Source organism: Phymastichus coffea, unplaced genomic scaffold, assembly GCF_024137745.1.
Source record: "Phymastichus coffea isolate CEN01 unplaced genomic scaffold, Cenicafe_Pcof_1.1 PCOF00014, whole genome shotgun sequence".
Classification (NCBI taxonomy): Eukaryota; Metazoa; Arthropoda; class Insecta; order Hymenoptera; family Eulophidae; genus Phymastichus; species Phymastichus coffea.
The window spans coordinates 37051-613766 of NW_026706825.1; the positions used below are offsets into that span (position 1 = coordinate 37051).

At 37.8% G+C, this 576716-nt stretch overlaps 4 protein-coding genes and 1 pseudogene across 12 annotated transcripts; 3 read left to right on the forward strand and 2 right to left on the reverse strand.

Moving 5' to 3' along the window:
• Positions 1 to 21839: 21839 nt before the first annotated feature.
• On the forward strand, positions 21840 to 22332 carry LOC131673831 (uncharacterized). Its single transcript, XM_058952168.1, has 2 exons — positions 21840 to 22144; positions 22221 to 22332. The coding sequence occupies exons 1-2, from the start codon at positions 21840 to 21842 to the stop codon at positions 22282 to 22284; spliced, it is 369 nt and encodes a 122-aa protein (XP_058808151.1). The 3' UTR covers positions 22285 to 22332.
• Positions 22333 to 102631: 80299 nt separating this feature from the next.
• LOC131674194 (neogenin-like) lies at positions 102632 to 401341 on the reverse strand. 9 transcript variants are annotated; one of them, XR_009302798.1, is made up of 22 exons: positions 401018 to 401341; positions 296621 to 296801; positions 210855 to 210985; positions 210613 to 210780; positions 210244 to 210529; positions 210057 to 210184; positions 209819 to 209978; positions 201478 to 201593; positions 200793 to 201210; positions 200548 to 200698; positions 199852 to 200476; positions 199379 to 199746; positions 199159 to 199314; positions 198732 to 199089; positions 198493 to 198631; positions 198188 to 198420; positions 197824 to 197928; positions 194339 to 194550; positions 194040 to 194259; positions 193821 to 193957; positions 178797 to 178871; positions 175778 to 175861 (listed from the first exon to the last, which is right to left on the reverse strand). XR_009302798.1 is itself a non-coding variant. In XM_058952751.1 (21 exons), exons 1-21 carry the CDS (start codon positions 401061 to 401063, stop codon positions 102759 to 102761), a joined length of 4347 nt encoding a protein of 1448 aa, XP_058808734.1. In that variant the 5' UTR covers positions 401064 to 401341; the 3' UTR covers positions 102632 to 102758. The 9 variants fall into 9 exon arrangements, 7 of the variants coding, with proteins under 7 accessions (XP_058808734.1, XP_058808702.1, XP_058808741.1 ...); XR_009302799.1 differs by lacking the exon at positions 175778 to 175861 and adding an exon at positions 178334 to 178696; XM_058952751.1 differs by lacking the exons at positions 175778 to 175861; positions 178797 to 178871 and adding an exon at positions 102632 to 102767.
• A 7786-nt stretch (positions 401342 to 409127) lies between these two features.
• Positions 409128 to 409718, forward strand: LOC131673856 (uncharacterized). The gene has a single exon (XM_058952198.1). It carries the CDS (start codon positions 409128 to 409130, stop codon positions 409716 to 409718), a length of 591 nt encoding a protein of 196 aa, XP_058808181.1.
• A 32398-nt stretch (positions 409719 to 442116) lies between these two features.
• LOC131675028 (5S ribosomal RNA) lies at positions 442117 to 442235 on the forward strand (annotated as a pseudogene).
• Positions 442236 to 531882: 89647 nt separating this feature from the next.
• LOC131673876 (uncharacterized) lies at positions 531883 to 532375 on the reverse strand. Its single transcript, XM_058952234.1, has 2 exons — positions 532071 to 532375; positions 531883 to 531994 (listed from the first exon to the last, which is right to left on the reverse strand). Exons 1-2 carry the CDS (start codon positions 532373 to 532375, stop codon positions 531931 to 531933), a joined length of 369 nt encoding a protein of 122 aa, XP_058808217.1. The 3' UTR covers positions 531883 to 531930.
• Between the last annotated feature and the right edge of the window lie 44341 nt (positions 532376 to 576716).

Below are 576716 nucleotides of genomic sequence, written 5' to 3' on the forward strand. Positions count from 1 at the left end.
CAAAATATGTTTGATAAGTTGGTTGAATTGGATAATCTGTCATTTCAATATACCTTTTTATTTTCATTTTTAAAACTTCACACATTTCGCTGTCGATTGCACTATGGTTTACGTTGTAGTTTTTACTATATGTTTCATTGTGGAAAATGCAGTTTGGACATTGGAGTATGCTGCTACTACACATTTTTGCTTGGTGCTTGCCAGCACATTTATAACACGTTGGCTCTTTTTTTGCTTTTTCACACTTTCCGCCGCCGTGGCCAAAACCTGAGCAGTTGTAACACGGATATGTGTTGATGACGTCAGAGACTCTGCAGTTTTGACATCCAATAAATAATTTGTTACTATTGTTTTTTATATGTTTATATAGAATAGATGGAACTTATATTATTGCAGTTACTGTTTTATTTTTTTCATTTGTAAATACATGATTTACTTTGCATTTTTCTTCGTATTGACTAAAATTTCTTGCATTAATATCAGTTTCTATATCTTTTAAATTTGTTGTGAAAGCTTTAGAAATTCCTACTACTTTAACTATCGGTTTACGTATTTCTTTTTTTAGAACAGTAAGTGCCGGTAGTTTTTTTTGTAAAGTTTTTTCTAACACTGTGACATTTTCTTCGGTCATGCAGTTGATAATTATTGTGTCAGTATTTTTAACTTGTACACTTTTTGTTTGTATGTTTTTGTCTTTAATTAAGTAATGTGCTACTTGATTTTCTAAGTTTATGTTATCATTACTCTTTTTCTTTATTATTAATCTTGGTATTCTTTTGGGTTTAGGTTTTGGTAGTGCAATTGTTTCAGCATATGTTTTTCTCATAATGTTAGTATTTGCATTTTTATTTTGTTTTTCTTTAATTAGTTCATTGAGCAATTCATTTTTTTCTTTTGTTTCTTTGTACAGTTCTTTCAATAGGTTATTTTTGGCTTTTAATTGTTGTAATTCATCCAAATCATTGATCTGTGTTACATCCATATGATCATCTTTTTCATTTAAAATTTGCTTTTCATGCACAAGCTCATTTAATATTTCCTGTTTTATTTGTTCTCTACTTACAAGTTTGAATTGTGTTATGAAAGCACTAGCTTGTTCACTTAAGTCCCCATATGGCAAGTTTGATGTTAGTGCAAAATTTGGATGCTCCTGGCATATTATGAATGAGCTGTTTATTAGTTTGATTGCATTTCCTGCATTGATTTTTGCTACTATTTCACTCGTATGATAGAAATTTCCACATACTAAACACAACTGCTCCTACTTTTGTATTTGGATGACACTTGAAATGCTTATGTAGCGATGATGCGTCAGGCGGTTGCACTTCCGCACCGCTTGACGGCGACATCGCGACCAAAATGTACACAAAAGAATCAAAACAAAGTCGCCGGTAGCCAACCAAGCATTTTCAAGCATGATCATATTATAAGCTCTATTGCTACAGCGTATATCATTAAATGTAAAAATATTATCACTATCCAAGATCCCACATATATATGTGTGTGTATGCGTGTATATGTGCGTGTCTGTGTGTGTACGATGTACATATCTATATGAATATGCGCCTACATTTGTGATTGTAAGCATGTTTTTTTTAATTAATTTGAATCCGTAAAATGATACTTTACATTTTTTTTGATAAAAAATGCTTTTATTTGTTTTTCTCAAAAAGTGTATCATTTGCGATTTTGAATCAACTTAATTCTCATTGTATATGATATAAGAAACATAATCGCAAGAATCGGCGGGGTGAGAGACCGATTCGTTTAAATTGTCTACAGAACACCGTGATGTATTTCTTGCAGCTTGAAGGTAAGTGCGAGAGAGAGACAGAGCTAGGGCTCTGCGAGTCTGAGAGAGAGTCGCAGTTCATATACACACTTCGGTTTTCTTCGCGACACTTCGATATACGAGGTGTGTTCAAAAAGTAAGGTGACTTTTCAAATTTCACGGGCAACGTACTTTCGATTATCGATTTTTTGTTTTGTTATGTTGGTACATTCTTCCCGAACATCTGTACCAAGTTTCAAGTGTATAGCATTTTTTGTTTGGTTGTGAGAGGCGTAAAGGTTATAAGTGTTTTGCGTGCTCGGCGATTTTTTGCTATCGAAAAATATGGATCAAAGAATTTGCATCAAATTTTGTGTAAAAAATAAAATAAAGTGCTCCGAAATACTTGAAATGTTGACGGTGGCGTACGATGAAACTGTTCTGAGTAAAACAAATGTTTACAAGTGGTAGAAACTCTTCCAAGATGGCCGGGAAGATGCCAATAACAAGGCTCGCTCTGGACGCCCAAGCACGTCAACAACTGATAAAAACGTTCAAGCAGTGAAGAAAATTGTTCTGGAAAATCGTCGAATCACTATCAGAGAAGTTGCTGAGGATGTTGGTATATCGCTTGGCTCATGCCATGAAATTTTTTCTAACGTTTCGGGCATGAGACGTGTGTCAGCGAAGTTTTTTCCAAAATTGCTAAATTTTAACCAAAAGAACCGTCGCATGAGCATCACTCAAGAACTGTTAAATGACGTCAACGACGACCCAGATTTACTCAAAAGAGTCATAACTGGTGACGAATCATGGGTATATGGTTATGATATCGAAACCAAAGTCCAATCGTCCCAATGGAAGAGCCCAGATGAGCCAAGACCAAAAAAAGCACGCCAAGTTAGATCAAATGTCAAAGTTTTGCTCACTGTTTTCTTCGATTACCATGGCGTGGTGCATCAGGAGTTCTTACCATATGGACGTACGGTCAATAAACAGTATTATCTTGAAGTTATGCGCCGTTTGCGAGAAGCAATACGAAGAAAACGCCCAGAATTGTGGAAAAACAATTCATGGCTTTTGCATCACGATAATGCCCCTGCTCACTCATCTTTGCTTGTGAGAGATTTTTTGGCCAAAAACAACACCACAATCATGCCTCAGCTACCATATTCACCGGATTTGGTCCCATGTGACTTTTTCTTGTTATCAAAACTAAAAAAGGACCTATTAAAGGACGGAGATTTGCAACGATTGAAGAGATAAAGACTGCATCGCTGGAAGAGCTCAAGGCTATACTGAAAAGTGCTTATGAGAAGTGCTTTGAGGATTGGAAAAACCGTTGGCATAAGTGTATTGTATCTGAGGGGGATTACTTTGAAGGGGACAACATAAATATTGATAAATAAATAAATATATTTTTTCTTAAAAATACAAAGTCACCTTACTTTTTGAACACACCTCGTATAGATGAAGAGTCGCGAGAGAGGAGAGAGAGGAGAGACGCTTCTGCGCATGAGGCGTCAATTGGAGCAACGCGCGCGAGCGGAGCAGACGTACTCACGTTAGCTTTCTCCGGCGATTTTAACTTCTTCCGATTTCCTTTGTACAGAGCGTTTTCGTATAGATTGTTCGGCGTGCGATTCTTGGTGCAGCGTGGTGACTCTAGATCTTGTGACTTGGTGACTGAGTAACAGAGCAATAGTGAGTGTATGTGTGTGTGCCTTGCGACCACCCACCGACGTCCTAACTGCACCTACGAATCCGCGACTAGTATAACGGCGACGAGCGCTGACCTTGAACCACCAGCGATAACGTACACGATGTTCAACCACTTTGTAAGTACTCGTTCGTCCACCACTTTCTCTCTTTCATCTTCCGCTAGAGCTCTCCCTCTCATGCTTACGCTGCGATCTGTATGCTTTTTATTTGCTGCTTTTATATTGCATTAAATATTATTTTATTACAATACAATTTTCTTATTTATCGCGCCTGACTCTCCGCTCTTCCTAGCGTTTCCTCGGCGCGGATGCCTACATATTTTCGCGATTCCAGCGATCGGCATTGAACTGCACGCCGCCTCCGTGGACCCAGTGGCAAAGGTAAGCCATCGTCAGCGGCATACTGGGTACCGGGCCAGGTTTCGCACAACCCACGACGAGACCCGCAATGAGCTGCTAATTTTCCGCATTGTCTCTCCATTATATAACGGCGACATTCGTATGTTACGTCAAAATCCCCGTTATAAATATAATAATAAAATAAATAAATATGTATAGACTTAAAAACTTTATCCATGATATTAAGACAACAATTTGGATTCACAAAATATCCATGTTTTTTTGTGTATGTTCGATAGTAGAGACAGAAAAAATCACTACAAAAACAGAATTGGCCACCAAGAGAGTCATTTGAACCTGGGAAACAGAATATTCTTAAATAACCTCTCGTGGATCTGTCTAAAATTTTAATACCTCCTCTGCATATAAAGCTTGGGTTAATGAAATAATTAGTTAAGGCATTGGACAGAAATAGCCAATGTTTTAAATACTTAGAAAAAGTGTTCCATAAGAAATCAAATGCTAAATAAAAAAAAAGCATCTTTGACACAACTACGAATGAATCCGAGAAAGAACCATGGTTAAGCTGTGAAAAGGTGTCAACAAAATTTTTGGGTAATGCAATAGACGTAAATTACATAAATATTGTCAAAGGAATGGTACGTAATTACCAGAAATTAGTCTGGCTAATGAACTTAAATCTTCATTTTCTTGATTCTCATATTGATCAATTTCCTGAAAATAACGGTAACTTTAGTGAAAAGAAAGGTGAAAGGTTTCGTCAAAACTTAAAAGAATTTGAACATAGATTTTAAGGAAGGTGGGGTATAAATATGTCAACAGATTATTGCTGGATGATAAAAAAAGACAGCTTCGATGAAGGGACAAAAACGTGCCAGAAACCATTTATACTTATCATTCGATAAAAAACGTGTGCGTAAGCGAAAATCAATTTAATATTACAATATCTTGAAAATAATTAAAATTACTGCACCCGGTCTCACTAGCGTGACTAATAATCAATTTCAAGCCTAATTTACACCTAACATTCCAAGTTAATCTTGTTTTCATATATTACATCATGAAAACCCATTAAAATGGATTTAAAACAAAAACTTTCAACAAATTATTAAATTTATCCCATATGTTATTAGTTAACGTCTCCTTGGAGTGGTCTTTTAAAAAATCTGACGTCAAATTTATGATCAGCAACCTCAGAAACCCCTAATATACCATTTATAATGCTTACTAATTGTTTTGAAGTAATAAAATCATATTTCAATCCATTTTAATTCAAATTTAGCAGGAAGTTCGGCTTTTTCCGCTTTTTAGTAGTTTTATCTCAATATGAAGGGTCGAAAAATAGTTAAAAATATTTTCAAGACATAGTTTTTGAGGTATTTTTTTCCGTAGAATTCAATTCTGTAGTCAAAATATGTCTATTTTTACTCTTTTTAATTTTTAACCACAAAAAACCCTCAAAAAACCTCAAAAAAGACGTTTTTCTTCATAAACCTCAAAATATGCAGGGAAAGACTATTTTTTTTATTGCAGATTCGGATTTAGCGTCGAAAAATACATAAAAAAAAGTATGTCTGGTCAAAAATACAGATATCTCTTTTTTGTTATGAGCCCATGTTATTAGAAATAACGATAGACTTATTATTGATTGGTTTGATAAAGAAACATTACTAAGTAAAATACCTAATTTTAATTCAAGCTATACAATACAAGAAAAACGAAATATTGTAACTAATTTATAGAATCGAGCTGTTTTATTCTCACGTAGAGTTTCACACAAAAAATTTTGATAAAATCATTGATATTCTAAAGCAGAATGATTCTCCGCCAAGATCTATAGAAAACTAGATTGCAAAAACAGAAAGATTTCACAAACTTAAAAATCAAAGCAAAGAAAAATTACATAGTTTTAAGTTCAATAATTTAATTGCAACTATTATTTTCCCGTTTTTGAAGAATTTTATTATAATTGTAATGAGTGTTAAGTAAATATAATATTTTTTGTGTTCCGTTAATAAATCACAAACTGGATTATGTGGTTAAATTGAATAAAGATCAAAATTATGTATAGCAGAAGATTGCAGTAGTATACAAATTTAAATGTAACTACTGCAATTTTGGTTACATTGGAGAAAGTAAACGATCGTTGTAACGGGGTGGATTAACTTGTTACGTCTCAAGACGCATCTTTACTCATTCACATTCTTTAAAAAGTGCAATCCCGAATTTCGTAAAATCAAAACTATGTACACATCCACCAGAAAACCACACGGCAGCAAAATACAAAGACCATACTCAGCATTTCACAACACACATTGAACTCAAAAGGAAAAATTACCCAACTACACAGAAACATCAGCGATTAATTGAGCACAAATCTATGTACATAAGACGAACCACCTGTAAAGAGTCAGTCATCTTTTATTGTTACTCCGTACACGTCAGTTCGACAATTGACGAATAAACTCTACGTATCGACGCTACAGTCGCGTGCAAGCCTGTTCGACAATTTGGCTAACTATTCAATTATTACCTGTCAAACTATATTATTTGATCTCAATAAATACGTGATCCATTAAAAGTGAGAACGTGCAACTTCATTATTGAACCTATCCAAATACCGAGATCTACGATACTGAAAGTACTCTAGAAACTGTAAGTACAAGAAAATAATAAAACACATTCATTCTTATTCATATATCGTATATTCCTCATTACTCGTGAGCCTCAATCAGCCACTAGTACTATATTGGTACGTTTCGCACATTCGCTATTCGTAGTTTATGCACGAGACGTAACAATTGGTTCCGGTACCGGGAATCGAACCCGAGCCTCCTGGGTGAAAGCCAGGTATCCTTCCAGGTATCCAGGTAACAATTGGTTCCGGTACAAAATTAGAAAAATCATTCTATTCTATCAATTGTGACGGTAAACGTCAAATTAGCGCTGATTATTTAACTTAATTGCTGTCTGTGAGGGCAGCACCTCCCGGGGGGATGAAATAGGTAACGAAGGAATTCGGCACGCGAGCAGACGGAACGCGCGCGATAGAATTCGAACTAGTGAAGCTTAGACCATCATAGTGTCCGCCCGCTTTCGCCATTGTTATCGCCGATTCACGTGCCCTTGATGACTACACGCCAGATCAGTAATATTCAGCTTGTGTCAGATAGCCGTGACAGCTACCCCGAGGTGTCAGACATCCACTGGCTTGATTGCAGAGGAAGGAGAGCACGAGCTGTCGGAAGTGTGTGTGAGGTTTCGCCATCGAGGGCGAAACCGCAACGTGCGCGAACTCGCGACCCGCGAAAGAAACAATAAAAACAGTTCCGCTCTGTGCGAGGTATTTGTGACTTCTCCGATCGCCTGCAAATATAAGGTAAGCTGGCCAGCTTAATCTCGCGATCGCGGTTATCTAATTGACGAATAAATATCATTCTCAAAGCGTGCATGTAATAGCGTCTCTATTAACGAAGAACAGCGAGCGTACCGGCAAAGCGTGTTGCCGATGAGCGAGCGTGAACGTAAACAAACGCGCGGGCCGACCTTCTGTAGAGTATGAGGGATAATAAAAGATCCAATTTATATTACTAACAAGTGTTTTCTTTGATTCTCTCATATCTTATAGCTTCCACTCACTCCCGATTGATTATAGGTTATTTACACCTTCCTCGATAAGACGAATTACTGGTTGACTGGCGACTATCTTTACATGCTCTCCGTTTCGTATACTGAGCATAATTAATTACGCGTGTCCCTTTAATGTGATTGCGCGATTTAATTAATTAAACGGTCTTACCCCGTTACACAATTCAAAGTGCAAAATCGGAATAAATTACTTTATCTTACCAATTCAAACTGTTCAATATAATCTTCAAGGCATTAATTAACAACAAATTAATAATTTCTAATTTTGAAAGAATTTTTCTTACAAACAAATTACATTTCAATCGTCTTCTCTTGAACTGAAAACACATAATATCAAATTCGTAAATTGTGTCATTTCATAAGCGAAAACAGTGTAGTAACTTGATCATCGCGAATAAATGACCTGGTAGAATCTACAACAATTTTTTTTTTTGGAACTCGAATTGAAATAAGGAAAGAGTAGAGAAAAAGTAGGTTAAGACAACAATTCCTTACTACTAAAAATTGAAAAAAATGGTCTTTTTCTTATTATAATTAAAAAAACTAAAAGGAAATTCTGACATAGGTTTCGATACTTTACGTATTTTTACAATTTTTTTTATTCATACTATAACTCGTTAAGTTAAAATTGAAAAACATCAAAGAACAAGAAAAAAAGACCGAAATATAAGACGTAAATATATTTATATATTGTAACGGGGGGATAAACCTGCAAAAATGGGAAATTTATATAAGAGCAAACTCCCACGATGCAGAGCAAACCGCCGCTCCGTTAACACGTATGTTAATACGTGTATTCGCCTTAACGTCAGCTGACTTAACTTGGTTGTCTTCGATCAAGCAGAGTTGAACTCACCTTAAGTCACGTGCCTTGTGACACACGATGAGTTTGAAGTGTGAGCGACTTTACTCCTTCTCCGTTTAATCCCCTAGACGTAATAGGATTAACACCTAAGCCTATTTCAATTTCTTAAACTATTAGGAAAATCGTATGACGAAATCGGCGAATAAGTTTAACAAAGTTTATTCATAAAAAATCTATACAGTCTTTGTCGGGCCGAAAGACTGACGCACGCGAATAGGATTTACAATTAAATAATTTTCCGTGGGAAAGAGAGAGAGAGAGAGAGAAGATACGAAATTTGGCGCGATCTAACGCTCGGCGCGAATACAAAATTATTAACGCTAACGCGGCTAAACAAAATAATAAATATATTTTGACACGCGATAATAAAGGGAGGTGCACCTACCCTGCGGTGCAATTACGGTGATCAGCCGTAATTGTTGATGCCAATAAAATGTATCAACTGCCTCCGGAACTGTTATATCAGCTGCGCTGTCTCGTGCCGCCTATCAGCTGCAAATATGCTGCTCCCGTGATGCTGTAATCTGCCGATCACGTTGTTGCACTCGCGCGTGTAATTACTCCTGGTAAAACTATCACTCGGCGAGAAAACAGTGCAAACAAAATTCGGCGATATCCACACGTATCAACAGCTGAGACGTAACTGCTAATTTGAAAGATCGCGCGCCCCCTCTCTCTCTCAAAACTTAGAACTAACGCGCGAAATTCAGAATCGCGAACGGTTCGATTAATTGAATCGACTACCGTTGCAATATATGCATGCTTATATAATTATATGAATGCCATAATATTATAAATCAAACCATATACGAATCATTTTTCGTGACTCCCTCCTAATAACAGAACTAATTTTAACTATCGATTTGTGGTTTTTTTTTTTTTTTTTAAGTCCACATTATTTTCTTTCGAACTTTCTTATAATGTTCAATACAATCTAAATTCAATACATTTACTTTTCCTTTTCTTTTCTCGAATAAAATGCCCAAATGAGTAAAAAAATTATCCCAACTAGCAGAATAACTTCAAACGACTCGAAGCTTACGCGATCCCAAACGCGCAGCAATCCCCAACTGAAAAGCCTCCTACATAAAGAGTTAGAAAAAAACGCATTCAGAAGAAGCAGCAAGATACAATACTCACCTACAAAGAAAACTAAGGAAACACAAGCAGAAATTTCAAGAACCGAAGATTCATCAGCAACTCAAACAGAAGATCAAGATTCAGTTTTACAAGAAAACAACTTTTCAACAATAAATACCACAATAGACCTTGATAGAAATCAACGATACTCAGACTTTGGAGGAATTTACAACGAACAAAGCCTGATCTTAGGAACTTCAAAAGATATATTTTTAAATCTTGAACTACAAAGTCAAGAGGAAGGAAAAACATTTCCCGAAAAAGATAAACAAGAAATCATAATTCAAAAAAATTTTGAAAATAATCTGCAGAAGGAAAACCCACGGAAAAGCGATTTTCTAGCATTAGTAAACATCGACACACTCATCGAAGACCCGTCTACCACAAAGCAAAAAACAAAAATCATTAAAGAAAATTCTACGCCATCAATTAATAAAATACCTACAAATATGGATAACCAAGAAAAACCAATGAAATTACAATTGAAAGACGTAGCAGCCTTCGTCGCAGAGTTCGATGGCAAAAACATATCATCTATGGAATACATCTCCATGTTAAAAGAAGTAAAGGATATTATAGACGACATCGATGAGAGAAATCTTACAAAACTATTAAAAATAAAAATTAAAGGTAAAGTAAAAGAAGCCATAAGAGGAAGCAAAGTGGAAAATATAACAGACCTAATCAATGCAATCAGAACTCTATACCCCATCAAAGAAGACATACACGCATTATATGCAAAAGTTCGTCAGATATCACAAGAAGAAGATGAATCAGTTGTACACTATACTAACAGAATACGACAATTAGTATTGAGAATAAAAGAACTAAATAAATGGGAAGACACTACAGCAATAGAACGAACACAATTTGAAGCTACACTAGACAAAGAAGCAGCTAAAAGCTATAGAAAAGGATTAAAAGCAGAAATTAGATATGAAATAGGCCCAGGAACCACAGTACAAGAAATGTCGACAAGGGCAATAGACATCGAAAGCGACATAGAAAAAAGGAAATACACAACAAAACCAAATAGAAACTATACATATTCGAACAATAAAGAAGAATTTCAGGAAACAAAAATTCTCACATGTCAAATATGCAGAGAATTTTCATATGAAGCTCTATTTTGTCGCACGGCAGCCTGCGTGTATTGTAAAGGAACAGATCATTTCTCGAATAGTTGCAAGAGAGTGCCAAAGAAAATTAATCTAATATGCAAATTCTGTAGCCAACCAAGCCATTCAATAAGTGCCTGTCGTTTAAACAAAAGACAAAATATACACTGCCAATATTGTCAAGAAATGGGACATGAAGTAGATCAATGCCCACTCATCAGTAACTACGAAGCATGCTGGAAATGCAACGAAACAGGACACAACCCAATAAATTGTAAGAATGACCAAACTTCAAAACAAAACAAATGTGAAAATTGTGAGAAGATTGGACATACAATGCAACAATGCCCGGAAGTAATATGCAGAAAGTGCAATAATATGGGCCACCTCGTAAAAGATTGTAAAGCAGGAGAAATAAAAAAGTCCCTATACAAAATATGTGCTATCTGTGAAGAAGTAGGCCACGAACAAGACACCTGTGACCAAGTAAAAATCATGTTCACAGAATTCAAAGCTAAACAGAAATTTAAGTGCCAGTATTGCGAAGAGACAGGCCACACAGCTAAGTATTGCCCACTCCTAAAAACGCAATCGCAGCAAGTTCAACAAGAGCGGGAAACTTCGAGGCCCTTTCTGGAGGGAACGCCTAGAAAGGGAATACAACGAAAAAGCGCTCCCACAACAAAAAAATACAAAAACACAACAAATCAAAAACACAGTCAACATAGAAGCAAAAACATACGTATTGAAAATGGAAAATTTACTGCAATATATTGAAGTCGATGATCCATATTCATACAAGAAACTCAAATTGTTGATCGATAGCGGAGCTCAACTAAACATCATACAAAATAACAGTATTTCAAAACGAGACATAAATAGCAATGAACAGATATTGATCTCCGGAATAACCGACAAGTCTATCAAAATCCTAGGATTTACGAAGATACCAATACAAAACACATACTTTGATTTCCATGTAGCCCCGGACACTTTCTCTATTCCATACGATGGAATTCTAGGAATAAACATTTTCTTAGACTACAAGGTGAGACTAGATGAAGGATACCTAGAAATCAATGGAGAAAAAATACTCGTAAAATCTACAAAAGATAAACACACAACTCCCACAATTACTACACTACAAGAAAAATCGATTGTTACTTCAAACCAAGAAGCCAACAATACAGAAGAAATTACAGGAAAATATGACACTACATCAAAAGATGAAGACATATCATTATATCAAGATCTAGAAAAAATATTAACGACAGTAAACGAAATAAACACGCAAGAAAAAGAAAAAACAGAGCAAGCACAAGAGGAAGGCGACGAACAAACATATCAAGAAAATTTAGCAAAATTCATGGAAAATATAAACGAAGCTCTCAAAAATAAAAAAGAGCGAACAGAAGAAGAATACATCATGGACAACTATTATACCTTTTGTTCGATATTAGAACAAAAAATAAAAATAGAGGACAATACAAAACAAAATATACACATACAAGAAGCAGAATTATCAGATAATGAAACTATAGATACACAAAAAGAAATACAAAGGGAAATCACACAGGAAAAAGCCCCAGAAACTCAAGACATGAAAGAAAGACGAAACCGACTGATTGAGACAGTAAAGCTAGATCACTTAACCCACAATAAAAAACGAGCAATAGAGAACTTGATCATATCATTCGAAGACATATGCTGGCTAGAAGGAGATAAACTCGGCATGTGCAATATCGAAGAACACGAGATCAACTTAACAGACGAAAAGCCAGTATATATCAAACAATTTCCTTTGCCCTACACACTGAAACAAGTGGCATTAGACGAAACAAAAAAACTAATCGCAAACAAATTAGTTAGACCTTCAACAAGCGCCTTTAATGCACCATTATGGGTCGTTCCAAAAAAAGGACTCACCAAAGAGGGAAAAAAAATGGAGTTTAGTCATAGATTACAGAAAATTGAACGCTAAAACAATACCAGACCCTTACCTGATACCTAACATATTGGAAATTTTTGATTGAATAGGAAAAAACAAATTTTTTACAACTATTGACATGGCTTCTGGATTCCATCAAATAAAAATGAAAGAATCAGACATTCACAAAACCGCCTTCAGCATACTTAGCTTAGGACGCTTCGAATTTAAAGTGCTACCTTTTGGACTAATCAATTCGCCAAGAATTTTTCAAAGAGCACTAACAACAGTACTCGGAGATTTAAGAGAAAAAGGCTTCTGCTATGTATACATTGACGACGTAATCATTGTGGCAAATACAGTAGAAGAACACAACGCAAGATTCAAGCTCATAGCACAAAAGCTAAGGGAAGCAGGACTCAAATTAGAAACCAGCAAATGCAAATTCTTTCAAAAAGAAGTAGAATTTCTAGGACATATCATAAATGAAGAAGGCGTAAAAACTGACCCAAAGAAAATCGAAGCAATACAGAAATTTCCTATCCCTAAAACAGTTAAAAATATTAGAGAATTCTTGGGACTTACTAGCTATTACAGACGCTTTATAGACAGATTTCAGATATAGCCAAACCATTAATACAGCTATTACAAAAAGACATAGAATTTGTCTGGAATACAGAGAGACAAAAATCATTCGAAAACTTAAAGAAAGCTCTATGCTCTGCACCCATACTGCAATATCCAGACATGACAAAACCCTTCATAATAACAACAGACGCATCAAATTTCGCATTAGGGTGTGTACTCTCACAAGGCAAAATAGGCGAGGACAAACCAATTGCATTTGCATCACGAGTGCTAAAACCAGCAGAAAAGAAGTACCACACATATGAACGCGAAGCATTAGGAATTGTATTCGCCTTGAAAACATTCAGAAATTACATATATGGAAATAAATTCACAATAGTAAGTGACCACAAACCACTGCTATCTTTCAAATCTGCCGATAATAACTCCAGAGTACAAAAATGGAGACTCAACTTACTGGATTACGATTATGATATCATCTACAAACCTGGGAAGATAAACACAAACGCAGACGCACTATCAAGAAATCCAGTAGAAAATACCATGGTAACAGTCGTAACCAGAGCACAAAAAGCTAAAGAAACAGGAAAAACACAAACAACAGACATACAAAATAAAAATACAGCAATAAAAAGAAAAATTAAGAAACAAAGAAAACAAAAAACAAGCCCAAAGGAAAAAACAATAGTAAACATTCAAGATTACCCACCAGAAATCATGACAAGCAAAGCAGATCTAGAAAAACAGAAACATGTAGTCTTCACAAAAAAATCCATAGAATCACGGAACGACAACATTGCAATATTTGTAAACCAATCACGACAAATATTAGACAAAAAAATGGAACAATTTATAAAGTCAAAGAAAATCAATATCAATAAGGACCTTCGCACAAATGAAATCGAAATTATAAAAATAAATTCAAACAAATTATTCATTCTATGCATAGACTCAGGCCAATCAGCAATAACAATAAAACAAAATATCACCCACATCCTAGGAACCCTGAAAGAATTTATGACACAACAAAAAGAAAATAGATTCAGCATTTCAAAAGACCTACAGATAAACAATATCCATTGGCAAGAAATAGAAGAAATAATCACAAAAACCTTTCAGAACTCAGGAATTAACATAGTTATTTGCTTAAACTATATAGAATATATCGAAATCGAAGACGGAGATAGAATATTCAATCTGAACCACTCATCCGCCTTAGGAGGACACTCAGGAGTAAATAGAACATTAAATCGCATCAAACTCAAGTATTATTGGGAAAATTTAAAAACAGACATAGAACAAAGAATAAAAAATTGCGAAGACTGCCAGAGAAATAAATTAAAAAGAATAAAGACAAGACAACCAATGGTTATAACGGAAACACCGTTTAAAACTTTCGACAAAATTGCTATGGATATAGTAGGTCCACTAAATATTACCAAAAATCAAAATAAATACATCCTCTCCATTCAAGATTTATTATCAAAATTTCTAATAGTGACACCTCTACCCGATCAAACTGCCGAATCAATCGCAGACGCGTTCATAAAAAAATTTATATGTGTTTTCAGTTCACTAAAAATCGTGCTCACAGACAGAGGAGCAAACTTTACAAGCAAACTCTTGAAATGCATAGCGCGCAGATTTAAATTCACGAAAATAGAAACAACAGCCTTTTCGCCACAATCAAACGGTTCATTAGAAAGAGCCCATCACCCATTGTGCGAATACTTAAAAAATTTTTCAACCAAAAAAATTGAATGGGACGAATTACTAGAACTAGCACAATTCCATTATAACACAAGCGTACACAGCGCCTACAGATTCACACCACATGAACTAGTTTTTGCTTATCCACCACGATTACCTTCAAGTGAAACTTTAAAAGCTTCAGAACAATTACCCACTTTCAATAATTACCTGTCACATTTAATCACAAATATGAAAGATATTGCAAATTTTGCAAGAGAAAACCTAATAACTACTAAGGAAAAATCAAAAAAGTATTATGATCGCTTCATAAACCCAACAGATTTCAAAATTGGAGACCAGGTCTGGCTCATAAAAGAACCTAAACCAGGCAAACTCGAAAAGAACCAAAACCTGGGACCATTTGAAATCTTAAAGGTTACAGACAAAAATAATGTCATCATAAATAAAGGTGGAAAAGCAAATACAGTCCATGCAAATAAATTAATTATGCATAAGAAAAAAATCTAACAATAATTTATGTTCTAGGACCATTTCAATATGTATCAACAATTCTTAATAATAATTACAATTATCAAAACAACATCAGCCATCATTGGATACGACTGCGGGACAACAACGCCAAACATCACGACGTACTCCTTAGTAGACACGGGAGAATGCGACTTTCACAACACTCCCGTAAATAAATCAAATGTATATATAGAATTAATACAAACCGCGGAATTCCGCGAAATTTCCGTACTACAATGTAAAATAAAAATACATAGAACTGTCTCCACATGTGGAATATTCGGGCACTTAATACCCACACCAACTGGAGAACAGGAATACATTTACGAAATAAGTCATGAACAATGTAAATTTATCCATGAAACGGGAACTTTCGTATATGACAATATTCATAAAATCGTTAATCTAAAAATAAACGCAACTAATTCAAAAAGTATCGATTTCGCGGGTAGCGCAGAAGGAAACTCCTGCTATGGAGCAGCCTACGCTGATAGCTTTGAATCATGGAATAAGGTATTTGTTCATGGCTTTATCAAAATAACACTAATACAAAGTAGAGCTAAAGTAAACTTAGATAACGATAAATTAAGACTAAACACAGGGACCGTATGCAAGTTCTCTGACAAAACATGTATAGACATGGAAGCAGGCTATACCTTCTGGGATATTTTACCAAGAGAAGAATGCTTCAAAAATGAATTCGATGTACTATTTAAAGGCATAGCAACGAAATATTCTAGCGACTACGATCACGAAATAATTTACGCATTAAATTCTAGTGAAATAACATTTGCTCTAAGCGCCAGAAACAAAATACAACGCTGCAACAGAAAACTTGTAAGAACGGAACACCCGAAACTATTTATCATAGAAAAAGACAATTACATAAACGCATACCAACTAGAAAATGACTTAGTAAGCACAAGAAGCAACGTAAACCTAGACCTATTTACATATGTCAATTCAAAATTCGTATACGTAGAAAAACATTTAATGAGTCAATTGAACAAACTATACTTGAATTTAATAACAGAAAGATGTGAAGTTGAAAGAAAGGTAATACAAAATGCCCTATCCATTGCCACCCTCTCCCCTGACGAATTTGCATACGACATCATGAAAAAACCGGGATACATCGCAAGAGTTGCAGGGGAAGCCGTAAATAAAATGTGTACCAAAAACAGTAAAAATAATTAAATTAGAAGAATGTTACAACGAACTCCCAGTAACCTCTGGAAATGAAACATGGTTCCTAACACCAAAAACACACATCCTCAAAAAGAAAGGGGAACAAATAAACTGTAACGCACTCGTCCCAACGTACTACAAACTCGAAGAAGAATGGGTAAGACTCACACCCAAACCTCAACCATGCGCAGCACCAAACACACTTAAACCTAACACAAAAATAGGATGAAACTTCAAATCAATAAATTCATTAGCAACAAGTGGAGTATACTCTCAAGACGAACTAGACGAACTACAACAACAAATAATGTTCCCTATGGAGAGAACATCAATACTCAATGACATAGCAAGAGAAATAACGGGAGACGTGACAACGAGTAGAAGCATCTTCTCAGAAAATACCATAAAAAACATTGCAGTCAGCACCTGGAATATGATCATAAACAAAATGATCACTTGCGGATCAATCTCTTCAGTTATAATTATGACATTGATCTTAATAAACAGAATAAAATTAATAATAGATACAATAATTAGAGGATATGCACTACACGCAATCTACGGCTGGTCGCTCCACCTACTCGGAGCCATCTTCAGCTCTATTACACACCTTCTCATCAAACTCGAGAAACCAAGCAAAAACAGAAGAGACAACGACAAAGAAAAACACATAGAACTGCAAGAAATCAAGATTATCCCCACAATACCTATCTCAACACCTAGATGCATAACGCCACCTCCTCTACCAAACAGACCACCTTTTACCTTCAACAATCAAACCACTCTTTCAACTACAAACAAACATTTGTTTTCACTAGAATTAAACTAATACAAACATGACACTCCTCAAATGTAGCCTAATTTTAAGCGGGTAGGGAAGCGAAATATTCGCTATAGGTCTACGACAATGAAAAAAAAAATTTCTTCAAATTCAATTTCTGTATTTATAAAACACAAACAATCCTTTTTATACAAATCGTAAAAAGCCAGGAAAATGGGAATAATGATTTGCCATACATACTAGATACAGTTACAATCATACCGATGCGATATACTTGGCCCGATAAAAACCTTATAATCATCGACAAACACTTCCATATAAACTCTACGAAATCCGTTACAATATACACGCAATTCATAAAAAAACATATCACGAAGACCCCAAGTGTCCTCGTCCGGTCCATACTCCCCAAGGTAGTATGAAGTACGTGTCAGCCGGTCACATTGCCTTAGGGCCCGGATAACAGTCCAATCCTGAAACTCTATCCTACGATAGTTCCTCGTTCCAGGCTTCGGCGCAACGGGCATGGGCAAACCCTCCCTCCTGGCACGCCTGACAGCACGAGTATACTTCCAATCTTCAAACTAAAGGAAAGAAAAACCAAAATTATATATACACTATAGACACCTACATACAGCACTTACATATACACATACATACTATAAATAAGCAAAATACTTACGCAAACTATCGAACGACGTTTTCTCGAGAAACCATACATGTTAAATTCTATATTCTCGTCACAAGCGCAGAGAACACTTTGTAAACTATTGAAGCGACGCAGCCTTTATATACCAAATAATTTGTACACCTTGCAGAAAAATGATCCCACCGACGCAATCAAATTCCAACACTTCCGAAACTCGGAAATGCACATAATGAAATAATCTTTTCCACCGAAAACCAACCATTGCAATCAATACATATTAATTGCAATATATTATGCCCCGAGGTGTTACGTCTCAAGACGCATCTTTACTCATTCACATTCTTTCAAAAGTGCAATCCCGAATTTCGTAAAATCAAAACTATGTACACATCCACCAGAAAACCACACGGCAGCAAAATACAAAGACCATACTCAGCATTTCACAACACACATTGAACTCAAAAGGAAAAATTACCCAACTACACAGAAACATCAGCGATTAATTGAGCACAAATCTATGTATATAAGACGAACCACCTGTAAAGAGTCAGTCATCTTTTATTGTTACTCCGTACACGTCAGTTCGACAATTGGCGAATAAACTCTACGTATCGACGCTACAGTCGCGTGCAAGCCTGTTCGACAATTTGGCTAACTATTCAATTATTACCTGTCAAACTATATTATTTGATCTCAATAAATACGCGATCCATTAAAAGTGAGAACGTGCAACTTCATTATTGAACCTATCCGAATACCGAGATCTACGATACTGAAAGTACTCTAGAAACTGTAAGTACAACAAAATAATAAAACACATTCATTCTTATTCATATATCGTATATTCCTCATTACTCGTGAGCCTCAATCAGCCACTAGTACTATATTGGTACGTTTCGCACATTCGCTATTCGTAGTTTATGCACGAGACGTAACAAACTGTTGCAATGAGGGTTCGCCTAAGAACAATCTCCCATGATGCAGAGTTAACCGCCGCACTATAGGAATTTTCGCCCAACTTTGAACGAAATCAAATAACTCAAGATCTAAAAGGGTTAGAGAAAATCGGGGAACGGCATTTTGAAGCTTTTGTTAAGTAGATTAAGGGAAAAATAGTCCAATTCGAGAAAAAAAAAATTTTGAGCTCCAAATCGAAGGTCAAAACACGAGTTTTTAGGAAAATAAAGCTTTTTTATTTTTTCTAACATACTTACACCATGAAATTTGAAAAAGCAATGCAACAGAAGTGTAGCTCTTGAAAAAACAAGGCAGATAGCATTTTTTGTTTTTTTTTTTTACTTCAAGGTCAACGAAGTAATATTCGTCAAATCATCCACTTACCTATCGTGAGTGATTTAATTGACTTAACACAGTTTTTAGTTCTAGTACGGGTTACGAAGCTCTTGATGTGTGGCAAAAGTTCAAGAAACCATTAATAATAATTTGAAAGTCATTAATACGTTGAAGTACACACACAATTTGAGATAGCTACATTTTTTTACATGAAATAATTTGTTACAAATTCTCGAAATTCGAACCTTTATTGAACCACTTTTAATTTTTTTTTAATTTGATCAAAAAAATATCTCAAACTCACAAACTCCTATCATTTTCAAATCTTGCATAAACTATAATTTTAGATTTACAAAATACACAAAATTATATGATGCTATCGAAATGAGTATTGAAATAATAGTTGAAAACCTGATTCATAAAATATAGACTGATATTTATAATTGAAAGATTTATAATAGAAAAATAAATTACTGAAAAAATGTATATCTATATAGTTTCTCTTAGAAACTCTTTCACTGTACAACAGTAGGTCAGTAGAATGAAATCGTAATGTATACAATGTTTACATGCTTGACTTTATCATTCACCTCTGTCCTGATGAAACTGATGTAAGACATTTTACATTCATTCAAGTGAGTAACTTGTACGAGAATAGTTTTACAGCACGTATATTCATTACGATTGAACTGCGATTATCAATAATTTCCAGTGTTCAATAGAGTGTAATAATTCCGTAAAATTGTATGGTCTAATTTGACGTTTCATAAACTGATGGTAAGTTTAAATTAGCGTTTCTATGATTTTTATTCGCCAATCTCGTGTAAGAAATCTGCTCGTAATACGGTAAACGAATGGAAAATTCGTGATGAGTATTCTGAATATTGTACGATACGAAACTTACATCACCAGGTATTTCAAGACACGACTTTTTTCAAATAAGTAGTAACTCACCATGGGCCGAAAGAATAAAAATAAACAACCGAAAGGAAGAGGCAGACCAAAAAAAGTCCGACGAGATGTCATTAACAGTGGTCGGAAAAAAATCAATGTGCGTGAGATGCGTGTTTCAAGAACTACTTTAAGAAATCGAGCTAAAGATTTGTTGAATGATCCCAAGTACAATGATGAAGTGATATCGATGGCAGAAAAGATGAATGCAAAAAAGATCATAGAAGATCAGACAGAAGAAGAAGGAGAAAAAGAAGTACTGGCAAGAAAACATACACTTAGTTCGGCTTTGGGTTTTTTTTTAGAAAATGACTACAGTAAAAATCAATACGAAGCATTAATATCTGATACAAAAAGCTTAGGATACGATATTTATCCCAGCTATCAAGCACTACTGCAAGAGAAAAAAAAGTGTCATCCGCGAGCTTATCAAGTTGAGAGTGACATTGAGGTTTGTGTACGTTTGCAAGAGCTACTCAATATAACTGCTGAGCGATTATGTGAAGCTGTAGCGCTCGGATGGCCTAATAATACATATCGCAACTTACACATGCGTGTATCGATAGGCTTTGACAGCTCTTCGGGTCATAAAAATCCTCAACAAAAATTTGAAAATGGAGAATTAGAAAACAAAAATGCTCAACTGTCACTATTCGTAACGTGCATCGGAGTAATTCAGCTTTTTGACTCGAAAAATGGCGAGCACAGTTGGATAAATCCAACTCCCATGAGTGTGAGATTTTTTAGACCAGTGAGAATTTGTTATCAACAAGAAACTACTGATAGCGTGAAAGTCGAGTATGATCGGTTGATCAAAGAGATACAATTTCTCACTGCTCATAAATTCATTTTATCAAATGAAAAACAAGTTCGTGTCAAGTTTGAAGTGTACCCTACTTTGTTCGATGGAAAGTGTTTGAATATTATTACTAACAATCCATCTGCGTCAAGATGCCCTTGCTGTCAGCTCACAACATCTACATTTAGTAATTTGAAGAATAAATTTACATCAAAAGGAGATACACTAAATTTCGGATTAGGTATTTTACACTGTCAAATAAAAGCATGTGAGCATTTGATGAATCTGAGTTACCGCAAGCCTTTTCAACAGTGGGAAAGAATCGACAAAGACAAAGGTACGTGTATTTTTTATCATAAATAAGTTTTCAATATTTTGGGGCAGCGTTTCAACTGTTTAACATGACTTAAACTTTATAATTGATGGAAAAAGTCACGAGTCATTTAGCACTCTCCAGATTACATACAGATTAATAGTTTTGTAAAGCAGATTGCTAGCAATGAAATACTATTATTTTACAGATAAATACAAGGACAGAGAAAATGTTGTCAAAGAAAACTTGTACAAAAAGTTAACGATTCGAGCGGATCAATTGCTCCAAGGTACTGGAACGACAAATACTGGAAGTTTAGCTAGGATATGCTTTGGAAATCCAGCAGCGTTCGCAGAAGCCTTAGAACTCGACGAAAAATTAGTCGAAAATATAGCAACTGTTCTTGCCGCATTCAAAAGTAAAAAAGTACTCGATTTAGATAAAATGAAAAATTTTACTTTCGATACTTACAAATTATACTATTCGCTGTACCCCTGGGCAAAAATGAATCCAACTACGCACAAGTTATTGATTCATGGATGTCAAATAGCAGAAAATTTTCCTCTTCCAATCGCATATTTTGCTGAAGATGGTTTGGAATCATGGCATAAATACTTCAGATCAAACACAACTCATCATTGTCGTCAAAGTTCTCGTGAAAATCGTACCCAAGATTTATACAATAGAGCAATTGAAATGAGTGATCCTGCAATATCTCTGATGGGCATAAAGAAGAGAATAATCAGAAGAAAGGCCATTCTCAGAAAACATGGAATCCCAGCAAATATTCGAAAGTATATTCAAGAGAAGTGAGTATCAAACATTGAATCAGAGATACAATACTTTTATGGAAACAATAAATGAATGAATAAATATGATTTCCAGTCTTCTCAAGTCATCAATTGAAATTGTAGATTCCGACGAATACTCTGACACTGAAGATGAATAGGGTTATAAGTTCATTACAGGCGCGCAGTCTTATGAGCAACGAGTTTCGAGAATTTGTAACAAATTATTTCATGTAAAAAAATGTAGCTATCTCAAATTGTGTGTGTACTTCAACGTATTAATGACTTTCAAATTATTATTAATGGTTTCTTGAACTTTTGCCACACATCAAGAGCTTCGTAACCCGTACTAGAACTAAAAACTGTGTTAAGTCAATTAAATCACTCACGATAGGTAAGTGGATGATTTGACGAATATTACTTCGTTGACCTTGAAGTAAAAAAAAAAAACAAAAAATGCTATCTGCCTTGTTTTTTCAAGAGCTACACTTCTGTTGCATTGCTTTTTCAAATTTCATGGTGTAAGTATGTTAGAAAAAATAAAAAAGCTTTATTTTCCTAAAAACTCGTGTTTTGACCTTCGATTTGGAGCTCAAAATTTTTTTTTTCTCGAATTGGACTATTTTTCCCTTAATCTACTTAACAAAAGCTTCAAAATGCCGTTCCCCGATTTTCTCTAACCCTTTTAGATCTTGAGTTATTTGATTTCGTTCAAAGTTGGGCGAAAATTCCTATAGTGCGCCGGTCCGTTAATCACGTATGAGCATATGTGTATTCATTTTTACGATTGATGCTTTCGCTCCAATGTCTCCTTTCCAATAGAATTGAACTCACCTTTAGTCATCTGACTTGTGACACTTATTTTATCTTAGGTTTACGTAGACTAATGTTTATTTCCACTATTCCTTAGATAAAATGAGTTTAAAAGATTTCAGGAAACGGATCCGTTAAATTAAAGGGAAATGGAAGAACGTAATGCTACGAATAAACTCAAACCTTTTATAGGATTAAAAGTTACAGTCTTTCGTGGGCCGAAAGACTTGCGGACGCGTATAAGATTAACATTTATCCTAGGAGGGAGAGAGAGAATATGAAATTCTATCACGAACTACAACGCTCGGTGCGAATACGAAAGGGCAACGGTCACGTATAAAAATACTTTCAGAAATATTTCGTCGCGTGGAAAAAGGGCGGTGCATCTACCTTGCGGTGCAATTACGGTGATCAGCCGTAATTAATGTGGGCAAACAACTTTTGCTCCCGGGTGATACTGTAACGATGCTGCCTTAGCTACTGGATCGGTTGCTGCTCGTCCAACTCCTCGCTATAACTTAAACTCGCGCGCGCCCCCTTTCTCTCCTAATCGTTCGCTCTAGCATTTCGAGTATGTCGAATCGCGGTATCGATTGTTCGAATCGACTACCGTTGCATCGTTAAAAATAAAATTTAACAAACTTTTGAGTACACAATATAATCGTAATTTGCTGTTTATAAGATCACCTCAGTAGTGATAGGATTCCAATTCCTACTTTTATCCTTATTTTTTATCCTTACTTTTATTTATTTAGTGTTGTTGTTTTATGAACTGATAGTTTTCTTTCTGCTATAATTGCGTCTCATTCATTAGTGTATTACGATTGAGCACACTCCCGAACTATACTCATTGTGATCATTAATTATACAATACAATGTTCTATACACTTACATAATAAATTATTATATTGTTAAACAATTCGATTTGTATTTGTGTTGTGCGAGATCTACTCGTAATACTTGCTCACGTAAATTTCGCTATTTGTAATTTGTGTAACCTTGGCTTGAGTAAAATTGTAGTTTCGAACATCATAGTGACAGTACCTTGTTAGTACTGATTGTGAGTTTATTGAGCCAAATTTAAATACTTAAAGTAATTTACGTAACTGAAGAAAGATTATTGTTATCAAAATTATCAATAAAGATATTTGTTCTATTACATTTCCTAATTATAATACATCCTATAATCTTTATTTTTGATTATAATTTGAGAAGTTCCTTTATCAGAGATTTTATTTCGAAAATCTATTTCTCGTTTATGTATACTTTTTACTATAATGTTCTTTAAAATATTTGAAATGGAATACTTTTTTATAGAAGAATTTGTTTTGGATTCTCGAAAGATTTTTTCTTTTTTTTAAGCAAATTTAGGATTTTACTAAAAGAGAAATGATTTGAATATGTATTGTACGTCGATTTTATTATATATTTTCTTTATAATTCCTTTGTAAAATATATGTTGTAACGGGCTATGATTTACATGTATTAGTACCTTTGTCTCACCTAGTGCGCAGTCATGCTGAAATGCGCTCGATGAGAACGAAATAAGCAATTTTTAACTAATCGAGGAGTGGGAAAAGACGGGTAACAGTCAACCAACTAACTAATAAAAGAGTCAAAAGTAGATTTTCGTTTAGGTAACACAGAATCGTTTATTTGAACTATTCTTACAATAAATTTGGCCTGCGCAAGAACATTTATTCTAAATGTACGATAGCGTCGAGTGCCGCCATTTATTCGACACCGTCCATTCAATTCGCTCGCATGCTCGCTCGCTACCGGTTTCTTAATATTCGCAGACGTGAGGGGAGGGTTAAGATATTACGCGCGATTGTTTGATAAAATCATGACGCGAAGCTGACAAGTTTACCTTGAATGCTTAGTCGCGTCATCAGGGATCGGGTTGGGCAGCAATTCGTCGTCGTCTTTCAACGTGCGGCTCAGGTTGCCGTTTTTCCACAAAAAATGAGGCCTCCTCAATCGCCCTGCTTCCACCGGGTTGATTCGGCAAATTCGTGACCGGCCTACGATGGCGTATTAGCTGTGCTAATGCCACCAAGTATTCGCGCCAAGCATTCGCGCGCTGTGGCAGAGTAGTTCTGCTCCGCCGGGTTACGGATTCTGCTAACGTACTCGATGATTCGGTCTTCGTCCCGTACCCTCTGAATCAAGATGGCGCCGATTCCCATAACGCTAGCGTCTGTCTCCAACACATACAGTCCATCGGGTACTGGCAATCCGAGGCACGGTGCTGATATCATGAGGGCCTTAAGTTTGGCGAAGGTTTGTTCTTGGTCTGGCACTCACACATATTCGCACTTTTTCCCCGTTAATTTAGTCAACGGTTGAGCATGTATAGCGAAATCACTCAAGAAACGGCGGTACCAAGAGGCAACCCCTAGGAAAGTACGCGACTGTCGTACGTTTCCTGGTCGGGGTTACTCTACGATAGAGCGCACAGTTTCTGGGTCGGGTCTGATTCACTCTCGGTCGATCAGTAGTCCCAAGTACTTCGCCTTCGGCTTACAGAAAACACTATTCTCTCGATTAATTGAGAGTTCGGCTTAGCGTAACCTATCCAATACGATTCTTAGTTGTTGTAGGTGGTCTTCAAACCTGTATGACACTACGATGATATCGTCCAAATAGGCGAAGGCAAAATCGCCAAGCTCTGGGCCGATTACGCTGTCTATTAACCTTAGAAGGTGGCATCGGCTGTGAGAGCCGAACGGCATTCATACGAACTGGAAGTGCCCCAGTCCAGGCACAGTAAAGGCAGTGATGGATCGAGATTCGGGTTTGAGTAGTATTTAGTAATACGCGCTACTAAGATCGAGCGTGGAGATGTAGCGCACGTTTCGCAAGCGTCTCAATCTGTCCTGCATGAATAGTAGGGGTACGCGTTTGGCTCGGTGACCTTGTTGACCTTTCGAAAGTCTATACAAAATCGGTACGAGCCATCCTTCTTGCTTATCATAACCACCGGGCTCGACCAGCCACTATTTGCCGGCTCAATCACCCCTTGGGCCAACATTTCCTTTACTAATTTATGCATTTCTTGCTCGACCTTATGTGATACTGGGTAGTAGCGTTGTTTGATCGGTTTCGTATCACCGACTCGAATCTCGTGTTCAATTTCTGCCGCACATCCCAGTCCCAGGGGGGCCTGCAATAAGGTCTCGTTGATGGTCTTCTGCAATACTGCCTGTTGTGAGGCTCTCAACCAGTCCTATAGTAGCTAATCTCGGACCAGCCTCTAAACTTACTTCTAGTTTCATCTTGGTCTGCGATTTCTTGAGCAACAACGTATCATCGTCAGGATCAAGAACCGCCCTAAATAATCTGATAAAATTTACTCCTAGGATACATTCATCGACGAGGGTTGGGAATATGGCTACCCTCGTTGACATCGTCATATCACCCACGGTGAACGGTAACATCGCATGACCGACGATTGTTAACTTTCGTTCATCTGGTAATCCTACCGTACCCGCGTGGGTGGTATCCAACCTGATGCCCAGCGCCGACGCTATATGAAGAGCATTGTCTTCCATTGCCGTGGTGGCAGCTCCCGGACCATAGAGAGCCCTTATTTGGAAGTCTCCTATTCTCACCGGTAGCCACCAACGCGTTTCTTGTTCCGGGGAATATACCGAAACCGATTCAGCGGCTCCACAGGCTCGCTCTTGGCATACTGTAGCGCTGGCTATTGTGCTCTCGTGCAGTAAAGTGACGACAATATTCGTTCGAACCACCTCGGTTCGGACTATCGGAGGTCCTTCGGGAGTATAACTTGACGGTTTATCTGCTGTTACCAACGGGAGCGATTTCCTCTCTACCACCTCGGCCGGTCTATGGTCCTGGTCTTTACTATCGTCAACATTCCCCTTCTCTGCGATCATTTTACCGACGTTCTCTTCGTTAGCATAATCAGGGCAATCCTCGCTCTCATCGCTCAACGCACTCGTTACTAGCAATACCGATTGTGCTGGCGAGGGTAATGAGGTTTCATTTACGGAGTTTGTTTTAGGGGACGAAGGAGTAGGGTCAACTCCTCCTAACCACTTCTTTCCTCGTTTCTCTTATTACATTGGGGATAGTACCTTTTACGGTACTCCAGCAATCCACATTCGATACATTTGAGTGGTTTGGAGAAATCTCTTTTCCGTTTTCGAGGAACTTCTTGTCTCTTAGCGTGGTCCTCCGGGGTTGAGTTTTGCCTAGCAAAGTTATGTTTCGTCCCTTCGGATATTTCTTTGAGGGATAACAGTACTTGGTCTATTAAATCGACTTGCAGAGCTTTCTTATCGCTAACAAGCGCTTCTATACTCGGACCAGGTGTTGCCCCCGATGGCGTTGGTGTATAGATGACCTAGTGTGTTACCTTTTCGAGCACCTTCTCCATACGATCTAATCGATCACTAATCTTTGGTTTATCGTTGGATATCGTTGCTACCTTACTCTTGCGGTTCTTGCTTCCATCGGCGTGAGGGTGGTATGCTAACTCCGGGTACAGGGTCGATTGGGGGTCAAGTACCACGCGTTCCACCTTTTTTTGGTTCAAGGTATTCTGCGCCGCCGTAGCTAATGTATTCATAACGCGTATGGAATTTATTTCGGCCCTACACACCTGGCTCTGAATATAGATGAGGAAATTTGCATGTAGTAGATCCAATTGACGTTCATATGCCATCGGTGGATTCAGTTATCTCACATTAGGCCCATCATGTTGGTGATGTATACATTAACCGGCTCCTCTGGGCCTTGATATCGGCTTTGTACCTCCCTCATCAATCACTGTTGCTGTTGCGCGCTAGTTCCGAAACATTCCTGTGCGTCTGCTTCGAACTCGGCGTAGGTGAGCCATTCTCCCTTCATTACCTCGTACCAGGTGAGGGCGGGACCGATTAGCAGCTCCGATACTGATAACAGCATTTTTTCCTTCGTGAGGTCGGCACCGTTGCTTAAATTGTCGAGCCTGGACAGGAAGGTGTCCACACTCGCGTTACCCTCGCCGGAAAACTTGAGTTTCCATCCTCGGACAATACAACCTACATCCCTTGTAGTCGACCAAGGGTTCGTTGTGTGTTATGGTGACCACGTGCTCGGCGTGTGGTTATCCATTTAAGCATTAATCTCATTGGGTTGATGCAGTCCACCCTCTCTGAAAGGGAGCGTCCGGCGGGAGGTTCTGCCGGTGGCTCCCGTGGGCTTCTGTCCGGGTACAGCTGGAGTACTTTGAGACAATCACGTGTTGTAATGTTGTCATGGTAGGTAAAGGTGTCTTGAAACGCAACGCTCCTGCGCGTGTTTTTTTGTTGCCTCAATTCGCTTGAATGGCTCGCATCGTCTTGCTGTGTGTTCCTATTTTTGGCATTTTCTAATATGCTTATTCTGACAGATACGTCTTCTAGCGGGCTCTTAACGTTATTACTATGTAATAATTAACTTATAAGAAATGAAAAGGTATAGGTTAAAGGAAATTCAAGGAGAGAGAAGAATAAAAGGCCTGAAAATAAGGGAAAGGTTTAGGTTAGGTAATGAAACGAGAGGAAGCAGGTATTGGGAAAAAGAAGAAAATAAGAGATGCAGAATGTGTATGAAAGAGGAAGAAAATTGGAAGCACATAGTAGAAAAATGTGAAAAAAGCAGAAAGGAAGGGGAAGAATGGGAAAAAATAATAATAGAAAGCAAAGAAAAGATAGCGTGGATGATGGAGATAAAATAGAAAAGAAGAAGAAACGAAGAGAAGAAAGAAAAAGAAAAGCAAGAAGACGAAGCTGCAAGACCCTAAGGAGAGACGGAAACAGAAGACAGAGAAGCAAGACTTGCAGACACATCTACACACACATACATACACACACACACATACACACAAAACACGAACACACGCGCAAACATAAAGATACACATGCACACACACACACAAGACACAAGTAATAGCAACTACACAAGCGAGAGGAAGCAGGTATTGGAGGATGGAGCAAAATGGAAAAGAAGAAGAATCGAAGAAGAGAATGAAAAAGGTAATCTAGAAGACAAATCATAAGATACCAAGGAAAAATAAGTAAGGTTGAGGAAAGGAAAGGCAGAGGGAGCAATAGGAAATAAGAAAAAGGTGTCAAAGCCCTAATAAGGAGAAAGATAGATGAAATAATTAGCAAGAAGGAGAACAAAAGCAAAGGAAAGGCAAAGGTGAAAAGGCAAAAGAAAGTAATAAAGGAAAAGCTGAAAAGAAAATATGCAAGAAAGAGAAAAAAACAGAAGAGCGGAAAAAGCAGATCTTGGAGAGAGAGAGAGACAGAGAGGAAGAGAAGATGTATCAGAAGAAAAATGAGAAGAAAAGAGGAACAGACAGGCGCAGAAGATAGGGACACAAGAGTTGCAGACACACCTACAAATGCATATATTTACACAACACACACACACGCGCGCGCGCGCACTCACACACACAAGACACATACATCAACTACACAAACTGGATACGAGACACAAATAGTAATATAAGAAATGAAAACCAAATGTAACATATAAGTTGTAAATAAATAAACTAATTAACTTATAATAATTATATTATAATATTATAATATATTATAATATATTTAATATTATAATCTTAACTGCTATTATCGTTTCTGCCATTGTCTAATACATCTGAAACTTTTATCGCTGTCTCTTGTACCCTCAATATAACTTCTGCGTTTTTCATCAATTGAGTTAACGGGTGTTCTTCTCCTTCTTCAGATACTGTGTGCTCAGCGCAGATGAACGATATTAGTTCTGAGCGTAAGGCTGCCCGTCTTGCCGGGTTATTATTTTGCTTGCTATCTTCGACAAAATCTGCCGCTAAATAGTCGCCTAGCAACCAATTTTGTAATCGTTTGGCTCGCAAGAGCTTACTCCCGTTTTTTTTTTAGCTCCAGTTGTTTGAGATACTTGTTGATTTCTTCCTCTTGGAGCGACAGTACCCAGTTTTCTATTTCCTTCTGAGTGTTGTACATTCTTAATTATTTACAATATCGCTAGTTATATTTTTTTCTTCTTAGCAGATATTCTATACGCACTTTGTTTTATTATCACCAATTATCGTCGCGATTAATTTTATTTATAAACTACAAGATTCTTTTTGGGACAATGCAATTGTTAGCGCGTCTGTGTTGGTTAGTTTTAAAATTAATTATAGCGAGCTTATCTACGCGCAAGCATCAATAATTGTAGCTATGAATAATTGAATGACATTACTATACTGGGATTGAAACGAAGAAAAACATTTGTGTTGTGTTTATTTTGCTTTGAATGTTGTACGTGTTATTCTTTTCCCCGGGCCAATGAGTACAATGTTGTTATTCTCCGACAATCTTCAAAATCTATTGGTGATTGCGTGGTAGTTTGAGAAGAGTCATTCGGTCGCACTCGCACACACTTACATTGACCGTTTACATATTATCGCCGCGGCGGGCCTTCGCGAGTGAATTGACGGCTTATTTTATTTCCTATGTGGCACACGTTTAAAGTGTGCACAAACAACACTTTAATTGCTACCTGCGTCGTTGGTTGATTGAGCGCAAGGTCAGTGTATAATGGAACCGGCGTTTTAAACAATCATAAACACCATGAGTTCTTTTACGTTGGGCGCCATGTAACGAGGTGTGATTTCCGTGTATTAATACCTATGTGTCACCTAGTGCGCAGTCGTGCTGGAATGCGCGCGATGAGAATGAAATAAGCGATTTTTAACTAATCGAGGAGCAGGGAAGAACGGGTAACAGTCAACCAACTGACTAATAAAAGGGACGAAAGTGAGATATTGTTTCGATCACACAAATTAGTTTATTTCCGATATTTTTACAACGCATTTGGCCCTCGCATAAACGTTTATTCAATATACGAGGTGTGATCAAAATGTAAGGTGAATTTTTATTTTTCTCAAAAAATATTTATTTATTCATCAATTTTTATTTTATCTCCTTCAAAGTAATCCCCCTCGGATATAATGCACTTGTGCCAACGCTTTTTCCAATCCTCAAAGCATTTCAAAAAATCATTTTTTGTGATCTTGTTTAGTTCATCCTTCGATGCCGTCTTTATCTCCTCAATCGTGGCAAAACGCCGCCCTTTCATGGGCCTCTTCAGTTTTGGGAACAAGAAGAAGTCACAGGGGGCCAGATCTGGGGAATACGGTGCCTGTGGCATCGTTACTGTGTTGGTTTTAGCCAAAAATTCGCGCACAAGCAACGATGTGAGCAGGGGCGTTATCATGGTGCAAAAGCCAATTTTTATTTTTCCACAAATTCGGATGTTTCTGGCGGATTGCTTCGCGCAAATTGCGCATAACTTGCAGGTAATATTCCTTATTTACTGTTTTACCCTGTGGCAAGAACTCATGATGCACCACGCCCCTGCAGTCAAAGAAAACTGTAAGCAAAACCTTTACATTTGATCGATGTAACGGTCCTATCTATGAGCTGTTTATTAAATGACTGCAACTAGTCTAACGTATTTATCTGTTAGTCAAAACAATACATTAAGCGGCGCTACCTCACTGTTTACGCGACTGTATACAAATAAAAGTCGAGTCAAAACAAATAGCGTGACGTCACAAATAATAGACATAGATATAATGAACCATAATATTGAGAAAAATATGTTAATTATAGATAATTTGAATATAACAAAGTATCAATTATATAGATTTTAACATACAGATTCACAATATCTCATTCAATTATAAATTTATAATGAATATCGATATGTAAAGTTAATTTATTTATTAACATATGAAATATTAGAAAAATATAAATAATTTATATGTAAAATGAATAAGCATAGAACATGAGTAAGAATTGGTTTCATTAATAACAGCTAAATAACAACTGTTATTAATAAATAAACAATTAATAATTTATTTAAACAATAAGCTATATATAGAACGAAAATATTAAGTTAATACTTGATAATGACAATGTTAGGATTTAGAAATCTTAGATAATTAATCAAATAATCGCATGTTAAGATTAGAAGAAAACCGTTACAAATATGAAAAATTAGTCATAATTCAAATGTTATTAATTAATTTAAATAATTAATTTTGGAAAATACTTCCAAAATTAATCAACTTTAAGGTTATATGAAATTTTAACAATTTTCTATTGTAAATAATGTAATATCACGTTAACTAACTTTATTAGTTAATAACTTTTGACGACATTATTGGCGATAATTGTATATTGTATAAAATCAACAAATAACTAATTCTGTAAAATTTACATGTGTCAAAAACTTAATATTAATGGCTATTTACTTGTAAATTAAGAAAAATCATTTCTCAAAATTCGCGAATGTCTCTCGAATTTTCGATGAAATCTCTCCTGCAATAATAAGCGGGAAAATCTGTGTATAAATAGGCCCACCTTTGCACAGGCTAGATTCATTCACTTATAGCCTTGCAAAGTGAGCGCATGAGTCTGAATAAACTTGGATTAACACCTAAGTTCTTTCTCTCATTGTGATTTACTAAGCAAGACTAACCTTTCCTTATAATTTGAGCTCGACTTATAGAACATCTCGAGCTATAAGAAACTTGGGCCGAATTATATCCTATCAAAGAAAGACTTTAGCTCTGCTTATGGGACAATTCGCACCATAAGAAACTAGGGCATTGTCTGACTTTCCTCGATATTTTGCAATTACTTATGTATATTTGATTTACTTATTTATTATATTTATTTCATTTATCTATTTTCTTGACAATTATAGTAAAATTATCGGAAACAAATTCTTACTCATTAGCTAGATTACGAGAGTTCGAATTATTTTTATTTATAAGTGATACAAACATCACATCGAACTTGGCGTGCTTTTTTTGGTCTTGGTGATCCAGAATGCCTCCACTGGGACGATTGAGTCTTAGTCTCGACGTCATAACCGTATACCCATGTTTCGTCACCTGTTATAACCCTGATGAGTAAATCTGGATCATCGTTGACGTCATTCAGTAGCTCTTGGGCGATGCTCATGCGACGTTTCTTTTGGTCGAAATTGAGCAATTTCGGAACAAACTTCGCTGACACAGGTCTCATGTCTAAAACACTCGTCAAAATTGATTGGCACGAACCAAATGAGATGCCAATATCATCAGCAATTTCTCTAATGGTAATTCGACGATTTCCCAACACTATTTTCTTCACTTCTTCAACATTCTCATCAGTTGTTGATGTGCTGGGGCGTCCAGAACGAGGTTCGTCGTCGGTGTCTTCTCGGCCTTCTTGGAAGAGTTTATACCACTTGTAAATATTTTTTTGGCTTAAAGTAGACTCACCGTATGCCACTTTCAGCATTTCAAGTGTTTTGGAACATTTGATTCCATTTTTCACACAAAATTTAATGCAAACTCTTTGATCCATGTTTTTAGACAGCAGCAAATCGTGGAGCACGCAAAACACTTCTAACCTTGATGCCTCTCACAAACAAACCAAACATACTACAAAGCTGAAATTTGGAACGTATGTTCTAGACGAGTGTACCGACATAACCAAATAAAAAAGTTGAAGATCGAACTGAAGTAGCCCGCTAAATTTCAAAATTCACCTTACTTTTTGATCACACCTCGTATGCGACAACTTTGCACACCGCCATTTTATTCGCAGTCGCTCGTTCGAAATACTCGCTCGCTCGCTCTCTACCGGTTTAGTAACGCTCGCGCACGGCTTTGCGAGGGAAAATTTATAATACTACGCGCGGCTATTTGACGTAATTATGACACGAAACTGGTCAGCTTACCTTGAGCAATTCGCCGCTTTATCAGGAGGAATAATTCGTCGTAGCCGTTCGACGTACGGCTCAGGTTGCCGTATCTCAACACAAAATGAGGCCTCCTCAATCGCCCTACTGCTTCTGTCGAATCAATTCGCCGGATTTTGTAGTCGGCGTACGATGGCGTTTCGTTTAATCTCACGAGACAGCAGCAACAACAAGTTATTGGCAAATCACTCGCTTCTATCACTTTGCCAACGTTCTGTGCTTCCGTCCTTCCCTCTCCGCGGTCTGGTTTACGCGAGACGGTAGCGCAAACCAAACGTTTACCGTCACAATGTATGTGCTTTTAATTCATTCTATTTGTGTTATTATTGTTTATTTATGCGAGGTGTCCCTGTTTGTTTTGATGGAATGCTATTGTGATACTAAAATTTTAATTATAATTTTGATTTTTATGTTTTCACTATCATGCTATTTTTTAAAACTTTTTTCTTAATTTTTTCAAAAGTTTCATATTTTATGATTCAAGTATGTTGTCTTTAAAATTTGTTAAAATACTCTCTGATTTTATTTGATTTTTGTATAAAATATCTATAGACTGTATGAATAATGTTTTGCTTTTGCCGACTTTAGAATTTTTATTTTTAATTAACCCATTTCGGCCGAGAACGCCACTCACGATACTGTGGTCTGTGAGATTGTGTAATTAACGTTTAAAACGTATTTTAAAAGTTTCCTATTTCAAGAGGTTCTCTTTTGGATGATGACCATGAAAATTTTTCAAAAAAATTTTATATTACTGTAAAATTATGGTTAAAAAAATATAATTTTTTCAACTATTTTTTTTAAATCGAGTTTTTAAAAGGTTTCCCATATGTAATGAACTTGGAACCTCATTAACCAGTTGAATAAATGTCTTGATATCAAGAATCCATGTTTCGCGGATCGATTTTTCACTTGAGGGTATTCAAAATAGCACCTTGATTGCAAAATTTATGTTAATATGCTTATGAATTTTTTACTTAATAACTATGAAGTTATAGAAAAAATGTTAAGAGAGAAAAAACTCTTAGAATCACACCATGAAAGTATTTAAAAGGACCCAACCGGGTAGGCATGTTGAAAATGCTCTAAACGGAATCATAATCTGACTAGATAGGGCCTTTTGTTAAGCCTAATCGAAAATGGGTCAAGATGGGACGCCATTTTGTCCAAAACGGTTTTTCATTAATATCTCGATCAATATTTCAATCTCGAAGATTTTTTCTGATTTTGTAGAATATTTTAATCACTACAAAACTGTCTGATCAAAAAAATGTTGGGCGCGAAATTCGAATTTTAGTGACCATTTTAAAATTTGAAATTGGCATTATTTTTTTGTTTATATTTGCAACTCTGAAAAAATTATTTTCATGTTTTTCGTATCTAAAGAAACGTGCGTGATTTTTTCTCAGGTTTTTTCAACTGGTAGAACAAAGTATAAAAAATTAAAAACGATTTTTCGATTAATTTGACATTCTGCGAGGTCACGAAAATGCTAAAAATATTTTCAAGGGCATATTTAAATAAATGTAACGTCGGTTGACGAAACAATTCTCAGGCGTACTTTTTGGTCTATCCTTTCGGACGATAACCGGGACGTGCGTTGCCACTATGGCAGAAAATTCTCTTTTCGGCGATGGAGGATTGAAGCCTTACCATACCACAAGCTTGGCAATATAGTAATGCTTCGCATTATTTTACTATACTCTTGGCAATAAAATAACGTAAAGGGAGCCTATCTAATATGCACCCGACCACACGCTTGGCAATCGAGTGTAACTATCTAAAAAAAGAAAAACCGTATGCGAATCTAGGAAAGAAAAGAATAAGGAAAGAAATGAACTAAAAATTAGAGAAAAATTAACCGAAAGAAATTAGAGTTTAAGTTATTTATTTAAATTTTTTTACTTACTTTTCGTATATATTTTCCCACACACACGGAGGTCCTTTTAATAAAATATTGAGCTAAACAGGCTGAATAGACTGAACGAACTGGAAGAACTTGAACGAACTAAAAAAAACTAAAAAACTGAACGAATTGAACTAACTGGAAGAACTTGAACGTACTAAAAAACTTAACGAACTTAACGAACTGAGCGAATTGGAAAAAAACATTGAACGAACTGGAAAAAACTGCCTAATTTTCTTCAAGAGCTTCTTTTTATGCTTTTCGCAATAGACTCCCACTCTAAATTCCTTGTCATTTTTGGGCAGGAAGAACTCAAATTTTCCTGATTTAATTGGTTGGAAAATTTGGGGCGTGTCTCAAGCGTAAGCGAAATTCGAATCCTAATTGGCCGGGGGCAGAATGTGCGGGAGTGGCCTCATTCAAATGTTTTGGGCCCTCTTCACACAGATGGCCCTCTATGTACTATTTTCATCGTTAATTATTTAAATTAATTTTATCTAAATACAATTGTGTGTGTGGCACTCTAATTTTACAAAAATATTATTTAATCTATAATAAAACTAAAGTACAGAACAAAAATTAAAGATTATATTTATCTGAAAACAAACAAGATTTTAATAGTTTTAACTATTAATTAATTATCAAAAACCCATAAGAAATACTAAAAAATCAGAGTTAATTATAATGAATATAATTATTAACTTTCGTTCAAGCCATTCTTAAATTTTCTAACGCAAAGTTGAATGTATTCATCGATTAAACGTACAAAATTCGCAGTAAAAATCTTAATTAATACGGAAATATATAACGAATTATTAATATATTTTGTAACGGGGTATAAATCCGTTTTATTTCTTTGTTCCGCCCGATGCGCAGTCGTACCGGAGTGCGCACGGCGAAATCGAAATATTCACGTTTTGCTAATCGGAGAACAGGAGGGGACGAGAATTAGTCAACCAACTTACTACTAATGATAACAGTAAATTTTCAGTTCAATTAAACATGGGCCTTATTTTCAATAAACTCTACAGTACGCTTGGCCCGCGAGTTTATGTTCATACTATACGCGCGTCAATATCATGCATCGCTAGTTCGTTTACATTCCTTTGTTCGTGACGTTCATTTGCACGTACGCTACCGATTTCCTTATAATCGCCGGTACGAGGGGAGAGCAATCAAGCGCGGTCATTTATCAAAAATCGCGACGTAAAGCTGGCCAGCTTACCTTGAATATACGGTCGCTCTATCAGGGGGGAAACGAATCAGTATCGTCTCTGGTATCTCAAGTTGCCGTTTTTCTATCTCGAGCAAGTGTTCGTTTTGGTGGGTGGCGGAGTTCCACGACCTCATGGTTGGCCCACGATGGCACAGTCACTTCCCACTTCAAACTACAATAACAACGGCAATTAACTGTCTATTCCCTTCCGCACTCTTTCGATATCTATGTATTACTCTGACTCTTCTCTGCTTCCTGATGCTTGGATGGTTAATCCTCGACTGGTTCTTTCACTTTCACGCGCGTTCCGTCCCGTATCGTACCGAGTTCCCATTTTCCGTTTTCCCCAGCCGGTAGGTGCTGCCCTCGTAGGCGGCCGCGTGATCGAGACGACACCGCAAACCAAACGTTTACCGTTACAATTTCTATATTTATATTTATATATAAAATTAAAGCTATTCGAGTAATAAACAAAAACTATGAATCAAAATAGTCATTATTAATTACTTGAATACTACTTATAATAGATAAGTCTCGCATATTTTTAAGACATCTGCAGGCAAATGTGCTTCCCTTAATTTAAAAGAAATTAATAAAATTGAGAATAAATTAATTAAAATAAAATAATGGTATTATGGATAGATTGCACATGTGCGCTGCAGATTTCGATTTTCCAAAGATGTTCGTAATCTGGCTACTCCGGATAGCGCGGTTGTAAACTCGCTCTGGTTATTATGATGCATTACCAGAAAATTACCAGATGCTCGAGACGAAAACTGTCATTCACGGAAAAAATTTTCTTTTCTCAGCTATACGTAATTTATCATCCTAATTTACGAGTTAAGTGTGTGGCCTGTTTTTTCCTGGTCTCTTTTTATGTCGAGCTGCCGTTACACAAATATCAGTTTTTTCAAGCCATTTTTTATTTATTTAACCGTAAACTCTGATCAACTTCTTTTAGATTTTTAAGATCCTTTCAATATATTTTCTTTGAGTATACAGGGTGATTTAAAAACATATGTAAGTATGGATACCCTTGGATTCGTCTTGAAAAGTTATTCAAGACGCCATTATTAGTTTTTTTTCCGATAATTAGGTAATTAAATAATTAACTTGAAAGATCGACCAATCAGCGCGCGGCTTCAAAAGCCAGGGCGAGCGTGGAGCGGTTAGGGGGGCTAGCCAGCGCGCGCCGCGGCTATATGGAAGCGGTGCTCAACCTTGATGCGCGACATGAGCTCTCCAAGCCGACAGACTCATATTCATTTTATAGATCGAGTCCTATCGATTGATCGACAATAATATAAAATTATGAGGACGCACGATTAATTGACAAAATCAATAATCCAATTATAATTATTTCATAGACCATGTAAATAATATAGCATTACATACGCTTTAATCCATGCGAAAAGCAGCGCCCAAAAGCCAGATTGTTAAATGATAAATTCGTCAACATGATTATTCGTACCAAGATTATGGTAATTACGAAACTGCAATCATGTAATTACGTCACTTGTAGAGTGATGTTTTTGGGGTTGGGTCTGAGTGTCAGGTTCATTTTTATCATCTAGTCGCTCCGCGCTCGCCCTGGCTTTTAAAGCCGCGCGCTGATTGGTCGATCTTCCAAGTTAATTATCTAATTACCTAATTCTTGAAAAAAAAACTAATAATGGCGTCTTGAATAACTTTTCAAGATGAATCCAACGGTATCCATACTTAGATATGTTTTTGAATCATCCTGTATATTGTGACGGAGAATCTCAGCTAGGCCAATCTCGTCCGTTTGGCTCTCGCAAATGTCCGTGCGCCGCGCCAGGCTGAGAGTGTGTACGTTTGGCACACACACTCATGCTTGGACCTTTTGTTTGCGAGGTGCTGAACACGGGCTGAGCTGACTGCTGGAGCGACGCAGATGGCGCAGAAGAAGAGAGAAAGAGAGAGAGAGAGAGCGCTCGAATTGCGGATCGCCGCGGAAAATTCGAGAGTCTCTGCTAGGCAATGGGCAGAGAAAGTCGCGCGCGCCGATAAATCGGAAGGTCACGGTTTTTTCCGAGTTGGCCTCGCGACCTCGCCGACATTTTGTTCATTCCGGAGACACGCCCGGTGCGCGGACGAGTGATAGAGCGTGAGGCTGGGTCGCGCTCAGCCGTGTCCCACAAGATACCCGGCACCGGTGCGTGCGGGTAACCGGCGAGGTGCGCGGGCGAGCGCGCGAGGAACTTGACGTGCTGCAGCGCCGAGCAACGAGGAGGCGGCAGAAACAACGATCAACGAGCGAGTTGAGATCGAGGCAGCAATATTACGGAGCGAGCCAGAGGACGAGCCAGAGGACAGATAGCGGCGACAACAAATATACCAGCGATCCGGTCGGGAGCACACCAGTGACGTCACGGTGCAGAGCGCTCCAGCCGTCGGAGAGGCTGAAGGTCGAGGTCGGTGCCGTATTTTTCTCTTGTCTCTCTCTCTTGCATGTTTGGGCGTCAGTCTATGGTTGGTAGCACAGCAGACCTGCTGGCTACCCGTTAATCGCCTATCAGCGAAAAGTGTTTATCTAGTATAATATCTAGTTTTATAAGGGAATCGGCAGGCTGACCAGCCACCGATTCACCGTCGCGTTCGCGTTTGTTATTGTACCGCTCGTAGTGTGTAAGTCCGAGGTTGCCGTATTGTAATCGTTTGTTGACAATTAAAGACTAGCGTATTAATCGACTGTTGTGTTTATTCGCCGCTGTATCACTCCTCATCCCGACTTCGAATCTGTGCGTTTAACGTGTTTATGCTCGACGCGTTATTCAGTCGTGGGAACGTCTTTTGCTTCCCGAATCCCCGAATAAATAATTTGTGCGGACGGTCGCGAGCAACCCAGACGGGTACGGCCGGAATTCTCCGTTACATGGCATCCCTTGTGGGGAATTTAACGACGCGCATAAGATTTTGCGGATGAGGTTCGATTGAGGAGTGACAGTTAGGGTAGGTGACCGAAGGGTATCGTGGTTGCCTGAGTGCAGGGGCACTTTGAGCTCGCATAATTGTGTGGTGCAGCCGTTGCGGCGTGCAGTATCTCAGTCGACGGCGGTTGGACGGGCGCGTACGTGGTGAGTGCGCAGGGGGCTGAGTAGGTAACAGCCTGCGCTAGGGTGTGCGCAAGCGGCTCAAGCGCGTGCGCAGTAGAGTCTGAGCCTGGTTGTCGACTGAGACGTGTCATTGCAGTGCATGGTGACTGGGCATTACTGTACAGGGCCGAGCGGATACTACTGGAGTCAGAGGAAGGCCTATCCTGCGGGGTAACAGTTTTTAGGAGTTTTAGGTTGTCTTTCGAGGTTTGTGGGTTGTTTGACGCGTTGAGCCCCCCAGAAGACAAATCAAGATGCCGAAAAATCCAAGGAAGCCGGAGCTCTTTATACGGCACCTGTCGAGGCAGCCGGAGCTTCAGCATTTGCGGGCACGGATCTTGAGGATGTCGCCACAACAGTTGACCGAGGTGATGCTCCAGGAGGGCTTGAGTACGGAAGGGAAGCTAGTCGTTCTACAGGATCGCTTTTTCCGCACGTTCGTGATGAAGTCGCGGCCTGAGACCAGCGCTCCTCGGTACCCCGAGGACTTCTTGTCTGGTCGGTTGCCGGAGCCCATCCACGTTGACGATGAGGATATGGGAACGGATCTCAGTTTGCCCAACGTACTAGAGCAGGCGTTGACGCGTGAGACTCACTCGAATCTCTTGGAAGGTGACGAACTCTCCTTGTTCCGTCCTTCCGGGTGTAAGGGGCTGGAGCACTCGATTCCGATTTCAGGGTCGGTCGACCCATCCGACATCGCACAGCGGACCTTCGTCGAAAAGGGTGTTGAACGCGAGTCGAACGCATCGGAGGTCGAGAGGAGAAACGAGACGTCCGTGTTTGCCTCGGTCGTGCCGCGGGGCAGTGTGGCGGATCCCGGTGTTGGGTCTGGAGGCGCGAGACTGCCGAGCCATATTTTGCCGCCGGCCATCGCACAGCTGGACCCAGCAATGCTTGATCATCTAGTGCTGGTCTTGCAGGCGTTCGGGTTCGGTGCAGGTGGTCGAGCTGTGGCAGGGAATATGGCCCCGGCGGTGCAAGTTCCCACGGTCCCAGGCGTCTCTCGAGTGTCGTCGGCGCGTACGGGAATCGTATCACAGCAGGAAATGAGTCGGCCCAGGCTACCCCAGCTCTCAGGTCCTGACAGACCTTTGCAGAAGCTGGGACGGGGGTCAATGGCTTCAGCGACGAGTGATAGGGAGCGCCGCGCGAGACCAGACAAAAATTTGGGTCCGCCGACGTCTTCGCTGAATTCGTCTAGTGAGACGAGTTGGAGGCGACCACGTCGCAGACGGAGACCAGGCAGGAGGCAACGAAATAGGTGCGTGAGATCTGCAGAGCCGAGCGAGGCGAGTGACGTCAGTCCCTCCAGCGAAGACGAGAGAACATGTGCTCGTTGCCAACGTCGGTCACACCGTGACAATCGAGCGAGATTGAGCTCCAGTGGGTGGCCCCCTCAAGGTGAGAGAAGGCGCTTGAATGGGAGACGGGCTGATGCGGTGACTGTGTTCCGCACATGGAATCTGAGATTCACCGGAGCCCCAGGATCGTCAGCTGAACGTTTCTTGGAGAGGTTGGAGCGCTGTATACAAATGTACAGGCTCCGGGATCGCGAAGTGCTCCCAGCTCTGTATGCCATCTTTTCCGATCGCGCAGAGGTGTGGCTGTCCAACAAATTTGGAACGTGGCGCACGTTCCGAGAGTTCGCTTCCAATTTCCGTCATCATTATTACCGAATACTGTCTAGGGAGGAATATTACGACGTGCTAGCTCGTCGAACGCAGGGTGAGGATGAATCGATAGGGGATTACCTGACTGTGTTCGAGAGCGTCGTAAGGCGAATGAGGCCCCCTCCGTCAGAGAGAAAACTGGTTCGTTTGGCAAAGGCAGGATTGAACCCGGAGTACGGGAGGTACATCCGGGAGAAGACGGTATGCACTCTGCGTGATATAGAATATTACGGAGAAAAGCTGGAGAAGCATCGTGAGTGTGAGAGGAGATGGCATCCGCCTTCTGCTAAGGACAACTTGCCGGTTGAGGATGCTGCTTATCGAGGAAAGGGCAAGAAGAGCCACGTGGCAGTCAGTACCGTGGTTTCCCAAGGAGAGGTGTCTCCAGTGGAGAAACCGAAGGCTAAGAAGAAGAAGTAAGAGAAGAGGAATGCTTCTGGCACTGCCACATCCGAACGTTCGTCGGGTAGCGACTCGGGAGTGTATCAGTGCGCGGCGAGCAGTTTTATGCAGCCCGTACCAGTACAATTACCGGGTCCCAGCACCGACAGAGACCAGGGAAGATCTGGCAGACATATGCGGGTCACTCAACGTCAGAATAGCCCAAGGAATGGACGAGATAGAGCTATTCTTCAGGGTCGATGCTATGGCTGCAATGGAGAGGGCCACAGGATCTCGGAATGCTCTGGTTCTGATCGAGAACAAACTGGCCGGGCACAGAGGAACTCAATTTGTTTCCGGTGTCGTCAACCGGGACATTATGCTTCGAGATGTTCTCTGCGTCAATCGAAAGAGTCATGCCAGAACTGCCAGGCGCCGAACTGTACATTCCGCACCTGTGCGAACTACGAGCCAATTCGCAGGTTGGCTGGAAACCGGTCCACTGGGAGTGGAAATCCAACGCCCTCAACGATAGTTTACAGTGGGCTGCAGGGTTCGGGCACGACGAACTTGACCTAAGGGCGTGAGACTAGGAAACGCGCGAGATTGTTCGGAGTGCCATAGGCGCCACTCGTGTGAGGAAGTGCCCGCGAGCGGTTTCTCGCAGTGGGTTGCCCATCGAGGAAGGTGTCGGGCCAGTTCGAAGAAGCGATGTTTCTCACTTGGGGTCGTTGTTTTCGTGTTGTAAGGTCGTCTGGTTTTGGTTTTAGTTTTAGTTCTGGGTTTTGCTTTTGGTTGTGGGTTTTAATTATTTTATTTTACCGCTACCAGACAGTTCACTCGTGGCCAACAGAAAAGGCCCAGCCATGGCGAGGCGCCCGGACGGCGAGAGCGGGAGACAGCCCCCGACCCTATGGAAAGGATCGGTTGCTTCGGGGGGGCTGTGACGGAGAATCTCGGCTAGGCCGATCTCGTCCGTTTGGCTCTCGCAAATGTCCGTGCGCCGCGCCAGGCTGAGAGTGTGTACGTTTGGCACACACACTCATGCTTGGACCTTTTGTTTGCGAGGTGCTGAACACGGGCTGAGCAGACTGCTGGAGCGACGCAGATGGCGCAGAAGAAGAGAGAAAGAGAGAGAGAGAGAGCGCGCTCGAATTGCGGATCGCCGCGGAAAATTCGAGAGTCTCTGCTAGGCAATGGGCAGAGAAAGTCGCGCGCGCGGATAAACCGGAAGGTCACGGTTTTTTCCGAGTTGGCCTCGCGACCTCGCCGATGTTTTGTTCATTCCGGAGACACGCCCGGTGCGCGGACGAGTGATAGAGCGTGAGGCTGGGTCGCGCCCAGCCGTGTCCCACAAGATACCCGGCACCGGTGCGTGCGGGTAACCGGCGAGGTGCGCGGGCGAGCGCGCGAGGAACTTGACGTGCTGCAGCGCCGAGCAACGAGGAGGCGGCAGAAACAACGATCAACGAGCGAGTTGAGATCGAGGCAGCAATATTACGGAGCGAGCCAGAGGACGAGCCAGAGGACAGATAGCGGCGACAACAAATATACCAGCGATACGGTCGGGAGCACACCAGTGACGTCACGGTGCAGAGCGCTCCAGCCGTCGGAGAGGCTGAAGGTCGAGGTCGGTGCCGTATTTTTCTCTTGTCTCTCTCTCTTGTTTGGGCATCAGTCTATGGTTGGTAGCACAGCAGATCTGCTGGCTACCCGTTAATCGCCTATCAGCGAAAAGTGTTTATCTAGTATAATATCTAGTTTTATAAGGGAATCGGCAGGCTGACCAGCCACCGATTCACCGTCGCGTTCGCGTTTGTTATTGTACCGCTCGTAGTGTGTAAGTCCGAGGTTGCCGTATTGTAATCGTTTGTTGATAATTAAAGACTAGCGTATTAATCCGCTGTTGTGTTTATTCGCCGCTGTATCACTCCTCATCCCGACTTCGAATCTTTGCATTTAACGTGTTTATGCTCGACGCGTTATTCAGTCGTGGGAACGTCTTTTGCTTCCCGAATCCCCGAATAAATAATTTGTGCGGATGGTCGCGAGCAATCCAGACGGGTACGGCCGGAATTCTCCGTTACAATATAAAAAATACTTTTACATATATAAAAGAATAGATATCCAATAAATTTGGTACATTGATGAAGGAGATGAAGCACATTCATTCAAGAAAAATTATTGCTTCGACTGAAATATTATATTTTAGTTTAAATACTATACACAAATATACGTACGTTATATAAATAATAAACGAAATATACAAAAATCAAATACGAACATTTATCGTAGATTATTAATCTTCATTGCTATCATTATTATTGACTGATGTAGTCTTTTCAATTGCAAAAATTGAACTTAAAATTTTTGAAAACCTATCTATTAGTGCAATATATCTTTCGCGTAATAAATAATATATACCGACAGCAACGTGAGCGCAACAACCAATTGTGCGATTGCCATTAGCGCATTGACAGTAACGTCTCAAGATACCTTCACAACCATCTGTATTTGGACGGTAATGCACAAAATTGTATGTATTTTTATTGACATGTATTTTATTTTAAATTTTAAAATATCTTTTGTTGCTTTCAAATAATAAACTTGGAGTCCGTCTTCGTCATTTATCATTTCTGCTAAATAAGATAAAGCTTGTTGCAATTGATAGGTGCCAGGAAAGAATATCTTCAAATCTTCTTCTAATTTTGAAAAATCTGTTATATTAGTTGATGTTAATTGCTGAAAAAGTACTTTTCTCCTAACCCAATTTTCAGCTTCTGAAGATAAAGTATATTCTATATTCCGTTGATGAAGCATTCGCAAAATTATGGCACCCGTTATTTCTACAAAGGATCCACTACAAAACGCTTCCCGAACTTGTTTTGTAAGAAACAAGCTACGTTGCAATACAAACCAGCTTTCGGCTACATTATATTATGAAACTTATGGCAAAGTAAGTTATATTTACTATCAACAACTTATGCACCGCCTCCACTGGCCAACGCACTGCCGTAACAAAATAACTTTAATTAAATTCCTTTCTTGTTAATTGTGTTGCTGAACCTTTGAGAACTGGCATCAAGACTTTGTATCCTATATTTTCGAGGACCTTCTTTATAGCACGGAAGCCTCTATCTATAACCCAAATATCTCCTCTTACCATCAATTTTCTAAGTCCATCATTATCTTTTATCAGATGCTTCATAATATCAGCATCATGAAAATTTGCGAAGAAGGAACTTGTTACCTCTACCACGTATATATTTTATGTAATTGAGTTAATATTAAGCAACAAATCGTGAATTATTTGCATAAAGGCACTTTATTCTGACCTGATTTTGTCTGGTATTTATTATTAGAGCTTTTCTCGTATCAGAGATAGGTTCCATCTACAATCAAAGCTAAGTAATTATCTCTTATATTATATAGAGCTTCAGCAACAAGAGTATTATGGCTTATTAACTCTTCTCTAGCTACTGCATTTATTCTAAAATGTGTAGGAAGGACATCTGTTTCAAAAGATGTTAAAATTGAGTTACAGAAATCGGAAATAATCGATATACGATAATAATCGGAATACAAGCGAGGCCTAGGACAGCACAAATGATTTTGTTTGAATTCCTACTGACTAGTTTATATAAGAATACTACTAATGTTTGTATGACATTTCGCGATTCGGAATTTTGTAACGATGTCATCATATCGCGAGAGTCAATCACATTTTCCCAAGTTAATCCAGCAGTAAGTACTTTCAAACGCTTTTAAGATATGGAAAAATCTCTTATTTGGTTTCAGGATATACTCGAGCAGACCATTGTTGAAAAAAATTGGTCGGTTCTGAAACTGGTATAATGCTTATACAATAAACATCAACATTTTTCAATTCTTCTTCATAAAATCTATTTTTGATAAGATATTTTGAGTAACACTTATTACCAGAAGGAATATATATGTTTCTACTAGAAAAGACTTGCATTCAAGCATTATTTGGAATTACAGTCAATTTTTCGACGTCTCTGCTCAAACAGCAATAAGTATGACTGCATATTGTTCTATTAATTTCTATTTCCATTAATTCTACTTCTTCCTTTGGTTTTGGTTCTGTATAAATGAATCCCGGACTTGCATCACTCGTTAGAAGTGATTCTGAAGATGTAAGATCGAAAGATGGCGTATCAGAAAATATTTGTGTTAAATTAAAAGTTATAACGGGGTTTTAGCTCGAGCTCTTTTCGGGCTAAATCAGCTATATAATAAATAATTCTCGCGGATTAATATTTTAATAAAGCGAAGTGCGCTATCCAAGGTGACCCTGTGCGCCAGCGCGAACAGTGCCTGGGTCCAGCTGCATCAGCTTGCCTCCTTCCTTACGTAGAAATTCGGCCCGCGGAGAGTGTCGTGAGTTACAGGTTACTTGGCGAGAGACAACCTAGAGTTTCGCTGCGAAGTGGTTATGCAATAAGGCAGGTGTATCGGAATAAGACACTGCGGATTTTAGTAAAAATGAATCGTGTATTTAGGCACTCGCGAATACATGCAAGCGCGCGTGTTGACGAAATGTGAGCGGCAGCGAACGAGGCGACAACAAAACGCAACGCACCGATCTTGTCAGCGACCGAGCAAGATTGGACGACGAATTCGCTTAAAGCGGCTCGAGGCAAGACGCAATGCCAAGCAAAATGACAGAGTGCGTAGGTTGGGCGAAAAGCTAAAGCAACAAATGCAGTTCACAAGCAATAGGAGAGAGAGCTAAGGGAGAGAGAAAAGAATCGAGTAGGTACTTACAATTGTTGTTGTCGGTTGTTAGAACGACAGAAACGCGCGTGCGATAAATCGCGACCACGCTTACTCCTAGCCTACGCTCGCGCGGGCGTTCTCGCTTCTAAGCTTTATAGCTGACGGAATCCCTGTCAACATTTACTGTGTGTCTTCGCTTATCACTGGCGATCTTCGGGCTTGTATAATCGCCACTGCGTACTCGCTTACTCCTCCGTAATCTCTCGTAACGCAAAAAAAGATGTTGCTGTCAGACTAAGCTAGCGTCCGTACTGGTCTCTGCTCACATGCCAACTGCCCAGTGCGCGCTCTCTTTCTCTCTCCCCTTCGCGATCGCGGTCTCTCCGCAACATTCGCGCTAAGGACTATCGATAGTATAGATCGTAGGGCTCGACTCTTACCTTATTCGCTGACATTTCAACTGCGCTACAAATTACAAATTATTATGATGCATGGTAAGGTATAAATATGATTAATAAATAGACTGGCTGCAGGGAGAGAGAGACATAACGAGAATGCGACTCGCTATAAAGTCTCTAGAGTTTTTAATGTAGATTCATCTGATTTACTTTTATGCAAGGTTAGTCTCAATTTTGAAATACATTTTGAACAAACTAAATCATTCAAATCAACTGTTTCTTAATCTTGCTAAAAAAATTCTATTAAAAACCATAAAAATAAATTTAATGATTTTTAATCCTCGATCTTAATTATAGATGTGACCATTGAAGCCCATTAAAAATCTATCCTAGACATGGTTATTTAAATTTATTGAAATCTATTAATTATTAACCAATAGCCAAAACCAATTATGATTAGTTTTTATTAAAGTCCAACCATTTCTAATGATATTTATTTCTAATGATGACTATTCAATGAATAATCGTTAATTGAATTTAATAATTTTTTTGAAACATACGATTCAGTCATCATTCATTGTAAGTTTTAGTATTAAGATCGAGAATTAAAATTCATTCGAATGAAAAAATTGATTTTGAATAATATTTTATGGTAAGAAATTCATTTCAATGAATACATTTTAATGAATTGTTACAATAACATAATTACAGAATTATTGAATGATTTTTAATGAATATCAAAAAACCAAATAGAACAATTTTGAATAGCATTTAATTGTTATTTATGAATTTGAATAATTCTTAATATTGCAACGGTAATCGATTATCCATATTGAAACGTTCGCGATTCAGCGGCACTTAAGTTGCGAGAGCAAACGATTAAGAGAGAGACTAGGCGTGCGCGAGAGAATTGAGTTAGAAACGTCATAGCTGGCAACCGATACAGGAGTGCTGTCCTTTTTTCGTACGCAAGTTTTGCTCGGTGGTACAGAGTATGAGTGAGCTGCGTAGGAGGAACTTAGCCAAGACATTTAGGCATCGGAGCTTGACCTTTTCACCCCAAAGTACATCAACTACGGTGGGCTGATCGACGGCAGAGGCGGCTGTAACGTAGGCACCGAGACGGACTAGGAGTGTTTTGCAGATTATATCGGAACGTTCGGTTACAGTTGATCACTGCAATACAGAGTAAATTCACCTATCATTAACCGCGTTATACCGAAAAAAGTACCACGCGAAAATACTATTGTATGCATCCGATAGCCCTTATTGTAATCACGCCGAGCGTTTGGTCCAAGTAGTAGACTTACTTACTCTATGTCTATCTCTCTGTCTCTCTCTCTCTCCTCGGATAATATTATAATCTTATACGCGAGCGTAAGTCTTGCGGGCGGTCAAGACTGTATCTCCAAAGCCAATTACAAGGATTTAATTTTAATTCGCCGCTTTACATTTTTTCGTTTCCTTTTTTGCCATAAACTCGTTTCCTACGAATATTTAAACTGATTTAGTCTAGGGAACAGTAGGAGGTAAACAACAGTCTTTTCACACAATACTAAGGACAAGTATAATTAGTCAGGTTACTTAAAGTGAGTTCATCCTAGGGAGCTACTTGAAGTTAAAACGAAGTATCGTAAAGACGAATACACGTATACATGTACGTGCTTAACAGGATGACGGTTAACTCTACGTCAAGAGATTCTGCACTCTGATTTTTCCTGTTTGTAGGACATATCCCCCCCCCCCCCCCCGGTTACTACACACACACACACACACACACACGGTGATTCTGAAACATAGGATGAAACTTATATCACTAGATTCGTCTTGAAAAATTATTTAAGATGAAATTATTTAAAAAATTTTTTTGTGATAAGGTAATGGGACAATCAATTTTAAAGAACAGCCAATCAGTGGGCTACTTTAGACAGTAGAATGCGGCTTGACGAGCGCGGAGCGGCGAGAGAGTTGATATGCGCGCGCCACAATTGACTGAAAATGGTACTCAACTACATTTATGCGCGTTATGAATTTCGCTTGCTAAGTGCAATTTTCAGCAATTCAACAATTACTTGAATTTACATGAATTATTTTATTCGACATCAATTGACGAATTATGACAATGAATTATCTATATTACTAAGTAACTCAAAAATACAAGAGTTTTTAAATAATTCTGCTACGTAGCGTAAAACAAACTATGCTATTCGTAGACACTTTGGAAAAATACGTTTTTTCTTTTGTTTTTTTCTAATGATTATAAAAATACTTTAAAACAATTTTTCATTCCTAAAAATAATTGTTGTGTTTTCTTATCATGATATTTTAATAATAAAATAATTTGAAGAACAATAAACTAACAAAAGACACAAGCTAATGTATACAATTAAATTAAATGCGTGCATTTCAATTATAAAGTTTAATAAAAATAATAATTTTCCCTTCTCTTGATGATCTTCGTAACTCTCTTTCTCTATCTCTATCTCTATCCCTTGCGAGTAAACGTGTGTACGTGCATTTTTGCACGGCGTATTCTATTGCAGATGGTAAAAGTCCATAACATAATACAAAAGTATTAAAGAATTTATTTCAAAAAAATCTTGTAATACGATATAGTGTATTTCCGTATTAGTGCGAGAAAGTGATTTGAGCACGAAAGTGAAATCATTTTTTCTACTCTATGAGACGAGATTTGATGCGCGTTTGCTTTTTCGAACGTGCTTAAATCAAGTTCTCGCGCACGGAGTATCGAAAAAATACAAGAGCAGTACTGCTAACGAATATCATATTTAGTTTGTCGGAGTGGAACCCGGAAACGACAAGGTACTATGGCGTAAGCCCATACATGTGTTCATACATAAAAAACACTCGTACATGCACAGCTCTGACAGATGCACAGACTCGCTTGCTTACAAGCTCCTATACACCCTCGCACGCTTGCAGGTGTATACAAATATACACACGCACACACGCTCATACACACCCACGCACTTATGGAAGCTCGTACATAGCCACGCACTGACACACGCACTAATGCACACACATTCTCCCGCACACTTGCAAGCTCGCACACCTACGCACACTTGCAAGCACATACACATCTACGCACGTTTGCATGTGCACACGCAGTCACGTACGTTTGAAAGCTCGTACACACGCGCACACATCGCCACGGATATTCGCACATACACTTAGGTAAACATACATTCATACACATATGCTTACACATTCAACTGACAATAATAAATAATATTTGCTATTTGACGAAATATATTATTGTTATAGGTACGACTTTGTGATGGCTCCGTGGTTTATGTTGTCTAAATTGAGTTGGACAACATAACCGCAAATTATCAAAACAACAGTCAAAAATTGGTCATCTAATTGATACACGCAACTCTTGATAAAAAAGGAAGAGCTACGTTGGATGATACCAACCGGAAAAGCCGGTATGGTGGCCATTCCTAAAGAGATTTACGACGGTGTTCTGGATAAAAATTGATAACTTATAAAATAATATAAAATCATCATTATTCCTTTTCTTATGTTCCAGAGTTGGTCAAGGAAAAGGTGAACGACGCGGAAAAGATGTTGGTAGTAAGGTTATAGGCTTGTGTTAACCCGATTACGCGATAATTTACGTTGTAGTAAAAAATAGCAAACAACAGTTCGTTTCATAAAGATTTTCTATTTTATCAACAATAAACATAAACATTAAATTTTCAACAAAACGACAAAAAACAATATCTTCGCATATATTGCAGCTCCTAACATGGAACACAGTTCTTCGACGTATAATCACTATAAATAAGAAAAGCTTTATTTATATAAAAATAAATTTCTATAAATTTTCTACAATTCTGTGAGTTTTCCATGACTTTTCTACGATTTTCTGCCACTTTCTTAAGATTTATTTACGACTTATTTACTACTTTTTTACGACTTTTTGACAATTTTTACACGACTTTTTTATGACTTGTAACGGTTGTTCATTTCTTCGGGAGTAAATCGCCGTCCGTTAACAAAATATCTATATCATTGCCGATTTCCTCTTTTAACCAGCTCTGTGCTGGACGCGCAGCCTAAAAATGAGCGCAAAAACACGGAACAACAAGAAAGAGCGGTGGTTGTAGGTTCTTAGAAAACGCTGCGCAGGAGAAGGGAACGTAGAGAAAATTCGGTGCTATTGAATGAATCTGCCGATTTACTCAGTATATTCACAGCGGATTTTATTCATTACTTGTTTACACGTCAACGCGCATTCCATATTGGCCGAGAGATTTGCAGCACACATCCTAATCATACGTACGCGTGAGAGAGAGAGACAGACAATACAATTTCAAATGGCACATAGCCGACGCAGTTCGCATACGCTCGCTTCCCGCAGCTCTCGCACGCAGTATTGTTATAACGGAAGAGACTTACACGGGCGAATGCTGCTGCAGACAGCTACGCCTCGGATTCCGACCTAATTATTTGATCGACGTCGCCCAAAGTCGTTGAGGGTGGGTATCCAGTCGGCCGATCCCTGTCGATGGTGGGCGACGTGCTTGATCCCTCGGGTCGCACGGTAACCTCAAATGGACTTCCGCCGGTCTTCGATCGTAGTCGGTCTTCCCGTATACTCGCGGTAGTCACTCAACACCGTACTCGTTGGTCAACACACAGAACCGCTCCTCTATTCAGTTTTTCTTTTTCCACCGATCAAACAATAGGACTTCGAACGTGCCTTCCCTTCTTGCCGGTCTCACGTGTACTACTCAGCCCGCGTGTCGTAGCTATATCTATCTCTCTCTCGCTGCGCGGGTCTTTTGCGCATGGCGCGCACTTTCGAGGATCACTCATTCACGCCTTCACGAGCCCGCTCGTTACAGCCTCCCCCTTAGTCCAAACTTACCGGGAGTTTGGGCGAACCATATCGATGACGTGACGATGAGCGGTGGATGGCCAGGGGTGATCATGAGGTGGAATAAAGGTACGACTTTTCGTGATAAAATGAAATCTCTTTATTTAGGAAGAGAGGCTAAAGGGGTCGACTCGGTTTCCCCATTGGCGGGTGGTTCAGGATTCGGTTCAGGTGGTTCGGACATCTACTGGACCGGGTCACACCCGGGTGTCCGCACCGAGCACATCCCTGCGCCTGCGAGAAAGAGAGCCCCTCTCTCCTGTGGTTGGGGTCGCATTGGTTCGGATTTGGCTTGCGTTCCGGATCACGGTTGCGTCGACTCCGCTTCCTATGGAAGTCGTCGGGCAACGCTTGTCCGCGCTGCCCACTCTGGCTCCTTTCCCTGCTCGGGGCGATGGTGATATTCACCGTCCCTCCTCTGGACGAGGATGCCTCCACACTGATGTTGGCGCTGGAGGTTGCCTCGGGACGGTGATTGTGTGTCTCGTCCGGGGCCCCTCTATGGCCTCCGCGAGCTCGATCCTCGTGTTCCTGTGCTCGGTCGGCTCGGACTTTCCTAATGGCCGTGGTGTAGGATTGCCAGGTGGCGACCTTCTCCACCCATCCTCCGGCCATCTAGGCAGCGCCGGCATAATCTTGGAACTCGGCGAATCTTACGGTGGTGTTGTAGGTGAGGAGTCGCATGAAGTTCCAAGCGCTGGCTACCTCTTGGAGGGCGTTGTGGAGGATTCCCCACTTTTCCTCCAGAGAGGATTCCATTGGCCAGGCCAAGGGGGAGGTAGGCCAGTCGTCCCGGTTGTATGGGCGGCCTCGCCTGGGATACTCCCGTTGATGCCACGGCCTCTCCGATTGCGGGACAGTAGCGTTCTCTGACTCCGTGTCCGTTGGTCGCCGGCTCGGTGTTGTGGCCGCGGCGCTAGGACCGGTGGTGGGCTCCCGGTTGACCGAGGAGCCCATGGAGGGGGAAGGAGCCTCTGCGTAACCAGGTGCATTGGTGGAGGGGGCAGCCTCGGTGCTGGTCGCTGCCTCTGCCGTCTCCACTCGTCTCGCCCCCACTGGTGGATTTGGGCGTCCCGGGGCTGGTCGTCCCTTACTGGTAGACATCGGCAGGAACTTCTCCCATAGTCCCTTTAAGCTGTCTGATGGAGATGGCGGGGCTAATCCCGGTCTGTGGGTGACCACTGGGATTCCCGGGGTGGGTTCCCTCACCTCGATGATTCGAATCGGGCGATCGTTCGGTCGACCTCCTGGAGCAAGCATCGACTCCCCTTGGCTGTGGGCGCGTCCGAGTTGGGCGAGGAATCGTACTTGTGTATGTACGACTAGTTCCCTCGCGACGCGCCCCATGTTGACCTCGCCCAGTTCGTTGAGGGCATGATGATGAATGATATTCAACATGAGTATGATATATGATATGATATGTTCGAAAATGGTAAATGGTTACATAACACGGATTGCTCGTACCCCGGGGTGGTTATCACAATTAACGAGTTCATGCTACGATTTCCGAGGTCGTCCGCGTCTCCGTACGGGAGGCTCGTCTCCCCGCTTTTCGCTCGAAGCCGCGCGCTCGACTACCTGACGCATCACCGGTACGGCTTTCCTTAGGCGACCCCTGTTTCTCTTCTCGGAGATCGGAACACCCTGACTCTGCGGTCCTCTAGGAGGCCGCCCACGTCGTCGCCGTCTGGGTGCGCTCCCCACCTCGGAATCCTCGGTTTCCGATTGTGGGGGTGCGTCGACTGGGTCCGGGGTGTGTTCGGGGCTATTCCCTTCGCGATCTCCGTCGTTCGATTCGCCGCATGTCGCCGGCGGGTCGCACTTCGCCTCGAGGTTCCACGGTGGCCGAATGTTTTCGCTTTCTTCTTCCTTGGTTGCTTCGTAGAATGGTTTAAGATCTTCGGCTTGTACCGTGCCTTCGATAGTCTCCTGGTGGCTGGCGATTCGGAAGGTATTCACCCCTAGTTTTTCGGTGATGATGTACGGGCCTTTATAAAACGGCGCTAGGCTAGCCGAGATTCCCTTTGCCGCGGACGGAAGGACGCGGTTACGGTACCATACCCAGTCGCCAACCTTAAATGGGACTCGACGTCGCTTCTGATCGAACATTTTCGCTTGACGTTCCTGTTCATGTCGCCCCCTTTCCGTGGCTGTTTCAAATAGCTCGGGTAGATGACTCATGTGATCCGCCCAATCTTCCCGCGACTGGTTTTCTTCGTTCTCCGCCCTTATTGCTTCCCGTTCGCGCCGGATCGTTGCAGACGGCACTGGTTGTCTTTCATAATTCAGCATGGCGGGACTAACCTTGGTGGAGCTATGGACGGCGGTGTTAAGAGCGAAACAGAGATCACGAAGTTTCTCGTCCCAATTCTTGTGCTGCTCCTCGAGGTATGATCTGATCATGGTCTTCAAGGTACGGTTCTATCTCTCCGTCGGGTTCGCCCGTGGACAATAAATTGGCGTCAGGCCCCGCGAGATACCGTTTCTATTGAGGTATTCTTCCATCAATTTATTTTTAAACTCGGTGCCATTGTCCGATAGGAAGATCTATGGCGTACCGTACCGTGTGACTATCTGATCGTGGAATTCTCGTATGATATTCTTAGCTGTGGCCTTTCGGAGGGGGATACATTCTACCCATCGGGTGAATAGGTCCACGAACACCAAGATATATTCGTGCCCTCTCGGGCTTCGAGGAAGGGGTCCAGCTATATCCACGGCTACGACCCGCCATGGTTTTTCCATTTGGCGGCGCCCCATCGTGCCATAGGGTGGGCGCTGCTCCACCTTACATTGTTGGCATATCGCACAGCTCTTCACGTATTGGGCAGCGTCGTCTACGAGAGTTGGCCAGAAGTAGAAGCGGCGTATTCGGGCGAGAGTCTTTTCCTGCCCAAGGTGACGGCCGTCGGGGCGTCGTGGCATTCGGCCAAAATTGTCTTCCTCTGTTCTTTGGGTACTGCTAATTTCCACGCTTCTTCCTCATCGCCTAATTTACCGAATCGCGTGTTTGGGCGGTATGTATATAAATTTCCTCCCGTGATTTTCCATGTCGGGTTCTTCTCCGGTTCATCTGCCGCTGCCTGTAAGGTTTCCAAAAACCATTTATCCTGAGTGCACTCACTCCAGGTCATGGTGCATAGGGTCGAGTCTTCCTCGCCATCTTCTTCATAAGCTCACGAGAGGCAGTCGGTGTAGGGCACGTGATGTAGGGCACCTTTACGATGTTCTACCTCAAAGGTGTACCCCTGTAGCTTAAGTGCCCATCGAGCTAAGCGGCTTGTCGGATTCTTCATGTTTCTCAGCCACTTAAGGCAACTATGCTCGGTTATCACTTTGAAGTGATAACCTTCTATGTATGGCCGAAACTTCTCGATGGCCCATACGACCCCGAGGCACTCGCGTTCGGAAACCGAGAAATTCCTCTCTGGTTGGCTCAACGTACGGCTGGCGAATTCGATGACTCTCTCACTTCCTTCCACTATCTACGTCAGCACCGCTCCCAACCTGTATCGCTCGCGTCGGTATGCAGTACGAAATCTCCCTTTGGGTCGGGCGGTTGGAGGATTGGTGTCGTCGTCATCAATCTTTTTATCAAATCGAACGACGCCTGTTGTTCGGGTCCCCATACGGATGGAAACTTCTTCCTCAAGAGCCTGTTGAGGGGTTCTGCGACTGTGGCGAAGTCATCTACGAATTTCCTGTACAATGAAGCCATACCCATGAAGCTACGGAGTTTTCTCACGTTCCTGGAGACAGGGAACTCTAGGATTAGGCGTACCTTCTCGGGATCGGGGCGTATCCCGTCTCGATTTACTAGCACGCCCAAATATCGCACCTCCGATTTGCAGAAGGCACTTTTCTCCAAGCTTACGGACATGCCGGCTTCCTTGAGCGCCTCTAATACCTTTCGCAGGTGCTCCTTATGTTCTTCGAATGTCGATGAGACAATTATTATGTCATCGAGATACGCGAAGGCGAAAGGGTGCATGTTAGGGCCGATTACTGAGTCTATGGCCCGCTGAAAGGTCGCACCGGCGTATGAGAGCCCGAAGGGCATTCTCACAAACTGGAAGTGACCCATGCCTGGCACTGTGAACGCCGTCACTGGGCGGGATTCCTTTTTCAGGTTAATTTGATGGTAGGCCGAATTGAGGTCGAGGGTCGATATGAACTTGGCATCCCTTAGTCTGCGTAAAATATATTGCATGAAGGGAATGGGGTACGCGTCTGGTTCCGTGACCGCGTTCACCTCCCTTAAATCAACGCAAAACCTCCAGGTTCCGTTCCCCTTCTTGACCATCATTACGGGGCTTGACCATCCACTCTTGGATGGCTCGATGACCCCCGCCTTCAGCATCTCGTTAACCAGCCGATGCATTTCCTGTTCGACCTTTGGCGAAACCGGATAGTACCTTTGCTTAATCGGCCGAGCGCTTCCGACGTTGATTTCGTGCTCTACCCCGACAACACAACCTAGGAATTTCCCTGGTTTTGGCAAGATCTTGGAGACCATCTGGCTAATCTCTTCTCGCTGGGCATCCGTTGCTTCCGCGATGCCCACCGATGCTAGTTGAGCCAGTCCTTCGATGCTCGCCATCTCCATGCGTATCGTGACCTTTTCGTCTTTGAGGAAAAATTCATTATCTTCCGAGTCTATCACGACTTTGAACGCTTTGATGAAGTTGACTCCAGTGTAACACTCGTCCGCTAATCTTGGGACGATTGCCACACGGATTACCTTTGTCACTCCACCTACCGTCATGGGCATGAGAACGTGACCTGTTACGGATACCTTTGTGCCATCCGGCAAACGACAGGAACCCGCATCTTTCACCTCTAGTCTCAAGCCCAAGTGCGAAGCGATTTCCAATCCTAAATTACCCATCGCAGTGCAAGATGCTCCCGAATCGAATAATGCTCTGATCCGGAATCCCCTTATTTTGATAGGCAAATACCATCTCGTCTCATCTTCGGGTTCGTATTCTTTGTTCCTAGTTCGACCTCGACTGTCGCCTTTGGCCGATCCGATAGCCGGTGGGGGCGGTCCTTTCTCCCTGGGCGCGCACTGGTTGGCTTGCTCCTTGCAAGTTCCTTCCTCCATGGCGCCCAAGGACACTTGGCCATCCTTCCCCTCCTCCGGGTTCTCCTTTAGACCTGAGCTCGCGATGTCGAAGTCCCTGTCCGTGGAACTCGATATCTCCATACCCTTAGATGGTCGATTTATCACCTTGGATTCGCTATTCTCGCTCGTTTCTTGCGTGCTGATCTTGGTCGAATATTTATCTCTAACTCCTGATACTTTCACCAGCGCCTCAGCAGGGGTAACCACCTGGTTCGTCTGCGGGATATCCTCGTCCCACTGACTATCGGAGTAAGGGATCCTCTCTGTTTTTGGAACGGTAGGGACCCCGTCTAACCGTCCCGTGTCTCGTTTCCCGACTTTGGGCTCTCCTTACAGTCGGGGCAGTGCTTGATGCTGAAGCCCAACCTGCCACACCGTATACATGTGAGTGGCTTAGAGAAATCGATTTCTCGTCAGGATCCCTTCGGTTTCATCTTTGAGCCTTCACTTTTCTCGGGAGTTTTCGGTTTCTCCGCTGGCAGAGCCCCGCGTAGACCTCTCCGATCTATCACCTTCGAGATTAGGCTCTCCAGCCCCGGTATCATCGCGGATGGGAGGGAGTGCTCCATCAGGCCCGCTATTTCCGGTACCGTTGGTTCTTTCTTTCCCTCCTCATTCTCTTTCTCGCTCGACATGCCCGCTACCTTCGGCCGACGGTTGCTTGTCGTTGCTTCTCCGCCCATGGGTTGATATGCCCACTCTGGGAAGAAAGAAGCCTTAGATTCCAACAGCGTCCATTTTTGTCGGGCGAAGATAATGTCGTTCTGCGCTTCCGATGCTAACCGGCAGAGCTCCCTAATGGATACTGCGTCTCTTCTCTTCACGTGAGTCTTTATCTCGGGAAGTAGGTTGGAGTACATCAGCTCGAGTATTTCCGCCGGTGGCATCGGTGGATGTAGCTTACTCACCATTGCTGGCTCATTATCCCTCTGGTATCTCGATTGAGCCTCTCTTTTGAGCCTCTGCTGCTGTTGGATGCTAGTGCCGAACCATTCTCTCGCATCCGAAACAAAGTCCTGGTAGTCTATCCAATCTTTGTTGTTATTTAGATACCAGGTGTGGGCTACCCCGGTAAGTACATCGGGTAGCCCGAGGAGCATTTCTTCTTCTGTGAGACCAGCTGCCAATCTTTGGGCTCCCAGCTTTTCCAGGAAGACATCTATACTATGGTCGTCTCCTCCCGAGAATTTAACTCGCCAGCCTCTCACGATCCTCCCCACGTCTCGTGTGGTTGACAGGCCCATCGTCGTGTTCTGCGCGTAGCTGCCCGTGTGCCTCGTGAAACCGCCTTCAGCAGAGTTATTTGTTTTATTCTGCTGTCCACTCCCATCCGAGGGTCGTACTAGGGGGTCTTCCGGTATTCTGGGGTTCCATCGTGGTTGTTCCGTTGGTGGTGGTCTTTGCGGAATGCTTCCTGGTATCATGGTGTCATAGTGTAGTGTCACCGTGTCCTGGAAGTTCACTGTTTTGCTGGGCAGCTGTTCTGTTTCTTTGCTTGGTGACGATGGTTGGTTTTCCTGGAGCAAGTATATCTCGTTTTCGATGTTGCCTATCCTTTGTAGACCCCTAGTCATCCTGGATGTTTCCGTGGCTTGGGTGGCGCATATAGTTTGTGCCATTTGTGCTATCGATAACACGTACTGGCGCTCTCTTTCCATAGCCTTTTCGACTTTTTTAAGTCGATTTATCCACTCGATCATTACTTCCTTGATCTCTGCAGGGATTGTAACGGGGTTGCCCTTTTCATTATATAGCGTGGGCATCTCCGTATCTGACGCTATCGAAGCTTGGTCTTCTTCGTGCTCGTCGCTTTTTGAGATCCTTTCCGCTCCTTTTGATAGGGATTGGCTCACTGATAGGTTGAGCTTGATTGCGATCTCATCATCGGTGAGTAGCCTATATAAGGGGTGGTTCTCGCGATCGGTTGTTCCTGTATCTTCCAGTGTTTTGCATTCTTTGGAGATGTAGGCGTATCTCAATTCGTTTCTTCGAATAGGGTCTTGGGCGATTACTTGGGCTGTCGTTTCATCGAAATCAGCCGATATATAATCGCCCATCAACCAACGCTGGACTCTCTTTGCCCTGGTTGTTTTTTCACCGTCGCTTCGTAATTCCAAAGTTGCCAGAGTCTGATGTAGTCGATCGTAATCTAGATTACTTATCCACTCCTCTATTTCTGTTTCTGTGTCATCCATGTCTTTCATGTTTGACATTTTTCTATCTATTATTATCGGTGGATGTGCGCTGAGTTATCTTCAGTGATGTTTGTTGTGTGTGTGTGTACTGTTACCTTTCTAATTTTTGATACTATTTACAGAAATATCAAAAAAAAATTTTCCGAAATCAAAAGAAAACTTTTAACTTGTTATGGTAATTAAATTTTAATTTTTGGTGGCATTTACCGTAAGGTTTCTTAGTTTGCCTTTTCTACGCTGATTTTACAATTATCCTACCTATTAATTTTCACTTACTGTTTGTAGGTGAAAATTTGTTAGTTTTTATCGGCGTGATTATTTGTGTAAATTTGTCGTCGTACAGTGAGCAGTTTTCTATTTTTAGGTTTTCTATCAACAATTTTTAACGAAAATTTGAATATTTTGAAAAGAAAATTTTATTGAATCGAACAATTTTCTCGCGCCGTGATGTTTTTGCCGAGAGAACGTGCTCAATTTGATCTGGTTTATCTTTCAAAGAGGAGGAATTAGATATTAAATAATTAATTTTAATATTATTAGATGTTATTAATTCAATAATAAATAATAATCGATATTTATTACTGAATACGAATGTATTTGCGTCGGTATTATTCGCTGCTCTATGTTATGCGGCTAGCCTGTTGCCGCTGTGTTTTGCCCGCTCTCTCTCTTCGCGGCTTATGACGTCACGGTGTCGGAGTTTCTTGAGCGCGTTGTCGCGGTACAAGTTTGCGCGCTCACTATTCGTGCTCACTGTATACTTTTCTGGCCTCGAAATTTTGTTTGGGTTAGTAAACACTCTCGGCCTTACAATGGTCTGTTTATACAATGTGTTTATTTCGTGGCCAGAGTACGCTTGACAAATTTTATCGCTTTGGAACCTCGTGGTGTTTCCTTTTACACACACACACACACTTTCTTTCTAAATTAGCGCGAGTCTCTCTCTCTTTTGGAATGTTCGTCGTGCGCGCCCTATCAATTTTCTTGTCGGGGTTCGTCCTTTTCTTTATGCTTTGTTTTCGTTGGGTTGGGCGCCACTGTAACGGTTGGTGATTTCTTCGGGAGTAAATCGCCGTCCGTTAACAAAATATCTATATCACTGCCGATTTCCTCTTTTAACCAGCTCTATGCTTGACGCGCAGCCTAAAAATGAGCGCGAAAACACGGAACAACAAGAAAGAGCGGTGGTTGTAGGTTCTTAGAAAACGCTGCGCAGGAGAAGGGAACGTAGAGAATTCGGTGCTATTGAATGAATCTGCCGATTTACTCAGTATATTCACAGCGGATTTTATTCATTACTTGCTTACACGTCAACGCGCATTCCATATTGGCCGAGAGATTTGCAGCACACATCCTAATCATACGTACGCGTGAGAGAGAGAGACAGACAATACAATTTCGAATGGCACATAGCCGACGCAGTTCGCATACGCTCGCTTCCGGGAGCTCTCGCACGTAGTATTGTTATAACGGAAGAGACTTACACGGGCGAATGCTGCTGCAGACAGCTACGCCTCGGATTCCGACCTAATTATTTGATCGACGTCGCCGGGGAAAGTCGTTGAGGGTGGGTATCCTGTCGGCCGATCCCTGTCGATGGTGGACGACGTGCCTGATCCCTCGGGTCGCAAGGTAACCTCGAATCGACTTCCGCCGGTCTTCGATCGTAGTCGGTCTTCCCGTATACTCGCGGTAGTCACTCAACACCGTACTCGTTGGTCACCACACAGAACCGCTCCTCTATTCAGTTTTTCTTTTTCCACCGATCAAACAATAGGACTTCGAACGTGCCTTCCCTTCTTGCCGGTCTCACGTGTACTACTCAGCCCGCGTGTCGTAGCTATATCTATCTCTCTCTCGCTACGCGGGTCTTTTGCGCATGGCGCGCACTTTCGAGGATCGCTCATTCACGCCTTCACGAGCCCACTCGTTACAGACTTTTTTACGATTTTTTACGACGTACGTAGGTCTTCAACATCTTTTTGGGAAGGAAATAAAACCTATTTTTTTTCTATTTTAACAAATTTTTTATTACCAGAACAAAAAATGTACAGAAAGTTTGAATAGAACACAGAACAATTATTTATCTCAACAAACACAGAAGAACTATTACTTATAACAATGAACACAACAATTATTTATAAAAACAAACACAGAACAATTACTTATAACAATGAATATAATTATTTAAATACACATACACATATCGACACGCGCACACACTGTGTGTTCTACAGTTCTACTATTCATACTCACTATAACTGTGAGTTCTAGCAGGATTATTCAATTGTTTTTTTAAGTAACAAAGATTTTTCGAATTTTAATGCATTATCGTAGTACTGATACTATGTTAGATAACAATTAAAAATGTTAAGATGAATAACAGAGTCTATGTAAAAACTAGCTAAGCTATTTTTTTCTGAGTAATCTTTACTTAAAAAATATTTTACTTTCCTTCGGTACTATAATTGCGCTTATTAACACACCCGTATCAAGAATAAAGAGAGTTATAATTTTAGTTAGTCGTTCACACTTCACATCATAAAATTGATAAATTGTACACATTTTTAAAACGCGATGGACTCTGTTCTAGTAAAATTTTTCGCACATCAAGACATTGTACGTGTGAGTAAAGTATGATATACTTGTACTATTTTCATGTTTCTAGTTAAATGTGATATTCGTTGTACGGCTCTTATATTTTTTTGATACTCCCTGCGCGAGGACTCGATTTACGCACGCTTAGAAAAGCAAACGTACATCAAATCTCGTCTCGTACAGTAGACTTGAAAAATAAAGTTATAAACATGTATGAAAAACAATTTCACCCTCGTGCTCAAATCACATTCTCGCACTAATACGGAAATATACTATATCGTATTACAAGATTATTCTAAAATAAATTCTTTAATACACTTGTATTATTTTAAGGACTATTTGACAATCTGCAAAATAATATGCAGTGTAAAAATGCATGCACACACGTTTATTTGCAAGAGAAATTGCGATAGAGGGAGAGAGAGTTACTTTTATACATTGGCTTGTGCCTTTAAAAAAAATTTTTTTTTTTTAATTATTTTATTATTAAAACATCATGATAAGAAAACAACAATTATTTTTAGGAATAAAAAATTGTTTCTAAGTACTTTTATAATCATTAGAACATAACAAAAGAAAAAAATATCGTATTTTTCTAAAGTGTCTATGAATAGCATAGTTTGTTTTACGCTACGTAGCATAATTATTTTAAACCGCTTGTATTTTCGAATTACTTAGCAATATAGATAATTCATTGTCATAATACGTCAACTGATGTCGAATAAAATAATTCATGTAAATTCAAGTAATTATTGAATTGCTGAAAATTGCAGTTAGCAAGTGGAATTCATAACGCGCATAAATGTAGTTGAGCACAATTTTCAGTCAAGTGCGGTGCTACTAAGCTGATGCCCGTGCGTTAAATGTTCCACACTATCGGTTCTATTGCTTTTATTAACACACTATTGCCCCCCCCCTATCCCTATTGAGCTGATGTGCTTTCTGAGCCGATGTCCGTGCGTTCACATGCTTTCCGTTCATCGTGTGTGTGTGTGTGTGTGTGTGTGTGTGTGTATGTATGTGTGTTAAATTTTTTAGACGTAATAAAGTAAATTTTTGTGGCCTTCAATGGTACGGTCGGTAGGGCGACGGACTCGCACCCGGTAGGCCCGGGTTCGATTTCCAGTTCCTGCTGATTGATACAAGCACCACTGAAAAAGGTTTCATGTGCTTTATTCTCAAACATATTGCAAGCCTCTGTCGCTGATTAACACTGATGGAGCATAAATAGAGCGACGTTAAAAAAAAAAAGTAAATTTTATCGAAAAAAAAGATCGGAAAGATCCCGCGTCCTCTGAATCCGTAGGCCGATGCTTTACATTTGTAGAGCCACTGCCCCTAGCACTCCAGACAGTTCTTATTGTGTATATTAGCTACACGATTGGTATAAAGCCCAAAAGCGCTAATATATATAACTAATAATGCTATTATATATATTTATTATAATTAATATAAAATGAATTTTTTGCAGTTCAACGTGCGTGCGTGCGTGCGTGCGTGTTTGTGTATGTGCGTATGCCTCACCTACCGAAGACGGTTTAATACAAAAAATGCAAATATCTGTGAAAACCAATATGAAAAAACAAATGCAACACAAAATCCTGTTTACTTTCTTTTATTTGTAGCCTTCGTGGTTATAAGCTACTATAAGTAGCACAGCGTATGAATTATTGAATCATTCATCAACCAGTATTCCAATAAAATGGATCGCTACCCTAAAGTAAAGTACTCTCGTCTTACACAAGAAGACCTGGATAAAAAGAAAAACAAACAATTATCGTCATGGAAACAAATTATTTCCCAATTTTCGAGCAATACTCACAATGCCCGTGCATTTCACTGTCGACTCGCACCCCCTCCCCTCACTAAGCTGATATCCATGCGTTCTATGTACTCCCCGTTCCTCCCTCCCCTACTGAGCTGATGTGCTCTGGTGCCCGTGCGTTTTGTGTTACACGCTTTGATTTTATTGTATGTATGTGTGTGTGCGAGTGTGTGTGTTAAATTTTTAGACGTAAAACAAGGTAAATGTTATCGGAAAAAAACGGACGGACAGGTTGGGGGATCGAACGCGCGTCCTTGGATCCGCATGCCGATTCTCTACCGCTAGAGCCACTGCCACTGGTACCCCGGGCAGTTCTTATCATGTATATATTATTGATTTATTTTGGTGATGCTAATATCCCTCCCCTAAATAATTTTATTATAATTTGTGCGTGCGCACGCCCGTATGTGTATATGTGTGTGTGAGTGTGAGCGCGTGTGTGTATGTGCGTGTGTGTGTGTGTCATCTACCGAAAATGGTTTAATAGAAAAAAGTACAAGTACCTGTGAAGACAAAGATGAAAAAAATGTAACACAAAATCCTGCATACTTTCTTTTATTTGTAGCCTTCGTGGTTGTAAGCTACTATAAATAGCACGGTGTAAGAATTATCGAATCATTCATCAATCCGTATTTCAATAAAATGGATCGCTACTCTAAAGTAAAGTACTCTCGTCTTTCACAGGAAGACCTGGACGAAAAGAAGAACAACAAATTATCGAAATGGAAACAAAGTATTTCCAAATTTTCCAGCAATACTAATAATTTTCCTGGACAAAAAGGCTATCAGTAGTTCAATAACGAAAAGAAGGACTAATAATCATGTACCGATGTCATCATTGCACACCACCTCAACTACAATAAATAAACATTTTTTTTCTTCTAAATTCTATGTTGCACAAATTTTTGTTATTGATAAAAATAGAAAATTTATTAAAAAAATGAACCGCTGCTGCTGACGTCGTCAAAGTCAGCGAAAAATTTCGTTTTTTTTTGAATGGTTTAATAAAAATAAAAAAATATTTTTTTGTATCAATCAGAATAATTTTTTATTGATGAAAATATATCTTATTCTACATGTTCTTAAAAATACACGTTATTCTACAAATTATCTAATTAAAAAAACAAAATCACTATAGAAATCCTTCAACGACTTCATCACTCACTTTCCAATTCATGCAATAACCATCGATGTAAAACTTTTTCATTAATTTAACGTTTTGATGTGCACATGTCATTACGTATTTGCTGTTATGACTAGGGCACACGGTAATTGCTTTTAATTTATCGAAAATCATTCAAATCGAAAACTTTGAGGCCATATCGTTCTAACCATTCTTTTTTTAGATCTCCGGGAACGAAAATTTTTATGGCATCTTTGAATGTATCTGTAATGATGAATTTATGCTCTTCGTATTTAAAATCGCCAGAGTTCTATGTTAATCCATGATAGTAGAGTTCTAATCAGAGATTTTGTCGTTTATATTTCTTCGTTAGTCTTCGCCATGGAAAGGGACGTTTGAACAAGCGTACGAGTAGTTCTTCGTTGTAGTCAAGTGGAAGTATTGCTAACTCTTTTACAGCATAAGTTTTACCAGGTATCATGAAGCCTTGCATATCCACTACGTACTCCATTGTGACAGAAAGCTACTACTGAGCTGCTTAAGGAAAGTGTCAATTGCTTAATACCCCTCTCCTCTCCTAAATAAGTTTCTTCGCATCTCCATTTATCGGATTATACTGAACGATGCGATCGTGTAAAATAAGACAATACGCTGTACTTCCTTCAAGAATATTTTCTCTGGTTTCGAACTTTAAGCGCACATCTACTGGAGCAGTCTTTAATGATTCGTTTTGTTACCAACAGTCAATCACTAAGAATGGCATGTAATTTTTATATTCGAGTTTTTTGAGCATCGGTTCGGCATCCTCACCGTAGTATTCGTTTTGAAAATTGGCATACATATCGTACACTATTGCATACTAGCTTTATTGAAATCAATGTTGAGATTTCCATATGGATAGCACTGAGATTGAGGTACAGTTTTACATTTCTGATTTTACAATGATCAAATATACTAGCGTTAGAGTTTGGTTCATTTTTTCGATTGGTTTGGAAAGCTAAGATGACGTAGTGTAGTATCTCCAACTGACTTGTCTTTTTAACTGTCCAGACGTGATTTGTGTTTGCAGGCAGCGCTGGATATTCGTACAGTTCCCAAGTACGAAATTGAAATACTTCGTTCGCTTTTTAGAAAGTCGAGTAGACGTATTTTTTTTGCATTCGATGCAGTCACATAGAGCATAAAGCCATTCGAGACGTATTACGTCAAACTTGAAATCTTCGTAAGCTTCAACGTCGTTGTCGATTTTCTTCGTTTAATAAACTGTATTTAAATCGGTACTCGATCTTATTAGAATTAATTCATGTTTCATATTCACTAGCACTTTATGATAGTCCGTAGCGAATCCAAGTATAAAGCTCAGAGGAATCAAAATATCAAAGTCGCCATTCGCATTAGTTATTTTGCGGTCTTGATGACTGGAGTTCGCCGTATTGACGTTTTCAATTTCAGTCGACGACTGATGGTGGGTTTGCATTTTTCAATGCTTATATAGCCCCTACCACTTTTTGAATCGTAAATAATTCTTATAATACACTTTTGAGGTGTAATCTAATGGTTATGACTTCACTACAAAAATTAATTAAATTTCCGTCTTTATCAACGATGCGTAATTGTAAATAATCTACAGACTCTTTCGTAACTGGAAGATAAATCACATAAGAGGGAATTTTAATAATTTTATATCCAGGTGGACCTACTGGAAAAAATTCGTGAATATCGCGAATACAGTGTTTCTGTTGAAGTAAGCGCCAGCGGTTATGTTACACTGGACTCTCACAGCGTTCACCTTGAGATTACTGACAGAAAGATCAGAGTTATGAAAAACTCTAATATACGTTGTGAAAAACCCAACAATCGTCCAATAGAATTCTGCGGACGAAAATCGACAGGTTCAGAACACTTGATTGTATAATTCAAGGTGTTCTTGCTTGGTTTCAAACTTAATATATATTATTATTATCAGTGCCGAGACGCTGCACAGTTATACAAAGAAATTTATCGATGTCTTCGATCTCGTAGGTCTCGACTGGTATGTTGATAACTTGATTTGCGACGTAAAATTTATTATTACCTATTTACGTTAATATTAGGTATCGAGTTGAACATTAGGAACTCGGCTAAGCCCAACTTACAATGTTTATGTTGTGATAGTTCAATTGGTGGAAAATAGTGCGCTTCCAACAGTGAAGAATTACCTGAGAGAGTCTAGTTAACGAATCCTCCACGACTTTCCGAACATGACCACCAATATTTTCACGTTGCCTTTACTTTTATACCCTCGCATAAAAACTGTAAACAAAGATGACCGCATACGTGAGAATTGAAATCTTGATATCTTTTCGTATTATATTTGATCTCAATATCACCAAGATACATCATTAGATCAATAGGTGGCCTAAGATCTCCAAAGCTATCAAAATATGTGACGTTTTTTCGTGATAATATGGTCCAGTACTCGGTAAGTCATTTGTCATGAAGTCTCCGCGAAAATTAGATATATTCGAAATTTGTGCAATATTCATCAAGTCAGTGTTTATTAGGGCGCTAACCAGTAGATTTATTTCGAACTTTTTTTTTCAAACCTGATCCCAGATAAGATTTGAGATAAATTCCTAAGCCTTTTTTATAAGGTTTGAGATACAAGCCTTTTCCCAGAGTAATGGCTTCCATTGTTTTATTATGTCTCTTGGTCTCTTCCAAATGTTGTTTTGCAGACTTTGCATCGTTTACAGCTTTTGCGATTCCCACGGTGTCGCCACCTAGAGCACAAGTTGCACTCAAGCCTGCAAAAAGTGGTATAGGGAAGGGCAAAGCTCCACCCATTTCACAATTAGTAGATATTGGCAGAATTCGTGGAACGTTGATGTTTGCTTTTCCACCACCTTTTTTAACTATTATACGAGCTTTTTTCAAAGCAGAACCGATGACTTAGCGAGCACATTTACCCTTGGATTATTTGAATGTGGCCGCTTTGATCATGCTTTGCAAATTTTTAGTTTACTTGCGTCCTTTCGGCTTGGCCTTTTTTCTCTTCTTGAGGTCTATACCAAACTTTGATTTTTGCTTCATGGCGTTAGATACAGCGTAAGCAGCTTCTTTCTCTATTGAACACTTTTTCAGCTAAAATTTTATCTGCGATATATCTAGCCTGTATATTTTCTCGATTTTACGAGTACGCTATATCGTGTTGCTTGCAAGCTGCGTCGAGAGGATTGATTCCGTGAGCTAAACGTACCTGTAACTTAGTTCCTGGTCCGCAATATTGATAGCCTGGAATATGGAACTCAAATGGAAGTTTATTGATAATATCATTGACCAATTCTCGTCCCTTTTTTGCTCTTTGACATTTGCATATGATCATCACTTGATAAAGTCCAACACACGACTAACGTTTGAAACTACAAAAGCAGGTATACGTATGCATAGCTATGTGACCAGTTATCGTTCGAACTTTGTCTCGTGAGTATGAATTTCAAAGAACAAACTGTGAAACTTCCCGTAGAAAATTTTGACGTCATCGTGCGGGAAAATAAGCATCCAAAGCGATTTGGAAATATACTGCCAAATAGCATCAGAATTATTTTTTGTGGTCCGTCCAACTGTGGTAAACCCAACAGTCTTTTAACGTTTATTGCTCATCCCAATGGTGTTAGATTCAAAAATGTTTACTTGTACTCGAAATCTCTCAATCAGCCAAAGTATAAATTATTGGAAGAGATGTTAAAGCCGATAGATGTAAAATATTTTCTGTTCAAGAAGCACGAATACGTGATCGATCCCGAGCATGCAGTATCTAATTCGATTAAGATATTCAACGACATCACCTGTGAGAAATAGGACAACATGCGTGCTTTCTTTTGTATGGACAGACATAGAAGCGACGAGTGTTTCTACGAAGGGGGGGGGGGGTCAATAAGTCTTTACAAAAAGAAGGAAAAAAAAGGTTTTGCGTATGTAATTTTTTTTATTTTTCAACATAATCTCCTTGAAGGTCGATACATTTTATTAAACGGCCTTCCAGTTTTTTTAAGCCATCAGAAAAATATTATTTCTGAAAACCCTTATAATAGGGATTTGTTTCGGTGATGACTTCTTCATTCGACGTGAATCGTTGTTCGGCAAGCCATTTTTTGAGGTTAGGAAATAGGAAGTCACTGGGAGCCAAATCAGGCGAATATGGTGGATGGTCAATTAATTTGAACTTAAAATCGTTAATTTTTGCCATCGAAACTCCACACGTGTGAGCATTTTTTTTTTTTTTTTTTTTTATTATTATGTAGCGGGAACAAAGCCCTTAAACTGAACACATTAAACTAAATACATTAAATTATATGAGGATATTAACATTATCACGTGTCTTCTTTCTTCAATTAGTTCTTGGCAAATGGTACAGTATCATACGGGTGTAAATTAGACGCTTACATCGCATTTCTCAAGGTATTTTAGCATGATTTCGCACGCAGAAATGTCTGGCTTAGCTAAAAACTCTGATGGAGGAGAAGAGGGGTTGATAGCCCAAGGTGTGCAATCCTTTAATCAAAAATGGTCTATAATTAGCATATTTAGGGCAGGTCAGCAGTACATGATCAAGGTCCTCGCTGATATGCCCACAGGGGCAGGAGGCGTCGCTTATGAAATTTTTTCGCGCAAGAGAAGCCGCAAGGGCATAGTGATTGGCACGGCATCTGTTGACCGTTACAATTAGGTCACGCTTGAGGCCCTTTCCAGTATACCAGGCAAGTTTGTCGCTGTTACAGAATTCATCAAAATATAATGTGCCTTTAATTGGACTTTCAACTGTTATCTTAGCGTTAGAGTTGCTCAGCGAGAGCGCTCAAAATTCTTCGTATAAATCGGTGTATGGAACCTTTTTAATGCTAGCAACCTGCAGTTTAGTCGCTTCCTTTGCCAGAGCATCGGCATCCACGTTTCCCTGTATTCCAATATGCGCTGGTATCCAGAAAAATTCAATTGAATTAATACTTGGATTACGGTTATTGTATTTATGGTATTTGCGTTTGACATCAAGAATGTGCCGGTTGATTTTGACATTAATTGCTCCATATTGGAGGCTTTGAAGGGCGCTGTGTGAGTCAGAGAAAACGAGAAAGCTTCGTTCGTCAAAGTTTAGTATGACATCCAAGGCTTTGCTAAGAGCTAAGCATTCTGCGGTAAATACTAAAGCAGCAGAGTTGAGACTAAAGGCAATATTCACATCTAAATCGTGAGATACAACTGCTGCACCAACAACCTCAGAGCCAAGTTGTTTGCTACCGTCAGTAAAAATAGAACAAGCGTCTTTCTCTGCCATAAAATTGTTGAATTCGTTGTTTGGATTAGTTGAGCTGGCAATTTTCTGGCCCAAATCAAGGTTGACAGGGACAGAACAGATCGAAACGTCAAAATCATTATTAAAGACTTCAAAACCGTTGGTGACGTCAATTAGATCAGTTGTTATTTCCATGTCGACTAGACATTGGCCCAGCATCCCAAGGGTGCAGGGTCTGCTACTAGACAATGCAGCTAAATACTTATTGGCAGTTGATATCAAAGGATGGCCAGCACAGGCGTATACCTTGGCGAGGTAACAGTTGCATAGATAGCGAGAACGCTCACTCATCAGCATAACCTTGGACTCAGCGATTAAAACATTAGTGGGGGTACTTATACGGTAACCAAGGGCAGCGCGTATTGCCGCAAACTAAATCCTCTCAATCTTAATCATAGTTGTTTCTGATCTGGGAAAATATATAAAGCTGCCATATTGATCTCTCGCCCACCAAGACAGTTTTTGTCCATTTCAATAAACATAGTCTGGTCCCGGGTTCATTGGATCTGAGTATCTGTGGCCACTCCATTGCCTCAAGTGAATTTGCCAAGTTCCTTGGCATAGTCTTTGACTACAGATTAAATTTTCAAGCACAGATTAATAATGTCAGCAAGAGATGTTTCAAAGCCATCAACCTTATTAAATTTCTTTCTGGTACTTGGTGGGGAGCAGATCCCGAGACTCTCATGATTCTCTATAAAAGTTATATTAGATCCATCATTGAATATGGCAGCTTTATATATTTTCCCAACTCGAGCATTGTCTTGAAGAAAGAGGCATTTTTCTTTGTTCAAGTGAGGACGTTTTTCTCTGATTTTTTCTTTCAGATAACCTAATAATGACGTATAATATTGTCCAGTGGTCCTCTGGCCCTTTTCCAAGTAGCCAATGTAGATGATTCCATACGCATCCCAGAAAACCGTGGCCATCATCTTGCCAGCTGACTTTACTCTCTTTGCTTTCTTTGGGTCTGGTTCTCCTGCGGTAATCCATTGTTTGAACTGTTCTTTGGTTTCAGGAGTGTAGTTGTGTACCCATGATTCGTCTACAGTTACGAGTCGACGTCAGAAGTCTTCCGGATTACGACGTATGCGTGCCAAATGAGCCTCAAAGGTGACCGCGCGGGTTCGTTTGTTTTCAACAGTGAGCAAACGCGGCACCTATCTTGCTGATATTTTTTTCATCCCAGATTTTTCATGCAAAATTGAAATGATTGTACCCTTTGATACCCCTGTGTCCTCAACTAATTCTTGCAATTTCAATCTTCTATCACTCAACACCATATCGTGGATTTCGTTGACCATTTCGGGCGTACTCACTTTTATGGGGCGTCCTGAACGAGGTTCATCTTTTGTTGTTGTACGGACGCATTTACATTCATTTACCCAGTTATAAACAGTCTTAAACACAGGGGCAGACTTGCCATGAACGGCGTTCAACTCAACTGTGATTTCTTTTGGTGTAAGGCCTTTTAAATGGTAATGTTTTATCACCGCTCGAAACTCTGTTTTTTCCATTTTTCAAATAAACCAATAACTTTTTGTTCAACTAACGCTCACAAAAAAACGACTTAATAAATCGAGCTGAAACTTTGTACGATATCTAGTTAGTAGTACTTCTTGCTGAAAACATCATAATTTAAGTGTGACGAGCGCCATCTCTTGGATTTTGTAAAGACTTATTGACCCCCGCCCCCGCCCCCCGCTCATAACTCTCGCAAACGTACGTACGTATTCCTAAACATCTTGTGAGAGATAATGTCAAATTATTGGCAATTTTTCGACAAGACGAAGCAAATATGAAATATATGTAATGATTATGTGAATTCTGATTTGACTTACAAGTAATTTAAAGAACATTGTGCAAAATGCTGAATGGATGATAAATATGGGTTTTTCGTGATCGACAAAGATAAAGGTATAAACTGTTGAAGATATCGAAAGGGTTTTGATTGTTTTGTTATAATTATATCATGATAGTAATGCAGTATATAGTCTCTCGACAATCGTTGAAGCGTAAACATAGCTGATTATCAACGGGATAACATGTGCTTTCTCAACTCGTAAAAGCGCAAAATGCAGTAAGACAAAAGTATAGTTTACTGAAGCATAGCCTAGATTATATCGACGAAGTCTTGAATAAGACATTCATGCCAATAGTTGATCTTTTTAAAGCGAAGTGGATTCAATTAAAAATTTTATAAGTGAGAAGGAAAATCTTCCCGGAGCTTTTATTACAATTAAATAGCCGGAATTTCTAAACAAAAAAAATCAAAATACGAAATCAATTATTCTGCTGATAACGTCGATAACTATCACACTGCTCAGTCTAGTGGCGAAGATAGCGATGCTACTGTCACGCACAATACTACACAGATTTATATCAGTTTATCTGAGCCAAGCGAGGATGAGTGTTAAGCTAGATAAAAGTGATTCGAATTGTGTGGACTTGACTTATGGAATACGTAAAGAAGGAAATGAATTATACATGCTTGGTAAATCTACGGTGATTTTTGACAAAAATAACGTAGACGTCAATGGTTTCAAGTATTCAAAAACACAGGGTTGGGTTTTATGGAGTTACTGGTAGCAAGCCAACCTATTCAAAGTTTAATCAGTTCTAATGATCTCAAGAGCTACAAAGAAATCGTGGAGATATCTAGTATTTATAGGAAAAAAAATCCAAACGAGGCTATATCCGTTGTTTAGTTTGACTAAAAAGACAAAAGGAGGCGAGGAGCTACATACTAGTACATCTTTACCTATTTACAAGGTTGCACGAAATAATACTTATATAGATTACATATACTGGGATGATCCGAATGAGCTCATTGATCGTTTTCGATTGTTAGTTGCTGAACAATCAGCTGGTAACAATAATCATATCAACGAAATTCTTTCAATAATCGAAGAATTACGCGACGGTGGATATATATATACTGAGAGCACACCTATCGTTTGAGTATTATTAAAATGAACATCGACATATTCGGATGTAAATTTAAAGAGCAAGGAGTCAATGGTCTACACGGTCTGCCCGGTATTGAGTTCAAATTCACGAGTGATTACCATTACGACCTAGAGAATAAAAGATTGGAAAATCTTGCTTCACTCTGACAGGATAAAGACATTATAAATTAGAAAACTATGGAAAAGATCGTTCAGATGGAAATCAAATCTGCGAGTGACATGATCGTACGATTGAGAAGTGATCTTGAGGATTTGGATGTAATTATCAAAGTGGAATTACCACGAATAAAGTCAAGTGTTCAAAATTTCGAAAACAGTCGATTAGATGGAAACGGTAGTGGAGGAATTGTACAAACCAACGAGACGTATTTATCCAAGACGAAAATATAACGTTCGAGGTATAGATGAGACGTGGCAAGCCGATGTCATTGGTTTCTCACGATAACTGATAATTTTTCCAAGCACGCATAGACTGTGTCAGTGAGAAAGAAAACCGGTAGCGATGTGACAGCGGCCATGAAATCTATTTCAGCGAAAGGTAGACTGCCAAAGAATTTTCAAACGGATAGAGGCAAGGAATTCTACAATGCAGATTTTCAAGCACTCGAGAAAAAATATAATACCAATCTATACTCTACCTATAGTTCACTCAAAGCTTCAATATGCGAACGATTTAATCTCACGTTGAAGAATGCTATGTGGAAAAAGTTTAGTCTCCATGGGAGCTACGAGGAAGGGTCAATAAGTCTTTACAAAATCCAAGAGATGGCGCTCGTCACACCTAAATTATGATGTTTTCAGCAAGAAGTACTACTAAATAGATATCATACAAAGTTTCAGCTCGATTCATTAAGTCGTTTTTTTGTGAGCGTTGGTTGAACAAAAAGTTATCGGTTTATTTGAAAAATGGAGACAACAGAGTTTCGAGCGGTGATAAAATATTTTCATTTGAAAGGCCTTACACTAAAAGAAATCACAGTGGAGTTGAACGCCGTTCATGGCAAGTCTGCCCCTGTGTTTGAGACTGTTTATAACTGGGTAAATGAATTTCAACGCGGCCGTACAACAACAAAAGATGAACCTCGTTCAGGACGCTCCGTAAAAGTGAGTACGGTTGAAATGGTCAACAAAATCCACGATATGTTATTGAGTGATAGAAGATTAAAATTGCAAGAATTAGTTGGGGTCACAGGGGTATCAAAGAGTACAATCATTTCAATTTTGCATGAAAAATTGGGAATGAAAAAAATATTACTAAGATGGGTGCCGCGTTTGCTCACTATTGAAAACAAACGAACCCGCGCGGTCACCTTTGAGGCTCTTTTGGCACGCATACGTCGTAATCCGGAAGACTTTTGGCGTCGACTCGTAACTGTAGACGAATCATGGGTACACAACTACACTCCTGAAATCAAAGAACAGTCCAAACAATGGATTACCGCAGGAGAACCAGACCCAAAGAAAGCAAAGACAGTAAAGTCAGCTGGCAAGATTATGGCCACGGTTTTCTGGGATGCGTATGGAATCATCTACATCGACTACTTGGAAAAGGGCCAGATGATCACTGGACAATATTATGCGTCATTATTAGGTTAGCTGAAAGAAAAAATCAGAGAAAAACGTCCTCACTTGAACAAAGAAAAATGCCTCTTTCTTCAAGACAATGCTCGAGTTGGGAAAATATATAAAGCTGCCATATTCAATGATGAATCTAATATAACTTTTATAGAGAATCATGAGAGTCTCGGGATCTGCTCCCCATCAGTACCAGAAAGAAATTTAATAAGATTGATGGCTTTGAAACATCTCTTGCTGACATTATTAATCTGTGCTTGAAAATTTAATCTGTAGTCAAAGACTATGCCAAGGAATTTGGCAAATTCACTTGAGGCAATGGAGTGGCCACAGATACTCAGATCCAATGAACCCGGGACCAGACTATGTTTATTGAAATGGACAAAAACTATCTTGGTGGGCGAGAGCTTCAAGACAACGCTCGAGTTCACACATGTGCAGTTTTGATGGCAAAAATTAACGATTTTAAGTTCGAATTAATTGACCATCCAGCATATTCGCCTGATTTGGCTTTCAGTGACTTTTTCTTATTTCCTAACCTCAAAAAATGGGTTGCCGAACAACGATTCACATTGAATGAAGAAGTCATCGCCGAAACAAATGCCTATTTTGAGGAATTTCAGAAATGAATTTCTGATGGCTTAAAAAACTGGAAGGCCGTTTAATAAAATGTATCGACCTTCAAGAAGACTATGTTAAAAAATAAAACAATTACATACTCAAAACGTTTTTTTCCTTCTTTTTGTAATGACTTATTGTCCGCCCGTCGTACAATGGTGCGATATAATACCAGAGCTCGCAGCTGCTTACAATAATCGCAAACATATTACTATTAATATGAAACCTATCCAAGTTACAGCGGAGAATCAAGCTCAAGAATTAAAAAGTTGTTTACAAAAGATTGGAAGAAGAAGAATGTCAAAGTTCAAAGTTGGTGACAAGGTCAGAGTGAGCAAAGTGAAGCAAATATTTGTAAAAGGACCCCAAATTGTTAAACGAAAATATTTACAATTTTGCGCGTGGCACCAAATCCAACTACTTATCATTTAAAAGATTATCAAAATTCACTGATTCTAGATAGCTTCTACGAACAGGATCTTTAGAAAACTAAGTGTCCCGATATCTGTCAAATAGAAAAAAGTTATTAAAAGGCGTAGTTATCAAGTTTTGGTAAAGGGGTTAGGATTTGATGATTCGCATAATAGTTGGATAAATAGAAATAAATTGTGAAAAGGAAATCTATGTTGATTGAACATCTAATAAATAAATACACACACATACACACACACATTTGATTTGAGAAATATAAAATAAGTGTATTTTGTTTTTTTCTTAAACGCACATTAATACATATTTATGCAGTTGTAAATTCTATACAGCTATTACCTTTATAATTGAGAAATAATTTAAGTTTATTAGCGTAATCTGCCATATCGGTCACCAGCTTTTCATTTACGATTAATGCAGTTGATACCTTGTTTGGTAGAAACAGCTGGGACTCATTGTTCACTTCAACTACGACTTTTGCACCGAATCGTGTTTTAACTTGTTTTAGTCTGGTGACCATATACTTGGATTCTGTCTCAAATTCACCAATCTTTTTAGTGGGTTTGAATTGATGACAAGCTATATTATTCAGCTACGCAAGATCCACCTGTAGAAAAAATAATATTCAAACTCAGTTGACTTGAAACAAAAAATAAAATCCACCAAAATCATAATTACCTCGAGAAATTTCAATCACGGAACTTTTTTCTTAATTTTATTGATAAAACGAGCTTCCAGTAACTTTCTTTCCCTTGGAGCAAGTTGACTAAAAATGAAATTAGAAGATTGCTGCTGCTGCTGCTGCTCACTACTTGTAAATTGCAGGTAACTTTTTCTTGATGAAAATAAGCTCTGCAGCCTTGGGTGCTGATTGATATAACCCGTTTCCCACTCCAGTCTTTTTCGGTGGCTTGCCGGTAGTGGTAGCGGTTGACGGCTTGACTGTGATTATTCCCAATGCTTCTATCCCCTCCCTTTTAGCCAATGAAATGCCGTAATGACCCTGAGAAAGTGTATGGATGGCTCCAGGTACCAAGAAGCGTTTATCATCGTGCGCTCTGAATGCGATCTTTATTTGTCTCTCGCTGTACAACTGATGATGACGTGATCTAATAAACTTTTGCTGTCAGCTTAGAATCACATTTTCTGGATATATTTGACGTAGTCTTCAAATATAATCGTAGCATTCAACACAGAATGCTTTATCTCGGTTACCTTCTTTATTGAACTTTTATTTTGAACTCTCACGCTGTACATTTTACTTCTGAGTCCGACAAACTCGAACATGAGCATTCCGACGTTTTCTCCTTTCATCTTACCAACCACTTTCTTATTGGCTCTTGGAATACTGAACTGATTTCGTTCTGGAAAATCCGATGTATCGAATTCGTGAATCTCTCGATCCATAACGTCGTACATGTCTACATTGGTGATCTCATACACTAGATTATCCGTGTCGGTGTACAGAAGCTTGCAGCGTTCAACAACAGCATTGGTCATGCAGTCGTAATGGAATCGATACACGAGAGTCTTGGACAAGTCGAGAATAGCAAGGTATATGTAAATGGGTTTTCTTACTGTGATTTCCATCCGCAATTTGAATCGCCACCAGTTCGTCGTCGAAAATGTCACTACTGTAGAAATTTGGTCGAGCTATCAGGGCTTTGGCACTGTATCGCCCCTCCCATTTATACATCAACTTAACATCGATGCGTTTTTTTTCGTTTTCCATAGTCTTGCCGTACACTGCATTGTTAAACAGTTTGCATAGCATTTTTTCAAATTCGTTTTTCGCTTGTTTACGCATCTCACTATTCAAATCAATATGTATCTTCGCGAGGTGCAAGCCATGCTTTATTGCTTGTTTCTGTTGATCATATTCATTCCCCACGTATGGATTGTTCGCGGCAACGTACCTGTTGCAATTTTGGCTGATTCCACTGCGAATGCCGATATCGACATGCTCAATAAACATGAGCATGTCGATATTCGTCCAAAGCTCCAACCTTACACCCGTATATTTTAGCATGGTATCCCAACTTAATCTGGGCGTTGTATAGTAGTGGGCCGGATCAAAACAATACGCCATTCGACATTTGGCCCTAAAGTTTCTAAAAACTTCAGCCAACAAGATAACGTCCGTCCTGAGATACAAATCCGAATAGTTGCCCAGATAGATGATATTGAATGTTTTCTAAACATTTTCCGCGTCACTGCACTCGTCATCATTGATATCTGAATCGTACAGACTGCTGTAAAAATCTTGCTTTCGTGGAAGAGTTGTCTCCTCGGGTTTTGTAAACGACGATAAATAGTCATAAGAAAATAAATCTTTTCTTTTCAGAAAGGCGATCTGCGGCAGCGTGTATCCATCAACTTGCTGAAAATTTTGCTCTGGAATATCGTGTTTTTCCAAGTACGACAATAGACAAAGAAAACGCCATAAATCGAAACGAATCGATAAACGTAGATTTACGAGGGTGGTCCGATAAGTACTTAGCCTCACCGCCCAATGGCGCCACTCTCGCAAAAGAAATATTCTATCGCGTAGTACAACCTTCTCGATGGTTACTGTCAAGATTTCAGCCGGATCGGAGTTGTAGTTTATTTTTGAGAGCGTGTGAAAGCAAGTGTGTCCGTTGATTTTTGAAAAATGGAAAAAGAGCATTATCGATCGGTGATTCGATTCTTGTTTTTGAAAGGGAAATCGCGCAGCGAAATCAAAAAGCGCTTGGTTGCTGTGTATGGTGACTCTTCTCCTTCGATGGCGACCGTCAAAAATTGGTTTAACGAGTTTCAACGTGGTCGCATGTCGATTTTTGAAGAGCCACGTCCGGGTGCTCCGAAAACGGCTACTACGGAGGATAACGTGACAAAAATTCACGATCTCGTATTGGCAGATCGACGAGTGAAGGTGCGCGAGATAGCTAAGATCGTAGGTATCTCAAAAGACCGCGTGGGTCATGTCCTGCATGAAATTTTGGGCATGGCGCGATGGGTGTCGCGTTTGCTCACTCCAAATAACAAGCGCAACCGTGAGACAACTTCAGAGCAATGTCTGACGCTGTTTAAGCGCAATCCGAAGGAGTTTCTGCGTCGTTTCGTAATAGTCGACGAAACATGGATCCACTGGTATACACCAGAGACCAAGGAACAGTCGAAACAGTGGACTTCACCCGGCGAAAGTGCTCCGAAGAAGGCGAAGACTGCCCCAATCCATCGGCCGAAAAGGTGATGGTCACCGTTTTCTGGGATTCACAAGGTGTGTTCTACATCGACTACCTTCTAAATTTGTATATGTCGAAAAGCATTTGGGCAGACAACTGAACGATCTTTACAGAAAAATCATTACAGATAGGTGTGAAGTAGAGAGGAAAACATTACAAAACTCCCTATCCCTTGCAACCCTCTCCCCTGACGAATTCGCATACAATATCATGAAAAGACCTGGATACATTGCCAGGATCGCAGGAGAAGCAGTTCATATCATAAAATGCATCCCTACTGTAGTGAAGGCACAGCACCTTAGCGAATGCTACAGCGAATTACCAGTAATTTCAGGCAATGAAACCTGGTTTCTTACTCCAAAAACGCATATCCTCAAAAGAAGAGGTACTCCAATGAACTGCAACTCCATCATACCTACATACTACAAAGTAAATAACAAATGGATAAAACTAACACCGAAACCAACGGAAACAATATCACCACAAACACTCAAACCAAACACAAACATAAATTGGAAATTTGAATCCATAGAGTCATTAGCAACTAGCGGCATATACTCACAACAAGAATTAGATCAACTACAACAACAAATAATGTTCCCCATGGAAAAAGCATCTCTGCTAAATATTATAGCTAAAGAGATATCAGGAGAAGGAACAACAGGGAATATTTTTACAGAAAATACACTTGCAAAATTGGCAGAAAGCACATGGAATCACATGTTCAACAAGCTAGTCATGTGCGGATCAATCTCATCAGTAATCATCATGATATTAATAATACTGCAAATAACAAAATTGACAATTGACACCATCATCAGAGGATATACGCTGCACATGGTTTATGGCTGGTCTATGAACCTACTATGGGCCTTCTTCAGCTCAATAACCCACCTGCTAATGATACTAGGACGACAAAACCACAACAGTATGACAAAAATTAATAAACAAAATGCAGAAATTGAACTAGACACAATACACACAAACCTGAACGACACAGACGTCAAGATACAAATCTACCCTGATACCCACTGTCCTATTCCTCAACAAAACTTACCTCTTGAAACAACAATAATCAAATACAAACATGACCTATTTTCAACAAAAATCTAATTGTCATGTCGTTCAGTACCCCAAATGCTTTACGTCATGGCCACGTTTTAAGCGGGGAGGGAAGCGAGATATTCGCTTTAGGATATTAGGCTGAGATGACAAAGATTTGTTCTTTTTATCTAAAAACAAGAAAAAAATATATATTTATTTTTACAAAATTACAAGCATAATCACACTCAGATACAATTGCAATTATACCGGTGGTCCACACTTGGACCTACAATCACATTATAAAAATCACTAAACACTTCTACGCATACCCTACGGAAACCATTACAATAAACTAACAAACCATAAAAAAATAAGTCACGAAGACCCCAAGTATCTTCGTCTGGCCCATACTCCCCCAGGAAGAAGGCCATGCGCGTCACTCGGTCGCAATGCCGTAGAGTCCGCACCAATTGCCATCTCTGAAACTAACAAAGCAAACAGGAAATAAATTAATCCATATATATAAAAATACCAATATACATTGCAAAATACTTACATCTATCCTCACATACTTCCGGGTTCCGGGTTTCGGCCCGGCAGGAAGGGGCAAGCCCTCTCGTCTGGCTTTCTTCACAGCACGCGAATGCTGCCAATCCGCAAACTAAAAAAGAAAAAAAAATATATATATAATAAAAATAACAACAAAAAAAAAAAAAAAAAATAATGGCAACAAGAATTACAATCAATCTTTAATACTTACACAGACCATGAAATAACGTTTCCTTGGGAACCCGAACATCGTAAACTGAAAAACTTGAACTGTACAAAGTCGAGCAACTGCACTCCTTATATACTAAATAAAATGTACATACCACAAAATCTCTGTATAAACCGCAAACTAGTAGCTTTGAATTTCAGAAGTATTTTTATGCAAAACATTGCAATCATATTGCAATGTCTTAGGCCCTGGGGTGTTACGTCTTACGACGCATCCTTTTTGTAACAACTGCACACTCGTGAAATTCAAAGCTTCTAAAACTATTCGCACGTCAGCAGAAAGCTGACGAAACGCGAGGTAAATGACACTCCGAAATAAAGTTGTTACACCTTACGACACATCCTCTTTTGTAACAAATGCATATTCAGGAAATTCAAAACTGATAAAATATTCACACGTCAGCAGAAAGCTGACAAAACGCAAAACAAATAGCACTTCGAAATAAAGCCATCGAGCACAAGAATGTATATTCAGCAAAATGTCACAATTCGATACTGACCTGAAAATTAACATATAAAAAGCAATGAACATCATTACGAGTCAGTTGATCAGTAGTCAGTCAGTCAATAAATACCTGTAAGACTCAACTCCGTACACACTGGTCCGACAATTGGTGATCATTTTACTTAATAAACTCACGACTGTTACAAAGTAATATCGTGCAAGTATTATTCAACAACCTATCCTATTCAATTCAACAAGCAGTTAGAGCCTGCTACACTCATACAATCCAACAAGCAGTTAGAGCCTGCTACATTTTATCAACAATTAAAAGCTACGATTATCAAGGTAGTACACTTATCAAACATACATTTCCACATATATTTATTATAAGTGAGACATATCCGACCACTAGTCAACATATTGGAACGTCTCATTCATTAGCTATTCGTAGTTGATGCACGAGACGTAACATCTGATAATACCTGTTTTTAACCTATTTCTGAGTTTCGGAAAAAAAACTCGCTATTATTCTTTCATAATAAAATTGTTATTATCTTTTGTGAGTATGTGAGTTTAACATTTTGGGGTCTCGTCCGAAGATTTTCTTGAAGACTACTATGTCCGGAAAAACGCCACGAACACCGCTTCGAGTACCATTTCAAATAAAAACGAGATCGCGAACTGCTGCTGACGTTACTCCTGCTATTGTCGAGGGAGCTGCTGCTGTTACTGCTACCAATGCCACGGACACCGATTTTGCCGCTGCTAATAACCAACAACATCAAGCAGGTACTCTTGACCGTGCACATGCTCATCCAGTGCTCATCGATTTAAACAGTCCACTTGACGAGCTGCACTCGGCGGGTGATGACTCGTACTCCGATGATTTGCGCGATGGTGCGCGCTCGACGGGTGGCGCAGCGCCGCCGGCAGTTGGTGCCTCGCTGGCAGCCGCTGACGGCGCGTCGATGGTGCCCAACATCTTATCGACGGCGGCCGATGCCTCTCCGCTCGTACGTGACATCCCACCGCTGCTGCCTATACCCCAACCACCTCTCCGTCGCGAGGCGCTCTTAAAACTCAATGAAGCTAGGACGCAATTGGATACATACCGACGACGGCTTGAAACGTTGGAGTCTATTCGGGAGACCGAACGTCAACATCGTCAGCAACTGGAGGCGACGTTACAACAACGCATTGAGAAAGAGCAGAGTCTTGCGGCAGAGCTATGCGTGCGTGACGATGAGGTCATCGAGGGTCGACGAGTCATCGAAGGACTGCAGTCGGAACAACTATCCTTCAAACAACAGTTTATCCAGCTTCAACAACGATTGAACCAGATGAGTCGAAACATGATTTCTCTGTCACACACAGAACCAAATACTACAATGACACCAAAAAATACCAACAACACTACGTTACAAGTGAACGATACAAGAGATGGTTATGACCCGATTACGACTGTCGATTTAGGGTTAGGTTAGTCTGAAGCCCGACACTTATGATGGCTCATCCCCTTTGTCTGAATATCTCAATCAATTCAACTTGGTTGCTAGAGCTAATAATTGGACTGATGAAAAACAGGTAGTCGCTGTAGTCGCTTCTCTGCGAAAACCGGCAACGAGCGTGCTGAATAACTTTAAGAATACAGAGACTTTAAATTTAAAATTACTTCTTGAAAAATTAGAGGCACGTTTTGGTGAAAATTTGGGAGCGAATCGCTATTCATTATTTCAAAATAGACGTCAAAAACCCGGTGAAGATCTACCTACTTTGGCATCCGATATAGAAAAATTAGCTGCATTAGCTTACCCAGAATGTTCGATAGAAGTTCAGGATAAAATTGCTTGTTTTCAATTCATCAATGGAATTTATCACACGGGGGCTAGAGAAACTCTACAATTAGAACGTATTACTTCTCTCAAAGTAGCTCTTGCACGAACCTTGGAAGTGAAAGTTATTAAAGAACAAAATAAGAATTTGGCTTCTCAACGTTTGAAAGATTCTTCAAATAATAACCAAAATTCTTCACAAAAGAGGTTTGACGATGACGCAAAAAGTTCTGACAAACAGGCCCAATCTTTCGATCATCAAGAATGGTTGAAAAATCTTGAATGTTGGGGTTGTCATAAAAAAGGACACACGCGTTCTCGTTGTCCTGAACAGGGAAACTAGCTCGTGTCAAATTTTAAGGGGCAAGTTTGATACCCGATAAAGAGGCTCCTACTGATTTTACTGGTGAATCGGATTATAAGAGTTTGCATGTTTGTAGGGTTCTTCAGAATTTAAAAACTTTTGAATTTGAAGGTAGCATAAAAAATCATGTATTTTGAAAATTGATTCAGGTTCAGACGTTACTATTCTGAATTCTAAATTTATTACTCCGAATTGCCATCAAATCTCTCAATAAAAAAAATTTGAAGTATCCCACTGGTGAAAATGTTCCTCTTAAGCTTAAAACACTTGCTAGAATTGATTTAGGTCAGTATTCAGTTTAGATGATTGTTTTTGTTACAGATATTACTGACGATTGCATATTTGGGTGTGATTTTTTGAATAAGACTGGAAGTACAGAGTCGATGTATAAAATTTTTAAAGGTATCCCAAGTAGAATCAATAGTGATACGGATGGGCAAAAATGTTGCAGAATTATGGAGTGGGCTGGGGAATTACCAGATCTTTTGAAAGATGTTTTTGAAGATAATTCCCGAAATTTGGATTCTTCACAGCAAGAAAAATTCTCTCAGCTTTTAATAGATTTTCAAGATATTTTTCAAGATGATGATGTTGCCGAAAAATGTAATTTGGTTGAGCATAAAATAGAATTAAATGATTCCAATCCTGTGAAACAGCCGGTTCGTCCTCTTCCTTTTCATGTACGAGTAGAAATTGATAAAATGATTAATGATATGTATAAACAAGGGGTTATCGAGGAATCATCAAGTTGTTAGTGTTCTCCAGTAGTATTAAAACGAAAGAAAGATGACACTTGGAGATTTTGTGTTGATTTCAGAAAGTTGAACGATAAGACAATCAAAGATTCATATCCTTTACCTAGAATCGATCAAACTTTAGATAAATTAGCTGGTAATTCTTGGTTTACGACTTTGGATTTTAAGAGCGGATATTGGCAGGTTATGATCCGTCCAGAGGACAGAGATAAGACAGCTTTTTCAATAGATAATGGTTTATGGCAGTTTATCGTTATGGTTTTTGGACTATGCAATGCTCCAGCTACATTCGAACGTTTAATGGAAAAATTACTCCGTGATCTTTAAAATGAAATTTGCTTGATCTACTTAGATGATGTCATGGTAATGGCAAAATCGTTTGATGATATGTCTGTTAACTTACGTACAATCTTTACAAGGATTCGAGATGCTAATTTGAAGCTGAATAGAAAAAAATGTGTTTTCTTTCAGCCTGAAATCGAGTATTTGTTTCAGATCGGCCATATTGTTTCAGAAAAAGGAAAGAGGACCGATCCTAAAAAGATAGAGGCTATGGTTTCTTGGCCAGAACCCGTCTGTAAAAAACAGGTAAAAGCTTTTACAGGTTTATGTTCTTATTATAGACGTTTCATTAAGGGATTTTCGTCAATTGCGAAACCCCTTTATCGGTTAACCGAAAAAAAGACAAAATTTGAATGGACAGATGATTGTAAGAAATCATTCTCAAATTTAAAGAAAGTTTTATCAACTACACCCATTCTAGCATTTCCTTGTATCGATTTACCTTTCATTTTGGATATAGATGCTTCTGATCATGGTATAGGCGCGGTTTTATCACAAATTCAGGATGGGGTAGAAAGGGTGATCGGTTTTTACAGTCGTGTTTTGTCTAAAGCTGAAAGAAATTATTGTGTTACTCGTCGTGAACTACTAGCAGTAGTAGACTCAGTTCACTTTTGCTATTATTTATGTGGTAGACCTCTTTTTAACAGAACAGATCACTCTGCATTGACATGGCTTTTGTCTTTCGAAAATTTAGATGGCCAATTAGCACGCTGGATAGGAAGATTAGACCAGTATGATTTCAAAATTATACATCGCAAAGGCGTTTCTCATGGCAATACAGATGGACTCTCTAAACGACCTTGTCCTAATACATCTTGCAAATATTGCTTCAATGTAGAGTCAAAATATGAGAAAGATAATTCTGAAAGACGTATTATTTTTGAGGAAATACCTCAAACTATTTGGAGAGATCGTCAATATCAGGGCGATGTTATTCGGGCTATTTTAGAAAGTAAAATGGGGTAAAATTATCATGGCAAGATGTTTCTTCTAAAGATGAATATATAAAAATTTATATATCTCAATGGGATTCTCTAGTAATTAAAGATGATGTTTTATATAGAGAATGGATTTCTTCTGATTTAAAAACCAAAATTCTTCAATTAATTTTACCCAGAAACTACATCGACGTGATTTTGGAAGAAGTTCACGATTCTCCCTCTGGTGGTCATTTTGGAGTTAATAAAACACTAGAAAAAATTCGTAAAAGATTCTATTGGGCTTCTTATAAAAATGATGTTGAAAAGTGGTGTAGATCTTGTTCCATCTGTATCGCAAAAAAAGGTCCTTCTAACAAAGGCCACAGTCAAATGAAAATTTACGATGTAGGTTTACCTTTTGAAAGAATTCAAATGGATATTTTAGGACGTTTCCAAATTTCTTCTTCAGGAAATAAATATCTTTTAGTTTTGATAGATTGTTTTACTAAATGGGTAGAAGTTTTCCCTCTTTCCAATACGAGAACGAAAACTATTGCGGATGTATTTGTTCAAGAATTCGTAAGTAGATATGGAGTTCCTCTTGAAATTCATACAGATCAAGGTCATAATTTCGACTCTAAATTTATCAAAGAATGATCTCACTTACTTGGTATCCGAAAAACAAGAAGAATATCGTTACATCCACAATCGAATGGTCAAGTTAAAAAACAAAACAAAACAATACTTGAATACTTGTCTAAATACATCACAAATAATCAGAAAGATTGGGATCGTTGGGTTTCATTATACCTTTAAGCTTACAGATCTTCGATACATGCAACAACAGGAGTTACTCCAGCCGAGATGGTTACTGGATTTGACTTACGACTTCCATTGGACCTGATGCGTGGATCTCCACTCACTGATGATCTATTCACCCCCGGAACCTACATACACAAACTCAAGACCACACTCAACAAAATCCACCATTTTGCAAGACTCAACATTCGAATTTCTTCTCAAAAAACAAAGAAAACCTACGACAGAACAGCTCGAAAAGTTGATTTCAAGATGGTCAAAAAGTTTGGTTTTACAATCCTCGTCGCATCAAGGGTAAAACACCAAAACTCCAAAGTTACTGGGAGGGACCATTCAAGATCATAAAGAAAATCAACGACGTGGTGTTTTACATCCAAAAGACTCCAAAACACAAGACAAAGATAGTCCACATTGACCGACTGGCAATTTATCACGATAGGTAACTCATCAGCTCTGCTTATGGTTATTTTGAGCTGTGTTTTTTTCCGTGAGCCACAGGGCAAATGCCAGAGCAGGAACAGAGTTGTGGTACCACAGCACATCAACATTCCCACTCTCGTTCATAACTTATCAAGTAATACATCTGCTTATAATCATAAGATCCCGACGATAACGATACAATTCTGCTGTCAAGAGACGGGTCCTTTGACCGGATGAGTTAAGGATCAACCCGCTTGACAAGTGGATGATTCCTGATGATTCTATCGAAATTTCAAGATGGATCAATTCAAGAGACGGACCCTTTGGCCATGAGCGAAGGAACAGCCCGTTTGAAGAGGATGCCATTTTCGAGAAGTAGAAGATTTTGAGAAGACTGTGCTAATTTTTAAGAGACGGGCCTTTGGTTGAGAAAACTAAGACTTAACCCGCTTGATGTCATCGGTCTTTTCTTCCCTTTATTTTTAAGATTGTCGGGACGATAATCTGAAAGACGGAGGGGATATTGTTATGTGTGGCTCATCTGAAGAGCAAAAGAACGTTTACGTTGCTAAGCAACCTCTCTCTCGTCGGTGTTATAATTTTTTTTAGTTAGTTGTATCAATAGCTCGATTCTGATAATACCTGTTATTAACCTATTTCTGAGTTTCAAAAATAAAACTCGCTATCATTCTTTCATAATAAAGTTGTTATTATCTTTTGTGAGTGTATGAGTTTAACAATAGGTTCGGCAATCGATTATGTGGCAATGGAGGGCTGTAACAATAGCCTATTTTTGTATTCGTTTATCAGATGTAAAACGTTTCTAATCATGTACATAGCTACCTGCAGCCAGCCACGATCAAGTTAGGCGAACGAGAAAGCTCATCCGCTTTGCGCAAAGCCAATGAGCCCAGTGTCACTTTTGATGTCTTCGACACTAGCATGACCAGCCTTCGCTAGACGATGTGCACGCAAAAGCAGCAATGCTGTGTTCTTGAAATATTGAGCCATAATGCTAATTACTTAACTGAGTAGATTTGACAAATCCATCACGTTATATTCACTACTCGTCAATGCTAATTGATTGGCAAATGTATGGAGGGAGTGAAAGATTGTGATTGATCCAAAAATTATTGTGGTGGTAAAAAAAATTTTATTTCAAGCAGAAGAGAATCTAATTCATTAGAAAAATAAATTGGTGGGAAATCAACAAGTGCAAGCCCAACATAAAAAGGATCTCGAGTGTATTAATGCAGTCGTCGATTTTTCAGATATTACGATGGATTTTGTTGTAGACGTACAGGGCTTCAAAACTTCCTTGAATGAATTCCTATTTAAGAAGATTGCTGTTTGTCCTCTGGAAGAAGATCCAACTCTATCAGTGCTTCTTTTTAAGCCACCTTATCCATGGGAATGGTTATTAAAGAAAAATTAGTGTAGAAACCGATGCTTAGCAAGAAATTTTCATGGTATTCCGTGGGAATCTGGTGATTTACCATACGATGACCTTGGAAAAATAATGAAAAAAACACTTTCCAGAGTAACCATTTTTGTTAAAGGTCTTGAAAAAACAAAATGGCCGTGAAAAATGTTGACCAATGCACAGTAAGTTTCTTTTTGTCGCGTATCATCGTTAAAAAATAGGCATCTAATGATTATTTTTGCTTCTTTTTTTACAGAACGGCTGTGGTTAATGTTGAAGACTTGGTTTGTCCATCACTCAAGATTCTTTCAAACGATAGCATTTACATATGCAGTAACCACAACGCATATCTATTAAATCCATCATGTGCCTTTAAAAACGCGCTAGCTATCACAAATGGAAGCTCGCTCGCAAAAGTCGTGATGATATGTAATTTGCTTTCTATATCAGAGTTTGAAATAAATAAAAAACAATATTAATGTATGGATCAGTCTTTGTTATTTTACTCACTTATTATATATACATAAATTTTAGAAATGTGTATTATTGATTTTTGTGTTTCTTATATGTATATAAGAAACATAAAAAAATCATATTTCTAAAATTTTCAATTAACTTGAACAGATTTTTTATCAAAATAAAATTTAATATTAAAATATAAAATAGTAAATTAAAAGAGAAAAAAGTACACAAACATTTTTTTTAAATAATAGACACTTTATTAAAAAAAAAGAACAAATTTACGTGTGATAAAGACGTACTGGTATGGGGCTCGATCCGATCGGCACATTGCCACAACTTCTATTGCGAATGAAAAGGCAGCAGCTCGCCCAGCGCTGATATTTCATCACAGGGTCGTCATCTTCTTCCCAACGACAGGCTTCCAGATCATATTCAAAACAGCGCACTCGATCAATCTATTCCGTATAGTAAAAGCCGGATACAGCAAGATCTGCTGGTTGTACGTGCACGCATATCCATTGAGATGTGAAGAAGCTATTCAGCCTCACTTGCTCAAATCTGCACAAATGAAAAATTACACAAATATATTGAAAAAATATGTATAAATTATAAAATGTTCTCTATAAACAATAAAAAAATAATTACTTATAGTCAATTTTGTCGGCGCTCATTGTAGAATTCTTGTATCACATTTGTCTTTCTTTCACATTTTACACGTTACGTAGTACACGCTCGATGCAAATGCGACTACTAATAAGATGCAGATTATTTTTATAGTGGATAGCTGAGATTTTCCCCTCCATTAAAAAAATATTACGAAGAATCGAACCTGCGCTCCGAGCATCCGCACGTCAACGCTCTACCGCTTCACCTATGACAACTCTTATAGGTATGTTAGAGTACGTGCTGACTATATTACTTTTTGATTTAGCAAATAAGAAAAAAACTATTATTAATTGTCTTTAATACAATGAATATAACTTAAAAGATACCTACCTTATACTTACCTCCTGCTTCAGCTAAAAAGAAATATAATATGGATAAATAAAAAAAACGCTAGGTTACAGTTTATCAATAATTATCTTTATTTGTTTGTTTATACGTTTGGGACTGAAAAGTGCTGTTTTTTCATTATAAATTTATTATAAAATTTATTATAAATTAATTGTTTTATTATAAATTTATAAATAATAACATAGTCCTACAAAAATACCTTAATTTTTTGCACAAGCAAACCGCACTTGGATTCCCGAAGAAGTTTTGGCGCTAAAACCAAATCCTCGCTCGTTTTTCCTCGCGATCTACAGCTTCTTCCGTCGTTCTTTTCTCTCCCCACTTGACCTACTTATTTGGCGGCGCGCGACCAATCCGCTAATTGTTTCTAAACGCGCGCCTGCCTAATATTGCGTAGAGCACGCACGTCCCCGACTATTTCTCTCTCTCTCTCTCTCTCTCTCTAACATCTCTATACTCTCTCTGTCACCAGCGTAGCCGCTTCGGGCCTGCTCGGCCCCGCTCGGCAATCTCCGTCAGCTGAAACAGAGACCATGCATTAGACGCATTCTTAAATGCGCTTAACGCTGGTCACCGTGCCTTGCCGAGAGAGAGGGGAACTTGGGAAAATTCCGATGAGAACAATACATTTAAAATTTAAATACATTTTTTGAAAAACGTATTTTGTGTTGTTATTAGAAGATAATTGTCGTATATAAATTTAAACTGGTGATTTCATTTTTATTATTACTATAAAGGTAAGTCTAATAAATATATATATGAATTTAATAATTTAATTACAAATTTTTTTAGATGTACTTCTTATTTGATTATATATATTATATTTGAATACTTATATCGTAGTTACCTATTTAAACATAGACTTTAATTTTAATTTTATTAGAAGTACTTAATTAATTTTATAGGATTCAATATGAAAATAAGTCCAATAAACTTGATCAATGTTGTTCTTACAGCTTTTCAATCTTTAAATATTCCCGAAAGTCAAGTTAACTTTGAAGAAATTGAGGTCGCAAATAAAATTAAAACGAGTTTATTAGATGCAATGAATGATTTTAATGAAGTGGAAATAATAACAGATGAAACGTTAGATTTCCAAGAATCATTTAAAGATATGGAAGATGAAGTTGTTGAAGAAGAAATCTTGCAACACTTTCCAAATCGTCTTTTTTCACCAACAAATGAATGTACTAAAGATGAAGAAGGTACATCATATGATTATAAATTAAAAGCAGTGGAATACTGAAGAAGAAGTAAACAAAAAAAAATTTGAGTCCTAAATCAGTAAAACAAAAGATTAAGAAAGTAAGTTCTGTAAGGCAGTTGCGACGTTGGGCTCATGCTTTTAATAAAGGAGGGAAATATAGAGAGAAAATTTCTAGAATATGTCAATTTACATTGGAAAATTTTAAAGCTGCAATTGAAGCGGGATTGGTCGTTCGTGATTCAGACTTACGTAAATGGGCATTACAAGCTCAAAAGAAGATAAGCTATGAAGATATTAGATTTAAAGCTTCGAATCACTGGCTCAATCGTTTAAAGAAAATACACAGAATAGTATCAAGAAAAATTAATAAATTTGTAACCAGAAAAACTTTAGAAAGTGCCGCAGAGTTAGAAAAACATGCAAATGAATTTGTAACTGATGTTGAATAATGTGCAGAAGAGGTAGGAATGGAAAATGTATTCAACTCTGATCAAAGTGGATTCCAGTTAGAGATACATTCTGGTAGAACATTAGCTGTTGAAGGAGAAAAACAGGTGCAGTGTGTTGTACAATCAGTTTCGTCTACAACACATAGTTATTCAATACAGCCTAATATCAGGTGATGGAGAATTACTTTCACCACATTTCCCAGTTTTAAAAGAACAAAGTGGCCAGTTTGGAGGTTGTTGAATCTAATTTATTTCGACCTAAAAATGTACATGTTGAAGCAACAAAATCTGGAAAACTGACTTCAGGTATTTATCAATACGAGGGTCGTTTGAAAAGTCCGTGCAAAAATAAAAACTGCTTGATTTTTTTTTAATAAATCTTTTTTATTTTTCAACATAGTCTCCTTTTAGGCTTATACACTTCATCCAACGCTGCTCTAGTTTGTTAATCCCTTCCAAATAATAGGATTTGTCCAAGTCTGTAAAATAGGCATTTGTTTCTGCAATCACCTCCTCGTTTGAATAAAATCTTTTCCCCGTCAGCCATTTTTTCATATTAGGGAACAAATAGTAGTCCGACGGAGCCAAGTCTGGAGAATAGGGTGGATGGAAAACGAGTTGGAACCCTATCTCCATCAGTTTTGCGGCCACAACTGCTGAGGTGTGAGCTGGCGCATTGTCGTGGTGGAAGAGGACTTTTTTGTGGGCCAATCGTGGACGTTTCTCTAGCAACTCGATTTTCAAACGATCCAATAACGATGAATAATATTCGCTTGTAATGGTTTTACCCTTTTCCAGATAGTCGATGAAGATTATTCCTTGCGAATCCCAAAAGACAGTCGCCATAACCTTCCCGGCCGAAGGAATTGTCTTCGCCTTTTTCGGATCAGATTCCCCCTTGGTAATCCATTGTTTAGACTGTTCTTTGGTCTCGGGAGTGTAGTGATGTATCCATGTTTCATCTACAGTGATGAAATGACGCTTAAAGTCTTGCGGATTTTGCTGGAACAGCTGCAAACCATTCTTGCAACACTTCACATGATCTCGTTTTTGGTCAATCGTGAGCAATCGCGCATCCATCTAGCGGATAGCTTTTTCATGTCCAAATGTTGGTGCAAAATATTATGTACCCATTCACTTGAGATGCCTACAGTACTAGCAATCTCACGCACCTTCACTCTTCGGTCAGACATCACCATATCATGGATTTTATCAATTATTTCTGAAGTGGTAACCTCAACAGTGGTCAAGCCCAATCGTGATGGTGCGCAAGGCTGACGGATCGTACCGTTTTTGCATAGATTTCCGGGAAGTGAACAGAGTAACCGAACCTGACGCTTATCCGATCCCGTACATGCAGGATATTTTGCGGCGTCTGAGAAATGCAAAATATATATCGACGCTCGATATCAGCTCGGCTTACCATCAGATCAGCCTGAAGAAAGAGTCTCGCCCGATCACCGCATTTACGGTACCGGGCATGGGTCACTTTCAATTCCGGCGCATGCCCTTCGGGCTGTCATACGCGGTGGCGACCTTTCAGAGGGCAATCGACTTAGTGATCGGACCCGAGATAGATCCGTTTGCTTTCGCTTACCTGGACGACATAATAATAGTATCGGCTACGTTCGAAGATCATAAAGAACATTTGAGGCGAGTACTGCTGAAGTTGAGAGGCGCCGGTCTCACGGTAAACCAGGACAAGAGCGTTTTCTGCAAGTCAGAAGTCAGGTATTTGGGAGTGTTGGTCAACCGAGAAGGAATCAGGCCGGACCCCGAAAAAGTCAAACCCATCGTCGAATATCCGATACCCCGATCAATCCGTAAATTGCGCAGTTTTATGGGAATGGCATCCTGGTACAGGAGGTTTATCGATAACTTCGCAACTATCGTCGAGCCCTTGATAAAGCTCACGAGGAAAAAGGAACCTTACGTATGGGGCGACGAACAACAGACAGCTTTTATGAAAATTAAAAGCTGCATGATTTCGGCCCCTATTCTCCAGCCTCCCGATCCTGATGCCGACTTTGTCCTGCAAACCGATGCGAGCGACTCCGGACTGGGAGCGGTCTTGACGCTGACCGTGGAAGGGGAGGAGAGAGTGATTGAATTCGCCAACCGGGCACTCTCCAAAGCGGAAAGGAATTTTTCAGTGTCGGAGCGGGAGTGTCTTGCGGTAGTTTGGGCCACCGAAAAATTCAGAGCATACTTGGAAGGTTACCATTTCAAGGTGATCACCGATCATAGTTGCTTGCGGTGGCTACAAAGCATGAAAAACCCGACGAGTCGGTTAGCTAGATGGGCGTTAAAGCTGCAGGGGTATTCCTTCGGAGTGGAACATCGTAAGGGGGCACTCCATGCGGTGCCCGACGCCTTATCTAGGATGTTTGAAGAAGAAGAACCCGGGGCGGCAGTAAGCGCCCTCACTTGGGCAAATCAAACCACGGATAAATGGTTTATGGATCGCAAGAAGCAAATCATCGAGAGTCCGGAGTCGTGGCCTACATGGAAGATCGCCGGGGAGAACTTGTACTTTTATTCCCCCGATCGGGACTCGTCCGACAACATGAACGAGGACGAAAATTGGAAGCTGGTCGTGCCCAGCGAGTACCGGAAAAAGGTGTTGGAGGAGTGCCACGACGCCCCCGAGGCCGGCCACTTAGGGCGAGAGAAAACACTCGCCCGCGTTGGGCGTTTCTACTTTTGGCCCTCATTACTCAAAGACGTTCAAAATTACGTACGAGTCTGTCAGATTTGCCAGCAATGCAAGGTGGAACAGCGTCCCCCTTACGGGTATATGGGGCGTCGCTCGATAAGCCGCCCGTGACAAGTCGTGGCGGGCGATATATCCGGACCGCTGCCCAGAACGGCGCGTGGATATTCGTATATACTTGTCTTTGTGGATCTCTTTACGCGCTGGATAGAGTGTGTGCCGATCCGGAAAGCCAACGCTAAGACGATAGCGAAGGAATTCCACGAGAAAATATTGACGCGTTTCGGCACGCCGAAGACGTTTCTGTCGGACAATGGAACGGAATTCAAAAATCGGCACTTCGACGAATATCTGTCGGGGCAAGGTATCCTCCATGAGTTGATGCCCGTTTACTGTCCAAGGGCGAACCCCACAGAGCGGTATAATCGCACTCTCAAGACAATGATTAAGTCGTATCTCGAAGGGCGACACAACGAGTGGGACATGAAACTCAATGACTTGGCATTCGCATTAAATATAGCGAAACATAGCACGAAGAAAATGAGTCCGGCGATGTTGAATTACGGGCGGCAACCGATCCCACCCCGTACGTTGCGCCGTACTCAAGACGCTCTCGTGAGCGGAAAGGAAGACGAGAGAGAGCGGCAGAACTGGGCAAACCACATGGGAGGTCTACCCACACTATATCAGGAAGCGGTAAACAGATCAGAAATAGAGCAAGGACGGCAGGCGAGCTTTTTCGATCGGAAGCGCCGCCCCACTCCCTTCAAAGTTGGAGATTGGGTTTGGCGAGTGAACCGCGTCCTATCTTCAACGGGTAGCGGAATCACGGCAAAATTGGCACCGACGTTCGCGGGGCCTTATACGGTGAAAGAAAAGCTCGGCCCCAATACATATCACCTGGCGAATCATCTGGAGGACCTCGACGGAGTAGTCTATGCTGAAGACTTGAAGCCCTTCTACCAGGAGGGGGATGACGAAGAGGACGAACATGCCCAATCACCGGAGGGAAGCGAGGCGAAGCGCGACCCGCCCCAGGAAAGTAATCGGCCACCGCAAGGCGTAATCGCAAGTCCGGATAAAGGACCACCGCCTGAAAACAAGGACAGCGACGCAATAGGCGGAGACCCGGGAGGTCAAAACCCCGTCAGACTGGTTAAGAGGGGGCGAGGCCGTCCGCGGAAAATCCCCACCCCAGCTCTCGTGTTACCATCGGTAAGACGTCCCCGAGGCCGACCACGGAAAAGCGTAAAAGTGGTCCGCCGGACGAGCGTGCGAATTAGAGCAAAGCGAGTAGGCGAATCGACTCATTAAATCATCTAAATTTCATCTTTTTCCTTCAGCCTGATGGGCTCCCTATCCTACCTCTTCATCAAAACCTCATAACTCCTTTACAGGATGGAAAGTGCCCTTCACGAGGCCGTGGAATGGCTCGTCGAGAACGTGGAGCGCCTACAGCTCGAGCCCGAGAAGAGGGCCGTTTTCATCGCGGCTCGTAGGCGATTCCGCGATGCCCTGCGGCGCGCCTCGTCCATCGAAGACGATAAGAAACGAGCTTCGGAGCTACTGGAAGCCGCGAACTTGCTGGCCGACGCCCTGTGGGCATCCCAACTAGGACGAGCGCTCCAACATTTGTTGGACGGGGCGAAGGCCCGCTTCGCCCTTGGGTTGCAGCGCGCGCGGAAGGAATCGGATCTTCCGGCGTACCTGCGGAAAACAGGCCCAGAGGCAACCATCCACGAGGCCCGTGGGGCCACGGAGGGGTTACCCATAAATACCGCGGGGCGGCCCGGGCTTTGCCCACCGCCCAAGAACGATCTCCGCAAGGAATTGTTCTCGCGGTACATACCAATGGGGACCTCTAAACCAAGGCCCAAGCCCCACGTCGTGGAGCTGATAGACCTCGTGGATGACGAGGAAGAAGAAATCTCCTCCCCTCCCAGGCCACTCGGGAAGAAAGAGACACCGCCGGAGCCCACCTCTTCCGAGGGAGATCGATCCGTCCCTGGCAGGGAAACCTCGCGGTCGGAAGCACCGCGACTCACCGAGCCGTCCATGGAGAAAGGAAGGAGCAAGCACATGGCACCAGAAGGCCCGGACCGCGCACCCACTAACACCCAGAGGGAGGGCAAAACCCCCAGCGTCGTCGGGAATACAGGACCATCATCCGAGGTTGGGGAACCCGCCCACGCGACCCGGCGGGGCCACGGAACACCGATGCCCGACCGCCCCTTCGATGAAGAGGATTGGCCCACCTCGTCTCTATCGTGGAGCGAGGTGACGTCGCCGGAGGAACGGTGGCAGGTGATGGAGAGGGGCCTCCGGGAGCTGGAGAACGTCTGGAAGTTCATTAGCCGCTTACACTCGCGGGTAATGGCGAAACTCCAGGCGTACAATGACCTACCGGGGACCCACCCCTCCGTCGAGATCTGGATGGACCGGGTGTTGAGATGGCAGGCGTATCGCGACGCTATCGTAAGCATCCGGCGAACCCAGAAATTCACAGGGCAGACACCTGGGAGGATGCCCGAACATCCGGCCTCAGGCACTAGGGCGGCAGGGCGAAGTCGAAACCCTTCGCCCTACAGAATAAGCGTTGATGCGTCCCCGTCAGGCCTTGGTTTCGTCAACATCACCATCAATCTGGATGGCGGACGATCTGGGGAGCGGGCGAGGAAAAAATCGCGCCCTCGCCCTAATTAAACTCTCCAGACACAAGGTCGGGCGCATCTGAGGCAGCCCAACCCCAACATCGTCGACCCCTCGGGGGTGCGCGACGGGAAGTCGCGGAAGGACGACCAGGGCTGCTACGTCTGCGGGCATCCTGGAGTAGCCAAGTCCAGCCGATGTCCACGAATAGAAGAACACGGGGCTGCCCGACGAGACAGAAGAAAAAGAAGAAGAACCGGACCCGAAGAACAAGAAAATAGATTATACGACGGCGGATAAAAAGCAATAAATAAGATGAAACGAGAAAGAGATAAGTTCCAAGTCTATTTCCCCCTGGTCATTTCAATCCCGCCAAAAATCCCTATCCGTCCACCTCTCACTCATCATATCACCAAGGCGCTTGAACACAGATCGTCGCCGATGTCGACCCCGCATCGGACGACTAGGGGGAGGCTGTAACGAGTGACACTCGTTAAAGGTGTAACCTAAGCGCCCCTATCGCGTGGAGTTGCGTAAAAGCCGGTCCGCAGAAACAAACCCGAGGAGAAGAAGCGCCCGCGAGACGAACGAGCGAAGAAGCGAGAGAGAGAAGAGGGATTAGGGCACCGACCAGCGCGAGTCAGGCGTGCGTACCGCGGGACATTAGGAATGATGGGAAGGGGGAAGAGAGCGATCAGGCCGCCGGTCGGCGCGCGCGCGTTGGCGGAAGGAGGAATGGGGACAGTCAGTCAAGTCCGGACCTGCGAATAAGAAGAACGTAAGTGACAAGGGATAGAGTCAGAGAAATTCGAGGGGCAACCAGGCCGGTAGCACACGAAGACCCAGTAGCCCAGAAGTCGCTAGGAAGTCGCCACTCGGAGAAAGGTCGTTCGCTGCCTATTATTATCAGTTGCCCAGAGCGATCTGAGGCAACAGTCAAGGATCGCGGGCAACTGCAGACTCGGGCAGCGAAAACCCCGACCGAGAGGTTTGTCGCCAAGAAGGGTCAGAGACCAACGCGATCTGTGCACGACATCGGAGCTGCTTGATCAACAGTGACTCGTCCCCGTAGCGTAAGTCCCTGACTTTGAATGTAATTGCGTGCGACCGCAAAGTGTAGTTAGATAGTGCGTTTTCTTTCTCTCTCTCATCGCGAGCGCGAGACACTCGACAAAGTCTCTCGGCCACAACATTACTGTTGTATGATTGAAGCGATAGACGTGAATAAAGATATCAATTCTCTCGACAACCGGCTGAGAGTTCTTCTTCCGAATCCCCTCTGGTTTTCCTCTCCTGACGCCAACGACAGAACCTGCCCGACCTTGAGTCACTGGGCACCCCGGATCACCGCACGTGTTCTCCACGTGCGAGTTTTCACGGGTTCTAGGGCGGAAGGTCTGAAGATCAACGCTGTTCGAACGAGCTGATCGAGGCGGCGGTTAGCCTCCCGACGCTGGGAACATCCTTATTTAACGGGTAAGATTCCCATTCACGCCCCGAATGGTATATCCCGTTACAAACAACATTAAAAAACATAATTTTTTCAGATCATTTTAAAATTTGGTTACAAAAAATATCTTTTCCGAAAGTTGATCCTAAAAGTATATTATTATTAGAATCTTGGAGTGGGCATTGTTCTAAAATAATAGAAGAAGTTACACCTGTTAATAACGAAGTAAATATAAAAAAAATACCTACAGAAACTACAGGAAAAATTCAACTTTTAGACATATTTGGCTTTCGTATTTGAAAAAATTATGTTAGACATTTTTCAGACAAAGTAATTTTAATGGATTATGATATGCAATTGTATAAATGTAATAATATTATTAAACTGCAATCTCTAGTCCACAACCAATTTTCATCCCCAAGATATAAAAATCTTATTAAATATTCTTGGTACAAAAATCGTTATCTTGATGTAAACCCTGGAAAATTTGAGAACCCTGTCGACTCCAGCTTTGATTCTTGCAAAACGCAATGCGAGATTGAAGGCTGCAATAATATTGCAATAGTTCGCTGTGCATGGTATAAAAAATCTTTATGCTTCAAACACTTTTTTGAAGACTATCATTATTGTTCATCATTTAAAGAATGAATAAAACTAATTGTGAAAGTTCATAAAAGTTATTGAAAATTAATTGAATATTAGCTGATTAAAGATACGTATCACCTATTTTTCAATGCACCATATCATACCACAATTTTATAAAAACCGAGGATTCATTTATTGTGTTATTTATCTATATTGCTTTATAATAGGGTTTAGGAGTAGTTTACCCCCGTAACAAAAGATTATGCGGAAACACCGAAACAGGTCACCTTTTTGTGTCATTTTGTATTTGAAAAACATTTTTTTATATTTTTGTAACAGTTCTGTAAAATTTTACACGAAAAAAATACTAGGAAAATACAGTTTTACCCCTATTAAATCTAAGGGTTGAAATCCTTATTATCGAAACCTATATGCTGTTGTTGCGTTTTCCATGGCAATTCTTTTCCATTTTGTTTTATTGATAAATGTTGAATAGAACCGAAGATATTGATGGAAACGTGATTTTAGGGGTAACTTTCGGGGGTGGTTTTTACCCCCTTAAAGTGCATATCCGCCGATAAAAAAAATACGTGTCTTTTATTTTTTGATGCACTATACCATATCTCAGTATTATTGAAATCAGAGAGGGACACTTGGTTGTTCCGATAATTTGATCCAAAGTATTATTTGATTGGTTTTGTAAGTATAGTCTTTTTTCGAATCTGATCAAATTTACTGGTCCAATATATATATTTTTTATTTAGTTATATAGCAGCAGACTTTTATACAAGACTCGTTTATATAAAAAAAATAAATTATCGAAACGATGATACTCGACACTTTTAATATTCTATTAAAAACTCAAACTCTGATAAACTCAAACTCTAATAAACTCAAACTCAATCCTAACACGCTGAGTGCAGCATGCTCCAGCAATATGCTCGGCTTCTCCCACTTATTTCCGCCGTAGCGCGTACACGGATACTGCTGACCATAGTGTCTTATCGCTATGTTCTTGGCCTTGGCGTGATACGAATGGGACTCTCGCAAGCGAAGTCTTAATTAGATATATTATAACAAAAAAAATAAAATGGTCCGTCACGTAACACTAGATACGAGTGAAATGAAAAAGAATAAAAATATTCTCTCTAAATGGATAGATGCATTATTAACACAAACGCATAAACATTTTAAAGAATTAAAATTCTTGCATTTAGAAACGTGTAATAGAATTATTCAAACCAAAAAAAAAAGAATTATTAAGAATTAGGCGATAAAAGACTTAATAATATACCAAAAAATAGTCATTTAAGTAAAAATCTAAAAACCCTAAGGAGAATCGTTAAAAAAAACGGAAGAACCAAAAATATAACCACAAAATAATTAAATCTCTGAATGAACGAAGTATAGAATTAAAAAAGAAGGTTCTATGATTCTTCATGAATAACAGTCACAATAAAAACAAACCATTATCATGAAGTTAAGCAGCGAGAAGAGCACAAGCTTGGACGGTAAGTGGTAGTGCTGGAGGATTAAGGCATTCGGGTGAATTTCCAGGATTAAATGAATTGAGAGAATCTCAAGGCTACCGACAGATATTGCGAGAAATAAAAACCTCTATCTAGATTTAGAAAATTTAGAGCTAGGAAAGACAAACTCCTCTGATTCTAAAAATTCGGATTAGGAAGATAACTGGAATAGCTAACATTCTGACGATTCGCTAGAGAATAATAAAATTAAAAAGTAATTTAAAGAATTTGAAAAATTTATGCTAAATAAACCTTTAATGACAGCACACTATGGTAGATTACCTTCAAACGCGAAACCGCATTCTATCGAACCTACTGAAGTGTCATGTCGTAGCGTACCGTTGTCCCAAGATTGGCTGAGACAACTTTAGACACAACGTTGACAGTCTTCAGGACGATTGGCTAGGTCGTGATCTCAGGGTTCTTTCGGGAGTTGCAGCGGGTTAAAACTGCCCAAAAACTCACCGGGATACTTTTATCTAAAAATCTTTACGGTAAACGATTTTCCCTTGTTTGACTTCGTCCCAGACCTGTGGCTTAGACGCAGTCAAACAGTAACACCAATCAAAACCTTATGTCGAGAGGGCGTTATTTCTAAGTATTCTAGCGTCGCGGAAATTTCTAAATTTAAGAAGGAGTGACAGAAAAGAGTGAGATTCTTTCTAAGTTCTTACTTGTTTCTTTATTTTTTTTTCCTCTGTGACGAAGTCCCTTCCAGTTACAACTGCACCACACACGTATTAAGCCTTGCACACTTATTTTCTAAGTTGTCTTCTGGCTGATGAATCGGCTTCCTGTCTTCCTTCTTGACATGATGCTGGGGAGCGAACGTGCTTGCAAGTAGCGAGCAGGCCCTTTTATTACTTTCATACGGCCACAGGGAATCACCCTTCCTAAGTCTCCCGTGGGTGAAAACTCTAATTCGGCCTTTCTTTCGACATTGGTCCTTTCTGATTTTTTTTAGGGCCTAATTGGTCGGAGGGCGTGAATGTTCCGGGGACGCTAGAGGCGTGGACCTCTCTACTTGTGTCTTCCCCTCCAGAGATGGCTCCTCAAGTATGATTTTTTTCTTTCAAGTCGTATACGCGTAATTATTTATAATAAACGTGTAAGGCGTTTCTTTTATGTGGTTGCTTATATATATGTCTTACATTACTCAGTGAATTTACATATATTTAATTTCATTAACTTTATTTAACTAATTAATTAGAATAACTATGCGCTTCTTCTGTTTATTTATTTTTTTTGTAATTTAAAATTAATTTCCAACAAAAATCTATTTTTTTTATTTTATTTTGTTTCGGGTTATTTTAAAGGTATGTTTTGTCGATTTACAACTGCAATCTGCATGGGAGCGAATATTTTTATGTTCTTTTTATCTTTTATAATTTGATCTTATTTAAATGGTACAAATGTAAAATTATTGTTGAAGCATTTTTTTCATAAGAAAAGTGAACGTTGGAAATAATATTTAAAACAGGATGCAGATTGTGTTTTACAACTTTTCCAAGATGCGCGGTCTGTGAGGGCGTAAGACAGGAATAGCGTATTCTGGCACGGTTCTATGATTCCCTTATGGAAGAGTTCGTAAATATTTCCTACCAGAGTTTTTTTAAATGAAAACTCTCCTAAACAGAATCGAAACAGAAGACGCTCAACCTTGCCTTTTTTCACTGAAGGCAAAGGTTTTTATTTTATTTTAGTAAGATTAGATTAAAATTAAAATTAAAAAAAAAAAAAAACGACCCGCCGTTACACCTCCACACTAAAACGGTTGCTCAAAGAAGTGTAACGAGGAAGAGTAACTGTAATTTGGTCATGCATTTGAATATAGCCATTAAATTTTGTTCATTAGATAGTATTTAATTTATAAAATATCCATTTGTCACAGACTGTGCCGAGGTCGGTGCTTTAGGTGTTACATTTATATTCTTTTTTATTTCGTTTTCATGGGTAGATGCTGGATGGTATCCGGGTTTCTACGACCGGGGGGGGGGGTCAATAAGTCTTTAGAAAAAGAAGGAAAAAAAGTTTTGCGTATGTAATTTTTTTTATTTTTCAACATAATCTCCTTGAAGGTCGATACATTTTATTAAACGGCCTTCCAGTTTTTTTAAGCCTTCAGAAAAATATGATTTCTGAAAACCCTCAAAATAGGCATTTGTTTCGGCGATGACTTTTTCATCCGACGTAAATCGTTGTCCGGCAAGTTCCGCAGTTACAAATCGTTCTTTGTATTTGAATTTTACATTGATTGACTATAGTATCTTGGAAATTGTTCATTTGAAGCAAGTTTACATAGATTTTTGTAGAATTTAATGTTATTTTCGGAACTTTGCATGATTCCACGTCTAACAAAAAAACGGTTGTTATATTCAAAGATTTAGCCTCGCAATCGTATCCAATCACAGCCGCTGTAGGGCTGACCATTATTGAAGCAATTAACAGAATTAGACAAAATATTTTCCTTAAATTTTCTGAAATAAAAAATAATATATATTATTACATGTTCAATTATGATTTTTATCGATTTTTTTTTCTTTTTATGAGTCTGTTGATTAATGTGTGAAATTCTCAAGCGATTTGCATGTACTATTTTGGCTTTATTGTTTACTTCTATTTTTATATTGTGTTTTGGAAGGATTCTTACAATTTTGTAGGGACCAGAGTAGTGATCTCCAAATTTTTCAGGCTTTGGTCCTGATTTTAAAAATACAAAATCACCTATTTTAAAGTTCTTTGGGTTTATATTCTTATTATAGTATATTTTTGATTTTTCTTTTCAACTAATTAAATTGTCATAAGCTAGTTTTTGTATCCCTGTTAATCAAGTAACCAAGTCAGTTATATAGCCTTTGTAACTAGGCAATATGTCTCCTTCATGCAAAGGATTGGTAGGAGGCAGGCATGCTAGACGACCAAATACTACTTTATACGGCGTATGTTTGGTACTTTCTTGCACACATGTATTATAATTGAGTATAGTTAGATCTAACCATTCATTCCAATTATTATCCACCTCTGTATATTGTTTTAAAAATTCCGCAAGCACATGATGCGAGCGTTCTATAGATCCATTTGACTGTGGCCTAAAGGCCGTAGTCTGTAGTATTTTTAATTTTAAATCTTTTTGCGATGCGTGACATTAATTGACTCAGGAAATTCTTTCCTTGATCAGTTAAAACAGAGTTTGGATACCCAAAAACACAGATAAACTTTTTAATAAAAGCATCTGATATAGAAGCAGAAGTTGTGTTGTATAAAGGTACAGCTAGACAAAATTTACTTAGGTGATCCTGTAGAGTCAAAATGTACTCGTAGCCCTTTGGAGTTTTCTTTAGTGGATCCACTATATCCATAGCTACTTTATCGAAAACGGAAGTACATGTTTCTGTAATAATTATATGTTGCTTAGTTTTTAAACGAGTTAATTTCTTTAATTGACATTCTAGACATTGTTGAATAGGTCTTTGAATATCATCCTTTAAGTTTTCCCAATAACATTGTTGTCTAATTCTATAAAAGGTTTAGGAAACGCCACGATGGCCTTCTACAGGGGATTTGCGTAATTTATAGAAGATTTCATCTCGGTTTTCTTTAAGGACATATTCAACAGTTCCTAAGAAAATAATTATTTTTATATTCGTTCCATGAATGATTTCATCTAATAAGTTTATACATTCTAACCATTGTAAATTTTCTATTGACTTGGTTTTCGCGATACATCCTTCCTTTTTATCTAAATTTATTAATAATCGTTGTGAGATATTTAGCGTATGTAACATGTTTTCCCTTATCTGGGTTAATGACTCTGGGTTCTCACCTCGTATACATAATCCGAATTGATAATATTTCTTATTCTTTTTTGTTTTAGTTACTTCGCATATTTCTAATGTTTGGTTGGGGTCTATCTTATTGTATTCTAATAATTTGCGGGAACCTTCGTCACAAGGTTGCCCATTACTATTTATGAAATAAAGAACATTATTGTTGCAGTTATGGAGAGGGTCTCGGATTTTCACAAAATTCTTGTTCATATTGAAAAATATGTCATCAGAACTACATGATTCATCTGAATTATTTTCTTCATCATTTTCTATGTTCAAACTGTCGTTGTTTAAAACAGATCCCAAATCATCTGGGATTGAATCTTGAGTTCTCGCCGGATATTGATTTTCTCTGCTGTCGTCTAAAGTAGGTTCATCGTCTGTTATTAATGGGGATGTATTCAGATTCTGCGTAATTAATTTCCTTGGTCTACCTTTAAGTTTTCTAGGTTTTAGCGTAGGTGCCAGGTTTGGTTCTTCAATATCACGAGAAGTCTCAACTATTTCATTTGTAAATTTTCTTGGTCGACCTCTAGGTTTTCTCGGTTTTTCTGGTATTTCCAATTTAGATGGGGCATTAGGGATAGGTTCAGGTACTCTAATACCTCTAAAGGATTAGGGACAGGTTCTCTAATATTTATTTTTGCCGCCGAGTAAGAATGTTAATGTCAATAGTTTTTACCTCGAAAAGTTTACTTTTTACAACTGTGTCAATTAATTTTTCACGTTTATAAAGTGGAACTGTTATATCTTTTACATGTATTGTTCTGGTTCCAAAATTTAATATAGCTTTACTTTTATAGAGAAAATCATTTCCGATTAATCCTTTGATGTCATGGGAAAACTATTAGAGACGACCTCAAATTGAACAAGAATGGATAATATTTCGATTATCGTATATCTTAATGTTTTGCAAGTTTTACCACTAATGTCATTAATAACTATTTTGTCTGTGTTTTTAACAAGTTCTTCATCTGCTACAAATCTTCTTTTAATTATGCTTATTTCAGACATAACATTAATTATAAATTGTATGATACAATCCAATTCCTTGTTAAAAATATTTATGTATGGTAATTCATTGTTTATCATATGTAAATCTATGCTTCTGATCTTTCTAACCTGCCTGTCATTTTCATACTATAGGAATCTTAGAGGTCTAGTAGTTTTCAATAAAATTAAATGTAGTTTTTCAAAGTCGATTTTTGAATTAGTTTCATGTAAAAATTTTGAACTTATAATTCCACGACAAGGTAAATCATATTTACTATTAATAATATAGAATTCCGTTTTGTTACCTAATAGAGGTATTTCTATGCTATACTTTACTTCTATATCTTCAGTAAATAGTCCGGAAAATTTTATGCTTTTGTTGAGATGTTGTAGTAATCCTTGCGGTACAGCACTTTGCTTCTTAATATTTACTGAAGTAGTTGTATCAATCAAATATTCTAACTCGTTTCCAGTGTAACGGAGAATAACGGCTCGCTCGTTGCTCTCCGTCGAGCTCTCACCAATGCCCGTGCGCCTTGCCAAGCTGAGAGTGTGCGCTGGTTGAGCACACTCTCATCAGCTATCTCTTTTGCTCCCATTCTTGAGGTGCGACGGCGGCGACGGCGATTGGAGGGAGCTGACGAGTAGATGGCAGTGAGAGAGAGAATCGGCAGTAGCAGCTGGACAGCGTAGTAGACCGCCGCGCGCACAAGTTTTTTTTCTTTTGGATTTCGCCCGTGTCTTTTTTGTTGGTTAAGTTTCCGCGCCCTCGCCGTAATTTAACAAGAATACGTGCTCGGTGCGCGGAACAGTGACGATTATTGTGTGTGAGAAAGTGATACCGAGTGAAGCGAGGCCAATGCACGTGGGCCACCGGCGAGGTGACGCGGGTTTGTGCGCGCGTGTGGCCATCTTATCTTGGCAGTGAGCGGCAATTTTCTGTTGGTTTTGGACGGAGCACGACACAGCCAGAACACACATCATCAGTCAGAGTTAACACACACACATACTCTCCAGGACAACAACAACAACACTAACAGTAATAATAACAGCGATAACAGCAACAATATTAACAATGACAGTAACGTTAACAGAAACAACAGCAATAATATTAACAACAATAATAACAGCATTAATATTAACAACATCAATAACGACAACAATACCACCAAAACTTAACTAACAAGAATTTGGAAACTTGAGGGATACATTTAACAGAGGAATTTTTATATCGCCGCAGAATTTGTACGGGCAGTCGCGAGCCACCTTGAGAGGGACGACTGGATTTCACCGTTACACGAGTTAAAGGGTCGTTTATACTGAGTACTAAATTTTTAGGTTCTAAGTCGTCGTAACAGTTTCTAATTGTATTAATCTCCACAGGGTTTCGCGATAAGGCATCAGCAGCTGAATTTGATGTTCCAGGCTTATATGTTATCTTGTAATCATATTGCGATATCCAGAATCGCCATTCATGAACCTTTGTGTTTAAATCGGCTGTTTTGAATCATATCAGAGGTTGATGATCAGTTATTATGGTTATTGGTCTATCATATACATAATTTTTGAAAGCTTTTATACTTTATTCAATGGTTAGAGCCTCCTTTTCATAAACTTCGTAGTTTAGTTCAGAACCTCGTAAAACTCGCAAGAAATAAGCATCGGTTCTAATGTTATATTCTTTTGTGAGGTCCGGAAATTGTAATAACGGTGCATTACACAATTTTTCCTTTAATTTACAGAAGGCTTCTCCGGCTTTTTCATTTCATTCAAATTTCATATCTTTCTGCAGTAACTTAGTTAGAGGTTTTGCTGTTTTTGCAAAGTCCTTTATGAATCGTCGATAATATTCTGAAAGTCCGAGGAATGAACGCACTCCTTTTATGTTCTTTGGTCTAGGAAATTCTTTCACTGCTTCAACTTTTTTTGGATCGACTTCCAATCCATCTTTACTAATTACATGACCAAGATATGCTACCTTACGTTTCAGAAATTTGCATTTATTTATTTGTAATTTTAAACCAGATTATTTCAAGCGTTTGGCTAATAATTTGAATTTTCTGTCATGTTCCTCAAGACTATTCGCATAAATTACTATATCGTCTATATAAACAAACAATTCTAGTCCTTGCAATCCTCGAAGAAGTGTGGCCATTAATCGTTGAAAGGTAGCTGATGCATTCTTCAATCCGAAAGATGTACTAAATAAGGCAGGAAGAGCGTACTCTGGCACGGTTCTATGCTTCCCTTATGGGAGAGTTCGTAAGTTTTTCTATTTTCGGCTCTGGCCAGAGTTTTTTGAAATGAATATTAATAACTTGTATAAATTTGAAATCATGCTGGACACCGGTTCAGAAATAAATATAATGAAAACTAACCTAATAAAAGATTATTTGCATTATCTTGATGATAAAAAACGTCGCTGGTTGAAGGGAGTACGCTGAAATGCTTTTCCTACTTTAGGAGTAGCTTATTTTTCTGTGTTTGGACATAAGACTGAATTTCACTTAGTATCTGATGATCTACCTATACCGGGAGACGCTATAATTGGTGCAAGTAATTTCTCAAATAATCAAGCCATCCTATCAGAATCATAAACTTATAGTTGGACATCAAATTAGTTTTGAAACAGATGAAAATTATGCAAGCACTAAGCTTTGCTCTATATATAATGCAACTAAAAAATCAGGTTTAAAAGTTAATCTAAAAATTAAAATAATAAATCCACCAACTAGATCTGAAGAATACTTTTTATTAGATACTGAATCTGAAGTGAATTTAATAAAAGAAGATTGATACCAAGTGGTAATATAATTAATTATTTAAAGTTTATAAACATAAAAGGAATTAGAAGCGACTCAAGGAAAACTCTGGGAATAATAGAAATAAAACCCTTTAATACAAGCACGATATTTCATATAGTAGATGATAACTTTGAAATGTCTTAATGAAGGCATCCCAGGATCACTATTCTTTGAGGACATCAAAGCTACTATAGATTTTGAATACTATACACTAAAAGTTCATTATCATTTTATTCCAATGATTTTAAAAATTGATCCTAAAATGAAATCCAGTATTAATAAAAGAGAAATTGACCAATATAATGATAATATTTTACGAGAATTCATACCATTTGACAAGAACGCTCCTATACCAACTACTTATGAATCAGAAGAAGAATTACAAGTTTCTTCTGTTGAACAAAATAAAAAACAAGAACAAAGGATTCAATCGTCTAACTCCTCGATAAAAAGAGTATTTGCAAAAGTACCTTTAATTTCTGTCAAACACGAAAATGGAAAAATGATTAAAATCATATCAGATACTGAATCTGAGACTAACCTACTTAAAATTTGATTATCCTAAGAACATTTAAATCTAATCGATCATTCAAAATGACGTTTATTAAAGGGTGTTGGCTTAAGCCCTATTCCTATTTTAGCAATAATCCAACTAACTATATTAGAAATACCTACGAACTTTCACTTGGTACCAGAAGATTTTCCTATTCCAAGTGATGGTTTATTTGTTACAAACTATATTCTTATAATCAAGCGATGATAGAATATTACAGGAGAAAATTTATACTACTAGATTATGTACTAGATCTACAGATGATTGATGATATATTACCTCCTTCCCACTTCACAATATTTAACTCTACACCAAATTCACCTAAGAGATGTTGTCGAAAAATTAGAATTCTAAATTCACTGGACAGTAAAGAATTTTTATTGCTAGATACAGGGTCAGAAATTAATATAATAAAGAAATATTTAGTTCCACGAGATAATGAAATAGATCAAACAAAAATAACTCACGTAAACTTAACGGGATACATACAATTTTAGGAAGTACTGAAATCCATTTATGCGGATTGTATACCATCTTTTACGTTGCGGAAGACGACTTCGACATAAGAAATGGAGGAATATTAGGATCCTTGTTTTTTGAAGACCCGAAAGCAATACTCAACTTTTAAAATGATACAATTACTGCAAACTGTCATCGTTTGCCCGTGATACTAGAGAATGAGATATTACTTCTGGAATAATATGATTGGATTTAACCGAAAGGGTCTAGCAGGATAAGATAGTCAAAACTGCCCCGAAGTGATTCAGGAAACTAACTATACTCCCATGTTCAGCATGGAAAAAGACTACGATTTCCAGATTTTCAGACCCCTAAACCCATACGGGGCCCTATAAGGCCCAGTTTTGTCATTTTTGGTTTTTCGACGATATCTCAATCAGTTTTTGAGCTAGAAAAAACTTTTTTTTTTCAAATTGTAGGGTATTTTAAGCCCGATCAAATGGTGCTAGTTTGAAAAAATTTTGGCGCGAAATTCAAATATTTAGAGACGTTCGAAAATTTTGAAATTCGATATTTCCGGAATGGGGACCGACTCAACGCCAAAAAAAAAATATGTTGTTTCTAAACATCTCAAAAATATGTGTGATTTTTCTTAGATTTTTGAAAGTGGTGGAACGACCCCAAAAAAAATAAAAACCAACAAAAAATTTAGTTTTTTGATCCTACAGCCTTGTAGATTAGATCTACGTTAAAACAAATAGCACCATTGCATTCTACGTAAAAAAATACATCGAAAATATGTATCATATGTTTAGAAAAAATTCAAGTCATCATGCAAATCCGTACATGATAAAATCGGCCCTGCCGATCGGCTCCACTTACACTGTAAATATTTATTATTTGTCGATTTAACGTCCTCAAGAGATTGTTTTCAAACATGTTATACATATTTTCAATGTATTTTTTTCCGTAGAATATTATGGTGCTATTGTTTTTATCATAAAATTTACCTCATGAGCGCTCGAGGCCAAAAATTGAAAAAAAAATTAAGTTTTTCGCATTTTGCGTATTTTATGAATGTTGTGTTTTATGAAAAAAATCAGGAACGATATCGTATTTTCCATAAAGAAATACATCGAAAACGTGCATTGAAAATGCGTAAAGGTTTTCTACTCAAGATTTATTTATAGTTGCAAATCATGATATTTGTCTACATTTAATAATATTATTACTTTTTGAATTTTTACAATCTGAGCCGACCTTATAGTATTCAAATTCTGCTAAAACATTTTTAAATTGAGTTTACTATCACTTTAATTTATACTTTTGACGACTTGATTTTGATTTGTAATATTTATGAATTTCATGTTATGACATCAAATCATACCGCACTATTCACCACCAATCTTCTACTTTGAAATTTTTCTGGAATAAATAAATAAAATGGTACAACTTTTTAAAGTTTAAGGCACTGATATTTATTACAAGCTTAAACACATAGGCTAATATATAATGTGATTGAGCTTTACGTATTGGCTTTTCAGTTTATTTATACATCTTATTTAACAATTTACATAAAATAATACCATGACTTTAGTGCAATTTGATTCGGCAGATTTTGACCTTAATAGCTCTATGAATCTTCGTCGCTGTCTTCTTCTATAACGGGAACGACTTCGTTTCGTTCAAAAATCTTGGTGAGATGCTCTGCAGGTCGAAGAATGCGAGACAAATATCTAGCATGAGACAAATAGTAAACAACTGCAGCAACATGAGAGCAACAACCGATCGTTCGCATCCCATTAGCACATTCGCAATAATATCGCTGAATTCCACCACATCCAATTGAATTGGGTTTGTAATCGATGTAACAGTTGTAAGTCTTTTTTTCAATATGCCTCGATCTCACACGCAATTTGAGAATGTTCTCTACATCTTTATGAAACTGCACAGTCATCTCATTATTGTCATCTATCATTTCTGCCAAATAAGAAATCGATTGCTGCAGTTGATAAGTTCCAGTAAATAGCGTAATTAGATCATTTTCTGTCATTTCTGGAAAATCATCCACATCAGAGGAACTCAATTTTGTAAATTCACTCGTTCGGCGACTCCATCTTCCTGTCGCTACATCTTCAGCTAAAGTATTTTCCGTACCGTGTTTTGAAATTACTTGATTGAGAATATCTTCATTTGTAGAAGCTCTAGACACCAGCCGTTTCCCGAATTCATTAATTAAAAAACAAACGACTTTACAATAAAGACTGGCTTCGACTAGAAAGCGATTATCTAGTTGCTGGTGGAAAATTTTATATTTTTGAGCCACGGCACCATGAACAGCTTCTACAACCCACCGAATCATTGTAACACGGCGAGAATTATTCGCTGCTTCTGCTGTTAATTGCTTTTCTCCTTGTTTTTTTAAGGATGGCATGAGAACTCGGTATTTCATATTTTCTAATAGTTGCAGTACGTCACGGAATCCACGGTCGAGTACGAAAACGTCACCTGCTTTACACATAAGATTTTTCAAATCATCATTTTCAGTTAGCAGTTGTTCCAAAATCTTGGCATCATTGTCTTTGGCGGAGAAAGGCCCAAGCACATCAACAATATATCCATCAGTAGTACAAATAGTGAAGGGCTTACATAAAGGAAGCTTCTTGTGTCCCGAGTAGGACCTCCTTTGGTATTCGTTATTGGCGCTCTTCTGATGTTTCAAGTAGGTTCCATCACCAACCAATGTGAGATTACTGTCTTTTATATTGTGAAGTTTCTGGAGGAGAATTGTTGAGTGGTTTCAATCAAGTCATTTCTATTTACAGCTTTCAACCCGAAGCGCGAAGGTAATACATCTTTTTCAAATGATTTTAAAATTGATTTTGAAAATTCAGATACTTGCTGAGGTCGGTCTAGACCGAAGACAGAGCTAATCATTTCGTTTGAATTTCCAGTTCGCAATCTGAATAGAAAAATCACTAGAGCTTGGTTTACGGTGCGATTATCCGTATTCCTTAAAGAAGTCATCATTTCTCGCAATCGAATTAACTGTTCCCAGTTAAGTCCAGTAAAAGTTTGAATTCTTTTTTCAGATATAGCAAAGTCGCCGACTCTGTGATGTAGTTCTCTATCTGAAGTTACAGTGAAAGCTTGGAATAATTTAGTTATGTCATCGACTGTAACCAAAGATGAATGAGAAACGACTGTCAAATTATTTATTTCATCTGCATAGAATTTTTTGTTTATCAGATGAATTGTGCAACATCTATTCCCTTTTGGAATGAAGATTTGTTTTTCAACAAAAACTTGGTGACGCGCTTCGAAAGGTACAGAAATGAACCCAGATTTTTTTCCACACAAACAACAAGAATTATGCGTAGAAGTGATTCTTCTATATGGCAACTCAATGGTCTCTTCTTCTTTTTTATTATCAACTAATAACTTTTTCGATAGTTGGAATGGCGGATCACTATGAGAAGGTTGAGAAGCGACTTCTGAAGATGAACTGGATTCTTGACTTTCAGTTTGAGGAACATGTTCAAGTTTTCTTTGTTTTGACCTTGCGAAACGAGCAGCCCCAGCACATTTTATGCATAGAATATCATTAACCACCACCGTTCTTGCAAAAACATCTGAAAGGGTTGTCGCTTCTTCTTCATTGCTCACAGTCTGTTTGTAGCCAGACATTTTCTTCTTTGCCAGACCACATCCTGCGCAACTATCTCCGACTGTCGTATCAGCCATTGTGAATGGAATCTGAAATGAAAAAAATGCGACCCTCTAGTAATTGTATTTGTAAAGAAGTGATTGCCGTCAGGTGGTAGACAGACAAACGTTTTTTTACGGAATTTAATCTACACGCACATTCATTCTTTTATTTATTTATTTGATAGAACATGTTTAGTAATTGCTTTAATACACCAATATACACAAACATTGGATTTTATTTACATTATTTAAAGAAAATCATATAACCGTGTTGGTCAATAATGACCTTATTTAACATAGTTACCAAATAAATCGTTACAATTTTTTCGCAAATAACATCGCTTATAAAGTGTTTCCTTGGAAAGTAACAATGTTAAAGTAACGGCGTATTTTTTTTAATTTAACGGTTGTAGTTCAACTTTGTTACTTTCGAAAAAAAATGTCAACGACGTTATTTGGTAACGACGTTGAATAACGGCGATAAATAACGCCATTATTTCCTAAAAATGTTATAATTTTTTTTTAATCAGGGCAGCATTAGCACTAATGAGCAACTTTGAAATTATTTCTATATAGTATGTTAATGTCTTATAGGAAACAAAATTTTTTTTTAAATAACGCATATTAACAAATAACGAGGTTACTTTAACGGCATTATTTTCGAAAAAAAATTAATGACGTTACTTTCGGAAAAAAATTATAACGTCGTTATTAACGTTAACGGTAACTTAAACGGTAACTTAACGGTTAAATAAAAATAGTTGAAATTATTTGAGTATAAAACTCAATAGCAAATAAATTGATATAGCCAGAAAGCAGACTTCTGTCGGCTTTGCTCGTCTTTTAGATTAGAACATTATTCATCATTTTTAAGGATTTTTCCATTATTTTTGGTAGACACTGTTTGTTACAACTAATTTATTTATTAAGTCCTACGCACCGTTTTGCGGCCTAATTTTTTTACCTCATTGTTTATTTCGATTCTACCAATTATTAAATTATTTATTGAATTCGATCAGTGCGAAAAGACCGTTTTTAAATAAATAAATACAACTTTTTCTTTTTGTGATTTTTATTCTCGTCCGGACTCTATTAATTAACAAATTCCACACTCTGTTCGCTACACGACATTTATTATTTGTTTTATTAGTTGACTTATTGTTTATTTAATCTATTTATTTTCGTTAATACATTCCAGTTTTTTCCGTCATTTAATTTCTCGCGCGCTTTTATATTTAAATAATTAAAAGTACTGAAAATGGCACACTACATTTTTATTTGTTTAGGATTTTTCATTTATTTATTTATTTATTTAATCATTACCTGCGATAGGAACACCGAGGCGATCGTAACTCTATCTGTTTCTTACGTGACTGTCTTTGGGAGCTGTCGGCTTTGCTCGTCTTTTAGATTAGAACATTTTTTCGTCATTTTTAAGGATTTTTCCATTATTTTCGGTATGTACTCAATATTAAAATTAATTTATTTATTAAGTCTTACCTCCGTCCCGCCGCTTAATCTACTTGTCTCATTGTTTATTTCATTTTTACCGTTTATTAAATTATTTATTAAGTTGTTTAAGCGCGAAAAGCCCGTTAATTGATAGGATTGTTTGTGCTCTATTAACTTGAGTAAGTATATGTAATAGTCAAATAAATACCTACCCTGCCTGCCGGGTAGGCCAGCGTGTGAATAAATACAAAAACACTGAGAAACGCAGTATTTTTGCTTTCGGAGCCTTCTATATGTATTCTAGGCTAAAACCAATAGCACTTTTGTATTCTATGTGAAAAAATGCATCGAAAACATGTATAATACGCAAAAATGCACAATTTCGTCGCTTATACACGGGCTCTTATGGAGAGCATCATAAACAAAACGGTATTATAGAGTGCAAAACTAGTTAAGAGAACTTTTCAAAAAACTATACTAAGGAAGGATAAATATTAAAGAAAGCTGTATGCGAAGTCAGAGTTGCGGTCACCATTGGAAATAATAATTATCGAATTAAAATGCGAACGAAAACTCGAGTTTGTAGGTTATGCGGGGAAGTGCGGGGGGACCCCCCGGCCCTGACTCTCCATGAGGACAGCATAGCATTAACTACCTTAAACTCCCGACCTTCCACATCATCATTAGCTCATACTGGTACGCGGAGGTATGTTATGTTGAACTATGAATTCTCAGTGTATAATGGCACTGATAATATATGTATGATATCTGTTTTCGATGTATTTTTTTACGTAGAATTCAATGGTGCTATTTGTTTTAACATAGATCTAATCTACAAGGCTGTAGGATCAAAAAACTAAATTTTTTGTTGGTTTTTATTTTTTTTGGGGTCGTTCCACCACTTTCAAAAATCTAAGAAAAATCACACATATTTTTGAGATGTTTAGAAACAACATATTGTTTTTTTGGCGTTGAGTCGGTCCCCATTCCGGAAATATCGAATTTCAAAATTTTCGAACGTCTCTAAATATTTGAATTTCGCGCCAAAATTTTTTCAATCTAGCACCATTTGATCGGGCTTAAAATACCCTACAATTTGAAAAAAAAAAGTTTTTTCTAGCTCAAAAACTGATTGAGATATCGTCGAAAAACCAAAAATGACAAAACTGGGCCTTATAGGGCCCCGTATGGGTTTAGGGGTCTGAAAATCTGGAAATCGTAGTCTTTTTCCATGCTGAACATGGGAGTATAGTTAGTTTCCTGAATCACTTCGGGGCAGTTTTGACTATCTTATCCTGCTAGACCCTTTGAACACATTTATAAATTTGGAATCTCAGAAAGATACTAGTTGAGCTATGCTACATACGTTGTCTATAGAGGAATACGGAGTGTTTCAAGAATTCGATATCAATAAATTTGAAAATCTCGACTTTATCATTCCACACACACAGAACAGAAAAAATGTAGCTGACCTAGTAGTAATGGAAAATGACAATAAGAATCGAAATATAAAGGTGGAGGATTACTTAGACCTTAGTCATTTAGATGGAAAAGAGAAAAATTATGTAACAAATTAGAATAATGTAACTTAAAATGTTTTTTATCTGCCTGGTGACGAATTACCAGGTAACGATTTAGTTACTCATGTGATCATACCCACAGACAATGAAACGATCAATTGAAAGCAATATCAGTTTCCACATGCAATGAAGGACAATTTAAAATATCACATAGACAAACTTTTAAAAGCTGAAATCATTAGAGAATCAAAATTTGAATATAATTCACCTATTTGGATAGTTCGTAATGCCAATGATGAAAACGACAGGTTAGGTTCTTGAACTGAGAGAATTAAATGAGAAAACTATAGCAGATTCTCATCCTATTTCAAATATAAATAATATTTTCGATCAAATAGAAGGGGCTAAATTCTATACCGTTTTAGATATAGCCATGGGATTTGTTCAAATTAAAATGCATCCCGATTGTGCTCATAAAACTGCCTTCAGTACGCCGTTCAGTTATTATGAATTCGTTAGAATGCCTTTTGGATTGAAAAATGCTTCAGCTACCTTTCATGGATACACTTCTACGAGGATTTCAAGGAGTAAAATTATTTGTGTATCTAGATAATACACTAATTTACGCAGACACTATTGAAGGACATGATAAAAAGTTCAACTTACTTGTAGAACAGCTAAAGAAAGCTAGTTTAAAATTATAAATAACCAAATGCAAATTTTTAAAGCGTAAAGTTACATATCTTGGTCATGTAATTGCAAGGATGGGTTAGAAGTTGATCCAAAGAAGGTTGAAGCAGTAAGAGATTTTCCGAAACCTAAAAATGTGAAAGGCGTTCGTGGATTCCTTGGCCTTGCAGGTTACTATTGAAGATTTATAAAAGATTTTGCAAAAATAACGAAATCCCTCACTAAATTTCTACAAAAGAACGTAAAATTCGGTGGAATGACAGAGCCGAAGAAAGTTTTCGCAGATTAAAAGGTATGCTATGTAATGCTTCTTTCTTACAATTTCCTGATTTGTCAAAAGGATACAATATTAGAACTGACGCCTCATGTACAGCAATAACTGGAATTCTATCACAAGGACCTATCGGTTCTGATCGTTCCATCGGTTATATTTCTCGAGTTTTATGACGTCCTGAGCTTAACTACGAGGTATACCAAAAGAAAGCTTTGACCATTATGCAAATCATAAAAGCCTTTAAGTCCTATGTTTATGATAGGCCAAATACTATAATAACCAATCATCAACCTCTGGTTTGGTTCAAAACAGTTGACCTATATACAAGAGTACACAAATGGTAATTTTGGATATCACAATATGACTATAAAATATTTTTTAAGCCTGGTTCTTCTAATTCAGCTGTTATTACATAATCCCGTCAATATATTAAAAATAAATGCAGTAAGAAATTATTGTGAAGAATTAGAATCAAAAAGTCTGATACTTGCCATAAATAACTATTTAACGAAAAACAAACTATAATTTTTAATTGACAAAACTATCTGTATCGGTCCTATCTGTGAGCTCCTAGACTATTTTCTTATTTTCACTGTATTACTGCAACCCGCTAAACTCGCGAATCTACATTCATCAATTAGTATATTAAATGGCACTATCTCACGTATTATAGGATCGTACTAGAGCAAGAGTCAAATTTCATGACCATATAAGGAGCGTGACGTCACTCTACTTATAGATATAGATAAGATAATTTTTATTGTTCAATGAAAATACGTTATTAAAAGTAATTTCAATGAAATAAAGTATTTTTTATATAGATTTAGGACATAGATTAAGATTATCACATTTCCAAGTACTTTTAATTATTGAATAGTATTGAATTTTAATGTGCAAACTTAATTCATTTATAACTTTGTAAATATTAATTATTGTAAATATTAAAGCGGATACTCTGAGCTCAAGATGACTATCTTAGAAACATGAATAAGAATTCGTTTCATTGATAACAACTTAATTATTATTGTTATCAATAAATTGCAACGGTAGTCGATTTGATCAATCGATACGTTAGCGATTCGGTAGCACTCGCGATGCTAGAGTGAACGTCTAACAGAGAGAGGGGGCACGCGAGAGTTTAGTTTTTCAGTTAAGCCTCAGCTGTTGTTCGTAAGAGTACCACCGAATAATTTTCTACTGTTTTGTTGCCGTTTTACCGAACAAAAGTTATTTTTCTGGTTTTGTGATACGTGCACGAATGATCGCAACAAGGACAGCAGTAATTACAACAGCAGCAAGCGAGCAGCAGCATAAAGCGCAGCAACAGCCAATTTTAGCGAGGAGAACCAGCGCAGCCTTTCCTGGGAAAGAATTGGTTTTTCTTCAACAATTACGGCTGATCACCGTAATTGCGCCGCAGGGTAGGTGCACCTCCATTTCTCAGCGCGACAAAATACTTGCGATAGTATTTTGTCAATCGCGGCCGGTTGTGTGTTCGCGCCGAACATTAGTTTTCGCGGTAGAATTTTGAATTCTCTTTCTCTCTCATCCCCCATATTATTAAAAATTTATAAATCCTATTCTCGTGCGCAAGTCTTTTGGCTCTACGAAGGCTGTAGTTTTTTTAGTCATAAACGATCTTAATTTTATTCGCTGCATTACGTTATTTCGTTCTTTTTTAGTTTAACGGGTCCGTCACCGGTTAATTTTTAAACCGATTTCATCTAGGAGATAGTTGGAGTAAACATTAGATCACTCACACCTAATATAGATCGAGTGTCACAAGTCAGGTGACTCAAGGTGAGTTCAACTCTGTTGGAAAAGGAGACATCGGAACGAAAGTATCAAACGAAAGGCGAATACACGTATACTCTTACGTGTTTAATGGAGCGGCGGTTAGCTCTGCATCGTGGGAGTTTGTTCTTTAATAAACCCATTTTGTACCGGCTAATGCACCCCGTTACAAAATAAAAATTAATGCTTTATTTAAACAAATAAAAGTATACGAATTGAAAGCGTTGATTCTGTACGTAATGACCAAATTGTCAGAATTTATTAATTCTAATTAGCCGATTTTATATTTACATTATAAGATTTTGCAAAAAACGAAAATTAAATATTACTCACAAGGAAACCCCCCCAACCCGACCTCACCGATTTCAATAATCTTTTGATATGTTATAGTTCATCAAAAAATAAGACATACGTATTTTTTTTTATCGGCGGAAAAACACTTTGAGGGGGTGAAAACAACCCTCAAAGTTCACCCCCAAAAATAGATTTTCCAATGTATCTCAGCATCTAATTGATATTTTACGACCAAACAAATTTCATATCACTTCTCATGTGAAAAGCAAACTAGCACATGCAATTCCGACCACAAGGGATGCAACCCTTATTTTTTTTATTTAAAATACTATCTATTTCATGGCTATTTTTATGAAAAAAATTAAAATAACCCGAAAAAAATTGGAAAAAATATGACCCTACATAAAATACAAAAATAAAGTTAATCTAGTCAAGCTTTTTTTCAAACTACCCCCTTAAAGTTGAAAAACCACCCCTAAAAAATTGTTTTCAATACATTACAGGTGGTGTTGATAATTTAGTGTAAAATACGTTAAGCATCATTTATACTGTACAAACACAACTATCTCGTGCAGTTTCGACCACAAGGGTTGCAACCCCTAATTTCTGTCATCGAAATTTTTACCTTCTTTGTACCTATTTTTTAAGAAAAGTTCATAATGAGCTTAAAAAAATTAGAAAAAATATTACCATGGATAGAATAAGAAAAAAAAATTTACTTCTCATTTTTAAAACCACCCCTAATGTTGAAAAACCACCCCCAAAAAATTGTTTCCAATACATTACAGGTCCTGTTGATAATTTACTGTAAAATATGTTGCTCATCACTTATAATGTACAAACACATTTATCTCGTGCAGTTTCGACCACGAGGGTTGCAACCCCTAATTTATGTCATCGAAATTTTTACCTTCTCCATTCCTATTTTTAAAAAAAAGTTCATAATGAGCTTAAAAAAATTGGAAAAAATATTACCGTGGATAGAATAAGTATAAAAAATTTACCTGTTCAAACTTATTTTCAAAACCACCCTCAATGTTGAAAAACCATCCTAAAAAAAGTTTCTGACATATCGTTGCAATCTCTTCTAAATCAAATAAGCTATGATTCCATAGCTATTTTGTTGCTCTCTTTTAAATTTTTTACGTTCTATCGTTTATTAATTCTATCAAAAAATAAATAACTTTTATTATATAAAAAAACAAGTCAAGAATAATATAATATTATAAGTATACCTAGAAGATAAGTATAGTTTCTCGGATGCGCAAAAATTTTGGTATATGAATGATAGTATTATCAGAATTTTATTTACGTCCTACTATCAGCGTCTCTGACGATTGTCTGTTATTTTCATGATTGATAAATATGAGTAAGTAATTCTTCATCAGTAGCCAACACAACTTTCTTGTTGTTGGACGTATTGTATCGACTATTGAACTAACAGCATAATAAATAGTAATAAGAATATAAGATTATAAGTACAAATAATAATAAGATACTATTTCGTTAATTCGTATTTCGTAGTACCTGCTACGTAAGTATAACTATAAAATTACACAGGCCGACAAAAAATTTTACCAAGAACCCGAGTATAGTTTTCCGAAGGTTTTTTGCGCGCTGAATCCGAATCCGAGGTCAGAATTATTCTGGTGGCTCCGGTTTTCAAGATATCCTAACCTTAAAGTGCAAAAAACGCGATTTTTGCCTATATTTGAGGTTATGTAGCAAAGAAAAGAAATTTTTTTTCAAAAAACTGTATACATCAAATTAAAGTATGAGTTTTCTTCTTTCAAATGCCGTTGAGTATGCTCGGATATCTTTTTTTTTCACAAAGTTACACAAATTTGAAATAAAAAGCACTTGGCTAACTTGCTCTACCCAGCGTCATGTGGGTGTGCCTGCTTAGGGGTTGGGAGGGCTGGTTTTAAAGGGTTGAGGAGGTATTTGGGGATGAGGCCTATCTAGATCATATTAGTACGCATACCTGTGATTAGAAAATGAGTTTTTTTATCAAAAAGCAGTTAATTAAACTTGCTCTACCCAGGGTTATGTGGGTGAGCCTGTTTAGGGGTTGGCAGGGGTGGTTTCTACCCGTAAGAGAGCATTTTGTAAATAGAAGCACGATGCTCACAATATTTTTTAGTGTTTTGTCATATTTCCAAGTTTGGTTTAAATTGGTGAGTGGCTCTTTAATATGGTTAGTTGTTAGATAGCTTGGGCTGAATGATGTGGTGCTTTTTAAATTCATAAAATTTGAAATTTTCAAATTTGTGTAACTTCGTGAAAAAAAAAGATATCCGAGCATACTCAACGGCATTTGAAAGAAGAAAACTCATACTTTAATTTGATGTATACAGTTTTTTGAAAAAAAATTTCTTTTCTTTGCTACATAACCTCAAATATAGGCAAAAATCGCGTTTTTTGCACTTTAAGGTTAGGATATCTCGAAAACCGGAGCCACCAGAGTAATTCTGAGCTCGGATTCGGATTCAGCGCGCAAAAAACCTTCGGAAAACTATACTCGGGTTCTTGGTAAAATATTTTTGTCAAATTCTGTCGGCCTGTGTTATTTTTTATATGCAAATAATTTTACGGCTTTTTAATATTTGTTATTAAAAAAATTGAAATTACACTGATTATGAGGATTTATTAATTAATGATGTTTATAATTATTGTTTACTTATTGATTTGTTTATTATTATTGTTTATTAATTAATATGTTTACTTTTTAATTTATTAATTAATTTTTTTCATGAATGTTTTCTATAAGTTTGTTTATCATTATTGTTTACTTATCAATTTGTTTATTTATTTGTTTTTATCCTAATTTGTTTATTTGTTATTCAGTTTATTTCTTATTCCCCAGCGATATCAGAAGAGACCTATACAGAGGAAAAATAAGGAAAAAAAGGGGACGCATGGATGGACGGACGCACGGAGAATTTCGCGTCTTCTGTTTAATATAATAGAAGATATATAAGATATATATATATATATTTTTTTTTTATTTCAGATTAAAAAATGAAAATTAACGCTCTGAACGTTTTAAATTTATTATTAGCTTACTTTCAAACTCTACAAATACCTGAAAGTGAGACAAATTTTAAAGAGATTCAATTGTCGGAAAGAATTAAAAGCATTTTAATAGATTCCGTGAATGATTTCAATGAAGTAGATATGATCGTTGAAGATACATTTGATTTTCAAGAAGATTACAAAGATCATGCTGCAAAAATAGTAGAAGATGAAGTTCAACACCATTTTCCTGACGATTTCGAAGCACCCACCGACCATTGTACCAAAGACAATGAAGATGTCAGTTTTGAATATAAGCAAAGAGCCGTAGAATACTGGAGAAGTGGCAAAAAAAAATTTAAGTGTTGAAAGTGTACGTCAAAAATTTAAGTGTTGAAAGTGTACGTTAAAAATTTAAGAAAGTTTCATCTGTGAGTCAGTTGAAACGTTAGGCTCATACAGTCAACAAAGGTGGTACTTATAGAGAAAAAATTGCAAGAATTTGTCAGTACACTTTTGATAATTTTAAAGCAGCAGTAGACGCTGGTTACATCATTCATGATTGTGACATACGTCGATGGGCATTGCAAGCTCAAAAGATTATAGGATCAGAAGATGTAAGATACAAAGCTTCGGATAACTGGCTTTGTAAATTCAAGAAAGCTCATAGAATAGTATCCCGGAAAATAAATAAGTTTATAACCAAGAAAACACTAGAAAGTAATTCAGAACTAACGATTAAAGCAAATACTTTTATTGCTGATGTTAAAGCAGGCATAAGAATAATTGGAATTCATAATGTGTTTAATTCTGATCAGAGCGGATTCCAACTGGAAATGTACTCCGGAAGAACGCTAGCGGTTGAAGGAGAAAAGCAGATACAGTGTTTAGTACAGTCAGTTTCTTCAACAACCCACAGTTATACTATACAGCCACTCATATCAGCCGCAGGAGAATTACTGTCACCACTCTTTTTAGTTTTAAAGGAATCTAGCGGTGAGTTTGGACCCATTGTTGAAACCACTTTATTTAGACCCGAAAATGTTTACGTAGAAGCATCTAAATCTGGAAAGTTGACTACAGGTATACATAATCCCATCTAGTTACAATTAATATCATTATAAATGATTTTACAAATAAGATTTTTAATTTTAGATCTCTTTAAAATATGGCTGCAAAAAGTATATTTCCCTAATGTAGGTTCCAATACGATGCTGTTGCTTGACTCCTGGAGTGGTCATTGTGACAGTGCCATAGAAACTGTAACTCCACGTGATAAAATTATAAATTTTAAAAAAATACCGACTGGCACAACGGGAAAAATTCAGCCACTTGATGTTTTTAGATTTCGCATATGGAAGAACTTTGTCCGCCAATTTTCAGATACCATAATTTTGATGAATTATGATTTGGATTTACATAAAAGAAACAACATCATTAAACTTCAGTCGTTAGTCCACAATCAATTATCTTCACCAAGATATACTAATTTTTTTAAATATTCCTAGTTCAAGAGTGGTTACCTCACTAAAAAACCAGAAAATTTTGACAATCCTGTTGCTTACAGTTTTGGAGATTCCTGCAATACACATTGTAACATAGAAGGATGCAAAAATGTGGCTATTATACGTTGCGGTTGGTGCAAAAAATCATTATGTTTCGAGCACTTCTATGAAGAATATCATTATTGTAAGAAGTATGAACAATAAATCCGTCCTAATTTTTTTGATTGTTTTTAATTGGTAACTGAATGAATTATAGTAACGCATATAAAAATCAATTAAATATATATTACTTGGCAGTTTACAATTTTAGTCACAAGAAAGGAGAAAAACTCAACCAACAAAAACAATGGCAATGCTATCAACCCTCCTAATCACCGAATGGCGATGGTAATAAACCTCCCCCTAATAACCCTCCTAATATCCCCCAATGGCATTGCTTACAACCCCCCATTAACCTCCTAATAACTCCCCCCCCAATAACACCCTCCCCCTAATAACCCCTAATAACCCCAGTAGTTAGCAGGGTTGATAACGTTGCCATTATGTTATTCGGTGGGTTGCAAGCATTGCCATAAGGTTGCAAGGGGGCTCAGCTATGTCTTCGGGCTATTAGTGGGGGGTTAACGGCATTTTCATTGGAGGTTTTTAGGGGGTTATTAGGGGGGGTTGTAAGCATTCTGATAGTGCGGGTTAGTGCGGGAAATTGCCATTGGGATATAAGGGGAGTTTTAGAAATTGCTACTGGGTGATGGATCATTTATCCGGACAGATTCGGAATCGGCGCAACAAAATACTTTGGAAAAACGTTGTCCCAGTTCTGGGTCTTGTTGGGTGATATAATCTTGAATTGGTACATATTTTTCGTATTCTATCCACGATAATAATTTTTCCAATTTTTTAAGCTAATTATGAACTTTTTTTCAAAAATAGGAATGGAGAAGGTAAAAATTTCGATGACATAAATTAGGGGTTGCAACCCTCGTGGTCGAAACTGCACGAGATAAATGTGTTTGTGCATTATAAGTGATGAGCAACGTATTTTACAGTAAATTATCAACAGGACCTGTAATGTATTGGAAACAATTTTTTTGGGGTGGTTTTTCAAAATTAGGGGTGGTTTTAAAAATGAGAAGTAAATTTTTTTTTCTTATTCTATCCATGGTAATATTTTTTCTAATTTTTTTAAGCTCATTATGAACTTTTCTTCAAAAATAGGTACAAAGAAGGTAAAAATTTCGATGACAGAAATTAGGGGTTGCAACCCTTGTGGTCGAAACTGCACGAGATAGTTGTGTTTGTACAGTATAAATGATGCTTAACGTATTTTACACTAAATTATCAACACCACCTGTAATGTATTGAAAACAATTTTTTAGGGGTGGTTTTTCAACTTTAAGGGAGTAGTTTGAAAAAAAGCTTGAATAGATTAACTTTATTTTTGTATTTTATGTAGGGTAATATTTTTTCCAATTTTTTTCGGGTTATTTTAATTTTTTTCATAAAAATAGCCATGAAATAGATAGTATTTTAAATAAAAAAAATAAGGGTTGCATCCCTTGTGGTCGGAATTGTATGTGCTAGTTTGGTTTTCACATGAGAAGTGATATGAAATTTGTTTGGTCGTAAAATATCAATTAGATGCTGAGATACATTAGAAAATCTATTTTTGGGGGTGAACTTTGAGGGTTGTTTTCACCCCCTCAAAGTGTTTTTCCGCCGATAAAAAAAAATACGTATGTCTTATTTTTTGATGAACTATAACATATCAAAAGATTATTGAAATCGGTGAGGTCGGGTTGGGGGGGTTTCCTTGTCAGATATTATTAACCAATTTAAGTAGTTCTAATTTGTAATTATATCTGCAAGCGATAAATTATTTTTATATGTAAAAAAATTCTTATTATTTTCTTATAAATTTTGCGCTATTGTATTAACTAACTTCATTAGTCAATAATTTCTAACTACGATTTTTGCGGTGAATGCAAATTATATTTAAATTACCTATATTACCTTCTGTATTTTTTACACTATTTAAATTTTCTTTAGCGCTGTCTATCTTATTGTAAATAAGAGAAAATGATTTTGCACATTTGCACAAACAGCGTGGAAAGGACTATCGTGCGTAAATCGGGCTATAATTTTGTGTATTAATAGGCTCATTTTGCACAGGTGAGAATATTCTCTCCTAGCCTTGCGAAGTGATCGCTCAAGATTGAATAAACTTAGCTTATACCTAAGTTGTTTCTCTCTAGTGATTAGCTAAGTAAGCCTTCCATCTTTTCTTGTGATTTACGGTCGATTCATAGAATATTTAGCGCTATGAGAAACTTGGGCTGAATCAGATCCTCTCAAAGAGAGACTTAGTTTCTGCTTATGGAACTTTTCGTGCCATAAAAAACTAGAGTAAATTATATCCTTAATTACATTTCAAATAATCATATATATATATATATTGTGACGGTAAACATCTTGTTTGCGCTACCGTCTCGATCATACGGCTGCCTACGGGGGCAGCACCTACCGGCCCGGGAACGTGGAAAACGGGAACTCAGTCCGATATGGGATGGAACGCGCATGAAGGCAGAAGAACCAGTCGAGGAATAGCCATCCTAGGATCTAGGAGTACCAAGAGTTGGATCAACAACGTGCGCGAATACAAACATTAAAAGAGTGCGGAAGCTAGGCTGTTGATAATTTCCATTATTGTTGCTGTCTCGAGTGATCTGTGATAACGCCATCGTAGGCCAACCACGAGGTCGCGGAATCTACTAGATAGGATCAGCAGGACGACGGAGAAAATCTCTTTTCCAATTAGGAAAAGCGGCATCCTGAGCTGCATATTCAGAGGCGATACTAATCTGCTCCCCCTGATAGCGCGAATATTTACATAAGGTAAGCTGGACAGCTTCGCGTCGCGATTTTTGTTAAACAACAGCGCTTAATTATTCTCCCCTCACACCGGTGATTATGAGAAAATCGGTAACGAGCATGCAAACGAATATCGCGAACGAGAGATTATAAACGAGAGATTATAAACAAAACGCCGATGCGTAAGATTGTCGCGCGTTAAATGCGCCGGCCAAACGTATCGTAGATTACATAGAAAATAAATTAGTACATGTATGATTGAAACGTTAATTTGTTGTTGTCTTTGCTAGTAATTAGTTGATTGACTGACACTCGTCCTCTCCTGATCTTCGGTTAGTGAGCAAAACTTGATTATGTCGATCTCACCGCGCGCATTCTGGTACGACTGCGCATCGGGCGAGACAAAGAAATGAAACGGAATTCACACCCCGTTACAATACACACACACACACACACACACACACACACACACACACACACACACACACACACACACACACACACACACACACACACACACACACACACACACACACACACACACACACACACACACACACACACACACACACACACACACACACACACACATATATATATTGTAACGGGGTAATTCCGTTTAATTATATTTTTATTCGCGCGACTTTGTTGAAAGGGCGAACGTAATAATCTATGCTCAAAATGCAGTCCGGAGAACATGCGGAGACAGGCGTCAGTCAACCAGTAATTCTAATTAACCTATAATAAAGTGAGTGGAAGCTATAAGAAGTAAGCGAGTCAAAAAACACTTGTTAGCAACACGAACAGAACCTTTTATTATTACTCAAATACTACATAAGGTCGGCCCGCGCGTTTGTTTACATCGACGCTCGCTCATCGACAACACGTATTGTCGGGACTACGCTCGCTGCTCTTTATTATTAGAGCCATTACATGCACGCTTCGAATGTCGGAAATTAATCGTTAATCATGCAATCGCGGTCGCGAGATTAAGCTGGCCAGCTTACCTTATTATTGCAGGCGCACGGAGCGGACGAAAAGTAGTCGCACTGCGCGGAACTGTTTTGTTTATTTTCGCCGGTCGCGAATTCGCGCGCACACGGTTTCGCCCTCGATGGGGAAACCTCACACACTCTCCTTCGTCGGCTCGGGTCCCTCCCTTCTGCAGACGTGTGGCGCCTTGGCAACAGCGGTCACAGCTAGCTGGCACTGATCTGTATGTTCTCTTATCGTGATGGCGTGACGGCACGAAGATCGGCGATAGCGGAAAGAAAAGCGGGCGAACACAATGATGGTCAAAGCTTCACTCGTTCGGTTACAATCGCGCGCGTTCCGTCTGCTTGCGCGCCGAATTCCTTCGTTACGTATTTCGCCCCCCCGGTAGGTGCTGCCCCCCCAGGCAGCAATCAAGTTAGGTTATCAGCGCTAATTTGACGTTTACCGTCACAATATATATATATATAATTGTATAATTTTCTAATTCAATATATCAATTACTTCAAATTCAAACAAATCTTACTTATTAAGACAACAAGCCACGAGAGTACGAACTAAATAAAAATAATAAGTAATAAGTAACATCACATGATTACTGAATCATTTGAACAAAAGCATTATGTTGTCTGGAATACTTACGGAAGATGTAGAAGTAAAATATAATGCAGAAATGCTTATATTAGGACATGTATTACGTAGAATTTTATGTTATTAAAGATAAATACGATTCATCTTGTAGCGATGTCATAAGTTATAAATTCTTGAACAAAATCAGAGCAAAAATTGATTTGATAAATTACATTTGGTTTCATCAAGAACTGTTAGTCATTCGAGATTTTTAATAAATGAACATTTCTAAGAGAATAGAAAGATTAAAAATATAGATCTACATCTAATTAATGATGATTAGATGTAGATCTATATTAGACCTAGGGGCAGATCTAAAAGATTATGTGTTCCAACCTCTAATTTCGCACTTTCTCCTGAAAATAACGAATCCTCGTTGGACGTCGAAAAAGAAAGACGTTATCCTACCAGAATTCATAAATCAAACCAAAATTTTAAAGATAAAAACTTAAATCAAGAAAACTCAAATACAATAAATGATAAAGAAATGGTCAATGAAGAAGATAGTAGTTCCGATGAATCCTGCAACTCAGATAAAATATTTTATATGAATAGAAATATCATAAAAATCTGCGATCATTTACGTAATTGTAACAATAACGTTCTTTATTCTATAAGCTTAAATGAGCAATTCTGTGATGAAGGAGCGCGTGAATTGATTAAATATAAGAAATTAACTTAAAATGAAAATAGGTGAAGTTCTGAAAAATAAAAAGAATAAAAAATATTACGAGGAGGTGCTGGAGAGCATCGGTACTACGATCGCGGGTAAGGCTTCGTTGTGGTCGGAAAATAACGAGGAGTCGTGGGAGTCTCTGGACGAATTTATAGCGGACTTTAAGATTGAGTTCTGTAGGCGGTTGAATCGGATGGATTTGTATCACGAGCTTTCCGCGCGAACGCAGGGTCAGGGCGAGCCGTTGAATGAGTACGTGGCTGCGTTCCAGTGCATCATTTGTCATTTTAACCCGCGCCCTTCGATAAAGAAACAGCTCGCTTTGCTGATAGAGGGACTGTATCCAAAGTACAAGCAGATTCTGGGTAGCAAGACTTTTAAAGATATTCGTGAATTTTAGAAGATAGGCGTGGAGTTTGAGATTAAGAATGAGCGATTGTAGCGTTGGAAGCCACCGCTTGGAGCGGAAAAGATGATGATTTCAGCGGCTGCGTATTCGGGATCGCCGAAAAATTTGAGAGGGGCATCGGTAGCTGTGATAGAGCAGAATAAAGGAAATAATAGTGAAAGAGAAGAGCCGAAAAAGAAAAGTTCACGAAAGAACCGCAGTGCCGTCGTGAAAAGGAGTAAAAAAGAGAGCGAGGAGGTTGCAGCTGCGACGGCTGATCAGCCAAACCCGCAGCAACCGAGACCCTCTGGAGCTTGTGGAGACGGTCAGAGCGCGAATGCGCTGGCTGTGGGGAGCTTGCGACCACTTCCCCAGATGGTTTCAATGGTGGCCCCGATTGACGGTTTGCCGCCGAGTTTGGTACCGCAGCAGATTAATGCGCAGAATGACGCTTATAGGCCCGCGCCGGATTCGGGTCGCCATTTTTCAGGAGTTTGCTTCGGATGCGGTGCGCAGGGTCACCGCCGATCGAGGTGCCCGAACAATCAGAATAGACCGGCGGACGCGTATTATCGGTGCAAACGGGCAGGGCATTATGCAAATAATTGTCCCCTTAACCAGGCACTGCAGACACCGGTTTGCCAGGTGTGCGGCAGGGTTGGATTCGTTTTTCAAACTTGTCCAACTTGCGGCAAGGATGTGCAGGAAAACTCGCAGGCAGGGGCCGTCGATCGCACGACGACACCTGCTTAACTATCCTTCAGCGGGCGTGGCGTGTTCAGGAAGTCCTTCGGAGAACGAGGGCGGGTAGAGCGGGTGCAGTAAAGAAAGTGGGAGAAAAAGGAGAATCATCTGCCGGGTTAAACGGATGCTTAGCGACAGCCGCTAGCGATTCGCGACCGGGCGCGATTAAAGGAGTCGAACGGATAGTGGACACGCGCATGGTAGAGGACGTGCGCAGATCCGAGAATGAGTATTGGAGGAAAGTTATTGAGCAATGCGCATAGGTGAGAGTGGTGAATGACGTGGCGCAGGGGAGCGCGCGCTCAGAGGTGGTCAGAGACACACGATTGTCCATTTCCGCGCCTATTGGCCTTGCGTCGCAGATAAGGGAGACGTGCGGGGATGTTGCGTCGAGGGCGAGCGTGCCAGCCAACAAGCAGGATGGCTCGACATCCGATGTGAATATGTGCCGAGATTAAGTGACGGTCGCGGGTGAGAGGTTGAGCGGATTTGTAAGATTCGCGCATAAGGGCAGCGTTACGATTGCTGTGATCGCCGAGCCTGCGGCGCGATGCGACGAACCAGCGGTGGATGCGAGCGGGGCACGAGGTGAAAGCGCGGAGGGTGTACCGTCGCGCGGGATCGTGGTGCGTGTTGTAGAAAGTGAGGCGAGCTCGTGCGTTCCGCCCTCGGTTAAGCAGGCTTCGACGGTGGCTGTTGCCTCCAGGACGGAAGGGGGGCTTACAATGGTGCCGACATTTTGTTGGAGGCGACGAACGTAGTCGGGGATGCGCCGTTTGTTTCGGGGAAGGGAGAGGCCGAGCCGAGCTCGGCAGAGTTGCCATATAAACGGCCAAGTGACACAGACGTGGCGCATGTAGCGATGGTGGAAAATAGATTTATCATCAACGTTAACATTACAGGTGTCACGTACAAGGCGTTGCTTGAGCGCTCTGAAGCGCAGGTCTCAGTAGTAGGCCCAGCGATAGGAGATTTAAATCACGATTGTGACCGTCGCGGATTTCCGTGAAGGGAATCTGGGGAGAGAAACCTAGCATGTGTGGCGATCTGAAATTGGTCTTTGATGTGGGCGGTAGATGTGAGGAATTAATAGTAAGCGTAGTGTCATGGCTGGATCACGATATCATTCTCAGAGTAGATTTTTGGAAGAAGTGGCATATTAATATCGATTATGAGAACCGTCAGTGGCGGGCGGGTGATCGTGGTGAATGGGTTCCTCTCGCGGGTACCGATGAGTGCGTGGTCGACATGTTCGCGGAATGCGCTGGTTTAACGACCTATGAGCAGTCTCAGCGAGAGTGAATCCTAGCGTTGGTCCGTCGGCTCGTCCTTGAGCAAGGAGAATCTCCAGCTGTAATAGGCGTAATCGAGCATACGATCGATATAGGAGGCGCGCTGCCGATAAAAACGAGATAAAGACGAATATCTCACTCGATTTTGAGGTCCGCGCAAGAAGAGACGATGCGAATGTGGAGAGCCGGGATCATTAGACTGTCGGATAGTCAATGGTGCAGCGCGCCAGTCGTCGTTAGGAAATCGGACGGTAGTTATAGCTTTTGTTTAGATTTCAGTCCCGTGAACAAGGTAACCAAGGTAGAGGCATATCCGATGCCAAGCTTTGATTCGATCTTGGATAAATGACGCAACGCGGTTTATTTGTCGAAAATCGATCTGCAGATGGCATTTTGGCAGATACTATTTTCGGAAGAGAGTAAGCAGTATACTGCTTTTACAGTGCCGGGTCTCGGGTTATGGGAATTTGAAAGAATGGCGTTCGGGCTGGTCAACGCACCTGCGACGTTTATGAGGCTGATGGACGCGTTGTTCGGTCTAGAATATGAGCCTAATATATTTTGATATCTCGATAATTTATTGGTCGTGAGCGCGGACTTCGAAAGCTACATGATATGGTTGGAATGCGTGCTGAGGCGTTTAGCCAGGGTAGGTTTAGAAGTTAATCTAGAAAAATCGGATTTCTTCTGCACCGAGGTTACGTATCTGGGCTATCGCTTGGATTGTGAGGACCTTCGCCCCGATCCCGACCGAATACTCCCGATAGTCAATTATCCGGTACCGACAAACCTGGAACAGCTGCGTAGATTTTTGGGCATGGTGGTATGCACGATTTATAGAGCACGAAAGCGAAATTAAGGTTTCGCTCACGAGGCTTTTTTGTAAAGACCAATCGTGGAGCTGGGGCCTGCAGCAACAGGAGGCTTTCGAGCGACTAAAGAAGGCGCTAACGGAGGCACTGGTGCTTGCGCGGCCAGATTTCGAGCACGCTTTCTACTTACATTGTGATGGTTCGTCCTTCGCTGTAGGAGCTTGCCTCGTGCAGAATTTTGACGATGGCGAGCATCCGATTTTCAACGCAAGTCGTATGCTAAACCCACACGAGTGTAACTATACGGTGAGCGAGATTGAATTTTTGAATTTGAATTGGTTTTTGTCGTGGCCTTTGTGAAAGCGTGAGCGAGATTTGGTTTTGCGACGCGTGTGCAGTGGAGTGTAGGTGTTTGCCGTGAGACCTGTAGTTTTCAAGAGAAAGGCTGGGGAGATCCTTCAACGAGCCGTTAGTATCTGTACAACCCAGGGATATCGAGCAGTTTTCCTCCAGGTTAATTAAATTTCTCTCTCTCTCTCTCTCTCTCTCTCTCTCTCTCGTAAGATCGCGTCGCCGGCAACCCGCGGAGGATAGGGAGGCTCAGCGGTTATTTCGCTCGAGGGCCTATGGAGAAACATAGAAAACCGTAACTGTCGCGCCAGCCGGGTTCCATGCGATTTTCCGCAGGAACTTGCGGCTGCGGTGGTGCGAGAGCGCGATTGTTATCACGTTGAATCATCGATCAGAATTGTTAGACTGTATAGACAAATATATGTATTAAACGAATTTGTGAGTGATAATTGTGTTGACCATTCCTTCCTGTTCCTTCCTGCACGCGTGGAAATGTTGCCTTTCGCGTCCCCCGCGAAGCAGCTTGGCCTTCCGGGCCCTGATTTCTAAAGAATTCGTCATGTTTCCCGGCAACGGGAGAAAAACCATGACAAATCTAACAGACATACAGCACGCGTCGCCCGGCAGATGACCACCATGACGACTAACCGACTTAGCCTACTTAAATTAAAAGAAAAAGCCGTCCGGCGAGGGATCGCCTTGACGGTACTCTACCTGAACAATTTATGACGCCGACTGTAATTAGGGCAGGTAGCCGGGGCGTGCGCGCCTTGCTACCTATCTGACTCTTACGATTACACGCTGTGCCATACCGCTGAAGAGAGAGAGAGAGAGAGAGAGAGAGAAATTAGATTATGAGCCTTGACCTTCAGTGCAGGAACGGGAGGCCTGGCTGCGCCTCGCGGAGGATGTTGCTGGCCGTCGCTGAGCAACTCCTGCCGGTTCCTCCGCGTAACGTCCCGAGCAGATGCTGGAATAAGGCACTCGTCCTCTTTTCCTCACGGTTCTTCTCGGCTCCTTGGCGGCGTGTGCGTTCGGCTGACCTTTTGTTCTCAACTGCTCTCTGCACTTCTGACCGCCTAAACTGTCTTAACTGCTAATAAACTAGTTACTGTCAGTACTCCCGATCGACTGGAAACCTTCTTGACTGCTGATCGACTAACTACCGTCTGTCTTCCGATCGACTGCTTCTTCCTCGTTCTTTCTCTCCCCACTTAATCTACTTATTAGGAGGTGCGCGACCAATGCGCTAATTGGTTCGCGACGCGCGTCTGCCTAATCCTGCGTGGGGCACGTATGTCCCTAACTCTTTCTCTTTCTCTCTCTCTCTCTCTCTCTCTCTCTCTCTCTCTCTCTCTATCTAACACCTCTATACTTTGTCGTCCACTTGACGACTTCGAGCCGGCTCGGCCTCGCTCGGCAATCTCTGTAGGCTGAAACAAAGACCATGCATTAGGTGCATTCTTAAATGCTCCTAACGCTGGTCACTGTGCCTTGCCGAAAGAGGGGTAATTAGGGAAAATATCGACGAGAACAAGCGCAACACTTGCTCTCGTCACAACCTAATTGATGAAATATTCCATCGGACCGATATTAAAATTAATTAATCAGTTTAGGTACTGTGAAGTACTTGCCCAAAGAAAACCGGGATGAAATCTTTTATGAATGCGAATTGCATAAATCTCCTGTAGGTGGTCACGTCTCAAAAGCCTTTTATCGTATACATAACAATATTATTAGGAGAACTTAAAAGATGATATCCAACGACGAATCCAACAATGTCTTAAGTGTCAACTTAAAAAGATCATCCGTTTGCAAACGAAACAACACATGATAATAACAGACACGTGTGCTTCAGTTTTTGATAAAATCGCGATAGACATAGTAGGTTCACTTAAAATAACTCCTAAAGGCTATGAGTATATTTTACACTACAGCATCACCTAAGTAAATTCAGTCTAGCTATACCTTTATATGATACAACTGTCAGTTCCCCTCGAATATCTCCTTTGGAATTTCAGGTGTTTTTCCCTTGTAGCGGTCATGGCTATGAGTTCCTCTTTTTTAATCAAGGAATTCATCAATTCTGTAACCATTCTGGTACTGTTGTGAGCGTACGTTTTTATGATGCTGTCAAGCTCAACTTTTGAAACGTATACATCAACATCATCCACTAAACGTACCTGAAAATATTTTTAAGATTAAGTATGTATGATTTCTAAATGAAACCGATTTATATTTGCTTGCGTTATAGTTTTGGCGAGCTTACGTATGCGTGTGTATAATTTATATACAAACGTTCCGACGTTACGCGGACACTCCCAAGCTCATATTTAATATTTTATAAATGAAAAGATATAATTATACATACGCTTCTGTCATTTAGCACACAACTTGTAAAATCTGTCCTTAAAATTCGGACGAGTTTTGCCATCTGAGCTTCAGCATCTTTACCATCTTCATTCCTTTCATTTTCTCGCTCTTCCCCTGTTACCGTTTCTTCAACCTCTCTCACTCGTCCATCTAAAAATATAAAATTCATTTATTTTATTTTATTTTATAATCTGAGAAATTAAAAATGAAATATAATACTATACCTTCTTCCTGATATTGTTCTTCTTCTCTTTCACCTTCTTCTCTTCTTCCTTCATCTATCTCTCCTTCGGTTGGTCCTCTTTCTTCTTCCAATCCTTTTCCATTTTATCCTCCTTGATCTTCGTTCATCCCTTGCTCCTCTAGTCTTCCTTCTTCCATTTCTTTTTCTTCCATTTTTTTCTCCCTCGTCTTCTTCTACTTCTTCCATACCATCACTCTTCTTTTCTCCTTCTCCTGCTCCTCCTCATAAAAATAAAAGAATAATCAATTAATATTATTAAATTTTATAATGCTAGAAATTAGAAGTTCAATATAAAAAATGGGAGTATAATCCGTAAAAACATCAAAACTCAATAGATATTCTTCATCATCTATAAAATAATTAATAAAGTGAGTATCTGCATGTGTATGTACGAGGTGTGTTCAAAAAGTAACGAGAATTTTTAAATTTCGCGGGTTTGGAGAGTCCGCTTGTATAAAATTTTTTTTTATTATGTTGGTACACATGCCCCTGAAGTACGATAAAATTTTCAGCAATATTCATTGCTTACTTTTTAAGTGGCAGCCGCTAACGTTAGACGTGTTTTTCGAGCTCGGCGATTTTCGTTTGTGAAAAAAAATGGATCAAAGAATTTGTATTAAATTTTGCGTAAAAAATGAAATAAAGTGTAGTACAGTTTGTCAAATGTTAACAAAGGCATATAGTGAGTCTGCTATGAGTAAAGCAAGGATTTATGAGTGGTATAAGCGTTTCCAAGATGGCCACGAAAACGTTGAAGATGACGAACGACCCGGACGCCCAAGCACATCAACAACCGATGAAAACGTGAAAAAAGTGAAAGAAATTGTTATGAACGATCGCCGAATCACAATCACACAAGTCGCTGATAATGTTGGCATATCAGTTGGCTCATGCCATCAAATTTTTTCGAATGTTTTGGGTATGAAACGTGTGGCAGCAAAATTCGTTCCAAAATTGTTGAATTTCGAACAAAAACAGCGGCGAATGGAAGTTGCTCAGGAGTCGCTAAATAAAGTCAATAACGATGCAGAACTACTAAAACGTGTTATAACAGGTGACGAAACATGGGTTTACGGATATGATGTCGAAACTAAGGCTCAATCGTCCCAGTGGAGGCATTCTGGATCGCCGACACCGAAAAAGGCTCGACAAGTGCGGTCGAATGTGAAGGTTATGCTCACTGTGTTCTTCGATTTTAATGGCATAGTGCATTATGAATTCTTGCCACAAGGTCAAACAATCAATAAGCAGTACTACCTACAAGTTCAACGTCGTTTGCGTGAAGCAATCCGAAAAAAACGCCCGGATTTGTGGCAAAACAATTCATGGCTTTTGCACCACGATAATGCGCCTGCTCACACTTCATAGCTTGTTCGTGAATTTTTGGCCAAAAACGAAACTGTAACGATGCCTCAGCCTCCATATTCGCCAGATATGGCTCCATGTGACTTTTTTCTATTTCCAAAAATAAAGAGAACATTAAAAGGCCGTCGTTTTACAAGCATAGATGACATTAAAAGCGAATCGCTGAAAGAGCTAAAAGCTATTACAAAGATCGAGTTTCAAAAGTGTTTCGAGGATTGGAAAAAGCGTTGGCATAAATGTATTGTATCCGAAGGGGACTACTTTGAAGGCGACAACATTAATGTAGATGAATAAATAAATATTTTTTTCATAAAACGAAAATTCTCGTTATTTTTTGAACACACCTCGTATGTGGAGTATATGTGTATTATTGGGAAGCAGAATCCCTCGATCGCCGAGAATTGTGTGTTCCAATGGGCTGGTGTAGACTGTCCGCACTCTTATACGGGACGTTGCGAATGCATAAATAAAATTCTATGCTGACAATTCTATTGCGGAAATTAAATGGTGAAATACAAGAAAAAAATGCATTATTTTTTGCATTATTGAAAGAATTCCTCGAAACATACAAACTTGTACTAAATAAACTTAATCTAGAACATAATAGCGATAATATAATAAGTCTGATCCCTTAAAAACTAACTTTCCATCCTTTGCAGAAATTACGAAGTCTAAAACATTGAAAATAAATCATAAGCCTGCACTAATAATAATCAAGCAAAAAAATGTATAGCATAAGGATCAAATACTAAAAACGGTAGCGGACAAACTTATAAATAATATCATAGTACCGACAGATAAATTAGTTGAAACTAAAAACGATAGTCGTTAACTGTACAAACAAAGAGGATATTAATATTGTTGAACATTATTTGAATGTTGAATTTTGTAAGGATTATAATATACTACAGGATAAATTAACGGAACCAAGACTGAAAATTTTAAATGTCAGTAACCCAATAACTAGTGTACTTCTGTAAGATGTATATAATTACTTTAATCTAATGTATTTCTAATGGCAAAATAAATACAAAGATTTTTTTTAATTGTGTGGTTCGAGTTTATAAAGTGTTTATTGTTAAATATAATATTCAAAGAGTTTATAATTAATATTAAAAATACTCACCGCTATTTTTTATAACGTCCGCCGCAAATCAACTTTTTCCCAAATTTAACTTTAGATCCCTCTTTCATACGCTTCACATTCGTCGAACGTACCACACTAAACTCCCTCATAACACCTTTCCACAAAACCAAACAGTACTTCTTCATCTTACAGTTGCTCACTACTGTAACAGCAATTAACGACTTTTGCAACTTGGTTATAATATGAGAAAAGAAATAGTAGCTGACAGATTTATTTGTTTTATATTTTCGTTCTGAATTCGATAAATGATCAAAATCGAACGATTTTTTTAACCTTTTAAGGACGGGGATTTTTACGTTAAAATTTGACTTTTTTTTGCACAATATTTGTGCATAAAATGAAAGAATATGTCACGTGGAGTGCCTGACAAAATTGGTGGTCGATATATCGACCAGTCCCGTCCTTAAAAGGTTAATGCGCGTCACTATCAAACGTCAACTTAATTGTTAATAACTTTTGATATAATTAATGTATCGACATCAAAATTTGGGAAAAATCTCACTTTCATGTGTATAACAATTGTGTTAAATTAAAAAGAAATCCGTAACCTAAGGGTTATACGAGGGTGGTCCGATAAGTACTTAGCCTCACCACCCGATGGCGCCACTCTCGCAAAAGAAATATTCTACACGTAGTACAACCTTCTCGATGGTTACTGTCAAGATTTCAGCCGGATAGGAGTTGTAATTTATTTTTGAGAGCGTGTGAAAGCAAGTGTGTCCGTTGATTTTTCAAAAATGGAAAAAGAGCAGTATCGGTCAGTGATTCGATTCTTGTTTTTGGAATGGAAATCGCGCAGCGAAATCAAAAAGCGCTTGGATGCTGTGTACGGTGACTCTTCTCCTTCAATGGCGACCGTCAAAAATTGGTTTAACGAGTTTCAACGTGATCGCACGTCGATTTTTGAAGAGCCACGTCCAGATGCTCCGAAAACGGCTACCACGGAGGATAATGTGACAAAAATTCATGATCTCGTATTGGCAGATCGACGATTGAAGGTGCGCGAGATAGCTAAGATCGTAGGCATCTCAAAAGACAGCGTGGGTCATGTTCTGCAAGAAATTTTAGGCATGAGAAAGCTGTCGGCGTGATGGGTGCCGCGTTTGCTCACTCCGGACAACAAGTGCAACCGTGAGACAACTTCAGAGCAATGCCTGACGCTGTTTAAGCGCAATCCAAAGGAGTTTCTGCGTCGTTTCGTGACAGTCGACGAAACATGGATCCACTGGTATACACTAGACCAAGGAACAGTCGAAACAGTGGATTTTACCCGGCGAAAGTGCTCCGAAGAAGGCGAAGACTGCCCCAATCCATCGGCCGAAAAGGTGATGGTCACCGTTTTCTGGGATTCACAAGGTGTGTTCTACATCGACTACCTGGAGAGGGGCAAAACGGTCACAGGACGTACTATGCCGAATTATTGAGCCGATTAGACGTTGAATTGCAGAAAAAACAGCTCCATTTGGCGAAGAAAAAAGTGCTCTTCCACCATGACAACGCACCGGTTCACACCTCCGCCGTCGCCATGGCCAAATTGGTCGAATTAGGCTACGAACTGCTGCCCTATCCACCGGATTCTCCAGATTCAACCCCGTGCGACTTCTTTTTGTTTCCAAACTTGAAAAAGTCACTCGCCGGGCAGAAATTTGAGTCGAATGAGGAGGTAATCGCTGCCACGGAAGCCTACTTTTCAGACCTCGAGGAAACGTATTTTTCAGACGGGTTAAAGAAGTTGGAGCATCGCTGGGCCAAGTATATCGAACTAAAAGGAGACTATGTTGCAAAATAAAACGCCACTTTTCCAAAATTTTCGTTTTTCTTTTATAGGTTAAGTACTTATCGGACCACCCTCGTAAGTCAATCGAAATAGCCAAGAATAACCCAACCCATATATATGTTTATATATATATATATATATAGATACTGTAACGGGGTGGTTATCCTACAAAAATGAGAAATTTCTTAACGAACAAACGACCACGATGCAGAGCCTACCGCCGCTCCGTTAAACACATATAGTTATACGTGTATTCGCCTTTACGTTTGATGATTTCGTTTCAGTGTCTTCTTTCCAACCGAGTTGAACTCACCTTAAGTTACTTGACTTGTGACACTCGATATATCTTCAGTATGAATCACTTTCAGTATGAGGCCTAATCCGCCTAATCCCCTAGACGAAATCGGATTAAGACTAAAGCCTTTATAAATGTATTAAGCTAATAGGAAACGAAATGACGTAAACGGCGAATAAAATTAACAAAGTTTTATTAATAAAAACTACAGTCTTTTATGGGCTGAAAGACTTACTCACGCGATATAGGATTTACAATTATTACTAAAAATTGGGTGAGATAGAGATTAGATTAGATTAGATTAGATTAGTTCGTTTATTGCGCCTATGAGGTGGAACCCCGTCTGGCAGTTTGGAAAATGTACAAATCAAAATAATAACAAAATTTAAACATGACAAAAGAAGAGATGCAAGGATAAATAGTAACGCATTTAACTATTTGAAGAAGATGAATTACGTGAAAATGTGTGAGTAGTATGTACGGTGAGCAGCGAATTTCCAATGGCATTAACAGTAAAACACTAAGAGTATATATGTAAAAATAAAAATAGAATAAAATATGTAAAATATAGTAAAATAAAATATATAAAGAACAATATAAATGAGTTAACAGATAAAACAACAAAATTAACAATAATAAAAGACAATAAAAGTAATAAAGAATAATAAAAATAATAAGAACAACAAAAATACTAAAAGTAGTAAGAAATAATAAAAGTAGTAAGAGTAGTAAAGACGCGAATGGCACCTGTTTTACAGAAGGACGGTCTGAAAAGAGGAAAGGTATAAAGGTGGATCGACGTGTATTTGGCTAGAAAACAATCATTCATGAACCATAGGTCGATAGAGGGGTAAGTGTGGGACGATGGATAATTTTGGTAGAACGCGACTGGATTGACCCTGTTTGGTATGCGAGTGTAATTGGACAGTGCCGGCACTGGCATTAATTTTTCGCGAGTCGCCCTCTCAATCCATGCTCTAGCTTCATAATTTAAAAATAGATCACGAGTCCAATCCTTGAAGTCAGGGATCCGATCAATGGAGAACAGGGTCACGCTCAGTGAGTTGAGTATTCTCTGAGCAAGGATAGCAAAGGAATGGTTACAGGCCTCAGTTCGAGGGGCCTTGTATCCAAACGCCGACGGCGGGTGGCGACCCGAGCATGACACCATCGAGCAGGACGGACAGGTTTTTAGCCGGGTAGTGCGGCGATTTTCTGGACACAACAGAGTAGGCCAGAACGGCAAGGGCTCTATACCTATTTGGGGTAAGGGATAACCAGTCCAGGGCTAATCTATGGTGCGTGATGTGGCTGTTTAAGGATAGAGTAGGTATATAAGGGATCCATTCTATTATGAAGCGTACGCAGGCGTTTTGTACAACTTGAAGCTTAGACGAGCGCTCTCCATCAAGCTGAATACAAACTACTGAGATGTAATCGAAATGTGGGAAAACGAGTTGCTCGACAAGAACTTTTCTGAGGGTAGTCGAGAGAGATTTCCTATGGAAACGAAGTGAAGCCAGGCAGCTCTATGCCCTCCTCGTCACGCTTCTCACATGTTCGGACCAATTTAACGTGGGAGTAAGTGTCACACCCAGGTTATGAGCACTGGTAACATAGTCGAGTGGAACCTCGTTGATGGTGATCTTCGCGATGTCATTCAAGTTGATAGCCCTAACGTACTATTCGCTGCCCAGTATCATGACCTTGGTCTTGGTGAGGTTAAGGTAGATACCGTTTTCTAGTGCCCAATCCGCTATAGCCTGCACATCAAACTGCACCCTCCCCAAAGCCTCCGCAAGGCTGCCGGGATGACAGTGAAGATAGACCTGCGTGTCGTCGGCATAAAGCATGTAGTTCATGAAGGTGAGAACAGAGGGCAGGTCCGAGATAACGATTGCAAATAGCAATGGTCCTAGAATATTACCCTGCGGGACTCCAGTAGCAACCCTGAGTCAATCCGACACCCTGCCATCCTCCCCCATAACAGCCTGAAACCTGTTAGTTAGATAGCTGAAGAACCATCCCAAGACAGTGTCAGACAGACATAGGTCCCTGAGCTTCACCATCAGACGACCATGGGGGATAACGTCAAAAGTCCTGGAGAAATCCTGCAGGACGAGGATTGTAATTTTACGCTCCTCAATAGCCCTGCGGACGTCATCCAGGACACCCAGGAGAGCGGTCTGGGTGCTGTGAAACCGCACGAACCTCGCCTCCCGTGGATCACGCAGCTTCCGGCGGTCCAAATAAGACGAGAGCTGTAAATGAACGAGCCTCTCAAGCATCTTCGATACCTCAGATAACCTTGCTATCGGTCTGAAGTCTAATAAAAGAGCGGGTGAAGGTACTTTGGCAAGAGGGGTGATGAGAGACCGTTTCCAGGAGGTCGGAAAGACGCCGCACAGTAATGATTTGTTGACAAGATGCGTGAGAGACGAGAGACAAGTAGAGGAGACGAGTTTAAGCATCTTGACAGACAAACCATCAGGACCGAATGTTCTGGATGAGGACGAGTTTAGTGCATCCATAACCTCCTGGCAAGTGACCTCACGAAATTTGAATGGGGAGTGGACGTGAGGAACGTTTGGGGGACTCGCTAAAAGGGCGTCCAAAAAGTCACGTGCCAATGGAGGGGACGAGTGGACTATGTTGGCAAAGTGGGTGTTTAGTACGGCTGGGGAAAAAAATTAAAACGGGGATGGAAGAGTGCGCCTTGTGACTCCCAAGTTTCGTAACTCTCTCCATCTGGCCTTGCTGGTGCCTGCGGAAGACAGTCTGCTTGAAATGCAAGAATTTTTTGCAGAGTCGAGGGCATTTGAGACATCATTGCGTAGTCTTCGATACCCAGCGACATCACTGCCCGAGCGGGAGGAGGATACCAGTTTATAGGCAGCGTCACGCTTTTTCATAAGAGCGAGAATGCTCGGAGTCACCCAAGGTTTACGCCTAGAAGACAACTTGGTGCACCTGAGAGGGGCTACCTCGTTAAAGAATTTTATGAGGACTTCAGTGAGAGAGTGCACCAAGTTGTCAAGGGAATGCACGTCGGCATCGATCGACGGGTCGAAAGAGTGCTGCAGTCGTGCTGAAGATTTGTCGACCAGACATGAGAGAAGGCTGCTGAGGGTCCCATTTAAGGCCGCTTCGTCCACTCGATTCAAACCGCGGGACCTAATGACTGGTGATATGCTTGTTAGTAGAGAAACGATAGGTGAGCGAGATGAAATCATGGACAGCAATAAAAGGAGTATCAGACTTTCCAAATGTCTGGATAGCATTTGGGTCTTTCACTATGAAGAGGTCAAGAGTAGTCTGGGAAGGGGGATTGTATCAAGACAGTGATGTGTGGGAGCAGTGGATACGAAGTGAAGGTTGTGTAGGTCAAGGAGAGATCTCAAAGCTCGGGCATCCGCCAGAGAGCTGGAACTTAGGTCTGCGTTAAAATCACCGGTAATGATGACATTTCCGTACAGAGGGAGGTAAGTGGCCAAGCAATTGAAAAAGTGTGTGGGAGAGCAAGCAGAGGGACGTCTGTATACCACCGTCATCAAAAACTTGGTATTGTCGGACTTTATTTCACCTAGGATGAATTCAGGCATGTTATCGAAAACTGGATCTGAAGTAGCTAGGAAACTGAATTTAAGGTAAGATCTGACGTACAGACCAACCCCGCCACCCTGCTTTCCAATTCGGTCAAGCCTGAAAAAATTGAAATCGGGGAGAGAGAGGTGTGAGTCAGAGATATCAGGTGAGAGGAAAGTTTCAGTAATGGCTATGACATCAAAATGTGTAGAAAGGGCTTGTGCTTCGAGAAGAGCAAAGTGACAGGGGAATTTAGTCTGTTTATATTGATGTGGCCGACAACGAAGGAAGCAGAGGGCGGGGTATGGTCCCGGATTAGTTGGCATCATGGACCAGAAACTTGAGGAGATAAAATTGGGATGGCTTGAGATAGCTGGGCCGGAAAGACAGACACTGTCGAGCTAAAACAACCGTCTGTTGTGCTAAGTTGCGGAGCCGGGTTTTTTGGGATGGAGGCAGTAGATCACGATTTGACAACCTGGGGCGCGAAGTTGAGGTTGAGTGGAGCGTGTCTACGAGTGCCGATCGGAGTGGCAGCCACTGACATGGCACCAGAGCGCGGAGTGGCCGGGGCAGGAGGCTGACCGGGAGGTAAAGGCGTGCAGGTGTCAAGGTCACTCTCCAACGTAATTGGGATCGGGGTGGAACGTGTATTCTCCCGCATATGGACGACCATACCCGAGAAGAAAGGGCGTGCGAAACCCAGCTCACGACTGCGCGCAAGCGTCTTTACAAAGAGATTATGGATCGGCTGCAGTAACAGCTGGCGGATGAAGACGGGATTTCCGTGACCGCACTTAAAAATGTCCCTCACCGTCTTCCCAGCGAGCTTGCCCGAGCGCTCCAATATGACATCACGCACCACCGTTGAGTCGATACGCACGACGAAAGTGGACGTAGTATCGGTCGGATTTGGACGAGAACGAGTGGCAGTCCATCTTCTGGTGGCCACTATGCGACCACCAGCGTTTGGGCAGCCAATCGCCTCAAAAAGCATCCCGGCAGCATCCTCCAGCGAACCCTGGAACCCCTGCGATAGACCCAGAATAAGGAGCTCGGAACGATCCTTGAGACCCACTACGGACTTGAGGCTCTTCACCTCGTCGGCAACACGATTGACTTTGGTTAGAATGGAAGTCTGGGTGGCTCTGATCTCATTTCGAAATTCAGTGAATTTATTATTCACGAAGCCAGAAAACCATGCTGGTGGTTTGTCGCCCGTGGTAGATGCCATGCTATCTAGCATGTAGATTTGGTCCGTACTGGAGGAAGAAATAGTGGGAAGGGTAACCGATCGGTCAGCACTACAGAAGTCACTCCGGGATTCTACTCTCGACGTCTTCGATGGGAAAAGCTCGTAAGGTGATGCCTGTCTCTTACGGCCTGAGGTTTCGATGAAAGGCAAGGTGCCAGCTGAAGCAGAGTCGATTTGAGTGGAAATAGGGGATTTCAAAAACACGCCACCGGACTAACGAGAGTTGGCCAAAACCGCAGACTGAATAAAGCAGGCACGATAAATAAAGGTCGCAAGGTCAGGGTTTGAGGTTATATGGAAACAATGCTGATGGAAAGATCTATCACAGGACTCGCACCGCAAGATATTAGCACCCAGATAACTCAGCGCTTCACCACACTCGGCGCATGAAGACAAGACCATTTGATAAAAGTGAAAGATTTGAAAATTTAAAAACTAGTTAAGACAAAAAATAAAAATTCATAGATTGTGTCAAAAAGTTTCCCATATCTCCTCTCAGGATCTCAAAACTTCACAAGAAACTGTAACAAATGAGATAATTTAAAGGACCGATTGCCACGACAAATTGAACAGTTTGAATTTCGCGCGCAAATCTGAGTCACTGACCAGTCATAAATGGTAGTTGTGAAAAGTCTAGATTTAAAAGATTTGAAAATTGGCCCCTCAGTGGCACCAACTCAGTTAGTTAAGGATCAAAAATTGGCAGGAGATACGGGAGTAAAATGATGCCATTTACAAGAGACGGTAAGGGAATTCGCAAATTAACCTAGAGATGATTGAAACGCAAAAATAAATAAGTAACTTATACGCAAATATGAAATGAGAAAAAGTGATTGATGAAGCGAACGCAGAAAAATTACATTGCAAATTTCGTGAAAAAGTAGGAGAGTAAACGCAATTTGACACAGTCGATAGAATAAAATTAAAATTAAGATTAAAATTAAAATTGTCTAGCGTGTAGATAGCGGTAGATGAAAATACAACAGTATTAAATTAAATAAAACAAAACAAGATGAAGTAAAATAAATATAAATTAAAATAAAATTAAAATTAAAATAGCCATCGTGATGAATAAGCGCAAGAACAAATTAGGTTAAGAGTAGTGATGCGGCGAAGAAATAAAACCGGCTATGAGGAGTCTCTCCGAGAAGATTTAAATATGTGGATTAACGGTAATAATTGTTGACACAGGTACTTAGCAGCAAAAATGTTGGAAGTGTTGCATTCGGTGAAATGTGTAGTGTGTAGTGTGTAGAGTGTAGCGGTCCTGGTGTGGAGGCTGTGTTGTTGTTTGCGTTATTTGCCGAAATGTATAGATCAAAACTCGTTAAAATTGGAGATTTGATGAAGGTTATGTTATAACCAGGCAGGCGGTTTATTCATCCACTGGCCAAAAAATTGACTAAAAGCCAAGAATTTTTAGCAGGAAGCGCAGTGGCCAGCTGGACGAACTCGCCTGCAAAAATATGCCGCTCGAGGAAGTGGCAAAATTGAGAAAATGTTTATTATGGAAGAGAGCCTCAAAGACCAGTGTATCGTTACTCACCGAGAGAGAGCGAGAGAGAAAATTCGAAAATTGCCGCGAAATCTAACGCTCGGCGCGAATACAAAAATTTATGCTCGCGGTTGACAGAATACTTTCGAAAGTATTTTGTCGCGCAATAATAAAGGGAGGTGTACCTACCCTGTGGTGCAATTACGGTGATTGTTGAAGAAATTCAACAGACGATGGTCCTCAAATATCAGCTGCGCTACCTCTCTCAAAAATCTGATGCTACTTGCTGCTGCTGTAATGCTGCTGCTGCTTCGAATGCTGCTGTTGAGATGTTTCCTCGCTACACTCACGCACGTATTAAAATCCCAGAAACTTTATAATTAATAACGACGAAACACAGTGCAAATAAAATCCGGCGGTACTTTCTCGGCGTAACAAAAGTACCGAAACGGTCCTGTATTTTTTCAGGTAAGGTATTTTTGAATAAGGTTACGGTCAGGTCTTTCGTAACTTTATGCAAGGAATTCAATGATGACCTTGGATTTGACCTTGAACCGCACCTTCAAAGTTATTTCAAGGACAAATTTTGTTTTTCAAATGGAAACCCCTCTTTTTCATAGCGCCAATTGAAAAAGCGGAAAATTTTATGTTCAAATATGTATAGAGGTCCAAGGTCAAGGACAACCTTAGAGGTCAAATAAAAGTCAAACATGTGTTGTTAGGGAATCATCTGGAAATATCGCAAGATTAGTAAAGGACATAAATGACAATTTTTTTTCAAACGAAAACATCTATTTTTGATATCGGCAATGAAAAATTTTACGCTGTGGTAATTTGTAGATTATAAAGGTCACATCCCCATGGTATTAGTATCGTTAGCAATACAGCTTGTATAGTGATTTTTGGGATCACTAATCACGAACATAATTTTCTGATGTTACAAGCTGTATTTTCTAACGATACTGATACCATGGAAATGTGACCTCTATAACCTACAAATTACCACAGCGTAAAATTTTTCATTGCCGATATAAAAAGTAAATGTTTTCGTTTGAAAAAAATTTATCATTTATGTCCTTTACTAATCTTGCGATATTTCCAGATGTTTCCTTAACAACACGTGTTTGACTTTTATTTGACCACTAAGGTTGTCCTTGACCTTGGACCTCTATACATATTTGAACATAAAATTTTCCGCTTTTTCAATTGGCGCTATGAAAAAGAGGGGTTTCCATTTGAAAAACAAAATTTGTCCTTAAAATAACTTTGAAGGTGAGGTTCAAGGTCAAATCCAAGGTCACCATTGAATTCCTTGCATAAAGTTACGAAAGACCTGACCGTAACCTTTTTCAAAAATACCTTACCTGAAAAAATACAGGACCGTTTAGGTAATTTTGTTACGCCCTGTATATATATCTGTACATCTATATATCGAGGTTCTAAGTATAAAAAGGTCTTAATAATAATTAAATACGTTTAGCGTAAACAGAGAAAATACAGGGCAGAGTCTAAAGTGATATACGAGGTCTGTCCGGAAAGTATCGGGCCTACGTTTATATCTTCGCGCCATAGTATTCGAGCGACCTCTATCGGACAGAAACGTCAACAGTAAAGCCTCACGAATCTATTGGTTACTTACTGACACCTGCCGGACGTATAGTTCATGCGCAGCGTGTCTCTTTTAACAGTGCCTTTTTCGCATTCGTCGGATTTTGATGTTGTCAAAAATGACTGAAAAACAAGATCAACGAATTTGCATCAAATTTTGCTTTCAACTCGGAAAAACGAGTTCGGAAACTATTGAAATGATGTGAAAGGCCTTCGGAACCGAGTGTATGAGCAAAACACGAATAAAAGAGTGGTATAAACGGTTCAAGGATGGTCGCACTTCTGTCGATAGTTATTCTCGTTCCGGCCGACATTCGACGACAAAAACCGCAGATAATATTAAGCGGGTGCGACTTGCAATCGAACAAGATCGTCGTATGACTGTGCGAGAACTAGAAGAAGACCTTGGGATACCAAAAACTATCATTTCAGAAATTTTAACCGAAAATTTAGGAATAAAACGCGTGTGTGCGAAATTCATCCAATGGTATAGACAATGGTATAGATAATGGTATAGATACTCATTTATAAATTATATCAAACATTCAAACATATAGTAAATGGCACTCGTTACACACGCACGTTGCGCGTTGATAAACTAGATAGTGTTGTGACGGGCGAGTCGACCGTTGAGTTCGCTCGCCCTGTTCGCCTCTCTCTCTCTTCCGCGTGCCTTCCCTTGAGCCGCTGCCATATTGGTCTCGGTTGATTAAAACCGAGTATCGACGTACGATATGGGTTTGTTGCAGGTTTGATTCCTGATCGGCGGAGATGCCTGGCGTTGGAGGGATGGAGCGAGAACGGGGAGCAGAGGAGGAGAGAGAGAAATAGTGTCGCCGGCATGAGTCGCACATGTGTACGTAGCCGGCGGCGCTCGGCCGATTAGGTACCTATAGGGAGGGGCGCGTAAGACGTCACGAAAAGCGCGAGATCGCGGCGTTAGTATGGCTTTGACCAGCACCTAATTTCGAGCTAGTTAAGCCTCGCGACTAAGAAGTGCGCGAATAGTTAATTGCCACTGACTGAACGGAATCGAAGAGGAGGACCATCTGCATCCACATAGAGTTCCACCTTTTGAGGACGACGTAGTTGGCCCAGCGGACGTGGACTTCCACAGCAGTGCTCCCTCCTACGGTCAGGTACCCTTTTTCGTTTCCCGGTGCACACCTCGATTTCTCTCTCTCTCTAAGCATCATATTGGCCGGACGCGGACGAGTGGCTGCGTGCGTGAATTCGCACCGCACTCGCGGGGATTCGCGGGACAGTTGTAAGGCGATGTTCTGTCTCTTGTGCGTTAATTCGCACGGAACGGACTAGCCCAGACTTGGCCAACGCTCACGTCAAACGCCGCATGTAAATTGCTGTTTCGATAAAGTGTAAATAAATATCCGAAATGATGAGTTTCTTTGTACAACCTGTCTCTCTCGTAACTAGATAAATCGCGATTGTCGACACTACCGGACGACATAAGCCATCGCTGAATTCGAATCTGGCCTCAAAATTGATCCATTACCCCTAGTTTTTGAGATATCCTAATCTAAAAGTGCAAAAAAGACTGTTTTCCGCTGTTTTTGAACTCTTCTCCCATCGCTAATTTCCATTTTAGTCAAAAACTAGAAAAAGCATTCGAAAGGGCAAGTTGTCTACTTTAAAAAGCACTACCTAATTTTTTCAATTAAAATTTTTAAAGCGAAGATATCGTTCTGTGGCGTCCCGCATAAGGTCGGTGCTAACACCATTTGGGCGACAACGACGGCAAGAGAGCCAACTTTCCGCTTGAGCGCTGATGCTCATCAGCACGACCTTTGACGTTACTTTTTGCAACAAGAGGGTGTAGCTCAGAAGTTTTCTCCGAAAAGCGGAATCGACTCTCTCGCTCTCTCGCCTACTGAGCGCCACCGGCTTCGGACCGTTTTCTTGACTATCGTGCCCGTAACGTTTGCCATGTAGAATTATATTGTACACGCGCCCGTCTTTTTACCATCAAGTTTTCTTATTGTTTTTTGGAAAAATAAAATCGGTAAAAGTTTAATCCAGCATTGTCCTCTGATTATTTTCCGTTTCTCCGCACTGGAACGTTTGACCGTCCCGCGTAACGGGCCACCTCGGTCTTGAACGTGTTCCAAAGTTCGTTGAAGTAGAAAAAAAAGTGTAGGAGTCTTGGAGTTTGACTTCGGAGTTAGCCTGTTATGGGTGTAAGGAATTTGAGTTCATATTACTTGTGACTTTGCATGTTCGCTATTCTTGTTTCATGCATGTTTTACGTTATTGGAAAACTCAGTAATTGGGCTTCGTGATTTGACGCCAAAGACATTTTGAATTTATTAATTGTTTAAAATTGTAAGTGCTGTCTGAGTATATTGCATTATTAACTGGAATTTGCAGATTATATATGAATTATTAATCTATTTTTACACACCGTAGATTATTTTTCATATAGTTTATAGTATTATTGAAAATTCAAATTTTCTCTATTTCAAAGAACGATATATCCGTTTAAACATTTCAAAAATTAGGTAATTTTTTTTAATGTAGACAACTTGCCCTTTTGAATGCTCAAAACCAGTGTTCAAAAACAGCGAAAAACAGTCTCTTTTGTACTTTTAGGTTAGGATATCTCAGAAACTGAAGGTGGTGGATCAATTCTGAGGCCAGATTCGGATTCAGCACATTAAATTCCTTTGGGTACACTATATCTGGTCTCTAGATCTAAAAATTGTCGGCTTGTGTTATTATTATTAATCAAAGTCAACTAAAAATTAACAAAACATTAATTTTAATTGTAAAAATCAAAAGTTGTTTTTCGCTCCCAAGTGATACAATTAAAAATGATTAATTATTTTATTATCATTATTTCGTGCTATCGGAACGTCTTATTTTTATTGAAATTCTATTTTATATTTCATTTTTGAGCGAGTTTCAGTAACTTTTCATGATCCCAGATATGAATATTACAAAATATCGATCCTACTTACCTGGTTTGCTGCTATTATAAATAGTTTTTGAGAATGAATGCAAAACTGGTTGAAATCTTGATCTAGTTTATTTCATATACAACAATGATGTTTATTTTATAATAACAATCTTCATATAAGAAAAGTCATATTGAGCTGTAATTTTATGGATGAACTAAGCAAAGTTATTATTAGTAAAGTAAAACAACAAAAGTATATATGTATAGAATGAAAATTTATTCGGTAATTATTAAATTTCGTAAATACTATCACACAATTTTTTATAATGACATTACACTAAACTCGGTACTACAATGTATAACAAAAATATAATATTAAAGGCGATACACACACACACACACACACACACACACACACACACACACACACACACACACACACACACACACACACACACACACACACACACACACACACACACACACACACACACACACACACACACACACACACACACACACACACACACACACACACACACACACACACAATCACATAGATATTCTTAAATACTCATATAAAGATATTTTGATTTATTTTTTATATTTACATTCGATTTAATAATGACAGTATTTATTATATAGATCATTTAAGAAAAGGTAGAAATCGACATACATTGTACATTGATATTTCTTTTTTCATAATAATACTTATTAACCATTTTACTCATATAATCATGTAAACAGAAATGTTTGTCCACAAATTCAATAGTCTCGCACAACTATAATCCGCAATTTTTAATTTATTTATAAATAAATATAGAATTAATTTAAAAATTTTCATATGAATAAAATTAGCTGACTAAATAGTATCTAATTCAAGACAATCTTGTTTGTTACATTTTTTCGCTAACTTTTTTATACAATTAATGTTTTGAATTAAAAAAATCTTTAATCATTTCCATAGTTTGTAGAATTTTCTTTTAGTCAATCTCTCAATTAATAAAATTCGATACAGCGTATACGTATATGAAACTATACTATGGCGAGTGGTAATTTAAAAAGATTAGTTACTAAAAATTTGTGGTGTGATCGTTAAATAAATAACATAGTTAACTTATTAGCGTTAATTTGTCTTGACTGAGCATTTTTTTAGTAATTAAAGATATTTACAAATCAATATTAACAACCATCGAATCCTATTATACTACGTTAATGAGAATAGTATAGTACTTAAAAAAAAGTGTCTCATAAATTCATGTTTCAAAATAATGTTTCTAACAGGAAAACAAACATATACTTAAAATTTAGTTATTTCTTATATTTATTGATCTTAACCTGTTAACCGAGCGGGACGTATAAATATGTCAAAAGTAAACAATATCGGGTACGGGCAGGACATGAATACGTCCTCGATATTTATATTGCGCCCTGGAACGGGCGGGACGTATATTTTACTACTACTATGGTAATACGTCATTCATACACGTCTTAGTGGAAAAGGACGCGCCCGTTATATGTTGCGTAATTAGAAAGGGATTTCCCCGGTTAACAGGTTAATGGTGACCTGGTAAAAAAATAGATTCGATCATTTTAACTATTAATTAATTAAAAACAAGCATAATACATAGTCGATTTTTTAGGGTTATTGAAATAATAAAATTACAAACAATTATTTATAGCTATTTATAGCTAATTCAAGAAATACGTGTACACCTCTTCGGAGCTGACCATTTTATCTTCTATGGTTAATAGGCGATTTCTGAAAAAGAATAGTTAAGACACACGCGCACGCGTGTGCGATTGATTAAAATATTGGTTTATTATCGTTATATACAAAAATTATACCTTAAAATTATGTTCAACAAAAATAGGCATTTTCAATAAATTTCGTGACAATTTGTCAATGGGTTCTGAATAGTAACTTATGTTCGGAAATCCAATGGTTACAAATTTGTATTACATGAAGCTTTTAATTACATAAATTCTGCAATTTATGAAAATAAAAAAATCATGTGACAACTTCTGTATCTTTTTCTTTTTTCGTTTAATTATTGCCAACCATTACTTTATTAATGATGATATATTTTGCTTTATTGAAAAAAGTATTAAGAATTAAATATTTTTAAATAATTCATTAAATTCTGCATTCAAACTGTCATTACGTTTTTAGAATTTATTTAGAACCATTCATTACAAACCCCTTAAAAGATTTTTGTTTTATTCTGATCCTATTCATATCTATTCTCTGCATATCAAAGATTTTTTCCCTAGTGCTGCTATTGTGCTTGTTTTTAATTAATTAATGGAATGAAAATGAGTGTACTTTTCTTGTTCATGAACTATAATGTATATATATTGTAGTATTCTATAGTAGTCCATGAAGAATCTTAAGCAAACGATCGTCGTTTTGTAAAACAATGATAAATTTTAACGACTATTTCTATTCGGATTAATCCAGGCGATCACAATCAATTTTCGAATTAATCTTCGACCTCTTTACAGTGAAAATGTATTCTAGGGTACATTTGAAAAGATACACGACTCATGATTTTGTCTAATAATTTTTTGTTTCTATTTTGAAAGTTATTACATATAAGCTCTATTCGTAATGTTTTAAAATTAAAAAATGGATCCTAAATTGCATAATATTGTGACTTTATGAATTCTTAAACTTATGATTCAATTTTTTCCATAATAATAAGAATTTAATGTACTATTATACTGCGTTATTAGTAGTCCAGGAAAAATAGGATTTGAGGCGGTTTTTCATTTCGGCAAGACGATTATTTTTTGACAGGTAGTGTGAACGGCGTACATTAAGAAAACAACTATCCATAGTCTGAGAAAGTTGCGGCACATTGTTAAAATGTCTATAAACTAATAAATTTAGTGACTTTTTTCGTTCTTTTCTTTATAACTTTGTTCCGTTAATATTTACAACAAAATAGTTGAATACTTTTTTGTTCGTGAATAAATTACCTACCAAACCATAGGTTGCACGTCAACAAATATCCATCAGGTAAAAAGTTATTAACTATTAACTTTTGTATTTTGAAAATATTATAAACAATTTTTTTTAGCGTTGTTATAAACATTGTGCCACCGCTTCTCGTTGAATGGTGTCTTTTTGTTACGAGATGATGTGTACGGAATCGCTAATCTGTAAGTTTAATAGTTTACGAGTTATCGTCTTATAAACAAATTACATACAAAATTGCGACCGTGGGAGCAAAAAAACAAAAGCGACCTTAATTGCAAAATAGATTAATAACATTTTCAGTAACTTTTTTGTAATAATTATTTCGGGTTTGGATAGCAATTCAAATAAACTTCAATTTAAAACAACGATGGCACAGATCCGTTGATAAACAAAAAAGTTCCAGGCCGGCAAAGTTTTTGGCTTATTGTTCAACAATTTATGCCACTAGTGGAAAAAAAAAATATCGTCATTGGCGGAATACCTCTAGTTTTTAGGGATGAAAATTTCAAGTCTATGGGAAAAAGGTAAACGGCTTAAAAAAATTTGGGAAAATCAGCCCTCGGCAATAATTTTCACGATCTATCGCGCGGCGGCGGAATGGGGGAAGCCGACGAATACTCGACAGAAAAATTGAGTCTAACCCTCAAAATCAGCAGCGCAATTAAAATCGCTATTTTCTCGTTAACTATTCAACATCTTTTCACCATTTTTTTTAATTTGATACCCCGTGACGAGAGAAATCTATTCCCGCTATATAAAATAAGCAAAAGTTATAAACAATGGCATAAAATTTATTTATAAAAAAATGTCATTTTTTTTTCTTCATTATTATTAACAGGAATGAATTATTATTATATAGGTAAGTAGAATCAAGTAGTTTAACATGTTAACTTACATATAAATAAATAATTAAGCTTACTTTTGTACTTGAAAAAAAATATATGATTCATTATAATTTTTTTGTCTAATGTTAAATGTGTATTGTCTAAATAATTAACTACATCGCGTTTATGATGAATTTAATCTTCTTAACTTTGCAAAATTTATAAATTTATAATAAGCGAGCGTATACTACACCGAAAAAAATTATATTGATTATTTGTAAATTATATTGATTATTTGTTTTTTCAATAAAATGTTGAAAATAAAATGTTACAATGCCTGATTTTACTTACCTATATAATAATAATTCATTCCTGTTAATAATAATAAAGAAAAAAAAATGACATTTTTTTATAAATAAATTTTATGCCATTGTTTATAACTTTTGCTTATTTTATATAGCGGGAATAGATTTCTCTCGTCACGGGGTATCAAATTAAAAAAAAATGGTGAAAAGATGTTGAATAGTTAACGAGAAAATAGCGATTTTAATTGCGCTGCTGATTTTGAGGGTTAGACTCAATTTTTCTGTCGAGTATTCGTCGGCTTCCCCCATTCCGCCGCCGCGCGATAGATCGTGAAAATTATTGCCGAGGGCTGATTTTCCCAAATTTTTTTAAGCCGTTTACCTTTTTCCCATAGACTTGAAATTTTCATCCCTAAAAACTAGAGGTATTCCGCCAATGCCGATATTTTTTTTTTCCACTAGTGGCATAAATTGTTGAACAATAAGCCAAAAACTTTGCCGGCCTGGAACTTTTTTGTTTATCAACGGATCTGTGCCATCGTTATTTTAAATTGAAGTTTATATGAATTGCTATCCAAACCCGAAATAATTATTACAAAAAAGTTACTGAAAATGTTATTAATCTATTTTGCAATTAAGGTCGCTTTTGTTTTTTTGCTCCCACGGTCGCAATTTTGATTTTTTTTTGATAAATCATTTTGGAAATCGATAGAGGGCATTGAAAGACATAACGTAAATTTTTTTTTCATTAGTGTGTTACGTCTTACGACGCATCCTTTTTGTAACAACTGCACACTCGTGAAATTCAAAGCTTCTAAAACTATTCGCACGTCAGCAGAAAGCTGACGAAACGCGAGGTAAATGACACTCCGAAATAAAGTTGTTACAGTATGTTAGATTGATCCGCACATGTTCAACAAGCTAGTCATGTGCGGATCAATCTCATCAGTAATCATCATGATATTAATAATACTGCAAATAACAAAATTGACAATTGACACCATCATCAGAGGATATACGCTGCACATGGTTTATGGCTGGTCTATGAACCTACTATGGGCCTTCTTTAGCTCAATAACCCACCTGTTAGTGACACTAGGACGACAAAACCACAACAGTATGACAAAAATTAATAAACAAAATGCAGAAATTGAACTAGACACAATACACACAAACCTGAACGACACAGACGTCAAGATACAAATCTACCCTGATACCCACTGTCCTATTCCTCAACAAAACTTACCTCTCGAAACAACAATAATCAAATACAAACATGACCTATTTTCAACAAAAATCTAATTGTCATGTCGTTCAGTACCCCAAATGCTTTACGTCATGGCCACATTTTAAGCGGGGAGGGAAGCGAGATATTCGCTCTAGGATATTAGGCTGAGATGACAAAGGAATTGAAATAAAAAAAAACAAAGATTTGTTCTTTTTATCTAAAAACAGAAAAAAAATATATATTTATTTTTACAAAATTACAAGCATATTCGCAAATATAATCACACTCAGATACAATTGCAATCATACCGGAGGTCCACACTTGGACCTACAATCACATTATAAAAATCACTAAACACTTCTACGCATACCCTACGGAAACCATTGCAATAAACTAACAAATCATAAAAAAATAAGTCACGAAGACCCCAAGTATCTTCGTCTGGCCCATACTCCCCCAGGAAGAAGGCCGTGCGCGTCACTCGGTCGCAATGCCGTAGAGTCCGCACCAATTGCCATCTCTGAAACTAACAAAGCAAACAGGAAACAAATTAATCCATATATATAAAAATATCAATATACATTGCAAAATACTTACATCTATCCTCACATACTTCCGGGTTCCGGGTTTCGGCCCGGCAGGAAGGGGCAAACCCTCTCGTCTGGCTTTCTTCACAGCACGTGAATGCTGCCAATCCGCAAACTAAAAAAAGAAAAAAAAATATATATATAATAAAAATAACAACAAAAAAAAAAAAAAAAAAAAAAAAGCATGGCAATAAGAAGTACAATCAATCTTTAATACTTACACAGACCATGAAATAACGTTTCCTTGGGAACCCGAACATCGTAAACTGAAAAACTTGAACTGTACAAAGTCGAGCAACTGCACTCCTTATATACTAAATAAAATGTACATACCACAAAATCTCTGTATAAACCGCAAACTAGTAGCTTTGAATTTCAGGAGTATTTTTATGCAAAACATTGCAATCATATTGCAATGTCTTAGGCCCTGGGGTGTTACGTCTTACGACGCATCCTTTTTGTAACAACTGCACACTCGTGAAATTCAAAGCTTCTAAAACTATTCGCACGTCAGCAGAAAGCTGACGAAACGCGAGGTAAATGACACTCCGAAATAAAGTTGTTACACCTTGCGACACATCCTCTTTTGTAACAAATGCATATTCAGGAAATTCAAAACTGCTAAAATATTCACACGTCAGCAGAAAGCTGACAAAACGCAAAACAAATAGCACTTCGAAATAAAGCCACCGAGCACAAGAATGTATATTCAGCAAAAAACAAAATGTCACAATTCAATACTGACCTGAAAATTAACATATAAAAAGCAATGAACATCATTACGAGTCAGTTGATCAGTAGTCAGTCAGTCAATAAGTACCTGTAAGACTCAACTCCGTACACACTGGTCCGACAATTGGTGATCATTTTACTTAATAAACTCACGACTGTTACAAAGTAATATCGTGCAAGTATTATTCAACAACCTATCCTATTCAATTCAACAAGCAGTTAGAGCCTGCTACACTCATACAATCCAACAAGCAGTTAGAGCCTGCTACATTTTATCCACAATTAAAAGCTACAATTATCAAGGTAGTACAATCATTAGACATACATTTCTACATATATTTATTATAAGTGAGACATATCCGACCACTAGTCAACATATTGGAACGTCTCATTCATTAGCTATCCTTAGTTGATGCACGAGACGTAACAAGTGGATAACAATTGGGCTTCGAAAAATAAACGAGTATGTAATTTGTTTATAAGACGATAACTCGTAAACTATTAAACTTACAGATTAGCGATTCCGTACACATCATCTCGTAACAAAAAGACACCATTCAACGAGAAGCGGTGGCACAATGTTTATAACAACGCTAAAAAAAATTGTTTATAATATTTTCAAAATACAAAAGTTAATAGTTAATAACTTTTTACCTGATGGATATTTGTTGACGTGCAACCTATGGTTTGGTAGGTAATTTATTCACGAACAAAAAAGTATTCAACTATTTTGTTGTAAATATTAACGGAACAAAGTTATAAAGAAAAGAACGAAAAAAGTCACTAAATTTATTAGTTTATAGACATTTTAACAATGTGCCGCAACTTTCTCAGACTATGGATAGTTGTTTTCTTAATGTACGCCGTTCACACTACCTGTCAAAAAATAATCGTCTTGCCGAAATGAAAAACCGCCTCAAATCCTATTTTTCCTGGACTATAGACTGAAGATTCGGAATTAGATTTAAGAAAATATCTAGAAAAACCTAGAAAAATGATTTAATTTGTCTTTTCATTTAAAATGAATGTTCAAAGTTCATTTTACTATTTTGATTAAGCATAGTCTTTCATCGAAAATAAGTGCTCTGCCATTCGACTGTTCGTATTTGATTTATGATTATTATGAACGAAAATTTACAAAATGACACCTTTCAAAACGATATTTTTAAATAATTATAATAAAATCATAGCGAACAATAGGTTAAACAAGTAATTTTTAATAATTTGGAGATCTAAAAATTTGATATAATTTTACATAAAAATTGAAGAATAACATATTAAATAAAAAAAATTATTTAAGACACATTTTCTACGAAAATCCTAAAAACTTGTGATCTTTCTTATATGATCTTTTGTAACGAACGCACTCATTAACCATTAACGCTCATAGGATGGTTTTTCAAGAGATGAGTTCGAATTGTTACCACGTAATGAATATGAACAGAAAAAATCCAGAAACCACTGTTCTCTATTTTTTTAGGTGCTCTTTCCAATGGTGTTGGTTAAAAATCTCGGTAAGAAAGTTTTGCTATCGAAAAATCAAAAATAAATAAAAAAAGCTTAATTTTTCGATTAAATTTTTTTTTCAAATAGACTTTTCGACTCCTTAACATTTTTTATATGCCTAAAATTTGTTTACATGAGGGCTTCAATATCTAACATGAATATTAGTAAGTTAGCCCGAACATGAACATATATTGCTTACATCAATTGGCGGCCGATATAAACATTATCTTTTGGAAATTTTACAAATTGTTTTCTCGAAAATATATAGATTTTTGTAGAAATTTCCTAGGAACAATATTATTAAAAAATTGATTAAAGAATTTTCTCAATTTTTTTGAATGGTCCAAGAAAATGTTTGAATTTTCGAAATCACAGATTCGAAAATTTCAAAATTGTATCATGAAATTTTGAAATAATTCTAAGATATTTTGACTAATTCTAACATATTTTTGTTTTTAGAAAATTCTTTGTAAAATATAGTTTTCGTGCAAAAAATTGTTAAGGTTTACTCAGGGCGATTTCACGCTCATTTTTCAGAAAACTGTGTGAGTGCAGCGATAAATGTCTACCTGCTAAGTTTGCTTTTGCATTGTTAATCGAGGCCGCGATGAATCACGCATGGTGGGATGAACGGCTTGTAGCATCAAAACTTGACCGGGGCACTGAACATACTCGTAACATAATCTGTCCCAATACAAATGATTAAACTTATGTTACATCCGGCAGAAACCAATGGTCAATTGTGCCAGAAATTTTTTTATTTGTTTAAACAAAATCATCTAAAGCTACGATGCTAACTAAAAAGCCAATAAGTAGTGATTGATAAAAGGAAAAAAAATAAATCCAATGATGCCGCTTATAATTTTTTAAGTAATTTTTAGATTTTATATAAAGATTCCACTGCATATAAGTCGAACTCAAAAATGTATGTATTATGGTGAATCTTATAATTGAATAAAGAAATTCACTTGGAAATTTGGAAATAAATAGGTTTATAAAATTAATAATTCACAAAGTTGCAGTAGTTTGGAAGTTAGAACTCGTTTTAGATTACTGAAACAATAGTAAACTATTCATTCTTACTTAAGTATACGTATTATTAATTAAAATTAGTTGAATGAATTTTTACGTTATGTCACTGACCATAATAGTTTATATGTATAATACAACCATGCAAAATTGTCAGCCCGCCCGAAAATTAATGAGTGTCAATTTTCCTTTAACTCACAGACTTTTGTAATATTATACAATCTAAATTTGATGATAAATTTCTGTACGTGGTTTGTTAGTTTTGGTTTATGTAATTAAATTTTTATAAATAGATTAATAATAATAATAAATTAATAAGTACTACATTACATTAAAAAATTATATTGCATTAAACATATCAAGTCCCTTATAGATTAATTAATTTTAAATTCTCATGCTTTTCTGACAATGATTATTATTGTAATAAGTTTTGTATGAACATAAATTAACATTTTTCTTATTGTAACAAAGTTTTTCATCGCAAACTAGAAAATATTGATTAGAAGTCCAGATATGACAGTTTAATTAACAAAGCCCCGTGATGACGAACTATTTAATTGTTCAAACCACCATAGCTTTTTATTCTTTTTCAAAGTTACAGAAACCTTTAATAAATAAATTGATTTATTATTTAACAAGAAATCTAACGGTTTTTCTAAACTTAAAAATATTGATTCGAGCCATATATTATTTCTTATAGTAATTGTAACATACAAATAGTATCGTATTTTTCGCAAAAATAAATTGACAGATTGGTTGATATTTCTTTAACTTATATGAAAGAAACGTTATAGCGGTTTAAACAATTTAGTAATCTCACTTACCTGGGTCTTGTTAATTGAAATATTATGTCTGGGCTTTTTATTAACATCAATTTTCAAAATGCTACCTATTCTTTATGAAATAGGTTATAACTTTTTATATTTAGCCAACGTGTATCTTCATTAAAAGATATGTTGTAACGTGTAAATCGTTAACAAACAAATAAAAGTTGCTTAGTTGATCTAAACGTTATCCTAGTTTGGATTCAGAATATTACATATGTTTGCGAAACTAATATTTCAGGAGTACCTAAAAAATATTACACACTATAAAAAGAATAGAAGTAAATTATATGTATGTAGAGAGGCAGAAACAAAAAAAAAACAGAATCAAGTGAATAAATTGTAGAGCCAATGTTTCACGTTAAAAAACAGAAAATTTTCTTCCATAACTTAATCTAACAAACTTATGATTAGTTAAATGAGCGAAAAGAAGTTGATTACTACCACGTATCCAGCAATATATGTACTTTACTTTTTTCGTCTACAGTATTTAGTCAAAAACGCTTTGTTTCGATAGTGCGATAAAAACAACCGAACAAAAACTGTAAATAGTAATTAATAGATTCATGTCAAATTATGAAATTAATAACTTTATTGAATGTTTGATAAACTCATAATTTACAAATCTTTATGAAGCTAGACAGATTTTAATCAAATATAATATGTATTTACAAATTGTACATACAACTAAATGTTTATATGTGTATATATAGATATATAAACGTATATATATAAGTAGATATATATGAAATATATCTACTGCTACGTATTTATTGATGCAAAGCTCGAATTTGAAGAAAAGAGAAAAACCGTAATTTAATTGTTTTTTAATGATTTATTTAGAAAACGATATCTTATTTTATATTTGTTGAAAATTTGAACTTTGGCAGAGCTTTGAAAATTAAAGAAATGCAATCAAGAACAAATAAATTAGTAAGTTTTATTCAAGTTGAAAAAATCACTAAAGAAATGGAAAACTTGAGATATTAATAACATTAGTTTTATGTCAATAAAAATGAACTTTGAAGATATTACAAAACTTTTAAAAATGTAACAATTGACTTAATCAAGGAATACAGTGAGATACTTCTAAAAGGCTTAAATAATAGCATTTTATAAAGTTAAAGAAAAATCAAAGGTTGAAAATTTATACCCGTTTCGTTGACTATTGCAAAAATGAAAAAAATATTTATAATAGATTATAGATGTTTATAAAAGAAATAATATCATTTCAAAGAGACAATATGGGCTCAAGAAAAATCTCAGGTCTGTAGGTGTATTGTAAAGACTGAGAATAGTTTAAATGAAAATATAAATAAAAATGTACCTACAATTGTAACTTTTTAGATTGAAGGAAAGATTTTCATACAATAGATCACAACATATTATAAAGATTTTGTAGATATAGTATTAGAGGCATTGTATATTCTCTACTAGAAATTTCCTTTCGAGTAGACAACAAATAGTGAGAGCTGGTGAAGTTTGTTGTAATTATAGAGATATGAAAAGTGTTCCACAAGGTGTAATTCTAGGTTCGCTTCTATCTGTTTTATATGTGAATGATCTTTGTGAAATGCTTATTAATTCTGTGACATCGTGTATGGATATTACAGCTACAATATCTAGAGATAAAAAATGGGAAAATGTAATAAAAGTGATAAACGTATGTTTGGAATGAATTGCTAATTTACTAAATTTAAATAAATTAACAGTGTATATTGATAAAACTGTGTTTACGACATTTGGTAGCTATAAATGTTTCAATACAGGTTAAAATTAAAATTAATAATAGATTGTTACGGAGGTCAGAAACAAGTATATATAATTACGTATAATTATTGATATCATATTAAAATGACATTTTCATGTGAATAACAATGAAAATTGAATTAAATATTTGATATTCATTTTTCATAAACTAGCAAAAAATATTCGTATAAAAATTATTCTGTCTGTATACTATGAATACTTTCATGATATTCTGAATTATAGAATCTTAACAAAGGGTGGTGTCAGTATGACTACACTTTATCTTTTACAGTATATGAAACATGAATTATTAAAAATAATAAGAAAGAAAAAAAAGAAAGATAATTTATTCATTAAGTCTTGATCAAACATTTACTCTAGAATAGCTATTCGATCACTACGATATATTAAAAAATTAATTAATTAATTCTAATAATAGAATAAGAATATAAAGTATTTAATTATAAAAGTTTGAAAAGACATTATTTTAAAATAGAGGATATATAGTATCAATAAAAAGTGTCAACGTGTTACCGTAAGAACAAAAATGTTAGAAAATAGGTAGAAACTATTATAAAAATCTAAAGAAATGGGTAGCTAATAATATATATGTATACGATATATGTGTAATATTATGTATATGATATATAAATAGTACATTTGTAATATTATATAAGAAATTTAGTTTTTTTAATTTTTCCATATATCTTGAAAACAAGTGTATTTTTACAGTTCTGCAGATGCAATGAATCCATGTATTTTGAGTTTTCAAAGTAAGTTTCGCAAAACTCTGCAAAATCTAAGTTTCACACAAAAAATTAATCGAATATGTTTCAATATATTTTGATCCATTGAATGCAAATATGAAGTTAGGTTGAACATCCAAAATAAAGTAAAATGAATCTTATGAAAAGTATAGAGTACTCTTTCGTTTCGGATCTGTGTACTTCTATCCTTCATTTTATTTTTCATTACAATAATATTTTAATAATATTATCACTGAATGTCTTAAGATATCTTTTCAAAGTTCCTGAGTTGAACTGAAAAGTACTGAAAGTTACGTATCTATATGTAAAACTGAATTAACATAAAAAGTATTGTTAGAGGACCGTATTGAAGAATCACTTCCTCGCTACAGCCAAGAGGGTTAGCCCGTTAACGTATGTCATTGTTGCTGAGTGCGGAGCCAACTTTTCGGATTAAAAAAATCATTAACAAATCTTGAACTTGTGAAAAACTGTTAATGAGGAAATTGTTCATAACTTTCTGGAGTATGTGTCTAGAAATTCTAAAAACTCTACATGGGCAGATTGAAAGAAGGAACTCATTAAAACATCTTATATATGTATTTTTATGTATTTTGATTTACTAAACAGGAATTCGACGTTAAAATTTCTCTATCGATCTTGAGTTATTTTCTGAAATTGCAATACAAAATAACCTATCTTTTGTTATGGTAAATTTTTACAATTTTAAGAGCCGAAAACTCATGGGGTAATTGTGATATTTGATTCATATTTAGTTATAAAAAAAAACATATATTTCAACTTTTCTTTATGCATATTCTACACAGAAAAAATGTCAGCACGACGTCTAGCCAGTTTAACATTTCATATAGTGTCGAGTAGTTTAACCTTTTATATCTTCGAAAATATTATATACATATGTAGATTTCCCAGAATTATTAGATTCATAATTCGTATTATGAACAAGTTCCTCACTCACAGTTTTCCACAAATACAAAATTTGTTAATGTCTTTTTAATCTGAAAAACTGTTTTCACGCGCAGGGACAATTACATCCTTTAAAGGGCTAAAACCCTCTTGGCTCGGGAGCAGAAATAGTTGTTCGATGCATTCCTTCAATTACAGAGATCTTTAGACTTCATCAACAAATTAAATCCTAGATATGCTTATGCATATTCGAATATCGATATATCGTTATAAATTTCAAGTTATATATTTTAAAATAAAATTGATAAAAAATGTATTGAAATATTTCGAATCTGGCAATTATATTACTAATTCAATATTATCTCTCACAAAGTATACATTTCCATAAACAATTATGATTATCAATAATTTATCTAACCTTATTGAGTTTTCAGTACCTTTGTAATTATTAATATCAAAACTAATAAATCAAAGTCATAGAATGATTAAATAAATACACTTACAAAATTAATAAAAGCTCAGTGATCCTTTAAGAATATGAAATTTCGAACATCAAATTTTTGCTAGTTTAATATGTATACATATATATTTTAAAATTGTTATTGTAGCTTTAAAAACTACGTTCACGTATTATTATTATTAATTAAAAACACCTTTTTACATTTTGCATAATTTATAAAATTTAAAGAATTTTTTTCTACATATTTTTGCTCAGAAACAAAATAATAATATAATTTTTCTATAATAATAGATTTCGAATTTAATATGACTATTACGTAAAATCATACAACTTAAAAAATATTACGTTACATGTTTAATGAAAGTTTTAGATTAATGGAGCGAAGACAAAATTGGCAAACATCAACTATTTGATAATTTCCTTCGCGAGATAATTATAAATTTTTATAAGTATACAAAAACTATATTGAATAATAAATGGTGAATTCGATTATATTTTAATATTTTTCAATATTTTTTTTTGTCAAAATAACCTCTTATCCAACGTTTACTATATCAACATATTTTTATAATTTTGTCTTCGATTGGTGAATATTTTACTAAAAGTATTGACAGCTTTTATCGTGCATTTCTTCACATTAACTTAGTCTATCGTACATTATGTTATTATACAAGATTATTTAATTTACGAATAATAATTACAAATAAAATAATGAGCCATTATTTGAAATAATATCTCTAGACTTTTCAAGTTATTAAAGTCATATAATACACAAATTAATTTTTTTACAAAATGTAATTATTATGTAATATTCGAATAAACCAGATCTTTTATTCTTTCCTAAAAGTATTAGAGATAATCTTAAACGTATATTTATGAAATTGTTTAACATACATTAACCTTAATACTATGAGTAAAAAATCTACTTCACACAAATTTATCTTATATTTAGTCGATACAATTTTTAGATGTTTATATAGAAATAAAACAGAAATGTTAAAAAAACAATTATAAATTAACTATTGAGAACGTTTAGGTCCTATTCTCAGTCTATTCATTGTTTGATTTGGTATAAAATCTGATATTAGCTTATCATATATTGAGTTACATTCGCGTAAAATATTTCGTGCCCGTCATACATAAAAATATAAATGTATGTCAGGTAGACAGCGATTCTCTGCATTTCTAATATTTTTAACGTTAGATTATTTTAATTTTCCAGATGTAAATGTTCTATTAATTTTGAACGACTGAAACATGCTTTTAGATATTAAGTCTTAACATTCAAACTCTGAGGCTGTTATTGCATTCAAATCTTTCATGAGTCCTTCAAGATTGGCCATCTCTTGATTCAATTCTTCAGTACTGTAGGATGGCTGTGAAAAAAATTTAAATATGTAATCACTGAAAAATATACAAAACACACCATGTTAAATTTACTTATAAATTAAAATATTAAGAAAACTCACAGTGGGGTAATTTTTAAATATTTAAATTATCCCATAACATCAAAATTACCGAGATTTTCTTCAATCAAAATAGGAAAAAAGTACGTTCGACAAACAAGGTATCTTCGGGATTTTTATTTGGAATATTCGGTGATTGTCATTCCTAGGTGACAGAAGATATTTTTATGAAATAGTTTGTGAACGCCATAGAATTTATTAACCTTACTAAGGATAAGCCTGTATTGTTATAATTTTACAAGCAACTATCTTAGGTTAGAAATTTAAAAGTAATTAATGAACTGGTTAGAACAATATAAACTTTTTTAGTTTTCCACCACACTACACTCATGGATTCTATCCATTATATGTTAGTTTTATGAAGTCATTGAATATTAGTTTTTTGAAGTTATCTAGGTTTATGAACTCTAACGTAAAGGAAAAATAACTATGAAACTTATGTTTTGTGTAATTGATTTATTTCCATTACCCTGCACATGCTTTTGATCACCTAAATTAAATATTAGGAGATGTTCAAAGTTTTCTCTTTCGACGAAAAATGGTTGTAGCTTAAAGAACTCATTGGGGTAAAAAGCTATCAAATAAGCTGAGTCTAATGAAAAAGAAATTGAAAAATGAAATTTCCAGTTATAAAAAACGAAAGACAAAATATTCATTTTTCTTTGATCGCATATAATCGGTTCCAATTTTAGTTCCGAATATCGGATCTTAAAAAACCTTACCGGAATTGAATGTTGAATACATCCTCTTGAAAACGGTACGTCGAGACTTTTCATACTATTTTTTTACTATGGCTATGAGTGTTTTTATGAAAAGATTGCATTTTTTTCAGTAGCCAAAATTTTGAAAATTACGCATCTTGTAAAAGCAATTCTTAAAAAAAAATGTTTAATTCTACATAAAATATATAATGTAACTGGCTGCCGCTTAACCTCTAATCCCTAGTGAATGTAATTATTCGTATGGTCAAACGACGCCTTGTTATCTATGTGCTGTAAGCATACTAACTCACCTTGTCCCGGTGTGCGCCTGCGCCGAGGTCTCTGACCGATCTAAGTTGGGTTCTCGATCTCTCCGCTAGGGGCGCTGGCGCGCTTGCTTGGCAGCGCTCCATCGGCCACTGCTGACAACTCAGTTGGTGAGCAGCTTCGTATGTTGCTTACGTGATTCGTGCTGAATTACCGGCGCGTTAGAATGGAACGTAAACAATAACACCGCTTTCGGACAAAGGAAAGACAAAACAATGAGATCGTTGCGTGTTAATCTCTGATCACTTTATTTACTTAAAACTTGTATAAGAGAGGGATTTGCCGAGAGACTTTCGCACGCAATTTCGAATGACGATACAAACGGGGAGAGAGAGAGTGAATCTCGCGATCGCCGCGGACTATTCGCTCGCACGCTTTTAATAATATCACCGCACACGCAGCACGGGATCGCACGCTAATTGCAATAAATAGGGCTGGGCACCTACCGCGGAATTGATGGGGATACGGTGGCCAACCGTACCCGTCTAAACTTGTTGTCGATGAGCTGCCTCTGCGTTTGTGGCTCCGCTGTTGCTGTTGCGTGGCTGCAGGAGTTGCAGAGGTTGAGTACGCTGGGGCCGAGGTCGCACACGTTCAACAATGCGCGCACTCGGCACTCCGCTCGCAGTTATAGTTATCGGCGACGGTGTCACACACGTTGTACAGTGTGTACACCCGTCCCACCGCACTGATTGTTGTCGTCAGTTGTTTATGCACACGACGTGTGATGTGCACCTCCACCTCAACACTCTCGAACAAAGTACCCAAACTCCCTGGATCTCACTCGAAACTATCAAGCACGTTGGTAGCTCAAACTCAATAGCTATGATGTAGCCGGACTGAAGGTCACAGTCATACTGGCTAGCTAACTCTCCCCTCCCGGTCATTTCCCCCAACGCGCCCTCTCTCTCTCTCTCAAACCGATCGCGGCTGTTACGCTCGGCCGCTGAGTAACCCACGCGAGTCTAAACGATTTTCGGCAATCGTTGCAATAAAAATAACATAAAAATGAGTTTTTGAGAAAAAAAAGTTTTTTTCAATTCAAATGTAGCATTTATATACTTTTACTTTTTAATTTTAATGTATTTAAAAAAGTATATTTTTAAAACAAAAGTTCCTTGAAAATTTGTATTCTTTTAATTTTGTAGATCAGGTCGTATTTGTAAACATTCTATAATAAAATTTAATAGCTTTAAATTCTTCTTTTCAGTCAGTAGTTAGTTCATCGTCTTTGTAAGTAAATACACGTAAATTGTAATTAAAAAGATGGCTAAGTAGGAAGATTTATCGTTAGTATCGCAATCACATTGTTGCTAAGCATAAAATAAAATTGCTCAATAGGACAGTAGAAAAAAAATTAAATATTAGTAAGTAAACTATTGCTTATAACGTAAAAAAATGTATGGAAACTAACAGTGTAGAAAACAATTGTAGCAGAAAGTATGAAAGAAAAACAAGGCCTCAAGAAGATAAGTTCATTGTAAGGACAATTTTGCGAAATAGAAAAATGACGGTGCCTGAAATAACATTTGCTGTGAATAAATGTTTAAACAATTCAGTAAGTGTAACTTCAATTTACAGAAAACTCAAAGAAAACAGATTTCACGGAGAAATCTTTTTTACTCTAGGACTTAAGTTGGAGATCTTGTGAGAATTGGAGGTATGATAAAAAAAGAAGGCTATAATAAGATTTTATAAAAACTCTATGCCCTCGAGGAAACGTTTGATTGGAATTCTATTCATTTTTTAACAGGATAATAATTCTAAGCACTCCTCCAACCTGTGTACAGATAATTTCACGGCCCTTGAAAAGCAAAAGAAACTCAGTGTAATGAAGTGGCTACCTCAAAGTCTTGATTTGAACTCAATAGAATTACTTTAGGAATAACTTGATCGGTCAGTTAGAAAATATCACCCTACTTCTACTTCGCACTTATGGAACATTTTACAAGAAGATTGGAGAAAAATTTAACCTAAAACTCTAGAAAAATTAATTATTAGGATACTAAAACTTTGCAAAGCTGTTATAATATTTGAAGAACATTATTTCGACGAAAAAAATATTTAAAACTGAAACTTGTTTTTGAGATTCCTAGTTTTCTAAATTAAAATTTACTTATTAATATATTGTTTACATTTAAAAGAAAAATTATGTACACGTGTTAAATATGTATGTGTATGATTAATTTTTATTATTTGTTGTTACAGATTTGTTTTCTTTTGTTGTTGTTACTGATAAAATGTTTATAACTGCGATAGAGATAAGAAAATATTTCGAAATTTCATTAACGAAAATGTCAAATAAACCTCTTGTGGAGGCCTGCAATGGCTCGGTCAGTAGGGCGTCGGACTCGCACTCGGTAGGCCCGGGTTCGATTCCCAGTCCCTGTTATTGATACAAGCACCACTGAAAAAAGTTGCATGTACTTCGTTCTAAAACACATTGCAAGCCTCCGTCGCTAATCAGCATTGATGGAGCATAAATAGAGCGACGTTAAACAAAAAAAAAAGCTATTGTGATTATATCGTATGTTCGGAATCATGGAATATTGAAGCACTAAGATACTACAATCTAGATTTGTAAAAGCTTCTCACTCCAAATCTAAATCTACAATAGCAAATGACAAAATAAAATACATACCAATTGAAACTGTCTTTGATGTAATAGACAAAGTAACTAAAGATAATAGTAATAAAATAATTTCAAATAAACCAGTATCAACCCTTAGTAATCCAATTCAACAACCAAATTACTATAGGATGACTTACGGAGACATCAACTACATAGGAAATGACAAAGTCCTACTCTATTTTGATAAAGGTTTACAAGGTAAACAAACGTCTGTAAATTCTGTTTACTCACTTGAAATTCAACCTAAATACAAAGATAATAATAATATAATACAACCTAATTACAACCTGTCAATGTTCCTCTATAAAGCAACATCAGAGCATTTTCCCCCACTACAGAACAACATGTGCAGTTGGACTTACTTGCCCACCAAGATTCAACCACAGCGAAAGAATAAAACACATTATGGACCACAATGCCATAATAGGAAATTATACCACAGCAAGATCAAGACTTATTAGATTCTAGTGAAAAAGAATACTGAAAAAGTGAAATTATTTAATAAAAAATGTATCTAAACTACCATATTAGTTTTAAGTTTGTAACGGAGAATCTCGGTTAGGCCGATTTTGTCCGTTTGGCTCTCGCAAATGTCCGTGCGCCGCACCAAGCTGAGAGTGTGTATGTGTGGTACATACGAGGTGTGTTCAAAAAATAACGAGAATTTTCGTTTTATGAAAAAAATATTTATTTATTCATCTACATTAATGTTGTCGCCTTCAAAGTAGTCCCCTTCGGATACAATACACTTATGCCAACGCTTTTTCCAATCCTCGAAACACTTTTGAAACTCGATCTTTTTAATAGCTTTTAGCTCTTTCAGCGATTCGCTTTTAATGTCATCTATGCTTGTAAAACGACGGCCTTTTAATGTTCTCTTTATTTTTGGAAATAGAAAAAAGTCACATGGAGCCATATCTGGCGAATATGGAGGCTGAGGCATCGTTACAGTTTCGTTTTTGGCCAAAAATTCACGAACAAGCAATGAAGTGTGAGCAGGCGCATTATCGTGGTGCAAAAGCCATGAATTATTTTGCCACAAATCCGGGCGTTTTTTTCGGATTGCTTCACGCAAACGACGTTGAACTTGTAGGTAGTACTGCTTATTGATTGTTTGACCTTGTGGCAAGAATTCATAATGCACTATGCCATTAAAATCGAAGAACACAGTGAGCATAACCTTCACATTCGACCGCACTTGTCGAGCCTTTTTCGGTGTCGGCGATCCAGAATGCCTCCACTGGGACGATTGAGCCTTAGTTTCGACATCATATCCGTAAACCCATGTTTCGTCACCTGTTATAACACGTTTTAGTAGTTCTGCATCGTTATTGACTTTATTTAGCGACTCCTGAGCAACTTCCATTCGCCGCTGTTTTTGTTCGAAATTCAACAATTTTGGAACGAATTTTGCTGCCACACGTTTCATACCCAAAACATTCGAAAAAATTTGATGGCATGAGCCAACTGATATGCCAACATCATCAGCGACTTCTCTGATTGTGATTCGGCGATCGTTCATAACAATTTCTTTCACTTTTTTCACGTTTTCATCGGTTGTTGATGTGCTTGGGCGTCCGGGTCGTTCGTCATCTTCAACGTTTTCGTGGCCATCTTGGAAACGCTTATACCACTCATAAATCCTTGCTTTACTCATAGCAGACTCACTATATGCCTTTGTTAACATTTGACAAACTTTACTACACTTTATTTCATTTTTTACGCAAAATTTAATACAAATTCTTTGATCCATTTTTTTTCACAAACGAAAATCGCCGAGCTCGAAAAACACGTCTAACGTTAGCGGCTGCCACTTAAAAAGTAAGCAATGAATATTGCTGAAAATTTTATCGTACTTCAGGGGCATGTGTACCAACATAATAAAAAAAAATTTTATACAAGCGGACTCTCCAAACCCGCGAAATTTAAAAATTCTCGTTACTTTTTGAACACACCTCGTACATTCATGCTTGGTTTTTGTTTACGAGGTCCTGAACACGGGCTGAGCTGACAACTGGAGCGATGGAGATGACGCAGAAGAAAGAGAGAGAGAGAGAGAGAGAGAGAGAGAGAGAGAGAGAGAGAGAGAGAGAGAGAGAGAGAGAGAGAGAGAGAGAGAGAGAGAGAGAGAGAGAGTGAGCGCTCGAATCGCAGATCGCCACGGAAAATTCGGGAGAGTCTCTGCTACGCTGTGAGCAGAGGAAGTTGCGCGCGCGGATCAAATGGAAAGAACACGGTTTTCCAAAGTTGGGTCGCGCCCAGCCGTGTCCCGAAGGATACCTGCCACCGGTGCTGTGGGTAACCGGCGAGATGCGCGGGTGCGCGCGCGTGCAGTATTGGACGTGCTGTAGTACCGAGCAACAGAGAGGTGGCGGAGACAACGGCAGCAACAATCAACGAGCGAGCTACGGATTGAGGCAGTAGCATTATACAGTGAACGAGAGGACGAAAGAGAGGAAAACAGCGACGACAACAAACATCAGCGAGACGGTCAGCGAGGAGCACACCAGTGATGTCACACGGCGGAGTGCTTTAGCCGTCGGAGAGGCTGAAGGTCGAGGCCGGTGCCGTATTTTTCTCTTGATTCTCTCTCTCTTGCATATTTGGACGCCAGCTTATGGCCGCGTTTTAAAGCGAGATCTCTTTGAACGGCAGATCTCACAAGTGCCAACTGCTCCGCCTCAACGGGGTGACGCGGTGAACACCCAGAAGGGTGGCCAAAAGGCGGCTCTGGCTAAGCTTGCCAAGCAATAAAGGCCGTGGATAGCGACCACGATAAAAAATGTCGAACTTGAACGCGATGAACCCCGTTTTTGACCCAACGACAGAGTTTTGAAAGATCTGACTTTGGGACGGAACGGGATAAAAACAACCTTTCGAATGACGGATACCCACCAGCGTGAGCGGGTTCGACCGAAACGCAATGGGGAGACATGCTCCGGCACGTCGAAGCGATGGACCTGTGAGTCGTGGGAGAAATCCCTTAATACAGGAACGCAGGGTGGGATGTATTTTGAACGCGAGCCCAGGAGGGAAGGCTTAGTTGGTTGATCGTCTCAGGAATCTTCCTCTGGCTGTCCTGGCTGAGTCTCTCCTCTGACATCCCAATTTAGGGTTGGCCTCTGCGGGGTAGTGGTACCAGGTCAAGCAAATCTCGTAAGATTTGTATGCTGCGTGCTTCCGACGCAGTAGACGTTGGGGCAACTAGAGTCCCGTCGCGCCCAAACCGAGGGTCAAACCTTTAGTTCCGCTCTCCTTGAGCATCGAACCGTGAAAAGATCGGTACTCCTTCCGAGGAGGTCGCCGCCTTAGATTAAAAAGGTTCCGACTCGCTGAGCCGCGCCAGGGATGTCGTAGCAAACTTGACTTCCGGATCCCCAATATATTTGAATGCGAAGGGGTGAAAGACAGTGGGCTATGCCAACTTATTGGCGCCCAGAGAGAGGGGTGGTCATGTCTTGAAGACGCCATACCACCCTCAAATCGGAAAAGTATGAAACAACGCATACACTAGCCAGCTTATGGGTGGTAGCACAGCAGACCTGCTGGCTACCCCGTTGATAGTTTAATGGCGAAAAGTATTTTGGTTGTTGGCATTGATTGTAATATTTTGTTTTAGCAAGGGAATCGGCAGGCTGACCAGCTACCGATTCACCTTCGCGTTCGCGTTTGTTGTTGTGCCGCTCGTAGTAAATAAGCGCAAGATCACCTTCTTGTAACATATTGTTGACGATTAAAGAATTAGTGTGTTAATCCGCTGTTGTGTTTATTCGCCGCTGTATCACTCCTCATCCCGACTTCGAATCTGTGCGTTTAACGTGTTTATGCTCGACGCGTTATTCAGTCGTAGGAACGTCTTTTGCTTCCCGAATCCCCAAATAAATAATTTGTGTGGACGGCCGCGAGTAACCCAGACGGGAACGGTCGCTAATTCTCCGTTACAAGTTAATAATAAGTGTAAAGACGTGTGGAAAGTGCGATTTTCAACACACGTTTTCTGCCGAGCGTGCGGGAAAGACGCACTTTGCACACGGAGTATTGATGATTATATAATATTATATTATATCTAAGGAACATAATTTGGATTAAACAAATTTTAAAAATGTCTACAATTCAGATCAGTTTTCTTAAATTTCAAGCTTTTCCGAAATAAAAAATTTATTTATTTAAAAAGTTACTTAATTATTTTTTTGTAAAATAATGATATTAAATAGTCAAATAAAAATTTATTTTTTTCCATAAACTCATTTTAACATTATTATATATTTTATCTAAAAACAAACATTTGTCTTTTAAATATTTTTGTAGGCTGCATAGTTTTTAACCTTTAGACTGCAGGGAATTTCAGTACAAATTGACCTCGTAGAATATGTAAAATATATACATAATATCACTGGATATCTCAGATAGAGTCGCTGACCTGACTGCTGGTCTATATATCGACCAGCCTCGCAGGCAACATAAAGTACAATATAAAAAAATTTGTTTCTTTTGTTATGAAGATTTGAAAGGATATTTGTATGTAATTTCAGGCGTTGAATATGAAAAAATAGTAACGAAATTCTCACAGGTGCCCTTGGTCTTGATAATCACCATTTGAATGTCAAATTTTATTCCTACTATACATCAAGTATTTAGACGGTTTTCATATTTAGTTTGTGATGTTAATATCACTTTATATTTATAATCTTGTTCGTACTCTCGCGGTCTGTCGCGTTAATGAGTAAAAATTTGTTTCAATTTAAAAAAATGCTTATAAATATTAACTATGATATAAAATTATAAATGAATATCTATGATTATATAAATTGGATTTTAAGGAAAGATAGACTTTACTCTAGTTTCTTATGGTGCGAAGTGTCCCATAAGCAGAGTTTAAGTCTTTCTTATAAAAGGATGCAATTCAGCCCAAGTTTCTCATAGGGCGAAGTGTTCTACAAGTCGAGCGTAAATTACAATAGGAAAGAAAGGATTTGCTCAATTAATCACTTGAGAAAAAGTACATAGGTGTAAGCCAAGTTTATTAAATCTCGAGCGCTTACTTTGTAAGGCTAGGAGAGAATGCTAGCCTGTGCAAAATTCAGCGTATTTTCGTAGGGCAGCCTTCTTCGAGCTGTTTACGTAATTGTGCGAAATCATTTTTGAACAATTACTTTAGTAGAAATTCCAAGTTAAATACAATCAGCACAAAAATTCAAATTACCTACAAGAAAGAATTTATAAGTTTCATGTATATCAAGTTCTTTGAAATTTAATATAACAGATATGGTGCGTGAATATTGAATAAATAAAGGACATGGATTTATTTTTATAAGATTTTTATCAAGTATAATTAGGCTCGTATTTATCCGGCATAAAAACCACAGTCATAAGTCGGGAAAAGCCACCTAAATATGAGCAAACACTATCGATAAATGTACAGAGTTACGCTACTTATTTACAATTAATAAATTTCGGCAGGCTCGCTTTGCCTGTGAATGGCCATTCAAATTAAAACTACTCGCTTACAACACGACACTAATTGCACCTTGTGCGAGAAGAAAGGTTGTCTCCTAGAGCAGCACAGTGCCAACGTCTTGGTCACGGGCACGGCCAGCACTATGTTGCCCCGAAGAGTAGAGCCGAGTTGCTGCTGTTTGAACTGTCCAGGGTCGGAGACGCCTCAGAGGATACCACACATATCTTCAGATAGGCCGACGGGTGCCAGTAGCCCTTGTTGCGATCGCGGATTCACCAAGTCACTTAACAGAATAAAAAGCACGACACTGTGTTCACAAGCAACTGTTGTCTACGAGGGTCGTTTGAAAAGTCCGTGCAAAGTCAGAGAGATGGCGCTACTAGTGCGTATCAAGGTTATTTTCAGTTAGTGACATATCTTGGAAGAGCACACACCAAGTTTCAGCCAGATCGGCCAATTACTTTGCGTTTTACATTCGTTTCAATCAAAGAAATCGAGTGGTTGTAAAAAAATGGACGAAAAAGAATTTCGTGTATTGATTAAACATTACTTTTTCAAAGGCAAAACGCTTCAGGAGATTAAACAGAAGCTTGATAGACATTATGGCGATTGTGCACCTTTAATTAGAATGGTTTATAAGTGGTTTCAAATTTTTCGGAGTGGCCATATGAGCACAAAAAACGCTGAACGTTCTGGACGCCCTGTGTTGAGGTTACCACTTCAGAAATCATTGATAAAATCCATGATATGGTGACGGCTGACAGAAGAGTAAAGGTGTGTGACATTGCTAGTACTGTAGGCATCACGAGCGAACGGGTAGATAATATTTTGCACCAACATTTGGACATGAAAAAGCTATCCGCTAGATAGGTGACGCGATTGCTCACGATTGACCAAAAACGAGATCGTGTGAAGTGTTGCAAGAATGGTTTGTAGCTGTTCCAGCAAAATCCGCAAGACCTTAAGCGTCGTTTCATCACTGTAGATGAAACATGGATACATCACTACACTCCTGAGACCAAAGTATAGTCTAAACAATGGGTTACCAAGGGGGAATCTGATCCGAAAAAGGCGAAGACAATTCCTTCGGCCGGAAAGGTTATGGCGACTGTCTTTTGGGATTCGCAAGGAATAATCTTCATCGACTATCTGGAAAAGGGTAAAATCATTACAGGCGAATATTATTCATCGTTATTGGATCGTTTGAAAACCGAGTTGCTAGAAAAACGTCCACGATTGGCCCACAAAAAAGTCCTCTTCCACTACGACAATGCGCCAGCTCACGCCTTAGCAGTTGTGGCCGCAAAACTGATGGAGATAGGGTTCCAACTCGTTTCACATCCCCCGTATTCTCCAGACGTGGCTCCGTCGGACTACTATTTGTTCCCTAATATGAAAAAATGGCTGACGGGGAAAAGATTTTATTCAAACGAGGAGGTGATTGCAGAAACGAATGCTTATTTTATAGACTTGGACAAATCCTATTATTTGAAAGGGATGAAGTGTACGAGGTGTGTTCAAAAAGTAAGGTGACTTTTCAAATTTCACGGGCAACGTACTTTCGATTATCGATTTTTTTATTCTGTTATGTTGGTACACTCTTCCCGAACATCTGTACCAAATTTCAAGTGTATAGCATTTTTTGTTTGGTTGTGAGAGGCGTAAAGGTTATAAGTGTTTTGCGTGCTCGGCGATTTCTTGCTATCGAAAAATATGGATCAAAGGATTTGCATCAAATTTTGTGTAAAAAATAAAATAAAGTGCTCCGAAACACTTGAAATGTTGACGGTGGCATACGGTGAAACTGTTCTGAGTAAAAAAAATGTTTACAAGTGGTAGAAACTCTTCCAAGATGGCCGGGAAGATGCCAATGACGAGCCTCGCTCTGGACGCCCAAGCACGTCAACAACTGATGAAAACGTTCAAGCAGTGAAGAAAATTGTTCTGGAAAATCGTCGAATCACTATCAGAGAAGTTGCTGAGGATGTTGGTATATCGCTTGACTCGTGCCATGAAATTTTTTTTAACGTTTTGGGCATGAGACGTGTGTCAACGAAGTTTGTTCCTAAATTGCTAAATTTTGACCAAAGGAACCGTCGCATGAGCATCGCTCAAAAACTGTTGAATGACGTCAACGACGACCCAGATTTACTCAAAAGGGTCATAACTGGTGACGAATCATGGGTATATGGTTATGATATCGAAACCAAAGTCCAATCGTCCCAATGGAAGAGCCCAGATGAGCCAAGACCGAAAAAAGCACGCCAAGTTCGATCAAATGTCAAAGTTTTGCTCACTGTTTTCTTCGATTACCATGGCGTGGTGCATCAGGAGTTCTTACCATATGGACGTACGGTCAATAAACAGTATTATCTTGAAGTTATGCGACTTTTGCGAGAAGCAATACGAAGAAAACGCCCAGAATTGTGGAAAAACAATTCATGGCTTTTGCATGACGATAATGCCCCTGCTCACTCACCTTTGCTTGTGAGAGATTTTTTGGCCAAAAACAACACCACAATCATGCCTCAGCCACCATATTCACCGGATTTGGCCCCATGTGACTTTTTCTTGTTCCCAAAACTAAAGAGACATATGAAAGGACGGAGATTTGCAACGATTGAAGAGATAAAGACTGCATCGCAGGAAAAGCTCAAGGCTATACCGAAAAGTGCTTATGAGAAGTGCTTTGAGGATTGGAAAAACCGTTGGCATAAGTGTATTGTATCTGAGGGGGATTACTTTGAAGGGGACAACATAAATATTGATAAATAAATAAATATTTTTTCTTAAAAATACAAAGTCACCTTACTTTTTGAACACACCTCGTAAAAAAAGATTTATTAAAAAAAATCAAGCAGTTTTTATTTTTCAAACGATCTTCATACAGAACGTGATGTAAAGCCAGGTACTCACACTCACATTCAGCACAAGCGTTACCAGTGAAAGCTATTACTATTAGATATCACAACGAGGTAAAGAACTGAAGGGCAGAAAGTTAACAGAGAGAGCAACTAGGTAGCTGAGGGAGCAATGAGGTGCTGAGAGAGCAACGAGGTGCAGGGATCGAGTTCTCGAGAACAACTGACTACTTCCTCCTTCCTAAAGAAGGATCAGAGAGTTTTCTCCAGCATTGGGTCTGTTCGTGGGGCCATTTAGAGCTCTAAGGGTTATAGTGCCGAATTTCCCACCAAACGTTTACCTGCGCGACAATTGCCGGATAACCATACTCTTTTTTTTTATTATATCGCGCACGCACCGCTGGAACTGCCGCACGTATTTATATTCTGGGTTTTCCCATCCGCAAAAAAAACCAATTAAGCGACAAAGGACAGCATCTCCGAATGGACTTTCACTTTTACAGCAACCAAAAAAAAATGTTATAAATTATTGCTCTCTACTCAAGTGCTACGCACATGGAGCGCAGATGCCGCGAACGATTTTCTTTTGTTTACAAGAGAATAAACAGCGATAACGAAATTCTAAAACATGTAAAATTTACAGAAGTAGATATGGATTATTTAAGTATAATTTACAATTATCGCAAAGTACAGTCAAAAGATATTAACTAATAAAGTTAGCTAATGTGATAGATTAGCTAGTGCAATATTTACAATAAAATAATGATAAAATTTTATATATATCAATAGTTTATCACTAGTAGAAGTTATTCCTAAAACGAATTACTTAAATTAGTTAATAACATTTGAATTGTGATCAATTTTTGTATTTGCAGTAATCCAGTGAAAATAAGAGAATAGCTTATAGATAGGACCGTTACAAGTTTGACGTGCTGAATACGTAAAAAATAATAAAAAAATATCTGTTGATAATCCTGACCTTGAAAATTTCTATTTCAAGGGCAAATAGTATTTCTCGTATAAGTCAAGTTTTAAAAAGGCTGTCGTACGGATTTTGATGCACTGCAATCGTCGATTTAGAGGTCAAATTTCATTTTCACTACAAATCAAATTGCATAGGATAACATTTTAAAATCTTCGATTCTACTAAAAATGAAATTTGATCTTGAGAGTTTTTCAAGGTCAAGAATGTTTTGAGAAATTTAAAAACTACTTATTATGTATTCAGAACATCACATTTGATCTAAGGGGCATGCAATGGCTCGGTCGGTAGGGCGACGGACTCGCACTCGGTAGGCCCAGGTTCAATTCCCAGTCCCTGCTGATTGATACAAGCATCATTGACAAATGTTTCACGTGCTCTGTTCTCAAACACATTGCAAGCATCGCTGGTTAGCACTGATGGAGCATGAATAGAGCGACGTTAAACAAAACAAAACAAAATTTTATCTAAGAACTTACAACGAAATATTCTATGTCTCTAGAGTGGTCCATATAGCAACCATCCACGGAGCTAAAAGGTTAATGTTTTAGCCACTGAAAAAAAAATTATTTTTTTATAGAAACACTCATAGCCATGGTGGACAATATCGGGGTACCGTTTTTAAGAGAATGTATTCAGCTTTCAATTCCGATAAGATTTTAAGAAATTCGATATTTGGAACTAAATTCAAAACTCATTGTATACAACAAATGAAAAATGAATATTTTTTTTATATCTGGAAATTCTATTTTTTAATTTTTTTTATCAGATTCAACTTAATTAAAGCTTTTTTAATGATCTTCCAAATCCCGTTCAGTTCTTTAAGCTGCAACCATTTTTCACCGAGAAACAAATCTTTGAACATCTTCTAATATTCAGTTTAGTAGGGCAAAAGCATGTACGGGGAAGTGTATATTTTTCACTTTAAGATATATCATGATAAAAATATTCATTATCTTTTGTAAGATCACCGAACTGGAATTAATAAGTCCTCGACAAAATTATTTTTGTCAAATTAATAGGCGCACAACACTTTACAAATTTAAATTTGTAAAATGACTTAATATGCTTATAAATAAGCTTAAAAATTCCAAAAATATTTTAAATATTTGTATAAAAAAAGCATTGGTGCTACATTCATTAAACTCTTATTTCATTGTATCTACCAGTATCTTTAGGAAGGAAAGACAAAGTTTAATGTTCCGCTCGAGTATATACAGGGTATCCCATTTTAAACAAAGGACCTGAATATCTCGAAAAGTTGATGTACAAAAAAATTATTCAGACGAAAGTTGTTTTGGACAGTGGGAGTCATCTACATATCATGTTAATGTTTATGTTGAACTTCAATTTCAAGGTCATTTGAAGTCAATGTAATTTTTTTCAATAGGAAGACTTACATTCAAAACTGGATTCGAACTGAGCGAAAAATTTTACGATTGAAATGATATTAAATAAGTCCGATTCCAGGGTCTAATTAAGATTGAAATCCGAAAAAAAAACATTTAAAAATTGTTTTTCATATTTTAGTACGAAAAATGTTCGAAAAGATTTGGGACTAACGACCTTAGATTAAAAGGCTTAAATAATGAACAATATCGATGGTACTCGCAAAAATGCTTTGTATTGTTTGAATGTTTAACAATTTGTAATAATATAGAAAGTACGAGTGTACAACTTAATGCATGAATTCGTTAATTAATAGAAACGAAACTGACTGAAAATTAATAAATTAAATAGATAAAAAAATATCGCAATATATTGTTACGTTTTCATATAGTCAATAAAAATACACAAATAACACAAACTAAAACTTTATTGAAACACAAACGTGATGCTTTCAATTTGACGCTCAGGCGTCAACTAACTAAACAATAAAAATATTTATTCTGACGTTGCCGTGGATACAAACGTACGAATTCGATATTATAAATCGCATTCGTAACACTACCCCCTCCTTTGAAAAATAATTGTCGTCCTCGATAATAAGAAAATCTTGAACTAAGCGGGTTAATCCGTCTTCAACCAATGAAGGCTCCAAGGTTGCCCAAGATACCAAATCTTTGAGCACAAGCTAACGAACATTCCAGAAGAAAACTGGGATCCGTCTCTTGATTCTTGAATCTTCTCTCTTGACTCCAAGCAGGTTGATCTTCAGCCTTCCAATGACGACTCTAGGCCCCAAGCCAATCATCATTCCAGAAAACAAAGGACCCGTTTCTTAAACGTCAGGAAATTTCGAAAGGAGTATTGTAGAGGATATATAGGAGATTGAACTTGGTTGGGAGTTGACGCTCTGTGGTCCAACCCAAGTTCCTGTTCGGGCATTTGCCCACAGCTTAAGAAAAACCACAGCACCAAAAACTCAAGCAGAACAGTTCTCTAATTAACGACGGTCAACGTATTTCGCAAGTCTATCACTATGTACAATTTGATTCTTATGTCTAGGGGATTGTCTTATACAATAAACAACGTCGTTAATTTTTCGAAGAACTTCATATGGACCTTCCCAATCGGATTGCAACTTCGGGGTTTTTCCAATTTTTCTTTTCGGATTGAAGAACCAAACTTTTTCTTTGACTTCAAATGACTTGAAAACAGAAGATTTATCATAGGTCATCTTGATACGGTTGGATTGTAAATTCATCTGTTTTTGAGCAACATCATGAATTTGGTGTAATTGATGACGAATTCTTGTGACATAATTGGAGGGAGTTTCGGGAACAACGTTGAGTGAACATCCTTGGAGTAAGTCAATGGGCAATCAAAGATCTTGTCCAAGGTACATCTCCGTAGGAGTCATCCCTGTTGTCTCATTTCGTGAAAAACGAAATGCCAGAAGAAACAATACGTCTATCAGGGCGTTTATCCTCCTTTTTAAATTTAAGTAAGATACTAATGTCCTCATCTTTTCCTTGTTCTATTTTCCAATCAATAAGATTATTTTTAAGAAGGCAGATTCGACTGACTACCTTTTCAACAGCATAGTTGTTTTCAATTTTTGAACAATATCTACAAAAAGATTCATCGCAGGGACGACGTGAAAGTCCATCTGCATTACTATGGGAAGATCCTTTCCTATGAATAACCTCAAAATTAAATTTACTTAATTTTTCTAACCACCTAGCTAACTAACCATCTAAGTTCTGAAAAGAGATTAGCCATGTAAGAGCTAAATGATCTGTACGAATTAAAAACTTCTTACCAATGAGATAATGGGAGAAATATTCAGAAGAATCTATAATCGCTAAAACTTCTCTTCTAGTGACGCTGTAATTGCTCTCAGCTTTGGATAGAACCCTACTATAATACGCAATTGTTCGTTCTACACCATTCTGAATTTGTAAAAGAACAGCACCAATCCCATGTCCTGATGCATCAGTATTTAAGATAAATTCGCCATCTTTATCTGGATATGCTAAAATAGGAGGGGATGTCAAGGCCTGCTTTAACTTATCAAAAACTTTCTGACATTCAGAAGTCCAAACAAATGGAATGTTTTTCTCAGTTTAACTTATAAAGAGGTTTGACTAAGTCAAAAAACTTTGGGACGAATCTTCTTGAATATGAAGCGAACCCAATAAAACCCCTAATCTGTTTCTTTGTCTTAGGAATTGGTCATTCCAAGACAGCAGAAACTTTCTTAGGGTCCATATTTATACCCTCTTGAGATATAATATGACCTAGATATTCTGTCTGCCTCTTAAAAAGTTCGCACTTTTTCGGGTTAAGTTTCATATTCGCCTCATCTAAACGAGAAAACCTTACCCAAATTATCTAATATTTCTTCGAAGTTCTTAGCCTTAACCATAATATCGTCTAGGTAAACTAGATAAATTTTGTGGATCAAATCTTGAAAAATATCCTCCATTAACCTTTCAATGGTAGCTGGAGCATTGCACAAACCGAAAGCCATAACCTCAAATTCTCAAAGACCATTACCTACAGAAAATGCTGTTTTTTCTTTATCCTGAGATCTAAGTTTAATTTGCCAATATCCTAACTATAAATCTAATGTTGAAAACCAAGAATACCCTATTAGATCATCGAGAATATCTGAAATATTTGGCAAAGGAAAAGAATCTTTAATTATAACAGCATTTAACTTTCTGAAGTCTCCACAAAACCGTAATGTACCATCCTTTTTTTTTAACTACAGAGGAATACCAAGAACTTTCAGATTTTCTAATAGCTCCATGTTTCTGCATTTCCAAAATTATTTTTTGGATTTCTGCATTGTAGTGAAAAGGTGGTCTGCGAAGAGGTTGTTTAATGGGACAGGGGTCAGAAAGCTCTATCTTATATTCGATCTTATTACATGCATCAATATTTACTGATCCATCCGTAAAAGACGACTTATGTTGAATAAGGAATTTTTTGAATTTCTCTTTCTGAGAAATGTTCAATTCAATGCAACTTTTCTCGTACAAGTCTTGTAAATATTCAGGAATTTCAGAGGAAGAAGAAGAGCAAGAAATACAACCACAAGTTTGTTGATCGGAAACTGGGAAATTACCAAAGAGGCCTGTTTCTATATAGGAAGCAATGCCAGCAGCATCAAGAAAATCTAACCCTAAGATGTAATCATCTCCTATGCCAGCGACATAGATAATTAAATCCAAACGGTGTTTTCCTAATTCTATATTAACAGGTGTCTTAAAATATACAGGAACATTTTCGCCTGTAGGGTATTTAAGGTTAGAAGAATCACAAGGAATTCTTTCTTTACTGGGATCAAACAATTTATAATTTAAAATTGAAATATCAGAGCCGGAATCGATTCTAAATGTACATGAAGCTCCATTAGCTTTACTAGAAAAATGAAAAATTTTGGATTCCTTGAAATTCTTCCGAAATAAAGAGAATTAGGATCACATGGTTGCAATGGAGCTTTATTGCGATTTGTCAAACTCGCCCCAGAAAGTTTGACACATTCTAATTTCCTTTCTTATTAAACTTAAAGCAATTAACGCGGATATGATTAGTGGAACCACACTCCCAACAACACTCGGGGTCAGTGAACTTCTTAGTGGGGGCATGTTGGTTACTGGAAAGAGATTTTTGTGGTTAATAAAAATTTTGGACAGTCGCAGTCGGGATAGCAGGAGCAAAACCAAGTAATGGTGGTGGAACCTGTGGGATCAATCTACGATTTTGTTCTCTAATAGCTTTAATCTCAAAAGCACGAGCGACAGCATTTTTTAAAGAAACTATATGTTCTAATTGTAACTGTTCGCGAATAGAATTATCAAGCAGAGCAAGGATAAATTGTGAACAAGCAATTTTATCTTGTTCTTCCGGTGGAGAACGAGCAAATACTGATCTGGCTAATCTTTCCAAATCCATAGCCAGTACAACGAAATCCTCATTCGTTTGCTGACGTCTATTTGAAATAACGAAAAACTATTTAATGCCTGAAAACTATTGTCAAAACGAAGGTCTAATTTTGAACGTAAATCTGCAAAATTTACACAGCCATGTTCGAAACTATCTAATACGGTTCGAGCTTGTCCACGTAAACAAGAAACTAATGCAATACAACTTTTGTTGTCATCCCATCAATTAAATTAAGGAATAATGTCGAACTGATGAATGAAATCGTGGAAGGATTAAATACCATCAAAAGTGTCGGGTTGTAGGTTATATCCTAAATTGATATGGGTATTCGCAATTGGAAGTGGTTGAGTGTTAGAAAGGGTGGATGTGTTTGCATTTATAGGTGATATAGGGGTATATAGCGAATGTTGAGGGATTGAAACAGATGTATGTGTAATAGTAGGGTTATGTGTTTGTGGGGAGGGTTGGGTTGAAAAATAGAGGTAGATGGAATCGGTACAACATTACAAGAAACCGATGGTGAAACGACAGATGTACTGCAGTTGCTTAGCTGTGTTAACCCTTTAACGCCTGAATTGCAGTTCTTCAGTAGTCCATGTTTGAGGTAGTGCCAATCAACGTAAAAATGATAAAAATGTCTGAAAATTCATACTCGACTATTTTCGGGTATGCTCTTTCGATTGGCGTGGTTAAAAATTTAAAAAAATTTAAAAAAACCATTAAATTTTGCAATTTAAATAAAAAAAGCACGATTTTTACAATACATTTTTTTTCAAACTCGATTTTCACCTGGAACCACCTGTTCATTTCACGCAGAACCTTTCAAAATCGTGCAATAATACCTCGAACTTAAAAGTTATGGACTTATGATAATAAATTTTGGCATAAAAAATTCAAAATGGCGCCCAAAATGGGTCAATGTCAGGGTACATTTTCATTATTTTTTTTTTCACGAACGGTCAATTTTAGAAAAAAATTGTATAGAATAAAAAGTGTTTAGAATCACTCAAAAAATACGCCTGAATTTTTTCAAAATAGTTTAAAGACTTTTTAATTTTTTTTAAAAATTGTTAAATTCAAAAATCCAAAAACTTCTCAAAAAATTCTGAAAAAATTCACACTTACTCTTTGAACGATTTTAAGCAACTTTTCTTCTATAAAATTTTTTCCTAAAACTGATCATTGTTGACTAAAATGGGTTAAATAGAAAAAATTATTTACTTGTTGAACGAAATTACATTTCTGTCCACAAAGCAAATTTTTTTAACATTCTTTATTTAGTTTACTTTCCTTACTTTTTCTTTTCTTTTTATTTTAAATCTGTTTTATATATTTTTTATAAAATGTAGCAAGTATATCAAAGTTAGTTATTTTTATTCGATTACTTATCATAATAATCAGTATAATTATGTGTGATTAACATACTCTTGATTCTCACATATTATAGGGATTAATTTTACTTTATTTATTTTGAAGATTTAAAATATTGCTAATGATTTTTTTCTGAACCGAAAATGTCGCAATTATTTCAAAGATAGTTTCTTTTATTATTTTTCATGTGCTCTATAATTATACGTGATAATTCTAACATATCATAGTAATTATTTTTACTTTATTTGTTTTCAATATTTTAAATATTTCTACTGCTTTGTTTCTGAAACATATTGTAAAAATGCCAAAGAGAAAAAATGAAACATCGGCTTCTGCTACTGTTTCAAAAAATCGTCATAAAAAGAAATACAAGGTATCGTCTAGTTCGATAGAATTTGATGAAGAAGAAAATTATGATGAAGCTGTTTTTATTCCAAATCCAGATAGTTCTGGCGAATCTGATGGTGATGATTCACGTTACGAAAATGAAGATTTTGATGATTCTGAAAATGAAGTCGAAGAGTTTTTTCCAAGTTCATCTTATAGAAAAGTTCTCCAAGGATATGAACCTTCCCAGAAAAAACTTGAAGATGACCATCAATTTGTTTGGGTTGACGGAGAAAAGAAATATCATTCTAATCTGAAAAATGAAATATTACTGTCAGAAAAAGATAAAAACTTCATTTCCCAATGCTCTGACTCCAAACTATTCGAATTGTTCTTTTCTACAGATATCAAACAATATATAATCGAAGCTACTAAAATAAATGGATATGATCTGACTCCGGAAAAATTGAATGCATTTTTAGGTATAATAATATTTACCATGTTCAACAAACGTTTATCCCAAAGAGATTATTGGTCAAAAGATCCTTTTCTTGGATGTGCTTTAGTACCTAATGTTATGAGTCGCGATGAATTTGAGGAGATAAAGTCAAAGCTCAAGTTGTCCAAACCAGAAGACGAAGATTCTAACGATAGAGTCTGGCGTGTTCGATCTGTTTTCAACATTTTTAGAAAAAATCTTCTTATTTTTGGAGTTTTTGCAACGGCTCTTTCGATCGACGAAATGATGCTAAAATTTTTTGGAAAAACTGTGTTGAAGCAATTCATCAAATCAAAGCCCATTAGATTTGGTATCAAACTATGGGCTTTATGTAGTGCAAACGGGTATGTGTTTGACTGTGACATATACTGCGGAAAAAACTCTGAAAATAATGATTTTTTACCAAAATGTGCATTAGGCAGCCGTGTTGTCATGCAAATGTTGCAAAATGTTTTGGAAAATATATCAATTAAAAAGCTGAGTAAGTACCACGTTTATTTCGATAATTTATTTTGCTGCCCTGATTTATTAGTACATCTACACAAAATTGGAATACAAGCAACAGGCACGGTTCGAGAAAATCGTATCAATGTAAAAAACAACGTTGACAAAAAAGATAATAGAGGTACATATGCAGTCAAACATGATACAGAAAGTGGTATCAACTTTATAACTGTTGTAGATTCTAAGCCAGTTTCTATTTTGTCAACTGCCGCAGGTGTTACTCCTCTTTCTATAGTAAAACGTTTTGACAAGGAACAAAAGCAGAAATCTGACATATCATTCCCCCATGCATTTTCGGTGTATAACAAATTTATGGGCGGAGTTGATATTCATGACCAGCGATGTAATAAGGTTGTGCCTATTGTGCGTTCGAAAAAATGGACTTGGATTATACTCATGAGAATGATTCAATCAAGCATCACCAATTCTGTAGTTTTGAGAGACTTGACCGATTCAGAAGATAAAAAACACTCTACAAAAAGCTTTGCACTTTCATTAGCTAAACATTACATGGCGAAGAAGGATTTCAAAGGACATAAGTCAGAGATTGTACAAAAGTTTAGATATTGTTCGGGAGAAAAATGTGAAAAGCGAACTAACAGGATTTGTGAAAATTGTGAATTGTATTTTTGCAAAATATGTTTTGATACAATCCACTGATAGTCATTTAAAATAACTTTTTAAAGTTTAAAAAACGTAAACCTTTTAAAAAAATTATAAAAAAACGTAAAAAAAATTAAAAAAAAATAAATAAAAAAAAAAAAAAGAAGAAGAAGATTCTCGGAAATCGTCCACCTCCAAGTGGTGAGAATCGGGCAACATTGTTGATAAAGACAATGGCAAAGGGCGATCTTGATCTCTGGATTATATACTTACAAATATTACACCCAGACTTGTATATATATGCCTGTGTGTATATGCAGATTTTCGGCCATGTAGTGCACGAATAATTTTTTCTATTTAACCCATTTTAGTCAACAATGATCAGTTTTAGGAAAAAATTTTATAGAAAAAAAGTTGTTTAAAATCATTCAAAGAGTAAGTGTGAATTTTTTCAGAATTTTTTGAGAAGTTTTTGCATTTTTGAATTTAACAACTTTTTAAAAAAATTAAAAAAGTCTTTAAACTATTTTGAAAAAATTCAGGCGTATTTTTTGAGTGATTCTAAACACTTTTTATTCCATACAATTTTTTTCTAAAATTGACCGTTCGTGAAAAAAAAAATAATGAAAATGTACCCTGACATTGACCCATTTTGGGCGCCATTTTGAATTTTTTATGCCAAAATTTATTATCATATATAATCTAACTTTTAAGTTCGAGGTATTATTGCACGATTTTGAAAGGTTCTGCGTGAAATGAACAGGTGGTTCCAGGTGAAAATCGAGTTTGAAAAAAAAATGTATTGTAAAAATCGTGCTTTTTTTTATTTAAATTGCAAAATTTAATGGTTTTTTAAATTTTTTTAAATTTTTAACCACGCCAATCGAAAGAGCATACCCGAAAATAGTCGAGTATGAATTTTCAGACAATTTTATCATTTTTACGTTGATTGGCACTACCTCAAACATGGACTACTGAAGAACTGCAATTCAGGCGTTAATGGGTTAATCGTAATTGTGTCTCTGCTAGTTCTCTGCGAAACTGTGATTCAATGTCGTTTCGTAAGCCATGTTCGTCTTGGTTAGCTTTCTCTAATGTAGCTTGTCGTTGAGATAATCGTTCTTCTCGGTTAGCTTGTGCATCTTTTTCTCGAAGACGACGTAAAGCTGCAACTTCTAGACGTAGTTTTTCTGATTCTGCCTTTGCTGCATTAAGTTGGCGAAGAAAAGACTGTGATTCATCAACCGACAGCACACCACATTGTACTGGTTTCGTGACGTATAAGTTGTATCTCATTCACCGGCAGAGAAGTTAACGAGCGTGGACCTTGATTCAGCGACAGCGGGCCGTTCGGCAAGCTCGAAGGCAAAATTGTTTGTTGAGCAGATGTAGAATTAGAAATATTAACGGATGATCTATTTACATTTTCGACGGTAGCTTCCATTTCGAAAATATCCGATGTAGCAGTGTCGTTTGAAGCAGCAGTAGTGGTCGCAGCTTCACTTGCAGACTGTGCCCTCGTCTTTGTCTGCAGCGGCACGCGTGATGGTGTACGTGTTGTTTTTTCAGATTTTAGAAAACTCATGTTGTACAAACAGTTCACTGTCACAAATGCAAAAAAAGTCCGGACAAATTACAAAATAAACACCTGAGCGCCCAAAATATTACGTTTTCGTATAGTCAATAAAAATACGCAAATAACACAAACTAAAACTTTATTGAAACACAAACGTGATGCTTTCAATTTGACGCTCAGGCGTCAACTAACTAAACAATAACAAAAATATTTATTCTCACGTTGCCGTGGATACAAACGTATGAATTCGATATTATAAATAGCATTCGTAACAATATGTTCGAAGTGTTGCCCATATTTTTGACGCATAAGTTGATTCTACATTGGAAAGTTCTTACAGTTGACAACAAAACCTCTCTCAAAATATTTTAACAAGCCAATCGAATGCGCTCTTTCATATTTTTTCTCTTTGTTGGAGAGTTGGAGGTTGAGAGTTAACATTTTTTAAGTATCCCCACAGGAAAAAATCTAGAGTTGTTAAATCTGGAGATCGCAAGCACCATTCAACAGAATCACTTCGTCATATCCATCTATTTGGAAATATTAGGTCCAAATATTCCTGTACTCGTTTACTCCAGTGTGCTTGTGCTTGTCCTGCTGGAACCATATACGTGCTCTAGTTTACAATGCAATGTTTTCAAGCAGTTCAGATCATTTTGTAAGAACTATAAGTAGTCTGTACCATGATCATCAAAAAAGTATGGTCCGATTAAGATACCATCAACAATGCGACACCACACATTCAAGTTCCAACGATCTTGGCGATCAATTTGTTGAAACCAATGCGGATTTTCAAGGGTTCAGAACTGACAATTATGTCGATATAGTTAGCGGTTACTATGAAATGTTGCTTCGTTACTAAATAAAACATGGTGGAAGAAATCCAGCTGTATAATCTTTCATGCCCATCTAAAAAATGTTATTTTCCATTGGAAATCACCCATCGTTAATTGTTGCGTTAACGTGTTATGATACGGATGAGTTATAAAAAGACAATGTTTTTTGAGCAGTATATTTAGAGATATCTAATTCTCTCACAATTTATTGTAAACTAGCATGCGTATTCATATTTAGGTAACCCAATACTGCTAATACTTGCGCATCATCTCTTTCAAACATATTCACTTTATACTGTCTTCTATTTGAAGGTATATATCGTTGACGAACTAAAATTTTTGCAATCTGACGATTACTTGGATATCTGCTGTGTGGAAAACGTTAACGATATAAATTTGCTACTCGACAGTAGTTGCCTTAATAATCGCCAAGTATAAGAACGATGCCAACGTATTCCGTTTAATTATAGTCTAGCTAATTAAAATGATTGTTCTAGATTGTCCTGATAATCACGAAAAAAGAGAAAAAAGTATAGAAATCATTTTGATTTTCAAGAAAGCATAAAAAATCATTTAGACAGAAATTATTCATTTTTCAGAGAAAAATCACATACAGTCTCTTTATTATTCAGCGAAAAATCACACACAGCAATAAAAAAAACACATTCCATTTATAGAAACCGATTTACCTTGATATTTTGTACTTTATTTTATTCGAAGGTACTATCGAAAGTAATTTACATGCTGCAACGGTAGTCGATTTAATTAATCGAACCGTTCGCGATTCTGCTTCTCGCGTGTTAGTTCGAACTATTGAGAGAGAGACGGGGCGCGCGATCATTGAATAAGCAGTTACGCCTCAGCTGTTTACGCGAGTTTACCGCCGATTTGTGTTTTGCACTTTGATTCGCAAAAATAATAAGTTTTCTCTGGGACAAATACGTGGGGGTGTGCAACGACGATATGGCAGCAGCAAGCAGCGGTATAGAAGCAGCAGGTAACAGCTGATAGAGGAAATATAAGGCGGAGCAGCTGATAATTGAGGAGCAGCGGCAGTTGAAATTTTACAACAACAATTACGGCTGATCACCGTAATTGCACCGCATGGTAGGTGCACCTCCCGTCATATTAAGCGATACAAAATACTTTCGGTATTTTGTATATTCGAGATAGCGATATTTTTTATATTCGCGCCGAGCATTAGTTCGCGGTAATATTCGAATCTTCTCTCTCTCTCTTTTTCACCGAACATAATTAAATTGTAAAATCCTATTTTCGTGCGTCAGTCTTTCGGCCCAACAAAGACTGTAGTGATTTTTTATTAATTAAAGTCTGTTAAATTTATTCGCCGTTTTCGTCATTTGATTTTCCTGGTAGCTTAAGTATTTGAAACAGGCTTAGGTTTTAATCCAATTACATCTAGGGGATTAAGAAGATTAGGAGTAAAGTCGCTCACACTTAAAACTCATCAAGTGTAACAAGACACGTGACTTAAGGTGAGTTCAACTCTGATCGATTGAAGACAACTAGGATAAATCATCTGACGTTAAGGCGAATACACGTATTATCATACGTGTTTAACGGAGCGGCGGTTTGCTCTGCATCGTGGGAGTTTCTTCTTAAATAAATTTCCCATTTTCAGATTTATCTCCCCCGTTACAATGCGTACTTTAAAACGGAAAAAATAAATAATAGTTTTAGTAGCGATGAAATCCACAGTTATCATCCGACTTCTTCCCTAATATCTCGAACTTAGGTAATTTTTTATGTCGGCCTTTCAAGAGCAGTTACTCTAAATTGAATGTTGAACCTAAGTGAATCACTCTAAATTGGATGTTAGACCTTAAAATGATTAAATTTCGTAATGAATCATACTGTATTAAAATTACTAAATTTGAAATGCGAAAATTTAGTTAGTAACATGAATTTTGATGAAAATGGAAAAAATCAATGCATATCGAATAAAACAGAAAAAAATAACTTTAAATGCAAAATTAAATCAACTGAACGTAAAGCAAGTGCAGAACTCGAAATTAAATAACTACAAATCACTAAAGTTTATTAAAAAATGTTTTTCGGATTTTAACTTTAATTTAACCTTGGTATCTGACCTTCTTAATATTGTTTCGATCGTAAAGTTTCGCACTCTTTTCGAATGCGGTATTAAATATTATAGGGATTACCATTAAAAAAAATTACTTTGACTTTCATATGATCTTGAAATTGAAATTGAAAATCAATACTGACATGACATGTAGATGACCCCCGCTGTTCTGCTTTAAATGAAACATTTATTATGCTTTAAATGAAACATTTATGCAACTTTTTTGCACGGTATTTAATCAAAAGGAAATAGTTATATAACAATAAAAAATAGCGTTTATCGAGGATATCAATGGATGCTTTTAATAGTATAACGGATAGGTAAGCCGCCATTTTGATCATATCAAAAGACCATTTGTTGAGAAAAAATTGGAAATGATATATCAACAATTCTACTAAATAAAATACTAAAATTCAACACTAAGTCTTTATTAAAAGTTAAAATATCTTTCTCATCAAATTTTGAAAGTAAATACTCTTAATATTTTAACTTTATTATTCTGTGAGATGTAGCCTATTACAAAATTTTTATCTACAGAGTACTAACATCAAGAAAAATAAAAATGTCATTTTTATGTGATTCTTATATGTTTCGGAATTAATAAAAATAGTGTCATTTTGATTTCAAAAAATTATAATTCTACTGGTTACCATACTTTGAAAGCCACATTTTGGTTTATTTATTCTTACATTTGCAGAATTTTGAAAACGGAAATTGGGCCTGTTCGCATACATTAAAATTTTTATAGTATTTAATTGTATGATGATGCTTCATTAATTTTTAAACCTTTAAATCAATTTCTTAGCAGAAGTAAAATCGAAGTAAATTATCTGACATATATCACCCGTAAAATTTGAATTTAAAATTATTGTCATTTTATAAATTTTTATTCTAAATTATGATAAATAATCATGTATTGTTATGTTATAATAGATTTAGATCTTTTATAAACAGAAAAGAATATTACGGGAAATCCTATTTATGGGCCTAATTTGTTAGTTTCAAATATCCTGTAAAAAGAAAGAATTAGAAGTGTGTAACTTACTTGAAATTTTTAAAAACTCATGCTGAATTAAAGAATTTTTCTCCATGAAGATACTCATATATTTCAGAACAAGTTTTCTATGATTTCTTAGACTGAAAGCTTTAATAGTTAGCAAGATATCGCATTTAAACAATCTATGATTTTTTTCAACTGTTGATCATATATAGTAATTAAAATTTTGATCTAAATCTGAATTAAAAGATATATTGATTTCTGTATAGAAAACAAGTATACTATATTTGAGAACTAATCGGTAGTTTGATATTATGGGGTGATTGAACTAACGAACGAAAGTTTTAATATAGATATGACGATGTCGTCATTGAAGAATTTCATCACAAATATTTGTATAAATAGTTTTTAATAAAAATTGAATGATAAATGGCCGAAAATAATTTATTTCAATATTATTATATGTCAAACCTAATTTAAAATTTTAGTTTGTAAAACAACTTTAGAAACGACTACTCTATACGAGTATATTGGCCATCAATCGGCTAAGGAATGTATTGCGCTTAAACTAATTTAAATATGAATTTGTCGAAAATAGTGATTCTAGTGAACTTTCATACTTCAGGTAATAATTAATTATCAGCTAACAAAATGAGGTTAGAAGAATAAGGTAATGAGATTCAGTAAGAAAATGAGGTTCAATCGACTAATTAAATAAATCGAATAAGATTAATAATTAATTATATTCACGAAAAATGAAGTCAGGTAAAGTTACTATGGAAATAAACACACGAAATAAGCACATTAGTGCTGAACATGAAAATTACCTCATTAGCCGATGTCCACTCATACAAAATGAATCGACTATGCGACCTTGATTTTCAACTATGGCCATATCGCTTAGTAATTGAAAAATTATAGTAATCATTATACGTAACAGAGTTTTCATTGCTATTATATAAAACAGGTTAGTATTGAATTTATCATTAAAAAACTTTTTTGTTGAATTTTTCACAATGATCGATGTGTTGTATATTCATTTTGAATTATTTTTAATTTCCCATTTGATGCTTTAAGTTATAATTAGAAAATGGTACGTAAAATCTATCAAATCTTATTTAATTATATTTCTTAACTCTTATTCAGGTAAAAATAATCGAATTGTGCAAAAGAAAATACTATTATGCGCACTTGTCTAATATCATATAATAATTATGCATCATTATTTTTATTGATTGTTGTCTATTCGATGTGGACAACAAGCATCTCGTTTCAGCAATTATCATCCATTTTTTATTAAATACTTTTCAGAAGGAAATGCCCGTAAAATGTCAAACAATTACGCTTACCTTTAAACGTTCAAGTTCTTCAGGAGTGTGATTAGTATTTGTAACAGAAGTGAGTCTATTTTTCACAAGTTGGTTAGAACTGACGTTTTTTTTATAGGGACTTGCAGATAAGCTCGGTCTGATAGTCATTTGTGATACTGTAGAAAAAGCGATTGAAATTATGCGTTACTTTTACATTCAAAAATCTAAATATACAATAAATTTATAGGAATAATCAACCTCCATGTTTCTGCTGTGCTGGCGTTGATGGCGCTGATTGGGGCGGTGGCGCAGGAACGCTAAAACTTTTGAGTGGGTGGCCTTGGAGTCGTTTATTTGTTCCACATGTGGTTTCCGAAATCGCTGTAGAAGTATTAACCATTTGAGAATTTTCTTCATATGAGTTCGGTGGATACTGCGTCGTTGCATTATAAGACTGTATTCCTCCCGAACTGTACAACTATACATTTATTCAAAATATATTTAGATATTATTTTTATTAGATGTTTGATAACACTACCGATTATTACATTACTAACTTGAGTCTGAAGAGGTTCGTATGTACTTATTAAGTTACATGAATCAGGACTGGATTCTGGAGTCGGTTCCAGCGTTATATGTGCTCGACTCAAACTATACTGTGCCACTGTTCGGGGATAGTTTGCCCTTATTGAAGGTACATCCGAGCATGAACTATGAATTGTTTGTTGTGAAAGGCTACTGTTTACTATCGGTGTTGCCGTTGCTATTGCTGTAACAAATAGTCTGCTTAGCATAATTAAACGTAAATTATGTTAGACCACAATAATTAAAAATTTGACAAATACATGCGTACAAAGGGAAATACATAAAACTAATATGGGTTTTATGTAAAATAATCCTAAAGTAATTGACTTTTTAATAATATGCTGAATGTGAATCAAGTGTCAAAAGTGTCCATCCCTCTTCTTATTCTTTATTATTCTTAAATTACTCATAATGATAAACTATTCAAGTTTTTTCTTTTTCGCGTCTTTTTTTCTTATTTATTTTAATGCATGAATAGATCGAAACTTTTATTAGCGAAATGGAAAATTTGAAAATTCAATATGCATTAAATATTGCTATAATTTGAAATGAGTTATAACCGATATATTATTTGTTAGTAAATAAATATGCAATTATGTTAACAGTTGATACTTATGATTTTCAAAGGCTATGAATCAAGTCTCAAGTTTTTGTCATTCAAGTTCTGTTTTGGAAAATAATCAAAAAGTTTTAAAAACACAATAAACAATATAATACAAGTACTAAAAAAGTTATAGTTTTATTTAATCATATAAGGTATCCTTGATGATGTTGATAAGAGACTGGTACACATTCAACTTTGTATTACAACGCATTTTCAAACAATTATTCTAATATTTACGCGACTAAATAAGTCGAAGTAACTGTACAATATTTTATCGAGATAATCTATCAAATTATATTTTTTCGTTGCCTATTTCATTTATTCAAAGCTAAACTGTCACACAGAGCAAAGTTGAATTAATAGGTCTATGTAGGTATCAATTGGCTTTCATTTCGAGGTTAGGTAATCAAATGCATGTTTCTTTTTTTTCTCCGTAATAATACATAAAAATAACTTGAAGACATACGAGGTGTGATCAAAAAGTAAGGTGAATTTTGAAATTTAGCGGGCTACGTCCGTTCGATCTTCGACTTTTTTATTTGGTTATGTCGGTACACTCGTCTAGAACATACGTTCCAAATTTCAGCTTTGTAGTATGTTTGGTTTGTTTGTGAGAGGCATCAAGGTTAGAAGTGTTTTGCGTGCTCCACGATTTGCTGCTGTCTAAAAACATGGATCAAAGAGTTTGCATTAAATTTTGTGTGAAAAATGGAATCAAATGTTCCAAAACACTTGAAATGCTGAAAGTGGCATACGGTGAGTCTACTTTAAGCCAAAAAATTGTTTACAAGTGGTATAAACTCTTCCAAGAAGGCCGAGAAGACACCGACGACGAACCTCGTTCTGGACGCCCCAGCACATCAACAACTGATGAGAATGTTGAAGAAGTGAAGAAAATAGTGTTGGGAAATTGTCGAATTACCATTAGAGAAATTGCTGATGATATTGGCATCTTATTTGGTTCGTGCCAATCTATTTTGACGAGTGTTTTAGACATGAGACGTGTGTCAACGAAGTTTGTTCCGAAATTGCTCAATTTCGACCAAAAGAAACGTCGCATGAGCATCGCCCAAGAGCTACTGAATGACGTCAACGATGATCCAGATTTACTCAACAGGGTTATAACAGGTAACGAAACATGGGTATACGGTTATGACGTCGAGACTAAGACTCAATCGTCCCAGTGGAGGCATTCTGGATCACCAAGACCAAAAAAAGCACGCCAAGTTCGATCAAATGTAAAGGTTTTGCTTACAGTTTTCTTTGACTGCAGGGGCGTGGTGCATCATGAGTTCTTGCCACACGGTAGAACAGTAAATAAGGAATATTACCTGCAAGTTATGCGCAATTTGCGCGAAGCAATCCGCCAGAAACGTCCGAATTTGTGGAAAAATAAAAATTGGCTTTTGCACCATGATAACGCCCCTGCTCACACATCGTTGCTTGTGCGCGAATTTTTGGCTAAAACCAACACAGTAACGATGCCACAGGCACCGTATTCCCCAGATCTGGCACCCTGTGACTTCTTCTTGTTCCCAAAACTGAAGAGGCCCATGAAAGGACGGCGTTTTGCCACGATTGAGGAGATAAAGACGGCATCGAAGGATGAACTAAACAAGATCACAAAAAATGATTTTTTGAAATGCTTTGAGGATTGGAAAAAGCGTTGGCATAAGTGCATTATATCCGAGGGGGATTACTTTGAAGGAGATAAAATAAAAATTGATGAATAAATAAATATTTTTTGAGAAAAATAAAAATTCACCTTACTTTTTGATCGCGCCTCGTATGTTTAATTGTTAATGATTACATCATTCATATTAAATTCATATCAACTATACTGATACACTTTACGAACTTTTAATTGTCTACATGGATATGCAGTAATTTTTTATAACTGTATATACAATATATACATCCCAAAATAGTTGATCACGTGACTGTCTTTCGGCTAATCATAACTCGAATAAAAACGCTTTACTTTTACCCGGTTTTCTTTTTTAGAAGGAGATTCATTTACTGTGTAAAATAATTTTTGTGAAAAACATCTTTCAGAAAAACTTTAATAAAATATAGACATTAAAAATGTATAAATGCCCATAGAGTTAGAAAAAATATTTTTTTGCAATATGATTTGGAAGGATATTCTACGAATATTTCAGAGAGATTGATATACTTTAAGTATTTTTTTCACTGAAATATATGCACGTAATAGATAGAATTTTGGTGTTTTCTTTCTGTGTAATCATGTATGAACGGTTATGGATTCTTCCGAAAATTACTTTTTCCCAATTTTTCTGAAAAGGATCTCCCACGCTAATTGTTGAATAACGTGAATACATTGATGTATAAATCAGCAACTTTTTAAATCAAAATATGGGACGCCATATGCAGATATTTTTCATATTTTTTTAGAATATGAGATGGCTACCGACGCAACTATTTGAAGAGGCAGTTAAGAACTTGTCATTAGTATAAAAAATAAGGTTTCGAGATGTAGAACTTAATTTTGAAAATTTCGAAGAAGTCATTTTTTTTTTATTAAATTTAGAGATCTCTTCTCAAAATTTGGGTTACACATTACTTTTTATAAAAATGTGTGAGCAATGAAATGAGGATCGAAAATCAGTAAATTATTCTAAAATAATATGATTTAGAATTTGTTGCAGTAAACATAACTTAGTATGCGTTTCCCTTTATAATCACGAATTTGTTCAATATTAAGTAATTCTAGCTTAATGTTTAACGCTCTTCTATCTTTGATAGGCAGTTAGTTTAGAGCTTACGCGTGTGACTTTGCAAAGTTATTTGATTTTTTATTTATTTTAATTCAAGCGATAACTGATTACTTACGTTGGTGTAGAGGCGCGTTATCGACAGGAAGTGTAATGAGTTTAGATTTATGACTTCCTCTACAGTATTGTCTACTCAATACAGAGCATTTCTCGTCAGCATTACCTAACCATAGGTAAATAAACAAAACCAAAGTTTTAAATAAAATAATTCCTATAAAAACTAACGAACTGTTACGATAATAGAATTAAATTAATTTAATTCTTAAAAAGGATAAAAACAACGTTATAATGCTTGTTTTTATGTTATGACAATAACATAGATTGATGTGTTTTAATAATAATAATATATGCGATACATTGGAATATAGTAAACACTATATTCCTATTTACTCAAATCAATTTGTAACTATGTCGTCACTCACCCATATAACTTGGTATATAAGTACGTTTGTCGAGTGAACTGGAATTTACATGAACGTTATCCTGATTATATTCGGAGTTGCCAGACCTCGGTAAAGTGTTGCTAGTAATTGCATTTAAGGACGTTTCTCCATTGGCTATGTTTTTCTCTAAAGCCTTCAATTCCATTTGGTCATGATGAATCCACAGATCTGGTGGTTTTATATTAGTCTTTATATTAGAATCTTTAAGATATCTGAAACAAATGAATTCAACAAAGTGGGATAAAAGTAAATTTACCAATTAATTAAAATGTAGCACGTCTTACCCCTTTTTTGTATCTTCCGGATTTGGATTCCGTCGGCAACAGATAAATAGAAAAATAACGGATACGGCAGTCAATACTAATATGAAGCAACCAATAATAATATAAATTAGCATACTTGACCAGCCTTGGCCACTTAAAGCTGAAATATAAAATTTAGTTTAATTCTATGAGCAATTAAATTTTAGAGAGTTTTAAGTTCTTTTAACTAATATTTGTAGCTATTTTTCTTAATTGCATACTTGTAGGAGTCTTATAAGCTATTGTTGTGGAAAAGGGCCCATATCGATCTTTCGTATGCCGGGCTTGAATCCTGAAGTAGTAAGTAGTGTGCGGCTGCAAATCTGCCGTCAGTACATATTCTGTTTTGTCGCCTACTACAGCCGTGGCTTTCCATTCTCTATCAATTTTAGTATTGTCGGTTGTATACGATATAACATATCCATTTATTTCGCCATTTGCTTGTTTTGGCGGTGTCCATCTTAGCAAAACTGATTTTGGATGATTATCAATCCCTTCTACCTTTAAATCTTGAGGAGTTGAAATTAACTCCATAGTTTTATTCATAACAACCATGCTCCACGGTGATTCTCGGCGACCCTGAGGATATAGGAATTAAAATATGTTAAGTAGATCGCAAAATACAGTGACTTATCTACTTATATTTACTTTAACGGCTTTAACAGTGAATTCATGTTCTGTATTTGGTTTCAAATCTTGAATTGTACAATGTAAATCAGTTGCATTGAAATATTTATAACGTTGAATGCTGCTTCGATGATATGATGTATAGCGTACTACGTAATAGCGATTATCCGTAATGAACTATAGAAAAAATTTCGTTAGTAATCGAATTTTACAAAAAAAGCAAAGAGGAATGGACATTTACTTGATTTTTAGGGAGCGTCATATCTGTCCAATGAAGTACCACTGTAGTAGGTGACATGACGATAGCTTTCAAACCAACTGGAGGTGTTAATGGTGCAGGGCTCTCAGTCATTGGCATTTTCTCTATCGTTCTCACATTTTCATACACTTGTATACCCTCGCCAGCTTCATTTTTTGCTCGAAGTGTTATTACATATTCTGAATTAGACTCTAAGTTTTCAATTGTGTAATAGCGCTGCTTATCATCCAAGACCTTGTTGTACTCATCAGGAATCCCTTTACCCCATGTAAGAACATATCCCCGCACTTTGATACTCTGATCTTTGGGTGGACCCCACCAAACTAGTATTGAATCAGACATTGCTTTGACTAGAAAAAAAAACCAAATGTTTGATTTATAAATAGAATAGTATATGAATAAAATAGAACTTCGAAAGATAAAAATTACAAAATATTAGAGGAAAAGTTTCTTACTTCTCAAGTTTGTAGGTGAGTTTGGTACAACACTTTCGGACAAATCACTTTCATGGGTTTCGATTTCCGACCAATCAGACCAAGGTCCAGTCCCGTTGACATTGAAAACACACACTCTTACTTGGTATCCCACGTTTTTCTCCAGCCTATTAATTACATACATATGTTGGTTGCCTTCAGTCGTCACTACTATAGGATGACTGCGACGATTAGTCGGACGATAACGGATTTTGTAACCGATTATTATACCATTCAGGCCATCTATTGGGGGCTCCCATCTCACGATGATGCTCGTAGCACTGACTGCTTCTAAAGTAACATTAGGAGAATTACTAGGAGCAGCGCTAAATGTTCGGACTTTGAGCTCGCCAGTTGAAGCACCAGGTCCATTTTCATTTACACCCTGTACCCACACACTATACTCTCGGTAGGGTTTTAAATTAAACAATTCATGAGTGGTGCTATTGGTACCAACTGTACTCTCTTCACTATCTCCGTGCGCATAGGTGACAATGTAGCTGAGAATTTGGCCATTAATTGAGATTGGTTCGTTCCAGCTAAGCGCTATACTTTCGTGACTAGTAGGCCAACCTTTAAGTTTAAGTGGATGACTCGGCACGTTGGGCTGCAAATTTTACAGAAAAGCTATTACTCAAAGCGTACAATAAAATTGATATTGAATGCAAGCATCTATACCTCAGATTCAGTAGTAAGCCGAATAACATTACTAGAAGCGCTTAAAACGTTAGAAACGTTAGCGACTGTACGGAATATATAGTTTGTTCCAGGCTGCAAAGAGTTAATAGTGACGGTGGTTTCTTTCATAGTCGTCCTCTCGATCCTTTCCCTAGAGGAAGATCAGAAAAGGAAGTCGGTTATTACCAATGAAAAGATAAATTGAAAGAGAATGATAGAAATATTTGAAAGAGAGTGATACAAACCTCTCAAATCCATCTTGTCGGTAGTAGACTAAATAGTTGGAGACGTCAACTTCATGTGGCTCTTTCCACATTAACGTTACGGAACGAGTGCTAACAAAGGCTGCGCTAAGATTTCGAGGAGCCATGGGAACGCTCAAGCTTTCACCCACGTTTAAACCATCTTGAGAGTCTGCAACAACCGGTTCGTAGGAAAATGGACGGACAGCGAAGGGTTCAATGAGTAGGTCAACAGAGTCATCGGAGGTGGGGATTGACAGTGGCGGTTTGAATGTGTATGCAGATGAAGTGTGCCCAAGTAAAGTGCTTGGATGCTGCCATGTACTATTGGATAATAGTTGCTGCACCCCCAGCCGCCGCCTCGTCGAAGACCCACTTCCTTTGCGCCCATAAAATTCATCACCTCCTTTCCGTTCTTTCTCTTTTTTAACATGCAGCAAAGTAAAGAACACAATCGCGGGACAACATCAAAGCAAGTCAACGATCAGCATCGAGAAAGAAAAAAAATAAAACAACAAACTGAAAATTTATTTTATATAAACCAAAGTTAATCAATGTAAAGTGCACAAAATTTTACAAATATAAAATAAATACGAATTTCTACTGTAATTGATTACTATAATAGCCATAATGAGATATGTAATATTGGACGAATGACAATACGAATTTCTATAATTGAAATACTTACTGAGTTGGTTGATAATGAGGCGAGCAGAAGCCTGTACACTGCCTGCCGAATTTTTAGCCATACATTGAAAGATGCCTGCGTCAATACTGAGTAAACCGTTTATTCGTAAGTTGTACCTAAAAAATATTTTAAATGAAGAGAACTCTTGTAACACTATATTTTTTATATGCTAATTTGGGCGAAAGATACTATAAGGAATTTGATATGGAAACACATGGGATTTCAATGTATTTTCTACAGAATCTATGTGGACAAAAAATGAATTAGACAAAAATCCCGTATTAGATCTCTATGAAATTTTCGATTTCCGTAACAGATCATATATATTTATATAATTATCTGCATTATACACGAATCTTGTTTCAACTAACGAGGTTTGTCTAAAAAATATCGACCCTACTTTCATATTTCTGCATTAAAACTTTAGAGCAACTTCTGTGGAGCATGGGTGTCACTATTAAGTCTTCACGAACTCATTGGTGTACGTAGTTCGCGACTGAACGTATTAGTTTGTGAACGGCGTGCGTTTGTTTATAGTGTTTTTTGCCTTTGTTGCAGTTCGTCATTCGAAAAAATGAAGGAAAAATTAGATCAACGAATTTGCATAAAATTTTATTTTAATCTTGGAAAAACTAGTTCAGAAATAATTAATATGATATATGAGGTATTTGGTCAGGAGTGCATGAGCAAAACAATAACAAAAGAGTGGTAAAAGCGATTTAAAAATGGCCGTACGGCAGTTGACAGTGATTCTCGTTCTGGTCGATCATCGAGCGCAATAACACCAAAAATATCGAGCGTGTGCGACTTGCAATTGAAGAAGATCGTCGATTGACTGTACGCCAACTAGAAAGTGATCTTGGAATATTAAAAACTATTGTTTCGAAAATTTTAACCGAGGATTTGGTAATGGGTCGCGTGTGTGCGAAATTCATGTCAAAATTGCTAACGGCAGATTAAAATAATCTTAGCGTTAAAATCGCTCAGAACAACAGGAAATAGTTTCTCATAATGAAAATGTACTTAAGAAGATTCATACTGGTGATAAGTCATGGATTTACAGCTACGATCCAAAAATAAAGTAACAGTCTTTACAGTGGAAGCATTCTAAATCGCCAAGACTGAAAAAGCACGTCAAAGTTGGAGCAAGGTGAAGACAATTTTGACTATTTCCTTTGATTATGAAGGTTTTGTACACCACAAATATGCTCCGAAAAGTCGTACGATTACTAAAGAATACTACGTTGAAGTATTAAAAAGATTATGTGACGCAGTCAGAAGAAAATGGGCACAGCTTTGGTCAAGCAGTGATTGGCTGCTTCACCATGACAATGCACTGGCCCATTCATCGCACTTTGTGCAATAATATTTGACAAAGTATTAAGTCGTATAGCTTGGCCAGCCTCGACGTAGCTCCCTGCGATTTTTGGCTCTTTCCCAGATTAAAAATGCCGCTTTAACGACACCGGTTTCATGACAAAGAGACGGTTGAAACAAATGCGACGAATACCTTAACCCATTAAGGACGGGACGGACACTTTTTCGTGTCCAACTTCAAGCTACCACCAAGCCAATAATTTAATTGCAAAAAAATTCGCGAACCACCGTTTCCTATGTTTTGGAGTATGTTCTTTCCGATTATGACACTTAATTTTTTCTAAAATGAGTTTTTTCATGTAAAATTTGAAAATTAAAAAAAAAAAGCACTGATTTTTTGGAAAAAAAAAATTTTGTGATCGAAATTTGTTTGCCTTTCGATTTTTTTATGGGCTTAAAATTCATAAAAAAGGTGTCCATGATACCTTAACTAAAAAATATCGGCCCTACGAAAACCCAAATATATATATTTTTTAATAAATTTGCGTAAATAAACAAAAATTTCATTCACTAACTTCACCGATTTTTATCTCGAAAACTATCGACTTTCATGAAAAATTTATAAGAACAAAAAATGCTTAGAATCAGTCAAGGAACACGTCTGAATTTTTTCAGATTTTTGGGCACCATTTTTGGTTTTTTTCGAAAAAAAAAAAACTCGCCAGCGAGTGCGCGCTGTGACCGAGAAAAAGAGAGAGGAGAGCTCGCCGCACCACAGCGAGTCTTCGGGGACAGATCGTCCAGCGCCACCCGGACACCGTGGAAAGGCGAACGGGGCGATCGGTCAACGAGAGCGCCCAGGAGCCCGAAAAACCACCAGCTGCAGCGTCATCCCCGAGGTCGACCTTCAAGCGAGCGAAGTAAGCCACCCCATTGTATGCGAGCGTGCGAGTTTAGAAACGCGGACTCGTCGTTGATCTCTCTCTCTCTCGCGGCGATTCGAGCGTCAATGAGAAGCGTAAAATCTCTCGGCTATCTACTTTCGGCAATCATGTCAGCTTCCCGTAAATAAACGACCGATTTGTGATATTCAAGATTAGCGCACGCTGTCATTATTTATTCCCGTTAGCGGCTCTTTCCCCTCCTTCGCCCGTGAAAGAAATCCACGGCTCTGCCTTTGTTTCCCGCAAATTCGCGCCCGTTTGCAGGCAGCGCGTCCGAAGTCGCAATAGCAGCCGACAAGAAGCAGCAGCAGCCAACAGGCCGCAGATCCGGGCAGCGGTGAACCCAGTACCGGCGGATAATACGGCGCTGTGCCGAGGACGTACGGCTGCCCAATAAATCCGATAAATTTCTTCAACGGCCTTTCATTTAAACAATAAACATATACCGTTACAAAAGGTAGGCTCGATACTTTTGGGACAAACCTTGTATATAAATGAAAAACATTGCCCTGAGATCATATTAATTATTTTTCGTTTGTTTTATTTTAAGCTTTCCAATTATATAAGGATTTATTCGTGTAATAGTGAATGTAATAGATATAAAACTTATTTATTTGAGGTCGAAATTTTAATATATTTTCATATCACAGTAGTAAATTTTAATCTATGGTGGTCAGAGAATTTCCTCTGAATTATAGATATAAAAATCACCATTATTTTAAAAACTTAATTAGTACAAGAAGATAATCAATATCAGCAAGTTTATTGAGTAGAATTTGATTGCGTTCATTAGAAAATTCTCCTTTGATATCAAAAAATTTCGTGAAGATTTTTACATGAAGTACTTTGTATAGAAATTGTCAAATTTACTATTTAGTATCATTATACCCCAGACATCATAGTGAAACAGAATTTCACTACTTTCGTGTAAGAGACTAACAGAAATAAAGTAGGAAGAATCAATAATAATAATAAACAACTTCAACACTAAAGTAAGGGCATAAACAGAAGGCCCTCATGATCACAGAAACAACCTGTTAGAAGAAATGTTGACAACATTAAACTTAGTAATGGTGTGCACAATACGATTACACAGTTTTGAAAATAATTACATCGTGGAAAATTCTGCAAGAGCGGTAAACGACATAGTCAATAACTATAGCAAGAAAATAATAAACAGTACAAAATAAAATAAAGTTAGTGCTTATCATAAATGAATTACGTAGTATTCCTAAGATTCATTAGCAATAAAGTAAATCTGGAGATACAAACAGCGAAATAAGTAACAGAAATCATCTTGTGTTTTATTCCATCATTCAATGGAGGCTTGCAATGAGTTAATGCTACTTATGCTAACAAAGTACGACTGAAAATCAACTTCTTGGTGGAACGAAGAACTAAATGAACTAAGAAGGAGGTATAATACACATTGTCGGATACACCACCGATTATGAAGGTCCAACTGATCGAATGCGGCAGAGGCGTACGATACCCGTAAACAGGCCAAAAATATTCTGAAAATTCCGTGTAAACAGTAATTTAAATTAATGAATGGGAGTTGTAAGACATCACCAAATTGATCAAACGAGATACTTGGGGCTTGGCTGACAAAATAGTGATGTTCCGAATGACAATGGGACCCTACGGAGGCTTGAGAAACTAATGTTCCCAAAAGATGAACAACGGATTAGTTTTCTGAATGGAACAAATAGCAGAGCAAAAAAATCATTCATTTTGCATAAAATTAAGACTGCAGTGAGCATATTAAGAACTCGGAAAAACACATAGAAAGACTCCCCAGATGCTATGAATGGTTATGCAAATGGTTATAACTGAGAAAACTCTTTTTCGACTAGATGGAATAAACATAAACTAGTTCTTATATTGAAAGATATATCAGGCACGGAGGTTAATCCATTATCATGACGACTGAGGATGAAAGACTTGATGGGTAACTTTGAAAGAATAATACCATATCTTCTAATAAATGCAGAAAAAAGTCTAGGAGGTGTTCTATGAACTATCAAACTGTGGAGGGTATTCTACTATCAAAGCATTGGATGTCGAAATTAGCTGTTAGCTGGGAGCACATCTACAAATCTCTTGAAGAATAAAAGAAGATGCCATGCTATTTATTGAAAATATTAGACAAATATTTGATAGACGGAAAACTTGTGTTAGTAACCAAGAGCAGTAAAATAATTATCAACTTATCGGTGGAAGTGCTATAGAGATCGTTAAAGGTCTCGTTATTTTGAATTTGCGTGTATGATGAACTACTGAGATGTTGCTTATATGAAGAACAGACTGATATGCTAAGACAACAACAATTCTAAATTACTAATCTCCAAAAGAAAGAGTGTGGAGTGACGGGTATAAAGCAATCAAGGAGGGATTAAATAATGATCAGAATAGATCCTACGAAGTAATACTGAAAAGGAATTTCAGTCGGTGCTTGTTGTCATTCGGACCTATCAGTCATCTCAAGGTAGCTGACGTCCGATGGAAAAAATAGATATATAAACACACATGAGCACACACACACACACACACACACACACACACACACACACACACACACACACACACACACACACACACACACACACACACACACACACACACACACACACACACACACACACACACACACACACACACACACACACACACACACACACACACACACACATTCATAGTCGCGATAATATTATTTTGTTGTCTACGTATTAATGACATCAGAAAATATATTTAATAAATTTTTATTAATGTGTGTAGAAGATTAAGATTTAATAAAAAATCAAATTTAAAAATCAAAACAAAAATAAAAAATTCTGAATAAAAGCGAAAAGGAAGCTTTTAAGGAAGCAAAATTCAACTTTATTACCTTTCCTGAAAAAGTGAACAAAACGTTAAGTTTTCACGTCTCACGATGTATTTTTGCATATTTCCAACTTCTAACATTGCACATAAAAAATGTAGTATACTTTCGCAAGAAATCATTAAACTTTCATGAACTCTCGCTATAAGCGAATGCACTACGAAATGAAACGTCGTACTCAGCGAAGTACGATGTAGCAAGCGAGTACTACCTAAATTGTAAATATCGAAAATGATTGATAAAATACAAAAGCTATAAAAGCCTTTGCAGCTCAATTCGTAAGAATTCAAGTCTAATACTGTACCTTAGATCTACGAGGTGTGTTCAAAAAGTAAGGTGACTTTTCAAATTTCACGGGCAACGTACTTTCGATTATCGATTTGTTTGTTTTGTTATGCTGGTACACTCTTCCCGAACATCTGTACCAAGTTTCAAGTGTATAGCATTTTTTGTTTGGTTGTGAGAGGCGTAAAGGTTATAAGTGTTTTGCGTGCTCGGCGATTTCTTGCTATCGAAAAATATGGATCAAAGGATTTGCATCAAATTTTGTGTAAAACATAAAATAAAGTGCTCCGAAACACTTGAAATGTTGACGGTGGCATACGGTGAAACTGTTCTGAGTAAAAAAAATGTTTACAAGTTGTATAAACTCTTCCAAGATGGCCGGGAAGATGCTAATGACGAGCCTCGCTCTGGACGCCCAAGCACGTCAAGCAGTGAAGAAAATTGTTCTGGAAAATCGTCGAATCACTATCAGAGAAGTTGCTGAGGATGTTTGTATATCGCTTGGCTCGTGCCATGAAATTTTTTCTAACGTTTTGGGCATGAGACGTGTGTCAGCGAAGTTTGTTCCTAAATTGCTAAATTTTGACCAAAGGAACCGTCGCATGAGCATCGCTCAAAAACTGTTGAATGACGTCAACGACGACCCAGATTTATTCAAAAGGGTCATAACTGGTGACGAATCATGGGTATATGGTTACGATATCGAAACCAAAGTCCAATCATCCCAATGGAAGAGCCCAAATAAGCCAAGACCGAAAAAAGCACGCCAAGTTCGATCAAACGTCAAAGTTTTGCTCACTGTTTTCTTCGATTACCATGGCGTGGTGCATCAGGAGTTCTTACCATATGGACGTACGGTCAATAAACAGTATTATCTTGAATTTATGCGACTTTTGCGAGAAGCAATACGAAGAAAACGCTTAGAATTGTGGAAAAACAATTCATGGCTTTTGCATCACGATAATGCCCCTTCTCACTCATCTTTGCTTGTGAAAGATTTTTTGGCCAAAAACAACATCACAATCATGCCTCAGCCACCATATTCACCGGATTTGGCGCCATGTGACTTTTTCTTATTCCCAAAACTAAAGAGACCTATGAAAGGACGGAGATTTGCAACGATTGAAGAGATAAAGACTGCATCGCTGGAAGAGCTCAAGGCTATACCGAAAAGTGCTTATGAGAAGTGCTTTGAGGATTGGAAAAACCGTTGTCATAAGTGTATTGTATTTGAGGGGGATTACTTTGAAGGGGACAACATAAATATTGATAAATAAATAAATATTTTTTCTTAAAAATACAAAGTCATCTTACTTTTTGAACACACCTCGTATGTACCACGCCAGTCCGATATTCGGTGCATTATTATTATTATCATTACAACAATTTTGCGCAAAGGAAAATACATATATTTCGTGATATTTTTGTAAATCAAAGTTATCTGTAATCAATATTTAAAAGTGAGAAGTAAAAATCCAAGTAAGAAGTAAAACCTAAACTACTAGACTCTTGTTAGAACGTCTTGAATGTAAATGTAATGAAAAAAATTGTATTAAAATTATTAATATTTTTGTTTCATAATATGTTTATTTATATTTATCATGATATTTAATGTTAAAAAAAATAAACCATGCCTTATATGCAAAATTTGTACCTAATTTATTCTATTATATTGGAATCTATTTTGTTATGAAAAAAAATTTCAATTACATATCATTATTCAGCAATATCTTGAAAAAAGATCAGATCTGATTTTGGGAGGATTATTTTCTAGTTTCCAGAGTTATTACGAAGAGATCTCCGTGGGTATTTTTTAGCTACATGTCAGGCAAACTTTTTTCCGAATACAGACATCATGCTTTGAACTAACTGAAGCAGCTTTTAAAAAAAATTATTCTTGTATGTTTTTAGATTAGTTTTAAACATATTTTAACTTTTTTGTGAGAAAATTAAAAAACTTTTTTTCAAATATAAAAATATCTTTATCAAAAAATGGCTTTACTCAATCCAGAGTACAGATCTTACTAACAAAAAGTATCTGTCCCTAATTAATTTCACAGGCCTGCAAGGTTTTGTTCTTTTGCAACTGAGGGTCATTTCCAAAGTAATTTTTGGCGTAGAATTCGAATCCGTCATCAGAATTTCTCCATCACGTCAGGTTTTTGAGTAATCGTCCCCTAAAGGTTGAAAAAACACGTTTTTTGGCCATATTCAAGGCTTGATTACATCGTGAGTTTATATTCTTTTCAAAAACGGTTGACGGCATCTTAAAGAAGCACTCTTACCCTTCAAAACCCATTTTTCAAATTTAAGATATCATTTTTTTTCATCAAGATAATGATTCTAGAATCATTATCCAAAAAATACTAAGAAATATATCGTATTCTTCCAGGACAATTGGCCGAACTTTTAAGCTCATGGTGAAACCTCAAAAATGGCAAATTTCCATTGATGATATCTTGATGAAAAAAAATGATATCTTAAATTTGAAAAATGGGTTTTGATGGGTAAGAGTGCTTCTTTAAGATGCCCTTAACCGTTTTTGAAAAGAATATAAACTCACGATGTAATCAAGCCTTGAATATGGCCAAAAAACGTGTTTTTTCGACCTTTAGGGGACGATTACTCAAAAACCTGACGTGATGAAGCAATTCTGACGACGGATTCTAATTTTACGCCAAAAATTACTTCGGAAATGACCGTAAGTTGTAAAATAACAGTGACGACTCTCTATTTTGCAGGCCTGTGTTTTTATTAGCTTTAATGTTCAGAAAAACATAGTAAAATATGATTGAGTTATTGATAGCAATGGAAAATAAAAATCTCAATTAGGGTTTCATCTAAAAACATTTGAATCCCAGGCGGAATTCCATATGCAATTCTACGTGGAGTTTTCCAGTCAGTGATTTCATACCCATTTGTTAACTGCCAATAATTACTAAGCTGAATTCGCTCGCCATTCTTTAGCCATGTGACAACAGGTGTGGGCTGACCATAGACCTCACATTCAAATTCAAGATCTTGATTTTCGATGGCCTCTTTATCTTGAGGACGTTTTATAAATCTAGGTGGTACTGTAAACAAAATGAAAATCGAAAAATAAAATTCCTTACATCCATATAGATTGTTAAAAAAAATACAGTTTTATTTACCTTCGACCGTGAGTTCGGCTATTGCGTCAAGACTGTCAATATCGTTCTTAGCTCGACATTGGTACAAACCTTTATCCTCTTCCGTCACATCTTTGATCATCAAACTTGAAGCTCCCACAGTTTCGTATCTATGAAAAAGTGAGTAAGTAAACATAGGACTATATTTTTTTCTTAAACATTAAATTACCTGGAATCGAGAGAAGCGAGATCAATAGAGACACCATCTTTAAGCCAAAAAACCTGTGGTTTAGGTTTGCCATTAGCCGCACATTCGAGTGTTGCACTGGACTTTTCTAAAACGCGTTGATTAGATGGTCTAGCAATGAATATAGGAGCACTTTCCATTTCTCCAGCTTCACTACTTTGAAGCGTTAATTGAGCTTTATTACTAAGCTGTGAGTGGCTAAATCTGCTAGCGTTGCACATGTATGAGCCAACATCGTGTGGCAAAGCTTCGAAAATCTCTAGAGCTCCTACGGTTCGGTGGCACGTATAGGTTTATGGTGAAGATAACCAGTTAATCAGCGATAAAGAAAAAATGCAAATATATACTTACCTGACGGCAGCACACTCATTCTACTCTCATCCAGCATAAGAGGCTGATCATCCTTTAGCCAGCTAATTTTCACATGTTTATTGCTGCCCGCAATTCTACAACTTAAATAAGCTATCTGCCCTGGGTAGACCATTATATCTTGTGGCTCACGGTCAAAGCTTTCTAAACCTGCAAGTAAACCCACACATATTAATTCCAAGCATATTCGAAATAATTTCTGCGAATAAGTAAGTGCTACCTACTACCGAGTTTAATTGTAGCAATCCTTGATGCAATGGCTCCAACATTCTCTATTGAAGCCAAACACTGATATTTTCCATTCGTCTCCGAATCAATTGACCTAATGAGTAACGACCCATTAGCTAGCTGAGTTCTGTAAATAATATGAATTTATCATTAATTTTATCAAGCGCATGCTTTAAAATACATGCACACACACACACGCGCGCGCACACACACACACACGCATACACACACACACAATGCACATAAATTTGCATTGTTAGATAATATTTTGAAAAAATTATGTTATTGACATAATGGTTTACGTTTGGTGATGGGAACGTTCATGAAGTCTACTACAATTTTTTCCTACTATTCTAATTTTTAGTCGTACGGTTTTCTAGGAATAGAAAATTCAGTGTTTCATTTTAATTTTCGTAACCCAATTTCTAGGAAAAAGTAGTACCAGTAAAATATATTTCAAATATAAGTTGTTCAACTTTCAAGTGGGCAGATTGCAGTGATCCTGAATTTGATTTTAGATGTCATTTCCAGGTCAACTGTTTCTTTTTAAAAACAGGAGCATTTTTTTTCACAGTAAATTTGGAAAAAACGGAAAATTGTACGTTAAGCTGGGGTAATTAGTTAGGTTTCAAATAGTTTCTAAACGCACATAGAGACTAGTATTATTTTATTTATTTTATCTTCGGTCCACATACATCAAATAAATCTATGACCATTATTTGAACCATGAAGCAGCGAAATCACTTTCATAAGGTCAATTAAGGTGATAGGTGACAACTCGCGTGAGTCGAGCGGCCTTAGACTCGGGCGGTAGTCAGGCTTTCGGGCACCCTGGCCCGTTGGCGCGTCAATAATGAAATCTCTGTTAATTATAATTCGACACTCGATATCGTTTTTGTATAATAAATAATTGAACGTTTATAACGTTTTTCGCTTATTTATAAAAAGGAAAAATGTAATAGCGATTTTCTTTAATATAGTGGGGAAGCATATGGATACACTTATAGGCGTTTATAATTATAATATTTATTCTAGTCTCTTTCACAACATAAATAAGTTAAGCAGAATAGATATATATATATATATATATATATATACACATATATATATATATATAAATTCTCAGACGCGTAATTTTCGCCTCGCGATGTCTATTATTTTTTTGGTTACACAAAAAGTATTACTCACTCTGTATTAATATTGTAAATATAAATTGGTCCAAAATATTATTCGCTTCGTGATGTGGCCAATCACTTTTTCTTTGAATCTGATCAGATCAACTGGTCCAATATATTTTTTTATACAATACTTTAGTAACACGCAAGAAAATGATAATTCCTATCATTTTCGTTGTCCAATATATTCTTTATCCAATAGTGTAGCAACACGCAAGAAAATGATAATTCCTATGATTTTCGTTTACACAAAATTATTAAAACAATTGTACTCGACACTTCTAATATTTAATCGCAATTCAAACAATTATATTCTCAAACTCTTATTATGGTTTTAACTTCAGTAGGAAAAATATTATTCGATAATATATAATTGTAACATAATAAGACGTCACGTAACATCCCTTCCCCCTTAGAATCGTTGCCGTCCTCGGTAACGTTTTGGGTCCAACTAGGATAGTACAAAATAAAATAATAATATACACAATAATGATAAATAATAGTAAGATAATATAAATGGTCCTCTTTATTCATATATGAACAAAATGATTAATGGAACAAGGCAAAAGCTCGTTAATTCGGTTCAATTGTTACTTGCGCAACGCAACTTGACGGTTATCGTGTCCGGCTGTTAAATCTAGTCCCTCTAAATCTAGCAGACAGGAAGCTTGATCCTGGAGTAACAAATCTTGGTCCTTTGGATTGGCTGAGGGAGTTTGCAAGAACAAGGTCAGCTTGTTTATATTATCAAAGGGGGACCCGCTCTAATCGTAGGTCCATAAATTACACTCTTGTAAATGTTGATCCCAATCGGAAAGGTACACTGGCCTTCCACAGAACCAATGCGTTCTCAGCACATTTCTGTTTTGGTATCGGCAAATGGTCCCATGTGCTTCCAATTCTGTCTTAGTAACGTAATGTCCGCAGGCACTATGATAAACATACATGGACCTGTTCCGGAGTTTGGCTGTGAGATGACGAGGTGGCGAATGTTTCGCTTTATAACGTTTATTTAGGTTACTTAATGCTGAAGTGACGCTCCAGCTAAATATGTATTTGATTACTCCCATAGGCCCGCAAGAGCCTTGCCATATTTTAATGTAATCTACCGGTCCAAATCGCGTGAAGTCGTCGTGGACCCGTTGTTCCGGCCATGGTTCATTTTGTTTATCTCGGTGTGGTATGAGGAAATGCAATATTCGATCGGCATCATCCTCCCTCACATAGGCCGGTGCGGTCGATCGTGGCGCGAACCCAATCGGGTTCGTTGTTTCATCTTCATCTTCCGAAGAGTGCTCATCTGAAATGTGAGATGACCATTCCCCTACGGTACACGGAAAGAATCGTAATACTGCCGCAACGTAATCATGCTCATGAAGAAATTGAATAATGGTTTCTCCATAATGTGAGGAGGATGGGCCTGCTACCGTTGTAGCAGATCGTACGGTCCCCACGGTACTAAATAGTTTGATGACCGCAGCTTCTTGTTGCGGGTCATCAAATTTGACTCGAATTGCGGTGGGGGAGTCGTCTACCGGTGCAACAGCTCGGAGGCGAATTCCGTTAATTTCTTCCATCCTAAGGTAAAAGTATGGTCCGGTTAGTTGCGTGATCAAGAGAAAGAAAAGTACATAGATTCGAGACTAGACATGGACAAGAGTAAAGAGATAGATCACAGATCAAAAGTTATGGGTCCACTAAATAACATAATAATAATACAATTGAAAGGGTCAATAAATTTTCCTATGACTTATAATTTATACAGCTGATTCGAAGTATATTCTATCTTCAGGGTCGATTTCTGTTATGGCCAATTCCATCTCAGATCATGCAGAGCTCCCCACACACCTGTCACCAAGCTACTCCAAAGTATTTTTTTATTGTTCTAGGTCAAAAATAAGAGGACCCGTATTTTTCTTTTTTCTCTCAGATGCATAGTTCCGTCAATAATGCAATCGGAAAATGCACTGCTGAAAAGGGAAAATTGAGAAAATTTTTCCAATTAAATTTGGTTTCCTCAATATTTTTTTTATTTTTCGATACAATTAAATAATTTTTATGTCATCTATAGTAGAAACGAAGTTCTTCAAGTCTAATTTATCAAAAATATGAATGTATGCATTTTTGGGAGAAAATGCATGTTTTCGAAAAAGTGCATCTTGGAGAAAAAATTGTGTATCTCAAAAAGGCCATAATTTTTTGCGCTCCAATTTTTTTTATATATTCTTAGTGCCAATACTTTCAAATCCATTCAAAATTTGCTGTTTTTTCGTTATATCGCTTAAAAAAATTAAAAAAAAAAGTTTTACATTTTCAAGTCAAACACGATAAATACATTCAGGAATTCATGTTAGCGACTATTTAAGTGAATTGAGAAGCAAATATTTCTGTATAAGTATGTACTTTATCAATAAAACATTGTTTCATTCGGTCATCTGTGTTTACGTACGTAGTTCATAAACACAGACGATCGAATATATAACCGAATAGAGACCGTGAAATATGTAAAATTTCACCGCTTTTATTTAGAATTCAGCGTTAGTTAAAAATCCAGTTCAAGGGAATCATTGGGTGAATAAACAGATTTCAATTTTCACTGCTGTTTGCTACATAGGCGGAATTACAAAGAGTTATACTGTAATTAGTGAAGACTTAAAACATGATTATTCTCATGCATTGGCAGCAATACAAATAATTCTTGAACATATAACTAGATACACACAAGAAACGTATGGAAATTCGATTGATTCTATAACTTTAGTATCTGATGGCGCTGCAAGTCATTTCAAAAATAGATTCCAGTTAAATGAATTTTTAAATGCAAGTATGAGTAAAAAATGGATATTCTCTGCTACTGGTCATGGAAAGGGTGCTGTAGATGGTATAGGTGGTTTGGTAAAGCATTATGCAACAGTGCATAATTTACGCAGTACTGAATCTGATGCTATTCAAACTGCTAAAAGTTTTGTTGAAAATGTATCAAAATACACAACTTCTATAGAGCTGATTTTGATGGAAACTGCAGAGATAAACAATTTTCGTAGTAGTCAAATGGAGCAAAGACACAAATGCCAGAAATATCAGGGTATTCAACGTTGCCATATGTGGAAATCTGTTGTCTCGGAAGGGAGGAGCGAATGTTTTATAGCTCGAACGGCTGCGCATCCATGGATTGAAGTGAAAAAAGATGAAAAAAAAAAGAAAAGTACTCATAAGAAGAAAAACGAAAATGTAAACAAGGGCAAGAAAGTGAAAGTTGTATCTAAAAAAGTGAAAAGAGTTGTAAAAGTAATCAACTCAAACAGAAAAAAATGATCGTGTAATTTTACATTTCTTGCAGACATGATTGAATAAAAGTGAGCTTTTTCTTTGAGTTACATGTTATTGTAGTTCAGTTATTAACCTACATAGTCGCTAACATGAATTCCTGAATGTATTTATCGCGTTTGACTTGAAAATGTAAAACTTTTTTTTTTTTAATTTTTTTAAGGGATATAACGAAAAAACAGCAAATTTTGATCGAATGGATTTGAAGGTATTGGTACTAAGAATATATAAAAAAAATTTGAGCGCAAAAAATTATGGCCTTTTTGAGATACACAATTTTTTCTCCAAGATGCACTTTTTCGAAAACATGCATTTTCTCCCGAAAAATGCATACATTCATATTTTTGATAAATTAGACTTGAAGAACTTCGTTTCTACTATAGATGACATAAAAATTATTTAATTGTATCGAAAAATAAAAAAAATATTGAGGAAACCAAATTTAATTGGAAAATTTTTCTCAATTTTCCCTTTTCAGCAGTGCATTTTCCGATTGCATTATTGACGGAACTATGCATCTGAGAGAAAAAAGAAAAATACGGGTCCTCTTATTTTTGACCTAGAACAATAAAAAAATACTTTGGACTAGCTTGGTGACAGGTGTGTGTGGAGCTCTGCATGATCTGAGATGGAATTGGCCTTATCCTGTCTTCTTCCGTTAGGTCAATTCGTCGGGCTTTTTATAAAGTAGCCCGTGGATTAGGAGTAGGGTCCATTGATTTAATTTCTGTGAGCGTAACAAGATCTGTAAAGGGTCCATTTTTGTCTAATCCTATATATGGTCGGCTTGTTCCGGTAGAGTTTATTTTATACACTCTTCTCACTTCTGATTTAGGGTATTGTTTTTTCATTTTTCCTTCCCTGAGTTTACTTTGGTGCTGCCATTTGCAGGTGGTATGTTCCTCATAGATTGATGCGTCTATCCATTCGTCGCAAAGCCAGTAGTGCCTAGTTTCATCACTATGGTTCCATCTTTTTTTCCTTATATCAGCATATCTAGCGTCGTAAATAGGGTCGCATTCTTTAAAGGCTGTTGCGGCATCACCAGCTTTGTAATACTGAGCGTAGCCTATAGAAAGGATTCCTTTGTTATCTCGCACCACTTTATGATACACTAAGGGTCCGAACTGTAAGAAGTGTTGGAAAAATGAGACTTCTCTATAACCCTCTTCAATTGTTCAGGGAAATCGACAAAATAGTAGGGTTTTTTCCGTAGACCTGGAATCATTTGTTCGTAACGGTTTCGGTTTTCCAATACGGGCACGACTTATCTCGCTTATGTTCCAGTTTTTTATTTTTCTTGCTTGAACTGCATGTTTAATTTTAGTAAATTTGCAGAGAATAATTCTTGTACTGTTGTTCGTGAGATTTTGTAGTGAATGAAACTCCTCTATGGGTCCGATACTCTATAATCGTGTCAGGAGTTCGCTTAGCGCCTTATGCTTTAAGTACCGTATCTTGATGCAGGTCGGGTCTATCGTGAAGTGGTCGGACATGTTACTCATGGCGATATTGGGTACTGAAATAAATGATCAATAATTTATTGATTAAAAAATTCATACAGACTCCGCTGTCTGGATTTGTAAACCCGAAGAATTTTCAGATTTTGCCAACGGATTAGATATAGTCGCGGAGTGTTTCGGTTTCTTCGAGGGTTGAATGTGAAGGGTTTCGTTTTGAGTTTGTTTCTTGGATCGTTCTTCAGGCATCCGGGTAGGCGTTTGCTTTTTCGTAGTCAGTCCGAGGCTATGAAGGATTGGTCTGTGTCGAGGATGCGGTGTATGCACGTGAGGTGATTCGCGTACTATGGTATTATTTAGTGCTTTTGTGCGTACAATGCAACATTTATAAATTATACTGATAATTATGATGATTAGGATATTAATACTGAATCCTCCATAAATCAGTCCTGATTGCGTTGTTGTGATTTTTTTATGATTTCTTATCATTTGCGTCTTTTCCATGATGTCGCTTAATGTTTTTTCTTGGCTGGTCCAGGTTTCAGCTTGTGGGGTCCATTCTTCCAATTTAAAATCCGTTTCAGATAAGTAGGTTAGTGTCGGGTAAAGATTCGTTAGGTTAAGGGTTAAATTTGGTTGATATAGGTAAACATTTGTATTGTCTTTCCTCACTTCCGTAAACAAGGTCGCATCCTTAGTATAACCGATGCACCCCGGGGCAATTCTTAATATTCCTACCCCTTGTATTTCGGTTTTTTGGTCCACTTGGTTCGGGCAGACAATTCGGACTGTATCTTGTTGGTTGGCTGAGTATATCCATAACCCATCCGTTGATATATAATTCCAACTGGTAATTCGTTGTATTCTCAGAACTATGTCACAATGGTATAGTTCATGCTTGGATGGTTGTAGTAGTAGTCCTAGTTCGCATTTACTATTTAGATTAGCATCTAAAGCAGATCCTCCTACCGAACATATAAAGGTATAGTGTGTTTGCACACAACTTTGCAATGAATGGTGGTTCATCTGTATATACTGTTTTTGATCCGAACTTAATGTCAAGTACGGGTATTCGTGTCTAATATATGCAGATTTTCCGGTTGAACTTGGTGATTGCGGTACCAATACTGAGTGCAGACGGTATAGATTATAGTAATTCTTGTCAACTAAGGGTACATGAATGACAATATATGTCTTCCTTTCTCGCTGGATCGCGTCAATGCTGGAGATTTTAATAATTTCTTCAATTCGGAGGTGTTCCGTTGGAATTGGGAAATTGAGGTCCGTTACCATGAATTTTATATCATTTGCTATCTGGTGCAACATGTTAGGATCTATAAGGTCCGGATGTATTTTGCCCCTTTTTAGCGCATGAATAATTTCAAGAAGTTTTTCCGAGCTTTTGATAAGATGATCTAATTTTGCCTCTAGCATTCTTCCAAGTGAATGTATTGAAAACATGTACACCAGTCGGGCATTTTCATTTTCTAATTTCCTGAATTTTTGTCGCATTTGGAGGTTTAAATTATAAATTCTGTCCCCGTGGACGTCCATCATTTTATATAGTTTATCTATTCCTGTGGTAATTATATGGGTCCTATAATTAAAGAGTTTAATGATATCTTTTTGGTCTGCATATAATTGATCTATGTTGGCTTCTATTTTATCAGTTTTGTCAATGGTCACTAATCCAAATAAACTATGACTCAGTCTTCCTATGCCTCCAAAAGGTACCAGTCTTTTCGGCCTGATATTTTTAGGTCCTTGGACATCGGGTGGCTGAATATGTCCCATGTTTTCAATAGCTCCTTGAATCTTCATTCGTATTTGTTCAAGAGCGATTGTCTTCAGATCCACGTGATCCATACCGATTATATTACCGCAAGTTTCCTCATTGAGATGCCCAGTACAATTTTGCAGTAGTGACTGTAGGTCAATTATAGCAGTGGTCTTCGCCAAGAACAAATTGAAGTTGATAGATATGTATATTTTCCAATCCGCCCTCTTTATTCTCATTGGATCTATTCTTTCGTAGTAGATTCCTAGGTTGTTGTCTAACTTCTCTATAGAATAAGCTTGGGGGTCCATAATAGACGGGGCAAATAGGAGAGAAAGGAAAGTAAGATTAGATACATACTAAATGAAAGGAAGTATATTAAAAGAAATAGTACCTGAAAGAACAGAACAAAGTAAATAGTATAGACGAAGAATATAGAACAGATAAGATAAGTGAGTAATTGTACTTATTTAGCTACCCCTGAAGTTTAAGTTTATCCATATGCTTCCGTATCGTTTTCCCATTGGGTAACTCTAATAAAACGTTCTTATGATTCAAAATTTCAACGATTTTTAGAGGTTTTTTATAATAACTATCGGCTTTTCCTACCCGAGGTTCGTTTATTATCCAGGCGTAATCACCGACTTTCCCTTTAAAGGGTCTAGCGTGTTTATCATACTGGTCTTTAGATTTTTCCTTTTCACGAATTTGATTATCACCCGCCGCTATCTTTAGTTCTGTCAAACGTAAGACTAGATCGCGTAGGTATTGGTTATAGGTCCCTAATTTTTCCTCTCTAGGTATCTTCATGGGGAAACGAGCGATTCGTCCATAAACTAGTTCAAAGGGGGTGTAACCAGTTCCATTATGTATACTTGTATTATACGTAAAAACCGCGAAGGGGGTTAATCGATCCCAATCGTCAAAACGTTCCGAGTATATTCGTAAGAAATCGATTAATGGTGCATGGCTTCTTTCAAGAGACCCATTGGTCTGAGGTCTATATCCGGAAGTTGTTAAATGATGGATTTTGAATAAGTGTAATAATGATTCTACAATTTCTGAAAGAAAGCTTGTCCCGCGATCTGACAATATTGCTCTAGGGGCACCGAATTGGCATATTAAGTGTCTGGCTAACGCATCAGCGATAGTGGTTGCTCTAAGGTCCTTTATCGGCACTACAATTAAGTATTTGGTCAGATTGCATTGCATGGTCAGCAGGTGAGAGTTTCCACCAGGAGTGGTTCGTAATTTTCCTACGGTGTCTATTGATACCTTGTCGAACGCCTCGATTGGTGTGTCCGTAATCAGCATCAGTTCCTTAGTCTTGTGGAGATCAATTTTCTTTTCAAGATAACTTGGACATTTCCGTACATAATTTAATATGTCCTTTCGTAGTCCTGGCCAATAATATCTTGCTCGAATTTTTTGGTATGTCTGGTTAATGCCCTTGTGGCCACCCACTAGGCTGTCATGTAGTGTTTTAATTATTTCCATCCGCTGATTTGCCGGTGGGAGAACCATGTTCCCATAGCAACCAATTACTTTTATAGGACTCTTTTCAAAAATTCTTATTAATATTTCCGTTAGTAATCCAGGTCCAAGGTCATCAGTATAGTCCCCTCGTCTAGCAATCCGGAAACTTACTATATTTCTTTTAATCAGTACCTTCTTCAAATTTGTAAGCCCAACTTTCATAGCCTCTATAATAATGGAGTCATTATATCTGTCTTTTATAACAACAGAGAAAATATTATGGTTTTTATATTTGGTCTTTAATATTTGTCCGACCTTAGGTTTCAAGGATTTCATATTGCGTAGGTCTATGGCTCCAATTTCACTTAATAATTTCGAGATAGCAGTTTGGTTATTACAGTCTCGTGACATAAAATGTACAATGTTATCTCGTCGATAGGTTAGACATTGTTGGCTCGTGCTTACATTATTTTGTAAGATATATTTTGCAGGTCCTATTGAAGAATTTTCGCTCCCGGTTTCACTGCTTGAACTCGGGTTTTTATAGTCTTCCGGTCTTCGATATTGGTTAATTGGTCCTGTCGGCGGCAACGGGAAGAATAATTCATCATCTACGGGTGTTTTCGAGAAGTGTAACTCCACAGGGCTCTTGTTTCTAGGGTCTGACTCTTCGGGTATACCCTCAAGCCCTCCGAATCTTTCCATGAGTCGAGGTCCTTTAACCATAGGAGTACTTCTAGCTTCCGGTATTCCTGTCTTAATAGTCGGGGTTACTGATATCTCTCGATATCGTGGCTGCCTTAAGGTTTCTTCAGCTTTCTTAATTCTCTTGGGACTTTCTTCCTTAGTCCTATCCGAGACGTCGATTTTCACCTTCATCCGGCCGATCTGTGTCCGAGCCACTGTCATGTTCTAGATGAGTTTCCATTAATTTTTGCGAATCTTCCACTAGCTTCGTTATTCTATTCGCCATTACCTCATCAGAATCATTTATTTATCATATGGGTCAAGCCTCCATAGTGTCTCTTGCAGTTCTTGGGGGGCTCGTCTCCATCTGAGAAATGAGAAGGCCATTTCTATGGTTCGGTTTCTCGCGCAAGGCCAATATCGTCCCAATACTACGATTCATTATCTGAACTTTTATGTCTTTGCAAACTGGCTTCGAATTTTTTCGGCCTATTGCCACACTTCGTTTGCCGACAAACTAGTCCTCTGTGCCGGGGCCCGTTCTTCACATCTTTTAGTAGAACTTTCATTTTCTGATAATTCATCGTCTTTTCCAGAGTTTCCGCTGGTTTGAGGTTCACTAACTTCGAGCTCTATTCGTTCAGTGGATTCTGATTTATCACTCTGACCTTCATCGCTCGAGTCGTCCCCTTCCGTTTCGGTTTCTCTTCTCAGCCCACTATGCCGCGGATCTTCTATCGGGGGTCTGTCATCCGTACTGTCTTGGACATTTTTCGGACCTTTATCCTCCATCCTAGTTAAGGATAACAAGATCCCTGAGAGGAGCTTGTTTGTATCATTCCGATTTCGCTGTCGGAGTCTGAAACACTGGCACTAATGTTATCCTTCTCCAGTCGATCTAAAATATCCTGTACCCGTTTATGTCGTCCACTCGGCAGATATTGTCCAAAAGACGAATCTTTAACGAACTCGCTGCTATCGATCTCCTTCACGGCAACTTCGATGGCAGATTCATCAGTCGACGTTACTCCTTCCTGCTCTGTAACTTTACGCGAGGTTTCCTTGTCCGATTCACCGGTTTTCAATCCGGGATCATCTATTGCCGCATCCGATGTAGTTTTTCATAACGCCTTTAGCCTCTTGGGTAAGGGTTTATCCTTGTCTAATTTAGTCCCTTTTTCAACTCCCAATTTGAGTTTAGAAGTGCCGGGTCTGGGCTCATTCGGTAATCAGAGAGTTTTTTCTGTGGTTTTCACAGGCTTCTTGCTTCGGGTTCTTTCAGCAATGGTACTATGATCTAAATTTGGTTTTTCCTTATTCGTCTTGGCCCCAACAGGTCATCCTCTTTGAAGGGCTCATTTGAAATCGTATGAGCCCTTTTACGTTTACCAATCGATTCCCGTGGCTCCCCTGTCTCTTGTTAGTCAATTTCTTTTCCTCCGGTCTTACGTTTTAGCATCATTACCTGAATCTTCGGAATATTTTCATTCAGCTCTTTCTCTTTCCTAGCCTTCTCGTCCAAATACTCCTGTAAATTAGTCGGATTCCTTGAAAGTGCGTCTGCATTGCAGTTTAATTTTCCAGGTTTATACTTGAATGTATATTGGTAATCTGTGAATTTAAACATCCATCTCATAAGCCTTTGTCCTGGGTCCTTGCGATTATGCATAAAGTTTAGAGGTTCGTGATCAGCAATCAGGGTAAATTTCTTGCATAAGAGATAAGGTTTAAACTGATTCATTGTGGATAAAACTGCAACACACTCCTTTTCCGTGGTAGTATAGTTTCTTTCCGCTTTATTTAACAACCTAGAAAGATATGCTACAGGCCTTTCATGACCATCCACTTCTTGTGATAAAACCGCTCCTATCGCATAATCCGACGCATCTGTGGTTAAGGTAAAAGTCTTCTCAAAATCAGGAAAAGCTAGGATAGGGGCCTCACAAAGCATCCGCTTCAGCCTTTCAAAAGCCTCTTCCTGTGGCGGTCCCCAGTTATATGCTTGATTTTTTTTTGTTAAGTCACTGAGAGGCTTGGCTATCTTCGAGTAGTCCTGGATAAATTGACGATAATATCCGGAGAGTCCAAGAAAAGATTTGACACTTTTCACTCCATTGGGCGTTGGAAATTTCTTTACGGCTTCAATCAATTTAGGGTCCGGCTGAACTCCTTGCGCACTAACAATGTGTGCCAAGAATTTTACTTCTTGACGTAGGAAATTTACCTTGTCCGGTTGTAAGACTAATCCTGCGTCGGTAAGTCTCTCAAACAACTTCCCTACCTTAACTTCATGTTCGTGTAAATTCTTAGCGTAAACTATCACGTCATCTAAATACACTAACATTACTACATTCAGCAGTCCTCGCAGCAACGCATTCATCATTCGTTGAAACGTCGCTGGCGCGTTCATTAGTCCTTCCGGCATTCTGATATAATGAAAATGCCCATCAAAAGTTGAAAATGCCGTCTTCTCCCTGTCCTCAACTCTTAAGGGAATTTGTTGAAATCCACTGATTAAGTCAAACGTCGAGAAATACATCGAACCTCCCAACTGATCTAGAATATCAGCAATATTGGGTAAAGGGTAGGCATCACCAATAGTCTTTTTATTTAATTCTCTAAAGTCGATGACCATCCTCCACCTTGGTGTGCCATCACTTGCCGGGCTTTTAGGAACAATCCAGAGCGGCGAGTTATAAGGTGAGTTAGATTCTTCGATTATTCCTTCCCTTAAGCGTTTTTTTATTTGTTCCGATATAAATTCTCGGTGCACAGGAGGATGCCTATACTGTTTGGTATTAACTGGTACTCTGTTTTCTAAGTGTATTTCATGTTCTATCAAGTTAGTACATGGTAAAGGTTCTCCAGGGAGTAAAAACACATTCGGATATTTCTTCAATAGCCGTTTAATACTCTTGAGCTCGTGCGAGTTAAGGTGTCCTGTTCTAATCAATTGCAATAATTGATTACGCCGTTTCTCGGGTTGATCCATAGTCCGCGATCCCTGAAGGCTAGCTTCCTGATCTGAATTCGTGTCACTAGAGAATTCCGACTTGTGATATTCAAATGGAATAATTTCCTTTGGGTCCACTTCTATGGTTACTTCTCTCTCATGGGTATTGATGGCCATAATCTTACAGGTCTCATGATCGTTAATGACTATGCCTTCCCCAAGAAACACTTTATCATCCGCCACATTTATTCTGGGTAAATACCCTTCCGCGAGCGTACTCTTCAGCAAATTAATCTGTATAACTTGGCGAGTCCTTGATGCTAATGTATATCGTACCGTGCCAACCGGCAGTCCCTCTTTGCCATCTGTAGTCTTATTATTCACGTTTTCTTTACAACCCAGTTCTATTCCTCGATCTAGGTCCGCTGCAGTTTCAATATCCGATACCTCATCTTCACGAGCTGTAATACTCATAGCTTGTATCAGATCATCTTGTAATCAGTCAATGGGAACATCATTCGGTAGAAACGATATCGGGTTCATTACGTCGCTATTTACCATTAGGCTGTTATGATAATACGAAATCACTGCATTGGTATCGATCAAGTAATCTCTGCCTAACATCCCGTCCTCTTCAATAGGAAAATTATTCCATACTATGTGGAATTTTGCGGATTTTCCATTAATCGTTAATATCGCCGTACCTACGGTCGGAACGGTGTATGCCGTAATACCGCTCAAGGTAGTGACCTCCCTCGGATCAAACCTCGTAGTCCAATTTAATGCACTAAACTTAATTAAGTTCACGGCCGATCCATTATCAACCATAAACACGGTCCACTTTTTACAGGTCTCTGGTATACGGAACCTTACTCTTGTTGGCGCATAGATCTGATTATTTCCTGTGCCAAGTCCCCAATTTAAGACAACTGCGATGACTGGTTCGTTAACGATTGTGGATTCTTTAGTATTGTCATTACTTTTGCTGGGGGTACTCCCGGTTTTTCGGACGTTGATACTTCCTGAATTTCGGTCAACATCGTCTTCGCATTCGGTTGAACTTTCTATTGATTCTGGCGGCACGTCTGACAGGGGCCCGTTCCATTTGCCGCTGGGCGAGCCCCATCTGAGTTTAAATTACTTGCATAATTGTGTTGCTGGTACTTTGGATTAGGTCTAAGCTCGCCTCTTTGCTGCTGGTCGTAAGCTATCGTTTCATAGCGTTTTCCAGACGGATGATGATAAGAGTCTGTATCTGGGTTATATAGCCGTCCTGCGTGTGGTCCACTGTCCTGAGAATTTTTGTAACGAGGCTTCCAATTCCTATTTTGGTTCGGTTTCTGCCCTTGTGATCGACTTCTTCTGTCCTTGATTATTCATATACGATTGCTGTCCTTGATTTCTCTGTACAAATAATTGTTGGATTTCTGCGGGTAATTCATCCCACTCATCCTCTAATTGTTCCTCTTGGTCGTTTTGTTGATCTTGAACGAAGTTAACATTGAGACTACGCAATAAATTCGTCCAATTATTAGGGTTCTACTCCCCATACCTCGTCCTTGATTTGTTTCTAGTTTCTATACGTAATGTTTCCTTATAAGCATCTTCCAGGGTTCTAGGCTGTTTAATATCTACTAAATCTCCAATTTCTTTTGGCAATCCATCTATGAAAATCTTGATAGTCGAATTGCGCATTGGGGTCATCATCGTCTCGGTGTAGTCTCCTCCGAGCTCTTCTTTCAAAGCATTCTGTGCACAGTTCAGCAAAATGTTTATCCTGTCATGAAAATCTCCAACAGTATCCCCTTGTTTCATACACAGACTATGGATCTTGGAATCGTAGTATGCGAAGTCTTTACAAGGTGCGAATCGTTCCTTTAAGATCCTGATTAAATCATCGACTGCCTTAATGGATTTTCCATAAATGCAGTCACGTGCGGGTCCTCGTAGTTTAACAATTAGTAACCGGACAAAATTCTGTTCCTGTGAATCTGTAATCAATGCTCTTCCATTGCGGATATCTTGGATGAAGTCTTTGAGCGGCACATTTTTTCCATCGAACTCCGTAATCCCTTGTACTATATTCTGTAGGGTAAAACTCGCCGACATACTAGTCAATAACTGTAGAGTAGCCGACTCCATTTCGTTATGGTCCTAGGTCTTTTTTTTTTTTTTTTTTAATAATAATAATAAATGAATAAAGCCGATAATACAATGATAATAATTCCTAACAAGATAATAATTTATTCAAATAATTATTATCAACAAAATACCAATTATAATTATTAATTAATTATAATTAACAATTAATAATTTATTCAAATAATAATTACCAATAAAATACTAATTATTATTATCAATCAGTAACAATTTATTATATATATATATATTTATAAGTTTTTATTTTAATAATTAATTTATATTGTTCCATTAATCAATAAATAAATTATATTAATAAAATATATAAAGCATTAATTAATAAATTAATTTATTAACCAATAAAATATATATCCCATTAACCAATGTATATCTATCGTTTAGTAGTAAAAGTAAAAGTAAAAATAATTAAGGGAAATTTTAATAACTGAAGAACTGAATGGTACGGAATAATGCCAAGTGTCAGTCCCCTATTACAACAGAATAAAAAAAAGAAATAAAATATTTCGCAAACGCGCACGTCAAAATTTTAAACGATCGTTCATAAATAATACCCCAAGGGAATTTTCCTAAGCCGCGTTTCGACTTTCAAATATTTTTAAGCAAAGGATCACGTTGCCAATGCTATTCCGTCAACTAATCATGAAATGTGGGAACGGAAAAAGAAAAAAAAAGGACGCACCCGGTTTCAGACGCGAAGACTCTAATTACGCTTACGCGACCAAAAAAACGAAACTCCGATGAATTCCTGAGCGCCCGATCGTGCGAAAAACAATTTTTCCACGTCTCCGGCGTGGCTTTAGCCTGCTAAAAAAACGAGCGTTCTATTCACCCGTATCGCGTTTCGTACAGCATGGGAAAGAAATTATATTTTTCTAATCGTAAATATTACACAAGACTAAGGTGTGAGATATGAGGAAAAAAAAAATATTAATAATGATGATATAGACGGCGGATTAATTAATATGTATTAATATTAATTAATACGCATCAACATACACACCAATCAATAATATATATATACTAATAATATAGTGTATTAATACTTATTATATTAATCAATGTGTATTAATTTTGTGAAGTTATTCACTTAATTATTAAGATTTTATTAACGCGAGAAAAGCGAAAAGATAAAGCCTGAGAAACCACGCTCTGCTACCAATTGATAGGTGACAACTCGCGCGAGTCGAGTTTGTCCCGTACGAAGGTTCTTTTAACAGCCGAGCGGCCTTGGACTCGGGCGGTAGTCAGGCTTTCGGGCACCCCGGCCCGTTCGCGCGTCAATAATGAAATCTCTGTTAATTATAATTCGACACTCGATATCGTTTTTATAAAATAAATAATTGAACGTTTATAACGTTTTTCGCTTATTTATAAAAAGGAAAAATGTAATAGCGATTTTTTTTAATATAGTGGGGAAGCATATGGATACACTTTGTAACAGGCTGCCGTTTAGTCCTAAATCACGCAAGCGTACCTTTAAATGCGACTGAACGACGCCTTGTTATCTATGTGCACGAAGCACAGTAACCTACCTTGTTCCGAAGTGCGCCTGCGCAGAGTCTTTTCGATGTTCCGAGTTGGGTTGGCGGCGCTGTCGCTCCTTGCTAGTAGCGCTCGGGCGGCCGCCACCGGAACCTCAGTTATCGACTCGCGTCTATCGATACTTACACGATTCGTGCTTCGCAACCGGCGAATTCGAATCGGAATGTAAACAAATATGCGCGACCTCCGGACAAAGGGAAAACACAATAACGGAAACTCGTTTGAATAAAAACCAAGGGATGATTTATTTGATAAAATCAATTACACGGGGATTTGGCCGAGAGACTGACGCGCTCACGCGTGAATGACAATACACGCTTTTCGAGAGAGAGAGAAAAAAACCACGGTTGCCGCGAACTACCTGCTCGCACGCAAAACAATAAACTCTTCGCGCTCGCTGCGCGGATTCGCACGCAAAATCGTTAACAATCAACACAAGGGGAAAGTGCACCTACCGCAATACCGCAGGGGATACGGTGGCCAACCGTATCCAAATGACAAGTGGCTGAAACGCCGGTTTGTTGATCGCTGCACCTCCTCGATTGCTGCTATTGCTGTTGCTGTTGCCGCCTTTGATGCTGCTGCTGTTGCTGCGATCGCAGTTGCTGCTACTGCTATTGCTGCTGCTGCTGCTGCTGCACCTCACCCACGCACGCTCTCCAGGAACAGTCAACGGCGAAACAAAAACGAGAAAACTCGGGACGGATGGAGGTTAGGCGCACGAATTGACTGAGTATCACAGTCGTACTGCCGGTTGCTACCTCCCCTCCCGGTCATTGCCCCTTACGCGCTCTCTCTCTCTCGCGGACCGAACGCGGCTCACCTCGCTTAACCGCTAATTACCTCGCGCGAGTCAAACGATTTTCGGCAATCGTTGCAACTTATAGGCGTTTATAATTATAATATTTATTCTAGTCTCTTTCACAACATAAATAAGTTAAGCAGAATATATATATATATATATATATATATATATATATATATATATATATATATATATATATATATATATATATATATATATATATATATATATATAAATTCTCAGACGCGTAATTTTCGCCTCGCGATGTCTATTATTTTTTTGGTTACACAAAAAGTATTACTCACTCTGTATTAATATTGTAAATATAAATTGGTCCAAAATATTATTCTCAAACTCTTATTATGGTTTTAACTTCAGTAGGAAAAATATGCGGCCTTCTTAATTGAGCGCTCGCTCCTGACTAATTCTCTGTCGCGTTGTTTTCGCCGGTTTATTATATAGCCTTTGTCCCTTGCATACTGTCTCTCTCTCACGCATATGCTTTAGACGTTTACGCTTCTCGTAGTGGCTCGTTTTACCTAGCTAAGCACGTTGACTGCAGCATGCTGTCCCAGCATGCTGACGCAGCGTGAATCAGCCTCTGCCGCTCATTCCCACCGAGTCGCGCACACGAATATACTGCTAGCTATACTATGTCCGAACGGAAATCCCGAGAGCAAAATATTATTCGATAGTATATAATTGTAACATAATAAGACGTCACGTAACATAAGGAAACTAAGGAAAAGAAAATTTAACAATAATATGCATGTGAGGGTTACTTAAATTCAATAAGTGATATCTGTTCTAAATGTAATATTTCCCGTTTTTATTGAATTTAGGATAAAATAGGATATTTTTTTATGAATATCACAGTAGACCTTGGAATGTTGTTGACGTAATCTTCAAGGTCAAAGATAAAGTCATGAGATAATGACCAGTTAGATGATGAGTAATGTTCAATGTTAAATGTTAAAAATATTTTCCCCTAAACTTTACCCTTGCACCGTCATTCGGCTCAAAAGATTATAACGGAAAATCACGGATCAACAGATTTTCTCCGTTTGGGCTCTCGCTGACGTCTGCATGCAGCAGCAAGCTGAGAATGTGTGCGTGTGTGCGGTGTGCGTCTTCTCACGTCTATCTTTTTCTGTTTATGGTGTAGCGAGAAGCGATTATTGAAATCGATCGCTGGGTCAGTAGTCACGTGAACACTATTTAGCTGTAGGATGTTTGCACCTTCCATGTCTTTCCCTCTTTCAAATATTGTGCGGAAGGTCGCAGCTTAACTTTTCTAGGCGTCGCTCGCATCACTCCGTTACAAAATTAAAAAACTAAAATATACTATATGATCTTAGGAATCCTCTGAACCCTGAATGTGTTATCTCATTTTAACGTAAAAATTTCCAGCTCTTTCTGAATTCGTGGTCAAATATAGAGGTTCCTACTAAAAAAATAAGGTTCACCTTGAAATAACTTCGAAAGTGACCTCTAAGATCAAAGACTAAATCACCACAACATATTTCTTTAAAGTCGAAAAACTTTTATCTGAAATTTATTTAGCTGTCACATACTACTTTTGAGAAATTTTGCTGCGTAAGTTAAAATGAGACCTCTGAATATTTAATTAAACTTAAGGGAACCAACTAGTCTTAAACTATAAAAATTAGAAGTTTTCTTTATTGTCCTGTAAAAAATCTATTAAAGTTATCATCAGGAACATTTTTTATCACGGAGTGTGTGTAAATCTTCTTATTTTCTTCTTTTCAGGTATTAAAATTTCAATTAGATATCCTAGAAAATCCTCTTAAACGTAATACTAAATTTTTGAAAAAGTAGTATTTCTGAATATTAGAGCGAACGAAAATAATTCCTTAAGGGCTCATTTTTTTTATTTATTTAAGCAAGTTTAATCCTATAAAGCATTATTTTGCAAAAGAAGGAAAAACAATATACATTGATACATTATGTATAGCGAGGCAGATGAAAGACAGGAATACAGTACGTGTAATTTTACATCAAATAAGGATGTTATAGTTGATTTGGCATTATAACACAAGATTACAATCATTGAGGAACGTATATAAATGACAAGCAATTTTAGCGTTAATATTATTTAGTAAGACTGTGCTTGAGGAAGGAAGAAACATTCTGGAGTGCTTGAGGTCGTCAATAAATTTACTTTTTTGTTTGTCGAACTGAAGGCATTGCCACAAAATACGGTCGAGATCTTGAAATTTAAAACTACAATTGCAAGTTGTATCATGGCTGAGTCCAATTTTTTGAAGTGATGCTTTAAGATTATAGTCACCTAATCTACAACGATTAATGGTAGTTATAGCGTATCGCGGAGCTTTTGTTAATGAAACCAGGATTTGATTTTATTGTTGTGAAGATTTTTAATATTCCTTTGTGAAAATTTGACCATTGAATATTCCTTTCTCGCATATGATATCAAGTGTATTGAGACGAGTATTATTTTTAAAGTACATTTTAAGGTCTGTAAAAGGAATTTTGAGATCAGAGTCGGAAGCTAATAAAGCGGCTTCTTTAGCGGCATTTTCATTACTCTGTATTCCTGAGTGTGCTAGAATCCAGATGAGTGGAATGGAGCTATTATTAGAGCTTTTATTCTGAAAATATTTATATATTTCTGAAAATAAGATTTCATAGATGTAGGGATTGGTTGTAATATTATAACTAGGAGTTTTAAGGGATAATAGTGCACTTAGGGAGTCAGTGAAAAATATTACATTATGATTAACATGATTGAGAGCAATTTTAACTGCTTCATTAATGGCAATACATTCAGCCGTAAAAACGGAGACTCTGTTATCGAGTTTGGTCATGATTGAGTCGTTAAGACTTTCGCATACAGTTGCAGCGCCTACTGAAATACCATCGGATGTTTTGTTACCATCAGTGAAAATAGCGTAGACAATATCATCAGCTATCCGATTATTGATTTGAACATTGAGATAAGAAACTTTACTTAGTTGAAGGCCGAAATCAGTGTCGATATTAATGTTATTAAAAAGAGTGTCATAATTGTACAGATAGAGGTTGTAATGGCTGTTGGTATAAAAGGTGCTATTTGTAAAGTTCGAATTTTTAATCGTTTTACGAGTAATCTTTTGGATTTCTTGAGTTTACACTGTCTGTGTTGAATTTTTTCAGAAATTCTTGAAATATTTTTATGAGCAATTAAGCTAGTGTTATACATTCTTTTGTTGATTTAATTTTTGGAAAAAATAGTAGACGCGCTCTTTGATAAACGGCAGTTTATATTTGAATAACAAAATGTTTGTACATGTGCTAATACGGTAACCAAGCGCGAGTCTGATAGATGCAAATTGTACTTTATCAAGAGCATAACTATGTTTTGTAGTTGTGGGGAAATAGACGTAGCATCCATGTTAAAAAATAGTGCATCTATAACTTTCATAGAAAATAAGCAACGTACTGGGACACGAACCCCATGTGACGTCACACAATTATTTTATGATATTGTTAGCCATTAAAGCTTTTCGAATAACAGTATTGGTATGTTATTTGAACATGTGTTTATAATCGAGTAGGATATCGAGGAAGCGTACTGTTTCGCTGGAGAAGATAGTGGTGTCTGTAATTTAGATAGATGTTTCACCGGGAGTGATTCCCGATTTGTTAAAGTGAAGCAAATCAATTTTAAACAGAGCTAGGTCAAGCCCTATTTCCTCAAGATGATTGTAAATTAATTCGATGGATTTTTCAATAAGTCGAATGCTAGACGAAAAAGAACGACGTTTACAGTAAAGGGCGATATCATCGTAAAATTTGCGATTTTTACAGATTTAGGCAAGTGGTTGCAGACAGATGCAATATAGATGCAAAACAATAACTGGGTGAGGACCCCACCCTGAGGGACGCCCTTGCTGACAGTTCTGATATTTTCATCCAATTTTTCAGAGTGAATTATTCTGTCCCAAGTCAAGTATTGTATGAATTTGATGAAGATAAAGAGGCATCCGGAAGCCGCAAGTTTGTCCAGAAGGATTTCAACGTTGACATTATTAAATGCACCTCAAATAACTAGAAATGCAGCAATTATGTATTTACTCTCAGAAAAAGCTTTCTCGACCTCCAAAGTTAGGCCAATTAATTTATCAGTTGTGGATTGACTTTTTCTAAATACAATCTGAAAATCAGGGAGAATGCTATTGGTTTTAAGCCACCATTGCAACTTGTTTTTGAGCATAGCTTCGAATACTTTGTATAAGCATGAACTAATTGGTCTAACGCCTTTGCCATTGGGCTTATTGATAAAGTGAATGTAGGATTGTTTCTACTTGCCTAAAAATAAGCTTGCTTGAACATGTTATTGACAATATCAACGAGAATAAGCTTATATTTAAATGGTAATCGTTGAAAAGCTTCGTAGTCTAAGCCGTCAACACCGCATGACGAGCGAGTACTTTTACTGCTGCGATCAGCATTAAATTCGGTAAAATTGAACATGGATTCAAGAAGAGGATTGGATAGACAATTAGATAGAACGCCCGGATTGTTAACACACCAGCTTGGACTGATAGGATCTAGACAATCATCAATAAGATCAGTGTTCTAATGGTTATCGGAAGAATTGTTTGGAGTGATTTCAACCCATTTATTCTTAAGTAACTTAGATTTATCCTAAACGTATTAATGGTTTATGTTAAAGTTAAGCAGTTTAGCAAAATTTCGAAAATTAGCTCTTTTTTTAACTTTAAAAGTTTTATGGGCCACTGCAACAGCTTTCTTGTATTTAATAAAATCATGTTGTTTTTTGGAGAAATGCCGAATCTCACCAGGGTACTGGATTTCAGTGGATTTTGTAATTAACGATTCTCTGTATAGGCGTATTTGCTTTAATTGCATTGGTAATGATATCAGTAAAGAAAAAGGATTAAAGAATTAGATTCAGCTAAGACATATTCTGATTTGAAAAAATTTCCGAAGGTGTTTTCAAAATAATCTGTAACTTTTTCCCAATCGTACGGATGGATTTGAGGTTATACGTTTTTATCCGATAAATATTTTTATTAATACTGATATCTATGAATATTTAAAAATGATCAGAGCCCAGGTTTCGTCATTAACTAACACATTTACTTTATGAGCAAAGTTATTCGACAAAAATATAAGGTTAAGATTATAAAAATAGTTCGATTTACTGCGAAAGTAAGTGAGAGAGTCATAATTGTATAAGAAAGTATCTGAATTTATGTAAGCCAAGCGAAGATATTTACCGTTAGCATCGGAGTCTGCACAATTTCACGATGTGTGATGAGCGTTAAAATCACCTATAATTAGCGAATTTTTATTATAACCTGTAACAGGCTGCCGCCTAGCCGCAAATCCCGGGTAATAGTAGTCCGCAATACGGCCAGACGGTGCACTGTTAGCTGTATGCTTCTAACACTTACTCACCTCGATCCGGTGTACGCATGCGCCGTGTCCACTCAGCGATCTAACTTGGGTGCGCGATCTCTCCTCAAAGTGGCGCTGGTGCGCTAGCTTACTAGCGCTTCGTCGGACACCGCAAGCACCTCGGTCGACGAACAGCTCCTACTATGCTTTCGCGCGGTCCGTGCTAGATTGCCGGCGCATTCGAATCGAATGTAAACAATAATACTGATACCGGACAAAAGGAAGATGAAATAATAAGGTCGTTTCTCGTTGATCTCTAACCACTTTATTTAATCATTTAAACCAGTATAAGGGACGATTTGCCGAGAGTCTTACGCACGCTACTTCGACACAATACTTCGAATGGGGAGAGAGAGGGTAGATCTCACGGACGTCGCGGACTATTCGCACGCACGCTGCATATAAATTCACCGCGCACGCTGCGCGGGATCGCACGCTAAACGCAATTGAAAAGTGCTGTGCACCTACCGCTAAATGGGCGAGGATACGGTGGCCAACCGTATCCGACTACTTTCAAAGACGAAGAACTGCCTCCGCAACTGCTTCTCCGTTGAGGCTGCTGCGCTGCTGCTGAAGCTGCTGAGGTTGAGCTCGCTGCTGCCGAGGCCGCACACGTTGAGCAGTGTGCGCACTCGACACTCCACTCCGAACTTCGTCAACACTGTTGGCGCACACGTTCCGCAGTGTGCACACACGCCTCTCCACTCACTAATTATCTATGCCAACTCCCTGGATCTCACTCGGAAGGAAAAATCACGTCGTTGCTTCCCACACGATAAGCTGCGATGTAGGCGGACCGAAGGACACGGTCATACTGGCTCGCTAGCTCTCCCCTCCCGGTCATTGCCCCTAACGCGCCCTCTCTCTCTCTCTAACCCAAACCGATCACGGCTGTTACGCTCAGCGATTTTCGGCAATCGTTGCAAACCAATATTATCAAAAACAATGTTCCATTCATTTTGAGAAGGATTACTATCAGGAAGTAATTTTTTTTTCTTTCTTTAGATCACTAATCAAGATTAAGCGAAAGATTTTTCAAAGTAGTCAGTTTTACTCATTTTATGAAAACTTTTGCAAATTTTTCAAAAAAAATTTATAAAAGTTTTCATAAAGGTAGTAAAATTGTAGTAAGATGGTAAAATCGATTTTTTCGAAAAATCCTTCATTTAATTTGAAGTACTAATCTAAAGAAAGAAAATGAGCCCTTTAAAAATGATTTTCGTTCATTCTGATGTACAAAAAAGTATATTAAATTACTTTTTTGCCTAATAATGTTACGGTTTGGAGGAATTTTTAGGACACCTAATGGAGTTGTAGATACTTTAGGAAAGGAAGAAAATGAAAGTATTTACTGATAACTTTAAGGTAAAAAATAATCATGAAAACAACATTATTAGAACGATTTGTACACCATAGTAGAGAAAACTTATAATTTACTCTGTGTAATGTTGGATGGTGTTATCTTAAGTTTGGTTTCTATTTAAACTTTCTAAATTTTTATTCACCATATTTTTAGATATGTAATTTCAAGTACTCTGTATAAGATTCCAAAATATTAATCAAATAATCATGTGTGGGACAGTGAATGCAAACAATCGGTTCGATATTTTACAAGTCTGTATTGCGAACTGTTGAATTTGTAGTTTCTTACTTATATTTGTATAAAAAATATTATATATATCTACATAAATTATAAAATGCATATATTATTAAAATATTCGTACAAAATACAATCTTATATAATCACCTAAGTAATAAACTTTAAAAAACAGAGAGTCAGTAATACATATGAACTTTGTTTTTCTTAAAGTGTTTTCTATTCAATTAACAAATGGTGGGAGTTAAATTTTCTTGCAAATTAATCGGTTAAACCCATTATTTGAATTTCGAAAAATGTTAAGTACGATTTATTTTTATTGGTTAAGAAAAAGCAACACAAAATAATTACATAGCCTATACAAGATCGCGGTATCACTGTAAAATTTTACACAAAAGAATACTCGAAAAATATAGTTTTACCCCTATTAAATCTAAGGGTTGCAGTTCTTATTACCGAATCATGCATGGTTCAGTTGCGTTTTTCATGACAAATATTTTTCATTTTGTTTTATTTATAAATATTGAATAGAACTGAAAATATTAGAAAAAATGTGAGTTGGAATGTGATCTTTGGGGCCGATTTTCACCCCTTTAAGGTGTATATCAGCCAATAAAAAAATACGTGACTGATATTTTTTGATGTACTACAGCATGTCTCAGTATTATTAAAATCGGGTAAGGAAAATGGAGTACAGAGAAGCATACAGTTCATATGCTTACACATGTCTATTTATAACTAAGTGGACGCGAAATTAGGCCATTTTACTTCATAAATAGGGCTACCATCTAATTACATTCTCTATTTGCTCAGTAAGTAAAATAATTATCAGTAGTATAGCTGGTTGGTTTGGTTAATGAAATATGTATTAAGCTGTACGCTAATAGCTATCAACTTGCTTACAGGGTGCGACACAGTAAGACAGATAATCCGGGTTATACGGAACTTTGAGTTTTGTACAGCAAATAAATTATTACATTTGTTGTTGTTGTTTTTCTTTTTATAAAATTCAACTTTGATTTCTCCACGAAACTAGAGGTATACATCAATCTAAAAAGATGTATAAGTGAGAAAATTGAAATAGTTAAAAATACGTTAAAATAAAATTTTAGTGGGGTTTCGTTCTCTATCTTGCAAAGGGATCCTTAGACGAAGCATTACGACCTTAATTCAAACACCAATGTTGAGGTGAAAAATAAATTCTACAAGTATATTATTCTGGGTGTGATGAACACGACAATTGATACCGAACAAATAAGTTAAACTTATTTCACAAATAAAATCGATTATAAGATCAATGAACATATGGAAGTCGAGCTCAAAGAGTTTTAAACGCGCACGCTATAATTAAAAAATACAAATACAATACGAAACAAGTTGGTAAGGTTAAACTGTGAACGGTGAAGTATAAAGAAAATACAGATAAATAAATGTTCTATGTTGCTACGGACAATTTATACAAAATATTCGCGCAATTCGGGAAGCTGTACTTGCATCGATTGAACGGTGAAGTTGGTCTCTGAGCGTATCGGTTGAGCTATCAAAGGTTTCTCCTACTTGCCCTTTCCTACTCTATGTTCAAGGTTAATAGACATTCGCTCCTCAATCTCTCACCAGTAACCAATTTTAAACATGTTATATCATTCCTCGATCTAGCTTGTGACTGGTTAAGCTCGTGTTCATATATGAAGGAAATGTTACTACATTGTATAGAGTTTTAGGTCTAATTTGTTGTTAGTGATATTGTGGTACGACTCAAACAGATTAATTTTGATCATAGTGTATATGTATCGTGTCGAACGCTTGGATCGCGCTAATTTATAACTCATGATAATCTATGGCTCAAAAGATAGTCTAAAAGAAAGGTCAGTATCTATCGTCGATAGTTAGTTTTGAAAGTCAATCTTTCGACTAATCTGACTATCACAATGTATATAGACGTCAAGTCTTAACGACGGAAGTATACTTTGTAAAATTCAATAGGTGATAGGGCTATAATAGTTCCTTCAATGTAACAGCTTATAGCGGTAAGTGGAATGATGCTAATGAAAATGATGAAGCTCGAGTTAATATTGTATTGATTTAAAACTGTAATATTTCACTTAAGCTGCAAAACTTGATAAAGTTTAAAAACCATTCGGTCTAATAACAATAAATAAATGGTCTAATGCTTGGATAAAGCTGAAATGCTAACATCGTCTCAATTCACACCTCTGGTATAATCTCAAATGTCCTTTACGACTATGTTATTCTCACAAAAACGTATCGATTTTGCTCAAAATCAAGTTATAACTTTGCGCAACACTTTATTACCGCAGCTGTTACTTCCGACTTACATGTTGATACGGTATGAACTGTGGTTATTATTATTAAATTACATACCATTAACATGACCTGCAAGAAATTAAAAATAATTTTCGAATTTTTATTCACATCTTACAAGGGAATATTCCCAACCGTCCGCCTTAAATTTTGTTGCAATTGAGATATGTTATACTTTATAAAAAAATAAAAGACACGTATTTTTTTTATCGGTGGAAAAAGCTGTCTAGAGGGTGAAAACCACCCTCAAAAGTCAACCACCCATAAAAACAGTTAAACAGCAGTGACTTTGGTTGTAATGAATCTTTTTTGATGAAACAAAATGGAAAAAATTTCTTACTTAAAAAACGATAGAACCACATAGTTCTAGATTCGGAGGGTTGTAACCCCTACGATGAACAGGGAAAAAACTACATTTTTTAGTGGCTTTTTCGTGTACAGAATTACAAAATTATCATAAAAAAATCGAAAAATAAATTTTCATATAAAAAATCAATATAAAATCATAAAATAAAATTGACGTGTTTCAGCGTTTTTTCATTTTTACGTATTTCGAGAGTGAACTACCCCTAAATCCCATTAATACTATATGAATAGTTGTCGATCATCAATTTTGCTGATTTTTTCATATGCTATGACGTTTAAAAGTGGGCTAGACAATGACACTGTTAGTCTGTAGGAAAATAAATGTAAGGGATGAAAACCATCCTCAAAAACTATCCCTGAGATACAATTACAGCAATATCTTCGGTTAATATCAATATTTTTCGACAACAAATATTTGAAAAATTCGTTATAAAAAAGTGAATATAACTATATATGTTTTGTCTCTGGGGGTTGCAACCCCTACGATGTAAAGGGAAAGAACAACCTTTTTGATTGGATTTTTTGCATAAAAATCACGAAATTACCTTAAAAATTAAAAAATAAATTTTCATCTAGAAAATGATAAAATAATATTGGCTAGCTTCGGAGTTTTTTCGTTATTTAATATTTCGAGGGTGGACCCCTAAACCCTACTATTGCTATATAAATAGTTGCCAATCACCAATTTCGCTGATTTTTCATTTGCTATGACGCATAAAAATTAATGGGAGAATTATACTGTTGTTGGGCTAGAAAAAGAATTTGCGGTCTGAAAACCACCCTCAAAAACCACCCCCAAAACCCTGTTATAGCAGTACCTTCGTTATTTATGACTATTTTTCGACAAAAATAATTTGAAAAAATCTATATAAAAGAGAAACGTAACCATACAGGTTTTGTCACTGGGGCTTACCAGCCCCACGTTGTACAGAGGTGAAACTGTATTTAGAGTATATATTTTTACTGTCCAAATTCAAAAACGGATCATAAAAAAATTAAAAAAACGATATATCTTGTGAAAAATAATACGAATAAACTAAAGCGTTCCGGTATATCTTCTAAACACCCAGTGATAAACTCCGTACGTATACCCTCTAATCAACTTCCTGATTAACCTCCTGATTAGCCCCACTTGCATACCCACTGAATAACTTCACTCGTCAAATTAACCCTTATAACGAGGGGTTTACAACCAGGTCGGTCAACCGCTTGACAAATATTTCCGAAGACAGAGTAACCCGCAGAAAAATTTACTCTTATACAAGTTGATTCAGGACAAGTGATGTATGTTTATTTATTTTATTAATACAATATTAATACGTTTGATGGCATCATCATATTCTTCTTGAAATTCAATCAAATTTTTAAAGTTAATGATTGTGTTGTATATAAGATTCGCCTTCTTGTCACTGTTGATATTGTGAGCAATAATAATACTCTATAAACAAATGCCGCGGGCATAGTAGTGTCTTGCACCATGCACATTTCATAATTGCTATATTTTCACAAATCTTGCAGATAGGATCTTCTTCAATTGCAAAGCAATATTCTGCAGGATTATCGAATTTGGGAGGTTTTTCATCCCAATATCCACTCTTGTATCAAGCATATTTGAATACGTTTTGGAATCTAGGTGAAGATAATTGATTATGTGTAATATATTGTCATTTTATAATATTATTTTTTCCATGTAAATTTATGTCTGATCCGAATAAAATGACCGCATCAAAAATTTTCCACACAAAATTTTTCCAAATTCTAAAACCAAATACATCCAATGGTTGAATTTTGCCTGTGATATCCTTAGGGATTCTCATCGATCAAAAATTTTTATCTTGAGGTATAACTTTTCGTACAGTGCGTTCACATTGCCCACTCCATGAGTCTAAAAACAAAACTGCAGTTTTTCCACAATTAGGAAAAAAAACATCTACTAACCATGTTTAAAGTAATTCACTCTACAGTTTTCCTGATACACTTGCTTGGAAATATATATTAGGTGCTAAAATAATTTTTTTACAACAGTAGGCCCGGATTCGCCCTTTGGTTCTTTTAAAACCATAAAAGGAGGCGAGAGCAACATACCTTCTGCAGATATTGTCGGTTGTATCGTATAACTATGTGTAGTAGATAATATTGATTGTACAACCATTTCAACTGTCTTTATCTCTTTCTCAATTAATGTCCTGCCACTATGCATTTCTAAATTAAACCCACTTTGATAAGAATTATATACATTACTTGCTCATTTTTTAGATAGTTCAGATTTCACTTCTTTAACAAAATTTTGACAGTTCAGCTGTAGATTAGGCTCATTATCAATAGATACCTTTGTTACATGTTTCGTTATTTTACGTGATACAATTTTATGGTTTCTTTTAAATAACAACATCCACTTTAGTGATGCTTTAAACCGAGGCACATTCAATTCATGCTTCTTTTCTAGAGCTCATCTTTTAAGATCTAAATTATGAACTGTTAACTTCCGGTTTAAAGCATCTTTAATTTTTTGTAGAGTATACTCTACTAATTTTAAATAAATTATCTCTTCTAGTTCCGCCTGTGGAAATTTGCTGTTTCCATATTCTCAACCGACGTTCTAACGTGACTAATTTATAACTTTGAACGGAACTTAAAGACAACTTCTTTTTTTTCACTATTCTACTATTCAACAGCTTTCCTTTTGTACCCATCATCGACTGTTGTATTAATTATAATACAATTAGGCACCTAAGCATAATCTTAAGCATGTATTTCCTCAAAACCATCGTCAATCACTTCTGGATTGATATCAAAATCATTATCTAGGAAACATAAATTGTCACTTGTTTCATACTCAACACCTTCAATACGTTTTTTCAATACATCTTCAATATAATCGCGTAGCTGTTTCTCTGCGTCGTTCAATTTTGATATATTTTCCACTATTTCAGTTACATGGAATGTTTTTAATAAACTTTGCATGACATTGTGAATTTCGATTGCCATTATCACACAATTTGATATTCAAAAAAATTATACGATGTTAACAAAATTGAATTACTATACGACTGAAATATGTTGAGATAATATGATATATATATAAATGTTTTGAGTTAACAAAACATGTTTTGAAATTTGGACTACATAATATATACGTGCCGCATATCATTGTGGGTAACGTGGCGAACAAACATTCAAATTCGGTTTAACTGCGGTTAACGAGGCAAACCAAGATTGAAATTATATCATAACAGTTTTTTCCTATTCAGTAAAATAGGCCGACAGAATACGATAACATACGTAACTTGAGTGAACAAAACAAGTTTTGCAGTTAGAACTATATGAACAGTAAAAAACGGGATTGTGGATATTCTAGAAAACTGGAAGTAATTTCTGAAGCAATTTTATGCGTGAAATTTGAATCCATCCTCAGAATTGAGCCATCACATCACGCTTTCGAGATATCATAACGTAAACGTGCTAAAGTCTTTAGGCTAAATTTTTACCTATATTCAAAGTTATGTGACATAGTAAATGAATTTTATTTCCACAAACGGACCATACACCATAAAGTAGTACTCCTACCATTCAAAATCCAGTTTACAGATTAGGAATACATTTTTCTTTATCAAGACGATCGGAGATTCCCCGTAGGGTTAATCAATGGCTACGCGAGTGGAGTTAATCAAGGGTATGCGAGTGGAGTTAATCGGGGCACATTGATAAGAGGAAGTTTGGCACATCAATATACAACGGGCTTAAAGCATTAAGACCAATACACTCTAGTAAGTAAATAATATTTCCTTTTTTTTAATTTTGTTTTTTCGTTCTTTTAGTTATTTTCAATTAATAGTTTTTTCCAAGATATATTTATTTACTGTTGTTTTTATTATTAATTAATTTTTTTCTTTTCGTTTATTTTTCAGTTTTTATTATGTTTATTCATTTTTTTCCTGTTCATCAGCTTTGTATTTTTTTGTTATTTAGTTTCAATTATTTTTTTATTTGTTTTTTTATTTAATTTTTATTTGTTTGCCTCGCATGTACCGCGAAAGACACCAGCGAGCCTAAGAATGAAGACAAGAAAAAAAACGATACAGGGAGTGTGTAGATAAGGTTCCTATAACTCCTATAGCAGCCCGAACCTTCGATGTTAATGTAGATGTTAGTGACAGGAGTAGTATCAGCATTGTACAACACGGTAAGGGACCCTACGCTAGCAAGGGTTAGCTTTTCCGACGCAGTCAGCAGGTCATGGAGGTACTGTTGCAATCGCCCTGACTAAGAAGTCACCCAGGTACAAGTTCCGAGGCCTCCGGGACACTGGAGCCTCGCGCACGGTTTTAGGACCAAGTAAGAGAGAGTGAAAGAGAGAGAAAGATTGATTAATTGATTGATACCACATTATTTGCCAGAATAGCAAAACATAAAATACAGAATATATACAGTATTTGTCAATACATACAATAATTACTCCATTTCAAAATCATACCGTATCACAAGGTATCACAAGAATATCATAAGTACATGGAAGTTTCTTAAGTCAATAATTCTAAAGTCTGCAAGAAGAAACAAACAGACAGACTTATAAATAAACAGACTAGATTTTGATTAGCGTTACGTAATTCAAATTCCAGAGGAAAAACATTAATATTTGTCACTACAGACTAGGTTGCGTATTTCTTAAAACTAGTAATGCAGCCTAAAATTCATTTACGACTATTTTACGTCATTAAACATTAAATTATATAATAAAAAACAGCACAAATAAATAAATAAATGCTCCATTAGTAACCCGTGTCCTACGCGTTTAAAGACGCAATGTGCTCACGCGCTCTTCTTTTAAAGCTGCCAAGTGACGGCGCTTGTCTCAGGTCCAAGGGAAGGGTGTTCCAAAGACGGGCACCTATCAGCTTGATAGACGTGCGCGCCGTCTATGTTCTTGCTTTGGCAACTCTTAGTTCGGCCTGGCCCCGCTCTACCCGGATATCTTGACTTATGCTCAGCGAAGAACGCAGCCAGGTAACCAGGCTCCCGCATATGCAGGCACTTGTACAAAAGCAGGAACACAAAATATTCCCTGTGCACGTCCGCGCGAAGCCAGCCCAACCTCCATCAGGCAACCGAGGCATCGCGTGGGATACTAAAGATGTTTTGCACACATGCATTTCTCAGTCTCGGCAACCGTCTTCTCTGTTCCGCCGAGGCCCCCAGACACACCACAGTGTAGTAGTCCAGATGAGGCTGGACCATCGACTCCACTAGCTTACACCGGAGTAGCTCTGTAATACACGGTCTAATAAAGTGCAGGCCGTACAGAACCCTCCTGACTTTCGCCGCGACCCGGTCAACGTGCGATCTCCACAACAGCTTACTATTGAGCACGACCTCAAGACTAGTTACCTCTTCACTAAAGGAAACAAAAACACGCTCCTGTACCTGAACGCCAGGCAAGTCTTCCGCGTATGTCATTTATGTGTTTGTTGGTAGCAAATATTATTGCCTTAGTCTTCAGGTGCAAATCCGAGTCACGGACCCAGTTCGCTACTAATTTAGCCGCCTCCATTAGTATTCGAATGCCCTCTATCAATTAGTCCTTAGATATATGCAGATAAATCTGCAAGTCATATGTATAGAAAAGGTGTGAGACCTAATGTCCTCGGAGTAAATCTTTCAGGCAATTGATATACAGACAAAGAAGAGCGGTCCCAGCACCGAGCCCTGTAGGACTCGCAGATTCGTCTTCCGCCAGTCTAAGCTCCCATCCCTCGAGAAAACCATTTGCAAGTGACCCCGCAGATCGGATCTCAGCCACTGGAAAGCAAAGCCAGAGGAGCCAAGGGCACGGAGCCTGCGCAAAATCCCTGAAAGTGATATAGTGTCAAATGCCTTGCTGAAATTAAATAATCAAATAATGCTGTCTGAGTGCTCTGATTCTGCCGAAATCCAGACTAGAGGGCATAAAAAAGATTTTCTTTATTCAGATACTTAGAATTTAAAAATACAAAGTAAATGTAAAGTGATCTGGTCATGGGCAAGCTTTGATAGGAACCAGAGCAATCTTCATGAACCTTTGATAGGAAGCAGAGCAAAGCTAGCGGACGAAAGTCCGAGGTCGAGGAAGGGGTGTTATTCTTCCTCAAGGGTATCCGCTGTGCACACTTCCAGGAATCCGGGAACTTCCTCCTAGCAAATAAGAAATTTACCTCACGTGTTCTATTTATTTACCTAACATCATCGATTCTAAAGGTAAAACCCCTCTCATCCGCGACATCCACACCGACCATCCCCTTGTCTATGTTTTCAAGCGACGAAACGGAAACCATCTCCAGCGAAGTAATCATTCAGCTCATCCAAAGTAAAACCATGAAGCCCATCTCTACCCAACCTCGGCAAGAGGTCCAGGTTCCGCATTTTCTTCCAAATATTTTTCCCTTCTTCAAGAGTGCTAAATAGATGATTTTGAAGGAAGTTCACGCGATCTTGTTCCAACCGGATGTCGACCTCATAGCCGAGTCTGAGGGACTCCCCCATAACATCCGACCGCCCAGTACACTTGTAGCGTCTACACAAAGCTTCACGGCTGTCTCCTCGGCCCTGGACCAAACTAAGGAGCATACTTTATCCTGAGGCATATCTTCTTCTCAGGTGCAAATGTATTAATAGCCTCAGTCAAGTTATTGTTGAGACCCTCAACAGCGCTCTCCAGATCTGACTCGACAGTGTCAGCGAATGCCCAGTCACAGTCTTTCAAAAAGTCCAAGAGCAAATCCGAGCGAATACCACGGAAGTTGCGATAAGAAAAGCTCTCGGTCGCAGCAGACAGCACGTAGATGTTAATCGCGATGTCAATAATTGCATGCATGTCGAAACCGGGCAGTAATTCATTCCTGTGCTCCGTAATGATGTCACATTCATCAGTCAGTATGACATCAATCCACGTGTGAGAATCTCCCACATGGTGAGTTGGGCAATGCTGGATCAAGCTTAGTGACAACTCTACCCAGGCGCGCGATGGTAAGAGCATCGTCCGAGCGCGAGCCCATATCGGCATTCAGATCACCCATGATAATCTTATGGCTAAAAGCATAACAGAGATCTCTTAACACATCAAAAGATCCGAGACCAACTGTAGGGGCACTCTAGGCGGACGATAGACAATCCCAACAAGCACCGAAGAGAAGTCGCCCGTCTCAACACTGCAAAATAGGTACTCTAAAGAGAGAGAGATAATAACCTGCTTCGAGTCAAGAAGAGGTGGAGAGTCTTCACTGTGGATTATGTTATGGAACTAAAGTAAAATGGAGGGATAATCTAATGTAGGTTATGACAGGATGAACCTGTACGCATCCATATACATATATAAAGAATAGACTGCTAAAGCTACATTATGGAATTTTCCGCGAGAATGAGAGAGACAGCAACAAATAATTGGAAACTTCTCTCTCTTTTTAGTCGACGCTTATTGGCTAACGCCACGGACACGCACACGTGTCCTTCGACCAGCTATATTTAAATTATGAGTCATAATAAAAACCAATTAATTTATAGGCAAGCTTCAAGAACATGCAACTTAAATATTACATCCAACTGTAAACTAACAATCAATACCTGTTAAGAATACAAAATTTTTTCTTTTGAATATATTAATATCATATTTTCACATTGGTACGAAATAAAATAAAAATCAATTTTTTTATTATACTATTTTTTTCCAAAAAAGGTAAACAATATAAATTAATATTAAAATGTGATCTCTTGCTTGGACATAAACTGTACATATACATTTCAAAAGAAACATTCAAAGGTAATGCTTGAATTTTGGATTATCCTTGAAATTTAGTTAATTTATTTTGTAACGGAGAATTCCGGCCGTACCCGTATGGGTTACTCGCGACCGTCCGTACAAATTATTTATTCGGAGATTCGGGAAGCAAAAGACGTTTCTACGACTGAATAATGCGTCGAGCATAAACACGTTAAACGCACAGATTCGAAGTCGGGATGAGGAGTGATACAGTGGCGAATAAACACAACAGTTGTGGGGACAGTTCCAAATTTGTTGGACAGCCACACCTCTGCGCGATCGGAAAAGATGACATACAGAGCTGGAAGCACTTCGCGATCCGGGAGCCTGTACATTTGTATACAGCGCTCCAACATCTCCAAGAAACGTTCAGCTGACGATCCTGAAGTTCCGGTGAATCTCAGATTCCATGTGCGGAACGCAGTTACCGCATCAGCCCGTCTCCCATTCAAGCGCCTTCTCTCGCCTTGAGGAGGCCACCCACTGGAGCTCAATCTCGCTCGATTGTCACGGTGTGACCGACGTTGGCAACGAGCACATGTTCTCTCGTCTTCGCTGGAGGAACTGATGTCACTCGCTTCGCTCGACTCCGCAGAGCTCACGCGCCTATTTCGCTGCCTCCTGCCTGGTTTTCGCCTGTGACGTGGTTGCCTCTGATTCGTCTCACTAGATGATTCAGTGAAGACGTCGGCAAACCCAAATTTCTGGCTGGTCTCGCCCGACGCTCCCTATCACTCGTCGCTGAAGCCATTGACCCCCGTCCCAGCTTCTGCGAAGGTCTGTCAGGACCTGAGAGCTGGGGTAGTCTGGGTCGACTCACTCCCTGTTGCGACGCGATTCCCGCACGCGCCGACGACACTCGAGAAACAACTGGAGCCGTGGGAACCTGCGCCGCCGGAGCCATATTCCCTGCCACAGTTCGACCACCTGCACCGAACCCGAACGCCTGCAAGACCAGCACTAGCTGATCAAGCATTGCTGGGTCCAACTGCGCGATGGCCGGCGGCAAAATATGGCTTGGCAGTCTCGCACCTCCAGTCCCAACACCAGGATCCGCCACACTACCCCGCGGCACAACCGAGGCAAACACGGACGTCTCGTTTCTCCTCTCGACCTCAGTCGTGGGCCGGAATAACGCGTCGAGCATAAACACGTTAAACGCACAGATTCGAAGTCGGGATGAGGAGTCATACAGCGGCGAATAAACACAACAGCGGATTAATACACTAGTCTTTTAATTGTCAACAAACGATTACAATACGGCGACCTCGGACTTATACACTACGAGCGGCACAATAACAATGCGAAAGCGAAGGTGAATCGGTGGCCGACTCCCATGTGAAAACTGAATATTATAACAAATGCCCGACAAACACTTTTCGCCGATAGACTATCAACGTGTAGCCAGCAGGCCTGCCGTGCTACCAGCCATAAACTGGCGTCCAACCATGCAAGAGAGAGAGACAAGAGAAAAACACGGCACCGACCTCGACCTTCAGCCTCTCCGACGGCTAGACCGCTCTGCACCGTGACGTCACTGGTGTGCTCCTCGCTGACCGTCTCGCTGGTATTTTCTTTTTGTCGTCGCTATCTTCCTCCTTCTCATCCTCTCGTTCGTTGATTGTTGTTGCTGTTATCTCTGCCGCCTCTTTGTTGCTCGGTACTTCAGCACGTCCGGACTGCCCGCGCGCGCACCCGCCACCTCGTCGGTTACCCACACGCACCGGTGCCGGGTATTCTTCGGGACACGGCTGGGCGCGACCCAGCCTTACGCTCCAATACTCGTCCGCGTACCGGGCGTGTCTCCGAAACGAACGATCGTCGACGAGGTCGCGGGGCCAACCTCGGAAAAACCGTAACCTTCGGTTTTATCCGCGCGCGCGACTTCCTCTGCTTATAACTTAGCAGAGACTCCCGAATTTTTCCCCGGCGATCTCCAATTTGAGCGCTCTCTCTCTCTCTCTTCTTCTGCGCCATCTGCATCGCTCCAGTCGTCAGCTTAGCCCGTGCATAGCACCTCGTATAAAACGTACCAAACGCACATACTCAGCCTGGCGCGGCGCACGGACATTTGCGAGAGCCAAACGGACGAGATCGGCCTAGCCGAGATTCCTCGTTACAATTTATTTATTTTTTTTTATATGTATTTGAATGTCAGACATAGATGTTGCTTCGTAATCTAATCTTGTTTGAAAATATTGATCCAACACTAATTTTATAAGTTGATTGCAGTGGTCGCACATTGATTCTTCTTCAAATACGTGATCGTATTTTGTTTCCTTAGGAAGTACGCGAAGAGTTTGTATTATTAATTTTTCTTTCATATTATTTTGAGTTAGCATGATTTGAGCTCATAATACTTTCTCAGCAATTTTATTTATTAAAATAACGTCTTCTTAAACCGACAATAAATTTCACATAAATTTTCAACACTAGCTCAAAATATTGCATTTATGCGCCACGTAATAATCCGGAACTTTTATTATCAGCATTAATTTTGAAAAAGACTATTCAACGGAGTCAAGATGAGAAATCAAAACTTAAAGAAGAAATTAGCAATCTAAAAGATCTTTGAATCAATGAATGCAACGTAAGCTTTAAAATAGACCAAACAATGTTTGATGGGAAAGTATTATCATAAAATTGACTCTCGTATTTTATCAACTATAAAGAATCCATATATCTTCATCTTTTATACTGATAATTAGTAATGAATCGCGCAATTTTCAGTGTTAAATCTCTTATGTAATGCAGCAAGACTTTTATAAATATTCACTTGTTTTTTTACGATTGTTCAATATAAAAAAATATTAAATTTAAATATATTTATTTAAAAATAATTATTCTATAAAGAATGCTTAATATCTCATACAGTATTATTGCTCATTATAGATTTCTAAAAAAGATACAGGAGTTATTAATCATCAGAAAAATAATATACAATCTACTCTTCGGAATGAGCTAGGTATATTAATTGAAATGTTTGTGCAAAGTTCTAATAATACAAATAACGGCAACACCGCTACATGATTTTTTAATAACTTCCGAATCGTTTCTGATAATACTGGTGACTTTAATCAGTGATTTGCGAATTATGAATATTTCGATTGAATCTGTGACGGAGAAAACGCTTTATTAACGATTTTCCATTTGTCCTTTGTGCATCATTACGCGCGATTTGTTTATTTGAGGTGTTGATTGGGGGAACCAAGAGTAAGGAGCGGCGTGGATTTTCCCGGACTGTGAAGGTGAAAATGCACGCGAGGACAAAGGTGCAAAGACTGCGAGAATAGATAGCGGCTTATCTATTCTCATCTACAGGCGGCCGTGAGGGAGTCAGCACAGCGAACGTGGCGGACGCATGTTCTTTCTTTTGCAGAACGTCGGATGGGCAACAGCAGCAACGAAATCACGAGTATTCCCTCAGCGTCGTAGACCACTACGCCATTTTATATTTGGCTCATCTAGTATGTTTGATGAGCTGGATTGTTTAGAACTTCCCAGTAATAGCAATAACAGCAGGAGCAGCTTTTCTTTTGAAACAGCAGTATGAGCTCTTTCTCTTTCGCCCTTTCTCGCCCTTTTTGTCATCGTGCGCGTGCGCGACTTTCGCTGATGTCATCAACCTGAGGTGCCTTTTTGCCTGACCGTGAGCATTATTGTTACGATTCAGCGATCTATAGTTTTTGTGGTTGGACAGCGGAGAGGCTCACCACTGCATGGACGAACATTCATGCTGTCCAACAATGGTTGAGTTCTTCAAGAACACCACTTCACCCGACTGCCGGAGACAGTGTGTTATTACCGGGCTATAATTTTTGTTTCTTTTTCTTTTATTGTTTTTTTTCTTTTACACGGGACGGCAATAAACCTAATATTATTGAAATGGCGTCGTGATTTCTTGCGTGTGTTTTCTCTTTCTCACAGATTTTCATTTTCAGCTCTCTCGTACGCGAATGTCGCAACCTGCATGCTCAGCAGGTTGTTCAGTAGCCAAAGTATTCATATCTCCCTTTTCCCACACAAATAATTTTGTAAATAGAGAGTCACGGGCATATTTTTAAATTCAAACAAACTCAATTTCCCTTTACATTGCATTCTTTGTGAAAAATTCTTGGTGATGCGTTGGTTAAAGAGATAAGAAGGAGTTGAATTGAGTGTTGAATTTGTGTACGAGTAGCGTGAGTGTGTGCGTAAACAGCGAGTGCATATGATATGGAGCAATTCCACGCATAAATATTTGACTGCTTTTACGCAACAGTGTGTTTGTTTATGTATGCATGTTAAAGTACTGTAATCACACCGCTGACGACTGCGCGTGAGAGTAGGTAGGAGCACCATTATGGAGCATTTCATGAGTAGGTGTTATGGACCATCGTTTTAATACAATAAACATCTATCTGCGTATGCGTATGAGGTGTCACCAGATACACCGCTGTGTGAGTGGAGCATTTGAGGGTGTAAGTCTCACCGTTGGATTAGTGTATGTTCTTGGTCAGGTTAACCGTTGTTTAATTTTTAAGTTCGTGTGTATTATTGATCTATCGAGATTGGGTGTAGGGAGACATACTCAGCAGTTTATTAATAGGTTTAATTTTGGTGCGATGATTAGTTCTACATGCAAAGATGAGTTGCTGGTGCGATGCATGGCCCAACAATCGGAGACCGAGGGCCTAGACTTGGGGGTACTTCAGCACTGTGTTTTTTGCGAATACTTTTTACATAAGAAACCCGACTGTGATTTCCCCATGTAGCCGTCCGAAAATGCATCAAATGAACGATCTATCCCACCCAGGCGACTTGATAACTCATTTATCACAGTAGACAGATAGTGCTCACGGTTTGAACAAAGCTTGATATGAATTCGCGGGGAAGATCGGCGGAAAGACTCTGGATCTTCGGTGCGGCAGACGGCGTAAATTGAATCGGTGAATTTCTTTAGCGCACTGCTCTTTTGCTACTGAAAGCAGTGAACCTCTGTTGCCTGGAGGAAACCTGGTAAACAAACAAAGGCGATTGAGTTATTCGCAACGCTACATATCCGAGATATAGACGAGGCTTAGACGGCACAACCGTACGCGCGGATGTGGATCCCGCGGGGTTGTCGTCACAGGACCCTGAGACAAAGACCGCGAACCAGAATCCTGATCGGGCGTAATCGTCTTTTCTCTCGTTCGTATACCATTATTAATGTGATGGGAATATTGATGGACTTTCTAGGCGTACGAACGACACCACCGGATCTGCTTAAATATATCCTACTGGAGAATCTAGTTCGGAATAAGGAGCCGCCCTTTCGCAATGTGACCATGGACTTTCAACCGCCCTAAACGGTGATGTCATTGGTATTAGCTAGAGGTAACGCACCGCGGATCAAAATACACGAAGCCGAAAACGTCGGGAGCCACTCCAGCGACGAAGCAGAAATGCCGCGTGTACGACGAAAAAAGATGACCCACTCGCCGGCGATCGAGGCAACAAGAACCCGAGTTCAAATCATGGGATTCAAATACTTCTGAACTGACAAGAAGAGGCAGGGAGGTGTCCGTCTCCAACTTTTTTGAAACTTTGTGCATCAGTAGATTATTGAAAAATATTAAATACGTGTTTTTTTTTTAGCTGCTGATATGATTAACGGGATGAAAATCTTTTCTTAAAAATTACCCCTAAATATCACCATTAAAACACATTTACAGATATTTTCATTACCAATCAATATTTTTGAACCAAGGAAAATTATTTTTATTAACCCAATAGTAAAATCCACTTAAGAATATACCTCCCTTATTTTAAAGGGGGTCAAATTGTATGTTATCAATTTTATTTTCGTAATAAAAATTCAAAAATTAACTTAAAATAAATGAAAAAAATCATTTTTATAATCTTCTAGAGTTTCTTTATTACAGGTCACCAGTTTGTCATCAAAATTTAAAAATTTAAGCCGATGGATTCAATACGCTCGACGAAACTTTTTTAAAAATTTTTAATTTCGATAAATAGTGGCTTTTTAACGCTACTGAATATCAATTTATAACCATCAATTTCAAAATTCATAATGTTGAATCTAATATTGTAGAAGAAATTGACAATGAGAGTGAATGTGTGATTTTTGTAGAAAATTTTTACAGAAAATTTTTACAGATAATTTTATAAAAAAAAAACTTAATTTTTGTTTATTTTAATTCATAGTTATTAAATCTAAATAAGGTTTAGTAAATTAAAATTTCAATTAATTATAATGTGACGACTTTCTATTGAATTAGTTTTTAGAGTAAATAGTGTAACAATAATAGTATAAATATAAATAAAAGATAATAATACACAATAAAATCGTAATGGTTTTTTAATGTATTTTAATTGTTTATTATCAGCAGGGATTACGAACTATCGGAGATTAATAAAAAAGTTTATGCATGCAGTAATTTCGAACGAATAAAAAAAAATAATTATACTTCTTATTATTAATTTGATAATAATTTTTTTTTATTTTGATACGCATTTTTTTATAGCTGTACAATAATTTTCATAGAGTACAATTTGTTCTATCAATTGTATGTTTGAAATTGTTGATAATCATGGCTGTTTTATATACTATTTTTATGGTTTATAATTTTTGCAATAATGATACTCTGTAAAAAATGATTTAAGCACAATTACTGTTGATACCAGCCATAAGTTATGATTCCAATACAGTCCTGATAACTGCATACAGGATTTGTTGTTGTATTGAAACAAAATTCAACAGGATTATGAAATTCTGGAGGTCTATCAGTTAAGTATCCACTTTTGAACTATGAATATTTAAAAGTATTATGGAATTTTGGAGATGACAAATGATTATACACGAAAGATTGCATTTTATTGATATTATTTCTTTCTGAAAACCGACATCATAAACCATCAAAAAAATTGTATCCGATCGTTTTCTTACGAAGTTTATCCAAACATTGTAGGAGCTGAATTTTACAAGTCGTACCCGACGGTATCGTCATTAGTTTTAAATTCATTTCTTTTGGTAAAACGTCTTGAACAGTACATTGGCATTGATCATTCCAAGAGTCCAAAAGTAGCGCAGACGACTTTTTAGTACTTTTCAGAAAAACTTTTCTCATCCACGTCTGAAAAAATTCCTTAGAAAGCTTTTCAGATTTCGAAGTTCGTATTAATATATTTTCTGGAGTTTGCCTAACCCAGGATCCAAAATCTCCACTTGCCTCTTTCAATTCTAAAAATAATCGCAAAAGCAACTTACCCTGTGCTGATATAGTAGGCTGAATAGTATAGCTGTGTATTAACGATTATAGTGATTCTGCTATGTTTTATACCTTATTAATTCCTTTAAAATTAAATGATCTACCTGTGCGAATTTCCAAATTAAATCCAGTTTGATCAGAATTGAATGCGTTTTCTGCATCGTATTTTGTGAATGCCTATCGGACTTCAGTTCTAAAAGATTCACACTTTTCTTCTACTTCATTAATTTTCATCAATGAAGTTTCTGTATAAATTTAGTAATTTTACAAGATACGATATTGTGTTTCATTTTAAATTCCTAAATCCATCAATGTGATGCTTTGAATGAAGGCATATCTATTTCAGCTTTCTTTTGTGAAGCCCATGTTATCTAATCAATATCATGAATAGTCAGTTTTGACGCAATGGATTCTTTTAAATTATTTATAACATGTTCCGAAATTTTGTGTAATTTTTTGTAACTGTTGCCCCCCACTTCAACTTGCTATTTCCATCGTTGAAATAGTTGTAATAGACAACCAGTACTTAACTGCAAAACAGTCTTCTTTATATTTAAAGTCTACATTTTTCTAGTTATATGAACAATTCAATACTTCCGGAATATCTTCAGACGTTTCATTTTCTTCATATTCAACATCTTCTGCAACAACTTCATTGTCTTCGTAAAAATATATCGTTGTTTTTTTTCTTACATCAACATCAAAATTTATTTCGCATTGCGTTATTATTTCTGCCAGTATATCATGAAACGATCTTCTTTAACTGTAAACTTAATTTCTCCATCATAGTTCTGGTCGAAGGTTCTTGATAATAATGTTATTAGAACGGTTGCACTAAGACATTTTATTATTTTATTTATTACTTATTATCTGTACGTATTACTATACGATATAATTCTAGGCAAACAAGTTACACTAACAATAACTAATACTATACAATAACAATAACTTTTTTAAATTTAATTTATAGCTTTTTTGACATAAAAAAATTTATAATATAAATTTAAAAGTCAAAAATACGAATCATGCATATAAGAACAATGTATTAACAATAAGTTGACATACTTATGTCTATGTGATACAATTGAAACTTCAAACTGAACTAGGCCTTTTATATGACTATTATTTATATGTTTCATGATACATATATGTAAAAATAAGTTATTTTGATTTCAAATAAAATATAATTTTATAAACATGATAAATTACCACAGATTTACAAGTGAAAAATATATAACTGTGGTTTGCCGTGGTGGTTTCACATTCGACCACTGATGGAAGAAAATGATACGATCAACTGCAGTTTCCCTGTTACAATTAGAAATAACATTTGATAAAAATAAATAAATATAAATAAATTGATAAAAATGAATGAATAAATTTATTTATTTATTTATTATCAGAGTAAGTACATAGGTTACATGGTTAACAATATACATACGTACATTACAAAATATTTTAACCATCAGATGTAATATATGTATACCTCTGCGATGGTCTGACACATAATTACAGAAGAAAAAAAAAGAAAAAAGAAAAGAAAAACAAAACTAGAAAACTAAGGAAAATAATATTTATAAAAAATAACAATTGAACAGCTTGCCTAAACTTGGCAGGGAATACTACTATATGTAACGGGGGAGGTTATCTGAAAAATGGGAAATTTATTTAAGAACAAATTCCCACGATGCAGAGCAAACCGCCGCTCCGTTAAACACGTATGATAGTACGTGTATTTGCCTTAACGTCAGATGATTTATCCTAGTTGTCTTCTATTAAGCGGAGTTGAACTCACCTTAAGTCACGTGTCTTGTGACACTCGTTAAGTTTTAAGTGTGAGCGACTTTACTCCTAATCTTCTTAATCCCCTAGATGTAATTGGGTTAAAACCTAAGCCTTTTTCAATTACTTAAGCTACTAGGAAAATTAAATTACGAAAACGGCGAATAAATTTCACAGACTTTAATTAATAACAATTACTACAGTCTTTGTATGGGCCGAAAGGCTAACGCACGCGAATAGGATTTTACAATTAGTTATATTCGGTGAGAAAGAGAGAGAGAGTAGATTCGAATTATACCGCGAACTAACGCTCGACGCGAATGCAAAAAAATAACGCTATCACGAATAGACAAAATACCGAATGTATTTTATATCGCTTATAATAACGGAAGGTGCACCTACCATGAGGTGCAATTATGGTGATCAGCCGTAATTGTTGTTGCAAAAATATCAACTGCCGCTGCCCCTTGATCAGCTGCACTGCCTTGTACTGCCTCCAATTAGCTACAATCTGCTGCTTCCGCACTGCTACTTGCTGCTGTTTTTTACCTCGAGAATACCTTTGCACTCACGCACGAAATTGACCCAAAGAAAACTTTATTTTGGCGAAACAAAGTGCAAAACACAAATCGGCGGTAAACTCTCGTGAATAGCTGAGGCGAAACTGCCTATTCAAAAGATCGCGCGCCCCCTCTCTCTCTCTCTTAACTGTTAGAACTAACGTGCGAGAAGCAGAATCGCGAACGGTTCGATTTAATTAAATCGACTACCGTTGCATATGTTAATTAGCAAAAATTTAATCTAAATATTGTACTATTCTATTGCTATCTTCTCCACCAGAATCCAATTAGTATCTGTCTTGCTTGTTGCAGTATTCCATGCTTACCTTCTTGTCTTTTGCATATATTATTCTTTCCATCTTGTTTAGACGAGCTGGACAAGTGAACACATGTTTCCCTACAGTGTGGGAACATACTTTGATATTGTATAATATTGGTGCAATTGTAAGTGGATGTGAACACCACATCATCAACAACATTTGAACTTTATGTGTTGGTTGAAATTTTAGCGAGTAAACTGAGTTAGTGAAAGTTTGTGTTTCTTGAATTCCTCTATCAAAATATAGAAGAGCTTTGTTATTTCCCAGATAGTTGATATCTCCATGGGTCGTTCTGATACAGTTTGCAGACTTTAATGTTTTTCAGGCGCTGGCAGTGCTGTTTGCATTAAAATCTCGTTAGTGTTTTCAATAGCTATGTTATTAATAGTGTCAAAAACAGTTTTGATGGGTTCGTATTTTGTCTTATGATTCGATTCTTCAGATTCTGATTTTGAAGTTGTGGCTTTCATAAATTGCATATATTTAATACCCTTAGTGTGGGATTTTATGTCTCATTTTAGATCGATTTTCACAGTATCTGTTAAGTCAGTCCGTGATTCCAAGAATGTATCAACTAAATCTGTTATAACTATTAGTACTTTTGTTGCATTTTAATATAGATGTACGAAGTTAATCTATTATGGGCTCTACTGTATAAGTGGTAAAAAATATGAGCACATAAATATGTTCTAACTTCAAGTAAAATCTTATTAAGGAGATTTGTATCCTCATGGACATCCGAAGTAGGATACAAAAAATCTTTGATCATGCTGATTAATGACTGATTGATTCTTTTACAATCGATTTTATGCAGCGTGGTTTTCGAAGACTAGTTTTAAGGATTTCTCTTGATCCACTGCTTTAATGTTTTTTAAATACTATTTTGGTTGATTATTGCTTTAAGATGATTTGGTAGATTGTAGAAAGAGTGTAATAGCTCTGTTAAAGCTGTTTTTTATACTAATCCTTTTTATTCTTTTAGGTAGTTGTATACTATTATATCTAGTTTTTTTTATCTTTTACGCTATACATATGATATAATAATAGTGATAGGTGTGCTATTACAGTAGTTACTAAATTAAATATAAACTGTTTCATCAACATTCAGTAACAGCTTGTTAAGGGCTAACTATTTTCCCACTATATCTACTTGATTGTTTATATTTGTTTCTGTTTGTTTTCCAATTTTTACCAGTTGAGATGACTACCGTATTATCAGCAAAAGAAAGAATTCTATTATATCGCAAGGCTTGTAAGATATCATTTATGTAAATTATGAAGAGCAGTGGCCCTAGGATTATACCTTGAGGAACTGCCATCTGAACTTCCTTAGTGTTACTCAGTATATTGTTGATTTTGACTCTTTGTTTACGTTTTCTTAAATAGTTTTTAATTAGATTGTGGATACTTCTTATACCATAATTATATAATTTATTAAGTAAAATTTTATGATCAACCGTGTCGAAAGCTTAGGCTAGAGTCCAGTTGTTTATTTTTTTATAAATTAAATTTGATATAAACTGGAGAGCATGTTTTGTTCCTTTATTTTATTGTAAACCAAATTGTTTGCTTGATGTTAAGTTGCAATGGTATATAAATTTTGTAAGTTTTTTTTGAATGATTTTTTTCAAAAATCTTAGCAACGTTCAAGATTAGAGATATTGGTCTAGAGTTTATTGATAGATATTTTTCTTTTACTAGGTGGATCGGTATAATTACTGCTCCTTTAATTCGTCTGGCCAAATATCTGTTTTAATGCTAGTATTTATTATATTAGCAATGGAGAAATAAAGTTTATTAAGGTTTTTGGTGGGTGCTCTATTGTGTGGATCATACCCACAATAGAAAAACGCTAACTTCCAGCGGGCGCGTTGCGCCCGCTGGAAACATCAATATCGCGTCGGTGCTCTCTGCAGTAACGCTATAATAGAGACGGCTAACGGAAGCACTGACTACAGCCGCCAATAGTGGTAGACAGACGGGTCACGTGGGCAAGGAGTGTAAAAACACTACCGACTGCTTCCTCTGTAAGGGGATAGAAGGACAGAACCTGGCCCACGTGCCTGGATCAGACGGGTGCGCTGTATACAGAGCAGCACTGATGGAACTAAAGACGAAATAGAACAAATGACCCTGACGATACTACAATGCAATGTGAACAGGAGTAACGTAGCACACATGCTCCTCCCTCAAATTGCGATGGAGACGAACGCAGAGGTACTTGTTATAAGCGAACAATACTGAAACAGACCTGAGCCATCGTGGTTCGCTAGTAAATCGAACACGACGGCGGTGTGGGTACGCGGAAACGAAGCGATGCGAGTCTCGGCAAGCGGATCCGAGGCGGACTATATTTGGGTGAGGATGGGCACTGTCGTTATCGTCAGTGTATACCTGTCACCGAACTATTCAGCGTTGGAGTATGCCAACAGACCCGCAGATATCGAAGACGCCGTGAGGGATATACCCGGAAATACGATCGTGGCGGGCGATTTTAACGCGCGGGCGATTGATTGGGGTATGCCTACGACAAACAGACGCGGATGACTGCTACTAGAGATGGTCGCGAGGCGTGAACTAGTAATGGTGAACGAGGGAAAGACGGCGACATTTAGACGACCGGGGTGGGGTCAATCTATACCAGACGTGACCTTGGCCACAGACAGACTACTGTCGCGGATAAGAGGATGGAAAGTGATCGAGGAATATACAGCTAGTGATTACCAATACATCATCTTTGAAGTGATAGACGAAAATACGACTAGACGAAGAGGTAGCGCATTACCCCCTCTACGATGGGACACGAAACACCTGGACAGAAAAGAACTCAACAGACTACTGCAAAACGCAGAGCCTTTTACGGAAACTACTGGAAGTGGTACGGACCGTGATTTGGCGGAGAAGTTAGCTGAGGAGGCGGAAAAATACCTCCGTCACATATATGAAGCTACGATGCCGAAAAACGATACGGACGCGACCGGCGACAGATGTACTGGTGGACGCAAGAAATTTCAGACATCCGACGCCAATGTCACCGGCGCCGTAGACAGGCACAGAGACAAAGAAACAGACATGACGAAGAAGCCTCAGAGGCATACAAATTTGCCAGAAAAAGGCTGAGACAAGCTATAACAGACAGCAAACGACAATGCTGGACGCGACTGATAGACGTGGTGGACTCGGACCCGTGGGGGATGGGTCACAAAATTGTGACCCGGAAACTAGGCGTCCGAGTTCCAACGGAGACAAAAAACACTAGGACAATGGAAAAGGTAGTTGAGGGTCTTTTTCTAACGCATCCTGACAGAATCAATGACACAAACACGGACAAAGAAATGGAATGTCCTTGCTTCATAAGGGAAGAGCTCATACGAGCGATAACCTTGCTGAAGAAGAACAAGGCTACTGGACCAGATGGTATACCAGGAGAACTGCGATATGTAGCGACTCGATGGCCCGACATACTCTTGCAGTTGTACAGTAGGTGCCTGACAGCGGGTGTTTTCAATAAACTCTGGAAGAACGCGAGATTGGTACTCATTGGCATAGGCAAGGGAGACCCCGATAAGCCGAATTCGTATAGGCCCTTGAGCCTCCTCAACACGACCGGCAAATTATACGAACTGCTACTGAGACCAAGACTGAACGCGGCGGTGCAAGCCGCTGGTGACCTATCGGACCAACAACACGGCTTTCGGAAAGGACGCTCAACGATAGGAGCAATCACAGACGTGAGACAGGTAGTTGACTAAATGAACGAGATTTGCTACGGAGCCAGACCAATAACGCTCCTAGTAACATTAGACGTACAGAACGCCTTTAACTCTGCTAGGTGGGTGGATATTCTGAGAGCACTAGACGGCTTTCAGATGCCCGCCTACTTTCTAAGAGTCTTGAAGGATTACTTAGAAGACCCAAGACTAACGTATGAAACGACGGAAGGACGGAAGTACCGGAAAATTACAGCGGGAGTGACACAACGATCCATACTGGGTCCCGACCTCTGGAACGTACTGTTCGACGGACTAACAAAGCTCAACATGCCCCCGGACACGCGTCTGGTCGCCTACGCTGACGACATAGCAGCCGTAATAACGGCCCGCGACACATCTGGCTCAGCTCAAACTGAGCCAGGTGATGAGGCGTTTGGATGGGTGGATGACGGACCACAGACTGAGCCTGGCTCTTTTTAAGACAGGCTTACTGATACTGACGAGATAGAGAATATACACGATAATACCGATGACCATAGGAACGGAAAGACTGGAGACCAAAAGGAAGGTAAAGTAGCTGGGGGTAACTCTAGATACGAAACTGAACTTTTGGCCCCACATAAGAGACGCGACCGACAGAGCCAGCGAAAGGACCAAGGCCTTGAGCAGGCTGATGGCAAACACGAAAGGATCGAGACCGAGTATACGAAGACTGTTGATGGGCGTAACCCACTCTATATCATGCTTTACGGAGCAGAGGTATGGGCTGACTCATTACGGGTGAGGAGACGCGCAAAGATTATGATGAGCGTACAAATAACGGGAGCACTAAGAATCGCGTGCGCGTACAGAACAGTTTCGGAAAACGCGATATTCGCGATCGCGGGCGTTATCCCGATTGTCCTCTTGGCAGGCGAGAGGAAACGTATTTACGACCGAAGTGCGACCGTAGGGAGGGCCGACGCTGCAACAGAGGAACGAACGAAAACGACAGAACAATGGCAGACAAGATGGACGACAGACGTTCAAGGTCGATGGACCCACAGACTGATACCAGACGTTGGTCCGTGGAGAGACAGAAAACACGGGGAGGTGGATTTCTATCTCACTCAGTTTCTGACCGGACACGGATACTTCCGAAAGTACCTACACAGAATGGGTACTTCCCTAGACCGTGTGTACTGTAGGGGGTTTTGGGACGACGCGGAGCACACATTTTTCGTGTGCGACCGTTGGTCCGAGCAAAGATTGAACTGGAGACAGAAATAGCCCCTATCACGCCAGAAAACGTGACGATCGTAATGTTGACAACAACCGACGCATGGCTTAAGATCGCGCTGTACGTTTCGAATGTGTTGCGAAACAGAAAGACGGATGGATGCCTGGAAAATTGAGTGAATGAGAAAATTTTAGAGCTAATTTGGGAATGAGTTAGTATTAAAGGGATGAACGTGTACTTGGACACGCAATGATAGCCGCCCAGTCTGAAGTAATGTGATAAACAGTCCCGGACTGGTTGCGGTGCAAACAAGGAGAGATATGTTTGTTTGGTATTGGTGGCCTAAACTACTGAGTCCCACACTTCGCCGGCTTCCGTCAGTTGTCCGTGAATGGATTCAGACTATCCTCAAAAAAAAAAAAAAAAGGGGGTTTTTAGGAAAGTGGTATTTATGTTATCTATTCCTCCATTTTTTTCCTCATTTTACTAATTTTTTTACGAATTTCATAACTGTTTGTTGCTTTCAGAAATAAACTTGTAGGCTTTATAGTAAACATGATAATATTGTTATTTTGTGGAGCAGAATTTCTATTGCTTAGATCCTTACCTATATTACGTAAAAATTTGTTCGTTTTGAATGTAATTTTTTTTTAATCTGTTATTTTTGTGTTTTCATTAATTATACGATTAATCTAATTTATTATTTTTTTTTAACCATTATAACGAGTTTGATGTCAACTCGTTATGTCTACGGCGACAATATTAAGAATATCATATATCTATAATGTTATATTATTTGAATTATGTTTCTCCGTAGTAGCAGCAGATAACGACTGCGGAGAACAAGGTAAGAGAGAGAGAGTGCCCGCAGAGAGAGAGACCGCATGCGCGTGTAGGCATAACTATATGTGTGACGAGCCGCGCGCAGCGTGCCGCGTGATGAAGGGCCGGCAATTAGCCGATAGCTCGCGAGCCGTGCAGAGGCGTTCGGACGTGCCAATACTTTTGTTAGCTTTTCTTTGTGAATCGCCTCGTGGCTAGAGAGTGATCCTTTTTTGTGTCTGGTATGTGAGATGTAACTGTGTGTGCGACACCTCCTTTCCTTCGTGATAAGCGACTATTCAACTAGGCGAATTCAGCAATCTTTCTGAATTATAATCGAGAGGCACCGATTAATGTAAGTACCGACCGTTTTTTGAATCTCTCGCTTTGTCAATTTTGCCGTACTCTCTGAACCACCCTGTACATTGACACGTACATAAACTATATATATTGATATACTTTTACAACTTCATGGCTTTTCTCTCGGACTACCTTTCCTTCCTATCGCTTCCCTCAACTTTCACGATTTAAGCTGTGCGACCCACGACGCTCTCCGCGGGCTAGTTGGCGATCTGGCCGGTCTTACGTAGCAGAACATAATCCCGCGAAGTGATAGCAGAAGCATAATCCCGCGATGAGCAGAACATAATCCCCGTTACAAGTGAACGATCGCGTTTCATTTTCATTGATCGGTGGAGACTCTTACATTTATGGTGAGTTAAGTTGTCATTCCTTTTCAATGGCCAGCAGTAGTCTGCTATCATTTTTTCATCCCATCTGCCTTGATAGTGCTACTCTTCTTCTTCGAAGTCTTGGTGAAAGCTCTCACCCATATGAATGCTCCAACGTTCTCAGGAAAGTAGTTCAGATAGGAAAACGGAAAATGTATTTTCAAACTCATCAGACAACCTAATGTTTTGAAATTTGATAACATAGAAGTTACTATTGTCCTGAATTTAGGATTTCTGTGATCTTAATATCACCTATTATTTATAATATGGTTCGTACTCTCGTGGTCTGTCACGTTAATGAGTAAGAATTCGGTTTTAACTTTAAAAATGCTTATGAATATAAAGTTTGAAATAAAATTATAAATGAATATCTATGATTATATAAATTGCATTTAAGGAAAGATAGACTTTACCCTAATTTCTTATGGTGCGTAGTATCCTATAAGCAGAGCTTAAGTCTCTCTTGTGAAAAGGATGTACTTCAGCCCAAGTTTCTCATAGCGCGAAATGTTCTACAAGTCAAGCGTAAATTACAATAAGAAAGGGAGGAATTGCTCAGTTAATCACTTGAGAGTAAGAACTTAGGTATAAGCCAAGTATATTCAATCTTGAGCGCTCACTTTGCAAGGCTAGAAGAGAATGCTAGCCTGTGTAAAAATCAGCGTATTTATACCCAGATTTTCCAGCCTATTTTCGCAGAACAGCACTCTTGGAGCTGTTTACGCAATTGTGAGAAATTATTTTTTCTAATTTACGAGAGAATAGACAGTAATAACGAAATTCTCAAAACATGTAAAATTTATAGAAGTAGATATGGATTATTTAAGTATAATTTACAATTATCGCAAAAAGTATAGTCAAAAATTATTAACCAATGAAGTTAGTTAATATAATAAAGCATGATTTACAATAAAATAATGATAAAATTTGAAATGTAGCAATAGTTTATTGCTTGTAAAAGTAATTAAAAAAAAAGAACTAATTAAATTAGTTAATAACATTTGAATTATAATCAATTTTCAAATTTGCAACGGTTTTTTGTAATATCTTATAATGCAAATAATAAATCAGTTAATTAAAATTAATAAATTATAAAATTGTCGTTGTTATGTACAAAATTAACGCTTTCGATCTATATACTTAATTAATTAAATCTATATACTTAATAATTTATTTGTTTAAATAAATTACTAATTGTTTATTTATTGATAACAGTAATAACTAAGCTGTTATCCATGAAACGAATTCTTACTCATGTTTCTTAGATAATCATCTTGAATTTAGAGTATTGGCTTTATTATAATAATTAATATTTACTAAACTACTAAATATGTACTAAACAAATTAAATTTGCACATTAAAATTCAATATAATTTAGAAGTTAAAAGCAATTAAAATTATTATAATCTGAATTTATGCCCTAAAATCTATATAAAAGTGCTTCGTTACATTGAAATTACTCTTAACAAACGTATTTTGATTAAACATAAAAAACTATTATATCTATATCTATAAGTAGGTGATGTCACGCTCCTTATATGGTCATGAAATTTTACTCTAGTACTAATACAATCATAAAATATATGAGGTGGTGCCGTTTAATATGCTAATTGATGTGAGTAGATTGATCAGTTTAGCGGGTTGGAGTAATCCAGTGAAAATAAAAGAAGAGCTCATAGATAGGACCGTTACATTTCGATTGTTCCCCAGAAAATTTTCCCAAAAGCTCTGTAAACTTAACCAAGCATTTTTTTTCATCACTTGTCATTGTTTTTATGGATTCATCAGCTTTCATAAGTTTTCGTATGTCTGAACCCACGAAAAATCCTTCTTTAACTTTAGCATCTGACAAATGTGAAAACTTGCTTCGAAGATATTTGTAGCATTCACCGTTTACATCTAGAACTTTGACAATTTGTTCCATCAATCCTAATTTTATATGAAGAGGTGGCAACAAAATTTTATTTCTATTAACAAGACTTTCATGGATAACGATGTAAGAACGAAGTTCCCACCAAGATCTCTTTGGCTAATCCTTTTTTATCCAATGCTGGTCGCTGGCTCTACTATCCCAGAGACAAAGAACGCAAGGATTTTTTGTATTGCCTGACTGTAAACCAACTGAGATATTAATCATTTTGAAATCACGACAGATACACCAATTGTGAGATTTATAATCCAATTTTTCTAAGAGAAACTTGAAACTTTCATACGTAGTATGAAGTATCACCCATAGATACTCGCAGAAAATCCGCAGGAGTAACTCGCCAACTATCCTGAAAAGGACCGTCGGAAAGCTACTCGCCGCTGAAAAAACTGTGAAAACAGTGACTCGCCAACTATCCTAAAAGGACTGTCAGAGAGGTACTCACCGCTGAGAAAATCCGTAAAAGGAGTGACTCGCCAATTATCCTAAAAAGGACCGTTGAGGAGGTACACACTACTGAAAAAACCGCGGAAAGAGCCGTCAACTATTCTGAAAAGGATTCAAATGAGCAGGTTATTATTCTCTTGGGCTAATCTGTCTGGTGCTTAGCAATCGCAGAATATTGTGCACGTGGGTTAACCTATCTGTGGTTTAGCAATCGCAGGTTATTGTGCACTTGGGTTAACCTGCCTGGGGTTTAGCATTTGCAGGATACGCATTTCTAATTTCTATGTCAAAGTGATAGAGCTTAATACCATTTGTTCTGCCTACAATCATTGATTTTTCAGTTTTAGATTAGGAAATCTGTGTAACGTTGAATGATAGAATAATTTAGAGGTCACATTCGAATCAGGCGATCTGAAAAACAGGGAATTCTTTTACTTGCGCTCACAAAAGTAAATTTTTCAATACTAGTTACTTACAATACTACGTTTCGTACTAGTTTCATGGAAACGTCCAATCACTAAGTTCATTCAATGATATCTCAGCGAATAAAAAAAATTTTTGAAATCGAGAAACGGCGTCTGGAAGTGTTAGAGTGTGAGTTTTTAGAAAACATTATTAGTTTTTAGAAAAAACAATTTTTTCGCTTTGCAATATAAGCTCAAACATTGCAAAAAAACGTGTTTTTTGCACTTTTAAATTAGGATATCTCGGAAACCTAGGGTATACTAAGAGCAATTCTGACGCCGGATTCGGATTCAGAACACGAACAATCTTTAGGCTAGTGATGTCTCGTTTTTGGAGGTAAAAATTGTTGCCCTCTGTTATTATACTGTTATAAACAATGCATATGAAAATAAAAAAAAATATTATCAAATTAACAATAAGAAGAATTATAATTGTTTTTTTATCAATTTAAAATTACAGCATGCATATACTTTTTTATTAATCTCTTGATAGTTTGTAATCCCTGCTGAAAATAAACAATTAAATTTCATTTAAAATCCATTACGATTTGATTTTTTATTATGATCTTATGTGTTTACTATTATTGTTATACTTTTTTTTTTTTTAAGTAGAGTCTGAATCCATTTAGAACTCACAAATTTTTACGTAATATAGGTAAGGATCTAAGCAATAGAAATTCTGCTCCATAAAATAACAATATTATCATGTTTACTATAAAGCCTACAAGTTTATTTCTGAAAACAACAAACAGTTATGAAATTCGTAAAAAAATTAGTAAAATGAGGAAAAAATGGAGGAATAGATAACATAAATACCACTTTCCTAAAAACCTCTTTTTTTTTTTTGAGGAGAGTCTGAATCCATTCACGGACAACAGACGGAAGCCGGCCAAGTATGGGACTCAGTAGCTTAGGCCACCAATACCAAACAAACATATCTCTCCTTGTTCGCACCGCAACCAGCCCGGAACTGTTTATCACATTACTTCAGACTGGGCGGCTGTCATTGCGTGTCCAAGCACACGTTCATCCCTTTCATACTAACTGATTCCCAAATTAGCTCTAAAATTTTCTCATTCACTCAATTTTCCAGGCATCCATCCGTCTTTCTGTTTCGTAACACATTCGTAACGTACAGCGCGATCTTACGCCATACGTCGGCTGTTGTCGACATTACGATCGTCACGTTTTTTGGCGTGATAGGGGCTATTTCTGTCTCCAGTTCAATCTTTCCTCGGACCAACGGTCGCACACGAAAAATGTGTGCTCCGTGTCGTCCCAAAACCCCCTACAGTACACACGGTCTGGGGAAGTACCCATTCTGTGCAGGTACTTTCGGAAGTATCCGTGTCCGGTCAGAAACTGAGTGAGATAGAAATCCACCTCCCCGTGTTTTCTGTCTCTCCACGGACCAACGTCTGGTATCAGTCTGTGGGTCCATCGACCTTGAACGTCTGTCGTCCATCTTGTCTGCCATTGTTCTGTCGTTTTCGTTCGTTCCTCTGTTGCAGCGTCGGCCCTCCCTACGGTCGCACTTCGGTCGTAAATACGTTTCCTCTCGCCTGCCAAGAGGACAATCGGGATAACGCCCGCGATCGCGAATATCGCGTTTTCCGAAACTGTTCTGTACGCGCACGCGATTCTTAGTGCTCCCGTTATTTGTACGCTCATCATAATCTTTGCGCGTCTTCTCACCCGTAATGAGTCAGCCCATACCTCTGCTCCGTAAAGCATGATATAGAGTGGGTTACGCCCATCAACAGTCTTCGTATACTCGGTCTCGATCCTTTCGTGTTTGCCATCAGCCTGCTCAAGGCCTTGGTCCTTTCGCTGGCTCTGTCGGTCGCGTCTCTTATGTGGGGCCAAAAGTTCAGCTTCGTATCTAGAGTCACCACCAGCTACTTTACCTCACTTTTGGTCTCCAGTCTTTCCGTTCCTATGGTCATCGGTATTATCGTGTATATTCTCTATCTCGTCAGTATCAGTAAGCCTGTCTTAAAAAGAGCCAGGCTCAGTCTGTGGTCCGTCATCCACCCATCCAAACGCCTCATCACCTGGCTCAGTTTGAGCTGAGCCAGATGTGTCGCGGGCCGTTATTACGGCTGCTATGTCGTCAGCGTAGGCGACCAGACGCGTGTCCGGGGGCATGTTGAGCTTTGTTAGTCCGTCGAACAGTACGTTCCAGAGGTCGGGACCCAGTATGGATCGTTGTGTCACTCCCGCTGTAATTTTCCGGTACTTCCGTCCTTCCGTCGTTTCATTCGTTAGTCTTGGGTCTTCTAAGTAATCCTTCAAGACTCTTAGAAAGTAGGCGGGCATCTGAAAGCCGTCTAGTGCTCTCAGAATATCCACCCACCTAGCAGAGTTAAAGGCGTTCTTTACGTCTAATGTTACTAGGAGCGTTATTGGTCTGGCTCCGTAGCAAATCTCGTTCATTATGTCAACTACCTGTCTCACGTCTGTGATTGCTCCTATCGTTGAGCGTCCTTTCCGGAAGCCGTGTTGTCGGTCCGATAGGTCGCATTATTGTTATACTATTAACTCTACAGACTAATCCAATAGAAAATCAACAAATTTTAAGAAACTAAAATTTTAATAATAGATTTCATGTAGATTTAATAACTGCAAATAAAAATTAATTCTTTTTTATACAATTGTCTGGAAAAAATGTTCTGCAAAAATCATACATTTCACTCTCATTGTCAATTTCTTTCACCATATTAGATTCAATATTATGAATTTTGGATATATAGTTGTAAATTAATATTCAAATCGTCAAAAAACTACTGTTTATCGAAATTAAAAGTTTAAAAAAAAAAAAAATTTTCGTCGATCGTATTGAATCCATCAACTTAAATTTTAATATTTTGATGACGATTTCGTGACCTGTAATTAAAAAAATTAGAAGATTATAAAAATAATTTCTTTCATTTATTTTAAGTTAATTTTTGAAATTGTATAAGAAAAATATTCTTGATAAAACAAGATTCAACCCCTTCTAAAATAAAGGCTGCGAACTCTTAAGTCGATTGTATTATTCGGTTATTGAGTTAATGAAAATAATTTTATTTGGTTCAAAAATATTGATTGGAAGTGAAAATATCTGTATTGCAACGGTAGTCGATTTAATTAATCGAACCGTTCGCGATTCTGCTTCTCGCGCGTTAGTTCTAATAGTTAAGAGAGAGAGGGGGCGCGCGATCTTTTGAATAGGCAGTTTCGCCTCAGCTATTCACGAGAGTTTACCGCCGATTTGTGTTTTGCACTTTGTTTCGCCAAAATAAAGTTTTCTTTGGGTCAATTACGTGTGTGAGTGCAACGGCATTTCCGTGACAGATAATAGCAGCAGTACAGAAGCAGCAATAAAGATATATTGAGGCAGATCGAGGCAGCGCAGCTGATAATCGAGGGGCAGCGGCAGTTGAGATTTTTTGCAACAACAATTACGGCTGATCACCGTAATTGCACCGCATGCTAGGTGCACCTTCCGTCATTATATGCGATACAAAATACATTCGGTATTTTGTTTAATCGTGTTAGCGTTAATTTTTTTAATCGCGTCGAGCGTTAGTTCGCGGTATAATTCGAATCTTATCTCTCTCTCTTTCTCACCGAATATAACTAATTGTAAAATCCTATTCGCGTGCGTTAGTCTTTCGGCCCATACAAAGACTTTAGTAATTTTTATTAATTAAAGCCTGTGAAATTTATTCGCCGTTTTCGTAATTTAATTTTCCTAGTAGCTTAAGTAATTCAAAAAGGCTTAGGTTTTAATCCAATTACATATAGGGGATTAAGAAGATTAGGAGTAAAGTCGCTCACACTTAAAACTCAACGAGTGCCACAAGACACGTGACTTAAGGTGAGTTCAATTCCGTTTAACAGAAGACAACTAGGATAAATCATCTGACGTTAAAGCGAATATACGTACTATCGTACGTGTTTAACAGAGCGGTGGTTTGCTCTGCATCGTGGGAATTTGTTCTTATATAAATTTCTTATTTTTCATATAATCACACCCGTTACATGGCGCCCAACTGGTATTAAGACCCGTTTAGTGCGAATAGGATTGTGCGTCGAAGGTAATCGAAGCACGAGAGAGAGAGACGATTGCGCGAGCGCTTAGGAAGGTTTGAGCGGGTGATAGCGCGAGATCGTGAGCGGTACGCCCTCTGCTGGGAAAAAAACGAAATCACTTTGAACTTTTTACTTAAAAAATTGATAAGTTGATTGTAAAAAGGGCCGAAAGCGATAATTATAAGTGGGTCGAAGTGATTTCAGGTCGTTTGGAGTAATCAGGTGTTAACCTATTTTAGACATAGTTTGGTGGATAAAGGGGGGTTGGAAGCACCTGAGCGACGATAAAAGCAGAGAGTGCGACCCAAGCGTGCAGTCCAGAAAATATTAGCCAGGCGGAGCAAGCTAACAGCAGGCTTCGACCTTAGGTAAGATATTTTTATAATATTTATAGATAGTTTGCGGAGACTGCGCGCGCTCATAATCCCGCGAGTTTGTGCCTTATAAAAAGGAGGCATTAATGGTAGTTACACTAAATAGTGTATACCCCGCTCATACCTTGGGTGATAGGAAGCGGTAGTGGTCGAATAGGTCGATAATTTCAAACCTCGACCGCATTCTACACCCGTGCGGAGGCAAAATGGCTCTGTTGTCAGCTCAGATCGACAATTGTGCATTAGAGCTGACCTCCGCACAGCGCGAAAGCTATTTGGCGGATTTAGAGCTGCGCAAGGATGGAAGTGTCATCCAGCAGGCGGCTAGGTTTGGGAGATGGTTGCTAGGAGAGTACACCGTCACGGATTTCGAAGAGACCACGCACAGTAAAGAGGTGGCGGGGCGCAGGAGGTGCACCCGACAAGCGTGGCTCGACACAGTCTGTGACGAGTTGGAAACCCACAGCGCAGACGATAACAGCGACCATCCCCTGAGGATCATCAATAGGGGGGAATATCCTTGACAGATATGTCAAGGACATTCGCCTGCCCGGATGAGGACTCTGAGGATGAAGCCAACCGCCAAGAAGAGGATGAGCTCATCCAGAAGGCCCTACGCACCCAGGAGCAGGAGGAGGGGCAGAGGAGACGGAGCAATCCGGACTCAGGTCTCATGAATCCTGCACCCGGAAGGAACCTCAGGAAGAATTATCCTTGAGTGAAGCTTTCCGGGAAATAGAGTACCTGAAGGAGGGAATCGACCGCAACCGCAAGTTGGTTGGTCGAATCCTAGAAACCCTTCAAACTCTGCAGGGAATACAAGTGTGTGCGGAGCGCGAGGCACAGGACATGCGCCTACGAATACGAGAGCTGGCAGACGCAATGCATGAGATGGCCAATACTAGCCGTTCTTCTCAGCGCGACTCGGTTCAACCGCGCTCCGGACGTAATGTGGACTTTCAGGACACATTCATCTGTCACTACGATTCTGGGATTCCGGGAAGCACACCGGCTCCTCCAAGACCACTACCCAGAAGAAGGGACGTCATCCCACCGGAAGCCCTCCGAAGAAGAGGAGGTGAAAAGGATCCGGAAGAGTATGGGAGATCCGCACCTGTTCGTCAGAGGAGTCGAAGCGAATCATCTGGCACCGGTCCTCAACTATCCTCAGGGCTCTCCACAACCCGAGATGTTGGAAAAATTGTCCGCGGATGGAAATTGAGGTTTGTGGGCAGTAGGGCACAGAGCGTAGATACGTTTCTGTCAAGGTTGGAAAATCTGCGCGTGGGCGCAGGGCTAACTGATGACGAAGTGCTTTGTTCTGTATCAGAGATCCTCGAAGGTAACGCGAGGACCTGGTACGATAACAAGTACCAGTGGCTCAGTTATGCAGAGTTCGTCGCTGACGCTCGGGATTGGTTCGGCACTAGTACGCAACAGCAACAAAGGCAGTTGCAAGAAGCCCAGAACCGGTTCCAGGGTGAGGACGAACTAGTGCGAGACTACGTGTCCAACCTGGTGGCTCTTGTCAATAGACTAGAACCACCAATGCACACCAAGCACGCCTACCAGCTGAGTAAAAGAACGGCTGGTAATAAATCCCAAACCGCTGCAATGGCTAGCGAAGGAAAGGCGCGTGCGAAGAAGGAGGGAAATCCGCAGCGCGGACAGAGCGTGGAGAACCCTGCCAGGAGGCCTACCGAACAAGTACCGGTATCGGCCACGCAAGCTTCCACTTCTGATAAGGAGAGCGTCTGGAGGGCATCGAGCGGATGTTGCGCAAGTTGGCCAATGAGAAGCAAGGCAGTCCTACAGAACAGCGTATGAGCCGATGGCGTGGGGGAAGGAAAAATTCTCCTTCTCCCAGGTCTCCTGGTGAGCGGCGAGAAGGACAGAGACGGAAGATCGACTTCACCAAGCCTCTCCGGTGTTCCGCTTGTGGCAAACTGGGATTTAGTCGTAAATTCTGCCCAGATTACAACAAGGGAAACGGGAATGAGAGCGAAGAGAAGAGGTCATCTTCGCGCCTCCAGTAGATTCGACCTCTCGCTGCGGGTTGCCTATGGGAAAGAGCAAGTTGTCAGCGACCCAGGGAACCAAACAGGTTCTGGTAGGGCATTAAAAGAGCCCGGGGCCTAGCGGTATGTTGGATCAGGAGATGATCGAACCTGATGCCAGCCCTCGGCAGAATAGAGGAGTGGTGATTTTGGAAGGACCATATGGCCACATACAAATTGTGGAGGACGGGGAAGACTCCAGGGCGAGCCTCTCCACACAAAAAGCTCCTCTGCCGATAGGATTCACGAGTAGAAACAAGCCTACCGTCGTCGCAGCAGCGGAAGGGAAAAAGCCGTTGAAAAGCACGACGAAGGGAGGCAAAGATGCGACTCGTGGATATGACCCTGAGGATGAGACCAGGTGGTGGTTGCTGGTAGACATAGGTGACTTTAAAATTAGAGCACTCTATGATACCGGCGCCTTATCCACGGTCATGGGTCAATTAGGTCTGAGATTGGCATCAGAGATGGGACTCGGATTGAATGTTACCAGAGCGGGCGATGCAAGGCCCTATAATTGGTCACGTGATGTTCCCCTTTAAAGTAGGAGGAATCACGAAGGAAATCAGAGTCGCCATTACGCCACTGCTCAGGGACGACTGCTACGTAGGCGCGAACTTTATAAGAAAGTTCCGCGCAGTTTTGGATCCCGACGAGGATGAGTTGTAGCTTAAAGACGCCCAGGTGAATGTACCAATAGAAGTGGCTGGAATTGATGGTACGGCATTTCTCGCACCGGTAGAACTATGGGAGGCCACGGAGACACAGCTGGAGGAAATAGAAGACCTCGTTAATGGATTGATTCCTGACGGAGGTCGGGCATTAGGCTGTGCCGTGGGGGTTGAGCACGAAATAGACGTTGGAAATGCTCGACCCATCAAACAGAAATACTACCCAGTCTCTGATAGAGTGCGAGAGGAAATGCACGGGCTAGTCAAAGATATGCTGGAAAAAGATGTAATCGAACCAGCGACCAGCGGATGGTCTAGTCCAACAGTAATGGTAAAGAAGGCTGATGGAAAATATAAGTTTTGCGTGAATTACCAAAAGGTAAATGCGATTACCAAACCTGATGCCTACTCTTTACCATATATGAACGACATCCTAAGACGGATAAGGGATGCAAAGTTCATATCTACCTTGGACTTGGGCAGTGCGTACCATCAAATTACCCTAAAGGAAGAATCGCGACCGATATAGCGTTTACAGTACCTGGATTAGGGCACTTTCAATTCAAGAAAATGCCCTTCGGACTGTCATACGCAGGAGCGACATTCCAGAGGTTGATGGACAAGGTGATAAGCCCGGATACGGATCCATTCGCTTTTGCTTACCTTGACGACGTAATTGTGATTTCCTCGTCCTTTGAGAAGCATAAGCGGCAACTAGAAATGGTATTAAAGAGAATTCTAGGTGCGGGCCTAACCATCAACAAAGCCAAAAGTCACTTCTGCAAGACGGAAGTCAGGTACTTGGGAGTTCTTGTAAACCAGGACGGAGTAAGACCAGATCCAGAGAAAATACGATCGATATTGGAATATCCAACACCGCGGTCTGTCAAACAGGTGAAGCGATTCTTGGGAATGACCTCGTGGTATAGACGTTTTATACCCGACTATGCCATGATCGCTAAACCTATAAACCGCCTGACAAAGAAGAATGTACGTTTCTCTTGGGAGGAGGAGCAAGAGCGAACTTTCACGAGGTTGCAGGAGGCGATGACTTCCGCTCCAATACTGCAATCGCCCGATCCTGACGGTCAGTTTATACTGTAAACTGATGCCTGCGACAGTGGGATCGGGGCAGTCCTCACGCAGGATGTCGATGGAGAAGAGCGTGTGATAGAATACGCTACCCGATCACTCAACAGCGCTGAGAGAAATTATACGGTCTCCGAAAAAGAGTGCTTGGCAGTGGTATGGGCTATTGGAAAGTTCCGGCCGTACATTGAAGGGCATCACTTCAGGGTCATCACTGATCATAGTTGCCTGAAATGGCTCCACAATATGAGAAATCCCACGGGAAGACTAGCGCGATGGGCGCTAGTATTGCAAGGCATTGTCTTCGATATTGAATATCGAAGGGGGGATCTTAATGTGGTGCCTGACGCATTGTCTAGGGCCTATGAGGAGGAGGGGATTGAAGTGAGTGTCATAAATAGTCGGCCAGAGACCACTGACGCCTGGTATTTGCAACAATACAAGGAAGTATGCCAAGACCCACACTCTCACCCTAGTTGGAAGGTGGTGGGAGGGAGGCTGTATCATTATCAGCCTTATGAGGACGGTGAAGGGTTCATCGACAACGATGAAGCGTGGAAGCTAGCGGTGCCTAGGGAGAAAAGACACCAGGTGCTCCAGGAGGTCCATGATGCTTCTACAGCAGGACATCAAGGACGAGAGCGTACGTTCTCCAGGGCTAGGCGCTTGTACTTCTGGCCTAAGATGTATGATCAGGTCAGGGAGTACGTAAAGAGTTACCCGGTGTGTCAGCAATGCAAGATGGAATAAAGAGCACCTTGCGGGTTGATGGGTTGTAGACAAGTGTCACGACCCTGGCAGGTGGTGGCCGGTGATATCATTGGTCCATTTCCCAAAAGCTCTCGAGGTTTTGAGTACATCTTAGTCTTTGTAGACTTCTTTACTCGCTGGGTAGAGTGTGTTGCAATACGCAAAGCCAATGGGAAGACAATTGGAAGGGAATTACACGAGAGAATTGTCACTAGGTTTGGCGCGCCTGAAGTATTCTTGTCGGATAATGGAACCGAATTCAAAAATCAGGAAGTCGATTCATACCTCCAGATGAACGGCATCCAGCGCGCCTTAACTCCCGTGTATCATCCCCAAGCGAATCCCACAGAGCGAGTAAACAGGACACTCAAAACCATGATCACCATGTAAGCCGTGATCATAAAAGCTGGGATGAACACCTGTTAGAGTTCAACGCGAAGGAAGAGGTAGGCCTCGAAAGACCATGCCCGTTGTGCAAAGGACGGTTGGGCCGATAAACCCGAACGGTAACCGACGAGGGCCAGGACGTTCCCGCAAAGAATCGCGAGGGAACGTATAACTCGGTGGGATGCGGCATATATTAGGGTTTTTCTTCGCGCAAGGAGTTTCATCCGAGATTTTTTGTTTTGGATGTTATAGATGGACCGGAGAATCGTCGTTGAAGAGGAGACCTTCGAGGTGGTCACGCAGATGGTATTAGATCTGCAACTGGGCCCTGATGCGACGCAGTTAATTGAAGATCTGCGAAGCTTCGCCAGGATCCAGTTGGAGAGGACCACCCGAAGGGAGCGCCGCAATGCTTCGGTGGCAGTCGTTCTCCGGGACTCATCGTGGGACGCCCCGAAGAAGGCTTCCCGGGATGCTTCAACACAGTCGGAGGACCAGGACAGTGTCAAGCGTCCCAAGTCCACAGTGGACCAGGGGGTGCAGACCCTCAAGTCCGGCGTACCCCAGACATCGGACAGTGCGAGCCAGTGCCCAGGACCCAGGGAAACCTGTGGGGTATCGCACTGGGTCTGCAACCACCCCCACATCCCGGAGCAGCCTACTCTCCTCCTCGACTTCAGACATGTACGTCTGGGGATTAATGAGGGGGAGAGTGCCTCGCGGTTCGCTCAGGTGCAGGACCTGAGCGAACCTGAGACGCTTCATGAGCCGCCAGGATGCAGAAGGATGCTCGGGAAGTGGGCAGAGATGGCTCAGCGTCAGAGGGCCTACGGAGAGGCCCTGCTGCGGGTGGACAAGGGACAGGAGTTCCCGCAGCGCTCCCGGCGCCGGCTCAGGAGAAGAGAGCCGTGGAAGCTACTGACGCCGGACCAATGCTCACGGTCCATGTGGACGGGCGTATGGCTCCAGATACCACAATCGTGGTCAGGTCAAAAGATGGTCGTGCAACTGCCATGGTGGGAAGCGTTACTATCACCGCCTCCCAAGGAGCCAACGTCCAGCAGGTCCCTCTGACTGCTGAGCAGCCTATACAAGATTGGGAGGCTGCTCAATCTCGATCGCAGCTGAGGGGCTGCTACATCTGTGGGGAGCCTGAGGTGACCAACTCCCAGCGGTGCCCAAAGAAGGCTACACACTGGTGCTACCCGAAACATCGAGCGCCAGGTGTAGCCAAACGATGATGTAGGCCCTGGAGAGCAATAAAATTAGCCGAAATAAAGAGGGGAGTTGATTATTTAGTTTCTGTCCTTCTTTACTTTTCAGGTTCCTGATGGCGGAGAATCGCGGGTATTCGTCCTGCCCGGGTAGTCAGGACTTGGAGGGGGCTGCAATGGTAGTCGATTTAATTAATCGAAACGTTCGCGATTCTGCTTCTCGCGCGTTAGTTCTAATAGTTAAGAGAGAGAGGGGGCGCGCGATCTTTTCAATAGGTAGTTTCGCCTCAGCTGTTCACGAGAGTTTACCGCCGATTTGTGTTTTGCACTTTGTTTCGCAAAAATAAAGTTTTCTTTGGGTCAATTACGTGCGTGAGTGCAACGGCATTTCCGTGACAGATAATAGCAGCAGTACAGAAGCAGCAACAAAGATATATTGAGGCAGATCGAGGCAGCGCAGCTGATAATCGAGGGGCAGCGGCAGTTGAGATTTTTTGCAACAACAATTACGGCTGATCACCGTAATTGCACCGCATGCTAGGTGCACCTTCCGTCATTATATGCGATACAAAATACATTCGGTATTTTGTTTAATCGTGTTAGCGTTAATTTTTTTAATCGCGTCGAGCGTTAGTTCGCGGTATAATTCGAATCTTATCTCTCTCTCTTTCTCACCGAATATAACTAATTGTAAAATCCTATTCGCGTGCGTTAGTCTTTCGGCCCATACAAAGACTTTAGTAATTTTTATTAATTAAAGCCTGTGAAATTTATTCGCCGTTTTCGTAATTTAATTTTCCTAGTAGCTTAAGTAATTCAAAAAGGCTTAGGTTTTAATCCATATAGGGGATTAAGAAGATTAGGAGTAAAGTCGCTCACACTTAAAACTCAACGAGTGTCACAAGACACGTGACTTCAACTCCGTTTAACAGAAGACAACTAGGATAAATCATCTTACGTTAAGGCGAATACACGTACTATCATACGTGTTTAACGGAGCGGCGGTTTGCTCTGCATCGTGGGAATTTGTTCTTATATAAATTTCCCATTTTTCAGATAATCACCGCCGTTACAGAATATATATTTTAGGGGCAAACTAGTGGTAGTTTTTATCGCCTATTGGGTTATTGGGTTATTAACATTAATTTTATTGGGTCCAAAAATATTGATTGGAAGTGAAAATACCTGTAAAAGTGTTTTAGCCCATTAAGGACCAAGTCGAAAGTGGAAAAGATAGCGTTAAACTAACTGCGCCATTCATAGCATATTGAAAAAAAAAAGTTACTCGTCTTTTTAATTTTATCTTTTGAAATTGTTTATAAAAAGTTATTCAAACAAATTACTCAAGAAGTCACTATTTTTTAAAACTAATCACGGCAATTGATTCTACGGGAAAAATTATGAAAGAAATATATTTAACTTTTTTTCGCCAGGCTTCAATTTGTTCGTGTAAAATAGTAATAAACAATGGCAAATGAAAGTCAAGGTGACTACACGCGAAATTCCAAGCGAAATATATGCTTCATAGTGACAAACTAACCACGCCATTCATAGCGTATCGAAAAAAACCCGTGTTTTTTCTATTGTCTTTTGCAATTGTTTATAAAAAGTTGTTTAAAAAATTACCCAAGAAGTCAATATTTTTGAAAACTAATGACGTAAAACGTTCATGAAATGTAGAATTTTTAAGTCTTTGGTACCCCAAGGATTTCAACCTATTGTTCATTGCTATTTTACAGTGCATTATTCGATGAACTCGCAGCCATCGGAATCAAAATAACTGAAATTGGTTATGTCTGGCTTGAATCATATGTATCAGAATTACTTAGATAGCAAATATGGTGAGGACCTGCAAGATCTTCGTTGGTATTTCGGCAACAAATTCTAGCGTCGCCGTGAGCAAGACGGAAAAAGACGGTTAATACCACCCAAAGAGGATATGTTAGTTCAGGACGCTGCGTACCATGGGAAAACGTCGAAAAGAAAATCTAGTCGCAAACATGACCACAGCCTCAGCAAAGAACATGTCGGACCGTGAAAAAAAGAAGGTTTGGACTAAGAAGCGACAGCTATCTAAAGAAATCGATAATCATGATTTGTCGACATTCGAGGGGGAGCCGGTGAAGAGTGCGATGAGCATTTTGGTGTGGTCGTCGAATTCACGGCGTCTCTAGTCTAAGCGATATGTAGCTAGCGTACACGCCACAACATCAGCCCAGTCAACCCCATCCTTACAAGACCATGGGAAGAATACTCAGCGATAGCATACAGATAACAGCATACAACTGACCGGCAACCGAAACAGCGAAGACTTAGGGAAAATGCCACTTCTGCGGTGGTATTAAGCATTGTAAGATTTAATGCCCCAGCCAACCGCAGACCGTCAATAACGCCAATGTATGCTTCCATTATTAATAGGCGGAGTACTATGCAAACAACTGCCCGCACTTCAGTTAATGTTCGATGCCAAAACTGCAATATACGGAACTGCACATTTCAGACGCACTTGAATTACGAGCTGATTTTCATGGCGGCAGGAAACGATCCTACAGAGGCTGATCGTCCAACAACCTCTGGGTAAAACCAGCAAAGGCAAACGCCATGGTCGAAATGAATCCTGGACGTGACATAGTGGTTATGCTGTTGCGGATCAGATTGGCGAAGTTGGGAATGGCGGACGAATGATTGACCCTGCATGAGGGGGGAGAAATAGCAAGACTGAACTTATAGTGGGATGGATTATTTATTGAGTGACAACACTCACGAGTTCAAGAGACCCGTTGCGAAGCTTGGAACTTGTGAGAGATTTATCGTCGCTTGTCTTTATGCAGGCAGATAATCCTGATCCATTGAAAACTGTGACGGACTCACTGAAATAGGGAATGGACAAACATTGAGTTGCAGTCCTCTCAGCTGCAAGTAGAAGACGGATCTGTTTCTACATAGGTTCTTATGAATTCCAAGAACGAAAGGCATGAGACGGTGGCATGTGAAGATCAGCGTACGACGAACAAAAATGCGATAAGAGAAGTGGAATTATTGTTACTTCCAGGGAAGACGAACGTCTAAGGATCACGATGGAGCTTTCTACCGATCGTTATGCTAGAACTGACACTATGACCGTAGCGACGATCGAGAGTCGATCGTTGCACATGGTGACGATCGGCAACAAATCTCATAGAACCCTATTCGAGACGGGAGTACAAGTGACGGTGTTGGGTCACCAAATCCTAGAAGAGTTCAGGATCGAAGAACCATCAGCGAAAATTTAAAGGTTCTTGATAGTGCCGTAAGCATTGTGGGGATGGTGCGGTTGTCGATAGAGATCTACACAGTTGTGCGTACGAATAAGACGTGTGCCTGCGATCAGAGCCTGCAATAGATGTTGCTCAGCTAGGACTTCATCTGAGCGTTCGGGATCAGTACGGATGACACGAACAATGGATGGCGAGTCGGAGAACAGGCCGATTGACACGCATTTACGTAAAAAAAGCTCGATCAAATCTCCTTTTCCGTCGAGCTGGAATACCGAATGGCAAAGCCAGGCGGCAGAGGTTGCAGGGTTATTAGTTCTGCAGGACTAGGAATTAAAATAGATCGAAGCATTAATGTATGTATGTATGTATTTATTGATTTCAGCCTTATTACATGGCCTAGAAATGGACTTGGTTGAGTCGTACAAAAATATGCTTAATCTATATCTCATGTTCGCAATCTTCCATACTTTACAACAGCAGCACAAAAATATATTTGGTACATAAGTAACATTTTGTTTCACCTTATTTTTACAGAGTTTGTTTACATTTTTTTCATTTTGTAATTTTACATTTTTATACATTTTTATACATTTTTACATGTTTCTATTTTTTGCTTTGCATTACTATTCCTATTTTTATCTCATTGCAGCTACATATTCTTGTGTACATATATTTTTAACATATTTGGGAACTGTTACATATATTTTAATACAGGCCTTTGCGTGAACATATCTATATATAATTTTTTTACGTTTATGTGCTTTTTTTATCTCAGTCTTTTCGTACATTTTTTTTTATATCGGGATGTGAAGGGGGGCGGGGAGGGAGGTGAGGATGATAAGGTACTATTCTTTGTATACTTTTCCCCAGTCTACCTAATTTTTAATCTACCCATTCCTCCCTACAACTTTTCTATTCTAATCTTCCGCGTCTATTAAGTCTTTCATTCGCTTCTTTTTCTTTGAATCTGTATCTACTTTTTTTACCCATTTTGCTACCCTATTATTATTTTTGCCTTCCCATACTTGTTTGAAGTCCCTAATTTCTATTCTTCGATCTAGAGAGTTTGCCCATTCTTTCATTACTTCGCAGTCGTTAATTAAATGTTGAAGCGTACCTAGTCCTATACCGCATATGTCGCATAGCCTGTTTTCTTCTGCTAACCAATATTTATTTGCCTGTTCTAAGTTTCCGCATCTCAACCTCGCTAGTTCTTTGTAATGTCTGCATCCCTTGGTCAAGTATTCTGGTCTGGCAATCGTTATACTCTCCTTGTACCTCTTGTTATACTTCGCATTTTCTATTTTTTTCACTATTATCTGTCCTTGTATAGCTTTTTCCCTTTTTAAAATCTCTTCTTTCGTGTTTAATTTTTTCTCTTCAAGATTTTGTACTTCTATTGAGCTCAGTCCTAAGGTGTTCAGGTACTTTTCTTTTTCTTTCATGTAGTCATCTTCTTCTTTTTCTTTCTCTTTTTCTAGCCAACAAATTTTTGTCAATCTGCTTTCGTCTTCTTCTCTTATTTTTTTTTCAAATTCTAGCGCCCTGACTCCCCATCTGCCTTTCATCTTTTCTATATCTATTTCCCTATATATTAAATACCTAGCAGTGCAAAAATCTAGTCCTAATACCCATCTCCAGTACGTCAAGAGTATATTCTCTAGCTCTTTTCTTTCTTCCCATCCCCATAGCTCAACTCCATGTTCTATCACACTTCTCACTAAGTAGTTGAACAACATTTCTCTTCTACCTATATCTCCCTTAATCGCTCTTTCTCCTAAGCCCCATACTTCTTTAACTGCAGTTATTCCTTTCTTCTTTAATTCTTTGATGTGATTCTTATAATTTCCTTGAGCATTGAACGTAAATCCTAAGTATTTGAAATTTATCACCTGTTCTATTTCTTTTCCTTTCCATTTCCAAATTTCTTTCTTTTCATTTGCTGCTTTATTGAAAATTAACAGTTTTGTTTTTTCTGTACTTAAAGTTAGATCCCTCTCGTCTAAAAATAATCTAAGTGTGCTTATCATGTCTAACATAGCTTCCCTATTTAGAGCTAGGAGTACTATGTCATCTGCATAGTCTAGGGTCCATATTCTCGAATTACCTATTTTTATCCCTCCAACGTTTCTCACTTTGAACATTTTCTCTAGTTCACTTATGTATAGACAAAACAGAATCGGGCTCAAAACACATCCCTGTCGTAGTCCTAGTTCCGTCCAAAAATCTTCCGTTGTGCCGTCTGTTGTCCTCACTCTGACTCTCGTTTCTTCATATATTCCTTTCATCCTTTCGGTCAAGTATTTACTTACTCCTATCCTTTCTAGGATTGTCCACAGCTTTCTCCTATTTACCGTATCAAATGCTGCCTTTAGGTCTATGAATAACGCGTATAGTTTTTCTTTTTTTCTTTTTGCCCTTTTTATCACATGATCCAAAATAAAGATATTATCCAACGTTGATCTTCCTTTCCTAAATCCAGCTTGTCCCTCCGGCAAAAGTTTTTTTTCCTCTACCTCTTTTACGAGTTTCGTCCTAATAATTTCCGCGTAAATTTTATACGCTGTGGGCAGCAGCGTAATTCCTCGGTAGTTGTTAGTGTCATTAGTATCTCCTTTTTTGAAAATTGGGACAATAACTCCTGTTTTCCAACTATCTGGTATTTCTTCCCCATCCCATATTTTTCCTATTATTGCTATCAGTTTGTTATTAATTTCTTCGCTCCCATAAATCCATGCCTCATTTGGGATATCGTCCTAGCCCGGCGTTTTCTTTTTCTTCAGAGATTTCCAGGCGGCTCTTATCTCTGCCTCTATAATTTTTTCCTCGTCCTTTCTTTCTGTTTCTGTTTTTCTCTTTTCGCCTGTTATTTTATCCTTTGATCCTTGCAATAGTTTTTCGAAGTGTGTTTTCCATTGCTCTTCCGTGATTTTATTTGGTTTTTCTACCCTTCTTCTCTTTCTCCTAAACCTCCCTATGTACTCCCATACTTGATTTTCATTTTTGAGATTCTTTAGTTCCACTAGTTGCTCTTCTTTCCACTTCCTTTCTTTCTCTTTGCATGTCTTTCTCCAATCCTTCTTGGCTGCTAGGTAATGGCTTTTTTGCATCTTTCCCTTTTTCCACCTTTTATATTTTTCATTTGCTCTTCTTTTTAATATTGAACAGTTTTTGTCCCACCATATTTTGTAACCTAGCTTCCTTTTTCTAATTTTTTTTCTTTCAATCGTCCAAGCTTTTCCTATAATCTCTTTTGTATCTTTCCATCTGTCTTCTACGCTATCTTCTTTTTTTTCTACTAGCTTATTACATAAATCTTTGGTTTTTTCTTTAAATTGCTTTATTGATTCTTCGTTCCATATTGTCATTTTTTTCCAGATCTCTTTTTTTTCTTCTGTGTAATTTTGATAAATTTTTTCGTGTTCTTCTGATTTTATTTCTAGTACTAAGGGTGCGTGATCCGAGTCGATACTATCTTCTATCCTAAACTCTAAATCTTCGTCCCACAACTCATCATTCACCATTACATAATCAATTACCGAAACCCCGTTATCTCCTATATATATAAACTCTCCGTCTCTGTCTCCTTGTGTGTTACCATTCAATATTTTCCATCCTTTACCTTCACATAGGTCCACTATCTTTTCCCAGTTGTTGCTGCATTTCTTATCTTTACTTTTCCTATAGATATAGTCCTCTTTACCGCTGAGATCAATGTATCTACCTTTCTCTCCTATCCTTATGTTGAAATCTCCTCCTATGATTATTTTTCCTTCTTCGTTAACTTCTATTTCTTCTAGTTTTTCCATAATTTTTTCTGTATTTTTCGAGTTATATACTGACCAGAAGGTGAACGATTCTTCCGCACTAATAATCTCCGTTTTTACCAATCCTTCTTCTATTTCTATTGTCCTTGTGTGACCGCTTCCTATCAAGTCTTTTCTTACTCCTATCACAAAATCTCCCGATGCTCTCCCTTCCTTGCATTTTCTCCTCGCTTCTATAATTTCCCATTCAAACTCATGTGGAAGTATCGTTTTGACGTAATCAAATCTTTTCTTTTCTATCCATGTTTCTGACAGGCTCACTACATCATTTTTAACTACGTAATTCCAGAAATCCATATCTTTACCTAGTAAGCCTCGCACATTCCAAAACAACACTCTTTTCTTCCCTAATCCTAGTTTTTGGTTATTGATTTCCTTATTCCTAGTTTCTTCACCTATCGCATTTTTCTTAGTTCCTTTGCCTATCAGATTTTTCCTAGCTCTTTTATTTATGGCTATCCTTGTTTCCTTATCTAACTCTTCAATCCTAAATTCTCTATCTATCCCTTTGTTCCTATCGTTAATTTCTAATATTACTTCAGTACGACTACTCTCCCCTCCTCTCTCTCCTCTTTCGTCTCCTTTCTCTACAGTCCGTTTCGGAGCCGCGTTCCGTTTCCCTCCTTAGCTTCCGTCGTATTTGTTTCCTTACTCTGATTGTTTTCTACCCGGTTCACAGCTATCTCCGGCACTTCTCTTCGCAGTCTTACTACGCCATTTTTTGCTTCCTCGTATTCAATTTTCCTAATACTCTCTTTATCTTCCCACTTTATCCATTGGTTATTCACACATACCCTGCCTACCCCAATTTTAACATTCCAGCCCTTAACCCTTCTGTCATAACACCATTTCTTTATTTCCTCCTGTTTTCTTCTATCTTCAAAACTCAAATCACTTTCTATATAAATTTTTGATCCTTTGAGCTTAGATTTATTTGTCATAATCTTTCTCTTATCGTCTTCATTCTCCAATTTAGCAATAATTACCCTATCTCGGCCCCCTACCACTCTCGCGTGAATTATTTTTAGCTTGATACCTAATTTTATGCTCAAAAATTTTTCTACTCATCCCTTGAAATCATTTCTCAAATTTTCATTTTCATTCTTCTCTATTTCCTCTATTTCTTTCTGTGCCCCTTTCACGACTATGTTGCATGCTCTTTCTATCCTATCTTTATTATATAATAATTTTTTCATTTGCGTTACCTCTTTATCAGTGAATCCGTCTGATATACCGCTCGCCCAGGTGCTCTCACGGCTGTCCGCTCTCCTAATACTACTCTTTGCGGTTCGTCTGCTCCTTGTACTTGTCGTGCTCCACACCGAGCCTGCCGCTCTATGTATATCTCTGCTCGCAGGCTGCGACTCGTCGTCTCCCTCCCCTTCCGTCTCGTTCGCCGTTGCGAGTGCCGATGCTAACCTTTCCGAAACTTCTTTTAACGTCTTCTCCAATTCTTCAACTTTCACTTCTAACTTTTCCGATTTTTCGTTTAGTTCCTGTATTTCCTTTTTCTGTTCCTCTATCTGCCTATTTATCTCTTTGTTTTCCAGATCTCGTTTATTACTTTCCTTTATACACTTTTCCTTCAGCTTCGCATTTTGATCTGCTAAATCCTCTACTTTTTTTTCAATTCCTCCATCTCGTCGTCTCTAAAGGTTACTTTCTTTTGCGTTTTGCTTAACGTTCTTTCGAGTGTTAGTTGTCTTTGTCTCGTATTTATTGTCGGTCTCGTGAATTTTAAAGCAGGATTTAATTTACCGTTCTCACTTGCGTTTGCCTCGGCCGGCTTATTTGCCATGCCTTCGTCACCTCTCTCGTCGCCTTCTAACCTCCAAACCTCGCTCCGATGGCCAACTCCTTTTTGTCACTTTAGCTTTTATTTAAGCCGAAAACTTTTTACTCACTCTATTCTTCTTAGCTTCTTACGTATTCCTACATCGTCCCTACAATTTTCTAAACTCACATTGCCAATAAACTTTTATCAAATGTCGAGAGACGCTCGAGCCACGTGCATGCACTCGAGCAGCCCAAGTGTCAGTCCGGATCGAAGCATTAATAGAAAGCACAGTATCGAAATAATCCCCAACGCAGACATCACCCAGGTAGCCGTGGAGCACGTTATTAGTACTATTGCTTCGCGATAGTAATTTTTGAACTGATGTCGTCGGTTTATTGAATTTAATTTTTTTTTTTATTTATCTCGATTGGTGATTGTTTATTAATTTGAGGTGTTTTCTTTTATGTGTATTGTCCATTTTAAGACGCAGGCCGGTCGGACAAAGACACAATGAAGGTGATTCCTCCATCATAAACCGTAATGTAAGGTAACTTCATAGTACCACAAACTGTTCATAAACATCTGGCTATTATAAGTAGGGTTGACTTATAAATGTGAAAAAAATGAAAAATGTGTAACTATTCAACATTTTATATAACTGACTATTCAACATCTGAATCTATGTTTTTTCCAATAAAAATGTTGTTAAAAAGTTCAAAATTCATATCAAGGCCGCTTATGTTAAGTTGTAAATAAATTATTCTGGAAAATTATCATCTACTTACTTATAAGCAATGAATTCTGTTATATTTGAAGTTTGTTTGAATAATCTCATTCTTGATTTAATCATAATTAATGAAACCAGGGAATCTGTTATATATGTTGCTTCCTGAAAAACATACTTCGTTCGATCTTTACAACTTGTTTGTCGGGTGTGATCAGTCATGAATTATATGTACAAGTTATGTCATGATTCAAAATTTTTTAAATCAATCTACGCTTTAATTTTTATTGGCAATAAAGGCCTGATTATAACCTAAAACACTATCACACTATCTAGTCTCTTATTTTATACGTTATTATTGAAATTTGTGAAATAAAATTAGTGAAATGAAAATATATATCATAAGTGTTAATATAGTTATACCATTGAAAAATAGGAAAATCGGGTAATAAATGTAAATTATATTATACTTATATTTCGGATGTGCTTGAAATCAAGAGAAAATTTCATATGATTACCAGCAGTGATAATTAATTTTTTATTCAACTAAAACCGATAAATAAAATAGGACAGAATAAAATTTTAATGAATTAAGAAAATGCTTTTGCATAGTATTACCTTGAAAAAGCACCTATATTATACTCTGAATTCAGTTCAAAATTAGAAATTTTTTAAGCGAATAGATTTTTATCAAGTAGAACATCAAATATATTTATGAAAACCTACACCGATAATTCATTATTGAAAAACTTCGAACATCTTTGCCAACTTGAATATGGATCATGTTTTTCATCAAGAAAAGATTAGTTCCTTATTTTTGATGATGAGTTCAACTTCACTTAACAAGAATGTATTTTTATTCCATTATAAAAATTTTAAAATATTTCATCAAATTTATGGTAATTTCTTTTTAAAAATAAATGTATAAAATCATATAGAACATCGATTGTAAGGCCGGATATACGCAGGCTTGAGCAACAATCCAGATTTACATAAACACCTTATTCCTTATGTGTTTTCATCATGGGAAAAAATAAAAAAACCCTCGACGAAGTCCTGGAAAAAGTCCTCTTATTATCAATAATTATTAATTAATATCAGCAAATAGGTGTTTGTCGCAGTATTTAATTGCAATTTAACATTGTTACTTAAGACTAGGTAATCAATAATAAATTTATATGACGCAAAAATACAGAAATCTTATGATTAATTATTTGTGAACTCGTCTGATTTATTATGAAACTACTATGGCTGCTAAAACATTATTTAGTTTTTTTTTATAATATTAATTACGATATTTGTTTAGTTTTAAATACTATGATTTGATTCGGAGCTTAAAATGAATATTATTTTATTCATTTAACATTATTTTAATAAACTCATCTTAACGGCCGTAAAACGAAAATAGAACTTTTCTAGTATTTCGGGGAGAAATTTTCTCAGAAAAATTTACGCAACTCCAGGCTAGTCGAAAAATTAACCTGATACTCAGAACCCAACCCCAAGAACATTACTCTACAAGTGACGTAATTACATGATTGCAGTCTTGTAATCATGTAATTACGTCACTGTTAATCTGTAATCTTAATGTAGTCTTGTAATCATTTTACCATAATCTTGGTGCGAATAATCACGTTGACGAATTTATCATTTAACAATCTTGCTTTTGGGCGCTGCTTTTCGCATGGATTAAAGCGAATGTGATGCTATATTATTTACATGGTCTATGAAATAATTATAATTGAATTATTGATTTTGTCAATTAATCGTGCGTCCTCATAATTTTATATTATTGATTAATATTATTTATTAATATTAATTATTAATATTATTAATATTAATATTATTGATTAATATTGATTTATATTATTGATTAATCGGTAGGACTCGATCTATAAAATGAATATGAGTCAATCGGCTTGGGGAGCTCATATCGCGCATCAAGGTTGAGGACCGCTTCCATATAGCCGCGGCGCGCGCTGGCTAGCCCCCTAGCCGCTCCACGCTCGCCCTGGCTTTTAAAGCCGCGCGCTGAATGGCCGATCTTTCAAGTTAATTATCTAATTACCTAATTATCGGAAAAAAACTAATAATGGCGTCTTGAATAACTTTTCAAGACGAATCCAACGGTATGCATACTTACATATGTTTTTGAATCACCCTGTATATACAATATTTTATCGCAATAATTTATCGACTTATATACGAGGGTCGCTCAATAAGTCCATCACTTCTCGGAAGATGGTGGTGTTATCGTAACGTATTTGACATAGTAATAACTGCGTATACAAAGTTTCAAATCAGTACGTTGGTTTGGACATTTTTTACAGTCATTTGAATTTAGTTTTTCATTTCAAAAACAAAATCATAGAAACAAATAAGTTTCATGTACTTATCAAACATTATTTCCTACGAGGAAAATCAATTAAAGAAACTCAAGAAAAGCTCAGAAAATATTATGAAACTCTGCTCCATTGCATGGCATGGTTCAAAAGTGGTTTATTGAATTTCGTTGTGGCCATAATAGCACAAGTGATGCTGAGCGTCCTGGCCGTTCAAAAGAGGTGAATACTTAAGATATGATCGATAAAGTTCATAATATTGTACTTGCCGATCGTCGATTGAAAGTGCGTGAGATTGGTAAGTCTCTTAAAATTGCAGTAGGATGTACGAGGGTGATCCGATAAGTACTTAGCCTCACCGCCCGATGGCGCCACTCTCGCAAAAGAAATATTCTATCACGTAGTACAACCTTCTCGATGGTTACTGTCAAGATTTTAGCCGGATCGGAGTTGTAGTTTATTTTTGAGAGCATGTGAAAGCAAGTGTGTCCGTTGATTTTTGAAAAATGGAAAAAGAGGAGCAGTATCAGTCGGTGATTCGATTCTTGTTTTTGGAAGGGAAATCGCGCAGCGAAATCAAAAAGCGCTTGGATGCTGTGTACGGTGACTCTTCTCCTTCGATGACGACCGTCAAAAATTGGTTTAACGAGTTTCAACGTGGTCGCACGTCGATTTTTGGCTACCACGGAGGATAACGTGACAAAAATTCACGATCTCGTATTGGCAGATCGACGATTGAAGGTGCGCGAGATAGCTACGATCGTAAGCATCTCAAAAGACCGCGTGGGTCATGTCCTGCATGAAATTTTGGGCATGAGAAAGCTGTCGGCGCGATGGGTGCCGCGTTTGCTCACTCCGGACAACAAACGCAACCGTGAGACAACTTCAGAGCAATGTCTGACGCTGTTTAAGCGCAATCGGAAGGAGTTTCTCCGTCGTTTCGTGACAGTCGACGAAACATGGATCCACTGGTATACACCAGAGATCAAGGAACAGTCGAAACAGTGGACTTTACCCGGCGGAAGTGCTCCGAAGAAGGCGAAGACTGCCCCATCGGCCGGAAAGGTGATGGTCACCGTTTTCTGGGATTCACAAGGTGTGATCTACATCGACTACCTGGAGAGGGGCAAAACGGTCACAGGGCTGTACTATGCCGAATTATGGGGCCGATTCGACGTCGAATTGCAGAAAAAACGGCCCCATTTGGCGAAGAAAAAAGTGCTCTTCCACCATGACAACGCACCGGCTCACACCTCCGCCGTCGCCATGGCCAAATTGGTCGAATTAGGCTACGAACTGTTGCCCCATCCACCGTATTCTCCAGATTTAGCCCCGTGCGACTTGTTTTTGTTTCAAAACTTGAAAAAGTCACTCGCCGGGCAGAAATTTGAGTCGAATGAGGAGGTAATCGCTGCAACGGAAGCCTACTTTTCAGACCTCGAGGAAACATATTTTTCAGACGGGTTAAAGAAGTTGGAGCATCGCCGGGCCAAGTCTATCGAACTAAAAGGAGACTATGTTGAAAAATAAAACGCCACTTTTCCAAAATTTTCGTTTTTCTTTTGTAGGCTAAGTACTTATCGGACCACCCTCATATATGAAACATTTTACATGAATTTTTGGGCATGAGAAAGTTGTCTGTATGACGTGTGCCGTGCATGCTCATAGCTAATAACAAGCGAACTCGTGTGATTGCAATTGAGCAATCTTTGAGCATATTTCAACGTAATCAAAAGGATTTTTTGCGACGCTACGTTACTGTTAATGAAACATGGATTCATTATTATACGCCAGAAATGAAAAATCAGTAGAAAATGTGGAGTAGACAAGGTGAATCTACGCCGAAATAAGTAAAGTCAGTATAATCAGCCGGAAAAGTCATGGCTATAATTTTTTGGGACTTAACACTTTGTTGCACATATTTTTCTGTTTAGTGGTTTACTTGAAAATCCCTACTCGGGGGTTTTTGGGGTCGCTGATCACGAATCTGAAGTCATAATTTCGAAATTTTTAATTCAAGATGGCGAATTCAAAATGGCGGTACCAAAATTTCCAAAAAATAGATGTATCGTCTTAAAAATCGTTACTAAGGGGTTTTCGTAGTCGCTGATCACGAATATGAAGTCGGAATGCAGAAATTATTGATTCAAAATGACGGATTCAAGATGGCGGCTCGGGAATTTTCGATAAATTAAATGTACAAGCTTAAAAATCACTACCCAAGGGTTTTTGCGGGTGCTGATTACGAATCTGTTAATTTTTTTTATAGTTCATCATTGTAGATCTAATATGACGAATACTACGACATAAACAGTGGTTAAAATATTGAGGACTTTCGAAAATTTACTCTTTTTTTGCGGAACCCAGAGCTAACGACGAGGATGTAAAAGAGTACTAGCTCCATTTTTTTTTGTTTTTTTTTGTTTTTTGTTTTTTTTTGTTTTTTTTTATTCTTTCTTTAGTTTTTTAGTAGTAATTTAGTAATTTTTTTAGTATTTTATTCAGTTTTTAGAATTATTTAAAATATTTTTTATGTATTTTCTTTTGATTTTGCCCATGAAGTTATGAAAAAGTAAGCATTATTGTTTACTTAAGTGTGGTAATTTTGGAAACAATTTCTATCTTGCAAAAGACACAATGGTACATCGCAAGTCATACATTTCCACTTTGTTCTCCTTTGATCTTTTCTTGTACTGCAATGAACATATCGTTTTGAGCTTTGAATAGAAACAGGCATATGAGCTGGTTGATTGCGTCTTTTCTCTAAAGAAACTTGTGGTTTCTGGTAACGAAAATCTTCCGAATGGTCAGATTTGCGCTTTTGACCTTTGGCAGTTGGAATTTTGTGTCCTACCATTTGTTCTACTAAATTTAATCGAAATTTTTTCAAATTCAACGTTGGTTTTATATGTTTTTCTCTGCACAAAATATATGCATTACTTATTGTTAGATCGAGAAAATGCCAATATATTCTAAACCACCACTTTTTAGATTTACGATCAATTTTATAAACTGAAATAAGTAGATCAGCATAATCTACATAACCCATGTGCTTATTATAATCTGAAGAAACAACAGAACAATTGACACATTTTAGAGAGCCATCTTTTTGTCTACGATTTACGGTAGTAACTTCAGATGCATCGTGAAAGTTGGATAGAAAATAAACTGGTTTCTCATCCATCCACTTGATCCAGGTAAGACCTGTCTTGGTAGTCATAAATTCATATTCTCCTATGTCCATTCTTTTTTGGATTTTTTATCATTGATATTCGTTGGTAGACCAGAATGATTCTGCCGAACAGTGCCACATGCATTTATTTTATGTTCTTTCAGTGATGAAAGAAGTTCCACCTCAGTAAAAAATTATCGAAATATACGTGATGATTGCCATCAACAAGTTCTCGTGTAAGGTCTTTTACAACTCTTGTTCCCAATTGTTTTTCAGTGTTATCTGCTTTTCTAGTATAGATTTGAAACTGGCATACGTAACCAGATTCATCTGCGCGAGTCCAGCACTTATATCCGCGCTTTATAGGTTTAGCTGACATGTATTGTTTCATAGTACTTCTTCCCTTTAATTTTATCATAGACTCATCTACAGATTGGTGCTTACTAGGATTGAAACTTTCTTTGAAGGTTCGAGAAAGCTCGTCTAAAAGTGGTCTTACCTTATACAGTTTATCGTAATTTGGATCACCTTTTTTTGGTTCTTTAGAGTTGTTGTTGACATGCATATGAGACAGAAAAAAACTAAAACGATTAACAGTCATGAGAGACGATATGTAAGAATCACGTATCTGAGGGGTTTCACTCCAATAATCTCGGTAAGATGGCAATTTTTTTATACCCATCAGAATGTTAATGCCTAAAAATATTTTTAATTCTTCTTTTGTGATGGGATCTTGCTTACCCTTTTTTTGAGAAATGTACAGATCAGTTTGATGTACAATATGATCCAATAGATCAGAAGAAAATAAACAAGAGAATATGTCTAATGGTGATTTCGCTGTATCTGGAATGTTTGGACCAAAGCTTTTAGAAAACATAAAATCCGATGTTGCCCGACTAACAGACTCCCAAATATCAGATTGATTTGAATCATCAATGTCTTCTGCGTCCATTGATTCTTCTTCGTCATCGTTATTATTTACAGTAGAAACATTTTCGTCTAAAAGTGATGTTGAGTTCACAACGTCTTCTTCGTTGTCAGAATCTTGAAGCCCATCAACCGATTCAGAATCGCTGGGAATTTCGGTTGTAACATTTTTTTTCTCCCCATATTTATAACTTTTTGTAACTTTGAATACTTTCAATGTGCAAAAAGTACCTTTTATAAAAAAATATAAGCTCACGAAGTCATGTAAAAATATAAAATTAGTATTAGTTTTGATCAATAGCATTTGCAATGAAAAGTCAGAATTTTTGAAAATATTTCAGGATTGTAAAAAAAAATTATTATGTTGATTTCCTATTCATAATAAAAAAGAGTTGTGATAAAAACAAAAAATTACCTCGAAATATATCACCTCATCTACGATTTCAACGATTTAGATGTAAACCTAAACTACATATAATTTTTATCTCGATTTTTATAAAGTGATTTCGAATTGGATTGAACAACAAGTAATGATTTATGAGCTGTTTTTAAAATTTTGATACTACCATCTTAGATCCGCGATTTTGAATTGAAAATTTGACAATTTTGATGTTAGATTTATGATCGGCAATCTTAAAAACCCCCAAGAGATAGAGATTTTCAAGTTGATACATTTATTATTTTTTAATTTCTGCCGCCATCTTAAATACGCCATTTTGAATTGAAAACTTTGGAATTCCGACTTTATTTTTGTAATCAGCGACCCCAAAACCCCCGAGTAGAGATTTTTAAGCTGATATACGAGGTGTGATCAAAAAGTAAGGTGAATTTTGAAATTTAGCGGGCTACGTCCGTTCGATCTTCGACTTTTTCATTTGGTTATGTCGGTACACTCGTCTAGAACATACGTTCCAAATTTCAGCTTTGTAGTATGTTTGGTTTGTTTGTGAGAGGCATCAAGGTTAGAAGTGTTTTGCGTGCTCCACGATTTGCTGCTGTCTAAAAACATGGATCAAAGAGTTTGCATTAAATTTTGTGTGAAAAATGGAATCAAATGTTCCAAAACACTTGAAATACTGAAAGTGGCATACGGTGAGTCTACTTTAAGCCAAAAAAATGTTTACAAGTGGTATAAACTCTTCCAAGAAGGCCGAGAAGACACCGACGACGAACCTCGTTCTGGACGCCCCAGCACATCAACAACTGATGAGAATGTTGAAGAAGTGAAGAAAATAGTGTTGGGAAATCGTCGAATTACCATTAGAGAAATTGTTGATGATATTGGCATCTCATTTGGTTCGTGCCAATCAATTTTGACGAGTGTTTTAGACATGAGACGTGAGTCAGCGACGTTTGTTCCGAAATTGCTCAATTTCGACCAAAAGAAACGTCGCATGAGCATCGCTCAAGAACTGTTGAATGACGTCAACGACGACTCACATTTACTCAAAAGGGTCATAACTGGTGACGAATCATGGGTATATGGTTATGATATCGAAACCAAAGTCCAATCGTCCCAATGGAAGAGCCCAGATGAGCCAAGACCGAAAAAAGTACGCCAAGTTCGATCAAATGTCAAAGTTTTGTTCACTGTTTTCTTCGATTACCATGGCGTGGTGCATCAGGAGTTCTTCCCATATGAACGTATGGTCAATAAACAGTATTATCTTGAAGTTATGCGCCGTTTACGAGAGGCAATACGAAGAAAACGCCCAGAATTGTGGAAAAACAATTCATGGCTTTTGCATCACGATAATGCCCCTGCTCACTCATCTTTGCTTGTGAGAGATTTTTTGGCCAAAAACAATACCACAATCATGCCTCACCCACCATATTCACCGGATTTGGCCCCATGTGACTTTTTCTTGTTCCCAAAACTAAAGAGACCTATGAAAGGACGGAGATTTGCAACGATTGAAGAGATAAAGACTGCATCGCTGGAAGAGCTCAAGGCTATACCGAAAAGTGCTTATGAGAAGTGCTTTGAGGATTGGAAAAACCGTTGGCATAAGTGTATTGTATGTGAGGCGGATTACTTTGAAGGGGACAACATAAATATTGATAAATAAATAAATATTTTTTCTTAAAAATACAAAGTCACCTTACTTTTTGAACACACCTCGTATTCGTGGTAGACAACGCCCTCATAATCGAAAAAAACAATGAACTTTTTGTTGCTTCGACTTTAACGGGCTTTTTTCGGCCCAGGCTCGAATAGCAGCTTCCACTGCGAAAATTGTTGTTTTGTTTGCAATATTTCAATAGTTACCGCATAACTTTTACCGAGATTAAAGCAAAATGTTATGGTAATTCGCTTTTCCGTTCGTTTTGCCATTTTGAGCAATAAACGAATTGTGACGAACGTAAAAAAGTCGCTATAGACAAATACACGTTACGCGGGAAACTGAGGCGTTTAATCGGTATCTCGGGTTACTTCGAGAAGGTTAGGTGACGTTTGTACTCTCCAGAAATCGCCTGAGTCTCTCTGCGGAAAGATACGCATGGTGGTTGAGTACTTTTGGGACAGACCTCGTATGTTGTTATATAGATGATTTATATCTCAATTGCAAAGACGAAAATATTACTTCATGGAACTAAACTACTATATTTATGTTTTTTGAATTCGCTAAATCCGAATCAAAAGTCCGTTTTTCGTCATTATGTCAAAGTCAGAAGAACTGGACCTATTTGCACACATTCATGGGATGGTCTCGATTGACCTTGATCTTGACATCATTGAGAAAAACAGACTTTGGATTCGGATTCAGCGACCCTAAAAACATATAGTAATAGTAATTTAAGCTAACTTGACTATTTTTCCAGGATTTGATCTTGAATTGACCTTGAACCTGACCTGATCGAGACAAATGGACACCGGATTTGTATTCAGTAACCTCCAAAACATGAGGATATGGTAGTCTGGTTCCGTGTACAGAAAATTTTTTGCTTGTGGAGCTGAGTAATAAAACTACTAAATTCTACCCATTAAAAGCTGGCGTCTCTCAAGGAAGCGTTCTTGATCCATTATACTTTATATACACCCATGATCTTCCTACCAATGAAAATGTCAACGTACGTACACAGACGATACAGCTATATTAATATCACAAGCTAGTGAAATAATAGTCTCTTAGAATATACAGAAATATTTGAATGCAGCTATAAACTGGTTTAATAAATATAATATAACAATAACTGAACGAAATCAATTCAAGTATCCTACACTCTAGAAAAAGGATCTTACCTACCAGTGCACATAAATAATCAACCAATCCTACAAAGCAAAATATAGATGGACCAAAAAAACAGCAACTTTATCTACAGATGAGAAAATATTACTGGCTACTATAAAGAAAGTTAAATTTTTCGATTAAAAATAAACTACTTATATAAAAATCTATAATTAAACCAATATGGATATATAGCATACAACTCTGGTCTACTGCTACAAAGTCAAACATAGATATAATAGGAACATTTCAAACTCAGATCCATTACTGATGTACCATTGTTTATCACAAACGAATACGTAACGAAGGAAGTTAATACAACGACCATAATAGAAAAAATTGAAGTAGTTTGCAAAAAATATACTGATAGAATATCGAAATATTTAAATCGACTATCAAAATAGTTAATGCTCACATCACCAACAGCTTCAAGATTTAAAAAATATAAAAACACGGTTTACTCATAGTTAAAAAAAGCATGCAATTCATGTATTGGTACGAATCAATAGTGAAGTAACTTCATATAAATTGTAACGACCTTATTTATAATCAATTAATGTAATTATATTTTAAGATGTACTTATGGTTTATGGACACATTGTAAATATATTGAAAATTAAAAAAAATTTCTACACAATTATCTGCAAATTTTGTAATATATTTTTATGCGGTTTTTTTATTTAAGAACATATGCAATTATATCCATCAACTTAATTGCCATACTCGTATTCGGCAATTCGTAAGCTAAATGATGATTTCTCCAGAATGTTTACGACATTACAACAGCGGAAAAATTTATTTACCTTACTGTCGCTCCTGCCATGAACATTTTATTGTTCTTGATATAGGTAGTAAATCATTTTGTTATATAAATCCAAAAAAGAATAGAAAATTAAGGAGGTAAAATATGAAAATTTTATTTTCAATCGTTCCAATAAGTATCATCCTGAATGGTGTTAATGAAAAAAAAGTTTCATATTCTACATAAACTAAAGGCATTAAAAAAATATAGAAAAAATATTAGATAGAAGTATGTTCAAGGAGTGTTCCATGGATATTGTTTCCACGTAGTACTCTCAGAATTATGTACTTCTATTCTTTCCTCTATCCTCACAGTGCTGCTGTCTTTTTCTTTTTTTTTGCTCATTCTCTTTCTTGGAAGGAGGGGAGAGCACGAGATATAAACTGTTTTGTAGTTTATATCATTAATTTTTTAAGTTGTGTGTGTGTGTATGTGTGTGTGTATATGTATTTGTAAGCGTTCATACACAAGATTATACGTATTATGGTTAGGACCGTAAAATAAGCCATCCTATATTAATAAATTCACAATTTATCAAAAGTTATGGTTGACATTAGAGGGACTATGGTAAATCCGGAATACTTTAAATTTTATAATTTAATTTTTTTAATTGAATTTTAAAAAGATTTTTTTATAATTGGCTTAAATACTTTCATTTTTAACTGAAATTACAACTTACCTAAATTACCTAAAATATTGATTTTCCGCAAATAGACTATTTTAAATTATACTTTAATAATGAAAATTTTATAATTAAATGTGTTTTACACATGCCTAATATATATTTTTATTATCAAAAACATAAGTGCTACAAAAATATCTATACATAAATAATAACGTTTCACTTTCAATGTGCATATACTGACCATACATAATTTTTTTTCTAATCTAGGTTTTCTCAGATATTACAAAAATAATTATCAAGACTGATATAGATAATAATTTACTGAAAACAAAACTGACCGATATTTATCTCCGATAAAGTTGATAAGTTGTCCGTCATCAGTGCGCCATCTAATGACAGGAATTTCCTGTAAACCTCCATTTTGTATCGAGTTAAACTGTGCCTGGCAATCAAGTCTAGCTGGTTTTCCTTCTTCTACCAATAAATCTTGGGGCTCATAGCTAAACTGTAAGCTTGATGCTGAAAATAAAACGAAAAATTTAGATCAGTTAATAAATCAAAACATAATTTAATGCGAAAATAAGTAAAAGTTTTTGTAGGCGAAATATGACAATACGTGGAGCACCTTAAACCATGATTCAAAATATGTTACATCTATCGATATTAAAATAACTCTATACATTTAGATATTTGAGAAATTTGGAGAAACTCTGTATGTCGGGCGCACTAAACGCTCACTTGTTATCGAGTAACCATTTGTGTGGAATAGCTAGTTAAAAAATCTCTTATGAATGCGGCTAGCTGCGCAACTTACCGTTTTTTATAGTTTCGGAATAGACTGATTTACAAACCTACAAGTATTTGAAAGTCGATGTTTTCACTTACGAATATTGATGAGCAAATATAGCCAAGCACCCTATACGCATTATTTAGTATAAAAATTAAGACAGAGAAAGACAGTCGTTCTGTATCAAAAACAAATTACCAACTCGACAAAGCACATGGTAATATCGCGATTGTAAGAAAATCAAAAATAAATTGTTACCTCCACACACATATTAATGGAAATAACCTAGAATCAACTAATATAATAAACAATAACAACGGGCCAATAAGAAGCTGAGCTGTTTACTACCCTCCGAACAAAATAATTTCCAAAGAAAACTGGATAGACTTCCTCCAAACATTAGGAAATCGGTTTATAGCAAGAGGCGATTATATAATTAAGCATCAAGTGAGGATCAAGATCAATAACGCCAACCTTCAGGAGCGGGCCCTTAGAGTAGGCGGAGTTATGCTGTTTCTGCGTCTCACAAAAGCTCCAATGGGTTCCCCAAACCTCCGTTGGAACAGATTCTAAGACTGTTGGAGAATCTCAACCCGACCTTCAAAACCAACGATTAGCGTTTGATTAAGACGACCGGCAATAAGGGATCTGCACTGATGGGAGACCATAAACTTCTGGTAATGCAGATCCCTGAAAAGCAGGTCAAGGCTCTTCAAGCACTGGACTTTCGGCTATATTATGTCCTGGGTAGGGTCACCTTCAAGGTGCCCTGGGGGATAGAAGGTGAAGCAGATAAGGAAAGGGCTAGGACAGCATCGTAAAATGGTTGCAATGGGCTTAATTATCTAGATTCACTTGCACAACTCCAAAAGGGCCTCTGGTGTTCTCCAGAGGAGCATGGCGATGGCGCACACATACAGATCACTAATCTAAGGACCTTGGATAGTGTACAGTGCGGTAAGGGGTCTGGCAGACATTTAGTGCTTTTGGGCATCGGGGGCCACCCGGCCCAGGACTAGTGTGACCATTAGGAGAATCGTTACTTCTCCGCTGTGAAAGATCAGCACAAGTGACTGGTTTTTCCTAAAATTATGAATTAGTTACAAACAAGAAAAAATAATTTTATTTAAATTGGCTCCATTTATTCTATAGTACAGGTCTTAACAAAGACAACGAGTGCTCCCAAGATGATTTCTGTTCACTCTAACCGGCCAGAAAGGCGTGGTAAAGTCAATTAAAAAAAAAAAGATGTAACAATTAAAGGAATTTTCTAGGGCCGCTAAATAAGGTTTTGGGACTTATAGGCAAGAAAATTAACGCTCATACCCAGTTCTTCAAGATATAAAAAGTTTCATGACGATATTTTTTTTAGAAATACTTTTATATGCTAACAAAGAAAACATTCAATTTTCATTATTAAATACCGGCTCGTATAAAGCTTCCCTTTAAAGAAAAAAAATTAATTACAAGTAACCTTACCCAACTGTCACCAACCGATCAGAATGTAACTTTGTACATCGATTGAAAACTAAAAAATATGGAACCCGTGTTTTGTTATTTTTCTGAAATTAGCTTCTAAGCGGTAGAAATCACCCCAGAAGTATTATGTTATAAGACCATATAGTGTTATAAGACCAATTAAGGAAGTATAATGGAAAAACATCCTCATTTGAATAACACAAATCTGCTTCATCAAGACAATGTATGAGTGTACACTTGCGCAGTTTTAATGGTTCAAAATGAGGAATTGAAGAGTTCCTTGTGAGTGGAAAAATACCAAAGACGGAAGTATGCATTGAAAATAACTGTTATGTATCTTGCCGTTATTGTAGGTATTTTTCTAATTATTATTCCTGTAATGTTATCAAATCTCTGGAGGCTTTTTTGTAATTAAATATTATTAATTATTTGAAGTACTTCTTTTATGTTAAGTGATGTGATTTTTGTGCTATCTTGGACGTTAAAGTTTTCTAGAAAAGTTATTCTTCTTGTTCAATGATTATTCTATCGTGTTATTTTTATAATAAATCGAAGGTTATTTTTTCTTTGTCTGATATGGTTCATTTAGCGCAAGTTTTCTAATAGGTGGAATAAATAGCGTTAATCTTTTAAAGCGTTTAGTGGCTTACTATAGTGAATAATCCATTGATTCTGTTGCACTCAATGTTCGAACAAGGTTCGAACCAATAAGGTCAGTTTGCATTTATGTGTCCTTCATACAAAACTTAATTTAAGTCTTTGCATGCTTTGTTTAATTGAGTTTTATGTTCAACCAATCTGGTTGTCTAGTATCACTTCCTAACAAGTACACTACCCAACCGTCACCAACCGATCAGAATGAAACTTTGCACATTAATTGAACACTAAAAAATATGAAACCTTAGTTTAAGTTTTCTGAAATTATCTTTTAATGGGTGGAATCCACCCCAGAAGATTACAGAAGCAAAAATTTCTATGCATTGAATATAAAATGAAAATTCATGTATTTATTATTCCAGCCGATCCCCCCTAACCTTATTTGTAACCCAAATAATCCAGTCACCTTAAAAACACCTTTCTTATAAAACAACCTCTTACCCCAATTAAGATCAGTCATGTAATGTGAATATCACCTATTATTTATAATATTGTTTGTACTCTCGTGGTCTGTCACGTTAATGAGTACGAGGGTCGGTTGAAAAGTCCGTGCAAAGAGATGGCGCTACTAGTGCGTATCAAGGTTATTTTCAGTTAATGGCATATCTCGGAAGAGCACACACCATGTTTCAGCCAGATCGGCGAATTACTTTGCGTTTTACATTCGTTCCAATCAAAGAAATCGAGTGGTTGTAAAAAAATGGACGAAAAAGAATTTCGTGTATTGATTAAACATTACTTTTTCAAAGGTAAAACGCCTCAGGAGATTAAACAGAAGCTTGATAAATATTATGGTGATTGTGCACCTTCGATTAGAATCGTTTATAAGTGGTTTCAAAATTTTCGGAGTGGCCATATGAGCACAAAAGACGCTGAACGTTCTGGACGCCCCGTTGATGTTACCACTTCAGAAATCATTGATAAAATCCATGATATGGTGATAGCTGATAGAAGAGTGAAGGTGCGTGAGATTGCTAGTACTGTAGGTATCTCGAGCGAACGGGTAAATAATATTTTGCATCAACATTTGGACATGAAAAAGCTATCCGCTAGATGGGTGCCACGATTGTTCACGATTGACCAAAAACGAGATCGTGTGAAGTGTTGCAAGAATGGTTTGCAGCTGTTTCAGCAAAATCCGCAAGACTTTAAGCGTCGTTTCATCACTGTAGATGAAACATGGATACATCACTAATAGATAGTCGATGAAGATTATTCCTTGCGAATCCCAAAAGACAGTCGCCATAACCTTCCCGGCCGAAGCAATTATCTTCGCCTTTTTCGGAGCAGATTTCCCCTTGGTAACCCATTGTTTAGACTGTTCTTTGGTCTCAGGAGTATAGTGATGTATCCATGTTTCATCTACAGTGATGAAACGACGCTTAAAGTCTTGCGGATTTTGTTGAAACAGCTGCAAGCCATTCTTGCAGCACTTCACACGATCTCGTTTTTGGTCAATCGTGAGCAATCGTGGCACCCATCTAGCGGATAGCTTTTTCATGTCCAAATGTTGATGCAAAATATTATTTACCCGTTCGCTCGAGATACCTACAGTACTAGCAATCTCACACACCTTCACTCTTCTATCAGCTATCACCATATCATGGATTTTATCAATGATTTCTGAAGTGGTAACATCAACGGGGCGTCCAGAACGTTCAGCGTCTTTTGTGCTCATATGGCCACTCCGAAAATTTTGAAACCACTTATAAACGATTCTAATCGAAGGTGCACAATCACCATAATGTTTATCAAGCTTCTTTTTAATCTCCTGAGGCGTTTTACCTTTGAAAAAGTAATGTTTAATCAATACACGAAATTCTTTTTCATCCATTTTTTTACAACCACTCGATTTATTTGATTGGAACGAATGTAAAACGCAAAGTAATTGGCCTATCTCGCTGAAACTTGGTGTGTGCTCTTCCGAGATATGCCACTAACTGAAAATAACCTTGATACGCACTAGTAGCGTCATCTCTCTGACTTTGCACGGACTTTTCAAACGACCCTCTTATATGTAGGTGACGTCACGCTCCTTATATGGTCATGAAATTTTACTCTAGTACTAATACAATCATATAATATATGAGATAGCGCCGTTTAATATGCTAATAGATGTAAGTAGATTGAAGAGTTTAGCGGGTTGCAGTAATCCAGTGAAAATAAGAGAAGAGCTCATAGATAGGACCGTTACACGTATCAAGGAAGTACAAGAAATGAAATTCGAATGTATAAAAGAAAAGATAAAGTTAAATTATTGACACACAAAGACTTTACGGAAAATTGATCTACAATATTAAAAAATCCAGTGCAAGGGAAAAGATTTTGATTTTTACTGCTGTTTACACATAGGCGAAATTTCAAAGAATTATATTGTAATTAGTGATGACTTAAAACATGATTATTCTCATGTATTAGCAGTAATATAAAAAATTCTTGTACATATAACCAGATACACATGAGAAATGTATGGAAATTCAATTGAGTCTATTACTTTAATTTCTGATAAACACTATCATACGAGTATAAGTTATAACGGGGTGTGCTTTTTATTACGGCGAAATAGACATTATTATTCGCCTATCACCTTCCATACCCATGTCGCAGACTCATCTTGGCTTCTCCTCTGCGCCCCATCAATGTGTCTGCACCCGTGCGCAGACGTGTCCTCACAACAGAGTGGCCGGTCTCGAATCATACAATGCGCTTGCGAAGGAGAATTGGGTTCGAAACTCGTATCATTGGCGGACCAGGAGTGTGGAACGGGAAAATCAAGCGAACACTTAATTAATGCAGTGTACGGAGTTTTATTAATTAATCTCTTCAGGCACTCTATTTCTTACAAGCTAATCTACACATATTTGTCGGGAGCGATGCACTTATTGTTAACGCCGCCGAGAGAGAAAGAGAGAGAATCGTTGGAGTAGTTAAAGCAATTACACAGAACGATATCATAATAAACGCAACGCACCCGCGCGGCTTCACTTTATCACGGAATGATTCAAGTGACTTACTTGGTAAAGTCGAAACCGTAGCCGAAAGCTACAGCGATCATCGGTAGGCTGGAACATCTCACCTTCGGAAATGAGTGGGCCGGTTGCAAAGAGATTGACAATGCTAAATAGCTAGTAGTTTGCCACTATACGTCTCCGCTGTTCATTACTTTCAAAACTTTATAAATAATTTTTAGCAAATAATGACAGTGATAAAGAGTGAATATAAAAATAGGAAATTTATTTATTTATTTTTCGAGATTTATCTAGCACAATATAAAATACTTAAAAAGGAACTAAGACTGTTAGAGAAGCATTCATACAACTTTGTATTTTGTTGAAAGTGTTTTTTATAGGGATTTAACTCTGCATTAGAAAAATTAATATTACATTATTCACCTTTGGTTTCATAACATATTACATAATATGTAAAAAAACATCTATTCACCAATAAATTGAGCATCTATGTTTTCTTTTCATAAATAAGCGGGCATAGAAGCATTTATTAATCGTTTATTAAAATCTCGGGGCAAATTATAAAGTCAGTTGTTATTTTTTAACTTTCTCTGATTTGCGATAAAAGTACGTAAAATTGTTTTTTTTTTTTACTTTACTCCAACTTGATTTACAATCTGTTTTAACTATTGCGATAATAAGCAAATGATGTTGCTATTAGACACACACACACACACACACACACGCACACACACACACACACACACATACATACACACATACATACACACATATATATATAATAAACAGCAGTATATTTTAATGAGTATAGTGTTTTTGTTTTATAGTATGATTTAAATAATTATGTTAATTTATTTGCGCATTCATTAGTTTATTTTTCTTTAGTCTGGTGTTGGCGATCTTTAGGTATTACGTAGAAGATAAAAGTTTGGTGGATTTTCCCATATATGGAACAATTGTTGCAAAGTTTGAAAGAAATGAGTTACCCAATGTTTATGAGCTAATTGAAATAGCAGGGAATTACCCATATATATATATATATATATATATATATATATATATATATATATATATATATATATATATTATAACGGAGAATCTCGGCTAGGCTGATTTCGTCCGTTTGGCTCTCGCAAATATCCGTGCGCCACGCCAAGCTGAGAGTGTCTGCGTGTGGTATACACACTCATGCTTGGATTTCTGTTTACCAGGTGCTGTGCACGGGCTAAGCTGACGGTTGGAGTGATGGAGATGGCGCAGAAGAAAGGAGAAAGAGAGAGAGCGCTCGAATTGCGGATCATCGCGGAAAATTCAAGAGAGTCTCTGCTAGGCTATGTGCAGCGAAAGTCGCGCGCGTGAATTGAACCAAAGGTTACGGTTTTTCCGGAAATGGCCCCACGACCTCGTCGACGTCTTTTCGTTTTTGGAGACACGCCCGGTGCGCGGATGAGTATTGGAGTATGTGGCTGGGTCGCGCCTAGCCGTGTCCTGAAGGATACCTGGCACCGATGCGCGTGGGTAACCGGCGAGGTGCGCGGGTGTGCACGCGAGCAGTTTTCGACGTTGCTGCAGTAATGAGTAACCGAGAGACAGCGGAAACAACAGCAACAGCAATCAACTAGCGAGCAACGGATTGAGGCAGCACTATATTGTAGAGCGAACGAGAGGACAAGAAAAAGGAAAACAGCGACGACAACAAACACCAGCGAGACGGTCAGCGAGGAGCATACCAGTGACGTCACATTGCAGGTCGCTCTAGCCATCAGAAAGGCTGAAAATTAAGGTCAGTGTCGTGTTTTTCTCTTGTTTCTCTCTCTCTCTCTTGCATGTTTAGGCGCCAGCTTATGGGTGGTAGCACAGTAGACCTGCTGGCTACCCCGTTGATGAATTAACGTCGGAAAGTGTTTGTCGGGCATTATTGTAATAATTTGTTTTATAAAGGGAACCGGCAGGCTGACCATCCACCGATTCACCTTCGCGTTCGGGTTTGTTATTGTGCCGCTCGTAGTATATAAGCGCGAGATCACTGTCTTGTAATCGATTGTTGACAAGTAAAGGATTAGTGTGTTAATCGACTGTTGTGTTTATTCGCCGCTGTATCACTCCTCATCCCGATTTTGAATCTATGAGTTTAACGTGGTTGTGCTCGAGGCGTTATTTAGTCGTGGAAACGTCTTTTGCTTCCCAAATCCCCAAATAAATAATTTGTGCGGACGGCCGCGAGCTACCCAGATGGGAGCTGTCGCTGATTCTCCGTTACAATACACACACACACATACACACACACACACACACACACACACACACACACACACACACACACACACACACACACACACACACACACACACACACACACTAGCTTTCCAAATGAAGTAAGGAGTTCCCCGGGAGAACCATTCACCCTGCAGGAGCTAAATAATGCAGCCAGAAGATTAAACGCTGGAAAAATCCCAGGCCTAGATGGCATCCCAAATGAGGTTTTGCGCTTGATAGTGGTCAGGAACCCTCGGATGCTGCTAAACGTTTTCAATAAATGTCTAGCCGAAGGAATCTTCCCGACCAGGTGGAAGAGACAAAAGCTGGTACTGATACCGAAGGGAGCAACAAGCTCTGCTGCGAATCCCTCAATGTACAGACCATTGGGAATGATAGATACAACGGGGAAGCTGCTCGAAAGACTCATTCTTAATAGAATGGAGATATGGATTGCAGGAGAAGAAAACGAGGGGATTTCTCCAAACCAATTCGGATTCCGGAAGGGAGTGTCTACCCACCATGCACTACAGAAAGTGCAAGAACGGGTATCAGAAGCCCTCTACAAATTGCCAGATCGAGGGGGATATTGTACTATAATAGCCCTGGACGTCAAGAATGCGTTTAATTTTGCTGGCTGGGAGCGAATATACCAATTTCTCGAAAAAGAGAAGAAGATGCCGTATTATCTGCTGAAGATGTTAGATAGCTACCTGAAGGATAGGACACTAGTTATAGTGGCCGAAAACGGCAGAATAACTGTCGATCTGACAGCGGGAGTACCGCAGGGATCAATAAAGGGACCCTTCCTGTGGATCTGTATGTACGACGGATTGCTGAGACTGAAACTACCTAATGGAGCATCGTTAGTTGGTTTCGCTGATGACTTGGCATTGATAGTGGTCGCAGAAACGGTAGAGCGGGTGGAGGTCATCGCAAACGAAGCTCTGGAGCTGATCGCTGAGTGGCTAGCCAGCAGGCTGTTACAGCTAACGGTGCGGAAATGTGAAGCTATCCTAGTGACGCGGAGAAGAAAGTTTAACCCTCCCCAGTTTATAATAAATGGAGAAATAATTCCCTTAAAAAGTGAAATAAAGTACCTAGGAGTATGGCTAGATAACAAGTGGTTTTTTAAACACCATGTCAAGCAAGCAGCAACGAAAGCATCGATGGCTTACACATCACTCGCGAGGATAATACCTAACATAGGAGGACCATGGCCGGAACGTAGAAAATTACTATCAACAGTTGTAGACTCGATCCAACTGTATGGCGCTTTGACGTGGGCAGCACGGGCCTTGCCAGCAGATGTAGACCGACATATGGGATCGGTTCAGCGCAAGATGAACCTACGTATTATCAGCGCATGGCGGTCGCTCTCAAGGGACGCAGCGAATGTATTGGCAGGAGTACCACCAGTGAGACTGTTAGCCTTAGAAAGAGGGGACATCTGTCAAAACGAAGAAGAACAACGGCAGCGACATGGAGACCTCTCTGAGGAAGAGAAAAATCGCATACGAAGAGAAGCGCGAGAAACACTTTTGACAAGATGGCAACAAAATTGGGAGGTAACAAAAGACGGAAGATGGACCTACGAACTCATTCCAAGACTAAGAAAATGGGTACTCAGAAGACACGGAGTGGACGACTACTACCTCACGCAGGCACTAAGTGGACATGGATCCTTTGGAGTTTACCGGGCCAAGAGAGGGTTTCGTCCAGACAGCAAGTGCACTTTTTGCGGAGAAGAAAAGGACGACGCGGAGCACACACTGTTTGAGTGCCCTGCAAATGAATGTGAGAGACAAAGACTGACAGTAGAACTAGGATTGACTCGGATAACGAAAGACAACCTGATATTGACCATGTTGACGACGCAAGAGAGATGGGACGATATATCTACCTTCATCAGGGGAGCAATGAAGACCAAAGAAGAAAAGGAGAGAGAAATGAGAAGAAGAGACTGAAGAGATTACAAGACTGATGGGCTGAGAATCACAGCAAACGAAGAGGGATCCTTCGGGATCAGAACAGGCCCCACCGAAGTAATACTGAAAAGGAGTACCGGTGGGTGCTAAAAGTCGACAGGGGAATTTCGCCTTGCGGCTATGCGTTATAACATGACCGTAGGACGAGGGGTTTTTAGTCGGTATGCCACGTATTGGAGACTCCGACACAAGACGGCACTTCGGTGCCGAGGTCGTTTCGACGGCTTCGTCAACAATGACCATCTGGTCTTTAAAAGATTTTTACCCAACCCCTTAAAAACACACACACACACACACACACACACATACACACACACACACACACACACACACATACACACACACACACACACGTGCGTGGATATGTTTTTGTGTGTATAAATGAAAAACTTATTAACGATATCTATTCTGATAAATAACTAAAAAATGTAAAACTTATTTCTTTTACTGGAATTCTAATCTAACTAACCATTTATCAACACGATTTCATTTAACCTACGAACACGATTTCATTTAACCTACGAACACGATGAACAGATCTTATGCTAGAATGGAAGCAGAATTAAGAGACTTGAAGCCATCTGCAGAGATCGTTTTGAAAATCGGCCTAGCCCTACAACTTTTTTATTTTATTATTACTCCTAGTCTATTTAAAATCTATCTCACGTATAGAGATAATAAGCAAATTTTGATGCTATTTGACATACCGCGTTTTAAAGCGAGATCTCTTTGAACGGCAGACCTCGCAAGTGCCAACTGCTCCGCCTCAACGGGGTGACGCGGTGAACACCCAGAAGGGTGGCCAAAAGGCGGCTCTGGCTAAGCTTGCCAAGCAATAAAGGCCATGGATGGCGACCACGATAAAAAGCTGAACTTGAACGCGATGAGCCTCGTTTTGACCCAACGACAGAGTTTTGAAAGATCTGACTTTGGGACGGAACGGGGTAAAAACAACCTTTCGAATGACGGATACCCACCAGCGTGAGCGGGGATGACCGAAACTCAATGGGGAGACATGCCCTGGCATGTCGAAGCGATGGACCTGTGAGTCGTGGGAGAAATCCCTTAATACAGGAACGCAGGGTGGGATGTATTTTGAACGCGAGCCCAGGAGGGAGGCCTAGTTGGTTGATCGTCTCAGGAATCTTCCTCTGGCTGTCCTGGCTAAGTCTCTCCTCTGACATCTCAATTTGGGTTGGCCTCTGCGGGGTAGTGGTACCAGGTCAAGCAAATCTCATAAGATTTGTATGCTGCGTGCTTCCGACGCAGTAGACGTTGGGGCAACTAGAGTCCCGTCGCGCCCAAACCGAGGGTCAAGCCTTTAGTTCCGCTCTCCTTGAGCGTCGAACCGTGAAAAGATCGGTACTCCTTCCGAGGAGGTCGCCGCCTTAGATTAAAAAGGTTCCGACTCGCTGAGTCGCGCCAGGGATGTCGTAGCAAACTTGACTTCCGGATCTCCAATAATGTTTGAAAGCGAAGGAGTGAAAGACAGTGGGCTATGCCAACCTAATGGCGCCCAGAGAGATGGGTGGTAATGTTTGAATACGCCACGCCACCCTCAAAGCGGAAAAGTGTTGAACGACGACGCATAGACTAGCTATTTGACATAATTCATATAATAAACAGCAATATACTCCAGTAAATATTCTGCTTTAACTGTAGGCATCATTCGGTATGAACCATGGGGCCCGTACTATATTGCGTAGGACATTCGATTGATATCTTTCCAAGATTTCGATATTCGAATTAGAAGCAGCACCCCATTGTTGAATGCCGTATGTTCAGACTGGTTTAAGTACAGCTTTATATAGCAGCAGTTTGTTTTCAATTGACAGCTCCGATTTTGTACCAATGGATCAGTACATTTTCCTATATTTTAGACCCAAGTTTAAGTTTAGTAAATATATGTTCTTTCCGTGTAAGTCTTCGATCTAAGTTAGTACCTAGATATTTTACTTTATTGCTTTGCGGAATACATTTCTCGTTTAATCTAATAGGAAGACAGGTATCTTTTTGAAGTCTGCATGTCCTACGTATTGATTTGTTTTCATTTAATATTATTCTCTAGGAGTTAAACCAATTTTCAAGGTGTTTTTTATGTAGTTTTGTAATGTTTTGATTGCTATTGTTGCCTCTGGGTGTACTGTTAAAATTGCTATATCATCTCCATATATTGCTGTCAAGATATTAATAGACTTTGGTAGGTCTGAAATATAATGTTGGACCTAGAACACTGCCCTAAGGTACTCCTGCTTTTATTATCTGACGTTTTGTTACGTTTTTATTTATTTTAACTTGATAGGCTCTGTTGTGTAGATAAGACTGTAACAATTCGTAGTGGAACTGAAAAAAAAATCTCTTCAGCTTGTGCAGTAGCCCTTTATGCCAAACCTTGTCAAAAGGCTGGGCAACATCCAGAAATATACCAGTGCAGTATTATTTATCTTCGATGACTTTCCTCGCAGCAAATACTATTCAATTTACTTATTCAATCGTGTAATACGTAGTTACATCTGGAATCGAATTGATGGTCAGGGATAAGTTTTCTACTTAGTATTATTGGATTAATTCTAGTTAGAAATAGTTTTTCAAAGATTTTAGAAACTGCTGATAAAAGGTTAATCGATCTGTATGAACTTACCAATTCTGGTTATTTGCCAGTTTTGGGTATTAAAACAATCTCTGCTAATTTCCACTGGAAAGGAAAATAGCAGAGATGCAAGCATGCATTGAAAACAATTGTTTATATTATCTTATCGCAATTGAGGGTAACATTTTGATCATTTTTCCTGTGATATTATCATAACTGCAAGCTTTTATATTCTTAATATTATGATTAATATGTAATACTTTCTTTATTTTAATCGATTTGATCGGTGAACTGTCTTGGACGTCAAAGCCTTCTAGTAAGATTTCTTCTTCTTTAGCAATTATTCTCTGGTGAGGCTTGAATACTGAACTAAGATGATGTGCGAACGTTTGAGCTTTTTCCTCGTCCGATTTTACCTAGTTACCATCAGGTTTTCTGATAGGCGGTATAAATATAGTTGGTCTTTTAAGTCGTTTAGTAGCTTTCCATAATCAGTAATCTGTTGCTTCTATAGGATTCAGTGATCTGAGATAATTCTACGTTTGTGTGTTTTTTTTTCTTCATATAACATTTTCTTTAGATCTTTGGATGCATTATTTACTTTAGCTTTGTCTTAACTCGATCTGGTTATCTGATACCTTTTTCTTAATAATCTCTTTTCTTTGATTTTTTGAACTATTTTAGTGGACGTTATTTGCTGTGTTTTATTTCTATTTATTGTAGTAGAGTAATTATTAATAGTTTCAGTTAAAATTACGTTGAGTGAGACGATGCTGCTTTCTACATTATTAGTTATTTTCAGAAGAACGTTGCACGCTATGCATTCTTGTATATAAAGAACATATTTTTTTCAGTCAACTTTTATGTTATTGTTTACTTTATTAAATACTTGTTAGTGTAGAGTAATTAGTACCGGTGAATGATCTGATGAAAAATCTAAGCATGATGACACTTCAATATAATTTTTGTTTATATCTTTTGCTATAGCAAAGTCACTGTTTACTATAGCAAAGTCAACAAACGGAAGTTTGTTTACATTTGTAGATCAGTTTGTTGGTTCTCCAGTGGATATCGGAATGTAGTAATTATTTGTAGTATTTCATAGAGTAATCTATTTCTCTATGTTGAAGTTCTTGATCCCCACCACGGATGTTTCGCATTATAATGGCCTCCTAATATAAAGCGATTTCCTAGTAGGTTGAAAAAGTCAGTCTAGTTTTCTTTTATAATAGTTCCATTTGGTGGACAGTAAACAGCTGATAGCGTTATCGGTCCGTCTTTATCTTTGATGATTACACTAATTGCTTGTAAATACATTTCACTGGTGTAAGTGTGAATATAGTGATTTATTTTTATTTTTATTTTAATCGCAGTACCTCCTTGTGCTTTATTAAGTGGGTGATTGGTTTTATGTACAGTGCAGTTTGGTATATTAAGATAGTTTTTAATTGTAAAGTGGGTTTCTGATATCAACGTGATGTCATTATTTTCATAGAACAAAAATGCTTTTAATTTAATGTGTCTCTGCATAAGACCGTTTGCGTTCCAGATAGCGAGTTTTAGACCGCTAATTATACCATTTTGTTTAATAGTACAGTTAAAAGATTCAACAAAGTATCCATTTTTTGTATCAACTACTCCATCATATGTTCGCGTTTATTATTTCTGTTTACTCCATTAGTAAGTCTACTTAGCTGTGCTTGAACAACTGTTTGTTTTGATATTTCTATCTCACTTTGATTGTTCCGTTTTCACATTACCTGTGCATATGTTATATTCGGTCTAACTCTATTGACGTTGGCAATTAAAATTGAATTTGAATTTTTTTTTCTCTTAGTCTAGGAAATTGTTTTTGCTGTAATTGCTTACGAACTGGGCATCCTTTATAGCTTGCTGTATGATTTGCTTTGCTATTTGCACAAATTACATCTTTTATTTTTTCGTTCAATTGGACATTCTGTAGTTAGGTATTGTTCAGCACATTTCACATACACAGTGCTTTTGTAACAATAGTTTTTTGTACTCACATATTCTTGGCAGTTTTGACTTCGAGAAATTTCTCGTTTAACGTTCGGTGGCTTGAATTTGATTACCGTCTTTAATAGTCGATCTACTTATTAAATTTTTTGGCTTTTATAATCATGTTCAATTTCAACTATGAAAAGCGGCAATGGTATTTTTATAATGCGATGCCTTATATTATGAATACTTAATACTTTATATCTATATTCTTCTATGGCTATTTTTAATTCATCTATATTAACTGACGGGTAAATACTTCTTAATATACTTTTGAAATCTTTATTTTCTTTGCGTTGTTTTCTTTTTTTGGAGTTTATTAAATCAAATTTTGAATTTATCTGTCTCTTCACTAATTATATAATACTTTAGCTTTTCGGAGAGAGCGCAGTGTTGGCACGTCTGCACACCTCAATGATGAAATGCTGCTGAAATACATAAAAAATACATAAAACCCGAAACGAGTTGAGAGCCGTGTATCCGAAAATTCCTAGGATTCAAGCTGAAAAGAGAAATCGAAGGCTGCGTGGAAACTTTATAAAGAAAAAAAACTTTGGCCGATGCGCGTACCCGCGTGTCCGCCCCAGGAGCAACTTGTAAAATTGCGAGCTGCATCCTGTTCATCGCATTTTTTTTCCCTTTTCCTCCTTCGAAACTCACTTTCTACGTTTTCTAAATTCCAGTATTAAATTAAGTTAAAAATAAATTATTGCAATATCCAAAATATTTTTATGCCATTTTATAGATCGCCACTATGCCGTTAGATTACCTCTTTTCAATTTTTTTATTCTAAGTGTAGTTAGGCCAGAAAAATAGGAAAACACGGGCGTAATTTTAAATATAATTTCATTTATACTTGTATTACGTGATATTATAATTGCTCCATTTTTTGTTATCGAAGTTATCTTTAGGCTAAAATGTAAGTGAAAGAAAATATTGTTCAATTATCCCTAATTTTTTTTGCATTTATTATTTAAATATTAACCAATTTAAACTTAAGAATATGAAAAAGTTCATGTTAGTTAAACGCGAGAACTTTGGATCATATTTGTATTTTTTTATATAATTATAGATTCTTATGTTTAGTTTTAAGTAAGTCAATTGATCGTAGCTTTGTGGGCAATCATTATTAATAATAGTTGCTATAATATTGACCAAAACGATGCAAGTGGGTCCATCTCTTAAGATCATTTTCGCTCCGCCCCGCTCGCCTCGGAAAACCCACGCTCCAGCCCAATTAACACCGCCAAGATTGGACAAGAAAATCGATCTGCCAATGAGGAAAATGGGGGCAACTTTACAATGAAGCCTTGGCGAAGAGTTGAGAGAGGGAAAAACCACCCAACCACCCCCAGCTAATAAAAGGCCCAGCACAGCCCCGGAAGCTCTCTCTTCGGACACATTTTTGGACGCCCGCTCTCCAGCCTAGCACTAGCCTGGGACTAAGCATACAGCACCACATCCCAAGAAAACTCATACTTATCGCGAGCACGCAAAGTTACGAATCATTCAGTGTAGTAATCCAAGGCTCGAAACAAAAAAAAAAGAAAGAAAAATTAAAAGTAAGTAAAACCAAATTTTGTATTTTCCTTACTTCACCTAGCCTTCGTGAAATCGTTTCCCCTTATTCAAACGTCGTTGTGTCAAGAGTCGCACTTCGTTTTCCTTTTTGTTTGATTGTGGTATTGATGCGTTTTGATCGCACTTTACCCAAGTAAAAATCACGCGCGCCAAAAACTTTCTATGCAATACACACGCTTATCCCGGTTTACACACGCAAGCGTAGACCAAAAAGAGCGTACCTGAGAAGTCGACCACGACGTAACAGCGCGATCAAGCTGCGGAATTTCATCAACATTCTGCTTTACGATTTTCCTGACGAATTACATCTTTTTTGAAGCCTACAATTTACCATAGGATACAAAAAAATCGCAGTTTGTTGAAACCTCCCGCATGTTTTTTAATCAGATGCATAGTTTTAGCACAATTAATGAAAATATTCCGAAGTTTTGAAACCATTTTTTAAAAATAAATTAATAAATATTCGAAATATACCTACACTAATAAACAGTATTGTATTAGTACATTGCGTGACATAAAGTTGAAAATGTGTATGCAATAAATAAGATTGATTTCAATAAATAAAATAATAAATAAATCATAATCACCTTGTAATAACTTTTACGTCCAAACTTTAAAATTAATTGTGTGGAAATTAGGTAAATCAAAGGATCAAAAGGAGAAAGAAAACACAATCTCTCAACAATAAACTACTTAGATGGTTTTCGCTTGCAAATTAACAATTAAAGTTAAAAACTGTGACGTTGGAGAGATGACGAAAAAATGAAAGCAGGAATTTTCTCGGCCTCGTCCAGCTGTCGACATCCAGAGCGGCGGCGTGCGCGCGTGCATATGCAGAGGTAGTCAAGAATCAGGGGTGGAGGGGGAATCAGAATCAAGAGTCAAGTAAAATTCCAGATACAGCTTTTATTTGTACAAGCGTGGGTGTGTTGGATACAAACTACCGTCCTCGCGTTAGGAGAACAAGTAGCGCTGCAAAGGATTGACTGACTGAAGTACGTGCGTAGTCGGGGGACAGGCGGAGGAGAGCGAGCTGCAAGTTGTTGTTGATGGCTGCTGCTGCTGTTCTTGTCGTACTCCCGATAGTTGGCCTATCAGCTCGTCCTTGGCCCTCGTTGGCCACCTGTGATTATCACAAAAGGGTGGGAGACGCGAAAGAGCTATCGAACGAGCGGCGATGAGGTTCACAAAGAAATAATGGGGGGGGGGGGGGGCTCGGATAGCTGATTCAGAAGATGGGTGCGTCGGTGAGAGGCCTTCTGCTCAGAAGCGGGTAATCAGAATGGCTCCTTCAAGATCGTCTTGCTGGTGGGTAATTTTACGGGTACTCGAAAGTGTTAAACGCAGTGATGTACGATTGCGATGTCGATGTACTGACGCGCGCTAGCCTACCCCTCCTACGCGGCAATCCGATCGCGAAAGCTACGAGGGAGAAGTGAATTATAGGCAAAGAAGAAAATGCTGATTGTCAAGGAAAGTCTATTTATTCAATAAAGTCAAAATTTTACTAGGCTGTCTACCCAAAGTCAAGCTACTATAATTTTCCCATTATTTCGATGCCTATTTTCCTAAGTTGGTCGTTCAAGGTAAAGCTGTTATTTTCGTCTAACTATTGCTATGCTTTTTTGTTACTTGTCGACCCATGGTTAAGCTATGCTACATTCCTACTTGTTGCTATGTTTCCATACTAAGCTTTTCGCCAAGGTCAAACTACGCGATATTATTATCTATTGCTATTCTCTTAATCTATTAGTCTGTCCAATGCCAATTTACTCTATTCCTATGATTTCTATTCCATTATTTATTAGACGACGCGGGGTCAACCTAAGTATCTACGCCCACGTTATTTCCATTTGCAGCACACGAGTCGTTTCCTATAAAGCGCACCGCAACGCGATCGCAACCCGCACTTGCGATAAATACAGGTCAGGTCGGTTGGTCGATCAGAGAACACTCGGAAACAACAGCAACAACTACTAGGTTAACCGTGGGTCGATTGAAACGAGTCGCGGATCCGCGAGGCCTAAACTACTTTGCACACTTCCGTTCGCGATTCAAATGTAAAGTGTACTCACAAATGCCGTGAAGTTGTTGGTCCACAGGGCTATCGATTTCTGTCTCTCTCTGTCTCTGTCTCTCTCTGTCTGCCTGTCTGTCTGTCTCTCTCTCTCTCTCGTTCTCACTTGTGGCACTAGATCAAGACACTTTAACAGCTCACTCTCTACTTGAATGCGTCTGTCCTCGGCTACGGCTTCCTGGGGAATAAGCCGCGGCTAGCACGGCGTCGTATCGCATCCCTCCGATTACCTCTCCTTTTTTCTTGCAGATTTTTATTCTATTGGTCACGGGTGTCGTCAACCCGATCATTAGCGCCGTCTATTTTATTACTTTATCCCGTGTAATTTTACTACTGGTCAGTTAAGTAGCGTCGGTTTACTCCTATTCGTTAACATACACCCATCTCTATCATGATTGGCTAGGCGAGAGTGTGCGCGGCGATCGGTCTAGCGTTACCGGCATCGTCATTTATCCTTTACTTTCTCATGCTCATTAACCCTACCGGTCATCCCTACTTAGCATCGTTATCCCCTCTCACGCCCACTCTATCGGTCGCCTCACTCGTACTCATGCTCTCACTTTCTCTCATTTTAAAGGAACCACCCCGAAATTTTCGACAGTTGGCGTTGTACAAAAAAATTGTTCAGACAACAGTTGTTTGGGACAATGGGGGCAACCCTTCTGTGAAATCCGATTTGACCTTGAGATTCATTTTCAAGGTCATTTGGAGGTCAAAGTCATTTTTTGAATAGGAACCCATATTTTTGGATCCCGGATTCGGAAAAAGCGGAAAATTCTACGTTTAGATAACGTATTATGTGTGGGGTGCGGTTAACCCCCCCCCCCTCGCCTAAGGTCATGTAGGGGTCAAATTTATGATTTTCTTCATCTATGCACAGGGATGATCGGGCAAGGGTAAGGTTAATTGTAATAACCCAATAACTCGACAACCCCAATAACCCCAATAACCCAATAACCAAGAGATATTTTGAATAAGAACCCCCATTTTTTATCCCGGATTCGAAAAGAGCGGGAAATTCTACGTTTAGATAAAGTATTATGTTGGGGGAGCGCTTCACCCCCCCATCCCACCGGGGCAAGGGTGAGGTTAATAAGGTATTGATTACCCAACCAGTGAAGGCAAGGTATCGATTACCCGGCCACTGAAGACAAGGTATTGATTACCCAGCCAATGAAGGCAAGGTATTGATTAGCCTGCCAGTGAAGGCAAGGTATTGATTACCCAGCTAGTGAAGGCACGGTATTGATTACCCGGCCACTGAAGACAAGGTATTGATTACCCAGCCAGTGAAGGCAAGGTATTGATTACCCAGCCAATGAAGGCAAATGCCTAGCCGATCAAGACCAGACGTTGACTACAGATAGAGTTATGGTCAAGTTTGTAACACAAACATTTATCTCATAAGATGTTCAAAAATACCCCCGTTTAAATTTATGCAGTGTTGAATTCTACGTTCAAAATTTTCAACTGTGGACATCAAAACGTAACGCGGAATAGCTCTGCAAGCTTGTATGATGCGTTGCATCATATCTTGCCGTGTTGTTGGTTGCTGTGCGTAAACAACATTTTTCAAATAGCCCCATAAAAAGAAATCTGGACTTGTCAGATCTGGTGATCTTGGACACCACTCAGTAATGTCACTACTAATGCCTATCCATCGTCTTCGGTATCGTTGGTTCAAGAAGTGACGAACGATTAGTGAGCGATGACACGGTGCACCATCCTATTGAAGCCATAATCATCTTCTGGTCTCCAAGTCCACATCTTCCAATAATTCTGGTAATTCATTCTCAAGGAAATCAAGATATGCTGCGCCGTTGACATTCCCATCGAAAAAATAAGGTCCTATCAGATAACCATTTATTATACCGCACCAAACTACGAGGCTCCATCTATGTTGATTATCAACATGACGTACCCAATGAGGGTTCTGGATAGACCAATAATGACTATTATGGCGATTGAGTTGCCCATTAGCAGGAAATGTAACTTCGTCCGAAAACATGACGTATCTGAAAAATTCAGGATCTTCACGAATCCTTGCTTGTGCCCAATTGCAGAATTCGAGTCTGCGACGGAGATCATCTGGCATCAAAGCTTGAGTCAAAGTTATGTGATACGGATGAAATCTGTATAGCCGCAAAAATCTAGCGGCTGTTGATCTTGAGATTCCAGTACGTCTCTGAATTTCACGCAACGAGATATGATGATCCAAATCAACCATTGCTAAAACGACGAGAATCCGTGGATCATCGATGTTCGGCATCATAATGCGACGACGATTTCTGCGTATTCGGGGTCGACGTCTCTCTCTTTGCTCGATGATTCGGATTCTCACGCGGTTCGGGTAGTGAAGCCTCCTTGGATAATTTCGGCGGTAATACCTTGCCGCAGCACGATATCGGCCTTGACATGCCCCGAGAGACAACAGAATATCAACAATTTCGTTTCTCGAATAATTCGGCATATTCCCTCCTTTCAAGTCGACTAAGAAAATTACACTTGAACTATCCTGAGATGGACTGTTCGCGGATCACTATTGTCATAAACAATACTAAAAAAGTGTTATTAAACAATTTAGTTGAAATTTTGTAGGCTTGTCCGGAATCACACTAAAAAAAAAGAATGGAAATAACATGTTATCCCACAAAATGGAAAATGACACTTCTCATGAAGGCTTTGAATACATGAAGTCGACTTTGAAAATCAACCTGAAGTTTAAGCTCAAGGTCACTGTTGCTTGACCCTACAATTTGTTTGGGATATTGGGGTTATTGAATTATTGGGGTTATCGGGTTATTGGGTTATTTGGGTTATCGAGTTATTGGGTTATTACAATTAACCTTACTCTTGCCCGATCATCCCTGTGCATAGATGAAGAAAATCATAAATTTGACCCCTACATGATCTTAGGCGGGGGGGGGGGTAACCGCACCACACACATAATACGTTATCTGAACGTAGAATTTTCCGCTCTTTCCGAATCCGGGATCAAAAATATAGGTTCCTATTAAAAATGACTTTGACCTCCAAATGACCTTGAAAATGAATCTCAAGGTCAAATCGGATTTCATAGAAGGGTTGCCCCCATTGTCCCAAACAACTGTTGTCTGAACAATTTTTTTGTACAACGCCAACTGTCGAAAATTGCGGGGTGGTTCCTTTAAAATGGGACACCTGTACAACACGAAATGATTAGGGTAGTAGGGAAGAGTTGCCAGGGTTGATAAGGGATGAGAAATCGATATAACAGAAAGTCGTTGTTTTTATTACAATCCATCAAAAAAGGAATATTTCTGTACTTTTTATCTACCGAAATTGAATTTTTCATTCTCCAAAATTCACTTTTTGATAGATTGTTTTGTTTTTTGAGATTCAACCCCCGATGGCGAATTTTTGGGGGGTTGCAGGAGGAATCTAATTAAAAAATCGTGTAGATCAGCCAGTTTTACCCCTATAATGACTATTTCAATGTAGCAAAAACGAAAACTTTCGTTCTGGCAAATGCGTGTCACGTTTTGCTCGCTTGGGCGTTAATGGGTTAAGCAAATACATTAGTTATAAAAAAAAGTGGAAAGAAAATGGCACCTGAAAAGCCATCACTCGAGTTACGCCCTTAGACATATGTCTACGGGGTTCCTTCACGCCTCCGCACCAATTAGGGCCCTAAAACTAAAGAGAAAAATGTAAAGATCTTGAGACACCAGTTAAAAAACTGTTGCCTATTCCACTTTTCGATTTTGAGGAGTTGAGGGAGGGATTTTTCTCCCAACCACCTCCACGTTTCAAAGGGCGCGCGCTAGTAAAAAAATTCAGTCTTCCGTCTACCGTAGCATGCAGAGAAAAATTGAATAAACCTATTAACGCCCGAAATAGAGAAATCGGAATTCTGTTTTCAGGCTTAAATCTATCACATAGACATCTATCACGGACAAATTCATAGTAAACAATTTTCTTCTAATGTATGTTTTTATCTACTTTCCAATTCTGGTCTAAGAATTGGGAATTTCCCACCTACAAATTAATTATGGCGATATTTATAAAAAAAAGTACAAAATTTCGTTGCCTCTTTTTTTATACAATTTTTTTTTGGATTAACGTTGAGGACGGAACTTTTACTTTCAACTATGGGTGCATAAATTAATTGTACTTAAAAGTTAGTCGTTTCCCGAATCTTGAAATTCAATATGGCGTCTAGAAAATGGCGCCTGAAGTGCAAAATTTTTGCCAAATATGTCATAGAATTAGGTCTGAAAACAGAGTTGCGATTTCTCTGTTTCGGACGTTAATGGGTAAAGTCAAAACATGCCTTCGTCTATGCGAGCAAATAAAAAAAAATAAGTCGAACCAAATAAATTCGTCTTTTCTTTTCCCTCCTTTTCACTCTAGTTAGTATCGGATACGTTCCTCTACGACTTCGAAGGGTACTTCGGCATTGTCGGAGATATCTTTCAATAAGACAATCGCGGCTCTTTTTCTCTTTCAAATTCTTTCTTTGTGAATATATCTGTTAGGTCTGTGATATTCACATACAAGACCAGATTCCATTGAATCATGGTATTCTCTGGAAGTCTCGTACTAGAGTAAACTTTTTATTTCGCGATCAGCGTGAGTAGTGTCTCTTATCTCTGTAATTCCTCATCCTAGTTAAGGCGCCGTAGTGCAAACTGAACAGAGTACCTGAGATAACGTCTGCCTCAGATGTTCCTGAAAAAGTGACCCGTACGTCATAAATGTATTGCAATATAAATTTTGTTACATCTTCATTCGAAGGAACGCCGTATAATGCAGCATCTTTTATTTAGAGAATACAATGAAAGTGAGGTAATCCTCGATCTTATTATTCATAAACATAATAGTAGTGCTCAATTTTACCTATAGGATTTACATCAGAAAGCAAATAAGCCATCATAGCTTTGATTTCTTTCGGCGAAATTGAAGCTAAAACAGGATTTGTTAACGATTAGTTAATTATTAGATCCACTATCTACACTGCCGGTCACCTATACTTTGAGCCCCCCGCCGCAAAATTAGTCAAAACTTTAAAGTTAAATGTCTCTGGTAAAAATTAACGTACAGGGTCACCCGGGGGGCACGTTTGAGGCCTTTCTAAACGCTTACAAATGGTATGACTCATGGATTCTGATAGGATGGCTAGATATAGGTGGAAAATAGTATGTTTCTAATACAGATGATGTACCATACAAACTGAGGGTCAATGATTCAACCATGCCGAGTGATTGTACACAACTGAATTCTTTATTCGCAATTCTTACTATTTATACAAATGATAATTGTTATGATGTTCTAACAAATTACATAAAAATTTTAAACATAAATGTCCACAGGTGTAAGTATTATAATTTTGGTATTTGTTATAATTGTACTTGATTTGATCAACTTTGAAATATTTCAAGAGGTCTAGAGGTGATCGTAAATCACCAAAACTATCAAAGTAGAAGACATTTTTACCATTTTTTCCGTATGCCACCCAATGTGTACCTGGACCAGAATTATCATCAAGGTTTACAACTGCACACTCGTTGACGCGTGGTGGCGTGGGTAGAGAGTTTCTCATAAAAACACCACGAAAGTTTGGAATTCGTAATTCATGAGCATACTTTTTTATATCGTAAACTGTTAAAGGACGACGTGGCAGTTTTAAATCAGTTTTTTTTTTAATGTCTTTGTAATTTTTTGTTTCTTAATAACTTTATTTTTAGGCTTCTTGACTTTACTATTTGTACTGAAGGCTAAACCAAAACCTTTTTGATATGGTTTCAAATATAAACCTTTACCAAGAGCTAAAGCTTCAACACGTTTGTTATGCCTCGACTGTTCTTCTAATTGTTTTTCAGCAGCGTTCGCTCGGTTTACAGCTTGTGCTATTCCTGCTGCACCACCTGCCAAAGATCCAAGTGCACTAAGTCCCGCGAAAACAGGAACGAGTGCTGGTAGGAAACCTCCAACTTTAGGGATTGAAAGTAATCTTGGTAAATTAATATTTTTCTTTCCACCAACATTTTTTATGGTTTTTCGTGCTGCGTTTAAAGCACTCTTGATAACAATTTTCAAATCATTGCTAGGAGTTATACATGTTTTTGTCATGCTGATAAGTTTTTTTATTGTTAAATTCTTTCTTCTTTTAGAATTTTTTTTGACGAAGTCTTCCTTTTCTTAGAACACTTGTTGCTAAGTCCCATTCCAAACATTGATTTTGCTTTCATGATGTTTGTAACGGCATATGCTGCAGCTCTTTCACTTAAGTTAGCATCAGAACTATGTACACGTTGCCAAGCTTTTACAGCCAATACTTTGTCTGCAATGTTTCGTGCTTGAATATCCTGATTTTTAGAGTAGGCAATGTCGTGATCTTTACATGCAGCGTCCAGAGGATTAATGCCAGGGTCTCCTCGATTTAATCGCTTATATAGTTTTGTACCAGATCCGCAATAATGATAACCTGGTATGTGAGCCTCAAAGGGTAGATTATTTATCAAGTTATTTACTAAACCTCTAACAATCTTCTTTTTCTTTTTTCTCTCGTGGGCGATCATGGTCGAGTGTTTAGTAATGAATGCGTAAAAACTTATAAATACACTCTTTTATAGCATCGATTATCAGTTGTGATTCAGAGTTTAGAGTGAAATGGATGTAGAGGAACAGTCTCTCAAGCTTCCTGTGATAAATTTTGACGCGTTGACAGACAAAAGTAAAAAGAAAAGTAAAAGACATGGGGATCTATTGCCCGACAGCATACGTGCAGTATGCTGTGGTGCATCTAATTGTGGTAAGACGAATGCGCTTTTAGCTCTTTTAACCCATCCTAATGGTGTAAAGTTTGAAAATATTTACATATATTCTAAGTCGCTTAATCAACCAAAATACAAATTTCTTGAGCAACTTCTTGAACCCATCAAAGGTGTTGACTACTTACCTTTTAGCGAGCATGATCTCGTTGTATCACCAGACGAAGCACGTCCAAATTCTATTATGATTTTTGATGACATTGCTTGTGAGAAAGAAGATAATGTGAAAGCTTTTTATTGTATGGGAAGACATAGAAATGTTGATTGCTTTTACTTATGTCAATCATATGCTCAAGTACCCGAACACTTAGTGAGAGACAATGTGAATTTTTTAATAATTTTCCGCCAAGATGATATGAATTTAAGACATATCTATAATGATCATGTGAATACTGATATGTCATACCAATTTTTTAAAGAAATTTGTTCTTCGTGTTGAAAAGAAGATTACAGCTTTCTTGTAATTGACAAGAATCGAAAAATAGATGCTGGCAGATTCAGAAAAGGTTTTAATAAGTTCATTATAAATGCGAATTACTCAAAATAAAACAGACAGTAGACAACAAGATTGCAAATAGACAACATGACTGAGTTAGGTCAACAGATTGGTATTCTTCGTCAAGTGGAAAAAGCTCGCGAAGCCATAAAACATAAATATAATTTGTTGAAGTCTGACAAATTAGCAACTGAAAAATTTGTCAAAGAGACTTTCAAGCCTGTGATTGAACCACTTGAAAAGTTGATTGATGAAACAACACTTAGTCAGCAGAGAAAAACCAAACGTAAAAAATTATTGCAACCTAAAAAAGAAGAAAAAGATAGCTATGACATACGAGAATTATCTAAAAAAGAGGAAAAACCATTTGAAAAATTATATGATAGTGGATTGGAAGAAGCATTGAATGCTAATGACCAACTGAAAAATAATGATGTTGATGTATTTCATACCCCTGAAAGTGATTCACTTAATAAGTATTTATCAATGTTGCGGAAAAATCAAGTAGCAACATTAGATACTATCTGTGGAGTACGTCAAAATAAAGATGGTACTCTTAAGATTGGTGATAGGTCAGTGAATTTTGAAAATAATAAAATTATTATAGGTAAAGATACTTATGAAAAAAGCTCTGGATTGATTGAACTGTTATTCAAAAAAAAGCCTGATAGCTCCATTGTAACTCAAGATGATTTAGGTACCTACGGTCGTATTATAAATAAAACGAATGCATATAAAAAGCATTACAAACCTAACGAGGAAATACGCTATCAATCAAGTGAAAAATTTCGAGATATCATATCTTAGTTGATCAAGGTTACACCTTATAATTCACCAAGTGGCAGAGGGTTTTCTTTGAAGTCACCTTATAAAATTGCACGGCCTAATAATCTTACTGATTATATATATTGGAATGATCCCAATGAGCTTGTAGAACGGCTTAGATTATTAATTGCAGTGACATCGGCAGGCAATCAAAATCATGTGAATGAAATTCAGTCTATAATCGAAGAATTAAGAGAAGCTGAAATTATATATTAATAGTATTAGTTAGCTTTCAAGTTCATTATCATCATAAGCATTGATCTCTTTGGATTGAAGAAAAACTTTTGCGTTTGAAAAAAATGAACAACAAGTATAAAACAGTTGTAGATGAGCTTCATAAGCCAGCTCGTCGTAATTATTTAAAAAGATTATTTGACATTCGTGATATGACGAGACATGGCAAATCGATCTTGTTGAAATGATACCATATCAACGAGAAAATAAAAATTACAAGTATATCTTGTGCGCTATTGACTGCCTTTCTAAGTACGCTTGGTGTGAGGCAGTCAAACAAAAAACTGGTAAAGATGTTGCAAAGGCTATGAAAACCATACTTGAAAAAGGACGTGTGCCAAAAAAGATATGTCTTGACAGAGGTCGTGAATTTTATAATAAAGATTTTGAAAGTTTAATGGCCAAATATAAAATTCATATGTATTCCATATATAGTAAATTGAAAGCATAAATTTGTGAACGATTTAATAGAGCTTTGAAAAATAAGATGTGGAAAAGGTTCTCGCTGAATGGTAAACGTAAATGGTTGGATATACTACCTGGTTTCACAATACAACTCCAAACATAGAACAATTGGAATGAAACCTATCGGAGTAACTACTGATAGAGTTTTAGAAATATTGAAACGACTGTCTGCGAAAAAAACTCTACCTCTAACGAAACGTGCAAAGTTCAAAGTTGGTGACAAAGTACGAGTAAGCAAAAGTAAACAGATTTTTGAGAAAGGCTATACACCGAATTGGTCAACAGACATTTTTACAGTTTATAAAGTTATGAAAACAGTTCCATTTACTTATCATTTGAAAGATTATCAAGACAAACCTATCGTTGGTGTTTTTTACGAAGAAGAATTACTCAAGACAAATTATCCGGATATTTATTTTACAGAAAAAGTTGTAAAAAACATGGTGATCATTATTATGTAAAATGGTTAGGATTTGATGAATCACATAATAGTTATGTTCATAAAGATGATATGTAAACGGTATTAAATAAATAAAATGATAAAATATATTCTGTTTTTTTATTTTTTCATTTCTATACATTTTTTTACGAGGACAGATGTAATAATTTCACTCAAACGATTGATTCTCATTTTAAACCGTTCTCTATCAGAACCCATCTGCATCCACTCTCCATGACGAGTAGTTCGATGTGCGTATGCCCATGTAATCATCTCATGTATTTGAATTTTTTCATGAAAACGTACAGACTTGGACGGTTTTATTTTCTGGTTCAATCTGAAATTAAACAACACTGATTAAGACTAATTACGCATCTGTTCCATGATTATATATTAAAAAAAAAAAAAAAAAAAATATTAATATGTTTTTTGACTTACCTAATTTTGTAAAGTCCATGTACTGGAGTGTCAGTACTGTTAGGTAATAGATATCTCTTGTCATCATAAGGATTCAATGCAATTTTTCTTTGTTGAATAGTTTCAACATTGTGCAATTTAAATCTGATCGTACATTGCTGTCTTTTATGAATATGTAAATTTTGTAAACAGTCCAAATAATGATCAAATTCAATAGTTTTCTCGACAACGGAAGCTTTCACACCTTTAATTTTTTTCATAGCATCAATACTATTTACACGAGTATATATATATGCGTTGGCTATCGACGAGATGATGGTAAAGTTTCACGGAAGAACAAACTTGTTACAGTTTTTGCCTAATAAACCAGATCGGTTTGGACTAAAAATTATTGGGATTGCTAGTCCAGCAGGATATTTATTTGATTGTGACATCTATTGCGGTCAAGGCTCACAAGTTTATTCCGCAGATAAAAAATTAAAACTATCTAAATGTTCTTTAGGAAGTCGTTTCGTAATGTTAATGGTACAGAAGTTGCTTACTTCAGTCGTTCCTAAAAAAATTATGCAATACCACGTATGGTTTGATAATTATTTTACATGCGCAGATCTTTTAGTTCATTGGCATAATCTTGGATTGAAGGCTACAGGTACAGTTAGGGTAAATCGAGTAAAAGTAAAAAATAATCTTGATAAGAAAGCAGAAAGCGGCACATTCATTGTTCAGCATGAAAAAAATACTGGTATGAATTTTATAACAGTTAAAGATTCAAAGAAAGTATCTATTCTTTCGACTGCAGCAGGAATTACTCCTCTTCAGCATATGAAACGATTTTCAGCAACTGAATGTTCTAGGGTGAATTTAGATTTTCCGATGGCATTCAAACTTTATAACTTGTTCATGGGTGGAATAGACAAAAAGAATGAACATTGCAGTAATGCTATGCCATGTATCACAGCAAAGAAATGGACGGGGCCAACGTTCAAGTGGTTTATTCGATCATCAATTGCTAATGAGATGAATCACGTCAAGTGGGCACCCCAATTTCCAACCTAAGCAAATGTTATATAATTATTATATCAATCGAATCTACCGACAAACAGAAAGATAAAAATGATGGTCTTACGGCATTACCAATTGTTTAAATATTTTTTTTTATGCAACTAAGATTTATGACTTTTTTAAAATAATAATTCATTGTTCGCAAACTACTTGTTATTTTTACATGAAAATTTCTGAGCATACCAATAAAAGCTAAATACTTCAGATCAAATATATTGCAATTCGCTATAAATAATTTTTCATGATTTTTAATAACTTTTTTATAAACAATTGGCATTATTATTAACTTCTCAATGCTCTAAGCGCCAGGGCTTTTGGTGATATGTACAATAACTAATTAGGAACGATAATGTGAAAAAAAAATTCACTGCCCGCCATTAGTTTTTTCGGGAAATAAATAATTGCGACGCGCGGCGCAGCGCGTGGCTCGCGCTCACGCGGTCGCCCGACTACGCGTAGAGGATTTGTTACTCGACTCCATTCTCGGCTGCACATTCGCGCAAGACAAATCATTTTTAAATATTGAAGAGCTTTTATACTAAAGGTAATAAATCAACACAGTATTCCTTAAAGATATTTATTTAAAACTACTATTACTTGCATTATCGTTAATAAAATAAAGAATAAAAAGTCCGAATGTATGAATTTTCCGAGAATCACTCATACTCAGATTCGCGTGATTTTTTCTTCGTATCTCTTTTCACGACTAAATTATTGGTAATTTTATTATCGTCCGAAAACATTTTGCAAGCTAGCTTTTGCGCATCTACGGGCTTGTAACAGTGGTATTGGCGCGTATTCTTGATTGTTACGGCTTCTCCGTACCTTGATTTTGTTTTTTCACTGTGACTGTCATGCTGTTCTTGAGTACAGAAATCAAAATTGATTTTCTTGAAAAAACTACATGCCCATTCATACAAAGCTTTTGGAATTGTTATATGCCTACTATTATCGCGCTGTAAGCTACATGTATATGCGTGCTTCTTTACAGTTCCTGCTATACCATCGCAAGCGCCCTTACCGTGAGAAGTAGCAAAAAAATGCCATTTAGCCTCAACGCCGAAATCAACTTTATGATTGAGCAGATTGATAAAATTATATTTATTTTTATACTGGGATTCTGCTCCATCAGAAAAATATATAATCTTTTTAACGTTTTCTTTTCCAAATCTTTCTTGTAAAAAGGCAATCAACTTTGAATTAAAGAGGTGCACTGAATCAGCGTCATGTGTAATTTTTTCAGAAACCATTACGTAATTAATGTGTTTCTTTTCGTTATTTTCCTTGTAGTAGATAACATATGGATGTAATGTTGCCTGGTTATTAGCCCGATGTTGCGATTTCACAGCGTTTTGTACATGTAAAGTATAATTCATAGCAAAATCTAAAGCCACTATAAATACGCCTGCAGCTGCCGATTCTTTTTGTTTAACAAAATAACTTGCTTGTGACTTAGCTAAAAAATCATGTTTTAGTAACTCGGGCCAATCTTTTTTTATTGAATCTATAAACTCAGTCACACTTTCTGCTTTTTCAACAATTTCACATCTAAAAATAATAATTATAATAAGCAAAGTTTTTTTTTATCAAAGAGAAAAGTAAAATTTTACAGTAACTTCTATTACCTATCAGTACTTGTCCACTGGCTGTAGATAATCTCCTCAATCTGGTGTTCACGCAAAAGCTCTTTCAAATTTTCAATAGCTCGATCGAGTCCTGGACACATTTTGCAAGTAGATAGATAGCATTCTGACTTTGGATTTGGGCAAACCGAGCTTTTTATAAAATTTTGATAAGTTTCCGTGAAAACCACCCCTTTTCTTTTTAATGCTTGTTCTGCACCACATAGTTTTAATTTCATATTTTGGTGACACTTGCAAACGCAAACATTGTGTGTCCCTTTCTTTCCATCCAAAATGCATTCAATAGGCTTTAGATTTCGAAACATCGTGCGTCCTATTTTATATCCAGGATTTTTTTCTACGAATTCCTCACGGAGATTTGTCATGCTATTGAGTAGTAATCTTTTGGACGTTACAATTTTTTCGCCATTCTCATCATAATAAGTAACGCAATGTTTTCTTCCAGGCATCACACGACTAACGTCGTCAGATAAATAAAATTTTCGAACTTTTCGACGCGTAGAATCCGATATTCTCTTACCTTTTCTCTTAGGGGGGAGTGCTGCAAATCCAGATTTAGTAATTAATTTTTTCGCACAAGTTACCATTCGACGCGATACTCCAAACTCTCGACGAATTTTTTCCATAGGCCAATCAGCTGGAAGCGTCGTCAATACTTGAATTTTTTGCGATCGTTTAGACTGTGCTGCTAAAGCTGTTTTTATATTTTCTATAAACTTTTGACTTACGATATCACTTTCATTATTAATCTGATTGTCATTGTTATGATTATTATTCAACAATTTATTCACACGCGCTTGTACATTTTTCCTCTCTGCAGCAGTAAAGTGAGCATTCGCTTTTCTTTCAATTGGTGGCTCGCCCAACTCAGACAAAAGCTTATTGAGCTTACTAGTTTTGAGAGCATTGTCAACACTACTACATGTATATGGAGCATCGTTTTTCACATCGTCGTCTGCTACAGCTTCTTGATCATCATAATACAATTCCACAGAATCAGTTGTTGTTGGCGGAGGATCAGGAGTAATTCGATTCTTTTGACTCTCGATCAACACCTTACTGCCTTTGTAGATTGACCTTTCGCAAGAATTACATATGTGCAAACCCAATAAATCTTTGAATCTATCGTCCCGTTTGGAAGTTATCAAAACTAAGTTATTGCGAATGCATTTGTGATTTGCTTTATTCATTGGATTACAACAATAACGAGCTCGTACCATCGTGAAACTGGAATTCTTTTTTCGATGTTATCGAGTGTTTTATTTTGACGACATAGACGCTAAACTTTGAATATAATATACATTACCTCCAGGAAAGAAAGGGCGTACCAATAAACTTATTTCACATCACTTCTATATGTATTCTATGCAAAACTTTTTGTATTACACTTTATGGCAAAAATAGAAAGGTTATACGTTCGAAACACTCTGAATGTTCGACTTGTTGAGAGCTGCAGCTTATCTGCTCGCAGGCGCGTCGTGCCGTGGCTTCGCAATTGTCGACCGTTGAAAAACAAATGAAAATCGGACAATGGAATGTTTGTTACGGAGTATTTTAATATAACTGACTGGACTGACACAAACAACTTAGTACTAAGAAACGATACGAAGAAAAAATCACGCGAATCTGAGTCTGAGTGATTCTCGGAAAATTCATACATTCGGGCTTTTTATTCTTTATTTTATTAAAGATAATGCAAGTAATAGTAGTTTTAAATAAATATCTTTAAGGAATACTGTGTTGATTTATTACCTTTAGTATAAAAGCTCTTCAATATTTAAAAATGATTTGTCTTGCGCGAATGTGCAGCCGAGAATGGAGTCGAGTAACAAATCCTCTACGCGTAGTCGGGCGACCGCGTGAGCGCGAGCCACGCGCTGCGCCGCGCGTCGCAATTATTTATTTCCCGAAAAAACTAATGGCGGGCAGTGAATTTTTTTTTCACATTATCGTTCCTAATTAGTTATTGTACATATCACCAAAAGCCCTGGCGCTTAGAGCATAAAAAAGTTATTAAAAATCATGAAAAATTATTTATAGCGAATTGCAATATATTTGATCTGAAGTATTTAGCTTTTATTGGTATGCTCAGAAATTTTCATGTAAAAATATCAAGTAGTTTGCGAACAATGAATTATTATTTTAAAAAAGTCATAAATCTTAGTTGCATACAAAAAATATTTAAACAATTGGTAATGCCGTAAGACCATCATTTTTATCTTTCTGTTTGTCGGTAGATTCGATTGATATAATAATTATATAACATTTGCTTAGGTTGAAAATTGGGGTGCCCACTTGACGTGATTTATCTCAATGCAACTGTTTTGCGAAATTCAGTATGTGATAAAAAAATAGGAACCAAAGAAATTATCTTAGAAGTCGCAGAACATTATCTTGGAATGGCTGAAAAACGTAAATTACACGAACTGATTACAGTACAATAAAAAAAGAATTGTAGTAATGTTAAAAACTGTGGTAAAAGATCTAATAAAATGTGTAAACCCTGCAACGTTTATTCATGTTTATCTTGCTTTTCTCTATTACATGAAAATTAAAATATTATTTGAACATTTCTGTACTTCTCTTTCCACTATTGCAAAATATTTAAAAATAAAAATAAAAAAAAGAAAAAAAAAATAAATAAAAGAATTTAAAAAAAATAAATAACAAAATTAAAAAAAAGGCTCCCTGTTTTGCGTTCACCTCCTCGTGGTGAGAGCTGGGCAACGGCATATTTTTTGACGGCTAAGTAATGTACTTTATTTCGATAAAAAATTTAAAACACGGAAAATCCTCAAAACCTGACTAAAACCTGAGAAAATTTTTAAATTTTTCGACGCCATATTAAATCTGCCATCTTGGCATCATTTTTCGTTTTTCAACCGCCATATTGGATCCGCCATCTTGAATTTTAAAAATCTGATAATTAATTCGTAATCAGCGGCCCAAAAAACCCCTATAAACGAAGTTTCATAAATATTGATAAAAAAATATTATTTTTCAAAAAATTACGCAAAGTAGCAAAAAATGTCCTTCTTTTAACCGCCATATTGGATGCCCCCATGTTGAATTTCGAAAAACCTACCACTATAACTTAAAGTCCAGGATGCGAGGACGCCTTTTATGTGCTATTCATAAAGATCTACATTTAGATTCAACTCGAAAACAAGGATTTAAAAATTTTTATCACTCAAAATTTCGCATTTTTTGTTAAATAAACAATTATAAATTTGTTAATATGCATTTTTTCAAAATTCTGACAACGTAGATCGAAAGTTCAGACAATTTTACGTCGGAAATGTCCTTTCCTTATTTTTTTTAACACCGACTTCACATTTAGAAAATTAATTGAAAACAGTAGAACAAAATCGTCCATTTGGGACTTAATGGGTTAATTATATTATTTCTCACATGTAAATTCATATCATGATCCATTAACATTACATTATTAGAAAATGTTCGGACAAAGTTTTTCCAAATACGGAATCCATAGACATCAAGTAGTTGTATTTTTCCTGTGGTTCCAGTTAGAATTTTTTTTATGTTAATAATTTTACTTTGTGGCATAGTTTCTTCTGAAACTGTATCACAATAACCACTCCAAGAATCAAGTAATAATATTAAGTGATGGCCTACATAGGGATAAAATATTTTTTCCAACCAGATTTTAAAGTGATCTGCAATTAAACGACTTAATAATTAACTGATCAATTGATATTACAATGTAAAAATTGTTATTAGTTCCCTTACTTGTTGTTAATTTTCCAGATTTGAATGGTTCCACATACACGTTTTCTAGTCTAAATATGTTTTGTTCTACAATAGGACCAAACTTGCCACTTGGTTTCTTTAAAACTAGAAATAGCGGTGACAACAGTTGTCCAGTAGCTGATATTAGCGGCTGTATAGCATAACTATGCGTTGTTGCTGAAACTGACTGTACTAGACATTGCATTTGCTTTTCTCCTTCTACTGCTAATGTTCTTCCAGAATGCATTTCTAGCTAAAATCCGCTCTGATCTAAATTATACAAATTTTCGAGTCCAATCCTTGATATACACCATTTAACCTCATCGATAAATGCTTGAGCTTTAGCCGTAAGTTCTGCACTATTTTCAAGCGTTTTTCTTGTTATGAACTTATTTATTTTCCTAGAAACTATTCTGTGTGCTTGCTTAAATTTGAGTAACCAAGGTTTAGAAGCTTTAAATCTAATATCATCAAAACCAATTTCTTGTTTAGCTTGTAAGGTCTATCGATTTATATCTTCATCATGGATAATTGAACCACTGTCGAGAACTACTTTAAAATTATCCAGGGTATACTGATAAATTTGTGCTACTTTTCCTCTATACGTGCTACCTTTATTAATTAAATGAGCCCAACGACGTAGCTGACTAACAGATGATACTTTTTTGAATCTGTTTTGCACTGTTTTGAGACTTCAATTTTGCTTCGTTTTGATACGTCTCCAAAACTCTACAGCTCTTTTTTTGTATTCAAAATCTAGTATTTTATTATCTGCTGTACATTGATTTGTTGGTGCTATAGCCGGATCAGGAAAATGATGTTGCACTTCATCTTCAATTATTTCCGCATTATGGTCTTTATACTCTTCTTGAAAATCCGAAGAGTCATCAGTAATCATTTCTACATCGTTGAAATCAAGTGTTGCATCTATTAAAATTTCTCTTATTTTTTCGACCAACTCTGTTTCATGATAATTCGTGACACTATCTGGTAAGTTTAACGCTTGAAAGTATGCTAATACTAAGTTTAGAACGTTTAACAGATTAATTTTCATTTTTAAATCTGAAATAAAAACAAGCGGTAAAATTTATACAACCTGTGTTTTTGCATGTAAGACACGACTACTACATTTCTACCAGAATAAAACGAGCGAATGTTGTTTAGGGGTTTAGGGTTTAAGGCTCTTTATTTCACATGTACAAGTTACAAAGGTCACACATTTGTAAACAAGTTTTTATGAAAGTTAAAATTTTTTTTTCGACATTTTCGTCCACCACATTGGTTCCGCTATTTTAAATTTTCAAAATCTGATATCACATTTGTAAGGAGCGATCTCGAAAAGCCCTATATACAAACCTTCTACAAAATATTATGGATTGCAGTATACTTATAGTTATTTTGTGTTAGGGGTGGTTTACCTCTCCCTTAGAGGTAGTATCTATGAAAAAACCGAAAAACTTAATTTGTTTATTATAGATGTTTACAAATTTTTTACAATTTTTTTAGTCATTTAAAACTTTTTTATTATATTAAAATTTTTTTCGATATTTCTGTCCGCCATATTGGTTCCGCCATTTTAAATTTTCAAAATCTAATAACAGATTTGTAATCAGCGACCTCGAAAACCTCTATATACAAACTTTCTATGAAATATTATGTATTGAATTACATATTTACAGTTATTTTGTGTTAGGGGTCGTTTACCCCCCTTAGGGGTAATATTTGTTAAAACACCGAAAGACGCCAACTAAATTTTGTTATTATGGATGTTTAAACATTTTTTCCAATTTTTTTTTGGTCGGTTTAAGCTTTTTTATTATAAAATTATGCCAAAAAATATGTTTTCAACCCTTAAAAAATAGGGGATGCTACCCTTACTCTTCAAATCATTATGAAATACTTGCCCCTTTTATAAGAATTAACCTCCAATTTGTTTCACTGAAAAATATTAATTTTAAGCCGAAATATTAAAAAAACGCTTTTTGGAGTTAACTTTAGGGGAGATTTTTACGCCTTAAAAGTGAAAATTAGCCGATAAAAAAAGACGTGTCTCTTATTTGTTTATGTTCTACAATATGTATCAAAATCATCAAAATCGGTGAGTTCGGGTTTGGAACCTTTGAGTATTAGAGAAGCAATTGCAAAAGAATCTTCATCTCCAATAATGCAACGTATTCTCCATTTAGCATCCACTAATAAATCATTTTTCAGCACTAATTGCACGGCTGTATCAGCTTCCATTGCTTTCAATGAGCCATTGTAATTTTTTTACAAATATGAGATTTCACATTTTCTTGTGTACATTTCCTACACTGCTTATTCCTACATGCATACGATAGTACTTTGTTAGAGAAGTGACTGATAATTGTACTATGGCCTACAATAAAGTGAACGTCGAAAAAATATATAACAAACCTCATGAAAAAATAACTAGTTCTATACATATAATATGTATACCACTTAAGCTACTGAACTGACATTCCATCTTGGTCCATGCCGTATAAAATGAAGCAATCAAACTGATTGTATTAGAATTTTCATTAGGCTCGTGGAAACCATACCTATATTAAAGAAATTAAAATTTTCTCTATTTAGACTTTCTTTCAATAATAAATACAATATATTTTGTTGAATTCAAAGTAAATACTTTATGTATTTGGTAGGAATGTATTGAATATACGAGTGCAATAGTGAGTGTTCTTATGATATGAAAGTAACTTTTTGTTGTTTTATTTTATTTTGTGATAGTGTTAATTTTATAGAGAAATTCGACACAGTACTTTTTTTTATAATGATAGTTTAATACAATTAATACAATTTTATATTGATCTCTTTTAATACAAGGTGAGCTCTGTTCTTGGAGAGAGCTGAAAAACAATTCATTTTCGCCTCAGATCCTCTTTGTTTGCCCGCTCGTTCCTTCGCTTGTTCCTTTCTTAGGAACCGCGATTAAATTTATTAGCAACGATTCCTTTAGTATTGTTACTCTCTCTTAACAACGTTAGTTTACTTGTTTCTAGATATATGTAATCTTACATTTCAAAGATATAGCATCATTACGTATACGTGACACCATAATTGCTCTGCAAGTTTGTTAAACTCAGCAACTCTTCTTCCCTCATATTGTTTGGTAGGCATTTCCTATATTTGCAATTTAATGCTAATTTCAATAATGTTTATCACTACTAATAATCAATTAATGCTCATGTTATGATCATTATAATAATAAACTAATTGCGTTTTAGACCAAGTTAACATAATTCGTACTAACCTTACTGTAGAACTCTTGATTTCTCTTTACCAGTGTTTTCATTTGCTTCTTTACTTTAATTGTTACAAACGTTTCTTTCCTTTTTCCAGTAGTTCCTCAAGTGTTAAAAGGCATTTGGAAATTTATATTTTTTCACTTCAAATGAGTCAAGTCAAATAATCAACAAACAATAAATGAATCACTAAGCTGATATATATATATACATCAGTCCACAGTTCATTGCATGCAGTGTTGTCAAACGTACGCATTCAGGGATGATTTAATTTTAAAAAACTAATTGGGAGATATTTCAAAAAAGTCTTTTTGTTATTTATTTAAGAATTACCAAGTTTATTTGATTAAAACTATTTTGTAATGAACATAAAACGTTATTAATAAGGGGGAGGTTAGATTTCACTTGAGGGAAGTGTGGACGTGTCTTGGATGTGAGCGCGAGTTTTGGCGTGAAAGTCAAAGAGGAAAAATGTTTGAGGAGAGAAATAGAGGTGAAAAAAGCGTGGAGGTGGAGGAGAAGTGGAGAGGAGAGAGAGAGGCCAGGAGAGGAGCAGGAAAAAGCAGAGAGAGAGGAATAAAGAAAAAAAATAAAGTTGAGATTAAGAGAGAAAACCAGAAAGCGGGAAAGACAAGCAGAGAGGAGGGGCGGTAAGAAGTAAAGGCAGAGACAGAAAAGGTAAGACAGGGAATAAAGGTGGGATCACGGGTAGTTATAGAGAATCGAATTAAGGCGTACGAGATAGGATGGAAAGATTTGTGACAACAGAAAAATTAAGAGATAAAGGTGTAAGGTTGGATAAAAAAGGTCCAGAGGAGGAAAAGAAAAAAAGAGTAAAGGTGGCGAGGGGGAGAGAGAGCGGGGAGGGGCTGAGGGAGAATATTAGAGGAGAAATGAGGGAGGCAAAGAGATGCAAGAGTGAGAGCGAGGGAAGCGAGATGGACGGGGAGGGGGGAGAAGGACTGGACAACACGATAAAAGAAGGGGGAAAAAGTAGTGGTGCAGAAGAAATAATGGAAAAGATACGGACAGACATAAGGGAATTAAGAGAGGTATGGGAGGAGGAAAGGAAAGAATGGACAGAAATGTTTAAAGAAATAATGGGAAAAATGGAAAGAATGGAGGCAGAGGGGAAAAGAAGAGAAGAAAGGTGGGAGAAGGAAATAGGAAAAGTTAGGAAAGAACAAGAGAGAGAAGAAAGAAAGAAAGAGATGAAAGAAGAAAGAGAAAAAGCAGAACGTAGAGAAAAGAAACTGCAGGAAAAATGGGGAGAGAAGATGAACCAGTTGGAAGAGGAATGCATGAAACTAAAAGAAAGCATAGAAGGAGGAAACAAGAAGCAAAGAGGTACAGAAGTAGGCAATAAGGAAGAATTAGAGCATATGAGATAAAAAATGGATAGAGAAAGTAGGATAAACAATATAATAGTGACAGACCTAGAGGGGGAGTTAAGATGGGAAAAGAAGGGGGAGGCAGAGGTCTGGTTAAGGGAGGTACTAGAAATGAAAGGGGAGATAGTGAATCTGAGAAGAATAGGAGGAACAACGGAGAGAGATGAGCGGAGAGAAAGAAGAAAAAACATGTGGCAAATTAGATGCGCGTCATGGGAACAAAAAGAAGGAATTATGAAGAAGAAAAAGAATTTGGCACAGAAAAAGATATACATAGATCAGGACTGGACGTGGAAGCAGAGAATGATAAGAGAGGAAGTAAGAAGGAAAGCGAAAGAAATAAGAAGTAAAGGTAAAGAGGTAAAGATGTGGCATAACGGGGTGAAATCAGAGGAAGAAGAATGGTGGTGGAGCGAGAGAGACGGAAAAATGGTAGGAAAAGGGGTGGAAGGGTTTCGAAAGCAATAGGTGTAAAGGAGAGAGAGAGAAGAGAAGGGAAAGAGGGGGGAGGAAGGCAGTAAAAATACTATTCTGGAACGTGGTGGGGGTGAGGAGCATGGAGGAAGATGACTGGGAATATGTTAGGGAATTTACATAATAGGGCTAACGGAAACCTGGGTGAAGAGGCAAGGGGCAAGAACTGGTGTGGAGAAACAACTGAAAGGGTACAGTATAGAGTGGAGAGATTCAAGAAGAGAAGGAAGAAGAGGGAGAGAAATAGGGGGAGTAATAATGGCGGTAAGAGAGAGGAAAGGGATGAATAAGGTTGAATGGAAGAAAGAAAGGACAAGTGAGGTAATAGTAGGAGAAATAAAGATCGGAAGGAAGGAATACATGATAGCATCGGTGTATATGCAACATGAGAAGAAGGAAAACTATGAATACCTAAGTGAAGAGATAGAAGAGAACAGAGGAAAAACAATAATTATAGGAGGAGACTTCAACGCAAGAACAGGAACCGAAGGAAAGGAATGGGAGACAGAAGAAAAACTAGAAGAAATTAAGGCCAAGGATAAAGTATTAAACGCAGAGGGAGAAGAAATGATAAAATGGCTAGCAGAAATGAGCTTAGTGATAACGAATGGGAGAAAAGAAGGAGATGAAGAGGGAGAAATAACATATATAGGAGCGAGAGGAATGTCAACGATAGACTATGTAGTAGGTAACGAGGAAGGTGATGAGGCGATAAAAAAGGTTCAAATAAAGGAGAGGGTAAAGTCGGACCACTTGCCAATAGAGGTGGAATTGGGAGACAAAATAGCGGAAGAAAGAAAAGAAGAGGAAGAAAGAATGATAGACGACTGGAGTGAAGAAGGTATAAGGGAGTATCAGAGATGGATAGAGGCAATAGAGGGAACAGATAAATGGAAAGATATAAAAAATAGAGTGAAGAACGCAGTTGTAAAAAAGAAGATAAGGGAAAAAAAAGGATCAAAAAAAAGCTGGTGGAGAAAAGAATGTAAGGCAAAAAGGGATAGGGTGATGGCAGAGTTAAATAAGGTAAGAAAGGGGGAAGGAGACAGAAGCAAATATTTAGAAGCAAAGAGAGAATACAGAGAGGAAATAAGAAAAGCAAAAGAAGAGGAAGGGAAAAGATTGGCAGAAGAAATAAGAACAGATAAGACGAGAAGAAAATTCTGGGATAAAGTGAATAGCAATAGGAAGAAAAGAATTGGATTAGATGAAAATATAGAAAAAGAAGAATGGATAAAGCACTTCAAGGAACAACTGAGAGAGAAAGAACAGGAAGAAAGTAAAGGGGAAGAAACCGAAGACAGCGAAGGAGAGGAAGGTGACGAAATCAAAGAAAGAGAAGTAAAAGAGGTAATAAGAAAAATGAAAAAGAAAAAGGCGACAGGAGAAGATGGTATAGCAAATGAAGCTTGGGTGGAAGGCACGGAAGGCTTGATAAAAGATATGACAAAATGCTTAAATGGAATATGGAACGGAGAAGGATATCCGGAAGAATGGAGAAAGGGAATAATAGTACCAATATATAAGAAAGGGAGGAAAGAAGAAGTAGGAAACTATAAAGGAATAACGCTGATGGACCCGGGATATAAAATATATGCGGAAATACTGAGAAAAAAACTGGAAAGAGAACTAGAAGCTAAAGAAACGCTAAGTGATACGCAGATGAGATTTAGGAAGAAAAGAGGAACAATGGACGCGATATTTATATTAAAAACAATAATAGGGAAGGAAATAATGGAAAAAGGAGGAAAACTGTTCGTATTCTTTGCAGACATGAAGGCCGCTTTTGATAAAATAAAGAGGAAGAAAATATGGGAAACAATGAAAGAGAAAGGGATAAATAGAAAAATTAGGAAAAGAATAGAAGAAATATACAAGAAAACAGGGAGTAAAGTAAACGTTGGAGGAGAAATAATTGGGGAGTTTGAGACTTTCAAAGACGTAAGGCAAGGGTGCCCTTTGAGCACCACGCTATTTAATCTTGCCTTCGCCGACCTGGAAGGGAAGATCAAGCAGGTGCAGGAGGAGGGGTAGTGATAGGAAGGAAGAAAATATGGACATTAGGATACGCAGATGATATAGTGATGATGGCAAAGAGTGAAAGTGGAATGAAAGTAATGCTGAAAAAATTAAAAAGATACCTGGAAGAAAGGGGATTAGAGTTAAATGTAGGAAAATCAAAGATGAAATGCAGGAGAGGAGGAGGAAGGGGGAAGGAAGAAGAATTCGAATGGGAAGATGAGAAGGTAGAGATGGTGAAAGAGTACAACTACTTAGGATATGTGATAAGCAGAAATAACGGAAACAAAAAGCAGATAAAGAAGGTAGAAGGGAAAATAAATATGGGACTCGGAAAGTTATGGGGGCTAGGAGAAAAGCTATTTAGAGAAAACTGGGAGCTAAGGATGAACCTGTTCGATGCTCTGGCGAAAAGCGTGATTATATATGGAGCAGAAATCTGGGGATGGAAGAGATATGATGAAATAGAAAGACTACAACTAAAATACATAAAGTGGGTTTTAGGATTAGATAGAAACACGCCAAGTTACCTAATACGATGGGAAACAGGAAGACAAGAAATGAAAGAAACAGCATTAGAAAGAGCAATGAAGTATGAAAACAAAATAAGAGAAGAAATAGATGGCTCAATAAGAAAAGAAGCATGGAGAGAACTAAAGAAAAGGGAAAGAAATTAAAAAGATAAAAAGGGTAAGAAGGAGGAGAGAGAGGAAAGGCTGGAAAAAAGTAAAATTTACAGAGAGAGAGAGAAGAGGGAGATGAAATGAGGGAAGAGTTTTGGGAAGAAATAAGAGATGAGCTGAAGAAAAAAGATGAAAAAGAACTAGAAGAAAAGCTAGAAAAATCAAGATACATAAACGAGTGGAAAGAGCTGAAAGAAGAAATGAAAAGGTATAGGTTAAAGGAAATTCAAGGAGAGGGAAGAATAAAAGGCCTGCAAATAAGGGAAAAGTTTAGGCTAGGTAATGAAACGAGAGGAAGCAAGTATTGGGAAAAAGAAGAAAATAAGAGATGCAGAATGTGTATGAAAGAGGAAGAAAATTGGAAGCACATAGTAGAAAAATGTGAAAAAAGCAGAATGGAAGGGGAAGAATGGGAAAAAATAATAATAGGAAGCAAAGAAAAGATAGCGTGGATGATGGAGTTGAAATGGAAAAGAAGAAGAAATGAAGAGAAGAAAGAAAAAGAAAAGCAAGAAGACGAAGCTACAAGACCCTAATGAGAGACGGAAACAGAAGACAGAATAGCAAGACTCGCAGACACATCGACACACACACACACATACACACACACACAAAACACAAACATACGCGCAATCATAAACATACTCATGCACACACACACACAAGACACAAGTAACAGCAACTACATAAGCGAGAGAAAGCAGTATTGGAGGACGGAGCAAAATGGGAAAGAAGAAGATTCGAAGAAGAAAAAGAAAAAGGCAAATTATAAGATACTAAGGAAAAATAAGTGAGATTGAGGAAAGGAAAGGCAGAGGGAGCAATAGGAAACAAGAAAAAGGTGTCAATGCCTTAATAACGAGAAAGATAGAGGAAATGATTAGCAAGAATGAGAGCAAAAGCAAAGGAAAGGCAAAGGTGAAAAGGCAAAAGAAAATATGCAAGAAAGAGAAAAACAGAAGAGAGGAAAAGGCAGATCTTGGAGAGAGAAAGAGGAAGAGAAGAGTAATCAGAAGAAAAATGAGAAGAAAAGAGGACCAGGCAGGCGTAGAAGACGAGGCCACAAGAGTTGCAGACACACCTACAAAGGCACATATTTACACAACATATACACACACACACGCACGCGCACACACACACACACACACACACACACACACACACACACATATACATAATCAACTACACAAACTGGATACGAGACACAAATAGTAATATAAGAGATGTAAAGTAATGTAACATATAAGTTGTAAATAAATAAACTAAACTAAACTAAACTAAACGTTATTAATAAGGGTTGCATAATTTTTTAAAACAAATAATTAAGTGTTCCCACGACCCCTTGATGATACGGAGTAGTGCGATGAAGCTACCTTAATACGAGGGTGGTCCAATAAGTACTTAGCCTCACCGCCCGATGGAGCCACTCTCGCAAAAGAAATATTCTATAGCACATCATAATGTCTAATTCCTAAACTCCAATTTCTTTCATCTTTGAGCCCTCAGTTACCGAAAAACATCTGAGACGATAACCTCGTAGTTCAGAATTTTAAAGTTCCAAGATCTAGGGTTGTAGTCTGGCTATTTACAAGGCTTAAGTATACAGAAAATCGAGATTGTAAGGCTGAGGTTATAGCCTGGAAAGTTACAGGGTTAAGAGAATGTAGACTTAAAAGTCTCGCAGGATTCGGGGCTTAAAAGTTAGGGAAATGTTGGTTAATTAAGGTTATACGTTCACAGATTATAAAACTCGAGGGTTGAGATAATTGAGGTTTAAAGGTCTCCCCACTGAAAATCAATGTACAAATTTTGTACAGATTATATACGAAACTTGTACAAAAATACATACAAATTTGAATAAACCTCGTTCAATATTTGTACAAAATTCATATAAATTTTTTCTGAAAAAATTTCTAAAAATCTTATACAATTTCGGTGTAAGTCTTGTACAAGTTTTGTATAAATTTTAAAAACTTGCACGAAAATTGTACAGATTTTGTAATCAATAATTGACTTTTTCTTAACAATTGAATAAATAATACACGCATATTATGGATAAAATAACGTAGATAACTTCCACACAAAATGAACTTCATACGAAAAATGGAAAAAATAAAAGAAAATAACGACTTGATAGAAACTTCAATCTAAGACCTTCATGTTAGCAAATTTGTACATTACCACTTTGCTACCGATGACTGTTACGATACACGTGATTTTTTATTCTATATTACATGCAATCTCAAAATTATTTATGAATTTACAATATTCGGTTGTATTCAATGAATTGCATTTTCACTGGTAATAACGATGCATTTAAATTTAACGTAAGGAAAAAATATGCAACCTATCTCCTGCAACCGCGCCTCCACTTTAGTAGTTCGAATTCTTTCATTTTCAACGTTATTTTGATATTTTATTTTTTCTTAAACCATCTTTTAGTATATCTAACCCGTCGACCACCTCCTATACCCAACCGTCCACCCTTCAACAGTATCTTATTATTAACTTGGTATAATTGAATTGGGAGGTTATTGGATTTTCTTGTTAAATTTATATCAATTTTACTCGATAGAGAGTAATCTAATAATTAAATAGATGTATAAGTTAAAAAATGTATTACAAAGTATTATTACGATACTAGAAGATACAATTGTGTAGGGTGCATGTGGGTGATCACGGTTCCTGAGCGGCGTGTCAGCCCGATGTGCCCGAATATAGTTTCATTGTTCATTACGAATCTGTAATTACCATGTAGAGAAATATTAATATAGCCTTTTATAGAGAAAAGATGAAAAATAATCTTTTAATAAAAATATGGCTTAATTGAAAAAAAATAATTTTCTATAATAAAAAGCTAATAACTTTTGAAAAAATAAAAACGTGATTTTTCATAATATCATCTTATGAACACGTAGTTTTTAATTATGTTGAAAAATTCAATGTAAAAAATATTAGCGTTTAAAAAAATGTGAAGTTTTCTTTTAATTTCTTTAGAATTTTTTAATTTTTAACATTTTTTCGACTAAAAAAATATTGATTTACAAATTTTCAGCAATGCTGTTTCTTATAAAAACAATTATTGTACCAAGTTTAAAAGAAATCGATCACCTATAAGTCTATAGGTGTTCGTCTTATGCAAAAATGGGTAAATAGTAGAATTGACTAAATTGTTGGTTATCACAATTAATAGACTTTTGATTTTTTACAGTCCCATGAATTACTTTGACGGAGGATACGGTGGTTACGGAAATATGTACGAATAAAAGTATCTTTTTTAATTAAAATTTATGATCGGAATATAAACTGTACCGAATGGCCGTAAAGTAACTGCATTTTGATTAAAGGTATTCCCACGGTTTCGAAGGCGATATTATTGTCGAAAAAAATTCTAGACAATATGTCTCGATCTGTTCTATTCGTATAAGAAAGAATATCGAGGATACCTACCATTGTTTTTGCAAAAATAATTATTAACTATAGCTTAATTTAATTAAAGATATTACCCTGGTTTCAACAACGAAACTTTATGTACAGAAGTCAAGACAATGTCTAATATACAGAGTATCCCATTTTAACTTTCACAGCTGAATATTTCGGAAACAAGCCCGGAAAGCTAAAAAATGATTCATATGAAAGTTGTTCAGGATCAAGGGGGCCATGTGTTAATGAACTTGGATTTGACCTTGAACACGACTCATTAAGGTCATTTCAAGGTCAATGTTGTTTTTTAATATGAACCCATATTTTTGACCATGGATTCGAATTCCTCGTGAAATTCTATGTTCAGATCATGTAAGATGTGTGGGGTCCCGGGGCTGCCCACCCTCCAATTGCCCGCCCAAAAGGTTCTCCAGGTCAATGTTGTTTTTTCTATGGAAACCCCTACTTTATCATGAATTTGGGTTCCTTGATAAAATCAACGTTCAGATAAAGCTAGATGTGTCGGGTATGTATGATCTCCCCAATAACCCTCAACCCCCAGGTAATTTCAAGGTCAATGTTTCGTTTTCAATGGGAACCCGTATCTTTGACTGGAAATTTAAATTCTGTATAAAATTTTACGTTCAGATGATATTTCGTAAATTAATAATGAATCTCTGGTACCCGTATTTTTACATTTCCTAGCAAATTTGGGCTGTTTCTTGACTTCTACTGAACTGGGCAACCATGGAGATTTGCTTATAGAAAAAATATCTTAAGTATTAACGTACCCGATCCAAGTGCAACTATTGTTTAAATAAAAGGAAATTTTTTTCTTAAAAACTAAAGCTGAAAATTGTTTAAATAAGCCATGGTATACAAGATATACACGATGTTGCTTTGACTGATTGGATCCCTACACGATCTTGCCTTAACTAGCTGGATAATTAACGACCCTGCCTTAATTAGCTTGGTCTTTAAACATACAAACCCTTCCCTAGGGGTTGTAAGACCTTGCAGATGGTGGAAAGGCTTAAGCATTGAATTTAAGTAGCTGAGGGCCAGTTTTAACTATGTGAGTTCAAACGTTATCGAGCCCCGTAGATGCTTAAATCAGTGCAAACCAAGAAACAGCCTAAAATATGCTGGACAGTTTGAAAATAAGGGTAGCAGAGAATCATTATTCATTTACTAAATATCATTTGAACCTAGAATTTTATGCAGAATTTGAATCGCTAGTCAAAGATACGGGTTCCAAAAAGCCACATTGACCTTAAAATGATCGAGAGGGAGGGGGTTATTTATCTGAACGTAAATTTTGACAAAGAACCCAAATCCGTAATAAAAAATAGAGGTTTCCCTTGAAAAAACAACATTGACCTGGAAATGACCTTGACGAGTCGCATTCAAGGTCAAATCCAAGTTCATTAACACATGGCCCCCTCAATCCTGAACAATTTTCATATGAATCATTTTTTAACTTTCCGGGCTTGTTTCCGAGATATTCAGTTGTGAAAGTTAAAATGGGACACCCTATACGAGGTGTGTTCAAAAAGTAAGGTGACTTTGTATTTTTAAGAAAAAATATTTATTTATTTATCAATATCTATGTTGTCCCCTTCAAAGTAATCCCCCTCAGATTCAATACACTTATGCCAACGGTTTTTCCAATCCTCAAAGCACTTCTCATAAGCACTTTTCGGTATAGCCTTGAGCTCTTCCAGCGATGCAGTCTTTATCTCTTCAATCGTTGCAAATCTCCGTCCTTTCATAGGTCTCTTTAGTTTTGGAAACAAGAAAAAGTCACATGGGGCCAAATCCGGTGAATATGGTGGCTGAGGCATGATTGTGGTGTTGTTTTTGGCCAAAAAATCTCTCACAAGCAAAGATGAGTGAGCAGGGGCATTATCGTGATGCAAAAGCCATGAATTGTTTTTCCACAATTCTGGGCGTTTTCTTCGTATTGCTTCTTGCAAACGGCGCATAACTTCAAGATAATACTGTTTATTGACCGTACGTCTATATGGTAAGAACTCCCGATGCACCACGCCATAGTAATCGAAGAAAACAGTGAGCAAAACTTTGACATTTGATCGAAGTTGACGTGCTTTTATCGGTCTTGGCTCATCTGGGCCCTTCCATTGGGACGATTGGACTTTGGTTTCGATATCATAACCATATACCCATGATTCATCACCAGTTATGACCCTTTTGAGTAAATCTGGGTCGTCGTTGACGTCATTCAACAGTTTTTGAGCGATGCTCATGCGACGGTTCCTTTGGTCAAAATTTAGCAATTTCGGAACAAACTTCGCTGACACACGTCTCATGCCCAAAACATTAGAAAAAATTTCATGGCACGAGCCAAGCGATATACCAACATCCTCAGCAACTTCTCTGATAGTGATTCGACGATATTCCAGAACAATTTTCTTCACTGCTTGAACGTTTTCATCAGTTGTTGACGTGCTTGGGCATCCAGAGCGAGGCTCGCCATTGGCATCTTCCCGGCCATCTTGGAAAAGTTTGTACCATTTGTAAACATTTTTTTTACTCAGAACAGTTTCACCGTATGCCACCGTCAACATTTCAAGTGTTTCGGAGCACTTTATTTTACTTTTTACACAAAATTTGATGCAAATCCTTTGATCCATATTTTTCGATAGCAAGAAATCGCCGAGCACGCAAAACACTTATAACCTTTACGCCTCTCACAACCAAACAAAAAATGCTATACACTTGAAACTTGGTACAGATGTTCAAGAAGAGTGTACCAACATAACAAAACAAAAAAATCGATAATCAAAAGTACGTTGCCCGCGAAATTTGAAGAGTCACCTTACTTTTTGAACACACCTCGTATGTAATATGACGACATTTTATATAGATGTAATAAGAATCTGGAGGGTAACTCTTCATTTTTACAAAATAAAATATTACTATTGCTTCACTCTGTTACGACTTATTTTTATGTTATTTTATAATGGAATATTTCGCGTGTCCGCGCAAATAGTGAAGGTTTATGGAATAATACTAGTTTTATAATATGACATAGTTATTTCAATAGCGTCGAAGTAATAGAGTTAGCAAAAATGCTGTAAATCAAATAAATTAATATCAAAAATGAAACCTCAGATAATGAGAGATGTCAACTCTTATTACCTATACTTATCGATATGTTGAATATAGTCCGTCAGTTGGATTTATTATTTTTTCTTTATGTTCAGCTGGCTCTGATATTCCTTTTATTAGTAACTGCGCCTTAGCTTCATTATTTTCAATGGTGTTGATTTTATGTGATACCTCCTTTATGCAGCAACGATTGTGTGCACGAATGTACCATTCTCATCCAATCATACTTACTAGGGAACCACCCCAACCCTCCGCCTCCGATTTTTCTGCAATTAAGATATATTATAGTTCGTAAAAAAATAAAAAACACGTATATTTTTTATCGGCGGGAAAAGCTATCTAAGGCATGAAACCCTCCCTCCAAAAAACAGCTCCAAAAGCAGTTCTATAGCAATATCTTTAGTTGTAATGAATATTGTTTCATGCAACAAAAAAACACAAGATACTTATAAACAAAGTAACAGACACACGTCAATTTGGTTCCCGGGGGTTGCAACCCCTACGTTGTATTAGAGCGTGGCAGGGTAACCAGCTCGAGGATTGATGAAATTCGGGTGTAGGAGTTCGGTGTTAGAGTGTGGCAGGGTAACCAGCTCGAGGGAAGGAAATTGGGTTTAAGAGTTTGGGGTGGTAGGGGATCAGGGTAACAAATGAATGCTCTGTTCACTCTCCAATGAAGGGATAGCAGCCCCTGGTGACGAATACTGTATACTTTTCTGTTAGATTTTAAACGGAATTTCATAAACTTCATTTCTTCTGAAAAAATTTTGCAAGAAAATATTTGAAAACATAGCTTTTCTTTTAGGCGACTTAGGGGGTTGCAACCCCTGTAGACGAAATCCATATATTTAATTGAAATTTTTGAAAGAATTTTTTAGAGTTTGTTTCGTCGAAAACTGTACATAAAATACAGAAATTTCGCTATAAAATGGTGTTGAGGGATAACTTTCGGGAGTAGCTTTCACCCTCTAAATAGTTTATTCGGCAGAGCAAAAGTATAAATGTGTTTGGCTTTTTTGAGCGTCATAGAACATGAAATAACCAGCATAATCTGCGATTAACAACTGCTTATATTGTATTAATAACATTAAAGGGTAGTTCACCCTCGAAATAATAGATAATAGGAAAACTCCGAACCACGTCAATTTTGTTTTATCATTTTCTACTAGAATATCATTTTAAAAATTTTTTTAACATAATTTTTTGATTTAGTAAGGTAAAAATACACTTAAAAATACAGTTTTTCCTCTATACAACGTAGGGGTTGCAATCCCCGGGGACCAAATTGACGTACGTCTGTTACTTTTTTTATAAGTATCTTGTGTTTTTTTGTTGCATAAAAAAATATTCATTACAACTAAAGATATTGCTATAGAACTGCTTTTGGGGCTGTTCTTTGGGGGTGGGTTTCATACCTTAGATAGCTTTTTCCGCCGATAAAAAAAATACCGGTCTTTTATTTTTTTACGAACTATAACATATCTTAATTGCAGAAAAATCGGAGGCGGAGGGTTGGGGTGGTTCCCTAGTTAGTACAAGTTCGTCGAGGGATTGGCGAAATAAAGGGCAATTAGAAAATGAGAATACGTGGAACTACCGGTTGCACTTGTGTTGTTTGATATTTATTTCTCAAAAAACAGAATGACAGAAAGATAGACTTAGAACTAAGCGGTATCTTATTAAACACTTATTGAAAGAGAGTTTACTACTTGGTCGTGACGCAGGAGTTAGACTGACTATCGTTGACAAAAAATGCATCGCGAAAGCGTTAATTTCCCCACCTTAGATCATCGTGAGTTAGGGATATTAGATATTTTACACATAGAGGTAGTGCGCTCCGTTCTTGCTGACGTTCGTGCCGATGAATTAATTCACGTCTAGCGCGCGCTCGCGAACTAGTTGTAATTTTTGCAGTATTAACTAATTTCGCCTCGCCCAACTTCGTGAGAAGACTTTTTTAAGAGCTCTCCCAAAGAGTCAGTAATAAAGGCATACGAATATACAGTGTCCTTATGTCGACCTTGCCCGTGTAAGCCTTATAGAGACATAACACCTCCCCCAGAGGAAAAGAAGTGGAGCCTAAGAAAGAGGCTTCTACTTCTTGGGTTTTTTATTTGGGGAGATCGGTTAGAGATTAGCATCCTTTGGCGAGAGTTTATTTTGGTTCCAAGCAAAATGGACGAAAGGACGGAAATTCTAAATTATATTTAAAAATTATATAGGTCTAGGTTTACTTAATATAATGATGGCTAATTTAGCAAAACTCAAGTAAGTCATCGTTTGGCGTAGCTATCCGAAGGAAGTTCGTTTTCGTTTTCGAATTTGATCCTTGTTGGCACAATTTGATACTTTATTGCTTGGCGGGTTAATGGCGAGGGATCTCCTATGCGTGCTTGATCCTGCAACTCTTCGGTATCTGCCTGAGGCTTGGGTTTAGGTTTGGAGAGGTAGATGAGGAAGTGGACTAGGGATGTCCAGACAATCGCGAGTATGTAGACGCTCCAGACGTAGATACGGTAAAGGGCATAACCGTGTATGATGGCATCCATTATTGTTTTAACGGATCTTATAATCATGAACATTGCGATGAGGTCCGACGCTATGGTTCCGAACTTCATAAAGACGTTCCAAAATTTGGTGTAGGTTAAAATGACCATCTGCTTTATAGTGTTTGTGTCTGATAAATTTCTGAGTTTTGCTGTCTGCCAGGTAATGGTAGATCCGAAAGTCTTCTAGCAACGTTTATCAACAGAGGTGGTCGTTCTATTGGGAAATTAGATTGTTGGCGTAGTCGCTCAAGATCTTCGGGAGAGTAAATTTCGTCGATAAGTAAATTCGTTGATGAATCCTTGGAGATCGTGGTAACGCCAAATGAGTTTTCTCATTGGCTGAATAATTTCTGGAGTAGTGATTAGCTGTGGGGCATTTAATGCCGTTGAACTGTAGGGTAACGGAAGGATGCGATTGTGCAGTCCCGTGCCGTGCTACTTGTTAAAATGTGTGTATTTGGTTTGAGAATAAATGGCTCGTTGATGCAACTCACAGGTAAATCGTGGAAGAAACTTGAGGTGTTTCGAAGGCGGCAAGGTATTTCCTGGCATTGAATAATGTGTGCAATGTCGCCAACAGCCACAGCGGTGTAGCCGGGCAGTTTTGTGATGATGAGTGCAAATTTGTCTGGTGCGCTGATAGCTAGAGATAGAGAGTCCTTTATAACTTGTTTTTCTAACTCGCATCTGTGCTTGACTATGTCACGATAGACTTTGTCAAATTGATTCTTTACATATCTTGCAAAGTGGGTAAGCTTAGTGTTAAAATAGGCTATCAGCAAGATTTCCATAACGTCCATGAGTTTTTTTGGCTGGGAATAATTATCCAAGTTCCATTTCGACGATAAAAAATTTTGGGTGTTTAGTAGTGATGAAGCGATATCCGCATAGCTTCTGCATATTGGTTGATGACCCAAACTGTATGTCGCCATTTGAGTTGTCAAAATATACGTCGGAAAGTTGGTGCCGTTATCATGTACCTTAACACCTTATCCTTGGTATAGAACTTCGTATTTGTTGTGATTCTACATTGGCGTCGGGATTGTTATCCAGAATGCATAAGCTTCCTCGTTAATGAAGTAGTGTCCGTTCAAGTCGGTACACTTTGCGTTGGTCGGAAGGTATATTGCATCCTTTTCCCTGTGTACACTTGCGTAGAACTCTTACACAATTATCGTGAGTTTCATATAGACGTATACGCTATCATACGTTAATTAAGTAACTACGCCCGTTAATTAAGTAACTACCTCCGGAACATTTTCATTCATCTGAAAGGGAGCCCAGAATATTGACAATTCCCCGTGTAGTGGTGTTAAATTTGATTCCTGAGACGAGTGCCTCTCCGTACTCAGCTCTCCAAACCGACCTAAGTCAAAATATTCATCGAAGAATACTATTTAGATAGAGTTTAGGACTTTTCCATTTACGTCAGAGTAATGATGAAACATACCGCATAGGCAAGCTGTTCGTTTTTTGGAAAATTTTGCATTGGCGGATAATTACTTTTTCATACTCGACTATCTATAGGAGTTGGATTGTAACAGGAGTTTGGACGGATTTTAGGTCTTAAAGGTCACAGGATCTAACATCTACGAGAGAGACCGTAGTCACGTTCGGTTGGCCAAGGCCACATCGGAAAGTTTGTAGTGCGTCGGTGGCGATGATTAGAAAAGTGAGAGCTGCCAGTGGTATTATTATAATTTGTTTCGCTTGTGTCGTTTAGATAACTTGCTTTCTGAGTTACGCTCTCATTTGCATCGCTTATTCTATTTGGTCCGTAACTGACGTGTTTACATTGTCAAAAGCTACGGAACTAATCTCATTACATCGTAAACGAGTTAGTCTGAGTTTATTTGGGTGAACTACGCGTGTACTGTTTCTATAAGTTATTTCGACATTCTTTCCGTTGTCCGGTAGTTCTAAAATTCTGAACGGGCCGTGATACTGTGGTTGTAAGTTTCCTTTGCCAGATTCCACTATTAGTATCACATGGTCGCCAATTTGAAAATTACAAGGGTTACATCTAGAGTCGAAATATTCTTTGGAACGAATTTTCGCGTATACTAGGTTTTCTCTAGCAAGCCTTTACGCGTCAGCTAGTCACGCCTTAAGATTTAACAGATAACTAGTGTAGCTTTCACTTATTTGATCATCTAAACTAACTCACGGGTTAGGCACTCAGACCAGTTTGCTGTATATGCATTTGAATGGGATAAATTTAGTACCTTCGTGTACACTAGCATTATAGGAGAATGCGGTGCATTCGCAACAGGTATCCCATTCTCCAACTTTGTCAATGTAGTTCATAGCCATTCTGTCATCGAATGATGTATACGCTCGAACGATCCATTTGATTAAGCATGGAATACGGTGGTTTTGTACGTCTTTATCTTACAAAGCTTGGCTACGTTTCTAATCAGTAACCTTATAAAATTTTTTTCTTAATCAGTCAGAATTATTTTTAGTAAACCATATATGAAATTGAACCGTTTGAGGTATGTATTGGCAATAGTTTTAGAATTAATTTTTGCTAAGGGAACGTCGATGTAAAACTTTATAAGTAAATACTGCATCGTTAGCATATATTCTTTTTGTTTTGTTTTTTCGAAGGGACCAACTATATCCAAAGCTAATTTTTCAAAACTAGTATCCGGTGTGTTACTCCGTACCATCATTATCGTATCTTTTTCCGGCTAAGCTTACTGACCACGCATTTTTTACAAGTGCCAATAAGCTTTTATATGACAGATTTCATATTTGGCCAGAAGTAGTTCTGACGAATTCATTTGTAAGTTTTTGAAACGCTCTTGTGACCGTTTATTGGTGACTCGTGCGTTTCTGTAATAATTTCTTTGTGCAGGGCTTCTTCCGACAGTTGAATTAGATTGCTACAGATTAACCTTCAGGCGGCTGGAAAGGGTCAGATATGGCCACTAATCTAACCAACTATCAAACTTAATAAATACATAGAGAATTAATATTTTATTGATTAAAAATGAACTATTTGACATTGAAATCGATCATGCGTGCCGCCTTGAAGATAGGTAGAATTTACGAAAAGGCCGCTGAAGAAAAATATCTCCCGAAAGGAATTTTTCATCTAGAATACATAAGTAAAAGTTCGTAAAGGTTCATAGAGGTTTTAAATCAGAATATAACATCGATACAAACTGTTTAGTGTAAACATTAGATCGATCATTTCCGTTGTTTGCAATAAATATCATGACATTTTGTCTGTGATAAATGTATTTCTTTGAATTAAGTCTTCGGATCCTTACAGTAGTGGTGAAGAAAAGGACGAGAATATTGATCTTGAAGGTGAAGCATTTGATACTCTTATTATTGATGACAGTGAATGTATATCAGGACTTGAAATATTGTATGATAATAATTATTATCTAACAATAAAAGAGTTCATCAGACAATCCAGTTACATTAATAACAAAGTTGATTTAGGTCATTGTTCAGCAATAAATTATTTTGATTTATTTTTTTATGAACGTCTATTAGATCTATTGGAAACAAACCTTTTTTAACTTCAAAAATCTGACACGGATTGCTTGCATATGAAACCTTGGGAAGATCTATCGATAAATGAGCTAAAAAACTTTCTTAGGTTGATTGTGTTTATCGGTTACATAAAAAGTTTCATTAGACGATTATTGGAGCACGAATCCTTTATTAGTCACTCCAATTTTTCGCAAACAATGACACGAAATAGATATGAACAAATCCTAAGATTTCTTCATTTTCACAATAATACGCAAATTTTGAAACATCCTTTGATAAAAATCAAAATCGTAATAGATAATCTAAATGAAAAATTTTTAACATTTCTAAATCCTGGTGAAAACTTGTATGGATGAAAGCCTTTTATCGTGGACAGAGAAACTCAAATTCAAATAGTTTTTACCATTGAAAAGGATCGATTTGGAATAAAATTATTTCACGTAGTAGATTGTACTAGCGGTTTCATTTTAGGATTTATTGTTTATACTGCGGCGGACACTGAGTGTAAAAAATTCGATGTCGATGTGACAGGCGATATAATTGGTTATTTCATGGAACCCTGCTTTGGAAAGGGACACGTTGCTTACGGAAATAATAGGTACACGTCTCCAAAATTAGTACAATATTTGCATGAAAAAGTCTTTGTGGCACTATAAAAAAATAGAACTGATCTTCGAAATTAGAAAGCAAGTTAGACAAAGGGGAATCACAAGTAGGACATAACAAGATATGGCTGGCATTGAAATGGCAGAATAAAAATGAAGTTTCGATGATCACTACTGTACATGAGTTCGATTACGCATCTACTAGTAAAGTTCATTACAAAACTGGTGAAATAAAATTGAAACCAAGCTGCACTTTATTATTGACTATAATATAAAAACATGGGTGGTATAGACAATGTTGATCGCCAATTAGCTTTAGTCTAGTCAATACAAAAATTTCTCAAATGGTATAAAGAGCTAATTTTTCATGTACTCGATCTTGCTTTGATAAATGTACATGCTCTATATAAACTGCACAAAAAATTTATATTTCTTTCACCGACTTTCGAATGAACATAATAAACATAACAAACATAATAAACATAACAAACATAATAAACATAATAAACATAATAAACATAACAACCTTATAATAGGTGATAAAAAATATTGAATTACCAATCTATCTTTAGCCAACACGACTTATAAGTAAACATTTTACAAAGTTCAATGCAAGTGGTAGAAAGTGTTGTACTTTATGTTCACTAAGACATATTATTGCCCAAAATGCCAGGTATTACTATGCCTAGATTCTTGCTACGAATATCATATATTAGAGGCGTTGTAAAAATTAAAAAATAAAAACCAAGAGAAAAAATGAAAAATTGCTAATACAGATATATAAAAAAATAACAAAAACAAAAAATTACACACACACACATATACGTACATACATATATATACAGGGTGTCCCATTTTAACTTGGACCGTAGAATAACTAAAAACATTGCCAAGTATACGAAAAATGTTTCAGGTAAACGTTGTACGGTTCAGAGGGGGTCAACTGACGAGGACATCAAACTTGATCTTTAATGTGATTTTTAAGGTTATTTGAAACTCACCTTTATTTTCTCAACATCGTCAAAATACAAAACTTAAAAATCGATATCTCAACAAAAAAAATTTTTTTTAATTTGAGAGAAGGGTTTTGAAGGATTAGAGTTCTTCTTTGAGATACCGTCGGCTGTTTAAAAAAAAACTTTTAATAGAGATCTGACATAACCTCAAAGTTAGTCTCATTATCTCAGGAACCTGACGTGATGGACAAAATCTGCCGCCGGATTTGGATTCAGCGACTCAAAAACCTTCGGGAGTACCTAGTCATGGTTCTAGATCTTTTTAGCTGTTGCCCTGTGTAATCAATTCTGAAAAAATGGCGGTAGGTGCCCTCAAGATCCTTTTCTTGTATGCATAGAACAGGTTAAGACTAACTGCCTAGAATTTTTTTTCGATAACGATAACGCTGCTAAAACCGTAGCAGCACCTTCAGTTAACTTAAGTCATAGCTAACAATTAATTCTGCTGCTACGAAGAGAGGTACCATCGATATTCTTTCTGGTACACATAGAACAGGTCAATGCAAATTGACTCCAATTTAATTTCATAAAGATATCGTCGTCGGAATTGAAGCAGAGCCTTTAGTTAGCTAATACCCATAATTAATAATTAATTTGGCAAAAATTCACGAAGGTACTCTAGAGATTCTTTTTCTTACCTTTATTCACCATTGAAATATGCCAGTTAGTATTCTTTTTATACTCAAATTCACGTTGAATAAACCTTAAGAACTTTTTGCACGTGAACTATGTATTTTACAACAAATTGTCTAAGAACAAAAATGTGTTATAGTCAGTCAAAGAGTATCATAGAATTATTTCAAAAGTTTCTGTTATAATATTGGAATTTTCTAAGCCATGACTTCTCGAAAATTCAAAAATTTTCTCGGACCATTCTAAAAAAATGTCAGACTATTATTTGATCAATTTTGAAATAATTTTGTTTTTAGGAAATTTCTACAAAAATCTATAGTTTTCAAGAAAAAAATTCGTAAAATTTTTAAACAAAAATTTTCATATCAACGGCTGTTTTGCTTAAACAATAAATTTTAATGTTTGGGTAAACTTACTAATATTTATTTTGGACATTGAGACTGTTATATAAAGAAGTTTTAAACATATAAAAAAATATTAAGGGATACAAGTTTATGTGAAAAAAAATTCAATCAAAAAATTAAGTTATTTTATTATTTATTTTTTATTCTTCAATGGAAAAACTTTCATGTCGAGATTTTGAACCAACTGAAATTTCGAACAGTGATACCTAAATTTTTTCCGTTCAAATTCATTTTCTGGTAACAATTCAAACTCAGCTCAAAAAATGATACTATGAATGTTAATGGATTAAAACTCTTATTTCAGAGCAAGCAACAATTATTTAAAACAATTTCTTTTTAAACATTTTTGCCGATGAACATTGACTGAATAAAGTATGTACTCAATATCTTTTGCAAAGCTATTAGAAAATATTTCAGGTTTGAACACTCAACAAAACCAAAGGAATCAATAAGTTTGAAGTTTGGAACGTTCAACTTGAACGAAAAAAACGTAATTTAGAAAAATGCCTTCTTATCAAAATTAATCGCTGAAATTCAATACAAAAATGATAAAAAGCCAAAACAAAACTATTGGAATCACCTACTACCCTCTAAAAACTACCCTTAAAAATTAAGACAAGGTCGAATATTGCTATGTTTTTAGAACAAAATAATTAATTATTTTTAACAATAATTATTTATTCTTATGTAAAATCATGAGTGAAAATTTTGAGCGCTTGGAACTACCCCAAACCACCCCTCATTTTATTTAAACAGGTGAGTAAGCAAAATTGATATCTTTTAGCTCTAATTTGTTATTAGCCCCTAAATTGTTTTATATTTTCGCATATAATTATTTATTGTCATGTAAAGAACTGGTGTACGAAGTTTGAGCGATCGGAACGATACGCAACTACCCCTAAGTTAATTTAACAACTAATCACATATAGGGAATACGCAGTTTTTGGGCTGCCATTTGTTATTAGCCACTCGATAATTAAATTTTTTTGCATAACATTATTGAATGTCATGTAAAGAACTGGTGTACGAAGTTTGAGCGCGCGAAACGATATGCAACGACCCCTAAGTTTAATTAACAATATACGCGATCAAGGAAATTCGCTGTATTTACGCTCCCATTTGTTATTAGCCACTCCTTTTTTTAGTATTTTTGCATAACATTGTTGAATGTCATGTAAAGAACTGGTGTAAAAAGTTTGAGCGATCGGAACGATACGCAACTACCCCTAAGATAATTTAACAATACATGCAAACAAGAATATTATAAAAAAATTAATTTTTTCTCCCCTTATAAAAAAGTGTTGGATGCCGTATTGAAGTATTTTATTCGTGACCCGATTGTCCATAATGAAAAAAATTGCGAAAATTTAAATTGATTTTAGTCAATTTTTTATTTTAGATCTATTTTAGTTGGTTTTTATCAAGAAAATAAAACATCAAAAATATAATCTTTCATTCATCTTTTACGATTATATTGTAGGTTATTGTTTATCAGTTTTATCCCCGTATAAAAAAGTGTTTGATTCCATGTTGAAACATTTTATTCGTGATCGGATTGGTTCAGATACATATGCCGTTATTCGTTGGCAAATAAACGTGTAAGTGTGGTTTAGAGTTGATATGTTAGTAATAAAGTTTTAATTTTTCATAATTTATCATGATTTATCATACGGATAATTTTGAAGATTATGAAAGTAAAAAAAAGTAGATTGTACTATTATTGTTTATACACTCATATCATGAAACTAACGATGAATAAATCATTTCATTCAAATAATATGAGTTGAAATTGTTCTAAATATTTTCTATTAATAATCGAAAATCTGATTTTTGAATGTGTAAAATAAAGGTTTGTAATGTTGCAATCTTTATTCAAAAAGTAGGATAAAAGGTTAATAATAATTTAACTCGTCGATAAAACAAATAGTATAAGATTATATTTATTGCAGTTTTTAATCTAATAAATCATGAATTTAAAAACGTGTTACGCAACTAATGCGCATTTTTTCCGCTGTGACATGTGTTTTGTAAAAAAATTGAAATATCTACCTTTCAAAAACGGAATTTATGTTAAATTTGTTACTATTAATATAACAATACGAAATAAAAAAGAAGATAAGAGCGTGAAAAATATATCTAATACTATATATTTTTATTTTCCTATATGAAAAAGTGATGCTAAGTGAAGTAACTTCATTAGTGATCTGATTCTGTGAATTTATTAGGGTGTATTCGGCATCGTTAATTTATTTTAAATAAATTTTGGAATTTTGGAAGAATTTCTCCAAATGGTTCCGGATGAACAATTGAAAAAACAGTTTAGTTAAAATAATATATTTGTTGAAATGCAGAGACCTTTTACGGAAAGCTTGATATCATGAACCAATATGTTAAAAATGAACAAAATTAAATTGTTAGGCACAACTGACGGTTCTATTCTATCCTTCTCCTTCTCTTATATTTTTTTATTTTTGATTTTTATATTTTTTCCACATTTTATTCTCTTTCTCCTCTTCCTATCCTTTCTTAAAAGAATGATGGTATGGTTCTATTGTATTTTAATGTTAATCCTATCTTTAAGGAAAGATGAGTCGCCGATATTCAGCATTGAGATTGGTTGATGCAAAAATAGAGCCCGAAATTTTGAATTTTCCTATACGTTGAAATATTACTATTATTATATATCAAAGAGTGTAAGATTTATATTTTATCGGTAAATTCAAATTATGAATAATTAACATGGATAATAAACTGCAAGAAAAATATTTTGCTAAATTGGTTTGAGAACATAATACGTTATGTTTTGAAATTATCTGTATAAATTGTTAATTTTATAACCATCTCCTATACTGCAGTCAATATCGTTGTGTTAAAATTTGGTAAAAAGACAAAGAGAATGAATGGAATAAAATAGAGACTACATACTTATCTTTTATACATTTTAAATTAAGACGCATGCAAACAAAGGAAATAATCACAATATTAATCCCGTTAAATTAGAAGAATATTCACAGGTGTTTTTATAGTGGCGGCAGCAAAAAGTACACGATGTTAAATTTATTATAGATACTGCAACGGTAGTCGATTCAATTAATCGCACCGTTAGCGATTCTGAATTTCGCGCGTTAGTTCTAAGTATAGAGAGAGAGGGGGCGCGCGATCTTTTAAATTAGCAGTTACGCCTCAGCTGTTGATACGAGAGGATATCGCCGGAATTTTGTTTGCACTGTTTTCTCGCCGAGTGATAGTTTACCCAGAGTAATTACGCGCGCGAGTGCAACAACGTGATCGGCAGATTACAGCATCACGGTAGCAGCATATTTGCAGCTGATAGGCGGTACAGGACAGCGCAGCTGATATAACAGTTCCGGAGGCAGTTGATACATTTTATTGGCATCAACAATTACGGCTGATCACCGTAATTGCACCGCAGGGTAGGTGCACCTCCCTTAATTATCGCGAGACAAAATATATTAAGTATTTTGTTCAACCGTTTAGTGTTAAATTTTTTGTATTCACGCCGAGCGTTAGATCGCGCCAATATTCGAATCTTCTCTCTCTCTCTTTCTCACCGGAAAATTATTTAATTGTAAATCCTATTCGCGTGCGTCAGTCTTTCGGCCCGACAAAGACTGTATAGATTTTTTATGAATAAACTTTGTTAACTTATTCGCCGATTTCGTCATATGATTTTCCTAATAGTTTAAGAAATTGAAATAGGCTTGGGTGTTAATCCTATTACGCCTAGGGGATTAAGCGGAGAAGGAGTAAAGTCGCTCACACTTCAAACTCATCGAGTGTCACGATACATGTGACTTAAGGTGAGTTCAACTCCGTTTGATAGAAGACAACAAAGAGAAATCATCTGACGTTAAAGCGAATACACGTACTTACATACGTGATTAACGGAGCGGCGGTTTGCTCTGCATCGTGGGAGTTTGCTTATAAATAAATTTCCCATTTTTGCAAGATATCCCCCCCGTTACATGGCGCCCAACTGGTATTAAGACCCGTGTCGTGCGAATAGGATTGTGCGTCGAAGGTAATCGACGCACGAGAGAGAGAGACGATTGCGCGAGCGCTTAGGGAGGTTTGAGCGGGTGGCAGAGCGAGATCGTGAGCGGTACGCCCTCTGCTGGGGAAAAAACGAAACAACTTCGAACCATTAGCTAAAAATTGTTAAGAATATTGTAATAAGGGCCGAAAGCGATAATTATTGATAGGTCGAAGTGATTTCAGGTCGTACGGGATAATCAGGTGTTAACCAATTTCAGCCACAGTTTGGTGGATAAAGGGGGGTTGGTAGCACCTGATCGACGATAAAGGCAGAGAGCGTGACCCAAGCGTGCAGTTCAATTATTAGCCAGGCGGAGCAAGCAAACAACAGGCTCCGACCTTAGGTAGGATATTTTTATAATATTTATAGAAAGTTTGCGGAACTGCACGCGCTCATAATCTCGCGAATTTGAGCCTTATAAAAGGAGGCAATAAGGGTAGTTACACTAAATAGTGTATACCCCGCTCATACCTTGGGTGATAGGAAGCGGTAGTGGTCGATTAGGCCGAAAATTTTAAACCTCAACCGCATCCTACACCCGTGCGGAGGCAAGATGGCTCTGTTGTCAGCTCAAATTGACAATTGGGCATTCGAGCTGACCTCCGCACAGCGCGAACGCTATTTAGCGGAATTAGAACTGCGCAAGGATGGAAGTGTCATCCAACAGGCGGATAGGCTTGGGAGATGGTTGCTGGGTGAGTACACCGCCACAGATTTTCAAGAGACCACGCACAGCAAAGAGGTGGCGGGACGCAGGAGGCGATCCCGACAAGCGTGGCTCGACACAGTCTGTGACGAGTTGGAAAACTCCAACGCGGATGATAACAGCGACCATCCCCTCAGAATCATCAATAGGGAGGGAATATCATTGACTGATATGTCAAGAACATTCACCTGCCCGGATGAGGACTCTGAAGGTGAAGCCAGCCGCCATGAAGAGGATGAACTCGTCCAAAAGGCCCTCCACACGCAAGAACAGAAGGAGAGGGAAAGGAGGCGGAGCAATCCGGATCTCAGGTCGCAGGAAACCTGCACCCGGAAAGAGCCTCAGGAAGAATTGTCCTTGAGAGAAGCCTTCCGAGAAATAGAGTACCTGAAGGAAGGAGTCGACCGTAACCACAAACTGGTAGATCGAATCCTGGAAACCCTACAGACTCTGCAGGGAATACAGGTGTGTGCGGAGCGTGAGGCGAAGGATATGCGTCTGCGAATACGAGAGCTGGAAGAGACAATGCATGATATGGCCAATGCAAGTCGTTCTTCTCTGCGCGACTCGGTTCAACCACGTTCCGCACGTAATGTGGACTTTCAGGACACATACACCTGTCACTACGACTCTGGGATCCCGGGAAGCACACCGGCTCCTCCAAGACCACAACCCAGAAGGAGGGAAGTCACCCCACCGGAAGTCCTCCAAAGAAGAGGACAGGAAGAGGATCCGGAAGATTATGGGAGATCCGAACCTGTTCGACAGAGGAGTCGAAGCGGATCAGCTGGCACCGGACATCAAATATCCTCAGGGCTCTCCACAACCCGAGATGTTGGGAAAATTGTCCGCGGATGGAAATTGAGGTTTGCGGGCAGTAGGGCACAGAGCGTAGATACGTTTCTGTCAAGGTTGGAAGATCTGCGCGTAGGTGCAGGGCTAACTGATGACGAAGTACTTTGTTCCGTATCAGAGATCCTCGAAGGTAACGCGAGGACCTGGTACGATAATAACAAGTACCAGTGGCTCAGTTATACAGAGTTCGTCGCGGACGCCCGGGACTGATTCGGCACAAGTACGCAACAGCAACAAAGGCTATTGCAGGAAGCTCAGAACCGGTTCCAGGGCGAGGACGAACTAGTGCGAGACTACGTGTCCAACCTGGTGGCCCTTGTCAATAGACTAGAACCATCCATGCCCTTGGAGAGGTTATTAGACTTACTCCATGCAAACCTCCTTCCAAACATCCAAATTCAGCTGCGTCGGAGCGAGATGAAGTCGATACGCGAATTCAACAGGAGGGCGACCGAAGTACAGAACACCTTATCTTACGGTCGTCGTCCACGTGTATTCGCTGACCCCAATTCGACGATCTTCCCTCAGCACGCCTACCAGCCGAGCAAAAGAACGGCTGGTAGTAAATCCCAAACCGCTGCAATGGCCAGCGAAGGGAAAGAGCGTGCGAAGAAGGAGGGAGATCCGCAGCGCGGACAGGGAGTGGAGAACCCTGCCAGGAGGCCTACCGAACAAGCGTCGGTATCGGCTACGCAAGCTCCCACTTCTGATAAGAAGATGGAAGAACGTCTGGAGGGCATCGAGCGGATGTTACGCAAGCTGGCCACTGACAAGCAAGGCAGCCCTCCAGAACAGCGTAAGAGCCGATGGCGTGGGGGAAGGAAAAATTCCCCTTCTCCCAGGTCTCCTGGCGAGCGGCGAGATGGGCAGAGGCGGAAGATCGACTTCACCAAGCCTCTCCAGTGTTCCGCTTGTGGCAAGCTGGGATTCAGTCGCAAGTTCTGCCCAGATTGCAACAAGGGAAACGGCAAGGAGAGCGAAGAGAAGAGGTCATCTTCGCGCCTCCACTAGATTCGACCTCTCGCCGCGGGTCGCCGATGGGAAACAGCAAATTGTCGGCGACCCAGGGATCCAAACAGGTCCTGGAAGGGCATCAAGAGAGTCCAGGACCTAGCAGTACGTTAGAGCAGAAGGCGATCGAACCCGATGCCAGCCCTCGGCAGAATAGAGCAGTGGTCATTCTGGAAGGACCAGATGGCCATATACAGGTTGTGGAGGAGGGGGAAGATTCCAGGGAAGGCCTCTCCACACAAAAAGCTCCTCTGCCGAAGAAATCCACGAGTAAAAGCAAGTCTATCATCGTCGCAGCAGCGGAAGGGAAAAAACTGCTGAAAAACACGACGAAGGGAGGCAAAGATGCAACTCGTGGATATGACCCAGAGGATGAGACCAGGTGGTGGTTGCGGGTAGACATAGGTGACTTTAAAATTAGAGCACTCTATGATACCGGCGCCTCATCCACGGTCATGGGTCAATTAGGGCTGAGATTAGCATCGGAGATGGGACTCGGGTTGAATGTGACCAGGGCGGGCGATGCAAGGCTTGCTGATGGACGCCCGTGCCCTATAATTGGTCACGTGATGTTCCCTTTTAAAGTAGGGGGAATCACGAAGGCAATCAGAGTCGCCATTACGCCGCTGCTCACAGATGACTGCTATGTAGGCGCGAACTTTATAAGAGAGTTCCGCGCAGTTTTGGATCCCGATGAGGATGAATTATGGCTTAAGGACGCCCAAGTGAAAGTACCAATGGAAGTGGCTGGAATTGATGGTACGGCATTTCTCGCACCGGTAGGACTATGGGAAGCCACGGAGTCACAGCTTGAAGAAAATGAAGACCTCGTCGGAAGATTGATTCCTGACGGAGGTCAGACTTTAGGTTGTGCCGTGGGGGTTGAGCATGAAATAGATGTTGGAAATGCTCGACCCATCAAACAGAAGTACTACCCAGTCTCAGATAGAGTGCGAGAGGAAATGCACACGCTGGTCAAAGATATGCTGGAAAAAGATGTTATCGAACCAGCGACCAGAGGATGGTCAAGTCCGATGGTAAGGAAGGCTGATGGAAAATATAGGTTTTGCGTGAATTATCAAAAGGTAAATGCAATTACCAAACCTGATGCCTATCCTTTACCATATATGAACGATATCCTAAGACGGATAAGGGATGCAAAGTTCATATCTACTTTGGACTTGAGCAGTGCGTACCATCAAATTCCCTTAAAGGAAGAATCGCGTCCAATATCAGCGTTTACAGTTCCTGGATTAGGGCACTTTCAATTTAAGAGAATGCCCTTCGGACTGTCATACGCAGGAGCGACCTTCCAGAGGTTGATGGACAAGGTGATAGGCCCGGATCCATTCGCTTTTGCTTACCTTGACGACGTAATTGTGGTTTCGTCGTCCTTTGAGGAGCATAAGCGGCACCTAGAAATGGCATTGAAAAGAATTCTAGGTGCGGGCCTAACCATCAACAAAGCCAAAAGTCACTTCTGTAAGACGGAAGTCAGGTACTTGGGAGTTCTTGTGAACCAGGACGGAGTAAGACCAGATCCCGAGAAAATACGCCTGATATTAGAATATCCAACACCCCGGACTGTCAAACAGGTGAAGCGATTCATGGGAATGACCTCGTGGTATAGACGTTTTATACCCGACTTTGCCATGATCGCTGAACCTATAAACCGCCTGACAAAGAAGAATGTACGTTTCTCTTGGGAGGAGGAGCAAGAGCGAGCTTTCACGAGATTGCAGGAGGCGATGACTTCCGCCCCAATACTGCAATCACCCGATCCGAACGGTCAGTTTGTATTGCAAACTGATGCCAGTGATAGTGGGATCGGGGCGGTTCTCGCACAGGATGTCGATGGAGTGGAGCGCGTAATAGAATACGCCAGCCGATCACTCAACAGTGCTGAGAGAAATTATACGGTCTCCGAGAAAGAGTGCTTGGCAGTAGTATGGGCCATTGGAAAGTTCCGGCCGTATATTGAAGGGCATCACTTCAGGGTCGTCACCGATCATAGTTGCCTGAAATGGCTCCACAATATGAGAAATCCCACTGGAAGATTAGCGCGATGGGCGCTAGCATTGCAAGGTAATGTCTTCGATATCGAATATCGAAGGGGGGATCTCAATGTGGTGCCAGACGCTTTATCTAGGGCCTATGAGGAGGAGGGGATTGAAGTGAGTGCTATAAATAGTCGGCCGGAGACCACTGACGCCTGGTATTTGCAACAATACCAGGAAGTATGCCAGGATCCACACTCTTACCCCACTTGGAAGGTGGTGGGAGGGAGACTGTATCATTATCAGCCTGATGAGGATGGTGAAGGGTCCATCGACAACGATGAAGCGTGGAAGATTGCGGTACCTAGGGAGAAAAGGTACCAGGTGCTCCAAGAAGTCCATGATGCTCCTACAGCAGGACATCAAGGACGAGAGCGTACGTTCTCCAGGGCTAGGCGCTTGTACTACTGGCCTAAAATGTATGATCAGGTCAGGGAGTACGTAAAGAGTTGCCCGGTATGTCAGCAGTGCAAGGTGGAACAAAGAGCACCTTGCGGGCTGATGGGTCGTAGACAAGTGTCACGACCCTGGCAGGTGGTGGCCGGTGATATCACTGGTCCATTTCCCAAAAGCTCTCGAGGTTTTGAGTATATCCTAGTCTTTGTAGACTTGTTTACTCGCTGGGTAGAGTGCATTGCAATACGCAAAGCAAATGGGAAGACAATCGCAAGGGAATTACACGAGAGGATTGTCACTAGGTTTGGCGCGCCAGAAGTATTCTTATCGGATAATGGAACCGAGTTTAAGAATCAGGAGGTTGATTCATACCTCCAGATGAACGGCATCCAGCGCGCCTTAACTCCCGTGTATCATCCCCAAGCGAATCCCACAGAGCGAGTAAACAGGACACTCAAAACCATGATCACGTCTTATGTAAGCCGTGATCACAAGAGCTGGGATGAACACCTGTCAGAGTTCAACTTCGCGTTGAACTCGGCAACTCATAGCGCCACCGGATATAGTCCTGCGATGCTCATGTTTGGGCGTCAGCCGGTACCTCCTTTGACGTTCAGAAGAGCCCAAGATCAGCAAGCCCTTGAATGTTCGGAGGGTCAAGCTGTAGAAGATTGGGCCGAACATATGGGGAAGCTTCCTAATTTATGGGAGAGGGCTAACTCCAAGTCAAAGGAGGAAGCTGCGCGTCAGGCGGCTTATTATGACCGAAAGAGACGGCAACCCGAGTTTAAGGTCGGAGATTGGGTTTGGAAGAGGAACAGGATTCTATCTTCAGCTGCTCAAGGTATTTCAGCTAAATTAGCGCCGAAATATGCCGGTCCGTACGTGATTGAAGAGGTTTGTGGTTCCAACACGTACAGGCTAGGCAATCAGTTGGAGATCCTGTCTGAGCTCTTCCATGCCAAAGACCTTAAACCATATTACGGTCCGGGTGAGGATGAGGAAAGCGAAGAGGTCATCGAACCTCGCGAGCCGCCAGAAGAACTGCCGTCGGAGGATGCGAACGATTCCGCGAATGCGCGCGAAAATCCGGGAGGGGATTTATCAGATAGCGAGCGGGTCCAGTTAGCAGCCCCCACGGTCGTAGATAAAGTTCCCACCGAGACGTCGGAGTTACCGATATCTGCCCCAACTAAGAGAGGTCGAGGTCGACCTCGAAAGGTTCCAGAGACGGTCACCGGTCCAGCGAGGGGCAACAACTCTCCCGTGAAGGTGAATAGAGGGAGAGGTAGGCCTCGAAGGACCGTGCCCGTCGTACAAAGGACGGTTGGGCCGATAAAACCGAGCGGTAACCGACGAGGGCCAGGACGTTCCCACAAAGAATCGCGAGGGAGCGTATAACTCGGTGGGATGCGGCTATTATTAGGATTGTTTCTTCGCGCAGGGAGATTCATCCGAAATTTGTTGTTTTTTGGATGTTTCAGATGGACCGGAGAATCGTCGTCGAAGAGGAGACCTTCGAGGTGGTCACGCAGATGCTGTTAGATCTGCAACTGGGCTCTGATGCGACGCGGCTAATTGAAGATCTGCGGAGCTTCGCCAGGGTCCAGTTGGAAGGGACCACCCGAAGGGATCGGCGTAATGCCTCGGTGGCAGAGGTTCTCCGGGATTCGTCGTGGGTCGCCCCGAAGAAGGCTTCTCGGGACGCTTCGACACAGACCGAGGACCAGGACAGTGTCGAACGTCCCAAGTCTACAATGAACCAGGGGGTGCAGACCCTCAAGTCCGGCGTAACCCTTACGTCGGACAGTGCGAGCCAATGCCCAGGACCCAGGGAAACCTGTGGGGCCTCGCACTGGGTCTGCAATCATCCCCGGATCCCTGAGTAGCCTACTCTCCTCCTCGACTTCAGACACGTGCGTCTGAGGATCAACGAGGTGGGGAGTGCCTGGCGGTTCGCTCAAGAACTCCAGTCTCAGGTGCAGGAGCACCTGAGACGCTTTTTGAGCCGCCAGGGCGCAGAAGAGTTGCTCGGGGAGTGGGCAGGGATGGCTCAGCGTCAGAGGGCCTATGGAGAGGCCCTACTGCGGGTGGAAAACGGAGAAGAGTCCTCCGCAGCGCTCCCGGCGCCGGCTCAAGAGAAGAGAGCCACGGGAGCTACTGACGCTGGACCGACGCTCACGGTCCATGTGGACGGGCGCATGGCTCCTGATACCACCATCGTGGTTAGGTCGCAGGATGGACGTGCGACCGCCACGGTGGGAGGCGTAACCATCGTCGCCTCACAGGGAGTCAGTGCCCAGCAGTCCCCTCTGGCTGCTGAGCAGCCATCACGAGGACGGGAGGCTGCTCAATCTCGGTCGCAGCTAAGGGGCTGCTACATCTGTGGAGAGCCTGGGGTGACCAACTCCCAGCGGTGCCCGAAGAAGGCTACACACTGGCGCTACCCGAAACATCGCGCGCCAGGTGTAGCCAAACAATGATGTAGGCCCTGGAGGGCCAATAAATTAGCCGAAATAAAGAAGGGAGTGTTTATTTTGTTTCCTTTCCTTCTTTATTACTTTCAGGTTCCTGATGGCAGCGAATCGCGGGTATTCGTCCTGCCCGGGTAGTCAGGACTTGGAGGGGGCTGCAACGGTAGTCGATTCAATTAATCGCACCGTTCGCGATTCTGAATTTCGCGCGTTAGTTCTAAGTATAGAGAGAGAGGGGGCGCGCGATCTTTTAAATTAGCAGTTACGCCTCAGCTGTTGATACGAGAGGATATCGCCGGAATTTTGTTTGCACTGTTTTCTCGCCGAGTGATAGTTTACCCAGAGTAATTACGCGCGCGAGTGCAACAACGTGATCGGCAGATTACAGCATCACGGTAGCAGCATATTTGCAGCTGATAGGCGGTACGAGACAGCGCAGCTGATATAACAGTTCCGGAGGCAGTTGATACATTTTATTGGCATCAACAATTACGGCTGATCACCGTAATTGCACCGCAGGGTAGGTGCACCTCCCTTAATTGTTACGTGACAAAATACATTTCGTATTTTGTCCAACCGTTTAGTGTTAAATTTTTTGTATTCACGCCGAGCGTTAGATCGCGCCAATATTCGAATCTTCTCTCTCTCTCTCTTTCTCACCGAAAATTATTTAATTGTAAATCCTATTCGCGTGCGTCAGTCTTTCGGCCCGACAAAGACTGTAGAGATTTTTTGTTAATAAAATCTGTTAAACTTATTCGCCGATTTCGTCATATAATTTTCCTAGTAGTTTAAGCAATTGAAAAAGGCTTAGGTTTAATCCGATTACAGCTAGGAGATTAAGTGGATTAGGAGTAAAGTTGCTTACACTTAAAACTCATCGAGTGTCACGATACATGTGACTTAAGGTGAGTTCAACTCCGTTTGATAGAAGACAACAAAGAGAAATCATCTGACGTTAAAGCAAATACACGTACTTACATACGTGATTAACGGAGCGGCGGTTTGCTCTGCATCATGGGAGTTTGCTTATAAATAAATTTCCCATTTTTGCAAGATATCCCCCCCGTTACAATACCAATATAAAATTGGAGACATAATCACTACCATTAAGAATGTTAAATTTAGTGCTGTATAATAGTGTAATAGCTTTATCGATCTTAGGTCGAATTAATCTTTTGAATAATTTTTCCATTATATCTTGAAATGAGTAAAAGTTCATCGATTTTTGAGAAAAAAAGGGTGCATGTTCTATTTTTATTCATCAATAAATATTGACGTATGTAGTCTATTTTAAACAGCATGACTTATTCGTGTTCATGGAAATTTTGAAGTTGACATTTAAAAGGTTTAAAAAATATCTGATTAAAAAGACATAAATTTTTGTTGAACTTTATTTTATTTATTTTATTACAACATTTTATTTTATTAATTTATTAGAACTTGTATCTGAAACAAAAAAAGTTTAATATTAAAAAATAATGTTTATCGCAGATAGTATTGAAACAATTTGATTTTTACTTACGGCATCATTTTCTTCAACAACTCTAGCTGAGCTGTTAGGGACTTATTCTCATCCAGGAGATTGCGAACTTTGCGTCGCTCAGCTGCCAGTTTCTGAAAAAAATGTATATTTACATTTTTATAATTATAGTTATGGTAGTTGTTTTCTATGTTTCAATTACTTATATATTTTTATTTCTGGACCTCACTGTATGGTACCATTGATCTGTAAATATTTAAAATTATCATAGTTTCATTCGTAAGTATCTACATTCAAATTTATACGCTCTCTCTATCTCTTCCTCTCGCTCATTCTCTCACTCTCTCATTCTCTCACCCTCTCTTACACTCTCGCGTGCGCGCTTTTCCTGTCCTATCATTTTTCTATCTTTTGTTTACTGTCTCTCTCTCTGTCTTCTTTTAATTTTAAGACAAAGAAGCGAAATAGTAAACTACTTACCTTAAAATCACTTGCTAGTCGCGCGACAACTGTTGCCTCTGGCTGTTTTCTGACGACTGACTGTAGTACGGGCACAAAGAATTCGCCGTTTGAAAAATATATCGTCTTTCAAACCCTATGTTTTATAGATGTAACTATGTGTTCATACAGTATATAATGTCAACACATAGTCTTTTCTCGATAGTCGCCGTCAGTTGTACAGTGACCTTTGCCACGACAACAGTGCACAGTGGATTTTTTCATTGTTCAAATTTGATTTCAATTTTCAATTCAGCGTTTCGTTTTTTCATTTCATTATTTTAATTTTACTTTAATTTACTTTATTTGAATAGTGCTATATTAATAGTGCTATATTAATAGTGCTTACATCTTTGTTAAATTACAATAAATGTAATTTGTAATAGTGCAGGTTTAAAAAGTGAGAAGGGAAAATGAGTGATAAAAAATTCGTCCAGCTTGCTGCAAAAATTATTGCGGATCATTTTAAATCCACTATAGAAATGAATTATGACAAGGTTGGAACGGATTCAATAATTAAAAAGGTATGTAGGAAAATTTTAATCATAATAATATTATATAATCGTATGAAATAACAGGGCACACGAGAAGTGCCTAATTTTACATCCAAAAACGCCTCTCTCACTCTCTCTCTCTCTCACACTTTCGCTCACTCTCTCTCTCTCTCTCACACTTTCGCTCTCTCTCTCTCTCTCACACACTTTCGCTCACTCTCTCTCTCTCTCTCACTTTCGCTCACTCTCTTGCGCACACTGTGTTCGGTTTCTCTCTCTCTCTCTCTCTTTCTCTCAATCGTTCAATTGTTCGTGCGCTCTCTCGATTACTCTCTCTCTCTCTCTCTTTCTCTCAATCGTTCAATTGTTCGTGCGCTCTCTCGATTACTCTCTCTCTCTCTCTCTCTCTCTCTCTCTCTCTCTCTCTCTCTCTCACTTGCTCACTCTCTTGCGCGCACTGTGTTCGATTTCTCTCTCTCTCTCTCTCTCTCTCTCTCTCTCTCTCCTCTCTCTGGGACCATACCCAGTTTCCGAACTAGTTGTTTTGCGTACGACTAGACGTTGTGCCCCCTGAATGAGAGATAAGTTTGTTCGTCACTTTGTTTTTATTGTGTTGTTTAACAGTAAATTTGAATTATTTATCACTTCACTTGATTGGCTAATATTTTTCTAGTCCGCGATGAAAACACGTCTGCTCTCCACAGAGATCAAACGTTGACTGAGAAAACGACAATGAAAAAATCTTGTTTCCTCAACAACTTTTCCGAAATGGCATCAGTTGAATTATGTATTTTGTAACGCGGCGGTTTGCCGATAATTATTGACCATGCTACTTTTGTCTTACTACGACATAAATGATTGCAGTCATATTGACTACTAAGGCAAATCGATCCAAGTCGTCCAAGAAATTTAAGGTAAAATCGAAACACCGACTGAGATACAACTTGCCGGATTATAGGCGCCAGGCACTACTAATTATTATATTTTAGAACAATTTAAATATTAGAGAAGTGTCACTCCGAGAAAAAATCAATTGATAGTTAATAATTTTAACTAGAAGAACTTAAGTTGAAGATCGGTGTAGTTGAGGTCAAAATTTCAGCTAAACTCAGCCACTTTATTTTGGGTCGCGGATTATCACGATAGTACATAGTCGGATTTGAATTTTTTGATTGCACTACACGATTTTGAATATAAAGGGATTTTTATTCAAAGGTGAGGCAAGAATTAGGCAAGGTAATTGTAGAAATTTCCACACAATAATTCAAATGAAATCTGAGCCGTTTTATTAAATAACAAAGAACGCGTTGGTGTAACGTTATAATTTATAAAATAAAAATTATGTCTTGTACGAGGTGTGATCAAAAAGTAAGGTGAATTTTTATTTTTCTCAAAAAATATTTATTTATTCATCAATTTTTATTTTATCTCCTTCAAAGTTATCCCCCTCGGATATAATGCACTTGTGCCAACGCTTTTTCCTGTGTTGAATGGTTTTAAAAAAAAAAATTTGCATTTGATACTTATCAACTTTCATCGGATGGAGGGATTAAAAAAAAACCATTTTGCACACACGGACGTTTATAGCGCTGGAGAGTTTACAAATTCGACCATCGCGTAATTAATTAAAATTATTGTGATAACATTTAAATTCCTTTACAAAAATTAAGGAAGAAGTATTTTTGTTGATTTAATGAAGTGACTAATATTCAAATTTTATTGAATATTCGGTTAGTGAAAAGTCCGTTGTCAAGTATAAAATTTAGGAAAATTTTATAGTATAATAAGAGATTTCTTTTAATTGTCAATTCTTCCAATATTTGAATAATTGTTATAACAAGAAATAACTATGGGTCGTCGAAAGATTACTGGTGAGGAAACAGCGGTTGCACAGAAAAAAAGACGATTTCAAGAAACTGAAAATCAACGTCGCCGACGACAAGTCGCTCGCCAAAATATTATTGACATCAATCGTAATTTACAACAAACAGTAGAACCAGATTATTTAGGACCAATGGATGTTATATGTAAACATGAACATTGTAAAGCTAAGCATTTTAAAGACGAAAAAGTATCGAATAAAGGATTATCGTTTAATGATTGTTGCGGCCATGGATGTCTTCAATTAGATACGTTTCCAGATTTTCCACCAGAACTGTCAAGATTATTCCAAGGGGAACATATTAAGTCACCCACATTTTTTGAAAATATACGTAGTTATAATAGTTCTTTATCATTTGCCTCATTTAATGCCAATTTAGTAAATTTTCAAACACGTAGACCAGGACCATACTGTTTCAAAATACAAGGTCAGATATATTATCAAATGAATACAGCACTATATCCTAGCGATGGCGAAAATCCGTCATATGGACAACTTTTTATAATGGATCAAAATGAAGCTTTAAATTATAGAATGCAGCAAAATAATGTTATAGATTATCAATTAATGACAGTTTTGGATAGTATCATTCGTGATAATAACATTTATGCCAAATCTTACGCAATGATAAATGAAGAAATACAATTGCAGCAACTAATAAGTGATATACACGGTGATTCAGCACAACCAGAATTGCAATTATTATTTTCATTAAAGCCTGGTCAAGACAGCCGTAGATATAATTTTCAACGCGTCAATGAAGTTGCTGCAATATTTTCGACAACTGCTGATGGAGAAATACCAGAATCATATGTAACTATTAGAAATAAAAACACAAAATCATTACAAATTGTTAGTTCTTTAGATCCTAATATAGAATCATGGATTTATCCGTTATTTTACCCCTACGGTTCACAAGGTTGGCATCAAGACATGGAGCGTACAAATACTCAGCGACGTGCTCGGTTTACGCGTTTGGATTATACTAAATACCGCATAGCTATCAGAGACAATGAATTTAATCCTATTATTAGAGGACGTAGATTGTATCAACAATGGGTAGTAGATAGTTATGTCAAAATTGAACGAGAGAGGATTCAATGGCATAAATACCATCAAAAAGAATTACGAGCTGATACGTACCAAGGTTTACATGATCATATGCGAAACTATGCAAATGACATAAATGGTCATGTAGGTAAAACTGTAATTCTACCATCAAAATTCATCGGCTCACCTCGCTATATGCAGCAATGTTATCAAGATGCAATGGCTATTGTCAATGAGACTGGAAAACCGGATATTTTTCTAACGATGACATGTAATCCAAATTGGCCTGAAATATCGGAAAATTTGTTACCAGGTCAGCAAGCTTCAGACCGACCAGATTTAGTTGCGAGAGTTTTTGACTTAAAAAAAGAACGTTTACTTGATACTGTTATAAAGAAAAATTTTTTTGGAAAAGTCGCTTCATATGTGTATATTATTGAATTTCAAAAACGAGGTTTACCACATATGCATTTATTAATTACATTGGAACAAGGGTATAAAATTACCACGCCAGAAATAGTGGACAAATACATATCAGCCGAAATACCAATTGAAATAAGAGATCCACGTTTATTTGACATAGTTATAAGAAATATGATTCGTGGTCCCTGCGGTGATTGGTGTATGAAAGACGGAAAATGCTCAAAAAATTTTCCAAAGGAATTTCAAGAACAGACTACAATGGATGAAAATGGGTTCCCACATTATCGTAGAAGTCATGATAACGAAAAAAACATATGGGTTGTTCCACATTGTACTACGTTGTTACTAATGTTCGATTGCCATATTAATGTGGAGATTGTCTCAAGTATTACTGCAGTCAAATATTTGTATAAATACATCTACAAAGGCCACGATGCTGCAACGGTTGTAATTGGACAATCTGATAATGGTAACGTTATTGAACACGATGAATGTCGTAATTTTATTGAAACACGTTACGTTGGTCCTGTGGAGGCATGCTACCGCATTTTCAGTAAAAAACTACAAGATAAAAGTCATTCAGTCTCAAGATTACCAATACATCTACCTAATGAACAACCCGTCATAATAACAGATAATGAAGATGCTAATTCAATTTTAGCCAATTTAAATAATTCAAGTAGCATGTTACTTGATTATTTTACTTTGAATTCTACACACGTCGAAGCACAACAATATTATTATCGTGAAATCCCGACACATTTTACGCATAAAACATCAAAAGTTGATGGTCAACGAGTATCTCTATGGACACCTCGAAAGAGTCATTTTAATTGCATTGGTCGTATGTATTCTGTAAGTCCTATGCAACTTGAATTATTTCATTTAAGATTGTTATTGTTAAACGTGAAAGGAGCAACGAGCTACAATGACTTAAAAACAGTTGATAATATATTACACCCTTCTTTCACAGCAGCATGTTTAGCATTAGGAATCATTGAAGATGATGATGAATGGGCCAAAGCTATGAAAGAAGCAGAAACTTGGATGATGCCTAGACGTTTGAGGCAGTTATTCGTTCGTATACTGATTCACTGTCAACCAATTTATCCGGAAAAACTGTGGGAAATGTTTAAAAAACAAATGTCGGAAGATTTCGCGCGTAACTATTAATTACATACATATATGTTACCAAATGGCTTACTCAGAAATTAATGATATTTTAATTACAGAAGGACGAAGTTTAGCAGATTTTCCAACAATGGAACAAAATGTTATGGATGCTATAGTCCACGACAATAATCATGATGAAGATAATAATCACTTAGAAATTGGCAATCGACAATATCAAATGTTAAATCCAGAACAAAAACAAATAGTTGATGAAGTTCTTATTGCTTCACGTTCAAGTAATTATACTGCATCGAATAGCTTTTATATAGATGGTCAAGGAGGCTCTGGAAAAACTTTTCTTTACACAACCATTTATCATCTTTTAATGTCAGAAAACATCAAATGCTCTACAATGGCTTTTACTGGTATTGCTGCTACTTTGTTGCCAAACGGAAAAACAGTACATAAAACTTTTGGTTTACCAGTTCCTATGTTTAATGATTCGTCTTCAAATATTAAAATACAATCAAATGAAGGTATACTTTTAAAAGAAACTAAAGTATTCATTTGGGACGAGGCACCAATGGCTCCGAGATATGCTTTGGAAATTATAAATAGAACTTTGAAATATATCATGAATAATGATCTACCGTTCGGAGGCAAAATACTGGTTTTAGGTGGTGATTTCAGGCAGCTATTGCCAATTAAAGTAAAAGGAACACGTGATGAAATATTAAATTTATCTATAAAAAACAGTCATTTATGGACACATTTTGTAAAATACCAATTACACACAAATATGAGAGTTTTACCGCACGAAATTGAATTTGCTAAATATTTATTGGATGTCGGAAATGGAACATTAAATGATCAGGATAACAATATAGAATTACCACAACATTGCATACTTCCCGCGAATGAATGTATTGTTCAAAACATTTTTGGTACACTTACCACAAATAAAAAATTTGATGAAATAAGTAATTGTGCTATTCTTTCTGCCAGGAATGCTGACGTAGATGACATGAATGACAGAATTACTAATTTATTGGATAAAAACAGTGAGAATATATATACTGGTATTGATAGCACGGAGAATTGTGATAATGGTGAAATGGGAGATATTCTTTTACCAGAGTATCTTAATTCATTAAATCCACCAAACTTCCCTCCTCATATATTGCGTTTAAGACGATTTTGCATAGTTATGTTAGTGAGAAATATAAGTCTCAGTGAAGGGTTGTGTAATGGGACAAGATTACAAATAATAGATTTTTCTAATCATTTACTAAAATGTAAAATATTAACGGGCGACAAACGCAATAACATTATTTTTCTTAATAGAATTACATTGATTTGTGAAAATCTATATCCATTCACTTTCAAAAGAAGACAATTTCCGATTCGGTTGGCTTTTGCTATTACCATAAATAAATCGCAAGGCCAAACTTTACAAAAAATTGGCATCGATCTTCGAAAAGATGTTTTTAATCATGGACAACTTTACGTAGCTATGTCCCGAGTTAGATCGTGGGATTCATTGAAAATTTATCTAGGAAACCAGAGGGAGACTTCATTAGTTAAAAACTATGTATACACAGAATTGTATAGTTGAACATATCTGATCGAAGAACAGGGTACTATAAGAAGTTTATATAAATATATTTATATTTAAAAACATACACCTACTTAGATCATTTACGAGTTTCAGTGTCTACTAATATATACTTCTTCAATAATTATTTCTTTATGTGATATATTACTTCCTGAATTTACGAGGATTATTCAGTTACAATTAATTTAATTTTATCCGAATTTTCGTAGTGAAATGAGATTATGCGCGCGCGTAGCGCGCTGTCGTGTTCCTAGTAGAAAATAAAAATATATAGGGTTAGATACATCTTTCGCGTTTTTACCTTGTTTTTTATTTTTTATTGTTATATTAATATTAACATATTTAACAAATTACTTTTTTCAAAGGTAGATTTTTCAATTTTTTTTTAAAATCCATATCACAGCGGAAAATGTGTATTAGTGATGAAACACGTTTTCAAATTTATGATTTATTATATCAAAAACTGCAATAAATATAATCTTATACTATTTTTTTCTCAACGGGTTAATTTATTATTAAACTTTTATTCTACTTTTTGAATAAAGATTGCAACATTACAACTTTTATTTTACACATTCAGAAACCAAATTTTCGATTATTAATAGAAAATATTTAGAGCAATTTCAACCTATATTATTTGTATGAAACGATTTCTTCGTTGTTAGTTTCATATTATGAGTGTATAAACAATATTACAGTCTACTTTTTTTACTTCCTTATCTTCAAAATTATCCGTATGATAAATTATGATGATTTGAATTTTTATTAGTAAAATCTCAACTCAAAACCACACCTATATGCTTATTTTCCGTCACATAAGTATATCACGCAATTATATCTCAGCCATCAGATCACTATATTCTTCAACGTGGCATCCATCACTTTTTTATAAGGGATAAAACTGATAAACAATGAACTACATTATGATTATAAATGATGAATGAAAGATTATATTTTTTATATTTTATTTTTTTGCTAAAAACAAATTTAATTAATACTAAAATAAAAAATCAATTAAAATCAATTTAAATTCTCGCGTTTTTTTTCATTTGGGCCAATCTGGTCACGAATAAAATGCTTCAATATGGCTTCCATCACTTTTTTATAAGGAGATATTGTATTACTGGGGAATTGGAAAATAATTAACTATGTATTTAGCTATGAATGGGCATTTCTAAAGGCTGTAGGGGTAAGTATTAGGACGTGCGACAAACGAATCTTGGCATGCATATAGATCTAACTAATATCTATTAGAAAAACCATCTTTGGAAAAAAAAAGTTGTATTGCTAGGAAATGCTATAAATAATACTTTGAAATTCGCTGAGAATGGCCTTTTGAAGTAGCTGGAGGGGCGGTTCTTAGGGAGTGCGACAAACGAAACTTGCCGCGCAAGTAGATATAATTGTTATACAGGGTGAACTATTTTAATTGAGGTGGCTAATTATTTCGTTTCGGAAGCATGATAGCGAAAAAAAGTTTGGATAAAAGTTTTAGGGTTTGGAGGGGGACAGCCGATGGTGACCTCCAACTTGACTTTAAACTTGAGTTTCAAGGTCATTTGAAGGTCAACTTTGTTTTTTTTTAATGGAAACCCCCTATTTTTTATCCCGAATTTGGATTCTGCGTTAAATTCTACGTACAAATCATGTAATATGTGTGGTGTCCAAATGACCCCCCACCCCACTCCCCAGTCGTTTCGAGGTCAACGTTATTTTTTAAATGGAACCTCTCATTTTTCGTCGCAGGATTGTATTCTACGTGAAATTGTACGTTCAGATGATCGAATAATTATGGGGTCCGAATGACCCCCACCCCACCCCCAAAGTCATTTGAAGGTTAACTTTACTTTTTTAATGGAAACCCCTATTTCTCACACCAGATCTGGAAGAAGCGGGAAATTATTCGTCTGGAATAATATTCAAAATTCATATATTTTACGATTATTTTATTTAACCTGTTAACCGGGGAAATCCCTTTCTAATTACGCAACATATAACAGGCGCGTCCTTTTCCACTAAGCTGTGTATGAATGACGTATTACCATAGTAGTAGTAAAATATACGTCCCGCCCGTACCAAAGCGCAATATAAATATCGAGGACGTATTCATATGTCCTACCCGTAACCGATATTATTTACTTTTGACGTATTTATACGTCCCGCTCGGTTAACAGGTTAATATAACATCAACTGTACTTTATAAACACTCATTTGTCATATCTACAAACTGGTATTTTTTATTTTCATGTCGCCTATATCAATTCATGTCTTAATCAATCAATATTTTTAGTTGACAATACCGCACATTAACTCACGTCATTGTGTTTTTTTTCACGAATAAGTGTGCTAAAATATTTTTAATAATAATTACTGAAACTGTAAGCAAACAACGTAATGGTATATTTAGACAATCTTCATTGTCTTGTAATGTTCCATCTGTAACATAATTATAATTAGAATATTAGCAACTAATAGTACTAATTCACATTAAAATAATGTACTTCAAATTGGAATTGAAAAATATTAATGAAAAACTTTAAATATCTCGCTAATTCTACGTCATCAAATCACGTGATCCCTCAATCCACAAATCAAAATCATTTGAGATTTCAAATATGTTTTTTAGATAGAATGATGAACGTTACTTAATATATTTTCCTTCCACGAAGTAAACGCTTGTTTCATATTTCTGTTTCTTCAGGTTCTCGTTAATAGATACAAAATTGTCAAAATTATTTTCATTAATTATCTCTTCTTACATTCTTACTATATAATTATAGATACTCGACAGCCAGTCAATATGTGATTAATTTTATAATATAACTACAAATTCTTTTATTAAACAATTTTATGTAGATAGACATCCGGCTAAATGTAGATGTCCATAAAAATTTTTTATGTTAATTTAATTTCGTTTCTCTGTAGATTTGTAAGAGTATAAAGAAGAAAGGTGACAGCGGGTTTGTGAAAAAAATTAAGTATCTATGGACAAAACCAAACTCAGAACTACGTGCTGAGGTCGAACATCTTATGGTAGGTAAATGTAATACAGTTAATAATAAAGAATCGGTTTGTTTAAACAAAAGTAAAGACGGTAGAGTAACTGAAGACCATAGAAAAGAGTTTGGTGATGACTGTAAATTACAGTATTCATCTAATAATGAGCTTAACTCATTTAATAATATTAATAAGGAGCAACAACTTGCTGAAGATAGAAGTGAAGTGATGAAAAATAGTGAAGTTTCAAGTGATGAAATAGAAAATAAATTAGAAGATATCGTTAAGTCTGATGGCTTGCACCATTACAGACGAAAAAATATTATTGGTGATGGAAATTGTTTATTTAGATGTTTATCTGACTTTTTGTATGATGATCAATCTTATCATGAAAAAGTGAGACAATGTATAGTTGATTACACAACGAAAAACTGAGAATCAGAATTATCGTCAGTGATATATTCTAATCTTAGTATCGTTAAATATAGTGATGCTACTCATTATAAAAACGTAATGGGAAAATTAGGAGAATACGGGACTTTGTATGAAATAGGAGTTTTCATCAAGATATATGGAGTTAATATGAAGGTTTTTATTAAAAAACCAGGTGAATTGAATATAACTAAAGTAGATGAAAATACAGCTGACTCTGAAGATCAACCTTGCTTCTATATTTTATTGCTTGACAATCTGGTGGAAGGTCATTGGGTTGTCTTGGATAAAATATTGAAAGACACCCTTACTATTGAAGAAAATAGAGATGATCCTGCAGCAATTTTGGAAGATACACAAATAGAAAAATATACAAGTGAAAAGGAAATTGATGATCCTTATTCCTTTGTATACAAAAATAATGAGATTAATATAGAAAATGTTGTGAAATTCCCGACTGGTGAAATGAAGGCAAACGAATGGAAGAGAAAAATAAAACCAGTTTCACGTAGAAATTTTTTTCGTAAGTCAGAAAGTATAGACAGCGACTTTGAATTGTCTGAGTTCGATGAATGTGAAAGCGTCAATAGTGATATTTCTAAAATAAAACCAAAGAAAGAAAAATTTATTTATGATATAGGTTCAGTCCAAATGCCGTCAGCAGCATTAAAAGATGATATAGGGATTTTTGACGATGACAAAATCAGAGTAGCCATTGAACAATGTCTAGTCGAAGATATGAGATGTACATGTAGATTACAATTTTATGGAGGTGTGCGTTATAATCAAAGAGATATAGTTGCATATGCTAAGTGTGGTCAAGCTCAACACAGCGCACAGTATAAATTCAGGTTTCATCACACGGATGATCTCGTAGCTGTCTTAGAAGTATCGTGTACAGAAGAACTGAAAGTAGTTCATCAAGTTAGTCCGATGACACGATGTTTTAAATCATTGAGAAAACAACTGCGCAAAGAATGGGCTGAAATATGTGGAAGAGGAGGCATTTCAGATCATATGAATAAAATAATTACCAAAATTGACACAGGTCTGTACGAAGACGGCCACTCGCAAGAATTAAGAAAAACGTCAACAGTCTATAAGGCTGTATCTGAATTAAAAACAAAAAATCGGTGTAAATTGGAGTCAATGGACTTATCCAATCTTTTTCAATTATGGATGGAACATGCAAAACTAAAAGATCCTTTTTTGCGAATAGTACAACTGCCATTAACTGCTATCATGCATGCAGAACAAGAGTTGAATGTATTAGCAGAAATAAAAAATGCAATACTTCATATAGATGCGACGGGATCTGTAGTACGTAATCCACAGGACCTGAATTGTAAGAAGATCTATTACTATAATATATTAAGGGAGTATGGTGGCTAAGACTATTAAAAATGAGAATTGCTTGTAATTTGGACACAATGTGTATTATGGTTCACTTAAGCTATGGTTCAAGTTTGGTGACCCTTCAGAGCTTCAAACCCGAGAAATTAATGTTTAAAATTAACATGTGATCTTATGGGAAAACGCTGTTTTTTTTTATTATAAAGATATTCAAAAATGAGAAAATTATGAAAAAATTCTGAGGGACGTAGAAAAAAATACTGAATCCATTGGTGCTTTCAAAACTATCAATCAGAGCCTGTAACAAAAGATATTAACTAATTTATATCGTAAATTTACGATTTTCGTCAGTGAATTGACGACGTGGCAACGTCGCATGTACTCCATGTGCCTCGGTATAGGCGCGGATTTCGGAATGACGCTACGAACTTCTGAACAGCGAAGCTCACTTTTTTATTAAAAATTATTCTGTTCATGTTAATAAAAAATTTTTTATATCATATTAATAAAAAACTCCACATTTATTAATTTAATAAACATTTTATTTGTTATATTAAATAAATAATAATTATTACGAAATGGACGATTCGGCGTCCTTCAATAACAGATTTGGTTGCTGATACTGTTACTGATGCTTTACTCTTTTCGATGTTCTCGCTCCGTACTTTTTTTATATTTTTTCCAATCTGTACTTGCTTGCATCGCTGCTGATAAACTTTTTCTGTCACTCTTTTTCCTTTCCAAAACCACTTGTTATTTTTCTCACTCATTTTTTCAGTCTGTATAACATCAGCTTACCTTTTATAGGTTAGCCCGCAAGCATAATAAATACACGCGGTAGCAGACGTACGTTGAGCGTTTAGAGCGGAGTATATGCGCGACATTGCCAAACTTACGATTGGTACTAAGCGAGTCAATATAAAGTCGAGACGTTCCCTCAACTGACTAACTACGTACCCACCATACTCCCTTAATAAGACATGATGCAGCAATAATCAAAATAACGCATATGATCACATCTGAACATGGCGTTTCATCAACTAGTAAATGGCTAAAAGAATACAGAAATTTTGCAATGGAAAAGTTAAAAAGATGGCCAATTTTACGATGTATAGTTACTGATTGCTCATGGGTATTCATTCACTCATTGTTGTTAGAATGGAACAATATTCTATTACAGAAGTATATAGACATTTTGTTTACTTTCTGTGCAGAAGGTGTATTACCACCTAAAGGATTTATTATTGTAAAAATATGTTGTGCTCACTTTGCACACGCAGTTTCACGATCCTTGAAAGTCAATTTTTCACGTTTTGTACATAATAAAATGCACGACCAAAAAGAGAAACAAAACGTACATAGTTTCTTGTTAGATTGCATTTGTTTATTAATCTTGTGCAGAAATCTTGTTGAAATTGACGAAATATTTCAACACATTTGTAACGTTTTACTGACTACAGAAGAAAAAAATGCGAATGATAGTATCTATGCATTGCGTCTTTATTGATTAAAAAATCAGATTTAATCCCGAAACATGAAGATGACGACTATAAAGAAAGTGAACGGGATGTTGGCAATACATATGAAGATTTTGAGATAGTGGCTAGTGAAGATTTATTTAACCCATTTGCATCAATGCGCGGAATATTCCGCGAATTGCGACTGTCTTTTATCACCAAGCGCGGAATATTTCGCATACCTGCGACTATGCGACAGTCGTCTGTCGTTCGGCTCTGATGTTCAGGCGCGGCGGCCTAAGTAGAGCGATGATGCAAATGGGTTAACCGTGCCACCTACAAACAATCACCATTTTATCAACGTTATTACCAGAAATATATTACAATCTATGGTAGTAAAATACAATGCGAAGAGAAAATTCCAAAAACAGTTTCGAATAAATACTTTGCTCCAGAATTTGTTGAATACGCTATAAAAAAAATGGATTCCGTATATAGTGATGTGGAGTGGATTAGATTTGGATTTAGTAGATAACACTATCTCAAGAGTAAGCAATGCTTACATCGAAAGCTCCACAAAAGTTATGAAAAATAAAGTTCTAAATGGAAATACTAGGTCTTGTATTGGTGATGTAATACGCATACTAGATAAAAGCAGACAAGAAACGGCAGCTTTCATTAAATTATCAATCCAATATCGAATAAGAAAGCTAAATATCCAGCAACTGTTGCTAACCCGTACTTAAAAGAGACGTGGGATAGAAAGTCATCAGCAGACACTAAGATAAATATCAAAAAGCATGGTAAAAAGAACCATCTTAATGCATCAACTATTATTCATGAAGCAAAAAAATTACGTAAAGTAGAAGAAAACTTAAAGAATGATTTGGAGACAGAAGAGTTACAGAAAGTGCAGATTAATGAAAGAAAAATAAGTAAAAGTAGTATAACTGCGGCGAAAATAGAGTTGATGGCACAGAAAATATCAGAAAATTATTTGCAAATACGTGCTCTTACGGCGACCGATAAAAAGAAGAAATTAGATAAATCTACGAACAAAAGAAAATTCGAAGAAGATGATAGTCAAAATCTTGACATAATAGATCTTACTAATAAAGACAAAGAAATTACGTGTGAGACCATTCCAACACAGGATGTAAAAATTAATAATATGAATATTGATAATCATTCAGAAGAATAGATGAAAGAAGATATACAAAAAAACAGTACTAAATACGTGGAACACAATGAAAATGATGAAAGAAGAGTTGTAGAAAAGTAACCAAATAAAGTTGTCAAAGATGCAAATTATTACTTTAATTCTCGTTATTATAATGTTGCTGTAACTAAATATAAAAGCCAGAAATTAGTAATAATGAACACATATGAATTAAGAGCTCAAGAATTTCATACACTAAAAAATAAAATATGGATAAATGGTATGGTTATAGATTCTTATGTAGCTACCTGTATAGATGAATGGAAAGATGTAACTTACATATCTACAGATAATACATCGATAATATTAGGAGAATACAGCGGAAGGAGGAAATGCACAGATCAAAGAATAAATACAATTACATTTCCTATTAAAAACCTATCACTAATGCCTTATTTACTCAATAGTCATTGGCAATTATTCGTTGCAAACATAAGTGAAGAAAAAGTATGTGTTTTAGATCCTTACGGTAAAAGTAACGATGAAGATCGAGCTACAAAGGCATTTGAAAACTTTATCAAACATACAAACTCATCATTCAATCAGTTACAAAAGATCCAATGGAAAAAATGGAAGATTGATAATCGTCCATACCAAAATTGTAACGATGGTCACAGTTGTGGATCATACGTAATGTATTATCTTGAGTGTTTAGGTTATGCAAAAGATTTCAACCTCACATTTAATCCTGATAAGTACAGGTTAAAAGTAGCGCAAAATCTTCGGTTACTATGTTACGTCTTACGACGCATCCTTTTTGTAACAACTGCACACTCGTGAAATTCAAAGCTTCTAAAACTATTCGCACGTCAGCAGAAAGCTGACGAAACGCGAGGTAAATGACACTCCGAAATAAAGTTGTTACACCTTGCGACACATCCTCTTTTGTAACAAATGCATATTCAGGAAATTCAAAACTGTTAAAATATTCACACGTCAGCAGAAAGCTGACAAAACGCGAAACAAATAGCACTCCGAAATAAAGCCACCGAGCACAAGAATGTATATTCAGCAAAAAACAAAATGTCACAATTCGATACTGACCTGAAAATTAACATATAAAAAGCAATGAACATCATTACGAGAGAGTTGATCAGTAGTCCGTCAGTCTGTCAATAAGTACCTGTAAGACTCAACTCCGTACACACCGGTCCGACAATTGGTGATCATTTTAATTAATAAACTCACGACTGTTACAAAGTAATATTCGTGCAAGTATTATTCTACAACCTATCCTATTCAATTCAACAAGCAGTTAGAGCCTGCTACATTTATTCAATCCAACAAGCAGTTAGAGCCTGCTACATTCATACAATTCAACAAGCAGTTAGAGCCTGCTACATTTTATCAACAATTAAAGACTACGGTTATCAAGGTAGTACACTTATCAAACATACATTTCCACATATATTTATTATAAGTGAGACATATCCGACCACTAGTCAACATATTGGAACGTCTCATTCATTAGCTATTCGTAGTTGATGCACGAGATGTAACAACTATCAGACAATATGGAAAATATATGTATGTGTTGCTTTTCTAATGGCCAATTCCATCTCAGATCATGCAGAGCTCCCCACACACCTGTCACCAAGCTACTCCAAAGTATTTTTTTATTGTTCTAGGTCAAAAATAAGAGGACCCGTATTTTTTCTTTTTTCTCTCAGATGCATAGTTCCGTCAATAATGCAATCGGAAAATGCACTGCTAAAAAGGGAAAATTGAGAAAATTTTTCCAATTAAATTTGGTTTCCTCAATATTTTTTTTATTTTTCGATACAATTAAATAATTTTTATGTCATCTATAGTAGAAACGAAGTTCTTCAAGTCTAATTTATCAAAAATATGAATGTATGCATTTTTCGGGAGAAAATGCATGTTTTCGAAAAAGTGCATCTTGGAGAAAAAATTGTGTATCTCAAAAAGGCCATAATTTTTTGCGCTCAAATTTTTTTTATATATTCTTAGTACCAATACCTTCAAATCCATTCGATCAAAATTTGCTGTTTTTTCGTTATATCGCTTAAAAAAATTAAAAAAAAAAGTTTTACATTTTCAAGTCAAACGCGATAAATACATTCAGGAATTCATGTTAGCGACTATGTAGGTTAATAACTGAACTACAATAACATGTAACTCAAAGAAAAAGCTCACTTTTATTCAATCATGTCTGCAAGAAATGTAAAATTACACGATCATTTTTTTCTGTTTGAGTTGATTACTTTTACAACTCTCTTCACTTTTTTAGATACAACTTTCACTTTCTTGCCCTTGTTTACATTTTCGTTTTTCTTCTTATGAGTACTTTTCTTTTTTTTTTCATCTTTTTTCACTTCAATCCATGGATGCGCAGCCGTTCGAGCTATAATACATTCGCTCCTCCCTTCCGAGACAACAGATTTCCACATGTGGCAACGTTGAATACCCTGATATTTCTGGCATTTGTGTCTTTGCTCCATTTGACTACTACGAAAATTGTTTATCTCTGCAGTTTCCATCAAAATCAGCTCTATAGAAGTTGTGTATTTTGATACATTTTCAACAAAACTTTTAGCAGTTTGAATAGCATCAGATTCAGTACTGCGTAAATTATGCACTGTTGCATAATGCTTTACCAAACCACCTATACCATCTACAGCACCCTTTCCATGACCATTAGCAAAGAATATCCATTTTTTACTCATACTTGCATTTAAAAATTCATTTAACTGGAATCTATTTTTGAAATGACTTGCAGCGCCATCAGATACTAAAGTTATAGAATCTATCGAATTTCCATACGTTTCTTGTGTGTATCTAGTTATATGTTCAAGAATTATTTGTATTGCTGCCAATGCATGAGAATAATCATGTTTTAAGTCTTCACTAATTACAGTATAACTCTTTGTAATTCCGCCTATGTAGCAAACAGCAGTGAAAATTGAAATCTGTTTATTCACCCAATGATTCCCTTGAACTGGATTTTTCAAAATTACAGACCAATTCTCAGCAAAATCTATATGCATCAGCAAATGTTGATAATTTAACGTCACCCTTTCTTTCTCAGCTTTGATTTCCATTCGCTGTACCTATGTATTTATCGCGTTTGACTTGAAAATGTAAAACTTTTTTTTTTAATTTTTTTAAGCGATATAACGAAAAAACAGCAAATTTTGATCGAATGGATTTGAAGGTATTGGTACTAAGAATATATAAAAAAAATTTGAGCGCAAAAAATTATGGCCTTTTTGAGATACACAATTTTTTCTCCAAGATGCACTTTTTCGAAAACATGCATTTTCTCCCGAAAAATGCATACATTCATATTTTTGATAAATTAGACTTGAAGAACTTCGTTTCTACTATAGATGACATAAAAATTATTTAATTGTATCGAAAAATAAAAAAAATATTGAGGAAACCAAATTTAATTGGAAAAATTTTTCTCAATTTTCCCTTTTCAGCAGTGCATTTTCCGATTGCATTATTGACGGAACTATGCATCTGAGAGAAAAAAGAAAAAATACGGGTCCTCTTATTTCTGACCTAGAACAATAAAAAAATACTTTGGAGTAGCTTGGTGACAGGTGTGTGGGGAGCTCTGCATGATCTGAGATGGAATTGGCCTAATATAAAACCGGAATCAATCCAATGCAAATATTGCAGACGGAAATGTGAAAAAAGATGTTTGCAGTACACAAGTATTATAACGAATCGCTTGTATATTCGTTATGTCTCTCTCTCCCCAAGAAGCCAGTAACTAATATATTTAATAAACATTATAAATTATCATATCGTTTGAATAGTTACAGCATTACGGACGTCAGCGAACTGGTAAGCGACGCGACTGGCGTACGATAATCGATATCGACTCGCGGCGCGGACCTCGCGGAGAGACGCTTCCTTGCGAGGAGAGAGAGAGAGTTTCGAAAATTGATACAGTTGGCTTTCAATCAGCGACCGGCTAAGACTCCTCGCACGAGTCGCCACAAGTTTTCCGGCTTTTCTTCGCGAAGAACTAGCGTTAGAAGGTAGCAGAGAATATCGCTACAGCGGGGCTGAAGCAGAGGTCTACTACGGACGATCAGCACCGCTCCTATCAGGGGAGAAGCGTCATCGCCAATTCATCGACGACAAGAGCGAATACGCAACAGAAGCGAGTCCGCTACTTAACGCTCTTGGTCCGCGGGTTAGATTAAGCGTGCAAGCGGCGATACTGTAAGTACCAGGTCTAGCGCTTGTCTTCTCTCTCTATACCGCTCTCTCCCTTTTTGCGTTAACTAAGCCGCGCGTTTACGCTCGCCTTTTTCTTTTGTACACGTTGCGCCGCGGCCACAGTTGATACCGGCATGTTCTCTCTCTCCGCGAGTGTGCTGTCGCTTTTGTATATTCGTCGTACTTGAACCGAATAAGTGCGGTTTGCCGTTCGTGAACACCCAGCTCCTGCGAGGCGATTTTGCCGCTACCTGCTTCGACGAGGTTAAGTGCTGTCGCCTCCTCGTTCGAACGGTGCGCGCCGGTTCGCTGTCGCCATTGTGCACAGCTCACAACAGAGCGAGTGCTTGCGCGACCTTAACCGCGTAGCGCGTGCGCAGTTCCGTTCGCTTCACTGTCAAGCTATTGCGAGTTTGTTGCGTTGCGATTAACTTTGTTTATATCGATCGTTTTGATATTATGTATTCCTTTGTTGCTAATTAAAATTTACACGCATCCGCGTTTAATCATATTCGAGTGCTTATTGCCCGCTGACTCCCTGTTCCTTGGACTGTAATTGTGTATGCGACTGTACACGCGCGAATCTCTCTTCTTGGACGTCGCGCATCTTCACGCGTAGCCTACGACACTCTCCGCGGGCCAAGCTTTCTGACAGAAAAGGAGGCAACTGAGCTGCTGGACCCAGGACACCCGGTGCAGGAGTACCGAGCTGCTCTGGAGAGTCACTCATCTACTTTTCCGCGGTTACTTTTATATAGCGTGTCCCGCTCGAGCGAAGCTGAGCAGGAACCCCGTTATATTTTGGCGCCCAACGTGTTCATCGATTTTCGTGTGACTTTGCTGCGATATCCTTCGCGGAAAATTTAGAGAGACGTACGTGTAGTAACGTAAACACAACAAATTGACCAAGCTAGTTACAAAAGCTGCTTGCGATATAAATAGTGTTGAGGAATTCAGAGTGTTTACGTCGTACAGACACACTCGGCGTGAAAAGCGTTCGAAGCGAAAATCGCTACCCAAGCGTATATTTATATTAATGCGTATTGTCCGAACATTTTCAATTTAAGCGTTTGCGCTATATATTACGTATATAGTTACTGCAAATATAAGCGATTATTTTGAATTCCACTGTGTATGCATGTCAATCCTGATTTATATTATATATCGTCATAATTTATAGCGATTATAACATAATCCATAATTATTTAAAACGCGCATATAAATCAAATAAATTCTAAATTAAATAATACAAAATTATCTAAGAAGAAATACAAGAACCAAATCAAGAGTCATAACAAGATATAATAATTAATAATAAATAAATAAAGTATAAATAATTAACAAATTAAATTAAATTAAAGATGGATAACATTAGCGATTTAACGATATTTAAAGATGAAATTGATAACAAAATTAAAGATTGGATAAAATCTTTACCCAGCGACACGTTAAATAACATTTTAAACGACCTTGAAATAGATAATAACGGTTCAATGTATGAGCGCGCTAATAAACTTTACAGGCGACTACAAGGCGATTATTCAACGGATGACTTCATGGAAACGATCGACAATTTAACGCTAAAAGCGAAAGAAAGACGCGATAAACTATGGGTGACGCTGATGCAATCAGAAGTCATACCGGAATCTTTACGCGACGATCTTAAAATTATTGCGGAATTGGATAAGGAAGAAGATCTTGACAATACGGATAACACCAACGATGAAGAAGACAACGTACACAAGGACATGTCGTTAACACCAACATCTAACACGGCACAAATTTTAACAAAGGAAACTTCAATCAACAATACGATCGCGGGGAGCACACATACGGCACAGACAATGACAACAACAAGTTTTGTCAATACAAGGCCGAGGACATCGACATGGGAGAACAGATTAACAAGCGAAATATCACAGACGCCGGAGAAAATGGTATGGTGTTTGCTACCAACAGGGGAAACGCAGCACATACCAGAATCTACGGCTAGAGAGCTGAAAAAAGCCATAATTGCTGCGACTATGCTTCAAGAAAAAGTCGATAACATGGAAAACGACTTATCAAGAATGCAAAGCGAGAACGCTAGACTCGAACACAAAATCGAATCTCAGCAACAACAGATAAAGTCGATGTCAGAAACTATCAGTAACTGGAAAGCAACAAGACAGGACAAAAATGTGAATTTTCGTGATACCTACAGTCTTATAGATCCAGAGTACGATTTAACAGTAATTGAAAAGCCAAAACTGAATCCGAATGCAGCTTTGTTTTCGTCAACGAGAAGATCGCAAATAGCTACCAACAGAACAAGCATACTAAGGAATGCAATACCTACTGAAACAGCTAATGCGACAAGTACGCAAGACCTTCGGCCTTGCGGAATGACTTCTACCCCCGCAGCTTCGAGCTGGGGAAGGGGGGTCCTAAGAGACGAAGCGTTTTCGCTCTCGCATGCTACGGGATCGCAACCAACAAATGCAACACGGCAAGCGACCACTAGTCACGGACTTCCAAATTGGAGAACAAACGCTAACGGCTTCGACAATACACGAATTCAAACAAGAAACCTGGGAAAAACGGTCAGAGACTGGAAGATCCAGTTCTCCAACGACTCGAGTGCCAGTATCGAGGAATTCCTGGAGCGTGTAGAAGAAAACTGCTGTTTAGACCGTATCACGGAGGATGAAATCCTGGATTCACTATCTACGCTTTTCAGAGGTCAAGCGCTCCACTGGTACCGCCTCTTGAGACCAACATGGAATACCTACCAAGAGTTTCGAGATGCAGCGCTAACCGCTTATAGCAAGTCACGACGGTACAGCCGAAACCTGTCGGTGGAAGCGCATTTAAGGACGCAAGGACCTGATGAACCCGTGAGAGATTACCTGTCAGCCCTACATACGATTTTCAGCCGATTTGAGCGACCATGGAGTATCCTTGACCAAGTGGACTTGGCAATAGATAACATGGTTCCAAGACTCAAGAAGGAGCTAAAGAAGCAGCAACACACCATCGCATCGCTAGCTCAGCTCCTCCATCGAGCGCAAGAGGTGGAAATCGCGGAATCCGATGAACTTTGGAAGCCGCCGCCGTCTCCAGAGCAGAGTTTGCTCCCAGAGGCCGCATATAAGCCGAAGACCAAGACAACGACGAAGTCAAAGGCGAATATCGCTTCAATGGCGGAAGCTTCGAGTTTATCAGACGTTGAGTTAGAGAAATCTCTCCACAATTACCTACTGAAGAAATACCAGGAGCTTACAGTGTCTTCTCCTAAAAGCCTGCCTACCGCTAGTGTTGATACTATTCCAACTTCAACGAAAGCTGCAGCACGACAGTCACCTACTCCTCCACGAAGAGGATCCGATTCTCGTGGCAGAGGGGGCAGGAATGGAGGACGATGGAACGCTAGAAGTGGTCGAGGAGGTGATCGACTGCCTGGAGGTCGAGCAAGAGTTATCACACCACGCTCAGACAAGAATAAAGATAAAACTCCTGGACCAGACGCAGATAAGTTACTCTACTGGGAGTGCAGTTGGCCCGGTTATACTAAGGCTACTTGCCCTGAATGCTCGAAAAATGAGCCTGCAAAAAACGCAGACAGGAGCGAGTAGACGGGGTCCCTATCGCTCCCCTGATTCCGAGGGCCTCATCAACTAACGCCGACTCAGGAGACCGTCAGGCACAGCAATCAGCAAAAGTCGTCTGTTCGCCGGCACAGAACGATCAAGCGATTACGCTTCTGCCAGACCAAAGTACTGCGACGTGCGCTTTGTTTGAAACATACCCTCGGTGGTGGCTACCAGTACAAGTAGGCCACTTCACTTTTAGAGCACTTTATGATACCGGTGCTTCTCGAACTGTACTAAGTCCTATTGGCCTTCAAATAGCTGCGGCCCTGGATCGTCCGGTCACATTGTACGACGGCCCAGGAGCGCGCGCTATCGATGGACATTACGTGCCCATCATTGGCAGTGTTCAATTACCATTTTCGGTCGCAGGAGCGTCTTATATGATAGATGCCCTTATTTTAAGCGAAGCCGAGTCTGAATGTACTCTAGGAGGAGACTTCATTCGTGCGTTTTCCGCTTGTCTTGACCCCGAGACGAATACCTTACGGGTAAAAGGATGTGACCAACACGTGTCGCTTACCCTCTCGTCTTTGAGCGTTGATAGTCCGCTCGCTCTGTCCGCACTTGGTATTGCAGAAATTACTCCAGAGCAACGAAAAGGGATCGACCGAGTAATTGAGGAGATACTGCCGGAACCAAAGAATGGCCACATTGGATGTACTTCATGGATTTCCCATGACATTGACGTTGGAGATGCCCGGCCGATCAAGCAGAAATACTATCCTGTTTCGCATGTTATCGAAATGGAGATGCATGCGCAGGTATATAAGATGCTTGAGGCGAAGATAATTCGGCGTTCAAAAAGCGAATGGTCGAGCCCTGTCGTTATGGTTAAAAAACCAGACGGTTCGTATCGCTTTTGCGTAGATTTTAGAAAGGTCAACGCAGTGTCCAAGGTTAGCGCATATCCGCTTTCCTTCATGGACGTGATTCTGCGAAAACTGCAGCACGCTAAGTACATTAGCGCTCTTGACTGCTCAGGGGCCTTTCACCAGATCCCTCTTACGGAGCGATCCACGCCGATTACAGCATTTACTGTTCCTGGCCTCGGGCTATTCGAGTTTGTGCGAATGCCCTATGGAGTGGCTGGAGGACCAGCTACCTTCCAAATGCTGGCAGATATGCTGATTCCGCCTGAGATGGAGCCCTACGCCTTCGCATATATAGATGATTTGATCATAGCCACCGAGACCTATGATGAACATCTGAAATGGCTTTCGTGTATCCTTAATCGGATCAAAAAGGCGGGCCTAACCATCAACTACAAGAAGTCGCGCATTTGTATGACAGAAGTTCGCTACTTAGGTGTTTTAGTCAACAAGGATGGGACTCGTCCTGATCCTGAAAGGGTTCGTCCTATTTTGGAATATCCGTCGCCAAAGAATCTGAAGCAGTTGCGCAGATTCCTCGGCATGGCGTCATGGTATCGGAAGTTTTTGCCCGATTTTGCGAGCATAGCGGATCCGCTTACCTTGCTAACCCGAAAAGACACTAAGTACGAATGGACTGAAGCGCAACAAGACGCCTTCGAGCGCATAAGAGGCCTGATCGCTACTGCCCCCGTCTTGGCTAGGCCAGACTTTACGGCTCCATTTATTGTAGAATGTGATGCCAGCGATACAGGATTAGGCAGTGTACTCTTGCAGCACGTCGGAGACGAAGACAGAGTACTCTGCTTCGCGAGTCGAACACTCAGTGTTACCGAGCGAAGGCTCTCGGTCACAGAAAGAGAGTGTCTCGCTGTAATATGGGCAGTTGAAAAGTTCAGACCCTATATAGAAGGCTATCACTTTACGGTGATAACCGATCATTATAGCTTAAAATGGTTGCGAAACCTTAAACATCCAAATGGCAAGCTAGGACGATGGTCGCTGATTCTACAGTCCTACAGCTTCGACATCGTGCATAGAAGAGGAAAACACAACGTAGTCCCGGACGCTTTATCGCGAATGTACGAAGAGGATGAAGAAACGGCTATCGCTAGCCTGGCTTGGCTTAAAGCGTCTCCGCAAGTCAAGGACCCATGGTACTTGAAATGGGTGGAAAAAGTTCAAGAAAGCCCTACCGATCACCCATATTGGAAGTATATAGGAGACAAGTTATATATTTATAAACCAGATATTATCGTGGACGATATAATGGGTACCGATGAAGATGCTTGGAAGCTTGTGCTTCCTCGAGAACAGAGAGCTCAAGTCTTATCAGAGTGTCATGATAGTCTTACTGCGGGACATCAAGGACGCTATAAGACGCAAAAGCGAGCCGCGCTTAAGTACTATTGGCCTGGCATACACAGGGACGTAGCCCACTACGTTCGCAACTACCTCGTTTGCCAACAGACTAAAGTGGAGCAAGTTGCTCCAGCAGGACTGATGGGACGGCACATAGTCACTCGGCCATGGGAGATTGTGGCAGGTGACACCATGGGCCCTTTTCCTAAGTCAGCGCAAGGCTATGAGCACCTATTAATCTTCATCGACCTCTTCACTCGCTGGATAGAGTGTATTCCATTACGCAAGGCTAATGGGAAAGCGATCCGCCGCGAGTTGAAGGAACGAATCTTTTTGCGATTCGGGGTGCCTGATAAGTTTTTATCGGACAACGGTACGCCGTTTAAAAACAAACTGGTGGACGAATTCTTGGATTCGTTTGGCGTAACGCATAGCACCTGCGCGCCATACTCACCAAAGAGCAACCCGACCGAAAGAGTGAATCGCACTATCAAAACTATGATTAGTGCGTTCATTCAAGAAAGTCACGCCACCTGGGATGCTCATATTGCGGAATTCGCTTTCGCTTACAATACGGCGATACATGAAGCGACGCGCGCTAGTCCAGTTTTCCTCAATTATGGACGGCACCCCGAACTTCCTAACTCCGAGAAAAGGAAAGAGGACAGGGACCGAGTTCGTAACCTTGAAGCTGCTGCAATAGAACACTGGCACACGAGGATGGAAAAGCTAGATGATTTCCGCGCTGTTGCTATGGAAAACACTCGGATTGCGCAAGATCATCAACAGAAGTATTACAACCTAAAACGAAGAAACGTAGAGTATTGCATTGGAGATAAAGTCTGGGCTAAGAACCGCCTACTCTCTTCAGCAGCGATGAAAATAGCTGCTAGGTTGAGCCCGAAGTTTGCGGGACCTTTCGTCGTGACTGCTCGTCTAGGCATGAACTCATACCAATTGAGTACTGAAAAAGGCCACGATGTGGGTAAAGTTGCCGTTTGCGACTTACGACCTTGCCACGACGAGGATCAATGTCCGAACGCGGACAAAGAAGTAGAAGAGGAACCTAAGTTCGAAGAAGAGTTTGATCTCAACGATCTGTTTTCTCCAGTACCCGTCGAGAGCGTGTCTAAACCGAATAGGTCGGAAAACTGCGAGATGAACTCCGAACCGCGGAGAAAACGTGGCCGACCGAAAGGCAAGAAGAGACTCGCGTTGCGTGCGAATCCGCCGTCACCGAGACGACTCCGTTCCAACCGAAATTAAGCGATCCAATTGCGCCTTATTTTTGTTTTTCTTTGCTTTGTTTTGCTTATGCTTTTACTCGATCTACTGCCTTTTCAACTTCTGCTTTGCTGCTTTACTCCATCGCTCTATAATGCTTGATCTTCTGCTTGCTGGGTCATCTTGATAGCTCCAAGAGATACTACAGTTACCTTGGGATTTTTCAGATGGAATCTGCGCAGCAGAGCGCCGAGGGAGAGCCCCAGCGAGTCGTCGCTCCGGCTGAAGGCGCTGTCGCTGAGGTCGCGGTCGCTGAAGACGCGGTCGCCGAAGCCGCGGTATGCGTCGAAGTAGTAACTGACGAAAGCGAGAAATCGCTGAGCGCTGAGGCTGCTGTCCCCGGGGGAACGCTTGAAGCGACCGGGGAAGAGACCCTCGACGTTGGAGTCGAGCCCGCTTCTTCGCCTGAGCTCCTCCGACTAGCCCCCGAGGCCGAAGCTTCCGACGAGCGAGTGAGGACGCCCGACGAAGAGGCGAGCACTGAGGGAGGCTCAGAGGTTGCCGCGGACGCCGCTTCGTCACCGGCCCAGGACGACACCGAGTCCAGCGACGACGCTCCCTACCCCGTCTATGGGCCAAGGGCCCTCGAAGAGGCCTGGAAGGAACTCTTCCAGCGGGTAAAAGGCGCCCGTGCTGCCCGTATCGCCGCCAATCTGGAGGAGACCGCCGTCTTTACGGAAGCGGCGGACTTCATCCGCGTCGTTGGCCCCGAGGCAAGGCGGGTCGCTGGCGAATACGCTGCGAAGATTCAGCAGGAGCTGGATTGGAAGGCGTACGTCGCTGACGTCCGTACCGACTGGCTGGCGCAGCGCATAGCCGAGGAGGAGAAGCGAGCGCTCGCTGAGGCCGTCGAGGCCAAGCTGCGGGAGGTGGACGACCTTCGTGCCCAGATGAGGCAGCTGGATCGCTTGGCGGTGGATCCCCGTCGCCACGCGCTCCGTATCTGCCAAGCCGGAAGGCCCTGGGACACGGAGTCTACCTCTGACCAGGCGGGACCGTGCGCAGAAATGGTCGTCGCCCAGGCTCCGGCCAGGCCTGGAGGCCTGACTCAGAGCTTTGCGCGGGGCTCCGTTAAACGGCCACCCGGCAACGTGGCCCTCAAGAACGCGTTCCGCACGGAACCCTGCGGAAAGTGGGAGGGACCACGCGACGACCTCATAGGCGTGAGGTTCTGCCGCATGTGCGGCCTAACTGGCGTCGCTCGCTCCACGGACTGCCCGAACTTTTCGCTCCACCCGCTGTGGTTGTCGGAGCAGCAGGCGCAGTACGCCTATACGGCAAATGAGCTGCGCGCCCATAAGGGCAGTAGATAGGTGTATACGCTAGAAGCGAGTCTCGCTACCGCATCTTTTTTTTTCTTTTTTTTTTTCTTCTCTCTTTTTCTCTTTCGTATACTTGATTGTTACGCGGCGCGCGTAACGCTAAACGAGGGCTGTGCCCCTAATAAAAAAAAAAAATAATATAATGTATTTAATTGTTTCACCTTTTTTTTATTACATTTGTAGCGAATAAACGCCTATTTTTGTAAGGGAGAGAATTACTCTAACTACTTTGCCCTTCCTATCCTTTTGTGGTTGCGCTTGTTCTGCCCCAATATGATGGCCCGCGCTTTAAATTTTTCCTAGGAGGTAAATAAACTCATATGCATGCAGAGAGAGAGACTAGGCTTCGATCTGGTACCCACTGGCAACCAGCGTCTGGGGAAGGGGGATATAACGAATCGCTTGTATATTCGTTATGTCTCTCTCTCCCCAAGAAGCCAGTAACTAATATATTTAATAAACATTATAAATTATCATATCGTTTGAATAGTTACAGCATTACGGACGTCAGCGAACTGGTAAGCGACGCGACTGGCGTACGATAATCGATATCGACTCGCGGCGCGGACCTCGCGGAGAGACGCTTCCTTGCGAGGAGAGAGAGAGAGTTTCGAAAATTGATACAGTTGGCTTTCAATCAGCGACCGGCTAAGACTCCTCGCACGAGTCGCCACAAGTTTTCCGGCTTTTCTTCGCGAAGAACTAGCGTTAGAAGGTAGCAGAGAATATCGCTACAGCGGGGCTGAAGCAGAGGTCTACTACGGACGATCAGCACCGCTCCTATCAGGGGAGAAGCGTCATCGCCAATTCATCGACGACAAGAGCGAATACGCAACAGAAGCGAGTCCGCTACTTAACGCTCTTGGTCCGCGGGTTAGATTAAGCGTGCAAGCGGCGATACTGTAAGTACCAGGTCTAGCGCTTGTCTTCTCTCTCTATACCGCTCTCTCCCTTTTTGCGTTAACTAAGCCGCGCGTTTACGCTCGCCTTTTTCTTTTGTACACGTTGCGCCGCGGCCACAGTTGATACCGGCATGTTCTCTCTCTCCGCGAGTGTGCTGTCGCTTTTGTATATTCGTCGTACTTGAACCGAATAAGTGCGGTTTGCCGTTCGTGAACACCCAGCTCCTGCGAGGCGATTTTGCCGCTACCTGCTTCGACGAGGTTAAGTGCTGTCGCCTCCTCGTTCGAACGGTGCGCGCCGGTTCGCTGTCGCCATTGTGCACAGCTCACAACAGAGCGAGTGCTTGCGCGACCTTAACCGCGTAGCGCGTGCGCAGTTCCGTTCGCTTCACTGTTAAGCTATTGCAAGTTTGTTGCGTTGCGATTAACTTTGTTTATATTGATCGTTTTGATATTATGTATTCCTTTGTTGCTAATTAAAATTTACACGCATCCGCGTTTAATCATATTCGAGTGCTTATTGCCCGCTGACTCCCTGTTCCTTGGACTGTAATTGTGTATGCGACTGTACACGCGCGAATCTCTCTTCTTGGACGTCGCGCATCTTCACGCGTAGCCTACGACACTCTCCGCGGGCCAAGCTTTCTGACAGAAAAGGAGGCAACTGAGCTGCTGGACCCAGGACACCCGGTGCAGGAGTACCGAGCTGCTCTGGAGAGTCACTCATCTACTTTTCCGCGGTTACTTTTATATAGCGTGTCCCGCTCGAGCGAAGCTGAGCAGGAACCCCGTTATAGTATTAATACGGATGAAGAAGAGAATGTTACAGTTAACAGGCGGTTTAAAAAAAGAAAAATTGAAAATGAACCAGGAGAAAACGAATTATTTATTTATAAACTTTGTAGGAGATATTTTAAAATCAAATGAAACTTCCAAAGTACTTATATAATCATCAAACTCATGGTCTATTCAGTTTCAGCTACAAAATCAGACTTATATCTGAGAATTAAAAGTTGTAAAAACAGTAAGTCGCTGGACTAAGATTGATATAAATCTAAAAAATTCAGTTAATTCAAATTATAGCTTTTAACATTCATTGAATATTATAATTATTGAAAATATTAATCATGAAAATAAAGAATTAATTGATTATTTATAGATTTATATTGTAAAACAATCCGCATTTTGTTCTACAATTAACTAAAATATATTATACTGCATGATCGCTGTAACAGTTAATAAGAACAATGCAGGAAACCTACACAATAGTGTTACGCAAGTCGATAGACTAAGAACAGTGAAAAAACTGAAGTAAATAAATTGATTCTAATGCAGCCATGTTAATATAAACCAAAACATTATTAACATGAAGGTCTCAAGCCCTTATGAATGCAGAAAGGAAATTGGTTTTCTATAATAAAATAATAACTAAGAATTATTCACAAATGTTATATTACAAATTATAATTAATAATTGTAATAAAAAGTTCGCAATAATTAAATAAATAGTTAAATGCACATATATACATATATATAACCACATATTACACCATCAACTACTATGTATTATATACATGTATACACATAATAAATTGAAGCAGAACTGGTGTAAATTAAAAATATTTATCTTCTTAAATGGATTTGAGGTAAATTTCATGTTTTCTCACAGTATCAAACTTTGCTCATTTCTTATTTGCAGGATAGTCAACTATTATATGTAACAAATTTCTATACACCGTTTCTTTACATAACATTCAACATTTATAAATAAACAATAAAAGTGAAAAATTAAATGGCTAATTACAAATGGGAGAATTGAAACTCCACATTTCTTTGATCGCGTATATTGTTAAATTATATAGTTAACTTAGGGGTAGTTGCCTATCGTTCCGATCGCTCAAACTTTTTACACCAGTTCTTTAAATGACATTCAATAATGTTCTGCAAAAAAATTTAAATATCAAGTGGCTAATAACAAATGGCAGGCCAAAAACTTTTTACACCAGTTCTTTACATGACATTCAATAATGTTATGCAAAAAAATTTAAATATCAAGTGGCTAATAACAAATGGCAGGCCAAAAACTGCGTATTCCCTATATGTGATTAGTTGTTAAATTAACTTAGGGGTAGTTGCGTATCGTTCCGATAGCTCAAACTTTTTACACCAGTTCTTTACATGACATTCAACAATGTCATGCAAAAAAATTTAAATATCGAGTGGCTAATAACAAATGGCAGCCCAAAAACTGCGTATTCCCTATATGTGATTAGTTGTTAAATGAACTTAGGGGTAGTTCCATATCGTTACGCGCGCTCAAATTTCGTAAACCAGTTCTTTACATGACATTCAACAATAATATACAAAAAAATTTAAATATCGAAAGGCTAATAACAAATGGCAGCCCAAAAACTGCGTATTCCCTATATGTGATTAGTTGTTAAATTAACTTAGGGGTAGTTCCATATCGTTCCGCGCACTCAAACTTCGTAAACCAGTTCTTTACATGACATTCAACAATAATATACAAAAAAATTTAAATATCGAAAGGCTAATAACAAATGGCAGCCCAAAAACTGCGTATTCCCTATATGTGATTAGTTGTTAAATTAACTTAGGGGTAGTTGCGTACCGTTCCGATCGCTCAAACTTTTTACACCAGTTCTTTACATGACATTCAACAATTTTATGCAAAAAAACTAAAAAAAGGAGTGGCTAATAACAAATGGAGGCGTAAATACAACAAATTTCCTTGATCGCGTATATTGTTAATTAAACTTAGGGGTAGTTGCGTATCGTTCCGATCGCTCCAACTTTTTACACCAGTTCTTTACATGACATTCAACAATAATATACAAAAAAATTTGAATATCGAGAGGCTAATAACAAATGGCAGCCCAAAAACTGCGTATTCTCTATATGAAATTAGTTGTTAAATGAACTTAGGGGTAGTTCCATATCGTTACGCGCGCTCAAACTTCGTAAACCAGTTCTTTACAAGACATTCAACAATGTTATGCAAAAAAACTAAAAAAAGGAGTGGCTAATAACAAATGGAGGCGTAAATACAACGAATTTCCTAGATCGCGTATATTGTTAATTAAACTTAGGGGTAGTTGCGTATCGTTCCGATCGCTCAAACTTTTTACACCAGTTCTTTACATGATATTCAACAATAATATACAAAAAAATTTAAATATCGAGTGGCTAATAACAAATGGCAGCCCAAAAACTGCGTATTCTCTATATGTAATTAGTTGTTAAATTAACTTAGGGGTAGTTGCGTACCGTTCCGATCGCTCAAACTTTTTACACCAGTTCTTTACATGACATTCAACAATGTTATGCAAAAAAACTAAAAAAAGGAGTGGCTAATAACAAATGGAGGCGTAAATACAACGAATTTCCTAGATCGCGTATATTGTTAATTAAACTTAGGGGTAGTTGCGTATCGTTCCGATCGCTCAAACTTTTTACACCAGTTCTTTACATGACATTCAATAATGTTATGCAAAAAAATTCAAATATCGAGTAGCTAATAACAAACGGCAGCCTAAAAACTGCGTATTCCCTATATGTGATTAGTTGTTAAATTAACTTAGGGGTAGTTGCGTACCGTTCTGATCGCTCAAACTTCGTAAACCAGTTCTTTACATGACATTCAACAATGTTATGCAAAAAAACGAAAAAAAGGAGTGGCTAATAACAAATGGAGGCGTAAATACAACGAATTTCCTTGATCGCGTATATTGTTAATCAAACTTAGGGGTAGTTGCGTATCGTTCTGATCGCTCAAACTTTTTACAGCAGTTCTTTACATGACATTCAACAATAATATACAAAAAAATTTAAATATCGAGTGGCTAGTAACAAATGGCAGCCCAAAAACTGCGTATTCCCTATGTGATTAGTTGTTAAATTAACTTAGGGGTAGTTGTGTATCGTTCCGCGCGCTCAAACTTTTTACACCAGTTCTTTACATGACATTCAATAGTTATGCAAAAAAATTCAAATATCGAGTAGCTAATAACAAACGGCAGCCTAAAAACTGCGTATTCCCTATATGTTATTTGTTGTTAAATTAACTTAGGGGTAGTGGCGTATCGTTCCGATCGCTCAAACTTCATACACCAATTCCTTACATGACAATAAATAATTATATGCGAAAATATAAAACAATTTAGGGGCTAATAACAAATTAGAGCTAAAAGATATCAATTTTGCTTACTTACCTATTTAAATGAAATTAGGGGTGGTTCGGGGTAGTTCGAAGCGCTCAAAATTTTCACTCATGATTTTACATAAGAATAAATAATTATTGTTAAAAATAATTAATTATTTTGATCTAAAAAACATATAGCAATATTCGACCTTGCCTTAATTTTTAAGGGTAGTTTTTAGAGGGTGGTAGGTGATTCCAATAATTTTGTTTTGGCTTTTTATCATTTTTGTATTGAATTTCAGCGATTAATTTTTATAAGAAGGCATTTTTCTAAATTTCGTTTTTTTCATTCAAGTTGAATGTTCCAAACTTCAAATTCATAGGAATCAAACAAAAAATCAAAAATATTGAAAAACTGCCTGAAACTGAATAATAAACTATTTCAATTTCAAATAAATCTATTACTTCTTGTAATTAAGATAGCTTCACTGTGAAGGGCTGTATCAAATTTTGGCTCTATTAAGGATTCCATAAAATTGATATCTTTCCAACCGAAACATTTATCAAAAATTGTTTTATATTCAACTACTTGTTTACAAATGAACTAATTCACAATCAATAGTCCAAAAATAAAGAATAAATTTTTTCCATGCTGCTAATTTCAGGATTTTGTCTCTAAAACGCGACACTTTGTCTGTTATTCTTCAATACCTCCTCTATTAGTTTGATACTACTACTATTCTTTTTAGATATCGATTTATTAATTACATACATTTTAAAGAATTTGTGTTGAAGTTATCAAATGTGAATATGCAATCCTGCCTTCCTATATCAAGGATGTATAATGATTTAATTTTATTACTTGATTTTTATTTATTTAGGTCGATAACCCTCATTTAATTTCTCAGATTACGAAAGCTATTACAAAATATTATCTATATAAAAATTAAGGTGTGAAACTGTTGTAAAATAACAATTTTGATGGAGTCATCATATAAAAAGTTAAAATAAAAAATAAAAAATTTATGAAGCAACCTGTTATTTTTATACGATACTTGTATATTGAATTTTGATTAAAAATTCAAGTTGGCGTAATAAATTCTAATAATTTTTACAAGCAAAAGTTACTACAGAAATGAAATAATCCTAGTGTTTTTTCTTCTCTAAAAATTGTTGACATGAGTAAAAAATTGAAAACTAACACAAATTACTATCTATAGGTACTTTGAAATTTTCTCGTAAAATAAAATAAATATTTATTATCTAATCTACTGGTTAAGGAAATATTCTTTGTGTGATGCTAATAATGAACAAGATTTCAAATTCAAATAAATAATACTAATGACTTCCCTTGAAATATTATATAGTATGTAAGCTTTATTAACTAGTATGCACAAGAGTTTCAGCTGTTGTGGACTATAATCTACGGTTTTCTTCATGCTAAAATCATTATATTTTTTTTATAATTTCACGCAAATCAAATTATAACAAACAAAAAATAAGATAATTGACATTCTTCTCCTACATGCATATATTAATTTGTTTGAACTATTTGAACTTTAAATCTTATAAATCATACAGTTGAATTTACATATTTTTAATATTTATATATCTTCATTCCTTACCACTAATATTATTAATCGCAAACATGTATAAATTATTTCTCTAAATTCTCATTTTACATCCTACAAAGAACTTGATTTTTCAAAGTCAATATAATTTTCCAACAGCAATATATTGTTATTCATGTTATCGAAATACATAGTTCATACAAATTAGCACATACCCAGTTGAAACAAGAATCCAAGAATAACCAGAGTAGATAATTCCATTTTTCAATAAAATTATTACAATTCCAAATGGTAACTTAAACACTTGCGTGTGTTTTAATTATATACCGAGTTAGTCTGTTTGTGAAATGATAACCATTTGATGTTGAATGTGCTGTAAGTAGGCTCATTTTTTTTAACACTTCCGTTCACACTGCACAATTATCTACTTGTCTAATTGCCGTGAAAATCATGACAAGATAATTTCAACTAAAAGGACAATTAATTCAATGCTACTGACTTACCAAACAATTTTTAATAATAGTAAGTATTATTGAGAGGGTGACTACTATATAGTACACTACGCCATCTTATTTAGCACTAGGCCATATACAACACGAAAAAATGGTTATTATGATTCTATGAATCGCACACCTCATGCGAAAAGAAAATTTCTAAAAATATCGAAAATTTCGCTCAATAGTCGCTCATTATGAATACATACTTATGAAATTTGTGCAATATTTATTGATTCTGTAACTAAATAAATAAAGTCTAGTGTCGTAATAACTTCGATTCCGAAAGAATCTAATAACATGAAAATTGATTTTCATAATGATTTTCAAGATCATATGAAGGTTGCTTTTTTTAATAACTCATATATAATAAAAAAAATAATGATAATAAAAACAATATTAAACAAACTGAAAAAAAGCAAATCGGAATAAATACTTGTCCCCTCCACGTCACGGTTATTCCTAGGTAATGAAAAGATCGAATTTATAATTATATAAATACTGTTCGCATAAAACATTACAAAAACATTTTGTTAGGCATTGAAAAGAAAAACTAAAAATTTCTATTCCTCTCCGTAAGATAAGAAAGAAATAAAAGTAATAATGTTCTGTCGTAACAATGTTTCCATGTACGCGCGCGTTTTAATTTACATGAAAGCGACGAAAAAGCCGGTAGCACCACCTTTTGTCTTGTACTTTCGTTGGCGTTCTTTTCAGCGAAGCAAGTGTCGATGAGGTTGGTTTTTTGGAGGGAAGAAAGTAGTGCCACCGTAATCGCGATCGAGAGCGGTCGCACGTGTGCAACGATCATTTTAGTGAAATTCAACTGAACTACAAAAGACGCAAACCAATGTATTGCACAAATCATTAACTAACAGCTAGTCGTATTCCCGCGGCTAATAATCTATCTTAACTTTAACCGACAAACACCGTATTCCAGCGGTTGATACGTAACAACTTAACATAACTTCGTAGTCAACCACGTTGACAGGGCTATATGCCACCGATAGTCAATGGCATTTAAATACGAGAATTTTAAGCTCGTATGTTTAAACTAACCTCGTCGTTTCTCTTTTATTATAATTTTTTGTTGAGCCCATGTGTGCGTCATTTTGTGCGTCATCGTTATATGACTACCCTATTGTTTTGTTCATCTTCAATTGACATATTTTTCTTAATTTTCTAAATAAATTGAGTTTTTTATGCCTTGAAGGCTTTTTGCCATAAGTGCGCGTTAATAATTTTTTAATGTCTTCTCAACTTTCCTAACATCCTAATACGTAAACTAAATAAAATTGCTTGCATACCACCAGCGGTATGTAAGAAGTTTCACGTCCCGATTAGCACAAAACGTTTTAAAAACGTTTTCTGGTAAACTTTTAAACGTTGATGACTTTTAGTGAAAAAAACGTTTTTAAAACGTAATATCTGTACGCGAGTAATACATTTTGAAAACGCTTCAAAAACGTTTTAAAAATGTTTTTCATAAAAATTTATACAATAGGCCTGTATCACAAAACATTTTGAAAATGATTTAAAAAAGTTTTTAAACATTTTCAAAACATTTTAAAACAGGTGTCACAACGTTTTATCGAAAATTTTCTATAATAGACTGGTATCAGAATATGTTTTAAAAACGTTTCGAAAATGTTTTGAAAATGTTTTAAAAATGTTTTCCCAAAAAAATATATACAGTAGGCTGGTATCACAATACGTTTATAAAACGTATTCAAAACGTATTACTCGCTAACATATATTACGTTTTAAAAACGTTTTAATAACGTTTTTTTCAATAAAAGTCATCAACGTTTAAAAGTTTTCCAGAAAACGTTTTTGAAACGTTCTTAAAACGTTTTTGTGTTATTGGGAGTTAGAACAATAATGAATGAGAAACATGAGTTGAAAATGGTCAATTATTGATGAACAAATTGTATAGACTAATCAATTTGGTAAACCTAATGTCAATTTCAACTTCATAATTAAATTAATGTTGCATGCAATTCATTAATTAATTTATTATAAAAATTAAGAGGTTTATTCAAATCATAAAATTTATTTCATTTGAAACTTTAATAGCACTTTTCCAAAAAAAAAAAAAACATTTTTATGACTGAAAATTTTTATGAAGATCAAGTTTCTTGTCATTATTAGATCAGGACTGGGCAAATCTGGAAGAGATTCTCAAAAGGCCTGCCTAACTATCAGGTTACTGGCTAAGCCAATCCATAAAAAAATACAAGATTCTATAGGATGATCAAATTAAGGTGTTACGTCTACACCGAATGACGTTTAGGCGCGAAGTTTAAAACGGATAGGTAGTGTTTTAGGATTAAGTCCGAGAGCTACGAACGTATGTGATAGATAGAACGAAGATAAAAAGATAGCAATTTGCGTGCGTTCAGTAGTTGATAGTTTAAGTATATTCTTACCTTGTGTTTCGTTGCATCTAAATACCATCGGCGGCATTTAACGCTTATTAATATTGGAAATTAAAATTAAGTTTTTTATTCAAAAGAGGATTGAATGAAAACATCACGCGTAAAGGGAAAAAGCCAACCGGCATATAAAACCCTTTTTTATTGAAATACAAAAATTAACACTACAAATTATACTTTAACGTTCGATTCGCACAACAATGACGCTAGAGAAATTTTGCACGTTGGCTACGCTGCCGGTACAAATGAGAGAGACAAAGGCATCTGAGCCTATTGTCTCCTCGGTAGATTTTTAACACTTGTATTAATTGCGCAATAATGCACCTTCCAAGCTAGCCGGAATTATCACCGTCGTGGACGGGAAAGAGATTCGCAGACGAATCGGTAGATGATATTCGCTTATCAGGCGAAATCGCAGTAACGCGAGAACGACGGTTGTTATTACACAAAAATATACGTAGGAGCTCCGCACGGGACAATCATTTTTCGAAGAATGACGTTCCCTCCTATTCGTAAAAAGAAAGGAACGGAATCATCCTTAGATGGCGTTCGCGTTTGGCAAAGTGCTGTCACTCAACTCATTTGTTAGAGAATTATTGTTGCTCGCTAAGAAGACAAGCTGCTTGTCACAGATGTAGCACGTGGTACTGTATTTCATTATTTGTTTAATTTTTGTTAAATTGTACGTTATCGATCTTGTTAATTTGTTGATTTTCCATGCTGTTGTTTGTTAACGATTAAAATATTTAATTTTAATTTTAATGATTGATTAAAAAAAATTAAACAAAATTAAAAAAAAATTTAATTATTGATATCCGTTGATGCATAACTCCGAGACACTTGAATTCACTGCAGCACGATGCAAGAGAGAGAACCGTTCGCGCAGACTTCACTAGCCATACTAACTATGAGCCAGCAAAAATACGGGAAAAGCGCTCAGTAATTGGCACCACCTCTCGCCACGGTCATATGCACTCGTCAACGCATTCACACTCGCGTGCACCCGATTGGTATTGTGACGACGGAATATCTTCATAATCCGCCGCCTAAAAGTTTCTGGCCGCGGTCGCGACTCACTCGCTTTCGGTCGTTTCAGTTACCTTGCTAAGGGCATTTTGTTACTTGCCTACCCTAACATAAACAAGTCAGCAGATGAGAATGTCTCTTGTTTACCCAAATGAAATCAACATACCCGATCCGTGCTTCTCAGCAGCGATGACTGGTGCGAACACGCAACACAAGGTCTTAATCGCCGCCTATACGAGGGGGAGTTAATAAGTCTTTACAAAAAAAAGAGGAAAAAAAGTTTTGCGTATGTAATTTTTTTTTTATTTTTCAACATGATCTCCTTGAAGGTCGATACATTTTATTAAACGGCCTTCCAGTTTTTTAAGCCATCAAAAAAATATGATTTCTGAAAACCCTCAAAATAGGCATTTGTTTCTGCGATGACTTCTTCATTCGACGTGAATCGTTATCCGGCAAGTCATTTTTTAAGATTAGGAAATAAGAAAAAGTCACTGGGAGCCAAATCAGGCGAACATGGTGGATGGTCAATTAATTCGAACTTTAAATCGTTAATTTTTGCCATCGAAACTGCACACGTGTGAACTCGAGCAATTTTGTTCAAATGAGGACGTTTTTCTCTGATATTTTCTTTCAGCTAACCTAATAATGACGCATAATATTGTCCAGTGATAGTCTGGCCCTTTTCCAAGTAGTCGATGTAGATGATTCCATACGCATCCCAGAAAACCGTGGCCATAATCTTGCCAGCTGACTTTACTGTCTTTGCCTTCTTTGGAGCTGGTTCTCCTGAGGTAATCCATTGTTTGGACTGTTCTTTGGTTTCAGGAGTGTAATGGTGTACCCATGTTTCATCTACAGTTACGAGTTGACGCCAAAAGTCATCCGGATTACAACGTATGCGTGCTAAAAGAGCCTCAGAGGTGACCACGCCGGTTCGTTTGTTTTCAACAGTGAGCAAACGCGGCACCCATTTTGCTGATATTTTTTTCATTCCCAATTTTTCATGCAAAATTGAAATGATTGTACCCTTTGATACCGCTGTGGCCTCAACTAATTTTCGCAATTTTAATCTTCTATCGCTCAACACCATATCGTGGATTTTGTTGACCATTTCGGGCGTACTCACTTCTACGGGGTGTCCTGAACGAGATTCATCTTTTGTTGTTGTACGGCCGCGTTTAAATTCATTTACCCAGTTATAGACAGTCTTAAATACAGGGGCAGACTTGCCATGAACGGCGTTCAACTCAACTGTGATTTCTTTTGGCCTTACACGTTGAATCACAGATTCAATGTGTAAGGCCGTTCAAATAAAAATGTTTTATCACCGCTCGAAACTCTGTTTTTTCCATTTTTCAAATAAACCAATAACTTTTTGTTCAACCAACGCTCACAAAAAAACGACTTAATGAATCGGGCTGAAACTTTGTACGATATCTAGTTAGTAGTATTGCTTGCCAAAAACATCATAATTTAAGCGTGACGAGCGCCATCTCTTGGATTTTGTAAAGACTTATTGACCCCCCCCCGTAAACAGGTTCAACCGACGTACCTTCAAATTAAAAATTCCACGTAGTTAAAAGTAGTAATGCGATTCTCGCACCTCACCTATCCGTTGTACACACTCATCCAACATTCACTAACACACAATAGCCTTGCACAATAGCTCGTGCTAATCTCAATATAAACAAAAGTAACCTTAGCCTCTGTCAGCTTCATCGACTCCGAGGTTCGACGTAACACAAGTCTAGCGACACAGTCGACATAGCAAATAAAACAATATCAAGAAAAAAGATAAAAATAATTTTTTTAATACATCCTAGCGTTTCGTCGGAACTCAACCGCAATTCAGCGAATTTGCTGAAACAAAGAGGACAACAAATGCCCCGTGCTCCTCACATCACAACTCAAAACACCAATCTTACTAAATACCTTCCCGATCACCTCGACCTCCAGCCAAACAAAGCAACGCGAAAGATTCTCTTACCGAAATAGCACAAGGGATACCATGGAAGGGGAAACGATAAGCTACCGTGCGCCACAACTATACCCCTCGAGTTAAGGGGTCCTATTCCAGTTAAGAAAACCTTTCACAAGCCCAAACTTCCCATAAATGGCGAGGTGGATCAAGGAGAGATGTTAAATAAACAGGCGAGATTTTCACAAACATACAAAAGGGCAATCACATGATTTGCTTCATCAGATTATTACATAGATTTACGTGAACCACAAAGTTATAATAAGAAAGTGAACGTATTCGCTCAACCTGCGAAGTTGCAACAATAAAAGTGGAAACTGCGTTATCGAGGTAGTTCAGCGCTATCGACGCGAGTAACGAAAGCACTGGTTTTGAACCCGAACGAGAGCTGGCGAGAAAGAGAGAGAGAGAGAGAGAGAGAGAGAGAGAGAGAGAAAATAATAGCTCGTGAGAGCAACGCACCGGGCTCCTGCTTCCGCCGCTTGCTGGTGGAGGTCTGCCTCCGACGGAAGCGCGATCTAACCGGCAACGGCGTCCGGGGAATGAGAACGGTGGACCTGCTAATAGCAGGTGATCGTCCTCATCCTGATGGCCGAAAATGGCGGCAATCTATGGTTGGCCGCAAGTGACGACCAAACAACGCTTAGGGCAAGCTCTACCTTAACGATCACCGGGTTAACCGTAGATGTCGGCTAAGTAGCTCCGTACGCCCTCGTGTGCACACTCTCGGTCACTTCCTAGGTTCATTCATGTCACTCTCTCACTCTATTATTTGACCTCTTACTGCCACTGTCAGTGAACAGGCTTACTCTCTGTTTTTTCTTTCCGTGTCGCGTTATACCCCCACCTTTGAATCGCTAATTGCTCTTTCGTCCTCTATCTCGCTCTTCTTCCTCTCACTCCTTAGCGGCCCTCTCCGTCGACCGCATTTTTCCTCTCCAACTCCTGTATCGACACACGTCTGAGTGCTATGTTAACATAGCCACGTTCGGTCGCTACATTCGTGCGGGGAGAGGCCCCACACAGGACCAGCGAACATCGCTGTCAACGTTGTCACAAGCAATAGTAGTATCGTAGTTTAAATTGAAGTGAGCATTCTCAAAAGTTACGAGATCATTATCAAATCACGTGATTCTGATTAGTTTCATTATTACTTCGCAATATTCCAATCCTAAATAAGCAGCAATGGATTCAACATAACTTATAAAAAATCGACAGTTTTAAATAATAAAAAGTACCGGGGAAAAATAATCAATAAAATTATGTTTTATTTGTGGAAATTAATCGTTTTAATATTTACAGTTTTAGTAAACAATAAAAAAATATTACAAAATTTGAACATTGAACAAGAATACAGTTTTTTTTTATTTATTATAAGGGATATAATCCCTTATGAATATAAAGATAATAAGTTTTATTTTTGGTTATGTATAAAATATTTTATGTAATCATAATGTATAGAAAATATTAGAAAAATTCTAAAAACTGATAAGTTAGTAGCTGTAAAAATGAAATCTATTTATTTTTTAATGAATACTATATAAAATCTACAGAACGTATGTTTTAATTTATTAAGCTTTTTTATGTGAATCAAAGAAGTGAACTTAAATATTTAGTAGTAGATACAAACTTAAATCAGATTAGTATTCATTTTGAATGATTAACTTTCTCTTACATACATACACTTCGCAACAAAATTAACCAAACACCTAATTCTGATTGAGAAAGGGTACAACTTCGAAAATCGATATCTCAGATAAAAAATAACGTTATAAAATCAATTTTTTTTAAATTAAAGGCTAAAGTCTCTACTGTAAGATGATGTAATTCGATTTAACCCAACCTCTACTTACATGATCTTGAAATTCAAGATCATTTTTTAAAGCTCACAAATCGTGAACTTTCGCAGTTCGCCCGCGCGTGGGTGACTTTTTTCTATAATTCTAATTATTGCATCTTAAGAGGGTATCCTGCTTGAGAACGTTCAAAAAATCGATTTTTTTTATTGCTTAAATCTATTCCTTATATGCATAAAGAATCATGCTCTTCAAATCACGATGGTTCAGCAGGGAAGATGGAGGTAGATTCAATCGTGGAGATGTTCTTGAGATCTATTAAAAATTTTGGAGTAAAGTATACGAATTACACCGGCGACGGTGATTCGAAAACTTTCAATGGTATTGTAAAAATGAATCCATATGGTGATGATTACCCTGTGACAAAAAATGAGTGCGTGGAACACGTACAAAAGCGCATGGGTACTCTACTCCAAAATAAAAGGAAGGAAGAGAAGCTTGGAGGAAAAAAGCGTCTAACAGAGAGTCTCATCAAAAAGTTGACAATATATTATGGTTTAGCAATTCGAAGGAATATTCATTCTGTCCATGATATGAAAAAAGCTGTGATGGCAACGCTGGATCATTATTGTTCAACTGATGAATCTCCTTGTCACGAGAATTGTCCGACAGACACAGACAGCTGGTGTGAATGGCGCAAAGCCGAAGCTACGGATCGTCTTGCATCCTTCAAACATTCTGCTCGATTGATTGACGAAAAAGTGGAGGAACATATTCGTCCAATCTACGAAGAACTTTCGAATGACGATCTCATGACGCGATGCTTAGGTGGACACACGCAAAATTCGAACGAATCGTTCAACTCCACTGTCTGGCGCATAACTCCGAAACATCTCAATTCTGGTCAAAAAATCGTAGAAATTGCTGCGTATATGGCTGCAGGAATGTTCAATGAAGGATATTCAGCAGTTCTACAGACCATGCAATTACTCAATTTGAAAATTGGCCAGCAATGTAAAATGTTTGCGGATAATGTCGACATACAACGGATTGAACGAGAAAGGCGACGTTCGTCTCTTTCCAGTAAGGAAGCTCGTACGGCCCGTAAACTTGAACAACTTCAACAAAATGAGTTCCATGAGGAAGCTGAAGGTCTTTTGTATGGCGCAGGAATAGCTCATTAGCGAATTATTGCCGTAAGTAGTCGAAAATTAACATTTTCCAGTTCATAAACTTCAAAGCGCTTTTTCTCGAGTTTTCGTTTTTCCACTTTTTCTAAACTAGCGGGCGTGTTTGCAAAAAAAATAAATAAGCTATCGTAACGATCCGAAGTTTTTTAGCTTCAGTTTTCTCTACTCTTCTATATGAACCAAGAAGGTTTCTGGAAATAAATTTCTAAAAGACTTTTTCAGCACATTGAAGAGATTATTTTTCTCGTAAAAAGCACTTTTTGCTTCAAATTCGGAAAAAATTTCAAATTTCACAATTTCTTCGGATTTTTCTTGGTTCAAATAGAAAATACATGTATGAAAATGAAATATTTTTTTGGCTTTCTGTTTCAGATTAAAATTAAGAGCTCTATCACTCCCGCCAATAGAAGACTCGGATTACGGATTGCCCAGCAAATGTGTCTAATAATCGGCTGCATTTTGATATTTTTCTTTAAAAAAATATTTTTATAATGTTCAATTATATACTAAAATATTCCTGAAAGTTCGCTGGAGTTGGTTATTTTTTTCTATCTTAAAAAAATTCCCTAAAAGACGGTTTTTTAGGCCTTCCAAAGCAGGATACCCCCTTAAGGTACAGCTTTTTTTTTAATTTAAAAAAAAATGACCCGCTACGATTTTTTTCAGAATTTTGCAGCGTTTTAAAAGTTGTATTGAAAAAACACGTTTTTTTAGGAAAAATTTAATAATTTCGATCTACTTTACGATTGAAACAGTGGCGTAGAATGACTCGACTTCGTAAATTGAAATCTCAGGTTCAAAATGCCATATGCACGGGTTGGAATGTTATTTCTTGATTGGTCCTGATTAAATAGAAATAAAAAACTCGTATTCGAGCGAAACGAATATTACCGTCGACTTTCGCGTTATCCAATAAACACCACGAGGAGGTAATCGATCGGGTTGAGCTTATCATATGTGTGTGTACGTGTGTGTGTGAGGGTGTATCCATGTGGAGTGTATGCGTATGCATGTACGTGTACGTGTACGTATGTGAGGGGGACCCTTAAGAGGGCCGATAACAATAATTGTACAGAAAGTTCTTAATATTTTGTGTTGTCCACCTGTGTACCACCTCAGTATCGAATAACCTCAATTAATCTTGCAGACTCTGATCTCGGATTCAGATCTAGCGGGTATATTATTTTAAATAAATATATAAATAAATAAATAGATATATATATAAATAAACATATTTCTGGTCTTTAGAATAAATTATATTGATTTTGAAATTTCAGTCCAATTAATGCATTCATTGTAACTCAATGATTAATTTTTTTTCACGTGATTTACGGGAATGTTAAGCATTTCTAAGTTTTCATATACAGTTCATTTACTCTTCAGTCTCTTCTATCATATACAACGAAAACATAACAACTGAATAAAATAAGAAATCAATAATTCAAATTAATCTCATGATTTAATTAAGTAAATATCAGTGAAGTCAGTTCATTCATATTCAAAAAATACCTCAGGAATAACTACATAACTAAATCTAGTGTCTCTTAGACTTGCTAGTTCTCTTATTAAAATACAAAAGTGTATTTAAAATGTCTATTCAAAGATTGATTACTTTGAAATTGTTCAAATCACTAAGATAAACATTACTTCCCTTGACATTTAAATAAGCAAAAATAGACTTCAATTATATTATTATCATTTCCCACATTATTTGCAAGATTGTCCGCAAGATGAAATATACAACAAAGAAACAATTGCTCCTGTTTGTTTAAACTTGATGCTCTTTGCTAAGTACTGGTGATTTGTTGACTGTTGAACAGTGAGCAGTGCTCTAATATGTCAACACATCAACTTAGCGTGGCGGGATCGCTGCGGGTAACCCTGGACGTAGTAGTGCGGGCAGCGATAAGTGCGTAGCGAGTGCTCTCCGAGGGCATGCAGTACAGCGATACCGGACGGTCGGAGACGCAAGCTCACGTTGCCGTTGGTATGGTTGCGGGGGAGAAACCGCGCGGAATATGCCTTAAGGCAGAACTGCACCATTCAGCGCCTGTAAACTTTGCGCCGCCGCTGGGTTTTGCGAATGCAAAATGAAATCGTGAAGGCGCATCAATCGATGAATTTCTATCGACAGGAGCCATTGATATGACAGCGCGCGGTAAATTTGATTTGGCCGATGCGAGTAGCCCCAGCGGCACCTAGAACGCGTGGTAGCATGACTCAGGGTGAGCAGAATGATTCAATGGGAAATGCGATGGCGTACGGTTCCAGGAATACCAGCACGCCGGTTCATGGAGAAAATGACGATAGATTTAAAATACAGGCCACCCGGAGTGGCTAGCCGTAAATGTGAATGCGAACGTGTAGCGGCGGTCGATAATGTCGTGGTGAGAGCACAAAAATATAAACGTGAAATTGAAAAGCCGCATAAGTCAGATATCGATGAGGTAGATTACAACTCGGTGCTCGACGACAACGAAACGTGGCGAGATGATTTCTCAGAGAACAGTCGCGTGGGAAAACTAAAGGCACGATATATTGACTGACGATCGGCAGATGCGGTGACAGCATTAAAGAGCTAGTCAGTAGTATTTTGGGGCAGCGTATCATATATGATACACCTAAATTTTTTCAGTTATTTATCCATACCGCGACCGTTTTGAGCTCAATCGCTCTCAAATTAATTTCTATACCGTCATTAATACTTAGGCTTCGTAAAGCTTTGATTACAAATTGGAAAATTTATCTATTCAATTATATATAAACAATCAAAGACGGAAAATGTTCAGTTTTTTCGAATAAATTCGGTCTTGGACAGATTTTTCAAAATAATTATATGAAAATTTGTATAAAAAGGCTTTTAAAGGCGCTAATAACGAATCCGGTATCATAATTTGAAAAATCCCCCAATATCCTAATATCCAGTATGGCGGCTATTTTAGGTTAGAATTGCGGTTTTCTGAGTATTTCGCTTGAAAGATAATATAAGGGTATTTATAAACTTGTTCATTACGAATATGAATTCGGAACTCAAAAATTAAAAATAGCGGACCTACATGGTAACTAATTTCGGTTATAACAAAAACCCAAGTATATAAATTTTAATTCATATACTTCAGTTTAAAAATTACGTCCGTTATATTGGATCCGCCATTTTTAATTTTGAAAATCAGACTTCAGATTCATAATCAGCGACCTCGAAAAGCTTTATATACACTCTCAGATTCAGGATAAGTGCAGCAGAAAAAAGTGCTCATGAAACGGTTAAACGATTGCACGACGTGCAATCTTTTTATGGATTTTGCGATGTGTAAATGCTGTCGGCGTTGATGACTATATTCATTAGCTCAGAAAAAATGCTCTAGTGAGCAACAAACCACCCAAGCTGACATACTTTGCGTGAATTTAGGGATGAATTTCTACGATAACTTTGCCCGCGACGATCAGGCAAAGATGTCTACGACACGCTTCGCCGCCATACGACCAGACGTTAGGCCAGTACTTTACGGCCTTTTTATAATCGCAGGCAGATTGGAACCCAAACTCTCGAAGAGTAGGCAGCTTGAGTTAATCAAGCTGAATCTGAACCCGAAATTGCGCAAATTCATCAGGACAAAAAGATCGGAAGGCTAGCAAAGCTTCGCGATTGGGACGAGAAATTTGAACGTCAGTGCGGTATTGATAATTTGATTGATACTCCCGCCAATATCGCAAAAATCACTGATACCGGAGGTTACGTCCCGGGGAGGTGCGCCGAAAGAAACCGCGAATACAGGGGAAAAAAACGAGAATTTCATGGTAAGAGGGACCATTGCGTCGGTGCAAGGTGTGGGTAGGAAAGGGCGGCATGTAAAAACGGCCAGGTCGAAAACGAAAACGACTAATATTATTCAGGGGTCGAGCGAAGAAAGCCCGACACAGTGGGAGACTTCGAGGTCAGCGGATTCATTATCGAAGCATATGGTAGCCGCATTGTCGCAGCTACTGCTCTCGTAGAATGGTGCGTTAACTGGAAGCACCGGCTCTGCAACGAGTAACGTAGCAAGCCGTGCAGTATTCCAGGGCGTATATCATAGATGCGGAGGTTGAGGGAATTGAAAATTTGAGTGCCCAAGCTCGGACGATGTGTGAGTCATGCAGGGAAGTGCAGATGCTTCGGCAACTGCACAGGCAAGTAGTAGCGCAGGCCCTAGCCAAACTACGAGGCGGAGCGAAGGCAGAGACCTAGTGCGCTGTTACAAATGCCAGCAACCAGGCTACTTTCCAAATAGTTATACCCTGGGAGACCAGAGGGCACGAAAATGTCAGGGCTACAGAAAGAAGGACAGACCGTTGGAAACGTATCTAGATCAAGTCGTTTGAAAATTCCAACGCGGGATCCAAATGCTTAACGGGTTCCGCTTAGTGTTTCAGAGTAGGACGCCTTATCAGGGTGAAAGCGCATTTGTAAGACTATTGTATAGTAAATACGCGAAAAATCGGAGATATGCAGGAACGCGACAAAATAAGCGACGGGGAGATATAGGCACGAGCGACGCTTAAGCTACGGCGCCAACACTTTGTGGGTGCGCAGTGCACGAGATTGACCGTTTGAGGAAAAGGTCAAATTCAATGAACGATGGTTGAGGTTGCGCGAGGTTAACTTTGATGCGAGTAGGTGGAAAGCAAGCGCAAGACAGGTGAGAGGAAGATTGCGCGGAAACCTGCGGTAAACTAAAGGAATGTCCAAGAGTATCCGGGGGTTAGGTGTGGGTCGATTGGGAAGGATTTGACGGGAGCGTCACGAGCAGGTACGGGTGGCGGAAGCTTGTGTGTAACTACAGAGTAGCACTGGAAAAGATGCGGCGTGCACGCTACAAACATCGGAGCGAGCTCAGACAACGAGATTGGTGCAGCAGTTCATGACTCCAAAGTTAAACGACTTTGGCGTTGTAGACGAGACGTCGTCGCGATCCGTTACCTTGTTCAGGGAGTGCATGGTACTGAGCAGCGCGGTAGCAGTTAGGGTGACACCGAGTGAGTCCTTGAGGAGAGCGATGGGCGCCTCGCAGTATAAACCGATACGCGAGTAGTCGGCGGATAGTTTGATTGGCAAAAACGAGATGCCTCAGGACGGTAAAGTGGACGTGGTAAAGAACCGCGCATTGCTGTTAATTCGTTTCGCGGGTAGACCGTACAGTGCACTGTACGATACGGGAGCGATGGTAATAACCACGAGATGGTGGACCGCATTGAACCATGCAATGTGTCATTGTTTGGGTTTGCGACTGCGAAAACGAGGATTGTGTAAAAGCTTCATTTCAAGGTCGAAATCGACGGAATAACGCGTGAAATCGTAACTCGAGTTGTGGATGTGCCGATGCAGCACGATATAATAATCGAAATGGACGTAATTGGCGAGTTCGGTATCGGCACGGATTATGAGGAAGGGCGCTTGCACATAAAGAATAGCTCGTGGCATTCGTTTGCGGAACTAAACCGCGAAAAGATTGAGTTTCCGAGCTGCCTCGGAAATACGCGCACTCACGTTAGAGCCGAGGTTGTTGGTCTTTACACGCTGTGACCTTCGCAGCGCGAGACCATAGCTCAGTCGATGCAACGAGCGGTACGCGAGGAATCGCCCGTATGTACGCACTTGATCCAACGCAAAATAAACGTGCAAGGTGCGCGACCCCTGATTGAGGGAAATTATAAGATCTTTGGATTGGTAAATGCACTGGCAACTTTCATGCGTTTGATGGACGCGCTTTTCGGTGCCGAGTTCAAGCCGTTTATTTTCAAGTACCTCCAAGACGACATAGTAGTGATGGAAACTTTTGACGATCATTTGGTGTGGCTTGATCGGGCGTTGCAAAAGTTAATTGACACACGACTCGAGGTTAGTGTAAAGAAGTTCAAATTTAGATGCTCCGAAGTGACTTTTCTGAGTTACCGTATTGATAGCCAAGGCCAGCGATTTGACTCAGATCAGATTCAACCTGTAATTGAGTTTTTCCAGTCCAGAAATATCAAACAACTGTAATATTTCTTGGCATGTGCGGCGGGTATGCACGATTTATTGAGCACGAGAGCGAGATGAAAGTACCGCTCACGAGGCTCTCGCGCAAAAGCGAACACTATCACTGCGGTCCTGAGTAAGTTGAAGCTCTCGAAGGGTTTAAGAGGCCACTTAGCGATGGTTTTGGCAAGACCCGATTTAGTAAACATATTCTGCATACACTGCGATGTTTTGTTGTTAGCGATAGAGGCATGTTTGTTCCAAAACGGCACGGATGATTTTGAACACCCGATTTGTTACGCGAGTAGGATACTCAATACTTATGAGCGGAATTACACGGTGTTGGTTAGAATGCATGGCTGTAATAATGGCGATTGAAAAATTCCGTCCTTACGTTGAGGGTGTACACTTCATGGTAGTTACAGGCCATACAGCGTGAACCTGGTTACGTAAGAAAAAAAGGTCAACTTGTGCCATGGGTGCTCAAGCTGCAGCAGTACGATTTCAATATCATTTACAGAAAGGGTTGCCTACATTATACGCCAGACGCGTTATTACGCACGTATGAAGATGGCGGAAAAGTAGCAGCACTCACAACCATCAAGGATTCCGATTATTTACAGTAGGTGAAGGATGTAATCACGAGATTGGATACATTTAGGAATTGAAGAGTAAAGGACGGAATGCTCTATAGGTTTTCATCAGATAATCTGCTTGATCCGGTGACAAATCGCAAGCAATGCTGGTGCTTATTGGTACATTGCGAGACGCACACTGCAAGCCGTCAGCGAGACACTTTAGCAGGGATAAAACTTATGATAAAGTTGCGAGAGAGTACTCATGTCATCGCATGTATCACGACATAACTGAATTTGTGCGTTTTTGTGAGGAATCTCAACAGTATAAAATCGAACAACAGCTACCATTGATCTCATGAGTAAGCGAGTAGTCGAGCAGCAATGGTTGGTAGTAGCTGCGAACGTGATTGAGTTGCCAAGGAACAAAAACAGGCTTAAATATCTGGTATTATTCTAGGAATTACTTACAAAATATGTAGAGTTTAAGTATCTCACATTAGCTACCAGGATAGTGCTCGCGCAAGCTTTTGAAGAACTCATTCTGTTTAGATGAAAGATACCGGGTTATTTATGATGAATTTCGAGTAATATTGAATGAATATAAAATCGAACATGTGATCTGCCCACCGTACCATCAGTAGGCGAATTTCGTCGAGCGAGCGATTAAAACGCTGAAACTGATGGTGGTAGTTTTGATAGATCGGAACCACAGAAATTGGAACAAGTATTTGCACAAGTTTAGACAATGAAAATTCCGATCTTTTCTCTAACGAAACTGTAGCAATTTGTTGATGCTTGACGAGGGGTAAATTCACGTAGTAAGACGTTACGTTGTGATTTCAGCTGAAAATTTCCGATAAGCGAGCGTTGTTTGGTTGAAGGTTGTGAAGGTCAAGCGTTGAGATTGTAAAATTACGTAGTGAAATAAATTTCTGAATTGCACTGATTTTAATTTGAAAAAAAACGCAACTTTATTTACAATACATACAGGTTCTTATAGTAAGTTGACTTAATCGAAAATATATAAAGTAACTTGTTGAAAAAAAAATTAGAGAGTCACTGCAGAGCTGCGCAAGCGACGGACTCCAGAATCTATCTAACGAGAAAACTCCATGCGGAAAAGGCGAGAGCGCCGAATATTTAAATTCATGAAGGTGGGGACAATAGAAGTCATTGAACTCACGCGCCGACAAGAAAGAGCAGCGCACGCTGAGTGCGAGCACGAAATTCTATTTAATTATAATGATCATTAGGATTTAATTTTCCTAAACTCTCTCTTTTTTTTATTAACTAAGTCGACATAGCGGCCTAAATAGACAGGTTACGAACACGACGATTCAGGCGAACATGAAGGTCTCTCCAGCGTTTTTGAATTTCGATCGCGAATCACAGCAAACGAAGAGTCTGTGACACGATGTGGAAACGCGAACACCGATTATTCGTTCATCCATAAAAGATCAGAGCGAACGAATGGCAAGACTAGATACATTGTGTGATTTAAGCATATCGAAGAAGCACACAATCGTCAAAAGAAATGATAGAATACGATGAAATGCGGTGTTTTCGATTGGCGAATTGGTGCTAAAACGCATGCACACGCTGTTAAACGCAAGTGCGGAAAGAAATACGAAGTTGGATCCCAAAATCGCGAGACTGTACAGCGTGTTACGGGTAGTTTTGTCAAGAATATATAACTTAATCACAGACAATAAAAAGCAACTGCCGATGGTTCATATCTCGGAGCTTAAGAGGTATATGCCGCGGCAAAATGCCAATAAAGACAATTGCTAGGAATGGATGTCTGTTGAATGGATGTGTGTACATAAAATTGTTCTTTGTTTTTTTATTTTTTTCTCTATTTGTGGAATTGTATTGTAGACAAGACAACGATGATCGCGCGAGTAGTGGTTTTACAAGTCTCTGGTGGATACACTGAGACGACTACGATAGAAGCGATAGGAGAAGACGGATGGCCAGAGACTACATCGTTTGTCATGAGGTCGTCGGCTCTTTGCTCAATACGGGTACCGTGTCCGAGAGTATCGTAGAGCAGAGTTATACCAAGCATCGTTTGTTGGTCTCTCGCTCCGCATAGGTGCCGAGGTCGAGGTCGTCACAGGAATAGAGGTTGTGGTGGAACCTTTGAAGGAGCGAGTTAAGCAGGATAAGACATCGGAGAACGGGAAAGGGAAGACGTCAGACTTCGAGAATAAAGGCAAGAAGGTATACACGACCAGTGAAGTCAAGAATTATATACACTACCATTGAAGACAAGTATAATAAACTCAAATATTAAAGGCAAGTTTGGTATACGCGACCAGTGAAGACAAGGATGATAAGTCCGTATAATAAAGACAAGGATAGTATATCCGACTATTAAAGACATGGTTGGTATACGCGAACAGTGAAAGTAAGCTTGGCAAAACTCAATTAGTGAAGACAATAAACCCGACCAATAAAGGCAAGGATAGTATCAAGGTCAGTGAAGGCAAGGATGATAAACACAAGGATGATAATCCGGACCAATAAAAGCAAAAGTGATATATCCGAACAGTGAAGGCAACAATGGTTTACCCGACCGGAGAAAGCAAGGATGATAAATCCGATGAATAAAGACAAGGATGATATACATGACCCGTGAAGGCAGAGATTCTATACCCGACAATTGAAGGTACGCTAGACAAAACCGAATCAGTAAAGACAAGGATAATAAACTGGACCAATGAAAGCGAGGATGGTATACCCGAATAGTGAAGGCAAGAATAGTTTACCCAACCAGAGAAAGCAAGGATGATAAATCCGATGAATAAAAGCAAGGATGGTATACACGACCCGTAAAGACAAGGATGATAAACATGACTAATAAAGGTAACGACGGTATACCCGACCAACGAAGGCAAGGATGGTATACTTGACCAATAAAAGCAAGGGTGTTATACCCGATAAGTGTAGGTATGCATGGCAAAACCCAATCAGTAAGGACGAGGATGATTAATCGGACCAGTAAAAGCAAGGATGGTATACCCGACCAACAAAGGCACGAATGGTATACGCGACCTGTGAAGGCCGGGATTCTATACCCGACAAGTGTAGGTATGCATGGCAAAACCCAATCAGTGAAGATAAGGATGATAAACCGGAACAATGAAAGCAAAGATGGTATTCCCGACCAGTGCAGACAACGATGGTATACCCAACCAGTGAAGGCGAAGATGATAAATCCGACTAATAAAGGCAAGGATGCTATACCCCACCAATGAAGGCAAGGATGTGGTATACCCTATCAATTAAGGCTAGGATGAAAAATTTCTCTGTGACGGAGATATGCAAGGATGTATTTCCATCGGACACACGCCAAAGCAATGGAAAAGAACATGAGTAACATTTATACCCAAGCCAGGAAAAAATGATTATTTAACAGGAATGAGATGCAGACCAGCTAATCTGACCTGCTTTATATTGAATATGTTAATGTGAAACAATGCAATGTTCGGTGGTTAGCACAAACTGCTACTGAGGAACGTTGCTGTCCAATCGAGTTGCCGGAAGCGGGCCAGAGGGTAAGGGAGGTAAGACAAGAAAGAGGAAACCTAAACAGATACATCTACTGGTAGATCTATACGAGGTCAGTTCAAAAAGTATCGCGAATTTTGAATTTCCGCGGGCTACGTAAATTTTATTTTTGATTTTTTGGTAGCGTTTGGTAGTACTAACTCATGTCCCTTACTTATGCTGACAAAGTCCGGCCATTTTGAATGTTTAGTTAATTTTTGACAGCTGTTTTGCTTGGATGTGTTTTGGCTCGTCTTCGATTTTTGCGTATTTTAAAAAATGGATCAAAGAATCTGTATCAAATTTTCTGTGAAAAACAAAATAAAGTGCACGGACGCATTCCGAATGTTGACTGTGGCATATAGTGTTGCAAAGCAACGTTTATCGGTGGTACAAAATGTTCTCAGAGGGCCGAGAAGATGTGAACGATGAACAACGTGCCGGACACCCGAGCACGTCAACAACAGACAAAAACATTGATAAAGTGAAGAAAATAGTATTGGTCAATCGTCAAATCGCCATTAGAGAAGTTTCTGAGGATTTAAAAATATCGATTGGCTCATTTCATTCGATTTTAACCAATGATTTGGGTATGAGTCGGGTTGCCGTGAAATTCGTGCCAAAACTACTCAATTTCGACTAAAAACAACATCGTGTTAACATTTCTCAGGTGATGTTGGACTCGGTCCGTGATGATCCAAATGTGCTCCCGAGGATCATAACTGGTAATGAATCATGGGTTTATAGTTATGATGTGGGAACCAAAGCTTAATCATTCCAATGGAAGTTGCCGCATGAGCCAAGACCGAAAAAAGCGCGCCAAATTCCATCGAACGTGAAGGTTTTGCTCAGTTTTCTTCGATTACAGGGGCATGGTGTATCATGAGTTCTTACCTTAGAGTAGTACGGTCAATAAGGAATATTACCTGCAAGTTATGCGCAATTTACACGAAGCAATCCGCCAGAAACGTCCGGATTTGTGGAAGAACAAAAATTAGCTTTTGCACCATGAAAACGCCTTTGCTCACACATCGTTGCTTGTGCGCGAATATTTGGCCAAAAACAACACAGTAATAGTACCGCAGCCACTGTATTCTCCAGACCTGACCCCCTGTGAATTTTTCCTGTTTTCAAAATTGAAGAAGCCCATGAAAGGACGACGCTACGCTATGATTGAGGAGATAAAGATGGCATCGAAGAAGGAGTTGAACAAGATCACAAAAAATGATTTTTTAAAATGCTTCGAGGATTGGAAAAAACGTTGGCACAAGTGCATTATATCCGAGGGGGATTACTTTGAAGGAGATAAAATAAAAATTGATGAATAAATAAATAATTTTTGAAAACATACAAAATTCGCGATACTTTTTGAACAGACCTCGTATATATATGTTTTATATATATATATACATATATATATATATATATATATATATATATATATATATATATATATATATATAATAACATATATAATAGTATGTGTAGTAGACGCTATCTACACAAAACAAAGTGTCTTAGCAACCTGTGTAGATGGTGTAATCAGCGACAAGAGATACCAAGTTACTTCCAAAATCAAAGTAATATCAGGACATGTAGTATCGCTAAAATATGCTCTAAGCATAGTACCTACGTTCGATAGAAAACCAAGCCAATGGCCCAATTGGTAGAAGGATGCAAAGAGGCTCTAAGCATAATACCTCCTGGTATTGAAGAAAATTTAACTAAATTCATAAGTGCCCGACACTGATAATCCAACACAGAAAGTGGCTAGGATGCGTGACTTTGACATACGAGCTACTGTGAGGTGCAAACCTAAGAAACCTGCTAGCTTTCTGCAAAACCGCAGAGTACCTGTCGGCACATGACAAGTAAACTACGAGGATATTAATACAATCATGAAAGCTAAGAATTTCTATGTGGTGGACAAATCCGTCCTTGAAATTATTCTATCACATCACACTTTCGAGATATCCTAGCTTAAAAGAACTAAAAACGCGTTTTTGGTTGTATTTGAGCTTTTAATACATCACGAGAACATTTTCTTTCTAAAAACGACTTTTACTATCTAAAAGTACAACTCTTAACTTTCAAAATCCATTTTTCAGATTTGGAATATCTTTCTTTTCATTGCGAAATCGTCAATTGAAGTTAATAATAATTTCTTATAATCAAAGCTGTTACTAAAGATACGTAGCTGCTCGAAAGCTACTGCCATGGAACGTATACTGATAACTGAATGTAGTGAAGATCTAAAAAAACTACTGTGAACTATTAGAGAGTGTGCCTATTTTATAGAACGAAAATATTCATATAAAAATCGATTTTCTGGGAAGAAAGAAGAAATTTTAAGGGATGTATTTTTCATAAAAATATTGTAAAAGAGACTTGTTTGGTTAGATTTAGTGATTTTATTACTACGTTTAGTATAGAAAAAATTATATTTTGATCATGTTTTCTTCAGATAATTATACAAATTGACTTGATACTATTGTGTCATGATGGATCAATTTCAAATGTCTTTGATTATTGTACAATGAGTTTATACGTTTGATTAAGTGAATTATTCTTAATGATTTTTATACTGTTTGATTGTTTTGAATGTATTACACTACAAATATTATTTACATCCTAAATATTTTTTTTTATTAATAAAAAGTAGCAATTCCAACTATTAGAAACATTTTTAATTTAAATAATATAAAATTTAAAAAATAATATTGTACAAATATGTTAAAAATCAGAATAAATGTAACTTATTACCAATGATATATAACGTGGGACTTATTCATAATTTCATTTTCTTTTCTATCTAGGTCTTCGATTCTAGTAATAATAAAAAACCTATAGTTCGAATTTTTGCATCGTTTGACATGGGTTGGGTTCAAAGAAGAAGTGGACACACTTATGACAGTTTTAATGGATATTGTATCATTATAGGATTAAAACCTGGCCAAGTTTTTGATTATTGCAAAAAGAATCAGAAATGCCTGATTTATGATGTTAAATTTAGTGGGCCGAAAAAACCTTGTAACTGTAAAAAAAATTTTACTGGCAATGCTAAATCAATGGAGCCCGATGGAGTTATGTAACTAGTAACAAATATTACAAGAACATAAACTTCAAGTTGATGTTTTTATTGGTGATAATGACAAATCTAGCATGGTAGCAATTCATAATAAAGTTGATTATCCTATTATTAAACAATCGGGCATAAAAAAAGATAATAAAGAAAATGAGGCTTGGTATCGTATTCAAAAATCCATTGTTATTCGACAGTTTACTAAGAATGTTTGACGATCTGACAGAGAATTCTCATAAATTCGTTAGTGCAGCAAGTAGTCAAGTTAATGAAAGCTTGAATAATTTTATGTGTCATAAGAATCCCAATGTTTTTTGTACAGTACAAACGAGTCTACAGATTATAGTCTATAGAGTCTACGGTTATACAATTTTGTGCTTAATTTTCACACGGAAATCCATATGAATTACCGTATATTATTACAATGGTAATTATTGCTATCATATCGAGGTAAGATTTACCATAAAGAAATTCAGTTGAAGTTAGTTATACGATAAGGTTTTTCCAAAGAAAAAGATGCGATTTCACAGTTTTATTATCAGTATATGTATATAAAAATAGTTAGCTATTTATTTCGAATAAAAAATTTAGTTCTATGGATTGTTTTCATTAAATTTGATACTTTTTGCGATCATGCGTAACCTCCTTTGTACTGTTGATTTTTTTCATTAATAATATTAGATCTTTTTGCGATTACGCATAACCTTTTTTTTCTATAGTCAAAAGAAAAACCATTTAGTTATTGTTTGTTGGTGTTGTAAAAGTTTAAAAACAAGTGACGTTACTTGATGTTGTTGATGTTGACTGATGATGATGTGAATTTTTGAATGAAACATTGAAACTGTGACGGCTAGCCGTAACTTAGTTTTTTTTTATTAATTTAATTATTAAATATGACAAACGGAGTGGGAACCTTCCTGATTTCCCACGATGAAAACGCATTCGAAATAAAATGTTTAAACTTTGATAGTGGCCCGAGCCTGCGTACTCGGCCTTACAATCAACGCTCTATCCTGCTTTGTCCCACGCGCATGTGTTGACAGGAGCCTACGATCATCGCGTATACATCGTGAAGTGTTATCGCGCTGATAATGGAAGGGGCTCATAAAAAGCAATTTATCTTTTTTCTCTCACCGAATTTTAAGAAAATATCCGTAATATTAAATAGATTTTCATCAATTTAGTAAGTTATTATAATGCATATCATTTAGTCACCAAATAACCAATAAATAATTTTATATTAGAACATGCAACGATTGCCGAAAATCGTTTTAACTCGCGTAGGTTTCGAAGTGGCTGAGCGTAGCAGCCGCGATCGGTTTGAGAGAGAGAGAGGGCGCGTAGGGGCAATGACCGGGAGGGGAAGGTTTGCTAGTCAGTATGACTGTGACCTTCAGTCAAGCTACATCATAGCTATTGTGTTCGAGCCGCCAACGTACAGGATAATTTCAAGTGAGATCCAGAGAAGTTTGGTGCGGTATTTGAAAGTGTCGAGGTGGAAGCGTGGAAGCGTGCATCGCGCGTCGGGTGCATAGACAGTGGACAACAACAATTGGTGGAGCGAGCTGTGTGTCCGCGTCGTGCAAGGTGTGTGACACCGTCTCCGAGGACTGTCGCTAAGAGCGGAGCGCCGAGTGCGAGCATCACTTTACGAGGGTGACCCTAGCTCCAGCGTGCCTAGCCTCAGCGAATCCTGCAGCCACGCAACGACGACAGCAGAGCAACAGCTGCGGAGGCAGCTCGTCAACAATAAATTAGACGGGTGCGGTTGGCCATCGTATCCCCATCGGTCTCGCGGTAGGCGTTTACCTCTGTTTATCGGTATTGGCGTGCGATCCCGCACAGCGTATGCGGCGATATTGTATAAAACGTGCGAGCGATTAGTCCGCGGCGATTGCGATTTTTTCTCTCTCTCTCCCCACGATTATATTGTCGGGTGAATTAGCGTGCGTGATCACTCTCTCGGCAAATCCCTCCCGTGTATTGGATTAAGTTCAATAAAGTGGTCAGTGGTTATTCTTACTAAGGTATTGTTTTGTCTTTCCTTTGTCCGAGAGCCATGTTGATGTTTACATTCAATTCGAATGCGCCGGTTAAATAGCACGGATCACGTAGGTATCGCGAGAAGCGACTTGCCAACCGAGTTATCAGCAGCGGCCGACGGAGCGCTACTAATCAAGCGCGTCAGCGCCTCCAAGCGGAGAGTTCGAGGACCCAACTCCGATTGGTGAGGTAACTCTGCGCCGGCGCACTCCCGGACAAGGTGAGTTAATGTGCTTACGGCACGTAGCTAACAAGGCGTCGTTTGACCGAACTAATATATACGTTTGATAGGTTCAAGGTAGAACGGCAGCCTGTTACAAACAATAATGTATTTTATAATAAATCATAGAAGGTTTGGATTTTTCTAAATATTTATAGTAATTGAGTTATTGTAATAATCACTATGTATCGTTAAAATTAACTAAGTTTAGTACGATTTTGTATAAGTAATTATAAACTATAGCGTTACTCTTGCTCTTAAAAGTGGCACTCCGAGAGCCATCTCTGGAGAAAAGGGCCCAAGTTAAAAAGGGACCGCTCTTTCTCTCTCTGAATATTCACGCCCACAGACCAATAAAGAAATCCTAGATATGATTAGAAAATTTCCCACCAATACAAAATTTGGCCGTTATCGCTTCATAGGCCTGAGGAAAGGGATTTCCACCCAACCACCCACTGCTTATAAAAAGCTCTGTACAAGACTGGAGCAGGGAAGTGGAGTGCATAACAAGAAGTGACTACCAGTGAGTGAGTGCTAGATGAAACATAAGAGAAGAAAATATTGAACTATAATACCAAGAAGTCGACAAAAATAAATTCAATCAAGAAGCCACCCAACTACATTCAGAATATAGAGAGAGATAGAGAGAAAGAGGTCAAAGAGCAGAGAGAGCGCAGCCTTAATATTAAACAATAAAATAAAATAAAAGTAAGTAAAACCTTATATCTGGCTATCCTTTTCTTTCTATAAGCAATCCGTTTTTTTGGAAATTCATTAAGCGTGAGTCTGGTGAATTTTCATTAAAGTCCCTTAAGAACATATTAAGCGTGAGTCTGGTGTGTTCGTAATAACATTTGGTTATTACATTCCGCGCTAGCATACAGTTTTCTCAACGCAACAATATTGCTCGTCCCGGCTTATGTGTTACACGATAGCCAAATCAGAGCAACCCTGAGTTTACGCTTACTCCAAGCGTACCTGAGAGTGACCCCGACGCACAGTGGGATATTTCCGACTGTTTTTCCCAGAAACCTCCTATAAATCACAATTTTCATCCGATTTTGACGTAATTTTTTTTAAAATACGCGTGAAGAGTAGCACTATACACAGCTGATGCGGCGAAGCGACATCGGTAATCAAATAAAAGCTATTATCAATTTCATCGGACAATCAATAAAATTGAAAAAAAAAAAAATTTTTCCCAAATGCTTGAAAAGTGTTTTAGTACATGTAATTTGAGCATATGAGTGATATCAATTGATAAATTAAATCTCTTATCAATTTTATTGACCCTTATAAATCAAAAAATCTGAAAAAAAATTCTACTCCCCAAGTATTTAAAAAATGTTTAAATATATGTCGTTTGCGCATATAAGCGATAATAAATGTTAATTCAAACCTCTTATCATTTTTATTGACCCTTATCAATAAAAAAATCCAGAAAAAAAATTTTTTTTCCAAATTTTTTCCTAAAAAAATTTTTTTCTCTAAAAGACGGTCATTTAGCTAATTAACACTGCATTTTTCCAAAACTTTATTATAAAACAATTGTTCCTTATAATGTTGATTCCTCATTTACAAAATAAAAATAATGAAAAACATAAGGATTATGTGTCTGTGTAAGGATTGTCACATTACACAGACATATGAGGATTATATGTCTGTGTAATGTGGATTAAAATACAGAACCGTTTTTAAAATTTAAGAACTTTATTAAAAGTGACTAAAAATAATTTTTACAAGGTATTATCGACAGAATTAGACATAATAATACTTATATATACACAAGCACATTCTTTCATTACATAAGTACAGTTTAACGCATGAAAGACCGGGCTTCTGCAGTTAGTTCTATATGAATCTTTTTGTCCTTCGTCTTGCGAATTGTTGATATAAAGGGATCCGACAAAATAAGCAAGTAGTGAAAGATATCTGAATTCGTTTGCTTTCTTTTATACATTCTACTAAATTTACGCCGAAGCTCCCGAAAAAGTTTGTGAGAAGCTTCCTGCGGCTCCTCAGAAAACCACCCCGAAGGATATTCTAACGTTCTCATAATATTACTTGCGTGAATAAGCACTTTGTGAACAGAAGGTGGCATCTTATACCACCAGTACAAGTCAACGTACATTTTAGCAGTTTCAAGGCAATAATCTTCTACTTCGTTAAAATCAGCAGGCTACGTAGATGAAATGACTTGTAAGATAGTGTACATTCTATGTATCAGTTCTTCGTTAATACCGGTAATTTTTGACACAGTTTTATAACTTCTAAAAAAAATCCTTGCTACATTTCCTGTGTTCGTCGTTCCTCCGCCCTGTTTCACAACATCTACTGTCAGATTTAATTGCGATTTGAGTTCTCTTTGAATTTCCGCTTTACGTAAGACTGCTTTTTCGTCATTTAGTTTTTTTATTTTTTTTTTTCGACTGGATCTAATTTGATTTTCTCAGTTTTATTTCCTACTCTTTTCCCATAAATTATAGCGTTACAACCCAATTTGTAAGCAAGGCGCAACAGAAACTCCATAAATCTAATCCAGCAATGCAAGACTGTCAAACCCAAAGTGTAACAATGTTCATAGCATTTCCGTTTGAAAACATCCTCAATATTATTCATACCGTTTGGAGTTACACGACACAGATAGCAAGAGTTGGAAGAGTTCTGCTTCGATAGAATATTCAATACTTTACCATCGAACATTGTGCCTCGGATATTGAACTTCACTTCAAAAGTTTGATCTCTAAATTCTACACAAAATAACATAACTTTACTAATCTGATTCAAATAATGATGATATAGGCCGAAGACTAAATCTTTAGTTTCACTTTTCCAAATGAAAGCAATCGGTCGGCAAAAATCAGTTGAATTGGGTTTTAGATTTTTCCATAGCTCAATTTCATCAGCTTTTAACAGTAGAGGGCAAAATGTTACAAAAAATACTGATTTATCAGAAAACTTTTCATCACTATCAGGCACCGAAGGATTTTTCTGCATGGTCGTTTGCTGTCCAGACGCACCGTCCATACCCCATTTACCAATAAACTCTAGTTTTTTACCTTCAATCAACTTTAATTTTTCATTATTAACTAGCAGCAAAATTCTCTTAATAGTGTGGTCTATTAATGAAATAATGTTAACCTTGGCACTGAAGGACGTCGCTTTTATGTGCTCTGGGTAGCATTTTTCTTTGGCTCGCATAATATTAATGTAAGAAGGATATATATACTCACCAACACGCTTTTTAGTGTCCTGCCTCAAAAGTATGTACTTATCTCTGCTCAGCTTCAAATTTGCTAAAGTTGCCAAAGCTTTCTCGTCGGCAAATTCATCTTCTTCTTCTTCGGCACTAGATTCTTCTGATATTTGCGGTTCCACCACACCAGCATTTTTTTTGCAACTTTCAGAGCAAGAGCGAGTTGTTCTACGCTGAATTGTGAAGCTATTTCCGCAGCAATTTTAAGTTTTGTTGTTTCTGATTGGGCTTCGTCGAATGATTTGCGCGGCCTTCCTCCTTTATTTTTCACCACGATATTTTTAGAAAGCTCTAGAGTACTGCTAATAAATGTGAAGTTTAAAGGTTTGTTCATGAACGTTGTTGACCTTGCCTTGAAGAGGTCTTTATTCTTAGCAAGTTTCATCTCATGATTATATTGTGATAAAAAATTTAGTGAAATGTACGTTCTTAGATCTTTCTCTTGAGAATCAGATAGTTCTAAAGTTTCTTTCGCATTGCTGATGATGACTCCCATTTTATCTTTCTGCCGATTTTCAGGTTTCCACAGCAACTCACACAATTCGCTGACTTTTTTGTTGTACTCCATAATGTCTGTAAATAGTCATAAGAATACAGATAAGTTATTATAGCAAATATTTAAACACAAAGCCGGGAATCATTCTTTTAGTAACATAAAAATTAAAGGCACAACATAATATAGCTTCGAATTTAGTTCTATTCATTTCGGTCACACAAAACGTAGTTTTAAATTAAAATAATTGCAGTATGCATTAAAAATATACCTCCATCAACTTTAAAAAGATATACTCGTTGTGTTAACTTTTCCTCTATATCTATGTATACAAAATTTAACTTACCATATAAATGCTCACTATAACAAAATCACTTTGTCAGTTCAACGAGATGCTCGATTCTTTCTTCTAAATGTAAGCCGACGCAGAATCAAAACTGTATCCTGATGCTTGTTCTAGTTCCGAAAAGAGCCAAAAACTAACTGACCTCTTCATAGTAAACATCAGGAAAGAAATCGGAAAAGTGACGCCACGTTATGATTGGAGGAACTCGAGTCAATGAGAAGCATAGTTTCCGTATTTGAAAGAGCCCAAGTTAATCTTGGGGATTATCTTTGATTTATTGCCCAACCTGGCTTGGTAGGCAATATACCTGCCCATTTCAATTCTATGCATCTACTTCGCTGATTTATATTCCGGCTCAAATTATTTAGCAATCTATTGTGCAAATGGTAGTATAAATGACCGTTCTTTCATGTTTCACCGAGTTTATACTTTTATGATACTACCTGCACTAATGTCATTCTTGTCTATACTGGTACGCCTATATTTCGATATAGACCATTGTCGCTTAAATATTGAACTCCAAGTAAAGTACTGTAGCTGCCTACTCTCTTCTTTAAAATTTTCTTATTTCTTATAAAATGTCACCTATATCATTCACCTCTATCATACACCTTTTTAAAAAGAAAAAGGGATTGAACACGAAGAATCTATTTAGATGGCAATTGTGTTGATTATTTCTATTACATTAAACTTATATTATATTTATTTATTGATAAGGGTCAATAAAAATGATAAGAGGTTTGAATTAACATTTATTATCGCTTATATGCTCAAACGACATATATTTAAACATTTTTTAAATACTTGGGGAGTCGAATTTTTTTTCAGATTTTTTAATTTATAAGGGTCAATAAAATTGATAAGAGATTTAATTTATCAATTGATATCACTCATATGCTCAAATTACATGTACTAAAACACTTTTCAAGCATTTGGGAAAAAATTTTTTTTTTTCAATTTTATTGATTGTCCGATGAAATTGATAATAGCTTTTATTTGATTACCGATGTCGCTTCGCCGCGTCAGCTGTGTATAGTGCTACTCTTCACGCGTATTTTAAAAAAAATTACGTCAAAATCGGATGAAAATTGTGATTTATAGGAGGTTTCTGGGAAAAAAAGTCGGAAATATCCCACTGTGCGACGTCACAAAACACTGATGTTGACATGATAAATTTTTATTTTAAAATTGAAATTGAATTTATGAAGCTTTGACGTAACAATTATATTACAAAAAACTGCAATTATCGCATTAATATACAATTATGCAAAACTATTATTAAATATACTTAAATCAAATTATTTATCTGTAGGCCCATTTTTTGTTCAAAAACATGGGTCGTAAAAGAAAAATTAAAACATTGGAAGAAATGGAATATAACGGTCAAAGCATGTATCGGAGCAAGTTTACGAAAATTAAAAATATTAGACTCAGAGGATGCGTGACGTCATACGTAAATAGTAGCCAATTTGCATATATATAACCAACTATAGGAGAGGATTTAAACTACAACTTGTTTTAATTTTCGTCTTTTAAATTTGTCTTGTATGTGATATGAAGCGACGAAAGAGCGTGAACATAGCTTAGATTACGAAGTGAGAGTTTGAGTAGTTGATAATCGTTTAAATAAAATTATCAACGCCTCTAATATTTTATCAATAAAATATAACTCGAACTAGCAAGATAGTCTATAAATTTTAGTAATGCTATTAATTAAAGCGAAATAGGTAAATAATTAAAAATTATATCTAAAATGTAGCGTAAGAACAAAGAAACTTTAAAGGATAAATTAATTTCAATAAAATTAAAAATTAGATTGCCCTATCAGAAAAATCTAGCTGGAAGTCCAGGCTTTTTTTTATATTTTTCTAAAGTCCAGATGGATTTTTCATAAAATTCTAGATGGATTTTTTAATAAAATCCAGTTGCATTTATTCGAAATTCCTGATAGATTGTTACATAAAATCTGGTTGCGTATTTTTTATTTACAAATAGATTTTTCATGAAATTCCAAATGCATTTTTTTAAGAAACGTAGTTGTATTTTTTTTTATTTTCAATGGAATTTCAGTATATTCTGGTGCAACTTTTTACAAATTCCAGGTGGATTTATTCGGAATTTCATATGGATTTTGACAAAATTGGGATAAATTGCTTTAAAATTCAAATTTTTGTAAAATTCTATTTTAAATAATATTATTTATGCATAAATGTTTCAAAAGTTATTGTGGGCAACGAACCTATGTCAAAATAATCAAGTATTGGTCATAATATTTTCTTACTTAAAGCTTTATTACATTTATATAATTAAAAATATTTCAAAGCATTTCACATATATATTACATTTATGTAATTTTGTACATGTTTTTTTACTATTGTATAAAAATAACCAACATCGTCATCACTGAAAATGTCACTAATTAAGGAGACCAGCTAGTGTTAAAGAGAAAAAAGAGAAATCCCAAAAAACGCCCAAAATCAGCCCCTGTTTTTGAACCCAACATAACTTCTGAACAAAAAGAGATAAATAAACGAAACACGGTTCAAAATAATCGTTATTCCATGCTGTATCCGGGTTTGCTGTGAGCTAACCCCTTTTCAACCCCTAAAAATGAAAAACTAGCCCTAACAGGGTATGTGAAGTTTTAAATACCTAAAAGCGTCAATAAAATATTCTTCAAATATCTTCTTTTTTCAGTTACAAACGTAATAGTACTAAAATACAATATCTACGTTATAATATAGTAACTTTCTATATTATAACGATAAAATACGATTTAATACTATTTTATAAATGTTCTTGATCATGAATTGCTTTTCACCCCCTGACAAGGGTAGTTTTTGAACTTTTAGGGGTTGGAGTGGTCATAAGTTAGTATAACTGACGTAGATATTGTATTTTAGTACTATTACGTTTGTAACTGAAAAAAGAAGATATTTGAAGAATATTTTATTGACGCTTTTAGGTACTTAAAACTTCACATCCCTTGTTAGGACTAGTTTTTCATTTTTAGGGGTTGAAAGGGGGTTAGATTACAGCAAACTCGGGTACAGCATAGAATAACGATTATTTTGAACCATGTTTCATTTATTTATCTCTTCTGGTTTAGAAGTTATGTTGGGGTCAAAAATAAAAATGTTCCTTAAACATAACATAATATTTTTTGAAAAATCTAATTCTGAGCGTTATATTGAACGAAAAACGTTTCCGAGTAGCTCATTTTATTCATGATCTGCACTTTGAGTGGAGCTTTTTTTTATGAAGGATGATTTTTCGACTTTTGTTCAGGCAATTTTGAAAAAAAAATTTCGATACATTTTCAAATCAAGAGATTCTAAACAATTTTCATCAAATAATGAATACTAATTTATAATTACAAACAAAAAATTCTAATATCATATTTGAATAAATAAATAATAGATAAACTTACAGTCAACGAACTATTAATGAATAGAAAAATTCATATTTTGTGATTTAACTGCATCTAATTTTGTTAATACGAGGATCGTTTGAAAAGTCCGTGCAAAAATAAAAACTGCTTAATTTTTTAATAAATCTTTTTTATTTTTCAACATAGTCTCCTTTTAGGCTTATACACTTCATCCAACGCTGCTCTAGTTTGTTAATCCCTTCCAAATAATAGGATTTGTCCAAGTCTGTAAAATAGGTATTCGTTTCTGCAATCACCTCCTCGTTTGAATACAATCTTTTCTCCGCCAGCCATTTTTTTATATTAGGGAACAAATAGTAGTCCGACGGAGCCAAGTCTGGAGAATAGGGGGGGATGTGAAACGAGTTGGAACCCTATCTCCATCAGTTTTGCGGCTACAACTGCTGAGGCGTGAGCTGGCGCATTGTCGTGGAGAAAGAGGACTTTTTTGTGGGCCAATCGTGGACGTTTCTCTGGCAACTCGGTTTTCAAACGATCCAGTAACGATGAATAATATTCGCCTGTAATGGTTTTACCCTTTTCCAGATAGTCGGTGAAGATTATTCCTTGCGAATCCCAAAAGACAGTCGCCATAACCTTTCCGGCCGAAGGAATTGTCTTCGCCTTTTCGGAGCAGATTCCCCCTTGGTAACCCATTGTTTAGACTATTCTTTGGTCTCAGGAGTGTAGTATCCATGTTCCATCTACAGTGATGAAACAACTATTAAAGTCTTGCGGATTTTGCTGGAACAGCTGCAAACCATTCTTGCAACACTTCACACGATCTCGTTTTTGGTCAATCGTGAGCAATCGCGGCACCCATCTAGCGATAGCTTTTTCATGTCCAAATGTTGGTGCAAAATATTATGTACCCATTCACTCGAGATGCCTACAGTACTAGCAATCTCACGCACCTTCACTCTTTTGTCAGCCATCACCATATCATGAATTTTATCAATAATTTCTGAAGTGGTAACCTCAACAGGGCGTCCAGAACGTTCAGCATCTTTTGTGCTCATATGGCCACTCCGAAAATTTTGAAACCACTTATAAACCATTTTAATCGAAGGTGCACAATCACCATAATGTTTATCAAGCTTCTGTTTAATCTCCTGAGGCGTTTTGCCTTTGAAAAAGTAATGGTTAATCAATACACGAAATTCTTTTTCGTCCATTTTTTTACAACCACTCTTTGATTGAAATTCTTTGATTGAAACGATTGTAAAACGCAAAGTAATTGGCCGATCTGGCTGAAACTTGGTGTGTGCTCTTCCAAGATATGCCACTAACTGAAAATAACCTTGATATGCACTAGTAGCGCCATCTCTCTGACTTTGCACGGACTTTTCAAACGACCCTCGTATCTGATTCCTGTCCAATTTTTTTCTTCTGGTTCTTAATGCAGACATTAATTTCTACTGTTATAAAAGAATTTTTTTGCTACTATTTTCTTGATTTCCTGACCATTTTTTTGTAAAATGTTTTTGCAGTAGTATTTCAGACACTCTGAAATCATACAGTTTCATTAAACACAAGATAATATAATAGGCACCGTGATCGTGGAAAATAAGTATTTTCGATAGTAGTTTGCTTGGTATAATTAAGAGGAACTTGGCGGTTGACGCCTCTTAGCGAATAAGATACTTTGTCTCCCGAAACACACTTTTCGCTAAGTGTTTCCTAGTACAAACCGTTTTCATCAGTATATAATTTTCGAAGAATCAATTTAGTAAATTTCTTTTCACTTTTTGCTTTCAGCATATTCTTCCATTCGTCGTATAATATCTTATTATCTTTATTCAACCAAATGTATACAATCTGGAAATAATAAAATATATATTAATAGTTTAGTTTAGTTTGTTTTTTCCGATCCCTATATCATAATTGGTTTTTAGGGCACTCCCACTCACCACCGTAATGTGAGGAAGTGTTCCCAAGAAGCATCCGGACTACGACTCTTCCAATTGTTCATGCCTTATGGGTGACGGAACCTATAATAATCGGGCTTATCAGTTCCCGGCTACTGGACCTACAGCTTTAAGTGGAATCCGAACCACTCGCTCAGATTGTTCAATATTCGCCGAGATAATCAGGGAATACCATACAATCCACACTAGCGTTCACCTTGTCATGTGTGGAAATACTGCCCACGGCCCAGAGAGTCGGCACAGTCAAAGCGGTCACCCATCCGAGTGCTAACCCCGCTCGACGCTGCTTAACCTCGCTGATCGGCCGAGCACGCATCTCTACCAAACACCAAAGTGTCGACTAATATACATTATTAATTATTGTTATTATTACGGCAATTAAAATAGACGTAGTAAAATAATATACTCACACCAATATTCTCATCATTGATAATGGTTTCTTTCTTTCCAAAGTTAGCAAAGATGGAAGCTTCTGCACCTGATATATCTGAGTGACTAGTATCTTCGTTGTAATCATCTTCATTAACGTTGACTTGCATTTTGGACTGGGGCAAGTTATTTGATGTTTTTTATCGCGAATTTTAAATAAACTTCTTAATAAGGTTGCCAACTCTTGTGGATATAATTGTACTTTAGGACATCCAGAGATACTCGAGGTCGTTGATTGTAACTTCTCAGAGCCACCTTCAATTTCTGAGTCTTCTGTATGTCAGCTTTCCTAAACCAAAAAAGTTACAAAATGTAGTTACGAAAACTAGTTTAATATGTGTATGTTGTATCGCGGTACAATGTATGTTATTCAATTCATCGCCAGCCTCTACTCATACTATTTTTCATTCATAATCTATTTTATAAAATGCTATATTTCAGAATCAGTTCTAGACGATGTTCACATTCGTTTGAATGCAATACAATTTTTAAACTAAAATAACTGAGATACATACAAAAATCCAATGTGAAAAATCCACATACGATTTCCATAAGCATTTTCACGTGGAGGAATGAATTCTATATGGATCTCCGTATGGATTTTCATTATCAACTTTACCAGTGAAATAAACTCGCATGAGATTGTCGAAAAAAATAGTATCTCTTAAAAATAATGATTTAGTAGCATTCTATAGAAACGAATGAAATATAGTATTAGATTACACCACATTATCAAATACCACCTTCTTTAAGAGCCTCAAGAAGTTAAGGTAGTATCGGCTATAAATCGAAAATAGTGCTAAATTCTTCATAATTCGCATATAAGTTACTGATGTTGTAATAAAAAAGTATACTAAATTTCAAATGCCTTGGTTAGCTGTATCTGAAGTTGTTGCAATATTAAATTGAAAATGTAACACCCAGCGTTATGGAGATTCACATAACGAGTATTATTAAAAAACAAGAATAAATAGAGCCAGAATGTCAAACCTTGACAATAATATTTAAGAATTCATATAATAAAGAGATTTGGCATATAAAAAGTTGCAATCACTAGCTATAAACATAAGCTACCATTTCAAGCCCATCGATTCATTAACTGTACATTCAAAAGTTTGTGACAAAAATTCCGAAAAATGCCTTCGAACCTCTAAAATACTATTTGTTATGGTACTTTCACTGTTTTTCATTACAAATCCATCATTATCAATTCATGTTCATACTTTTAATAACTAAAAGAAAGATTTTTTTTTATTTTGCTATCTTTTGGCTCCGATTATAATATTAAGTTAATTATATTATTACTCGAGGTTATATTGAGACTTAGATGAGTGTGGACGCGTCTTGTGTGAGTGCTGAGTATAACTCAATCTTAGAGAGAAGGAGAGCGGGAAGTGAAGAGAAAAGTGGAGAAAAGGTACAGGAGGAGTGGAAAGGGGTTTGGAGAAGAGAAAAAGATAGGGAAACAAAGGGCGAAGGAAGTAAGGTGAGAAAAAAAATAAAGGGAGAAAGGATAGTTTAGGTGAGATAAGACAGAAGGCGGGAAAAGAGGAGCGTAGGAGAGGGATATAAAGGCGAAGACAAAGGGAATAAGAGAGAGAGAGTTAAGGCGGGAGCAAGGTGGGGAATTGGAATAGGAAACAGGAACGAGATGTTCATAACGCCAGGAACAGCGAAAGAGAGGGATGGTAAAGGGGATAAGAGGAAGGCAAAGGGGGTGAGAGGTAGAGAGAGCGAAGAGGGCCTGAGGGGAAGAAACAAGGAAGAAGTGAGGCAGATGAAAAGGTACAAAAGTGAAAGCGAGGGGAGTGGAACAGATGGGGATGAAGGAAATGAAATGGACAGAACATTGATAGGAGTGGGTGAGAGTAAAGGAGAAGGTAATGCAATTGAAAGAGTACTAGCAGAAATGAGAGAACTAAAAGAGGAACTGCTAAATGAAATGATGAATGGAAGAGGCGGAGAAAAAAAGGGAGGCAAAATGGGAGAAAGGATTAGAAAAACTTAGAGAAGAATTAGAGAAAGATAGAGAGGAAAGGAAAAAAGAGAAAAGAGAAGAAAAAAGAAGACAAGAGAAGTGGGAAGAAAGAATGAATGGATTGGAAGAAGAGGTGAATAAGATGAAAAAATGCATGGAAGGAAGAGAGACAAGGGCAAAAGAAAAAGGAGTAAATAATAGGGATGAAATGGATCACATGAAGGAGAGGATGGATAGAGAAAGTAGGGTAAATAATATAATTGTAACGGATCTGGAGAGAGAACTGAAATGGGAAAAAAAGGAGATGCAGAGGAATGGCTAAAGGACAGAATGGGAATTAAGGGGGAAATAATAAGCCTAAGGAGTATAGGAGGACCAGAAATAAAACAGAGACAGGAAGGGATAGAGTATAGAAGGAAGAGGATGTGGCAAATAAAGTGTGCCTCATGGGAACAAAAGGAGGGAATAATGAAGAAAAAAAGTAAACTAGGGGAGAAAAAAATATATATAGATCACGACTGTACGTGGAAACAGAGGAAAATAAGAGAGGAGGTAAGAAGAAAAGCAAGAGAATTGAAAAATAAGGGCAAGGAAGTTAAAATATGGCACAACGGGTTAAGAGCAGGGGAGGAAGAGTGGAGGTGGAATGAGAGAGAAGAAAGAATGACAAAGAAAGGAATGGAAGGGTTTCGGAAATAAATGTGAGAGAGGAGAGAAGAGAGAAGAGGTGAAGGGAAGAAAAACAGTAAAAATGTTATTCTGGAATGTGGCGGGAATAAAGAGCTTGGAAGAAGAAGACTGGAAATACATTAGAAATTTTGATATAGTAGGACTTACGGAGACATGGGTGAAAAGAGAAGAAGCAGAAATAGGAATAGGAAGAAATTTGAATGAGTATAACATTGAATGGAGGGACTCGAGAAGGGAAGGAAAAAGGGGTAGGGAGATAGGGGGTGGACTGATGGCAGTTAGAGAAAGACAAGGGAGAATAAAGGTAAAATGGAAGAAAGAAAGGACAGAAGAAGTGCAGAACGCTATAACAAAAAAGAAAATAAGAAGTAAAAAAGGAACAAGAAAAAGCTGGTGGAGAGAAGAATGTAAGGTAAAAAGAGACAAGGTAATGAATGCTCTGAAAGAACTAAGAAGAGGAATTGGGGATAGAAGCAGATACCTGGAAGCAAAGAGGGAATACAAAGAGGAAATAAGAAAGGCAAAAGAAAAGGAAGGAAAGTGGCGGAGGAAATAAGCAAAGATAGAACGAGAAGGAAATTTTGGGAAAAAGTGGGCGGAGGAAAGAAAAAAAGAGCAAAAATAGACGAAAAAATAAGCAATGAGGAATGGCTAAAACACTTCAAGAAGCAGCTGGGAGAAAAAGAAAAGGACTACAATAAAAAAGAAGAAAGAGAAGAATGGGAAAGAGGGGAAAAAGAAGAAAGAGGGGAAATAAAAGTAAAAAAGATAGTAGAGGTGATAAAGAGAATCAAAAAGAAAAAAGCAACAGGAGAAGATGGGATTGCAAATGAAGCGTGGATGGCTGGGACTGAAAGCCTAATAAATGATCTGACAAAATGTCTAAATAGAGTATGGAACGGAGAAGGATACCCAAAGGAATGGAGAAAGGGAATAATAATACCAGTATACAAGAAAGGAAAAAAAGAAGAAGTAAGCAATTATAGGGGTATAACGCTGATGGACACAGGATATAAGATATATGCAGAAATAGTAAGGAAAAGACTAGATAGAGAGATAGAAGAAAAAGGAATACTAAGCGATACGCAAATGGGATTCAGACTAAAAAGAGGAACAACAGATGCAATATACGTGCTAAAAACGGCAATAGGAAAAGAAATCAGGGAAAAAGGTGGGAAATTGTTTGTCTTCTTCGCTGATATGAAAGCAGCGTTTGACAGGATAAGAAGAAAGAAGATATGGGAAATAATGAAGGAAAAAGAAATAGATAAAAGGATCAGAAGAAGCATAGAAGAAATATACAAGGAAACAGGATGCAGAATAAAAATTAGAGGAGAGATAATAGGGGAATTCGACACAGAAAAGGGAGTAAGGCAAGGGTGCCCGCTGAGCACCACGCTATTTAATCTTGCCTTTGCGGAGTTAGAAGAGAAAATGAGTAAAATTCAGGAAGGAGGAGTGGTAATAGGAAGAAAGAAAATTTGGACGATAGGATACGCGGATGATATAGTAATGATGGCAAAAAATGAAAATGGGATGAAAGAGATGCTGAAAAAACTAAGGATATTCTTAGAGGAAAGAGGGTTGGAATTAAACGTAGAAAAGTCAAAAATGATGAAATGTAAGAAAGAAGGAGGAAGAGGAAAGGAAGAAAGTTTTGAGTGGATAGGAAAGAAAATTGAAATGGTAAAAGAATATAACTATCTGGGATACATAATAAACAAAAATAATGGGAATAAGAGACATATAAAGAAAACAAAAGGTAAAATAAATATGGGACTAGGAAAAGTATGGGGGTTGGGAGAAAGATTATTTAAAGAAAATTGGAAGCTAAGGATGATGTTATTTGACGCGTTAGTGAAAAGCGTGATAATGTACGGAGCAGAAATATGGGGGTGGAAAAGATACGAGGAAATAGAAAGACTACAAATGAAATATATAAAATGGGTACTGGGTTTGGACAGAAACACACCGAGTTATCTGATAAAATGGGAAACAGGAAGAAAAGAAATAAAAGGAAAAGCAATGGAGAGAGCGATGAGATATGAAAATAAAATTAAAGAAGAGGGGGATGGAACAATAAAGAAAGAAGCATGGAGAGAAATGAAGAGAAATGAAAGGAAAAGAGAAGAAAGAAATGAAAAAAAAGGAGAGAGAGAAGAAAGACTAGGGGAAAGTAAAAAATACAGAGAGAGAGAAGAAATATAGATACAAAGAGAGACGATGAAAGAGAAGAGTTCTGGGAAGAAGTAAGAGAAGAATTGAGGAAAAAAGAAGAAAAAGAAATGGAAGATAAGCTGGAAGAATCAAGATATATAAGAGAGTGGAAGGGGATAAACTAAGAAATGAAGAAGTGTAGACTAAAAGAAATACAAAATGAAGGGAAAATAAGAAGCCTACAAATAAGAGAGAGATTTAGGTTAGGGAACGAGACAAGAGGGAGTAGATACTGGGAAAAAGAAGAAAATAAGAAATGTAGAATGTGCCAAAAAGAAGAGGAAGATTGGAAACACATAGTAGAAAAATGCGAAATGACAAGAAAAGAAGGAGAAAAGTGGGAAGAAATAATAGTTGGGAGCAAAGAAAAAATAGCATGGATGAGGGAACTAAAGTGGAAAAGAAGAAGAAAAGAAGAAGAAAAAGAGAAAGAAAAAGAAAAGTGAAAAGAGAGAAGAAAGAAATTGGTAAGAGAGAATTGTAGTAGGCATAAGTGAAAGCAGAGGGAGCGGAGGAGATCGCAGAAAAGGTGTAAAAGCCTTAATACGGACAGGTGAGAAGACCGGCTAGATAAGAAAGGAATAAAAGAAAATTCATAGAGTAAAGAAGGCAAAAGAAAAGATTAACGAAAATGGATGAAATTGAAAGGAAAATAACGAAGATAGAAAGAGACAGAAGAGTAGAAAAAGAAGACCTGGAAGAATGGATGGAAATAGAAAGAAAAAAAAGAAGTGATCTGGAAAATAAGGTAAAAGAGTTGGAAAGAGAGGCTAGGAACCAGGAAATAAGACTAAGAACAATTGAGGAAAACCTAAAAGAAAGCAGAAAAGAAAGAGATGAGAAAGGAGCAGAGGAGGAAGTAGAGAGAAAAAAAGAGAAAAACAAAAGAAAAAAAAGGAAAATGGAAAGTGAGAGTGACGAATCACCAGGAGAAGAATGGGACGAGTGGAAAAAAAGAATACTGGTAGTGAAAAAGGGACCAAAATGGGAAGAAGGTGTAAAAATAGAAGAATGGTTTGAAAATGTTTATAAAGTGAAAGTGAATCACGTAAAGGAATTGGGAGAAAGGCTGAAAGTTGAGTTTAATAGCAGAGAAGACAGAGACAAGATATGGGACCTGGAAAGAGAAATATATAGAGAAGGAAAAATGAGCTTAGACGAGTGGCTGTCCTTTGAAGAAAGAAAAGAGAGGGACGAAATGGTAAGGGCAGCAAAGAAGGTCCTCAGTGCTTGCCAGGAAGCAGGAGTAGTAATGGACATCGTGGTAGAAAACAGAAGCATGATTATAAATGGGAGGACATACAGAAAGAGAGGAGGTAATTATAGGAGGGAGAGAGAAAGAGAGAGGATGGGATAGAAGATGGAATGAAAGAGTGAGAAGAAGACGAAAAAAAAAATGAAGGCAAATGGAAAAGAAGATGAGAAGGAAATACAAAAGACACTAACACAAACAAAAACTCAATCACACACACATACAACATAATCACACAAAACACAGGCAAAGGGACGCAAGGCGCGTCACACAGTAGAGAAATAAAATGTGCTTTGTAAAAAACTAAGATGTAACATTTAGTTGAATAAATTTATATATATATTATTACTCATACAATGTTAAGGTAGTATTGGCTATATATAAGTATATAATTATATATAGCCAATACTACCTTAACATTGTATGAGTTAGAGCTTTCATGATTATGTATACAAGTGCTCTAGTACAGTTTGGTCCGTGGTTGTCGCGATTGTAATCAGAAAACGTGCAATTTCTGAGTTGACTACTTGGAACTTTGACATGTAGAAGCAAATAAGCTCTTTATCAGCATAGTTAGCTTATCTTGAGATTTTGAATGAAATTGATTCATAATATGCGTGAAATGTGTCCAGAAGTTCTCTCATATCATTTACGGAGCGAAGACGATGGTCCTACCGCCTTGTACCACGAATTACGTAAGTTACTTTTCGAGCGATTTCCGGCATATGACTAATTTTCATTGGGGCTATGAAGAAAAGTAGTATATGCACTTAGGCCGAGATACCGGATATCCTATAAGCATGTGTTTTTCGGCTTTGGTTTCGCCTGGGCCCAAAATCTACATCCGAATGCAGTAACTTACTTTTCGGTCTAAGAAAGTAATATATTACTAGCGAGGTAGCCAACGGCCGTGCCTTGCTGGATACACCGGTTCCCGTTCGATCACCGAAGTTAAGCAGCAAAGAGCGCAGTTAGTAATTGGATGGGTGATCGTTTGGGAACACCGCGTGTTGTTGGCATAGTCGTTCGGATCCGACTTTAAATTGTAGGTCCAGTAGTCGGGATTGACAACCCCGGCTACTATAGGTTTCGTCAACCGCAAGGCACGAACTACTCTGGTACAAAAATCGCACATAAGTGCACCGAAAACAAAAAAAATACAAAAAAGACCAAAGAGTTTATGCTGAGCACCTACGTAGAAGCATAAAAACGACTATCCTTGGAAAACGCGGTAGTCCGATGCTTTGCAGGAACACCTACCTCACGGTACATATCAGGAAGTAGTGGGTGAGGTGCCCTAAAAACCATTCACGGTGTAGGCATACCGAAAAAATCACTAACTAGCTATTACTAGCGAGGTTCCTGGTTCTACTTGAAATCTTGTACAATACAATTATATTTCAGATTTATTTGTTTATTTAAAGGTTGATTGATTGATTTACTTATCGAATTATTAATTGATTTATTCATTGATTTTTTATTGATTTATTTATCAATTTATTTATTTATTACTACATTTATTTATTTATTTATCTTAATATAAAATAAGATAAGAGACCAACTTCAGAGAGTCAGTAGCCGACTCTTTAAACAAGAATAACTCCTACCACCAAAATAAACGTACTTGTACGAGTATACACGACCATGATTACTTTCTATTCACTTACTCTTCGCTCGTCTCACTAGAGTTGCAGCATCCTCTAAACTTTCTTTATCTGAATTGTTTGGAGAATTTTCCTCCATGTTACAATTATTCAGAGGTTAGAACTGAGTTACATCCATGTTATACTCATTAACACTTTTGAAAGGATTGTTAATGTCCTTGGGAAAGTTGTGTAGAGAGTTATCGTCATCATTTAAACAAAATGAAGATAATTTTGACACAGTCTTGTTATGATCGTTGCCAGACATGGAGATTTGTCCAGCACATTATCATCGTATTTTTTAGGAGTAGAAGATTGAAACATCTGAGCCAATCCCTTGAAAAAAAATTAATATGCTCACATTTATGTCTCATAAATAAAGCAAGTAGAAAAGAATAACACGTCCAGCTAGATAAACAAGCACAATTTATCTTTCTGACTCATTTTTTCGGCAAGATTCAACATTTATCTTTGATTGATGAACACTTAATACTGTCCCATTGTCCCATAATATATCGACTTCTGAACCTACAACTTCAAACTCGACGTGTAATCGGGGCATACATGTGTATAGGTTATATTTGGAAAACGCATAAATATCAACTGGATAGCCTACATACATTGTTACTGGGCTACGTTTAATCCAGGAAAATTAACTTCAAATAAAACTCTAAAGCAAACAATTTTTGACCATGGTGTATTACGGTGTTCGACGTCACGCCATCACTTTCGTATCTATCGATTGAAAATGAGAGAAACAATAGAAGAAAAGAAAAATAAAGGTACTTAATTGGTTGCCCGTATACATGGCACGGTGCGTTCCGAATGTGTAGTAGAGGCGAAACGTCATTAGGTAGCGTCTGGATGATACGAGGCGTCCGGAGGAAAGATTGGAAACACTAGTGCACGTTGTCCAGTAGTGAGCGAACGCAATAGCAGTTCAACTCGCAATTCCCATACATATTATACAAAAATGATTGGCGATAATGTTTCCACAGAAACCCAGCGAGTTTTACGGATTCTCATTGCTACAAATGTATTGTTTTTAATTTGTGCAGAGGTATACACTACAAACGAGGGTGGTTTGATAAGTCTGTAACTTTTAAATGAAAAAAACATTTTTTTTAATATTCCAATACACTAGTAATATATTTAACTATATTTAGGAAGACATGCATAATTTTAAGTTAATCAGTTGATTAATAAACTTTTTAGAGTGTTTAAAAAAAAAATTTTATATGGGAATTTGGATTTTAAATGGAAAAAAAATACAAATGCGGGAACCAAAACTTCGCCGACTCTAAAGCCCCAGGCCTTATAATTTTTTTAAATTCTTTGATATACGTATTAAATGTATAGAAATTATACATTAATTATTGTATTATATTTAGAAAGATATGCCAAATTTGAAATTAATCGGTTGATTAATAAATTTTTTATAGACGTTTAAAAATAAAAAATTAATATGTGGATAAACGGAGAAAGACGAAACTTCTTTTTGAAACGCTGTAAAAATGTCATTAATCAACCAATCAACTTGAAACTTTGCGTATTCTTCTAAATATAGCTGAATTTATTGCTAGTACATTTGAATATTCGAAAAAAATATATTTTTTTCATTTAAAAGTCACGGACTTATCAAACACCCCTCGTATTTAGCAGTCCAGAAAAAGAATGATAAATTATTTCTGTTGCTCTAGCTGGATGAGTTTCCGTACAACACATAGTGATAGCACATATACAATCAATATAATTTAATAAAAATATACATTTAAACTTCACTAACATATATAATTTAGAACCATTATCGTTATTAGAGGCTAAATCTGAATATAGGGAGAAGTGAGTCGTAACGGCCCTCGAGGCGAGACGAAAAAAAATTGGATCTTAATTTTGGATACTTAGCGCGAACGGCTCTAACTTTTAACGATGAATAAATTTATAAATGGGTTAGCTCTCATTAAAGCTGCTGAAATTATCTTCAAAATCATGCCTTGTACAGTCAATTTACGGGTGGGCTGCCAGAGCTATTGCAATTTTTGCAACTGTAATGTCTATAGATTGCCAATTAGTAATTTCTATGAAAGTGCGATATCGGATATACAAAAATTGAAGCGGCATGTGGCTTGTATAAAGGAGAGAATACAAGAATTTTAAAATGTGCTTTTTGAAGGATAAAAGAGGACGAATCGAATGGTTTGTCATAGTTTTTTGTGTACAATGTTAGTTACTGATAATCAGCTAAGAATATTTAGAAGACACGACGTTCTGGAACAAATTTGAATAAAAAAAGTCTTGCATATAAAATTTACTCGCTAATATTATTTGTATCTGTTTAAAAAACAGTTCCATTTCAGCAGTAAATCGAGAAAAATACAGTTTTAGAAATGTTTAGAAAAAAATTTTTTTCAGTAAAATACATTTGTTATGTAATTTGTAGCGAACGAAACAGTTCTAATTACATAAATTTTGAGTTTTAGTGTGACTTACATTTGTTTCAACATGAAAAATACCAAGCTATGATACGTACATATGACCAAATCTACGGCAAAGTAAACTTTTATGGGGTTTGGACGAAGAAGACACGTTTTTTTAACTCTAGAGCATACAAACCTTTTTCCTCATCTAATTTGAGGTACATAGTGATGGGAGATGCTCGTAAACGTGAAATACTCGTACAAGACTTATTGGATAAATGTACCAAATTTTATAGTATTATAATATAGCAATTGAATGTACTTACTTCTACTTTCCCGTCACTTTGCTCTTGTTCTCTAGTTCTAAGAAGCTTCAGCTCGTCCTGGTATGTGACTAATTGTATCTGTAAACATTCATTTAGCAATTTGAAAGTCTCCAGACGCTTATTTAATAATTCATTAGTGATTTTCAATTTCATAATGTCATGCTTTGCTTGCAAAAGTGCTTTTTCAGCGTTCATGAATTTTGTAGTTAAAAGAGTATTATTCTTCTGTAGCTCATCTTCAGACACTCTCGATTGAATATCTGGCGTTAAAGTGGTTAGACTGGTATGTGCAGAATGTGCACTATACACTTATGCATTGACCGATAAAGTATCAGCTTCTAACATTTTTCTTTGCTTCAAAATCAGTCCTTGTTGAGCATGAAGATCAGTTTTGTGGAATCATATTTATTCATAAAATTTTGCATATATTTTTCCGAGTTCCTATCATTATTGGTAATGTATTGGGACCCTGCATTAATTTTTTCGATTTCACACCAGGTGGCGCAACATATGTTTTTGTAAACATTTTGATACTAAGACTGTAATGTATTGAAGTATCTACTATAACCTATAAAACTAAGTACGTATCAGTGATATTGCATGTAATCAATCGGAGTTTTTATTTCATTGAAAATGTCGAAAATCGTACCAGATAAACAGCATTTACGGCAAGCTTTAATTTTAATATTTCATCTCAATAATACTACTGCCGAAAATCATCGCTTACTTGTAGAAGCTTATGGAGACCATGCTCCTTCTGAAAAGACTTGTGAAAATTGGTTCAAGCGTTTCAAAAGTGGTGATTTCGATGTGAAAGACAAAGAACGTCCGGGGAACCAAACAAGTTTGAAGATGCAGAATTGAAAGAATTACTTGATGAAAATCCATATCAAATACTTGAAGAATTGTCAAAAGCATTCCATGTTGATGCAAAAACTGTTGGAAGACGCGTACACAAACTTGGTTTAATTTAGAATGAAGGAAATTGGGTGCCGCATGAATTAACTGAAAGACAACAAAAAAAACGTTTAACCACGTATGAAATGTTGCTTGAAAGGCATAAGAAACAGTTAATTTTGTATCGGATTATTACTGGCGATGAAAAATGGATACGCTACGATAATCGCAAGCGAAAAAGAACAATAGTTAAGCCAAGTGAACCATCCACATCAATGCCAAAACGAGTTATTCACGGAAAGAAGCTTTTGCTGTGTATCTGGTGGGATCAGAAAGGTGTGGTGTCTTATGAACTGTTGAAACCGAATGAAACTATTACTGCTAAACGTCATCGACAACAATTGATAAATTTAAGCGAAGCATTACGAGAAAAACGTTCAGAGTGGGCTGAAAGACACACGAACTTGATTTTGCTTCATGACAACGCTTGACCTCATACTGCAAACATCGTGAAAGAAACATTACAGTCACTTGTCTGGGAAGTTTTATCTCACCTGACTTATTCTCCAGACATTGCCCCTTCTGACTAACATTTGTTTTAATCAATGGAAAATGGGCTTTTCGAACAGCACTTCAAAAACTATGAAGAGGCGAAAAGTTGGGTGGAATCGTGGATTGCGTCTAAAGATGTTGATTTCTTTAAACGTAGAATCCATTCATTGCCCAAAAGATGGGCAAAGGTTATAGCTGCAGATGGCAAATACTTTGATTAAGATGCAATATACTATTAGTTTAGAATAAAGTTGTTTTTATGAATGAAAAAATCGAAAAAATTAATGCAGGGACCCAATCGGTTACTTTTCTATAACAATATCCAGTTTAATGTTCAAATGAATTTTATATAAAATTCCAGAAAAAATTTCCAGAAAGAATCCAGGTGGATTTTGTGTATTTCATAACACTAAAATATTATTCTTATTAAACACAATATTAAAAAAAAACCTCACAAAGCAATGATTTACACACCTAGACTCCATACCTTCATTCTGTCAGGAAACCTACATGAAATTTAAATGGAATATATGGAACGTTTTTTGTCAAACGTAACAAAGCTCTGTCCACAATTTATGTGGACCAATGTTGATCGGCTAGGACTCAAAATTTTTAAGGTTCATTTCTATTCGAATGCAGTCTGGCCTTTTACGAAAATTACAAAACTTTAAAATAGCGTCTGGCGAATAAAAAGACTTATCGTAAAATAACTTCATTTTTCCCTCAGAAGGTAATGGCGCACCATTGGTTTTATTATACAATTAACTTGAAAAACGGTACGAGCCAAAAACTATTAAAAAATTGGGCCGTATTGCGGGACACGAGGCAGAAACTTTTGTTCTTTTCGCGACTTTTTTCCTCCGACCCATATAGTGCAAAATCAAAAAACATTATTTTATCGGAAAAATGATAAAATAAATCAGTCGACTTGTAAAATTATTTCATTGCATTAATTAATTTGTATTTAGTTGTTTCCTTTTTTTTCTTGACAACATAATAGTACAAAATATACAGAGATGTATTCTTAAAGTCAGCACTGATTTTCAAATATTCTCAGCCGAGAGGCTAAAGTAACTTACGCATACGCGATGCACACTTTCAGGGCGCACGTATCACTTTCACTTTTAGACAGAAAATGTGGTACTAAAGTGCCTGCTTAAAATGTACAATCATCACTCTATGGAGGCGTGCTGAAAAGATGCATTTTGACATGACGTAAAAGGCCAGACCAGTCTTCAGGCAGACGTATTATCGTGCAGACGTGTTACATTCACGCTCATGCCTAGTAGTGTTTACAATCTATCTACAAGGCATTCTATGCCTATATATGGTTTAATTGAAGCATTTATTTCTTCTGTGCCCTGTTTAAGTGACTTTTGAATAAGGATAAGGTTGGTTTGTCTGCGAAGAGTCACAAGCAGCTTAAAAAACTAAAAGAAAATGTTAAACAAAAACGTTCCCTCAACCTCTACGAAAAGTTTCTTGAGTATTGTTCTGCAAGAAAGAGTCGCCTCCCGTGATCACGCTATCGTTATTGACTCCATCGAAGGAAAAACTGTTGAACAATATGCTGTCACCCTAGCCAAAGTAATTCCGTCAAAGGCAATTCTATATGTATCAAGAATTAGTCAAAACAGAGTTTGTTTCTACCTCGACAAACGAGCAACTGTACACAGCTTAATTGAAAGAAAAATCAAGCTAAAGATCGACGACGAATTACTGCAAATAAGACCTCTAACTTCCAAAGCAAAAAGGATTTTAATATCCAATGTACAACCATGCATACCCAACTCAATAATCTTAGATAAACTCAGCAAAACGGGAATTGTTCCTGTTTCACAAATTACTACTATCAAGGCTGGCATGCACATCCCTGAGCTCAGCCATCTGCTCAGCTTTCGCAAACAGATGTACGTAAAGCCCGAGGACATTGAAAAAATTCCTAGCAAGCTGAAGGTCACTCATGAGGACGTCAGCTATTGGATATACTTTTCGTCAGAGAAAATAACCTGTTTTCAATGCAACGAAGAAGGGCATTATGCGAAGTTTTGTCCTCGCAACACTACTATTGAAAACTCTCAATCAGAAACATCGACTCCTGGAAGCACTCAAGAACCTCCCACTGAAATTTTCAACGAAGCTAACCCGTACAAAGAAGATCCTCCTAATACTTTCAAACGTCCTCTATCAACCTCAACCGAGGCATCGATTACACAGGCCGACAAAAAATTTTACCAAGAACCCGAGTATAGTTTTCCGAAGGTTTTTTGCGCGCTGAATCCGAATCCGAGGTCAGAATTACTCTGGTGGCTCCGGTTTTCGAGATATCCTAACCTTCAAGTGCAAAAAACGCGATTTTTGCCTATATTTGAGGTTATGTAGCAAAGAAAAGAAATTTTTTTTCAAAAAACTGAATACATCAAATTAAAGTATGAGTTTTCTTCTTTCAAATGCCGTTGAGTATGCTCGGATATCTTTTTTTTTCACGAAGTTACACAAATTTGAAATAAAAAGCACTTGGCTAACTTGCTCTACCCAGCGTCATGTGGGTGTGCCTGCTTAGGGGTTGGGAGGGCTGGTTTTAAAGGGTTGAGGAGGTATTTGGGGATGAGGCCTATCTAGATCATATTAGTACGCATACCTGTGATTAGAAAATGAGTTTTTTTATCAAAAAGCAGTTAATTAAACTTGCTCTACCCAAGGTTATGTGGGTGAGCCTGTTTAGGGGTTGGCAGGGGTGGTTTCTACCCGTAAGAGAGCATTTTGTAAATAGAAGCACGATGCTCACAATATTTTTTAGTGTTTTGTCATATTTCCAAGTTTGGTTTAAATTGGTGAGTGGCTCTTTAATATGGTTACTTGTTAGATAGCATGGGTTGAATGATGTGGTGCTTTTTAAATTCATAAAATTTGAAATTTTCAAATTTGTGTAACTTCGTGAAAAAAAAAGATATCCGAGCATACTCAACGGCATTTGAAAGAAGAAAACTCATACTTTAATTTGATGTATACAGTTTTTTGAAAAAAAATTTCTTTTCTTTGCTACATAACCTCAAATATAGGCAAAAATCGCATTTTTTGCACTTTAAGGTTAGGATATCTCGAAAACCGGAGCCACCAGAGTAATTCTGACCTCGGATTCGGATTCAGCGCGCAAAAAACCTTCGGAAAACTATACTCGGGTTCTGGTAAAATATTTTTGTCAAATTCTGTCGGCCTGTGTTACCCATGAAGACAACTAAATGGAGTTATCACCTCAAAACACAAATGGAAATACGATGGCCGTTCAACCAAAAAAGAAGAAAAACAAAGTAAACAGTAAAATTGATTTCGTCAATACTCTCGAACCGGCTCGTAGCATTATCAATCACAAAAACAGAAATTTGCCTCTTGATTTCGACAAGATGGTTTCATTTCTAAAAAGCACCCGCGGCTGTGAAAATGTACTTGTCACTGCGTATTTGTATACAAATAATATTGAAGGACTTTGCACGATACTGACGGAAATGTATAAAACTATCAATTGCCGTACTATGAAAGGTAGAATAACGCGTATTTGCAATATTCTAAAAATCAAAGACAAATCATTTCAAGAGAAATCGAATGAAGAAGAAAGCAGTGTTTACGAAACAGATGATATGAATGCCAGTGAAGACTAGACTCACCAAATTTAGTTTTATTACTCTCTTCTTAAATTCGCATACCTCTCTCATACCTTATTTCTTACAAACATGCAAAGCTCAAATATCAAACTGTAAATTCTATTTTGGAATCCTCGAAGTGTTTGGCAACGAAAAACCGAACTACCAAAAATTTTACAAGGCATTGATATTTTTATATGTGTCGAATCTTGGCACAAACCAAATCATAAAATGCAACTTCCAGGATATACAACCTTTAGAAAAGACCAACTGAGAACGCGAGGTGGTGGAATTCTGTACTTAGTCAAACATGCCTTTACATTTAAAGAAATTTTATAATCTTCTATACAAAACGATATATACGAAAATACTGGCATACGGCTCTTAAATATAACTCCAAACATAAACATTGTAACTTGCTATAGAATTCCAGGCGATATACTCCCTTTAATCGAATGGAGTGAGATAGTGAACTTAGTCGATCTCGATAAAGCTTACACAATCCTTTTTGGCAACTTTAATGCTTATAATACAAAATGGAATTGCGAAAATACAGACAAAAACGGAGAAAGGCTTGAAGAAAATGATAACGTAAAAAATCTTTTTCTACATAAAGATAACACTCTCACGCACATTAATATAAGTAGCGGCAAAAAATCTAACTTAGACTTAATTTTCTCTACTTTACCTCTAGTTGATAAAATTTATGTTACTACTGTCAATGAAACTTTCGGCTCCAACCATTACCCGATCATACTTGACATTGATATTACGAAGCACTTTTATGATAAAAAAACTTTCAAACAAAAGTCTATTAGAACCAACTTGAGTAAAATTGAACAAGATATCTCAAATAAATTTAACGATAATTTTCTCTCGCATGAATACCTCAACCTTTCTCCGTCCAAAAAATATGATCATTTTATCACGTTGTTTTCAGACACGGTAAAAGAAGCGACGCCTCGCAACAACAAATTTTCAGAATGCCTTCCCTATAATCCTGCTTCTTGGTGGGACTCCGAATGTAACAAAACAAAATACTCAGGAAAACTTCGTTCAATAAATGAAATAATACTAAAAACCTCGTCGAACTGATCGAGTATAATAAAAACTGCGCTATCGCAAAAAAAACCTTTAAAAAAAAGAAAAGACTCCAAGCCTTTACGGAATCGATCAATTTATCTAGTAGTCGGTCTTTTGTCTGGAACAAATGCAAAATTCTAAAAAATAGCTGGTGCAGAACTAATTGCAGCAATGAAAATGACAGTATTGAAAAAAAAGAAAAGAGCATTACTTGTCTAAAAAAACTTAGCCCTCCTTGGATAGGCAACGATCTCGATCGCTTCCCTACTTGTAAGATAACGTGCATAGAAACACTCCTTCATTCACATGATGGACAAACATGATAAAAGCGGTGTCGGACCAATAGCATCAACATTCTGTACAAGTAAACTTTTCAAAGCACTAATAAAAGGTAGACTCGAATGGTATTTAGAATCAAATGATCTCATTCCCGCTTGTCAATCGGGTTTCATCAAGGTCAGGTCATGCCAAGACAATTTGGTGCAACTTACCCTTTTGATTGACAACGCTGTAGACAATAAAAATGAAGCCCTTTCTTCCTTCCTCGATATATCGGATGCTTTCAATAATGTAATACTCGAACTCCTTCTAGACAAACTTGCCAAGATCGACTGCTCCGAAAAAATGATCAGATTCTCGAAATTCTTGACCTTCGAAAGATTTATACACACTAACGTCGAAGGATACGAAAAGTCAATAGTCAACAAAGGTGTTCTCCAAGGAGGGGTTCTAAGCCCACTCCTGTATATAATCTATACGTCAGAAATTTCTAAACAACAAGAAAATAACAAGATTACTATTCTTGAATTTGCGGATGACATTGCGGTTATCACACTTTCTCACTTGGCGACGGGCGCTCTCCAGCTTCTGGAAAAAACAATCGAGTCTATACGAATTCACCTCTTGTCACTCGGCCTCAATCTGTTGGAGAAGAAAATAATATTCATACATTTTAATAAGAAAAAAATTATTTAATAAGCTTATTAAAAAGTTTGAGCAAATACAATTCCAAGCGTTGAGCCGCATTAGGTCTCAGAATAAGTATGCCCACCAATGTCTTGCTCGCCGAAGCTAAACTTCCGCTAATACACGAACGGGCAAAGACCTTGGGATACAGATATGCCCTCAAAATGCTAGCGAATAAAAAAAATCCTATGTGCAGAGATGCCATTTATCACATACCTAAGAATAACAAAAATAATGAGCGCCTATTGCTTACATGTCTAACCAACATGACTGCTCGGATGTAGTCTGTTGACATCCATCAGTCTTTACTCTTCAATATTAACTACGACGCTTCACTAACAACTATCCCAATCGTTTTTGAACTTGGCCAAAGAATTAAAACGGCCAAAAAACCCAAATCAATTCTTTAACTCTTTTCTGAACGATCACCAGGGAATGGCCATTTATACGGATGGCAGCAAATTTGATGACAATAGACTCGTTGGAACAGCCTGTTCAGCTCCGAATATGGGCATCGAGATAAGTAAGAGCATTAATAAAAGTGCATCTATTTTTACTGCCGAAGTAATTGCCCTCAATCTAGCTCTAGACATAGCACTGGAAAGCTATGAAACCAACATTCTCATTTTTTTCGATTCTCAGAGCGTATTAAAATCTCTTTCTAGTTTTAAATGCGACAACAAGACGAACTGTTATATTCTTCTTATCAAACAAAAATATGAAAAATTTATAGAAAAATATCCTATCTCCAATTTAACGATTTACTAGATTTCCTCTCACGTGGGCATCTTGAGCAGTGAAAATGTTGATAAACTTGCGAAAAAAGCCACGGAAAAACAGTGCGCGCAAATAAATAAAATTCCTTATTCAGACCTTTATGGAGAAATAAACTCGATCGCTATCCAAAATATCAACAAAGAAATAAAAGCTCTCGGTGCTAACAAAGGGAAAATTTACTTTGAATTATACTTCGATGAAAAGAACCAACCATGGTACAAAAATAAAAAGTTTCCTAGAGATTTTATAGTCTCCATTAACAGAGCCAGAGAAAACCACTATCATATGGCTGAATCTTTAGCGAGAATTAAAATTATAAATAGCCCTCATTGTAATGCGGCCGGGAAAATGAAAATATTAATCATGTGTTATGGCAATGCGCATTATACGATAAGCAAAGGAGAAAATTACTAATAAATCTACGGAAACTCATGCTTTTTCCTCTTCTCTGTATAGAATCTATTATAGCGAAGCCACATATCCAAGCTTGTAAACACGTTGTCGCGTTCCTTAAATATTGTAACGTTAAAATCTAAGTATGACACTATAAGTAATAAATTAACTTATAATATAATTTATACAAATACCATGTATAGTGAAATAAACTTGTATAAGTTTGAATGCTAATAAAACAAGAAAAAAGAAAAAAAAGGCCAGACGGAATTTGAAAGGAGATATAATAAGGAAAATTTGAAGTCGTCTCCGATTAGAATTCGATTAAAAACTGATTGAAATTGGTCCATATTATTTTTAGGCAGAGCTTTGCTACGTTCGGGAAGGAGCAAAATAACCCTTCATGTGTTTAATTTGCTTAAGTATATAAAAAATTAAAAAAATTCGTTAGAGAAAGATCTTCTTTAACGTATTTTATAAGTCCAATCTATATTCCCCGTTTAATATTTTACGAAGCGTAGATTTTTAAATCGGGGGCCATAAAATAAAATGACTCACATGTGTAGGCTTATTATAATAACTGCTTTTACTATTTGGATTCTTTTTAGGAGCGATCGAGTCAATTTGACCAGATTGTACTTGAGCAGCATCGTCATCTCCGTCTTGCAAATTATAGAATTCTTTAATTGCGGAGTCATGCAGAACAGTGAAAACGCCTCTCTTTTTACGGAATTCGTTCAACTCATCTTCATTGTTCAATTTCAAAAATGAATAATTGTTCAAAAACGTATTCAAAGTTGGTGGAAGTTGATTCATAAAATATATTTGTGGTAGCAATCGATGTTTTATTTTAGGAAATTTGATATAAGTAATATATATATATATATATTATATATTATATATTATATATTATATTTATATTATATATATATTGTAACGGTGTATGACCGTTTAATGATTATATCGCGTGATTATATTAATGGGACACACGTAAATCGTCAATGCTCACTACTATTCCGGGAGAGCACGAGAAAATATGCGTCAGTCAACCGATAATCGTTTATAACCTAAACTAAATTGAGTGGAAGCTATGTGAGATGAGAGAATCAATGAAAGCACTTGTTAGTAAGGTAAATCGGATCTTTTATTATCCCTCAAAACTCACAAAAGATCGGCCCGCGCGTTTGTTTACATGCACGCTCGCTCATCGACAACACACTTTGCCGGTACGCTCGCTGCTCTCTGTTATTAGAGCCTTACATGTACGCATCGAATACCGAAAGTTATTTATCAGTCATGCAATTCCGATCGCGTAATTAAGCTGGCCAGCTTACCTTTTACTTGCAGGCGATCGGAGAAAAACTATTACGGGTCGCACAGCACGGAACAGTTTAATGTCGTCTTATTGTTCGCGAGTCGCGAATGCGCGCACACACCGGTTTCGCCCTCGATGGCGAAACCTCGCACACTCTCTCTGGATCTGGCCTCTGGCTCGAAGCTGGACAACCCCTCGGCGGCTACAATCCTGGATCACTGGCTGCTAATTATCGAAGCGTGTAGATGACAAGGGCACGTGAATTGGTGGAAACGATAGCGTAAGCGGGCGGACACTATGATAGTCGATGCTTCACTGGTTCGAATTCAAGCATAAGGTTAAATAGTTAGCGCTAACTTGACGTTTACCGTCACAATATATATATATATAATATATATATATATCTAACTATATATATATAGTCGTAAGGGGGCCTCGGAATCTGATCCCTCCCCCCCTCCCCATAATTTTGTCCCCTCCCCGTCCCCTCCTCAATTGATATTTTTAAGATTGCATAAAAATCAGAGAAATTCACCGTGTTTTCACCGTGTTTTTGAGTGATTTGATGAAATTTTTAATTTTTCATGGCCCCTCCCCACAATTTTGGCCCCTCCCCCCCCCCTCCCCATTTGTTCATTTACATGTTTTTATGCGAATTTTAACAAAATATATTTATGTTTGCATTTTTTTTAATGAATGCCATGTATTTACTTCTAATATTGATAGCATATCAATAGTAGAAGTTCAAAGAAAGCTTTAGCTCACGTATTGAAACCTCGCCATGCATACAGAAAGGATGAGTAAACTAAAAGTTAATCTAAAAATTTTCAAGAAGTAAAGTTTTATATAAAAATGGCTTTGCCTCCCGATATGCTCAACTTGATCGACCGAACCGTTCAATCGAATGTAAACTGACTGGGATTTTATTAAGCAGTTGCATTTTTTTTATTAGTATATATACATAGAACGTTTCGATTACCTTTTGATTTAACTGACATAAAATCAGTATTTTTGAAATATGATAGTGATAAAAGAAAATTACGAGAAGCTGAATTAATAATTTGGGATGAAGCTTCTATGATACCAAAAAATGCTTTAGAAATCGTTAATAAGACTTTGTGTGATGTATGTGATAATGAAGAACCATTTGGAGGAAAATTAGTTTTGTTAGGCGGAGATTTCAGACAAATTTTACCAGTTATGAAATATTCATTCAAAAACACCATAATAATTAATACTATAAAACATTCTTCTTTATGGCCTTTGTTTACCATATTAAAATTACACAAAAATATGCGTTGCAGTAATGAAAAATTTGCTAAGTTTCTATTGGATATTGGGGAAGGAAAAATTGAAAATTTTATAATACCTAAAGAAATGAAAACTGATAATGTTTGTTCAAAAATATATAGAAATTCTAATATTTCTCATTCGTATGACCGAGTGATTTTAGCGGCTCATAATGATGATATCAATAAGTTGAATACTAAAATTTTAAAATATTTGAATGGTAAAATGGAAAGTTATTATAGTATTGATTATGCTACACATAAAGGGGTTGATCAAACAGATCATAATATATATCTCAAATATCCTATAGAAACATTAAATAAAGTAAGAGAAGGTCTCCCACCATATAAATTAGATTTGAGAATAAATGCAACAGTAATGTTGATTAGAAATTTAAATATACATGAAGGATTATGTAATGGGACTAGATTAAAAATTATACAGTTATATAAGTATAATATTGAAGTTCAAATATTAACAGGTGAAAATATGGGGAAGAAAGTTTTTATACCAAAAATAACATTGAACACTGGAGAAAATTCTACGTTACCATTTATTTTACACCGTAAACAGTTCCCTATCGTTTTAGCATTTTGTATGACAATTAATAAGGCACAAGGACAAAGTTTTGACTCAGTAGGATTGTATATTGATAAACCATTGTTTTCACATGGTCAATTATATGTTGCATTAAGTAGATGTCGAAACCGTGAAAAAATTCATATTCAAAATAATTCAAATGATGATAACTGTATTCAAAACGTTGTATGGGAAGAAATATTTTTTGATATTTGAAATTATCAAATGATGAAATGTTAATATAATTAATTAATTAATCCACAAGTAGTACTGTATCGATACTATATGATAAAAGAAAATATGTCAAAATATTGACACTATATGACAAATTGTGACGGAGAATTTCGGCTTGCCGGCTTCTCCTTTGTCTCTCTCTCGTCCGTTCGTTGCGCCCGGGCTGAGGGTGTATTTGTATACACTCTCATGCCTACATTTTCTCTGTTTGAGGTGCGGCGAACGGGCATTGGCGGAGCTGGAGGCGGCCGACGAGGCGACGATCCGTTGCCAGGATCGTCATGCGGGAGAGCGAGCGGGATGGTGAGAGCGCGGGCTACGCACGCATCCGACGCGTGCGCGGCCGGGGGGGGGGGAAGATCGGCAGTATCGTTTGGGCTGGCCGATCGCGTGCGCGCGTTATTTTCATTCGTCGCCGATTTTGTTGGTTTTTTCCGTTGGTTTTGGAAGCGGTGCGGTGCTTCGTCGGCGTTTTGTTGGTGGATGCGCATCCGGTGTGTGGGCGCGCATCAGTGGTAATTTTTCTCGTGCGTGGAGTGAGTGGCTGGTCGCGCCCAGCCAAGCCTTGCCGCCCAGCACCGGTGTGCGCGGGTAACGGCGAAACCCGTACCGCCGGCGCGCGCGCGTTCGGCGAGCGGCTGGGGAACAGCCGACGGCAGCGGCAGCAGCGAGTAGCAGTGGCCGGTTGGCAACAGCGGTCGACGGCGGCAGCAACCAGGGGTGGCAGCGGCCGGTTGTCAACAACAGCAACAACAGCGGGGAGCGGCGGTGGTGGCAGTAGCGAGCGGTATCCGTCGGCGAGGTCGGTGCCGGTTTTTTCTCTCTCTCCCTCTCTTTCTCTCGCTCTCTTGCATGTCCGGGGGTGTTCGCGGGTGCAACGGTGCAGGTCGGGTAGTGATGTCGGCCCCCGTTGCCGGGTTTTGAGGTTGCGGGTGCATTCGCGAGCGAATAGGCTTAGTCGAATTATCGGGCAGTGATTGCCGATAATCCGATTGAGCGGATTAAGCGGATTAGCGAGTTCTGCCGATTTGTGAGACGGAGCGTGCGTGCTCCGTCCACTTATTAATTTGTGTTCTTTTTCTATTACTTTCTTTTATTGTGTCGTATTAATAAATTTTGTTATACATATATGTGTCATATGTTATTGCGTCAACCCGTTCGTTTCCCCGACTTTCCTTTAATTCGTGCGCGATTGGCACACACGCTCGGTGTGCCATTCAGTCGTGGGAGCATTCGTGCCTCCCGAGCCCTCCTTTTGATAAATACTGTGCGGACGGCCGCGAGCAAAATATTCCCTTGAATAGTCGGCTTAAATAATTCCGTTACATGGCATCCCTTGTGGGGAGGGCGCGACGCGTGCGCGAGTAGGATGATCGCGAATCGGTAGCGGTGACAAGTGCTTAACGACGCGGCATAGGGGGGAATGAGGATCTGCAGCGAGATCGACAATCGTTGCACCGGTAAGTGCGCGCGCAGCAGTTTTCCCGTTTCGTTTTTTTTAGGATCGCCGGGCAGCGATCGCGTCGCGTCTGTCGCTCGGTCCCGTTAAGATGCCGCCCCCCGCAGCTGACGCGAACTTATACATGCGCCGGTTATCTAGGCAGCCGGAGTTACAGTACCTGAGGGCCAGCATCACCAGGGTTCCGCGTGAGAAACTGGTGAGGTATATGCAAACTCAGGGGCTGACCACAGAGGGTGGGCTCCTGGTACTCCAGGACCGCGTTTTCCGCGTGTTCTTGGCGAATACGCGATCCGGAACTGAGGTGCCCCTTTTCCCCTCTGACTTCATGTCGGGGCGCATCCCCGATCCCTCCTCTAGCGAAGCGCGCGACGTAGTGCCGGACCAGAGCTTGCGCACACGGTTTGAGGATACTCTGGCCCGGGATCCCCTTTTCGCTCGCACGGGAGCGGGTGACGTGTCCTTGCTCAGCTCAACGGTCCATGGGAAAGTGAAGCACTCCCCTCCTGGAGTTGGACCGGTCTTGAGCGAGGACCGGGTCAACCGTACCCTGCTCGAGGAGGAGGTCCGGAGCGCTTCGACAGACTCCGACTCCGGCGATACCGCGAGAGAGGCTGCGTTCGCTGCGACGTTGCCACGGGGGGCCCACCTGGAGCAGGCCGAGAGCCCGGGGGACGTGGCTGCCGGACCTATCCCGGTTCCAGCGGTGCCGGTGCCGCCTCTTGACCCGCTATTTTTGCAGCAAGTGCTGGCGGCATTACAGGTCTTGGGTTATGGGCCTGTTGGTACGGCCTCGCTGGTGGCCGGGATACCGACGGTACAGCTCTCCCCGCTGCGGCCCCGGCCCCCGATGGGCCCGGGCGGCCCCGCAGCTGACCCCCAGCGGGGGGAGCGGTTAACGGGTTTGGACTCTCCCAAACGCAGGTGCCCTCGCAAGCTCGCACGCGAGTGGCGACAGCACTTCGCCGCCTCGAGTGGATTCGAGGAGGAGCGACGACCTGTCCTGACGAGGCCCCCGCTGCTGCTGTCCTCAACGTCAGACTCGTCTAGTGAGGCGAGCAATTGAGGCCCAAGAGACGGCCGCGCAGAGGGCGGCACAGCCGGGAAGCCACGAGCTCCTCCGAATCCGAGCCCTCCATCGCTGGAAGTTCTTCCAGCGATGACGTGAGCGCGTGCCACCGGCGGCGCCATCACCGGTGTCGTCGGAGGCGCGCACGTTTGGGCCATCGAGGCGCGCGCAGGGAGAGGTCGCGCGGCCGTTTGAATGGCAGGCCCGCCGATGCGATTTCGGCGTTTAGGGCCTGGAACGTGCGGTTCAACGACGCCGCGGGATCGGGTGCAGAACGCTTCCTGGAGAAGTTGAAGCGCTGCGTGAGGTTATATAACCTCCCCGATCGTGAGGTGCTCCCGGCCCTGGATGCGATCTTCTCCGATCGCGCGGAGGTTTGGTTGGCGAACAACCTTGGAGGGTGGCATACCTTCCATGATTTTGCTGTGGATTTCCGCCACCAGTACTGCCGGACGTTGGACCGTCAGGAGCTCTACTGTGAGCTGAGCCGCCGGATGCAGGGTGAGGACGAGTCGATCGCTGACTACCTCACCGCATTCCAGAGTATCGTGCGGCGGATGCGGCCTCCCCCGTCCGACAGACGGCAAGTGCGGTTGGCGATGGCCGGGTTGAACCCGGAGTATGGGCGCTACCTCCGAGATAGACCCGTACATGACCTCCGCGATCTCCGGTATTATGGAGATAGATTGGAGAGGTACCAGGATCGCGAGAGGAGATGGCACCCACCTTCTGCCAAGGATAACTTGCTGGTGGAGGATGCTGCGTACCGAGGGAAGGCGAGGAAGACCCACGTTGCAGAGATTGCCGTCGAGGTGTCCCAAGCCTCCAAGGAGCAGCCGGTCAGCAAGCCGAAGCAGAAGAAGAAGAAGAGCAAGGGTGCCAAGTCCTCGGGAGCACAGGTTTCGGGGCGTTCGTCGTGTGGCGGTTCGGGGGCTGAGGGGTGCATGGCGAGTGCAGTGATGCACTCAGCACCCGGGCGTTATCCCAACGCCCAGGTCCAAGGGAAGGTTGCCGGTGGGGGCACGAACCCGCGAGCAGCGCCGTCCCTGCAGGCTCCAGCGCGAGCTGTAGTCCTGCAGCAGGGACAAGGTGGCGCAAGTTCTGGAGGCGGCCAGGGTCCATCCCCGTTCTGAGGTCGTTGTTTTGGTTGCAACGGGGAGGGACATAGACGGTCACAGTGCCCGCATAATACTGGCCGCCAGAACGACCAGGCTCGCGGAGCACCTGTGTGCTACCGATGCAACCGGGTGGGCCATTATGCCCCCAGCTGCCCCTTTGGAGCCCCGGTCGAGTCGTGCCAAAACTGCCAGGCGCCCAACTGCACGTTTCGCATGTGCATCAACTGCGAGCCGATTCGTCGGATGGCGGAAAACAGGCCAGCGGGGAACGGTGGCCCTACGCTCTCCGCCATAACTCGCAGAGGGCAGCCGGCGTGGAGCACAGCGGATGGGACATACGAGTAAGACCCCAAGTGGATTCGGGGCCTGAGACGTATGAATACTGGCGACAACTGAGCCGGCGACTCGAGAGCCGTTGGCAGGTGGCTGACGGAAGCGAGTCCCAGGAAGTGCGAGGTGAGCAGGGGAGCCCAAGGTCGCAACTGTATGTGAGGCGACTTGCGAGCGAGCAATCGCAGCAAGTTGCCCCCGGTTGTCAGGCCTTGCAGGGGTTCTTAGAGCGGACAAGTCAACTGCGTGGACGCGAGGTGCCGGGTACAGAGGCTTCCTCGTGCGTGAGAAACGCGACGAGTGAGCTGAAAGCTTCGTCGGTTCCGGCGGGGGTGGGCGTTGTGAGTGACACAACGGGTTGCCCGGGCGCCTCTGACAACGGAGATCCCGCAGTTGACATGGTAACGGAGAACCGTCCTCTGCTCATACTGCTCATCAATGGCGAGCCTTACAGTGCGCTGTTTGACACCGGAGCGCAAGTGTCAGTGGTAGGCTGCCGAGTCACGCAAGACTTCCAGGCTCAGGTGAGGAAAACTCCGGGAGCAGTAAATGGTTTCTCGGGTTCATCAGTCAGTATGGTAGGAAAACTGAGGCTGGTGATCGAGATCGACACTGTAGTCCGGTCCATTGAGGCGTATGCGTGCGAGCAGGGATTGCAGTACGATATGCTCCTTGGACAGGACTTCATCCGTGCGTTTGGTTTCCGTATGGATGCCGAACACAATGCATGGAGTGTCGCAGGTTGGGAGAGTTGGCATGACTTTGCCCAATGGTAAGATGGCCGGGTGTACTTTCCCGACCAACCAGGAAAGCTCCAATTGACCGCGGAGGTAGGAGAACTTTCGGCACTGCAGGAGCCCCAACGACTCCAGGTTGAGACGTTGGTGCGGCGAGTGGTGCCGGAGAGGTCCCCTGCGCAAATGGACCTTATCGAGCACGTCATTGATGTGCAAGGTGCCAGGCCAATTAAGACGCCGATGCGCAGGTACTCTCCGCAGGTCACGGAGTTTATTCGCCAGGAGATTCAGGACTGGTATCAGAAAGGAGTGATACGTCCGTCTCAGAGCGAGTGGTGCAGTGCACCGGTGGTCGTGAAAAAGCACGATGGTAGCTACCGTTTGTGCATCGACCTGAGGCCGGTGAACAAGACCACTCGGATCGATGCTTACCCCATGCCGGGGGTAGATGTGATTCTCGATAGGTTGCGAGGAGCCCGGTACATTTCTAAGATCGACCTCAAGAGTGCCTATTTACAGGTGCCCTTGCAGGAAGATAGTAGAAAGTACACGACGTTTGGTGCGCCGGGTTGCGGGCTCTGGGAGTGTAACCGGATGATTTTTGGTCTGGTCAACGCTCCCGCAACCTTCATGCGCTTGATGGACGCGCTGTTCGGACCAGATTTCGAGCCGCATGTATTCAAGTACCTCGACGATGTGATCGTAGTCACGGAAACGTTCGAGGATCACTTGGTGTGGCTCGAGAAGGCGCTGGAGCGCATGGTCCGGGCGGGGCTGGAGATCAACGTCGAGAAGAGTGAATTTGGTTGCTCCAGGGTCACGTTCCTGGGATATCTTCTCGACGAGGATGGGCTGCGGCCTGACTCTGATCGAGTTCAGCCTGTGCTGGACTTTCCAGCCCCGCAGAACATCAAACAGCTGCGTCGTTTCCTGGGGATGTGTGGATGGAAATCCAGGTTCATCGAGCATGAGTCACATCTGAAGGTGCCCTTAACGAAGCTGTTGCACAAGGGCGAAGCATGGCACTGGGACTCCGAGCAGCAACGAGCGTTCGATGCGCTCAAGCGAGCTCTTACGGAAGCTCCCGTGCTTGTGCGACCGGATTTTTGCCGGCCGTTCTATGTGCACTGCGACGCGTCGTCTTATGCACTGGGTGCTTGCCTGATGCAAAAAGATGACGAAGGGTACGATCACCCGATATGTTACGCGAGTCGCATGCTTAATGAGCACGAGAAAAATTACACCGTGTCTGAGCTCGAATGCCTAGGGCTGCTGTTCGGAATCCAGAAGTTCAGACCATACATCGAGGGCGCGCATTTTATTGCAGTCACCGACCATACGGCTCTGACCTGGCTGAAGAACAAGAAGGATCCGACGGGACGTCTGGCCCGCTGGATCCTCGAGTTGCAGCAATGGGACTTCGAGCTGGTGTATCGCAAGGGGACACTCCACCATGTCCCTGATGCGTTGTCTCGTGGGTTTGGGAGCGACGTGGAGGCTGCAGCATTCGAAGTCATCAACGACCCGTGGTACCTTCAGCGGATGAAGGACGTGGAAGCGCGTCCACTTAAGTACCGCGGGTGGAAGGTTGAGGACGGAATGCTGTACAAGTACGGCACGAATGAACTCCTAGATCCAGTGACTCATAAGGAGCAGTGCTGGCGACTCGTAGTTCCGGGTGAGCATCAAGAACGTGTGATGCGGGATGCTCATTGCGAACCGTCGACCGGACATTTCGGACGCGAGAAAACGTACGATCGCATAGCGCGCGAGTACTTCTGGCCTGGCCTGTGGTTTGACGTGCAGGGTTTTGTGCAGTCTTGCCCGGCCTGCCAGAAGTACAAACTAGAACAACGCGCGCCACAAGGTCTGATGAGCAAGCGTGTGGTGGAGCGTCCGTGGGCAGTGATTGCCACGGATGTTGTCGAACTGCCCCGCAGTAAAAATCGTTACAAGTACCTGGTGGTTTTCCAGGACTTGTTTACGAAATGGGTGGAGTTCAAACCACTGACAGTCGCGACCGGTAAGATGTTAGGATGTGCGCTCGAGGAACTTATTTTATTCCGGTGGGAAGTTCCGGAGTATTTGGTCAGCGACAGTGGTAAGAACTATTGCGGGACGGACTTCATGACCGTACTCAAAGAGTATGGGATTGAACACGTGCCCTGCCCACCCTACCATCAACAGGCAGATTTTTGTGAACGTGCAATCAAGACGTTGAAGACCATGATCTCCATTTTTGTAGATCATGATCATCGCGACTGGGATAAGCATCTCCACGAGTTTCGGCACGCTATAAATACGGCGGTACAGGCGAGTACAAAGGTGTCACCGGCGTTCCTCAATTTTGGTCGGGAACCGCGTCAAGCGAAGAGCCTGCGTAGGGAAGTAGAGGTGCGGGGCCCTTTTGTTCGGTTGTCTCCTGAGGAGTGGGCGGACCGGCTGAAGCGCCTCAATGCTCTGAGGAGCCTGGTGGTCAGGCATATTGAGCAGGCGCAGGACAGGCAGAAGCGCCACTATAATCGTGGCCGCCGGTTCGTCCAGTTCCAAGAGGGAGATTTGGTCTTGCGACGCTCCCACACTCTGTCCAACGCAGCGCTAGGTAGGAACGCCAAACTTGACCCTTTGTATATCGGTCCGTATAAGGTGCTGGAGGTGCTGTCCCCAGAATTGTATATTCTGACGACGGATAGCAAGAAGCAGGTGGACCGCGTACACGTGAAGGAGTTAAAGCGATATGTCCCTCCGCGGTCGAACCGAGCGACAGCGGCAGGGAAAAATGGTGGAGCGCCTGTACGCGGGCTCGCCCATGGGGCTCCGGACGGCACGGACCCGGGGTCTGCAGGCTCTCGTTGAGCCGCGCAACCCCGGTCTGAGTACCGAGTTACGGTGTCCGGGAGTCCGGAACGTGCTCCCGGCGATTCAGGAGGAGCCGCGCCCATCTCGCGGCCACTCGAGAAGGGATGAAATCCCTCTCGAGTATCGTTTCCTCCCGGCGTCGGGGGTACAAGCGGAGCAGCCGAAGCGTGTGGCGCTCCCAACTGTCGCGACCGGGGGCCGGGGCCTCTACCCTCCCGCGGGATACAGTGAGGAGGCGACCCCTCAACCGTCTCGTAAGAAGAGGTCTGGGCGGCTGCCCGATTTCACCAGGGACGTAGAGTTCCGCCACATCGGTGAGAAACCAACTCCTCGACAGGAGGGGGTTCCTCAATACCGATCGTCGGCGGGGCCGGACGCGTCCGGTGAGATTGGGTGCCCCCAGAAGGAGACGGTGAGGGCCGGTTCCCCACGTGTGGGAAACTCGGATTCGTCTTCACCCGCGGGACTGGTGGAGGAGGTCCCGTCGACGCCTCCATCCGAGGCTCAGGTTGGTCTGGTACCGGAAGCCGCGGCAACCGCGACACCTTCACCCACCCTGGAGACGGGTTTGTCCGTCCCCGCCTCGGCGTCGTCTTCGCGTCGGGTCGTAGGTGACGATGGCATCGTCTACCGCCTTTGCGGTGACGGTCGTTTTCGCCCTGTGACCCGAGCGGGGGGGGCGACGCACGAGGATGGGGATTGAGGCCAAGCGGGTCTCTCCAGCGCGCACCGCGGTCGACCATCAGACCGCCGATGGCGCGCTGGCAAGCCGGTGTCAGCTGTCTCGGCCCGGGTCCGGAGCCGCCGCCGCCAAGCAGGGCACGCCATCGCCCACCTCAGTGGCGGCTAAGCGTCGAGCTCGACGCCGGATTCAGGCTGAGATCCGAGCTCGGGCCGAGCGGGGCTCACCAACCAGGGAGCCGTCAATGCTTCCGACGGCACGAGCGGCGCCATCAACATCTGTGGCGCCGGAGACGCCACTGCCACTTGTGGCGTCGGTGACGCCATCACCACCATCGGTGTCACCCGTGCCGTCAGCGTCGAGGCCGTCCTCTCGTGTGGAGGCCCTGGCCTACCTTGCAGGGCTGTCCCGAGAGGATCGCCTGCGCCTTGTGGAGGAGGCTGGCCTAATATCGCAGTCTCCCGCCCGCGAGGGTGGCCAGTAGGTGAGGCCACGCGGGACCCAAGGTGAGTGGCGCTCTGAACCCCGCAATGACGCATGTCTCGTTTTCGTTTTTTTTGTTTGTTAGTTATATTTCGGGAGTATCGATAGGGGATGTCGTGTGATCCCCTGTATTTGTAGTTTCTTTTGTTGTCCCGTTATAGGTAGTGATGACCCACCATTCCTGTTCGCTCGGGGTCAACGAGATGCGAGACTCCCCGGGCAGAATTGCCGTCGGGCCGAGCTTGCACTCGGGACCCAGCCCAGGTGTGACACACGGACGATGAGAGCGGGGGATAGCTCCCGATCTTGGTACAGGATCGGTTGCTACGGGGGGGCTGTGACGGAGAATTTCGGCTTGCCGGCTTCTCCTTTGTCTCTCTCTCGTCCATTCGTTGCGCACGGGCTGAGGGTGTATTTGTATACACTCTCATGCCTACATTTTCTCTGTTTGAGGTGCGGCGAACGGGCATTGGCGGAGCTGGAGGCGGCCGACGAGGCGACGATCCGTTACCAGGATCGTCATGCGGGTGAGCGAGCGGGATGGAGAGAGCGCGTGCTACGCACGCATCCGACGCGTGCGCGGCCGGGGGGGGGAGGGGAAGATCGGCAGTATCGTTTGGGCTGGCCGATCGCGTGCGCGCGTTATTTTCATTCGTCGCCGATTTTGTTGGTTTTTTCCGTTGGTTTTGGAAGCAGTACGGTGCTTCGTCGTCGTTTTGTTGGTGGATGCGCATTCGGTGTGTGGGCGCGCATCAGTGGTAATTTTTCTCGTGCGTGGAGTGAGTGGCTGGGTCGCGCCCAGCCAAGCCTTGCCGCCCAGCACCGGTGTGCGCGGGTAACGGCGAAGCCCGTACCGCCGGCGCGCGCGCGTTCGGCGAGCGGCTGGGGAACAGCCGACGGCAGCGGCAACAGCGAGTAGCAGTGGCCGGTTGGTAACAGCGGTCGACGGCGGCAGCAACCAGGGGTGGCAGCGGCCGGTTGTCAACAACAGCAACAACAGCGGGGAGCGGCGGTGGTGGCAGTAGCGAGCGGTATCCGTCGACGCGGTCGGTGCCGGTTTTTTCTCTCTCTCCCTCTCTTTCTCTCGCTCTCTTGCATGTCCGGGGGTGTTCGCGGGTGCAACGGTGCAGGTCGGGCAGTGATGCCGGCCCCCGTTGCCGGGTTTTGAGGTTGCGGGTGCATTCGCGAGCGAATAGGCTTAGTCGAATTATCGGGCAGTGATTGCCGATAATCCGATTGAGCGGATTAAGCGGATTAGCGAGTTCTGCCTATTTGTGAGACGGAGCGTGCGTGCTCCGTCCACTTATTAATTTGTGTTCTTTTTCTTTTACTTTCTTTTATTGTGTCGTATTAATAAATTTTGTTATACATATATGTGTCGTATGTTATTGCGTCAACCTGTTCGTTTCCCCGACTTTCCTTTAATTCGTGCGCGATTGGCACACACGCTCGGTGTGCCATTCAGTCGTGGGAGCATTCGTGCCTCCCGAGCCCTCCTTTTGATAAATACTGTGCGGACGGCCGCGAGCAAAATATTCCCTTGATAATTCCTTTACAAAATAATTCCGTTACAAAATAAAAAAATTATATTATCATATTATGTATACGCAATAAGCAAATATAGTGAGTTATCGACTTAAAAAAAGGTTTTATAAATCGAGGTATTCAATATAGAACAGTTTATATATTGAAAAATATTTTCAGTGGATTAGGCCTACGGGGGATACCACTATAAAAATAAACGCGCCATGATATTTACCTCCATGGTGGTGTGGAAATAATATCATTCATTGAATATAATATTATCAGTTCCTATTTTTTAAATTGCAACATGTAACTCAATCTTACTCAACTCTCCTTTGGGGGGTTGACGAGCGGAGGGAGTAGGGGGGCGGAGCCCCACTAGTATATATATATATTAGGTGTGTGAATTAATTTTTACAAAATTTTTTTTTGAGCTTAAAATTATATTTAAAATAGGAAAAGTTTCATTGTCTTTTATAGTTTTAAAGGTACTTGCGCTTAACATGGACGCTTAATACACTATCATAACTTTTAAGCAAAATTGAATTTATGTTTCGTTTTGTGATATTTTTTTGGTATTTTATCTTTTGACACTCTCTATGTCTCCTCGTGGGCTTTGAGGCACCTCATTCACCACCGTAGTGTGGAAGGTGTGTCTTTTTCCAACCTTAACTTTCGTTTACGACAAAGAACAAAGACGATTAGAAAGAACATACGAAAAAAAGCCGGCGAAGTAAAGAATCTTTGTCTGATTTATTAAGGCTTACTCACTGTTCACTATTATTCGAAAGTTCAAGTCACGTGGGGGTGATTATCCTAATATACTAGAGAGCGCCTAGTGTAGTATGGACAAAATCGCTTTCAGATAATATGGAGTATCCGTGATCTAAACAAAGCAAAATAAACTATTATGAGAACAATTGTTTAAACTACCTTTCGTTACAAGTTTTGAAAAATGTTTTCCGAAACTTGCACACATACCTATAGACTGAATTCTTTCATGTGTATTTCTATCACCGTGTCAGGCCGCAACTGACACAGATAGTATAATTAGGAGATTACAGCAAACCTTTTCCAATGAAGAATCATCAAATCTAACAGACTATAAGAATTCCGATGGTAATCATAAATTTACAAGTATAACTATCTTCATAAAAACTAAAAAAAGTATTAGTAACGATTTTATCTGTTTGTTGGTACAGATAGGTCAATGCAAGAATCTATTCCAGTTAACTTAGATGTATCCAATACGGTGAGTAATACAATTTCACATGGATGGTCCGACTCTCATGAGAATATTCAAATGAATTCAGAAGATAATATAACTCGTAAGATCTGAGAGTGTAATATGTAATCAAGATTGCACTGATGAGCATTAATTAAATGACCTTGGCGGGTCATCCGGACCCCACGCATGATAAGCCATCTAAATGTAGAATTTTCCGCTCTTACCGAATCCGGGATCAAAAATAAGAGTTCCTATTTAAAAAAACCAAATTGACCTTCAAATGACCTTGAAAATGACCATCAAGGTCAAAGTCAAGGTCACCATAATATGTCCCCCTCGAAGACGAATAACTTTTATTCGAAACATTTTTCGCTAGCTCTCTGAATTTTTGGGTTATCTTGGTGCGTAAGTTAAAATAGGACACCATGTGTATATACACATATGTATATATATTAACGGATCGCCGGTTTCTGGTCCAACATTTTTCTGGGTTTGGGCATATATGGATTGCTTTTTCCTGGGATCCCCACAAAACATAAAGGTTTTTTTCTAGGATGCCTAGAAAGTTGTTGAATGTGTTTCTGGTCTTTGATGGTTAGTAATACGAATACTATTTTTAACCTGTACTAGGTTTGTGTACTGTAATAGTAACTTAATTGTCATTCTTATATTTTTAACAATATGAATGAATTGGAAGTTCTAAACAACTTGAGTAGCTGTACTTTATCTGTTTTAGATAGTTTATCAAGAAAATTAGTTTTAAACGTGCATCTAAATTTTCCAGTTATGCAAATATGCATAACTAATTTAGATAATTACATAAAAATTAATCTTCGTGAGCCATATTTATCATACCCAATAACTAGTAAAGAAATACATTCAGAAAGCATTCAATCTATTTTACCACTTATAGTGAAATGTATTAATATTGATAAAATGTTAAAAATTATCAGTACTCAGCCACAAATATTTGATTATTTGAATATTTATTTGAAGCTCACAAGTTCTAATGCTTGTTTTATCATTGAAAAAACTTATCGTTATAAAACTATTGAGAATCAAGTAAGAATTATAGCCAAGAGAGACATTACAAAAAATACGAAAATTGAAGAATTAGTTGGATTTAATTGTACAATTTCTGATAAAGAACTAGATATATTGATAAAAAAGAAAATGGATTTTTCTGTAACCTATACTGCAAAGACAAAACAAAATAAGCTACTCATAGGTCCTGCATCACTTGTAAATCATGATTGCGAAGCCAATAGCACTTATCTATTGAGAAATAACATTATTTATATAAAAACTAAAAAGAATATAAAAGCAGGTGAAGAAATAAGTTGTTATTATGGACCTGACTTTTTTGACCACAAGAATATACAATGTTTATGTGTAACGTGTGAAATAAATAAAAGAGGTGGTTAATGTACTCAAGAAGTGAACTCAACTACTCAGGTAATATAAAATAACTATTATCTTTTGCATGTATGTTACAAAAGTGGAAAATAAAGTAAATTATATTACTTTTGTAATATATGGTCAAAAATAATTAACTTTTTTCCCTTTTCTCTTTTAATTATAGATTGTTAATAACCACTTTTCATTGAAAAGTCTGAATAGATTAAGATAAAAATTGATGAAATGGGAAAATTGGTGATTTATTATAATGATTATAATTTCAACCAACAATAAATGATTATGTTATATTTTTACATACGTTTTAACTATATCTATTATTACAGATGCAATGTCATGATGAGGAAACTGTTGATTTTATTAAACAATTAAAAGTATTTGACAAAGTAGCAAACTCAAGAAGTTTAAAAAAAACATAAGTGACAATCCTAATTCAAATCAAAGAAAACTTTATGGCTAAAGCAGAAAAGGCTTAGAATATGATAGTTATCTGTATACAACATTCATTGATTTTATTATTAGTGAAAAATTAGTTAGATCTGGGACGTTAATATTGACTGATAATACTACATGGAATATCGTTGAAAATGTTTGTAATCGTAGTCATCGTTCGAGTTTCAAATCAGTAGAAAAATTTGTTGCAAAATTTCATGATACAATAGTCAGAGATGTATCAGGTAAATCTAATGATTGCATCATTTTTCTCTATTTCTATGCCTTTATTTGAAAATATATTTCATTTTATAAACTTTTTTATAAACATTATTTGTAATTAAATTAATTTTATTATTTAATTTACTAAGCCTGGTTACAATTATATTCAAATACATACACTCAACATAACGCAAGTTTCTGGTCCTATTTCAATAATTGATCTATAATAATAAATGTTTGAATTTTGAACTTTTGAGTAGAATTGTGCAGCCATTGATGAAAATAATTCAATGTACAATAGAAAATGATCTCACTTTCTAAAATACTCATTGTACAATTTTTATCTATAAATTTCATGTACGATTTGAAAATGAAAAGCACAATAACATTAATTAGAGCAAAACAGACTTTTTAAAATATATATAATTATATCTTTGTTATACAATATTTGAATTCCATTATTTTATAGATAAGAATACCAATAAAAGTATCAAACTTTTAGCTCCTGGAAACAGAACTAATGAAGATTATGATAAAGCATTAGTTAAAACAGTAATAAGTCTATGCCCTATAAACTTTGCGGAGTGTTTGTATGGCGAACAAATGATTTCACTACCTTTGAGAACATTAATATTAGAAAATATTTTAGGTAAATTAAACATTTCCAAAACTGCTCACAGTAAAATTTATAACAACTTGACCAAATATAAAATACATTATCAACAAATGTGCCAGCAATTGATTCATTCAGGTATGTGGTACTAAGTTATCTGTGACGGCTAGCCGTAACTTAGTTTTTTTTATATTTAATTATTAAATATGACGAACGGAGTGGGAACCTTCCTGATTTCCCACGATGAAAACGCATTCGAAATATAAACTTTGATAGTGGCCCGAGCCTGCGTACTCAAGCTTACAATCAACGCTCTATCCTGCTTTGTCCCACACGTATGTGTTGACAGGGGCCTACGATCATCGCGTATGCATCGTAAAGTGTTATCACGGTGATAATGGAAGGGGACCATAAAAATGCAATCTATTTTTTTTCCCCACCGATTTTAAGAAAATATCCGTAATATTAAATAGATTTTCATCAATTTTGTAAGCTATTATAATGCGCATCTTTTTGTCACCGAATAACCAATAAATAGAACAATAATGTATTTTATAATAAATCGTAAAAGGTTTATATTTTTCTGAATGTTTATAATAGTCACTATGTATCGTCATGATTAATTAAGTTTAGTACAATTATGTATAAGTAATTATAAGCTAAAGCGTTACTCTTGCTCTTAAAAGTGGCACTCCGAGAGCCATCTCTGGAGAAAAGGGCCCAAGTTAAAAAGGGACCGCCCTTTCTCTCTCTGAAAATTCACGCCCACAGACCAATAAAGAAATTCTGGATATGATTAGAAAATTTCCCACCAACCCAAAATTTAGCCGTTATCGCTTCAGGGGCCTGAGGAAAGGGATTTCCACCCAACCACCCACGGCTTATAAAAAGCTCTGTACAAGGCTGGAGAGCAAGTTAAGTTCAGTTCAGTCAGTTAAGTTAGAGGAAGTCAAGTTCAGATAGAGTAAGTGCGGAGTGAGCACCAGGAAGTCCGTAATAAGAAGTTTTTACCAGTGAGCGAGTCCCGGAGCAAGCATCAAATCACCCAAGTATATTCAGAGCATATAGAGAGAGAAAGAGGCCAAAGAGCAGAGAGAGAACGCAACATTAATAATAACTAAATTGATAAAATAAAAGTAAGTAAAATCTTAAACCTGGCTATCCTTTTCTTTCTTTAAGTAATCCGCCTTTCTTTTGGAAATTCATTAAGCGTGAGTCTGGTGAATTTCCATTAAAGTCCCTTAAGAACACATTAAGCGTGAGTCTGGTGTGTTCGTAATAACATTTGGTTATTACATTCCCCGTTAGCATACAGTTTTCTCAACGCAACAATATTGCTCGTCCCGGCTTGTGTGTTACACGATAGCCAAATCAGAGCAACCCTGAGTTTACGCTTGCTCCAAGCGTACCTGAGAGTGACCCCGACGTCACATAAAAATTTTGGAGGCCCCGGAGGGATTAAATTGTTGCAAAGAAAACTGTTAGGGTTTTCCTTTCTTAAATTATATCAGTGATCAGTTAGAGTAAAAGAAAATTAAGAATAGATACTACTTAAAGTATTTTATTGAATTTGAAATCTGTGAAGAATAAAATAAAGTAATAAAATTTTTTTTTGAATAAGAATACAAATTTATTAGTCAGAAAATCACTGATTTAATTGAGAAAATAGAAAATAAGTTTTGTGTTAAACAAGGAGATAGGTTAAATTGAAAGTGAAAATTAATTGGAGTTTATTTGGATTGAACTTAGGAAAATTTTGGGAAAATTAATGGGAATTTATTTTGTAATAAAGAATAGTGAAATAATTTAGAAAATATTGAAATTTGAATGAGTAAATTAATAGAAGAGTTAGAGAAAAATAAAGAAAATTAAGTTGTTTAAGAAAAGAGTTTGAAAAATATTTGAAATTTGAAAAAAATTTTCAGAGAAGAATCATTTTTTATGAAAGTAAAATTATAAATCAGAATAGAAAATTTGTCCAAAGAAAAGTCTTCTTTTGTGCCTTGAAGAGAGAAATAAGAATAAATGCTTATTATAGAAAAAAGAGGGTTTTGAATTTATGTTTTGTTCTAAAAATTGTATTTAAAAATAAAAAGGTTAATTTAGAAAGATTGAAAATAACATACAGGAAAATTTTTTTGAGATAATATTACGAATCTTGTCTGAGTCGGAAAGAAATACATTAGCAATAAAAATTAATTAGAGAAATTAGAAATCCTGCGGAAGAAAACTTAAAAATAAATAAATAAATAAAACTCGGAGTAAAAATAAAAGAGTATTGTGTTTAAAAGAAATTTAGGAAATCTTGCTGAGAAAAATAATATAAAAGTAGAAATTTTGAAATAAATAATTTTGCAAACTAGAAAAATTTAAATAAGAAAATTGCCTGTTATAAGTAAAATAAATAATTTTAAAAACAAATAGTATCAAAGAATGAAAGGTTTAATTAAGAAAGTTTAAGTAAAAATAAAGATAAATATCTTTCTGTAGGAATCAAAATTTATATCTAAGAAATAAATTGCGGGCAAAATATCTGTAAAAATAAGATTTTAATAAAACGTTCACATACAGTTTTCATAATTCTACAAACGAATAAGTTTTAATAAAATTTCGTTGTTTAGATAGATAAGATTTTTGGTCTTTCTTTTAGTTGTAATGCCACCGTTCGTAAGTTTTAATACTTTTTCTAACGAAGTAGTCGACACGGTAGATGAATTAATCGAAGATATTACACATTTAAAGGACAGTCAAATATCCGTAATTGATAGGGTTAATAATCATAGTTCCGATATCACAAGAATAAATAATAACGGTCGTAGTCTTAGCGCACGTGTCGCGAAACTTGAATTAGAAAATAAGCATAGAATTGAACAGATAGCTAGTTTGGGAAATATTTGTGTAGACTTAATAAAAACAAATACTGCCCTAAAGAAACAAGTTAAAAATCTTAGGAAGCAAGTAAAAATTAATAACAAACTAATTAATAGGAATACGATTTCAAAAAGGGCTTTAGCAAATAAAGTAGATAAATTAGCAAAGTCATTTGAAAATTTACAATTATAAGTAAAATAATTCGCGATAATCCTTAGTTTATACACAGAAATAGATAAGGTTTTATTACGATAAATTAGATTGAGATTTCTAGTAAAAGTATGAAGTTCAGACTTTTTTTTAAAATCATTCTAATTATTGAAATATAGTATTAATATAAGTTTGGTGTCTTTGTTTCGATATTGTTCTAGTGGAACTAGGATATAGAACAACTAGAAAACGGCTAACTAAAACACAACGAAGAGCTCTCGGGAGAGAGATTCGAAAACACGAGTTAGGATTGCCAAAGGACAAGTATGAAAATGGATTAAAAGAGATATCTAAGCAGAATAAAATAGAGTTAGCTCGTCCGATAGAGATTTGGTCAACACCAAAAGACGAGGTACAGGGTCCACCCAAACAATCTGCACCTTCATCAAGTAACTCGCCTACAACATTAGAAGAAAAGGTCGCCCAATTTCGAAGATGTTTATGTCGACATTTTGTTATCCCGGAAAAGTGTGTTCGTTGTCAACAAACATTTAGGAGGGAATACAAAATACCGTTTTGCGAAAATCAAAAATTAAAAAAAAAGCATAATATTAAAGACGCCGTTATTAAAATTGCAAAAAGTGACGAAAAACTTAAAATACTGAAGGATGGTACAAAAGTAAACCCGGAGGTTTACGAAGTTTTACAAAGATCCTTGCGCGCGATTAAAAAAATTAAGATACAAAAGAAATCTTCAGAGCCTCCTTCTATCCCTAAAGCTCTTTTGAGTCCGCCTTTACCACTTATAACAAAAAAGAATGTAAATTGTAAGGCTTCTCCCAATTTATCCTCTGCTAGTGAGCCGATATCTAGAATAGACAAATTTTTCGGATTAATAAAAGATTATAAGAATTCCTTAATTAAGCTGTAATTACTTAACAATTTGTCAACATAAAATTATGTAAAAATATATAAGTACTTGTAATATTTAGCAAAATAAAACACCAAATAAATTTATACCTTCTAGTACAAATTTCATTTTTTTTTTCTCTTCTCCCTTTGTCTGACATATATAAATGCATATTTAAGTATATAAGCTATATAAGTATATTTATTAATGAGCGAAAGCAAGGATAAGCGACTTACACGCAGCCAGTCGAGAACCTCGAGTGTCAGCTGGACAATTAGTAAAGTTGGCGGAAATCTAAAGCGATCAACAGAATCACTCCCTGACTTAAATGATATTCAAGACAGTCCTGCTTTAGATCCAGATTTTAATCGAAACAGATCTTTACACCAAGTCGAAACTGCGTCCACTTCACATACCTTAAGCGACTCTATTATTGATTTACCGATCCCTTTTATTAATTATAACAAAATGCCGCCGAAAATCAATAGCGAAGCAGAAATATACGCCGAAACCAAAGCATTACCAGGACATGTAGTATCGTTAAATGATGCATTAAGTGTAGTACCAACATTTGATGGAAGACCAAACCAATGGACCCAATTTGTAGAAGGATGCAAAGAGGCATTAAGTATAATACCGCCAAACATAGAAGAAAATTTAACCAAACGCTTAAGATCGAAATTAGAAGGAGAAGCACGTGCTACAGTAGTAGGACTAACATTTTCCACTGTAGATGAATTATTAAATCATTTAGCTGACATATTCGGTCCTATCCAAACACTAAATTAATTATTAGGTGAATTAGGCAATGAGTTTCAAAGAAACGAGGAAAAGGTATTAACTTTTGGAAATAGGTTACGACTGTTAAGTAGTAAAATTATTGAAGCCAAAAAGAAAGAAGAGAATTTAGAATCTTTAACGCCTACACAAAAACAGATAATTGAACAAAACATATTTGAATGCTTTAGAAGAGGACTAAAGCCCGAAATTCGGCTAAATTTACCTAGTGACACTACTATCCAGAATGCGCTAAAGAATGCCATAAAAGTCGAAAAAGACCTGGAATTGCAATCAACATTGCGAGCACGAGCCTCTAATAATTCTCGTTCTTTCAGATCAATAACCCTCTGTCAAAATTGCAATAAAGAAGGGCACAACGCCCTAAATTGCAATAGTATAATTAGAGAAAGTAATAATAAACGATGTAATTTCTGCAAAAAGGTCGGTCATGAAGAAAATTCATGCTTCTCCAAGTTAAGGAATAATATTACAACATGTCAAATTTGCAATAGGAAAGGTCACGTTGCTAGTGATTGTCGAACACATCTCAAATGTCAAATATGCAATAGAAACGGCCATATAGCTGCAGACTGCCGAACTCGAACACAAATAAGAATGATAAATCAGGTTATTTGTCAAATTTGTGATAAACCTGGCCACTCAGCGAAAGAGTGTCGCAAAAACTTAAGCATCAACCGTGATACAGAAGTTATTTGCCAAGTTTGTCGCAAGTCAGGCCATTCAGCAAAAGAATGCTATAATAGTAATAGTGTTACTCCAAACACTAATTGTTTTTATTGCAAGCAACCAGGCCATTATATCGCTAATTGTCCAAAAAGACAACCATATCGCCATCAGTTTCAGGGAAACGGGCAGCAGTCCTCTCATCAGAGCGCGATGCAGAGGACCAATTCGAATCAAGCGCATCAATTACAAGAGACGGAAGTATCGCTCAGTCTTATACCGTAACAAATGAACCAAAAATTTCAGCCAAAGTCCCAATAATTAACGCAAACTTCTTAGGTGATATTAAATTTCAAATTATGATTGATACAGGCTCAGAAGCTAATATAATGAAAATAGGAATGATTCAAAGTTACACAGAACATATAAATAGTACTAGATGCAAACAGTTAAAGGGAATAGGGTCAGAGGTCTTTATCACATTAGGAACAATTACACTATCAATATTTGGTTTACCGACGGAATTTCAATTAGTACCAGATGATTTTCCAATACCTTGTGAAGTAGTTTTAGGGGCTACATATTTTTCAGAAAGCAATTCTGTAATAAATTTCGCAACACGACAATTTATTGTAGGAGATCATGTCATACGATTTCAAGAAAATAATGTTCAATGTAGCAATTTTTGTTATTTACATAGTACAGAAGGAATAGAAGAAGTTAGTATAAATGCAATACAAAAGATTTCTCCAAAAGTCAAAGTTTTAAATCCAGCAACTAGTACCAAAGAATATTTCCTAATAGACACCGGGTCCGAAGTCAATCTAATAAAGAAACGTCTTCTGTCACCTGGAAACGAAATTGATAACACGCAAAAAACACAAGTCCGAGGAATAGGAAAAGAAATAATATCAACTCTTGGTACAACCGAAATAAGGATATTTGACACTTACACTATCTTTCATGTAGTCGATGATGCTTTTGGAATGACTTACGAAGGAATATTAGGCGCTTTATTTCTCGAAGAAGCTAAAGCCATCATAGACTTTGGATTTAATAATTTTAGAGGAGAAAACTTTGTTGTACCTCTATTATTAGAACGAGATCTCGGAAAAATCATGCCAAGACCACAAGTCAATAAAGTGCAGCTTAGTCCTGATGAGTTTGACAGAATATTAAACGAATTGATACCCTTAGATTTTGGAGTACCGTTTAATTCGGCCGTCAGACACGTTTATAGTATTGCACAAGACAGCGTTAACGAAGAATTAGATATAGAAGATGTAGATAATGATTTAGGGATAGCCGACGTAATCTTAGATGAAACCAACGAAGATAGTAATAAAAACATAGAAGATTATTTAGATTTAGGTCACCTGAACGATACTGAAAAATGTTACATTGTTAATCTCATTAAGGAAGTACGAGATGTGTTCTATCTTCCTAGCGACAAGTTACCGGGAACCGATCTTGTCTTGCATGAGATAAGAACAATCGATGATGTACCAGTAAATAGTAGACAGTATCAATTTCCTCACGCGATGAAGGATAAGATTAACTATCATGTCGAAAAATTACTAAAAGCTGGTATAATACAAGAATCTACTTCACCATACAACATCCCCATATGGATCGTACCTAAGGCAACAGACAGTAATGGAAGAATGGTGTTGGACATCAGAGGATTGAACGAAAAAACAATCGCTGATTCGTATCCAATACCTAACATTACACAAATTTTTGACCAAGTAGGAGGTGCTAGATTCTATTCCGTACTTGATCTCGCCATGGGATTTTACCAAATCAAGATGCACCCAAAAGATGCGCATAAAACGGCTTTCAGTACTCCTTTCGGTCACTATGAGTTTGTGCGTATGCCATTCGGATTGAAGAATGCACCCGCGACTTTTCAACGTTTAATGGATACGTTGCTCCGCGGACTTCAAGGGTTAGATCTGTTCGTGTATTTAGACGATATAGTTATATATGCAAATACACTTGAAGAACATGATCGCAAATTCCGAATGTTAGTAGAAAGATTACGAAAAGCAGGATTGAAATTGCAGATTGGAAAATGCAAATTTTTAATGCGACGAGTTAATTACTTAGGTCATATAATAAGTGAAAATGGTCTAGAACCAGATCCGAAAAAAATTGAAGCAGTTAAGGAATTCCCAAGACCAAAGTCGGTTAAAGCTGTACGTCAATTTTTAGGGTTATGTGGCTATTATCGTAGATTCATTAAAGATTTTGCGAAAATTGCTAAACCTTTGACCAGACTTTTGCAAAAAGATACGGTGTTTGAATGGACAGATAAAATCGAAAGTTCATTTTGTGAACTTAAAGAGTTGCTGTGTAGCGCTCCATTATTACAATTCCCAAATCTTGATAAAGATTACATAATCCGTACGGATGCCTCTGGAATTGCAATAGCAGGAATACTTTCACAAGGCACTATTGGATCAGACCAACCTATCGCATACACCTCTCGAGTACTACGTGGTCCGGAGTTGAATTACGAGGTTTACGAAAAAGAAGCACTCGCAATTATTCACAGTATCAAAGCATTCAAATCATATGTCTTCGGAAGGAAAATCACCATTATTACTGATCACCAACCTTTAGTTTGGTTTAAGTCAGCCGACCTCAATACCAGGGTTTTGAAATGGCGTTTCCAAATTTCTGAATATGACTATGAGATAATTTATCGCCCAGGTAAAGCCAATGCGACAGCCGATGCATTATCTCGGAATCCGATAGAACCAATTAATGTAAAACATATACGTCAGAATGATAGAGAAATTAAAAATCTAGTTTACTCTTATATCAGCAAACAGACAAGTGAAGAGGTTCAATTCTTAATTGATTCTACTTCCACTACCAATATCATTAAATCCTGTTGTGTACCGGACGATATACCTATCCAAATGTCCAATATCTTACCCATGCAGAGTATTTTTGCTGAAGATGATTACCAAGAATGTGGATTTGTCAAGTTAACAATAGCCGGGAATGAAATAGTATTTTATGTTGTTGCAAATTGTCAAATGCCATATCACGGAATCATAGGTAAAAATTTTTTATACAACACCAGTACGAAGATAAACTATAATAACAATAGCATAAACGAAAGTAACGCAATAAAACCTGTTGTTAGTGATAGTAACATGAAAAAATATAGAAAAATTTATAATTTATATACGCCACTCGTTGATGAGGAACCTCCTTTATTGAATATATATAATCCAAAATACGGATGGACACAGTATATGATTAATAGTTTATCTGAACAGAGTCTAATAAAGGAAAAGTATGCTTTAGGAATTCGTGATGAGACCGATCAAATTGACTTAATAGATATTAATGGTTTAACCTATAGAACTTTAGGATCAATAACACTGAAATTATTTGAGATATCAATGAAATTCCATATTGTACAAAATGACTTTCCTGTAAATTGCGAAGGTATAATAGGATCTGATTTCCTTTTTTCTAGTAAAGCAAGTGTTAATTTTGACACAAAGACAATAAAAATAGGAGACACTTACATTCCTTTTAGAAGACGGAAAATACCAACACAAGAAAATAATAGTTACATATCTGTAATCACCGAAGCAGACAAAACTCATCAAATACCCGAAATAAATGTAGTTACTAGAAGGCAAAGACAACGATTGGAACAGTCATCTGATCCTTTGATAGTTCAAAAGGAAACTGAAGAAATCAAACCAATAAAACGTCCACGCGGACGACCCCGGAAAATTCCTATTAATAATGATAATAAAAATATTATCCCACACCCAAGAACACCTCCCGTAGAGAAGTTGCCTATACCTGAATCTGTCGAAGTTGTTTCAAAACGTTACCCCGAAAGAACTCGAAATGAGATAGTTGATTACGTAGAAAGTGATCTAGACGATAGTGAACTTGAAGGTGAGGCACGAGTTATACCCAAAATACCTGTGCAACCCAATCAGAATCTACCTCACAATATACAAGATCCCGATTCCGAAGAGGACTCAATGAATAATAGTTCGGATGAGTCCGTAAATAACAACAACGATACCGCTAATATAGTTAAGGTTAAAGAAGCCATACATGTGCGCAACGACAATGTTGCTTATTTTATAAGCAGCAATGGACAACCTTGTGATGAAGGCGCTCGAAAATTAATAGAAAATAAGAAAATTAATACTAAGGTAATCTTACAAGTGGGTGAAGTCTCAAAAGAAAAGAAGAAGAAGAATTATCATCAATTTGGACTCTGCATACGAGGAGACCGCCCAGAATCGTTAACTTATATTAAGGATTATATACATATTACTTTAAAAATATTAAGAGACTTACTAATTAATACTAATCAAACTGAAGTCTGTATTGCTCAGAGTAAACATGTAGAAAATTTAAGTTGGATAGAAATAGAGTATTTATTAGATAGTGTCTTTAGAAATAGTGGAATAAAATTAATAATTTGTACAGATAAGTTAAAGTATGTACCCTTAGAACAACGCGACGGAATCTTTTATGAATTCCATAAATCTCCAATTGGAGGACATCGTGGCGTTTCAAAAACCTTTCACCGGATTAGACAAGAATATTATTGGGAAAATCTAAAAGACGATATACAAAGGCGAATCCAACAGTGTCTAGAATGTCAATTAAAGAAATTAACTCGTTTACAAACCAAACAACCTATGATAATAACTGATACATGTGCTACAGTGTTTGATAAAATTGCTATGGATATTGTAGGCCCTCTAAAAAGAACAATAAAAGGAAACGAATACATTTTAACCTTACAGGATCAATTAAGTAAATTTTGTCTAGCTGTCCCATTAGCAGACACCTTATCATCAACAATAGCGGATGCATTTCTTAAGAAATTCATTTGTGTTTTTGGATGTCCGAAAGCTGTGCTTACTGATCAAGGCAGAAATTTTTTGAGTTCGCTAATGACGCGTATTTCCAAGCGATTCAAAATAAAGAAATTAAAAACCACAGCATTCATGCCTCAGTCGAACGGTTCCCTAGAAAGATCTCATCACGTGTTAATTGAGTACTTAAAGCAATACACCGATCTTGACAACGATTGGGATGATTGGCTCGACCTAGCTATCCTAAACTACAATACCTGTGTACAAGAAAGTACCAAACATACGCCGTATGAAGTTGTATTTGGCCGCTTAGCTCGAATGCCCTCAAATAATCCCCTTCGTGAAAGCGATACGTTACCTACATATAAAGGATATATAATAGATTTAGTTGCGCGTTTATGTAGTATACGAAAATTAGCTTACGAAAATTTAGTTAGCTCTAAAGAAAAATCAAAAAAATATTACGATAGACATATAAATCCAAAAGACTTTAGTTTAGGTGATTACGTTTTCTTAAAATCCGGACCTAAACCAGGGAAATTCGGGGATCATTACTCAGGGCCTTATAAAATAGTTGGTATTCTTCCAAAACATAATGTAAAAATAGAGACTAAAAAGGGCACAAAAATAGTTCATTCAAATAGACTCCGAATTTCACATATAAACAAATCAACCAAAGAAAATAAGCCGAAATAGACAAAGGGGTAGAGAGGAAAAATATAATATAATATAAAATAAAATGAGATAAATCATAAAACAAAATATATATATATATATTATGAAACAAACAAAAGATCAAAAGGAACATATAATGAAATATTTTCTGATTACAGAACCGAAAACATGATGCATTCTTCTCTGTTATCACTGATATTTTTAACAATAACTAATCCAGTTACAGCCATCATAGGATACGACTGCGGAGCAAGATCTCTTAATATAACCACTATATCTTTATTAAGTGTGGAAGAATGTGAAATGCCTTCTACAAAAATAAACGCAACAAGAAAGTACATTCAATTGTTACAGTTAAATAACTATGAAACTGCTCAAGTGATTCAATGTAAAGTCCAAGTAGACCGAACTGTTTATTATTGTGGAATGCATTCACATAATTCCATAATAGAGAATGGCGCAATAGAATATTTAATGGATGTAAGCCAACAAACGTGTTATGATTTACACAAAAGCGGTACATTTTATTTTGACAATTCACATGTATTTCGAGATATTAAAGTTAATCAAACCACGGTTAGACCCGCTATACTTGCAGGAAGTGTAGATCATAATGGAGAATGTACCTATGGTAGTTATTCCGATGCTTATGGAAGCTGGAATTCCGTAGTTGTCCAAGCTAAAATAAAAGTAACTTTACAAGAATACACCGCTTCTGTCGATTTAGATAATAACCAAATAATATTACGTAGTGGCGTTAGATGTATTTTAGGTAGTGAACATTGTGTAGATTCTGAAGGAGGATACACTTTTTGGGAAAGTGTACCTAAAGATGTATACAAATTTAATCGGTATCAAATATTGTATGAAGGAACAGCTAATCAAATTGAAGGTGAAATAGAACAAACATTATACTCGTTAGTAACACAAGACATTGCTTTTGCGTTAATATCCAAATCTAAACGTAATCTATGTGGTTACGAAATTATAGTTACTGAACACCCAAAATTATTTGTTTATATTGTCGAAAATAATGCATTTTTTCTAAGTAAGAAAATATCAATGAACAACCTAGATATATTTGCGTATGTAAATTCTAAATTTGTATATGTAGAACGTCACATAAAAGTACAATTAAGCCGTATGTACAAGGATGTTGTCGTACATCGCTGTAAGCAAGAAAGAGAAATTATGAAAAATGCACTTGCAATTGCTAGTCAATCTCCCGATCAGTTTGCCTATAATCTCATGAAAGGACCCGGATACATGGCTGTGACAGCAGGAGAGGTAGTACACATCGTTAAGTGTATACCCGTTGATGTGAAGGTATCGCAAGGAGACGAAAGTTATGCTGAACTAAAAGTAATCCATAACAACCATACCAAATTTTTATCTCCAAAAACACATATTTTGAAGGCTTATGGGACAGTAGTTGATTGTAATGCTCTCCTACCCACATTTTTTTACTTTAATGATGACTGGTATAAGTTTTTACCAAGAGCAGTAGAAGCAAAAACTCCCACCACTCTTAAGCCTTTTTCTGGATTAACTTGGAAGTACCAGAATATTCCCTCACTAGCCACCAGCGGAATATATACAGAAAAGGATCTACAAGATTTAATGAACAGAATCCTGTTCCCCTTGGAACAACCTGCAGTAATAAATGATGTAACCAGAGAAATTCGTGGACACACCATAAGAGACAGTAATGGAATAATTGGAAGGTTAATGAACGAGAATGTAATGGAGCAGTTAATAGTCAATACCTGGAGCAAAATGTGGATGAAATTTATGACCTTTGGTACTTTCAGTGCCGGTATACTTGCAATTATACTAATTGTCCAAACTACAAAAAAATTAATAGAAGTCCTCATCAATGGAATAACTCTACATAGCATTTATGGATGGTCTTTTCATCTGATTGGGGCCATATGGAACAGTTTAACTACGTTTCTGATACATTTAGCACCAAAACCCACAGAAGCGAAAAGGGATGTAGAATCACCAGCAAATATTGCCACCGCTCCTGGACAGGAGTTATATCCGACTCTACATACAACAGAAAATGAAATAACACAACACAACCAGAGTAATTCGATTCCAGCATCACAATCTCAAGCAGTTAAACCATCGTTTGGGTTCCTCCCATGTTAGGGTAAGATCTTCGAGATTAATAAAATAATAAAAATAATGATAAAACCTTGATTACAGCATGATACGACAAGATCTTTATAATTAGAATAAAAATTTCGATTGCTCTTCCTCGTTGCACTCCTCTAGCAATCGTTTAAGTGTGGGGGTGTGACGGCTAGCCGTAACTTAGTTTTTTTTATATTTAATTATTAAATATGACGAACGGAGTGGGAACCTTCCTGATTTCCCACGATGAAAACGCATTCGAAATATAAACTTTGATAGTGGCCCGAGCCTGCGTACTCAAGCTTACAATCAACGCTCTATCCTGCTTTGTCCCACACGTATGTGTTGACAGGGGCCTACGATCATCGCGTATGCATCGTAAAGTGTTATCACGGTGATAATGGAAGGGGACCATAAAAATGCAATCTATTTTTTTTCCCCACCGATTTTAAGAAAATATCCGTAATATTAAATAGATTTTCATCAATTTTGTAAGCTATTATAATGCGCATCTTTTTGTCACCGAATAACCAATAAATAGAACAATAATGTATTTTATAATAAATCGTAAAAGGTTTATATTTTTCTGAATGTTTATAATAGTCACTATGTATCGTCATGATTAATTAAGTTTAGTACAATTATGTATAAGTAATTATAAGCTAAAGCGTTACTCTTGCTCTTAAAAGTGGCACTCCGAGAGCCATCTCTGGAGAAAAGGGCCCAAGTTAAAAAGGGACCGCCCTTTCTCTCTCTGAAAATTCACGCCCACAGACCAATAAAGAAATTCTGGATATGATTAGAAAATTTCCCACCAACCCAAAATTTAGCCGTTATCGCTTCAGGGGCCTGAGGAAAGGGATTTCCACCCAACCACCCACGGCTTATAAAAAGCTCTGTACAAGGCTGGAGAGCAAGTTAAGTTCAGTTCAGTCAGTTAAGTTAGAGGAAGTCAAGTTCAGGTAGAGTAAGTGCGGAGTGAGCACCAGGAAGTCCGTAATAAGAAGTTTTTACCAGTGAGCGAGTCCCGGAGCAAGCATCAAATCACCCAAGTATATTCAGAGCATATAGAGAGAGAAAGAGGCCAAAGAGCAGAGAGAGAACGCAACATTAATAATAACTAAATTGATAAAATAAAAGTAAGTAAAATCTTAAACCTGGCTATCCTTTTCTTTCTTTAAGTAATCCGCCTTTCTTTTGGAAATTCATTAAGCGTGAGTCTGGTGAATTTCCATTAAAGTCCCTTAAGAACACATTAAGCGTGAGTCTGGTGTGTTCGTAATAACATTTGGTTATTACATTCCCCGTTAGCATACAGTTTTCTCAACGCAACAATATTGCTCGTCCCGGCTTGTGTGTTACACGATAGCCAAATCAGAGCAACCCTGAGTTTACGCTTGTTCCAAGCGTACCTGAGAGTGACCCCGACGTCACATATCACTTTCACATTTACATTTCATGAGATGAAACTCGATTTAACGATTGTCACGTCATCTTATATAATGAATAAACAATCCTGCAAAATCAATCAACTTAGATATAATTAATCGAAATCAACTATTATCTTTTTATCATTTTTCGGTATATATATACCGCATTATACATTGTAAGATTTATTACATAAAAATTTCGATATTATATATTCGAGTTATATATTCGAAAGAAAATTTTTATTAATAATTGACAGGCACGATTTGTTTCACAATTTCTCTCAGAAATTACCTGTAGTTAACGGAAAAATAGTTTTGGCTTTGACAACCCTCTGTAATCGTTTTCTATAATGTTGATTTGCAAAATTGTTTACCTTTCATCTAATTTTCTTACTAACACATTTATATTGTCCTTTCAGAATTTACATTTTTAAATTTCATGCTTTACAGCCATTAATTAATAGTTGAATTTCTGTATACAACTGATATTGTCAGATTGAACCAATTTTCAAGAATTGTACAACTAAGAGTAAACGCGCTTCAAATTCCGCCACTTTTTAACAATATTATACATTATTTAACAAAGAAATTATTGCTACGTTTTACGTTTTCAAATTGCGAACTCATCAACAATGCAATAATCCCGTTATTAAATAACAAATAGGAGCAATCTAAGTTTCATTTGAACTTTCTTTATTCGTATAAATACTAAAGCATCTATTAGCTCTTTCAGATTGTAGTTTTTTTATAAATAATGAAACGATACTCTTATTACAAAAACAAAAAAATGAAATTTTTAAAAATATATTATATACTATTATATTTATATACTATTATCAAATTTATGGGTATACTCCTAAATGGTTCTTTTTAGTTAACTATTATTCGGGTAGATCTATGTAGTACTAAGATATAATTTTAGATGATGAATTTTAAACTTTTAAACATTTAACCACTTACATGATCTTAGCGAGATATTTATGATATAAAATAGCACAATGAAAATCACGATACGACATTTTTTTTCATTTACTTATCAATCTTATGTCTACCGTCAACTTTAATAGAATAAAAAGGACAACATTTATCGACGTATATGAGAAGAGTAAAATTTCACAATCTAATAATCTCTCGCGGGCTCTTTTGAAATGAAAACTATTTTTGCATACCACGTGCACAAAGTGCTTTTTTATACGATTTGATATAATGTTCCGGAAAAAGCACTTTCTACTTGTTTATAAAAAAATATAATTTAATACATAAGCAAAAAGAGAACAGTTACTCTCGTATGGATGTTAGAACCCGATCAGAGCGAGGTCAAGAAGTCAACCAAAATCAAATCCAAAACCACTATTTGTACTAGAATTGTAACAAATTATTCAACGTAAACTACGTATAATGAAAAATTGAAAATAATCTTCCGCATATCATTATAGTAAAATCATTCAAGGCATGTTCGAGCATTTGATGAAATATATAATTTAAAAGATTATAATATTTTATTAATTATTTCTTTCAATATTATAAGTATATCTTAAGTAGGTAAACTAGAGGGGCCTCAACTCAGAGGGGTATCAGCTCACTGAGATGAAGCGTGTGAGTTGAAGTGTGTGCATGTTCACCTCACCCCCTCCCCCCGCTGATCGTCCCGTGCGTTGTCGACTCACCTCCCCCCCCCTCCTACTGAGTTATGCCGGTGCGTTCTACGCACTCCCCCCTCCCCTACTGAGTTAATCTGATGTGGCGTGCGTTCTTCCCCCTCTCCCAGCCTACTGATTTGATTCCTATGCACTGCGCGCGTCACCTCCCCCTCCTCCTACTGAGTTATACCGGTGCGTTCTACGCACTCCCCCTCCCCTACTGAGTTGATCTGATTTGGCTTGATCTGATGTGGCGTGCGTTCTCTGCACTTCCCCCTCTCCCACTAATTTGATTCCTATGCACTGCGCGCGTTCTGTGTTACGCGTTTTGATTTTTTTATTGTGTGGTGTGTGTGTGTGTGTGTGTGTGTGTGTGTGTGTGCGCGCGCGTGTGTTAAAAATTTTTAGATTTATCTGAAAAAAAAACGGACGGATCAGGGAATCGAACGCGCGTCCTCCGGATCCGCAGGCCGATACTCTACCGCTAGAGCTACAGCCACTGTTACCACGGGCAATACCGTATTGTGTATACTAGCTACACGATTGATATGTGGGGGGCGGCGGCGGCGCCGGCGGCTGCTGCTGGGGAGGGCCCAAGCGCTAATACATACAAATGATAATAAATTTTAATAAATGGTCTATAACGAATAATTTTTTTTTGCTATTCAATGTGCGCGTGCGCGCGTGTGTGCGTGCATGCGTGTCTCATCTACCGAAGATGGTTAATAGAAAAAACGTGCAAGTACCTGCTTACTTTCTTTTATTTGTAGACTTCGTGATTGTAAGCTACTATAAATAGCACACTGTAAGAATTATCGAATCTTTCATCAACCAGCATTCCAATAAAATGGATCGCTACTCTAAAGTACTCTCGACTTCCACAGGAAGACCCGGACGAAAAGAAGAACAAAGAATCATCGACGTGGAAACAAAGTATTTCCAAATTTTCGGTCAATACTAAAAATTTTCCTGAACAAAAAGGCTATCAGCAGTTCAATAACGAAAAGAAGAAATAATAATCATATTTATACATATCATCATTGTACACCACCTCAACTAATAAATAAACATTTTTTTTTCATCTAAATTCTATGTTGTATAAATTTTTTTTGTTGATAAAAAAAATTCAAAATTTATTATAGAAAGATGAACTGCTGCTGCTGCTGTCATCGTCAGAATCAGCGAAGAATTTCGCTTTTTTGGATGGTTTAATAAAAAAAATAAAAGAATATTTTTTTGTATCAATTGAAACAAAAATTTTTTTTATTGATAAAAAATATATCTTATTCTACATGTTCTTAAAAAATACATATTATTTTACAAAGTATTTACTTAAAAAATAAAATCACTATAGAAATCCTTCAACGACTTCATCGCTCTCTTCCCAATCCATACAACAGCCATCGATATAAAACTTTTTCATTAATTTAACGTTTTGATGTGCACATGTCGTTACGTATTTGCCGTTATGATTAGGGCACACGGTAGCTGATTTTAATTTTTCGAAAGGCGAATATCCCCAATCATTCAAATCGAAAACTTTGAGGACATATCGTTCTAACCACTCTTTTTTCAAATCTCCGGAAACGAAAATTTTTGTGGCATCTTTGAGTGTATCTGTGATGATGAATTTACGCTCTTCGTATTTATAATCGCCAGAGTTCCATGTTAATCCATGATAGTAGAGTTCTAACCAGAGATTTTCTCGCTTATATTTCTCCGTTAGTCTTCGCCATGGAAAGGGAGGTTTGAACAAGCGTACGAGCGGTTCTTCGTTGTAGTTAAGTGGAAGTATCGCTAACTCTTTCACAGCATAAGTTTTGCCAGGCATCATGAAGCCTTGCATATCCACTACGTACTCCATTGCGATAGAAAGCTACTACTGAGCTGCTTAAGGAAAGAGTCAATTCTTTAATACCCTCCCCCCCCCCTCCTAAATAAGTTTCTTCACATCTCCATTTATCGGATTAGACTGAACGATGCGATCGTATAGAATAAGACAATACGCTGTAGTTCCTTCGAGAATATTTTCTCTAGTTTCGAACTTCAAGCGCACATCTACTGGAGCAGTCTTTAATGATTCGTTTTGTTTCGAACAGTCAATCACTACGAGTGTCATGTAATTTTTATATTCGAGTTTTTTGAGCATCGGTTCGGCATCCTTACCGTAGTATACGTTTTAAAAATTGGCATACATATCGTACAACATTGCGTACTGGTTTTTACTGAAATCAATGTTGAGATTACCGTATGGATAGCACTGAGAGTTGAGGTACAGTTTTACATTTCTGATGTTACAATGATCAAATAGACTAGCGTTAGAGTTTGGTTCATTTTTTCGATTGGTTTGGAAAGCTAAGATGACGTAGCGTGGTTTCTCCAACTGATTTGTCGTTTTAACTGTCCAGACGTGATTTGTGTTTGCAGGCAGTGCTGGATATTCGTACAGTTCCCAACTACGAAAACTCATAGAAATACTTCGTTCGCTTTTTAGAAAGTCGAGAAGACGTATTTTCTTTGCATTCGATGCAGTCACATAGGGCATAAGCCATTCGAGACGTGTTACATTAATCTTGAATTCTTCGTAAGCTTCAACGTCGGCCACGGTCTTCTTCGTTTGATAAACTGCATTTAAATCAGTACTCGATCTTACGAGAATTAATTCATGTTTCATATTCACTAGCACTTTACGATAGTCCTCAGCGAATCCAAGTATGAAGCTCAGAGGAATCAAAATGTCAAAGTCGCCATTCGCATTAGTTATTTTACGGTCCTCTTGTTCTAAGGTATTTATCCATTCGGCATTTTCGGCAATCAAGGTTTGACTTGGAGTGAGAGATAACCAGCTCTTCATAACGGTTGTGAGACCAACGTTATTACATTTATCTATTTCTATAGCATTCAGCTCATACCTAATTTCTTCAAACATGTGACAAATGGCATTATTAACAAAATCAGTATTCGTTAACAAAGTGTTATTGTTGCTGCGTAATCGTCCACAAATGTGTAACGAGCTGCGAGATGGTAAAAGGCACAAGTCTTGATGTTGAATTGATATACAAATCTCGTCACTATTTTTGAACGATGAATTGGTGTAAGGTTAATGAGCGTGGATCTCGTAATGAGCCAAAGATTCATCGAAGACGACAGGTGACTGTATTTCTAGAATGTTCTCCATTGTTTCGTTGAAAGCAGCAGCAAAAAGAAAAAATTAGGCAATTTATTTTCCACCTGGAACTACTCTTAACCCAAGACTTTTTAGGAACTTTATGCTTTGACGTGTTAAAGCTTTCGCTTTCCGATAACGATTGATGACTGGAGTTCGTCGTGTTGACGTTTTCAATTTCAGTCGACGACTGATGATGGGTTTGCATTTTTCAATGCTTATATTGTCCCTACTACTCTTTGAATCGTAAACAATTCCCATCATATGCTTTTGAGGTGTAATCTGATGGTTATGACTTCACCACGAAAATTAATTAAATTTCCGTCTTGATCGACGATGCGTAATTGTAAATAATCTATAGACTTTTTCGTAACTGGAAGATAAATCTCGCGAGAGGGAATTTCAATAATTTTATATCCAGGCGATACTGCTGGAAAAAATTCGTGAATATCGTGAACGGTGTTTCAGTTCAAGTAAGCTCCAGCGGTTATATTACACTCGACTCTCACAGCGTTCACTCTGAGAATACTGACGGGAAGATCAGAGTTGTGAGAAACGTTTGCCTCTAATGTACGTTGTAAAAAACCCAACAATCGTCCGATAGAATTCTGCGGACGAAAATCGATAGGTTCGGAACACTTGATTGTACAATGCAAGGTGTTGTTTGGTTTCAAACTAAATATTATATTATTATTATTATCAGTACGGAGAGGCTGCACAGCTTTGCGAAGAAATTTATCAATGTCGTCGATCTCATAGGTCCCGACAGGTATGTCGATAATTTGATTAGCGACGTAAAATTTATTATTATGTACGTTGATATTAGGTATCGAGTTGAACGTTAGAAACTCGACTAAGCCCAACTTGTAATGTTTATGCCGTGATAGTTCGATTGGTGGGAAATAGTGCGCTTCCAACTGTGAAGAATTACCCGAGAGCGTCAGAGTTAACGAATCCCCCATGACTGTGTGAACATGACTACCGATATTTTCACGTTGCCTTTACTTTTATACCCTCGCACAAAAACTGTAAGCAAAGATGACCGCATACGTGAGAATTGAAATCTTGATATCTTTTCGTATTATATTTGATCTCGATATCGCCAAGATACATCATTAAATCAATAGGTGGTCTAAGATCTCCAAAGCTATCGAAATACGAGTATGTGACGTTTTTTCCGATTTTGCGATAAGCCACCCAGTGCGTTCCTGTTCCTTCGACGCCATCAAGATTGACTATAGCTGATTCGTGATAATATGGTCCAGAACTCGGTAAGTCATTTCTCATGAAGACTCCGCCAAAATTTGGTATACTCAAAACTTTTGCATACTTCATCAAGTCGGCATTTGTGAGGGCTCTATCCGGTAAATTTATTTCGAACTTTTTTTTTTCAAACCTGATCCCAGATAAGGTTTGAGATAAAGTCCATAGCCTTTTTTATAAGGTTTGAGATACAGGCCTTTTCCCAGAGTAATGGTCTCCATCGTTTTGTTGTGTCTCTTGTTCTCTTCTAATTGCTGTTTTGCAGACTTTGCATCGTTCACGGCTTTTGCGATTCCCGCGGCGCAACCAGTTAGAGCGTCAGTTGCACTCAAGCCTGCAAAAAGTGGTATGAGGAAGGGCAAAGCTCCACCCATCTTAGTTGATATTGGCAGAATTCGTGGAACATTGATGTTTGCTTTTCCACCAGCTTTTTTAACGGTTGTACGAGCTTTTTTCAAAGCAGAACCGATGACTTTGCGCGCACATTTACCCTTGGACCATTTGAATGTGGCCGCTTTGATCACGCTTTTCAAATTAACTAAATTTTTCGTTTTCTTGCGTCCTTTCGTCTTGGTTTTCTTCGTGAGACCCATACCAAACTTTGATTTTAATTTCATGACGTTATTAACTAACTTTTTCGTTTTCTTGCGTCCTTTCGTCTTGGTTTTCTTTCTTCTCTTCGCGAGACCCATACCAAACTTTGATTTTAATTTCATGGCGTTAGATATAGCGTAAGCAGCTGCTTTCTCATCAAAACTAGAATCCTTAGCGAAGACTCTTTTGATCGCTTTTTCAGCTAAAATTTTGTCTGCGATATTTCTAGCCTGGATATTTTCTCGATTTTTCGAGTACGCTATATCGTGTTGCTTGCAAGCTGCGTCGAGAGGATTGATTCCTGGATCGCCGCGAGCTAAACGTGTCTGTAACTTAGATCCTGGTCCGCAATATTGATAGCCTGGAATATGGAGTTCAAATGGAAGTTTATTAATGATATTATTGACGAATTCTCGTCCTTTCTTTGCTCTTTGACGTTTGCATATGATCATCCCTCGACCAAGTCCAACACACGACTAACGTTTTAAACTATAAAAACATATATATAGCCATGTGGTATATATATAGCCATGTGGTCAGCTATCGTTCGAACTCTGTCTCGTGAGTATGAATTTCAAGAAACAAACTGTGAAACTTCCCGTAGAAAATTTTGACGTCATCGTGCGGGAGGATAAGCAACCAAAGCGTCACGGAGATTTACTGCCGAATAGCATCAGAGCTATTTTTTGTGGTCCGTCCAACTGTGATAAGACCAACAGTCTTTTGGCGCTTATCACTCACCCCAATGGCGTTAGATTCGAAAATGTTTACGTGTACTCGAAATCGCTCGATCAGCTAAAGTATAAATTATTGGAAGAGATGTTAAAGCCGATAGACGGAGTGAAGTATTTTCCGTTCAAGGAGCACGAATCCGTGATCGATCCCGAGCATGCATTGCCTAATTCAATTATGATATTCGACAACATCGCCTGTGAGAAACAGGACAATGTACGCGCTTTCTTTTGTATGGGCAGACATAGAAGCGTCGACTGTTTCTATCTCTCGCAAACGTACGCGCGTATTCCTAAGCATCTCGTGAGAGATAACGTCAATTTATTGGCAATTTTTCGACAAGACGAAGCAAATATGAAACATATATACGACGATCATGTGAATTCAGATATGACTTACAATCAATTTAAAGAACTTTGTGCAAAATGCTGGTTGGATGATAAATATGGGTTTTTAGTGATCGACAAAGACAGAGCTATAAACTGTGGAAGATATCGAAAGGGCTTTGATTGTTTTGTTATAAATATATCACGATAGTAATGCGGTACATAGTCTCTCGATGATCGTCGAAGCGTTAACATGGCTGATCATCAAAGGGAAAAACATGTGCTTTCTCAACTCGTAAAAGCGCAAGACGCGATAAGACGAAAATATAGTTTATTGAAGCATAAACGAGAGTATACCGACGAAGTCTTCAATAAGACATTCAAACCAATAGTTGATCCTCTTAAAGTCATAATAATTGAGAAGGAACAAAAAAAAAATCTTCCCCCCGAAACTTCCGTTACAGTTATTAAAAAGCCGAAATTTCTAAACAAAAAAAAAATTAAAATACGAAATTAATTCGTAATGGTTCGACGTACTACCGGAGCTCACAGCTGCTTACAATAATCGCAAACAAAAAACTATTGGTATAAAACCTATCCAAGTTACAGCGGCGAATCAAGCTCAAGTATTAAAAAAATTTATACAATACGTAGGAAGAAGAAGAGAAAGAAGAAAGCCAAAGTTCAAAGTTGGCGACAAAGTCAGAGTGAGCAAAGCGAAGCAAATATTTGAAAAGGGATATACACCAAATTGGTCAACGGAAATATTTACAATTGTGCGCGTGGCACCAACAAATCCAACTACTTATCATTTGAAAGATTATCAAAATAAGCCTATCCTAGGTGGCTTCTACGAACAGGAACTTCAGAAAACCAAATATCCCGACATCTATCTAGTGGAAAAGGTTATTAAGAGGCGTGGTAATCGAGTTTTCGTAAAGTGGTTAGGATTTGATGATACGCACAATAGTTGGATAAATAGAACCGTATTGTAGAGAAAAAAAAGAAAAACTATGTAGATTGAAGAATTAATAAATAAACACACACACATATTCTGATTTGAAAAAAATATAAAGGAAGTTTATTCTCTTCTTTTTTCTTGTTATGCGTACATTGATATACATATATTTATGCAGTTGTAAATTCTATACAACCATTACCCTTATGGCTGAGAAATAATTTAAGTTTATTAGCGTAATCCGACATATCGTTGAACAGCTTTTCATTCACGATCAGTGCACTCGATACCTTGTTTGGTAGAAACAGCTAAAACTCCTCGTTCGCTTCGGCTACGATTTTTGCACCGTATCGAGTTTCAACTTGTTTGAGTCTGGTGATCATATACTTGGATTCTGTGTCCAATTCACGAATCTTCATAGTGGGTTTGAATTGATTACAAGCTAAATTATTCAGCTGTGCGAGATCCATCTGTAGAAAAAAACAATGATATTTAAACTCAGTTGACTTGAAACAAAACACACCTACAAAATCACAATTACCTCGTGTAATTTTTTTAAATTTTTTTCTAATTTTATCGACAAACCGAACTTCCAGTAACTTTCTTTTCCTCGGTGCAAGTTGACTAAGAATGAAATTCGAAGACTGCTGCTGTTGCTGCTGCTGTTGCTGCTCGTTACTCGTCGTCAACGTTGCTGGTAACTTTGTCTCGATGAGAATGAGCTGCGAATCCTCGGGTGTCGATTGATATAACCCGTCCCCCACTCCGCTCTTTTTCGGCGACGGCGACTCGACAGCGGCGGCGGCGTTGGCTGGCGGCTCGACGGCGTCGGCTGGCGGCTCGACGGCGGTGGTTGGCAGCTCGACGGTGTCGGCCGGCGGCTCGACGGCGTCGGCTGGCGTCTCGATGGTGGTGGTGGTGGTGGTGGCGGTGGCGGCGGCGATGGCGGCCGCGGCGTCGGCGGCGGCAGCAGCGACCGTTGGCTCGACTGCGATCATTCCCAACGCCTCTATCCGCCCCTCCCTCTCCACCAATGGAATGTCGTAATGGCCCCAAGGAAGCGTATCGGTGGTTCCAGGCAGCAAGAAGCGTTTATCGTCGTGCGCGCTGAGCGCGATCTTTGTTTGTCTCTCGCTGTACAACTGATGATGACGAGATCTGATGGACTTTTGCTGTCGGCTCAAAATCACATTTTTTCGGAGACATTTGACGTAGTCAGCGAACGTAATCGTGGTATTCAGCACCGAATTCTTGATCCCCTTTGCCTTCTTTATCGCATCTCTATTCCGAACTCTCACGCTGTACAATTTGCTTCTGAGTCCCACGAACTCGAGCATGAGCATTCCGGCGTTCTCGTCCTTCATCTTGCCGACCACCCTCTTATTGGCTCTGGGAATCGCGAAGCGATTCGGCTCTGGAAAATCCGACGTATCGAATTCGCGAATATCACGACGCATGACCTCGTACATGTCTACATTGGTGATCTCGTACACGAGACTGTCCGTGTCGGTGTACAGAAGCTTGCAACGCTCCTCGCCAATGGCGGCACCACGCATGTAGTCATAGTGGAATCGATACACGAGCGTCTTGGACAAGTCGAAAACAGCGAGACCTATGTAAATGGGTTTTCTCACGGTTATTTCCGTACGCAACAGTTGAATCGCCACCAGTTCATCGTAGAAAATGTCGCTACTGTGGAAATTTGGTCGAGCTATCAGAGCCTCGGCACCGTATCGCCCCTCCCACTTATTCACCAACTTCACGTAGATGCGTTTCTTCTCGTTTTCCATGGTCTTGCCGTACGTCGCATTGTTGAACAGTTTGTACAGCATTTTTTCGAATTCGTTTGCCGCTCGCTTACGCAACTCGCTATTCAAATCGATGTACGTCTTGAGCCATGGACTCTGTTTAAACTTTAAAACCCGATGTATCTTCGCAAGGTGCAAGCCATGCCCTATTGCTTGTTTTAGAGCTCTGTAGTGGATTACGTAACGCTCCTTATTATGGAGAGTCGTCATGAGCTTTTTCTGTTTGGATCCCGGAGCGGCTTTGTGCTCCGGACAAAATGGCATATCTCTGTGCGCATCGTGAATTTCTTCTGGATACTCCAAATCCACCTCGAGTATGTAACCGAAGGCTAAGTCATCGGGAATATCGAAGGAAAAGTTGGCGGCGGCGTCAATGTCGCACCATTCGAAATCACCGAGTGGAAGTGGCTTGGTCATACTCCAACCGTAAAGGTTATTGACGTCAAAATACATCAAATATTTGTCATCTTTCTGTGGATCGTAGTTGTCGTCGTCGTCGTCGTCATCGTCGTCGTCGTCCATGTATGGATTGTTCGCGGCAGCGTACCTATTACAACACTGGCTAACTCCACCGCGAATGCCGCGCTCGACAAACATGAGCATGTCGATATCCGTCAAGAGCTCCAACCTTACACCCGTATACTTCAACATGGCGTCCCAACTCAATCCGGGCGTCGTATAGTAGTGGGCCGGATCCAAACGATACGCCGTTTAACACTTGGCTCTGAAATTTTCAAAAACTTCGGCCAACAAGAGAACGTCCGTCTTGAGATACAAATCCGAATAGTTGCCGAGATCGGCGATGTCGAACGTTCTCCAAACGTTCTCCGCGTGACTGTACTCTTCGTCGTTGATATCCGAATCGTATAGACTGCTGTAAAAATTTTTTTAAACCAATTTTAGAGCCATTTTATCAGCAAGTACAATCCTATGAGAGCTGGTTCTTACGTTGAATTGCCCAAGCCTATTAAAAGAAAGAGAGCCTGTGTGAACGTGCGGAACAACGACAACGAATGCTTCAAATGGGCCATCCTTTCGGCGTTACATCCAGTCGCAAGGAATGCATGCCGTGTCACTGCCTATACTGCTCATCAAGATAAATATAATTTCAAAAATCTATCATTTCCGGTACACCCGAAAGAAGTCGTGCAATTTGAAAAGCAAAACAACGTTTCAGTGAACGTGTACTTTTTAAATTTGAATAATGGGTCCTACGATGTGTTACCGCGACATTTGACCGATGAGAAAAAAGACAGGCACGTGAATCTTCTTCTAGTGGAAAATTATTATATCGATGTGAACGAAAAGCAGCAGCAACAGCAGCAACAGCAGCAGCAAATGGAACGTTCCGGTATACCATACAAAGTGCACTACGTTTGGATAAAAGACTTATCTCGATTGATGTATCGACAGTTGTCATTTCGCAAATGTAAGTCGTACATATGCGATCGTTGCTTGCACTATTTTCTAACTGAAGAGAGATTGAAAACGCACGAGATTGACTGTAAAAATGTGAATATTTGTAAAATTGTGCTTCCCAGTGTCAAGGATAAATATTTACAATTTGAAAACTTTAAAAATGAGTGCGCGGTACCGTTCGTCGTGTACGCCGATTTTGAGAGTCTCTTGGAAGCGGTGTCCAACGACGAGCCGATCTATCAACGTCACAAACCGTACAGCGTTGGCTTTTTCGTCAAGTGTAGCTACGATGACTCTCTTTCGCGTTATCGAAGCTACAGACAGAAAACCGTCGATGACGTTGGTTCGGCCAAGTATTTGCAAGAGTTGTACAGAAGCCCGCAGCCTATGGAAAATTTAACGTTCCAAGAGGCATTTAGCTTTCTTCGTGCTACGCTATGTCATATATGTAATAGGTCTTTTGTCGAGAATGAAAAAAAAAGACAGAAAAGTTCGCGATCATTGTCACTTTACGGGAAAGTATCGTGGAGCTGCTCACAGCACGTGTAACATTGCTTATCAAGAATCGCGAACTATACCCGTTTTTTTTCACAATCTCAGCGGATACGATGCGCATCTATTTATCCGGGAAATCGCGAACGAATTTCCCGGTCGAGTGAGCCTCATTCCTCAAACCGAGGAAAAATACATATCTTTTACGAAATACGTGGAAGGTACCGATATAAAGCTGCGTTTCGTCGATTTGTTTCGATTTATGGCGTCTTTGCTCGACAAACTATCGTCGTACTTGGAAAAACACGATATTCTAGAGCGACATTTTCATCAAGATGACGGATACACACTGCCGCAGATTGCCCTACTCAAGAGAAAAGGTGTATTTCCGTATGACTATGTGTCGTCGTTTACAAAACTCGAGGAGACGACGACGCTTCCACGAAAGCAAGATTTTTACAGCAGTTTTGTTATTCTTGACACTGTCCATTTTGTTAAGCAAAATTTTTTTAAACCAATTTTAGAGCCAACCCGTTGTGAAAAAAATAATAATCAAACAATCATCTCAGGTTACAACACGTGTGTTTCGTTGGTAAATATCCAACCTCATCAGATCTTTATTAAAAAAACAAAACGAGAAAATGGTTACAATAACAGATATAAACCAAAAACAAATAAAAATCACGCTAACAAAACATTTACCTCAATTCGCAAGTCACAATCAAATTAAATATCACAATAAAGTCAAAAATACACCGTCAAACATAATATTCGCTCAACTACACAAAATTCAAATCGGACAACGACTATGAAATAATGCAAATCAAAACAGTGTCTGTTGCCTTTTATACCAAAACAAACCACCGGTAGACACAATCAGATGTATCCCCTCTCCTATGCATGAAAACGGTACATTAAGCATCATTGTACATCAAAACAAAATAATAAAAAATATATTGTAAATAAATATGAGATCAGTCAGCTAAGATATCAAATAAACCTTTATATTGTTTACTCAGTAAACTAGTGTCTTCTTGTCTATTTATAGTGTTATAAGACAAATTAATATAAATCATTTCCGAAATTAATCTCTTACAATAGTTAGACTCTCTATCTAAAATTATTGTGTTGTCCCAGTCAAACGAATGTGTAGGATAATTTTTCAAATGCATCGGAACCGGAAGAGATTATTTCTCGTTTTGTTTTTTTAATAAAGATCTGATGAGGTTGGATATTTACCAACGAAACACACGTGTTGTAACCTGAGATGATTGTTTGATTATTATTTTTTTCACAACGGGTTGGCTCTAAAATTGGTTTAAAAAAATTTTGCTTAACAAAATGGAGAGTGTCAAGAATAACAAAACTATTAACGGTCGCCAATGGAATAAAGACCAGGTTCCGAGAAGGAGGAACTTTTTCAAATTTATTGCTTTTAGATATGGAGTAGAGAATAAAAACATTTTGAGAAGATGGACTGAGTTCAGATTTGACCTTGCTACAATAAATGCTAGATTACAGTTTTTAATTAATTGTAGACGTGAGGATCTGTTGCCTTCACATATAGTACGTTTCCGTTCGAAGGGTTTTCATTTTTATAGTAAGTCATGCGAGGCGGAATTTGCAGCATTTTGTAATTCATAGTCTAAAAGAATTTTAAAATTGGAGATTAAAGATTTATGTGTTCACATGAATCATATTAAGCAGCGACTTAATGCTTTAGCTTATGTGTTGGATGGTTTGCGGATGGATCGTGATATTTTGAATTCTTTTAGATATTTTACTGAAATAAAAAGTATTAATATTTTTCAAAGATTTAACAAGACATTGAGTGATAAGTTTGAAATGATATACAGAAAGAAGTATGTTGTTCGTAATGTTAAACATCGTGAAAAATGGGTTAAAAATCTCACTAATATTGTGTTACCTACTGAAGTAATAGAGGTTGTATCGATGGGCCCAAATTTTAATACATCTGAATTCACAAAAAAAGATATTATTTTGACAATTAAAAATGTCGAGTATTTTTTACGAAATGAATCTTATGTTAATGAGGATGGTGATGTTGATATTGTGGATGATACTGCTTCGCGGAAAAAAGAAATAAAAAATGGCTATACAATTAGAGATACTATAATAAAGAATTTGAAAGGAGTTGCTAGCAACGCTTTGCATGTATCAAAGTTTGAGAGGGAATTGAAACAAAAAATAGATCACACAAAGCAATTTCTTAGAGATAATGACAATATATTTTTTACAAGAGCTGATAAGGGTAATTTAACGGTTTGTTTGAATGTCGGGGATTATAAATCAAAAATGATTGAATTATTGAAGGATGTGAATACATATAAAATTGTAACTGGTAAGAATGTTTTGAGATCGTTGCAATTAAGGGTTTATAAAATTCTCCGTGATTTTAATGAAAAGGGTTATTTAAATTTTAAGTATAATAAATATGCTCTCACGCAAACTAACACGGTACTCTCAAAAGCGTATGGCCTTCCCAAAATTCATAAAGCTGGATATCCACTTAGACCTATTATTTCAACTGTTAATAGCCCGGTTCATTTTTTATCTACAGTTTTAGACAAAGAAATAAAAAAATATATGTAATTTACGGCCTTTTTCACATATTGATAATAGTTTTCAACTTATAAAAAAACTTCAGAACATAACAGTTCCGTCAGATTATATGTTAATTTCATTAGATGTCAGCTCTTTGTTTACAAACGTTCCGTGTGATTTAGTCATTGAGAGTCTTGATAGGCGATTTAACAAGATTCACTCTGTTTCGGAGATACCTTTTACTGAAATAGTTGATACGGTAAAGTTTTTGTTTGATAATACTTTTTTCCAGTTTGATGGAATAATTTACAAACAGATTTTTGGTACACCGATGGGTTCTCCAATATCGCCGTTGTTTGCTGATTTAGTTATGGATGATTTGGAGACAGATTGTTTAAATGTTTTGCGAGAAAAATATAATTGTTCATCACTTTTTTATTTTAGATATGTAGATGACACTATTTTATGTATAAAAAGGGATAATTTGCAATTGGTTTTGGACATTTTTAATAATTACAATAATCATTTAAATTTTACACATGAAATCCAATGCAATAATAGTATAACTTTTTTAGACATATCGTTAATAATCAAAAACGGTAAAATTGTTACTAATTGGTACCAAAAACCGACTTGTTCAGGCAGAATTTTGAATTTTTATTCTAACCATACAACTCAGCAAAAAAGAAACATTGTATATAATCTGATTGATAGATCTTTATTACTATCTGATGCAACCTTTCATGAAGACAATATAAAAATTGTTAAGAGCATTTTAAAAAATAATGATTACCCGGATAAATTTGTTAAAACATGTATATTGGATCGCATTCGTAAACATAGATTTTGGAATAGTAGTGCTACTCAGGATGATAGAAAAAATACGAATATCAAATCGATGGTTTTAACGTTCATAAAAAATTTTTTAACTTATGTAACCATAGTTTAAGAAAGTTTAATATTCATTGTATACCTTTAATTAATCATAAGCTGGACAACATAATAAAACTGGGTAAAGATGTTACAGAAAAATGGAATGAGACAAATGTAGTATACAAATTTTGTTGTGATAGTTGCCCGTCTGTATATATTGGTCAAACTAAGAGATGTTTAAAAAAACGCATAGAGGAGCATAGGAAGACACCTTTACATAAATCTCTTCCGGTTCCGATGCATTTGAAAAATTATCCTACACATTCGTTTGACTGGGACAACACAATAATTTTAGATAGAGAGTCTAACTATTGTAAGAGATTAATTTCGGAAATGATTTATATTAATTTGTCTTATAACACTATAAATAGACAAGAAGACACTAGTTTACTGAGTAAACAATATAAAGGTTTATTTGATATCTTAGCTGACTGATCTCATATTTATTTACAATATATTTTTTATTATTTTGTTTTGATGTACAATGATGCTTAATGTACCGTTTTCATGCATAGGAGAGGGGATACATCTGATTGTGTCTACCGGTGGTTTGTTTTGGTATAAAAGGCAACAGACACTGTTTTGATTTGCATTATTTCATAGTCGTTGTCCGATTTGAATTTTGTGTAGTTGAGCGAATATTATGTTTGACGGTGTATTTTTGACTTTATTGTGATATTTAATTTGATTGTGACTTGCGAATTGAGGTAAATGTTTTGTTAGCGTGATTTTTATTTGTTTTTGGTTTATATCTGTTATTGTAACCATTTTCTCGTTTTGTTTTTTTAATAAAGATCTGATGAGGTTGGATATTTACCAACGAAACACACGTGTTGTAACCTGAGATGATTGTTTGATTATTATTTTTTTCACAACGGGTTGGCTCTAAAATTGGTTTAAAAAAATTTTGCTTAACAAAATGGACAGTGTCAAGAATAACAAAACTGCTGTAAAAATCTTGCTTTCGTGGAAGCGTCGTCGTCTCCTCGAGTTTTGTAAACGACGACACATAGTCATACGGAAATACACCTTTTCTCTTGAGTAGGGCAATCTGCGGCAGTGTGTATCCGTCATCTTGATGAAAATGTCGCTCTAGAATATCGTGTTTTTCCAAGTACGACGATAGTTTGTCGAGCAAAGACGCCATAAATCGAAACAAATCGACGAAACGCAGCTTTATATCGGTACCTTCCACGTATTTCGTAAAAGATATGTATTTTTCCTCGGTTTGAGGAATGAGGCTCACTCGACCGGGAAATTCGTTCGCGATTTCCCGGATAAATAGATGCGCATCGTATCCGCTGAGATTGTGAAAAAAAACGGGTATAGTTCGCGATTCTTGATAAGCAATGTTACACGTGCTGTGAGCAGCTCCACGATACTTTCCCGTAAAGTGACAATGATCGCGAACTTTTCTGTCTTTTTTTTTCATTCTCGACAAAAGACCTATTACATATATGACATAGCGTAGCACGAAGAAAGCTAAATGCCTCTTGGAACGTTAAATTTTCCATAGGCTGCGGGCTTCTGTACAACTCTTGCAAATACTTGGCCGAACCAACGTCATCGACGGTTTTCTGTCTGTAGCTTCGATAACGCGAAAGAGAGTCATCGTAGCTACACTTGACGAAAAAGCCAACGCTGTACGGTTTGTGACGTTGATAGATCGGCTCGTCGTTGGACACCGCTTCCAAGAGACTCTCAAAATCGGCGTACACGACGAACGGTACCGCGCACTCATTTTTAAAGTTTTCAAATTGTAAATATTTATCCTTGACACTGGGAAGCACAATTTTACAAATATTCACATTTTTACAGTCAATCTCGTGCGTTTTCAATCTCTCTTCAGTTAGAAAATAGTGCAAGCAACGATCGCATATGTACGACTTACATTTGCGAAATGACAACTGTCGATACATCAATCGAGATAAGTCTTTTATCCAAACGTAGTGCACTTTGTATGGTATACCGGAACGTTCCATTTGCTGCTGCTGTTGCTGCTGTTGCTGCTGCTTTTCGTTCACATCGATATAATAATTTTCCACTAGAAGAAGATTCACGTGCCTGTCTTTTTTCTCATCGGTCAAATGTCGCGGTAACACATCGTAGGACCCATTATTCAAATTTAAAAAGTACACGTTCACTGAAACGTTGTTTTGCTTTTCAAATTGCACGACTTCTTTCGGGTGTACCGGAAATGATAGATTTTTGAAATTATATTTATCTTGATGAGCAGTATAGGCAGTGACACGGCATGCATTCCTTGCGACTGGATGTAACGCCGAAAGGATGGCCCATTTGAAGCATTCGTTGTCGTTGTTCCGCACGTTCACACAGGCTCTCTTTCTTTTAATAGGCTTGGGCAATTCAACGTAAGAACCAGCTCTCATAGGATTGTACTTGCTGATATTTACGGTTAAGTTTAATATAACGCGAAGAGACCAGCCTGAGTCTTGCTCTTGAAATTCTTCCGTGCTCTTACTAATTGGTTGTAAAACGTTTTCGACGAACCACTCGTTTATGTCTGTGGTTAGGTATATCGGCGCCATCTTCGTATTGAAATGCTTCACATCGAGCTTTTCATCGCAATTATTCTTTTCGACTGCATACTCGGCATCCAGTACGGCATTAACTTTTAAAGAACTATGTTTCTTCAAGGTCTCCTTAATTTGAGCATGGAATAATGGTTTGGCATGCCTCAAAAACTCATTTAAATCCAGATGTTTCCGATTGGTTATCACACCAGTCTTTATTCTGCCTTTGAACGCACTATTGATGTCGTTCCAGTGAACTGTTGAGTCTTGAGCTGGATTAACAACAGCCGGTGTAGTGGTAGTAGTAGTAGAAGTAGTAGTAGTACTAGCCGGTTCGAGACCTTCACCAACTACATCCAAAATAACGAGAGGTTCGTATATGGATTGTTCGCTATGCTTGCTCACCACAGATTCGGCAATCGATGAGGTGGCAATGGGGGGCTGTGCCAACAGCCTACTCTTGTATTCGTTTAGCAGATGTAAAACGCTTCTAATCATGCACATAGCTGCCTGCAGCTTCTGTCTGCCAGACACGATCAAGCTAGGCGAACGAGAAAGCTCATCGGCTTTGCGCAAAGCCAATGAACCCAGTGTCAACCATCTTTCGATGTCTTCGTCACTAGCATAACCTGCATTCGCCAGACGATGTGCGCGCAAGAGCAACAAAGCTGTGTTCTTGAAATACTCAGCCATGATGCTAGTTACTCAACTGAGCAGATTTGACAAATCCATCGCGTTATATTCATTACTCGTCAATGCTGATTGGTTGGAAAAAGTATAGAGGGGGGGGGGGGTGAACGATTGTGATTGATCGAAAAATTATAGTGGGACATCAACACGTGCAAGCTCAGTATAAAAAGACATTCATTCGTCTGTATTGACGCAGTCGTCGACGTCGATTCCTCAGTTACTACGATGGATTTTGTTGTAGACGTACACGGCTTCAAAACTACCTTAAACGAATTCGTATTCAAGGAGATTGCTGTTTGTCCTCTGGAAGAAGATCTAACTCCATCGGTGCTTCTGTTTAAACCACCTTACCCATGGGAGTGGTTATTAAAGAAAAATCAGTGTGAAAACCGGTGGTTAGCGAGAAATTTTCATGGTATTCCGTGGGAATCTGGCGATTTATCGTACGACGATCTTGGAAAAATAATGAAAAAAACACTTTTTGGAGTAACTATTTTTGTCAAAGGTCTTGAAAAAACAAAATGGTTGAGAAATTTGTTGACCAATGCACAGTAAGTGTCTTTTCGTCGCGTATCATCTTAAAGAGAAAAAATGATATCTAATGATTTTTTTACAGAACTACTGTGGTTAACGTTGAAGATTTGAGTTGTCCATTACTCAAGAATCTTTCAAACGATAGCATTTCCGTATGCAGTAACCACAACGCGTATCTATCGTGATATGTAATATGATTTTTTTATATCTAAGTTTGAAAATAAATTTAAAAAATTAACGTATTGATCAATCCTTGTTTTTTACTCACTTATAATATATAAATTTTAGAAATGTGTATTATTATTATATATAAGAAACAAAAAAAATTTAACATTAAAATACAAAAAAATATTAGATTAAAAGAGAAAAAAAGTACACAAACATTTTTTAAAAATAATAGGAACTTTATTAAAACCAAACAAGAACAAATTTACGCAGAATAAGCACGAACGCGTTTGGCAATAGTTTGACGACATATTGGACAATCGTCAATTCTTGATGCACATTCCATGCATACAGTGATATGTCCACTAGGTAAAAAAAGTACAGCGACCATAGCATCCAAACATATCTTACATCTGGTAATTTCAAGTTGACGCAAAATATTGCCTATATGTCGCTGCGACTTTTCAACCCTTTCGCGAATTTTATTCATTTTTTCATTTTGTTTATCGATACTCTTCTTATAACCGCGTACAAATTCTTAGCAAACAGATACCATACCAACAGTTGCATTTGCTATGGTTTTCGAAGTCGAAGCACATTTCTCCGTCAAATGTAAATCGGAAAAAAGCTTTGTAACAAGACTCTCAATCGATATCTATAACGCAGGCTCGTCTGTACTTGAAGGTGGGCTAGTTGTTGCGCACGCTGTTGCTGCCCGATACTCGAGCTTATACGGTACACAAATATCTTTACTTTTTCGTCGAGGAGGAGGAAGTACCGGTACGGGGCTCGATCCGATCGGCACATTGCCGCAACTTCTGTTACGAATGAAAAGGCAACCACCATCCCAGCGCTTATGTTCCGTCATAGGGTCGTCACCTTCTTCCCAACGACAGACTTCCATACCACATTCAAAACAACGCACTTGATCGATCTGCCCCGTATAATAAAAGCCGGCCGCAGCATGATCTGCTGGTCGTACGTGTGCGCATGTCCATTGAGACGTGAATCTATCCAGCCTCGCTTGCTCAAATCTGCACAAATAAAAAAATATTAAAAAAATATATAAAGTATGTTCTATAAACAATAAAACAAATAATTACCTATAGTCAATCTCGTTGGAGCTCATTGTAGAATGTTCGTATAACCTTTTCTCTTTCACTCTTTACACTAGTTCACTCTGGATGCGAATGCGACTGCTGATGAGATGCAGCTCATTTTTATAACGGACGATTAAGATTTCCCCCCTCCATCCTCCATTAAAAAAATTCCATAGATGCCATACATTCCATTCATTCCATACATACCATACATTCCATAAAAAAAAATTCATTTAATTTTTATGAGTTATACATACACGTGCGCGCGCGCGTGCGTGTATGCGTATGTAAAGCATACAACTTGTGGGGAATTGACTCAACGGCCTATGCGAGTGACGTCATTTAAAACTGTCGCATATACGCACTGATTTTTTTAGAGACATTTGTTGTTGTTGTTTTTAATAACGATATTTCAATTATTTTTAATTAAGAAGAAATTACCTGTCCTTTCTGTTAAATTTAATTGTTGAAATTTACATATAAATAATTAATTGTCTACATCTAATATTCTATAAGAAAAAATTAGTAACATTATTTATCGAATTTTTTTCTCGTAATATTCTTTCGGTAATAGACATACAGGAGAATTGAACCTAGCCTCCTTTGCATCTATACGACAGTGCTCTACCGTCTGAGTCATTGTCGCTCTTTCTAAAGATAGTGCATACTAACTGTATATTACTTTATGATTTAGGAAAAAAATTATCATTTTTTAAATATTATTTTGTACACTAAATTAAACGAACTATTTTTAATTTTGTATATTTTAAATATTATATTGATTAACTAATTAAAAAAATACTTTTAACTAATTAAAAAAATAATTAAAAACTAATTTTTTAACTCATTAAAAAAAATACTTACCTTATACTTACCTGCTCGTTTCGCTGAAAATGGAGGGGGTAAGAATAAAGAAAAACACAAGGTTAAATTTATTTGTAATTTCAAATTGTTATTGTTTTAGTACTTACCTTTGCGGCTACGATATATTTGCACATACGTTTGAATAGCACTTAAAAGTGGTGATTTATTAAAAAATTATATAAGTTTTTTATTAACCAAATAGTTAGTCTGTGTTATAGTTAACCATACGTCTGAATAGCACTGAAAAGTGCTGATTTATAGAAAAATAATATAAGTTTTTTATTGAAAATTTAGCACTGAAAAGTGCTGTTTTAAATTTATCTGATCTGATCATGATATCGATTAACTATCGGGATTGTACAGCTTCGTTAACTTAAAAAAAAAGTGGCCCAGAAAAGGGCCGATCGTTCGTTCGCTGCAACTTGTCACTACCAACGGCTTGCCACCACCTACTCTTCGTCCGTTGCGTGAGAAAAAAAGAGCGTACGCGCTATCGCGATCCTATATTAATACACATTGGCGTCTTTTCTCCGCACTAATCACATTTTCTTTAGCTACTCCCACCACTAATTATGATCGTCTTATGCGCGTGACAAAATCAGTGCTATCGCGTTCTCGCGTCCCGACTCCCAAATCTTCAACCAATGACCGAAACGCGGCAAGTGTTTCAAAAATGAATAAAATTCGAACGCCTTGCAACGATACGTCATTGTGATTTTTTTTGTCGTGAAGTTAAGTTAAGTTAAGTTAATTAATTAATTAAGTTCAGTGAAGAAAAATGCAGCGTGAAAACGATAGTGCAGTGAGTGATGAATTGTTGGAACAATTGTTTTCGCCGGACGATGTGTCGTGGCAAGAGGCAATAATTCAAGCCATAGAAGCACTTTGTGAGGATGTCGATCTTTACGAAGATGACGAAATCTTGGGAGTGAACAATTTACCAGCACATGAAGCAGCGGTGGACGAAGTCGTCGAGCAGCCGCGAACACCTTCGCCGAGGAGAAACGGCGACGACATCCACGAAGCGGCAACAATACGGATGCCGCTGACACCTCCACCTACGATATTATTATTGTAAGTATCTATTTTTTTCATTCTCTTTTACTCTCTCTCTCTCTCATTCTGTTTTTTATAATATAAAGAACAAAATCATTAAAATGTAAATAGATATGTTCTTATTATTATAAAATTTTATATATAATTAATACCATTATACTAATAACACAATTATATTTAAATTTTATTAATTTATCAATATAATGGTATTAGTTATACATAAATTTTTTATAATAATAAGAGCATATATGTTCTTTACATTAAAAAAAGAGGTTCTGTTCTTTTTTTTCATTGAATAATATTGTATTATTCGTTATATAATATGTATGTACGTGTGTATATGAGAGAGAGAGTATTTCCAATTTCAAATTTAATGTCCTTTTCTCTCACGTAGTTAGAATTTCTTGTTTTGTTTTTGGATCGCGTTCGTTTTTTTACGATGTCTGGTTTTCGTCGTCGTAGTCGTTATCGCTCTTACTCTCATAGTTTTATTATACATGTGTTTCCTATTACAGCAGGCATCGGTCGCCACTTGAATTACTGCCACCGTCTCCAAGCTTGCGATTACTTCCAACGGTGAATGTGTATGTTGAATATTGTTATATATAGATAGATATATGAATTGATTTTTTTTTCAATTAAAGAATCTTTTTTTTGCAGGTTTGATGACGATGACGACGACGACATGGAGATGGTCTGCGAGGTGATTGTCGCGCGTCGACCACCACCACCACCATCATCACGACACGTGACACACGTCGACCTGGTGACGCCTCGAGCAGCACCTGTGATCATCGACATCACAACGCCACAACAGCCGCTCTTGGTGAACTTAGTTTCACCAGAGATACAAGAGACGCCCTGCCGCTAACGAGGACAGGTATGATTTTTTTCTCTTTTCTTTTTTTCTAATCGGCGGTAGTATGTTGAAAGTTTTTTTCATTTTTTTGTTGCAGGTCAACGACAACAACAACAACAACAATAACATGCCAGTATGCGAGGGCTGGGAGTGCGTATACTGCGCCGCTGGTCGCTGCAGTCGGCAGCCGCAGTGGGTGGAATCACTACCGCAGCGCGGCAGCAGGCGGCACGTCGATCGAAATGGGCCGGTCAGACACGTGGTGCGCAGATTATTTTCATCGATGTCGTGTAGTCCCGAAGGTTCTCCCGCTGTGCGCCAGCCTTCTCGATCGCCGTCGCCAGGTCCCTTGAGTAGGCCCGCGAGATAGCCTGTAACGGCGCTCATGCAGGATCTCCACATCACGGGGAAAAAGCGCCTGTGCGTCATGGACGAAACGGTCGACGGCGCCCCGCGCTATAAAGTTGCCAAGTTATTTCCCGCTGATCACGACGACGACGACGACGAAGACGACGACGACGAAGACGACGACGACGATGATGGTGACGATAAGTAAGCGTCGGTTTTTTTATAAATTTTTGTACATTTTTTATATTTTTTTGTATTTTTTTGTACATTTTTTAATATTTTCTTGTATTTTTTTATATAATAAATAATTATTAATAATAATATGTCTTTTTTATTTCACCGATCAGACATGCACACACACACACGCGCGCACATCGAACATAAAAAAATTATTATTCGTTATATACCAATTATAATAAATATTTATTATAATTAGTATATTTATTAAAATTTATTATCATTTGTATGTATTAGCGCTTGGGCCCTCCCCAGCAGCAGCAGCAGCCGCCGGCGCCGCCGCCGCCGCCCCCCACATATCAATCGTATGTAGCTAGTATACACAATACGGTATTGCCCGTGGTAACAGTGGCTGTAGCTCTAGCGGTAGAGCATCGGCCTGCGGATCCGGAGGACGCGCCTTCGTCCCCCGATCCGTCCGTTTTTTTTTCAGATAAATCTAAAAATTTTTAACACCCTCGCACACACACACACGCACGCACACACACACAATAAAAAAATCAAAACGCATAACACAGAACGCGCGCGCAGTGCATAGGAATCAAATTAGTGGGAGAGGGGGAAGTGCTGCAGAGAACGCACGCCACATCAGATCAACTCAGTAGGGGAGGGGGATTGCGTAGAACGCACCGGTATAACTCAGTAGGAGGAGGGGGAGGTGACGCGCGCATAGGAATCAAATTAGTAGGCTGGGAGAGAGGAAAGAACGCACGCCACATCAGATCAACTCAGTAGGGAGGGGGGAGTGCGTAAAACGCACCGGTAGAACTTAGTAGGAGGGGGGGGAGTCGACAGCGCACGGGCCGATCGGGGGGGGGGGGAGGTGAGATGAACATGCACACGCTTTAACTCAGTGAGCTGATACCCCTCTGAGTTGAGGCCCCTCTGGTTTACCTACTTAACTATTTTCTCAAATATTGTTTGAACATGATTATTCATCTGATTTACTTATAAAAATCTAAACATGTTCAAATTTGAAAAATTTGAACCTTTCTAAGTTGATTTAATAAATTGACTTAATGAAACCTTACTTTCCGATTCCAAAACTGAATAGTCATTTAGCATTACAATAAAATTATTATTTGAGAATCCCTTGTCACTTATGTCTATCTCAGTACACTGAAAATTATCAAGACTGTCCTTCATGAATGTCTGAGTTGAATCCATTACATTTTCCACAAAACAGTCAACTGTTTCGTATATTTTATAAGAGTCAGATGAATCTGTGTAATAAATAGTAATACATATTTAAATAATGTATAAAATTAATCTGAAATTCAATAAAAATACTATATAATAAAAATGTTATCAAAAGAGAGAGAAATGAAAGACTGAAAAATAGAATTGAACTATATGAGAACAAATTTAGCTGGAAACATTTTTTATTAAGAGTCAAGGTTAATCTGGAAAATATTTATGTGCACAGAAAAATAACTAATACATTTAGAAAAATTATGGAAACGGTGTTTTGTTACATGTCTACGGCAGAGGTGTTAGTAAGAGAAAATTATTAGATTTGTCTGGCTTATATAAAATATTTAGCAATAAACCTTTCATTAGTTCTTGATGTTCAGTTTCATCAGAAATTGACTCGGTAATACTTGTATTAACATTTAGTCCGTTAGAACTTTCAAATGTATCCGTAGATAATAGCCTGTTTTCAACTGGATATGAACAATTCGGATCATTGGTTAGTTGAGCGTCTAAAAAATTATTGTAGTTTTTAATATTATTATTTTATTCGTTTTTCCAACAAATTACTATAATTTGCTGCAGTTCAATGTGTAATAAAAAATAGAATTCTGTTAAACGCACCATTATTTGACTCATAAGAATCTGGATTTTCCATAGGATAATAATTTTTTGGACTCAATTGATTACTAATATTCGGAATCTCTGAATTGTATTCATCATAATGCTGATTTTCTAAATCATAGGTCTGAATTATATCCATTTTATTTGTCAAATAATAGTAATTTATTTCAACTATTTCATGAGGATCAGAGGAATCTGTGCAGTAAATAGTAATAGATATTAAGATAATATATGAAAGTTATTTAGAGTTCTATAAATATATGAAAAATAAGAAATATGTCTGCGATCACTATACAGTGATAATTTTTATCAACGGAGAGATTAATGAAAGACTGAAAAATAAATTTTAGTTAAACGAACCATTACTTAACTGTAAAGAATCTGGATTTTCCACAGAATTACCGTTTTTTGGACTCAATTGATTTATATTTTTTGGATTCTTTGAATTATATTCCTCACAATCTTTATTTTCTAGATCATTGGTCTGATTTATATCCATTTTATTTTTTGAAATATAGTCATTGGTTTCGACTATTTCATGAGGGTCAGAGGAATCTGTGCAGTAAATTTTTTCTAAATCAGTTGTCGTATAAATCTATCTATGATCTGGGATATTAATTAAACATACAATATGACAGTTAACTGCTATATGAAAACCGATTGGAAAAAATATTTGGTAATAACATACGACGAAGCTTTAGCCAGCGCTAAGAACCGGCCTGAATAAACGAATACAGATCTACAGCAGACACTAAAAGAAAAATGAATAAACGAGATATCTAGCAAATCGATTGACCGATAACATCCGGCATGAAATTCGCGCAAAAATATGACAAGCAAATCTCATGATATCAACTGAAATCGATACAGATAGACTAGAATTATTAATACGGCTAATGCAAGAGCAATGCTCGGCATCCAATCTATCGATGCATCAAATCCAACGAATTGAATGTTTTTCTGTGGAACGAAAACATTGAAACAGATACAAAAACACCAACTAATCTCTGCACCAATTCCGCAATTTCAGAAGCGACCTCCACAACCAGCTTAGAATTAGAAGAAACGAAAGCCAATTACGATACAAAAGGTATCGACAACCAACAATGAACGGAAAATCGAAGAAAATTTCTAAGAAATTTCTGTAGTATCTACGTCAATAAAACGGGCAAAATCTTCCATCACCTTTACACTACAAGCAATCTACTTTTTACACAGGGTCCTCTTTCTAAACTTGATAAATTATCACGTAGTAATAATAATCAATAATCAATTGATTATTATTACTACGTGGAGTAATAATAATCAATTGATTATTGATTATTATTACTACGTGGAGTTCGTCATTTACTACACGTATCGTAAAATTGATGAAAAAATTTTCCGCGATTAATTGCAGCATGCTTAATTTTTCAATGAATTGAATGATTTCTTTAAGATATTACTACTTGTTACTGTTCGCGATAAAAATTTTTAAACGTATAAACGTAGACGAGTTGTAAGATGACACTCGTCTAACAATCTGATTTATGGTGCAACGCGTGTGGCATAGCCATAAAATTCGGCGCGCAGGCACAAACAAGATTTTCGGCGTTAACTTGCAGGCATACTATCGATTAATTTATAATGAAACATTGCTGCTCTGGCTGATGCGACGTTTTTATATCTGAAAGTTATCAACAACGCGAACAAAAATAAAAAGAAATTTAAAAGAGAAAAATTCAATGTACTTTACGACGAAAGTTTTAAAACCTGTCACGAGCATACCTTCTATATTGTTTGTATATTAGGTGCGACTTTGGTGTAAATTTCGTGGCTTGTACGAATTCGTGAGAATCGGAAGCTCATCTCTCTCGCTGTTCGTACTCGGCATATTGACGAGGTCACCTAGCTACGGATAGGATCAGCGCATAGTTTACTCTAGGTCGGTCGGTTGCCGAGTGAAAAAAACGCGCGAGAGAGGGGAGGACAGAGTTTCAAGATATGGAGAGGCTGCTCACGCCCCTAAGGTCCTATACTGCAGCAGCGGCGGTGGGGAGAAAAGTAGGGAGGAAAATTCGGGCATGTGAATCCGAGGAAAAGAGCGGCAAGCCAATGCTGGTTCAGCACTGCTCGTTGCGACAGTACCTTAGCGTGAATGTAAATCTGTATTTATTATTGTTCGTCATTCAGTTTGTTAAGATTTAGATCTAAGTAGTTGTAATATGAATTTGTTGTAATTTTAATTATTTATATGTATCGTTTCGATTAAAATTTTGAGTCTGATCATAAAAATACCAGAAGTTAATTTTCACCCGTCCTCTCACACCTATAATAGTTACGTTCAAGCTTCTAACATTAAAGGCACATTCTCCTGAAACGTTTTCAAAAACAACCAATTAGAGCAACTTTGTGGGAGATTAAAGTCCATGCCATTTTTTATTTTAGAAATGTTTTAAAAGAACTTATTTACAAATGACTTTCGAAAATTGAAACAAAATTTTTTGCTCTTGGAAATTGAAGGAATATTATATATTTCCAGGCAAAAAACATACAATCAATAGAAACAATATGAGTAGTTTAAGCCAATAAAAAGGGCTTATTTCTTTGATTTTCACGTTATGTAACATATAAATAAATGATTATCAAATTTTAAGGAAACATTTCTTCGATTTAAAATTAAAAATAGTGCAATATTTATTACACTAATATAATAATTTAATTAAGAAATAGACGTGGAAATTATAAAATTGACGATAGCAGTTGACTGAGTCTAAATCGAGGTCGTTAGAGGCCTATTGGTGGAATTTCTGCTTGGTTCAGCAAATATAAATGTATATAGAATTTAGAGAAAACGTTTTTTCAATCCTAAAATGATAAAGATCCTCCACTTTATTACAATAAAATTAGTGATAACAGTTCGCTTGGCCAAGACAGATGGCGTTAGAAGCCTGTTTGATATAGTGCGTCACATGGACGAAACATGATTCGAAGGCAGTTGAAGACTTATCATTGATCTAGAAGATCATCTTCCAATCTCCAGAACTCAATGCCCAATTATATAAAAATTGATTCTCAGGCACAATTCAAGGGACACCTGCTTCACTCATTATTTTTTACTAATAATGTATAAACAAAGAACGAGGTTCGAAAAAAAGGAATTGAAACACTATGCAATACTCAATTAGCAATAACTAAATCTTCAAGCCACCAGCGTAACAATAACTGATTGGACTGGATCAATTATTCTGTCTATAGTATACTGTCCTCCTAATCATTACTTCACAAAAAATTCTTTCTTCTCTTTTTTACAACACTAGGACATCGATTCATAGCTAGAGATGATTTTAGTACCAACACCCTTGATGTAGATTTAGATTATTATCTACTTCCGCGCAAGAGAAAAAAAACTACATGATGCAACGATGAGTAATAATTGTACCCAATTCTCAACAAATAAACCAATATATTCGCCAACTGACCTAAAAAAATCAAGAGACTTGTAACACTCTTAATTGAATATTAGATTCGTGCAGGTCCGATTATAGTGTGATCGTTTTGAAAAGCATTAAATTATTCGCTTTACTTTCTCATTGCCAACCGCATGTTTCTTGCTACTGTTATGTGGAGTAAGCTACAACGGATGTTAGTTTTGGTAGTATATAAGTGCGGTGTTGACTTGCACTTATTAATATGTAAACTTGCATTGTAATACAGCCGAGTATCTAATCAGTGAAGGGGCTCGAAACTTAGGAAATTGAGTATAGTTCGACTCGTTTTCATTGTGTAATGTAGATGTAGGTTTAGAACCGAACGTCTTATTCAGGTGCATACAAGAGTGCCAGACCAAACTCGCACTACGCGGTAAGATTCACTATAGATGAATAATGCAAAAAATTATCTATACATTAGTTAATATCTTGAATGCCAGAGCTATGACGCACTCATACAACTTATGCTTATTTTGACAATAATTATTTTTCTTGTATCGCTGTGTCGAATTATGTGGGATTGACTGTCACAAACTTAGACTTCACCATAGGAAAAATAATCAACATAAATTATCCCAAAAAGAGAATTCATGCCTTGAACTACCCTCCGATCATTCACTAGTAGTAATAAATCTACAAGCTACATTAGAAAAGAATGAGATATCCATAAAAATTAGGACTGGACAAAGCTCAAGAAAAATATTGAATAAAATAACAGTAATTTTGCTCTCGAAACAACAAATAACATTGAGAAAAAACAGATAACTTCAATGAATTAATTATATACAGGATTATAGTGAGCTGGATTATGCGAGTTAAATTACAAATAGTTGAAATATGGAAGAAACTACTAAAAATTTTTTAAATCAGAAAGTACAGAAATGTCTGAATAATTCCTCTTTCACAGCAAATACAGATATCTCATTATGGAAAGCCATCATTATTATAAAATATGCAGCCATTAGCTGATTAGTTCCTTGAAATATTTTGCAATTGGTTCTCGTTCGTTAAGCAAATATTTATTTGTTTGATAATGGAATAATCTTATCGAAAGTTTATCAAACAATATATTGTATATTGTTTTTACTCGGTCAACAACAGCTTGTAATAGTACTATTTGTAACAATTAATTTTTTTAATGCTCGATTTCAATAAAAATTAAATGTGATATCCTATCTAATGAAACCAATTCCTATCAAATTTTTACAAAAATTTTTAAAACATAAAAAAACTGGATAAGTTGAAAGCTTGTAACGGTTGTTGATTTCTTCAAAAATAAATCGTCGTCCGTTAACAAAATCTATATGTCACGGCTATTTTTCCCTTCTGGCTAGCTCTGTGCTCGACGCGCGACCTGAAAACGAGCGCGAAAGTACGAAACAACAAAGAAAAGCGGTGGTCGAAGGTTCTTAGAAAACGTTGTGAAGGAGAAGGGAACGTAGAGAAAATTCGGGACTATCGAATGAATTTGCCGACTTACTTAGCATATTTCCAGCGAATTTATTCACTACTTATTTTCACATTAGCGCATATTCCACATTGACCGAGAGATTCTCGACGCACAGCCTAATTATACCTACGCGTGAGAGAGAGACGGAAAATACGATTACGAATGGCACGCAGCCGACGCTGTTTACATACGCTTGCTTCCCGGAATTCTCGCACGCAATACTGTTACAACGAAGGAGACTTACGTGGGCGAACGCTGCTGCAGACAGCTACGCCTTGGATCTCGAACCTAGCTATTCGAACGACGTCGCCCAGAGTCATCGGGGGTGAGTGTCCTATCCACCGGTTCTTATGGGTGGTGGGCGACGTGTCGAGCCCCACGGCTCGTGCGATAGCCTTGAATCGGCCCCCGTTGATCCTCGCTCGTCGTCGATTTTTCCGTGCACTCATAGCACTCGCTCCACACCGTTCTCGCTGGTCACCACACGGGATCGATTCTCCACTCGATTTTTTTTTACACAGAGAAAATAGAGGAATTCCGAGCGCGTGTTATCCGCTTGCCGGTCTCACCTGTTCTCTCTACTGAGCCCGCGTGTCACAGCTATCTCTCTCTCTTTCTCGCTGCGCGGGTCTTCCACGCATGGTGCGCTACTTCAAATATCGCTTATCCATTTCTTAACGAGCCCGCTCGTTACAGCTCCCCCCCCCTAGTCTAAACTTACCGGGAGTTTGGACGGACCCCTCGATTGCGCGATGATGAGCGATGGATGACCAGGGGTGACCATGGGGTGAAATGAATATGCTACTTTTTGCAGTAAAATGAGGTCTTTTTATTTAGGGAGAGGGGCTAAAGGGGTCGGCTCGGTTTCCCCATTTGCGGGTGGTTTAGAATGTTCGGACATCTGCTGGACCGGGTCACACCCGGGTGTCCGCACCGAGCGCATCCCTGCGCCTGCGAGAAGGAGAGCCCCTCCCTCCTGTTGTTAGGGTCACATTGGTTCGGATTCGGTTTCCGTTCTGGATCGCGGTTGCGCCGACTCCGCTTCCTATGGAAGTCCTCGGGCAGCGCTCGTCCGCGCTGCCCACTCTGGCTCCTTTCTCTGCCAGGGGCCATGGTGATGTTCACCGTCCCTCCTCTGGACGAGGATGCCTCCACGCTGATGTTGGCGCTGGAGGTTGACCCGGGACGGTGGTATTAGGTCCCGACCGTAGCCTCTCCATGGCCTCCGTAAGCCCGATCTTCTTGCTTTTAGGTCTGGGCGGCCCGGACCTTCCTGATGGCCATGGCGTAGGAATGCCAAGTGGCGTTCTTCTCAGCCCATCCCACGGCCATCTGGGCAGCGCCGGCATTATCTTGGAATTCGGCGAACCTCGCGATGGTGTTATAGGTGAGGAGTCGCACAAAATTCCAAGCGCTATCTACCTCTTGGAGGGCGTTGTGGAGGATCCCCCACTTATCCTGCAGGGAAGATTCCATGGACCAGGCCAAGGGAGGTAGGCCAGTCGTCCCTGTTGTCCGGGCGGCCTCGCCTGGGGTATTCCCGTTGGTGCCATGGCCTCTCTGTCCGTGGGACGGCAGTGTCTTCTGATCCCGTGTCCGTTGGTTGTCGGTCTCGTGTTGTGGTTGCAGCGCTGGGACCGTTGGTGGGCTCCCGGTTAACCGAGGAGCCTATGGAGGGAGGAGGAGCCTCCGTGTGGCCGGGCGCATCGGTGGAGGGAGCAGTCTCGGTGTTGGTAGCTGCCTCTGTCGTCTCCACTCGTCTCGCCCCCGCTGGTGGATTTGGGCGTCCTGGGGCTGGTCGTGGTCGCCCCTTACTGGTGGACATCGGCAGGAACTTCTCCCAGAGTCCCTTCAGGCCGTCTGATGGAGGTGGCGGGGCCAATCCCGGTCTGTGGGTGACCACTGGGATTCCCGGGGTGGGTTCCCTCACCTCGACGATTCGGATTGGGCGATCGTTCGGCCGATCTCCCGGGGCGAGCATCGACTCCCCTTGGCTGTGGGCGCGTCCGAGTTGGGCGAGGAACCGTACTTGAGTGTGTACGATTAGTTCCCTCGCAACGCGTTCAATGTTCACCTCGCCCAGTTCGTTGAGGGCCGCGTCGGCTACGCCCACAATCGTCTCATCCACACGGGTTGGGTACTCGAGGTCTCGGGCCCTGACCAGTCTCCTCTTCATCCGGTCCAGGATCTCTGTGACCCTCGTCTGCGCGGAGTCCGATAGGTGGAGGTACTGGAGTTTTTCCTCCATCCAGTCCACGTTTCCTCTGATGATGGTCTCCATCCTAGGGTTGGGAAGGAGGAGGACATCGGGTTGAGGTAGATGAATGATGTTTGACATAAGTATGATGTATGATACGATATGTTAGAAAAAGGTAAATGATTACATAATATGAATTTCTCGTACCCCAGGGTGGGTATTACAATTAACGAGTTCATACTACGATTTCCGAGGTCGTCCGCGTCTTCGTATGGGAGGCTCGTCTCCCCGCTTTTCGCTCGAAGCCGCGCGCTCGACTGCCCGACGCACCACCGGTACGGTTTTCCTTGGGCGACCCCTGCCTCTCTTTTCAGAGATCGGGGCACCCTGACTCTGTGGTCCTCTAGGAGGCCGCCCACGTCGTCGCCGTCTTGGTGTGTTCCCCACCTCGGAATCCTCGGTTTCCGATTGCGGGGGTGCGTCAATTGAGTCCGGGGTGCGTTCGGGGCCGTCCCTCTTGCGGATGCCGTCGTCCGATTCGTCGCATGTCGCTGGCGGGTCGCACTTCGCCTCGATGTCCCCCGGCGGTCGAGTGTCTTCGCCTTCTTCTTCCTTGGTCGCTTCGTAGAATGGTTTAAGATCTTCGGCGTGTACCGTGCCTTCGATAGTCTCCTGATGGTTGGCTATTCGGAAGATATTCGCACCCAGTTTTTCGATGATGACATACGGGCCTTTATATAACGGCGTCAAGCTAGCCGAGATCCCCTTAGCCGCGGATGAAAGGACGCGGTTACGGTACCACACCCAGTCGCCAACCTTGAACGGGACTTGGCGTCGCTTCTGGTCGAATATTTTCGCCTGGCGTCCCTGTTCGTGTCGCGCCCTTTCTGTAGCCGTCTCGAACAGCTCGGGCAGGTGACTCACGTAATCCGCCCAATCTTCCCGCGATTAGTCTTCTTCGTTCTCCGCTCTTATCAATTCCTGTTCGCACCTGACCGTCGCGGGTGGCACCGGTTGTCTCCCATAATTCAGCATGGCGTGGCTAACCTTGGTTGAGCTATGGACGGCGGTGTTAAGAGCGAAGCAGAGATCATGAAGCTTCTCGTCCCAATTCTTGTGCTACTCCTCAACGTATGACCTGATCATGGTCTTGAGGGTATGGTTGTATCTCTCCGTCGAATTCGCCCGTGGACAATAAATTGGCGTCAGGCCCCGCGAGATGCCATTTCTATTGAGGTATTCTTCCACCAATTTATTTTTAAACTCCGGGCCATTGTCCGATAAGAAGACCTCTGGCGCACCGTACCGTGTGACTATTTGATCGTGGAGTTCTCGTACGATATTCCTAGCTGTGGCCTTTCGAAGGGGGATACATTCTACCCATCGAGTTATTCGTGCCCTCTCGGGCTTCGAGGGAGGGGTCCAGCTATATCCGCGGCTACGACCCGCCATGGTTTTTCTATTTGGCGGCGCCCCATCGTGCCATAGGGTGGGCGCTGCTCCACCTTGCATTGTTGGCATATCGTACAACTCTTTACATATTGGGCAGCGTCGTCCACGAGGGTTGGCCAAAAGTAGAAACGGCGTATTCGGGCGAGAGTCTTTTCCCGCCCAAGGTAACCAGCCGTTGGGGCGTCGTGGCATTCAGCCAAAATTGACTTCCTCTGTTCCTTGGGCACTGCTAATTTCCATGCTTCTTCCTCATCGCCCAATTCACTGAATCACGTGTTTGGGCGGTATGTATATAAATTCCCCCCCCCCCCCCCCCCCCCCCCCAGGATTTTCCATGTCGAGTTCTTCTCCGGCTCATCCGTCACTGCCTGCAAAGTTTCCAAGAACCACTTATCCTGGGTGCACTCACTCCAGGTTATGGCGCACAGGGTCGGGTTTTCCTCACCATCCTCTTCATAAGCTCTTGAAAGGCAATCGGGTACGTGATGTAGGGCACCCTTGCGATGTTCCACCTCAAAGGTATATCCCTGTAATTTAAGCGCCCATCGAGCCAAGCGGCTTGTCGGATTCTTCATGTTTCTCAGCCACTTAAGGCAACTATGATCGGTTATCACTTTGAAGTGATAACCTTCTATGTATGGCCGAAACTTCTCGATAGCCCACACGACTCCGAGGCACTCGCGTTCGGAAACCGAGAAGTTCCTTTCTGGCTGGCTCAACGTACGACTGGCAAATTCGATGACTCTTTCACTTCCTTCCACTATCTGCGTCAGCACCGCTCCCAAGCCCGTGTCGCTCGCGTCGGTGTGCAGCACGAAGTCTCCCTTCGGGTCGGGCGGTTGGAGGATTGGTGCCGTCGTCATTAATCTTTTTATCAAATCAAATGACGCCTGTTGCTCGGGACCCCATACGAACGGAAACTTCTTTCTCAAGAGCCTGTTGAGGGGTTCTGCGATTGTGGCAAAGTCATCTACGAATTTCCTGTACCATGAGGCCATACCCATAAAGCTACAGAGTTTTCTCACGTTCCTGGAGACAGGAAACGCTAGGATTAGGCGTACCTTCTCGGGATCGGGACGTATCCCGTCTCGATTCACTAGTACGCCCAAGTATCGTACCTCCGATTCGCAGAAGGCACTTTTCTCCAAGTTACGGACATGCCAGCTTCCTTGGGCGCCTCTAATACCTTTCGCAAATGCTCCTTGTGTTCTTCGAACGTCGAGGAGACAATTATTATGTCATCGAGGTACGCGAAGGCGAAATGATGCATGTTGGGGCCGATTACTGAATCTATGGCCCGTTGGAAGGTCGCGCCGGCATATGAGAGGCCGAATGGCATTCTCAAAAAACTGGAAGTGACCCATACCTGGTACTGTGAATGCTGTCACCGGACGGGATTCCTTTTTCAGGTTAATTTGATGGTAGGCCGAATTGAGGTCGAGGGTCGATATGAACTTGTCATCCCTTAGTCTGCGTAAGATATCTTGCATGAAGGGAATGGGGTACGCGTCTGGTTCCGTGACCGCGTTCACCTCCCTTAAATCTACGCAGAACCTCCAGGTTCCGTCCCCCTTTTTGACCATCACTATGGGGCTTGACCATCCACTCTTGGATGGCTCGATGACACCCGCCTTCAGCATTTCGTTGATCAGCCGATGCATTTCCTGTTTGACCTTCGGCGAAACCGAATAATACCTTTGCTTAATCGGCCGAGCGCTTCCGACGTTGATTTCGTGCTCTACCCCGACAACACAACCTAGGAATTTCCCTGGCTTTGGCAAGATCTTGGAGATCATTTTGCTAATCTCTTCTCGTTGGGCATCCGTTGCTTCCGTGATGCCCACCGATGCCAGCTGACCTAGTCCCTCGATGCTTGCCATCTCCATCCGTATCCTGACCTTTTCGTCTTTGAGGAAAAGATCACGGCTTTCAACGCTTTGATGAAGTTGACTCCAGTGTAGCACTCGTCCGCTAACCTCGGGATGATTGCCACTTGGATTACCCTTGTCACTCCACCTACCGTCACGGGCATGAAAACGTGACCTGTTACGGATACCTTAGTGCCATCCGGCAAACGACAAGAACCCGCATCTTTCACCTCTAGTCTCAAGCCCAAGTGCGAAGCGATTTCCAGTCCTAAATTGCCCATCGCAGTGCAGGACGCTCCCGAATCGAATAATGCTCTGATCCGGAATTCCCCTATTTTGATGGGTAAATACCACCTCGTCTCATCTTCGGGTTCGTATTCTTTGTTCCTGGACTGATCTCGACAGTCGTCTTTGGCTGATCCGATAGCCGGTGGGGGTGGTCCTTTTTCCCTGAGCGCGCACTGGTTGGCTTGCTCCTTGCAAGTTCCTTCCTTCGTGACGCCCAAGGACTCTTGGCCATCCTTCCCCTCCTCCGGGTTCTCCTTTAGATCGGCGCTCGCGATGTCGAAGTCCTTGTCTGTGGAACTCGATACCTCCATACCCTCAGATGATGGATTTATCGCCTTGGATTCGCTATCCTCGCTCGTTTCTTGCGTGTTGATCTCGGTCGAATATTCACCTCTCACTCCTGATACTTTCGCCACCGCCTCATCAGGGGTAGCGGCCTGGTTCGTCTGCGGGATATCATCGTCCCACCGACTATCGGAGTGAGGGATCCTCTCTGGTTTTGGAACGGTAAGGACCTCCTCTAACCGTCCCGTGTCTCGTTTCCCGACTTTGGGCTCTCCTTACAGTCGGGGCAGTGTTTGATGCTGAAGTCCAACCTGCCACACCTTATACATGTGAGTGGCTTGAAGAGATCGATCTCTCGTCGAGATCCCTTTGGTTTCATCTTTGGGCTCTCGCTTTTCTCGGGAGTTTTCAGTTTCTCAACAGGTAGGGCCGGGCGTAGACCTCTCCGGTCTACTATCTTCGAAACCAGACTCTCCAGCCTCTGTAGCATTGCGGATGGGAAGGTGTGCTCCATCAGGCCCGCTATCTCCGGCACCGTTGGTTCTTTCTTTCCCTCCTCATCCTCTTTCTCGCTCGACATGCCCGCTACCTTCGGCCGACGGTTGCTTGCTGCTGCTTCTCCGCCCGTGAGTTGATACGCCCACTCTAGGAAGAGAGAAGCCTTAGGTTCCAACAGCGTCCGTTTTTGTCGGGCGAAGATAATGTCGTTCTGCGCTTCCGACGCTAACCGGCACAACACCCTAACAGATACTGCGTCTCCTCTCTTCACGTGAATCTTTATCTTGGGAAGTAGGTTGGAGTACATCAGCTTGAGTATCTCTGCCGGTGGCATTGGTGGATGCAGTTTGCTCACCATTGCCTGTAGCTTCGTAAGATAGACCTTAGCTGGCTCATTATCACCCTGGTATCTCGATTGAGCCTCTCTTTTGAGCCTCTGCTGCTGTTGGATGCTAGTGCCGAACCATTCTCTCGCATCCGAAACAAAGTCCTGGTAGTTTATCCAATCTTTGTTGTTATTTAGATACCAGGTGTGGGCTACCCCGGTAAGTACGTCGGCTAGCCCGAGAAGCATCTCTTCCTCTGAGAGACCAGCTGCCAATCTTTGGGCTTCCAGCTTTTCCAGGAAAACATCTACACTCTGGTCGTCTCCTCCAGAGAATTTAACTCGCCAGCCTCTCACGATCCTCCCCACGTCTCGTGTGGTTGACAGGCCCGTTGTCGTGTTCTGCGCGTAGCTGCCTGTGTGCCTCGTGAAACCACCTTCAGCAGAATTATTCACCGTATTCTGCTGACCACTCCCCCCCGATGGCTGTACTGGGGGGTCTCTCGGTATTCTGGGGTTCCATCGTGGTTGTTCTGTTGGTGGTAGTCCCTTTGGAGTGCTTCCGGGGATCACGGTGTCATAGTGCAGTGTCACCGTGTCTTGAAAGTTCACTGTTCTACCGGGTGGCTGTTCTGTTTCTTTGTTTGGCGACGATGGCTTGTCTTCATGGAGCAAGTATATCTCGTTTTCTAAGTTACCTATCCTCTGCAGAGATTTAGTCATCCTGGATGTTTCCGTGGCCTGGGTAGCGCATATGGTTTGTGCCATCTGTGCTATCGATAACACGTACTGGCGCTCTCTTTCCATTGCCTTTTCGACTCTTTTCAGTCAATTTATCCATTCGTTCATTACTTCCTTGATCTCTGCAGGGATTGTAACGGGGTTGCCCCTTTCATTATATAGCGTGGGCATCTCATTATCTGACGCTATCGAAGCTTGGTCTTCTTCGTGTTCGTCGCTTTTTGAGATCCTTTCCGCTCCTTTTGATAGGGATTGGCTCACTGATAGGTTGAGCTTGATTGCGATCTCATCGTCGGTGAGTAGCCTATATAGGGGGTGGTTCTCGTGATCGGTTGCTCCTGTATCTTCCAGTGTTTTGCATTCTTTGGAGATGTAGGCGTATCTCAATTCATTTCTTCGAATAGGGTCTTGGGCGATTACTTGGGCTGTCGTTTCGTCGAAATCAGTCGATGTATAGTCGCCCATTAACCAACGCTGGAGTCTCTTTGCCGTGGTTGTTTTTTCACCGTCGCTTCTTAATTCCAAAGCTACCAGAGTTTGATGTAGTCGATCATCATCTAGATTACTTATCCACTCCTCTATTTCTGTTTCTGTGTCGTCCATGTCCTTCATGTTTGACATTCTTCTATTTATTATTATCACTGGGTGTGTACGCTGAGTTAGATCTAGTGATGTTTGTTGTGTGTGTGTGTGTGTACTTTTATTTTTCTAATTTTCGATACTACTTACAGAAATATCAAAAAAAAATTTTCCCAAAATCAAAAGAAAATTGTAACTTGTTAGGGTAATTAAATTTTAATTTTTTTGGTGTGGTATTCACCATGAAGTTTCTTAATTTGCCTTTTTCTACGCTGATTTTATAATTTTCCTACCTATTTATTTTCATTTACTGTTTGTAGGTGAAAATTTGTTAGTTTTTATCGACATAATTATTTGTATAAATTTGTCGTCGTACAGTGAGCAGTTTTCTATTTTTAGATTTTCTATCAATAATTTAAAAAAATAAAAATTTGAGTATTTTGAAAAGAACAATATATTGAAGCGAACAATTTTCTCGCGCCATGATATTTTTGCGGAGAGAGCGTGCTTAATTTGATTTAGTTTATTTTGCAAAGAGAAAGAATTTCATATTAAATAATTAATTTTAATATTATTAAATTTTATCAATTAAATAATAAATAATAATCAATATTAACTATTGAATACGAATATGTTTGGATAGGTATTATTCGCTGCTTTATGCTGTGCGGCTAGCCTGTTGCCGCTGTGTTTTGCTCGCTCTCTCTCTTCGCGGCTTATGACGTCACGGCGGCGGAGTTTCTTGAGCGCGTTGCCGTACTACAAGCTTGCGCGCTCACTTTATCGTGCTCACTGTATACTTTTCTGGCCTCGAAATTTTGTTTGGGTTAGTAAATACTATCGGCCTTACAATGGTCTGTTTATACACTACGTTTATTTCGTGGCCAGAGTACGCTCGACAAATTTTACCGCTTTCAAACCTCGTGGTGTTTCCTTTTACACACACACACTTTCTTATTAATTTAGCGCGAGTCTCTCTCTCTCGGAATTTTCTTCGTGCGCGCCCTGATAGTGATAATTCTCTTGTCGGGGTTCGTTCTTTTCCTTATGCTTTGTTTTCGTTGGGTTGGGCGCCACTGTAACGGGTGTTGATTTCTTCAAAAATAAATCGTCGTCCGTTAACAAAATCTATATGTCACCGCTGTTTTTCCCTTCTGGCTAGCTCTGTGCTCGACGCGCGACCTGAAAACGAGCGCGAAAGTACGAAACAACAAAGAAAAGCGGTGGTCGAAGGTTCTTAGAAAACGTTGTGAAGGAGAAGGGAACGTAGAGAAAATTCGGGACTATCGAATGAATTTGTCGACTTGCTTAGCATATTTCCAGCGAATTTATTCACTACTTATTTTCACATTAGCGCACATTCCACATTGACCGAGAGATTCGCGACGCACAGCCTAATTATACCTACGCGTGAGAGAGAGACGGAAAATACGATTACGAATGGCACGAAGCCGACGCTGTTTACATACGCTTGCTTCCCGGAATTCTCGCACGCAATACTGTTACAACGAAGGAGACTTACGCGGGCGAACGCTGCTGCAGACAGCTACGCCTTGGATCTCGAACCTAGCTATTCGAACGACGTCGCCCAGAGTCGTCGGGGGTGAGTGTCCTATCGACCGGTTCTTATGGGTGGTGGGCGACGTGTCGAGCCCCTCGGCTCATGTGATAGCCTTGAATCGGCCCCCGTTGATCCTCGCTCGTCGTCGATTTTTCCGTGCACTCACAGCACTCGCTCCACACCGTTCTCGCTGGTCACCACACGGGATCGATTCTCCACTCGATTTTTTTTTACACAGAGAAAATAGAGGAATTCCGAGCGCGTGTTATCCGCTTGCCGGTCTCACCTGTTCTCTCTTCTGAGTCCGCGTGTCGCAGCTATCTCTCTCTCTCTCTTTCTCGCTGCGCGGGTCTTCCACGCATGGCGCGCTACTTCAAATATCGCTCATCCATTTCTTAACGAGCCCGCTCGTTACAAGCTGTAAAAATATTAGATGCGAACATACAAATAATAAGATCTTTAGAAATACCAGGTGCGAATGTGCAAATTAAAATATTTAAATAAATTGTGATTTTTCGAACATTTGTAAAAATTCCATAAGTTTTTAAAAATAAGTAGTATCATATAATTCCAATGAAAATTCTATTTTAGGTTCATTTAACGCTAACGTAGACGATAGAATAAAATCCATAGAAATGCCAGATGCGAAACAATATAAAGAACAAAAATATTAAAAACGAAACAGCACGAAAAATCGATTATTTTCACAAATAAAATATTTTATGAGATAGTACATTGAAACTATTTTTTAATTTCATTTAAAACTGATGAAATACATAAGACAAATGAAAACTTAAGCTGGTAACGTGATAAATGAAAAAATTAACGCATGAAAGATAGAGTTTTACGAAAAAACAAAATCAAAACTTCCATTCGGAAGCTGAATAACAATTAGTGACGAGAAAGCGGCAACAATTTCAAAACACTTGAATAAAGTGTTCAAATGAATAGTAAGAAAAATAACGAAATAGGATTAAACACAATTGTGGAGGTATACATCACTGAAATAATTGAAAGTAGACAAGCGCAGTGTATCGACAATGTGACGGTTATGATTAAATGGCAATCTTAAAGTCATATGCTCTTATTTATATATTTTTTATAACTCATTTTCACTGAAAACCGGCGTTGAAAATCATTGTGAAAATTTGTCCATTCAAACTTTAATATGTTAAGAAAACAAAATGTCGATTTGGAAACAAATTCCATCGAAAAATCAAGCGTGTTTTGATGATTTTTTCAAGCAGGTTAAACTTTTTTGACAAAATTATTAACCAACTCTATTATAGAAAAAGCATCTTAAAAATTTAGTGGTTCCTAAATTTATCTTATCCCAACTTATAAAATAAGACTACAAGAGGAAAAAATTCTATTAAATATTTAATGATAAATAGTCATTATGCTGCAAGTATATGAGTATAAGAAATTGATACATGCGCTTAAGACACGCATGCGCACCAACCAAGTTTTACTTGTACTACGTATGTACATTGTATACTGTACAGAAATCTTCAGTCATTATTAATTTATTGCGCACATTGATAATTTTAAAATAATGAGAAGAGCTGCATTTCAAGAAATCACAGATCAATTTTGTTATCTATTACTTCAATATTATTAAATATAATTTTTTTGAATATATCGATTGATCTATATAGTAAAGAGCAGTAATTCTGACATACCTATATATTACTTATTTCCGGGATAACGAAGGGAATAGTGCAATTAAAGTAAAGAGCATATTGAGAAGATATAAGCTTATATTCGTTGGTATAGTTTAGCAAAATTCGGTATTTATAAACTAGATTGGGGACTACGGTCATAAAGCATGATTAGGCACTTGTTAATCACACGTGTTTCTGCTAGTCACTTTTTACTATACGCTCTACACACTACTGTACTTTTTGAATATAACAATCTCAGTTTTGTTTTGTACTTATATCAACACAATTGATTAAAATAAGCTGAAATAACAATCGTATTGCAGTAGAAAATTATATCTTCTCAGATAAGTTATACTATTTTATTCAATTTTATTTTTTCTATAAGTAAAAACTTGTTACTTTGTGAATATTTTATTTTCTTTACAGGGACTTTTAAAAAGAGATGTTGCAGAGTATAATGTAGACTAAAAAAAATTGTACGATTAATTATTTAGCAGATGTCTTTGAAGACTTGTAATTAAAGAAGCCTATTACTCAAATGTTCTAATGAGCAAAATATTGATGTGTGGATAAATAAGGAGATTTATGCGTATAGATATATAAGTGGAATCATGATTTAGTATGGAAAAAAATTTAACTCTTCAATGAGATGAGCCAACTACATTTAAAAAAAAAGTAATCAGATGAGTGACATCAACGTGAATTATCTCAGGGCAACGTTCAATATATTTTTATTGGATTAAATTTATCAATTTATATTAGGTTGACTCAACTAAATAAATTTTTTCTTGCTCGACAGTATGTATTTTATTTTCTTTTCAGTAGCTGTTGAAGAAAGTGATAGTAGCGTAACGTATACTTAGGTAACATAGACTAGACAATGACTAGGATAATTTAACTGTAGTTTAATTATAAATCATCAGGTTAGGCAAATAAATTTTTTTTAAAAGTAGATAGATGAGTGACATTAAAATGAATTATCTCAGGGTAATGTCCAAATAATTTAAATATTTTTATTGAATTAAATTTATTAATTTTGTAACGGGGGGATAAATCTACAAAATGAGAAATTTATTTAAGAGAAAACTCCCACGATGCAGAGCAAACCGCCGCTCCGTTAACACGTATGTTAATACGTGTATTCGCCTTAACGTCAGCTGACTTAACTTAGTTGTCTTCGATCAAGCGGAGTTGAACTCACCTTAAGTCACGTGCCTTGTGACACTCGATGAGTTTTAAGTGTAAGCGACTTTACTCCTAATCCACTTAATCTCCTAGCTGTAATCGGATTAAACCTAAGCCTTTTTCAATTGCTTAAACTACTAGGAAAATTATATGACGAAATCGGCGAATAAGTTTAACAGATTTTATTAACAAAAAATCTCTACAGTCTTTGTCGGGCCGAAAGACTGACGCACGCGAATAGGATTTACAATTAAATAATTTTCGGTGAGAAAGAGAGAGAGAGAAGATTCGAATATTGGCGCGATCTAACGCTCGGCGCGAATACAAAAAAAATCAACGCTAACACGGTTGGACAAAATACGAAATGTATTTTGTCACGTAATAATTAAGGGAGGTGCACCTACCCTGCGGTGCAATTACGGTGTAATTATTCTGGATAAAAAACTATTAGTCGGCGAGAAAAACAGTGGAAACAAACTTCGGCGATATCTATTCGTAACAACAGCTGAGACGTAACTGCTAATTCAAAAGATCGCGCGCCCCCTCTCTCTCTCAATACTTAGAACTAACGCGCGAAAATCAGAATCGTGAACGGTTCGATTAATTGAATCGACTACCGTTGCAGCCCTCTCCAAGTCCTAACTACCCGGGCAGGACGAATACCCGCGATTCGCTGCCATCAGGAACCTGAAAGTAATAAAGAAGGAAAGGAAACAAAATAATAACTCCCTTCTTTATTTCGGCTAATTTATTTGCCCTCCAGGGCCTACATCATCGTTTGGCTACACCTGGCGCGCGATGTTTCGGATAGCGCCAGTGTGTAGCCTTCTTCGGGCACCGCTGGGAGTTGGTCACCCCAGGCTCCCCACAAATGTAGCAGCCCCTTAGCTGCGACCGAGATTGAGCAGCTTGTGATGGCTGCTCAGCAGCCAGAGGGGACTGCTGGGCATTGACTCCCTGTGAGGCAGTGATGGTCACGCCTCCCACCGTGGCGGTCGCACGTCCATCCTGCGACCTGATCACGATAGTAGTATCAGGAGCCATGCGCCCGTCCACATGGACCGTAAGCATCGGTCCAGCATCAGTAGCTCCCGGGGCTCTCTTCTCTTGAGCCGGCGTCGGGAGCGCTGTGGAGGACTCTTGTCCGTTATCCACCCGCAGCAGGGCCTCTCCGTAGGCCCTCTGACGCTGAGCCGTCCCTGCCCACTCCCCGAGCAGTTCTTCTGCGCCCTGGCGGCTCAAAAAGCGTCTCAGGTGCTCCTGCACCTGAGACTGGAGTTCTTGAGCGAACCGCCATGCACTCTCCACCTCGTTGATCCCCAGACGCACGTGTCTGAAGTCGAGGAGGAGAGTAGGCTGCTCAGGGATCCGGGAATGATTGCAGACCCAGTGCGAGGCCCCACAGATTTCCCTGGGTCCTGGGCATTGGCTCGCACTGTCCGACGTAAGGGATACGCCGGACTAGAGGGTCTGCACCCCCTGGTCCACTGTGGACTTGGGACGTTCGACACTGTCCTGGTCCTCGGTCTGTGTCGAAGCGTCCCGAGAAGCCTTTTTCGGGGCGACCCACGATGAATCCCGGAGAACCTCTGCCACCGAGGCATTGCGTCGCTCCCTTCGGGTGGTCCCTTCCAACTGGACCCTGGCGAAGCTCCACAGATCTTCAATTAGCTGCGTCGCACTATAGGAATTTTCACCCAACTTTGAACGAAATCAAATAACTCAAGATCTAAAAGGGTTAGAGAAAATCGGGGAACGGCATTTTGAAGCTTTTGTTAAGTAGATTAAGGGAAAAATAGTCCAATTCGAGAAAAAAAAAATTTTGAGCTCCAAATCGAAGGTCAAAACACGAGTTTTTAGGAAAATAAAGCTTTTTTATTTTTTCTAACATACTTACACCATGAAATTTGAAAAAGCAATGCAACAGAAGTGTAGCTCTTGAAAAAACAAGGCAGATAGCATTTTTTGTTTTTTTTTTTTACTTCAAGGTCAACGAAGTAATATTCGTCAAATCATCCACTTACCTATCGTGAGTGATTTAATTGACTTAACACAGTTTTTAGTTCTAGTACGGGTTACGAAGCTCTTGATGTGTGGCAAAAGTTCAAGAAACCATTAATAATAATTTGAAAGTCATTAATACGTTGAAGTACACACACAATTTGAGCGCTACATTTTTTTACATGAAATAATTTGTTACAAATTCTCGAAACTCGTTGCTCATAAGACTGCGCGCCTGTAATGAACTTATAACCCTATTCATCTTCAGTGTCAGAGTATTCGTCGGAATCTACAATTTCAATTGATGACTTGAGAAGACTGGAAATCATATTTATTCATTCATTTATTGTTTCCATAAAAGTATTGTATCTCTGATTCAATGTTTGATACTCACTTCTCTTGAATATACTTTCGAATATTTGCTGGGATTCCATGTTTTCTGAGAATGGCCTTTCTTCTGATTATTCTCTTCTTTATGCCCATCAGAGATATTGCAGGATCACTCATTTCAATTGCTCTATTGTATAAATCTTGGGTACGATTTTCACGAGAACTTTGACGACAATGATGAGTTGTGTTTGATCTGAAGTATTTATGCCATGATTCCAAACCATCTTCAGCAAAATATGCGATTGGAAGAGGAAAATTTTCTGCTATTTGACATCCATGAATCAATAACTTGTGCGTAGTTGGATTCATTTTTGCCCAGGGGTACAGCGAATAGTATAATTTGTAAGTATCGAAAGTAAAATTTTTCATTTTATCTAAATCGAGTACTTTTTTACTTTTGAATGCGGCAAGAACAGTTGCTATATTTTCGACTAATTTTTCGTCGAGTTCTAAGGCTTCTGCGAACGCTGCTGGATTTCCAAAGCATATCCTAGCTAAACTTCCAGTATTTGTCGTTCCAGTACCTTGGAGCAATTGATCCGCTCGAATCGTTAACTTTTTGTACAAGTTTTCTTTGACAACATTTTCTCTGTCCTTGTATTTATCTGTAAAATAATAGTATTTCATTGCTAGCAATCTGCTTTACAAAACTATTAATCTGTATGTAATCTGGAGAGTGCTAAATGACTCGTGACTTTTTCCATCAATTATAAAGTTTAAGTCATGTTAAACAGTTGAAACGCTGCCCCAAAATATTGAAAACTTATTTATGATAAAAAATACACGTACCTTTGTCTTTGTCGATTCTTTCCCACTGTTGAAAAGGCTTGCGGTAACTCAGATTCATCAAATGCTCAAATGCTTTTATTTGACAGTGTAAAATACCTAATCCGAAATTTAGTGTATCTCCTTTTGATGTAAATTTATTCTTCAAATTACTAAATGTAGATGTTGTGAGCTGACAGCAAGGGCATCTTGACGCAGATGGATTGTTAGTAATAATATTCAAACACTTTCCATCGAACAAAGTAGGGTACACTTCAAACTTGACACGAACTTGTTTTTCATTTGATAAAATGAATTTATGAGCAGTGAGAAATTGTATCTCTTTGATCAACCGATCATACTCGACTTTCACGCTATCAGTAGTTTCTTGTTGATAACAAATTCTCACTGGTCTAAAAAATCTCACACTCATGGGAGTTGGATTTATCCAACTGTGCTCGCCATTTTTCGAGTCAAAAAGCTGAATTACTCCGATGCACGTTACGAATAGTGACAGTTGAGCATTTTTGTTTTCTAATTCTCCATTTTCAAATTTTTGTTGAGGATTTTTATGACCCGAAGAGCTGTCAAAGCCTATCGATACACGCATGTGTAAGTTGCGATATGTATTATTAGGCCATCCGAGCGCTACAGCTTCACATAATCGCTCAGCAGTTATATTGAGTAGCTCTTGCAAACGTACACAAACCTCAATGTCACTCTCAACTTGATAAGCTCGCGGATGACACTTTTTTTTCTCTTGCAGTAGTGCTTGATAGCTGGGATAAATATCGTATCCTAAGCTTTTTGTATCAGATATTAATGCTTCGTATTGATTTTTACTGTAGTCATTTTCTAAAAAAAAACCCAAAGCCGAACTAAGTGTATGTTTTCTTGTCAGTACTTCTTTTTCTCCTTCTTCTTCTGTCTGATCTTCTATGATCTTTTTTGCATTCATCTTTTCTGCCATCGATATCACTTCATCATTGTACTTGGGATTATTCAACAAATCTTTAGCTCGATTTCTTAAAGTAGTTCTTGAAACACGCATCTCACGCACATTGATTTTTTTCCGACCACTGTTAATGACATCTCGTCGGACTTTTTTTGGTCTGCCTCTTCCTTTCGGTTGTTTATTTTTATTCTTTCGGCCCATGGTGAGTTACTACTTATTTGAAAAAAGTCGTGTCTTGAAATACCTGGTGATGTAAGTTTCGTATCGTACAATATTCAGAATACTCATCACGAATTTTCCATTCGTTTACCGTATTACGAGCAGATTTCTTACACGAGATTGGCGAATAAAAATCATAGAAACGCTAATTTAAACTTACCATCAGTTTATGAAACGTCAAATTAGACCATACAATTTTACGGAATTATTACACTCTATTGAACACTGGAAATTATTGATAATCGCAGTTCAATCGTAATGAATATACGTGCTGTAAAACTATTCTCGTACAAGTTACTCACTTGAATGAATGTAAAATGTCTTACATCAGTTTCATCAGGACAGAGGTGAATGATAAAGTCAAGCATGTAAACATTGTATACATTACGATTTCATTCTACTGACCTACTGTTGTACAGTGAAAGAGTTTCTAAGAGAAACTATATAGATATACATTTTTTCAGTAATTTATTTTTCTATTATAAATCTTTCAATTATAAACATCAGTCTATATTTTATGAATCAGGTTTTCAACTATTATTTCAATACTCATTTCGATAGCATCATATAATTTTGTGTATTTTGTAAATCTAAAATTATAGTTTATGCAAGATTTGAAAATGATAGGAGTTTGTGAGTTTGAGATATTTTTTTGATCAAATTAAAAAAAAATTAAAAGTGGTTCAATAAAGGTTCGAATTTCGAGAATTTGTAACAAATTATTTCATGTAAAAAAATGTAGCTATCTCAAATTGTGTGTGTACTTCAACGTATTAATGACTTTCAAATTATTATTAATGGTTTCTTGAACTTTTGCCACACATCAAGAGCTTCGTAACCCGTACTAGAACTAAAAACTGTGTTAAGTCAATTAAATCACTCACGATAGGTAAGTGGATGATTTGACGAATATTACTTCGTTGACCTTGAAGTAAAAAAAAAAAACAAAAAATGCTATCTGCCTTGTTTTTTCAAGAGCTACACTTCTGTTGCATTGCTTTTTCAAATTTCATGGTGTAAGTATGTTAGAAAAAATAAAAAAGCTTTATTTTCCTAAAAACTCGTGTTTTGACCTTCGATTTGGAGCTCAAAATTTTTTTTTTCTCGAATTGGACTATTTTTCCCTTAATCTACTTAACAAAAGCTTCAAAATGCCGTTCCCCGATTTTCTCTAACCCTTTTAGATCTTGAGTTATTTGATTTCGTTCAAAGTTGGGCGAAAATTCCTATAGTGCGCCACCTCGGGGCTGCCGGACTGTACCCAGGTCGTCCCTCCCGAAGTCAGCCACAAGCCAACACCACAGGCCCCATCCACCAGCATCAACATGCCCCCACCAGGTAACAACGCACTCAGCACCACTAATATTACTGCTCTGCGAGCGGACTATGATAAAATATGCCGCGACCGAGAAAACTTCATCAATGAAGTCAAAGCCCGCATCCATGAATTCGACTGTCACCTAACGGCAATTGCCAATGCCATCAACTCCGCCTCACTCAACGCCACTCCCACCGGCTCTTCATCCGACATAGACACCTCTTACACTGACTCAACCTCTGAGACACCCCTCACCCCCCTGAGTAGCAACATCGCTGACCTGAGCACCCCCCTCTCTCAATCCTCGGACTTCGAACCCGTACCTACCAAACACTCGCGCAAACGCTGCAGGAAAAATCCCACTGCTCCCTCAAACACTCTCCCCTCCCCTACACCACCCACACAACGCCTTCAAGACATCCCAACCTCACCAACACCCTCCTCAATCTCAAACACCGACTCGGACTCGGAATCAATTCCCGACGTCGACAATGGTCGCCCCCCTCCAATTTGCATCAAACAGAAAGATAAATGGCCCAAAATCCACAACTACCTCACTTCCGAGGACATCCCCTACCGCCGTTGCTTGTCCACCAACGATAACATCCGCCTCTACTTAAACACCATTGACGACTTCCGTCACCTCACCTCCAAACTTGATTCTGACAAAACAGAATACACCACCTTCCAAGTCAGACAAGATAGGGATCTCGAAGTCGTTATCAGGGGAGTCCTCGAAACTCTCTCTGAAGACGACATCAAAACCGAACTTGACAGGAAGAAAATACCTGTCAAATCCATCTATCGAATGAGTAAAGGGGACAAAATCTGGCCCCTTATACACATTCACCTCGACTCCAAGCACGCCCAAGCGAACTCCATTTTTAACCTCCAGACTCTAGGTGGGCTCAATATTAAAGTTGAGCCCAAACGTAAATCCAAGGAGATCCCTCAGTGTCGCCGCTGCCTACAGTACCGACACACCGCCAATTACTGCCACGCAGCCTGGGTCTGCGCCTTCTGCGCCAAACCACACGCCACAACCAAATGTCCCAATAAGGACAACCCCAACAAATCCCCCAAATGCACCCACTGCCAAGGCCCACATCGCGCCACCTACCGAGGCTGCCCCAATGCCCCAAACAACAACAAAAACAACAACACTCACAAAAACAACAAATCCAACTACACCCAACAAACACTCAACAAACATCAGCACTAAGCTCTCTCCCCCTACCACCAAAAGACAACACTTACCAATCACTCAACTCATTCACAACAACATAACACACACGCAACCTAATCCGCCTTTCGCACCGCAATCCACGCCTCCCCTCCCCCCCAAAGAACTTCATACGCACGCATTCTCTCCCCCTCCCCAATCGCACAGCAAATCAACAACTCCACTCCCTCCCCCCTCCCCTCAACAACTAACCCACTATCAGACCCGTCCACTCTGAACCTTTTTCGTGCCTTCATGCAATTCCTCCAATTCCAGAACATCCCTTTCTTCCCCCAACAGCACTAACTTCACTATCATGACGTGGAACGCCAGAGGAATCCTTGCCCACAATAAGGTCCTCGAACTCTCCGACCTCATACACGAACACGCAGTTGATGTAGTCTGCATCACCGAAACACACCTAAAATCACACCAAAAACTCTACATTCCAAATTACACCACATACAGGAACGACCGCCCCAACTCAGCCTTCGGCGGCGCACAGTGGGAGATTTGGAAATTTTTTTGGACAAAATTGAATATCTTTTGATTGGAAAAAGATATCGACATCAATCCAAGGGCATTTTGAAGCTTAATTGGTGCTGAATAAAGGAAAACTATCAGCATTATCATTATATATATCTTTGACCTTTAAAAATAAGGTCAAAGTTGGCATTTTATGAAAAAATTTCATTCTTTCCAATTTTTAGCCTTCAAACGGATGATAATTTAATATAAATATATCGCATTTTTTTAGGATTTTGAACGAGAATTCCGAATCCGTTATCAGAATTTCGATTAAGTATAGTAGTCATTGAGAAAAACGCATCCGAAGCCAAGGAAAGCCCAGTTTTCCTTGTTATTTCTTGTTTATCTCCCTGCAAACGGTGGATATCGTCTTATTCCATAAACGGAATATACATTTTTACAGGATTTTGAACGAGGATTCCGAATCCGTTATCAGAATTTTGATCAAGTATAGTAGTCATTGAGAAAAACGAATATATATTTCATTAGGAACGAGAAACCCGAATTTATTGTCAGAATTTCATTTATCTATATTGTTAATTGGTAAAAGCACTTGCAAAGTCGAGGAAACCCCGGTTTTCCATGACTCTTGTTCTCTAACTAATTGACTATACTAAATAAAAAATTCTATTACCTAAAATGACAACTATAGGAATAGCAACTTCGATATGGTTCTAGAAAATAGAATATCATAATTTCTTGCGAGCTTCTAGGAAAATCAGAGAGAAAATTTATATTTTTATCAAAATTTGTTCAAGTATTGAATAATCTTATCATAATTTCAATATAAAATATGGCCGTATATCGAGTACATGCATCAATAAGCCCCAATTCATAAAAATATATGAAAATCACTGCTAACTAAACTATGCTCCGAATTACGAAACTGATGATGAAGGACCCAAGAGATCATACATGAGGATAGCAATATAAAGAAATCATAGATATGGATTCCAATGGTAACTTTTGTCGAAAACGATAAAACAGGATACTTTAAATAGACTAACACCTGAAAATAATTGCATTTATATATTGATGCTACAATGTATGTATAGAAATTTATTTCATGTCCAGCCAAAAATTCGCTAAACTAAACTTACAACAATACTGGTGAGTTATTTTCGTTATGAATGTTGTTAGCTGTAGTTTTTCATATGATATTCATGATATTATGTGTTTCTATGTTTATTCTTCTTGTTGATGTCCATTTCATATTGAATTTCATATTGAATTTCTCCGAACCCATTCATGGGGAAATTCAATCATACATAAAACAACAACATATGTTTGTCATGAAAAAGACGATATCCACAGTTTGCAGGGAGATAAACCACAAATAACAAGGAAAACCAGGCTTTCCTTGGCTTCGGACGCGTTTTTCTCAATGACTACTATACTTAATCGAAATTCTGATAACGGATTCGGAATCCTCGTTCAAAATCCTGTAAAAATGTATATTTCGTTTATGGAATAAGACGATATCCACCGTTTGCAGGGAGATAAACAAGAAATAAAAAGGAAAACTGGGCTTTCCTTGGCTTCGGACGCGTTTTTCTCAATGACTACTATACTTAATCGAAATTCTGATAACGGATTCGGAATTCTCGTTCAAAATCCTCAAAAAAATGCGATATATTTATATTAAATTATCATCCGTTTGAAGGCTAAAAATTGGAAAGAATGAAATTTTTTCATAAAATGCCAACTTTGACCTTATTTTTAAAGGTCAAAGATATATATAATGATAATGCTGATAGTTTTCCTCATTCAGCACCAATTAAGCTTCAAAATGCCTTTGGATTGATGTCGACATCTTTTTCCAATCAAAAGATATTCAATTTTGTCCAAAAAAATTTCCAAATCTCCCACTGTGCGGCGTTGCCACCCTTGTTAAAAACTCCGTTCGACACAAAGCAATAAGCACCCCCACCCCCTCTCTAGAGGTTTATGGTGTTGAAATTTCTCTCAACAACCACGCTCTAAGAATCATCTCATGCTACTCTCCCCCCCTCACCCACAACCTAAAAAAACTACCCCCTCTCCTAAACCCCAACTGCCCCACAATTATCGCCGGCGATCTGAATGCCAAACACACTTGCTGGGGTTGCCGAACCAAAAACCGAAAAGGTACCACCCTTCGCAATCTTCTCCACTCACACAACTTCTCAGTAGATGCCCCCGCTGAATTCACACACTTCCCAAGTATAACAAACCACTCCCCAGACATCCTAGACTTGTTCATCACAAAAAACATCACCCTCGAGAAAGATCCCTGGTCCATCACCGCCCTACAATCTGATCACAACCCAGTCTTTCTCGAAATACCAAACACTCACACTCTCCCCACACCACCACCCACAAAAATAGATTGGCTCTCCCTCCAATACCAACTCGAACACACTTCACTCAAATGCTTACCAATCAACACTACCGCAGACATAGACAATGCTGTCACAACTCTCACTCTCGAGCTCCAGAACCAAATCACACTAGCATCCATACCCACAACACCTTCATCCAACAAACAACCACTCTCTCCCGACATTCGCGCACTCATCAAACTCAAAAACCAGACACGCAGACAAATACAACGCTTCCAAATTCACGCACTCCGTCCCCGACTCAACACATTAATCCGCGAAATTAAATCCGCCCTACAAGCCTCTCGAGACTCACACTTCAACAAATATATTGCTGAAGCCGAGGCAAACCCCAGACGCTGCTGGAAAATCATCAAATCCCTCCGTAATAGACAACCACACTCACCCCCACTCACCAAAAACGGCATTAACTATTCCGCAGACGAGGACAAGGCTAAAATTTTCGCTGAATCCCTCTCCGACCAATGCTCCCCCTTCCCCACCCCGGTAGCGCATCAAGACTTCCACAAACAAGTCACCCTTTCAGTCCAAAACTTCATCCCCTCCTCCCAGGATATCAACCCCACATCCCCTCGTGAAATAACAGCAGCCATAAAAGCCCTAAAAAACAATAAAGCCCCAGGACCCGACGGCATCCCCAATAGCGTCCTCAAAATTCTCCCAAAAATCCACATAAAATTCATCTGTAACATTGTCAACGCAATGTTCAGACTTAGCTATTTCCCCACCTCTTGGAAAGAATCAATTGTCGTCTGCCTCCCCAAAGCTGGAAAACCCCTAAACACTGCCTCTAGCTACCGCCCAATCAGCCTACTTTGCACCCTAAGTAAAGTAGCTGAAAACATAATCCTCAACCGCATCAACAATCACAGCTCAGAAATAAAAGCCCTCCCCAACTTTCAACATGGTTTTCGCCACCATCATGGCACATGTCACCAACTCCTTCGAGTCTCCGAATTTATTGCGGATAACCGCAATAAACGCAAACACACCTCCATGCTCCTCCTCGACGCCAAGCAAGCCTTTGACAGAGTCTGGCATGACGGACTCATCCATAAACTCATCCAGCTAAAATTCCCCCACTACCTTATCGGTTTGATTAAATCCTTTTTAACGAACCGCTCCCTCAAAGTCAGAGTCTCCAATTCCCTCTCCCCCCCCCCCCAACCCGTCGTCGCCGGAGTCCCCCAAGGCTCCAAACTATCCCCCTCTCTCTTCAACATTTATTATCATGACATTCCCACTCAAAAGAATATCATGATAGCCCAATACGCAGACGACATTGCGCTACTCTACACCGGCAAAACAAAAAGCCACTGCTCATCTGTCCTAAACAAATACACCCCCATTCTCCTAAAATGGTACCACAGATGGGGCTTTAACCTAAACGAAGCCAAATCTGTAGCCATTTTCTTCTCCCACAGAAATATCCCCCCGGACAAACTAATTGTCGGCTCTCATCCCATCAAATGGATCAACACTGCCAAATATCTGGGTGTCATCTTTGACAGAAGACTCAACTGGCACTCCCAAATCAAAGCTGTCCGTTCCAAAACCAACGGAGCTTTCTCTTCTCTTAAACCCTTCTTCAACAACAAATCTATCTCCCAATCCACAAAAATCAGAGCATTCAATGCCATCATCAGAAGCATCAGCACCTATGCCATTCCAGTTTGGGGCACTGCCTCTTCTCTCAAATACCTCAACAGTACATACATGAAGACCCTTCGCGGCTCTCTCAATATCCCCTGGTTCATAAGAAACGACCAGATCCTCAAAGAAACAGGCCTCCCCTCTATCCATTCAGCAGCCTCCACTTACGCAAATAACCTCCGCACTTCCATCTTAAATCATGAAAACCCCTCCATTAACCTACTGGGCACGTTAACCAGTAAAAACTCTGACAAGGTCCCTAGACCTTGTTCCCTAATCCCCCCTACACCAAACTATATCTAGCCTCGCCCCGCGCGCACAGTGCCCTTCAGTAACACCTGCAGGGCCCCTAACTCTTCTTGCCTATCAAAGGCGCCTTGGTTTATAACCCTAGGGTTGGCAACCACGAGGAGGGGTTTTAGTCGGTACAAATCCGACACTCCCCACTATTCCATCTAAGTGGAAGTCTTTCTGAAGATTTCCCCTCCTCTCTCATCAAAAAAAAAAAAAAAAAAATACGAACGACGAGCTAAACTCCCAAAAGTTTGGGCAAAAGTGTTACTAAGTAGTAACTTGCTATTATAGAAAGGATTATTTTGGAGAAGGAAATAAAGAATGTAATGCCGGACATGTGAAACATGTTACCGTAACAATAATTTTGAAAAAATTATATCCTTAGGCAACGACAAACTGAAGTATTGGGCTCCGACGTCGCTAAGGACCGCTTCAATTTGCATCGACCACTTTTTGGACGAAGACTTTATAACGTGTGTAAATGGAAAGCTGCGTTTACGAAAAGGGCTATGCCGATCCATTGGCAGTCAGCTGAAGCTCAAATAGGACTTGTACACGAGACAGAGCAACAGCTGACAGGACAATTAGCCATGGACACTGTCCTTAACGAACAAGTAGAACCGGTTTCTACAGCACAGCAATCCATGGAGATTGATGTTGTAATATCAGGTATTAGCGAAATACCTGAAGTATCTGCGGAAAATAATGATACAGTAGATCACAACATCCTTGAGAATGTAGAAAATTTTAATTTGCATAGAAATTGTAATGATGTTAAATATCCTTCAGGAAAAGAAATTTTTTTTAATATAAATGATGTAGAAGTAGATGAGTCTTATTTAAATTTTGAAATAAATGAACACAAAGGAAATTGTAAATCTACGTATCGTGGTAGAAAATTATGTTCAGCTAAGTGTGAACAGCATAAAAATCCTTGATGCGCGAAATAAATCGTTTGAAATTAGAATTAAATAGATTTTAAAAAAATACAAAAAATACTAAAATGCAAAAATATAGATTACAGAAACGTTTAGTTGTTGAAAAAAAGAAACAAATTAAAAATATTAATGATTTAATGCATGAAAAGAATTTTAGCGAATCTCGTAAAACTTTAGTAGCAATGCAGTTCAAACCGGAAAATAGACAAAAGTTCACACTTGCCGAACAAAATTTATGTAAAGTTATGTACTACCACTCAGCTGCTGGTTACAGTCAATTGCTCAAATTAGGAATTAGATTAGCCGGAGAATCTACAGTAAGAAGTTGGATAGCACAATTAGATCTTGAACCGGGTTTAAATAACAATCTTTTGGAAAAAATACAAGATAATTTGAGCAAATTACCCGTAGAGCAGCGTTATTGTGCGTTAAAGTTTGATGAAATGAGTATAAAAAGCATGGAGGAATATTCTAAAAAATACGATCAGATTTAGGGTCTTGAAGATATGGGGGATAATATTAGAAGTTCAAAAATAGCTAGATATGCTTTATTATTTTGTTTAGATAGCATTAATGCTGTTAATCCTTGGCGCCAAATACTTTCATTCGAATTTAATTCAAGTGGGGCTAGTGCTGATGATTTATTAGAAATTTTACATAAAATTTTAACTGCTTTATTTAGAATAGGAGCTTTAGTCAAAATTATCGTGTGCGATCAAGGTTCAAATAACGTAAAATTGTTTTATAAAAATTTAAAAGTATCTGTAGATAAGCCTTTTTTTTATTATGAAGGAAAATTAGTTTTCGCAGCTTTTGATTGGCCTCATCTCATTAAACGATTACTTTATCAACTAAAAGTTCATAGATATATTTATATTGATAATAATATCATTATGGCTTTTAGTGATATAGTAAGAACATACGAAATCGATAAAACGAACGAATCGTCGAATTTATTAGCTTTTTTAAAAGACAAGCACTTTAATCCTAGTACCTTTGAGTGTATGAAAGTTAGTTTAGCTTTTCAACTTTTGAGTAAAAGAGTAGCAGCTGCGATAAAAACTGCTGGTAAAGCTGGTGAGCAAGGCATTGGAAATGGACTAATATCGGAAACATGGAGACAATTAGCAGATTTTGTGAGGAAAATGGACACTGTTATTGATGCCTGCAATTCGTATAAAATAAATAATGTTAATACTCACAAGCGTCCACTCTCAAATCGCAATCCAGAAATCGAAAAGTGTCTTGTAGATTTTATAGAATCGTCGAAACAATGGAGAACGCGAACTGTACACGCGAATAAAAGTAGCAAATCGGAAAAAAAACGAGACCACCGTGTTTTATGGGTTTATCTTTGACCGCGACAGCTTTATTAGAATTGTATAGAAACGTAAAAAGCGAATGTCCATCTTTTGAGTTAGCAACTGGCATCTGTAATCAAGATAGCGTTGAGCATACTCATTCGAAGATTCGAGGAAGAAATGGATTCAATCCAAATCCGACATGTAGAGCTTATCGTTTAACAATTAGACACATTGTGTGCACTTCATTAATTCATACTAGACAACGGGGGAATGTTAAAATAGATGAAACTATTTCTTTAATCAATCCGGATGAGAAGGACTTACACAATGAAAGTACCGAATCGTTAGCCGCTGCTGCATTGTATATACCCGGTATAGAAACTGTACAAAAAGACTTAGAAATAGATCAAGAAATGTTCGAACTTTTAGAAGCCGCGGAACTTATAGAGACATTTCAACCCGTAAATTCGAGTACATTCATTGACTTTGAAAAAAAAGACTTGTACGAGAAAAATGCTATAAATTTTTTCAGTAGTTATACGGCTAAAATATCTATTCAAAAAAGTAAATGTTGTGAGTGTAAAAAAGTATTTATGGAACCGGTAGAAAATGAAATAACTGATTATGAATATTACCTTCAATGTAGAGAATATGAGCATTCCGATAAAAATCTTCCTGAAATTTCGTATTTAACAAGATCGAGTTTAATTTTTAATAAAATTGTGACTTGCCAGCTTTTTGGTTTTCAACAACACTGTACAAGTCTTTGGCATCAAAAAAAATTAGTTGCTAACTTAACCGACGTAGTGGAAAAAATAACAAATGATCACTTTCCAGATTGGTTTGACAGAAATAATACTTGTTATAAACATAGAGTAGAAGCTTTGCAATTTTTAATGAGATTGAAAGTAATTAACACTACGAAGGTTAATAATCAAAAGCGTCAAATAGAGGCCAAAGCCAAAGTAAAAACAAATAATAGAAAATTAAAAATTATACAAAGTGCTTAGGTTTTTTTAAATGTTTCGGAGAAATATTTACTTTAATTTAATTCATTTTAATTTAATGCATTTTTAATTCGCTTCACGTGATTAATAAATTAAAATTTCTTTTATTGGATTAGTTAGAAATCATGATTGAAATAATTTTTCTATTGTTCCTGTTTTATTGGCTATTAATAATATAATGCGTTTTAACTTTTAGTCTTATTATTTATATTATAATAATTATTATTATAATTTTATTTTTGACAAGTACACATTAATAGCTTACTTCACCACATCACATAACACAACCTCATTACATCAACTGTCCTACTTTCGTACATAAATTTCCGCGAGCTAATATTAATATTATTCTTTGGTCCGCAATACTTCCTTTAAACTATCCTCATCCTCTTCTTTCTTAACTTTCTTCTCCCCTTCAATTTCCCTAGTTCCCTGTCTTGACCTGTAAACTATTAATCTCTCATTTATTTCTTATTCTCAGATTTCTTGTTTCTTTCAATTATCTTCTCGAAAACCCTTACAAATTAACTCGTACCATGATCTATCTTTCCCTCAAGCACTTTTCCCAGTTTTCTTATTAACTCTTCTCCCCTAGTCTCTCCTCTCCAGTCGTCCAGAGCCTTTACCCATTCTTTTCTTATAATCTTCCTCGCCGCCTCGCATGCATATCCAGATGTGCTGTAGGTCCTCTTCCTCATTACCACATACTCTTCATGTTTAATTGATGTAACCTTTGTTACCTTCCTTTCCTATACTTCCGCACCTTATTCTTGCCCATTCCCCTTTCAGATAGCCCTCACTTCCACGTTCACTCCAATAGTGAATTGATTTTTTCCATTTCTTGTAAAGCTTCCAATATTTCGATTCATCTATTTTGTTTCATCTTGCTTTTAGGTCTTGCTCTGCTCTTATTTTTAAGGTTCTGTGATTTCCATAAGTTTTTCTTTCTCTAATCCATTTTCCATTAATATTTTTAGCTCGCCGTTTCCTGCCTTCATAACTGATTCCAACCATTTCCTTCCACATCTTGTAGGATTATTATTCCTTATCCCTCTCATTTCCTTCTTTAAACACTAGGGACATCAGACGCACTTCGCGCACTTTCATCTTCCTTTTCATTTCTTGTCATATTGATTAACATATTTAACGCAATAAATCCCTTTTTTTTAAAAGGTGGATTTTTCAATTTTTATTACGAAACACACATCACAGTGGAAAACTTCTATTAGTAAAACAGTTCCGCGTATTCTAAATTCATGTTCTAAATCATCGTATTCTAAATTATCATATCGAAAATTAATATAAGCAATCTCTTTAGTTCTTTTCAACTATACGGGTCAAATTACTATCAAACTTTTATCCTACTCTTTTAATAAAAATTACAATATTGCAACAGTTTTTCAATCTTACACATTCAAATATATCAGATTATCATAATAATTCCAAGCATAATAACCTCTCGCTTTGACCAAACGATTTAATCGTTGCTAATGTCATAAAATGAGTGTAAAAATATTAATAATAATTTATTACAAGTGATTATTCGTTTTAAAATTTTTTTGTTTCATCAATAAAGCATATGGGACTTTACGAGTTTAGGTCGTACAAGGTTCCTTGACATCAAAATAAATTGATTTTTCATTGTGCTTTTCCATTTTAAATTTTCGAATTGTAGCTGAATCTACGTAAATTTCTACAATTTCGATTATACTTTTTAACATTGCCTATAAATATATAAAAAAATAAAGAATGTAATGGATATATCGCGAGCATCATTACATCAGAGCATCATATCCCAATGTCAGTTGAGGCCAATGCAGCATAAAATAAAATAATTAAATGCAAATATTCGATTGTGTTGCCATTGTCGCTGACGACCGCATATTGTCGTGTCGTGTTGTCGGTGTAGTTGGATTTTTTGAACTACAACGACATTCCCCCACAACTGGATTTTGTCGTGTCGCGGCTGTTGTACGACAAAATTGTCGCCATGAAAACGAAGCCTTAGCCATTTGTCGCAGTTTCTGCGTTCCGTAGCTATATTCAGCATCAGCAGTAGCTGCTGTGCTACTGCTGTGTAAGATCAGGGAGGAAGAGAGACTCGATTTTAGTTTTCGCGTTATTTGGATAAAAATTTACAAGATATACATATAAATATGTACAGCAGCTGATGAGTTTTAACGTATAAAAATATTTAACTATTGAACTATAAGAATGCGACGAGGAAAGACCCTGAATTACGCCATTATATGGAGCAAGCAAAAGCAACCCGCCTAATATTAGACTACATATTCTAACCTTAAAAAAAAAACAAAATAAACGTGCTACCCAATGGTACCCAACAATTTGCGTTGATTGCTATATAAGTATTGTACAGATGTGTACCAACGAAAATATCCACATAAAAACAGTGATGACCAAAATATTTAGATGAGTATTTTATCATAACTTTTTATACAATTTTTTAAGAATGTTTCTTTGTGAGAATGTCATAATTACAGGTACACAGTTATATATGTTAAAGCAAGTCTAATGTGGTACAACAAGTCAACAATAAACCTTCTGAGTCAATCTGCAAAATATATATAAATAGAAGCGTTGATTAGTTTTGAAAAAACATAAGGCAGGACGCATATAAGGAGATGAGATTAATTATAGTAATCTGAGTATAGAGGATATATGTAGTTTCTTTATGGCACGAGTTACATTGATGAGATATTATGAAAACTTCTAGGAAACAGTAAATGTGAAAATTTCCCATTGTAGTGAGATTTTTAACATCTATAAGAGGAAACATAGATAACGTACAGTTGTACAATACCCGTGAGACAGAAAAGTTTATAACCGAGTAATCAATGACATTCGTTAAATAGAATTTCATAAGTATTTAACTATGTTTACGGTTACATTGATTAATCAGAGGATTATTTTGAGACTTGCTTGTACATTTTTATCAACTAGTTACAAGAGGCTACATAATACCTTGAGTAACTTGTACTTGAATTTTACAACAACACAGCTTTGTAACAAATAACATATAAGGACTGTTCAGTCGTGTCAAGATTTGTTACTCACATTGTTTTCAACAAGACTGTCCAAATTTAGTTGAGTAATATTCGATGTACTACTTTCTGTCGTTCCAGTTATTTCAGATAATGGCTTTCTGAATTGACATCGTTTCTGTGATATCTTGATCAGGCAATCTTGTGCGTCAACTGCAAAAATAAGTGCTTGAATGAAAGGTTTTATCAGACGATTGTTTATTACTTGTGAAATACTTACTGCCTAGATTTATTATGGAAGCTGTATAATACGAATAATGTTTATCGTGATCTTCACAACCTGACCGACAATGCCACTTTATATGATACAACTTTTGTGAATCAAAATCACGGTCATGCTGAGGATCAAAGAGAATTCTAACTGCTTTCCCATAAGTATTTCTAATTTTTAACTTGATATCAATTATATTTATTTGATATAATTTATCTTTTTCATAGTTATTAAATCTAACAGTAGCACAACCAGGCTTCTTCTTCAATATTTCATTGACTTTTTCAAAGTCTGTTTCACTGTCATTCAAATCTGAAGCCTCACTTTCGCTCATTTTAAGGTTAAAAATCAGTCGTTTTCAAAATCTGTTAACAATTGAATAAAATTTCCAAAAAAAATCACTGTAAAATCAAAAGCTCTCACAATGTGCTAAAATTCCTCAGTCGTATTAACGTTGTATGAACTATACAATTCTATCTAGTATTTGAAAGTTATTGTATTTATAGTTACTTTCTCTGTCTTTTTAATGATAAAAAACTTTGACTTTTGAGCAGCTTTTGAGAACAAAGAAGGTCAAGAAGGTGGGCCTCTAGTAACTTCTACCGGTCGTCACATGTCACATATGCGTGAACATCACACACACACCTTCATGGAAGCGGCTTCCGGTATAAAAAAGAACTTTCCCGATGGCAAATTTAATATGAGATTACAAGAGAATATAAATAATTTTTGTAATATTAAGAGAATTTCCCAAAATATAATAGATATAAATTTCTCTATTTGAAAATTATGCTTATCAGTAGCGCTCATGTGGATGCGTGTTGTGTGTGCGTATGTGTGTTATGATGCCATGTGTTGACGGCCATTTTGCTTATATAGTCTTAGTAAGAATGCCGGCTGTGATGATGTCCACGTTGTTTACTGTATTTGTTGATTTCTCAGATATAAATAGTTAATATTTTCTAAGTATAGCAATGGAGGAAATATTTAAATACAAGTACAAAAAATACCTCGCCACGAGAAGTGCAAATGATTTATCAAAATATGCGAGGAGTGAGTTGAAAAAAATAAAAACGTGTGATGGTACAGCAAGTACGGCAGTGCGTGAAACGAAGGTTAGTGAAAATGTTTGTTCTAAATTACTCTACTGACATGTGCGGCGTAAATTGTTTTGGATAAAACTATTGTCTTCTATTGATATATTTGGCACAAAATGTCTTTCATAACCTAGCTTAGTTTTGTTTATGAAATAATATACATACCTTAAATCATGATTTTTCTTCATAGTATTTGAACTGTTTCTTGACTATCATAAACAATTCATTTATTTGTATTGCAGGAGACAAATCCACAAACATTTTTTGAATCTTTAATGGACTGCGACTATGCACAACCAATAAGTGAAGGCATTCCTACAGAAAACATAATTGATGTCGATACTAATGACAATTGTTTTTCACCTACGCATGACACTACTAAAGTTGACGAGATGATTGAGCAGCCAAAATTCAATTTCGTAAGAAGTTTTACTAGCTCCATATGCTTTTTAAAGTACATGTAGATTGCATTTTCATGAAAACGTATGTTAGATTTTTCAAGATAAGCAAATTTTCATTGTCGTTCTATAAATATAATATTTGTTTGGCTGTAAAAAGTATGATGTGAAACACGCATTTTTTTTGTTTGATAAACAGTCTGTAATTTTTATATTCTTAACATATTCATATTTATGAATGAAAACTGTAAATGTTCTTGTACTTATGAATCTATCTTAAAGAAAATCATAGACTACGGTACCTTGTTGATGGTCATTTTTTTATTTTATGTTTTCAAGTCATAATGAAAACAAGTCTGTTACTTATTTATGGAACAATTTACATTAACGAATACATTTTATTCATCCACATATCAATCTATCTTGTAAATATCATCTTCAAATACAAGTCTGCATAACAGTTTTCAAAATTATAAATCACATCAATATCAAAAATCTAAATAGCATTTATTTATTGTATAGGTCAATTGAAGAGTAGCGAGTTAATTGGAACATGCCCCGATTAGAAATTCCCACATGGCATTTTTATAGAATTTCCCATATGGGATCCCGTATGGGATTTCAAAAATCCAATATTTTCTATAGTAATTATAATTACAACATGCAGTTTCAATATTTCTGTTTTTTGAATATATATATGGATGTATTGCGGGATGTTGATCCTTGGCAGATGCGAGTTAAAATTTTTTTTCATCAAAAAGAAATTCTGATTTCAATTAGCTGAAAAACATAAAAATTCGATCGTATCCAAGGAGATTGTTTTTATTTGAAAAGAAAAGTATCTCATACGGTCATAGCCGAAGAAAAAAAAACATAGAAAATCAGGGATGAATTGAAATGGTTATTTTATATTTCATTTTCATTGGATATTTCTCAAGACAATTCAGCTCTTATGAATACATCTTCTATATATTATGTCGTAAAAATATCAAACATATTAATTTTACTTTTTTTTAAATCAAAATTAAACAAAGATGAGAATGAGAATTTACACTTTCATTAATGTCAAGATACTTAATGAAATGGTGTTCGAGGCAGAGGATGGTGAGATTAGCTCTTCGAGTCACACACCAAGAAGTTGACACTTCTACGACAATTTTGGAACACCATGATGAGTCTTCTCTCATCTTTGTTGAATTTTACTGCCTTTTACGAAGAGACATTAGGCCATTTTAAAGCCCTGAAAAGATCATTTTTAGTAACATTAAACATAGAATTTGAAGTACAACTTTTTGAAGATACTGAAAGATCATTCAACTTCAATTAGAAATCTGACGTACTGACAGTTAGTATATTTGAGTTTATTGACGTACCAATCATTTGCCAATTCACTTAAGAGAGCTAATATTATATCATTTTAATACCTTTTATAATCATTTCAGTTAAATTCACATTAGTTGAGATTAATTTAATATTCAGCATTTCCATACATTAACCAATGCAAGACTACGATTTTGTGGATCATTTTGATTTGAAAAAAAGTTAAATTAGAATGTTTGATGTTTTTACGACATAATGATAAAGAAGATGTATTCATAAGAGCTGAGTAATTGTCTTGAGAAATGTCCAATGAAAATGAAATATAAAATAATCATTTCAATTCAACCCTGATTTTCTATGTTTTTTTTTCAGCTATGACCGTATGAGATACTTTTTTTCAAATAAAAACAATCTCCAAAAAAATTCGCTCGATATTTGTGCCCGTTTTTTACGCCCGTAATTTATGCCCAAAATTTTGCCCGTTATTAACGGGCAAAAAAAACGACCAGAGACGACGGCTGAAAATGGCGGCCAAATGTAACGATCAGGTATCAAAATCAAAGAACGTTTTCATCATGTAATCGAGAGAAGGAAATTGAATAAACAAAATATGTGATGAATAATTTATTAGATTTATTACGTTAATTAAGATATAAACACTAGCGTTTATCCGTTTTTGTTAAAGTTAGCGCACCAGTTCAAGTATTCATTTACCATATTTTTTTATTTTATTATAACGCATGCATTAATACATCCTCAGTCTAGAATTTTACATACTACATAATTGCAACGCTTGACTGAATGAATACAGCACTAGTACACTATTTGTGTACAATGTTATTATAAAATTAATCGGTAGTAAAGCTTATTATTATGTCAATTTCAACGCTAAAAATACAAGTACAACTTACATTACAATTTGTAGCTAATAATAATCATTATCCCAAATGTTTCAATACTAATATAAAAAAGTTACATCCAAAACCTTTGAAAATGTATATAAGGAAGCAATAAGTAATAAGATTAAATACTATCGTTTATCCGTTTTTGTTAAGGTTTGCGCACCAGTTAAGCTATTCATTTACCATATTTTTTTATTTTAACATAACGCATATATTAATATATCCTCAATTTATTATTTTACATACTACATAATTGCAGCGCTTGACTAAATGAATAAAACACTAGTACACTATTTGTGTAAAATGTTATAAAATTATTCGGTATAAAGCTTATTATCATGACAATCTAGACGCTAATAATACAAGTACAAGTGCATAACAATTTGTTATTAAAAATAACCATTATCCCACATGTTTTAATACGAATATGAAAAGTTACATCAAAACCTTTAAAAACGAAGAACCAAGAAGTAGAAAAGTTTTTTGTAAGTCGTTAAATCAAAAAAATTTTTTTTAATCCGAAAATAAGTAAGAAATACTTGGAAACGCTACACCTAATCATATATCACCGTTCTTATTTATTGTTCTTCGTCGGAAGAAAACGAGTCCGAATCATCTTCTTTTGCGCAAGCTTTGGCAGCTCTCTTAAGCTTTAAAGCTTCTACTTGCCTTCGTACTGAAAAAAACAATCAATTTGAATGGTTCCACTCACTTTTTTAGAAGAGACAATAATTTTAAGACTCACCAATTGACTTCTCACGTTCTACTAAACTGTTGATGTGGTCGCTTATATAAGATTTCCAATGGCTTTTATGATACTTAGCTTCTTTTTTATTACTATATGTTGCATCGACCCAACAAAAAAATGTTTCTGTAACAAATTATTCGATTTTTAAGAATTTCATTGTTAACGTGATAATAATAAATTAACAAACATACTTCGTATTGCAGCTTTGACTTCAGGAGAGAACTCTGATCGAGTTCTACCTGGAATTCTATATTTTTTACAAGCTTCAATATTGAAAACCTTATCCATCAAGTCTTCTTCTTTGAAAAGTGCGTGAATAAAAAATTTGATGTATTCTCTAGCATCAAACTTTTTTTTCAATGGCCCCCAAAGTTCATATTTGATACATACGCCATGTTTAATATGGTACATTTTCCTCTGAAAAAAAGTACATTAATATTTGCAAAGCGTTAATAAAATTTTATTTTTAGAATTACCTTTTTTCCAGTCTTTTCATGGAATGATTTATAATCTTCAACATGAAAAGAAGACAATTGTCAGATAAGTATTCATCATCGCTGGACCTAGTGAATTTCTTCTTTGTTTCTTTTTTTTCATCATCCGATCCCGAGGAGGAAGTATGCATCGCCGCATACTTCTTCATTTTACGGTAAGTACGTCGTGCATTTTTGGAATCTCCAACCCCAACCTTTGAGACATCTTCATCCGTTCCACTGTCACAAGGATATCTACGTTTTCTGGTCTTCTGAACTTTTTTCTATCGATCTTAGCACGGTTTTGAAAATCTGCACCTTTTGACAGGTTTCTTTTTCCATTATTCACTATATTGACATAAAAAGAAAACTTATAGAGTGAATTATTTACTATTAGTATTTATGATTTATTTACCTTGTTCATCAGAAGAGTGATCATGATTGGAAGTCGGAGATTTCGGTCTAGGTCTGTCTCTGAAATGGTGCTTTTCTGATTCTTTTGAAAAATCTCGACTACTTGTCGATAAATAAACTGAAAAATAGGCTTGGTCGTCCTCTTCTTCTTCGCGTCTACTTTTTGGATTCTGAGACCTTGCTTGAATACCAATTTTCTTACTAGGAATTACAGTAGGAGAAAAATCAGTTTTGAGTAAGACTCTGTCTTCCAGATTGTGATAGTCATTGCTATCTCCATTACGTAACCAATCTGAAAATAATTATAATTTGTTTTAATAATATAAGAAATTTATGATACACGCATTTTTTTACAAATAATAATAATCCATTATCTACCTTTTTCGTAATCTGAATGGTTTCCTTCCTCAGAACTACTATAAGTAGGAGATTTCGCTGGAGTACGATTTCTTTTTGCATCAAGATTCTTTGTCGAAAACTTAGCAGGAGAAAAACTAGCTGAATAGACTGAGTCGTCAGTTGCGAATACTTCGCTATTGCCAGCTGCACCAGGTATTTCATCTGAAAATTATTGTAATTTTTATTATACTATTTACTAATACTTGCTATTAGTAGAATAAAATAAATTTTACTGTCAATATTACCCTCCAATCTTTGCTGAGGCTTTTCCACAGATGCAGAATTACTATCTTTCAATGGAGACTTTTGAAAATGCATTTGACTATCCTATTGTTTTTGATAAATGCTAACACAGCTATCATTTTCTGCAAATTGTTTATAAAATATCAAGAGTACAAAATTATGTCATTAATTATAAATGTAAGCACGTTGATAATTAATTTAGAAGCTGATTTTTTTACCTTTGTTCACAACACGAGTACGGGGAGTTGTCGTCACAACCTACTTATCAAAATTTATGTGTTCAGACTGTTTTATTATTTTTTGAGCCTCGAGTAATAAATGACTTTGTTGCTTCATGAACTCTTCCATTTCAGCTTTATTCTCCTTCATTTCCTTTTTGAGTTTCTCTAAATCTTCTGCTTGTTTGTTGTTGCTTTGCTGTAAATCATAGATAATCTTCTGTTGCTCTTGTATAATATCACTGTCATCTTTGTAAATTAGTGTATTATTTGACAATTTATTTAGCTTTGCATTCAAAATTTGTTCATCTATATTTTTCGAGTGCTGTTTGGCTTTTTCTTTTATAATCTATAAATAAAAGTTCAATGTGTACTATGTATATTCAAAATAATAATCATGTTTTTACAACAAACGAAAATTACCTTTTCTATAGCTTTGAGATCATGAGCTTGTTGTTTGGCAGATTTCTGTGTCTCCTTTTCTTGAGTACTTTGAATTTTATCTGAGTCTTGAATAGTCTCTTCTTCATTCTCTTCATTTTGTTTATCTGTTTTCTCTCAAGCAAGCAAAATCTCGGACATCACATCACTCTCTCTCTTGTTTTCAAAAATTCGTCTTTTTTTTGGAGCTTGTAGAGAAGCAACATTATCTGTAATATGAATAAACATGCGAACAATTAATTCACTGATATAACAAAAGAGTCCTTTCCCTCAATAACCATAAAAAATAAAATGTTTGCAAAATTACTGTATTACATAATAAAATAACAGTATTTCACCTGAAATTTCGAAGACCTGAATAGGAACTTCCACTTTCTTGCCTTTGATTAACTCAAATACTGTGTGCGGAATATCATAATTGAATTCTTCAACTGATTTAAAATCAGTAATGAGGGCTGGTTCGATTAGAACCACTTTATTCCTCTCATTGTTATTAAAATATCGAACAGCTGCCAGCAGCTTTTTGTCACCTGACTCCGACATCTCAATAATGCTTTCTAAAAAATTATATTTACTAATTACTACAACAGTTATCACGTAAATAATGAAAAACTACTTTGTAATTTTTTTTAACAATATTTAGTGAAGACTCTGAATTCAAATCGCATTCAGAAAATTAAAACAGTTCATTGTACATGATCCTACCATCAGATAGTATCGGACACTACATACAAATTTGCCTTGTTATGTGCAAAATAATGAGAAATGTAAAGAGTACACGAATATCCTAGAATAAAAAGGTAAATTATCATTCTTCATGAGCCGATGCACTGACACGGATCAAATATAATGTATTTGAAAAATATAAACTTGTCTTGCTGCCATATGACAAAGAATACATTAGTCGATTCACTGACAATAGCAAGATGATATCTTTGAAAAACTTAAAATTGTCTGAACTTGTTTTATGTGGATTGTATATGAAATTAAAAAATAATTACAATACACATGGCATTTAGACTCACGTAGTGTTACAAATGAAACTTATTGTTAAACTTATCTGATCACAGATACTATCATATATTACGTCACACATCAGTGCAGGTGCAAAAATAAAAAATGAACTGCACTTTAGAATACGAAACTCCTTGACATATTGATCCGGCAAAATAATGTGCAAGGAATAGCAAACGGCTAAAGTATGCAATGTCAAACTTTATTGAACTTACCTAACTCGTACGGCAATCCTGATTAAAACGACTCTCACTCAAAGAAAATTATCCCATCACCCTGCTAAAATGATTTTGCTTTGCCGAAAAAAATAACAAAGGCTGACGGTAGAGTGTAACGGGTTTTATTCTGAAAATGTATGAAGCGTGTCAAGCACAAACGGAAAAACTATGTAGATGGAATCAGTACTTTTTTATCGTCCGGTTTACTCGTTTCGGTATGTTATTGGACTTGGACTATCACAATTCACAATTTTGATTTGCCATTATTAGCTGAAATTAAATTTATTCTAGTACGATTACATTGTCTAAGATACATTGTTTTTGTGTGACAAATGAACATTGCACGCAAATTAATTGTAAAAATTTCCGAGAAACAAATAGACCGGAACATGGAATGAAAGAACGAATGTGCTAACTTTACTTACTCGACTAGAGTCTAGGTTAGCTGTACTCCACGGTTCTGGTCGAGCATCAACGTTTTAAATTGACGGTTTTTTCCGTGTCATAGAATTGTTTTTTATTAGTTTGTTATTAGTTGTCATAGAATGCGACAATCAAGGGCAACAGAGTGGAGGCGACAATTGCGATTTCGTCGAGCTTATTCGGAGTACAGTAGTGATGAAGAAGAAAATGAGTATTATCGAGCAGTGAGTATTATTTGTTTTCAATACTTATGGAATTAAATGCAACGTGAATCTTTGAAAGTACTCAAAAGTAAGATTTTCAATTTGTACTGTACTAAATTCGCGATTATCCAAACGTTTTGTGCAATTACAATATTACAGAATCTTTAAGAAAATGTTACTGTTACAAAAATAATGTGCGTCTAGCAAACATAAACAGGCATTTTGAGAACTGTTTGACAGATTTAAAGTGTGATTTTGTTGCTCAGATTGACAAGGAATGTACCAAAACTCATAAGCTTTAAAGTTGATGCAAATTTGAGGATATGTGTCTTATAAAAAACTCCAATAACATCTTATGACAGACTTTTTAATCGGCTTTCAAAATTGTAATAAGCTCAAACACAAGATTCACTACTAACATTTTTCTTTAATTCCTAAAAATAGCAATTGACATAAGTGCGAGCTTGGATAACTATTCAAACCATGCCAATCACTTTCATAATTAAATAAGAAATGGTAAACATACACGATAGTGTTTATTACTTCTATTATACACTTGATTCAAATTACAGTTATAAAATAATCGTTCAATGTCTTGCTGTATGGTTAAGGAATGTGGATGCATATGAAAGCGTGGCATTTACATAAAGCCAAATGTTTTTCATAAAACACATTATGATGAGATAAATATGAATACGAGTACATTGAATGCTGCATCACTTTTCAATTCACTTGTTTTTATGGAACTTCCATTTCATTAATTTTTTCTATTCCTAATTTTAACACATGAATTAGCTAAGCCATTGCAGTGCACATGACTTTTTTTTTTCCTACTACAGCCGATACAAGTTAATGTTATGAATGTCTGCAGCAATCTGACTACAGCCGATACAAGTTAATGTTATGAATTTCTGCAGCAATCTGATCAGGCAAGATGATAAAAAACTTTATAAAATCCAAACATGTCATTATGCTAATATTGTGGTTTCATGTTAACGCTTTGCATTAAAGAATGTTTTGAAATGGGATCCAATACATTATTTTTAAATAATGCTAATACAGCATAAAAAAACGAGTTTTAATCAATTTTAGAATCTAGCACATCATTGACCAGTCAAATGGTGATTGTTAGGTAGATAAAGCTACAACAGTTACTGTGAAATATATTATCCAAAAAGAACACTGTTATCATGTAGACGGCAATTGAAAATATTGAGTGATTTGAAAAGGTGTGCAGAACTGTGCGCCAAATTGAACACTTGTGCACATTTTTGCATTTTTTTTCCGCCAGGGTTGCTATACAAAAATTTTTGAATTTTTTTTTTAATCAGACAAAAACTTCAGGATTTTTGACTTACAAAAATACATTGAGAATCTTTTTGTTTTTTGTTTTTAACAAAATTCGGACAATTGTTTTAAATCATAAAATAAATTTACAGAAACTGATTTTTACGTCAGACAAAAATATCAGAAAAACTTTTTTTTCAAACAGGAAATATATCAGGAAAAATATTTGGGGTTCCAATTGTGGCAACCCTGAATCATCAACTGACAAGATGACACTTTTTTTAATCTTTATGTTTTGCATATAGGCTGATTCCATCTCAGATCATGCAGAGCTCCATGCGCACCGATGGCCGAACCGCTCCGAACTATTTTTTTATGGTTCTCCATTGAAAATAAAGCGACACGTGTTTTTTCTTTTTGTCCTCACATGCATATTTGCTTTAATAATGCATTCGAAAAATGCACTTGTAAAATTCAAAATAAAAATAAAATTTCCAACAATTAATTTTAACTCTTTGCTGCTAGCTTGTTTTTAGTAGGAACCTCCTGAATATTTTTACATGTGGTAGAGAAATGCAAATCTTTTCAAACGATATCATCAAAAACAAGTCAATATGCATTTCTTAGAAAATTATGCACTTTTTCGAAAAAAGTGCATCTCGTAAACAAATGAATATATCTCGAAAAACCCACCTTTTTTTGGCTCATATTTTTTTTATAGATTCTTTGATCCAATACCTTTCAGGTCATATCAATCCGGTTTCCGGTTTTTGCTTCTTTACTGAGAAATAATTTTTTTTAAATGTTGGCATTAAATTAAGATTCAATAATAAATTATAAATGAAAAATAATTTCAAAAAATAAAATTAATTGTTGGAAATTTTATTTTTATTTTGAATTTTACAAGTGCAATTTTCGAATGCATTATTAAAGCAAATATGCATGTGAGGACAAAAAGAAAAAACACGTGTCGCTTTATTTTCAATGGAGAACCATAAAAAAATAGTTCGGAGCGGTTCGGCCATCGGTGCGCATGGAGCTCTGCATGATCTGAGATAGAATCAGCCTATAATTAAATATTAGTATACTTTTGTATTGAAAGTTATTATATCATTTTGTTCTTAGGGTGGTATTCAGGGAAGGAGGATCAATGCCTCAGAAACATCTACTTCAAATAGCCCAACTGATACTAGTTATTCTAATATTCAAAGTTCATTGTCTCCTGCATTTACCGTAGTTTCTGACAATATTGCTACAGTAGACTCGTCCAATGGCAATGGAAGCTTGCGCTACGATGTAAAATAATATTTTCAATAATTCAATATTATAAAAAAAAAACAATTTTCAGTAACCAATTATTATCTCTGTATAGGCACCTCATGCTTCGTCATCGGATAATTCCTCTTTAAGTGAACTAAGTACTGAAAATGATGAGAGCGAAGATGACAGAATGTATAGAGAGTGGAGAGGTGAAGATCCCTCTGATCATGATTCTGATGATGGCACTACTCCGTTCCAGAGGCTCAAAAACATCTTAGAGCACGACGAGGATATAACTTTGAAAATTACAGTAAATAAAGCGGACTTACTGTTAGCTGGATTGAAATTTGGCTTGGAATACGAATTATCTCAGACGGCTTTAGCAGATTTATTTAAATATGTAAATAGTACTCTGCAAACGAAGCTACTGCCGGACACCAGGTACCTTATCGATAAACTTTTCAATGACAGTAATGGCGTTCAGTATTATGCAGTTTGTTCAAACAGAGCTTGCAATAGTTATATTGGAGAGTTTGCTCGGTCTGATCGCGAGATCATATGTCAAGTTTGTGGTGAAAATATTGATTTAAAAAGTCCCTGTTTCAATACATTTTTTGCTGTATTCAACGTTGAACACGATTGCAGTAATTTAATTTTACAAAATTTAGAGTACATTACCAGTGTCGTTGATAAAAGGTTTGAGCAAAATGAAATGGTACATGATTTTAACGATGGGAACTTGTATAAAGAATTTATGCGTTCTTTACCCCCGAATGAAAGGAGAAATTTTGTTTCTGCTACTTTTAACTGCGATGGAGCACCCGTTTTCGAGAGCTCAAAATACTCCATATGGCCTATACAAATGATCATAAATGAATTACCGTATGAAGTGAGAACTGCCAAACCTATTGTTTGTGCGTTATGGTTTGGAAACAAACCAGACATGAACGTGTATCTGCCCCCTTTTGTCGATATGATGAATAGATTATCTAATGAGGGTGTACAGTTTACAGTAAATCAAGAGATCCACACAGTGAAAATCCATACACTTTGCTGCTGCGTTGACGCAAGTGCGCGTGCACCAATGCAAGGTATTGTTCAATATAATGGGTATTTTGGTTGTTCATGGTGTTTACATCCAGGTGTGTACATCCCGACTCTCAGAGGTGGTTGTGTCAAATATGTTTCACTGGAAGAAATTCCTCCTAGAAGGACTCAGTTGGAAATGATTCGTCACATGCAGCTTAGTCTGAAAGTCAATGGTCCTATCTTCGGTGTGAAGAGACCGGCGAGCCTAGTCAATTTAGGTCCATTTGATGTTGTAAGAGGATATATAGTTGATGACATGCACTTTGGAGCCAAAGGCATTGCTGAGCAGATTACTGGTTACTGGATGGATACGAGTGGACTCCCTTTTTCGTTGTCCAGTGATGACATTGCTGCAGCTGAAAGAATGATAACATCTCTGAAAGCTCCAAATCAAGTGACGCGTCTATCAAGGGGTTTGAAAGATCGCAGATGGTGGAAGTCTCGCGAGTGGGAAAATTGGATATTCTACTATAGTATTCCAATTTTGTCTCGATTTCCTCACATGGCAAGGTATATGCAGCATTGGTCCCTATTCGTCGAAGGATTTTATATTAATAATAAACAAGGTGTCCGACTTGACGAATTGCAACGGGCTCATGAACTTTTAATGAGATTTACCATAGAAACCGAATTACTTTACACTCAACATAGCATGACTTACAACGTCCATCAATCGGAACATATAACACAAAGTACCGTCGATTGGGGGCCATCGTTTGCGCATAGTAGCTACTGCTTTGAAAGTGGTAATGGGCGTTTGTTAAAAAAAATACATGCTGCAAAGGGTGTTCTTTTCCAGTTGTGTAGGTCTGTCAGTATGAGCCAGAGCGAAATTATTTTAAGAGAACACTGTGAAGCTAAGCCATTTACCCAGCTTCGCTCTTTCATTTATGATCTAGATCACAAGTACTCAGCTAATTCCAGGAAAGGTATTTCTTCAAGGTACTTTGGACCGTACACCAGAACCAAAAATAAGTGGATTAGAGATCTGAATCTGTCAAATTACAGCAGAATTTACTCAAAAATGGTAAAAAATGGTTGTTTATATACCACTTATCGACGAAAAAGACTGAGGTCAAACAATTCATTTGCTGTCACTTCTAATGAAACTTATGTTAAAATGAGAGATTTTATATTTGACGACGACACAAACAGCGAATTTGTTTTATGTAAAATATTAACTGTCGCTGACGTAGACAATCCTTTTCATGTAAAACAAATAGCAGAAGTATCACAAAATGTTTTTTCTTTACCAACTGAAACAATTGCTAAAATATGCGTTAACGTATCAAATGATAATAGTCAATTTTTAAGCGCTGTCCCGAACATGTTGCATTATTGAAAGTTAAATATAACAATGGTGTTTGTATATATGTATATCTGTTGTGTCCGGAAAAATTATGTAGAATCGATGGATTATTCTTTCAATCTGGGCTGAAATCATCTATGGCCAATATTTTCGAATGGTATCAACTTTTATTCAAATATTTATATTGATTGAGATTTTCAATTTGAAAGATGAATTAACTGGCTTTTTAGACATTATCGATTATGCAGATTTCTTCCATTAAAGTACATATGAGATTTTGTTTCCTGCGAAAACTGCAAATTGAAGACTTAGTCGGTGACGCCAATATATATGCACCAACGTGTATTGATGTATTTGTATATCTATTGTTGACTTCGACAATTGTTCTTTTTTTTTAATTCTGTAACATTTTTGATTATAATCATGTAACTAAGCCAAATAAATTTATTCACAATAAATTTATTTCCCGCACAAATATATAAATAAAAAGACAATTTAGCTTCGAAAGGTAACCGTGATACGGTTATGTGTTTTGTTTGAATTTCAATCGTATACTACTGTGTACTTGTGTTATCTTGCTATAGTAATAAATGTACAATTATTCATTTAATTTTTTGTTTATTCGATTCCCTTCTCTCGATTACATGGTGAAAACCGCGTTCTTTGGTTTGGATACCTGATCGTTACATTTGGCCGTCATTTTCAGCCGTCGTCTGCGCTCGTTTTTTTTGCCCGTTAATAACGGGCAAAATTAACGGGCAAAATTTTGAAACAAAATTTTGGGCATAAATTACGGGCGTAAAAAACGGGCACAAATATCGAGCGAATTTTTTCAAGATTGGATATGGTAAAATTTTCATGTTTTTCAGCTAATTGAAATCATAATTTTTTTGATGAAAAAAAATTTAAACTTGCATCTACCAAGGATCAACATCCAGCAACGCATCCATATATATTCTAAAAACAGAAATATTGCAACTGCACGTTGTAAATAATAATTACTATTGAATATATTGGATTTTTAAAATCCCATATGGAAAATTCTATAAAAATCCCATGTGGGATCCCATATGGGAAACTATATGGGATTCCATGTGGGAATTTCCAACCGGGGCTATTGTATATTGTCCTGGTGAAAAGTTTGCTATAAACAGTCTGCAAAGATATGCGAAAAAAAGTCTCATGACTGCACATCTTAGCACACTGTTGCACATTGATTAACAAACGTAAACAGTGAAAAATAACTGAATTAATTATGAATTTTAAAAATCATAAACAATTTTTTTTAACGCGATATAAAGTGATTTGCTCCTATTGTATGTATGCCATATTTTCGATAAAAAAATTTTATGTATGTTTTATGTTCGTATGTAGGCCTATAGTTTTCGATAAAAAAATTTTTCAAAATCAATATAAATATAGATACAGATATTGATTTAAAAAAATTTTTTTATCGGAAACTATAGGCTTACGAAGAAAATTACCAAGAATAACAAGTCATTAGAATCAGTCAAAGAATATATGTACCTGTTTTCAGTGTATTTGCAATGATTTTTCAATTTTGCAATAATTTTGCCAGTTGCAAAGTGAAAATAAATGCTTGAAACATTTTGAAAAAATTCAAGTGTACTCTATGAGCAATTTTAAGAACTTTTTATTCTTGATGATTTTCTAAATAACTAAATAGTTTTCAAGTAAAACGTTCGTGAATGTATTCGTAAAAAGTTTGCAGTTTGGGCGCCATTTTGGAAAAACATAAGTGAAAAATCGATCTTTGAACGATGAATTCTCAAAGTTTAGATATTGACTCCACCTGTTAAAAAGGTTCCAGGTCGATGGCATATCGGAAAACCTTTCAAAACTCGATTTAAAAAAAGAGAGCGAAAACACCATGCTTTTTTGTAAACAAACTTAATTTGTTTATAATTATTCATTCACCATCGGAAAGAGCAACTCTCAAGCTTTCGAAATATGTCTCTCCCAATTTTTTTAGTCACTAATAGCGTTATTTACAAAGCCTCAAATACCGGTGTACAATTTATGCCACTTTGGGCCTTTAAGGGTTAATACAATTTTAGTATGAACACATTAATAATGTTAAGTGCTTTGTTGCAAATAATCTTTCGATATTTTTTTTTTTTTTTTTTGTTATTTCCACGTTTATTTACAATCTGTCTCGCCGTTTGAGACAATAAGTAAATTTAATTACATTTAGCGAAGTTTACATTATTCTAGTCAGGATACTCCTTTGAGTTTCTGACTTTGTTTTACATTATATAAGAGACTATATATTCAATTATATATCCATCGGATTACGTGCTTAATATTTTATGTTTCTTTAGTCTGGTGTTTGTGATGGAAGTCTTGAGAAGATTGTTGACGAGTTCGTTGGGATGCTTATGGAGTCTTGCATTATATTTTCCGTAGAATGATTTAATTTCTTCTTTGACTGATGAAACTTGTAGATCATTTCTAATTATTTCGTTTGTGACGAACCATGGGGCTCGGACTATGTTACGTAACACTTTCGATTGAAATCTTTCCATTATTTCAATATTCGAGATTGAAGCAGCGCCCCATAGCTGAATACCATAAGTCCAGATAGGTTTGAGTTCCGTTTTGTATAGCAACAGTTTATTTTCGATCGTCAGCTCCGATTTTCCTCCCATGAGCCAGTACATTTTCCTCCATTTCAGTCCTAGTTGTTTGCGTTTACTAAATATATGTTCTTTCCATGTAAGTCTTCTGTCTATGTGTATGCCTAGGTACTTTACTTGATTGCTTTGAGGGATGTATTTATCGTTTAATTTTATAGGTGGACAGGTATCTTTCCGAAGTGTAAACGTAGTATGTGTTGATTTGCTTTCATTCACTGTTATTCTCCAAGAGTGAAGCCATTTTTGAAGATAGTTGTCTATGTATATTTGTAGTATTTCTGATGCTATTGCCGGCTCTGTGTGTACTGTTAAAATTGCTGTGTCATCTGCATATGTTGCTGTTAGAATGTTATTGGATTTTGGTAGATCCGCGGTATAAAGTAAATAGAGTATTGGGCCAAGAACACTGCCCTGTGGCACGCCTGCTGTTATGAGCTGTCGTTTTGATTTAATATTATTTATTTTGATCTGGAAGGTTCTATTTTGCAGGTATGACTGTAGTATTTCGTAGTGTTGTACAGGAAAACATGATTTCAGTTTATGTAGTAGTCCCTCATGCCAGACTTTATCGAAAGCCTGTGCAACATCAAGGAAAATGCCAGTGCAGTACTTTTTTTCTTCGATTGCCTTTCTCGCAGTAAGTGTTATTCGGTTTACTTGTTCTATAGTAGCATGATTACATCTGAAGCCAAATTGATGATCTGGGATAAGTTTTCTGTTTAATATAATTGGGTTAATTCTGGCTAAAATTAATTTTTCTAAGATTTTGGAGAATATGGGTAGAAGGCTAATCGGTCTGTATGAAGTCACAAGTTCTGGTGCTTTACCAGGTTTGGGAATCAATATAATCTCCGCTATTTTCCATTGTGTGGGAAAATGGCGTAGGCGGAGACATGCATTAAAAATAATTGTAATAAATCTTACTGCTATAATGGGTAACATTTTAATCATTTTTCCGGTTATATTATCAGATCCGGGGGCTTTTTTGTTTTTAATATTTTTAATTATTTGTAATACTTCCTTTATTTTTATCGATTTGATAGGAGTTCTATCTTGAACTTCCGTAGTTTCAAGTAAGGTATCTTCTTCTTGCTCTGTGATAGTTCTTTTATGAGGGGTGAATACTGTGCCGAAGTGATCCGAGAATGCTTCTGCTTTTTCCTCGTCTGTTTTAGCCCAATTTCCTGCCGGTTTTCTAATTGGTGGTATGAACGTTACTGGTCTTTTGAGACGTTTATTAGCTTTCCATAGCGAGTAGTCTGTTGCTTCTGTCGGGCTCAGATTTTGGAGATAGTTCTGCATTTGTTTATTTTTTTCTTCGAATAACATTTTTTTCAGTTCTTTGGCTGCTTTGTTTACTCTTGACTTATCTTGGCTTGATCTGGTTGCTTGGTACCTTTTTCTTATTGCTCTTTTTTCTCGAATTTTTTGATCGATTTCGCTCGAGTTTCTTATCCTTGTTTTATTTCTGTTGCACTTAGTAGAACATTTATCGATAGCTTCGTTAAGAAGTGAGTTAAACGAATCTATGCTGCTTTCTATGTTTATGACTGTTTTGAGGGGAACATTGCATGATATGCGTTCCTCTATATAACGGGTATATTTCTTCCAGTCAACTTTATTATAATTTTTATCTGTGGTTGTTACTTGTGATAATAGTGTGATTAATACCGGCGAGTGGTCTGAGGTTAAGTCTAAGCATGACGATGTTTTAAAGTAATTTTTGCTTATTCCTTTTACTATTGCAAAGTCTATTAGATCTGGAAGCTTTTTAACGTCTGCTGGCCAGTATGTTGGTTCTCCCGTGGATATTGGAGTGTAGTTATTTGCTTGCAGTATTTCGTACAGAACTTTTCCTCTGTATGTTGGAGTTGGTGATCGCGATCCCCACCATGGGTGTTTAGCATTATAATCGCCTCCTGCTATAAAGCGGTTTCCCAGTGAATGAAAGAAATCTGTCCAGTTTTCGTTTGTTATTGTTTTATTTGGGGGACAGTAGATAGCTGATATAGTTATCGGTCCATATTTATCCTTGATGACTACACTCGTCGCTTGTAGGTATGTTTCGGTAGTCTGTGAATGAAAGTAATGATTTATTTTTGTTTTAATTATAATTGCCGTACCTCCGTGTGCTTTATTAAGTGGGTGGTTTGTTGTATATACTGTGTAGTTTGGGATGCTGAGATAGTTCTTGCTTGTGAAATGTGTTTCTGATACCAGTATGATGTCTATGTTTTCATGTATTAAGAATGCTTTCAACTCCAGATGTCTTTGCATAAGGCCGTTTGCGTTCCAGATAGCGAGTTTTAAGCTGTTCATTGAGCTATTTTATTTATTAATACTGTTAAGAGATTAAGCATAGAGTCCATTCTCTGCATCAGCTGCTCCATCATGCGTTCAAGTTTATTTGTGTTATTGTTGTTATTGTCGCCGGAGTGTTTGCTTCGCTCAGACTGGGCATTTAATTCGTCTGTTTCTACTGTTACGTTTTGATCGTTTTGTTTTGATGTTGCTTGAGCATATGTTGTGTTCAGTCTAGTTTTGTTGGCATTTAAATTTGAACTGTTATTAGTATTAGTATTTATTTGAGCTTGTTTACTGTTTGTAACTAGTATTTTTTCTCTTAATTTGAGAAACAGTTTTTGCTGCAGTTGTTTGCGAATCGGACATCCTTTGTAGCTTGCCGTATGATTTCCTTGGCAATTTGCACATCTTACTTCTGCAATTCTTTCCTTTATAGGACAGTTTTCCGTTGCATGTTGTTCTGCACATTTAACACAAATTGCACTTTTGTAACAATAATTTTTTGTGTACCCAAGTTCTTGACATTTATGGCACTGTGGAATCTCTCTTTTAACATTCGGCGGTTCGAACTTTATCACTGTGTGTAATAGCTTGGTTACCTTGTAGATGTCTTGACTTTTGTAGTCATGTTCGATTTCCACCGCGAATAGTGGTAGTGGAATTTTTGTCACCCGATGTCTAATGTTCCGGATGTTCAACACCTTATGTCCGTATTCTTCGATGGAAGTTTTTAACTCCTCAATGTCAACTGATGGGTGGATACTTCTTAGAATAACTTTGAATCCCTTCTCTTCTTTCCGCTGATAGGTGTAAAATTGTGTGTTTTTTTCTTTGAGTGCTTTGATAATTGGCAAATATTTTTCCGAGATTGTCGGCTGGATTTTAACTTTATTTTGTCCAATAACTTTTAGTGTATAATTGTCTTTAGCTATTGTATTTAACATGTTTTCTAATGGTTTGATATTTTCTACATTGTAGACGAAAATCGGAGGAGATTTGTTATTTAATTTGTTTTCTTCATTGTTCACTATGTTTTCTTCTTTACTTTGATTTTCTTTATTGTTTTGGAGTATTTCGTATTTATTGTTTGTATTGCTTAGCCAGTAGTCGGTTAATTGTGTTTGTTGTCTTTTAAATTTAGTTAGTAATTCTGGACTGCTTCGGCGTCTTTTATTATTTACAGTATTCCATTTTACAATTTGATGTTCATTTATTGTTGTTAAATTTTCCCCACTTTGAGTGGCCATTTCGGCCATTGTTTTGTTTTTGTTTTACTGTTCTGTTATGGTTATTTTGAACTGTAACTGTCACTTTACTTGATTGGCTATTACTATGGATTTTCCGGTAGAGCACAGTGGTTTCACGTCTGCTCACCTCAAGGAACAAACGCTGACTGTCTTTCGATATAATTTTGAATTTGCTTAAACAAATTATTTTATTAACATCGCCAGTTTCTCAATAATACTGTTTCAAGAATACATTTCAATGAAATACTAGTGTTTTCTTTTCTTATAACCGACTCAATTTACAGGTTGATGAAACAAATCCAGAATATTTGGCTGACAATTCTGATTTTCCATATGAATTTTTCGATTCTGATAATGAAGAAGACGAGTGTGATTTTAGTAAAGTTACATCGTTAAAGGATTTATTCAAAGTAAAGGGTTTTTCTAAGTTGATTAACACTCCAGTAGCAGTTAGTCCGAGTGAATTACTATTAATGGCATTAAGACTTTCTAAAAGTCTTCATTTACCGTGTGATGGTACCGTAAAATTACTGACTCTGATAAATAATATATTTGAAAAACCTATACTACCTCAATCAAAATACAAATTGGATCAAATTTTTAATGAAGCCAATGATGCAGAATATCATGCAATTTGCCCGACGTGTACTGGAAATTTAGGAAAGTCACAAGATCTTGGTGATGAAGAAATATGTAAAATATGTAAAAAATCGGTTTCTTTGAGTAGTGCATCGTGTGAAAATTTATTTGTTATACTTGATCCATCGACGCCAATAGCTGAATTATTGGAAGCTCATGAAGATTATTACGATTATGTTGTTAGGGAAAGACCATGTGGGGGTGATCACATGACTGACATATACGACGGTATCAAATATCGTGAATTTGTCAATTCATTGCCAAGCGAAGATAGATATACATATGTAACAACAATTTTAAATACCGATGGAGCGTCTCCCTTCAAATCTGCTCCTTCTTCACTATATCCGATTTACGTAATGGTGAATGAAATACCACCACAAGATAGGATGGATAATCTTATTCCTTGTAGCTTGTGGTTCAATAGAAAAAAACCAAATATGATGATCTTTTTGGACGCCTTTGTAGATATGATGAACAATAAAGTAAGCAAGGGAATCAAGTGTACAATCAAAGGTGAAGAGCGAAAAATCAAAGGATATACCTTACTCAGCTGCGTAGATACAGTGGCAAGAGCGCCAATGCAAGGCATAATCCAGTTTAACGGAAAGTTCGGTTGTAACTGGTGTCTACATCCTGGTATATGGTCAGGAAGCATGAGGTATCCTGTATACGGCGAAGGTGTGCCAGATGATATTTCCGAAAGAGATCATGCCAGTACAGTTTATTGGATGGAAAAATCTATTGAAAATGGTGACAAACCAAATTTTGGCATAAAAAGTCCATCTGCTCTTATTCGTATGTTGAAATACGATATAATTGATGGATTTGTATCAGATTATATGCACGGCGCTTTAGGAGCATGTAAACAAATAACAAATCTTCTATTAGCGAATAAGGACGATGCGGATTTCATTCAGCTTCTCTTACAAAAAATAAAATGTCCTCATCAAATTTCGCGTTTGACGAGATCTTTGGGCGACTTAAAATATTGGAAATGTCGTGAATGGGAAAATTGGATGTTGTTTTGCAGTACGCCCTTACTTTCGTTAGTATTGCCACCTACTTACATCAACTATTGGACATTATTAGTTGCAAGTTTGTATATACTATTGCAAGCCAAAGTCAGCCTTGCAGATATTGATAAAGCAGATGAAATGCTATTTGAGTTTGTTTTTAGAACGCAAGAATATTTTGGAATAAATGCAATGACTTCGAATATCCACGCACTTTTGCATCTTGCAAGAAGCGTTCTCCATTGGGGACAGCTATGGGCTCATTCTGCATTTGCTTTTGAAGCTGGAAATCATCACATGTTGCAGGCTATCCACTGTGCGCGAGGGGTTAATTCGCAAATTATAAGGTACATTAATCTAAATCGTTCTATATCAATTTTGGAAAAATATGTTTTTCCTAATGTGTCTGAACCAGTAAGAGTTTATCTCAATAACACACTTAAGTCACGAGCAAAGAAGAGCACGAAAATTGGCTCTATAACTTATTTCGGGAAAGCCTTCCCAGTTGAAGAAGAAGAAGCCGAAGCCTTCCAGTTATCGTCCTCGAGTACATTCTTCAAACGAATGGTAAAAGATAGCTGTTTGTATGCGTCTTGTTTGAAAGTGAATCAACGTTCAGATAACTCCTTTGTTCAACTGAAAGACGGACGGTTTGTTAAACTTGAAAAGTTTGTGGTTGATTTCAACAATAATAATGAGTACACCCTTTGTCACATTGTCAACACGAGTCCACATAAGTTGAGCAATAATTATGAAGCTCTTCGTAAAGTCGTCAACATTCAAAAATCTATCTACTGTTTCAAAACTGAAGAAATAAAAACCATTTGTATTTTTATGGAAGTAATTAATAACAGTTACATCTGCCCAATTCCAAATTTGGTCTATTATTAATAATTAAATTCAAGAGATTAAGAGCGCTGAAAGGTTCGAATTATTGTATATAAAATTGTATATTAAATTGTATTTCAATAATTGTAAATATAATTGTAAATATAATTATAAAAATAATTGTAAAAATAATTGTAAATAAAATTGTATATACATAATTGTAAATAAAAAATTTGTGTACGAGCTATTCATATAATACTATATGAGTTATTAATATTTAAATATTGCCATAACGAGTTCATATTAAATTATTTATAGTAGAATTAGAATCAAAATAATCAAATCATAATTTTTTAATTTTTATTCTATTAAATAAAATTCTTTATGCAATAATCGTTAGAATTTTGATGAAAATAGAGCTGTTGCAATTAAAAAACGATTGCAAAAAGTTATTATTGAAATTTCATAGATGGTAAGTTCTGATACAAGTTCTGATACAAGTTGTGATATAAGTTCTGATACAAGATCTCATCTTGGATGGTAATGGCATGAATCGAAATCCGACCACAAGAACTTAGGTTAGAACTTATACGAGAGCTCATATAATTTCTTGTACAAGTTCTGATACAAGTTCTGATACAAGTTCTGATACCCTATTTTTAGGAGGGAGGTGAGTTCAACTCGGTTGGAAAGAAGACACTGAAACGAATTCATGAGACGTAAAGGCGAATACACGTATAACTATACGTATTTAACGGAGCGGCGGTTAGCTCTGCATCGTGAGAGATTGTGCTTCAATAAATTTCTCATTTTTGCGAGATAACCACCCCTTTACAATAATAATAAACAATAAAATCGTAATGGTTTTTTAATGAACTTTAATTGTTTATTTTCAGCAGGGATTACAAACTATCAAGAGATTAATAAAAAAATTTATGCATGCAGCAATTTCTTATGAATAAAAAAAAAATTATAATTCTTCTTATTATTAATCTGATAATAATTTTTTTTTAATTTTGATATGCATTCTTTATAACAGTACAATAATTTTTATAGAGTACCATTTGTTCTATCAGTTGAATATTTGAAATTGTTGATAATTCACGGTTATTTTACATATTATTCCTATGGTTTATAATTTTTACAATAATGATACTCTGTAAAAAAATAATTTAAGCACAAATGCTGTTTACACCAGCCACAAGTTATAATTCCAATATTGTTCTGATAGCTACAAACAGGATCTGTTGTTGTATTGAAGCAAAATTCAACAGAATTATGAAATTCTGGAGATCTGTCACTTTTTTTTATTTACTCATTAGGTACTTTACAATCTGTCTACATGAAAATAATAAATACATTTTTATAACTGTATGATTAATTTACATGGATACAGAATATTACTGCAGTGAGTATTCTTACTAGTTCTTAACATTATCGAGAGACATTGTACAATAATCTGTTTAAACTTTCATTATTTTATGTATCTTGAGTCTGGTGTTTTTGATTGAATCTTTGAGAACTTTGCTGATAAGTTCGTTTGTGTTGTTTTGAAGTCTAGTATTGTATTTTGCGTAGAAATTGTTAACTTCTTCTTTTACTGTTGGAATCTTTAGATCCTTTTGAATGATTTCTTTTGGAACAAACCAAGGCGCGCGTACAATATTACGAACTACTTTTGATTGGAATCTTTCCAGAATTTCAACGTTCGAATTTGAAGAAGCAACCCACAATTGAATGCCGTAGGTCACTGGTTTGAGTATAGCTGTGTACAGTAAAAGTTTGTTTTCGGTTGTCAGCTCTGATTTTTCTCCTATGAGCCAGTACATTTTCTTCCATTTTAATTTGAACTGTTTTCTTTTTGTAAATATGTGCTCTTTCCATGTTAACCTTCGATCAAGTGTATACCTAAATATTTTACGTGTTTGCTTTGAGGAATGTATTTATCATTTAATTTAATAGGTGGACAGGTCTCTTTCTGAAGAGTAAATGTAGTGTGTATTGATTTGCTCTCGTTTACTACTATTCTCCACGAGTTAAGCCAGTAATGTAAATGTTGATTTATTTATTCCTGTAATATTTCTGTAGCTATTTTTGCTTCATGATGTGTTGTTAGAATTGCTGTATCATCAGCATAAGTTGCTGTTATAATGCTTGGTGACTTTGGTAGGTCCGACGTGTATAGCAGGTATAGCATTAGGCCTAAAACACTTTCCTGTGGCACTCCAGCTTTTATTGCTTGACGTTACAATACCTTATCATTTATTTTAACTTGGAATGAACTGTTTTGGAGATATGCTTTTAATAACTTATAGTGACGTTCAGGAAACATTCCCTTGAGTTTATACAGAAGCCCATTGTGCCAGAATCTGTCAAACGCCTGGGCGACATCGAGAAATATGCCTGTGTAGTACTGTTTATCTTCGATGGCTTTTCTCGCAACGTTAACAATTCTGTTAACTTGTTCGATCGTTAAGTGATTGCATCAAATCCGAACTGATGATCTGGTATAAGTTTTTTATTAACAATAATTGGGCTAATTCTAGTTAAGATTAATTTTTCGAAGACTTTTGCGAGTATTAGTAATAGACTGATTGGTCTATATGAAGTAACAAGTGTCGTTTCTTTACCGGGTTTAGGTATTAATATAATCTTTGCTATTTTCCATTGAGAGGGAAACTAGCAAAGGCGGAAACATGCATTTAAAACTATTGTTATATATCTTATTGCTATTAAGGGTAGTTTTTTGATCATTTTCCTTGTAATTTTATCATATCTGGGAGTTTTTTTGCAATTGATATTGTTAATTATTTGTAATACTTCCTTTAATTTCACTGTTTTTATTGGTATGTCTTCTTGAATATCTGAGTTTTCTAATAGCATTTTTCTTCTTGTTCAGTGATTAATCTTTTATGAGGTTTAAAGACTGAGTATAGATGTTTTGCGAACATTTCTGTTTTTTCCTCGTCAGATCTGGTCTAATTACGAGTACCACAGTTTTTTCTGATAGGTGATATAAATGAGATTGGTGTCTTAAGTCATTTAGTTACTTTTCATAATGAGTAATCCGTTATTTCTGTTGGACTGAGAGCTTTTAGACTATTTTGCATTTGTTTATTTTTGTCACATTTTCTTTAAATCTTTAATTGCTATGTTTAGTTTGTTTTTATCTTGTTATTCTTCGAGTCGATCTTGTTATTTTGTACCTTTTTCTGAGTGATCTCTTTTCTTTTATTCTTTTAGCAATATTTTTCGGTATGATTTGCTGTGTTTTTTACTATTAGCAGTAGTGGAGTACTTACAAATAGCTTCAGTTAGGATTGACTTTAAAGTTGTAATGCTACTTTCTATGTCAGTAGCTGTTTTAAATGGAACATTGCATGTTAGTCGTTTCTCAATAAAGAGGTGTATTTATTTCAGTCAGTTATTGTAAAGTAGTTTTTATTTTGATTTACTTGCAAGTGTAGAGTGATTAATACTGGAGAGTGATCTGATGTTAAATCTAAGCATGAAGATTTTTCAAAATATTTTTTATTTATACCTTTTACTATTGCAAAGTCAATTAAGTCCAGTAATTTGTTGATATCAGTTGGCCAGTATGTTGGTTCACCGGCTGATATTGGAAAACAGTTGTTTTTTTGTATAGCATCGTAAAGTATTCTGCCTCTATAAATAGGAGTTGATTATCTGGATCCTCATCACGGGTGCTTCGCATTGTAGTCATCTCCAACAATAAAGCGATTTCCTAATATTTTGAAGAAGTCTGCCCAGTCTTCTTTTGTTATTGCTTTATTGGAAGGACAATATACAGCTGATACTGTTAAGGGATCGTTGCTGTCGTTTATGATGATACTAGTTGCTTGAAGATAAATTTAACTTGAGTGTGCGTGAACAAAATGTTTTATTTTCGTTTCAATTAATATCGCTATTCCTTCATGGGCTTTGTTGAGTGGGTGATTTGTGTTATGTACAGTGTAATTTGGAATATGTAGGTAGTTTTTGTTAGTAAAATGTGTTTCTGTTATAAACATGATACCAATATCATCGTAGATTAAAATTGCTTCTAATTCTAGAAATCTCTGCATTAATCCGTTTGCGTTTCTGATACTTATTTTCAGTGAATTCATTAAGCTAATTTACTCACTAATGTTGTTAACAAAATTTAACATAGTGTCCATCCTTTGCATTATTTTTTCCATCATGTGATCGAGTTTATTAGTATATTCTCCTTTAATGTGATTATTTGTTTCTGACTGATTGTTTGTTTGTTTGTTTTGATTCCTCTGTCGTATTCTGCTTATTTTGATTTGCTTTTACTTGGATATATGATATGTTTGATTTCACTCTGTTTTCGTTTGTATTTAAATTAGGCTGAGTTTGGCTATTGTTTTGTTGTGACCGTTTTTACTCTTAATCTGGGAAATAATTTTTGTTGTAATTCTTTACGAATTAGACATCGTTTGTAACTTGCTGTATGGTTACTTTCACAATTTACAAATGTTACTTCTTTAACTTTTTCTTTGATTGGACATGCCTTTGTTTTGTGATTTAGTGCACATTTGACACATACCGCTCTTTTATAGCAATAGTTTGTTGTGTCCCCGAATTCTTGGCAGTTTTGACATTGAGGGATGTCTCTTTTTACGTTTGGTAGTTCAAATTTAATTACTGAATTTAATAATCTATTAAATTTATATATTTATTGGCAATTGTGATTGTGTTAAATTTCAACAATAAATAATGACATCGGAAGTTTTGTAAGTCGGTGTAGCATATTGCAAATACTTATCACTTTATGTCCGTATTCTTCAATAGCTTTTTTAATGTCATCAATATCGACTGATGGATGCATACTTCTTAGGATGACTCTGAAACCTTTGTCCTCTTTGCGCTGATAGGTGTAGAATTGAGTGTTTTTCTTTTTTAATGCGTTTACGATCGGCAGGTATTTTTTGGACGTCGTCGGTTGTATTTTCACTAAGTTGTTAGCTAACATTTTCAAAGTGTAACTGTTCTTGGCTACCGTGTTAAGAACGTTTTCCAGCGGACGTACACTCCCGCCCAATAATCTTTGCCCACCTGAGAACAAAACGACTATAACTTTGAAACTCCATATCTCGGCTGGAAATACACCTACAGAGCTCTGCGGGGGCTTATTTGAAAGGGTTTTTCGAGCACTTTTCAATGGTTTATATTAAAATCATGCTTAGATATTTCCCTTGTAGATAGGACGGCGAATATCAAAACAAAAATTACGAAATTTTTGCTTTTTCTTTAACCGCTTGCCATTTCGAGAAAAAAAATCGTAGAAAAATTCTAAACATAGCATTTTTTAGCTCTTTTTCTGCACTATCCAAAACACTCATTCAAAAATAATTTTCGTCTAAATTCAGCGATTATATGAGCATTTCATTCAAAAACAGCATCTATATTCATTGCTCTGTATCTCGGAAAATTCGAATTGTAGAAAAAAATTTTCTTGGAAGAAAATGCTCTATTTTGTAAGTAGAATACGTGAACGAAATTTCATAATCATATGAAAACATTTTTTTTTCAGTCGTAATATCAAGTAGTCTAATTTTTTCAATATTTCACTTTGGAATAATAAAATAGATCATTTATACTCGAAGCTATTCTATTAATTGTAGACAAATTTTAATTGTATGCAAATCTCGATCAACGAAAAATCTAAGTAGAAAAATTAATCTAATCTACCAAAACTGACATAACTAATGATTAGTGAAAAAAATTTTTTTTTAATGTTGTTCTAATCTTCTAAAAAATTGTTTACCATAGTAACATATTATTGAAATATGGCACCGAGAGATTTTAGTAAACGTTATCAAGTTATTGGATTTCACATAAATGGTAAAAGCAATCGTCAGATTGCTAGTATTCTCAATATTCCTCGTCAAACCGTAGACTACAATGTAAATAAATTTAAAAGTAGCGGCAGTGTTGAAGACAAGAAGCGCTCTGGTAGACCGCGGAACGATTGCTTTTACCATTTATGTGAAATCCAATAACTTGATAATGTTTACTAAAAATCTCTCGGTGCCATACTTCAATAATATGTTACTATGGTAAACAATTTTTTAGAAGATTAGAACAACATGAAAAAAAAATTTTTTTCACTAATCATTAGTTATGTCAGTTTTGGTAGATTAGATTAATTTTTCTACTTAGATTTTTCGTTGATCGAGACTTGCATACAATTAAAATTTGTCTATAATTAATAGAATAGCTTCGAGTATAAATGATCTGTTTTATTATTCCAAAGTGAAATATTGAAAAAATTAGACTACTTGATATTACGACTGAAAAAAAAATGTTTTCATATGATTATGAAATTTCGTTCACGTATTCTACTTACAAAATAGAGCATTTTCTTCCAAGAAAATTTTTTTCTGCAATTCGAATTTTCCTAGATACAGAGCAATGAATATAGATGCTGTTTTTGAATGAAATGCTCATATAATCGCTGAATTTAGACGAAAATTATTTTTGAATGAGTGTTTTGGATAGTGCAGAAAAAGAGCTAAAAAATGCTATGTTTAGAATTTTTCTACGATTTTTTTTCTCGAAATGGCAAGCGATTAAAGAAAAAGCAAAAATTTCGTAATTTTTGTTTTGATATTCGCCGCCC

Bases quoted from the DNA above. Each gene is read 5' to 3' on its own strand.
- LOC131673831 (XM_058952168.1), top strand. From the start codon at position 21,840: ATGAATCCAACTACGCACAAGTTATTGATTCATGGATGTCAAATAGCA. The intron at 22,145-22,220 runs GTGAGTATCAAA...TATGATTTCCAG, and splicing joins CGAAAGTATATTCAAGAGAA to TCTTCTCAAGTCATCAATTG.
- LOC131673876 (XM_058952234.1), bottom strand. From the start codon at position 532,375: ATGAATCCAACTACGCACAAGTTATTGATTCATGGATGTCAAATAGCA. The intron at 531,995-532,070 runs GTGAGTATCAAA...TATGATTTCCAG, and splicing joins CGAAAGTATATTCAAGAGAA to TCTTCTCAAGTCATCAATTG.
- LOC131674194 (XM_058952711.1), bottom strand. From the start codon at position 401,063: ATGGAATTATCTACTCTGGTTATTCTTGGATTCTTGTTTCAACTGG. The intron at 210,986-296,620 runs GTCAGTTTTGTT...TATTATTTACAG, and splicing joins TTTATCGGAGATAAATATCG to AACTCAGCTAGCTAATGGGT. The intron at 193,958-194,039 runs GTTGATTATTCC...CTTTTTCTACAG, and splicing joins AGCACAGCAGAAACATGGAG to TATCACAAATGACTATCAGA.
- LOC131673856 (XM_058952198.1), top strand. From the start codon at position 409,128: ATGAAAAAAGCTGTGATGGCAACGCTGGATCATTATTGTTCAACTGAT.